Source organism: Mustelus asterias, chromosome 26 (assembly GCF_964213995.1).
Source record: "Mustelus asterias chromosome 26, sMusAst1.hap1.1, whole genome shotgun sequence".
Taxonomy (NCBI): Eukaryota; Metazoa; Chordata; class Chondrichthyes; order Carcharhiniformes; family Triakidae; genus Mustelus; species Mustelus asterias.
In genome coordinates this window covers 14,337,108-14,905,982 of record NC_135826.1, presented here as the reverse complement: position 1 = coordinate 14,905,982, position 568,875 = coordinate 14,337,108, and the positions used below count along the sequence as shown (strand labels likewise).

The window sequence follows — 568,875 nt, the reverse complement described above, 5'->3', positions numbered from 1 at the left end:
TTCTTCTACTCTTCATTTCCTTGAATAAGAGATTAATAAACAGATTATTCAACACGAGAAGAAGTAACTTTTCAGCCACCTGTGCCATTGCTATCAATGAACAGAACATGCTGCGAGGACATGAAATAAAAAGATAAAAGGTTGTTACATGAGCAGCAGCGAGTTGAGCATCTGAAAGAGAAAGACAGGTTAATATTTCTGCTGTGACCCTTTATCACAGCTGGACAATTCCTTTTCGTGTTTCAGTATTTATTTTCTTCATAAGATCCCTGTCGCCGCTGTCCAAAGGGATTACCTCAGGGCAATGCGCCATTCCCCAGGCAACATTTGTCCTCAATTACCTTGACAGAATATGAGAGATGGGTCAGTGATTGCCGTGCAGTATTTGTATTTACACCATTTCTCCAGGGTTTCAGTGGGTCATCTGCCAAAATTACAGCAGTCAGGAGAACTGCCACACAAAACCCAACCTCTGAGAGTCCACAAGCTATTAGACCAGGCAACAAGTCACAGCCAAGCCTGACCCTGCTCTTACCTGATGCCCTCATAGGAGTAACTGAACAATAATTAGGGATAAGACCTGGGGTTGATTTTTCTCTTTCCTATCCCAGAGTCTAAAAGGGCTGGCATCAGTACCATAACACCCATCCAATTACCCAGGCCTTTACGTGTCCCAGTCATCCTAATAATCTTGTCAAGTATTTACTTATATTAACTGTTGCAAATATACCTTTCGCTAATCTTACATGTGTAAAACACTGGATTAAGTCAATGGTCATTAGCATTGTTATCCAGTGAAATGTTGTTGTACAAATTGAACTTTTCCCCTCCAAGGCCAACACCAATGCTGATCAAGATAGCTCCCAGGTATCAGCCAACTCAGACACTGATCAGTGGTGAAGAAGGGTCATACTTAAAACATGGATCTTTCACACAAGCATTTCCTGCATCTCACTTCTGATTTCCGGTGCAGCTCCAAAAACACTCAAGAAGCTCAACACCATCCAGGACAAAGCAGCCTGCTTGATTGCTATCCCTTCCACAAACATTTACTTCCTCCACCACTGACAAACAATGGCAGCAGTGTGTACCATCTACAAGATGCACTGCAGGAACTCACCAAGGCTCCTAAGGCAGCCCTGTCCAAACCCATGGCCACTACCATCTCAGAGGACAAGGTCCGCAGATATCTGGGAACACCACAACCTGGAAGTTACTCTCCAAGCCACTCACCATCCTGATTTGGAAATATAGCGCTGTTCCTTCACTGTCACTGGGTCAAAATCCTGGAACTTCCTCCCTAACAGCACTGGACCACATGGACTGCAGCAGTTTAAGAAAGCACCTTCTCAAGGCCAATTAGGGATGGGCAATAAATGCTGGCCTAGCCCGCAGCACCCATAAATGCATATCCCATAAATGAATTTTTTAAAATTCCAGAATTCTCAGTTTTCTCCTTGTTATCTGAGGAACATGGAAGTTTTTACCCTTGATAATGCTTACAACATTGTTGGCTGGTCCTGTTGGTGCTGAATCTCTGCTTGTCTTCAAGAGGGTTGAACTGCCCATCTCATTATATAGAAGCTTTACAGTTAACACTTGGCCCAGGTTTTCACTATCGCCAGGTCAAGATCCAATAACTTCTTTCCTAACAGCACTGTGGGCGTACCGACACCAGATGGATTGCAATGGTTCAAGAAGACAGCTCACCACCACCTTCTCAAGAGCAATTACGGATGAGCAATAAATGCTGGCTCTGCTAACAGCCTCTCTCATTCTATGACAGAATGAAAAAAGTGATCTCTTGGACTTATTTTGATTGCATGAGAGAATCAAAGAGGAATCATCTAAGTTTCTTCCCCTCTGGGTTTACTCTAGTTATTCTGTCCCATCCAGGGGATTACATTGTTGAGAGGGGGGAATGGGATGTGGCAGGTTAAGTGGTGGTTAGGAAGTATTATCCGACCTGTGGGCCAGGCTCGATTCCCCAACTGGTCTTTTCTTGTCTGTTGCTTTTGTATGTTCGTACACCACCCACGTCCATCATATAACATGACATAGCTGAAAATTTAAATACAACATTTATTCAAAGAAAGATAAAGACATATTTGTTAGTTTGCATTTAGTAGCATTGATACCTATCTGACAAACAGTATAATGTATCTGGGGTTCCCGTATGAATTAAATACAAGTTGGATATTCAAACCATACAACGGTGAGTTCTAAAGAGAAATGTGCACTGGAGTTGTTCCAATCTTAATGGGGGCTGAGGCTGACACTGAGACGTGATGTGCTGGAATGGGAATTGTCACTTGCAGCTCGTATGTGATTGATATAATCTTACACCTTGACATGTCACTGATAAACATTGGTTTAGGCAGCTGTAAGGATCCAAGGATTTTCGTGACCTGTCTTGGCGGAGCCTCAATCACGGCCTCCATCTTTTTCAGCTCACTCTTCTCAATGAACTCTCGGTAGTGGTCACACAACGCCTCCTGAACAAATGCCTTATACTTGATCTCAGTGTCAATGGAGTAAGAGATTAGCCGGAGAAACTTTGCCGTTCGGTTGTCTATTTCGGATGTGATGATGATGTCTTCTCCAGGGACGAATCCACTCTTGTCCACTGTTACGTTCATGGAGATCCCTGGGACCTTCCAGCACCAGTACGAGATCTCTTTCTCGGCTGTGAACAGCAGAGGGAGCTGCAGAGAAAGGGAATGAATGGTATCACCGACACTGTTGAAAAATAGAAAGTTTCAAATATGAAATGGAAAATGCTGGAGGAACACAGCAGGTCAGTCCACATCTGTTAGGGGGATGCAACAATTTAGATAGAGTTAGCTAAAGAGGGGTGGATGACACTCATGTTTTTTGTTTCTTTTTTATTCATTCATGGGACACGGGCATCGCTGGCTGGCCAGCATTTATTACCCATCCCTCGTTGCCCGAGAGCAGTTGAGAGTCACCCCACATCGCTGTGGCTCTGGAGTCACATGTAGGCCAGACCGGGTAAGGATGGCAGATTTCCTTCCCTAAACAGGACATTAGTGAACCAAATGGGTTTTTCCAACAATCGACAATTGTTTCATGGTCATCAGTAGATTCTTAATTCCAGATTTCTTTTATTGAATTCAAATTCCACCATCTGCCGTGGCAGGATTCAAACACAGGTCCCTAGAACATTAGCTGAGTTTCTGGATTAATAGTCCACCGATAATGTAAAAGCCAGCATGGACCACTGGAGCTGAATTACCTGTTTCTCTAGCATATGTTTTACATAACTAAGAAAAATTAAAACGCTTCAGATCTCACTTCTGCATCAGACTCTCTTTTCTCTTTACTGCTGTTGAATGGTCAGTCTTAGTTCAAAGACAGCAAGTTGTGGATTCATGGCCCATTCTCGAGACTTGAGCACAAAATGTAGGAGTATGGATCAATTCCTAACTCAGAATCATAGAATCATACAATGGCCACAGTACTAGCTGAGGTTATTCAGCCCATTGTATTTGTGCTGGCCCTCAAACAGAGCAATTCTCCTAGTGCCACTCTCCTGCCTTTTCCCTGTAGCTCTGCATATCTTTCCTTTTCAGATAATGATCCAACTCCCTTTTGAAAGCCATGATTGAACCTGCCCCCATCACACTCTCAGGCTGTGCATTCCAAATCCTAACCACTTGCAGTGTAAAGAGGTTTTTCCTCATGTCACCATTGATTCTTTTTGGCAATCAACTTAAATCTGTGCCCTCTGGTTCCTAATTCTTCCACCAAAGGGAACAGTTTTTCCCTATTTACTCAGTCCATTTGAATACCTCTGTCACATCTCCTCAACTTTCTCGTCTCCATAAGAACAGCCCCAGTATCTCCAGTCTATCCGTATAACTGAGTTCCTCACCCCGGAACTATTTTTGTGAATCTTTACTGCACTCTCTCTAAGGCCTTTACATCCTTCCTAAAATGTGGTGCCAAGAACTGGATGCAATACTTTAGCTGAGGCTGAACCAGGGATTTATACAAGTTTAACATAACTTCTTTGCTTTTGTACTTGAGGCCCCTATTTATAAAGCCCAGTATTCCATCTGCTTTATTAACCACTTTTTCAACCCATCACCTTCAATGATTTATGGACATAGACACCCAGGTCCCTCTGCTCCCACATCCCTTTTGGAACTGTTCCCTTTATTTTATATTGTCTCTGCGTTCTTCCCATCAAAATGAATCATTTTACACTTCTCTGCTTAAATTTCATCTGCTACTTGTCTCCCAATTCCATCAACCTATGTCCTTTTGAAATTACACACTATTATACACTATGCTCCTCCCAGTTCAAAATATTTAGGTTTGTGTCATTCCCAAATTTTGAAATCTTGTTATGTACACCAAGGTCAAGGACTAAAGTAAAAGTAAAGTTTAATTATTAGTCACAAGTCGGCTTACATTAACACTGCAGTGAAGTTACTCAGAAAACCCCCTAGTTGCCACACTCCGACACCTGTTCGGGTACACTGAGGGAGAATTTATCATGGCCAATACACCTAACCAGCAAGTCTTTCAGACTGTGGGAGGAAACCGGTGCACCCAGAGGAAACCCACACAGACACGGGGAGAACGTGCAGACTCCACACAGACAGTGACGCAAGCTGGGAATCAAACCCGGGTCCCAGGTGCTGAGAGGCAGCAGTGATAACCACTGTGCTATATCAGGAAGAGCACGGGTCCTAACACTTTCTGAACACAGTCCTCAGGGGAACTCCCCTATAAATCTTCCTCCAGTTCATAAGATAACTGTTCACTATTGCGGTCTGTTTTCTGTCACTCAGCCATTTTTGTAACCATGTTGTTACTGTCCCTTTTATTTCATGAGCTTCAACTTTGCTCAAATGTTGGTTGTGCCGCACTTTGTTAAATGTTTTTTGGAAATCCATGTACACCACATCAATCACATTACCCTTATCAACCCTCTCTGATACTGCATCAAAAAACTCAAGCAAATTAGTTAAACACAAGTTGCCTTGAACAAACCTGGAGTCGGGTGTGTATTGTCAGCTGTGCAATTTGATAACCCCCACGAGGTCCATTTGAGACCCAAAGGAAGCTACTGACTGAATCAACTCTGGACGTCAAGAAAGCCATAAAACTGGCCCTTTCCCGTGAAAACGCTGAAAAAGGCCCAGGAGCTTCAGAGGTGCATACACAGTACCGTCCTCAGCCTTGGGCAACGCCCATACTGCAGAACAGAATTCCCAGCGGATAATGTTCGTGTTTCCCATTTGCAGCCAAGAAAGGGCAATTGGAGTCAGGCACCGCAAGATTGCAGAACTAGGTGGGAAGTCCCTCCACAATACAGTCAGGAGCAAGCACCTTCGTGCTGCACTTGTAGTCATAGGGTCTGCCCCAGACAAGGCTACTGAAACAGGCAAACCACTTACAGCCAAGGTTGCAGTGCGAAGCCACCTCAGGACAGGGTTTTACAAATAAACCAGCCCGAGAATGAGGAATTGATGCAGCTAAATTGCATTGCCACTCCCAAAGTGGCTTCAATCAAGAATAAACTCCAGGTAAATGGCCATTCCCTGGACATGGAGGTAGACACATGTGCCGCTATATCTATTATTGGGGAGCAAACCATTAGGCAACTCTGATTGGGCATCTTGCCTTTAAGCTGGTGAGACACCAAGGCTAGAATCATAGAATCCTACAGTGCAGAAGGAGGCCATTCAGCCCATCGTGTCTGCACTGACCACAATTCCACTCAGGCCATAATCCCATGCATTTACCCCAGCTAGTCCCCCTGACACTAAGGGGCAATTTAGTATGGCCAATCCACCTAACCCGCACATCTTTGGAGTGTGGGAAGAAAGTGTGGAACCAAGGAGGAAATCCATGCAGACACGGGGAGAATGTGCAAACTCCACACAGACAGTGACCCAAACTGGGAATCGAACCCAGGTCCCTGGCGCTGTGAGGCAGCAGTGCTAGCCACTGTGCCACCGTGCCACCTCCTAGATTGGCCACATAAACTGGTGAGCCTTTACATACTGTTGGGATCATTGTAACCCCAGTTACACATGGGCAACAGACAGCTCGACTCCCCCTAATAGTGGTTCAGGGACCAGGGCCCAGCCTTTTGGGAAGGGACTGGCTACAGAAAATCCGCCTGGATTGGCAACAGATCTTTAAAATGGGCACTAGCAATTTATACAAAGTAATTGGGAAGTAACCTTAAGTGTTCCAAGAAGGCCTTGGTAAGATTAGAAGCATGAGGGCCGAGATCTACGTGGACCCAGAGGACCGACCTAAATACTTCAAGGCATGACCAATTCCGTATGCCCTACATGCCAAAGTAGAGGTCAAATTGGAATGTCTGGAGGAACTTGGCATTATATGTCCTGTACAATTTGCTGAATGGGCCGCATCAGTCGTCCCAGTTTTAAAATCAGACAATTCAGTCTGTCTCGGTGGGGATAATAAGTTGAGGGTCAATCAAGCCTCCTGCTTAGATAGATACCAGATTTGTATGCAAACCTGGCTCGGGTTACATATTTTCCAAATCAGACATGAGTCACATCTACCTCCAACTGCAGCTTGAGATGTCATCCAGGAAATATGTCACCATAAATACTCAAAGGACTGTAGGAGTACACTGGCTTGCCCTTTGGGGTGTCTTCTGCTTATGCCATTTTTCAAGGGGCAATGGAGAACATCCTTCAAGGGGTGCCTAGAGTGACAGTCTATCTGGATTACATTTTAATTTCAGGAGCATTTGGAAAGTTTAGTGGAGGTCTTACAGCTTTTTTCTGATGCTGGCGTCCAATTAAAAAGGGAAAAATCTGTGTTCTAGGTCATAGAATCCCTACAGTGCAGAAGGAGGTCATTCGGCCCATCGAGTCTGCGCTGACCACAATCCCACCCAGGCCCTATTCCCGTAACTCCACTTAGTTACCCTGCTAATCCCCCTGACATTAGGGTCAATTTATCATGGCCAATCCACCTAACTCGCACATCTGTGGAGTGTGGGACGAAACCTGAGCACCCGAAGGAAACCCACGCAGACACGGGGAGAACGTGCAAACTCCACACAGACAATGACCCGAGGTCGGGATCGAACCCGTGTCCCTGGCACTGTGAGGCATCAGTGCTAACCACTGTGTCACCATGCCGCCAATGAGGTAACATACCTCAGGTACAGAGTTGACAAGCATGGATTACACCCTGTCAAAGAAAAGGTGAAGGCCATAAAAGAGGCTCCAACTTCAAGGAACACAACAGTGTTGAAGTCTTACCTAGATCTCTTAAATTACTATGGAAAGTTCATACCAAACTTGGCGACCCTGCTGCCACCCCTCCATGCACTGTTAAAAAAAAATCAGAAATGGTTCTGGCAAATGCCACAAGTGAAAGCCTTTGCAAATGTCAAACAACAATTGCTGTCAACAAATATACTATTCCATTATGACCTCCTGAAACCACTCATTGTAACCTGCGATGCCTCCCCCTATGGGGTAGTAATGGTAATATCACACCTTTGACACGATGGGACAGAACATCCAACCGCATATGCATCATGAACCGTGGCGGATGCAGGCAGCAAGTATGCCCAGTTTGCAAAAGAAGGTTTGGCCATGGTGTTTGTGGTCAAAATGTTCTCCCATTACATCTACAGTTGGCATTTCACCATAGTAACCAATCACAAACTTCTATTGGGCCTCTTCAAGGAAGACTATGTGATTCCTCCCATTGCGTCAGCCCGGATCCAATGCTGGGCACCGCAATTAAGTGCCTATGAAAATATCTTAGCACATTGTCCAGGAAGACATACAGCCAACGCAGATGCCTTGAGCGTCCTGCCACTATCTACCAGCTTACCTTCTCCTCTGAAGGTGGATGAAGTTGTGGACACTCTGAACTTTGTGGACACTCTGCCACTATCCACCAAGCAAATCCAAGCATGGACCCAAAGGATCCTATATTGGCAAAACTATGTCACATTGTCCTAAGTGGGACATTGCCACAAGGGCGTCCTACGGAGGATATGAAACTTTTTCTCTCTAAAGGAGATATTGGGGAGTTGAGTATAGAAGATCGCATCATCTTGTGGGGAGCCAGTGGTTGTTCCACGTCCAGACCAACGACCAATACTTCAAGAATTGCACAATGGTCACCCAGGAATTTCTAAGGTGAAAAGGCTCGCAAGGAGCTATGTCTGGTGGCCTGATGTAGACAGTTATATTGAAAACCTAGTCAAGCGGTGCAAAACTTGCCAGGAAAACCAGGAGGCCCCACCAGCAGCCTCGTTGCACCCTTGGGAATGGCCGGGGAGACTTTGCTGACTTTGCAGGGCCATTTACGGGCTCTGAGTTTTTAATTCTCATTGACACCCATTTAAAATGGATCGACATACACCAGATGGCCTCTACTACCTCTTATAATACCATAGAGAAACTCCGTCAATCTTGTAGAATACATGGTATACCCAAGGTTCTTGTGACAGACAACGGGACCCCATTTAACAGTGGGGAATTTCAGACCTTCATAAGTACAAAGGGAGTAAGGCACAAGCGTACAGCACCCTACCACTTGTCCTTAAATGGCCTGGTTGAGTGGGAGGTCTTGACATTCAAAAGTGGCATGAGAAAACAAACCACAGGTTATCTAGAAACAAAGCTCACGTTTCCTTTCTAACTATAGGATTATGCTGCATATGACCACGGGAATAACCCCGGAGGAATTATTGACGGGCCGATGCCTTTGGACTGGGCTTAGCTTGACGTTCTCAAATTTGGCCGGGACCTAGAGTTAAAACAAGAAGCCCAAAAAAAGAGCCATGATAGTCAGAAACTGGGTAGAGACTTCAAACCAGAAGATGTGGCCCACATGAGGAACTTCAGCAACGGCTCTCTGTAGATTCCAGGAGTTATTCTCAAGAAAATAGGACCAGTGTATTACCACAGTAAGTACCAGGGCGAAGACCTTAAATAAGCACATAGATCACTTCCATCACAGGGAATTCTCCGCAGAGGCAACTGTTTCTACGGATGCCCCTCCGTAGGCGTTCTTCACACCTGCCTGTGAACGGGAAACTCCGCCCTCTAAACACTCAAGAGCCAGTCATTTGGCTCAGACATGGAGACAAAAGTGGCAAACACCAAGCCAGAGGTCACCACTGTAGTGGCTCTTCGATCCTCTTCGCGGAAGAGGTGTTCACCTATCTGTTACACACCACCCGATGAGACCCTACAAGCGATGGAGATGAAGCCATGGGCAAAGCCACGTCCAAAGATGTGCGAGTTAGGTTGATTGCCATGGTAAATTACCCCTTAGTGTCAGGGGGATTAGCAGGATCAATACGTGGGGTTACAGGGATAGGGCGTGGGTGGAATTGTGGTCAGTGCAGGCTCGATGGGCCAAATAGCCTCCTTCTGCACTGTAGGGATTCTATGAGACAAAGAAGGCCCAATTGTCATGGGGGTGAGGCGGAAACCTCAGACGTGGTGTTGGGGGGAGGGCATTTGGTGTGATAACCCCACAAGGTTCATGGGGAATCACTGGTTGATCATCCTGTGGGACTTGTTGAGTATGAGTTCCCCTGGTAACAGGCAGTGGCCTGCCAAGCTGGAACCCATTACCTGAGCCTTCTATAAGGACGGCCCAGGACTGGGCCTGCTGAACTGTAGTCCCAGGCAGGGACTAGTGTGCATACACCATGGTGGTGGTTTTACTTTGCATTCTGTAATAAACTATGTTCATTTTCAGTTGGGCTTCCTGAGTCATTACATGCTACTAATAGTTTACACGATGTACTGTTCACCAATCTAGCATCCCTCACAACGAGTAGGTACCTTGTTACTGGGGTCAAGATTAAGGTTGAATGTTTCCTGTATTTTCAAGACCTTCTCCACCTGTGCTAGGGTGCCTCCGGTGGCTGTGCAAAATGCCCGCACATAATAACCGATTTTCCCATGACTGCCTCTAAAGCTAGATGGAAGGCTATCCTCCAGTTTGTGGCTGAACTGGAAGACATGGGAGCCGGCATCCAGGGCCTGTTCCAACCCTTCAGCATTGTGATCTGTGGAGAAAAAGGTGGATGTCCTGTTTAGACAGTGCACTGTAGGTGATAGAAAGAAAGACTTACATTAATGTGGCAACTTTCATGATCTCAGGATATCCCAAAGTGCATTACAGCCAAAGAAGCACTTTGAAAATGCCGTAATTTTTGTAATGTAGGAAATGTGGTGGCCATTCTTTTGCACAGCAAGGTGTTACAAACATTAACATGATAAACGGCCTGATAATCTGTTGTGTTGTTGGAAGAGGAATAAAGTGATGAATATTGGGCAGAACAATGCAGAGAGAGCACCCCACTCTCTTCAAAATTATGTCTTGGGATCTTTAATGCCCACCTGAGAGAGATGTCATGGGGCTGGATTTTTGCTCACTGGGCCCAAAGCAGCAGACTTGTCTTGGTTTAAAGCGCCCCACTGGAGGCCCACTCTATCTCAGCACTGGCTCCTTGGACCCAATATTTGCTCCGAGGAGGCCGAGGCTAACGCAAACAAAAAGGGAGAAGGGGGACATCCCTGTCTAGTTCCTCTCTGAAGATGAAAATTCTCCAATCGATAACCAGGTGTAAGAATTATTGCTATTGGGTTCTGATAGAGCACTTGAATCCACTTCACAAAGTTCCCATCTCATCTAAATTTATGCGACTTATGGAACAAATAATTCCATTCTCCCCTATTGAAAGCTTTCTTGGCATCGAGGGCGATTACTAAGCTATTCAAAGCACGCTTTTGGAAGACTTGGATAATGTTCAGCAATCTCCTAACATTATTGCGTAAGTTTCATAGAATCATAGAATAGAATCCCCGCAGTGCAGAAAGAGGCCATTTGGCCCATCAAGTCTGCACTGACAACAATCCCACCCAGGTCCTATCCCCGTAACCCCACGTATTTACCCTGCTAATCCCCCTGACACTAAGGGCCTGATTTTACCAAAACGGTCGTGAAATCGCGGTAAAGTTGGGTGTCGGGCCTATACCGCGATCTGCACCCGAATCCGAGCAGATCGCAGCTTTACCGACACCCGATTCGGGAGCGGGTCCGGCGCGCGTCCGAATTGGGCGGCCCGACGATTTAAATGCATTTGCACGCATTTAAATCGACTTAATGAATCGCGCGCCCAACTCTACCGCCAAATCCCACTTTACCGTCTTCTGGCCCGATCCGCGTCCGCACTGTTACCGACCTGCAAAATAAAAGTCTGAAGTCGCCGCTGCAGACTCCGAAGAGCGGGGTCAGAGACTGCAACGGCTCTCTGACCCAGGTCATCCTCTGGTCAGGGCGGGAGGGGGGTGGGAGGAGGAGAGGGGGTGTGATGTCTCATCCCCTGCGGGGGGGGGGGGGGGGGGGGTTGGAGGGGATGGTGTGTGACCGATCATCCCTGGAGGGGTGGGGGGCGGGGAGGAGAGGGGGAGACATCTCATCCTCTGATTGGGGGGGTTCCGCTGCCTGTCTGCGGCCGATCCCTCCTGGCACCATCACTGGTACACTACCAGCCACAGCCATCTCTCCCGCTCTCTCGCACCTGCAGGGAAGAGTAATCTGTGGCGGGTAGTGTACCAGTGATGGTGCCAGGAGGGATCGGCCGCAGACAGGCAGCGGAATCCCCCCAACCAGAGGATGAGACGTCTCCCCCTCTCCTCCCCCCCCCCCACCCCTCCAGGGATGATCGGTCACACACCATCCCCTCCAACCCCCCCCCCCCCCCCCCCCCCACCCAGGGGATGAGACGTCACACCCCCTCTCCTCCCCCCTTCCCACCCCCAGTGGATGATCGATCACACCCCTTCCCCCCACCCCCCCCGACCAGACGATGAACGTCAGAGAGCCGCTCTCTCCGCTGTCTGCTTTTTTTTTGTGCCCGGGAGCGCTGTCAGATTTTTTGAACTGCGCATGCACAGTTCAGAGCTCCGATCGGTCTGCCAGCGCTAAGCCCCGCCCACAGCGCGGATGCGGATGGTGCCGGCAAAACATGTATGGGCGCGCTGCAAAGAGAATTCGAGGCGCGGATCTATTTGATGCCCAGATCCGGCACTTAGACTCAAAATGGTAAAATTCCCCCCTAAGGGTCAATTTATCACGGCCAATCAATCTAACCTGCACATCTTTGGACTGTGGGAGGAAACTGGAGCACCCGGAGGAAACCCACGCAGACACAGGGAGAATATACAAACTCCACACAGACAGTGATCTGAGGCTGGAATTGAACCCAGGTCTCTAGTGCTGTGAGGCAGCAGAGCTAACCACTGTGCCACCACCTTTAATAAGTGCCAACAATTTCAAATCAGCATTCAATAACAAATTTGCTCTGTAAGAAGTACACTGCTCAAGATTCTGGCCTGGTTCAAGGATTAAGGAAACATTCGCCTCCTGAAGCGACTGCAGTAGCAAACTTACACCAAAAGAATGACTATGCATAGCAATTAGTGGATCTAAATAACAGGTTTTTGAATTCCTTGTAAAATTCACACCCAAAACCATCAGGCCTAGGCGACTTACCAGGCTGTAGCTCTTTTAAGGCAGACACCACCTCTTCAGCATTCAAAGCTGTTCTCAAATCCTCTGAGACAGAGGGCAGCTCAAGAGAAGAGAAGAAATGCTGCATAACTAGTGGGGCATCCTCAGCTTGCTCCAATTAATACAAATTGGCATGAAAGCCCTTAAAAACCTTGTTAATATTTTGCCCTAATCCTCCTATTGCCTTTAGAGTCCACTGCCGAAGTTAACATCCTAGAGTCAGATTTCTTCCTAGTACGAAAAGCTAAATAACTCCTTGGTTTATTCCCAAAGTAATCCAACTTCTGCTTAGCAAACCTCAAACTCCTCACTGCACACTGGGACAATGAAGAATCCAATGCCACCCTAACTACACCAATTTCCTTCAGCTTCGCGTGACAAGAATTCCTCCCGTACTCCCTCTCCAATTCAGCCAGCCAGACCTTCAACTAATGCTGCTGCTCCATGAGTCTACACCTCTTTCTGGCTGAGAATGAGAAGACCAAACCTCTGGCTAAGGCAGTGGTTCCCAAAGGGTGTGGCGCGCCACACTGATGCGGAAAGAGAGGATGGCAAGTGTGGCGGGAAGATTCAAGGACAATCAAAGAAACATTTAAACATGAATAGATACTTTTCCAAAGTGAGAGCAAGAGCATCAAGTGATGCTGAGGACGATCCGAGTCCACGTTGTGATCCAGAATCGCCGTTCGAACAGAGTGCTGAAGAAGAGCCGTTTAATTCTACACCAGTATCAGGCCCAAGCAAACCTCCAAAAAAGAAAGTTTGTCGACAATATATGGATAGCTATCTGAGTTTCGGTTTCACATGGACTGAAGATGAAAACGTACCTCGGCCTATGTGTTTGATCTGTGGTGAGAAGTTTTCCAATTCCAATATGGTCCCAAGCAAGATGAAAAGACATCTGTTGTCAAAACATGGAAATCTGGCAAACAAGGATGTTCAATATTTTGAAAGGCTTTTGGAACAGCAGAAATGCCAACGATCATATTTTGAAAAACGAATGACAGTCTCAGATAAGATGCAGATTGTATCTTACCAAGTGGTTGAATTGATTGCTCAACAGACAAAACCACATACAATAGCTGAAAAATTGATTCAGCCTGCCTGCAGCTTGATTGTGAAAACTTTGTTTGGTGATCTTGCTGAGCGAGAAGTTATGGAAATTCCTTTGTCTGATAATACAATTCGCAGAAGAATAGTTGATATGTCAGCTAATATTGAGAAGCGTGTTTCCGAAAGTATGAAGAATTCTAAATTTGCCATTCAAGTTGATGAATCGACCGACATTAGTGGAAAAGCACAGTTGCTTGCCTATATCAGACTCATTCACAATGACGAAATAATCACACAGTTTCTATTTTGCAAGGAACTTGAAAAACATACCAGAGGACAAGATATTTTCTAAACCTTGTCTGAGTATTTGGAAAAAGTTGAGATTTCATGGGATTCTTGTATTGGAATTTGTACGGATGGAGCGCCATGTATGATAGGGAATGTGAGAGGCTTGGCGGCATTCATCAAACAGAAAAATCCAGATGTAATATCAACTCACTGTTTTTTACACAGAGAGGCATTAACCACCAAGACGCTTGTAGCTGATTTGAAGTTGGTTCTCGATCAGACTGTGCGCATTGTGAACTTCATCAAAGCAAAACCACTAAAGGCACGGTTATTTGCTCAACTCTGCAAAGACATGGAATCAAAACATCAATGCCTAATTCTGCACTCAGAGGTTCGCTGGATGTCCCGCGGAAAAGTTTTAAATCGGGTGTTGGAACCGAAGAACGAATTAAGAGAATTTTTGGAACAAGAAAGGAACCCATTGTACCACCAACTGGATGACAATGACTGGTGTGCAAAGCTGGCATATTTGGCCAATATCTTTTCCCGGTTGAATGTGCTCAATGACAGTATGCAAGGCCGCGATGACAATATCCTCACAACCACAGACCAACTAACTGCATTCAAAAAAAAGCTTCAGCTCTGGCTCGGAAGGGCGATGCAACATAACCTCGAAATGTTCCCACTGGTAAAAAGTTTTTAAAAGAGCAATGAATTGTATGGCCTCATACAGGAACATCTTGCAACACTGGTAGAAAAGATTGATCATTACTTCCCATCGTTGTCTACAGAAAAACTCGACTGGGTTAGAGACCCCTTTGCGAATTTCAGCTGTTCAGGTCTGACATTGGATGAGGAGGGGCCTGCACTTCGAGTGATCGCACCTTGAAAATGAAACACGGGAGTATGCCACTGGACTCTTTTTGGATATACAACCAGAAACAGTATCCACGCATCTCTTCAAGAGCATTAGCTATTCTTCTACAGTTCTCCACGACATATTGTTGTGAACAGGGATTTTCAGCTCTGACAAATATCAAAGACCAGAAAAGAGAAAGGCTTCTTTGTGTTGATGAGGAGATGACAGTTTGTTTGTCTCAAATTAGACCTAATATAAATGAGATTACCCGACAAAAACAAGCTCACACCTCTCAGTGAGTTTGTATGCTTACTTAAGGTTACATATGTAAGAGGCTCGTCTCTAAGTATATTTTGGGAATGAATCATGTTTTTATGTAGCTGCATTGTTTTATACTTTCTGGATGTCCCATGATCATATTATAAAGTAGTTGTGTTCTATGTTATGAATCAAGCACTGCTAGGAGTTGTTTTTTTTTGTTTTTGAATGTATTTCTTATCAATAAAGAATTCGGTGTGGCGTGAGCAAAATTTTATTCTGAAAGTGCGGCCCAGTGAAAAAAGTTTGGGAACCACTGGGCTAAGGTCTTGCAGGTCTCCCACAGAATTGAAGGGCTCACATCAGAAAGAGAATTAGCCAAGTAAAAAGCATCAATTCAGTCTTAAAGTATGAGATGAAATTATGATCTTTAAGTAAAGATATATTGAATCTCAAGGACCTGGGGTGGGCCCCTTGAGAAGAAATCCTAAAGAGACTGGAGCATGGTCTGAGATCGCATTACCACCTATAGTACAAGAGGTAACCAACTGCAGGAACACCTTTGGCACAATGAAAGTCAATCCTGGTGTGGCACAGATGAGGGAAGGAAAACATTCTTTACCCTTGGGATGCAGAATTCTCCACACATCCAAATAACCCACCTCCTCACAATCCAAAACCAAATCCCTAGCTTGCTGCGTAGAGGGTTCCTTGTAACAGGGAATTTATCAATCAGCAGGTTAGGATGGTAATTAAAATAATCACCAATAACCGGAGGCCAGTTTAGCAAAGTCCATAAAGACCTTAGTGACAAGTCCAGGAATGATTAGCGGGACCATAAACATTCTTTATTGATACATTCTCCCCATATACAGCCCCTTGACAACCACATACCGAAAGTAAAGTTGCCATAATCCCAGATGACCATAGGCTGTGACAAGATTTAACTTGAGGGTCACCGCACCTCAGGCAAGGGGCAAAGTCAAGAAGGCGCGGCCTTCATGAATAACCTCAGCTGGTACGAGAATTGAACCCGTCCATTTGCTGTCGCTCTGTATCACTAACCAGCCATCCAGCCAACTGAGCTTATACCTACCCGCTTTGTCTTTCACACAGTTTTCCAAACTAAAAGGCAGATTTTTATTAACCGACGCTGCTACCCCTTGACTGCTGGTCGAGAAAGGGGCATAAAACACCTGTCCCGCCCAGTCCCTCTTGAGTTTGAGGTGCCCTCTGTCATACAGATGAGTTTCTTGCAACAGAGCTATGTCAACTTTCTCCTTCTTAAGAAAAGACAAGCACCGAAAATTTCTGATCTTGTCCATAACTGGGACTCTCCGGTGCTGTTGCAGGGAATGGATTTTTGGCGAGTGCCAAATTCTCCATTCTCGTTCCGGTAACGGGGCGACCACAGACAAGTTTGGGGAATCACGTCTAAGATCTTCTAGGGTGATGAATTCCCCGCACATTTCAGGAGCAAATTGTTATATTAGCTACTGCCATTGCTTATTCAATCACAAAAAATACAGATTATTAGCATAAGTAAAATGACGGTTAAACCACCATGGATTTTCGTGCCACACTTGAAGGTCACACTCTAAGGATATCTGGTGAAAAAGTCCTTAATACCAGGATTATAAGACGAGAAAATAGATGAAAATTGCACAACTCTAATGCCAACAACCTACACAACACACTCCTTAAGAGTAAGAAGTATATTGTGAGGTGCACTCCATTAAGGATACATGAATGTTCCTGGGTACATCAGGATAGCACGCGAAAATTTGCTATCATGTACAGTCATAGGGTTGCCCCAATCAATGTGATAAATCAGATAGCACCATCAATTTAGAGATGGAATTTAAGGGGGATACATCCAATGATTAACAAGGATTGACAAAGAACTGATAGGGTTTCCCCTATCAGTGTGATAACTCACGTAACAGGATCATTTAAGAGATAAAATTAAGGGGGATAAGGATGAATGAGTGTTCTTCGGCTCATCAGGATAACAGAATCTCAAGCGAATATTCACTAGCATGCTCACTCAAAGGATTGACCCTATCAGTGTGATAAATTGCGTAACAGGATCAGATAAGAGATGCAACCCCAGGGGATACATTCATGGATTAACAAGGATTAATGATGATTAAATGCAGAATATGACTCTAAACAGGATCGTTGGCAAAGTTCGCCTCATGGCTCAGTCATAGGATTGCCCCCGTCAATATAAAAAAAGCACAGTGCAGGACCAGAACAAGAAAATAATTACAGGGGTGTAGTCCAGGATTAACGAGGAGCTGCGGATCGCGGTTCTGAATCATTTCAGATTCCAAAAAAACCAAAGCCTCAGCAGGATTGTCCTAGTGGATCCTTCGGATAGCAGGTTAGTGCAGGGCAAATTGGATTCCACCAGCCTTCAGACACTTTCTGACCACATCAAAGCCTTTGCCTTTTTGCTACACTGTCACCGAGAAGTCCTGGAAGCACGAGGCTTTTGTCACGTTATAGAGCCAAGTCCCACCACACCTGGCGGCCTCCAAAACTCTCTGGCAGTCCCCGAAGCTATGGAAATGTACAATAATAGGCCGTGGACATTGGTTGTGCCTGTGCCTGGACGATAGGGTATGATGTGCCCCTTTGAGTTGATCCACCCTGCCTCCATGTCGAGGTTAAAAAAACATGACAGTCAGCCCTCAAAAGATCTAACTGGGAGCCTGCCTCAGTTCCCGCTGGAAAACCGATCACATGGATGTTCTTCCTCCAACCGCGATTCTTCCAGATCCATCAGGATATCTGACATACCATGCATCTGATTCTCTAAGGATTGCAGCTGTGTGGTGAACCACTGTTACTACATGTATGTGCCTGGACACACCCATGCTGCACCTGGCCCGAGACTCCTCCCTTTCCACCCAGAGTGGGATATAAAGGTGATGGTCCCTCCTCCTTGCCTCAGTTCAGACCAAGTCAGCTACAAGGGTGTGCTCCTGTTCTCAGTGAATAAAAGCCTATTAGTTTTCCCTCACTCTCAGAAGTCTCCACGTCGTAATTGATAGTGCATCAAGCTGAACCTTGACTAAAGAAGGGGCACCTTGAGGATGCTATCTTCTGCCTCACTGAGCCTCTTGCCGGTATTCTGCAGTTCATCCGAGTGAGCATTGAAGTTCTGTGTCAAAACACTGAGTTTGTCGTCTATAACTTTGTTAACATTTGCAGCCATCTCCTGCAACACCTTCGAGAGCACCGGGCCTAGAGCCTGCTCCCAAACCAGGTCGCCATGTTGAAGGCCCAGCTCCACCCTGGGTGTCTCTGACTATTCCTGTGCTTACATCATGTGACCCTCTAAACACCGTTTTAAAAGGGCACCCCAATCTCTGATAAAAAACAAGGAGCTCCCCCTACACACATGGATACTGGCCCCACCCCCCACAGACACAGGAATGCCCTCCCCTATGGTCATGGGGAACCCCACCCCCACAGGCATGATGACCCCACACCCCCCACTGATAGATGGAACCCTGCAATGAAGCTCCCCAGGGGGCCTCCATGGTACGGCCCGTTGGCGCTGTTCCTGGCACAGCACTAAGGTGTCAGCGGACACTGCCAGGATGCCGGGGACAGTGCCAGGGTGCTGCCCTGGCATGTCCCTCTCCCCCTGCAGCTATACTTACCTATGTGTCACTGGCAGGTTCCCTCTGCCTGGTTCCCAGTTTTGAAAACCTGTTGTAAACCTCTCTGACATGATGGAGATTGAACACATTCGCAAAATCCTAGCCACTGTTTTTAAAGCTCAAATTGTAAGTCTGTTATGAAAACATACTTCTCTTCAGTAGCTACATCAAAGATGGCTAATCCTTGAATAGGTTGAAGAAGGCAGCTTGCCACCATTTTCTCAAGGGCAATTAGCTTTCTCGAAGGTCAATCCACGGAAAGCGACTGGCCCGGATGGGGTACCCGGACGTGCACTCAGAACCTGCGCGGATCAGCTGACAGGAGTATTCGCAGACATCTTCAACCTCTCTTTACAACAATCTGAGGTCCCTATCTGCTTCAAGAAGACAACCATCATCCCAGTACCTAAGAAAAACCAAGTAGTGTGCCTTAATGACAATCGGCCAGTGGCTCTGACATGCATCATTATGAAGTGCTTCGAAAGGTTAGTCATGGCATGAATCAATTCCAGCCTCCCGGACTACCTGGATCCACTACAGTTTGCCTATTGCCGCAACAGGTCCACAGCAGATGCCATCTCCCTGGCCCTGCATTCAACCCTGGAACACCTAGATAACAAGGACACCTATGTCAGGCTCCCATAAATTGACTACAGCTCAGCCTTCAACACCATTATTCCCACGAAACCTATCTCCAAACTCCGTGGCCTGGGCTTTGACACCTCCCTCTGGATCCTGAACTTCCTAACTCACAGACCACAATCAGTAAGGATAGGAAACAACACCTCCTCCACGATCATCCTCAACACCGGTGCCCCACCAGGCTGTGTTCTCAACCCCCTTCTATACTCCTTATACACCTATGACTGTGCGGCCAAATTCCCCTCCAATTCGATTATCAAGTTCACTGACGACACCACCGTAGTGGGTTGGATCTCAAACAATGAGGAGACAGCGTACAGGAATGAGATAGAGAATCTGGTGAACTGGTGCGGCAACAATAATCTCTCCCTCAATGTCAACAAAATGAAGGAAATTGTCATCAACTTCAGGAAGCATAGAGGAGAACATGCCCCTGTCTACATCAATGGGGACGAAGTAGAAAGGGTCGAGAGCTTCAAGTTTTTAGGAGTCCAGATCACCAACAACCTGTCCTGGTCCCCCAATGCCGACACTATAGTTAAGAAAGCCCACCAACGCCTCTACCTTCTCAGAAGACTAAGGATATTTGGCATGTCAGCTACGACTTTCACCAACTTTTACAGATGCACCATAGAGAGCATTCTTTCTGGTTGAATCACAGCTTGGTATAGCTCCTGCTCTGCCCAAGACCACGAGGAACTACAAAAGGTCATGAATGCAGCCCAGTGCATCACGCAAACCAGCCTCCCACCCATTGACTCTGTCTATACTTCCCGCTGTCTTGGCAAAGCAGCCAGCATAATTAAGGACCTCACGCACCCTGGACATTCTCTCTTCCACCTTCTTCCGTCGGGAAAACGATACAAAAGTCTGAAGTCACGTAGCAACCAACTCAAGAACAGCTTCTTCCCTGCTGCTGTCAGTCTTTTAAATGGACTTACCTTGCATTAAGTTGATCATTCTCTGCACCGTAGCTATGACTGTAACACTACATTCTGCACTCTCTCATTTCCTTCTCTATGAAGGGTATGCTTTGTCAGTATAGCACGCAAGAAACAATACTTTTCACTGTATGTTAATACATGTGACAATAATAAATCAAATCAAATCAAATTAAAGGGATAGGCAATAAATGTTGGTCGAATGTGCGATACCCACATACCATAAAATATTTTTTTAAAATTACCTTTTAATACGTCATACTGTAAACTGTAGACCCCCCTGCTGTGATAATTGTAGCTATTGAAATTCAGCAAAGCATTCATAATGCCATAACAGCTCTTGGGAAATGTCAACAAAGAACGTAGTTGAAACTGTGGACAGGCAGTCATTTCTTTTTCCTAACCTACAACAGATGTCCTCACAATCAAAGCAGTCCTGCCGACACTTTTTCAAATTCTTACTGACATTTTAAGCCAGTTTCTTTTAAATTTTAAAGAGCAGGGGATTAAACAATTCAGATCATGACACTAAAATAGACCTTATCCGACCTTATAAAGAATTTGGCCACGATTTCACTGCCTCGTCCTGCCAATCGATGGGCAGGTTGAGTGAGTAAAATTGCGTGAGAGCTGAGAAATCAGGTTCACGCCCGATTTCTCACTTCTTGCAATCTTACCAGCACCGGATATCCGGTGCGATCAGCCTCTCGCCTATTTCTGGCGAGAGGCTGAATAATTAATTTAAATATATTTAAATGACAATTTACATGGATTTAATGAGCCAGTAATCGTCCTGGCTCACTTGCCTTTGTGGCCTTGCCGGGAGAGGTTCTTACCAGTGAGGAAAACGCATGGTCCCCACGAACAGGGAACAGTCATGATGACCTTGCTGGTAGAAACAGAGGCCTTGAGGCCCCGCCGGGAGGTCAAGAGCATGGTGGGGCTGCACTTTGGGCAGTGCCAACCTGGCATTGCCGACCAGGCACCGTGGCATTGTCCACTGGGCAGTGCCAGGTCGGGGCCTGAAGGGGCAGGGCTAGGCTGGGGCGGTCTGAAAGGGAGGGAGGGAGGGGGGCCACGCTGCCACTTTGCAGGCAGATCGGTGGAAAGGGGGCCTGCTGCCAATCTGCATCATGATCGGTGGGGGAGGGGGCACGATCAGCCTGGGCGGGGTGGGGGGGGGGGGGTGGTGGAGAGAGTGGAAGCGATATTTCCAGGTGATGTGAGCCTTGCAATCCACTGTGGTTGCCCACAATAGTTGGGGGGAGGGGAGGGGAGGGTGGGTTGAGACTGGCAGCATCAGCAGAGACCTGACAGATCTCTCTCGCAGAGCTGTCAAACCTCTGCTGTTGTAATTGCACATGTGCAGCCCCAGGGCACATGTGCAATAGCGCCCTCTACTGCTACAGCAGGCTGGCTGCCAATTTAAGCCCTGCTCCCTTACCCTACAGTAAGAGTTTTAACAACACCAGGTTAAAGTCCAACAGGTTTATTTGGTAGCAAACACCCTACAGGCAGGGAACGGTTTAGGCCATTTTCTCATGCACGAAGTGCGTAAAATTCAGGATTTGAACTCGCCCAAAAAATGGGTGAGAAACTCTCCCGTTTTCCTGCCTGCCCTGGACTTAGAGTTTTTTTGGTAAGCCAAAATGGGATCTCTGCACTAAGTTCAAATGACCCTTCTGTGTTTGGGTTTCCTGCCTGTGTGAATCATGCCTCACCCGACTCCTCCATTGGTAAAATTTGGATCTGTCAGAAATGGGGTCAGGACCTCTGTCAGCCATTTTAAAAGATCGTTGAGTCTTCCTGGTGCTATGAAAATCAGGTTTATGGCCTCAGTTTAACATGTCACCCAAAGGGCATTATTGCCAACAGTGTAGCACTCGCTCAGTACCGTACTAGATTACATGCTCAGCCACAGCTGAAAAAGTACTCGAATCTGGGGCAGTGTGATTCAGCAATGTCTCATGAGTGGGCTGTAAACTACAAAGACTTTGTGACCAGCACAGCATCTGGAGTTGATATTGTTATTCCAATTGAAAAATCTAGGTAAAGGGTCAAAGGCCATAGTGCAAGACTGAAAAAATTGCGGAATTATAAAAGTCGAAAGCACGGAGCATCAAGGGAGGAGCCCAGCCAACCTAGAAAGGAGCAGCAGAGAGGGAGGAGCAGTCTAACACAAACACCAGAGAATTCTCGGAATTTTAAAAGACTAATGTTAACATTAACATCACAGCGAGAATGTAGGAACTCTGGGGGTGAGTAAATCCAATGAATGAACAGCAAAGTAATTTCTTCATTTTAGGCTTGGAGAGCCTAGGGATAAGGGGCTGAAGGAGTTATGGGGTTGAGCAGCTAAGAGGAGTGAGCACTGTTATAATTCACTACATAGTCATTTTTTTGTTTTGGTTTCCCATTTTAGTTTGCAACTACTGTACATAAAGCACAGTACCCCAACAGATCAATGTACAAGATCGTCTCATGGCCAGCATCCAAGGTGCCCCTAAATTATTGGTCTTGTACAAACAAAAGTGTCAGAGTCCATTTGCCATGTAACATTTAACAAAGTCTGACCATTACTGCATCTTCAGCAGTCATTCACCTGGACCTCTGCCTCATCTTTCGTCTTTTACGCTTCACCCTACGCATTTGCTTTTTCCGCCACTAATCTCTCACGTTGACAAGGATCTCAAAATCCCACAACCAAGCAGGAATCTACAGTAAGTCTTTATTAACATAACCCAGAGAACGCAGGCACAAACTTATCTTTCCCTCCCACACACAGGTGGAAACCAGTTCTTATATATACTTGAGAATAATGCTCTAACCTCTCCCTAATTAGTAACAGCTGCTCTCACTTACAAATGAACTTCATTGGGACAGCGTTGCAACGTCAACAAACGTGGCCAACAGGAAGTAATGTCAAAAAAATATTAAATTCACACCATTACAAATGGCGGTGGTGTAGTGGTATTGTCACTGGGCTAGTAATCCAGAGAACCAAGATAATGTTCTGGGGACACAAACAGGAAATGCTGCAGAAACTCAGCAGGTCTGACAGCATCTGTGGAGAGAGAATAGAGCCAACGTTTTGAGTCTGGATGACTTATCATCAGAGCTGGCAACCCAGGTTCAAATCCCACTACGGTAGATGGCGGGCAGAATTTTAATTCAAATTAGAAAAAAATCTAGAATTAAGAAGTCCAACGACGACCATGAAACCATTGTTGATATTTGTAAAAACCCATCAGGTTCACTAATGCCCTTTAGGAAGGAAATCTGCCGTCCTTACTTGGTCTGGAATACATGTGACTTCCACAGCAATGTAGTTGAATCTTAATGTTCTTTGAAATGGCCTAGCAAGCCGCTCAGTTGTATTCAACTGCTACAAAAAAAACACAAAGGAAAGCAACTTGACGGACCGCCTGGCATCGACCTGGGCACCGGAAATGGCAACGGCAAACCCTTCCCAAGGAGGACCCTGCAAAGTTTTCCTTACTAACATCTGGAGGCTTGTACCAAAATTGGGAGAGCTGTCTCACAGACTAATCAAGCAACAACCTGACATAGTCATATTCAAAAAATCACACCTTACAGATAATCAGCAAGACAGACCCAACACATAGTCGGAAGGGAGTTGCCGTGTGAGTCGTCAACATCAACTTTGGAAGCCATGAAGTCTTGGGAACCAGGTCAAACATGGGCAAGGAAACCTCCTGCTGATTATCTTGTATTGCTCCCCCTCAGCTGATGCATCAGTACTCCTCCATGTTGAACATTGCTTGGAGGAAGAACTGAGGGTGACAAGGGTGCAGAATGTACTCTGTGTGAGGGACATCAATCACCAAGAGTGGCTTGGCAGTCAGCTACAGACCAAACTGGATGGGTCATAATGGACATAGCCGCTAGACTGGCACCATGGCAGGTGGTGAGGGAACTAACAAGAAGGAGAAACATACTTGATCTCATCCTTACCAAACCACCTGCCGCAGATACATCTGTCCATGATTGTATCAGTAGGACTGACCATCCCGCAGTCCTTGTGAAGACAAAATCCTGTCTTCACCCTGAGGATACTCTCCATTCAGCCATTTATGGTGGTGGACAACTTGGTAGGGGTATGGTAATATGGATTTAGCATTCGAAAGGAGAAACAAGGAACATGAAGGATTGGGAGGAGCAAATAACAGTAGACTAAGAAATAATAAAGTATTAGATAGGGTAATAGAGGATGTAATGAAGTCTAATTTAAGTGTACCATACATGTATGCAAATGCAAAAAGCATGGTAAATAAGATCGAGATACAAATTGCTTGCTGGGCTATGGAGAGAGGGTTGGGGAGTGGAAATAGAACCATAGAATCCCTACAGTGCAGAAGGAGACCATTCGGCCCATCTAATCTGTTCTGACCTGCCAAATCATGACTGACCTGCCAACAGAGCACCTTATCCAGGCAACACCTCACCCCCCCACCCCCCCACAACCCCGTGCATTTATCATGGTTAATCCACCTAACCTACACATTGTTGGACACTAAGGGGCAATTTAGCATGGCCAATCCACCTAACCCGCACATCTTTGGATGTGGGAGTAAACTGGAGCACCCGGTGGAAACCCACACAGACAAAGGGAGAACGTGCAAACTCCACACACACACGCTGACCCAAGGCTGGAATCGACCCCGAGTCCCTGGTGCTGTGAGGCAGCAGTGCTAACCTCTGTGCCACTCTACCACCCCTAGTTGAGCAGATTTGCTCTTGCAGAGAGCCAGTAAGGACACAATGGACTGAAGCGCCTTGTGTGCTGTAACCATTCTATGATTCTATTCTATGATTCGATAAAAATACAGAGAAGGCTTTGAACAAAACATTAGATTTAAATAAACAACCACTTCAGGTTAACAAGCTGAAACAAGAAAGGTGTCAGTAATCTGGACATCCTAATGATCTCCACTTCCCAGTCCCAAACGAGAGCTTACTGTCCACACTTTTGGCTAAGATCAAGTGTAGTATCGACACCGCCCTCATCCTGATGGCCACCTTTGTGTGCGGCTGCATCAAGCTGTGTGTAGATCCTCGGTACACTAACAACAAGTGCCACTATTTTTTGAGGTTCTACCTGTCCCAAGTGTTGCGGAGGATGGGTCTGGCCACATTGCCGCGGAACGCTCCAAGTGGTTGGACCGTACCGCAGCACCTATCCTTCGTGGAGAAATTCTTCCGGAAACACACCTTTGACCACATGGCTATCAAGCAGTGGTCAGCACGTAATGTCCTTGAGGCCCTGAGAGAAAAGGAGACGGCAGATCCTGTCGGATGGTTCCCTGAGGGGACTGTCAATGTCATTTGGCAGAATGCCTCATCACCAGAACTCACAAACAAGCACCAAGACCTGGCTTGGCTGGTGATGAGAAGGGCACTCCCCGTCACTTCCTTTATGCACGCCCGAGAGCTCAACCTCACCGCACGCTGCCCTCGAAGCGGCTGCGGGGCTGATGAGACGGTCGCACACCTCCTTGTGGAATGTGCCTTTGCAAAGAAGGTCTGGAACGAGATGCAGTGGTATTTGTCGCGGTTCGTCCCGAGCAGCTCGGTGACACAGGACTCTGTGCTCTACGGGCTGTTTCCAGGGACGCACACCGAGACAAACATCAACTGCTGCTGGAGCGTCATCAACTCGGTGAAGGACGCACTTTGGTCCGCCCGAAACTTGCTGATCTTCCAGCTGAAAGAATTGTCCTCGACCGAGTGTTGCAGACTAGCACATTCCAAGGTCCAGGACTACGTGCTCAGGGACGCGCTCAAGCTTGGGGCAGCTGCCACAAAGGCACAATGGGGAAAGGCCACCGTGTAAAGCGTCTCAACCGAGGCAGACCGAGGGCCCGGTAACTGCAGAATACCCTCGGCCTGCGTAACTGTGTGCCAACCTGAAAAATAACGGCACACAGTAAACTCTGATGTATGTACATAGTTTTAAGTAATGAAATGGAATTAATGTAATGTTTTGTAAATAAGCACTGTATTGTAGGGTAAAAATGATTCATTTACTGGACTGTTTGTAACTGTTGGATCAGTCTTTTGAAATGTCTTATTTGAGGTTTTTTTTGTGAATAAAGTATATTTTTGAAATAAAAAAAAGTGTAGTATCGACATGCTGTGCTTGGTTGAAGTCATTAGGTTATATTTTAGCTTCATTTGAAGCAATTTTTAAAAGCGGCATCTCGGCCTTTTGGCTAAGATGCAAATGAGATCAAGCCTTGGAGGAGGAGCTACTCCTACTCCAATCAGCTTGGATCATGTAGATCAAGCCCAAGACAGGAGGTGAGAGCCCTGTCTTGTCAGCTTGGATCGGGAATGTCTCAACTTGTTGAGACTCTGAATTGGATTTGATTGAATTGGATTTTAAAAATTTGTAAGCTCAACCAAATGGCCCAAAACATAATATTTTTAGATGTGCAGTGCCAGGATAACAATTAATATTTTTTGTAGTACACAGCACTGAACAAACTTCTTACAGAGAGTAATTTATTTTCACTAATTCAGGTATTTCCTCTTTCGAGTCAATTCTCGTGAACAATATGAGAATCAATAAATTTATCTAATACAAGAGGAGAGCACCAGAGGGCAGTAGCGAGACAGAGTATTACTTTCAAGTCCTGACACAGTCTGTAGGGAAGTACAGACAGGAAACTTTCTATCCATCTGTGTGAAAAACAGGGTTCTTCTTGCCAAATGCCTCCCTTAATCTTAAAATTATAGTTGGAATCAACCTGGATAATCTCCAATGCAATGCGTTCCAAACAGCTACTCTCTGTTTGAAGTAGTTATATTTGACTTGACTGTTTACCTTCCCTTTGCTGAGCACCGTCACATGGTCCCTCTTTTAACATGTGCTAAATATTGGAAGTTGCTACGGTTAAACAAAAACTGGGCATGTTGGGGTGACGCTCCCTGTCCATTGAGAGCAAGAACCTGGTCATCAGGTGTGATGCGCTCTCAGTGTTGCTGTACATGGTGAAGGTTTGTTTTGATTTATTATTTCACATACTGGGATACAGTGGAAAGTATTGTTTCTTGCGTGCTATACAAACAAAGCATACCATTCAGAGAGTACATAGGGGAGAGGAAAGGTCAGGTTCATTCCCCACCCCTGCGCTGTGGCAATCACCCGAGCTATCTTCTACTTTATCCGGAGGTCAAAAATGGGGCGTGATACACAAACCTCCAGGTAAAGGGGGAAAACCTGTAGCCAACATCACTCTCATCGTGATGGCCACTTTTGTATGCGGCTGCATCAAATTGTGAGCATGGACCCGCGATAAGCAAACACCAAGGGCCCGATTTTGCCAACAATTTGCACCCGTTTTCGGGTGCGAAATCGCGGTAAAATCGGGCGTGAGGCCTTTATCGCGATCTGCACCCGCATCCGAGCAAATCGCGACTTTACCGACACCCGATTCGGGCGCGGATCCGTTCCGCACCTGAATCGGGCGGCCCGACGATTTAAATGCATGTGCATGCATTTAAATCGATTTAATGAACTGCCCGCCCAACTCTACCATCAAATCCCATTTTACCTGCTTCTGTTCCGTTCCGGATCCGCGCTTTTAGCGACCTGCAAAATAAAAATCTGAAGCTGATTTTTATTTTGCAGGGGAACCTCCGAAGCGGGTTCAGAGCCTGCAACAGCTCTCTGACCCAGATCATCCTCTGGGAGGGGGGGCGGAGGAGATGGGGGGCAGCTCAGATCATCCTCTGGGGTGGGAGGGGGGGCTCAGATGTATCTCTGGTTGGGGGGGAGGAGGAGGGGGTGGGTCGGATCATCCTCTGGGGGGGAGGAGGGAGGCAGGTCGGATGGATCTCTGGGGGGGGGGAGGAGGGAGATGGGTTGGATGGATCTCTGGGAGGGGTAGGGGGTCTGCTGCCACTCTGCGAGCGATCCCTCCTCCCCACCGGAAGAACGAATCCCTCCTCCCGGAGTGGCCACACGTCCACTCCGGGAGGAGGGATTCGATACTCCGGTGGGGAAGAGGGATCACCCGCAGAGTGGCAGCGGATACCCCTGCCCTCCCAGAGATCCATCTGACCCGCCTCCTTCCTCCCCCCCCCCGCAGAGATCTATCCGACCCGCCTCCCTCCTCCGCCCCCCCAGAGGATGATCCAACCCGCCCCCTCCTCCTGCCCCCCCGATGATCTGTGTCAGAGAGCCGCTCTCTCCGCTTTCTGCTTTTTTTTTCCTGCAACTGGTTTTAATGATACATCACACAAACAACTAAATATATGCAAGTCAAATCCACACAAATGTAGTCAGGAACAGGAGGCACAGAATTAATGTGAATGGGTATTGTCTGATTAACATTCAAAGCATTTTCTTCTTGCATTTAAGCCATGTAATAGTCGAAATAAAAACAGGGATCTGTTTTTTCATTCCCTGTATCCTTCCTGTAGAAACACATTTTAATAAAATAAATGGATTCGATCATAAATAAAAAACACAACTTATTAATGACATCACAATAATATGTGCATTTGTCAAAGTTCCACTGATGTTAACATCAGTCGAGCAGTCCAGAGATGGTTGTTTCTAAAATCCAACATTTTGAAGACTACTTTTTCTTCCAGAATTTGCTATAATTGTCAACTTTAAATTCATCTTCAAATTGCTCCTCTTTCATTCCAGCTCTTTTGGGAACACGTTTGCGCATTCTTGCTTTCCTTTCAGCTTCTGGCAGAAGGGAAACATCGACTGGCATCATAATAATTTTTTTAGGCTCCTTGTATCGGATATTGATAGTGGACCCATCAGGTCGAACCAGCAAATCAGGATACAGCCTGGCGTAGACCTGCCTTCCAAAGGGAACTACTGATGTTCTATTCGAATTGTTGCGCCTGGGTACGCTGGACACAGGATACACAGCAGGAAGCAATCTTTCAGAAACATTTAGCTGTAAAGAAGGCACAAACCGCCACAGCCGCGCGCTCCAGCCCAGCGTCCGGGCGCGCTTTTTCAATTTTTTTTCGAACTGCGCATGCGCAGTTCAGAGGTCCAATCGTTCCGGCAGCGCTAAGCCCCACCCACAGCGCGGATCGGACCGGAGCCGGCTGAAAGCGTATGGGCGCGCTGGAAAGCGGATTTCGAGGTTGAATCTGTACTACGCCCAGATTTGGCACTTAGAATCAAAATGGTAAAATCGGGCCCCAAGTATCACTATGTGCTGAGGTTCAATCTGTCCCTGTGTTGCAAAGGACGAGTCTGGTCATGTTGTCACGGAATGCTCCAAACTGCTGGACCATGCAGTATAATCTATCCCTTGTGGAAAAACACTTTTGACCACAAGTCAATCAGTCTGCACGTCCGAGATGCCCGGCGGTTTTTGCAGGGGTTCATCCCGAGCAGCTCCATGACGCAGGAATCTGCTCTATGGGCTCTTCCCAGGGACACATACCAAGACAAATATGTTGCTGGAGGATCATCAGCTCGCTGAAAGATGCTCTTTGATCTGGCCGAAACTTGTTGGTCTCACAGTGCAAGGAGTTGATTGATTTAATTTGATTTGATTTGATTTATTATTGTCACATGTATTAGTATACAGTGAAAAGTATTGTTTCTTGCGTGCTATACAGACAAAGCATACCGTTCATAGAGAAGGAAACAAAAGAGTGCAGAATGTAGTGTTACAGTCATAGCTAGGGTGTAGAGAAAGGTCAATGCAAGGTAAGCCCATTCAAAAGTCTGACAGCAGCAGGAAAGAAGGCGTTCTTGAGTCGGTTGGTACGTGACCTCAGACTTTTGTATCTTTTTCCCACTGGAAGAAGGTGGAAGAGAGAATGTCTGGAGTGTGTGGGGTCCTTAATTATGCTGGCTGCATCTCTGACCGTGTTAGAGACTGGCACATTCCGAAGCCCAGGACGACGTGCTGAGGACGCACTAAAGCTTGGGGGAAGTCACTGCAAAGGTGCAATGGGGAAAGGCCGCTGTTTAAAGCAGTAGTGTACTGAGGAGCTGGAAACTGTGTCGAACCCCTCGGGCTGTATGCCGGACGTTGAATGTGCACTGCAAATATTAAGACTATTGAAAGGAAAATGCTGTATAGAAAAAAGTTGAATTCTATTGCACTTTCTGCAATTTTCAAGTTGAAATATTTTGCCTTCAGGCTGTATGTTGTAAATATTAAGAGTATTACAGTGGAACTAAGGCATCTCAAGAGCGGAACATGCTTGTTTGCTGGTGATGTGATGCCAAAAGATGTCAGTGTGGCTAATGCTACTATTAAAAGCAAGTGTAGTTTCCAGTTTGTGCATTGGTGTCCAACTGGTCTCAAGGTTGACATCAATTACCAGCTTCCCACTGTGGTACCTAGAGGTGACCTGGTCAAGGTTCAGTGGGCTGCGTATATGCTGAACAACACCACGGCCATTGCTGAAGTTTGTGCTCACCTGGGCCACAAGCTTGACCTGATGTATGTGTGATAAACAGTTTCTTCAAGTTCAACTTGGCAATAGCTTAAGGAACGTGAATGCATTAATAATATCCCAGCTTGTTCTTCTCTTGCCTGACTTCAAGCATACATTGATGCCATAATGCCTGATAATTCAGTCCTTCCACCCAGCCATTGGGGAAATCACCCCGAGCCATCCACTGCCCAAAACATGAGGACTGAAAGATTCCAAACAATTTAAGGCACAAGATTCACTTTCTTCTTTTAATGAAAAACAGAAGTGTAATGTTACCTGTGAATGAGATCACAGGAATACATAAACTTTGAAATGTGTCATTTCTGAGAATGTGATCTTGTTGCAGGACATTGAAGAGAAAAGCAGGCACACTCCCATTATTTTGTCTAAAGAAGATATTCTTGTGGTTCCGGGTACATTGCTGCCTCTAAGCCGGAAAGTTTTGGTTCCCACTCGTTCACAAAATCTCAGCTGACAAACCAGTACAATACTGGGAGAGTGCTGCATTGTCAGGGGTACTATGTTCAACATTAAATTAATGCTCATCTGCCCTATCACATGGATATTAAAAATCCCATGACACAATTGCAAAGCGCACAGAACTGCTCCTACTGTCCTGGCTGACATTAAGCTCCAACCAACGCCTAAAACTGATTATCCGGTCATTATCGTATTACATGTGTGAGTCTGTTGTGTGGATATTGGCTGCTCTGATTCCTACATTACAGCAGTAACTACACTTAAAAGGGCTTCATTGGCTGTAAAGCACTTTCAGACATCCTCAGGTGGTGAATGGTGCTATACAAACATACACCTTTGTTTTTTCACCCAATCCTGCTCCCACCCTACCTTTTACTTATATCGTCCAATTCTTTAGATTTTCCTGTGCGTCACAACTTTGGCTAGGATTGCAGGTTGCAGCCCTTTTCATTGACCTCTACCAATGTTAGGCTATCACGAGACACAGGAAACCTTTATGGCAACAATCTGGATTAAGCTCCCTGGAACTTTTCCAGCTTCCCGGGCTGTGGGAAGGAACAGGATCTCCACTGATTACTTTCGGCCGACAAGAGGCAGATATCATGTGCAGTCATCGGCACAAACCCACATCCTGTCGTACTGTGCCCCTGCTACATTGCAACTGCTGTACCACATACGGTTTTATTGGGTACACCTGCTCAGTGGTGATGGGCGATAAGCAGTTCTGGTGAATGCATATGTTCCTGCAATGAAGAATAAAGAAAGCACTTTACAGTTGATGAAGTACCTTTGAAATGTGCTGGAGGATTGCAGCGTAATAAATTTATGTACATTTTTCTGGTGGTTCATATGCTGGGTTTGGAAGATGACTCAGTCCAGATATATTAGAACTATTTTTATCCAGATGTAGTACTGGTGACAATTATTTAAGTAAAAGAAGCTTCTTTTCGTGTTGTGGGTATTGTAGCTTCAAAGTTATAGTTTCTACTGGGATTTATATTGTCCTTATTCATGTATTTCTGGGCTTTTCCTCTCTGTGCTGCTTTATGCTGCAATATAACCTGCTCTTTATGCTCTGAGAGACTGTGTTCTCTATTCTCTGTACATTGTTAGCTCTGGCTCAGTCAGTAGTAATCTCACTTCTGGGTCAGAAGCTTGTAAATTTGAAGTTCCACTCCAGAGGCTTAAGCAGAAAATCAACTCTGACATTCCAGTGCAGTACTGAGGGTGTGCTGCACTGTTGGAGGTACTGCCTTTCAGGTGGGATGTTAAGTTGAGGTGCTCGTGAACGATTCCATGGCACTGTTTGAAGAAGAGCAGGGACTTTCTCTGTAGTGTGCTGACCAATATTTATTCTGCAACCAAAACGACTAAAACAGATCACCTGTTCACTATCACGCTGTTGTTTGAGGGAGTTTGCTGCGTGTAAATTGTCTGCTCTGCTTCCCTACAAGTGATTACAAGTCAAAAAGAACTCTATTGGCTGTGAAGCACTTTACAACATCTTGAGGTTGTGAAAAGCAAATTTTTCATTCCGCCCTGCTGTTTTCTTTCTGTGTGGTTTCATTCAGTAAACATCCCCTACCAGACCACAAGTCTGGTCTATCACAGGTTTACCCCATACCCTCCCAATCCCTGCTCTCCAGCTCAAACTGTTTTTCGAGGAAGTGACGAAGATGATTGATGAAGATAGGGCAGTGGATATTGTCTACATGGACTTCAGTAAGGCCTTTGACAAGGTCCCTCATGGCAGACTGGTGCAGAAGGTGAAGTCGCATGGGATCAGAGGTGAGCTAGCAAGGTGGGTACAAAACTGGCTCAGTCAAAGAAGACAGAGGGTAGCACTGGAAGGGTGGGTTTCTGAATGGAGGGCTGTGACAAGTGGTGTTCCTCAGGGATCAGTGCTGGGACCTTTGCTGTTTGTAATATATACTGGAACGATGGAGGTTGAGAGGAGACCTGATAGAAGTCTACAAGATTATGAGAGGCATGGACAGAGTGGATAGTCAGAAGCTTTTTCCCAGGGTGGAAGAGTCAATTACTAGGGGGCATAGGTTTAAGGTGCGAGGGACCAGGTTTAAAGGAGATGTACGAGGCAGATTCTTTACATAGAGAGTAGTGGGTGCCTGGAACTTGTTGCCGGGGGAGGTAGTGGAAGCGGATATAGTAGTGACTTTTAAGGGGTGTCTTGACAAGCACATGAATAGGATGGGAATAGAGGGATATGGTTCCCAGAAGGGTAGGGGGTTTTAGTTAAGTCGGGCAGTATGGTCGGTGCAGGCTTGGAGGGCCGAAGGGCTTGTTCCTGTGCTGTAATTTTCTTTGTTCTTTGTTCAAACATTTTGCTTGCACAGAAACTCTCTCCCTGGAATCATCAGTCTCTCCCCACTTTCAAAATCTTCTTTAAAACCTATCACTTCACTGCTGCCTTTGACCAACTCCTGTTTCTTCTCTGGTCTGTGAAACACCTTGGGATCCTTTCCTGCATTAAAGGTGTTAAATAAATGTGAGTAGTTGTTGCTTCTTCTATCATTTGCTTCAAGCATTTTGAAAAACCTGTTCCTTTAGTATCCCCTACCCTCCTGTTCTTGTCCCTGGCTTTAACCTCCTCTCCCCCTTGCGTATGCTCCTTTATTAGGATGCTATATAATTGAGACTTGATTTGGATGCTTGCATATCATTGCAGTACTCTGCTCTGTTCCCCTGTGCTGTTTGCTCTTGTGTGTCCGAGAATTTTGTTATTCTGTCTTTTCCACCTTGGTCTGTAGCGCTGTGTTCTTGGAATAATCCTGCTGCTTCTTTCAGTGCTGTTACCACTTTGATTTTGTTCAAATTTTATTAATGCCTTCCAAATGCAATCTAAGATTGATTGTTGTTGAGTCATACAGAAGTTGAATGTTAAATGCTTCCTGGGTTAAAGTCCAGAGGCTGATTACACCTCAGACAGAGTAACCTTTAACCAGGAGCGCAAAGGTCAAACAGTTGGTGATCCATATCTCTTGTGCGTGCCAAGATCGGATAACTGCTTCTTTAGAAAGTAAGTAAAGTGGGAGAAATTGGAGCTCATCACATCTGTTTTTAAAAAGGGAGTCATGATGTGGAGATGCCGGCGTTGGACTGGGGTAAACACAGTAAGAGTTTTAACAACACCAGGTTAAAGTCCAACAGGTTTATTTGGTAGCAAACGCCATTAGCTAATGGCATTTGGATAAGCTATTAGCTAATGGCATTTGCTACCAAATAAACCTGTTGGACTTTAACCTGGTGTTGTTAAAACTCTTGCTGTGTTTAAAAAGGGACCCAGTTTCAGGAATCAACTTCCTGTGCCCCAAGAGTGCCTGAAAGATATCTGATCCAATGTTCAGGATTCCTGGCCTCGAGGAGTAACTGAAAGACTCTAGAACTTTGGAGTTCTTATCCAAAGTGCGACCTCCAGCTGGCTGATCAGAGATTTAGATCAGATGAATAACACATAATGCGAGGATTCTGTCCATAAACGCAAACTGCCAGTCTGACGTTGAAAGTCAGAATGGGGTTGAATTGGATTGATTTTTAACATGAATAATTTTCCAATCTTTACCAGGGGGCTCATCATCATCCATTACTCAGTGCTGACATCCACAGAAAGTGCAAATAGCAGGGGTGGGATATGGGAGGAGGGTCTGAAATCTGGGGTGGAAGGCTAAAGTGGAACGGAGATGGATAAGACTCAGCGAGGTTAGAGGGATTAGTGGGTAAAATATGTAGGGACGTAGGGCCTGGGTGGGATTGTGGTCGGTGCAGACTCGATGGGCCGAATGGCCTCTTTCTGCACTGTAGGGTTTCTATGATTTCTATGAGAGTTGGAGACATGGTTCCGCCATCTACAGCTTCTCTCGACGCATCTTTTGTTCCTTTACTTGTCCCTTTACTGCTGCGTTTTACTTTGCATCATCAACACTTCAGTCAATTAATCTTCCCTGTCTTCCATCCTCTCACAGACTTTCCCAATTGTTCTCTTTCCCACCCTCTCGCTTTCACTGACTGTGCTTGTTTAAAACCTATTGCGCCTCTGATTTTCCCAGCTCTGATGAAAGCTCTCCACGGATGCTGCCAAACTGTTGAATATTTTCTGCATCTTCTCTTTTTATACAGGAGTGAGTGAAGAAACCTGGGGACTTTACTTTGGGTAAATGATGAAAGAAAGAGTGTTTCCATTTGTGGGCGCATGTGGAATAAGGGAATGGTACCCAAAGATTTTCACTGGAAGAAACAAGGGAGAAGGGAAGCATTAATTAGTGCGACCCACACAAGAAATTGTTTAAGTTTAATTATTAACATCACAAGTAGGCTTACATTAACACTGCAATGAAGTTACTGTGAAAATCATCTAGTCACCACACTCCCGCGCCTGTTCGGGTACACTGAGGGAAAATTTAGCTTGGCCAATCCACCTGACCAGCACATTTTTTGGACTGTGGGAGGAAACCGGAGCACCCGGAGGAAATGCACGCAGACACGAGGAGAACGTGCAGACTCCGCACAGACAGTGACCCAAGCCGGGAATCGAACCCGGGTCCCCGGCGCTGTGAGGCAGCAGTGCTGATCACTGTGCTACCGTGCCGCAACTTGGGTCCCCTGCTGAGGCATGCAGCCCTCCACAGCACTGAGCCGCATGCTACTAACATTTAAACTATCAGGCAGCATGGTGCTTGTGTGCTGCCTGCATCAAAAGGTTGGACTTTAACCTGGTGTTGTGAGACTTCTTACTGTGCTTAACCCAGTCCAACGCCGGCATCTCCACATCATGCATCAAAAGGAACAGCCACAGGTTAATTCCACACTCCTAATCCCCCCCGCCCCCGCCCCCCCTTCTTTGGGTTTATCACATTTTACCCCCACAATCTTTGTTTCAACAGAAATGGGACAAATACTTGACCATAAGATGGATGTCACATGATCAAATCACCAGGAATACCTCCAAACAGAACTGACAGCCCTGTCGACATTAAACCATGATGTGGCGATGCCGGCGTTGGACTGGGGTAAGCACAGTAAGAAGTCTCACAACACCAGGTTAAAGTGCACCGGGTTTATTTGGCAGCACAAGCTAACTGTCCTGCCTGGAGACAATACACACCTTTTTAACTTGTGCTTGGCCCTCTCTCCACTCACATTGTCTGTACCTTTAAGGCTTGATTACCTGTAAAGACTCGCATTCCAATTATTCTTTTGTAAATTGAGTTTGTGTCTGTATATGTCCTGTTTGTGAACACAAGTCTCACTCACCTGATGAAGGAGCGAGACTCCGAAAGCTTGTGCTGCCAAATAAACCTGTTGCTGCATCTCGGCCTTTTGGCTAAGATGCAAATGAGCTCAAGTCTTGGAGGAGGTGTTGCTTTGCTCCTCCAATCAGCTTGGCTCATGTAGATCAGGCCCAGGACAGGGTGATTTGGTCGCTCGCCCTGTCTTGTCAGGCTGGATCTGTAATGTCTCAACTTGTTGAGACTTTGAATTGGATTTGATTTGATTGAATTGGAAAAGTATTAAAAAAAATAAACCTGTTGGACTTTAACCTGGTGTTGTGAGACTTCTTACTGATATTAGACCAGGTCATTTATCATGTATCCGAGCAGCTGGCTAAAACAAGCCTGAGGCGCTTTGCACAGAAGCAGGAAACAGGAAAACTTGGTGGGACCATCACCAATATTGACAAAGGGATTGACAAAGTAGACATGGAGAGGATGTTTCCTCTTCTAAGGCAGTCTAGAACAAGAGGTCATAGTGTTAGGATAAGGGGTAGTCGGTTTAAAACAAAGATGAGGAGAAATTACTTCTTTCAAAGGGTCGTGAGTCTGTGGAATTCTCTACCCCAGAGGTGGACAGATTTTTAATTAGTAAGAGTTTGAAGGGCTATGGTGAACAGGCAGGTAAGTAGAGTTGAGGCCAAGATGAGATCAGTCACGATCGTAAAAAATGCCAGAGCAGGCACGAGGGGCTAAATTGCCTACTCCTGTTTCTAGTTCTTATGTAATATTATTATTTCAAATAATTTAGCGGTGGGTCTTATTCCTTTTTGTCCTATTCATTAAAACCACAATCAGCGATTGTTAGGATTGATGCCAGATGTTATGGATTCAAAGAGATAAACCAGTGACAGATTGAGGTTTTATACTGATTTTTGTTTCAATATTTTTTGGTGTCAGCTATGGATCAGTGAGTGATATCATTCACCTCTGAGTCAGAGGGTTCTCAGTTCAAATCTCACTCCAAACACCTGAGCACAGGAATCTCAACTGATACTGCACTGCCAATGGTGCTGTCTATCAGATGAAACATTACGCCTTGCTTGCTCTCTTGAGGTGGATGTAAAAGATCCCATGGCACTTTCTTGAACAAGTGTAGTGGAGTTCTTCCCAGTATCATGACCAATATTTACTCCTAAATCAACATCACGGAAAAGCAGATTATCTGGTCTTTATCACAGTGCTGTCTATGGGAGCTTGCTGTGCGCAAATTGGCTGTTGTGTTTTCTATATTACGATGTGGAGATGCCGGCGTTGGACTGGGTAAGCCTGTGTTTACTGTGCTTTCCTATATTACAACAGTGACCAAACACCAAAAGTACTTCAATGGCTGTAAAGCACTTTGGGATATCCTGTTGCCATGAAAGGTGGGTATGAATACAACCGATTTTTTGTTTATTAACACCAAAGAAACCAGCTAAAAATTGAAAAGCTATTTTTTCAGATGCTGCATTTTGCCGACAATAAGTTTAATATATACAATAGTGTACAATTCCCCCAATATTCACTCCCTGCAAAAAGCTTATCTGTCACACTCTATCATCCTTATTCATAATCAAATTTATTACAATCAACCTAAATTAATTCTAATCTTCACTAATTTATTCTGCCACACTATCACGCTTTCAGATTTACAGTAAATGGTGGCACAGGGAATTTACCAAACATCTCAATGCCACTATCACATTATAAATGGTATGCTCCAGACTTTGCACTTCAGAACATCAAAATTACATAAAGAAAATGAAAGGCATTGTGTTTCTTTTCTACCACCTTACATAAATAATCCCTTTTTCAGGGCACCCCCAGCTGGTCCATACTGTGGCATTATATGTTTTCCGTTACTGATCTCAACTTCATACCTGCTCCCCAAAGTGTGAAGATATGATGAAAATAATCTTCTCTATTACTACAGTGGATTTTCCTGGTGTAATCCAGACTTTCATTGGATTCGCCAATCCACTCCACAAATCCTTTTCCTGCGATCTTTAATTTCACTGAATAAAGGAACAGAGGTTCATTCAGTTCCAAGACAACCTTGCCATCAATAGTCTCACCAGCCAAATAAACTTGATCTTTAAAAATCAGTTCCAATTTTGTAACCTTTGGTATGGGAACAAATACAGAAACTGTTCCCATGTCAGGGATGGGCCTCTGAGCGAGTGCCCCAGATCCTGATCACTCTGGAAGCCTTGAGAAGCAGTTCAGGAGCTCAAAGGTCAAGGATGATTATGATGTCGCGAATGGAATGACAAATGACCCACAGCATTAATAGTTGAATGCTCTTTTTGTTATGTAATTACTTACCTGATGTCACAGCAATGGCATCAAATAAGCCAAATTGAAATCAAAAGAGAAAATGCTGGAAAATCTCAGCAGGGTCATCTGGACTCGAAAAGTTAGCTCTTTTCTCTCTTACGATGCTGTCAGACCTGCTGAGATTTTCCAGCATTTTCTCTTTTGGTTTCAGATCCCAGCATCCACAGTAATTTGCGTTTAACACTAATTGAAATTATTTACAGTGTACTTATCTATATTCTGTTAATGAGAGATTGATAATGTTGATCAAGTATATGTTGCTCACTTTTTCATTTTGTGCTATAGATTGTTAGGATGAGATGGGGAGTAGCTGAGTGGCACCAGTTTAAAACTCTCCCAGTTGAAAGAAAGAAAGATTTGCATTCATGTGCATCCTTAAGACCTCAGGACCTTTATCAGCTGATTTTTTTTTGGAAATTTTATATGTTTTGTAACGTGGGGAGTGCAACAACTAAGTAGTGCACAGTAAGATCCCACAAACAGCAATGTGATAATGACTAGTTAATCAGTTTTTTTAAAAAAAGTGATGCTAATTGAGAGACAAAAGGTGGCAGGATATCTGGGAGAATTCCTATGAAACATCTGACGGTGCAGCATGTCCTAAGTACTACACTGGAGTGTCAGCCTGGATTATGAGCTCAAAGTAGATTTAAAAGGCATTTGATATGGTGCCAAACAACAGACTTATGAACAAAATTATAGCTCATGGAAGAAAAGGGACAGTAGCAACATGGATACAAAATTGGCTGAGTGAGAGAGGACAGAGAATTAATGGATGTGTTTTGGGCTGGAGGAAGGTTTGTAGTGGAGTTCTCCAGGGGTCAGTGTTAGGACCCTTGCTCTTGCTGATAAATATTAATGACCTTAATGTACAGGGCACAGTCCCAAAATTTGTAGATGATATGAAACTTAGAAGCATTGTGAACTGTGAGGAGGATAGTGTTAAACAAGTTGATGCATGGGGTGGATTCGTGGCAGATGATGTTCAATGTGGAGAAATGTGAAGTCAGTCGCATTTTGGTAGGAAAGACAATACAAAATAAAGGGTACAACTCTGAAAGGGTGCAGGGGTAGAGGGACCTGGGTGTTTATGTGCAAAAGTCATAAAAGGTGGCGGGACAGTTTGAGAGCAGTTAATAAAGCATATTGTATCTAGGCTTTATTAATAAGTACATAGAGTACAATAGTAAGGAGATTATATTGGACTTGTATAAGACACTATTTCAGCCTCAGCTGGAGTACTGTGTCTAGTTCTGCGCACCACGCTTTAGGAAATATGTAAAGTTATTGGAGAGAGTGCAGCAAAGATTCACAAGAATGGTTCCAGGGATGAGGATACGAAGATAGATTGGAGATGTCAGGACTGGTTTCCTTGGAGAAGAGAAGGCTGAGAGGGGATTTGACAGAGGTATTAAAATCATGAGGGGTCCGAACAAAGTAAACATGGAGAAAATATTCCTACTTGTGAAAGGATTGAGAATGAGAATGCACAGATTTAGAATAATTTGTAAAAGAACAAAAAGAGCAAAAGAGAAAGCTTTTTAATGCAGTGAGTGGTTATGGTCTGGAACGTACCACCTGAGGGTACGGTGAAGGCAGGTTCAACAAAAGAATGTGCAGTGTTATAGGAGAAGGCAGGGGAATTAGCACGAGCTCATTCGGAGAGCTGGGGCAGACATAACCAGCAGAACTGCCCCTTTCTGTACTGTAACTATTCTCTGAAGAACATATAGAAGATGCCAAAAGGGGATGACATGGTGGCACAATGGTTAGCACTGCTGCTTCACAGTGCCAGGGACCCGGGTTCAAATCCCGGCTTGGGTCACTGTCTGTGTGGAGTTTGCACATTCTCCCTGTGTCTGTGTGGGTTTCCTTCGGGTGCTCTGGTTTCCTCCCACATTCTGAAAGACATGCTGGTTAGGTGCATTGACCTGAACAGGCGCTGGACTGTGGTGACTAGGGGAATTTCACAGTAACTTCATTGCAGTGTTAATGTAAACCCTATTTGTGACTAATAAATAAACTTTACTTTAAAAAAGGCAGTACAGTAACATGTTATGTAAACTAATCCTCTAAATCAGGGTTTCTCAATTGGAGGTCCACGATAAGGTTTCAAGGGATCTGCCTCTAAGATGATTTTGGATTATTTCTAAAATGATTTTACTTTGACTTTCTATTGTTTTTACACTTGACGTTCTCAGCAAGTTATTACTGCCGATGATGTGGTTTCCTAGAATCTAGTATTTTTCTTTGAATGGATGTGGAGTTTACAGAATTAACAATCTCTGTCAAGGATGAAGACCTCTCTGTCTGGTTTTGTGTGTGTATTTAGAAGAGATGATGAGGTCCATTTGTGCCAAGGCAGCCTGCCACCCATGTCTGAGTACGCAAGGTCAGAGAGCAGTAAATGTTGCTCTTGTAACTAAGTGCAGCTCCAACACCATCGAAGACAAAGCAGTCCGCTTGATCGGCACCTCATCCACCATCTTAAACATTTCCTCCCTTCACCACTGATGCACAGTGGCAGCAGTGTGTACCATCTACAAGATGCATTCCAACAATTCACCAAGGTCCATTTGTCATAATCTTCTAAGTCCATGACCGGTATCATCTAGAACAACGAGGACAGCAGGCATGTAGAAACACCACCACCTGGAAGTTTCCTTCGATACTGACATGGAAATATATCACTGTTCCTTGTTTCCCTTTGTTTTGTTGGGGGGTCTTTTACTCCACACATGGTGGTCTCCGTTACCACTCTTGGGCGTGTGTGTCTCTCCTGCAGGTGGAGGAAATGGCGGAAGTGTCACACTGGAACGACTTCGCAGGAGAGAAAGTGAGCCACTGTTTATGCCTGACCAGTGAACCCACTTGAGTGGGCGTTTTCGAGGCGCCCAAACCCCTATGGCTCTAGACTTCGGAATTATGTTCTAGTTCTCTGATATGCCAGAATGAAAAGGCCAAATTTTATTCAGGAAGGAATGAAATTAACCAGAGCTGTCAACATGCACACATAACCAGTTACTATGCTGTGGAAGGAAGAGACTATAATGACACAATGGATATTTTTAGGTTTACACAATTTTATATAATTCCCAACCACCCTTCCTTAACACCTGGCTAATTGGGGATTTCTGGAGACTGTAGATTATACTCACCACTCTTGGGGTCAAAGAGGCAATGCTGTCTTTGTCAGGCCGTCTTGCCTTCAAGGGACACGCACCTTGGCCATGTGGTCAGGTGGGTATAAAAATCTTTGATGTGCAACCCAGACCTTCAGTCTGGGGTTGTGTCCGAAGATGCAGTTTCTTGTATCCTGCATCTTTGCTGGTAAATACTTGTTGAATTTCTTTCTTTGGTGGTTGAAGAGTAATTTTAGAGCCTTTTCAGCTGTTGGAACCCGATAAGGAACAAGGCTGCAGCTCAGTCAAAGTTGGCTTGTTTTGCTTGGAGAAGAGTCCCTGCCTGTTGTCGTGGAGAAGTGAACCACCCGTGTGCTCTGTCTAAAAGAGTCTCTTGTCCTTTGTCGTTATCCAATTTTAAAAAGATGCAGCCTTTGAATTTCTGGCGGGCTTCTCCCAACGATCGGTTGAATTTTCATAGAAATCATAGAAACCCGACAGTGCAGGAAGAGGCCATTTGGCCCATCGAGTCTGCACCGACCACAATCCCACCCAGGCCCTACCCCCATATCCCTACATATCCCGCTAATCCCTCTAACCTACACATCTCAGGACACTAAGGGGCAATTTTAGCATGGCCAATCAACCTAACCCGCACATCTTTGGACTGTGGGAGGAAACCGGAGCACCCGGAGGAAACCCACGCAGACACAAGGAGAATGTGTAAACTCCACACAGACAGTGACCCGAGCTGAGAATCGAACCCTGTGAAGCAGCAGTGCTAACCACTGTGCTATTTTGATAAGTGCTTGGAGCTGATGAGGTGTGAAATGGGTTTGATTATCCTCAGGAGGTGTTGATTGCTTTCCCATCAAGATGGCTTTGCAAGACACAGCCTGGGCCCAAACCTGTTGGGTTTCGCAGACAACTTGGAGTCGATAATGTATGCTGTCCATAGATGTTGTAATGGGTGACATTGTTAGCCAAGTCCAGCAGGACCAGTTTTTGCATAACTAGCAGGCTAGTTTTGCCACGACTCATCGTCCTTTGTCTGCTCAAGCAACTCCTAGATGGATTTGATAAGGTTGTGTATCTCTTTGTCTGTCCATGTCTTGTTGTCTTGTCTGCAGTCATTTTAAGTCCATATGTATTGACACAGAATTTTAGTTTGTCTGTATTTCAACCAGGTTTGTCCATATTCCACATATTGTATCAATGTCCATTAAAAGGTGGATTTCCCTCATCTTACAGTTTCACTACTTTGTTTAGAGTGTTATCGATTTTCATCCAACCCAAAATCTTTACTACTTCCTCTTTTGCTGCTACATTGGCAGCATGCTATTCTCTAATGAAGACAGAATGAAGGTCCATGGTTGGGGTGGTGTGGAGGTGATCATGGAAATAGCAAAGGTAAAATTCTAAAGGAGTGTGCAGGAGCAGAGGTAGCTTGGTGTACAAGTGCATAAGTGCTGGAAGGTGGCAGGACAGATTGAGAGAGCAGTTAATAAAGCACACAGTATCTTGTGCTTTATTAATACGGGTATAGAGTACAGGAGCATGGAGGTTATATTGAGCTTGTATAGGACACTAATTCAGCCTCAGCTGGAATATTGCATCCATTTCTGGGTGCTGTGCTTTGGGAATGTGAAGGCATTGGAGAGAGTGCAGAAAAGATTCACGGGAATGGTTCCTGGATGAGGAACTTCAGTTACATAAATAGATTGGAGAAGTTGGGACTGTTCTCCTTGGAGAAGAGTAGACTGAAAGCAGGTATACAAGATCATGAGGGTTGATAGGGAAAAACTGTCCCACTCGTAAAACAACAGGGCACAGATCTAAAATAATTGGCAAAAGAAGCAAAAAACTTTATCACACAGCGAGTGGTTATGGTCTGGAACGCATTACCTGAGAGTGTGGTGGAGGCAGGTTCAATTGGAGCATTCAAAAGACTGTTACCTGAAATGGAAGAATGTGCAAAGTAATGGGGAGAAGGCAGGAGAATGGTACTCAATCAATTGCCCAAAGATCTGGTGCAGACACAATGGAATGGATGGCCTCCATCTGCACTGTTTTCTGTGATTGCTTATGTGGTCAAATGAATGACAAGGATAAGGAAAAGATAAGAAGACCAGGATTAGCAATTGCCATCCGACCTGTAGAGAGACATGGTTTAGAATCTGGAGGGGAACAGTCGAGAAAATATATTTTCTCTCTTTCCGTTATCAGAAGGCTCAGCAAAACTGTCACGCTGATAGGGTTTGATTCTACCTTAGAGATTCACAGAGTTATTTTGCTAAGACATTCATCAGTTCACTGGAGCTCTAATCCACCTGACGTTTGGGTTTGTCCTTGCGGAAGCTCAGTAAAATTGTTAATCCATTATTAACTCTATTAGGTTTCATTAGAGCTAAAGACTTGCTAGTGTGTGCTGTTGCTTTGAAACTTGAAAATGACATTTGTACCTCTCCATAGGACCAAGACAGCTGTCATCCCGTTGTTACTGTTTCTGCTTTGGGACTCAGTAAAGCTACTAATTTTGCTGATGAGTACATCTGTGTTGAGACACAACAGAACTCTGGTCCCGTTGCTGTACTGCCTCTGTGATCAGCTCAGCAACGCTATCATTACTCTTTCACAGCGTGTTTGTGCTGGGATTTGGCAGAGCAGTTATCCTGCTGTTGTGCATACGTGTTGGGGCTCAGCATAAGTCTCAATCCTTCTGCTGCCCAGGTCTGTTGCGTGCCGCTTTCTCTGAACAGCTATTCATTTTGTCTTGTTTAGCAGAATTTTTTTTTGGCACCGGTCAAAGCCCAGAAGAGATATAACAAATGTGCAATCGAAAATATTCACCGATTAGGAATGTGTGGAATAAGTGACCGCAGGCAGAAAATGGGCTTGGGTTTCCTGTTTTCAAATCGTTTAGGGGAAATGTTCACTTATCAGGTATTGACTTGTGTAGAATCAGCTCAAAGTGACCTCCCCAAAGACTGAAAAGAAAACACACTGTGCTGACTCTAAATATAACTAAGCACAGACTGCTTACGGATCCCATATGTTACTCAATCATTGACTAAACGCCATTGTGAGATGTGAAGTGTGCAAATCCCGTTAGCCCCTAGTTCATTGTGCACCGTTGGATCACATTCCACGTCCCTTCTCCTAACAAAGATCAGTACAACAGTGAATGGAGCCCCGTAAATCTGTACAGTGAAACACAAGTCTCTTCATTAGTTCCACACGGGCCTTTGCGCATTTCACAAAGTTCTGCTTATGTTTCATATTTCTGCAGCTGACAGACAAGCTCCTTTCTGAGGTGCCTGCCACTCTGAGCTACCATTTGTAACAGTAACATACATAGTTTCAAGGGCTTTTACTTTGCTGGGAAAAACAGAATTGTGCAATTTCATAACGGAAGCCACACACAGACAAAGCTAAACAATAAGGGTCCATTCAGGCTCAGTAAAGCGTGGCCTACACATTTTACTCTCTACAGTCTCTGTTGTAGACTTGTTGCCGCGCTGGCAGAGAAAGTGAAACAGAGAAGATTCATAGTTGGACAGGCATTTATATTCATACTGTAACATCTTAACCTAATCAAATTAGGAGAAATCAGTCAGTTTTAAAAAGAAGGCAGCGGAATTTTAACAACTGAGAATGAGTGAGCAGGGGTAAGGGAGAACAGATTTTTTTTGCTTATGTTTCCCCCATATTACTCAAACGGCTAGTCATCGAGTTCAATCAGGGAATCCATCAATCCACTGGACACTAGAAAGAAAAGAAAGACTTGCATTTATATAGCATCTTACACCCACAGAATGTCCCAAAGCCTTAAAGCTAAAGTAGTAATTCTGAAGTGCAGTCACTTGCAATGTAAGATTCAAGCAGCCATTTTACACACAACAGGCTCCCACAAATAGCACCGTAATAATGACCGCATTATCTGTTTTTATGATGTTGATTGAGGGGTAAACATTGGTCAGGACACTGTGGATATCTTCCTTGATCTTCATCAAATAAATGTCATGGGATCCTTTAAGTCCACCTGAGAAGGCAGACGGGGTCCCGGTTTAATGTCTCGTCCCAACGGTAACATTTGCAACAGAGCAGGATTCAACCAATACTGTGCTGGAGTGTCTTTTGTGCTTCAGGCCCTAGAGTTGGATTGTGCCATGGAGATAGAGACGGGATTGGAATGGGGAGTGTGGTGGCAATTCTTTTGCTGTTGCCTAGCTTGCTAGTCTGCCACCATGTTCCTACCTCGGACCTATTTTCAGGGAAACATTTTCTGGGGCCAATTGAGGGCACTCGACAAAACATCTGGAAAAGGGCCTTATGATGTTGGGTTGGTTTGAAGGCTGAAGGCCTCTCAAGGGTGTGCTGGGGCAGAAGCACATCTTATAGAGCAGATCAGCATGGATGCACTGGGCTCTGAGGGCTTTCAGAGAGTGGCCTCAGGACCCCCATTTGGTCCCATTGTTTTGGACCCAAAGCCTGCAGTAAAACCAGCTCCTAGAGTGGGACCTGAGCGCACAATCTTCTGACTCAGAGGTGAAAGTGCATTCAACGGAACTATGGCTGACAGGGCTGAATCTGTTTCTAACTCTATATTCACATGTTCACACTATCCAGCAGGAAATATTCCACAGCACCTAGGAATGTCAAACATTACTCCATTCATTCTGATGAATGGTCATGAATATGAAACCGTAACCCTGCTTCTCCCTCCATTATGGAACCAGACCTGCTAATTATTTCCAGAATTTTCTGTTTTAATAATTCCATTCAATCCCGGAGCCACTCAGTCAAATCACACAAACTGATTTACTCAAACAGTCAATGCCAGCACCATGCAATGCCATTTATGCTTTGCCTACCTTGCAAATTGATTCAGTATATATAATGCTCAGCCCTCCATATGCTGGACAATAAAATCAGGCTTGATTAATTAAACAAATAGGAATGAGCTACCTACTCTAATTACCACCAAGGCTTTTTGGAAGTCATAAAATTATAGAACGATACACCACAAAAGATGGCCCTTTGGACCATTCTGTGGAAGAGCTATCTAATTAGTCCCACTCCCTTGGCTTTGTCTTGTTGTGTTGCAAATTATCCAATTCCATGTTGAAAGTTATTTTTTATAATCAGCTTCCATTGCGCTTTCAAGCAGTGCATTCCAGGTCGTAACAACTCAGTGTATATGTTGCCTCCGGGCCTGAACTTTACACCAGTTTGGCGCGCGCACTGGGTGGGCCCGGAAATGGGCGTGGAACGCACTTCCAGCTGCAATTGACCCCGGAACGCGATTTCATGCCGGTTGCCAGCATGAAGTGCGCACTGAGAACGGCTCAGAGCTGCCAGGAGGGTGGAAAGAAGATGGCCTTTGATAAAAAGGAGGGTGCAGGCTGGTACCTCTATTGAGTTCCCTCAAGGCGGACAGCTCCTGCAGAACTGTCTCAGGGGGCTGCAGGCCTCTTCCAATTAAAAGTGATAAAAATGATGCAGCCAACTGTGTTTCTGCAGCACAGTCCAGCACCTGACTGCAATATTCAGTCCCCAGATTTTTAAAAAATTAATTTACATCCCAAACATTTCATCCCATCCTGGATTGAGATTGAAGTGAAAACGTAAAGGCCGCTTAGACGATTGAACCACCCGCTAGCTGTAAAAATGGACGGGTCATGTAAAATTGATTTTATTTGACTCCTTAATGGGCTTAACTGCCCGCTTAATTGTCATTGGGCACATTTTAGACTCCTTAGTGCCCGCTGACTGAAATATCGCACGAGTGCAGGATGATGTAGGGATTTTTAAAAAAATTCATTCATGGGACATGGGACGTCGCTGGCTGGTCCAGCATTTTATTGCCCATCCCTAGTTGCCCTTGAGAAGGTGGTGGTGACCTGCCTTCTTGAAATGCTGCGATCCACGTGCTGTAGGTTGACCCACCATTCTGGTAGGGAGGGAATGCCAGGATTTTGACCCAGTGACTTTGAAGGAGTGGCGATATATTCCCAAGACAGGATGGTGAGTGACTTGGAGGGGAACTTGCAGGTGGTGGTGTTCCCATGTAATTGCTGCCCTCGTCCTTCTAGATGGAAGTGGTCTTGGGTTTGGAAGGTGCTGTCTAACGATCTTTGGTGAATTTCTGTGAATACTTGTAGAAAGTACACATTGCTGCTACTAAGTGTCAGTGGTGGAGGGAGTGGATGTTTTTGGATGTGGTGCCAATCAAGCAGGCTGCTTTGATGCGTGGCCGATGTCTTCTCGTGTGATTCCATGCGCTGCCGGGTCAGGTGTGCACCTGCTCTTTCTGTATTGCCAATTATGGCATTTTAATCTGTGCCCTTTGACCCTTTCTGCCACTGGAAACAGTTTCTCCTCATTTGCTCAAATAAAAACCCTTTATGATTTTGAACATTTCTATTCTTACAGGACTTGACAGGGAACAGAGAAACACAGGAGTAGGAGTAGGCTGTTCAGCCTGTTGAGCCTGTTCCACCATTCAAACAGATCATGAATGATCATCTACCCCTCCCCATTTATATCCCTATCCCCATATCTCTTGATGTCATTACTGTCCAGAAGAATGGCAGCATTTCCCCAGAGCAAGGTGAGTAAGCCTAGAGTGAAACTGAGGGACACAGGGGCCAGCCAAACTCTACTGCTGAGAAAAGGCAGGGAGTGTCAAGGTGTTGGTACAGGGTATTGAAGGAGGGGATGTGCTCATCTCCTGATGTCACGTGCACCTGGAGTGCATCCTTGTGTCAGGTCTGGCAATCATGCGAGTCGTCCGCAGCTTGCCTGTGGCCTGTTGACCCGCTCCTCGGTAATAACCTGGTAGGACTAAAATTATAGCATTTCCAGTTGTCTCAGAGACGCTGAGCAAGGTCAGAGGGACAGAACAGCTGCAGGACAAAGTGTTTGGGTTTTTCCCTGACTGTCTGTGGCCAGACAAAGTCATCAGAGGAGGCTAAGGTTTCACTAAAGACAAATGACATTACTGTCTGATTATCTGAGGCATTTTTGGAAAGTCCAGGGATATCTAAGGAGGTAATAATAAGTCTTCCTTAGATGTGAATCAGCAAGCTGACCAGTTGTTGAAAGAGATAGAGAATCTGGTGAACTGGTGCGCCGACACTAATCTCTCCCCCAATGTCAGAAAAACGAAGGAGATAATCATCAGGTTCAAGACCCACCTCCACCCCCTCCCCCCCACCCGACTGATCTCAGGCAGAGTGGCAGTGAACCCCCCTTCCCCCTACTGATCGCAGGCAGAATAGTGGCAGCAGATCCGCCTCCAACCCTTCCCCCCACCCCCACCGATCTCAAGCAGAGTGGCAGCGGTCCCGCCACTCACTAATGGAGTGCCCGAATCAGACTTTTAGTGAGCATGTCTGTTTTGCACTGATTCCGGATGGGCGAACACGGTGGTAAAGGGGGAAGTGCTGGTAAAGTTGGGCTTGCAGCCCATTAGGTCAATTTAAATGTATTTGCATATATTTAAATGGCCGTCGCGCCCGTTTCAGGCGCGATCCTGATCGCGGCCATTTTTGGATCTTGGTAAAGGGGGAATCGGCACAGAGGTGGCCGCGGATCACGCTACTCACCTCACGCCTGACTTTACCAAGTTTTCGCGCCTGAAAACGGGTGCAACGCAATGGTAAAATTGTACCACTCTCTTCCACCTTCTTCCATCGGGAAAAAGATACAAAAGTCTGAGGACACGTACCAACCGACTCAAAGACAGCTTCTTTCCTGCTGCCATCAGACTTATGAATGGACCTACCTCGCATTAAGTTGATCTTTCTCTACACCCGAACTATGACTGTAACACTACTCTCTCCTTTCCTTCCCTATGTACAGTATGCTTTGTCTGTATAGTGTGCAAGAAGCAATACTTTTCACTGTATACTGAAACATGTGACAATAATAAATCAAATCAAACTTTTAATAAAGCAAGCATTTAAAATAGCCATCAATGCTAGTGACTTATAACGATCCAAATCTCCAAAATCTCAAAAGTTGGGACTGTCTTTCTTGGAGAAAAGAAGGCTGAGAGGTGATCTGATAGAGGCACTCAAACTGATGAGGGGTCTGGACATGGCTGATAGGGAAAAACTGTTCCCACTCATGGAAAGATTGAGAACGAGAGGGCACAAATTTAAGCTAATTAGTAAAAGAAGTAAAAGTGATATGAGAAAAATTTTTTCACGCAGTGGGTGGTTAGGTTCTGGAATGCACTGCCTGAGAGTGTGGTGGAGGCAAATTCAATTGAAGCATTCAAAAGGGAATTATTAGATTGTTATCTGAAAAGGAATAATGTGCAGGGTTACAGGGGAATCGGAACTCTCCTCAATCGAAGAGCCGGTGCAGACACATTGGGCCAAGTAGCCTCCTTCTGCACTGTAACGATTCTGGTTTAAAAGGCACCTTTCCCTTTAGCGCTCAATGTCTTTTCTCAGTGGTCAAACAAATAAAATGTTGACCATTTTCATCCAAACAAACAAAGTGGTCCACTGGAGCTCTTTAATCATCAATAGAGTCTGTTCTTGTAAAAGCAATTCAAAACATACATCAACATTTCCAGCTATCCAATTAAGTGCAATTTAATTCATTCCAGCCTCAAGTTGGAGTTCAACAACTTCAGATCTTAATCACTGCTCCGATTTTCTTAGGCAGCAGATGCTGGTAATGGTTCTGATGTTGCTGTTTACATCTCCTGTGGGTCCATTTTCTGATTCTTCATTGTCCCATTAGTTTCTTTATTGCTCCTTTTGCCTCACATTGACATCCCTTTTGTAATTTAATCACTCCTGTCCTCCACCCTGAAAGACCTTCTCTTTTGTTCATTCCCTCCATCACTGCACAACACTGCCCCATCCCGTCTCCCAGCCTTTGGTATTTACTGTTAAAACTTCTTCCAGCCTGACAAAAGGTCATCAAAATGAAATGCTAACTCTGTTTCCCTCTTGAAAGTTGCTGCCTGACCTGTTAAGTGCTTCCATCATTTTCTGTTTTTATTTTATCTTTGCATCTGCAGTATTTTGTTTTACTTAATTAGTATTTGAACACAGCAATTTGCCACTTTCCCCTGAGCAAACTGCCTGCCGTACTTCATTCTAAATCTTAGTGAAAAAAGACAGCTTTAATAAATAACCTCTGTTATCTTGGTACAAAAAAAAATTCTGCAGATGCTGGAAATCAGGAATAGAAATTGAAAATGTCAGGCAGCATCTGTGGAGAGAAACAGTCGGAATTTTCTGGATCTCTTGGGGATGGGTTACGAGATGGGAAGGTTCACAAAATGGCTGGTAGACTGCCTGAGCCACTTAACTGTCCAATTAAGAGTCACTTTTCCTTCACTTTGGTGGCCTGCTCCCATGTGGGAAGACTGCCCAGTAAAACTTAATAGCGTCCCAGTGGTATTTCTGGGGGCTTTGGGGAGGTCATTGCCTCCTTTTTGGGCAGTGCATGGTCCATGGAGAGACCCCCACAACATAATGGCCAATCGTATGGCAAAAAAGCACTGAGACTCCTCCCAAGGCTGCTGAATTGCTTACTCTTTGACTGGGTCGGCAGCGCTAGGATGCGTGCCATCACTTAATTGGTTGCCTCTGACTTTATGCCTCCTTGGGCCCTGCATCGGTCGAAATGCCTCTCATTTTCAGCCCTGGTGGAGGGACTTTTGCTGTCCCAGTAAGATTCTGTCCAATGTGTCAGGTCGATGACCCTTGATGTTCTGATGAAAGGTCATTGACTTGGAACATTAACTTTATTTCTCTCTCCACAGATTCTGCCTAACCTGCTGAATATTTTGAGCATTTTCTGGTTTTACAACTGTGATCTTAGTTTTACACAGAGTGAACCATTTGTGTCTATGACTCACCACCTGGTCAGTTCCTTACTCATTCCTCTGTGGGAAAGAAGTTTCAATTACTTTTGCATATTGAGAGAGCATTATTGAAAAATGAACAACACTTTAACTTTAAATTTTTAATTTTGAGCTTTTAAAAAGGTCAACAGTACACGTTCAGCATTCTGCCCCATACTTCCTCAGCTCCATATGTTGGCAGATGACATTTAATGCAAAGTAATGTGAAGTGATACATTTTGATAGGCTGCAGTTGAGGTGGTGAGGCAATCACAGGGGGAGGGATGAAATCCAGGACTGAACAATTGGACTTTCTGCACTTCACCATATGCCATGCGTAAATGACTAAATTACAACCACTGTTCATGGTCCTCAGATGACTTTTTTGTCCATATAATAATTTAGAAATGACAATCAAATTGAATGAGCCACCAGATAGGGCAGCACTTAAGTGTAATGCCAAAGCTATATAAATTAGAAATGCCCATGTTTGACCCTAACCTTTGTTGTTACCCCACTGTAGCTGGGACAACAGTTAGGTGCTATCATTGACCTGCACACTGCTGGACTAAAAAGGAGAACATTGGCCAGGATTCCTATTCTGATTGTTATCCACCAATTCTAGCTGGAATATTAGTGGATGTTGAATGAGAACAGGATCAGTTTCAGTTCCAATGCCTCCATAGTTCAAAGAGGAATGTTAGCTCTCAAGATATATATATATATATATATATGTCTTTCCATCAGAAACATTGTAGGAGGACTCAGATATTATTTGCCAGGTCTCAATAATGACAGACATAAAGAGGTTGTGAGGAGAGAAAGGTGGGAAGCCTGGCAATAGGTTATGGGGTGGGTCAAGATCTTGTAGGCTGAAAGATCGATTCCTTGAGCATTAGTTGTTCAGATGAATGCTGGTTGGCACTCTTGTTCCTCATAAATTAAGTGGAATTTAAGCTTCTTTCCTAGCAGGTTTTAAAATGCAATTAAACTGCATTATGCATGTGATGCGTGACTGAGTCAGGTGGGCGTCTCAGCCACTTGTGAAAACAGCAGAGTTAAAATGGTTGTGGGACAGGAATGGCAAATAGGGCTGCTTGATTTTGACTTAATCTGGTTTTTGACAGGTGAAAGATGCCTTTTCAAGCCTCACGCATGAAGAATGGTCCTTGAGTGAGGCAATGACACAGGATCAGGTTCAGCTGTGATGTCTCTGCAGTTGAGTAGCCTAGCATTCATTGACTAGCCCTACATATGAAGGACAGCTTTTTCAGCAAAGCAATGATAGGCCCCTGATACGCCAGAATTACTCAGCAAGGGCAGAAAAAAAGAACAACTTTTGGAGCACAATGATCGATTTTCAAAGTTGCATAAGAGCTGGCTTCACATCTCATTTAGTGCAGGGTAAGAATCTTGGAAAGACACATTTGGTGAGAATGTTAAAAATTTAAACATATTGTTGACAGGATGTTGCATACTAAACTTGCAATTTTTAAAAATTCATTCGTGGGACATGGGTGTCGCTGGCTGGCCAACATTTATTGTCCATCCCTAGTTGCCTGAAGACAGTTGAGAGTCAACCACATTGCTGTGGCCCTGGAGTCACATGTAGGCCAGGCCAGGTAAGAATGGCAGATTTCCTTCCCTAAAGGACATTTGTGAACCAGATGGGTTTTTCCGACAATCGACAATGATTTCATGGTCATCAGTAGATTCTTAATTCCAGATATATATTATTGAATTCAAATTCCACCATCTGCCGTAGCGGGATTTGAACCCAGGTCCCCAGAACATGAGCAGTGTCTGGATTAACAATCTAACTATAATACCACCAGGCCATTACCTGCCCATAGTGATCAACTGTACTCAAGTACAGTAAATTTAAGTTCAGATAGAAATATACAGGATGAGGATTGAACTGACCAGATTTATGCTTTCCTTGAAACATTAGATACAGATGAGAATCCATGTGTTTTGGGGGAAAGCTTCACTATGTGTTATTTAACATACCTCAGTCATAGCTAAGAACAGAAGTGGCTTGTTAGGCTTTATAATGGCAATAGTTACAGGATTTAGCTATCATTTCTAGTAGTACAGCTGGCCCAAATAAGTGACCAGGGAATATTTTAACCGTGGCAATAAGAAACAGATGAAAAAGATTAATGTTCTTAAAAAGAGAAACATTTGTCAAATAAGGAAAGAAAATACTTATTTGTGGGAGTTCAGTTTCTCTTTTAAGATATTTATTCAGGACTTCTATACAATGGGAATAAATGGTAAAATGATTTAATACAAGGCTGAAATGCTAAGCAATGTTATGATTGTAGTTTTTCTCTGGTATTTATGACAAACACGTTAGGATTTTGCTTATAATATTCCCGTGTGTTATGTTTTAACCCAGTTGTTAAAAGAAATAAGTTGGGGGAGCATGGTCCTAATGACGCTGGATTTGCAATCCAGAGGCCCAGGCTAATGCTCTGGGGACACAGATTTAAATCCCATAGGCAGATGGTGGAATTTAAATTAAATTAACAAAATCTGGAATTGAAAGCTAATATCAGTGATTGCGACTATGAAACTATCATTGATTGGCAAAAAAACCCACTACAAAGTCGAAAAGCAATTAAACTAGAGGGAACACCCAACGTCGACCTAGGTACTAGCTGGAAGCGACAACCATCCTGCAAAGTCCTTCATGGGGACTTGTGCCAACATTGGGAGAATGATCCCACAGACCAGTCAAACAACAGCCTGACATGGTTATATTCACCAAATCATAAAGTAGAGACAATGTCCAAGACACTACCATCACCATCTCTGGGTATGCTCTGTCCCACTTTCAGGGCAGACCTGCCAGAGGTGGTGGTACAGTGATATAAGTTGGAAGGGGGTTGTCCTGGGAGTCCTCAACATTGACTCCAGACCCCATGAAACCTCATGGAATCAGGCCAAACATTGGCAAGAGCACGTCCTGCTGACAACACACGAGTCCCCTGACCCCTCCTCCTCAGCTGATGGATCAGTACTCCTCCATGTTGAATACCAATTGGAAGAAGTACTGAAGGTGGCATGGGCATAGAATATACTTTGGGTGGGGGACTTCAACGTACAGCACCAAGAGTAGTTCAGTAGCACCACAACTGATCGAACTAGCCAAGTAATAAAACTGCGAGACTCAGTCTGAAACAGATGGGGAACCAACAAGAGGGAAAAATATCACAAATCTGCCTGTCATTGATGCATCTGTCCATGACAATATTGGTAGGAGTGACCATAGAATCATAGAAACCCTACAGTGCAGAAGGAGGCCATTCGGCCCATCGAGTCTGCACCGACCACAATCCCACCCAGGCCCTACCCCCACATATTTGCCCGCTAATCCCTCTAACCTACGCATCCCAGGACTCTAAGGGGCAATTTTTAACCTGGCCAATCAACCTAACCCGCACATCTTTGGACTGTGGGAGGAAACCGGAGCACCCGGAGGAAACCCACGCAGACAATGTGCAAACTCCACACAGACAGTGACCCGAGCCGGGAATCGAACCCGGGACCCTGGAGCTGTGAAGCAGCAGTGCTAACCACTGCGCTACCGTGCCACACACAGTTCTGTGGAGATGAAGTCCTATCTTCACAATGAGGTTACCCTCCATCTTGTTGTGTGGCACTTTGTGCTAGATGGGATAGATTCTAAACAGATCTAGGAAATAAAAGCTGGGCATCCATGAGGCACAGTAGGCCATCAATGGAGTTGTATTCAACCACAATCTGTACCTCATAGTCCGGCATATTCTCCCTCGCCTCTACCATTATCAAGATGGGGGTCAATGCTGGTTCAATAAAGAGTGCAGGAGGGCATGCTAGAAGCAGCACCTGACATACCTAAAGATGAGGTGAAAATCTGCTGAAGCTACATCATAGGAGTACTTGCAGGCCAAACAGGAGAGGCAGCATGCAACAGACTCAGCTAAATCATCTACAACCAACAGATTAGATCTAAGATCTGCAGTCCTGCCACATCCAGTCGTGAATGTTGGTGGACAATTCAACAATAGGAGGAGAAGGATCCACAAATATCCCTTGTTGGTTCCCCATCTGTTTCAGATGAGTCTAGCAGTTTTATTACTTGGCTAGTTCGATCAGTTGTGGCGCTACTGAACTACTCTTGGTGCTGTACGTTGAAGTCCCCCACCCAAAGTGTATTCTATGCCCATGCCACCTTCAGTACTTCTTCCAATTGGTATTCAACATGGAGGAGTACTGATCCATCAGCTGAGGAGGAGGGGTCAGGGGACTGGTGTGTTGTCAGCAGGACGTGCTCTTGCCAATGTTTGGCCTGATTCCACGAGGAATCCCAGCACAACATTGCAAAACACAAAGCATTTTAATAATCTTCTGCCAAAAGTTCCAAGTGGACGATCCATTTCAGCCTCCTCCGGAGGTCCCCAGCATCACAGATACCCAGCTTCAGCCAATTCGATTCGCTCCATGTGGTATCAAGAAATGGCTGAAGGCACCAGATAATGCAAAGGCTATAGACCCTTACAACATTCCTGCAATAGTACTGAAAACTTGTGCTCCAGAACTAGCTGCATCCCTAGCCAAGCTGTTCCAGTACAGCTACAATACTGGGTTCTACCTGGCAATGTGGCAAATTGCCCGGGTATTTCCTGTCCACAAAAAAGCAGAACAAATCCAATCTGGTCAATTACTGCTCCATCAGTCTACTCTTGATCATCAGCAAAGAGATGGAAGGGTCATTAACGGTGCTATAACTAGCTCACTGATGCTCAGTTTGGCTCCCTTCAGAGCCACACAACTCTCGACCTCATTACAACCTTGGTCCAAATATGGACAAAGAACTAAACTCGAGATGTGAGGTGAGAATAACTGCTCTTGACATTAAAGCAGTGTTTGACTGAGTGTGGGATCAAGGAGCCGAGATAACTGAAGTCAATGAGAATCGGGGGAAACTTTTCCACTGGTGTCCACTTTTCCACATTTGGAATACTGCGTGCAGTTCTGGTCACCTCACTATAAGAAGGATGTGGAAGCATTGGAAAGAGTGCAAAGGAGATTTACCAGGATGCTGCCTGTTTGGAGGGTACGTCTTATGAGGAAAAGTTGAGGAAGCTAGGGCTTTTCTCTTTCGAGCAGAGGAGGATGAGAGGCGACTTAATAGAGGTTTATAAGTTGATGGGGGGATAGATAGAGTGGACGTTCAGAGACTATTTCCTCGGGTGGATGTAGCTGTTACTAGGGGGCATAACTATAAGGTTCATAGTGGGAGATATAGGAGGGATGTCCGAGGTAGATTCTTTACTCAGAGAGTGGTTGGGGTGTGGAATGGACTGCCTGCTGTAATAGTGGAGTCGAACACTTTAGGAACTTTCAAGCGGTTATTGGATAGGCACATGGAGCACACCAGAATAATAGGGAGTGGGATAGCTTGATCTTGGTTTTGGACAAAGCTCGGCACAACATCGAGGGCCGAAGGGCCTGTACTGTGCTGTACTGTTCTATGGTTGGAGTCATATCTATGACATGTCCCTAAGACATTGAAGGAAATCATAAACTATGTAAATAAAACATTATTCTTTCTTGCTTATTTAAAAATGAACTTTGCTGAATGAAAAGATGACTGCCGGTAGTCACCTGATGTATGAAATTATAAGGTGACCACTATAGGTATTTTATGATTGCACGGGAGACATGCCCTGACATGTTCACAGAATCTCACACCTGGAAATGTTGAGGTCCATTTCAAAAGGGAACTTGCTGTGAGTCACTTTAAAAATTGATTACACAACAAAGGGTTTTTAGAATAACCCCAAAGTCTATTTTTAAAACAAAAATTACCCCTGCTTATGGACATTGAGAGAATAAAGTTACATTTTGCCTCTCTCTTGTCACTAACACCTAACACAAACAAAGATGATTGTGTTTGTTGGAGATCTCAGTTCTGGGACATTGCTGAAGGAGTTCCTCAGGGTTGTGTCGTGGGCCTGCGATGCTTCAGATGCTTCTGACCTCCTTCCATCATAAGCCAGAAGTGGGGATGTTGACTGATGGTTGCATAATGTTTAGTACCGTTCATGATACTGAAGTCCATATGTATCAAAATTTGGACAACATTCAGGCTTGGGTTGGTAAGTGGCAAGTAACAGTCACACCACGCAAGTGCCAGAAAATGACCATCTCCAATAAAAGAGAATCTAATGATCTCCGCTTGACATTCAACGATATTGCATCACTGAATTGCCCCACCATCAACATCCTGGGGGTCAACATTGATCAGGAACTGGATTAACCATATAATGTGATTACAAGAGCAGGACAGAGGCTGGGAATTCTGCAAAAATTCACAACCTGACTGCCCAAATTCTTTCCACTATCTACAACGCACAAGTGAGGAGTGTGTTTGAATATTCTCCACTTGCCTGGATGACTGCAGCTCCAAGAACACTCAAGAAACTCAACACCATTCAGGACAAAGCAGCCCAATTGATTGTCATCCAATCTACCACCTGAAACATTCACTCCTTTCACCACTGCACACAGTAGCATCTGGAAGCTCCCCTCCAAGCCACAGACCATCCTGACTTGGAAATATATTGTTGTTCCTTCAGTCACTGGGTCAAAATCCTGGAACTCCCTCCCTGACAGCATTATAGATATACCCACACCACATGGACTGCAGCATTTCAAGAAGGCAGCACAAAACCACCTTCTCAAGGCAATTAGGGATGAGCAATAAATGATCTAGTCAGTGATACCCACACGCTGTGAACTGTGAAATTTAAAAAATGCTTTAATATACTGCACAAAGATTTTTTTAGGAACGTGATACACAGTTCTATTGGCAATGCCTCTGCTGCATTCTCTGGATTCAATGGGAGTACCATTGAACAAATGCTAGTTTCCTACTTGAAAGCAAGTCCAGAAGCATTCTGGCAAAACTCCTGCAAATTCAACTTTGATTGATTGATTGGACACTGTGACTGGATAGCTAAAATCCATCTTCCCCTCCAGGTCCTGTTTTCTCTCAACTCTCAAATGGCCAATGTTCCAGGGGAGACAAAGAAAACACTTCAAAGATGCGCTGAAACAGAGTGGCATTGATCTTAATGTCTGGCCGGGGCTTGCTATCAATTGTTCAGAATGGTGACAACCTGTCCATTAAACTGTGTCATGCTTTGAGTCCCAATGCTTTAACGATGAAGCAGAGGGTGGCAGAGAAGGACGGAAAAGGAAGCAAATCTTTCACTCTGGATTCCTCTACCTTGTGCCCAAAGATCTGTGAGTGAAGAATTGCTTTACTCAGCCACATGAAAACATATGGCAGAAACTCACAACCCTGAGTAAAAGTCATCCTCGATTTGAGGGACCGCTGCCAAGTTCTTTTGACAGTAATTTCAAAGTCCTTTTGGAAGATTAATTCTGTTTCTAATTAAACTTCTTTTGTTTTTTAACTTGTACTTTTCTGTTTTGTATGGTCAGTGGGTTTACACTTCCCATCCAGTGACCATCAATGGACGGTAATCGAATTGACTTCATTCAATTAGAGTAAATAGAAATGGATAGGCACTATACAAGCTTAAGCTGTTTTAAACCCTTCTTATCACTTTTGAATGTAATGTCCTGTTCAAACAAGTGAAAGTAAAGCTGCATATCTTACATGCCCACCTGTGATTTTTTTTTTGTCAGGATTTCCAATGTCCTTTTCTGTCTCTACAAGAAAGAACTTCAGCTATTTGCAAATGATGAACCTGGTCCTTACATGATATTTCTGTTGGAAAGACAGAGAACTTAAGAACTGGGAGCAGGAGTAGGCCATCTGGCCCCTCGAGCTTGCTCCACCGTTCAATAAGATCATGGCTGATCTTATTGTGGACTCAGCTCCACTCACCCGCCAGCTCACTATAACCCTTAATTCCTTTATGTTCAAAAATGTATCTATTCTTGTCTTAAAAACATTTAATGAGATAGTCTCAACTGCTTCACTGGGCAGGGAATTCCACAGATTCACAACCCTTTGGATGAAGAAGTTCCTCCTCAACTCAGTCCTAAATCTGCTCCCCCTTATTTTGAGGCTATGCCCCCTAGTTCTATTTTCACCCTCCTGTGGAAACAACCTTCCTGCTTCCAACATGAGGCAGAAAGGGTAGTTTCTTTGTCATTGGTGAAAAAGTTGTTTCTTTTAATTGGTAGCAATTACAATAAAGGATTCAATAAGGGTAATAGTGGGAAAAGATCTTGTCTGAGAAGATCAGGAAATAGATTCAGTATTGGTGGAGATAAGAAATAACGAGAGACAGAAAACATTTGTGTAAGCAGTTTATAGCCCCATAACCATAGCTATACACTGAACAGAGTATTGATCAAAGAATAAGAGGCTTGTAACAAAGATATCGCAATAATCACAGACTTTAATCTCCACATAGAGTGAAGAAAATTGGCAAAGTAGTTTTGTAAGGTGAGTTCATGGAATGCATTCAAGATAGTTTTCTAGAGTAATATGCCATAGAACCAACCAAGGAAGAGGCTATTTTAGATTGTCTTGTGTAATGATATAGGGTTAATTAGTAATCTCATTGTAAAGAATCCCCTGGGAACAGTGATCTTAGTATGACAGAATTTCAAATGGAGTTTGACAGTGATATAACTAAGCACTTAAATAAGACCAATTACATTGGTATGAGGGGCAAGTTGGCTAAAATCGATTGGGAAATTAGATTAAAAGGAATGATGACAGATAAACAATGGCAAACATTCATAAAGAAATATTCCATAATGTTCAATTAATATACATTCTACTAAAAAAAACAATTTCATGGCTAACTAAAGAGGTTAAGGATAGCCTCGTATTAAAAGAAGAGGCTTATAATATTGCTAAGAAAAGTAGCAAGGCTGAAGATTGGGCGAGTTTTAGAAACCATAAAAGAATGAACAAAAATTTGATAAGGTGGGAGAAAATAAAATGAGAGCAAACCAGTACGAAATATAAAAACACGTTGTAAGAGCTTCTACAAATACGTAAAAAGGAATAGTAGCAGCAAAATAAAACATTGGGACTCTTCAAGACTAAAAGAGAAATTATTATAAGGAATAAGGAAATGGCAGGGACATTAAATAAATATTCTGTATTTGTCTTCACAGTAGAAGACCCAAAAGGCACACCAGGAAGATCCCCGACCCACGCTAGGAAATAAAGAGTGGACCGAGAGATTATCGGTGATCAAATAACAGAGACCTGGCTCTAGGGATTAATCTGCCAGCCTGTCCCAGCTCATACTGCACTTTTTTGCCTTTTGGCATACAAGAGGCACAGCAAACATCCGCCAGGGAGCATTCTCATTTGAACCTATTTTTCTTTATACACACAATGAAATATTAATTAATTGAAAATAAAAATGAGGACAATGATTGAATATTGAATATTTGTAGCAGACCTTAAATCCACCATTAGACAAAATCTCTTGAATGGGGATGTCTATGTACCCGCAGAGTTAATTGTACCACGTTTGAGAACCCCCTTTGCTACACAATACATTAAAATCCATTTGTAGTATCCTTTGCTTCTAATGTTGTCAGATATAATCAGTTTTAAAATTTCAAAGCCAGGTTGTATTGACCATGGGATTTTCATACCTGTTTGCAGTACCCGCTAATACAATGACCAGCACCCATGCAGCTAGACCTCAGGATGTGTGAGCAACTTCAGGAGAGGAAGGTAGCAAAATGGAAGCAGCAAAAAAATGCAAGGAGCATAGAAATTATGGTACTAATGGAGTGGCTTTTTCATCAACTGGAAATACCTACTTTAATCCCTGTATGTTTCCTATATCCCTAATCTTTAGATTTATTATAGCAGCTGATTAAGATTTAATGTGACACCAAGTCTGGGTAGTTTGATTGTTAGAGATTAAAGGGGGCTGAGATTTTTTTTACTGGGAAGGTGCAAGGTATTTACACTTTGAGGCAATGGCAGCTGCCTGTATGCTAATAATGCATAGATTGGAGTCTCCAAAGTCCCAAACAATTGTTGAGAATGTTAGGTTGTAAACAGTTATGCTTTAAACTGTCCACTTACGTTCAAACTACATTCAAGAGTTGGGTTCTCAAGAATAACTCATGAGAATTTCTACCTGGATAAAAGGCTTATGTGATTTATGTCGAGGTGCTGATGGTCCTTGAGATTGGAAAGGTACAGAGGGAGTCATTGTGATATCAAGTTACCGGTTTTCCTAAACTATCAATGAATATTAGTGAGGTTATCTGCCTGGCTGCTGGAGAGAGAGCAGCTAGAGGCCAAAGGTCTCTATGGTTCATTGTGAGCAACGCAGTTGGAAGCTCATACTTGGATTGAACAGATCAAATTCGTAAAGAGTTAAAATGAAGCTGAAAGATTAATTTAGCAAAACTCTTACTGTGAAGGACTGTTCTGGGTTAGAAGTCAAGCTGAGAAAGGAAAATAACAGAAGCTAAGAACCACTTTTGACTGATTTTGGAAGAATTGTATACTTGCTTAAAGGACAATGTTATCCATACCTATGAAATATGTTTATCAGTTGTGCTAAAAATAAGAAGGGAAGTATTCCCTTCTTTCATTTAAAGTATAAGTTGCCTACAAATATAGCGTTTAGACAATTGTGCTTTTCATCTTTTTTTACAGTAAACCTCTTAAAGTGTGAAATCATGCTGTGTCATCCTTTCAGATTGATTTTTTAAAAATTTGTTTATATGGAAATTGCAGCATACGTAACAACAACTTCCATTTATATATTGTTTTTAAAGTTAAAAAACATCCCCAGGAAAACAGATGCTGCACCCAAGTTAAGGAGAGATGGATGGATAATTAAATTTTGTGCTTTTTTAAAAGATGTCAAATAAAAGGATTTTAGAGAGCGAAGGACCCAGACAACCGAAAACTGTCACCAATGGTAGGTGAATGGGAGAATGCAGAAGAGGCTGGAGTTAGAGGAATGGAGAGATTGTGGGGAATTGGAGAAAATGGTTGAGTTAGGGCTAAAGCTGTGTTTCCATTTTAAAATTTAGTTATTTGGAGTCAAGACAGTGAGCACATAGATGCTTAGAAAATGCAACAAGGTTTTGGAAAATGTGAAATTCATGGATGTTGAAATTGATTAGTTGAGTCTGGAGGAGACAATGCCACATAAAAAGTTTCAGCTGTGGAAAGGCTTAGTTAGGACTGCAGACAGACATGAACAGTCTTACTGTAGGAAGAATATAGAGTCTAAAGTTTAACTCATAGTCAATATGCCTGGTTCAGGGATGGAATCAGTGACAACAGAGCAGCTTCTGATGGGAGGGAGGAGAAGACAAATGGCTTCAGTCTTTTCAGTGCTGAACTGGAGGAATGTAACAATCATTGAAGGCTGGATGTTTGGCAAGCATTCTGACAGCAGAGAGGTAATTGAGGGGGTCATGGGTGTCATCACCATACATATAGAAGTGACCCTGTGTCCATGGATGATTAAATAGCAACAACTATATTTATGTTCACATTGGTTGGGAAACAGTTAACATGCCGATGGAACAAAGAAAGCCATAAATGTTTTACTGACTTGAAACAGTTAAAGGGAAAAAAGAGCACGCTAAATGATCCTAGTTGGAAACATGATTAGTTTCTCTGTGGGTAAATTAAATGTTCTTCCAATACAGAAAGTCTCTTGTTTCTCTGCACTTAGTATTCCGTTCTAATCCTGTGTGAAACTAAGTTCCTAAACAATATTATCACACAATCTGATATCTATTACATTGTTTACTGGCACAGATCAGTGGCCATTTACAGAAAAGGACTGTAATCATATTGACCGTGAGTCACTTGGAAGCAGAGACTGGATATCTTTATGAAGAACAAATTTGTAAAAGTGAGAAAATCTGCCATACCTTCTGAATTGACTGAGTCAAAGCATTGGTTGTGAATAAGTCATGTTAGCTTTGTGCTATGACTCAGATAGAATGGTCCTTTTTAACAATAAAGTTTTGTTTCTAAAGGAGATATAAAAGGCAAAAATAAAAGAAAATGACGGTAAAATAGTAATGGGAAGTCTGAAATCCAAAAGGAAATCCAATCCACTCATTAGTCATTGGCAATGTTTATAAAACAGAGGCACAGAAAAAGGCACCAAACTCCCAGATTTTTTATAAGCCTTCACACTCATTGCTAAGTTACTTTTTACTCCTTGGTCTCTCTGTAGTATATCTCAACTTCATCTGAGACAGCTGATCAGCATTGCAGCGCTCACAAGCGCCACTCCGAACTGGCCATTAAAAAATGCTGAATTAGAAGTAAAATTAAACTTCTAGATTGTTCTCTCTGTGTCAAAGGTCCGAACTCTATCTGATATAATGCCCAAAGGTATATGATGTCCAAAGATGTGTGGGCTAGGTTGATTGGCCATGCTAAATTGACCCATAGTGTCGGGGGATTAGCAGGGTAAATACGTGGGGTTACGGGGATAGGGCCTGGGTGTGCTTGTTGTTGTTGCCGGCTCAATGGGCCAAATGACCTCCTTCTGCACTGTGGGGATTCTATGATATCTACCCACAGCAGTACTGAGAATCCAAATTCAGTCTGTGAGGGAATCATATTTGTAAACCCATGCCACAGCTGTGCCAAAACATTAAGCAAACTTATTGCCAGTGCAGCATGTACCGGTTAACTGTACAGGAGTAATATTTTACAAAACAACCTAATTATTAGGATGACTAAGTGTCACATAGGTTGGAATGTATTTTCACAGGTACTAGCAGCTTGACTGGCCAATCAGTTTCTTGCGTACCATTCCCAAGGTATGCTTAAAACAGATCAACATTTTCCCTCCACTATTTTCTGCTGTCTCATACTGAAATGTGGTTTTGTGAGCACCATCATGAGCACCTTGCACAAGTGTCTGTTAATCACATACAACACTGACAGCCTGATACACAAGGGAGTCACTGAAAAGCTTTCCGGAGCTGAAAATCTGACATTTTTCCCCTCAGTAAGAAGTCTCACAACACCAGGTTAAAGTCCAACAGGTTTATTTGGTAGCACAAGCCACAAGCTTTCGGAGCACTGCCCCTTCATCAGGTGAGTGGGAGTTATGTTCACAAACAGGACATATATAGACAGAAACTCAATTTACAAGATAATGGTTGGAATGCGAGTCTTTACAGGTAATCGAGTCTTAAAGTCTGTGCTTACCCCAGTCCAATGCCGGCATCTCCACATTATTTTTCCCCTCCCCAGCTAAGGGACACTGTGAGGGGAATTTTCACTTACAGTTTGCCATGGGAATTGCATTGCGCTGGCAGGGTGGGGAGGGAATCATGCAAAGGTCCATTGACAGTGGGTGGGATTTTCTGGTTTTAGGACGAGCGCGGCTGGAAAATCCCGTCCTGCAAGCAATCATTGTGTCTGCATCCCAATCATCCCACCAACTGAAGCCCAACATCATCAAAAAGACACTTCCGCCAATTAAGTATCGTATTTACTTGGAGTGTAGTCTCTGTTGCGATGCAGAAAATTATGAGAGCCAATGTTTGCTGCAGTGAGGTGATGACCAGGAAATTTTTAATGATGTTGGTTGAGTGATAAATATTGACTTTTGACAGCCGGAAAATTCCCTTTTGCCACTCTGAAAGAATGCCATAGGATCTTTTATGCCTACCTAACAAGGCCAGGGCTTAACATCTCATTTGGAAGGTGGCACCTTCAACAGTATAGTGCTCCCTTTGCATGACGTGATTGAATCCACAATCTTTTGACACCAGGACGAGAGTGCAACTGAGCCATAGTTGACAGCCTCCTACTGTGTCAATCCGTCTCTCTCACTATTTTCTGGTGAACTATGCTTGAGGCCTCTTTGCTGATCTTTTTTCAGCATTGCTCCTGCCGACAACCCTTCTTCTGCTACTCTCTGCATTATTTCATGGTATGCATCCTTCCAAGGTCAATACATTCCACTTTTTGTTCAATCTTCCTGCTGCGATAAGCTCTGCCATTTATAATTTAAATATTGTGATTAACAAGTAATATAAATATGTACTATAATATTCTAAATGAGTAACATAAAGCAATCTAATGCAAATAAATCATAATTATGACAAATCTAGTGAATAAACTAAATATACTTGCTGTCATAAATTTACTTTATTAATAATTTTAGAACCATATTCTATTTATTTTATTTTCCTAAGTTTTATTGCATTCCTTTTAGGTTAATGGTCTAATCATTTCATTGATGCAAGTTTTACATCTTTAATCCATTTGCTTCAATAAAGTTACTAAATTAAACAAACAACCCTATTAGCACCAAATGATGTTTTATTTGATGGGCCTAATGAATTTTGAATGTTAAAAAAACTCATTCTGTTTTTAAATCAATTTCATTTAAAAACACTACTATTTAATTTATAAAATTGGGAAGAAGCTCATTGCAGTAAATAGTTACTGCACTTAATGTTGGGGTATGACTTTGTTCCTGAGCGTGCTGTCAGCAAAGTGAGGTGATGGACTATTAAAAAACAATAATATTCATGGATCTTACTCTCTTTTTCATAGAAACGTCTCAAAGTGCTGCACAATTAATTACTTTTGAAGTTCAGTCAGTATTGTTAAATTGGCAAATGATCCCCACGAAACAACCATTAAACACTGTGGCATATTCCAACCTCATCTATATCACATCTCAGGCTCAGGTCTCGATTTCACCTACCTCACCCAAGTAGCTGTCTCATTTTTGCATGCATTTCCTTTGTCTATTTTGTGAGGTGTTAACCCATTCCTATTTAATATTTTAAAATATGATTTCACCCAATCAAAGTTCTCTTTTCTCCTTTACTTTTCTGAAGGCACTGACTATATTGCTGGGTTAATTATTGTTCAGGATGTCGTCTGCAACCTCCCTCACCAGAAGCTAATTTTGTACCAAAAAAGCGTTTTCTCTTTATTGTAGTAACAGCGAGATAACTTCAAATAATGCTCACATCTATGTCAAATATGCGCATGATTGCAAAATGACAATCTGTCGTGAGCTAGCAGCAGAACTAGCTGCGGGGAATGAGCCAGAGTTTGAGGCTGACCATGTTTGTGTTGTGCTCAGTTTTATTTGAATGACACCCATTGCAATGGGATGAATGTGGTTTGAGTTAGACGAGTGCTCAGTCTCTGACTCACTTCGAACAGCCATTTCCCGCCAAGCCTGCAAAACAACCTGGAATTTTGGCGCCAAATGAATGCGCCCGTATCTTTCGGCGAGCAAACACTCACTTTCCTTTGATTAGTCACCTGAGGAACTAATTTGTAAACATTTCCTCCTTCATTAATCATGTTCTAATTTCGCCTGGTCAGTAATTTTTAACCTCACAAGAAAATATACCAATATGTATATTCCTCAGTTGTTGTCTAATCTCGAGCGCTTCCAAGGCTCTCCCCTCAGCAGCTGCCCTCAATGGGCGGGGCCAGAATTCACTTCCGTCTCATGCGGTGAGGTCTTGGCCCGAACGTGTCGACGTAAGTGGAGCGTGCGGCGTAGGCGTGGCTTTCTGCCCACGCACCGGGTCCCCCCTGTCCAATGGCAGCAAGGCGAGAGTGCGCGCGCTGCACTCGGCGGGAGGGGCAGCTCGCGCAAGGCGGGAGAGCGCGGATTTGAATCGGACACCGCGCGCGCGGAGGCCATCCGTTAGTTTAAAAAAAAACGGAATTCGCGGGAAAGTTTCTCCCCCTTCAGTGAGAAGGAGAGACCTAGGGAGACACATCAAAGCCTCCTCTCTGATTTATCATTATTCACCTTCTGTACAAGTGGAGTGACTGAAGATGTGGATCCAGGTGCGGACCATGGATGGCAAGGAGACCCGGCACATCGATGGACTCTCCAAACTGACTCCGGTGCAGGAGCTGAGGGAAAAGATCCGGGAGGCTTTCGGGGTGGAGGCGGACCGGCAGCGGCTGTTCTACCGGGGGAAACAGGTATTTTACGATGGGATTGGCGGCGGCGGCGGCGGGGGGGGGGGGGGGGGGGGGTGTGGGAATGGTGGCCGGGCCGGCCTTGGGAGGGAGGGGAGGGCGTCTGAGGCCAGGAAACGGGAGGCCATTCCTCCCTCCCGCCCCGGTGGCTTTTTCTCCACCGGGGGCGGGGGGGGGGGACACACAAGGGCCGAGCCACAACCCAGGGAGATTTGGGATTGAGGCAGTGGGGAATGCAAGCTGGCACTGTTCCTAATTCCTCGGGGAGTGGGGAAGAGTTTGGGGGGGGTGGGGGGGGTCACTTGGCTCAGTCACTGGGTGGAATGATGTTTAAAGTTCCCTCCATTTCTGCCGGTTGACCGTGCCTCTTGGTAATTCCGTGTTAAATCAACTTTTTAAATGGTTTAAAACTTCAGAGTGGGAAACTCTCCCAACTGCTGCCGGAGGCGGGCTGTTTACACCGCAACCTAGCCTGCTGGCTGCCGCGCCATCATTGGCCGGAGGCTCATGGCCATTGGGCCATTGTCCGGCAGCCCTGTCCCCCATTGGCTCTCCGGCCTGTCAATCAGCTGCCTTTCCCGCCCTCCTCTCCCATCACGTTTGGTTGCGCGGGAGGTGTGGGGTGAACAAAAAGGCGCTAAATGTCCAGTGCCGCTTATAAATTACCCCCAATCCTTTAATTTGCCACCCTGGGAATGGATTTCCCCTACAGTGCGGACTGTATCCTCCTGTAGGGCCACATTTCTTGTGCATTTCTTTTTTATACCGTTTAGGGCCGTGGTCAACAATTTTCATTCAAGCACACAGGGCTGAAGAAGTATTAAAGTTTCAGTTGGCGCCACTCTCACAGGCAATTTCTTAGTTAAATAAAGGATCGTATATTGAATCAGATCCTTTTCTGTTGACAGTATTTCCACCATTATAGTAACTGATGTACTGAAAAAGGTATACTTAAAAAAAAAATAACTGGCAGTTAGACGGATTAGTTAGCTTTTTTCTGATGCTCCGGGCTTTTAACTGTACAAAGGATTTTTGTGTTTGAGCGCCGCCTGGCGAGCCCCGTTTCTAATGTATGGAATTCATTGCCCTGGACAGCTGATTCTCCGACAGAGGGACAAACGGAATATTGCCAATGTTTTTCTAAATTTGTCAAGTTCACCTACAACCTGCATCTTTGATTCTTGCTGGTATACAGGAGGCTTGTTTGCTCTTTAGAGTACCCCAATCCCTGTTTGCTGTATTATAACTGGGCATATGGTTCAACAGATTGAATTGGTTAAAATTAAAGAGTTGAATTAAAAAAAATACAACTGTTACCTCCAAGTTTATCTGCTGAGTAACTGCTGTATGTATCAGGAAAATGAAGTGTTTATTAATTTAAGCCGTGGGCATTGTAATTCATTTAGGTACCCAGGTTAAGGTGGAAAAAGTAAAACCAGTTTATGGTCGCGTTCCAAACACCCTGCTGGAAATAATCTTAAATAGTTTAAATCTCCCATCCTGGTAGCAGTGGCTAAGTTGTCAGTACTTGTTTGTCTCTTGAGTCATACGGTTGATGGTTCAAGTCTCACTTGAGCACAAAAGTCAAGGCTGTAGTATTGAGGGGGCTTTGTTGAATGTGTTGCCTTTCAGATGTGATAAACAAGTGCCCTGATTAGTCCCTCGGGTAGATTTGAAAGATCCTCTAGCACTAAGTTTGAGAGCACAAAGGATTTTTCTGGTCATTATGTTGCTATTTCTGGGAGCTTGCTTCCCTTGTATTGGCTGCCATGTTTCCGACATTACAAGAGTGACTTCACTTGCTATAATGTGGGGGTGTCCAGTGACTGTGGAAAGTGCTATAAAATGCAAGTTTTTAATCAAATAAACTCTACACTTGCTATCATGTACAAATTGAGAGGTGGATACTCAATGAGACCTTGGTGTCCTTATGCATCAGTTGCTGAAAGTAAGCATGCAGGTGCAGCAGGCAGTAAAAGTAAGCTAACATGAATAAGGAGCATTTACTCAGCTGACACCTATTGGACTATTTTTCACAATTACAAAATTTTATTATCTCAAATTCTTGTGTAATAGTGAATATTGTTTAAAATTATGTTTTGATAATATTGTGATACATTTGTGTACTGTCATTCAAGCATTTTCCACCTGTTAGTAACATTTTAAAGTTATTTTTGTGTAGTGATGTAGTATGTCTTGTGTGGGCGGTTCATTTATAATGCAGTGGTGTTGTCAGGGGAGATATTTCCTGTTTTCTTTGTGGGAGGGAATTGATGAAAATGCTTTTGTTAATATTGTGCCAAAAATGATACCAGCATATTTAAACGGCTGCAAAATTTGCAAATAGCTATTTTACCATGAATAGTCTTAAACAAAAAGGTGCGACTACTAAACCTTTGGGTTCATACGTGGGTCTGTCAAGTCCCCACTGGTCTGTTCATGTCATTCATTTATATCACTGCATTTACTTACATCCATAACTTAAGCATTATGCACATCATTCAGTTACAATATGCTGGCAGAATAAATATTAGTTACTTAACATATTAACTTTAAATCTGAAGAAAAGTAGCATGTGGTCATGGTATCAATCATCTCGCAAGGGATGTGTGACTAGAAGAAAAGATTTCCAGATGCTGGGGCAGCACAGTAATTAGTGCTGTTGGCTCACAGTGCTAGGGAGCTGGGTTTGATTTCCAGCTTGGGTCACTGTCTGTGTGGAGTTTTGCACATTCTCCCCATGTCTGTGTGGGTTTCCTCTAGGTGCTCCGGTATCCTCCCACAGTCCAAAGATGTGCAGGTTAGGCGGATTGGCCATGCTAAATTGCCCCTTAGTGTCAGGGGGACTAGTTAGGGTAAATGCATTGGGTTACGGGGATAGGGCCTGGGTGGGCCTCAGTGCAGACTCGATGGGCCGAATGGCCTCCTTCTGCACTGTAGGGTTCTACGCTAATTGTTGAAATTCTTTTTATGAAGGCATTGAACAGTTCACATTGAGCAACCCTTCACCACAGAGCATTTGTTCTGTTTCTTTATGGATTTTGCAATCCACATTTTTGATCATCAAATGAGTAATAATATTAAAGTTGAAAGAAATGGACTACATCCTTTTTGGGCATCGTTTTATCCAAATTGGTTTCCAAGTTTCTTGCATTACGATGGTGACTAACTACACCTAAGCTACTGTGTTTTTTAAAGTCTTTTGAACACTGTGATGTTTTGTTATATTTATTTACAAGTAATTCTTTCCAGTGTGGCACAGTCATCTACAAATAAGACTATTCCTCCTAACACAGTGATAGACAACCTAGGCTAGTGAATGGGCTGCATGAGTAGTTCTTCTTTACCTCAGTGGGCTGCAAAATTGAAATTGGCACCTTCACTAACGGTCATCCAATGAATAAGATTGAATAGATGTAATATATGTTGAATATTTCATAATGAGTTAGAGAAAATACCTGATCATACAGTAATAGAACTATCAACTTTGAATGGTATAAACAAAATATGTATTTGTGCATTAGTGAATGCATGGCTTTCTCAGTCAATGTTGTGTGCAGTCAACATGCACCTCACTTCATCTGCCCTTTGTGCATATCACTTTGGTCTCACCAGTAGGAAAAAAAAGACACACATGGAAATCAGCAAAATCTGGCATCCCTGCGCATGAACAAAATATCTGTGGGCGGTACTCCAAAACCCTGATAAGGTTTGCCCACCACTACTCTAACATGGCTTGTTACTAGCGTGGAAAAGCAACTTTACTACGTGATATTGACATTTTTCATGTGTCAGCATTTTTGTAGCCTCTGAATGGGATACTCAAATCTCGTCAAATTGGATTTAGATTTGTGTTGTGAAACAGTAGCCACTGAAAGCTAGGTTACCACTGCACAATTAACAAAGATATTTATAGCTGATAAAGCGGATAATCATCCCATCAGCTTGACTTTAATGAGATATTTTCCTTTTTTTAAAGCTTCTATTTTTTTAAACAAAATGTAGTTGTTTTAATGTAATGTTGATGGAAATTCTTACAGCTTTGTTGGAAGGGAGAGGAGTGAAATGTTTCACCATTTTGGTGGTTTTATTTTCCAAACGTGATAAGTGCAATTCCACAAGCTTTCTACAACTCAGCATTGCTATTGTTTTAACCCATGTAAGTATATTAAGATCGGGTTTGAAGTAGACTGTGTTCAGAATCTGACTTTGAAAATCATTTTGAGATGAGCTATATTGACATAAGTAATTGTTTCTAATGCAGTGTATCAATGCACTGTATTATCTTCAGCAATGATTAGCCTCATGTTGACTTTTCGTGGTATTGAAACCCTCGCTCTCCATCTTTTGCTAGTACACATATTGTGCAAACGATCAACTCATATTCATGTGTTGTCAATCTTGAATATCCATTTCAACAAACTGGTAAATGGTGACCTGGTGATTCAGTGGAATCCAAATTTGGGTATTACTTGAATCTAGTATTTGATTATACTTGATTTAAAGGTTTACCCATTTACCAGCACTTGGTCCATAGTCATGAATGTTGTGACATGCCAAGTGCTCATCCAGGTACTTTTAAAATAATGTGAGGCAACCCGTTTCTACCACCCTCCCAGGCAGCGCATTCCAGATTGCAGCCACCCTCTGGGTAAAAAGAGAGGTTTTTCTCAATCTTTCCTAAACCTCATGCCCCTTAACTTTGGACCTATTTCCCCTCATGACTGTTCCTTCAACTAAGGGGAACAGCTGCTCCCTATCAACTCTGTTCCTCTTCTAAATACATTCGCCTATCTGAGCTGAACGTTAACATGCAGGGGAAAAAAACCCATTCTGACTGCCACAGATAAATTTCAGGGTTTCAGGTCAAAATTGGCCTCTTAGCAGAAAAAAAATCATCCAAAACTTCCCCGGAGGGAAGAAGCTATGACATCTTCTCTGGAGCCTTCAACATGTCATTGATGAAGATGAACATCTCACCAAGGCCATCCCCACACTCCCACTTCTTGCCTTCAAACAACTGAACAACCTCAAACAGACCATTGTCAGCAGCAAACTACCCAGCCTTCAGGAGAACAGTGACCACAACACCACACAACAGCCTCTGCAAGACGTGCCGGATCATCGACACAGATGCCACCATCTCACGTGAGACACCATCCACCAGGTACATGGTACATACTCTCGCGATTCGGCCAACGTTGTCTACCTGATATGCTGCAGGAAAGGATGTCCCGAGGCATGGTACATTGGGGAGACCATGCAGACGCTATGACAACGGATGGATGAACACCGCTTGACAATCACCAGGCAGAAATGTTCCCTTCCAGTCGGAACGCTTCAGCAGTCACGGGCATTCAGCCTCTGATCTTCGGGTAAGCGTTCTCCAAGGCGGCCTTCACGACACCACAGAATTGCTGAGCAGAAACTGATAGCCAAGTTCCACGCACATGAGGACACGTGTGTGGAACTGATAACCAAGTTCCCCACACTTCACGGCCTCAACCGGGATCTTGGGTTCATGTCACACTATCTGTAACCCCCACGACTTGCCTGGGCTTGCAAAATCTCACTAACTGTCCTGGCTGGAGACAATACACACCTCTTTAACCTGTGCTTGGCCCTCTCCACTCACATTGTCTGTAAAGACTTGCATTCCAACCATTATCTTGTAAATTGAGTTTGTGTCTGTATATGCCATGTTTGTGAACACAGCTCTTCACTCACCTGATGAAGGAGCCTGAGCCTCCAAAAACTATGCTGCCAAATAAACCTGTTGGACTTTAACCTGGTGTTGTGAGACCTCTTACAGAAAAAAGGGGACAGTGGGCTGATTTGAGATGTTCAAGCTGGCATCAACAAATCCTGCTGGCAAAACCATGCCTTCTCCACGAGTATGGAAGACTTTGACTGGGTACATGATCCATTTAGTTCACTTTCTCTTGAATCATCATAGATTGTCATTAAAAGAACACAAATTAGTACTAGAGTTCAGGATGGATCGCACACTGAAACTGAAGTTTGCAGAGATGCCTATTTTGGACATATTTTGGTTGGTTGTGCTAATATTTTAAACAAAAGGAGAGAACATCTATCAGTGGTGCTAGACCTACAGGTTGCTCTGTGATCAGTTCCTCACCAGATTAAGAGAGTGCTCACAGAGGCATGTCCAAATGCTCCACAAGACTGTGTTCTCAGCCCCCTACTATACTCCTTATAAACCTGTGACTGTGTGGAGAAATTCCCCTCCAATTCGATTTTTCAAATTTGCTGACGACACCACCGTAGTGGGTCGGATCTCAAACAATGACGAGACTAAATACGGGGATGAGAGAGAATCTGGTGAACTGGTGCGGCAACAATAATCTCTCCCTCAATGTCAACAAAATGGAGGATATTGTCATCGACTTCAGGAAGCGTAAAGGAGAACATGCCCCTGTCTACATCAATCGGGACAAAGTAGAAAGTATTGAGAGCATACCACCACACACACACCCCCCCCCCCCCCCCCCCCCCCATGCCGACACGATAGTTAAGAAAACCCACCAACTTTCTCAAAAGACTAAGGAAATTTGGCATGTCAGCTACGACTCTCTCCAACTTTTACAGATGCATCGTAGAAAGCATTCTTTCTGGTTGTATCACAGCTTGGTATGGCTCCTGCTCTGCCCAAGACCACAAGGAACTACAAAAGGTCATGAATGTAGCCCTATCGTCTCTCAAATCAGCCTCCCGTCCATTGACTCTGTCTACACTTCCCGTTGCCTCGGCAAAGCAGCCAGCATAATTAATGACCCCATGCATCCCAGACATTCTCTTCCACCTTCTTCTTTCAGGAGAAAGATACAAAAGTCTGAGGTCACTTAGCAACCGACTCAAGAACAGCTTCTTCCCTGCTGCTGTCAGACTTTTGAATGGACTTACCTTGCATTAAGTTGATCTTTCTCTACACCGAGCTATGATTGTAACACTACATTCTGCACTCTCTCGTTTCCTTCTCTATGAACGGTATGTTTTGTCTGTATAGCATGCAAGAAACAATACTTTTCACTTTGTAATACATGTGACAATAATCAAATCAAAATGTCATATTAATGTCAGCAAGATGCTGCTTGCAGTATTTTCTTCGTTTGTGAACTTTCATGTTGAGAAATGCAGACTTAAAAGAACTGACAACAATTGAAAACTTTAATGATAAACTCTTAACTGTACATTTTCAATTAAAATATTATATTTGACATGCAACTGGTGGTAAGACTTTCATTATAAACTTCAACTAGTAAAAATTGCAATAAATAGTGGATTGATGTGTTTTGGAGATGAAATGCTTTTGCTAGAGAGCAGTTTGGGAACTGCTACACTCGAATAGAAGTGTGATTATATTGATTTAAGCTTGTTTGCTTGTGGCTTGGTGCTCATTGGGATTGGTGAAGGTTTTAAAATGAGTTACTTGCTGTTGAATAATTTCTCTGGTTTGGAAAGGGCATAAATATCAAATTTTATCTAGTTTTCTGTCCCATGTTTCATATTGCAGAATGAAGAGAAACCATTATGCTGAGAGGTTGATTTCTTGCCACAGGATGGTGCTGTGTTTAAAAATAATAATTCTTGATATGGTGGAATCTGCATTTTATGGATGATTGTAGTGATCTTGAGATTATTACATTTTTAGAAATATATTCATTCTGTTGGCTGCAGTGATCAGGAACATGCTGCACAAATACTCGTCTCAGATCGGTATGCTCAAGACAATTACCCCACCCTTGCAACTCATTAAATGTTCTGCTCGGTGTTCAAAGTAACACCGTGTTTAGGTTTAAAGTTTATGTATTATTGCTGGTCAGGCAAGTTGCATTTGGTTTTATTGGGGTAGGAGGCTTATTTGCCACTTTAATTCCCCCCCCCCCCACTCTGTCTTGCATTGCTGAAGGTGTATGGTTCCATGGGGCCTGATCATGTGGTGTCACAACTATAGTAAACAATAAGTTCTAATCTTGAATCCCATTATCACTGATGATCCTGAGTTTCCAAAGTGATAACTGATAGAGCCCCCAAATATTATCCGTTGGAGGTGACCTTACCGGGAAAAAAAGTCTAAATGCCGAACGAGCACGAAGGCAGGAGAGAATTGCACCCAGCTCTCAGCCACACTGGCTGATCCCTGTTTGCAGAGTCCCGTGCGCAGCCACTGCGCGCACCCCCCCCAAAACCACCACCACCAATGGCCTCTGATCCCACCAGTGAGGCCATTTCATCTGGTGTCCCATGCTCACTAAATGTATTTAAATATTAAAATCAGCCTTGTGCCCAGGAAGGGCAATTCAGTGCCAGTAAGATTGCCAGAATTTCAATTCAGAGTTCTATAACAGCTCTGTCTTTTTTTCAGATGGAAGATGACCATTCACTTTTTGACTATAACGTGGGTCTTAATGACATCATCCAGCTGCTTATTCGCCAGGTTGATCAAGTTGTATCAAAAAGCACCACTAGAAAAGAGAAGGATGCAGAGCTGTCTGACACAGACTCTGGATGTGGTTCTGCACAAAGTGAATCAGACAAGAACTCTAATAATGGTGAAGTTACTATGGAATTGGATGGACAGGCAGGAACATCCACTCAGCCTGATCTCATTGACCCTGGGTTTGGATTATATAAGGTGAGCATAGAGTCTTTCTTTGTTTATCAGTAGAACTGGTCTACTGATTAGCTGTAATGATGTATTGTTTAAGTATCTAAATCTTCTATTTTAAGATGCAAACTATGATGCTCCTCTTGGGGAAAATCCTGGTATAGCACAGAGTAAAGTCACTTTTTTAAATTGTTGGAACCATTTTGTTCTTTATTACAAGCTACTATAATTGCAGAATCTCCCGAGCAATTTGCGTGAAACTCCTACACTTGACTTGTACTAGAGTTGCATGTTCAATCTTTTTGATATCGATGCAGTTACTACTTATAGTGTTAGGGAGAATGCTGAAGATATGTGCTCCAGAGCTAGCTGCACTTTTAGCCAAAGTGATCAGTACAGGTCTACCTGATAGTGGAAACTTGCTTAGGTATGTCTTGACCACAAGAAGCAGCACAAATCCAATCTGTTCTATTGCAGCCCCATCAGGTTACTCCAAATCATCAGCAAAGTGGTGGTTATGTCATCAATGGTTACATTCATCAACAACCTGCCAACTGGTGTTCAGTTTGGGTTCTGCCCAGGACTACTTGCAATTATACAGGGCCTTGGTGAGGCCACACCTAGAATATTGTGTGCAGTTTTGGTCTCCTTTTCTGAGGAAGGATGTTCTTGCTCTCGAGGGAGTGCAGTGAAGGCTTACCAGGCTGATTCTGGAGATGGCAAGACTGATGTATGAAGAGAGATTAGGATTGTCTTCGCTGGAGTTCAGGCGAATAAGGGGGGATCTCAGAGACCCATAAAATTCTAACAGGACTAGACAGGGTAGATCCAGGGAGGCTGTTCCCTTATGGTGGGGGAGTCCAGAACCACAGGTCACAGTCTGAGGATTCAGGGTAGACCAGTTAGGACGGAGATAAGGAGACATTTCTTCACCCAAAGAGTGGTGAGCCTGTAGAACTCATTATCACAAGAAGTAGTTGATGCCAAAACATTGAATGTATTCAAGAGGCGGTTGGATATAGCACTTGGGGTGAATGGGATCAAAGATTATGGGGAAAAAGCAGGATTAAGCTATTGAGTTGGATGATCAACCATGATCGTAATAAATGGTGGAGCAGGTTTGAAGGGCCAAATGGCCTTCTCCTCCTATCTTCTATGTTTCCACTTGACTCCGGATCTTATTATAGCATTGGCCTAAAAATGGACAATAACACCTGAGTGCTAGAGGTGAGTTGAGTAATATCAAGGTAACATTTGATCATGTTGGCACCAACGAGTCCGAGTAAAATTTAAGATCACTGGTGATCAGGGACACATTTCAACTGGCTGGAGTCATTTCAACTATATCTGGCAATATCTGGAGTGAGAAACACCATTTTGGGTCGGTGACCTTTCATGAGAACTGAGAAGATGGTTGCAGTTGTGTAAGGCTAATTATCTCAGCTCTACAACATTTCTGCCAGAGTTCCTCAAGGCAGTTTCCTCGGCCCAACCATCTTAAGCTGCTTCAACAACCTTTCCTCCAACATAAGACCAGAGCTAGGGATGTTTGCTGACATTTGTAGTGTTCAGATCCATTTGCAGCTCATTATGATGCAGCTTGTTTCCTCATACAGTAAGATCTGGACAGCATGCAGACTTGGGCTGATGTGTGGTGTGAATGTTCCTTGCCAATTAAGTGCCAGGCAATGATTATCTCCAACAAAGTCTAACCACTTTCTCTTTGACATTCAATGGCACTGTCATCCCTTAATCCTCACCATTTACTAGACCAGCCCCACATACCCTATGGCTATAAGAATGGTGCAGAGGCTACTAAATTGGGAATATTATCACTTTGTGGCACTTTCTGTCAAACTTTATTGAAGGGTGTACTTTCTCACAATTCAGAAAGGTGGTTTGCTACCATCTTTTCAATGAATGCTGGCTTTAAGCAATGTCCGCATCATAAATGATACACTTCTGTACTGTAAGGATTCTATGGATTAACAAAGTCTTTCTGTTCTAAATAGTGGCAATTTCTAACAATTGATCGGCGTTTTACCGAAGCCTGGGTTGCAGGGAGCTGAATTGCTATCCACAGATCCTTAGCCCAAAATATTTGTTGGTACAAAAAATATATGACTCAGCTTGATGATTCCTCCACTATATTACTTAGCATTTGCACATGTTGAATTTCACATAAGTATAAATGATGTTTTTACCTGTACATTTTGCCAGGGCTTGTATTTCCTACAATCAAGACGCAGTCTAGGTGCTATGGCTGCAGAGCATGATTTTTAATTTTCTTTGGGCAGTGCCATGAACCATTGTATTAATGTATGGTACTGTCTCCACAAAAAAAACAAATTGCTTATGGCTAATTGTAAGGGATGGACCTTGGATAAAATAATTCATTTCTTCCACACCATTCCTCAAAAGTGTGCTAGTCTATAAAAATGGAAATGGTTATATGTTTCCATGTTTAAACTCAGAGTTTGAAGCTTGCAGCACAAATGTTTTGATGAACCGTTGCTCCTTCGTGCAGTTTTGTTTCCCATAGCGCTTTATTTGTTGAAAGCTTATGAAAATGTACTCCTCCAAAGTAGTAGGATTTCTAATATTTTTCAAAGGTCTTTGGCTCACATTGATGTGGGCATATAAAAACTGCATTCATAGTGGACCCAAATGTATGGATTTCATTTTTGATGAGACTGTAGAAATGGAATTGTTATTTTTAATTTCACATTGATGTGGGCTTTGCTGCAATAGCCTGAACAGAATTTAATAGCTTAAACATACTTGGATGTTGTTGAAACTATATGCTGGCATGATGATGTTGGAGGGAAAAGCATGGGTGAATGCTGGAGAAAGCAGGAGTGCTTATCTGTTGGATTGAACTTCTGGGTGCTAAGTTCATGAACCAGAAAGTAGGACATCTTAGTGTCTAGATCCGGAGCTCCACTTTAAACCATGAATAGATTTTTGCAGCAACGATGCTGTGGTGTGAATTGGTCTAGTTTTCTTAAGATCTCAAACGTGCCTATGTTTGAATGGTGATGGGAAAGTTGGGATTTATAGACGGTGGCATCTCCTGAAGTAAGAGAGTGCCTTGGAATTTTTTTCTGAGGAAAATTTAGTGGTGGCATGAATTGCTGATCTATTAGACAGAAACCTATAAAACACCAGGCAACACTGTTTTGGAAATTGGCTGATCTTGGTATTGATTATGTGGCACTGTATAGTTTAAATTTAAGATTTGGTAATGAAAGAATGTTGGGCTGATTTTAGTATTGGTAAATGTCCCCTTTTGCTTTGTGTTGTTGACTTGAAATCCCTTTACTATGTAGTGGGTTCAGTAGTTTCTCCTAGGGGAAGCTGAGTAATGTGTGACTACTAAACAGTTTGAAATATGTTGAATTTGTGCTTTTTTTTTAGATAAATGAATTGATTGATGCTCGAGATATGCATATGGGTGCTTGGTTTGAAGCTGTCATCGTTAATGTGACACAGGATGAGAGTGCAAGTAAAACTGCGAATAATGAAGAGTCTGCACATTCCAGCACAGCTACAGAAACAAAGATTCCAGCTGAAGATGTGATTTATCACATTAAATATGAAGAGTATGTTAAAACGACAGTCTTAAGTACCTGTTTTGACACAAGTGCTGGGGATAGGGCAGGGTTCTTCAATTTCTCAATCCATGCCCATCTGCTCCTAGTTTATGTTCCTTATCTGGTGAAGATGGTAACTTAAAGGGATGCAATGTCAAGAACCTTGGCTGTCCACATTAATGTGAGACTTGGGGCAATTTATGTAATCTTGACATTTCACTTGGCGTGGGAAGGTAGTTGCTTCTGTCAGGTGCATTCATCATTTTTTCTATTCCCAAAATCCTTTGTTATTTTGGATCTTACTGGTTTGAATGGCACAGTCCCATTTTTCAAATGAACAATTGGGCTGTCTTTGATTGGATGAATTGCTCTAGAAGATGTGCAGAATGTGAAAGATTGACAAATTAGTTTCTCTCCCTGACTCTTCATGATGCTGCACATTGCTACCATTCGAGGGTGGGGGGGCCTTTTGAAAGACCTCCTTTCCATATTAGCATAGACAAGAGGAAAGATAATAGTGGTATAGAGGCAGGGTAAAAGAAGTAATTGGAGTAATAAGACTATAAATACTAGCATAGACAGTTTGACCTAACTGCCTCTTTGTGCTGTGGATTTTGTAATTTACTGCAGTTTGAAGATTTAGTAGATTTTAAGGAACAGTTGTCAACGGAGGCCCTTAAGTAGACAATGACCAATAAAGGACCTCTTCCCACAACAATTCCTATCACCACTCTGGGAGCATGACAAGCAAATGTGTGTGGGTTGCTTGTGGTCTGCCAGGTGGTACCTTATTTCAAAGGCACTTGGTGCCTGATCAAGAGACCCAACTGGGAAGGGGGACCCTCCCGAGTGCCACTCTGCTCTTCCTGCTGACAACCCGTCCCCTGTCCAAACCTCTCCCACCATGAGTAAACTTCGGCCTGGGTTGCACCTTGATCGTGGGCCTCTCGTGGCTATTGGTCCCGCAATAGCCACTACTTTCCTGTAGCAAGCAAAATAAAGTTGCCTGTTTTTTTGTGCCCCGGAGTTCTTTATCTGCTGTTTGCCACTTAAGTGCCTGAAGCACTAATACCATCCGGGCTTCCTGAAGCAAGCAACGTGGATATCTCACCGGCTATCCAGCTGGAAAGCGAGATCCCGAACCACCCCACCCCTTGTTTATATATTGCTGTATATGCCGTGTTCATCAGCCAACGACCGTGCAATCTCCTGGGAAAGACTTCCAAAACATTATACCCTAGGCCAATTTGGAGGAAGGGAAATACCTAGTATAGCAGCCTGTTCAGCAGTCAACTATTCTCTGGGGAAATGAAACCCCTCCTGACATCTGGATCTCGCCTTACTCAATTTAAAATTGTGACCCCTCAACCTAATCAATTGGAACAAGCTGCTAATTTGAACGCAAAGTTCTCTTCATTTTACAAACCTCCATCAAATCACCCAAAGCTGCTTAAGTATTGTTTTAAAATCCTATCAGTTCAGAATTAGTCCAGTGTACCATCTTGGTATCTTTTCCATAGTCTTACTATCGTCCATGTGAAGAGACCCAAATGAATACTGTTTCTAACCAACACTTGATGAAGGACTTAAACAAGGTCTAAATTGTGTGCTTTTTCTTTTTAGTGTGCTCTCTGAATGCACCTCAACATCCTGTTTGCTCTAGATATCACTTCATAACATTGCACATGAAATTTGAGATTTTTCCTTCCAATGTAAGATATATTTTTGTCGAACCTTTGTGCTGAACAATATGGCAATTAAAAAAAAAATTGAACGTCATTTGTCAGGCTTAATCCTTCACCTGATGCATTCAAGCATCCTCTAAGAACTTGGCGTTTGCACACTATTACCTGCAAATTTGCAGCTTGTACCACCAACAGGTACATCATTAATAAAAGTAGGCAAGCAACAGTCCTTACTGGCCACTACAAGTGTCCCTTGTTCAAGGCACTCTGTCTGATTGAGGCAACTGGCATTAAGAAGGGAACTTGCTGACCGCCAACCCTGGCCTTTCTTCCGACTCCCATCCGGCCACTCTGATTCTCCCTGCACTCACTTGGGTCCCTTGATGATTCCAGGCCTCTTCCTGGATGCATTACCAGTGGCTTCTGCTGCTCCTGCTGTCACTTCCTACAATAAACAATTGCTGGCCTCTGGCTGGCAAACATCGGGTGTGGGACTGCTGTGGTCCTTGATCCTGGGGCTCACCACTAAGTTGTGCTTGACAGGCCTTCTCCAAAAGAAGCTTGCATGGGACTTTTACCAACTTTCCAGCCAGTGGGCGAGACCCACCCCAATCACCTGCATTAAATACTGCCCAATGTGCCCCTGAAACAATATGTTCGCCTATGTTAATACTTAATATCTTCATAACAGTTGAGCATCATTTTCAAGAGTGAAGACTGACAAAGTTCTTGCTACACTCTATACTTGTATAATTTAATATGAAAATTGTAACTCTGAAAATTATTTATCAAATTTCCCAAGTTACCCGGAAAATGGAATTGTGCAGCTGCGATGCAAAGACATCAGGCCACGGGCGAGGGTGGTCTTGCAGTGGCACCAAATTCATGTTGGACATGTGGTGATGGTGAACTACAACCCAGATGAACCTAAAGAGCGAGGATACTGGTATGATGCAGAAATTCTACGAAAGAGGGAGACCAGAACTATCAAAGAAATCTATGCAAAAATTCTTCTAGGGTAAGGATCTTAATAGTCTGCTGTAAGTTGTGGATTTTTGTGTTGTTTCATGTGTATTCACTGTATTCAGCTACTGAGGAGTAGTGAATTATTTTGACCTTTCAAATGGGATAGGTTATCCAGCTCAGTGTATGGATTTCAATAGACTTTACTGTTTGCTTTTAAAATAAAATTTGTTGGGAGCTATTAAATAAATTTATCATATGTGAGACCAAAGCCATCGTATTTGGCTGTTTCCTCTATTTCCATCCCCTAGCCATTCATTCATTCAGTGGAACAATCACTTGTGAAAGACTTTTAAAATCACACTTGTATGTTTGACGAAGCAAGCATAATACTTATTGAGGTGACCAATGGTCGTCTTAAAAGAGGAATTGGGAAGCCTGATTAAAGGTATGCCGTCTGTGGTGGTGTGTTTATGAACTTTAAATGCAGCAGTACATTTCACTAGAGGGTGCATACTTGTAAATCTAACCTGTCAGGTCTTGCCCAAAAGGCTACCTTCTGCTGTGCCATGAGGTGTATCATTGAATGTTTGTTAATGTTAACTAAAAACTTTAGACTGCTCACAATTTACTATAACTTTGCAAAAAAAGGTTTCACTTCTCCCATCAGTGTATCCCATGAACGTGTACTAGAATCCAGTTGATAGAAAGTGGTAGCCAGACTATTGGTTTTTGCTACTTTTTGTAAGTAGTAATTTTGTTTTTGTCATAGGGATGCTGGTGATTCTTTGAACGATTGCAGAATTTTACTGGTGGATGAAGTCTACAAGATTGAGGAGCCGGGAAGCATTGGAATCAATGGATCTGAAAGTCCTTTGAAAAGTAAGTTTCTTGAATAGGTGGTATGTCATGTACAAATTCCTTGTGTCCCTAAACTGAATAGAAGGATGAGTGTTCTTCTAATGTATATTAGTTTGGGCTTGGCACTACATATTATGTGGGTTATTGTTCATGATTCAGTGAGAAGATGTTGGTTTGTTTAGTAAATTCGGTGGCACAATGATTAGCACTGCTGCCTCACAGTGCCAGGGTCCCGGGTTCAATTCCCGGCTTGTGTCACTGTCTGTTCAAAGTCTGCACCTTCTCTCCACATCTGCTCTGGTTTCCTCCGGGTGCTCTGGTTTCCTCTCACAGTCCGAAAGATGTGCTGGTTAGGTGCATTGGCCATGCTAAATTCTCCCTCCCGGGTACTCCCAACAGGCGCTGGAGTGTGGTGACTTTTTCACAGTAACTTCACTGCAGTATTAATGTGCGCCTACTTGTGACACTAATGAAAATAAACTTAAATTAATAGAAAGTTTAAGATTATTTATTAGTGTCACAGGTAAGCTTACATTAACACTGCAATGAAGTTACTGTGGAAATCCACTAGTTGCCACACTTCGGTGCCTGTTCAGATACACTGAGGGAGAAGTTAGCATGGCCAATTAATGTACCTAACCAGCACATCTTTCGGACGGTGGGAGGAAACCCATGGAGAACATGCAGACTCCGCACAGACAGTGACCCAAGCTGGGAATTGAACCCGGGTCCCTGGCGCTGTGAGGCAGCAGTGTGAACCACTGTGCCACCATGACATCCAGCACATGTTTGTATCTCTACTAAAGACACAATACTGCAAAAAAAATTCTAAATTGTGTGACACTATTGTTTGACAGGTTTCCTGTAAGAGACATCTTTCTATGTATCATTCATGTACATCTGTTTTGCTTTTTAAAATGTGTTTTCAGGATATGGGTATTTCTGTTCTGCCTGTCAAAATGCTGGTAGCAGATTGAATATGGATGACAGGTTCACTAATCTGAATTGGTTGGATTTTCATGAGAATATTCCAAGTTTTTCTGTATGATGATGGCCCCCAAAGTACCATATTTATTGAATTCCTTTGCATATTTTGCAACAGTGGGATTTGCATTTTTGAATTCCTAGTCCAGTACAATGACTGCTACCCTATTCCACACCATCCCTCTTAATTGAAATAGCTGATAGGATGGACTGAATCCTGAGCATGTCAATGGGTCTTTTGATTAAAATTATAACTTATATATAATGCTCAGTTTATATCTAGTTAGTGAATATTAGGCTGGCTTTCTATGTGGAGACTAAATCCTCTTGCCATTCCAAACAGCCATGTAATAGAGTAGCTAGCTTTTTGAACTCTATGTAAAATTGCAAAGTGCAAGCTGGCTGTTTCACAAGGAAGTGCAGTTTGAACTTGAACCATGTTATAACTCGGGATGCTCCAGAATGTCAAGAGGAGGGAAAATTAACAGTGCTTTCATTTAACTGACTTGTTTGTTTTCCTAGTAATTTTAAAGTGGTGTTGAATTTCAATACTGCATATTAAATTAAAATTTTGTTTTTATTTGTTGGCTGTAGGGCAGAATGGACCTGAATGCAAACAGTGCAAAGATAATCCTAACAAGGATTGTAAACAGTGTGCCTGTCACATATGTGGTGGGAAAGGTGACCCAGAGAAGCAACTACTGTGTGATGAGTGTGATATGGCCTATCATACCTACTGCCTCAACCCTCCTCTCACTAGCATACCAGAGGTCGAAGATTGGTATGTTGACCTTGTCTTTTGTGCTATTTTTGTTTCTGCCCGGGAAAGAAAAGAGCATTAGAAAAAGTTCAGAAGTTCATTCATGTGTTGAATAGACTTTAATGTTATTAGTTACTCATGTGGCTTACAACTCTGAGAATATTTGGGAGATTTGTTTCCTTAGCTTTGATATTTCCAATGCTGTAGGTACAGCTGATTACATCTGAGTGTGATTACAGAATCATTTTATGTTTGAGAGGACGTTTGTTTCCTACTAGGAAATAGGGTAATTAAGATGTAGCTCCCATTCCCTGAATAATGTTTCTGCAATGACTGAAGAGCAGTGTTTATTTGCTATCAATTGCATCATTGACTAGAGCCAAAGTATTTAATAGGATGCAGTCACTGTTACTTAAACATTGTACCTGCCTCTACCACTACCTCTGGCAGCTTGTTCCAGACACTCACCACCCTCTGTGTGAAAAAATTGCCCCTCTGGACACTTTTGTATCTCTCCCCTCTCACCTTAAACCTATGCCCTCTAGTTTTAGATTCCCCTACCTTTGGGAAAAGATATTGACTATCCAGCTGATCTGTGCTCCTCATTATTTTATAGACCTCTAAGATCACCCCTCAGCCTCCTACGCTCCAGAGAAAAAAGTCCCACTTTATCCAGCTTTCCTTATAACTCAAACCATCAAGTCCTGGTAGCTAGTAAATCTTTTCTGCACTCTTTCTAGTTTAATAATATCCTTTCTTTAATAGGGTGATCAGAACTGTACACAATATTCTAAGTGTGGTCTTACCAATGTCTTGTACAACTTCAACAAGACATCCCAACTCCTGTATAAATGTTCTGACCAATGAAACCAAGCATGCTGAATGCCTTCTTCACCACTCTGTCCACCTGTGACTCCACTTTCAAGGAGCTATGAACCTGTACCCCATGATCTTTGTTCTGTAACTCTCCCCAACGCCCTACCTTTAACTGAGTAAATCAGTCCACCAAAATGCATCACCTTGCATTTATCTAAATTAAACTCCATCTGCCATTCGTCAGCCCACTGGCCCAATTGATCAAGATTCCGTTGCAATCCGAGATAACCTTCACTGTTCACTATGCCACCAATCTTGGTGTCATCTGCAAACTTGCTAACCATGCCTCCTACATTCTCATCCAAATCATTACTATAAATGATAAATAACAGTGGACCCAGCACTGATCCCTGAGAGACATTGCTGGTCACAGGCCTCCAGTTTGAAAAACAATCCCCCCCCCTACGACCACCCTTTGTCTTCTGTCTTCAAGCCAATTTTGTATCCATTTAGCTATCTCACCCTGGATCCCGTGAGATTTAACCTTATGCAACAACCTACCATGCGGGTAGGTTGCTAAAGTCCATGGAGACAACATCAACTGCACTGCCTTCATCTACCTTCTTGATTACCCCTTCAAAAAACTCAATCAAATTTGTGGGACATGATTTTCCACACTCAAAGCCATGCTGACTGTCCCTAATCAGTCCTTGCGTCTCTAAATGCCTGTAGATCCTGTCTCTCAAAATACCTTCCAACAACTTACCCACCACAGATGTGAGGCTCACTGGTCTGTCGTTCCCAGGCTTTTCCCTGCAGCCCTTTTTAAACAAAGGCATGACATTTGCCACCCTCCAATCTTCAGGCACCTCGCCTGTGACTATCGATGATTCAAATATCTTTGCTGGGGGACCCGCAATTTCCTCCCTAGCCTCCCACAATGTTCTGGGATACACTTCATCAGGTCCCGGGGATTTATCTATCTTTATGCGCTTCAAGACTTCCAGCACCACCACCTCTGTAATATGTACACTCCTCAAGACATCACTATTTATTTCCCCAAGTTCTCTAACATCCATGCTTTTCTCAACAGTAAATACTGATGAGAAATATTCATTTAGGATCTCACCCATCTCTTGTGGATCCACACATAGATGACCTTGTTGATCCTTAAGAGGCCCTACTCTCTCCATTGTTACTCTTTTGGCCTTTATGTAATTGTAGAAGCTCTTTGGATTCTCCTTTGTCTTATCTGCCAAAGCAATCGCGTGTCCCCTTTTTGCCCTCCTGATTTTCTCTCAACTCTACTGCACCTCCTATACTCTTCAAGGGATTCACTTGATCCCAGCTGCCTATGCATGTTTTGTGCCTCCTTCTTGACCGGGGCCTCAATATTCTGAATCATCCAAGGTTCCCTACTTCTATCAGCCTTGCCCTTCACTCTAAGAGGAATGTACTTACCCTGAACCCTGGTTAACACACTTTTGAAAGCCTCCCGCTTTCCACATGTCCCTTTGCCTTCCCACAGACTCCCCCCAATTAACTTTTGAAAGTTCCTGCCTGACATGATCAAAATTGGCCTTGCCCCAATTTAGAATTTTAACTTTTGGGCCAGACCTATCATTCTTCACAGCTATGTTAAAACTGAAAGAATTATGGTCATTGGTCTCAGTGATCTCTCACTACACTTTTGTCACCTGCTGTGCCCTTATTTCCCAAGAGGAGGTCAAGTTCTGCCCCCTGTCTAGTCGGGCCATCCACATACTGAATGAGAAACTCCTCCTGAATACACTCAACAAATTTCTCTCCATCCAAAACCCTAATACAATGGCTGTCCCAATCAATGTTGGGAAAGTTACAATCCCCTACTATTACCACCCTATTTTTCTTGGAGCTATCTGTAATCTCCTTGCATATTTGCTCCTTAATTTCCTGCTGACTATTTGGGGGCCTATAGTACAACCATGTCAAAGTGATTTTTCCCTTCCTATTTCTCAGTTCTACCCATATAGACTCAGTGGCCGAACTCTCGGATATATCTCCTCGCAGTACTGCCGTGATGTTTTCCCTAATCAAAAGTGCAACTCCCCCTCTCTTACCTCCTGTTATGTCTTACCTATAGCATCTGTACCCTGGAATATTGAGCTGTCAGTCCTGTCCCTCCCTTAACCATGTTTCAGTAATTGCTATAATATCCCAGTCCCATGTACCCATCCATGCCCTGAGTTCATCTGCCTTGCCCGTCAGGCCTCTTGCATTGAAATGCCTCTTGCATTGAAATAAATGCAGTTTAATCTGGATTTCCCTTGCTCTCTGTCTTGCTTTTGCTTGATCTGTCTGGTACTAGGATTACTGACACTGCCTTTACTACTTAATATGCTCTCTTTAACTTCTATGCTGCCCTCAACCACCTCTTCTGTATCTCAACTGCTTTGGGTCCCATCCCCCCTGCCAAACTAGTTTAAACCTTCCTGAGTGGTTCTAGCAAATCTCCTCGCCAAGATGTTAGTCCCCCTCCAGTTCAGGTGTAACCCGTCCCTCTTGAACAGGTCAACCCATCCCCAGAAGAGATCCCAATGATCCAAAAATCGAAATCCCTTCCCCCGCACCAGCTCTCAAGCCACGCATTCATCTGCCTAATCTTCCTAATTCTACTCTCACTAGCCCATGGCACTGGTAGTAGTCCAGAAGTTACTACCTTCGAGGTCCTGCACTTTAGCCTTCTGCCTAACACTCTATATTCACACTTCAAGACCTCATCCATTTTCCTACCTATGTCATTGAAACCAATATGTACAACGACCTCTGGCTGCTCGCCCTCTGCCTTAAGAATGTCTTGAAACCGCTCAGAGATGCCTTTGACCCTGGCACCAGGGAGGCAACACACCATCCTGGAGTCTCAATCATGGCCTCAGAAACGCCTGTCTGTGCCTCTAACTAGTGAGTCCCCTATTACTACTGCTCGCTTGCTCTTTGCCCGACCCTGCTCTACAGCAGAACCAGCTGTGGTGCCACAGGCCTGGCTGCTGCTGGTATCTCCCCCGACAGCTATCCCCCTCACCAGTATCCAAAACGGTATACCTGTTTGAAAGGGGAATAGCCACAGGAGACTCCTGCACTATCTGCCTGAATGAATCTACCATGATTGTCCCTCAATAGACTAAGCACCTCCACCCCCCTCTACCTTACCATCTTAAAGTTCTTGAATATATTTCTGCCTCCCAAATCTGTGCCCACCATTCCCCAAGCTCCATGTTTGAGTCACTCCACATTTCTGCCCTTGCCGCACACAACTGATATCTGTGACTATGACAAATGCTCACTTTGCCTTCTGTTCTTTCTTGACCTGATTTCAACCTTTGACGTGGTTGACCAAATCATCCTTGTCCAATGTCTCTCCACTGTTGTCCAGTTGGGTGGGACTGTTACTCTGGATCTGAATAGAACCAGATGTTATTACTGGCAATTGATTCTCTCTTTGCTTTCACTTAGTGTCTCATATGGATCCATCCATGGCCTTCTCATCTCTTGCCTACATACTGCTCCTAGGCGAAAACACAACATTAACTTGTATGCATGTATGTGACGGCGCCCAGCTCTAACTCACCACTACCTCTCTTGACAACTCTTCCTTTGCTAAATTATCAAAGAGGATCGCTGACATCCAGTACTGGAAGCCATTGTTTTTAATCTCCACCTCAAACTGTTTCTGGGCTACTGAATCCATCCCCCTCCATAGCAATAGTCTATGAGGAAACCAGTATGTTCACAATTTGGTATCTCATTTGACCCGAGGATCATTCTTTTTGAACACTTGTATTCACCTCATTAACACAACATTTTTTTCACCTCTCTGTAACATTGCCCATCTTCCCTCCCTCTGCACAATAGCTGAAACCCCCATTCATGGCTTTGTTACCTCCAAACTTGATTATTGCAATTCACTTCTGGCTGCTTTCCATATTCAATCTTCTGTAAACTTGAGGTCATTTGAAACTCTACTGTTATGTTTTAGTTCTCACCAAGTCCATTTCATCACCCCTGTGCTCTGACTTGCATTGATTTCCTGTCACGCAATATCGTGATTTCTTACTGTTGTTTCCAACTCTCTCCACAACCTTACCTCTACCTATATCTGTGATGTCCTCCAACCCCCCTGATCCTTGAGCTATGTGTTCCACTTAATTCTGGCCCCTCAATTTTAATAACTCTACCACATCTGCCAAGGCCCTAAGCTCTAGAAACATCGCTTTCTACCTTTTTTTTCTTGTTTGACACACCCCTAGAAACCTGCCTCTTTGACGAAGCATTTGGTCATCTGACTTAAAATCTCCTTATGTGGCTTGATGGCCTTTTAGATTTATAAAGCTTGTGTGAAGCACCTTGGGATTTTTTTGTATGTTAATGGCTTTATATAAATTATTACTAATTGATTGAATGTGAACATCACTGGCCTGGCCAGCATTTGTTGCTTTTGAAAGTGGAGAGCAGTTTGGTACAACTGCTGGGCATCAGATGGCAATTGAGTCAACTGCATTGCTGTAGGTCTGTAGTCGTATATTGTCCAGATTGTACGGGTGGCAAGTTTCCTTGCCCAAAGTATATTATTGAACAATCTGGTAGCTATTACTTACCATTATTATAACTAGCTTTTTATTCCAGATCTATTTAATTAAGTATTTAAATCACGAGCTGTGGTTGCATGATTTGAATTTGTCTCAGGATTACTTGTCCCAGCACCTGGATTATAACTCCAGTAACACATCCGCTGTGCTACAGTTTTTGCTAATAGTATTTGGATTGTGATCCTATAGTGCCATTTACTGTTCAATGTTGGCACCAAGCTAAATTAGGCAGTACTGAAACCTACTTGATCTTTTTCCAGCACCTATGGAATAGGCTGCATCAGAATAGAGTTGTGAATGTTAACTGCCATTTTTTTCTCTAGCTGCAGCCTGCAGGTATTCCCCAGGCAGGGGGAAATGTGTCAGCCAGAAAATAGCATTGCATTGTGACTTTCAAAGAATTGCAAATGTACAATTAAACATGGAGGATTTCACTTGCCTTGCAGTAAAGGCAATTACAGAAATGGTTGTTTCTGCTATTGTTCTGTAATACAAATAACAATGGATGAAATCTATTCAACAACCCCATCACACTTCAAGTAACCATTGAATAAAGTGCTTGCTGCACATTATTTGACTAAAAATAACAGGAAGGTAATTTTCTGCAAAGATTTGCAATTATGATGCATTTCTGACTTAATGAAAATATATTTTTGCTATGTCCTTAACTTGCAAGTCAAATCTATAAGATCCAGAGAATAACCCAAAGTTAAAGGGTACGACTTTTAAGAATGCATTTCTACATAACTGAACATTAATAATGAAGAATATCCTATATTTTAAAAAAAGCTATAAATCCATCTTAGTCTCCATCATTTTGATGAAGGAACTCTTAATTGCCAATTTGTTTTCTATTTAAATAAAAGAAACCCATTTTTGGTGTAAAAGTATTTCAACCCCCTCTGAAAGGCATTTTGCCAAGCAGCTGGATATGAACATATTATTGAGAAAAATTTTGCAGGATTAAGAATTCGAGGTATATAGATCAAGGTGGAAAACATGCAACCAAATAACATTCAAGAGCAGTGTTGAAGCAAGGTTTTGTACTTGGGAGTTTAAGTGCCTAGTTTTTAACCTCTACCAATTTTTTCACTGCCCCAGTGAAAGTTATTTATTTTTTTGTCATGTTTTTGTAGCTCTGTTACAGATTGTAACTAATCTTGTTAGCCAATTTATGATGTGTTGTGGGGGCCTGTTCACAGGTATTGCCCTCTCTGCAAAAATGATGCCAATGAAGTGGTGCTAGCTGGTGAGAAATTGAAAGAGAGCAAAAAGAAAGCTAAGATGGCTTCTGCTAACTCTGCTTGCCAGAGAGATTGGGGCAAGGTGAGTAAATTTCAAATGGTTATGGGTGGGGTCAGAAGATTGAAGCGGCTATATTTCAAATGTTTGTTGCGGTTTTAAAGAAGGTAGGAATGGAAGGGAAAGTAAACCATTCTCAGGATATTTCTCCAGCTAAGTCTGATGTTTGAAGTTGAAAGTGAAATTTTAGTGCTGGATAAATTTGTTAACCCATAATTTACTGGCACTGTGAAATTTTCTCGAAGTGGTGTTCTTAAAAACTTGAAGTTGACAATGCTACACTCCAATTTAGTCCTTATAAACTGTAGGAGACATTGTAAAAGCTATTTAAAATTGGTACACACAGATATGCCTATTAAGTATAATCCTAGCCCTGTTGATCTTGTCTCTGTTCTAATTATCTTGTTTTGTGTAATGTTTGTATATCTTAGCTGTATATACTATCCACTAAATCTACAGTCAGAACATTCTTATGCCTTTGTGGCCCTTTTATGTGTTAGGAAGGGTAGAATGCTTCCAGTTATATTGTCAACTACATTTAATTTTTTTAATGGTTTATTCCAGGGAATGGCCTGTGTAGGTCGCACAAAAGAATGCACAATTGTGCCCTCTAACCATTATGGGCCTATTCCTGGTGTTCCTGTGGGTACTCAGTGGAAATTCAGGGTCCAGGTATGTCTGCTCTTTATTTGCATCTTTGGTTAGATGAAATAGGCTGGGATACTGAATTAAAGCATATTTTGGTTGATTTGTTTGACACGAACAGCTCTACTTAAATTTTCTCTTCCTAGATGAAAGTCAACAGTGTGTTTCTCTTACCGAGCACAGCAGCTGATTATACTCCAGTGGACAGATCATTAACAACCTTGTTATTAGATCTTGCTTTGCCAGTATGTGATGTGTTCGGTGGGATGTGGATCTGGAATGTGTTAGCTAAGGTCAACCTAATAAGGGGAAATTAGCTCCTTGTTATCTATCCTTGGTGCATGCAAAACATGGATGTTTCTACAATTAATGCACTGTACAAAAGGAATTACAGACTAGAACCTACATGGACATTATAACGAGGCTTTTGACGAGGCTCCATGTGACCAGCTGACGAAACGTTAATTCTGTTTCTCTCTTCACAGATGCTGCCTGATTTGTTGAGTATTTCCAGTCTTTTCTGTTATTTTAGGTTAAGATGAAATTATGTGCAGCTCTAGCTTGAGTATAGTGTACAGTTCCAGTCACCACATTAAAGGAACAATGTAGTTACACTGGAAATGACCCAGGGGCAATTTACAATAATCCTTCCTGAATTGGAATGTTTTAACTAAGGAAAGGTTGGATAGGATGTACTTGATTTTCTTGGAACAGAGGAGGGTGAGGGGTGACTCAACTGTTGGATAAAATTGAGGGATCTGACAAGAATAATAGGAATGAGCTGTTTATCTTAGGGGGATCAAAATCTAAGGGTCGTATTTGGCAGAAAGATTAAGAGGAAGATGAGGAAATATTATTTTATCTCAGGCGGTGGTAAGGAACTGGAACACTGCCTAAAAAGTTAGAGGGCAGACATTCCCACCACCTGCAAAATGTACCTGGATGTCTGATTGAAGACCCTTGACCTACAAGGCTACAGATTTAGTGCAGGACAGTGGTTAAGCTGAATAACCTTCTGTGAATTGCCATGGGCATGGAGGGCCATATTGCGTCCTCTGTTGTAGATTTTCTATGAATTAGGCTTTTTCAAGCCTACATTTAATGATACTGACTAGTTATTGCAAGAAAATACTTCCTCTAGTTGTCTTAGCAATATTTTGTTATCCTAATATCATAGAATCCCTACAGTGCAAAAGGAGGCCATTTGGCCCATCAAGTCTGCACCAACGACAATCCCACCCAGACCCTGTCCCCATATTTACCCTGCTAGCCACCCCAACACTAAGGGGCAATTTAGCATGGCCAATCAACCTAACCCACACATCTTTGGCATGTGGGAGGAAACCGGAGCACTTGGAGGAAACCTATGCAGACACGGGGCGAGCATGCAAACGCTACACAGTGACCCAAGCCTGGAATCAAACCTGGTCCCTGGCACTGTGAGGCAGCAGTGCTAGCCACTATGCCTTCCATGTAATATGTTTATGACTTGAGATGTTATCTAACTTGAATGTAGGGTGGTATAATGTGTGAAGAATTTGATTTTAACAGTACTAAGGAAAGACTGGGTGTCGTGTACTTCAAAATAGTATTATTGAGCCCAGTAACATCGCTAGCCTGTCTTCCTGGGAGGGGTTTGCTGTGTTAAATTGTGTAATTATAGGCAAGGAAATTTATTAAACTTATTTTTGTCCCAATGTTGCTCTGCTATGGACATTTTATGTTATTGACCATCTCACTTGATTCCTCTATTTGAAGGTGAGTGAATCGGGAGTTCACAGGCCACACGTTGCAGGAATTCATGGTCGAAGTAATGATGGAGCATATTCCCTTGTGCTTGCAGGTGGCTATGAAGATGATGTGGTGAGTAGGACACATTCATGTTTAGGACTGGAGATCTGAATCTATTTCAACTTGTGTGTGCGCCCTTAAAAATACAATTTTGATAAAACAGACATCTAGAATCTGAGGGTAATGACATTGGCCATTTGGCTCATTTGTGGCTCTCCTGGCTCTTTGAGAGAGCAATCCAATTAGTCCCATTCCCCTGCTCCTTCCCCATACCGCTGAAAAATATCCCCCTTCAGATGTAATCTAATTCCCACTTGAAAGTTACTGTAAATTGATTCCACCAGTCCTTCAGGCAGGAATAAACACACACTCACTCTCTCATTCATACTCACACTCACTCGTGTTTAAAGTTATAATAATAAGTTGGATCTGGTTTGATTAATATAAAGGTTGCAGTATTCCCTGCTAACCAAGCCTATGGAGGTTTTCAAAAAGTTGCTACATGACTTACACAAGCAGTGAACAGCTTTGTTAACCAAGAATAACCAAGACGTTCTACCATTAAAATTACTTGGCTTAAAAAGTGTTTGATAGTTCTTTGAAGTAACAGAAGTTGATGCGGGTAGTGTGATTGACGTTATACAATATCCTCAAAAGATGCTTGATGAAATATTGCATAATTGGCTTTAGTCTTGTTAACAAATTTATGGCACTACAGGGACAGGAGCAGTGTGTATACAAAATAGGATCAGGGACAGAAAGCAGTAGTAATGAACAATTTCTTTTTAGCCTCGGGAAGTATACAGTGTTTACCAATACACTGGATTGGTATTGAGACTATTGAACTTTATTCGTCAGCTGGATTTTGATATCCAAGAGCATGATTTCAAATTTTGCAGATGACATTAAGCAGCAAGGGTGACAAAAGACTTCAGGAGCACATAGACTGGTGAAATGCTCAACAGACGCATACATGGTAGATGAAACTTAATGTAGAGAACTGAAGTTGGAAAAATGAGAGGAAATATAAACTAAATGTGACAACTTTAAAGGGTGAGCAGAGACAGACTTACTCTGAGGATGTAGTTTTTATATTTCCTGTGATATGTGGCAGCATATCTAGCCCATCCCTAATTACCCTTTAGAAGAATGTGGTGATCAGCCATCTTGAATTGCTGCGTCCATCCACAGGCACACCTACAGTGCTGTTAGGAAGGCTCAGCTTGTGACCGTGAAGAAATGGCAACATAGTTCCAACTCAAGATGGTGTACAGTTTGAAGGGAATTTGCAGGTGGTTGTGTTCCCATGCATCTGCTGCATTTGCTCTAGGTGATAGAGGCTGTGGGTTTAGAAGATACTGTTGAATGATCACTAGCAAGCTGTAATGCACCTTGTAGATAATGCACATTGCTGCCACTGTACGAGTGGTAGAGGGTATGAATGATAAAGTGAGCTGTTTTGTCCTGAATGGTGTTGAGCTTCTCGAGTGTTATTGACACTTCACTCATCTAGGCAAGTGGAAATTATTGCAACACACGCTGTCTTGTAGGTGGTAGAAAAGCTTTGGGGTGTCAATACCTGATTTGCCTGCTATAGAATTCCCAACCTCTGACTGGTTCTTGTAGCCAGAGTATTTATGTGACTGGTCCAGCTCAATTTCAAGAGGGATGATTAAATTATCTCTTGGTGGGAGCAGCCATTGCCTGGCACTTCTGTAATGCTGTCATGCATAGATGCATCTGCCCATGGATGGGGTCAAGTATGCCTTTTCCCCTTGTTGGGTCCCTTGCCGCAGACCCAGTCCAGCATCCACATTCTTTAGGACTCGATTAATCAGCAGGAGGTTTCCTTACTCTTGCTTAACCTGATGACATGAGACTTCATGGGGTCCAGAGTCAATGCTGAGGGCTTCCAGAGAAACTCCCTTCTAACTGCATCCCACTGTGCTGGGTCTGTCCTGCCGATGGGAGGATGGATATGGTGATGTCTGGGACATTGAACGGTATGATTCCGAAAGTATGTCTACATCAGGCTGTTACTTGTGGGACAGATCTCCCAATTTTGGTACAAGCCCCAGCTGTTAGTAAGGAGGATTGTGTAGGGTCGATGGGGCTGAGTTTGCCGTTGATATTTCTGGTGGTCTCAGTGGACTGTCCAGTTTCATTCCCTTGAGACTTTTTAATAGTGATACAACAGGGCATTTATGAGTCAACCGCATTGTTGTAGATATGAAGTCACATGTAGACCAGACAAGGATGGTAGATTTCCTTCCCTATAACACATTCGTGAACAACAATGCCTTCATGGTTATCATTAGACTTTTTATTCCAGCTATTATTGGATTCAGATTTCACAATCTACCATGCTGGGATTTGAACCCAGGTGCCCGGAGCATTGCCCTTGGTCTCTGGGGTACTAGTGCAGCGACAATACCACCAAGTCACTGCATCCCTAATTATTTAAGCAATTGCATCGTGTGAATATATAATTGTCAGACCGCAGTGCATTATTGATAGAAAATTCTGAATACATTTGTACAAATATGTAATGGGCTTCATTGTTATTGCTGCCACTTGCCTGATATTGGAATACTGATTTTTGGATCAACTTTGAATAGTTTCCTACATTAAGTACTTCGGTAATTTTCAAGTACTACTGTATGCATGTTTAATAATTAAATGTAATCTAATAACAGAAAGGTATGATTGGCATAAACCTTGGTGAAATTGCTTTGCATTTGGGAGCTGATACGGGCGGAGGAATGGATATTGGATTTTAATTGAACGTAAACAATCCTTGCAAGGCATCCAACATACCTTGTTTGGTAAATGTTCGCTAAGTGACCGTTGGTCAGTATAGCTTGATTCCACGTCCTTGGAAATATTAAAACTATGGAAAATTAATTTCGTGAAAAATTGAGAACTCTGCCAAAAAGATGCAAATGACAATTGAACCCCTTCTTTTACAGGATCATGGTGGTGACTTCACCTATACAGGAAGTGGTGGGCGTGACCTTTCTGGAAACAAGCGTACAGCAGAACAATCATGTGATCAGAAACTGACCAACATGAATAGGTTGGCCCTTTTAACATCTGTTAAAATAAAGGAAAACTGGTTTTACTTCAAGAAATGCATTTAATTTTGCCATTTGCTGAAGATAATTATGAACAATACTGAGTTTTTTGCACTGCAATTGTGCATTTATAGAGCTGGGTTGAGATAGTTGTTCTGAAATCTGTTCTGAACTTTTTGTCTACTTCTGGTGAATTTGTCAGGCAATTAATTGTCTGTGTAGGGGATTTGATTCAGAGGTGTATACTCATCTTATTCTTGGAACATGTGCTTTGTTTTAATATGAAATTAGATGTTTGATAATCAATGTATTGTATTAATGCTTTTTCTTAGATATGTACTTCAATTTAGTACATGCCCATAATCTTGCCATGCTAAATTCTCAATTGCAGATTGGTTTACCCACTGCTGTAAGCATGCACTGATCTTTCCCATTTAGAGATGTGAGCTTGTCTAACAAATGTCTTGTACATTCCCGTATACTACTGGACATATATTTTAAAAGTGTACATTTTAGTTAAATATTGCATTAGTGTGTACAAATGTATTGTTTACTAGTAAATGGAAATTCACTTTCTTTTGCAGGGCTCTGGCTCTGAACTGTAATGCTCCCATTAATGACAAAGTGGGAGCTGATGCTAAAGATTGGAGAGCTGGAAAATCAGTCAGGGTTGTGAGAAGTGCAAAAGGCCGTAAACACAGCAAATATGCACCGGAGGAAGGGAACCGTTATGATGGAATTTATAAGGTGTGTGTACCAGATAACCAAAAGCATAACTTGTATTAAACATAAATTAATGGTCACATTAAATAGCAGATACAGCAAAGGTGAGTGCCTTTGATTTATCAGGCAGCCCACTCAGCATAAAAGACACCAATTGCCACCATAAAACCCTTAAAGGCCGATCTTTCTCGAGTAGAATTCCAGTTCCTTTTCAAGGACTTTTGGCACTGATTCTCATTCAACACACTGAGCCAGAGTTCTGTAGGTACAATCTTCAACAAATGATGAGCTTCTCCAGGACCTTCTCAGCTTTGCTGCTGTCGGTCTTATTTGCGTAGATCCATCAAAATCATCTTTATCTGAATTGTCCATAATGACCTTCTGCAATGTGGCTGATTCTTGTCTTTAAATCACTTTAGATTAACAGAAATAAGGGTATCGATTTTCATTTTATCTATCTCATGCTCCAGGATCCATTAGAGCATGTGAACACCTGCTAGGACCCACTGCTCTTTTTCAAAATTTGTAACAATTACTGCAATATTGAAGTACCAGATGTTCCCCCAGTCTAACAGTTTTTCAGCACATTACATTTAAGCAAAATGCATGTGATTGGACAAGTATTTGAATTGACAACTTTCATTGTTTTGTAAAGTGCACTTGACCTGAACTGTAACTGATGTGAGGGAAGGGAGGGATGGGAAAGAAATCAGACCAACTTGCTTGAGTTATTATGAGTAATTGGTGTCAAAGATATGAAATTTCTACCATTTGGTAAAACTTTGGAATTATGGAATTCAGTCCTAATTTTCTTCTAATCTGCAGAGGCATATTTGAAATATTAGGCAATCTTAATTGATTTTAGGAAGAAATTAGATATAGTCGATCAGAATATTGAATTTGAAGCTCAGCCATGATCAAAATGAAAGGTGGGGCAGGCTCGAATGGTTGAATGGCCTACTCCTGCTTCTAGTTTCTATGTTTCTTAACATTTTCAAAAGAGCATAATGCAATTATGAGCATAAGAATGCAACAACAGAAAGGGAATATCCTTGATGTTGATTCTGGCAGAAGGGGCTGTATGTGCGCAGTGTGCCTGCCCCAGCTATCTGCAAAGTGCAGCCTTGTCAGACAAGATGCTAGAGCACGAGCTGTTGGATGAGGAGGGATTGAACACGTGAATGTCACAAAAGGCAATTTTTGAGATCAAATATTGCTCTGAGTAAGGCAGCCAGGCGGGCAGGACATTTTTAAGCATAACTGCAGACTGGGAGGAAATCTGGCAACTGGCATTCAGAGAGCACAGTTCACTAGCACCATGCAGAGATATAACTGCATTTTATCTCTCCTCCTCCTCCCCCACCCACCTGTTTGGCGCTAGCTCCTTAAAAGGTCTGGCATGCTTTGGGCAAACTTTTTTCTCCTCTGTCCCCAGTAAGCCCAAACTCCTTGTAGGCCACAACAGGTTAGAGCACCCTTTCGGACTGTTGTGTATCCCTGGTCTGAAAGCCTCTCCCTTGGGCAATGTGTCTAAAATTAGGGATGGGGAGCAGTTTTGCTGAACATTTGTGTGCTAAAATCTCTTTGTTGGTTTTAAAGCACTGGGTAGTGCTTTAGTCACTGCTTAACTTTATTGACCAGCCAGGAATGTTGAACATATGACTGAATCATTGACAATGTAAACAATTATTTTGGCAGAAAACTTCCAATTTTCATTTTGTTTTAGCAAACCTTGTAAAATAGGGCATAAATATGAATTAGAAGCAAAGCTTAAATTAGTTTGGTAATTGTGGCCACTGCCATTTATATGGAGAGATCAGTTCCAGTAATTAAAAATTCTTATGAATGTAACAGCAATTTGTATTTATAATGTAGTAAAAATCCCCAAGGTGCTTCACAGGAGCATTATGAAAGAAAGTATGACACCGAGCCACAGAAGGAACTATTAGGTCAGATGACCAAAAGATTGATCAAAGAGATCGGTTTCGAAGCATGCCTTAAGGGAGGAAAGCAAGTAGAGAGTCAGACGAGGAGGAATCTTGAACCTAAGTGGCAGGGCAGTGAAAGCATGACCACCAAGTTGAAGCAATTAAAATAGAGATGGTCAAGAGGCTGGAATTTGAGGAATGCAGATATTTTGGAAGGTTACAGAACTGGTGAAGATTATAAAGAGGAATTTGAAAACAAAGATGAGAATTTTAAAGCACAAATGTTGCTTAATTGGGGGCCATTGTAGGCCAATGAGCACAGGGTGATAGGTGAACAAAATATGGTACGTGTTGTAGAGCTTTGGATGACATTTAAAGGATGGAATGTGGCAGGTCAGCCAGTTGTGCATGTGAATAGTCAAATTGTAATCAAGATATGGAATGAGGGTTTGAGCAGCACATCAGCTGAGGCAAAGATGGAGATGGACAATGTTAGAGGTGGAAATAGATGATCTTGGTGATGGTACAGTTATTTGGTTGAAAGCTCATCTTGGTCAGAACAGTCTGATTTATCACAGAGGTGGATGAAGTAGGTGACATTGGAGCAGAGTTTGTCATTGACACTAAAGACAATGACATTGATCCATAGTCTTTATCATAATAAAAGATAAAGGAAAAACTAATGTTTCCAGCCATGAAGTCTAATCCACCCATTTGAAGTACTTGGAAGCAATAGCATTCACTGTAGGTTATAAAAAGTGCTATAGTTCTTTGTCACAAAATATGTTTTGTCTTTGGCCTTTATCTCCCTTTGTATTTTTGAACTAGGTGGTGAAATATTGGCCTGAGAAGGGGAAGTCTGGTTTCTTGGTATGGAGGTACCTATTGAAAAGGGATGATGAAGAACCAGCACCATGGACCAGAGATGGCAAAGAGAGGATGAAAAAGCTAGGATTGACTATGCAGGTAACCACCTTTTATTTTAAATTGTTTGCCTGATGATCTAAAGGGTTGGTGTACAACCAAATTTGTGTTCTCAAATTGATGTTGCCTGGTGTTTTCAGCACGGACAACAAATTCAGTTAGACTAAGATGTGATTTGTCAGTGTTTTCTTTGTGTAATATGTGGCATTAACTAATCTTTTATGACAGTACCCTGAAGGTTACCTTGATTCTGTTGCCAATAAAGAAAAAGAGAAGGAGAATAAAAAGCGAGATGATGATCCTGAGCCAACACCAAGCAAAAGGAAACGAAAATCCGATGCAGGTCTGTAGATTTTATTCTAAAGCTGGAGAACTCCAAACTATTGCAATGTTTTCCCTTGGTGAATATTGTATGGTTTAACCTGGTAGAGCACTTCTGTCGGTATGTCTGCGAAATACTTGTGCGTATTTTGAGTCTGAATTAAGTTCACTGGAGAACCGACAAGACCAAGCATAGTTGAGAATGACATTGAATTTCTGAATACAAGTTAACAATTCTTGCTGAAAGTGGGGCCACTGCATTGACATTTTTTAAAAGTAGAGATCTGTAGGAGACATATAATCCTGTGAGTTTTATTTGGACGATTTTTAAAAAAGACACCTGAAATTTTTTGTTCATCTCATTGAACTTAAAACTGATGGGATAACTTGGGAGAATTAAGTAAAATGAAGAATTCCATTGATCAATTATGAATATGAGGTTACCTTACTGACTCCAAAGAATTGATCGCTTGAATTTGAAATTGGTTAAGGGAAGAGAGGAATTGGAAAGAAAGTGAGAAACTTGCATTGAAACAAATCTGCAATGGCCAGCATTGTATTCTCCAGATTCCATTTCCTTTTAAGGGATACTAAATGAGGTATAGTGTTTGTTTCTGTGCTAGGAATCCAGGTGCATAAACTAATAATTTTAGTAGCTTAGGCCATTGTGACCACCTTTTGTAACACGTATAATAAGTGATTGATAATGCAGAAAAATATTCTGAAGGCTAGACTTCTCCATGCCTTCAATCTCAGATAAATCCCAATATTCTTTATATACCTGCAGAATATATTCACAATTTGGAAATTTGCTGTCTCCCAGTGTCATTCTGAAGCAGTCTGAGCATGGGTGCTCCACAGTGCTATCTTTCTTCATGCTTTTGAAAAAATAACCTGCTAAAATGAGTAATTTGAATGTGAATGATGACAAACGTGAACTTGATCCTGTCATTCTTTGTTGTGTAATGTTGGAATTGTAATATGCTGTAACGCCTTCATAGTTCTTTCCAGAACTCAATAGGTTCTTCTCTAGCTTCTTTTCCACATCCCTCCCTCATTTTCAGCATGGCGCCAGCTCTTAATAGGAAAAACATTTTCATGAACAAATGCTGAATTCTGTGATTGCCACAAACCTAAAATACTATGAATGCTTATAACTTTAAGAATCAGTTTTACTCGTTAAACCTGATGCCTACAAAACTGAAAATTTAAATAGGTTGGAATAATGATTAATCTATTGATTCCATATGAGGTTTATAAAGATTTTTGATTGGGATTGAGCTTTTTAGTTAATTTTGGGTAAAGGAGCAATATTGCAAGTTTCTCAGGCTGCTGCAAATTGCTGATGAAGTTGTGTGCTGTGTACACGTCATGTAGTCAGTTAGAAAATAATCACTGGGCCTTAGTAATCTAACATGGTGCTGCCCAAACACTTCCCACACTTTCCCAGTGTGACCCCATTTTAATGCCTCAGACTTCACTCGACCCCAGAGCGGAGGCATTAGTTTTTGTTAGGCCCAAAAATGAAAAAGTAACAAATAAAAGGAACTGCACAGCCCTTTTAATAGTAACTCCAATATGCACTCTATCCAACCACCATCAAATTCTTTGTGGGAAAAGTGGTCATATTGCAAGATTTTGAACAAAATCAAATGATTTTTTGTGATGTCTTACAGACTAGTTCCTGTATTTTGATGTCAATATTCGAATTCTTTAAATCCTTTTCAGATGAAGATAGGTTTTCACCAACCCTGTCGCCAAAAGGCACTCCCAAGAAGCCAAAGGTGGAAGCATTCAAATTAACAGCAGAGCAGAAAAAACTCATAAAAGAAGATGAAGTTAACAAGAAAGTTTGGGATGAAGCACTGCTGTCCCTTAAGGATGGTCCGGTAAGTTGCAAATTTTCCTCTGCCTGGGGCTATTGTATACAGGATGCTAGAGCAGATTTTTAGGTTGAATAGTCATCTGTAAGTACTGGTAGATGTAACATCTTAAATTCCACTAGAATTCATGTACACTATAAGGAAGAAAGGTTTGGGGGATATGATATCGAGATGATCTGTCAATGTTATGAAGATAATTTGAAATTTGTTTCTCCAGAAATTCCTGTCAAAATTGGAGGAAACATTCTTGTGCATTTGTTGCCAGGAGGTAGTATTCCAGCCAATTACAACAGACTGTCAACATAATGTCTGTAAAGTAAGTAAACCAACCTCGCACTGCAAAACTAATCTTAAACCATTTTCACTATACTGGATTATATGTTAATAGTAGAGACCTGCAACACACACATTTGTAACAGCTATGCTGCTTTATATTCAAAATTTCTACTTATTCTTTCACCAAAGACTTTAGCAGGTTTAAAACTTCTCACAGCTTTGTGGCTTTCCCAAGTAAGATGTGTAAATTCTGGGAATCGGACGAGTCAGGTCTTGTGACTGTATGAAAGTCTGATTGGGAACTGTTTCCTTCTGAGTTGAAAAGACAAAAGCTTTCATTTGATGGGCTCAGTTTTACTCCAGAAATGAACATTTTTTTTTCTCCCCCAGGAAAACTGCCTGTTATAGTTTCGTGTACATTATGAAAGCCATTAGCTTCCCAAATACCAATTTTCATGCAATGGTTACAGCACAGAAGCACCATTTGGTCTGTCGCATCCATGTTGCCTTAGCTAAGCCCACTCGCTTGCCTTTCCTTATAACCCTGCAATTTATTTTCGTGTTTCAATTTTTGTAACAACATTACAACAATTCCTTCCTTGAAGTTGGGTTTGTGCAGTGACATCCCCATTGGAGGTAGACTATGTAAGAAACTCAGGGAGGCATCCGCCATTGCCATCATCTTCAACTTTGTCTATAATATCAAAGCTGATGTATTCTTCTAATTCAAGAGAGTTTCCATAAAACTCTTCCATTCCAGTCTAGTGAATCTTCATTTTCAGCATCAAGACTAGCTTTTGGATTAGAAATTATATCAAATAATTGTCCTTACCATTTTGCCTCACTTAAACAAATTCCGTCCATTAGGGGTGGCACAGTGATTAGCACTGCTGCCTCACAGTGCCAGGGACCCGGGTTCAATTCCAGCCTCAGGTCACTGTTTGTGTGGAGTTTGCACATTCTCCCTGTGTCTGGGTGGGTTTCCCCCCCAGGTGCTCCGGTTTCCTCCCACAGTCCAAAGATGTGCGGATTAGGTTGATTGGCCATGCTAAATTGCCCCTTAGTGTCAGGGGAGTAGCAGGGTAAATATGTGGGATAGGGCCTGGGTGGGATTATGGTCGGTACAGACACGATGGGCCAAATGGCCTCCTTCTGCACTGTAGTGATTCTATGATTCCATCCACCCCTCCCACGGTGCCAGCTCTGCACTCCATTATCAGCTCCATCCCATTCTTTCCTTTTGTCCCAAGGAAATTATCTTGAGTCGGGGCAACTGTTGTTGGACTTTTGCTGTTTTTATTTTCTCCATCAATCTGCTGACACCATCACCAACTGTTGGCAGCCACATGTACCTTACCCTTCCCACTCCTCTATGCAGCTCATGTGCTTCTATGTGCCAAGCGCCACCAACAGACACATGCCTTAAACTGATCAGTCCAGACAGACAACTGAATATTCCATATTTGGTTTCTGGAGACCTTGAACTTGCAGATACTCATATATTGTCTTACTGTCACAAGTGACATTGAGCTGTATTTTTGTGCAAAGTTGCTTTCCAAAATTGGGGTGCTGTGAACTGCTTAGAACTTCAACTGAAACCGGATAGTGCAATGAAATGAGTTCAGTGTGAGCAGTTGAGCTATAAGTGTAGAAGTAACTCAGTTGGCCAAATAGTACACAGCTGAGTATACTGTGAAAGGAAGGCCCAAATTTGAGTTGCAGCTGGAGTATTGAAAGCATAACAGTCTGCCTTGTGGAGAGCAATTATAGAAGTGTTTCATAGAATCCCTACAGTGCAGAAGGAGGCCATTCGGCCCATCAAGTCTGCACCAACCACAATCCCACCCAGGCCCTATCCCCATAACCCCATGTATTTACACCAATTATGGTGCAGGGATGCATTTGGTTTTGCACTGGTAACTGCACTTGGTTATCAGATGGGGGTTCGAATGGGCTTAGCTGCCAATAGCCTACTGCAGAATACCATAGTATATAGTGTATCCTGTTATCATATTCCTGACATTTCAGAGCTATTTTCCAAACCTCCCATTTACTTCTCTGCTGAACTTGAGCCAGTGGTGAGATCCTGGGATGTAACCGGTGATGTGGCATTTGTTGCAGGGGCTGAAGATCTTTAGTTGGAGGCAGTTGTAACTGTCTACATGATGTTTTACAGTTAGTGTGAAAACAGAGGTCTTCATGTTTGAAAAGATGTGGAAAGTTGGGTACCTTTCTGTGTATAGCAGCTGAGTCCATTCTTGCCATGGTGATAATGCTGAGGGGATGCATGTAGTTTGAGGGGCAAGAGGGAGCCAAGGTAGAATTATGGGGTAACAAGGATGGGAGAAGAAACTGCTGCTGGAGATCTGTATGTACACCAACTCAATCTCACCGTCATATCTCTTGGTTTCTTCCACTTGCCCTGTTGTCTCCCCACTCATCTAACATTCAGTCCTGGCTGAGCAAAAAAATTCTAGCTCTAGTGGGAAGCTTTTTCTTCTTGGGTTCGCATTAAGATTATTTCTTGCATTTTCGGGCTGTATAATGTCTAGCAACCAGTTAGATTTCACCTAAGTAAATCTTGATCTTTATAGAATATTAAACCTCCTTTATTTACTTGGAGTTAGTTGTTAGAATCCATTAGGGATTTGGTTGACAATGATTTGCAACTACAGTTTGCTTATGGATTCTTTCTTTTCCCCCCAGAGCTGCTTACAACGTTCCTTCAAGGCTGATGTGTATACCTGTCCTGCTTGCCGCTATGATATTGGCAAAAACTGCAGTATGACAGTCAACAAATGTCTGCAGACTCTTCTAACCCAACTATTTCCAGGATATGGTAATGGACGGTGATGCCTTCATCTTAAGATTATTTCTTGCTTCTTGGTTGCTGACTTTTCTTTTTAAGAGCATGGGCATTCTGGCCTGTGTAACTTGACTGGAGGGCAAATTGACTAATGAATCCAGGGTAGCTGACTTCCCATTCCCCAATCTTTCTGTGTAGCACGTATGAACTTCAAAATCTTTGTGCTTATTTTGTTTTGTTTTTAGTCTAGGAGCTTGTCTAGATGTGCAGACCAATGTTATTGGTGTAACACTGCGGGGAAAAAAATTAAAAAAAAATACTACCTCAAAGTGGGGATAATTTTCTGGGATTTTCTTTGGCCAGTGTAGGTTCAGCTGAACACTGCCTGTCTAGTCAGCCTTGATTCTCTTTGCTTGTTAAATTAAGCCATCACATAAGTGCCTTGGTCTTGTTGAAGGCTGGGCTGTGAGCGACTTCCTAGCACTGATTGTTTTTTAAACTGCAAATAGCACATTGGTTGACAAACTTAGCTGTGCAGATCGATTTATCAGTTATTTTAACAGGGAATATGCAGGTTTTTTGATGCTGTTATTTTTTATAGAACAATAACCTCTTATTTGTGATTTGTAATTCAGAAATGTACACATTTTTCCTCATTTATTGATGCTTATTGAACTGTTATTGGTCTTTTCCTACCCTGGTTAACTGTGAAAAGCAATCCTTTATTAATTGAAATTGCGAAAGGGGATGTAACCTGGGTAAAAGGGGACCTGCAATCTACATGTTTGTACTTGTAAATTAACTTTTCACACAGGCACCCTCTTTCTCTAATGGCAATACCAAAGGATGCAGTATGGTACCTCAACATTGCATGGACATCATTGCATACATCAGATTTAGGCTTTTATGGAGTTAGACTGGACATAATCTAATTTGTTTAATTCCTTTTATAAAATATTCTTTAAGGGTGCTAGGCTGTGGAACTTTGTGAATTTCCATGGAAATGTTCCACTTGGTATATGCTGTGTCTATATGCTGCCTTAAAATAAAGTTTCTTGCTTTTCACTTGTGACTTTTATTTTGTGTGAGAGTCCCTGAAGTGTCCATTTTGTAGCTAGTATCAAATATATATATTATATATTTCAACTTGGATGTAGTGTTTTGTAATCTTCATTTTAAAATGTAATATATTGGTTGTTGCAGTTTATGTTGGACATTTAAGCTATCATTATCTTCTGACTGGATATCTAAATCTATACAATATAAAAATGGCATTTCCTCTTTTGAGGCCACTCTGGATGGAAGAGGACACATTGTCTTCGGAGCCATTCTTGGGTCATGCACAAGTGTTGCCAGGATAAGATGTGCGTTGTCTCAATTGCAGTACATGTCATCTGCTTCATACTGCAGTAGAGATTGGATCTTGCTGGGACCATTACAAATCTATACTGCATTTTACCACAATATGTTTGCTGGTGCACCATGTGCTGAGTTTCTCATAAAATATCAAACAGACTTGCTCTCTATTTAAACTATGGAAAGAAAGTATACTCTATTTTGGCTGAACAATTTTTTTTACTATGACTGTCATTCACTACTTCCAACCTGCTGCCACCTGATGGCAAAGTTACATGTTCAAGCATAAATTGAGACTAGATGGTAGCTTTGACTTTGAAAGGTATCTTGACCAAGTCTCATGTTAGCCTCATCCTGATTGCATAGCCTCGGGTGAATATTGTATAGCATTTGGCATCCTGCCATTTATTTTGTTCCATCCCATGATCCAAAAAGCTATTATAGTGGATCAGTTGGCACTCTGGCTAACAAAAGACATAGAATTGAGGTAATAACATAAGTGTGGTTTCCCCAATCTCACTACTCATTGGTTCAAAGTTAAACAGATACCATTCTTTCGGTGTCTGTTGGAACAGGTACTATAGATTGACTTTTTTGTCACAGACATCTTTAATAGAATAAGACATTTTGAGATGTTTTGTATCAAACTGCTGCTTTCAATTGCGGAGATGCAACAAATGGGTTAAGGATGCCACTCAAAATTCGCTCTAGTTGAACAGATTGTGAATATTTCTCTGTTCCTTTCTGGGTTGAGTGCTGTAACTTGCCGTTTCAACAGGTCCTACTGAACTCAGTTAATCCCACATTAAGTGGAAAGTTGGAACTGATTGTGATTTCTATGGTGACAGAAGGACCATACCCAGAGAACTCATGGAGCGAAACGCAAGCATCATTATCACTCCAAACAGTATTGAATACAATATCAAATATACTGAATGACAACATTTGGACTCAACAGAGTGCCTCATGAAACACAAAGTTAGCGTGCAGGTACAGTAAGGAATTAGGAAGGCAAATGTAACATTGGCCTCTATTACAATGGCGATGGACTATAAAGGTAGGGAATTTTGCTGCATTGAGACCATATCTTGAGTATGGTGTATGCATTTGGACTCATTTATTGGTCTCCTCATTTATGGAAGAATATACTTGGATGGCATTTAACGAGGGTCAATTAAGTTAGTGGGGAAAGGTTGAGCAGGATGAGCCTATTGGAGTTTAGAAAAATTAGGTAATCTTACTGAGACAGGATTCTGAGGGGCATTAGCGGTATGGATGGAGTGGCTTCCTGTATTGCTATTCTCCCACCTGTCACTGGTTGAATACAAGGCTCCTGTAAGGGTCCCAGTTGGGAAGGCTGTCCACAAGGCTTCCTGCCTTGGATTTATTTGATGACGGCAACATGGTCCCCATTCAGCACACTTTTGCCCTATTAATTGCCACTGCCTCCAAGCTCGTGGGGGATTGTGAATTTAATTCCACCAGATGTTTCCCCTTGTGGGGAAATTTAGAATTAGAGTGCATTGTTTCAGAATAAAGAATCATAGAATCTCTGCAGAATGAGGCCATTTGGCCTATCGAGTCTGCACCGACCACAATCCCACCCAGGCCCTATCCCTATAACCCTACTTTTTTTACTCTACTAACCCCATCAACCGAACCCACACATCTTTGGACTGTGGGAGGAAACCAGAGAACCTGGAGGAAACCCACAGACACTGGGAGAATGTGCAAACTCCACACAGTGACCCAAGCCGGGAATTGAACCCGAGTCCCTGGCACTGGGGCAGCAGTGCTAATTACTGTGCCACTCTACTGCCCAAATCTGCAATTTAAGATTGAAGAATTTCTCCTGAAGGTCATAATCTTTGGAATTCTGTCCCAGAGAGTTGTGGAAGCTGGGTTATTGAATATATTCAAGGCTGAGAGACAGATTCTTGAATTAAAGGGGAGTTGAGGGTTTTGGGTAGCAGCGAGGAATGTGGAGTTGAGGCCAGGATCAGATCAAACATGAGTAAACTTGAGGGGCGAATGGCCTCCTAGTTCTGATAAATGGTTTCACCTGTTTTGAAAGATTGTAGTCATGTGATATCTGTTGCAAGATTTTACACTTGAAATTATTTCATAAAACTTGGGAATTAAAAAAAAAGCATTATAGTGCCTTTGTCAATCCACGGACTTCAAAGTGCTTTTCGAGCATTGGTCTACTTTTTATATGAAGCTTGGTCATTATAATGTAGAAAATACTGTAACCACTGTGTCTACAAGATCCCACAAAGGGTTTTAAATTTTTATTTTATTCGTGTCACAAGTAGGCTTACATTAACACTGCAATGAAGTTACTGTGAAAACCCCCTAGTTGCCACACTCCGGCACCTGTTTGCTAAATTCTCCTTCAGTGTATGCATAGTCAATGCACCTAACCAGCACATCTTTTGGACTGTGGGAGAAAACCGGAGCACCCAGAGGAAACCCACACCGATGTGGGGAGAACATGCAGATTACACACAGTGACCCAAGCTGGGAATTGAACCCTGGAGCTGAGGCAGCAGTGCTAGCCACTGTGCCACCGTGCTGCCTGAAAGAGAGCTGATAATGGCAAGAAAATATTTGTGATGTTAGCCATGGGATAAATATCGGTCAGGACAACAACTTTGCATTCATTTAGCACCCTAATTTACTAAAATATGCCAAGGTGGTTCACAGCAAATTACCCAAAAAACATTTGAGATCAAGCCACATCAGCAGATATTAGGATAGATGGGTGCTTGGTTAAAGAGGTAGGTTTTTAAAGAACATCTTAAAGGATGAGGAGCAGAGTGGTTTACAGAAGAATTCAAGAGTTTAGGTCCTAGGCTGCTGAATGCACATTCACCAGTGATGTAATGAAGGAATCTGGAAGAGTACAGAAATGGATTATAGGGCTGCAGGAGCGGTTAAAGGCAGCAAGGGATGAAGTTATGGGGGAAATATGATAAATTTATACAATGGTTAAAACACAAGGAAGTTATTCAACATATGTCTGTAAAAACTCTCTGCAAGAGCAACTCTGTTAATCTCCTTTTCCCTTTATCTGAATTTTGCCAAATTTTCAAGATACTTATTCAATTCCCTTTTAAAAGCCACAACAATCTGTTTTCACCAAGCTCTCAAGCAGTGCATTCCAGATCCTAACTCCTTGCAGCATAAAAAGGTTTTTCTCATGGTTACATTGATTCTTTTGCCATTCACCTTGCATCGGTGTCTTTGGTTCTTGCCCCATCCCCAATGAGGATAGTTCACACCTCCACCCCCCCCCCCAACCCCGCAATCTACCCTGTCAAGACCACTCATGATTTTTGAACACTATCAAATCTCTCAATCTCTTGTTTAAGGAGAACACCATCATCTCCAATCTATCAACATAATTGTAGTCCCTCACTTCAACCTGTGTCCTCTCTCAAGCCCTTCACATTATTTCTAAAGTGCCATACCTAGAACCGGACCCAATCGTCCCAGTAGAGCAGTGGTTCCCAAACTTTTCTCACTGGGCCGCACTTTCGGAATAAAAACTTGCTCGCGCCACACCAAATTTTTTATTGATAAGAAATACATTCAAAAACAAATAAAAACAAATAAAACTCCTAGCAGTGCTTGATTCATAACATAGAACACAACTACTTTATAACATGATCATGGGACATCCAGAAAATATAAAACAATGCTTGTTTTAAACCATGTTTAAATGTTTCTTTGATTGTCCTTGAATCTTCCCGCCACACTTGCCATCCTCTCTCGCCGCACCAGTGTGGCGCGCCGCACCCTTTGGGAACCACTGCAGTAGAGGCTGAAACAATTTTGAATAATGTTTCAGTATAATTGCTTTGGCACTGTGCTTCAATTTATAAAGTCCAGGATCCAAATGCCTTTTAATCACCTCAACCTGCCCTGCCATCTTCCGACTTTTAGAATATTTGAAAATGGAGGCATTGATGGACAGGAAGTCTGTGTAAATTTGTGAGAAAAAGAGATGGGGTGAACTGGACTTGGTGCAATTTAGGATGTTTGTAGTAAAATTTGGGATAATCTAATGAATAGGGTGCAAGGTGGAGGTTGGCCAGGAGAGCATTGGAATAGTCAAGTCTAGAGGGTTTCAGCAGCAATTGAACGCAGGTTGGGGCAGAGATTACATAATGGTTACAGCACAGAAGGAAGCCATTTGGCCTATCTTGTGCTGGTTCTCTGAAGGAACAATTTACTGAGTGCCACTCCCCTGCCTTCTCCCTGTCTACTTGCACATTTACTTTTCAGATAATCCAACTGGGACAATGAATTCCAGATCTTAGCCACTCACTGCAAGAAAAGCTTTTTTCCATGACTGAAGTTCCTCATCCCGGAATCATTCTTGTGATTTTTTTAATGATGCACTCTTTTGTCATGTTTTTACATCTTCCTTGAAGTGTGCTGTCCAGAACTACATGCAGTACTCCAGGTTGAATCAGTGTTTTGTACAGGTTTAACATAACTTACTGTTGTGCTCTGTCCCCATTGATAAAACCTGGATACTGCATGCTTTATTAACTGTTATCTCAACTTATCCCACCATCATCAATGATTTATGTATATATTTTTGATTTGATTTTATGTATATATACACCCAGTATTCTCTGCTTCTGCACCTCCTTTAGAATTATACCCTTTATATCACCATGTCACTTCACACTTCTGCAATAAATTTCATCTGCCGCATCTCCCCACAGATACTGTCAGACCTGCTGAGAATTTCCAGCATTTTCTGTTTTTGTTTCAGATTCCAGCATCCGCAGTATTTTGCTTTTATCACAGATTTGGGAAAATTGTGTTCAACTAATTATGTTTGAGTTTTTTTGAGGTAAGTGGGTTGACGAGGGTATGCTGTTGATGGGCGTAAATGGACTTCCAAAAGGCAATTTATCAAGTTCCACACAACAGACTTGAGAGCAAAGTTAGAGCTCATGGAATAAAAGGGACAGGAGCAATGTGGATACAAAATTACCTAAGTGTCAAAAGAGTCCAGAAGTCAGCATAGCGACAGCAACAGCACCCATGCAGGGCTATGCCTTAGAGATGTATATAGTTATGAGTTCTTAATAAACACAATATACAACCATACAAGGCTCTAGTAACGGTGGCACAGTGGCTGGCACTGCTTCCTCACAGCGTCAGGGACCCGTTCGATTCCTGGCTTTGGTCACTGTGTGGAGTCTGCATGTTCTTCCCATATCTGCGTGGGTTTCTGCCAGGTGCCCTGGTTTCCTCCCACAGTCTGAAAGACATGCTGGTTAGAATTCGAATCACAGAATCCATACCATGCAGAAGGAGACCATTCAACCCCCTTAACCCCACATATTTAACCTGCTAATCCCCATGAATCTAGGGCGAATTGAGTATAGCCAATCAACCTAACCTGCACATCTTTGCAGTGTGGGAGGAAACCAGAGCACCCAGAGGAAATCCATGCAGACACAGGGAGAATGCACAAACTCCACACCGACAGTGACCTGAGCCGGGAATTGAACCCAGGTCCCTGCAGCTGTGAGACAGCAGTGCTAAACCACTGCCATCTTGCCACCAGGCTAAATTCTTCCTCAGTGTACCTGAACAGGCGGTGGAGTGGTGATTAGGGGATTTTCACAGTAACTTAATTGCAGTGTTAATGTAAGCCTACTTGTGACACAAATAAATAAACTTTCAAGACTTCTGAATGTGGCAGTGAAGGATGGACCCCAAAAGCATGAAAAAGGAAAGAACCTGCTGTCTGGCTTGCAGGAATTGTGCCTAAATCGAAGACACAGCTGGAGCTCATCTAGAAAAGTTCCAAAGCCAGACCTGATCAGTTGTAGAGCCCGACAGAGTTATGCACTTAGCCAGATCACAAACGGTTCAAAAAATCTTTGACGAATATTTTAAAGACCCAGTTGTGAAGGGCACAGGCCTTAAAAAGGTCTAGAACATCCCCTATAAAACACCAAAGGGGCAAAGAGTCCCCTGGGGCAGGGAGACCCCCACGGGCCGAGGGAGACGGGAGACCCATGGGCTGAGGGAGATGGGAGATCCCGGGCCAAGGGAACGAGTAGATCCTAGGCTGAGGGAGACAATATCTAAGTGAAGCGTAAGAAGGTTGCAGGCTGTGTAAGGGTAATGAAGCACACAGGCCAAAGGTTTAGTCCAGAGGAAAGAAGAGAATGAGAAGCAACCGAAAGGCTTAACAATAGAGTGTTTTTGAAAATGCTGACACAGTACCTGAACTCCAACTGCAGGTGGCAATGTGGAGGGAGCAGATGGCTATAAATGAAGGAAAATTGTCTGATGTAACCCAAAAAGAAACAGCCTGCAAAAAGAAAATTAAGCTATTCCACAAGAAAATGTTCAAAGCAATGCTGAGTTGGAAAAACTCAACCAGAAGTACAACCAGGCACAATAGCAGGCAGAAGAGGTACTGGGAGAAGTAGCTGCCCAAAATACTCTTTGAATAGTCAATATGTGGCCCTGGAAAAACATGAGGACCAAAAAATGTTGAATACTACTGCAGAAGAAACTTCATTGGAATGATCAGTAGCGACATACTGAAGAGCATTCTGATTGTCCTTCAAGATTAAATGCAAATTGGCTGATTGGAAAACAGCTACTGTTACGCCGCTGTTTAAAAAAGGAAGTAGACAAAAGGCGGGTAACTACAGGTCGGTTAGTTTAACGTCTGTAGTTGGGAAGATGCTGGAGTCCATCATTAAAGAGGAAATAGCAGAGCACCTGGATAAGAATGGTTTGATCAAGCAGACGCAGCATGGATTCATGAAGGGAAAGTCGTGTTTGACGAATTTACTGGATTTTTATGAAGATGTGACTAGTGCGGTTGACAGAGGGGAACCTGTGGATGTGGTGTTTTTAGATTTCCAGAAGGCATTTGATAAGATGCCTCACAAAAGGTGGCTGCAGAAGATTGGGGTACACGGAGTTGCGGGTAAGGTGTTGGCGTGGATTGGGGATTGGCTATCTAACAGTAAGCAGAGAGTTGGAATAAATGGGTGCTTTTCTGGTTGGCAGTTGGTGACCAGTGGCGTGCCGCAGGGATTGGTGCTGGGGCCTCAACTGTTTACCATTTACATAGATGATCTGGAGGAGGGGCCTGAGTGTAGGGTATCAAAGTTTCCATCTTGGCAGATGGAATATAACGTTGGGTTTCCTCCCACAGTCCAAAGATGTGCGGGTTAGGTTGATTGGCCAGGTTAAAAATTGCCCCTTAGAGTCCTGGGCTGCGTAGGTTAGAGGGATTAGTGGGTAAATATGTGGGGGTAGGGCCTGGGTGGGATTGTGGTCGGTGCAGACTCGATGGGCCGAATGGCCTCCTTCTGCACTGTAGGGTTTCTATTCTATGATAATGACACGAAGATGAGTGGGAAAGCGAATTGCGTGGAGGATGCGGAAAGTCTGCAGAGAGATTTGGGTAGGCTGAGCGAGTGGGCGAGGATCTGGCAGATGGAATATAACGTTGGTAAATGTGAGGTTATCCACTTCGGAAGAATTGGAATATTATTTAAATGGAGAAAAATTGCATCGTGCTACTGTGCAGAGGGACCCGGGGGTCCTTGTGCACGAATCGCAAAAACTCAGTCTGCAGGTGCAGCAGGTGATCAAGAAGGCGAATGGAATGTTGGCCTTTATCGCGAGGGGGATAGAATATAAAAGCAGGGAGGTCTTGCTGCAACTGTACAAGGCACTGGTGAGGCCGCAACTGGAGTACTGTGTGCAGTTTTGGTCCCCTTATTTGCGAAAGGATATAATGGCCTTGAAGGGAGTACAGAGAAGGTTCACCAGGTTGATACCGGAGATGAGGGGTGTAGCTTATGAGGAGAGACTGAGCAGATTGGGTTTGTATTCATTGGAGTTTAGAAGGCTGAGGGGGGATCTTATAGAGACATATAAGATAATGAAGGGGCTGGATAGGATAGAGGTAGAGAGATTCTTTCCACTTAGAAGGGAAACAGAACTAGAGGGCACAGCCTCAAAATAAGTGGGGGCCGGTTCAGAACAGAGTTGAGGGGGAACTTCTTCTCTCAGAGGGTAGTGAATCTCTGGAATTCTCTGCCCATTGAAGTGGTGGAGGCTTCCTCATTGAATATGTTTAAATCACGGGTAGATAGATTTCTGATCGACAAGGGAATTAAGGGATATGGGGAGCAGGCGGGTAAGTGGAACTGATTCGCCTCCGATCAGCCATGATCTTGTTGAATGGCGGGGCAGGCCCGAGGCGCGAGATGGCCTCACCCTTCAGCAGCATGTTGAAGTGAAGACTGCCTTGAACAGCAGAATGGAGGAACAGCAGAAAAAAGATCAAGGAGACTTTTGAAATACAAGAAAACTCAAGACAAAGTAATTGAGCTCTGCAAAGGAAAGGAAAACCAGTTGAAGGATTTTCACATGCTTCAGGATTCCTCATATCACAGTTTGTTCCTCTGGAAAATTACGAAAAGAAACAAAATGAATTTAATGTTACTCTGAATGAACTGAAGAACCAGTTGTTAGAGAAGACTCAGAAAGGTTCAATATTCCTGGAGGAAGCCAAAAGGTACAAGAAAGAGATTGAAAAGATAAAGAACCAGCTGGATGGAAAATAGGAATCGTTGAAAGGAAAAACTATACAGCTTTCCAAGCTGTGAGCGGATACTAAAGCATGATTACAGAACTGAAACAATTTAAGTCTTCGTCGAAGATAGACCTGGTCAACAATGAAACCAAAACAAAGGACAAAGACAAACCTTTACTGCAGGTGGAGAAAGAAGCCATAAATAAAATCGGAAAATGCGAATCCGTGCTGAAGTTCAAGGAACTAGAAGAAAACGCACTGGATGTCTTAAACTTACTGAGAACCATTGAGTTGTTGAAAAATGAAATGGCTGAAATGAAAATCAAGCACCTCGGATGTTAAGAAAATGTTGAACAGTTGCAATAGAAAATAGAAGCTCTCACAAAGGAGCATGAAGAGCCTCAGAAACCATTAGCAGAAGTAAAATTGTGAGCTTGAAGGATAGCACAGAGCAATCAGCAAAAGGAAAATTCAGGAAAGACGAGTTCCAATGCCAACATGAGCAGCATGATGTCAGTGCTGGTAAAGGAAATTAACTTGCTGATGAATCAGAATAGTTGGTCGAATGCAGAATTAACAACCAAAACTGATGAAACTGAGGAATATTGAACCTTTCTGAGACTTCACTGTGAAAAGAGCAATGAAATTCTTGAACTTAAATCTAATCCGACGAACATGAAGAAGTCTCACGACACCAGGTTAAAGTCCAACAGGTTTATTTGGTAGCACGAGCTTTCAGAGCGCTGCTCCTTCATCAGGTGAGTCACTCACTTGATGAAGGAGCAGTGCTCTGAAAGCTTGTGCTACCAAATGTACCTGTTGGACTTTAACCTGGTGTTGTGAGACCTCTTACTGTGCCCACCCCAGGCCAATGCCAGCATCTCCACATCATGACAAACATGAAAGATGAGATGTGCCGTATGGAAGAGCAAATCTTGAATTTGAAAGCAGATAAGGAAAATTTTAAGAAACACATTAAGAATCTAACAAGTGAATTGAGAGTGTCGAAGGAGCGATCGATGACCATGGACGAACTGAATTCCCAGGTGAAGTTAAGCTTGTATAAGGATTCCGTAGATAACTCTGAAATAAATACAACTGAACTCAAGTAGTTGCTTGGCTGAATAGAAAGATTCATAAGCCTGAAAAGGGAATTGGAAAACAAAAGAGTAAACAAACATTTGCTGAAATTGTGAAACGTGTGGAAATGAAGGTTTCATTTTTGAAATGTAAACTTCAAAGAAGAAGATGGCAGATCCCAAGGAACATAAAACATTTGGAATAAATGAGTATTTTCCAGTTTGGAACTGACTAATATGATGCCACAGGAATCAGTACTGGGGCCTCAACTATTGACGATCTACATCAGAGATCAGTGGAGGCTCGGTCATTATGTATGTTTAAGGCTCAGAAAGATTTTTGATCTACAAAGGAGTTGACAGTTATGGGACGAGCAGGAGAGTGAAATTGGGACCACAACTTGATCAGCTGTGATCTTGTTGAATGGTGGACCAGGTTCAAGGGGCCAAATAGTCTACTCCTGCATCTATTTCTATGTTCTTTGTTTCCCAGAATGTAAAATATTTATCAAGCAAGCATAATTTTCAGGTGAAAATTTTCTTCATAAAATTGGCCATGTTCAAAGAATGTGTAATTACTCCTTGCATTGATATTGACCTTTTCACAAGAGCACATTAGTTAACCCACACAGTGGGATAGGCATATTAAAGGTATTTATTTTTAGTGGGAAATGTAAGGCGTTTGTATTGTGTGCTGCAGGGTTAATGATGGGAGCTGCATATCTATCTTCCTACAGGCTGCCTCCAACTGCTCCATTAACCTGTCAAGCCCAGGAGATGGGGCTCTGGGGTTAGATGATGGGTGGTGGGAAGAGCCAATTGCATCCATCCTGCCAAGAGCAACCTTCCTCAATGCTCCCAGTGACTCATCTCCACCAATGATAGCAACCTGGAGGGGGAGCTTTGCTCATCTTCGTGCAATAATATCTTCCAGAATACAAGTCCTCCTGCCTCCTTTGGTAAATGTGAGTAGTTGCGAGCATTGCCCAAGAAAAGGCGGGGGGAGAAGTGAGAATTAATTCACTGTAACCAGGGCCACCGGTTAAGATTGCAGGAGTTCGCACAAATCTGCAGGTTGGGATACGGCACTACTTTTTGCAGGGCGGAGGGGTTTGCCAGCCGTGCGGCGGCCGCTTTTCTCACGTAGTCTCCACGCGCTCTGCAACCAAGCCTGATAACCGGAAGCACCTCCGCCGGGGGTGGGCGGGGCTCGGGGGTGGGTGACTGACGGCGGCAAGGACCAATCGCGGGACGGCGCCGTCTGTCGCTCAGGCCGCGGCACCAATGGAGAGGGGGAGAGGCGGGGCCGGGGGCGGGCTTTTGCTGCTGGCAAGTTCGGTTGAGTTTGGAGTTGTGGTCTCGGGTCTTTTTTGCGCTGTAGTCCATCTGCCCCCCCCCTCCCCCTCTCCGTGCGAGTGAGCGGGCGGCAGCTGCCGGAGTGAGCGGGCAGCTGGCCCCTTGTGGGTGAGTAACGGCTGACAGCGGCCTCGCGTCTCCGTGCGAGCCGGGGAGGGAAGGAGGAGGAGGGGGCGGCTGAGAGGCCCCGCTCGGGGTTTAGGCCCAGAGGGAGAGTATGGCTCACTCAGAGCCAGTGTCAGCAACTGTCAGTGGGAGCGGAGGGGGGATGGGGACAGAGTGGGACCCTCTGGAAAGGGATGGGACCCTCTGGAAACAGCTTTTAACTTACACCCCCTCCTCCTCTTTATTGCTGTAATGATCTGCTTATTATTTGATGGGGGACTGAGTGATCTCTTCCCCCTCCCCCAGCATTTACTGTTGTGAACACAGGACGTTAGTTATATGTCAACCTGCAATCTGGGCTCAAACCAGAAAATGTTGGAAATGCTGAAAGGGGAGCCCAACCTGTCTTCATTTTGTCTGTGAGTGATCCATGGAGGGAGGTGGAAGTCTACACCCGAATTGACTCCCTCCTCCTCACTCAGCTTTTCAGATGTTTCAAGATTTGGGACACAGGGTTTTTACATCCAAAGTCACAGCTGCTCCTATTTTCAAATCAAGCTATTGACATATATTTTTCAGGCATTTTCTGCCCCTGTTAGATTTCCAACATTGTCTGGTTTTTTTTTTCTGTCTTTTAACTTCGCTTGGGGTGTGAATGGTGTGCTTGGTCTCCATGCTCTGGAGGGTGATCAAAAACAATGAACCCGGGTCTTGCTCCTTCTCACATAGTATAAACCAATGCTGCAACTCCGTGAATGTTAATTTTCTTTCTTTCCTGTGTGACTTGATGGAACGATACGTTGATTACTGTTTCAGACGGAAGTGAAAAAGCTTTAAAAGAAGCAAGCAGGAGGGTAGAAGAGAGATTGCGGTGGCATGATGGCCTGATTTTAGGAAAATGTTCAAAGAAAATGTTTGAAGTGGGAAATGCAAGTCCCAAGGCTAAGAATTTGTTAAATGAACAACTTGGGTGAAATGTGTATTTCATATATATTTCAGTTTTAAACTCTTAGGCTTGGTTATAAGTTACATACCTGTTGTCATCTCTGATGAGCTTGAGTTCCCATTCAAGGATCCAGCTATTCTCTGCCGGGTTAGTTGTGAATTTCTAGACATGGTGTCTGATTGTAAATGGTTCAAATGGAAGATGGGTTAGTTTATTTATGAAGCATGAGCTAAGGTATTATGGTTAGGAACATGTTGCAATTTGAACCATGTAGAACTCTGAAAGTTGTATTTGCCATAACGTTAAAATAACAGAGTATTAAATGTGAAGGTTAATGAAAAATAATATTTTTTGCAAGCTGTTTGTTGCTGTCATGGCTGCCTAAATAGAGATTTATAGAATGGTTACAGCATAGAAGAGACTGTTTGGCCTGTGTGTCCATGCTAGCTCTTTCCAAGGGCAATTCCACTGGTCCCACTCTCCTTCCTTTAGACCTAATTCTGCTTTGAAGGCCACAATTAATCTGCCTCTGCTACACACTGGCAGATTCTAATCACTTGCTGCATAAAAAGCCTATGGTTCTTTTGCCATTTTCCTTAAATTGGTGTCCTCTGGTCCTCAAGCTATTTGCCAATGGGAACAATTTCTCCCGATCTGCTTTGTCTATAGCTTTTAAGATTTTGAACCTCTGATAAAATCTGGTCTCAAACTTCTCTTCTACTAGAATGTTCCCAGCTCCTCCAATCTATATAAATAACTGAAACCTGTCATCCCTGGAAATGATTAAAGCTGCTCTGCACCCGCTCTCATGCTTTTCCATCCTTCCTGAAGTGTGGTGCCCAGAATTGGACACAATACTCTAGTTGAGGCTGAATCAGTGTTTTATAATGGTTTACCTTAACTTCCTTTGTAATCTATGACTCCATCTGACGAAGGAGCATTGCTCCGAAAGCTTATGGTATTTGCTACCAAATAAACCTGTTGGACTTTAACCTGGTGTTGTGAGACTTCTTACTCTATATATAAAGCCCAGGATCCTCTGTGTTTATTTATCTGTCTCATCCTGCCCTGCTACCTTCAATGATTATTGCACGTATGCCCCCAAGTTTCTCTGCTCCTGCACTCCCTTTAAAATTTAATCCTTTATTTTATAGTGCCATTCCTCATTCTCACTGCTAAGACACTTCATACTTCCAGATTAAATTTCATCTGCCACATGCCTGCCCATTCAACAAGCCTGTCTGAATCCTCTTGTAGCTGTAATATTTACAGTTCTCCAGTCTTCTGGCACCACCTTCTATCTAAGGGGACTGGAAGATTATTACCAGTTCTTCTGGAATTTCCACTATTACTTCTCTCAGTATTCTTGGATCTCCTTGACCTTAACACTGGTGAGGCAATGTACTATCCTGAGTTCATACTTGTTTGAAGTCTGTGCATTTCCCTAACTATTGAATTTCCTATCACTTTGCTTTCCCAATCTTGCTGCAAACCTTCCCCCCCCCCAAAAAAAAAAACTTGGGATCATTGTTGTTACTAGAGTTTCTGTTCGGTGTAATGGTGACCACAAAAAATGTTTGTGCTGTGAAACCTGAACTGTAGAAATAAAATGCCCTGCAATGCAATTATAGGTTTTGTCTTTGCAAGCACTTTGAACCTTTTAACGCTAGGGTGGGCTACTGGTAGTGATGGGAGCAATAGACGCAATGAATTAAGAGTGTAATTCAAGAGGGTTTAGGCACATTAAAATGAATTGACTGAACTGAGTTTTTTTGCTATGCAATTTTGGTGCTAATACGCTTAGTAAGTCTGGTATTAACACTTGGTTTATTACTCCTGTAATTGGTATGCACGACAATTGTGATTTACAACAGTGGTGGTAGAGAAGCTTGTGTATCTGGTCATTAATACGTTACCGATGCATTACTGCCAGGTAATGCCATATGGCAGCTAAAGAAGGAAATTGGAAGGTTATTTCAGGGCCACATGGGTATAAAAGATACTAACCAGGTATCAGAGTGCCTATTTTTTCTCTCTGGATATTATGGGGAACTCTGGGAGAAACAAAATTTGTAGTGGTGGTGAAGGGAGGTGTACAGGCTTGTACCAATTTTTTATACATGTAGGGTGGCACAGTGGTTAGCACTGCTACCTCGCAGCGTCAGGGGCCCGGTTCAATTCCGGCCTCGGGTCGCTGTCTGTGTGGAGTTTGCACGTTCTTTCTGTGTCTACATGGGTTTCCTCCGGGTGCTCCGGTTTCCTCCCACACTCCAAATATGTGCAGGTTAGGTGGATTGGCTAATTGCCCCTTAGTGTCCCAAGATGTGTAGGTGAGGGGGATTAGCGGGGTAAATATTTGGGATTAGGGGAACAGGCCTGGGTGGGATTTCCCCTTAGTGTCAGGGGGATTACGTGGGATTACAAGGTTAGGGCTTGGGTGGGATTGTTTTTGGTGCAGACTCAATGGGCCGAATGGCCTCCTTCTCCACTATAGGTACTCTATGTACTTAATTTTTGAACTACTGTATTCTGCTCTTCCCCCCCCATAACTGTTTTAGCAATTTTTCAAGCTTGATAATATGGATTTAAAACTGTTGCTAAAAGAATGTGTAGCTGAAGTGTGCTAGATTTGATCCTTTTCTAGTTAGTGGTAAGGCTGATTTCACAGCTAGGGCTAGGGAAGAGAAAAATCAACTAGCCTTCCCATTTCAGATTGCCAACCAGTGACACCTGAAAATTCTGATCTGTGAATGTTAAATTAGGGCTGGGCTTAATCCAGCTCAATGTAATGCCCTCCAGATATGGCCAATTACATTTATGTTGCACCTTTCATTTTCACCTTACAGAACTGTAAACACACATATTAACCTTGCCAAAGAAAATGATATTCAGAGGAGAGAATAAATGCTTGCTCAGAGGCCTGTTTTGAGCATCTTAAAGATGGAAAGAGAAGCAGACAGGTTTAGGAACAGAATTCCAGAACTGGAATGTACCTGAAGGCATGGTGGGGACAAGAAAGCGAAGAATATGCAAGAGACTAGAGTTGGAGGAAAGCAGAGTTTTTGGAATATTGAAGAGCTGAAGGAAGTCCAAGTGAGGGAAGAGAAATACAGTGAAATTATTGCAACATGAGAATGAAAATTTTAAATTTGAGATATTCAGGGACCTAATACCAATATAAATCAACAAGTGTAAGGATGATGGATGAACAGGACTTTGTACAAATTAGGATAGAAGCAGCAGAGTTTTGAATGAGCTCAAGTTTATGGAGGCTGAGCAGTAGTGCATTTGAATAGTCGAGTGTAGAGATTGATAGTTGAGTTTCAGTCGCGTCTAGAGGTAATAAAAGTATGATGGTGGGTTTCAGCAGCAAACGCAATGGTGAAGTCAGATGATGTGACAGATGAGGGGGAATAGGTGGTGGTTTGAACATGTGATCAGAAGCTCACCTTGGAGTCAATATGACAGTCTGATGGGGAACATTCTAGCTTAAGCTCAGACAGTTGCCAGAGAGAAGATGGAGTTGATGGGATGGAGTTGGATGTTGCCTTGGGGCTTTATTTGCATGAAAAATAGGAGGAGGGGTCCCTTGGGCAAAGGTAAGGGTGTGTGAGGAGCAGCCATTGCAAGTGGCACTCTGACTATGATTAGAAAGATAAGAATGGAACCAAGCAAATGTTGACTGGTTGAAAAGGAAAAGAAGGGATAGTTTAGCAATGTCATAGTCACATAGGATGTCATTTGTAACTTTGGTAAGAGCTATGACGATCTATAATTCATTATTAGCTAACATGAGAACCAGAGGGTGGTCAGTGGGAATAGGGTAGGAGGAGCTCTAACAGAGCGTGAGCAAAGAAATTAGAGAAACTGAAGAAAGATTAGTTAAGAGTGAGACATGGAGTGGGTGGGATGGCCAAGGGGAAGGAACAATGATGGAGAGACAACTGAATAGATGATCATAAATCTTCATGATGGAGATGTCCATAAGCTCCTTGAACTTGTTGCAAGTGAGGTTGGAGGGTCAGGATGAATGGTTTAAGGAGACAGCTGGTATTGAGGTAAGATGTAGGTAATCTTTTCATTCAAGGTGACCTTGGCATAATGAGTAGTTTCTGCAGAGGAGAGCAGGACCTGATCATACTTGATGTTGTTTAGCCAGATCCAATGATGAATGGCTAAAACCTGTTTTGCATCAGCTACGTTCAAGTCGTCACCCCTCTGGACCCATGGGAATGAAGATGGGACAATGACCGGTTGGGAGAGAATGTTGATTTTACTGGGGACACAGACATCACATCCAGAGATGAGGGAGTGATTGAACAGATGGACAGCTGCAGAAGTTGCAATAACAAGTAACATTTGTTGTGAGGTTCATTCATGTAGGATGGGTAATTGAGTACAGAAGGGCTGCTGCTTCCTTTAGGATTACTCCTAAGGGCAGCAAATTTGAAGAAGGAGAAAATTGAAGAATGGTTATAGTGCAGAAGGTGGCCATTTAGCTCATTGCACCCTTGTTGACTCTCCAAGAAAAAGCTGGCTAATCTCGCTCCTCAACTTTTCTCATAACCTTGCCTAACTTTCTCTTCAGATAATTATCCAGTTCCCTTTTCAAAGCCACGATTGAATCTGCTTTCACTTTGCTCTCCGGTTATGCATTCTAGTTTCCAACCAATTGGTGCATTAAAAACATCTGTTGTCCTTTTGCCATTCATCTTATATCAGTGTCATCTGGTTCTTTGCCCCTTATTTCAGTGGGAACAGCTTTTCTCCATTGCTTGACCACTTATGATTTTCAACACCATGATCAAATTTCTTCTCCATCTTCTCCTACCTAAGGAGGACAAACCCCAGCTTTGCCAATCCGTCCTCGTAACTGAAATCCGTCATACTTGGAACCATTTTTTGTAAATCCTATCCGTGCAGTCTTCAATCCTTCACATATTTCCCAAGGATTGGTGCTTACAATTGGACACAGTATTCCAGTTTAGGTTGAACTGATGTTTTATAACTTCCTTTTCATCGATCTAATCATAGCCAGCGTGTCACCATAACTTCCTTTTTTTTCATTCCATACTTCTATTTATAAAGCTCAAGATCCTGTAAGCCTTTTTAATTGCTTTCTCAACTTGCCCTTCCACCTTCAACGATTTGTACACAGGTTCCCAGGTTCATCTACTCTTGCACCCCCTATAGAAATCTGTCCTTTATATTGTCTCTCCTCATTCTTTCTACCAAAATGTTTCACTTCACACTTCTGTGTATTAAGTTTAATCTAACAGGTGCTTGCCATTCCACCAGTCTGTCTCTGTCCCCTTGACGTTTATCACTGTCCTCAGTTCACAGTACTTCCAAATTTTGTGTCACTGACAGATTTTCAATTTGTGCCACATACACTCAAGTCAAGGTCATTAATCTGGATCAAGAAAAGCAGTGGTGATAATGCTGAACCTGGAGAATCCTGCTCTGCACCGTCCTCTAGTCTGAAAAACAATTGTTCACTGCTGTTTGTTGCCTGTTACTCAGCTTTTATATATCTTTGATAACTTTGTATCCTTGCTGCCACCATTCCTTTTTTCCTTTGGAGAAAAGTCTGTTAAATGTTGCTATGTTGGGGCAGTATCAATGAATATCAGCAAAGTTAGTTTGTGTTTTAAGAGAAAGCAATCCTGGATAACTGCAGGACTTTTGCCTCTTTTGGTCTTTGACCTGTTTGTTTCCCACCTGTGGAAAATCGAGTTGAACACAGAAGATAGCATTAAAACATCTGGGGATAAAATAATAAGCTACGATTTCAAAACTTAATTCTTTGACATATTTGTAGAAATGAACTCAACGTGCTTCCTGCGGTGAAGGTATTGTCCCTCGAGGCGAAATTAAGCAGATCCGGTCTGTGTGTAAAATTAATGCACGTGGGATTAGGGTAGTGTATTGAGATAGATAGGAAACTAGGTGGCAGACAGGAAACAAAGAGTAGCAATAAACAGATCTTTTTTCCAACTGGCAGGCAGTGTCTAGTCAGTGGGATACCACGGAGCAGTGCTAGTACCCCAAATATTCACAATGTATGTTCATGATTTAGATGAGGGAACTAAATGTAATATCTCCAAATTTGCAGTTGACAGAAAGCTGGGTGGCAGGGTGAGCTGCTTCAATGTGATTTGGACAAGTTGAGTGAGTGGGCAAATGCATGGCAGATGCAGTATGTAGATAAATGTGAGGTTATCCACTTTGGTAGCAAAAAACAGGAAGGCAGATTATCTGAATGGGTATAGATTGAGAGGGGGAAATGGGCAATCAGCCCTGGGTGGGTCCTTGTACACTAGTTGCTGAAAGTAAGTATCCAGGTGCAGCAGGTAATGAAGAAGGCAAATGGTATGTTGGCCTTCATAGTGAGCGGGTTCAAATACAGGAGCAAGGATGTCTTGCTGCAGTTATTAAGGGCCCTGGCGAAGGGTGTTCTTGCTGTTGTGGATATGCAGTGAAGGTTTATCAGACTGATTCCTGGGATGGGATGGTGAGACTGACGTACGAAGAGAGATTGAGTTAGTTAGGATTACACTTTACACCAATTTGAGGTCCCTACTTGCTCCAAGGAGACCACCATCGTCCTGGTACGAAAGAAAGGCCAGGCATCGTGCCTTAACGACTATCGTCAGGTGGCTCTGACTTTATGACGTGCTTCGAAAGGTTAGTCATGGCACAAATCAATTCCTGCCTACCAGACAGCCTGGATCCACTACGGTTAGCCTGTTGCTGCAACAGGTCCATAGCAGACGCCACCTCTTTGGCCCTACATTCAAACCTGGAACACCTAGATAACAAAGACACCTATGTCAGACTGCTATTCATAAACTACAGCTCAGCCTTTAACACCGTTATTCCTATGATATTCATCTCTAAACTTTGTGGATTGGGGCCTAGCTGCTCCCTCTGCAACTGGATCCTAGACTTCGTAACGCACAGACAGCAGTCAGTAGGGATAAGCAACAACACTTCCACGATCATCCTCAACACTGGTGCTCCCAAAGGCTGTGTCCTCAGCCTCTTACAATACTCCTTATACTCCTTCTGACTGTATGGCCAAATTCCCCTCCAATTCGATTTTCAAGTTTGTTGATGACACTGTAGTGGGTCGGATCTCAAACAATGACAAGACAAATACAGGAAAGAGAAAATCTGGTGAACTGGTGCGACGATAATCACTCCCTCAATGTCAACAAAACAAAGGAGATAGTCATTGACTTCAGGAAGCATAGTGGAGGGCATGCTCCTGTCTACATCAATAGGGACGAAGTAGAAACGGTCGAGAACTTTAAGTTTTTAGGTGTCCACGTCACCAACAACCTGTCCTGGCCCCTCCATGCAGGCACCATAGATAAGAAAGACCACCAATGCCTTTACTTTCTCAAAAGACTAAGTAAATTTGGAATGTCCACTATTGTTCTCACCAACTTCTACAGGTGCACTATAGAAAGCATTCTTTCTCGTATCACAGCTTGGTATGGCTCCTGCTCTGTCCAAGACTGCAAGAAGCTACAAATGGTTGTGAATGAAGCCCAGTCCATCACTCAAATCAGCCTCCCATCTGTTGTCACTGTCTACACTTCCCGCTGCCTTATAATCAAGGACCCCACACACCCTGGACATACTTTCTTCCATCGGAAAAAAGATACAAAAGTTTGCAATCATGTACCAACTGACTCGAACAGCTTCTTTCCTGCTGCCATCAGACTTTTGAATGGACCTACCTCGCATTAAGTTGATTTTTCTCTACACTCTAGCTATGACTGTAACACTACATTCTGCATTCTCTCCTTTCCTTCCCAATGTACAGTATGCTTTGTATAGTGCGCAAGAAACAATACTTTTCACTATGCTAATGTGAAAATAATAAATCAAATCTCTTATATCAGACTACAAAATTCACTGCAGGAACTTACCAATGTTCCATGGGCATCACCTTTCAAACCACGACTACTACCATCTAGAAGGACAAGGGAAGCAGGTGCACCATCACTTGGAAGTTCCCCTCCAAGCCACTCACCATTCTGATTTGGAAACATATTGCCGTTCCTTCACTGTTGCTGGGTCAAAATCCTGGAATTCCCTCCCTATTAGCATTGTAGGTGTACCTACACCACATGGACTGTAGTGGTTGAAGAAGGCAGCTCACCACCAACCTCTCGGACAGTTCAGGTTGGGTAAAAAATGCTGGCATCGCCAGAGAAGCCCAGAACCTATGAATGAATAAAAAGAAATCTAGCTCCCCCATTCTTGTAAACTTGAGGTCATCTGTGTCTTAGATAGCAGCAAGTCCCATTTCTCTCATCCTTGTGCTCATTATCACCCCATCAAGTAACATCTTGATTTAAAACTTCTGATCCTTGTTTTCAAATCTCTCCATGACTTTGTCCCTCCCAACTTTATAATTTCCTCTAGCCCAACAGTCCTATGAGAAATTGTTAGAATCCATTATTAAAAGAATTGAAAACAGGACATTGGGAAAGTCAAAATGCAAGCCATCAGAGACAGCATGGCTTTATGAAAGGTAATACATGTTTGACTAATTGGTTTGCGTTTTTCTAAGATGTAACAAGCAAGGTGGACAATGGGGATCCTGTAGTATATCTGACTTCCAGAAGACATTTGATAAGTTGCCACGCGAAAGGTGGGTTCACTCGGTTGGTTCATAGAAACATATAGGTTTACAGCATGGAAACGGGCCCTTCGGCCCAACTTGTCCATGCCGCCCTTTTGTTTACACCCCTAAGCTAATTCCAATTGCCTGCATTTGGCCCATATCCCTCTATACCCATCTTATTCATGTAACTATCTAAATGCTTTTTAAAAGACAACATTGTACCCGCCTCTACTACTACCGCTAGTAGCTTGTTCCAGGCACTCACCACCCTTTGTGTGAAATATTTGCCCCTTTGGACACTTTTGTATCTCTCCCCTCTCACCTATGCCCTCTAGTTTTAGACTCTCCTACTTTTGGGAAAAGATATTGACTGATCTGTCAATTGACTGAGCTGATCTGTGCCCCTCATTATTTTATAGACCTGTATAAGATCACCCCTCAGCCTCCTACGCTCCAGAAAAAAAAGTCCCAGTCTATCCAGCCTCCTTTTATAACCCAAACCATCAAGTCCTGGTAGCATCCCAGTAAATCTTTTCTGCACTCTTTCTAGTTTAATAATATCCTTTCTATAATAGGGTGACCAGAATTGCACATGGTATTCCAAGTGTGGCCTTATCAATGTCTTGTACAACTTCAACAAGACATTCCAACTCCTGTATTCAGTGTTCTGATTGATGAAACCAAGCATGCTGAATGCCTTCTTCACCACTCTGTCCACCTGTGACTCCACTTTCAAGGAGCTATGAACATGTACCCCTAGATCTCTTTGTTCTGTAACTCTCTCCAACACCCTACCATTAACAGAGTAAGCCCTGCCCTGGTTCAATCTACCAAAATGCATCACCTCGCATGTGTCTAAATTAAACTCCATCTGCCATTCGTCAGCCCACTGGCCCAATTGATCAAGATCCCGTTGCAGTTGGAGATAACTTGCTTCACTATCCACTATGCCACCAATCTTAGTGTCATCTGCAAACTTACTAACCATGCCTCCTATATTCTCATCCAGATCATTAATATAAATGACAAATAACAGTGGACCCAGCTCTGATCGCTGAGGCACACTGCTGGTCACAGGCCTCCAGTTTGAAAAACAACCCTCTACAACCACCCTCTTGCTTCTGTAAAGAAGCAATTTTATATCCATTTAGATACCTCACTCTGGATCCCGTGAGATTTAACCTTATGCCACAACCTACCATGCGGTACCTTGTCAAAGGTCTTACTCAAGTCCATGTGGACAATATCAACTGCACTGCCCTCATCTACCTTCTTGGTTACCTCTTCGAAAAACTCAATCAAATTTGTGAGACATGATTTTCCACTCACAAAGCCATGCTGACTGTCCCTAATCAGTCCTTGCGTCTCTAAATGCCTGTAGATCCTGTCTCTCAAAATACCTTCCAACAACTTGCCCACCACAGATGTGAGGCTCACTGGCCTGTAGTTCCCAGGCTTTTCCCTGCAGCCCTTTTTAAACAAAGGCACAACATTTGCCACACTCCAATCTTCAGGCACCTCACCCGTGACTATCGATGATTCAAATATCTCGGCTAGGGGACCCGCAATTTCCTCCTTAACCTCCCACAATGTCCTGGGATACACTTCATCAGGTCCCGGGGATTTATCTACCTTTATGCGCTTTAAGACTTCGAGCACCTCCTTCTCTGTAATATGTACACTGCCCAAGACATCACTATTTATTTCCCCAAGTTCCCTAACATCCATGCTTTTCTCAACAGTAAATACTGATGAGAAATAGTCATTTAGGATCTCGCCTATCTCTTATGGATCCGCACATAGATGACCTTCTTGATCCTTAAGAAGCCCTACTCTCTCCCTTGTTACTCTTTGGCCCTTTATGTATTTGTAGAAGCTCTTCGGATTCTCCTTTGCCTTATCTCGAATACTTGAGATATATACTCGAATACTACCATTCAGGAAAACTGGCATGATTATGAGTTTAACAAGGCAACATATAAGATTGTCTTACCTGTTTTATTAAGACTGAAGACTTGTAGGTCTTTACTGAGGATTCAGCAAACATTCATTTTCCATTTTATCGAAGCTTAAATAGTCTGCTTCTTTAAGGCAGTCTGACTCAAAGATGATCATTTAAAGAACGAATGAATGAATTTTCAGCTCCCCAATGAATCAATAACTTTGCTCATTCTGCACATTCGTTGAATGGCACACTTTGATTTTTGAGAGACAAAGGAGGGAAGCATTTTTAGTAGATGAACTGTGCTCTGATTTACCTAAACTACTTCAGAGAGCAAACTGTGTAATTGCAATATGCAAAAGAATTAAACATTTCCACCATCAATGCAGTATAAGCACTTGTACTCAATGACACAATACTCTTTAGATCTAATTACTTACAAATTAGTCATCTTCTGCATCATGCACCGACTCAAGAACAGCTTCCCTGCTGCCATCAGACTTTTGAATGAACCTACCATGCATTGAGTTGATCTTTCTCTACACCCTAGCTATGACTGTAAAACTACATTCTGCACTCTCTCCTTTCCTTCCCTATGTATGGTATGCTTTGTCTGTATAGTGCGCAAGAAACAATACTTTTCACTGTATACTAATACATCTGACAATAAATCAAATCAAGATGCTCCACATGGCTCCTGGCAGAGTTTCTCACATTTCCACTGCAATGCTGCCTTCAATTAGAAAATATTGCAGCAGATCACACACACAATCTCAATGGAATAGTTATACCACATGAAAATCATTCTTTAGAATTCGGTGTCATGACGATCAGTCATATTCTGATTTGTTGTGTTAGATTTCATGTTATGACTATGTAGGGCAAAACATAATACCCCAGAAGAACGAATAATTTGAAGGTTTTGTCCATGTGCTATAATCCCCTGAGTAGGTAGCGAATAAGACAAGACAGGGAGATAGAAATCAAAACCCTTCTGGTGGCTAACTTTCTTCAGAAAGAAGCTTGATACACCCTGTATTTATGAAAAACAAATTTGTGTGTTTTTTGTTGCAGCTGCATATAGTGAAATCAGTATAGCTGGGCCAGAATGGAGATGTTTCAGTGGTTCTCTGCCAATCTTACCTAGTCTGCTGTAAATGACTGGGATTCTATATTTGTGCTGCATCATGCATCATTTAGCTAGAGAAATCACTCTTTTGAATTGAGAGAAGTTGCTGAATTCAGAATCTTTTAAAATTAACTTTATTTTGCTGTTTGTAAGTAAGTGCTGTTAGTCTGGCAAATGCTGCCCAGCTTCCAACTCATTGACCGACTGTTGACAATAGACACTCTAGTACGTTGCTTTCCTGTTCTAATATTCTTGCACCTGAACACAACAACTCCACAAACACCAACAGTACTTTCGTGCCTCGTTCAAGATTCTTTATATATTTTAAATTAGTTAACAATAAGGAGGAGGTTGTGGCATAGTGGTATTATCACTAGATTTGTAATCCAGAGACCCAGAGTAATGCTCTTAGGACCTGGGTTCAAATCCCACCACGGCATATGGTGAAATTGAATTCCAGATTTTACTGCCAGGTTAGCTCAGTCGGTAGAGCATGCGACTTTTAAACTCAGGATCGTGGGTTCGAGACCCATGTTGGGCACCATTGTTTAGGGCGCCACGGTGGCACAGTGGTTAGCACTGTTGCCTCACAATGCCAGGGATCCGGATTCAGTTCCGGCCTCGGGTCGCTGTCTTTGTGGAGTTTGCACATTCTCCCTGTGTCTGTATAGGTTTCCTCTGGGTTCACTGTTTATGATCTGCCATGATCATAATGAATGGTGGAGCAGGCTCGGAGGGCCACGTGGCCTCCTCCTGCTCCTATTTTCTATGTTTCCTCCCACAGTCCAAAGATGTGCGGGTTAGATTGGTTGGCCATGCTAAATTAACCCTAGTGTCAGGGGGATTAGCAGGGTAAGTGAGGGGTTTCTGGAATAGGACCAGGGTGGGATTGAGGTCAGTGCAGACTCGATGGGCCCAATGGCCTCCTTTTGCACTGTAGGGATTTTATGATTCTATGAGGAAGAGGTTCAGAATCTAACAGCAATTCTGTCCTCTCTACTTGGGTTTCTAGTAAGTCAGTGCATATCATTGAAGTAGTGGAAATTTGGGCAAACCTTTTGCTTCCCTGGATAAGGGACATTAAAGATAGTACATCTTATACCATGATCTTTATTGAGTCAGTCAACTCAACATAAACTCAGGATTGAACATGGGTCATGTCCAGAAGGTTCAGTGCTCTATGACTGTGTATTAATCCTACACAGATATGAACGTTTCTGTCGCAGCATTGGCCAACTTCTGTTGTAAACTAATGATGAGGCAGGTTTATTCTTGATTTGGTATAACTGGTCAGACATTACACAGAAATAACGCTGAGTACTACAAAATAGCCTTGTAAAATAAGGACATATGGGCTATTGGTCAATTCTTTAAAATACAAACCTCCTTTAAAAAGGTCAATGATAAAACATGAAAATATTACAAATCAAAAAGACAAATACAAAAGGTAGAACAAACTCAACCCAGCCAATTATTGCCCCATCAGTTTATTCTCCAGCAGTGCTGTCAAGCAGCACTAACTCAGCAATAACCTGATCTTTGGTACTCTGTTTGAGTTCTGCCAGGTCATTCAGCTCTTGATCTCATTACTGCCTTGATCCAAACGTGAACAAAAGAGCTGAACCCAAGTGTTGAGAGTGACTCCCCTTAACATCAAGGGACCATTTTCCAGAGTCTGGCATCAAGGAGCTCTTGCACAATTGAAGTTAGAGTCCAATATAGCAGAAAGGAATATGGATGTTTATTGGAGGCCAATTATCTCAATCCCAGGACATTACTCCGAGAGGCATTTCTTCAGCAATGTCCTAGACCTAACCGTCTTCAGCTGCTTCATCAATGACCATCCTGCTATCATAATGTCACAAGTGGGGATGTTCACTAATAAATGCACAATCTTCAGCACCATTCAGGACTTGGACTGCTTCAGTATCTGATGAGTCCATATGCAACAACCATGGACATTATTCAGATGTGGACGATAAGTGGTAAGTAACATTCGTGCCACGCAGGCTTCAGCCAATGACTGTCTGCAACAGAGAGAACCTAACCATTTCACCCTAATATTCAATGGCATTACCTTCATGGGATCCACGTTATTAACATCTTGAGGGGTTACCAGTTGACCAGAAACAGAACTGAAGTAAGTGCATACTGACTACAAGAGCAGGTCAGGGATTGGGAATCCTATGGCAAGTAACTTACCTCCTGACTCCCCAAAATCTGTGTACCATCTACATGGCACAAATCAGGATGTAATGAAATACTCTCCTCTGACCTGGATGAGTACAGCTCCAACAACATTCAAGAAGCTTGACACCATCAAGGACAATGCAGCCCATTTGATTGGCACACTTTAAACATTTACCTCGAGTGCGCAATGGCAGCAGTGTGCATCATCTATGAGAACAACTGTAGCAACTCACCAAGGTTCTTCCAACAGCACCTTCCAAATGTGTTAATACTGCCATCTAGAAGGACAAGGGCAGCAGATGCAAGAAGTGGTGTTCCAATGCAAGTTACCCTCAAATGATCTTGACTTGGAACAATATCACTGATTCTTCACTGTCGTAGGATCAAAATCCTGGAACTACCTTAACAGCAAGGGCAATTAGGGATGGACAGTAAATGCTGGCCTATCCAGTGATGCCTACATCCCATGAATGAATATTTGGACTGGCCCTGTACAATTCCACCAAATTTTTGTGAGCCATGAGCAAGAACCAAGGTCAAATGTGAATTGTATTTGTCCTCATTACAGCTAGTTACGTACGCCCATTTCACTGGCTAATAAACGAACGCTGAAAAAGGGGTTTTACCTGTCGCTAACACAACTGCAAATAATTCCAAGATGCTGAATTGCACTTTAACGTAAAACTGAAGGCATGTTATTGCTAACCCTTCCTTGCCACGAAACTTTGAAATCCAAAGTTTAGGAAGACAGTAAACATTTGTATTGCCCTAGAGCAGTGCAAGAGCTTTCAAACATTTGATTTCTACTTTATTTTCTTTGTGCATCTCATTGGATGATTTCACTACAAGCTCGAGACAACTGTAATAAGGTCAAATTTTTTGTTCGCAATGTCTTGGAAAGATGGCACCAATTAAAAGACACAATTGTCATATCTTGCTTTCTTTACACCAAGGTCAAAATTCCAAGCAACACTTCCTTCTCAGTACTTTAACAGGGAGGCTGTGCAGTAGGTGAAGCTTTACTCGTACTGTGCAACTTTCTGGATTTATGTACAGTGTTGGAGTGTAGTTCTTGTATTTATGGCAGCTCCAGAATGGCAGCCTTCCTATATCGCCAATAGTGGGCCCTGTGGCTTCTGACATCAAGTAGCCCATTCTTGTGGTCTGACCAAAACCTTACATAATGTCAGCAAGAATTCCTTACTCCAAATTTCTTGAAACAAAGGCTGGCAACAATTTACTTTCCTAATTGTTTGCTGTACCTTCATGTGAACATTCTGTGATTCATGTACTAGGATGTCCGAAACCTTTTAAATAACATTAGCTAACTTATCATCTTTCTGAAAGTGTCTTTATTCATCAAACTCATAATTTTCTATTCATCCCAAAGTGAATAATTTTCAATTGCTCCATTTATGCTTCATCTATCACGTTTTGCCCAGTCACTTAACTAACCTGTACCACCTTGCAACTTCTCCACAATGGGGAGAGAGGCAAACCGTTTCCTGTCACCAGCTATCTGTAAGATGTTATTTTGAATTAATTGTAAAGTAGGCTGTGGCACAATGTCCCAAACCTTAGTTTGTGCGATCCAGTTTACTGATAAGTTGCATTATGATTAACTCCGAAGGCTAGTTTCTTTACATTCAAATTCAGGGAAAAAGTGTTCACAACCTCCCCTCCACTGCACCCACACATAATAGGAGGGTGGGGCTAGAAGAAAATGAAGTTTTACAACTATGGATAGTAACAGTAAAAGAACCATAGAAATAAATATTAGATCTTGTGATTATCAGGGTCCAATGACAAGCTCTTTCATGTAGGAGCTGGAGTTCAGCTGCCTAAAGATCGGAGTTGTGGAAGTTCCCTTTACAGTTGGTGCTGAAGTGGCAAGGTGAAGTTGATAGGCAGGCGCTGGGTCGGTTCCGCTGGCGATGGTGGGAAATCTTGCAGCAAAGATGGACTTCGAGGAGCAGGGTGGTCTTCAGCCTTTAGTTCTGCTTCTTGGTGTTCACCAGTTAGATGTTAAACAGCAGTCTGAGGGTTTTTCAGATCTCAAAGGAATATAGTGATTTCAAAATGGTCACTTGGGTCATGTGACTTTTCTCCACGATGATTTCAATAGTGATGTTTACCTGGAGTCTGGAACTGGCTTTGATTTCAGGACTGATGATGTCACAACCATTGGCTTTTGAAAGAGTTACTTTCCATATTGAGGTTCTTGTCTCCAGAAACCATTTTCTAGGCAGACTCTGATTTTGCTAGTGGTGTTATCACTGCAAGCTTGGGCAAAAAAAAGGTTAATTGAATTGCTGCTTAGGAATGATATTGACGTGAAGAAATATGAATGAGCAAAATGAGAAGAAAAAGCAGATGTCACCAGGCTAGTAGTAGGAATCATCCAACTGGATTTGGTCTAAATTGCATAACATACAGCCGTGGTCTCCAGATCATGATTGACAGATCGATCCAGGAGTCTCAAAGTCGATTGTCATTAACTGCCAAACTGCACCAAAAATACACGGAACTCTGCTTTCTTGTGATGACAAGTAAATCAATTCATTGGCTGCTGAACCGCTGCCGAAAATGCACAGGATTCGAGCTTCTCGTGATGACGAGTGCATCAGCTCATTGACTGTCGAATCGCAGGCAGCAAAATATGGACGAAACTGGGTGAAGACAAAATGATGAGCGAGGAGTCGGAGACCTCCAAGAGGGCAAAAATGGGAAAGTGAATTTCTGTTTATGAATGTCAAAGGCAATTTGTCTCATTTGTCAACAGAATGTAGCCTTGAGTAAAAGAGGAAATTTGGAATGGCTTCACAAGACAGTGCAAAATTTTTAGAAAATTTCCCTTCAAATAGCGGCATTCGGACAAAAAGTTGGGGAGTTAAAGCGAATGTTGCAAGCTTTTTTCAAAACCTGCGGCTGAAGGCAAGGCTAGCAAAGAGGCATCTTTTCACATTAACCATCTTCTAGCAAAACAAATTGTTCACCGATGGTGGAGTTATCAATGATGGTTGCTGCCGACACCTTGTTGAAGGACTTTGAAATAAAGATGAAATTATAACAACTGTCAAGAGCATGTCGCTTGGTGCTTTAACAGTCATGATGTGGAGATGCCGGCGTTGGACTGGGGTAAGCACAGTAAGAAGTCTCACAACACCAGGTTAAAGTCCAACAGGTTTATTTGGTAGCAAATACCCTTTACAGTTGGTAACAGTAAAAGAACTATAGAAATAAATATTAGATCTTGTGATTATCAGGGTCCAATGACAAGCTCTTTCATGTAGGAGCTGGAGTTCAGCTGCCTAAAGATTATTTGCTACCAAATAAACCTGTTGGACTTTAACCTGGTGTTGTGAGACTTCTTACTGTGCTTTAACAGTGCCAGAGGGTGGAATTGTCCAAGGATGTATCTTAGTAAATACACCAAGATCAGGCTGTGAGTGTTTCTCACTGTAGTTTGAGTCAGTAGACATGATGGATATAGCCCAGCTGATTGTTCACATGGCATTCAAATATGCAACACCAAAGAAGGACTTCCTCACTCTTTTGGCACTCAGAGAGGACAAGAAGCGAGGATGTCTACAATGAATTTATAAGGTATGTGACTGAGAAAAACATTCCAAGTAAGAAATTGATTTCAGTCAGAACTGATGGTGTACCGTCGATGCTGGCTGTCAATGTAGGTTTTGCTGCACTTTACAGAAATGATCTTGAGTTCCCCTCTTTTGTCAGTTACCACTGTCATCCATCAACAAAGGCTAGCGAGCATGGTTATTGACTTTTCTCATGTAACGACAGTTGTTAAGATCATCAACTCAATTTGTGCCAGAGCTCTGCGACATTGCTTGTTCAAGCCGTTATTCTGAGTTTGATGCTACCTACAGTGAGATAATCTTTCATGTAGATGGTGAGGTGGTTAAGTTGAAAACCAGTTTTCCAGAGATTTTTAGATCTGCTCCCTGAAGTTGTCACCTTTCTTAAATCAAGAAATGAGGTGTACAGTGAGCTGTCAGATAATACGTAGTCGCTAGACTTGCCGTTTCTTACGGACATAAGTGCAAAATTGAATGAGCTGAACCTTTAACTGCAGGGAGGGACAGAGACTAGTCACACGTGATCAGTGCAGTGAAGTGTTCATGTTGAAACTGTGCCTGTGGTCCTCCCAGTTAAATACCAAAATTACTGAGCACTTCCCAAATCTGGAGACAATTCATCAACAGAAAATTCATCCAAGCAAATTCTGTGACCAGCTGAACAAATTGGAAAAGGAATTCAACAGACGATTTCAGGAGTTAGACAAGATGGAACAAATCCTTTTCCTGAAGTGGGCATTGAAGAATTGGCAGCAAAATTTCAGCAGGTGTTTGAACAAGGCAGTATATCTGACATGGAAATAATCACCATGCAAAATGGCATAGATCTGAAAGCTAGGTCAAGTGACAAAGTCGTTTGGGGATTTGTAATCCGAGAAGTACCCTCTTCTGACATTGTGTGCACTCAAAGTGAAGGCTCACTTTGGTTCCACGTGCCTCTGTGAGATGGCTTTTCCCCAGATGAAAATAATTAAGTCCAAGTATCATACTGGTCTCTCAGATGCCCATCTGATGATTGTATGAGACTGGCCATCATGAACTATGACCCAGACTTCACTCAATGTGCAAGAACGTGTCCACACTAAGAATAGGTGTGTGTTATGCGTAAGTACGTTTTGGGGGGGGTTTAGTAAAGACAACTTTTTAAGAGTAGATCTTGTGCTGCAAAGTGATCCTGTGCTTAAAAAGCTTTAAGACCACTGACGTGGGAAATAATTTTACTAGTATAGCACATTTCTGCTTCTCTCTCTCGCAGCAGCAAGATTGTACTCTAAAACATTCAACTTTCAGAATAACACATCACTGGTGTAATAAATAGAATTTGAAATCAATATGGTGAAAGCATTACCCATATCACTCAACTGAATTCTGAAATAATATTCACAGATATGAAGTGTCCTAGATAAATTACATTATAATTTCTCGTTGTAGACACTTGATCTAAATCTTAAAGGAGTTTTCAATTTAGCAGCCAAGCATTTCTAAAGTGATGAAAACCGCCACCTGGCTTATAAGGGGTATAAAGCACAAAGGCGCATAAAGACATGGGGCTATAGAAATACTTAGATATATAGTTCACTGAGGAGGAAGCCTGCAAATATTGCCTTGTAATTTATTTTCTTATAAAGTACCTTCTTTACAGAATGCAGCTATTCAGTTTGGCATCCTCTGCATTAATCTTGGAAAAACAAAAATCTCAAAGTTATGATTTTCAAAAACTTGACAATTGAGAAGAAACAATATTGTGGGGAGAAAAGTAAAGTTTCCCTAGATAGATTGAACTGCAGGCTGATGTCCTGGACTTTAAAAAAACCCATATATTTAAGGAATGTGGGTATCATTGGCTAGGCCAGCATTTATTGTCCCATCCCTGATTGTCCTTGAGAAGGTGGTAGTGTGATGATGAGCTGCCTTGAACCACTGCAGTCCATGTGGTGTAGGTACATCCACAGTGCTGTTAGGGAGTTCCAGGATTTTGACCCAGCAACAGTGAAGGAACGATAATAAAGTTGCAAGTCAGGATGATGTGTGGATTGGAGGGGAACTTGCAGGTGGTGGTTTTCCTTTCTTGATATTGGCATAGAGTACACAAACAAGGAAGCTGGGATGAACCTTTATAAAAGACTGAGTTGCAAATCGGCTGAATAATTCTGGGCAACACAATTTAGGAAGGATGTGAAGGCTTTAGAGAAGGTGCTGATAAGATTTACAAGAATGGTTCTATGGATGAGGAATTATGTGGATAGACTGGAGAGGCTGGGTCTTTTGAGAAACGAGGAAATGGGGGTGCTCTTCTCAGAGAAGACAAGGTTGTGAGGAGATAGGTGCTCAAAATCATGAGGGGTCTAGACAGAATGTATAGGGAGGGACTGTTTCCAATTCGGAAGGGTTGGAGAGCCAGAGGACACCAATGATTGGCAACAGAATCAATGACGACATGCAAAAGCATTCTTATGCAGCGATGGTTGCACTTGGAATGCATTGCCTAGTTGGATGTGCAACTGAAGAGAAACTTGCAGGGTTATGGGGAAAGGGTTGGGGAGCAGGACTATCTAAAACTGCTCTTGCAAAGAGTCTGCATGGATACATTGGGCCAAATGGCCAACTCCTGTGCTGTAACTATTCAATTATTTTAATTGAAAATAGAACTTTTGGAACCAATTCTCTTTTTGATACAAATTAGTGACTTGGGACTTTGGCACATGGCATAATTTCAAAGTTTTCAGGTGAAATGAAATTAGGATATGTAGTTAACAATGAGGAGCAACATGATAGATTTCAGAAAGACATAGATTGGTGAAATGTGCAGGCACTTGGCAGAAGCCATTTAACAAGTAAAGTATGAAGTCTTACATTTTGGTGGGAGAATCTGGAGATTATAATTAGAGGGATTGCAGGTACTGAGATCTGAAGAAAATAAAATTATTTATGATTTTGATCACCTATATTAAGTCTTGTCTGCTTGAAGGAGAACAGCCTCAGGTTCTGCAGCCTCAGCATTCCTGAAGTCCCTCACCCAGGTATCATTCTAGCAAATTTATGTTGCACCTTCCTTCAGTCTTGAAGTGCAATTCCAAAAGTGCCGTGCCCAGAATTGATCTCGCTACTAATTATTGCCTTATAAAGAATTAGCATTTTTTAAAAACTTATTTGTTTATGGGCTGTGAGCGTTGTTGGCTGGGCGTTTATGCCCGTCCCTGGGGGCATTTAAGAGTCAACCACATTGCTGTGGGTCTGGAGTCACATGTAGGCCAGACCAGTTTAGGGCGGCAGATTTCCTTCCCTAAAGGACATTACGCGGCACGGTAGCACACTGGGTGGCACGGTAGCACAGTGGTTAGCACTGCTGCTTCACAACTCCAGGGTCCCGGGTTCGATTCCCAGCTCAGGTCACTGTCTGTGTGGAGTTTGCACATTCTCCTCGTGTCTGCGTGGGTTTCCTCCAGGTGCTCCGGTTTCCTCCCACAGTCCAAAGATGTGCGGGTTAGGTTGATTGGCCAGGTTAAAATAAAAAAAAAATTGCCCCTTAGAGTCCTGGGATGCGTAGGTTAGAGGGATTAGCGGGTAAATATGTGGAGGTAGGGCCTGGGTGGGATTGTGGTCGGTGCAGACTCGATGGGCCGAATGGCCTCCTTCTGCACTGTAGGGTTTCTATGATTTCTATGATTCTAGTGAACCAGATGGGTTTTTCCAACAATGGACAATGGTTTCATTGTCATTAGATTTTTAATTCCAGATTTTTTTGTTGAATTTAAATTTCACCAGCTGCCATGGTGGGATTCGAACCCGGGTCCCCAGAACATTACCCTGGGTCTCTGGATTACTAGTCCAGCAACAATACCACTATGCCAATGCCTCCCCTTACAAGCATAATTTTCTTGTTTTTTTTTCTATGTCTCTAATTCCTCTTAATAAAGCTTAGGATCCTAAATTTTTTAGCAGCCCCCTCAACTTAACTTACCTTCAAAGATTTGCGCACCTCAAAGATCTCTGTACTTGCAGTCCCTTAAATTGTTCAATTTAGTTTATGTTGTATCTCCTGATTCTTCCACGGTGGCACAGTGGTTAGCACTGCTGCCTCTCAGCGCCGGGGACCCGGGTTCGATTCCCAGTTTGGGTCACTGTCTGTGTGGAGTCTGCATGTTCTCTCTGTGTCTGTGTGGGTTTCCTCCCACAGTCCGAAAGAAGTGCTGGTTACGTGCATTGGCTATGCTAAATTCTCCCTCAGTGTACCCAAACAGGCGCCAGAGTGTGGCGACTAGGGGATTTTCACAGTAACTTCATTGCAGTGTTAATGTAAGCCTACTTGTAACGCTAATAAATAAACAAAGTGCAAGACTTCATACTTCAGTGTGTTAAATGACTTCTGCCAAGCATTTGCACATTTCACCAATCTGTTCTTCTGAAGTCTATCACGATGCTCCTCATTATTCACTACATCTCCTAATTTCATTTCACTTGAAAATTTTGAAATTATGCCCAGTCCCCTAAGTTTCAAGTCACTGGTCCCAACGCTTTCCAGTGGCTCGAAAATGAATTGCTCAATACTTTCTGTCCCTTGGCCAATTTTGCATCCACAGTGTCAAACTCTCTTTAATCCCATGGGCTTTAATTTTGCTAATGAGTATTATGTGGTCTTTTAGCAAATGTGTTATAGGTCCTCCAGGGAAGAGTCGTCATAGCGTGCCAGAATTTCAAATTCACTTTGAGGGCGAGAAACTGGAGTCCTACACGAGCATTCTAGAGTTGAACAAAGGAATTACATAGGTATGAGGACAGATATAGCCCTAGTGGACTGGGCAGGAAGGCTAAAATGTAGAACAGTTGATGATCAGTGGCAAATGTTTAAGGGGATAGTCGATTCCTCCCAACTAAAATACTTTCCAGAGAGGAGGAAAGATTTAAGAGGGGGGAAAAACATCCATGGCTAAGTAAGGAAGTTAAAGATAATATAAAGACGAGATGTACCATATTGCAAAGGCCAGTGGCAGGCTGGAAGATTGGGAAACTTTGTTATGAAAGAAAACTAGCACAACTTCGGTTCCAGTGATCATAATGCCATTAGTTTCAACTTGATCATGGATAAAGATAGATCTGGTCCTCGGGTTGAGGTTCTAAATTGGAAAAAGGCCAAATTTGAAGAAATGAGAAAGGATCTAAAAAGCGTGGATTGGGACAGGCTGTTCTCTGGCAAGGATGTGATTGGTAAGTGGGAGGCCTTCAAAGGAGAAATTTTGAGTGCAGAGTTTGTATGTTCCTGTCAGGATTAAAGGCAAAGTGAATAAGAATAAGGAACCTTGGTTCTTGAGGTATATTGGAACTCTGATAAAGAAGAAGAGACATGTATAGGCAACAGGGAGCAAATAAGATGCTTGAGGAGTCTAAAAAGTGCAAGAAACTACTTAAGAAAGAAATCCGGAGGGCTAAAAGAAGACATGAGGTTGCTTTGGCAGACAAGGTGAAGGATAATCCTAAGAGCTGCTACAGGTTTATTAAGAGCAAAAGGATAGTAAGGGATAAAATTGGTCCTGTTGAAGATCAGAGTGGTCGGCTATGTATGGAACCAAAAGAAATGGGGGAGATATTAAATGTTTTTTTTGCATCCGTATTTACTAAGGAAACTGGCATGGAGTCTATGGAAATAAGGCAAACAAGTAGGGAGGTCATGGAACCTAGACAGATTAGTGGGGAGGAGGTGCTTGCTGTCTTGAGGCAAATCCGAGTAGATAAATCCCCAAGACCGGACAGGGTATTCCCTCGGACCTTGAAGGAGACTGGTGTTGAAATTGCAGGGGCCCTGGCAGATATATTTAAAATGTCAGTATCCACGGGTGAGGTGCCGGATGATTGGAGGATAGCTCATGTTGTTCCATTGTTTAAAAAAGGCTCAAAAAGTAATGCGGGAAATTATAGGCGAGTAAGTTCGACGTCAATAGTAGGTAAATTATTGGAAGGAGTACTAAGAGATGGGATCTACAAATATTTGGATAGACAGGGACTTATTAGTGAGAGTCAACATGGCTTTGTGTGTGGTAGGTCATGTTTAACCAATCTATTATTAGAGTTTTTCGAGGAGGTTACCAGAAAAGTGGATGAAGGGAAGGCAGTGAATGTTGTCTACATGGACTTCAGTAAGGCCTTTGACAAGGTCCCGCATGGGAGGTTAGTTAGGAAGGTTCAGTCGCTAGTTTTACATGGAGAGGTAGTAAATTGGATTAGACACTGGCTCAATGGAAGAAGCCAGAGAGTGGTAGTGGAGGATTGCTTCTGAGTGGAGGCCTGTGACTAGTGGTGTGCCACAGGGATCAGTGCTGGGTCCATTGTTGTTTGTCATCTATAATCAATGATCTGGATGATAATGTGGTAAATTGGATCAGCAAATTTGCTGATGATACAAAGATTGGAGGTGTAGTGGACAGTGAGGAAGGTTTTCAAAACTTGCAGAGGGATTTGGACCAGCTAGAAAAATGGGCTGAAAAATGGCAGATGGAGTTTAATGCAGACAGGTGTGAGGTATTGCACTTTGCAAGGACAAACCAAGGTAGAACGTACAAGGTAAATGGTAGGACACTGAAGAGTGCAGTAGAACAGAGGGATCTGGGAATACAGATACATAATTCCCTAAGAGTGGCGTCACAGGTAGATAGGGTCGTAAAGAGTGCTTTTGGTACGTTGGCCTTTATAAATCAAAGTATTCAGTCTCAGAGTTGGAATGTTATGATGAGGTTGTATAAGACATAGGTGAGGCCGAATTTCGAGTATTGTGTGCAGTTTTGGTCACCTAATTACAGGAAGGATATTAATAAGGTTGAAAGAGTGCAGAGAAGGTTTACAAGGATGTTGCCGGGACTGGAGAAACGGATTTACAGAGAAAGGTTGAATAGGTTAGGACTTTATTCCCTAGAGCGTAGAAAAATGAGGGGAGATTTGATAGAGGTGTATAAAATTATAGAAACATAGAAAAACTACAGCACAAAACAGGCCCTTCGGCCCCACAAGTTGTGCCGAACATATCCCTATCTTTTAGGCCGACCTATAACCCTCAATCCTATTAAGTCCCATGTACTCATCCAGGAGTCTCTTAAAAGACCCTATTGAGTTTGCCTCCACCACCACTGACGGCAGCCGATTCCACTCGCCCACCACCCTCTGTGTGAAAAACTTCCCCCTAACATTTCTCCTGTACCTACCCCCCAGCACCTTAAACCTGTGTCCTCTCGTAGCAGCCATTTCCACCCTGGGAAAAAGCCTGAGTCCACCCGATCTATGCCTCTCAACATCTTATACCTCTATTAGGTCTCCTCTCATCCTACGTCTCTCCAAGGAGAAAAGACCGAGCTCCCTCAGCCTATCCTCATAAGGCATGCCACTTACTCCTTGTAAATCTCCTCTGCACCCTTTCAATCTTTTCCACATCCTTCCTGTAATGAGGCGACCAGAAGTGAGCACAGTACTCCAAGTGGGGTCTGACGAGGGTCTTATATAGCTGCATCATTATCCCCGTTCTCCTAAACTCAATCCCTTGATTGATAAAGGCCAGCATACCATACGCCGCCTTAACCACTTCCTCCACCTGCGGGGCCGATTTTAGAGTCCTGTGGACCCGGACCCCAAGGTCCTTCTGATCCTCCACAGTACTAAGAGTCTTTCCCTTTATATTGTACTCCTTCATCCCATTTGACCTGCCAAAATGGACCACTACGCATTTATCTGGGTTGAAGTCCATCTGCCACTTCTCTGCCCAGTCTTGCATCCTATCTATGTCCCTTGTAACTTCTGACATCCCTCCAGACTATCCACAACCCCACCAACCTTCGTGTCGTCGGCAAACTTACCAACCCATCCCTCCACTTCCTCATCCAAGTCATTTATGAAAATGACAAACAGCAAGGGTCCCAGAACAAATCCCTGGGGCACACCACTGGTGACCAACCTCCATTCAGAAAAAGACCCATCTATACACACACTCTGCCTCCTTTGGGCAAGCCAGTTCTGTATCCACGGGCAGCAGCCCCTTGGATCCCAGGCCCACTCACTTTTTCTAAAAGCCTTGGATGGGGGACCTTATCGAATGCCTTGCTAAAATCCATATAAACCACATCTACCGCTTTCCCTTCGTCAATCTGTTTAGTCACATTTTCGAAGAACTCCACCAGGCTCCTAAGGCACGATTCTGCCTTTGACAAAGCCATGCTGAGTATTCTTGAGCCTACTAAACCTCTCTAAATGCTCATAAATCTTCTCCCTCAGGATCTTCTCCATCAGCTTGCCAACCACTGAGGTTAGACTCACCGGTCGGTAATTTCCTGGGCTATTCCTATTCCCCTTCTTGAAAATAGGAACCACATCCGCAATCCTCCGGCATCTCTCCCGTCTCCATCGACGACGCAAAGATCATCGCCAGAGGCTCTGCAATCTCTTCCCTCGCCTCCCACGGTAACCTGGGGTACATCCCATCTGGACCTGGCGACTTATCTTTCTTGATGCCATTCAAAGATTCCAGCACAACCTCTTTGTTAAAGTCCACATACTCAATCTTTTCAGTCCACCGCAAGCCTGCAGTACATCCACCCAGGTCCTTCTCTGTGAAAACCGAGACAAAATACTCATTAAGCACCTCTGCCATTTCTACTGGTTCCGTACTGATTTTCCTGCCTTCACCTTTTATAGGCCCTATTCCTTCACGTCTCATCCTTTTACTCTTCACATATTTATAGAACGCCTTAGGGTTTTCCTTAATCCTACCTGCCAAGGCCTTCTCGTGACCCCTTCTGGCTCTCCTAATTTCCTTCTTTCGTCCATTCCTACATCTAGATCCCTATCTTCGCCAAGCTCTCTGAACCTTTTTGTACGCTTTCCTTTTCTCAAAGCACAGCTTTCGTGCACCATGGTTCCTTTAACCTACCAACTCCTCCCTGTCTGCTCGGAACGTTGTCCTGTAGAACTCTAGACAGACATTCCTTGAAAAACTGCCACCTCTCTTCAGTACATTTCCCCGAGAATACCTCCTTCCAATTTACTCCTCTAATTTGCTGCCTTATGTCTTCATATTTCCCCTTACTCCATATAAATGCTTTCCTAGCTTGCCTGATCCTCTCTTTTTCCAATGCAAGCATAAAGGAGATAGTGTTATGATCGCTATCCCCAAGATGCTCTCCCACTGAGAGATCTGACACCTGTCCAGGTTCATTGGTCAGTATCAGATCAAGTACAGCCTCACCTCTTGTAGGCTTGTCCACATGCTGTGTCAGGAAACCCTCCTGAACACACCTAACGAACTCCTCCCCATCCAATCCCCTTGCCCTAAGGATATTCCAATCTATGTTTGGGAAATTAAAGTCTCCCATCACAACAACTCTGCTATTATTGCAACTCTCCAGGATCTGTTTCCCTATCTGCTCCTCCACCTCCCTGTTACTATTGGGCGGGATATAGATGGAGTGAATGCAAGCAGGCTTTTTCCACTGAGGCTAGGGGAGAAAAAAACTAGTGGACATGGGTTAAGGGTGAAGGGGGAAAAGTTTAAAGGGAATATTAAGGGGGGCTTCTTCACGCAGAGAGTGGTGGGAGTGTGGAATGAGCTGCCAGATGAAGTGGTGAATGCGGGCTCACTTTTAACATTTAAGAAAGACTTGGACAGGTACATGGATGAGAGGGGTGTGGAGGGATATGGTGCAGGTCAGTGGGACTAGGCAGAAAAATGGTTCGGCACAGCCAAGAAGGACCAAAAGGCCTGTTTCTGTGCTGTAATGTTTTATGGTTCTATGGTTCTAACATATAAAAAGCAAAAGCCTGTGCAAGTAATATAAAAGGCAAGAGAGTAGCTGAAGTGAATGTTGGACCCTTGGAGGATGAGACTGTGGAGTTAATAGTGGGGGCACAGAAATAGTGGAGACACTAAATCAATATTTTGCCTCATTTTCACGGTGAAGGGCACTAGTACCAACCCAATAGCAACAGGTAATGTAATAGGAAGGAAGGAACTTGGAACAATCATCAACAGGGAAAAAGTTCTGAGCAAACTATTGGGATTGAAAGCAGACAAGTCCCCAGGGCCTAATGGCCTACATGCTAGAGTCATAACCGAAGTGGCAGTGGAGATAATGGGTCTATTGGTTATAATATTCTAAAATTCCCTCAATGTGGGAAAGGTTCCAGTGGATTGGGAAAATGCTAATATAATGCCTTTATTCAAAAAGGCAGAAAATAGGAAACTATAGACCAGTTTCTTTTACATCTGTTGGGAAATTGTTGGAAACCATTATTAAGGAAGTAATAACTGGCCATTTGGAAAGTCAAAATGCAATCCATCAACCATCCATGATTTTATGAAGGGTAAATCACGTTTGACTAATTTGTCAGAATTCTTTGAAAATGTAACAAGCAAAATGAAAAATGGGAATCCTGTAGATGTAGTTTACCTGGACTTCCAGATGCTGCACAAAAGGTTAATACACATGGGGTTAGGGGTAATTTATTCACATGAAAAGAGGACTGGCTAATCAACAGAAAAATGAGATGAGATCAATGCGTCCTCTTCTGGTTGGCAAGATGTAACTAGTGAAGTGCCACAGGGTTCGATCCTTGGGCCCAACTATGTACAATCTGTATTAATGACTTGGACACGGGTAAAACACACTAGCCAAATTTGCAGATGACACTAAAATAGATAGAATAGTAAGTTGTGATAAAGAAATAAGCAATTTACAAATGGAAAATAATATATTAGGTGAGTGGATCAAAATGTGGCAGAGTTTAACATGGATAAGTGTAAGGTTATCTATTTTGATCAGAAAAATAGAGGCTTCTTATCATCTAAATGGAGAGAGATGAGTGCTTCAGAGCAGAGGATCTAATCGGGAGTCCTCATGCATGAATCATTGAAAATGAGAATGCAGGTACAGCAAGTAATAAGGAAGGCAGATTGAATTTTGGCATTCATTGCTAAAGGAATAGAATATAAAAGTAGGGAAGTGTTGCTGCAACTGTACAAGACATTAGTGAGACTGCACCTTGAATATTGTGTACAGTTTTGGTCCCCTTGAGGAGAGATGCAGTTGCATTGAAGGCAGTTCAGAGGAGGTTTGCTAGATTGGTTCCAGAGATGAGGGGTTTGTATTATGAAGAGAAGTTGAACAGTTTAGGCTGATACACTCTGGAGTTTAGAAGAATGAGAGGAGATCTAATTGAGGTATGCAAGATGTTAAAGGAGATTGACAGGGTAGACAGAGAGGTTTCCTCTTGTGGGACAATCTAGAATGAGAGGTCTTAGATTTTGGATAGGGAATAGCAGTTTTAAAACAGATGAGAAGAAATTACTTCTCTCATAGGGGTGTGAATTTGTGGAATTCACTACCCCAGAGTTTGGTGTATGCCAGGATATTGAGTAAATTTAAGGAGGTGATGGACAGATTTTTAATAATGGGGTGAAGAAGGGTTATGGAGAATGGGCAGGAAAGTGAAGTTGAGGCTGAGACAAGATCAGCCATGATTGTATTGAATGGCGGTGCAGGCTCAAGGGGCTGAATTGCCTACTTCCCCCTATTTTTATGTTTTGAAGTCTGCATACAAATCAACTGAAATATCCTCAACAACTCTCTCCATTATTTCATCAAATACTTCAAATCAAATTAATCAAAAATCTGCAACAATTTCATGCTGGCTTTCCTTTATTTGCCCATTTTTTTTCCCCCAAATATTTGCCAGTTAGTTTTATTTATCCTATAGGTTTGCCTATCACTGCAGGTTGGCCTGTAGTTGCCAAGTTTATTCCTGTCCCCTTTTTGAACAAGGGTGTAATATTTGAAACATTCCAGTGCTCCACTACTCCTCCCATATCGAAGGCAGATTGGGACATTGAGTCTGAAGCCTCCCAATTTCCACCTTGCTTCCTTCAATGGATGTATCCCATCTCGATTGGTTGACCTTTCTGCTTAAAGGGTTGCCAACCTATCCTATTTTTATTCTAGCCAATGTTCTGGCTCCTTTTAAAAAAAAAACTTAATGACTATTTGACATCTCAAAGGAGCTTACAGTCAATGAAGTAGTTTTTGAAATGTAAGATTTTTAATGTTTACTGTGACATGAGCAGCATCCTCTTAGCTAGTGAGGGCAGATGTAGAGTACTCATCTAGTACCTCTGCCATGCCCACTGCCTCCACCACATGATCTCTTTTTTGGTCCTTAATTGGTCCCATGTTTCTTTTGACTAATGTCTGTACCAAAACCATCTCCTCATTGAAGGCCTCCCATTATTCAATTACTGTTTCAATTTTGAATGCAGTCCACCTGACTAGGTCGTCTTTTTATCTTACTGCAGTAAACCCTCCTTCAGTTAAATATATTTTTGCTTGATTGTTCTTTGGTCTTTTTCTAAACCTGCTGATATGCAACAATAACTTCAGTTTATATAGTGCCTTTAATGTCCAGAGTGTTTCGTAGGAGGCTTATCAAACAACATTGAACATCAAGCCATATGTGTTACTAGGATGTGCCCATAAGCTTAATCAGAAACAAGTTTATCGAAGAATGATAGGGAGAGATGGAGAAGTTTATGGAGGTTATTCCAGAGTATATGGCCTGGATAGCTGAAAGTATGGATGGAACAAAGAACTTTGGAAAAGTGTGAGAGAGGCACGCTGTCTTCGGTTATAGGACTGGAGGAGGTTAGCTCAGTTGGCTGGATGGTTGTCATGTGGTTCAGAATAACGCCAACAACACTATTCATATTCCTTCTGAAGTAGACTTGGGATCTCTTCTCTCCCTGTCTCTGGATAGAAGGCAATGGCAACCACCACTGCCAAGAAAACTTGAGGGTGAAGCAGCACTGACAGTGAGCCAAGGACCTGGCATGCATGACACGATATCTTTACAATCTCCTGTCATGATTGAATTTTTGCAAGTGTTTAACAAAGATGGCACTTTAGCCTTCATAGAGTGCCAATATTACTGAGTGGGGAAGTGAAATATCAAAACTCACTGCTGCCTTATGAATTCAATGGAAAAGATTCGTTCAGAGAAATTAGATTAATTTAGTAATTTAAGACAAATTTGTGAAGAGGTGTTTCATAACTTTCTAAGCTATCAATTACTGATTTGAGTGCCCAGAATACTAAATAAATTATCATTGGTCCCTAAATGAATTAAATTGAATATTTCCAATCATCTGTATTTATTGTTAGTCGTAGTTTACATGTAACCATAAGTGAATTTGTTTCTTGCAGACACAAAATGGGTTGCATTCTTTTGTAACTCAAGGTTAGCATATTGTGTATAAACTACATTTTGATGATTTGATGTGGTGTTGAGGGTGGTGTGTTTTGCCTTAATGCAATCAGCTAGATCACAATCCAGCAAGAATTAATAAGTGGCTCAGGTAACATGAGGATGAATGGCCCTATGGAACCATTGCCCTATCTATTAAAATGAAGCATGTAGGGGAAATAGTTAAAGTGAAGTTGTGGCATACAGTTCTACTGCTCCAAAGTTAGAACATGAATACTCAAACTGGTGAATGTTTTTTTCATGCATAGAGGTAAGAGAGCATTTTAGAGCTCCCTCTGCCTCATTTGGTTACGTCAGTGTGGAAAAACAAATCGGATGAACACGGAGTTAGAAGATTCCAGGTTTGATCATTGACCTTTCCTCAATTAACCGATCTTAATTGAGGTGGTGGTTATGGGTGTAAAGTTTTGCCTGAACCCCACTGGGTTATGGAAGAGGAACATCAGCTGGTTGCCATTGAAAACCAAATTATATGTAGATGTCTGATAAGCTATATGCAAAGCAACTGACATATTGCTTTATCTGTTAGCAGTGACAGTTGGGCAGTGTATTGAAAAAAGGGATATTGAGGCTTGTGATATCATTGTGCCTGGGATCCAGGTGGCAGGAGTGGGGTTTGTAGAAAAGAAGTCCCATGTCAAATGACTGGATACAAGTCTACTAATTTAGTATCAGAGAGAGAGGAACAAAATTTTGTTGATGTGGAAAATGATTGAAAATAAATAAATGCTCGTGCCACAGCGTAAATAATTGAAGTGACCCTCAGAAAACCAGGTATGGATGGAGTAGATCTGAATCCATAAAAAGCAACTGCACTTTGCTGAGAAGTAAAATGCAATGTAAACCAAACTAGATTGTCCACAACAGTAAACAATGAGAAGTTGTGAAGTAGAAAATGTTTCCTCGTTAGCTGCCCCCTAGATGGCAAAAGTTGCTCAAGTGGCTGTCGCATTGAATCCCTACAGTGCAGGCCATTCGTCTCATTGAGTCTGCACCAACTTTCCAAAAGAGCATCTTACCCTGTTCCGATTCCCGGCTTGGGTCACTGTCTGTGCAGAATTTGCACGTTCTCCTCGTGTCTGCATGGGTTTCCTCCCATAGTCCGACCCTCAGTGTACCCGAACAGGCATTGGAATGTGGCGACTAGAGGATTTTCACAGTAATTTCTTTGCAGTGTTAATGTAAACCTATTTGTGACTAAGGAATAGACTTTACTTTGACTTTTAATTTTAAACCTGGGCCTAAACACCCGCCCTATCCCCTTACCCCACCTAACCCACACATCTTTGGACATTAAGGGGCAATTTAGCATCGCCCATCCACCTGATTTGCACGTCTTTGGACTGTGGGAGGAAGGAACCACCTGGAGGAAACCCATGCAGATATGGGGAAAATGTGCAAACTCCACGCAGTCATGCTAGGCTGGAATTGAACTCGGGACCCTAGCACTGTGAGCCAGCAGTGCTTAACCACTGTGCCACCGTACTGTTCTTTACTATTAAAGTGTGTCATTAAGGTGTTACCAATTGATGACGTGGATCTCAAGCAGCTGATTTGTTAAGGTTAACCATGTGTTAAAACAGTCAGTTAAACAAATAAAGAGGCCTCCCTTATGGTTGATCTTGAATGTGTGGGAAGGGATTTACTCAAATAGCAATTAGGAACTGAAATCCTGAGAGATTTTATTTTGCATTGATGGTGATTTTAATCATTATGACAAACTTGTTCACTTAACATGAATTAAATATACCTATTTGGCCTGTGGTATGGATAGCAATTTAACTTGTATTTGACTCTTGCTCATAGAAATGTTAACCAGACCACTTCCGTACTGGATTAAAATGACTTTCTAAGCCTCCATCCAGGATTGCTTGAAATGTCAATGGCCATTTTAGCCATTAACCTTTCTTTGTGTCGTCTTCTTAAACAGTGTTCCCTATAAAGTGCTTGCAAAACCAATCTTGCAGTAATTTTGAATGGCCCTGAGCGACACAAAAAGGCTGCTCACAACAGCGAATGGTGATATGGGGCTGAATGTTAATTCTCAAAGGCAAAAACATGAGCATCTTTAAAGGAAGTGCAATGAATGGGTGGGGTCGGGGTGGTAGCATGAACCATGTGGAAGGGAAAATATAGTAGCAGGAACTGCATTGAGAGGGGTGCATTCCCTGAGCTATGTGGAAGGATATGCATCCCTGCCACATCCAGTTGTGAATCACTGTGGACAGTTGAACTAACAAAGAGGAGGCTCCACAAACGTCCCATCAATAATGAGGGAGCCCAGCATATCAGTTTAAAATACAAGGCTGAACCATTTGCAACTATCTTCAGCCAGATATGCTGAGTGGATGATCCACTTCTGCCTCCTCCAGAGGTCCCCAGCATCATAGATACCAGTCTTCAGCCAATGCAATTCACTCCACGTGATTTCTTCTCTGTAATATTCTCTTTAATCAATACTGCCAACCCCTCATCCTTTTCCTGTATTTCCTGAACACCTAGTATCTAAGAATGTTTAATGCCAGGTCTTGTTGTTACCACATCACATTACCCTATGGTTATTTGTGTCAACAACTCACCAATCTTATTTACCATGTTTTGTGCTTCTACAAATATGTACAATTCATCTGATTAGTGCATTTGCTCTTGATCTATTCTCACTTCATCCAAACTATTTTTTACTGTAGTGCTTATCTGTCCCGATCCTTCGTGCACCTTGTTTCACCTTTCTATTGCTGCGTCCTGGTTTCCACCCTCCCCAGCTGCACTAGCAAATGCCCCGCAAGGACATAAGCCCCACTGCTGTTGAGATACAAGTTAGAATCATAGAATCCCTACAGCGCAGGAGGAGGCCATTTGGCTCATTGAGTCAGCACCGATTCTCTCAGAGTACCGTACCCAGCCCCTTATCCCTACCCTATCCCTATAACACCACACATTTACCATGGCTAATCCATCTAACCTACACATCTTGGGACACTAAGGGGCAATTTAGCATGGCAAATTCGCCTAACCTGCATATCTTTGGACTGTGGGAGGAAACCGGAGCACCCAGAGGAAACCCACACAGACACTGGGAGAATGTGCAAACTTCACACAGGCAGTCATCCAAGGTCAGAATTGAATGCAGGTCCTTGACACTGAGGCAGCAGTGCTAACCACTGTGCCACCCTACAGACAAGTTGTCTGTTCTGTATAGGTACCAAGTCCCTCAGAACTGGTCCCAATCCCCCAGGAATCTAAAGCCCTCCCTCCTGCATTTTCTCTCTAGCCACTCATTCATCATTCTAAATATAATATAAAATTAACCATGAAGATGGGTATGTATAGGTAGAATCAGACTTTCAATTAAATACTGAAATGTTAGTCAAGGAAGTAGAGGAATAGAGTTGGTACATCTTAGAGTTTGTGTGCAGTACAGATTGAGGATGTGGGAGATGCAAAGTTAAGGTGCTGCAATGGCGAAACTGACAGGAAGATGTAAATACAGGGAGACGAGTTTACATTATAAATGTGAATACAAGTTTGTGTAGAAAAATGTGAATATTTGCTGTCAAAACGCAAGTTGAAAAACGTGTGATTGCAGCGGTGGGTTGCTGCAATGAAATGACACCTTTAGCTCTGTTCACATTCTATCTTTGTGTCTGTACCACAAGAATTTATTTTGAAAACAGAAATTTATTGGAAAATGTAAAATACATTGAATAACAAGGCCAGAATCTATTGCTTAAGGAAGGAAGTGAAGAAGAGAGTATGTGGAGAAGACCTTCCAATGAGTATATGCAGCATTTGAGCTCTGCTCCCAAAGGCTTTTCTTGTAAACAACCTTTCCCAGTTGGTGTTTGTGTATTATTTGTGTTGCAATTGGGTAGTCAATATTTTCTACTTGTGTTGATATGTTGATCAGTAATTTGTGATTTGAGAATTTGTGTGGAATGCAGTGAATGTGCTCTCTGTTTATTCGCTTTCATGTTCTATTATACAAAGCAAGGGTGTTTGTCTTTGAGGTTTCATTGCCATCTCTTAGTGTATACATCGTATGCAGTGCATATTAATTTGCAGGCCAGTTTTAGGATGGAAATGGTATCTGAAAGGTCTTGCATTATACTTCATGTAGAAGATCATGTGCACTAATTGGGAACTGAGTTGCTTTAACCCAGCAGGCAATAAGTTCAAACAATGCCTGACTGTACATCACTTGCAAAATCTAAATAAAAGTGAGACTTTATGCTCTTTTTGTGACGGGATTCATAATAATGACCACAGGAAAGATAAGGTGGTGGCAGGAACAAAGTGGGGGCGAGTGGAAATGCATTGGCTTGATGCTCCTGCACTGGAGTGGGAAGTCTAAGTAGTTGCTGGAGGCTGGGATTTAGGGAAATGTGACATTTGAATACAGGGCCAGGAAATGTTTGTAGGTGACAGGAGGAAATAGGTGCCAAATTAGCTGTTTAAAAACGGCCAACAGTTTTGACTTCCAGATTGTGTCAGCTGTGGCTCAGTTGGTAACACACACATCTGAGTCAGGGGATTGTGGATTCAAGTCTCCACTTCTGAGACTTGGGTATGAAACTCTAGTGCAGTACAGAGGGAATGCTGCACTGCCGAGATGTGGTATTTTGGATGATGTATTAAACCGAGGCCCCATCTGCTCTCATGCGGACATAAAAGTTCTCTTAGCAATATATGTTCTCTCAGCAATATGTCCAAAGATGTGCGGGTTAGGTTGATTGGCCATGCTAAAATTGCCCTTAGTGTCCTGAGATGCGTATGTTAGAGGGATTAGTGGATAAATATGTAGGGATATGGGGGTAGGGCTTGGGTGGGATTGTGGTCGGTGCAGACTCGATGGGCCAAATGGCCTCTTTCTGCACTGTAGGGTTTCTGATTTCTATGAATATTCTGAAGAGGAGTGAAGGGGTTATCCCAGGTGTCCTTGCAAATGTTTATTTGTGGAAACATTGCCTCAATCAACATCATAAGCATATTATCCAGTTATACTGCTGCTTGTGGGAGATTGCAGTTTGAAAATTGGCTTCTGTGTTTCTTACACTTCAGCAGTGAATATACTTCAGAAGTACTTCATTGGCTGAAAAGCACCTTTGGGTATCATGAGATTGAGAAAGATGCTATATAAGTGCAGCTTTCTAAAAAACAAAACGTTTAAATCTGGGACATAGCGTAGTAGATGCTGCTGTTCCTAAGAAGAAATAATTGAATCAACAAACATGCTCTGTGGTGTGACTGAAAGGCATTATAGGTAAACTTTTAAACTTGTGATTGGGAAATCTAACAAGTGGATGTATAATGAGATCACCCCCAGTGGAAAATTCTTAGAGCATTTTAATAGCACACAATTCATGTATTGATTTAATTTGTTCTAGAATAAAAGTCTTGTGAATAATACTTAGTTTCAGCACTTTGAGGAAGTTATTCCTCAAGCACTTCTGAGCATCGTTTGTAAACAACACCTGTACTGTAATAAAACAGCACAAGGCACTTCATTGAAACATGTTAAAACAAAGTATGACACAAAACTATGTAAGGATGTCAAAAGCTTGGTCAAAGTTTTAAGATTTTAAATATAAAATTTTCCGTAAAGGTGAAGAATAACTAACCTTGGATCACTTCAGAGTCATTCTCACAACTGGAATTTTATTGGTGTGATGGGGTGACCATCAGGTACCTTTGCCACTGCTGGTAAAGTAGCATGGCATTGGCGCTGCAAGCAGTGTCTCTCCACCCCCCCCCCCCCCCCCCCCCCACCCTCCCGCCCAACACACAGGCGCACACCTCTATTTAATTGTGCAATGCTGTTCCCACTAGAAGCAGTGATCATTTCATAATGGGTGGCACAGTGGTTAGCACTGCTGCCTCACAGCACCAGGGACCTGGGTTCTATTCCAGCCTTGGGTGACTGAGTGGACTTTGCACATTCTTCCTGTGTCTGCGTGGGTTTCCTCTGGGTGCTTTGGTTTCCTCCCACAGTTCAAAGATGTGTGGGTTTTAAGTTGATTAACCATGCTAAATTGCTCCTTGGTGTCAGGGGGATTAGCAGGGTAACGTGGGTTTACAGGGATAGGACCTGGGTGGGATTGTTGTCAGTGCAGCTCAATGGGCCAAATGGCCTCCTTCTGCTCTGGAGTGATTCTATGATAATATAAGAAAAAGTGGGTAAACAAACTGGTGAGAAAGAGGAACGAGAGGAAGAAGCAAAGCAGTCATTCATTTTAGATAGACATTGTACAGCACAAACACATGATGGGTTATATGGTGTCGGATTGTTCGAAATACAAAGCTGAGTGGAGAGAGAAATTCAAAGTGAAGGTGACCTTATTTGCAAGATTTTCATTAGCAGTATGCTTGGATTGGAAGGCAGTTGAGCCTGAACTGTTTTGTAGTGGCCGAATATGGAAGTTGAATTGATAGTTTTAATCAAATTTATTACGATGAATTACAACTGGCTTGAGGGAGCTTAGATTGTAGACAGAGCTTGTGCCCCTCTATCATTGTTTTGTTAGTGGTTACATCAATTTTTGAGAAGGGGAGACATTTTTAGATGAGGAATTAGTAAATTGAAAATCTAACCCTGAGGTTGAAAGCATGAACTTGGAAAGCTCTCTTGAATAATTATTGTCATTATCATTTTTAATGTTTCGTCGCGGAGGGCAGACTTTCATTCTAATCTCGTTCCTGATGGGCAGCCTGAGTTTCACATTGTAATTAAAAAATGATGAGTAATGGCAATGTGCTTATTTAAGGTTGATAAATTTGTATGTAGCTCAGTAGGATCAGTCTGAAAATTCAACCATATACAAGTTTTCCCATTTGTAGCTGAAGAAAGATTAAATCAGCAGCTGAAAATTCAAGCTACCAAAAAAAATGCAACCGTTCCTCTGTTTCTTTTGTCTCTTTCCGCCCTAAAATCCTAGTGTCTTATCTCAATGATTATATATTTCATACTCATCCTTTTGTACCATGATGCATATCATTTTATCTGAATCTGTTAGGTAAATTATGGCTTTGGATAATACAGTTGTTGTTTTCTCAGAGAAGAGCTGGATCTTCCAGTAATTTGCTTGTTGTCTTGTGTGTTTGCAGTGCTTCAATAAAGTTTATTTACTTTTATAAAGCAGACTTAATGAAATAAACCTTAAAAAAATATATATATATTTTGTATATGAAAAAAGGGCAGGTGCAAAATGTAACTCTTTTAGAACTTTGTACCCAGAGATTTGAGGCATACAAAAATATCAGTGAACTTCCATGTAGAATTTCATATTTAGGAATCCTCTGGTCCTGCCAGTGGTGGGAAGCTTTGGCAGGGAAGTTAATTGGGCGTGAGGCCAAAAATCAGTTTCCCAATGGCAGAATAAACTTTTGGAAATTTATTCTTGGGACTTTAAGGGCAGGTTGAACTTCCCGACGAACAATGTGAGGAAACCCTTATGCATGCATTAACATGTCACACGCTGATTAAAAGGACACCTTGCTAGTATTAAGTTTTCCTCCAAGTTAAGTGTCACGTCAGCGAGAAACTCGTTCACTGTAATGATGAGGTGAACCTGGCAAGGCAGACTTCTTCCATGATAGTGAGTTGGTGCCGCATTGTCCTCTTTGCGAGCATCTGTAAATGCCAACCCATGCTTGAGACTGAGTGATGGCAGTGCAAGTTGTGTGGAGGATGCTAAGGGAGGAAGGTTAACAGGTAAGGGTAGACCAATGGCAGAGAAAAGGTGGAAGAGACAGTGCAAGCTGTCTGGATCAGCAGGGACAGCAATGTCCTGCCTGCTCCCGTCGCAAGAATTGAAGTTGTATGCTGGTCAGAAATCCTGCGCCTCCCCCCAGGGGAAACCACTTCTACTTTCACGTTTGCTGTCGAACTGTCTCCAGAGCAGAAGATTCCAGCACTTGCCTTCCCCAGAATTAACGTGCAGCTGAGCATTTGTTCATTCAGGCATTTAATGGTTCCAAGCCTTTCATTGACAAATTAATAGTTCTACATTTTCAATAAAATATGATATGTAACCAATTCTGTTAAACACATGCTTGTATGTTTTGTAGATTCTCATGGATGTTTTATGATATGATGTGGAGATGCCGGCGTTGGACTGGGGTAAATACAGTAAGAGTTTTAACAACACCAGGTTAAAGTCCAACAGGTTTATTTGGTAGCAAATACCATTAGCTTTCGGAGCGCTGCTCCTTCGTCAGATGGAGTGGAAATCTGCCAGTGATCTATTTTCTACCCCGAAATAGTGTCCTTGTTTGTGTGTGTCACTGCATAATGTTAGAAGTAATGGCCTGATGATCTTTTTCTTTATTTATTCTCATTCATTCCTTCTCAATCTCTCCTTTGTAGAACTTTGGCACGGTAGCACAGTGGTTAGCACTGCTGCTTCACAGCTCCAGGGTCCCGGGTTCGATTCCCGGCTCGGGTCACTGTCTGTGTGGAGTTTGCACATTCTCCTCGTGTCTGCGTGGGTTTCCTCCGGGTGCTCCGGTTTCCTCCCACAGTCCAAAGATGTGCGGGTTAGGTTGATTGGCCAGGTTAAAAAAATTGCCCCTGAGATGCGTAGGTTAGCGGGTAAATATGTGGGGGTAGGGCCTGGGTGGGATTGTGGTCGGTGCAGACTCGATGGGCCGAATGGCCTCCTTCTGCACTGTAGGGTTTCTATGATTTTCTCCCTCAGCCTGGAGATGATGACGTCAGTTGTACTGTCCCTGACACTCCACTTATGTTTGCTTGAATCTGGAGATTTCGTGGTCTATAAGACTCACTTCATATGAATGATAAGTGGAGATTTTGGGAGATGTCAGCAAACAACAATGACAGTGTTACATAATCTTGCAGTGTATGAAGGATGGAAAATGGGAGACAATCACAATCACATAATTGTTATGGCGCAGAAGGCTGCCATTTGGCCCATCGTGTCAACACTGGCTCTCCAAATGAAGATTATGACTTAGTGCCATTATTCTGCCTTTTCCCTGTACTCCTGCACATTGTTTCTATCTAATGTTCTCTTGAATGCCTCAATTGAATCTGCCTCCACCTCACTTCCAGGCATTGCATTCCAGGCCCGAACCACTCACTGTGAATTTTATTTTCCCCCATTGCGTTTGCTCCTTTTGCAAATCACTTTAAATCTGTGTCCCCTTGTTCTCAATCCTTTTGTGAGCAGAAACAGTTTCTTCCTATCTACTCTGTTCAGCCGTCTTATGATTTTGAACATCTCTATCAAACCTCCTCTTAGCCGCCTTCTCTCCAAGGAGAACTGTCCCAACCTCTCCAATCTATCCTCATAACTGAAGTTCCTCTTCTTGTAAACCTCTTCTGCACACCCTCCAATGTGTTCACACCCATCCCATAGTATGGCACCCAGAACTGTACACAATACTCCAGCTGAGGTCTCACTGGTGTCTCGTATAAGATCAGCATAGCCTTCTTGCTCTTGCAATCTATGCCCCTATTGATAAAGTCCAGGATACTGTATGCTTTATTAACTGCCCTTGTCACCTGTCTTGCCACCGTTAATAACTTATGCACATATGCACCTAGGCCCCTTAAGTGCTGCACCCCCTTATTTAACTTTGTCCATGTTCTTCCTGCCAAAATGCATCACCTCGCGCTTTTCTGTATTGAACTTCTGCTGCCATGCTGCCCACTCCACCAACATGTCTATTTCTTTTTGACGTCCTACACACTCCTCCTCGTTTCCAATGATTCCAAGTTTTGTAACATCCACAAACTTTGAAATTGTCCCTTGCATACCAACATCTAGATCATTAAAAAAATGACAAAAGGCAAGGGTCCCAATACCGACCCTAGGGAACTCCTCGACAAATCTTTCTCTATCCTGAAAAATATCTATTAACTGCTACTGTCAATTTGTATCCATGTTGTTATTGTCCATTTTATTCCATAAGCTATAACTTTTCTCGCAAGACTGTTGTGTGGCACTGTATCAAATACCTTTTTAAAAGTCCATGTACACCACATTGCCCTCGTCGACCCTTTCTGTTACTTCTTCAACAAACTCTTAAGTTAATTGAACATGATTTCCCCTTTAGAAATCCATGCTGGCTTTTCCTAATCGGCCTACATTTTTTCATGTGACTACTAATTCTATCCTGAATAATTGGTCGAGACCCTTCCTCACCACTGAAGTTAAACTGACTGGTCTGTAATTGCTGGGCTTATCCTTATAACCTTTTTTGAACAAGGATGTAATGTCTGCGATTTTCCAGTCCTCTGGCAACTCCCCTGAGTCTAGGGAATATTAAAAGATTATTCCCTGAATATTAAAAGATTATTCAGTCTTCCCAATATTTATTTGGAGGAAATTAAAGAAGTCCATGAAATTACTCCTCAACCATCTAAACACAAGGAAGCACAAATCAGTTTTATGCAACTTGTCCTAATATCTAATTAATAATTATAATAATCCTTATAATCTAGCTTTGCTATTCTGATGAATTTGTGCTATATCGATCCCCTCCAGTGGAGAATATTTTTCCTTATGTCCAGTATCCAAAAAAGATGAATGTGTCCCAGGTGGGCCTAACCAAGGGTCTGGACTATTGAAGCATAATTTCTTCCCCTTTGTATTCCACCCTTTTGGGATAAAAGCCAACAGTTCATTATTGTTTTAACTACTTTTTGTACTGGAATATTGGCTTTGACTGAATTTTGTACCTTGCTGCTGCACAGTTTCTGGTGTCTCACCATTTTTATTAAAAAAGATCTTGGTGCATCTTCTGAAGGGCAGTTAGGGATGGACAACAAGTGCCTTGTTAGTGATGCTCAGATCCCAGGAACAAATAAGAAAATATCCAAAATGTTAATGTATTTTTCTGTGAAATAGATGATATTTTCAGCATTTTCAATTGTTATCTAACCTGGTATACTTTAAGCAGACTGTTTCTGACGAAGGAGCAGCGCTCCGAAAGCTTATGGTATTTGCTACCAAATAAACCTGTTGGACTTTAACCTGGTGTTGTGAGACTTCTTACCATACGTTAAGCACACAGGACTAGCATAGTGGTAAAGTGCAGAAAATGAATTGTGTCTAATTAGTCTTTGCAATCTATGTTGCAATGCTGAGAGGAACACTCACTGTATAGGAGTATTGATCCTAATGCTTCACAAGTACATGAGTTGTAGATGGTGTGTTTTCCTTATCAGTTACCAAATACTTTTGTTATATCTGCTAACTGAAAGACTCTTAAAATCTAACTTTCATCTTGTAGCAATTGTGGACAGAATGCTTTTTGTCGTAAGATTTTTTTAAAGGATATGTGTAAGCCACTAATACATCTGTCAGGGTGCCTGTTGCTTAAAATCTTCAGCATAACAGCACCTGTTCTGGCCAGTGTTCCTTCTGTTTAGATATGTTACTGCTCAATGTTGGTGTATTTGACATTTAGTGCCTTGTGGCTTTTGGTATAACTATAGATTAGAGCACGAGTTTCCTCCTACTGCAGCTGCTGAATGCTTTCTATCCATTCAGCAGTAGAAACACTACTATCTTAGTATAATATCTTATGAAAAAGTGTGATCGAACAGTAACTCTCCATGAAGATGTTTAGAGTGATGACATCCACTCCATGTTGTGCTAACCATTGTAGAGATGAAAACATTAACCTTGTTGCAGTAGCTTTTTGTTTTAACTTAATTTCTAGATCACTAGGTTATATTTTCTTCAAGTGTACTTGGTGATTTCAGGATGGGGGAAATGTACTTGGGATAGGATGGCAGTGTTATAGCTTGGGTGAAAATCTGGAAAATAAACTCCACTTGTAGGTCTGAAGACAGGTTTTGAAATCTGTTTGAGTGACCTATATTTAGGACGTTGAATGTAAGCCTTCACTATAGGTTTATCTAAAGTCAAGGATACTTCCAGCCTGAGGCAGCCTTTGTACTTTACTAGGCTCAGCATTCTGTAAGCTTTATTTTCAAATGCTTTGCTTTCTCCACACACTGCTTGTTCTCCAAGAGCATTGGGTGCTCTTAAAATAGGGAAAAGGGATCAGCTCAAATATAGCTGACCATTTTAATTTTGCTCTTTCATTCTTGGAGCATTTCGTTAACCTGCTATTTCCGAGTTGGTTGGTTGAGTTTATATTGTTAAACTCATGTGCTGGTCCATAGATGGGCTCCCTTTAGCTTTTAGAGCAAGAAGACTTGAACGGGAATTTATCTTCTAGTTAAAATCTATTATATCTGATGGAATAGTATTTTATACAATTTAACTGCTTTTTTTTATTTACCCTTTGCTGGTTTCTTTCTTTCCTCCCCTCTTAATGATGTGTTGGCTCTACGTGTTGCAGTGTTTCTCATAGCTTAGTAAAATTGCTATTATTTGTTTCTGACTAGACAGTGAGTGTCTGTGTGCTATTCAGTTGGGGAAGGTGGGGATGGTGGATGATGAAGGAAAGGGGAGGGAGATCAAAGCTTGTGAAAAGAAATCTTTGCATACTAACAAGTTTCAGCTTATCAACAAAATCAGCAAAGTCTATTAAAACAGACTTAGTGTAGTTTTAACAAAGGTTTTAATTTTAAACCAGAATAAAGTGCCTTGTAAATAATTGTTGGCTGCTTGAAATGATTGGCTTGTTCAGTCTTGACTCGAGGACCTTTTTTGAAAAGCAGTAAACTGCTGCTCGTGGTCATGGGATAGTTGGGAATTTATTTTCTCTTCATAGCCTTGGGCACGAAAATGATTGTTGCGTCCTTGCTGTCAAATTAACTCCGAATAGGAATTAAACCCGGGATGTTCTGATTTTGTGATTCAGTTTAACCAAGTATTAATCAAGAAAGCTATCAAAGGAGCAAAAAAGGCTCCTTTTCTCCTCAAGAATTTTCTTATCTCAGAAGGGTTGTACAACTTTGGAACTCTCCGCCTCAGGTGGCGGTGAAGGTTGAAAATGGAATATTTTAAAGGCGGAGATGGATAGATTCTTGTTGGGCAAGGAAATCTAAGGTTATTGGGGTAGATGGGAATGTAGAACTTGAAGCACAAACAGATCAGCCATGAGCTTATTGAACGGTGGAGCAAGCTTGAGGAGCCAAATGGCCTACTTCTGCTATTTTGTTGGTTCATAAAACTAAGGCCGGTGTGCGTTTAGCTATGTCTTTCAGTAATAGAAACATATTTATACTATAGTTATTATGGTTGTGTAAGGCCTTATTAATAAGAAGTGGCTATTTGAATGCATTAGCTGTTGTTTTCTTGTGGACCACTCAACAAGATAGGCGATAGAGAAATGAATATCCGTCCACTGCTCTGTGCAGCAGTTTTCTTCCTCCTCACTAGTAGAAGCAATCCTAAGTGACCAAAAGAAGTATTTACAATGGGAGATATCAGAAGCACATGTGCACAGTCCTCTGTGTTCAAAATTTATTGTTTAGACACTCTGATGTTACCAAAACAGTGGACAAGGTAAGGAGTGAACATTGCAAAGGCTCGATGAATACAATGTTCATTATTCAAGTATACTGTACTCTGAAATGGAGCAAGTTCCTGAATTAATTCAACACTGCTGACATGGGTCCTGAAGTTGGAGTTTGTATCTTTTCAAAGTAAATCTATGTATGAATCTGACTTTTATCTAATTATCTGTTTAATTAAAAAAAAAGTCTGATAAAGACACAAGTTGATCTTTTTATGTTATTACGCATGCACAACCATGCTTAACAACTTAAAGCGCTTGCAAAGTAAGTCGTGTGTGCAATACAAATGAAATTGGAAGGTTTGTTGGCCTGGTTCAACCTCTCGGTTGCCAGAGGGAGAGAGAATTTGTGATGAGGATCAAAAACATTGGCTTCCCAATTCTTTAGTGGATTAAGTTCTCATTCAGGTGCTGGATTAGAGACAGCAAGATACATCGAGAGGTGGTAGTGAGGAAAATTAGCAATGTATGGGTAGAAGGAAATATATTAGAACATTGCAGTTCATGCCATGTTAATGTTTTTACATATTTTTGAAGGCTGCAAACATTCATTATTGCAGTGTCTTAGCCAGTAGGTGTGGCTGTGACTGAAGCAGTTCACTTTTGAAGGCTGTATCATATTTGATATATTTACACATGAATATATTACTAAAACATGAAAGTGAATACTGTTAACATTCCTTGTCTTGGAAATGAGCCATGGCTGATGTACCAAAGGGAATAGACATCAGTGATAGAGACAGGTTGGCAGCCACAGGCATCTGTGCATCTCGGTGGGTGTCCCCTTCAAATCTCTCTGTTTATTCTTCATTCTTGTGCCTGAGGGAAAAATCCCTAGACTGAGAGGAGTTGGATGTTTTGGCGGAATGAATTTTACCAGCTGGAATATTTTATCAATGGATATTTTTATATTTCTAGGTAGTGCTTGTATAGTCATACACATGTGAAAATGTCTTCAGGAAAATTGTTCGTAATTGACCTCCGATTGATATCATAAGATTGTGTATGGATGATATGTGGTTTATTTTACAAAGCTCTTATCTCAATTCATTTCTTTGTTACCCAGGCCTTTTAAAAAGCAATGAGTACACTGAAAAAAATAGCTTTTTCAACCAATGTTATATGTTCCTTTGCTGTGCTGTCTCTGACCAATTGTCTGGCCAACCATAATTGCCTTCATTTTTTTTACATCTAACCCCGTTAATAGCGTGGGTCCCTTTCCATCATGCGGATTGTTAAATAGTGTTATTTCATATTGTAGAACTATTTTTAGTAGAGATCTCGCGTTAAGCTTGAGGATACATGCCGTTTAAAAAGTAATTAGTTTTCTCTTTATTGGACGAGGCATTGTAGTGATTGCTTGTATTTTGAATTTAGCAGATCACCCAGTTGTACGTTATAATATATTGTAAAGGACTAATTTAGGGAAGCCATTGCAAGTACTTTCAAAATTACTTCCAAAAAATGAGGAGGAAAGAAGAACATCACAAATTATCTGAAGATTTCAGAATCTAGGATTTTTGACTTTCTCTTCTACATATTTTGCTGGGTGGCTTTGTTTTGTAAACACGGGGTCAATCAGCTTCCACGTCTGCTGAAGATACCAGCTCCACAATTGTGGGCCAAAGCCATACTTTTTGTGTTCCATCAAGAATTCGGTGGGTGTCCCCTTCAAATCTCTCTCAGTTTATTCTTCATTCTTGTGCCTGAGGGAAAAATCCCTAGATTGAGAGGAGTTGGATGTTTTGGTGGAATAAATTTTACCAGCTGGAATATTTTATCAATGGATATTTTTATATTTCTAGGCAGTGCTTGTATAGTCATACACATGCACATATACATAAGAGTGCTTACTATTTACTCCAATCTCTCCTGCTTGCTCAGGCTTAATTTTACTACACCTAACTGTACCTGTTTGACCTAGAGTTGAGCACCGAATCCCTGTTCCATTAGTTCTTGAAACAGCTTACTTTTATCCCCATGTTGCTTGTTTCAGTTCCTACCTTACACCCCTGCTATTGAAATCTCTATCCATATCCTCATCACTTGTAAACTTGACTTCTCCGATAGCTTCCTTCCCAGTGTCTTGACATTTTTCCTAAATTGTTCAAAATTTTGCTGCCCATGTTTTATTCCTCATCCTTGCCGAGCTATATTGGCTCTGTATTTTTCAGATTGAAATTAAAATTGTCAGGGCATACCTTGTTGATAGGATAGAAAAGCATGGATCCAAATTTACTGATACAAACATAGGCGCCGTTGTAAATAATGTAGATTCAATCACAGAGATATTCATGGGCAAATGGTCAAAACTGTGACAAATGGATTTTAGTAAAAGTTACTGTCCAAGTTCAGCAGCTTTGGACCTAAAACTATATAAATAGTTTCTAAATGGTGAAAAGTTGGGGCAGTGACGATCTCAAGAGACTTGAGAGTTCATATATCATTGAAATGTCATGAACATGGTACAAAAGAATCAAAAAGGCTAATATAATGCTGGCCTTTAAATCTGGAGAATCAGTAGTCGTGCTCTCTGTTTAGTCGTCTCTCAAAGTGACTAGGAAGCTTGCCAAGAAAAGAAGCCTTATGGCAAAAGCTTGTGTGTGGAGTCTTTTAACATGGGGAGGTTGTAGCTATGCAAGCCACTGCACAATTCTGACTGACCAGAAGGGCTCTCGTGCTTACTGCCTGCCATAGTATTTTGGAAGAATTTACAGGTTGACAATTGACCTGCCTGGACATGCCATGAATGCACCTTTTGTGATCACCCAGGCCTTGGGTGGGACTTGAGTCCACAGCTTCTGGCTCAGAGCTGGGGTGCTACCCACTGCACCACAACATCTCCTCTAATAGTCATACTACAAAGCCTTATTTAGGCTGCATCTGAAATATTGTGAGCAGTTAGGGATGCCATGCTTAGGAAGACTATTTTAACCAAAAGGCAATGAAGTGTAGATTTATTTGAATGATGCCTGGACTTTCTAAAGTTTAAATAGGCAAGTTTACAAAGACAATTTTGTATTCCCTACAATTTGTGGTGGTCAAGTTGTAATTTGATTGGGGCGTTTAAGCTATTAAGGGGAACTAATAGTGTGGACCGAAGGAAAAGAAATTCTGCTATGGGCAATCTAGGGGATATAATTTAGAAGTCAGAGCCAGGTCTCTCAAGAATGAAGTTAGGAAGCACTTTTACAAATGTGGTAGAAGTTTGCAATTTTTCTGCAAATGGCAGTGATGTTGGGATGATGATTTTTAAATTTTGAGATTTATAGATTTTTGTTAACCAGATGTAGGTGGCACAGTGGTTAGCACTGCTGCTTCAGCGCCAGAGACCCGGGTTCAATTCCCAGCTTGGGTGATTGTTTGTGTGGGGTTTGCACGTTCTCCCCGTGTCTGTGTGGGTTTTGTCCGGGTGCTCCGGTTTCCTTCCATAGTCCAAAGATGTGCAGGTTAGGTGGATTGACCATCCTAAATTAACCCTTAGTATCAGGGGGACTAGCTAGGTTAAATGCCCTGGGGCATTGGGGTTATGGGGATGGGACCTGGGTGGGATTGTGGTCGGTGCAGACTTGATGGGCCGAATGACCTCCTTCTGCACTGTAGGGATTCTATTCTATGATTAAGGGGTATGAAGCAAAGGCTTGTATGTAAAGTTAGGTCAGCCATGATATCAATGAATGGCAAAATAGACTTGAGGATTTAAATAACCAATTCCTGTCCTTATGTTCTCTATCTCTAATCCTTCTTCCATCATCCAGCCTCCTGTGTCCTCCAGTTGTCTGATTTTGGTCTTCTGTATCTCTTCCTTCCATTACCACCATCCCACACTCTTCTCTCCCCTTCCCTCCTCCCCCACAATTGCAACATTGTTGATGGAGCTTTAAAAAGCTTCAGACATACTCTTTGGAGCGCTGCTGTAATACTTCACCTTCCCAAAATCTGCTCCCTTCCTCTTATCTTTTTCTCTCATACCTGTGCTTATACGCTTTCGATTGGTAAATTGCTGCTGTACTAAAATACCACAAGCTTGGGGCGCATACCCAATTTCTTGATTCGCTGCTGGTTCCTCCTTTAAATTTATTCAACTGGAGGTGGTTCTTTAATTCCACCCTCTTTCCCCAAATTAATACATAAAAGCTTAAGATGAGATAGACTGATTAGATGGTTTGCTGCATGCTGATTGCTCTACCCAATGATGTGGTAGGATGTGGTAGGCTTGTAACCATGTCACCAAGCTCTTAATAATTTGTGTTAGTAATGGATTAAATGCTGGAACTATATCTCCACGTTCTATACCAATCTAGAAGATGGTGCAGCAACATCAAAATGTGCCTCACCTTCAACTTGATAGATCTGAAAGGAATAGGGCACTATTGGTTAAAAAAGGAGAGATTTGGGGCAGCATGGTGGCACAGTGATTAGCACTGCTGCCTCACAGTACCAGAGACCTGGTTTCGACTTTGCCCTCTCCGTTGGAGAGTCAGTGCAGACTCGACAGGCCGAATGACCACCTTGTGCACTGTAGGGATTCTATTATTACAGGAGGTTAGCCAGGAGCCAAGGTCTAATAAGTGCCCAGGCGCTATGTTGGAAAATGGTAGACAACATAGTCTAAGTAAGACAATTGTCAGAGTCCAGAAGCAAATGTGTAGAGATTTTGTCGATTCTTTTTCCCTCCGAGTCTCCTAATATATCAATTCTCGTACGAGAGAGTTTACTTGTGAAGAAATTTGTTTGAAATAAACTGGAGCACACTGGCAGAAACAGAATACTTCAGTTAACAGATTATCACCTCCCTTTGAAGTGTATACTGCAGGTTTGGTTTCCAAAACAGTTGGATTGCAAAACCCTTTGGAAGCCCTTCTCAGTCTGGGGGATTGGTCTTGCTTGCTGACTGTTTAAAATCTCAGATCCATTTTCTTAATATTGTGTATATTTTGGGATATGGTGACTCAAGTAACCACACATTTGGTGAGCATTGCAATCCTGTTGGACAACACTGGTATAAGTGATGATGGACCACAATCCATGTTTAAGCCAAAGAAATGTGTTAATGCATTGCAGTTAATGGACTCCACTCCTCTTAACTCTGTATATGAGTAGTCCCTGCACTCTTTGAATTTTTAAATTTTATTTCACAGAATCACAATTATTACAGTGCAGGATGACATCATTTGGCCCATCATGTTTGCACTGGCTCTCCAAACGAGCAACATGACTTAGTGCCATACCCCTGCCTTTTCCCTTACCCCTGCCCATTGTTTCTGTTCAAATAATTGTCTAATTCCCTCTTGAATCCATCGATTTTAGCTCCCTCCATCAAACTTCCAGACAGTGCATTCCAGACCTGAACCACTCGTGTGAAAATGTTTTTTCTGGCATCACATTGGCTTTTTTTTTGCAAAAACTGTGCCCCCTCGTTATTTTGGGATATTTTGTTGCGTTCCTTTGTAGGTTTTTTTAGGGTATGGTTTTTAACTGAGTCAGCAAGTGATAGCTATTTTTGTATTTGCTTAACCTAATTGTGTGAATGTACATAATCTCAATAAATTTGCATATTATGTAAATTCATTGTGCAATTCAGTGGGCTAGTTTTTTCACTCTATCATTGGATAGAAATCGATTGTAGATGGGCTGCAACTCCAGTTTCACGACAGAACTCTAACAAATAGACCATATTCCTTCCCACCATATTCAATTTCAGTCTTAGCACAAGTATTACAGGCAGCACGGTGGCACAGTGGTTAGCACTGCTGCCCCACAGCTCCAGGGACCCAGGTTTGACTCCTGGCTTGGGTCACTGTCTGTGTGGAGTTTGCACGTTCTCCTCGTGTCTGCGTGGGTTTCCTCCGGGTGCTCCGGTTTCGTCCCGCAGTCCGAAAGAAGTGCTGGTTAGGTGGATTGGCCATGCTAAATTTTCCCTTAGTGTACCCGAACAGGCGCCGGAGTGTGGCGACTAGGGGATTTTCACAGTAACTTCATTGTAGTGTTAATGTAAGCCTACTTGTGACATTAATAAATAAACTTTAAACAATGCAATATTAACAAAACATTAGCAACAGAAGCTAATGTGATAGTGGAAATATAAGCATGCAGCTGAACCTCAGTTGGAAACTATTTTGAAAGCAGACAGCACTGTGTGACATTTCCCCACGTAGGAGACAACAACATCACACACAGTACGTGTGTTGGCTTTTAGGTCTTGTGGACTTGAAGCATTTTGCAACTCTTGCATATACCCTGCTATCTGGCACTGATCTCACTGGCTGACATTCTATTTACAGATGCCTTGTTTTGCATTTGTTGTTTATGGTCAGCTGATAAATTTTAAAACTTCACTTGCGTAACTGGAGGAAGATAATATCAGAAGGATACAAAGCTTGGACTCAAAACCACAGGGCTGCAAGCTTAATTTCACTTTCTCCATGTGTTCCTTCGGTATCCCGAAGATTTCCTGTAGGAATTTTGGAGTCAGTCACATGTGGTTTTCACCACAAATCCTATTTTTGCACTATTGGAAGAAGAAGAGTAAATTCGAGGCTAATATTCATCCCTGAGCTAACATTATGAAATCAGATTACTTGGTCATTGCTGTTTGACTTTGTAGGAGGAACTTGTAATGTGTAAATTGTCTGTCAATCCTCCCACATTGCATCAGATCAATGGCAAGATCCTGGAAAATGTGGACTTTTGATGGAAGCAAACATTGGTACATTCTCTTCAATGTGCCTTCTGCCAATTTGAGGCAGAGAGTATTGAGGACCAGGAACTCAAACCCAAGATTACGATCATTGACCATACAGCAGTGATCCCTGAACTCTTATATGCTTTGGAGATTTGGACAATTTACAGTAGTCACCTCAAAACACTGGAGAAGTACCACTAGCAGGGCCTTTGCATGATCCTCCAAATCCAGCAATAAACAAGGTTGTCCAAAAGCAGGTCCTCTCCTAAGTCAACCTTTGAGAGGGAAGGACATGTTATTCAATTATCCGACACCAGATTTCTGAAGCAACTGTTCTACTTGGAACTTAACAGTGGAATACTTTAGGGGTGACCTCAAAGAAGCATCATTGAAGAGGTCAAAGATCCTTACTGATTCATGGGAGTCCCTGGCTTGTGACCACCAAAACAGAGTAGGTTCATTTGATTTTATTTATTATTGTCATATGTATTAGTATACGGTGAAAAGTATTGTTTCTTGCGTGCTTATACAGACAAAGCATACCGTACATAGGGGAGGAAAGGAGAGAGTGCAGAATGTAGTGTTACAGTCATAGCGCGGGTGTAGAGAAAGATCAACTTAATGTGAGGTAGGTCCATTCAAAAGTGTGATGGCAGCAGGGAAGAAGCTGTTTTTAAGTTGGTTGGTACGTGTCTTCAGACTTTTGTACATTTTTCCGGTGAAAGAAGGTGGAAGAGAGCATGTCCGGGGTGTGTGGGATCCTTGATTATGCTGGCTGCTTTTCCAAGGCAGTGGGAAGTGTAGACAGTGTCAATGGATGGGAGGCTGGTTTGAGTGATGGAGTGGGTTTCATTCACGACCCTTTGTAGTTTATTGCGGTCTTGGATGGAGCAGGAGCCATGCCAAGCTGTGATACAATTAGAAAGAATGCTTTGTATGGTGCATCTGTAGAGGTTGGTGAGAGTTGTAGCGGACATGCCAAATTTCCTTAGTCTTTTGAGAAAGTAGAGGTGTAGGTGGTCTTGTCTCGACTATTGCGTCTGCATGGAGGGACCAGGACAGGTTGTTGGTGATCTGGACACCTAAAAACCTGAAGCTCTCGACCATTTCTACTTCGTCCCCATTGATGTAGACAGGAGCATGCCTTCCACTACGCTTCCTGATGTTGATGACTATCTCCTTTGTTTTGTTAACATTGAGGGCGAGATTATTGTCGCTGCACCAGTTCGTCAGATTCTCTATCTCTTTCCTGTACTGTGTCTCAATTTTCAAGTTTGCTGATGACACTTCCATTATGGGTCAGATCTCAAACAATGAATTTGGCCATACAGTCATTGTTTAAGATCTGACCCATAATGGTAGTGTCTTCAGCAAACTTGAAAATCGAGTTGGAGGGAAATTTGGCCCCACAGTCCAAAGTGTATAAGGAGTATAGTAAGGGGCTGAGGACACAACCTTGCAGAGCACCGGTGTTGAGGATGATTGTGGAGATGGTGTTGTTGTCTATCCTTACTGACTGCAGCCTGTGCGTTAGGAAGTCTAGGATCCAGTTGCAGACAGAGGAGCCGAGCCCCAGACCACGAAGTTTGGAGATGAGTCTCTCAGGAATAATGGTGTTAAAAGGCTGAGCTGTAGTTTATGAATAGGAGTCTGATGCAGGTGTCTTTGTTACCTAGGTGTTCTAGGGTTGAGTGCAGGGCTAGGGCGATGGTGTCTGTTGTGGACCTGTTGCGGTGATAGGTGAACTGTAATGGATCTAGGCAGTTTGGTAGGAGGGATTGATTTGTGCCGTGACTAATCTTTCGAAGCACTTCGCAATGATGGATGTCATAGCCACCGGTGATAGGCACGCCAAGGCATCAAACACATAGAGGGACTTTGTTGAGGATGTACATAGATGAAGTCAAGACATTGGAGGAAAGCGCACCAACCTCCAAATAACTCATCTGTTCAGCCCTCCAAGCACCATCTGCTCTGCACGTGGCAGAGTCTGCAGATCATGCATTGGATTTATCAGCCATTTCAGAACCCATTGAAGCAGAGTGGAAGTCATCCTCAATTCCCAGGGAGTGCTGAGTTGCATCAGTGACTGTCTAAAAATATTTCATTGGCTGTAAAACACTGGCACGTGCTATGTTTGTGAAAGGTTTGATATAAATGGAAGTTTTATCTTATCTTAATTGTACCTTTTTATTTCGTGCCAATCAATACAGTTGCTTTATGTTGTATGTTATGTATGCTTACTCTTACACGTCTTTTTCTTTGAGTTGGACTAAAACATTTTTTTTTTCCTGGGACCAAAGTAATTTCTTATTATTGATTTGTCACTGAAACATTATCAGGTGAAAACAGATCTTTGTTTTAAATCTTGGAGTTTTGCCTCAAATTCAAGAAAAATCAAGATTCAAGAAATTCAAGATCTTGCAGAGCGATGTCCACACTTGACTATTTCAGTGCTTTCCTGGCTGACCTATTTCCATCTTCCACAATCCAAACTTCTGATGTTCATCTCCTATCCTCGACCTGGTCCTGCTCATTCATCACCTTTGTGTTATGACTCCCAATTTCGAATTCTTAGGATTTCCTTCAAGACTTCATCCCATCCTATCTCTAACTTTCTCCAGCCCTACAACCTTCCATAAAAATCTTGTACAGAGCTTGCTTCTTCAGTTACAATGGGAATTCCTTCCCTAAACCTTTGTCTCAGTGGCCTCTTTTGGGATCTGCCATAACACTGTTTCAGCCAATCTTTTTATTACACCGTCTGATATAGAATCATAGAATCCCTACAGAAGGAGGCCATTCGGCCCATGGAGCCTGCACTGACGACACTCCCACCCAGGCCCTATCCCATAACCCCACGTATTTACCCCGCTAATCCCCCTGACACTAAGGGGCAATTTAGCATGGCTAACCCACACATCGTTGGACTGTGGGAGGAAACCGGAGCACCCGGAGGAAACCCATGCAGACATGGGGAGAACATGCAAACTCCACGCAAACAGTGACCCGAGCTTGGAATTGAACCTGGGTCCCTGGTGCTGAGAGGCAGCAGTGCTAACCACTGTGCCACAGTGTTGCCCATGGTTGTTGTTTTGTGCTTCTGCAAAATACTTTCTGAGACCTTTTCCTGTGTTAAAAGCATCTTTCTAAATTAAAATAGTGATTTCATAGGCCATTGGTTTTGGACATGAGCCAATTTTGAGCCTATCGTTTGTGTCTCATCATTAAGTACCATGATCAAAGAAAACTAAGCTCACCATTCCCAAACGTGGCCTCAACGATCAGTAATTTATGGGATGTTGAATCAACGCTCCTTTTCCTTTGTAAAACAAGTTTGCAAGAGCAGCATAAAAAGTTGGAGATGACCACTGCTGCAAAACTAAACCAAAACATTACTGCTTGTCTTTTTAAAAAAAAAAACTGTGTCCAAGCTTACAATTTTACTGCACTGCCAAAAATAGAGTATAACTTGTGTTCAACTGACTTCCATCACAGTTCCAATTGACAGAATACAATTTATACAATTATTTTTAAAACATTAATTTGCATAATTTAGAAGTTGAGTGTTAAGTTAATCAGCTGAAAAAGATGTGAGCTTCTGTAACTTAACGGTCATTTTGGTATTTTTCAACCGTGGGACAACCCTGGGATGTTTGTTTTTATTTTGGGGCGGCATGGTAGCACAGTGGTTAGCACTGCTCTGCAAAGCGCCAGGGACCTGGATTTGATTCCTGGCTTGGGTCACTCTGTGGATTTTGCACATTTTCCCCGTGTCTGCGTGTGTTTCCTCCGGGTGCTCCGGTTTCCCCCCATACTCCAAAGATGTGCGGGGTTAGGTTGATTGGCCATGCTAAATTGCCCTGTAGTGTCAGGAGATTAGTAAGATTAATAGAGTTATGGGGATAGTGCCTGTGTGGGATTGTGGTCGGTGCAGACTCGATGGGCCAAATGGCCGCCTCCTGCACTGTAGGGATTCTATGAAAAGGCAACAAAGTACCATCAGTGAAATCTCCCCCCTAAATGTCTCGCTCCCGATTTTGTCCCGTGTTCTTGAAGGTTTTGGGGTATGGTAACTCTTCAGTGTCATTGTACATGTGTTAACCCACAGTGTGTTTGCAGGCGATTTATTGAGATCATTTAGTGCATCCGGATCTTGCTGTTATCTGAAATCCAGTCCACATGCCTACTTCTATCAATAAGGTCATTCTAACAGGAGAACAACTAGCTGCTTTCTCGCACTTACCACAATTTCCAAAGGCATTGAAACGAATTGTAAATGTCAGTCATGACTCCGGAAGTGCTTTCGAGTCATTGTCATTGGGTTGAGTCCCAATGCAGGGATAAAGATGATGATTCACTACATCTGTGAGGGGATTCCTGACAGTTGGGTATTGTGTTAAACTGAGGTGCAGTCTGACCTCTCATATGGACATAACTGATCCCACAGCACTATTCAGATGAGAGGAATTTGAGTCTATGGGCCACAGATTTGAACATCTTTGAACACTGATTTAATCATCCATTACCAGACCTGGCTGGATGCCAAAGTGACTGGCGTTGGGAACATACTCAATGAAGGAGGAATGGGCTAGATGTCACTTGCAAACCAGGCTAGTTGACATAAAGCATTAATGGGTCTTTCCATCACTGAACCTGCCCACAATTTGAGATTTATCTGGAAACCATCCTCTCCCGCCTCATCAACCTCTCCGTCCAGCAATAAGAAGTTTGTGAAAGATGGAACTATAACCAATCATTAAAACTAGACCCTGAAAGGAGAAGTCCCCCTACATTTGGGATGGAAGAGTGGCTTTTGCCCAAGATGCAGTTGAAATTCCTAATCCAACAATAATATTTCAGTCTGTGAATATTTATAGGGGACAAGTTGATCTCTGGTCCACGTCCACTGCTTGCATACACTTAAATATGATCAATAATGATTTTTAAATAGAAATGCGATGTTGCGTAAATGACCCAAATTTCAAAATAAATTGAATCAAAACCTTCATGTCCTGCAATGTTGCATTGCAATTCACCTCTCCTCTGCTACCCTTCATAATTTATTTGTGCATGTGTATCTCTGTAAAATAAATCATACGATTTTCTTTCTCCCCTCCCTCTTTCGTCTCTTCCCTCTTTTGCACATGTTCCACCTCTCTCCTTTCTCTCTTGTGGGAACAGTGCCTCTGCTCTTTCTTTTGTGCGCTCTCTCCTCCCTCTTCCCCACACCCTCTTGAGCTCTCTCCTGCTATCTTGCTTTTCCTATCTTGTATATGGATTTTTTTGTTGCTCCCCCTTCCCACCCCCCTCAGAAAATATATTAGGAGTTGGAAGCTTAACTGTCCTTGAAGGTTGTTAAGGAAGATATATATTTTGCGAAATTGCCCTTCAAGTTTCAATGTTATATATGTCTTATGGCCACTTTTGGTGCTTTATTTTATGCTTTAGAACTGCAGAGATTTTCGGTTGACACTTTAAGTGGAGCTCCCATCTAGTGACATTGAATGGGGATGATGTACTATGGGAGCACTCCTCACTCTTAATGTTCCTGGAGCAGAATGGTCAGTGGTGGGAGTTCAACCCACAATATTTGCAAATGAAATGGCATAGTCCAGTGTACATGTGAGCCAACTAATGGGAAGTGTTTGTGTGTCAGATAAATATTCAGTTAAGTTCCTTTTATAAAATATAGGGTTAATGTAATCCATAAAATATATTTCTTTACATTATTGAAATGGCAGCCAAAGTTGATTCAGCATGTCAACTCAAAAGTTATTACATTGCCTTCATGTGCACTGCAGAGCAATGTAGTCTGTAATAGAGCTATAAATTTCTCCCATTTTGTGTGGTATCAATAATGGACATGTTAATGTGATTTAAGGAGCAGTAATGTTCCAAATTATTTTGCCAACCAAAATTAAGGGTTATCATGGCTTCTGAACACGCAAGTACAACCCTGTTGTCCATGGGCCAACACATCATAGTAAGGGCATTTAAAAGAATAATGTAAGCTAAGGAAATTTTTTTTGTGAAACGAGGTCCAAATGATCTGAACGGAATTTAAATTTAAAAAAATGGGATACAATGAGTCCACTTGCCTTGGCACCTAATGTTTTGAGGTCCATGCACAATTTTTGAACTTGAATAGTAAAGATCTTCCCCCTCAAATGGCTTTGTGTTGAAATTGCCATCTGTTGTAACACTAAACCAGAGGCCCAAGGTCTCTGCTGAATTAGCCGCTGTCAGCGAGCACGGAAGTTGGAATGCCACAGTTGGTCTCAGTGGACTGCTAAGGAGTGTAAAATCAATCCGGGTTCTTGCACTTGAAATCTGCCCAATGGCCTTTGCACAAAAGGGCACCTTTATTGATGCAGGGTTAAGGATGGGATTGTTTTTGACTGGTACATTCTGCAATTGAAAGTCTGCCAAGAATTGCTGTCCAGGAACAGACGTAAAGAATATCCGTTTGAACAAAGTACTAGAGGGAAGTCCCAGTGAAAGTCAGAGGTCCTGAGAAACAGGAAGAAAATTGGAAAAATGTGGTTCTCCAAAGCCTGTGTACTACTAATCTGCTTCTTAAATACTGGGTAAACTTGTCTTGTAGATTATGTAATCTGACAACTAGACAGTCTGGATTCTGCCAGCCATTGCTACGTCTGATATAAATACATATACCTATTGTTCTTAATTACAGGTGCAAACCAATTTATCCACCTTCTCGATGCATATGAGATAACGCCAACGGTGCGGTGAGTAAACTGCAATTTATTGTAGAAGATTAAAAAAAAACAGATGGGCAGGGACAAGTTTTAGAGCTGCTTGAAGATTTTGAATCCCACCTGTGCACATGCTGTCACTAAACCTGCCGTAATGTGGGATTTGAATGTTTATTGATATTTTGTGCATTTGCAGTGTCTCACCATGTTTTAACTTGTGTCGAACCATATGTGAAGGAACCAAAGAAGTGGATTATCTGGCATATTAATGTTTGTCTGTTAGTTATGGTGATTTATATAAATGGTTAGATAAGCACGGGCCCCCGTAGTTACACAATCATGCATAACGTCTCAAAAAATCTACTTAGTCACCCACCTCCATCCCTTACCTGTTTGCTATGCCCCTGCTTGCAAAATGGTGATACTGAAACAGCTAATCTGTTAACTGATTTGACAGGTCTAGGCATGCAAATGCACCGAGTGGCTCCAGCTGCCAGACCTACTATAGACCTGCGACAACCTGCTACTGATTGTGCCTCTGTAGCCTTGATATTGAAGTGACAGAGAGCTGTCTGTTTACATACGTTCCTGTGCCAATGCACAGTGTGTGGTCAGCATATCATCATATGGTTATTGAATGAAGAAAATAAAAAATGTTGGCAATCCCAGTTCCTGCTGGTGTCTTGTTATCTTGTCAGGCCCACCTGCACACTGCTTCCGAGTTCAAGAACAAATGTTGTTTTGCTTGGTGAAGACTCTCTGGTCTATAGCAGGTGCTTTGAGAGTTGGGAGAGCTTGAAAAGATTGGCAACTTACTGCTTGTGGTGGACTTAACTTGGTTGGTGTCTGGCACATTACTGACTAGGTTTAAAAAAAACTCCTGAATTTGCCTGAGGAGAGTTTTGATGGGCCTATGCTTTTGGAAGGTGCTTCATGCCACCTGCTTTTTTGTTGTTTTTGCCTTCCTTCCAGGTCTGGCCTCTCTTAGTAAATTGAGACCTGAAGTTTATAACTTGAAAATATCACAACCTCTGAAGCCTCATTGTATTGCACAAGAAGTTCTCAAAGGTTTTAAGTAGTAATTTAGCTTGTGAACTGAATACCCACAAAATACATTGTGGTGAAGTACTTTATATTGTCATGTCTATTCTATTCGTGCCCAGTCATATTGATGTTTCCTTACTTTGTGTCTGTCTCTCAGTAGAAAATTCATAATTATTTCCATGTAATGAGAAGTCAGAAGTGAAGATGTATCTAAAATGTGATTATTTTATTAATTCTGTGGAACAGTCTTGTGTTATTTCTATTCTTGTATTACCATCTAGTGGTAGAATCCCAAACTACTCTTCAGTCAGCTTTCACTGCATTATTTAATGGGTAGGAAAAAAAGTGCTTTTTGGCCTGAAGCACCTTGTTATAAAGCATATTTAGTACTACTTTCTAAAAGGGGATATTTATATTCAAGGAAGTTATCAAGCAACTCCTGAGATGCACGATATTGAATCACCTAATCGCGATCCTTCTTTGTCATGCTGTTGAGCATAATGTCTTGAGTGTCTTTGTTGCTATCTGATCTGTACAAATGTAATCCTTTCACTCAGAGGAGATAGAATAAGCCATCTGTTTTTGTTCTTTAATTTTTAGAAGGTTTTTTTCCTCATCAACTGGAATAATATTAGTATTCAGCAACTGAGCAGTTTTTGTCTCGGGCATCCAAACGTTGGGTATTAAGTTCTTCCAAGTCAACATTTGGTTAGGTATAGAGTAGGGTTCTGCTTTATTTACAGAGTGGTGTTCGCTACATGGCTGCTTCTTCACTCTGCAGTTTCCCACGCTGGTGACCCATGACATCCCAGTGAATGCATGAATATGTTAATACACAGAGCTTAGTGCAACTACCAAGAATCAATATTATTACATGACAAGGATAGACCCAACATCCACAGGGCCAGCCAGTTTTTAACATTAGTGGTGTGGAAGCTTTTAGAAAGAATTTGGGGCAAAAATAATAGTTACTTGGGTGAATGTTGGTTAATTAAGGAAATCCAGCATGGATTTGTTAACAGCAAATCCTGTTTAACTAACTTGCTGGAGTTTTTTGATGAAGTAACAGAGGGTTGATGGGCTGGTGTACATGGACCTTCAATAGGCATTTGATAAAGTGCTGCACAACGGATTTGTGAGTAAACTTGTACCTCATGGAGTGAAAAGGCTAGTAGCAGCTTCAATACAAAATTGGCTGAGAGACTGGAAACAGAGTAGTGGTTGATGGGTGTTTATCAGACTGGAGGCCATAATGGAGTTTCCCCAGTAGTTGGTGTTAGGACCCTTGCTCTTTCTGATGCATATTAATGATTTAGACCTTGGTGTACAGGGCACAACTTCAAAATGATATGAAACTTGGAAGCATTGTGAATTGCGGGGAAGGTAGTGCAGAACTTCAAAAGATTGGTGGAATGGGTGGACAAGGGGCAGATGAAATTCGATGCTGAGGAATACGAAGTGAATTATTTTGATAGGAAAAATGCAGCGATCCAGCATAAAAAGGATGCAATTCTAAAGGCGACACAGGAATAGAGGGATGTGGATGTACATATTCGTAAGTAATTGAAGGTTGAGAGGGAAAGGAATAAAGCATTCAGTATTCTAGGTTTAATTCATAGGGCCATAGAATACAAAAGCAATGAAATTATGTTTAACTCTCATAGAAAGTATTCAGGAGGGATTGGGTTATTATCAGAAAAGGGAGAATGCAGTTTTATGGGGAGAAGCACTCGGTAAATTGCTTCTTCAGACACCGAATTCAGGATAGGGTCTGGATAGGATGCTCATTCGGAAAGCCGTGCAGACTTGATGGGTTGAATGGCCTGCTTCTGCACTGTAAGGATTCTGCGATCAACTGAATGGTCTCCTGTGCTGTAGTGATTTCAGTGAAGTCAGGGGTGTGATGAATACACTCCAGTTATCTGGTCAATGCAGTTCCACAAACATCTGGAAAGCTTGATGCCATCCAGGACAAAGCAGTCCGCTTGATCACACCTTCCACCATTTTAAACATTCACTGCCTCCACCACTACAATGGCAGCAGTGTGTACCAATGTTTAGCCCGGACCGGTAACAGGTTCGTGGAGGTGGTCTGAGAGAAAGAATTCACACTACACCAGTATTGCTAGAATAAAATGTGTCTCTTTATTCCCCACAATACATGGACAAGTTCTACAAGTATCATTCAATGGGCTAAGCCTTGTATAGTTTAACTACCCTGACACGTGGACTGGAGAGCCGTCAGTCCAGGTAGAGTGGCTTACCTCCCTCCGGGCGTCCGTACGTAACCCACGGCAGACTCTGCTGTAGTAGGGACTTTCCCGCATATTTATAGAGAAAAGCCTCTCTTTGTTCTGGACATCTGAATATGAGTATTCGGCCCAGTATGTGATGTTTAGAGCAGTCTTGTGCAATACAAGTTCTATTGTTCGCAGCTCAAGAAAACAAGTTTAATGGTTAATCATTCACGCTATGTCTTGGGCACGGATCTAATTTAATTATGTTTTGACATGGTTATCCTTCCATGTGGACAGGCTGTCTCCATTGTCCGTAGCAGTTGTCAGCATACGAGATTTTGCTGACAGGGTTGAAATCGGGACATTAACTCTTTATTCTCCTAACATTCCACCTGTTGGACCGATTTCAATCACCATTTACCTCAACGCAGTGTGATACAGGGTGCTTTCCAAACCCTGTTTCACACGCCTGACATATACACAGGTAAGTACATTACAACAAGTTAAAACAGCAACAATCACAAATATCAATATCAGAGGAGGCAAAACATATCGCCGGGCCGTTTGTGATATCCCGGTTAGCAAGTCCCACCAATGATGGGCTGATTCATTCTCTATCATTCGCGCAGCATGTACTACCTGTTCTCCGGCTATAAAGGTAGAGACCATGACACGGGACACGTTAGACTTATGAGAGTCAATTATATGTTTTAGCTCCGTCGACTGATTCAATGCGCATTTGAACCTGTCGAGAGAGACTCGCCATGGCATATGGAGAACTTTCCACTGAGCCGTACTCAAGCGAGATTCAGTGCTATAATTAGTCAATTTGTAAGTCTTGTTTGCCCAATGCCAAATGTACACCCCCTTCAAACACCCAGAGAACGGTATCTGCGGCAATAATGGGTGGCGGTGTATGGTGGCCACACATACAGCGTGGGGCCCAATCTGCCACAAGATATCTCGTGGTTTCTCTACTCGCCACTCACATAATGCCGTGTCATCAGTTAAACATGGATCGCGATATCTTGTCATAGTTAAACATGCCAATCCTCTGTCAATGTCTTCACATGTTGACAAATCATAAGTCCAATTGTTTTTAGGACTAAACCAGTTACCATTAGTTCTCAGAAAGTAAAACCCATGCAGGGTAATTACAGGCAGTACATGGTATTTACATACAGATATTACATCTGCCACATTCATCAAGGTGTAATGTCCAGTACATGCTGTTTTGTTACAAACAGTTTTATCTGAGCGGGCTTGCACCCACAAAGTGTCCGATATGTTCCAGAGTTCTCGCAGTTCATGAGAGTTACCCGTAGTAACTATTCGGATAAACCTCTCTTGTTGCACTCGCATGTGCACTCCTTGGATGTTGCAGATAGTCATATTAAGTGCCGCCGTGATGTTATGCATAAGTTCCTGTGTCGCATTCCACATTCGCTTCTCCCAGTCCAGAGTTCGTAGCAGAATCCGTGCTGTTTCCACTTGCGTTTTCACAACCGTGGGCATCCATATTCCGACAGTATGGAGCCCGTGTGATGTCGAATATCCAGTGTCCGATAACATAGTTCTGGTAACTTCATTGTCAGCCGCATTAGAGATACCTAGTACTGTACCAGTCCCACCCAACAGCGTATCATACCATGCTCGCCGCCTGCGGGCGCCAGAACAGGTAGGTAGCGAGGGCAGAATGACAGTCCAGTGTACCTCAGTGTGCGTGAGCTGATTCGCCATCTTTCGACAAGTATGTAGGACTGGGGCGAATTGTGTTTGTTCTATTATAGGCTTGTTTGGTAGGAACATTATTGCATATAGGAATGTATTGCGGCCTTTTATTTCTGTACTGTTCTGGAACCATACCAATCGAGGCCTCTCACCTGTCACAGTAATATTCCAGGTGGTGCCATTTTCCTTACTGGACATACAGGTTCTATTCCTTCTTGTTTGTATCTGGCAAAGTGGAGCTCCTGCCGTTATGGTAACCGTACAATTCATAGCAGTTGTGGGGAGAGCTTTGTTGTTGTCCAAGCATTTTTCACAACGATATAGCTTATACACACTCGTTATATTCGCGATTCCGCACATTCGATTCGCGCCACAAGTGAACTCCCCTTGAGTTCTATTATGGGTGGAGTTCTTCCATGCGAGGCGAAAACCGCCAAGCTTTTCGGTCAATTGATGACCAGGGGTCCCCTCAACCCATATCCACGAGATCAAGAGCATTCCTACTATCAGTATCAACGTCAATCGTTCCATGCTGTTTTATTCCTGTAAAAGAGATCAATCTTCAAGACATAATTAATCTTCTCGTAGATAACATTTCTTAGCAGGGACATTAACCCATTTGGGCTCACCAGGGTACATTACCGTTACGGTTCCATCACTGCCTTGAGCAATGATTTCAGCAGCTCTGGGTGGGCCAGTTTCCTGTTTCACCCAGACTTTAGCTCCAGGTTTATCTGTTGAGCCAAAACCACCAGTTCCTCTTTCAGTCACCACCTGTGGGATACCAACTTCAACGGCCGGTGCCATCTCACAGGGTTTAATCACCAGTTGGGCGATTTTATCATTTGCAGTTACAGTATAGGGATCAGGTTTAATATTACACAGAACCACCCCAATTTCTCCTTGATAATCTGAATCAATGACTCCTGCCATAACAGTTATCCCCTTCAGGGACAATCCAGAACGGGGAAGGATGTGCCCATAAGTTCCCTTAGGGCACTGCAATCCCAATCCGGTTTTAATAACAGTAGGTGTATCTTGTGGCAGGGTCACTGTTTCTAAGGTTCTTAGATCTAAACCGGCCGAGCCAGGCGTGGCTCGCCGCGGTAATTCTGCTTTATCATCCAATTTCCACATTTTGATTGATTCTCCTTGTGGGGTTTCACATACATGGACCATTCGGTTCAAAGGCGTGACTCCCCCACCTAGCGGTCGATTATTAATTTGCTTCAATACTTGATTTAATTTCACCTTCCAATTAGACAAATCATCAGAAGTACTAGCCTTTCGCAATGAGGTTTTCAGTATTCCATTCATTCTTTCAATTAATCCTGCTGCTTGGGGATAGTACGGAATATGGTATATCCACTCCACATGATTGTCAGTGGCCCATTGTCGGACCAGGTTTCCCGTAAAGTGGGAACCATTGTCACTCTGTACTCCAAATGTTTCCATCCCACGTATCGGGATTCCAGCCGCTCCCGTCCCCCAATCTAGCTACAAATGCTTTAATTTTCACCATTTCCAATTCTCTAGGTTTTTTACGCTTCTTCCTCCGATTTATTCTGGATACATAACCCACTGCCTGGCCAGCCAGGGTTTTAAGGGCTTCTAATTCTGTTTCTAACTTTATTATTTTTTGCTTTAACAACGAATTATTACATTCCTGTTCTCCCAATTGCTGTTTCAGTTTAAGAGCATTCTGCTCGGCTTCCTGTCGTTGTTTAAACTGATTCTTCCACGCTGTTGCACATACCCACAGTCTCCGCTGAATTCCCTCCACGGGGGTCTTCAGAGGGACGGGTATTTTTAACAGAGTAGATAATACTTCTCCGGGAGATCCATCTCGGGTCTCCTCTCCCCAGTTTTCAGCGCGACCCCCTCCGTCTCGGAGGCACGCTGCAACCGGTCTCCACGATCCTTCCCATCCCGGAATGATCGCTTCCTCTCCCTTTTCCTCCTCCTGTAACTTCTTAGTTTTGCGAAACATCTTTCTCCAAGAACCCCCCACCGCCAATTATCACCGTATCCTGCTCGCAGCGCCAAAATGTTTAGCCCGGACCGGTAACAGGTTCGTGGAGGTGGTCTGAGAGAAAGAATTCACACTACACCAGTATTGCTAGAATAAAATGTGTCTCTTTATTCCCCACAATACATGGACAAGTTCTACAAGTATCATTCAATGGGCTAAGCCTTATATAGTTTAACTACCCTGACACGTGGACTGGAGAGCCGTCAGTCCAGGTAGAGTGGCTTACCTCCCTCCGGGCGTCCGTACGTAACCCACGGCAGACTCTGCTGTAGTAGGGACTTTCCCGCATATTTATAGAGAAAAGCCTCTCTTTGTTCTGGACATCTGAATATGAGTATTCGGCCCAGTACGTGATGTTTAGAGCAGTCTTGTGCAATACAAGTTCTATTGTTTGCAGCTCAAGAAAACAAGTTTAATGGTTAATCATTCACGCTATGTCTTGGGCACGGATCTAATTTAATTATGTTTTGACATGGTTATCCTTCCATGTGGACAGGCTGTCTCCATTGTCCGTAGCAGTTGTCAGCATACGAGATTTTGCTGACAGGGTTGAAATCGGGACATTAACTCTTTATTCTCCTAACAACCAATTAGAAGATGAACTGCAGCAACTCGCCGAGGGTCCTTCGACAGTACTTTCCAAACCCACGACTTCACCATCTAGAAGGGCAAGGGAATTGATGAATGGGAACACCACCACCTGCAAGTTCCTCTTCAATCCATATACCACCCTGACTTAGAACTATATTGCCCTTCCATGTGGGATCAAAATGCCTCCATAATAGCACTGGAGGAACACTTGCACCTGATGGACAACAGAATGTGGCTCACCACCACCATCTTGAGGGCAAAGTAGAGATGGGCAACAAGTGTTGGCCTTTCCAGTATCCCGTGAGAGAATTTAAAAGACTGCAGAATGCTCTTCTCAGTCATTAGTGGATTCATTTGATGTCATTAAAGAATATAGTGTTCTTAATCCGAACTGTTACAACAGAACTATTACTGTGGAAATTGAAACAATCTGATTTTACTGCCAAATTTCTGTTTTGCAGAGCAGGTGAAATTTCTGGGAAATTTATCACACTTTTATCCTGATATAATGCCATCAGCTGAAGTCACACAGCTCTTCCACTGTCTCCTGAAATATGAAGAGAGCCCCTTTCTCTAGTTCTTGTGATCTGTCATCACATTAGTTACCTCCACATCTAACCAGCTGAATATGTACTTGTGTTATGGTGCAACGTTTATATGCATCTACCCATATGCCATATTTGATTGACTTGGGCCATTGTCTGGCTAGTGAAATGTTAAGACTCTCTGTATGCATTGATAAATAGGTCCGATTTTTTTGAATAAACCTCTTTATGCACACAAATGAAAATGGTACCCATATAAATTGAGGACTGTTACAGCCTCGGTCCTGATTGATTTATTGTTGGAGTAAAATGGATGTGATCACAGTGATTTATAAGAGAAATAGCTCCATTGTGCAGCTCCACCACCATGCCCCATGCCAGCCTCCCAGTGCTGTGGAATCTACAAATTTCAATTGTGAACAGCACCAATAACATACAAAAGCAATTTTAGTGAACCTTTCAACTTGTTGTTGAAGCTCTGGATGGTTTTGCTTGGATTTACATTTTTTAGAATGTAACTAGTAAATACTGACCTAGCCAACAATGCCCACATCCCTTAAGAGAATTTTAAAAAACTGCCAAGGGGTTGACATTCCACTTGTGCAGTTTAAGCATGTTTTAATCTATGATGGCTGGAAATCTACTGCAATTAGGAATGCTCCTGAACTTTTAAACTGCTCATAGTGGCAGAGTCCTAATACGGTTGTACTGTTGCTTGATTTGCGTAACTGCAAAATGACTTCTGCTTTCTGACACAGCAACGGCTATAACTGACTCTGGAGTGCAGCAGTGCCAGACCCCCGAGGGGGGAGGCCATCTCTCTCAAATTGGGTTTGTTTCTAATGTGGCATCAACCCGGATTTGAAATGTTCTTATGTGGCCTACAACTTTTTTAAACCGTCTTAAAATGTGGGAAAAATATTAGCAATGGAGCAAAGCTGTGGTCATGTTTATAAGCATGGCTGTACAGAGCGACCATTTGACTGATAACTAGTTATGGCACTCAGTACAGCCTCCAGTGGCACAAAAAAGTGACAGAAGATGTCATTGACAGTGCTATTAAGTGACATGCACTCAGCAATAATCTACCAATGATGCTTAATTTGGATTTCTCCAGGGATCACTCCACTCCAGACTGTATTACAGCCTCAATGTAAATATGGACAATGGGTTTGAATTCCAGAGACGAGGTGAAAGTGACTGCCCTTGATACCAAGACAGCACTTGACTTAGTATTGCATCAACCCTAGCAAAATTGACATCATTAGGTATAGGGGCAAATTCTCCACTTGCTGGGGTCATAGCTAGCACAAAGAAGTATGTTTGTGGTTGTTGAAGGTCAATGATTCGCGTCTAAGGGTGTCACTTCAAGAGTTTCTCAGGTAGTGTCCTAGGCCCAATGATCTTCAGCTGTTTCGTCAATGACCTTCCCTCCAACATAAGGTCAGAAGTGGAAATATCCACAGATGATTGCACGATGTTCAGTTCTATTCCCAACTCATCAGATAGTGACACAGTCTGTGACTGGAAAACATTCAGGCTTGGGCTGATAAATGACGAGCAGCATTCACACCACTCAAAATGCTTTCAACAAGACATTTAACTACTTACATCAGCACATTCAATGGCATTGCCAATATTGGGGCGGGGAATATCACCATATACCAGAAACCTATCTGGAACAGCCATAAAAATACTGTGGCTAAAGGGTAGGTCAGAGGCTGGAAATTCTGCAGTGAGTAACTTACCTCCTGACTCCTCAAAACCTGTCCACCAACGACAAGGCACAAGTCAGGAGCATGTTGGAGTACTTTCCGCTTGTCTGGATGAGTGCAGCTCCGACACTCAAGAAACTCGACACCATCCAGGGCAAAGCAGCCCGTTTCAGTGACAACCACATGCGCCACCTTAAATGTTAATTCTCTGCACCACTGGTGTGCGGTGGCAACAGCGCATACAGTGTAGAAGATGTATTGTAGTAATGTACCAAGGCTGCTTCAACAAACCAACAACCTCTAACAATAACAAAATAGTTCCTTTCACGTAATCAAAATTTCAAGACACTTCACAGGAGCAATATAAAAGATAATGTGACACTGAGCTGCAAAAGGAGATATTGGGTCAGATGACCAAAGGATTGGTCAAAGATGTAGGTTTTAAGCAATATCTTAAAAAGAAAAGCAAGGAAGTGAGGTGGAGTGGTTTAGGGATGTAATTCTAGAGCTTATGGCCCAAGCAACTAAAGGCATGGGTGCTGTTGGAATGATTAAAATGGGAATGCTTAAGTGGCCAGAATTAGATGAGAGCAAATATCGGAGGGTTGTGTGGTTAAAGAAGATTAGAGGTAGGGAGCCAAGGAGGGATTTTGAAACAAGGATAAGAATTTTAATATTGAATGTAGGTCAGTGAAAACAGGGCACTACCTGGGAGGATAAGGGCAGTAGGCACAGGGGAATGTCCCACCTATAAGTTCTCCTCCAAGACATGTGCCATGCTGACTTAGAAACACATTGGCATTCCTTATTCATCAAATCCTAGAACATCCTCATTATGAACACTTGCGAGTACTTGCACCATACAACTGCAGTTTTTGCAAGTTGTTGGTGATGCTATTTTAAATGATGGATTTGGAAGGCTTCCACCACTCTCCTGTTCCATGCTTCTCTAATGATTATTCAACATGTCTCCCTGTTTCCTAATGTTTTCCGGTATTTTTAAAGTGGAAATTATAGACTACTAAAGTTATCTGTAGTTTAATGACCGATTCCCTAATGATGACCAAGAATGTGATGGAATATTGTCCACTTGCAAGATTAGTGCAGCTCTAACAACGTTTGAAGCTTGATGCCATCCAGGACAAAGCAGTCTGCTTGATTGTCACTCCATCCATCACCCTAAACATTCTTCCCTCCACCACTGATGCACAGTGGGAGCAGTGTGTACCATTTACAAGATGCACTGCAGCAACTCATCAAGGCTTCGACTGCATCTCTCAAACTCAAGACCTCTACTACCTAGAAGGTCAAGGGCAGCAGATGCATGAAAACATGACTAACTGGAAGTTCCCCTTTAAGTCACACACCATCCTGACTTGAACTATATTGCTGTTCTTTCATTGTCACTGAGTCAAAATCCTGAACTCTCTCCCTAACAGCACTGCAAGAGTACTTACACCACATGGACTGCAGCGGTTCAAGAAAGTCGTTCACCGCCACTTTCTCGAGGGCAGTTAGGGATGGGAACTAAATGCTGGCCTAGCCAGTGACACCCACGTAGTATGAAAGAAAAAAATCCTTGTTCTAATAGTGCACTGCCTATTAAAATATATCTGCTGCCTTGGAAAAATGGGCTAATTGATGAAGATATAGAGTCGTGACTTTTAAAAAAAGTGTGATCACAATTCTATTAATGGATGGGTTGAACGTCTAAATTTTTTTCTAGGTGAGGCATGCTTACAGCAGAAGGCTTGAGTTGGATTGTGATGCTCAGAAAAAGTTGATTCTGCTATGACTAGTTATCCTAACGCTCATACTGTTGGATCATGTCATTCATTTGGTGCAGTTTTTGGGTGCTGGAACCCCACCATAATCCATTGTCAAAGATGCAAAACATCTTGTGCTACTGGTTCTGTGTCAAATATCTTGCTGGCTGAAAGATAGTCGAGTGAGAAAGGTAAACTATATCTAATAAGACAGCAAAAGCAAATTACTGCGGATGCTGAAATCTGAAACAAATCTGGAAAATCTCAGCAGGTCTGACAGCATCTGTGGAGAAAGAACAGAGCTGATGTTTCTAGTCTGGATGAATTGAAACATTAGCTCTGTTCTGTATAATAATAATAGAGGTATAATTATCCTGATTGCATAAATGACAGCAACTGGGTTAAACATGAGAGATTTTAATCATGGATGTCTACCAATAGCATTGCAATGAGAGATGATAGTGTTATTGGTGGACCTGCCTGTTTTATTCTCCATGCTGAATGTTCCCTGAGCTATATTGGTTCCTGATTCCCCAACATCTCAAATTTAAAGTTTGCATCCTTGTGTTTAAATTACTTTACAGCTTTAACCCTCCCTATCTCTTTATTTCTCCCCTGCCTCACTACTTCTCGAAATTTTCCATTCCTCCAACTGGTCCTGTTGGACATTTGCTTTCCCTTTGTTGCAGCTTTGCTGGCTGTGCTCTTAGTCCTTAAGCCCAATGATATGAAATTCGCTCCCCAAACCTTTCTGCTTTTGCACTTTTATCACCACTTTTAAGACCCTCTTTAAAATCCATCTCTGACTTCAGCTTTGACCACCCTTCCTAAGATCAGGTTTAGAGGGAGTGTGAAAAGCTGAATGCTCACTGTACTTAATTGGTGATGAGAGGGGACTTGTCTAGGCATTGGATCAACTGGCATAGTTGACCCAAGATCACGCCATCTCAATGATCTTGAAACATTAAGAACCTTATCTTTCTTTTATCATCTGGAATAGTAATTTGTTGGGTTGTTAAAAAAACCTCAAGCTCATAATTTACGTTTTCCTGGAAAAGGAAATGATTGTTGCCTAGGGCTTCACTGCTGTTAAGTCATTAACAGACCTTGAAGCTGGATGCAGTAGGATGTTGTGTTGTGATTGCCTTTAACCAGAACCCACTTTCAGTCGTAGTCTGTGTACTCCCCTAACCCCAGTTAGGAGGTACCTAGCAGTCTGTTCAGGCCTTTGTTTATGGGATCTATGCATGTTTCTCGAGCAAGGTGAGGCTGATCACAAATATTTCTGACTATCCATTGATCCTTATGAGATTTTGAATATATTCAGTTGAGAACGTCCGAGGTGATGCAAGGTCTTGTAGTTGGAGTTTTCTGCAACTGTGTAGCCAGCTCTGCATCCAGCGTCGCCTTTGTGGGCTCATTGGTTTTGATTTGTTATTGTCACATGTTTTGGTATACAGTGAAAAGTATTGTTTCTTGCGCGCTATACAGCCATTGTAGTTGGCCGTATTGCAAACAATGATGAAACAGAGTACAGGAATGAGACAGAGAATCTGGTGAACTGGTGCGGCAACAATAATCTCTCCCTCAATGTCAACAAAATGAAGGATATCAACTTCAGGAAGCATAGAGGAGAACATGCCCCTGTCTACATCAACAGGGATGAAGTAGAAAGGGTTGAGAGCTTCAGGTCTTTAGGTGTCCAGATCACCAACAACCTGTCCTGGTCCCCCCACGCCGACACTATAGTTAAGAAAGCCCACCAATGCGTCTATTTTCTCAGAAGACTAAAGAAATTTGGCATGTCAGCTACAACTCTCTCCAATTTCTACAGATGCACCATAGAAAGCATTCTTTCTGGTTGTATCACAGCTTGGTATGGCTCCTGCTCTGCCCAAGACCGCAAGAAACTACAAAAGGTCGTGGATGTAGCCCAATCCATCACACAAACCAGCCTCTCATCCATTGACTCTGTCTACACTTCCCGTTGTCTTGGAAAAGCAGCCAGTATAATTAAGGACCTCACGCACCCTGGACATACTCTCTTCCACCTTCTTCTGTCGGGAAACCAATACAAAAGTCTGAGGTCATGTACCAACCGACTCGAGGACAGCATCTTCCCTGCTGCCATCAGACTTTTGAATGGCTCTACCTTGCATTAAGTTGATCTTTCTCTACACCCTAGCTATAACTGTAACACTACATTCTGCACTCTCTTGTTTCCTTCTCTATGAACGATGTGCTTTGTCTGTACAGCGTGCAAGAAACAATATTTTTCACTGTACACTAATACATGTGACAATAAATCAAATCAAAGCATATTGTCCATAGAGAAGGAAAGGAGAGGGTGCACAATGCAGTGTTAGTGTCATAGCCAAGGTGTGGAGAAAGATCAACTTAATATAAGGTAGGTCCACTGAATGTCTGAGAAGGGAATGTGGCATTAGACCAATCTCTTTTAGGTAGAGCCATAGTCTCTGCCATATTTTAAAAATATATTTTTTTAAAGCATTTTCAGCTGCAGTTCAATAGTTTTGTGAAGACTTCTGATCCTTGGAGATTAAATAAACCACAAATGAGGTTTATGAAACAGCTGATTTGTCTATGGTGACTCCTGATTTTTATACCAAATCTCTCTCTCTCTCTCAAGATTTTGTCTCTTGATCTATGAGATGGTGATGTTGGCATGTTTGAGTTATAGTTGAATAATCGTGGAATGTTTTGGTCATACTTTTTCTCTGGGTCTTGAAAATTTGAATTTTGTGAAAACCGTTTTAATAAAACCTGGTTTTTAATTGGTAGGTTAATATAAAATGTTATTTCAAAAATGTGCTTCCATATCTGATTTCAGCAAACCATTCCCTGGCCTGCTCTGTGTGAATGATTATTGTTAATTGCTCTCATTGCTATTGCTGGATTGGAGATGTCACAGTTAATGATTTATTGTGCCTATTCTTAAGTTGTGAATGCTTGGGTGAGTAGCTGGTTCAAAAAAGGCAACCGTTTTTAAGATACATTAATCTGTTAAAGTTGCATATAGTGTGGCAAAGAGGATCTTTACATGCTGCACTGGTATTCAGCATTTGGCAGGTTTGAAGACAATATGGTACCTGACTTAAACTGTGGTTTGACTAAAGTTTTCAAACCTGGCACAGCGCAAGAAGTGTAAGATGCAGGGGGTGCGAGATGTGTATTTGTTTTCAACCTGTAGAGATCTTTGAAGTCTAGGCATGATTTATGTTTGAATTTGATAAACTAAATTAATAGTTGAATCTGCCACCATGTTGTAAGGCAATTTGGTGTCTTACTAAGATGTGTGGTTAAACATAAACTGTTCATTGGTAACCCATAACTATATACATATCTCCAAGATACAACACTATCTACTTGCTATCATTATGCCAACCTCTCAGACTCTCTCTACACCACTCTGTCTTCTGTCTGTTGCCATGTGTCTCTCTATATCGCACTGTTCCCCAGTCCCACACTAACCCTTGCTATGCAAAAACATTCTTGCATGACAGCATTTACCAACTTCTTTCTGTTAATAAAGCTATTTTAAATTTTGAGATCTCACTTGAAATTTTGCAAGTTATGTCCCTTTTAAAATTGAAACCGCGTGCAGAAGACTGTCCTAGTTTTGCTCTTCCTGTATTTTTTTTTTATAGAACATAGAAAGCCACAGCACAAACAGGCCCTTCGGCCCACAAGTTGCGCCGATCACATCCCCACCTCTAGGCCTATCTATAGCCCTCAATCCCATTAAATCCCATGTACTCATCCAGAAGTCTCTTAAAAGACCCCAACGAGTTTGCCTCCACCACCACCGACGTCAGCCGATTCCACTCACCCACCACCCTCTGAGTGAAAAACTTACCCCTGACATCTCCTCTGTACCTACCCCCCAGCACCTTAAACCTGTGTCCTCTCGTAGCAACCATTTCAGCCCTTGGAAATAGCCTCTGAGAGTCTACCCTATCCAGACCTCTCAACATCTTGTAAACCTCTATCAGGTCACCTCTCATCCTTCGTCTCTCCAGGGAGAAGAGACCAAGCTCCCTCAACCTATCCTCATAAGGCATGCCCCCCAATCCAGGCAACATCCTTGTAAATCTCCTCTGCACCCTTTCAATGGCTTCAACATCTTTCCTGTAATGAGGTGACCAGAACTGCGCGCAGTACTCCAAGTGGGGTCTAACCAGGGTCCTATAAAGCTGCAGCATTATCTCCCGACTCCTAAACTCAATCCCTCGATTAATGAAGGCCAGTACGCCGTACGCCTTCTTGACCGCATCCTCCACCTGCGAGGCCGATTTAAGAGTCCTATGGACCCGGACCCCAAGGTCCTTCTGATCCTCTACACTGCTAAGAATGGTACCCTTCATATTATACTGCTGCTTCATCCCATTGGATCTGCCAAAATAGATCACCACACACTTATCCGGGTTGAAGTCCATCTGCCACTTCTCCGCCCAGTCTTGCATTCTATCTATGTCTCGCTGCAACTTTTGACATCCCTCCAAACTATCCACAACACCACCTACCTTGGTGTCGTCAGCAAACTTACCAACCCATCCCTCCACTTCCTCATCCAGGTCATTTATGAAAATGACAAACAGCAAGGGTCCCAGAACAGATCCCTGGGGCACTCCACTGGTCACTGACCTCCATGCAGAGAAAGACCCCTCCACAGCCACTCTCTGCCTTCTGCAGGCAAGCCAGTTCTGGATCCACAAGGCAACAGCCCCTTGGATCCCATGCCCTCTCACTTTCTCAAGAAGTCTTGCATGGGGGACCTTATCGAACGCCTTGCTGAAGTCCATATAGACCACATTTAACACCATAACTTTACCAAATAGGTTGTGTATTTCCTAAAGTCATGGGCGGCACGGTAGCACAGTGGTTAGCACTGCTGCTTCACAGCTCCAGGGACCTGGGTTCGATTCCAGCTTTGGGTCACTGTCTGTGTGGAGTTTGCACTTTCTCCTCGTGTCTGCGTGGGTTTCCTCCGGGTGCTCCGGTTTCCTCCCACAGTCCAAAGATGTGCGGGTTAGGTTGATTGGCCATGCTAAAATTGCCCCTTAAGTGTCCTGAGATGCGTAGGTTAGAGGGATTAGCGGATAAATGTATAGGATATGGGAGTAGGGCCTAGGTGGGATTGTGGTCGGTGCAGACTCGATGGGCCGAATGGTCTGTTTCTGCACTGTAGGGTTTCTATTTAAAAAAAATTCTATAATGTGGTTATAGTTTTGAGTTAACTGCATGAAAGTGAAGATCGTCATGCCAGTGGTTCTAGTGGATAGTGGGTTCTAGTGGATAGTGCAAATATCTTGCATGCTCTTTTCATGCAGCCTGTTGTATCCTACTCACTGCATCTTCTCTTTTGCTGCTTAATCACTTCTTCACTACTTAATTGACATGAATGGTTAACTACAACTTTTCTTGAGGAGCAAAGGCCTCCAGTATTTTTAAATTGCTTAATCTGAACTATGGGATAACTCTATTTTTTTCAGGCAGAAAACAACTTTCACTTAACAGTAGGCTTTAGGTCTATTTCTTGAAAGCTCAATACTGGAAAGCAGGTTAACTTTTAGCTTGCGTGCCTTGGATGTACAGGACGCAACTGCACAATTTGCAGATGATACAAAACTTGGTAGTATTGTGAACTGTGAAGAAGATGGTGTTAAACTTCAAAAGGACGTGGACAGACTGGTGGAATGGGTGTACAAACAGAATTTAATGCAAAGAGTAAAGTGACTAATTTTTGCATGAAGAATGAGGAGAGGCAACGTAAAGGCGCAGTATTCTACTTGGCCCCTCAAGCCTGCTCCTCCATGGCTGATCTGATTGTAACCTCAAATCCGCATTCCTGCATATCCCTGATAACCTTTCACCCCTTTGCTTATCTATCAACCTCTGCCTTTAAAATATTCAATGACTCTGCTTCCACTGGTAGCCTTTTGAGGAAGAGAGATCCAAATACTCTCAACCCTCAGAGAAAACAATTCTCCTCATCTCTGTCTTGAATGGGTGACCCCTTATTTAAAAATAATGATCATTATAAAGAGGGTGCAGGGGACCTTGAGGAATATGTGCATAAATCACTAAATGAGTGAGCTGTTAGTAAAGCCCATAGGGTCCTGGGCTTTATAAACAGGGACGTAGTCAAAAAGAAAAGTTTTATAATAAACCTGTTTAAAACTCCCTCGTTATGTGCATCACACTTTAAAAAAGATGTGAAGGCATTAGAATGGGTACAGAAAAGATTGTTGCAAATGGTTCCAGGTTTGAGGAACTTCAGTGAGGTAGATGGATTAGAGAAACTGGGCTGTTCCCCTTGGAGGAAAGGAGATTTAATAGAGGGGTTCAAAATCATGAAGCCTCTGGACAGTGTGGTTAGGGACTGTTCCCACTGGTAGAACCAGAGGAGACAGTGTGTGTATGTATGTATATAGAGCACACAAGAAACAGTACTTTTCATTCTATCCCAATACATGCGACAATACAGGTGACTTAATAGAGGCATACAAGATGATCAGAGGATTAGATAGGGTGGACAGTGAGAGCCTTTTTCCTCGGATGGTGATGGCTAGCACGAGGGGACATAGCTTTAAATTGAGGGGTGAGAGATATAGGACAGATGTTAGAGGTAGGTTCTTTACTCAGAGTAGTAAGGGCGTGGGATGCCCTGCCTGCAGCAGTAGTGGACTCGTCAACATTAAGAGCATTCAAATGGTTATTGGATAAACATATGGATGATATTGGAATAGTGTACATTAGAGGGGTTTTAGATTGGTTCCGCTGGTCGGCGCAACATCGAGGGCTGAAGGGCCTGTACTGTGCTGTAATGTTCTATGTTCTAAATCAGATTTGAAGTGATTGGCAAAAGTAACAACTGCAACGTGAGGATTTTTTACGCAGGCAAGTGGTTGGGATCTAGAATGCACAGGCTAGTGTGTAGTGGAACCGAAGAGAATTGGATCTTTATATGAAGAGAAAACAATTGTAGGGCTACAAGGGAAAGGTGGGGAATGGAACTTGGTGAATTGCTCTCCAGAGAGCAGGCACAGACATGAAGGGCCAATGGTTTCCTGTATTGTGACCATTCTGTGATTTTTATGAACTTTTATTCTAGCTCTGTGAAATTAAATGACTTTCCATTGTGTTTCAGTGACTAGCATAATCTGTGCATCTGTCCAGTTGTACAGCACCGTATGGTTGCAGTGAGTTGTCAGAATGTGTTCTTGGCTGCTTATGTTAACTTCAGAAATTCAAACTGGACTTCCCGAGACCCTGGAACCTGACCCTGTGTGGTGATTTGTTCAGCGTAGAATTTCTTTAACGAATCCAAAAAAATGCTCCTGTTCCTTGCTCACATCACCCATCCACCTTCCTGTCCCGATTTTTTTTATTATTCCCAACTGATTTTCCCTTCCCCCATCCGAGGGTGGGCAGGTAATTTGGTCCGAGGAAACTTGCCAATGCTGCTTTGTGATCTGATGCCGTTGCCTTTCTATTTTAGTCTCTGTTTCCTCCTGTGCATGGCTGGAGCTTGGTCTGTATTTGATGTGACAGCTGTGCCTGAAGACTTCTTTAAGTGTGAAAATTATGGGCACTGAGTCTTAGTTCTGTATCCCCATAGTGACTCAGTAAGCTGCTGTGTTGCTGAAACCCTGATTTAAATTCATTTTTAAGGGGAAGATTTCTTCTTTGAAACTTTTAATTTCTTTTCCCAGCGCTTTGTTGGTAGAGACCTGGGTATTTGTTTTTTTTGTTTATATCCAATTCAATCCATTCAAAGTCTCAGCAAGTGAGACATTCCCGATCCAAGCTGACAAGATAGGTTTCCCACTTCTTGTCTTGGGCTTGATCTACATGCCCCAAGCTGATTGGAGTGGGCATTGCACCTCCTCCAGATGCCGCTTTAAACATATTTTTTTTGCCTCAAATGAAGCCTCAGTGCAACCTCATGACTTCAAGTGCAGGATGCCAAAACTACACGATCTTAGCCAAAAGGCTGAGAAGTGAGACCTGGGTATTTGTTTTTGCTTTGGGTGCAGCTGGCAACTGTGATTAAATTGCTGTGATTTTCTGATGTGATGTTAGGGTTCAAATTTCCATTCAAACTCATTTACATTTGCACATGTAATGCTTCCATGAAACAAAAGCAAAAAAAAATGCTGGAACATCTCAGCAGGTTAGCTTCTGTGGAGAGAGCATAGAGACAACGTTTCGTGTCTGGATGACAAAGCGAGGAGCAGGTTTGTTGGAGGGAACAACTTGCGGCCAAATATTCAAATTTAATCGAGTTTTCGTTGATTTGCATGAAAAACCCCCAAGTGATTTTTAATTGCTTTGTCAATTACTATCTCTGAAATTTATTGTACTCTTCTGTGGGCAACATAAGGTGCAGTTCTCCTGTTTCATCACCTAACCCAATTAAGTGAGAGCTGGAACTCCTTGTAACTTCAGTGGCTGGGATGAAATGTGTGATTTGGTCAGTTCTCCATTCATACTATACCAAGCATTTAAGATTTGGTGTCGGAAGCTTGCAAAGTGTGTTCATAAAATGCTGGACCCACTTAAAATTCATTCTGTTAGATGAAGAAAATGGGATTTAGAATAACTGTTGCTTTATGTATCTCTTGAGTTCATGTATGAAGTGGAATAACTTTGTAAAAGGTGGAAGGGACAGTTGTGTCCATTTTCTGAGAAAGTGAGCAGGATATCTAGGTGATGGATCTTGAAATCTCTGTCTGCATGGTTGCCTTCATTTGAGAGACATTTGAACCAGTTTACCAAGGCATCACACTAACCTGTAGTGACATCTTTTTGTCAATGGGTAGACCATTCTGGCCGCCCTCCTGCATCCACTTTTGGAATTGTATCCCTTGTATTGTCTCCCCATGTTCTTTTGAGCAAAATTAATCCTTTCGCACATCACTGCATTGAATTTCATCTACCATTTATTTGTCCAGTCATTCCACCAACCTATGTCCTTTTGAATAAACAAAGTGCTGCGGATGCTGGAATCTGAAACAAGAACAGAGAATGCTGGAAAAGCTCTGCAGGCCTGGCAGCATCTGCAGGGAGAGAAAAACCGAGTCAAATGTCCCGCGACAGTTTGATTCTTCATCAGAACCAAAGAGCAGGAAAATTGTTGGCTATTAAACTCTCTGGGACAGATGTAGCAATCTTCTGAGCAAGAGACAGATGGCCTGCATGTGTGAACTCGGTCTGCTGCAGTGCTCTAGTTGAGCCCAGTGCAAACTGGAGGAGCTGCATCTCATCTTTCAATTAGGCACATTGCAGTTCTCAGGACTCAAATGTTGAGTCCAACAACTTTAGATTGTGATTCTTTTCCTCCATCTTAAACCCTTTCTTAAATATCCCATACATTTATTGTCCCAATGCAAACCCCCGGCTATCCACCTCTTGTTCTTAATGTTGCTACATCTCGTAGCAATCCACCCAGCAAAAGTTTAATATCCAACACATTTTCCCTCTCTTTATTCTGATGAAGAGTCAAACTGACGAAACATCAACTGTTTTTCCTCTTTACAGGTGTTGCCACACCTGCTGAGTTTTTCCCAACATTCTCTGTTGCATGTCCTTCTGAAGTTCTACACTAACCTCCTCACAGTTGACTATGTTACAAGTTTTGCATCAGCCACAAATTTTGAAGTTGTGTCCTGTTAACGAAGGTCTAGGTCATAAATATGTATCGGGAAGATCAAGCGCCTCTACAGCGACCTCTGGGGAACTCCACTACAAATCTTCCTCCGGTCTGAAAAACAACTATTAACCACCATTCTGATTCCTGTCATTTAAGCAATTTTGTATCCATGTGATAATTGTCCCTTTTATTTCTTGAGCACTAACTTTACTCATAAGTCTGTTGTGCAGCACTTTATTAAATTAATATTTTCTTTGTTCACAGTTTTGTTGTTGTCAGTGAATACTGCAACTTTTAATTTGCTTTTTTTTTCCTAAACAGAAATTATCTCAACAATGGCATCGGAACATCCGGGTCCTCCTAATCCAAACTGCAAGATCATGACCTTCCGTCCAACCATGGAAGAGTTTAAAGATTTTGGGAAGTATATTGTGTACATTGAATCCCAGGGAGCTCATAGGGCTGGTCTGGCAAAGGTGACTGCTCATTTCATTCAATTTGAGTTAGGCATGACAATTTTAAATACCTGATCCAATCAGATTTGTTGATCCAAATACAGTGTTTATTTAGTAACTGGTTATTTAAGAATCACGCAAATAATATAATGAAATAATCACCTCATTCCTGCCCAGGCTTGGAATGTACAAGGAGCAGGAATGACACAGCGTGATTACCAACAGCAGATTACTTTCAAATCGATTACAACAGAATTCTCCTATTGAGGATTCCGCTATCTGATTCCTGGATGAGATTTCATGTTTTGTGTGCCTGCAGTAATTTATAATGACGTTATCACAGATTGCTTCTAGGCTCTTTGCTGCATGCGCTTTCATGACTACTTTCCAATCTTCAACAGAACTCTACCCTAAAGACATATGAGGGCCTTGAAATCAGTTGTTTTGTGGGAATGAGGGAGGAGTGGGGAATCACGTGCTGCATGGGGTTCCTGGCTCTTCCAAAGCACCTCTATTCTGCACTGTATCTAGTTCATGTTGTCTGAGGTGATGTGTTCCCAGAATATTGGGGCTGAATGAAAAATTCCGTTCACCTACAGGGGTTGTACCTTGTAATGCGCCCTTCTCTAATGAGGAAAGACGCGTGGAATCATCTGGAAAAAAAACCTTGGCACTTTGTGCACACTGTTGTATGTTTATAAAATTAACTTACATGGTTGTAAGTTTATACAGTTGAAAAATGGAAATGACGGGTATTTCAACAGATGAACCAAATGCACACTTTGATTTTGGTGAGAGGAACTTTCCTAATATAAAAAAATATGAATTTCCCAGTGACCAGCACACACAATTGCATGATAAGCTTTCATATTTTAAGAAATTTACTGTAACAAACTGAAATCAACATGATCTAAACCTTATTTAAGCAACTGTTACACTAAATGACAAAAAAGTATTCCCTATTAGTATTCCCTATCATCGTGCTGGGATAATAATGTTACTCGACCAGTCCACCTGAGGCTCAGCTTAATGCCTGCGGGCCTGTTTTCAAATCCAGCCATGGCAGTTCGTAGAATTTAAATTCAAAATAATGAATCTGGAATATAAAGCTAGTCTCAGTACTGGTCAAAATGACATCTATTATCAATTGTTGTAAAAACTCATCTGGTTTACCAATTTCCTTTAGGGAAGGAAATGCCATCCTCACCTTGTCCAGTCCAGTCTACATGTAACTCCAGACCCACAGCAATGAGATTGGCTCTTAGCAATCCTCTGCAAGGATAATTAGGGATGGACAACAAATGCTGGCCTTGTTAGCGACGCCCACATCCCAAGACAGAATAAAACAATCTTAATACAACCGAAAATTGCATGCCACGTTTAAATAATATACTCAGTAGAAACGCAGTGGTGCGTTTAAAGTGCCCAAGTTCCTCCCAGTTCTAATAGGATCTCTTCTGCCTGCCCCACCAGAGTGAATCTCCTTTCAAAGTGTCCATTTGAACAAAGAATTCACTCAATACTCAGATGTATTTGGAGTAGCAAGGCATCCATTGGGAACTCTGTTTTTTTAATCCTTCACTACAAACTATGTTTCTTCAAACAGAGAGCCTAATTTTGGCATAGCAGCACCGGGTTTGAGTCATCTTCGCCAAAGACACTCTGGCTGGCTCTGAGAGTCTATGAATCTGCATGCAGCAAGCACAGCTACCCAATTTTCTTACTTTCGATAAGCTTTGACCTGGACCCCTGTCACCATGACGAGCAGGTTATGTGGGCTTGTCTATGTACTGATTTGGTATGCTGTCATATGGGCTTATTGCTGGGTGTGTTCTATCAGATGTCATATCCCCCTCTCTGAACGTTGAACCAAAAGGGACAGTTTGAAACATAAATATCTTATGAAGTTCACCATAACACAGATTTTCTTGAATCTCTGGAAAAAAGCTTTTTATTAGTAGCTCCTGCCTTGGTTTTGAGGCTGTGCTTCAATTGCAGATTATTGATACATGTTCTTGGTATGGAGTAACTGCAGATTTCTTCGGCTAAATTATGCATATGCATTGCTTCCAGGTCATTCCCCCAAAAGAATGGAAACCAAGGAAGTCATATGAAGATATTGATGATATGACCATCCCAGCTCCAATTCAACAAGTAGTGACTGGTCAGTCTGGGCTTTTCACACAGTACAACATTCAGAAGAAATCCATGACTGTTGGAGAGTACAGGAAGCTGGCCAACAGTGAGAAGTATGGAGACCCATTTTTAAAGCTTGTTTTTTAGTGAATGTGCCAAAAAAAAACTGAGGTAAATGTCGATTTGAGATTGTGTTCTTACAAGCGATCAGGATTACTTTGGTAAAAGTAGTGGAATGTTGAGGGGCCAGTAGTCATAATAGAAGTTAAAGATCCAAGAGAAAAATTACCCTTCTGAAAAGGCAATATTTGAAGGTGTACAGCTTGAAACAAAATAAATTAACTGGACAGAATTGTTGAGGTCACAGTTAATGGACCATTACAAAAATGATTATGCAACTGTATGTATAGAAGGAAAATAAGTATAAGGTGAAGTAATGTACTAAATGGATGACAAGGCCAATTAAAATGACAGTGAAGATTGTGTGAAATACGCAGAAGAGCACACAGGGAAAATCAGAGATTTGTTCCAAGCCGTCAGAAGAAAATTAATGGTGAAAACCTACCCCAGAAAAGAATAAAATTAAATATATTAAGTATATAGCAAGATAAATCTGCCAGTGTCATTGCAGTGGTGTCTGTTAGGAAGGAAGTTAGAACACACAAAAGATAAATATGGCCATGAAATTAAGTAAATTTGTAGAGTGGAATTTTATGGTCCTATTGCAGCGGGGCTGGTGCTGTAAAATGCAGAGTTGTTCTAAAGTCCATTGACTTTGGCAGGACCATGAAGTCCTGCCGGTGTAAAATTCTGCCCAAGGACGTGTTAACTAAACATAGTGCTAATTGTTATCTGATTTTTGTTATACACCCAATATGCTAGCTCCAGATGCTGCATTTTAAATATCCATGGAGGTGGGCGGGCCTTCAGTATCTTGCCACCAGACAACATGCTGCCCTGCTGTCATGTTCCTGCTTTCGGACCATTTTTAAACACACTGGTCTGGGATTGGGGCCGGGGGGCTGGGTGGGTGGAATGCACTGACAGCTGTGGCCTCTTTTTATCTTAACTTTTTAAGAAGTCTTCAGAGGCTTTTTCTTTCTCTCCTACTTATGTCAGTCAACTAATTTCTTGGATGGTGGGGTTGCTTATGTTCATGCTGGAAAGCCTCGTATTGATCCTCCAGCCTCTAGAGCACACATCCCAACAACTAATTGAGCTGCTTATCAAAAATGTTATATCAGGCGTCAATGCCATGCTGGGGTTTCAAACACACAAAGCAAATTCAACTCCAGGATTTGTTTCATTTGGCATCACTTTATGGTGACTTAAGTGGAAAATATGTCTTACAAAGACCCTGGGCCAGTCAGTATATTTATATCATTGGTTGCTGAAGAATTCCATGAAATTTGTGGGATACTAGCTGTCACCATAGTAATCACTGGGATGCTAGCTGTCATCACAGGACAATGGAGGGAATTTGTGCGTGGAGCCAGATGAGGTGGGTGAGGTCCTTAATGAGTACTTTGCATCAGTGTTCACAAAAGAGAAGGATGTGGTGGAGGATGAAAGGAGGATGTTAACATTCTAGGACGTTTTGAGATAAAAAGGGAGGAGGTATTGGAGGTTTTGAAAAACATTAAGGTGGACAAGTTGCCAGGGCCAGATAGGGTCTATCCCAGAATACTGAGAGGTAAGGGTTTATTTCCATTCCTTTCCTATCCTGGTAACTTTTAACCCTAGAACTATCCAACATGGTGAAAGTTTTTTCTGGAGATTATCCTTGTAGTAGAACTTAAGCGAATCTTCCAGCCTCATTTCAATTCTTCATGAACTTGGTCTTTTTAAACCAACACAAACTCCACCCGCATTCCTGTGCAGTAAACCATTGAGACTTTTGCTTCTAGCTGCTCTCTTTCTCCTGGTTCCTGACAGAGTAATTTGTCTATGGGTTTCAGGAATAACTTCAAAATCCTTCCCCTCTAAGCCAATTTCCATGGCAACATGAGTCACATGGGTCTTGTATCCAAGTAGAAATGCTAATTCATTATTATTTGACACCCCAACTCTCAGCCTGTAAGTAAGTTGTCAATTTAAAGCATAACTGTTTACCACTGGATATTCTTAATACTTTCCTTGGACTATGGAGACTAGCAGTCTAACCACTGTAAACGCACATGCTGTTGCAATTGTCTCCAAATGTGAACATGTTACACCTTTTTTCCAGCAAAACACCCTGGGCCTCACTTTAATTTTTTCACAGCCACGTCATCCAGGCCTGTTGTCGGGCAGACCTCAAAACCAGTCCCACGAGCCCCCTTCCTTTACCCTAAACTAAAGACACCATCCCAAAATATAACAGATCTTATAAATTTCATATTTGTTACAAAAATGAAAGCCTGGTAGAGCTTGACATAATAAGCCAGGTCTGGTGATGAATGAGCAATCCAGCGAGTGTCAGATAAGGGATGTGCTGAAGTTGTGCTCCTTAGACATGAGGGGATAAAGATCGGGCTATAGAGTGGGGTGTAACAGGGCTGGGTGAAATTTCATCGACTGACAAGCGCATCAAAATAATATGGGGAAAGGATAGAAAAATTGAATTAAATTAGATTCCAGTTGATGAGCTGCTGTTGGCATTGATGTGTTGGGCTCATCTACGCTATAATTTCTATGAATGTGAACATTTAGATTCTTCTCGAAACACATGCTGGGATTTTTAAAAGGACACCGTCTATCCTATTTCACTAATTTCCCCTTCCGCAGCTTCCCATTTCAACCCAGAGCAGCTTCTTTTGAAAGAAAACAACGGGAAATAAATTTGCAATCCTTCTCTTTCAGGTATTGTACTCCAAGGTATATAGATTTTGATGACCTTGAGCGCAAATACTGGAAGAATCTAACGTTTGTGTCTCCCATCTATGGAGCGGATATCAGTGGTTCACTGTATGATAATGTAAGTAATGGTATCATTTCAAAGGAGAATGCTGATCTTTTAAAAAATGATCTTGGTAGTTAATCCCATGTACAGCAAGTTAGGAACTTTGGCGCTATGAACTTTGAGCAGAACTTCTTGCTACCATGGCTGCCATTCCCTCCTGAGAAGCAAATGGCAATATCCTGGATTGTGCTCAGTATGAGTTATGCTTTGGATTTGTGCTGTGCAACTTCTCCCTGAATTTATTAAATCCTTAGTTTTAGAACTGTTCGTCTGAGAAATGTTATATGGTTTGATAAGGTGCCCTATGCAAGGCTCATTGAGAAAGTGAAGGGGCATGGGATACAAGGGGACATTGCTTTGTGCATTCAGAACTGGCTTGCCCACAGAAGGCAAAGAGTGGTTGTAGATGGGTCTTTTTCAGTATGGATGTCAGTCACCAGTGGGGTGCCCTAGGGATCTGTTCTGGGACCCTTGCTCTTTGTGATTTTTATAAATGACCTGGATGAGGAAGTGGAAGGATGGGTTGGCAAGTTTGCTGATGACACAAAGGTTGGTGGGGTTGTGGTTAGTGTAGAGGGATGTCAGCAGTTGCAACGAGACATAGATAAGATGCAAGACTGGGCGGAGAAGTGGCAGAAGGACTTCAACCCAGATAAGTGTGTGGTGGTTCATTTTGGCAGGTCGAATAGGATGAAAGAATATAATATTAAGGGTAAGACGCTTGGCAGTGTGGAAGATCAGAAGGATCTCGGGATCCGGGTTCACAGGACGCTCAAAGCAGCGTCGCAGATGGAGGCTGTGGTTAAGAAGGTGTATGGAATACTGGCCTTCATCAATAGAGGAATTGAGTTTAAAAATCGGGAGATAATGCTGCAGCTGTATAGGACCCTGGTCAGACCCCACCTGGAGTACTGTGTCCAGTTCTGGTCGCCTCATTACAGAAAGGATGTGGAAGCCATAGAATGGGTGCAGAGGAGATTTACAAGGATGTTTCCTGAATTAGGTGGCATGCCTTGAGGATAGGTTGAGAGAGCTAGGTCTTTTCTCCTTGGAGAGGCGAAGGATGAGGGGTGGTCTGATGGAGGTGTATAAGATGTTGAGGGGTATTGATAGAGTGGATTCTCAGAGGCTTTTACCCAGGGCTGTAATGGTTGCCACAAGAGGTCACAGGTTTAGGGTGCTGGGGAGTAGGTACAGAGGAGATGTTAGGGGTAAGCTTTTCACTCAGAGGGTGGTGGGTGCGTGGAATCGGCTGCCGGTAGTGGTGGTGGAGGCGGATTCGATAGGGTCTTTTAAGAGACTTTTGGATAGGTTCATGGAAGTTAGTAAGATAGAGGGTTATAGGTAAGCCTAGTAGGTAAGGACATGTTCGGCACAACTTGTGGGCTGAAGGGCCTGTTTGTGCTGTAGCTTTTCTATGTTCTATACACAGCCATTATATATTCCTCATTATGGTAAGGAAAAACAGTGGCAGCTTACCAACAAAAACCTACATTAACTGTGTCTGCACTGGGCCAAGTCCTCTGACTATGGCTTGTACAAAATAAGTGTGGGAGCAAGAAATCAATACAAAAATACTGCTAATTTATTTGAGACCTGTGAAGTGTTTATGTGAAAGAACAAAGTAGTCACTTTGAATTTCTGACTTCTGGCATCAGCTGCCATAATGTGAGAAGACTTGACAAGGTGGGTGGTGAAAGGATGTTTCCCCTTGTGGGAGTGACTAGAATTAGTGGCCAACTTAAAAATAAGGGGTCTCCCATTTAAGATAGAGATGAGAAGAGGGTTGTGAATGTTTGGAACTCGTTCCTAGAGAGCACTGGCTAACAAGGGAGTTGTATGTTACTGGGGATTATCTTGTTCTTGATTGGCAGAACAGGCTCAGGGCCCTGAATGGTTTAATTCTCCTAATTTGTGTATTCGTAGATACTCAGAATGACAGCCATGCCGTTGAGAGTTGGTTCTGAAATCTATAGAGAAAAAATAATAGTACTCGAAACAAAAACTGCGGGAAATATGATCTTTGAAATAAGCAGCTACGTTAATGTTTCTGAGTAGTCGCTCATACCCAGAGACTGTACAAAGCACGCCACCCAACCTGTTCACCTACTTTCTTCGACATGCCTATAGACCTGCTTTATAATTATAGGATTTCATAAAATTAAATCCTCCTGTCAGTAAATAATGTAAACAATGGAGTAAACCTAACAAATCAGGGTCGATAAAGATATAGTAAAAGTTTAAAAAGCAACAATATACTGCTCGGATTGCCTATGGCCACTTAATGAATACAGGTTTTGAATATGCAAGCTGACAAAGATATTGGAAGAGGTTTCAGAACTCCTTCCATTGAACCACCTTGTGGTCAAAAGCTGCAACGATTCAAGACAAAAGGCAGTAAAATTGAATGAGACTGATGATGGAGAACTTGCACCAGTAAAAACTGACTGATCAAATTTTTCAAAGGCAAGTAAGGTTTCTGAACAGGAAGCACTGGACCCCTCAAAATGTTTGATATAGAGCTTGGTGTAGATACAACATGGGTAAATGTTGCACCTAATTTCTTCCATGTGTGATGAAATGCAAGTAATTTCCTTCCCAGAGTTTGCCACAATACTCTGTGATCTGAGTTAAGATTACAGCCATATAATCAGTTCTGAATTGCTGCCTTCTATTACTGGGAACTGGATTGCGGCCACATATCATCACATGTCAAAGTGGACCTTTTAACTGTATGCAAGAAGAGTTATATAGTTTAATATGGCAGGATAGAATTGAACTTGAGATGGAAGAATGTATTCCAACTATTCGGTCTCCATTCCAACAAATCCCAAATGTATAAAATTTATCTTGCTCTATCAAATTCTTAATTTAAAAATAACTAAAAGCACACCGTTCCCTTTGACTCTCATTGTTAATGGATTCCCACTACAACTTAAGAGCTGATGAGCAAAGACAATTCATATCTATTAGAATTCTCTTGTACTAAGTGATTATTAAAGCTCTCGAAAATTTTGGTACCCTTTTTTTCACCTCTATTGTGTGTTCTTTCAAATTATTTATTGGAATGCCTGCATTGCTGACAAGGCCAGTACTTGTTGCCCATCCCTAATGAACATTGGCTTGCTATCCCAATTTAGAGGACAGTTAGCAGTCCAGCCCATTGCTGTGGGTCTGCAGTCACGTGTAGGCCAGACCAGGTAAGGATGGCAGATTCTCTTCTCTAAAGAGCATTAGTGAACCAGACAGGCTTTTACAATAATTGATTATTTCAAGGCAATACTGACCAGCTTTCAATTCCAGATTTTTCATTAATTAACTGATTTTAGTTAGTAATTGCATTCAAATTCCACCAGCTCCTGAGGGATTTGAACTTGTGGACATTAAGTTGAGCCTCTGGATTATTCATCCTGTGACATTGCTGCCAGACCTTCATTTCCCCCAAGTTTTATCCTGTATCATTGGTGTTCACACAGATGCATTCCAGCAGTGAGGCCATTGAGCAGTATTCATGAATGGGAACCTTGGCTGATTTTCCTCTCTATAGGCTAGGAACACTAAGCCAATTGTATGTCCTCTACTGACACCAAGTCTGTGTTGGGGGAACAAACCAGTTAAAGTTAGCAAATGAAGAGTGGCCAACTGTATTTTAGTTTGGCAGTGTGTATGAATTCTACTAGAGCTAAAAGTACTGTGATGAGGGATTTATTGGCTTGTCGCTTGCCTGATGCATGTCACTTTCAACATTTTTTGAACTGGCTTTGTAGATGAAATCTAGGCATTTTCTGCGAAATGATGCGGGTCCTTTTTAATGTCAAGTCATTACTTGTTGATCCAGATCAGAATGTCAATTTTAATTGGTAGGGGTGGAGGGGGTGGGGGATGGTGGTAGGGAGGGGAGCTTGGGCAGCAGCGGAGGGGAATGATTAATGTGCAAACGCTGTTGCAGTTGTGTTGGTGTAGATTTGGGTTCCCTCTTGTTTTTTGGCTGAAAAGCAGATGGTGCACTGTTAAGATTGATAGATCTCCCATTTAATTTATGGCAGTCCCTTCAGGATGGTTTAAATTATTTCTTGTTCAATCTTTAAGAGATTGAGATACAGCAGAGACCTACACTGCTTGCACGCACCAACACAGCTGTTCTTTTGCTGAACTTGAATCAGTCATAAATATATTTCTTCGAAATATGATGTGAATAATTGGTTTAATTATTACTTTGACCATTTTGTTAGCCTGTACTTTTCTTTAAACCAGTGAAGGTTTTATTACTTACAAATCTATCAGTATTCATGATCTTGCTACGTTAGATATTGGCTGTAAGTATTGCAGCATCTAAATGTTAGTTGCCAATGTAGTATGTGGAAGTGAACGGTTGCTTTTTACGGGCAAATGGATTTTAATTTTAATGCAAATAACAATATTCCAGGATACAAGCAAATTACTTGTGGATGCTGGAATCTGAAACAAGAACAGAAAATGCTGGAAAGTCTCGGCAGGTCTGACAGCATCAGTGGAGAGAGAACAGAGCTCTGACGAAGAGTCATTCAGACTTGAAATGTTAGCTCTGGGGTGTCTCCACAAATATTGCAGGATGGTTGACTTGCTCTTAATTGTTATGTTTTCTCTTGCCTTTCCTTGTAGAATATTGAAGAGTGGAATATCGGGAGTCTCAACACATTACTAGATATGGTGGAACAGGAGTGTGGAATCGTGATTGAAGGCGTGAATACTCCATACTTGTACTTCGGGATGTGGAAAACCACATTTGCCTGGCACACTGAAGATATGGACCTCTACAGCATTAACTACTTGCACTTTGGGGAGCCCAAATCCTGGTATGTAGAGAGATTATTTAATTAGGTTGAACTGGCAAATCACTTCTTCTCCTTTGGCATATGCCAAATGTCTTTTGGATGTCCAGATACACCACATCAATTTCATTACCTTCACCAACTCTTACCGCATCAAAATACTGCATCAGTGGAATTGTGAACCCTAGCAGATAAAACCGGTTGTCTCACTTCATTTACCTCGAGCTGTTCTCAGCTTTGCAACATTCCAAATCATGATTTACTTTGTTGCAGTCCTTCAACAAGGCTTCATTTTATAGACTTCTACTTTCAGCTAACTGCTCAACGTCCCATTGCAGGTATTCTTTTGGGACTTTTGCTTTGAAGAGAAGGAAATGAGTTTTTAAAAAAAAATTCTCTTATCCTCTTGCGCCTTTTGGTTATGCTCATGTATACTCCCCAAACCCACGTTCTTCTGAATTTGTTAGAATTGGTCAAATAAATTGCATGTCTGTGTCAGAGATTCTAGTATAGTTTTTTGTATTCTATCTTTGGAAGGATTCCTTGTAAAAGTTAATTCACGGAGTCAGAGGATGAGGGGGGACCTGAATAAGGTTTACAAGATTATGACAGGCTTGGATAGAGTGGATAGTCAAAGTCTTTTTCCCAGGGTTGAAGGGTCAATTACTCGGGGGCATAGGTTGAAAGTGAGAGGGGGAAAGTTTAAAAGAGACGTAAGGGGCAAGTTTTTCTCTCTCAGGGTGGTGAACGCCTGGAGCGTGCTGCCGGAGAAGGAGTTGGAAGCAGATTCTATAACACGTCCAAGAGGCATCTAGATAGATACATGAATAGGAAGGGAATAGAGGGATAATGGACCATGTAGAGGCAAGAAATTATTAGATTAGAGAGGCATCTGTGTTGGCACAGACTTGGTGGGCCAAAGGACCTGTTCATGTGCTGTACTGTTCTTTGTTGTGTAAGTTAAAGAACCACAAATGAAAGCATGCTAATATATCATGTCTGTCATCAATTGCTTTCTTTTAAAAATGCATACATATTTCATACTGGATCATATTCAATGTGAAGGACTGCAAAGTCAAGTGGATTGAACAGCTCCCATATTCTGCTATAATGGTCCACTGTTGGACACATTTTGCATGGTTCCTATGCTTGGGAATAAAAGACAATACGTTTATTTGCTGTAAAATGGAAAATATTCCAGTTTATTCCACAAGAGGATGCTGTTGTGTAGGTAATTCTGAAAACTTGTCTGCTTTGAAGCAGCATTTCTTTCACACCTCAATCCCGCCCCCATGGGACTGCACTGCAGTGAATTACGAGAGCAGTAACCATGGAGAACAAGAGCTCAATATGCTGAACAACCGTGGGTTTCATTTATTTGTGGCTTCACTTGAAGTGGCGAGGAAAACACACTAATTTTTTTAAGATAAGCTATTATCGTTGCTGATATTTTTGCTGGTTTAGTACATAAAGTGTTCCTGGCCCATTTCTGGAAGTTTATTATTGGGTTTGTGCTGTATTTACCAAACCACTGTTCGTGCTGCAGCATTAGACCAGATAAAACTGTTCAGATAAAAACCCCTATGAACTGTTTAAGTAAAAACCCCTACCAAACTGCAGTTGAATATGCTGACCAGAATTGTGTTCCAGGTGTGGCAGGACATACTTCAGGATTCCGTTGATGGCATAAATGGTTCCCCCATTAATGCCATAATGGGGAGTCTAAGTTCAGTTATGAGTTGCATACTAAATACCTTTTATTGACATTAAAACACTGCATGTCCTGATGGTCTTAAATGTAAATCTTTTTTTCTTCCTAAAGGTTAGATTGAAAATACCTTCAACTTTTGTCGTTTCTTTTATGCTTTGAAGTAATTTACTGCAGGTGCCAATTTTCATAAGTCAACAAATTTAAAGCAGGTGATATGAGCTAGTTTTTTAGTTGGGTGAGGCAGGAGCTGTATGGAATTGGTACGTGCTGACCTTTTGCAGGGGAAAAAAGGGATCCCAAATTCTACAATCCTTCAGCCTAGATTTGTTTTAACTTTGGAAACCCGGTTAATGAATCTCAGCAGCTGAAAATGGTCATTCAGGATTTATGCCTAAATTGCCGAACAGTGCCAGGGTGTTTTGCAGGAGTGGAATTGTCTACTTGGATATGTTGCTTGCATTGAATGCCTCCTGCCTGCTGTACACTGTTCTGACTGCAGAAAAAAATCCATCTGTTTTATAAAGTGGTGGCCATTCGATATCCATTCAGGCAGATTGTATTTACTGCACTGAAAGGCAATCCATTGCAGAATATAGATTATTGTCTCCCTGTTGAGTATCAGAGTGAATGGGTAAATTTAAAGCATCTTTGTTCCACCTCAATGCGTGCACACAGGGCAGTGCAGGGCACATGTTTTTTTTTACAGCTGTAAAGTTCCAATGTTCCATTTGTTTAATGTCATTATTAGGACAATTGGTAGTGATGAGAAGAGAAATACTGAGATGGTGCATTATAATGCAATTGCTGGGAGTAGGAGGGACAAAATAAGGGGCACCTGTATATTGTCTAACGTGTACATTGGTTCATCCTCTCAGCCAATGAGTTATATAATTCTCTGTAATGTACCAGGGAGGTGAGGATAGGTCAGCTATTTGTTTGCAAGCACAGGGAATGGTTAGAATCTGTTACAGCAGTTTGGTTACAGGCTACATTCATGTTCATGCTAATGAACTAAACAATTTTTTTGGGGTTGTAGAGGAGACTGATTGACTCTGTGGGAAATGATTGCACAATGTTTGCCTTATAGTTTGAACGGCATATTGATGTTTGTGTTATTGTGATAAAACAAATATTAATTTTACAAACAGCTAGATTTGAGTGCGTGTCTGTCCATACATTTCTACAAAATCTTGCATCTCATTGTCTGGGTTTGTACATATTTTGGACTTTCCTGTCCTGATTGATTGCAATTTATTGTGTGGTGGGTAGTGCATGTTGTGCTAACAAAGTAAATATATTTTTAAGTTACAAATCAAGGGCATGGATGTACTGTGTAAGGCATTTGAGCAGGAAAGTTCCAAGTTTGATTCTTAAAATTTTGCTGTGCAAAATCACAGACGGTCTCTGCAGGTTGTTTTGAACAGCTGTACATTTTTAGTAACATTTTCCCTCCTGAGCACCCTATGGATGATAATGCAAGTATTGATTGCAGTGTAAGGATGTTATAGGTAATCTTGCAGGTGATTGAAGCAGCTGAGGTTATGAAATAATGCTCAAGCCGTCAGTTTCCCAATTTGCTATTATTGTTGCAAATCTTTTTCTGCACACTTTGGGACTAAATCAGATGAATCCAGGTGGGATCATCTATTTTGGCAACTTGCTTAAGAATTCTTGTCCTGTGATGTCAATTGTAGAAACCTCTGCACTGGTAGGTAACCAGGCTTTGATTTTTGATCTTGTAGTGAGTGACTCCCTGAAAAGCCACTAGCTTACTGCTAAGTTTGCCATTGCTCTATGAAGTTGTCACAATGAGGGATAGTTGTGCTGTGTATGGAATGTTTTGATTTGCACTCAACAAGTGTATCACATACTCTTGCGTCAGGTATCTGTCACTTGGCCGGCTGCACCAACTCGCCACAGGGTAAGCACTTAGCTGTGACTTTTCCATACAAGTTTTCCTTGTGATCCTTTCTGTTAAACTTGGGGCAATCCGTATCTGAGTTAAAGTAGATTGGCAGTACAAGGTGGCCACTAATACAGCACAGATTGCTATTTCCTAAAATAATTTCAGTTATAATAATCAAAGAATAGAATTTTTTGCATCTCAGCAGACTTCACAAAATTTTCCTGTAAGATAATTGTGTTAGATTTTGAATTTATTGTGCCACCTAATCTGGACAGGATACTATTGATCTTGCAATGGAGAGTGCAGGAGGGTATGTCAGGAGCAACACCAGACATACCTAAAAATGCGGTGTCTACTTGAGACTACAACATAGCACTACTTGTATGCCAAACATCATAAGCAGCAATGAATAGACAGAGCTTAGCAATTTCACCAGATGTCACTCCTACGTGACTTAGCTCTAATTTTAAGATTATGTGGCCAAACTAGATTGTCAGATGGTCAGCACAGATAGGATAGGCTGAATGGCCTCTTTCTGCACTGTATTTTTTCTTTGCTTCTACAGCGAATACTAATAGCATTCAGAGCGATGAACAATATGGGAATGGGTTAAGTGGTGGATTTTAATGTGAACAAGTATCTGAAGTAATACATGCAAGTCATGAAAACATTTGTGCAATGAATGGTAAAGATGGAAAACGGTATTGCTGGAAAAAAAACATGCTATCAAAGCTTTTCATCCTGCACTCATCAGGATAGCTCGTGAAAACTTTCTAACAGTAATGGGGGAGCAGCACTTTATAATTACATAAGAACGTGCTGATTGGTTGGCAAGTGGACTCTGATGGAAAAGGAGAAGAATATAAAGGTTAAATTTCACGATCCTGCCAATGTATCTAGACAGCTGCAAACTGGTATGAAGATGGCTAATCAAAACACTGATGCACCACAGTACTTAATTGAGTTGCTGCTCTAATCTTTTAGAATATTTCAGAATACCTACAAAAATTCACTGACGCATTGGAGTGGTCTTCAGGAGTGATGGAGTGATGAGGATGCTTGCATTTGTTTTCATTTTACTTATCTTCAATTTTATTCATCTTCAACTATGATTGCAGAACCAAAGGGTGTAAGTATAAAACTGAGTGCTTCAGACCAGATATTCTATAATCCCATAATCTATAATAGGCAACAAATTGTTAATCAGCATCATGGACAAATGTGCGTGTCCCAGCTCTGTGACTCCAGAGGATGATGATCAGTTATCTGACGGGACTGGGAGCATTCTGGCCAAGTTTGCCGATGATACAAAGATAGGTGGAGGGGCAGGTAGTATTGAGGAGGTGGGGAGGCTGCAGAAAGATTTAGACAGTTTAGGAGAGTGGTCCAAGAAGTGGCTGATGAAATTCAACGTGGGCAAGTGCGAGGTCATACACTTTGGAAAAAAGAATAGAGGCATGGACTATTTTCTAAACGGTGACAAAATTCATAATGCTAAAGTGCAAAGGGACTTGGGAGTCCTAGTCCAGGATTCTCTAAAGGTAAACTTGCAGGTTGAGTCCGTAATTAAGAAAGCAAATGTAATGTTGTCATTTATCTCAAGAGGCTTGGAATACAAAAGCAGGGATGTACTTCTGAGGCTTTATAAAGCACTGGTTAGGCCCCATTTGGAGTACTGTGAGCAATTTTGGGCCCCACACCTCAGGAAGGACATACTGGCACTGGAGCGGGTCCAGCGGAGATTCACACGGATGATCCCAGGAATGGTAGGCCTGACATACGATGAACGTCTGAGGATCGTGGGATTATATTCATTGGAGTTTAGGAGGTTGAGGGGAGATCTGATAGAAACTTACAAGATAATGAACGGCTTAGATAGGATGGACGTAGGGAAGTTGTTTCCATTAACAGGGGAGACTAGGACGCGGGGGCACAGCCTTAGAATAAATGGGAGTCACTTTAGAACAGAGATGAGGAGAAATTTCTTCAGCCAGAGAGTGGTGGGTCTGTGGAATTCATTGCCACAGAGGGCTGTGGAGGCCGAGACGTTGAGCGTCTTCAAGACAGAAATTGATAAATTCTTGATTTCTCGAGGAATTAAGGGCTATGGGGAGAGAGCGGGTAAATGGAGTTGAAATCAACCATGATTGAATGGTGGAGTGGACTCGGTGGGCCGAATGGCCTTACTTCCGCTCCTATGTCTTATGGTCTTATGGTCTTATTGACAGTATCACTCTGTTTTGACCTGTTTATAAAAAAAAATGCATTAGAGATTGACTCTCTCCCATTTGCATTCCAACCAATTAATCAGGGTGCTTCTCTGACCAGCCCTGCGTGATCTCTCAACACTTTATTTCTGTTGAAACTCATTTTCAAATAACTTACTCTAAAATGGATGTTAGAAGGCACGAAGAGGAAGAAAGAAGGAAAGTGAAGATTTCGATTCTGAAAATGGTTTTATTAAATAGAAAAATACATTTATAAAAAGAGCAAAGAACAGCACAGGAACAGGCCCTTAGGCCCACCAAGCCTGCGCCGATACATGACACCTTTCTGAACGAAAGAAAAATCTTATGCCTCTACACGGTTCATTTCCCTCTTCCTTGCCTATTAATGTATCTGTTAAGATGCCTCTTGAATGTTTGCTATTGTATCTGCTTCTACCACCTCTGGCAGCGCATTCCAGGCACTTGCCACCCTCTGTGTGTTTTTTAAAAAAAAACTTGCCCCTCACATCTCCTTTAAACTTCTCCCTTTTACCTTTTGTCCTCTAGTAATTTACATTTCTACCCTGGGAACAAGATTCCGACTATCTATTCTATCCATGCCTCTCATAATTTTGTAAACTTCTGTCAGATCGCCTCTCAGTCTCCAACGTTCAAGTGAAAACAAACCAAGTTTGTCCAATCCCTGGTTTCCAAACCAGGCAACATCCTGGTAAACCTTTTCTCTATCTTTCCAAAGCCTCCACATCCTTCTGGTTGTGTGGTGACCAGAACTGTATGCAATATTCCAAATGTGGTTTAACTAAAGTTCTATACAGTTGCAACATGACTTGCCAATTTTTCTACTCTATGCCCTGACTGATGAAGGCAAGCATGCCCTATGCCTTCTTGACCACATTATCCTCTTGTGTTGCTGCTTTCAGGGAACTGTGGACCTGTGTGCCCCGATCCCTCTGTATGTTAATGCTTCTATCATTGTATGCTTCCGTCCTGCATTAGATCTTGCAAAATACATCATCTCACATTTGTCTGGATTAAATTCCATTTGTCCAAGTTTCCAGCCTACCTGCTGGAGGATTGCCAGGGGATACCTGCTGTATCATCCGGCAATTCTCCTCAATATCCACAGCTCCCCCAATCTTTGTGTCATCCGCAGACTTACTCATCAGACCACTACGTTCTCACTTATACTTATTAGAGTTTAGAAGGATGAGAATTTCCCAGATTATCCCTGTTAAACAAAGGAACAACATTGGTTATTCTTCAATCCTCTGGGACCTCTCCTGCGACTAAAGAAGATACAAAGCAGCACGGTTGCACAGTGGTTAGCACTGCTGCCTCACAGCGCCAGGGAGCCGGGTTCAATTCCCGGCTTGGGTCACTGTCTGTGTGGAGTTTGCACATTCTCCCTGTGTTTGCGTGGGTTTCCTCCGGGTGCTCTGGTTTCCTCCCATACTCCTAAGATGCGCAGGATAGTTGATTGGCCATGATGATTGACTCTACTGTCAGGGGATTAGCGGGGTAAATATGTGTGATTACGGGAATAGGATCTGGGTGGGATTGTGGTCGGTGCAGACTAGATGGGCCAAATGGCCGCCTTCTACACTATAGAGATTCTGTGAAAGATTTCATAAAAGGCCCCAGCAATTTCCTCCCTCAGTATTCTGGGATAGATCCCATCAAGTCTTGTGGACTTGTCTATCTTAATGCTTTTCAAAACACCAACACCTTTTTTATATCAACGTGCCCGAGAATATCAACTTATCCCTCTTTAGACTTACCATCCACCATGTCCTTCTCCTTTGTGAATACTGATGCAAAGTGTTTGTTACTGATATCACCCACTTCCTCAGGTTCCACGCATAAATTCCCTCCTTTGTCCTTGAGTGGATCTATCATTCCCCTGTCAACCCACTTGCTCCTTTATATATGTATAAAATGCTGTGGGATTTTCCTTAATCCTGTTGCCAAGGGCATTTCAAAGCCCCTTTTAATCCTCCTAACTCCTTGTTTAAGTTCTTTCCTGCTTTTTTAAAATATTCTTCCAGGGCTCTGTCTGTCTTTAGTTTCCTAAACCTCAAGTATGCCTCCTTTTTCTTTTTGAATAAGCTCATCCAAAGTTCCTGAAGCTTGTCATCCTTATCCTGATCCTGCTGGTCCTGAGCTCTAATCAATTGGCCTTTATAAGATTCCCACATGACATATATGGATTTGCCCTCAAACAGCTGCCCCCAATCTACATTCCCCAGTTCTTGCCTAATATTGTGGTAGCTAGCCTTCCCCCATTTTAGCACTTTCACCCAAGGGCCACTCTTCTCCTTATCCATAAGTAACTTAAAACTTATGGAATTATGGTTACTGTTCCCGAAATGCTCTCCTGCTGAAACTTCGATCACCTGGTCGGGCACATTCCCCAATACTAAGTCGAGTATGGCTCTTTCCCCATATGGACTATTTACATACTGCTTCAAGAAACCCTCCTGGACGCACCTAACAAGTTCCCCTCTCACCCAAGCCTCTGGCACTAAGGGAGTGCCATTCAATATAGAGGAAGTTAAAATCACCCGCCAAAACAACCCTGTTGTTTTTACATTTGTCCATAATCTGTCCACATACCTGTTCCTCTATTTCCCGCTGGCTGCTGAGAGGTCTGTAGTACAAGTTTAAAAGTTTAAAAATTAAAACTGTTGCAGAGAGGGAAATGAAGAGAAATTGGAGATGGAAAAAGCAAGTATGGGGAAGACAAATAAAAACAAAACAAATAGCGATCTTTTGCAGTTTAGGTTAATATTACGTGAATAGGTATTAATTTCATAATGAGCAACTTCTATTACTGTTGTGGTGTTGTACTGGGAGCTGAAAACCTACAAGTTAACAACATTCAGAAGACTGTGATTAAGAATGAAACTAAAAGTTGTGAGGCTAAGAAATAGTCAACTAAATAATTTTGGGGTGAGGGAGCTATTTTTCAGGGCTTTATCTTCTCGGACTCTTACCTGTAGTTATTTCCTTCCCTCGGAGATTAATTAACCACCGATGAGAGAGCTCATTTCTGCAGTGCCTGCTCCACTGGGCTGCAGTTATCGCATTAAGCAGCTGGAATTCCCAATATCATGCTAAAAAAAAAAAGCATCTTGGATATTGCCTGGTTAATTCTTTGACATAACCAGCTCAATGCTTGACGTCCCAAGGTTTGACTGCTTGAAAATGAGCTAGCCCCAAGGTTGGCTCTCAGTTCATCACTGAGTAGATTTTTATCAGTGCGAGTCCTGATTTGGAAAGGTTAGGTCAATGCACGCAGAGGAGAAAGGGTAAACTGGTATAGCTAAATATAAATACAGCAAAATAAAATAAAAAGTTGTCAGGGTACAATAAGAGCTCTGGCGATGGTTTACTACGCCAATCACCCCAGTGATTCCAGATTTGATCTCTGTTCCACTCAGCTGGGGAAGTGGGAACGGTTTATGAAGAGAACGTTGATCAAGAGCCCCACTACTGAAACTTAGTCATTGAAATAGGCAGAAATAACCAGAAATAGGCAAGTGAGGACATGGGGTGAAAATGCGATTGACTTGGCTGTGATACCTCTGCATGATCAGCTGGCCATAGTCAGTGTCAAGGTGCTCGTAAAGGAATGACTTATTAGAGACTCACAGAAAGGCTGACGGCATTGATGGTTTATTTGCCAGCAAGGCACATGAGCTGAAATAGCAGTGGAAATAACTGACTGATCCAGGGAACGCCGGATTCCATGGAACTACAGGCTACCCTATTGCTAATCTTATTGGACTCCTATGTTGTTAGTTTCTGGGGTGCAGTCCACACACAGCCGAAAGCAAAGCTACCAAAGTAAGGTCAGTGAAGTTTAGTTTCTTTTCACTGGATTCTTCTGTCTGATGTCCATAGTAAATCTGAGACGGTTTACTTTGGATGATTATTTGTTCGGAGGAGATGAAAATCTGTGACTTGATTTTTTTTTCCTCTGAATTGCGTAGGTAAATTTAATTAATGTACATGAATTATGCCTTATGAAGTAGTCTCTGTACATTCCGATTCCTTGAAATGGAAATGTGTTCATGATATAATTGTTCAATAGCGAATTTTGTAACCCCATTGTTTGATTTATTTTTGTCTACTGAAAAACGGAGATCAGTGCATTAGTTGACATCATGGTCTCATTACATATACATTAAAATACACTGTATTGTAACATAATTGCTTGTTATGATAAAGTACTTCAATTATTAAAATATGGAATGATTGCTCCAGAAGCATTGAATCTGCCATTTTCACATCTGTTGACAATGTGATTGCATACATGGGAAGAGAAAAGGGAGACTTTGAGCCTTGTTGGGGTTGTGGTCAAGGAGCTAAGCAGAGGTACAACTCCACCACATCCTTTTCCCTAAAGTGAGGGATGTTTTATGGCATGGTCATTCTGGGGTTCTCCTAATTCCTGGAGAATATTCATAATTGCTCGGAGAGTTGAAAAAAATGCAAAATAAGAATTACAGCAAAACTTTAAACTACAGATAAATAAGTTAATTGTTTTCGGCGCACAAAAAAAACTATCCAGCAACATTAATCGACTAATAAAGACCAGTCCGTTTGCACTGTTTGTTTGCTTGCGTCTTCCACAATAAAAACAATTAGCTGTTGTCTGAGTAGTAAATGTCAAAGACTTAAATGGCAGCTAAATAGATTGCACAATTCCAGTACTCGGGCAGTTTTTGAGCTGGGTTCCCTGTTTCGTACAAGAGCCTGTTTACTCCTGGGGCTTTATACTGGAAGCACTTGGAGTGACATCAAGCTGTGTAGATGCAAGAAAAAGTTCGGACTCTTCAGTGGGTGATTTGTCTCCCCAACTGGTGAAGACTGTGGGATGGCATTGCCATTTCAGTGTGTGTTTCTGCTGGGTAATGTTTTGCTTCCCTTAAGTGAATGAATGAAGTGATGTGAATCCTTACCAGGTGCAAAAACAGCAAGTGATAGACAGAGCTAAGTGATCCCACAACCAACGGATCAGATCTAAGCTCTGCAGTCCAGTCGAGAATGGTGGCGGACAATTAAACAACTCACTGGAGGAGGAGGCTCCACAAATATTGCCATCTTCAATGATGGAGGAGCCCAGCACATCAGTGCAAAAGATAAGGCTGAAGTATTCGCAGCAATCTTCAGCCAGAAGTGGCGAGTGGACAATCCATCTCGGCCTCCTCCAGTGGTCCCCAGCATCCCAGATGCCAGTCTCCAGCCAATTCGATTGGTATCAAGAAACGGTTGGAGGCACTGGATACTGCAAAGGTAATGGGGCCTGATAATATTCCGGCAATAGTACTGATGACTTCTGCTCCAGAACTTGCCGCTCCCTTAGCCAAGCTCTTCCAGTACAGTTACAACACTGGCATCTATCCAACAATGTGGAAAATTGCCCAGGTATGTTCTGTACACAAAGCAGGACAAATCCAACCTGCCCAATCAGTCTACTCTGGATCATCAGTAAAGAGATGGAAGGGGTCATCGACAGTGCTATCAAGCAGCGCCTGCTCAGCAATAACCTGCTCAGTGATGCCCAGTTTGGGTTTCGCCATGGTCACTCAGCTCTTGACTCATTACAACCTTGGTTCAAACGTGGAATAAAGAGCTGAATTCCAGAGGTGAGGTGAGAGTGACAACCCTTGACATCAAGGCTGCATTCGATCAAGTGTGGCATCAAGGAGAAACTGGAATCAATGGGTATCAGGGGGCAAACTCTCCGCTGGTTGGAGTCATACCTGGTACATAAGATGGTTGTGGTTGTGGAGGGCCAGTCATCTTAGCTCCACGACATCTCTGCAGGAGGCCTTCAGGGCAGTTTCCTAGGTCCGACAATCTTCAGCTGCTTCATCAATGACCTTCTCTCCATCATAAGGTCAGAAGTGGGGATGTTCGCCAATGATTGTACAATGTTCACCATTCGTGACTACTCAGATACTGAAGCAGTCCATGTTCAAATGCAACGAGATCTGGACAATATCCAGGCTTGGGCTGACAACTGGCAAATAACATTTGTGCCACACAAATGCCAGGCAGTGACCATCGCCAAAAAGAGACACTCTAACCACTGCCCCCACTGCCAACATCCTTGGGGTTACCATTGACCAGAAACTCAACTGGGCTCGCCACATAAACACAGTGACTACAAGAGCAGGTCAGAGGCTCGGAATACTGCAGCGTGTAACTCACATCCTGACTCCCCAGAGCCTATCCACAAGGCACAAGTCAGGAGTGTGATGGAACAGTCCCCATTTGCCCGGATGGGTGCAGCTCCATCAACACTCAAGAAAGAAGCTTGACACCATCCAGGACAAAGCAGCCCGCTTGATTGGCACCACATCTACAAACATTCAATCCTATTCAGTGGTTTGTACCAAGTTTGTGACAGTGCCTGTGTCGCTGTCTTGCAAAGATCTCTTAACTTTGCACAGACTGTGAAATGGATTAGGCCTCGGGGACTCAGTGCCTAAATCTACTGTGCATTGCAAAAACTCATTTACCAGGGGGAGGTTTCCTGTTCCCACCCGCCACAGGAATTGTAGTGGGGAGCGGGGGGGGTGGGGGGAGACCATGCAAAGTTCCATTGACCTCGGGTGAGATTTTCTGGTTTTGGAGTGAGTTAGTTGGAAAATGCCGCCCACAGTGTCTTGGCAAATCTGTATGTGCCAACTTTGTTGTTGAATCTCTCTTTGAGGAATGTTAAAAATGCAAAGAGAAAGTAAAGTGCAGTAAATAGTTCATCAAGAGAACTAACTCATACTTACAGAATCACATCGATTGTGCAGTACGAAAACAGGCCCTGTAGCTCCATGTTGGGTTTATGTTTTACCTGAGCCACCTTTGACGCTATTCATCTAATTCTATTGGCAAAAACCTTATTCTTTTCTGTTGATCTAGCTTGCTGTTCACTGCAACTTGTAATAGAACCAAATTGCTAATATAGTACCCATCGCAACCTCAGGACATTCCAAAGTACGACACTGTCAACTTTTACTGAAATGTAGTCACAGTTATATTACAAGAAATATATTTTAAATATCTAGGTCTAAACTCCTCTTTGCATTTGAATTTGGTACTGCCAAGTTATAATCCTGCTCTGCGAGGGCAGAATTGAACACCATCATTTAATGTCTTTTCATGCACAAATTAATGCTCCACAATCCTACAGAGATAAGTGTCTATGGACCTGATCCCTTTGATGGTGTTATGCCATGATAGCCTTTTTGTTCAAGTCCTCTTAGTCACCCGTCAGCCTTGAGTTTCAGGTTACCGATTGGGGGTATATAAAGTTCTAGTTTTCAGTTTATATGAGCTTTATTGGCATTAGCAAAACAAATATCAATTTGAAACTTGTCTCTCCATATATTTTGTAATGAATGCATTGTAACTGAGAAAGTTGACTTTTTTGGGGGTGATTGGTGGTGGGGAGGATGATGGCATTTTTGTAAATGTAATTATTTACATACAGATACAGGATGCACCTGTATCTGGGGTCACCATTGCAGATATCAGAGCAGCTTTCTTGAAGGTCAACCCACGGAAAGCAACTGGCCCAGATGGGGTACCCAGACATGCACTCAGATCCTGCACAGATCAGCTAGCAAAGGTATTAACAGACATCTTCAACCTCTCTTTTTACAACAATCTGAGGTCCCTATCTGCTTCAAGAAGACTACCATCATCCCAGTACCTAAGAAAAACCAAGAAGTGTGCCTTAATGACTATCGGCCGGTGGCTCTGACATCCATCATTATGAAGTGCTTTGAAAGGTTAGTCATGGCACAAATCAATTCCAGCCTCCCGGACTACCTGGATTCACTACAGTTTGCCTACTGCCACAACAGGTCCACAGCAGACGCAATTTTCCTGGCCCTGCACTCAACCCTGGAATACCTAAGTAACAAAGACATCTATGTCAGACTCCTATTTATTGACTACAGCTCAGCCTTCAACATTATTATTCCCACGAAACTCATCTCCAAACTCCATGGCTCTCTGCGATTGGATCCTGAACTTCCTAACTCACAGGCCACAATCAGTAAGGATAGGCAACAATACCTCCTCTATGATCATCCTCAACACCGGTGCCCCACAAGGCTGTGTTCTCAGCCCCCTACTATACTCCTTATACACCGATGACTGTGCAGCCAAATTTCCCTCCAATTTGATTTTCAAGTTTGCTGATGACACCACCGTAGTGGGTCAGATCTCAAACAACGATGAGGCAGAGTACAGGAATGAGATAGAGAATCTGGTGAACGGGTGCAGCAACAATAATCTCTCCCTCAATGACGACAAAACGAAGGAGATTGTCATCGATTTCAGGAAGCGTAAAGGAGAACATGCCCCTGTCTACATTATGGGGACGTCTCTCTCTCTCTCTCTCTCTCTCTCTCTCTCTCTCTCTCTCTCTCTCTCTCTCTCTCTCTCTCTCTCCCCCCCCCCCCCCCCCCCGGCGGCTCACCAGAAGACTAGGGAATTTGGCATGTTAGCTACGACTCTCGCCAACTTTTACAGATGCACCATAGAAAGCATACTTTCTGGTTGTATCACAGCTTGGTATAGCTCCTGCTGTGCCCAAGACCGCAAGGAACTACAAAAGATCGTGAATGTAGCCCAATTCATCTCACCTCCCATCCATTGACTCTGTCTACACTTGCCGCTGCCTTGGCAAAGCAGCCAGCATAATTAAGGACCCCGGACACTCTCTCTTCCACCTTCTTCCGTCGGGAAAAAGCTACGTACCAACCGACTCGAACAGCTTCTTCCCTGCTGCTGTCATACTTTTGAATGGACTTGCCTTGCATTAAGTTGACCTTTCTCTTCATCCCAGCTATGACTAACACTACATTCTGCATTCTCTCGTTTCCTTCTCTATGAACGGTATGTTATGTCTGTATAGTGCACAAGAAACAATACTTTTCATTGTATGTTAATACATGTGACAATAATCAAATCAAATATTTGCTATGAAGTTGTAAGTGTGCTTCCTGAGCTTACTTTACTAGCACTCACTTTAGTGGGGGAATTTCACAGTAACTTCATTGCAGTGTTAATGAAAGCCTTACTTGTAACTAATAAATAAACTTTACTCTTGCCCAGACTCAAAAGTGGTAGTTTAAGCTCCATTGTGGATTTAGACACACAATTGAGAGCGTCTTGCTGCAGTATTGCTAGGGATGTGCTGCGCTATTGGAAGTGCCATTTTTCAAATGGGATATGAAACCAGTTTGGAGCTTTAGAACAAAATTTTGATTACCATTTTCGATGGAGGGATGTAAGTAATGGTCTTAAAGTCTTTTGCAAATATTTAGTTTGCCATATTGTATTTTGGTGTGAGACTTGGGTGAAAATTAGTAGGTCTAGGGGTCTAAATTCAGTAGTACTCGGGCAGGGGGACTACTGCTGTTTTGATTTCTGCATTTAGTTGTGCTAGCTGTGCTGTTTGGCTGAGGCTGAAGCAGAGAGGTGTCAATATTGTGATTGGCTAACCCCAGTTAAAACTAGCCGCAATGCTGAAATCTAACTACATCTTTTAAGGGGAGGAGTAATGTGGCTGGAGCAGTGTGCTGGAAAAACATGTTGGAATTGAATCTGACCTGGGAAACATTGGATAATTGCACAATGTGGGAGAGCAAAGGTATTCAAGGATGTCACGCTTGGACGCCTTGCTGGAGGAAGCGGAAATGCGGATCAATGTTCTCTGAAGGGTGCCAGTTGGCTCTCCAGAGAAGACCGTAGAAGCAAGTAGTTGTGGCAATAAATGCCAGGAGTTGAGCCCTCAGCTCCTGGATACAGCAAGAAGTTTGACCACATGAGTGGTCAGAGTGAGTGAACACATCTTCAAATGCCACGTTTGACTAACTGCATCACTAACCTCAGACACTGCTTAATTCACCACACCCCATCATTCACCCATGAAAAATTTATCGATCAGGGCTGATACCTGGCATTCATAGGCTCCACCATAACAGACGTTTAATATTGTTACAAGCCTTGTGTTCCATAGGAGCTGGAGCGAAGATCCACAAAATGGAGACCACTGAAAATGAATCTGCAAAACAACAAGCATGTCACTGATGTACACATTGGACAATGAGGAGAATGCTGGTGCAGGGAAAACAAGTGCAAGAATTGTAGCAAAAAGGACCATATTGCCAAAGCATGCTGGACATGGCAAACTTCCTCTACGTAAAATGTGTAAGAAAAAGAAAACATTGAAGTCTGCAGGGAAATTCTATAAGATGATGGGCAAAGATGAAGACCCCTTAAACGATAATGTGCCAAAACAATTTCAAGAGTTAACGCTAGGAGTTTTGTCGGTACGTGGTGATCCAAAATGTTTTTGGGTATTCTCAAAACTTGATGGTAAAGTTTTCAAAAAGGAAGTGGATACTGGGGCTAAGCTATCATTGATATCTGAGACAATCTATAAGCAGAAGTTAATAAGAGGACAATGGGGCACCTGCATATCCTGACCCCAGTGGAGGAGGTGGTGCTGGTTATTATTGGCATATCCATTGCTGAGAGGTGGGATCTGTACATAGTGAGACATCAGTAATGAGGCGCAAGAATCAAGGATAAGCCCAGATGTCAGTTTGTTGGAGGGCAAGTCCACACATGGGTTCTTCTGGAGGTGACTCAACTGAGCACTCTGATGGGTATGCATAACAAGATGCTTAATGCTTTAGGAAGTCTGCCAGAAAGTCAATAAGGTGTCGAAGAGATCAGTGCTGTTTTGGCAAGGGAAAATTCACGGCGTTTGAAGCCTATTCTTTCCAACATGAAGTGCCCACTCCATCTACAGATTTAACCATCATGTCACATGTGATGGCCAGTGTGTCAGCTTACATTGCCGCAGAAACAACTTCCACTAGAGGCCTGAGTGCTGCAGTAGAAGCTCGGTTTACTGCGATTATAGCTCTAGATTACAGTTAGCAAAAGACTTGCACGATGTATTAAATGATGGAGCATCCACACCCCTTTGCGCAGGGAATTCCAAAAATTCACAGTCCTTTGAGTGAAGCCCCCAAAAGGAGGATTGGGTACAAGGATACTGATCCTCCACTGCCAAACTTTCAGCAATTTCCCCCCCATCTCAGACATAGAAACATAGAAGATAGGAGCAGGAGGAGGTCATTTGGCCCTTCGAGCCTGCTCCGCCATTTATTACAATCATCCAACTCTATAGTCTAATCCTGCTTCTCCCCATAACTTTGATCCCATTTGCCCCAAGTGCTATATCCAGCTGCCTCTTGAATACATTCAATGTTTTGGCATCAACTACTACCTGTGGTAATGAATTCCACAGGCTCACCACTCTTCAGGTGAAGAAATGTCTCCTCACCTCTGTCCTAAATGGTCTACCCTGAATCCTCAGACTGTGACCCCTGGTTCTGGACTCCCTCACCATTGGGAATATCCTCCCTGCATCTACCCTGTCTAGTCCTGTTAGAATTTTATAAGTATCTATGAGATCCCCTCCTCATTCAAAGAACAAAAGAACAAAGAACAGTACAGCACAGGAAACAGGCCCTTCGGCCCTCCAAGCCTGTGCCGCTCCTTGGTCCAACTAGACCAATCGTTTGTATCTCTCCATTCCCAGGCTGCTCATGTGACTATCCAGGTAAGTCTTAAATGATGTCAGCGTGTCTGCCCCCACCACCCTCTGTGTAAAAAAAAATCCCTCCAATATCTGAGTTATACTTCGCCCCTTTCACCGTGAGCCCATAACCCCTCGTGATCGTCACTTCTGATCTGGGAAAAAGCTTCCCACCGTTCACCCTATCTATCCCCTTCATAATCTTGTACACCTCTATTAGATCTCCCCTCATTCTCCGTGTTTCCAGGGAGAGAACCCTAGTTTACCCAATCTCTCCTCCTAGCTAAGACCCTCCATACCAGGCAACATCCTGGTAAACCTTCTCTGCACTATCTCTAATGCCTCCACGTCCTTCTGGTAGTGCGGCGACCAGAACTGGACGCAGTACTCCAAATGTGACCTAACCAGCGTTCTATACAGTTGCATCATCAGACTCCAGCTTTTATACTCTATACTCCGTCCTATAAAGGCGAGCATACCATATGTCGTCTTCACCACCACCTCCACCTGTGTTGCCACCTCCAAGGATTTGTGGACTTGCACACCTAGGTCCCTCTGTGTTTCTATACTCTTGATGGCTCTGCCATTTATTGTATAACTCCTCCCTACATTATTTCTTCCAAAATGCATCACTTCGCATTTATCTGGATTAAATTCCATCTGCCACCTCTCTGCCCAATTTTCCAGCCTATCTATATCCTGCTGTATTGCCCGACAATGCTCATCGCTATCCGCAAGTCCAGCCATCTTCGTGTCATCCGCAAACTTGCTGATAACACCAGTTACACCTTCTTCCAAATCATTTATATATATCACAAATAGCAGAGGTCCCAGTACAGCGCCCTGCGGAACACCACTGGTCACAGACCTCCAGCCGGAAAAAGACCCTTCGACCGCTACCCTCTGACTCCTATGGCCAAGCCAATTCTCCACCCATTTAGCCACTTCTCCTGGTATCCCATGAGCCTTAACCTTTTTAACCAACCTGCCATGTGGGACTTTGTCAAATGCCTTACTGAAATCCATATAGATGACATCCACGGCCCTTCCTTCGTCAACCGTTTTTGTCACTTCCTCAAAAAAACTCCTCCAAATTTGTAAGGCACGACCTCCCTCTTACAAAACCATGCTGTCTGTCACTAATGAGATTGTTCCGTTCTAAATGCACATACATCCTGTCTCTAAGAATCCTCTCCAACAACTTCCCTACCACGGACGTCAAGCTCACCGACCTATAATTTCCTAGGTTATCCCTGCTACCTTTAAACAACGGGACCATATTCGCTATCCTCCAATCCTCAGGGACCTCACCTGTGTCCAAAGAAGCGACAAAGATTTCCGTCAGAGGCCCAGCAATTTCATCTCTCATCTCCCTGAGCAGTCTAGGATAGATGCCATCAGGCCATCATCTGAACTCCAGCGAAAACAATCCTAACCTAGTCAATCTCTCCTCATTCATCAGTCCCGCTAGCCCCAGAATCAGCCTGGTAAACCTTCGCTGCACACCCTCGAGAGCAAGAACATCCTTCCTCAGAAAAGGAGACCAAAGCTGCACATAATACTTTAGGTGTGGCCTCACCAAGGCCCGGTAGAATTGCAACAATACGTCCCTGCTCCTGTAGTCGAAACCTCTTGGAATGAAGGGCAAAATGCCATTTGCTGCCTTTACTGCCTGCTGCATGCTTACCTTCAGTGATTGGTGCACAAGGGCACCCAGGTTCCACTGCACACTCTCTCGAACATAGATCTAGTTGCTTAGCCTCTCATAAGACAACCCCAGGGACCAATTTAATGAACTTACGCTGTCTAGCCTCCAGTGCAAGTATATCTTAAATGTGTAAACCAAAACTGCAGCAGTATTCCAGGTGTGGTCACATCAAAACCCTATGCAACTCCAGTGAGACTTCCTTCTTCCTCTGCACCAATCCCCTTGCAATAAAGACCAACATGTTGCTTGCTTTCCTAATTACTTGCTCTACCTGTGCTAACTTTTTGTGTTCCTTGTACGAGCACACCAAAGTCTCTTTGAACATCTGAATTTACAAGTTTCTCATCTTTTTAATACAGCGAATAACTTCACACTTGTATATGTTATAATCTCTCTGCAGTCTTGTTACCCAGGCACTTAATCTGCTTTTATCTCTTTGTAGCCTTTGTGTCCTTCCAAAAGCTTACCTTTCAATCTCGCTTTGTATCGTCAACAAACTTACATGCATTACTTTCTGTTTCTTCATCCAAGTCATTAAAATAGATTGCAAATGACTGAGACTCCACTATTTACTATATGCCAACTTGAAAATGTCCTATTTTTGCCCCCTCTGTTTCTTATCTGTTAACCAATCCTCTATCCATACTAATATGTTACCTCCAAATTCCATGCACACTTATCTTCCCTGTTAACCTTTTATGTGGCACCTTATTGAAAGCCTTTGGAAATCCAAGTATACTACATCTACTAGTCCCCCTTCATCTACCTTACTAGTTAAACACTTATAAATTGGTTAAACAGGATTCCCCTCCACTAAAGCCACATTAACGTGTTTTAATCATACTATGCTTTTCTAAATGCATTGCTAACACCACCTTTAATGGGTTCTTGCATTTTCTCAACAACTAATAGGTTAACTGGCCTGTAGTTTCCTGTTCTCTTTCTTCCACTTTCTTTAAAAGCGGAGTAGCGCTTGTTAACTTCCCATCTGGGGGCATTCCCAAATCCAGTGAATTCTGGAAAATCGCAGCTGGCACATCCACTATCTTCTGCAGATATTTATTTTAGAACTCTAGGGTGTAGGCCATCGGGGCCTGGGAATTTGTCACATTTCAGTCCCTTGCGTTCCTCCAATAATTTTCTGCTGTTGATATTATTTTCCCTAATTTTCTCATTTCTTTGAGGACCTAGTTTATTGTCTATTTCTAGAATGAAACCTGTGTCTTCTACTGGGAAGAAGACAGGCACACAGACTGGATTTTTCCGGCTGTTTTCGCCGGCGTGATTTTCCGGTCCCACCAATGGCGAACCCCCATTGCAGGCTTCCAGGGAGGGTGCTTGGAACAGGAAACCTGCTGCTGGCCAATGGCAGTCTGCCTCTGACATCATGAAACATGCCATGTGGGTGCGCGGAAAATCCCACCCAAAATACTTGATCAATGCCTCTGCTTTTCTTCATTCTTCTTAATAATTTCTCCTGTATTTAATTCTAAAGGACCAATGTTATTCTTCCTTGTTACTCATTTAAAAACTCTTGCAATCTGCTTTTATATTACTGGCTAGTTAACTATCATTCCAATTTTTTCCCCTTATTATCAACCCTTTGCTAGTTTTTAAAACGCATAACGTAAGAACTAGGAGCAGGAGTAGGCCATCTGGCCCCTCGAGCCTGCTCTGCCATTCAATAAGATCATGGCTGATCTTTTTGTGGACTTAGCTTCACTTACCCGCCGCTTACCATAACCCTTAATTCCTTTACTGTTCAAAAATTTATCTATCCTTGCCTTAAAAACATTCAATGAGGTAGCCTCAACTGCTTCACTGGGCAGGGAATTCCACAGATTCACAACCCTTTGTGTGAAGAAGTTCCTCCTCAACTCAGTCCTAAATCTGCTCCCCCTTATTTTGAGGCCATGCTCCCTCGTTCTAGTTTCACCCGCCCGTGGAAACAACTTCCCTGCTTCTATCTTATCTATTCCGTTTATAATGTATGTTTCTATAAGGTCTCCCCTCATTCTTCTGAATTTCAATGAGTATAGCCCCAGTCTACTCAGTCTCTCCTCATAAGCCAACCCTCTCAACTCCAGAATCAACCTAGTGAATCTCCACTGCACCCCTCCAGTGCCAGTATATCCTTTCTCAAGTAAGGAGACCAAAACTGTACACAGTATTCCAGGTGTGGCCTCACCAGCACCTTATACAGCTGCAACATAACCTCGCTGTTTTTAAACTCCATCCCTCGAGCAATGAAGGGCAAAATTCCATTTGCCACCTTAATTACCTGCTGCACCTGCAAACCAACTGCTTGTGATTCTTGCACAAGGATACCCAGGTCCCTTTGCACAGTAGCATGCTACAACTTTTTACTATTTAAATAATAGTCCATTTTGCTGTTGTTCCTACCAAAATGGCTTCACATTTACCAACATTGTACCCCATCTGCCAGACCCTCGCCCCCTCACTTAGACTATTTATATCCCTTTGCAGACTTTCAGCGTCCTCTGCACACTTTGTTCTGCCACTCATCTTGGTGTTATCTGCGAATTTTGACACCCTACACTTGGTCCCCGACTCCAAATCATCTATGTAAATTGTAAACAATTGCGGTCCCAACACTGATCCCTGAGGCACACCATTAGTCACTGATCGCCAACCAGAAAAACACCCATTTACCCCCACTCTTTGCTTTCTGTTAGTTAACCAATCCATGCTAATACATTACCCGTAACACTGTGCACCTTTATCTTTTGCTGTAGTCTTTGGTGCGGCATCTAGTCAAATGCCTTCTGGAAATACAGGTTCACCGCATCCCCAGGTTCCCCATTGTCCACTGCGTCCAATGTTCTCAAAGAATTCCACCAAATTAGTCAAACATGACCTGCCCTTCTTGAAAACCCATGTTGCGTCTTACCAATGGGACAGTTTATATCCAGATGTCTTGCTATTTCTTCCTTGATGATAGATTCGAGCATTTTCCCTACTACAGAAGTTAAGCTAACCGGCCTATAGTTATCTGTCTTTTGTCTACCTCCTTTTTTTTAAAACAGTGGCGTCACATTTGCAATCCTCAGACTTGTTGCTGCTTTTTACAATATTGTAAGCCTTTTAAAAAAAAAAGTTTAACGTTACCCCTAACTTCTGGGGTGAGCCATGGATGGAGAATCTGACGTGAGTTTTTGTTTTTTCTTGGAATTTATTTTTATTGGATGTTTTGAATTGTTTCTTTAAATTTACAGTCATATCTTTTAGTTTGTTTATCCAATTTACCCTAGCTAGCTCTCTCCTCATATCTCTGTAATTGGCTTTTAAAGTTTAAGATTCTTGTGTTGTGATTGGAGTGTGTTACTTTTAAATTTAACCTGGAATTCAATGTAACAATGACTTTTGCCAATACTTGTAAATCAACATATAAATTGGTTGAATAAACCAAATAGGTCAATCTTTCAAAAAGGTCAAAAATTGCTGCAGGAGCTACCATTTAAAAAAAATTAATAATAGAACTTTTTGAAGAATGTTCTGGAGTGATTGCAGTCTGCAGCTGGGCTTTCCTGACTGGAGGTTCACTTCTATGACCACCTGCAATCTTTTTGACTAAAAGTTAGCAGATTTCTACCTCGAACACAGACATTGTACACGTTGTCCCTTGCTGAGGTTAAGTTTGGGAAATTGCTTCCTATACACCCTTTGTAGATACGACACCCTCTTGAGAGCCCTTTTTTTCTTTCCCTTCCAGCAACCTGTCCTGCTCTGTGTGACCTCTGCTCATTCTCCAAGAGGAATGGCTACTAGTGCACCTACATCTGGGAGCAACTGGTTTCAGCAGAGTCCTTGAAGTTAGCGAGAGCTCTTTTAGCACCTCCAGTATATTCCCTAAAAACTTGTGGAACTTGAAATGACTGAGCATAAGGCACTTGTAGAATCATAGCAGCATCAGTAGAAATTAACCAACAACTACTGTTTTAGTGTGGGTACTGAGGCAGCAGTTTGCTGGTACCATATTATGGTATGTAAAGGGAAAGGCTATGGTAACTAAATTTTTCTGAAGGTTAGTTAATGGAGTGCTTTTATAGGTGACAGATTTATGACAAGCTTGCCAGTACTTACTGAGATATTTGTGTGACAGATTGGCTCAGAATCTGCTGCCTCATATAATTTTTTTCTTTATAGCTTACACTTTCTGTTGGGGCTTAATAAATTTCTGTTAGTGTTTTGACTATTATCAAATATGGTTATAAATGGCAGTCCCCATTCTCATTATTAGCTGGCCATCCACCTGAGTCAGAATTTAGTGCTGAACAGATTTCTGTTTAGTGAAATTACTACATGCACTTGATTGTAGCGTGATTCATTTAAGGAAATGATGTATTGACAAAGTAGTCGTGTTCTCTCAGCTTGATAAATGACTGAATGGGAAAGCTATTAATAAGATGTTTCGGCTTCATATACTACAGTCATTTGTTAATCAATATTCTAACCGTTAAGCCAGTCCTTCAAAGATTATTGGAGATGGCAGAAATACAAAAAAAAATGATATGTCAGACCTTGCTTGAAAACATTCCTAGCTGATTAAAGAAAGAACATGTATGCGAGTGTGTGGTTCAGTCTCGTTTGGGCACAGAATTGTGCATGTGGTTCAGAAAGTTGGCAATTGAGACAACAAAATGGTAGAGAGAGAAATCCTCTGAATTCAGGGTCCCTGCAGATTAATAGTCTAAAATAGTCACTCGCATTTTAGTAAGAATTACACAGTGATGTATGAAATTGTGTAGTTTGTCCATTCAAAGTGTGGGGAGAAGCACTGTAGTGCAACTACCGTTTCTAAACAAACTAGATCGTTTTGTGTCCGGAGGAAGCATTTTGAATCCTATCACACTGGGGTGAAGTACTGGGTATTGGTAGAGTTGGGGATAATTTGAGGCAATAGATTAAGACTATCATGCAAGAACTGTTTTGCACAACATTTGGGTTTGTCAGGCTAAGAAAGGTTTTCCCTATGTGGTATTGGTACTAATCTTCTCAATCGGCTTCGTGACAATAACTGAAATTCTGGTACCAGGAGGAATTAGTTATTCATGTGGCTTCACTTGCATATCCATTCCTTTAAATTTACTCATTTAAAATGCAGCAGACAATACCAATGATCTCTCTAAAATGCGTGGTCATGCAGCAACCCAAAAGTCCCCGCTCAGGTCATGTGCGAGTCTGACCCTTTTAAATTATTGTGGTGTATGATGACTGCAGTAAAAGGGGCCACTCACTTAAAGAAATTGCCCATATACCTGGAGGGAAAACCGTTAGAGGGAATGTTGGAGAGTACATATTGCATATAACAACATAGCAGGTGCTCTGTCAAGTTGCAAATGGATAAGATTAATCTATGTGATGTATTTAATTCTTAGAAGACTGAGATTAAATGAAAGACATGTCATGTGCCTGTTCAATAGGCAGTAAAAGCAAATCATGCTGAGTTCACAGGCCAGGGCATTTGTTCAGCAATGTGGAAGGCCATAATGCTGAGTTACCTGGTGATTGACTTCATAGCTGTCTATGCCTCTATCAAAAGCATAGAAAATTGCTGTTTTGTGTGAGAAGAAAATAGCAATTCAATCTGCTGTACGTTCAGTCACTGTCCTGACCCCTTGCGATTGAATTCCAGCCTTGAATTAATTCGCCCATTGCCTTCAAGGATGAGCTTCTGCAATTTATTTCTATGGGGGAGAAACGTTTTGAACAAAAAAAATATTCAGTTGATGTAACATGGTTTGCTGCCTGTATCCTAACTTACACCCAGTCCCATTTTCCTAAAATACTGAATGATATCGAACTGCAATCTACCTCTGTTTCCCTCTTTGCAAATGCTATCTGGCCTGTTGGATGTTTCCTCATTTTCTATTTTTATAATGACTCAGTCTGCTAATCCCTTAATTTTAAGATTTCTATCCTCTTTTTAAAATCCTCCATGGCCTCACCTCTATCTCTGTAACCTCTCCAGGTCTATCACTGTCTGAAATCTTGCCACTTCTCCAGTCCTGACTTCTGTGTGTCTTGGCATCCTTGCCTTCAGTTGCTTAGACCCTAAGCTTTGGAATTTTGTCCTTAAATTTCTCTGTCTCTGCTCCTATAAGGTGTTCCTTAAAACTCATGGTATCACTTTGACCAAGCCTTTGACCCTTTAAATTGCATGACTCTGTGACAAACTTACTTTGCTAATTGCTCCTATAAAATACCTCTGGATGTTTGATTACATTAAAGGTGCTATATGTAAATCCAAGTTGGTAGTGGTATTGAAATGTTGTCAGATTGTGGAGGAAACAGTGCTGAACAATTAATGCTGCGTTGGGAAAGAATCGGGTAGTGCCTCCACTGATTTGGAACCTTAGTTCCAGATCTTGGTTTTTGGTCTCTCTGAAGTTTAAAGTTGCAGGAACACTTTTCCTCAAATTTGGTCATCTAAGTTATTTGTGTTTTAACTAGAATTGGATTTGACTTGGAGTTAACAGGGGGTTGGAGTTTAAGAGCCGTGGGGTTATGCTGCAACTGTACAGGACCTTGGTGAGACCGCATTTGGAATATTGCATGCAGTTCTGGTCACCTCACTATAAGAAGGATGTGGAAGCGCTGGAGAGAGTGCAGAGGAGATTTACCAGGATGCTGCCTGGTTTGGAGTGTCGGTCTTATGAGGAAAGGTTGAGGGAGCTGGGGCTGTTCTCTCTGGAGCGGAGGAGATTGAGGGGAGACTTAATAGAGGTTTATAAAATGATGAAGGGGATAGATCGAGTGAACGTTCAAAGACTATTTCCTCGGGTGGATGGAGCTATTACAAGGGGGCATAACTATAGGGTTCATGGTGGGAGATATAGGAAGGATATCAGAGGTAGGTTCTTCACGCAGAGAGTGGTTGGGGTGTGGAATGGACTGCCTGCAGTGATAGTGGAGTCAGACACTTTAGGAACATTTAAGCGGTTATTGGATAGGCACATGGAGCACACCAGGATGGTAGGGAGTGGGATAGCTTGATCTTGGTTTCAGATGAAGATCGGCACAACATCGTGGGCCGAAGGGCCTGTTCTGTGCTGTACTGTTCTATGTTCTATGTTAGTTACTAAATTCAGTGTTGTTTGGAAAAAGGACTGTCTCTGAGTTCAGGGAATATAGATATATTTTGGGAACAAGAGGTAATGTAAAATAGCATGTTTAGTTAAGTGTCATAGAGTATATCAGTATTTCTTGTCATGTATTTTTCTAAATACATTTCATTATTTATACAGCAACTGAACTGGTTCCTCATTGGGTTGTACCTGGTTCCTCATTTTATTCCAAATAAATATACACCACTGAGAACCAGTGTTTCAAGTTATGCTTTGGGGTTTTGAGACACTCTCGCAGGTAACATTAATGGGTTTATAACCCAACTTATAACTGAGCATCCATGAGGTCCATATCAGCGTGAGCAGAAATTTATTCAAGCACAACCTGTAATGTCGTGGCCCAGCATATCCCTCCCTTCACCATTATTATTGAGCCAAGTGATCAATCCTTGTTCAATGAGGAATAAAGGAAAGCATGCCAGGAGCAGCACCAGCCATACCTAAAGATAAGGTGTCACCTTGTGCAGCTACAGCACAGGATCATCTGCATGTCAAACAGCAGAAGCAGCATGTAATAGAACTAAGCAATTTCTCACCAAATGGATCAGACCAATGCACTGCAGTCCTGCCACATGAATGGTAGTCGCAATTGAACAACAAAATGAAGGCGAAGGCTAAATGAAGGGGGAACCCAGTACTAAATATTAAGCTGAAGCATTTGCAGCCATTTTCAGCCAGAAGTTCATAGTGGATGATCCGTCTTGGCCTTCTCCAGGATGCCAGTCTTCAGCCAATTCAATTCATTCCACGTGATATCAAGAAACAGCCAAAGGCATGGGATATGGCAAAGGCTTTGCATCCTGACAGCATTCGGGCAATAGTATTGAACACTTGTGCTTCAGAACTATCTGTGCCCCTAGCCCGTAGCTACAGCATTGTCACCAATCCGACAATGTAGAAAATTGTTTTGTCTGCAAAAAGCAGGACAAATCCAATTTGACCAATGTCTTATTAGTTTACTCTTGATCATCAGAAAAGAGATGGAATATGTCATTGACAGTGCTGTCAAGCAACAATAACCTTCTCACTGATGCTCAGTTTGGGTTCTGCCAGGGCTACTCATCTCCTGACCACATTTCAGCATTGGTCCAAACACATACAAAAGAGCTGAATGTAAAAGGGGAGGTGAGAGTGTCTGCCTTTGACATCAAGGCAGAATTTGACCAGATGTGGCATCAAGCAGCCCTAATGAAAATGAAGTCAATGGGAATCAGTAGGAAAAATTCACCATTGGTTGGAGTCATACTATGTACTAAAGAAGATGGGCATGCTAGTTACAGGTCAGTCATCTCAGTTCCAGGACATCAGTGCAGGGTAGTGTCTTTGGCAAAACCATCTTCAGCTGTTTGATCAATGACTTTCCCTTTATCATAAAGACAGAAGTGGGGATGTTCATTGTGTAGTCATCAATGTTCAGTATCATTCTCAGCTCCCTAGCTACTGAAGTAGTCTATGTCCATTTGCAGCAAGATCTGGATATAATTCAAGCTTTTGGCTGATATGTGGGCATGTGACATTTGTGTCTCAAGTGCTATGCAATGACCATCACCACATCACCAACCAGAGAGAAACTAACCATCTCCCCATGATGATGAATGATATTACCATTGTTTAATCCCCCTACTATCAACATTCTGGGAATTACCATTGACCAGAAACTGAACTGGGCAGGGCTCGTTAATACTGTGGCTGCAAGAGCAAGTCAGAGGCTATGAATTCTGTGGTGAGTAACTCAACTCCTACCTCAACAAATTCTGTCCAATATATATATTGATACAAGGCCCAAGTCAGGAGAATAATCTCCAATAAGTGCAGCCCCAACGACACTCAAACTCAACGCCATCTAGTCGTATTGACCCATTCACTACTACTTCAACTGATGCATGACAAAAGATCCCTGCTAAAGTGGTAAATAAAGTGTGGCTTTGTTGGTTTGTGGTGGTGCCAGTCGTCCAGATTGTCCCAGCTTCTTTGAGCATTCAGTGAATTGCTGTGATAGGACCTAGCACTAGAGATTTACATTGATTAACTTTGCTGGGACATTGAGTTACAGAGCAACCAGAAAGTCACATCTTACAGATTGCATTTGCCAGAATCTGTTTTGAAGTTCTTCCTAAGTACCATGAGCATGCATAACTAGGATCCAGGAAGTAGCAAGGGAGCTCCTGTATTGGGAAAGCCCTGTATCAAATCTGCATTTGTTAGGTAGACTGCTACTTAAGAACCTTCAACTTGATGACGTATGTCAGTATCTGAAGCATCAGATACTGACATACTGTTGATTCTTCCCCTTTCTCTCCACCTCATTTATTTGCCAACCTCTTTAAAACTTGTCCTTAGAATGTGGGTGATGCTGGCATTCTTTCTTGACCATTTGTAGTAGCCACGTAAAGGTTCTGATCTATCTGCTTGACTTGAAGGAATTTCTGCATGCCTATCTATGCTTTTGCTTACTCATGCTCTATTTATCTCTTCCCAGATCCTGCCTCACTATATCCCTCTATTTCCTTTCCTTTCAACTACACATTAAACCTCATCTTAAATGTGTCAGTTTTATGTGCTTCAACCATTTCATGTGTCAGTTGAGTTCCACATTCTCACCACTGTGTGGAAAAGATTCTTCATTTGATCTGTAGTTCTCATGGTGATGACAATCCCACAATGCTGGTAGATAGGAATTCTAAGATTTAGCTGCAGTTAAGGTGAAGAAACAGCAGTATGTGCCCTACTTTGTGATTCTTTGTTCAATGCAACTGTTCCTCACCCCAGTGATGAACTTCTTGTATTTCTAATGTTCAGGACTAAACATATGCCCTCATTGCTTGTTTTCCTTTTTTTTATTTCATTGGATGTGAACATTACTGTGGTGAGCCTTTGTCTTCAAACACTGCAGTCCATTTAGTGTAGGTGCCAGCACAGTGCTATTGCGAACAGAATTCCAGGTTTTTAGCAAAGCAGTGGTGAAGGAATGATCATATAGTCCAAAGTCAGGATGGTGAGAGGTTTGGGGGTGGAACTTGCAGGTGGTAGTGTCCGGATGCATTTGCTTTCTTTGTCCTAGAAGGTCAGTTGGCTGAATGGCTGGTTTGCGATGCAGAGCGACGCCAACAGTGTGGGTTCAATTCCCATACTGGCTGGGGTTATTCATGAAGGCCCCGCCTTCTCAACCTTCCCTGCCGCTCACTTGAGGTGTGGTGATCCTCAAGTTAAATCACTGCCAGTCAGCTCTCGCCCTCCAAGGGGAAAGCAGCCTATGGTCATTTGGGACAATGGTGACTTTACCTTTGCCTTCTAGATGGTATAGGTCGCAGGATTAAATGCAGATGTTGAAGGAGGCTAGACAAATTGCTGCAGTGCATCTTAGATGCTACACACTGCTGTCTTTGAACATCTATAAATAGGGGATAGGTGCAACATTGGATGGATTGGGAGGAGCGCTGTGAGACTGAACAAGTCAGTAAACTCTCTTGATAAAGGAAACCTCAATGTCATGGTTTCAGCTTCATCAATTGGCTTGGATCCTGTTAACATCCCACATCACTCAGCACCAAGACCACGCATGAGCAAAGACCCGCAAGGTCTTGAGTGAGTGGTGGGCTGGAACTATTGGCAGAAAAAAGCAAGCACCAAGAGAGAAGGATGTTTTAAGTCTTTGAGCAAGGGTGAGGCTCTTGTGATGCAACTTCAAATTTCCAAAAAGACATGTATAATTCTTTTTTGTAAATTGTTTTTGTTTTGTATTGAATATGAACATTAGTGGTCCACTTGTGATACGAAGGGCACTCAAAAACAATAGGGAAAATTTAATGTCATGGGGAGATAGTCATTGCCTGGCACCTATATGACATGAATGTACCTTGCCACTTATAAGCCAAAGCCTGAATATTGTCCAGGTCTTGCAGCAAATGGACATGGACTACTTCAGTATCTGAGAAGTTGTGAATGGTACTGAACACTGCAATTATCAGCAAACCTCCCCACTTTTGAGCTAATTGACTTGGTGAGGGAGGAAACCTCAGTGATGAAGCAGACGAAGACGATTGGGTCTAGAATGCTACCTTGAACTTCTATGTCGGTGGACTGGGACTGAGAATATTGGCCTCCATCATCTTTTGTGCTAGGCATGACACCACTCACTGGAGAGTTTTCCCTTAATTCCCATTGACTTCATTTTTGATGGGGTTTCCAATTAAGTTACCTAAACCGGGAAAGAGGGATGAGAGAAATTTGTGAATAAAAATTAGAGCAGAAGCACCGGTAAGTGTGTGGCTCAAATAATCATTCTTTATGCAAATACACCAATTTGTTTCAATACATGTGTAAATTCAACTTGGAAGGCTATTACTGAGACATGGCTACAATAAGATCAGAATTGGGAACTAAATATGCCAAATTGAAAGGTACATAGAAAAAAGGCCAAAATAGTAGAGAGGGAGGCATAGCCTTAGTGATTAAAGGTGAGAGGGATAATGAAAGGTAAGTTTGCTGATGTGATGGATAGAATTATGACATGTAAAAGGTTTGCTGTACGAATTGTGTATAGGCCCATGAAAGCAGCTGTGAAGTGGCAGAATATATAAATTCAAAGTTTACATAAGCATGTAATAAAGGCAGAGCATTGTATTGGAGGATTTCATATCAATTGGAACTAGCTGATGAATACACACTCATCATTGCTCGAGTAAGTTCAAGTTGGTTTATTGCAGCAATGTCCAAGAACCAATAAGGGGCATGCCATATTAGAATGACCAGCTGATTTCTATTTAAAGGAAGTCGGTGAGAGCATTGCAGGCGAATAGTAGGAGATGGAGTAGGGCTAATGTGCAGGTATTCAGATTTGTCGAATGCGATGTGCAATGATCTGTTTTGGGGCCTCAGTTATTACTGTAATTATTGATGATTTATTTAGGTGATGGGATAGAATTACGATCCAAGTTTGCCAATGGCACAGAGGTGACATTGTAAGCAGCGAAGATGAAAGCATGAAATTAGAAAAATATTAGCAGATTAAGTTACGGTAAATGAACTTCAGTGTAGTCAAATGTGAGATCATCCGTTTTGGACCTAGAAATGATAGAACAGGATAATTTTTAGTTGGTGAAAACCTGGAGACAGCAGTAGTCCAAAGAGACATGCACCATCATCATTATCAGCAATCCCTCATGTTGAAGATGATTCCTCCTTGTAGATGGCAGGGTTTAAGCAAGATGTCAGTGTTGGCTGTGGGTTTGCAGATCCCATGCTCCCATAGGCTTTGGTGAATACGTCAACTATCTTTTCTAGCTCTTCATCGGAGTAAGCACTAATCTGTACATCACAAGCTAACTAGTTCTATAACATATTTATATTATAGAAGTGGTTGCCTCGGTTTTAGCTTTCAGCCAGTTGAGGTTGAAAGATTTACCATCATTATTACCGTACCTAGGGGGAGCCGGTCAGTGGTAAAGTGCAGCAGTGTTAACTCAGATGAATAGATTTTAAATTAGATTAATAAATTTTTGTTAACTAAAGGTGTTGAAGGATATTGGGTAAAGGTAGGTTTCTAGATTTAAGTTGCAGATCAACCATGATTATGCTGAATGGTGGCACAGGCTGCAGGAGCTGAATGGCCGACTCCTGCTTCTGTGTTCTTGTATTGGTATTTGAAATGCTACATGTTATTTATGAATGTTGTATTTGCGACATTGCTCATGCTGTGTAATGGTAGAAAGAAAAACTTAGAAAACGTCCTTCATGACCTCAATGATGTACTTTTGAAGTGTACTGTTTTAATGTGCTGGTTTATATCTGCCATGTTATGTGTTGAGCCTGTGTCTGTGCATGCTGTGTGATGTCTTAGTGTTCAGTGGAGACGAGATGATTTATACTCTTGGCATCACGTGTGTTTACTGACTTCTGTCACTTAGATGGGTGGAATGTTTTGGTGGAGATTGCAATATTGTGCTTCCAGGATGCCCGTTGGAATTAATGGTGTTGTCATTGGTTTCTGATAGTGCACTGAAACTTATGGAATGTTATTTGATGGCTTAAGCACCAGCTTGGATGTGCCTCAGTGGATGTAGTACGGCCCAGTCAGAGTGAAATTCAGTAGCTCCGTACTGTAATTTTCATGCTGGGTTTATGCTGTGATTGATCTACATTTGCAGGATAAACTTGAATGTAGCAAATTCTGGAGAATTGTGGTTAACAAGTACATCACAGCTCTGTTTTCAATTTTTGAAATTGTTTCAACCCAACAATTTAGTTTGTGTGAAATTGAGGACTTTGCATTTTTAAAATTGCACTTCACGTTTTAGGAGGGAATGCATCAGCAATGTAACGCACAAAGTATTCAATCTAACATTCAAGACTATGGGCCAAGTGCTGGGAAATGGAATGAGGTGGGAGATCAGGTGTTTCACACGTGTCGGTGCAGACTCGATGGGCTGCACCATCATTCTATGATCATGATTGTGTTCACTAAATCTTTATTTTGATATACTTGGGCAATTTATATAGAATCGGCATGTAGTTAGAGAATGGAAGTTATTTGTGCATTTCAGAAATTGTTGCTATGCTTCTAATTTTGCACCTTCCAGGTGTGGTTTGTCAAGTAAAGGAAAATAAATTATTCTGTATTCTATTTGATTACTTGCACTGTAAGGCTGATAAGTTCAAGCCTAGAATAGTTTCTTCATCAAGACTAAACATCATCTCCCTAAAGAATTAGCATTTTTGCAAGATTGAAAATGAAAGATTAACTGTTCTGGAAGGATTATTTGATACTTACTCACAGCCTCATTTTGGAAGCCTTTTGGTTTTAACCCAGAATGGAAACTGTTTTATAAAATGAAATATTTTCTTTATCAATACACAAAGGAAAAACTTGCATGTTATGCTTGTTTGGCTAATATTCAAGTTTCTATAATCTGCATTTTCCTTCAATTAAACAGAGATTGGATGCTTGACAATGGCCACAAATTCTGTACTTCACTTATTCCAACCCCTATCCCAATGGTTATCTCACACTGAACCCAACTATTTCCAGCCACGGTACCTAGTTGAACCTGAGCTGAGCTTCTGACTCCATATCCTCTCATCACAAAAACCAACTACGTCTATCTCTATAATGTCACTAACTCTCCCTCAAACTCATCCCATTTGCTATTGCATCAATCTTTTTCTGATTATATCTCTATGAAGGACTAGTGATATTTTTCTACTTAAGGGCACCATATAAATATTGTTAGGGTACCGGACCGGGAAGGCAGACTAGACGCCAACGATCTTTTTTTTTGGCAAAAATGTGAGGATACTTGGCTCAGATTTTTTTAATATCTAAAAAGCTTTATTCATAATACAGTTTAAATATAATTCTAACGAAGGAAACAGTTTAACCAATAACAGTTGAACAATACTTAAAATGAAAGGAAACAACTTTAAATTCTAACTCGAACAAAAACAGAAAATGCTGGAAAATGACAGCAGGTCTGACAGCATGTATGGAGAGAGAATAGAGCCAACGTTTGAGTCTGGATGACCCTTCGTCAGAGCCACGGTTAGAATCTCTGTTTGATTTGAATGTTTGTAATTCCAGTGCTCTTCTGACCAGACATCCGTGTTCTACCCACAATAAACTAGAGCTCGTTCAAAGCTCTGCTTCTTACACTCAATAAAACCCATTTGGACTTGCCGACCTATATTTGTACCCAGCCAGCAACATTTCAATTTTAAAATATGCAGCTTTGTAATCAAGTCTCTCTAATGCCTCACCTTGCCTTCTCTCTAATCTTACCCAGTCCTATAACCCTCTGAGGTAACTGTGCTACTCCAATTTTGGCCACTTGTTCACCCCCAATATTTTTCATTCCATCACTGGTGGTCGTACCTTCAATTGTTGAGTTCCTAAGCCCTGCAATTCCTTCCCTAAATCTCTATACTCCTCTCTCTATACTCCTCTCTCTATCCTCATTTTAACTCACTGAATCTATTCTTTGACCAAGCTTTTGGTCACCTGTTCTCATATCTCCTTATGTGACTTGGCATCACATTTTGTGTGAAAGCACCTGTGGAGACTTTTAGGTCATTTCTTGGACATAAAGATGCTATAAAAGAATTAAGTTGTCTGATAACAATTTTGTAGCCTTTCTAATTCAGGCCCCATATTCCATGAAAAGCCCGTGCTTACTAAACATTGCAAATTTAAACACTTGACTGAATTTTTAATCAGGGGTCAGGAATTGGACAAGAAAGCTAGTCTGGATCCCAACCCTGCAACACATACCTAGACACATCCAGCACAATTTTCAATTCTCCTGCCAACTAAAGGCTGTGGAACAGACCTTCATCCAATCGAGAACAGCGGACAGACTCCCAAGGTGGGGGGGGTGCCAATGGGAGGCCCACCAGCATTCAGAAATTGGCTGTCCCACTAGATGAGGTAGTGGGGGTTGCTGATGTCAGGAGGGAGACAATGAAGGACAAATACGGGGAAGTTAATTATATCTTTTAAAATAGCACTGCTACCTGGCCATAGCTTAAATTGGCTACTTACTCACTGGCAAAAACCAGCATTGAGGCTGAATTGTGCATGTACCTGCCTCCAATCTGGACCCTGACCTGCTTAAAAAATCTAACCCCTAGGAATTCTTCAAGTGTGTATAAGCATCCACAAGAAGATCATCGTCACTGAATGGGGGAATTACCACTTAAGGCAGGTAGTAAAAATGAGGGACTGCCTTGTTGGAATGCCCCACTGCAGCTACTAATCTCTGACCATCAGCTGTGGTACAAAAGCACAAGACTTCATTTGTTTTAAGGTTATTTTTAGAAGTGTGTACCTTTTTTTTTTATTGCTTCTCGCCTCAGCATGCAGTATTGAGGATGGGGCACTGAAGTTAGTAAGTTGACTGACTGCTGTGCAATGATTGACTAGTCTTATTGTGAGTTGATTGAACAACACTTTGGGAAGCTCTGGCAGTGTACATTTACTGCAAAAAAATTCCTAACGTTGTCATTACTGGATTGTGCCTTGCCTTTGCAACGGTGGCATTTTATGCATGTCAGCAGTCATCAGAACGAGTTTATTCACATGGATGAACTTTCAGTATGAGCAAGAAATTATGCATTTTAAATTCCTCGTCTTCACTTTTTGGTAATTATAGCATGTTAAAATACACATCGGCTGTTTGTACAACCTCTGTGCAGCCACTGTGAAATTGGCTTCTTCTAATGTACATGACTTGGTTTGAAATAGCACTTCAAAGGACTCTTATCAAATACAAGATTGTAACTTTTGACTAACAACCGAAGTTCAGTGCATTAGGATCTGTGTGCGCATCTGTGTCTCTTTAATGTGAATTGACTAATTAAAATCGCCAGCTTTGAAATTTTTACTCTTTAATTGCAAGATGCCTAATTGAAGCAGCAATTTATGTAAAAGAAAATTATTCGAGTAGAGGCTTGGTCAGTGTATCCCTTCTTCTTCCACTTACAAATTCAGTTAGTGTCCTAGGTAAAATTGGATAAAAGTTAATTCAAAGCATTAAAAGGAGAAAACTCCCAGCATCACATGCAGCAAACTGCTGGAATTTAACTTGCAAAGATTAAAGGTATTAGCTTTAAAATAAGAAACTAATTGTATTTTGCTAGAGAAACATTAAGTGGTGAACATCCCAAATTAAAACCAGATACTGTAGATTGTGGGCGTACAAGTCAATCCATGTTTTTCGGCACCAGAATGCATGTTTAGGCCTATACTTAACGTATAAGTCAGCTCTAATTATTTAAGCTAATAAATGCATGTGTAGAGCTAGACTTGCATTACAAGTCATCAATTTTGCAGTTCAGAAATACATGTTTAATGTTCTACTTGCCTCAAGTTGGTGCAAGCTGGTGATACCATTGCCATGGAGATGTGCAGATGTTTAAGATATGCAGAGCAGACCATATATGGTGATTGACAAACAGGAATGGGTCCCCTTGCAAGAAAAATGAAGTATGAAGCTGTTTTCAAGCTTAACGTCATAATATTTGCTAACTTGTCAAATAATGTGAGGAAAGTGTCCTTTGACAGCAGCAATTGGGCTCTAGAGATCAGTCTGCTGGGCTACACCCATCAGCAGCAAAAAGTGAGGATTTAAAGGAGCCTCGCAGCTGTCAGAAATCAGTCCGAGCTTCATGGGAGCTCTTTGCTGCCTCTGTGCCCACGACCCCAATGGAGGTCACGACCCACAGTTTGGGAATTCCTGATGTAGCTGCTTAATGGAATGAAAATATCTAGTGTTAAGGCATAAGACCAAGATTGTTCAGAGACCATCAAAAGATGTCATATTTACCAGTTTCTAGCAATTCCCCATGAGACAGCAGCAAAAGCATGAATACTTATTATGTCACATTGGCAGCATGGATGAAGTGCCCCACCAATTTTGGTATGCCCATGACCATACTAATGTAACTGGCTACAGAATTCTCCATGAGCAAAATCCCATTATATATAGGTAAACATGGCTATTAACCCTTAATTGTTTCAACATTCCCAGGCTAACTATTGCAGATAATTGATATTTCATGGATTGTAGCTGGTACAAAAACAAACCCAGTCCATTTTGTTGGCAGGAAACCCTTGCAACAATACGGACATCTTCTTCAGTTTACATCAATAATTCTGTACGGTCTAAGAGCACTATAATTTTATGCACGAGAAATTAGAAATCCAGGAATTTGTTCAGGGGACTAATTGTTATCTCAAGTTGGCAAAATATTGAGAACTGATTTGGAATCCGTGTTCCGTCTTAACCCTTTGATAAGGACTTAGCTTTCGAGAGAGTTACAATAAAATGAACCATTCAAAACGTACAGGAATGTGCTGTTGTGGAAACACTTTAAGGTTATGCGACTAGCGTTTGCTGAGAGAATGCAGTTTTGTGCAAAGGATGAGTGAATTACTTTGGTGCTGGAGGTCAACAATTCCTCCTTCCCTCAGGACCCTGTCACTTGAAAGATGTTGGCGTTTTTGTTTGTGATACAAATTCTCTATACCAAAAAGATTGCTTTGTCTTTTGAGTTTTTCTTTAATAATGAGGTTAACTTTAGTGAGCAGAAAAAAATCCCACCAACTTGACCTCCAGTTCATGAATCTTGAAATGATTTCCATTCAGGAAGAGAAGGAGGGTACTTTTGATATAGTGAGACAAGCAAATTGCCTCAGAGCAGTTAAAAGCAGACTTTGATGCAGCATGACCTTGGCAAGCTTGAATAGAACTAAATAACGAGAAGCCACTCCACCCCATCTCTTTACTAATGCTGACCACACGCAAACACTTATTGCCATAAAACATGTGAAAAGACTTGAGGGCAGAATTTATCTTGACCTTTCTGATCAGAAATCGTAAGTTATAACCTTTGCCATGGCCGGCACTAAATCCTTTTTCATTGGTATGCTCCAGTTTTCAATTTCATGTATTTGCTTGTGAAAAACAGTTCATCTATTTCATTGTATATACTAGGTAAGAGTGCAGCAGGCGAAAGCATGGCTGGATGGTTATACCAGGTTATATGCGTGCAGATTTGACGAGGCTAAAGCTGATTTACCTTGGGAAGGTTTAGTAAAATGCTTTTTAATAAGGAAAGTGATTTTTCTTCCTGGAAACCTGTAGGATTTAATCACCTTGAGCAGTATTTCAGCTTAATGCTAGACAGTAGAAAGTACTCCATTGTGATTTCATTTCAGAAATTCTCTCAGTTTTACTGCCATTTTATTTTTGGGATCCATCATATAGATAGGATTAAAAAGTGTGTTTGAGAGAACTTGCAGAGTGGCTTCTCAATTCTTTGAGAGACCAAAAATCAGTCTATTCAAGTCTTGAATATACTCTCGATGGAGCATCCACAACTGGGATAAGGTATGCCAAAGATTCACAATCCCCTGAATGAAAGTTGCCCTGATCTCAGTCCAAAATGTTCCACCTCATCCTGACATGGTGACCATGACCCCATCCAGGGGAAACAATCTCTGTGCCTACTCTGTTAAGCCTTATCTTGTATCTTGCAACAAAATCAGTTCCTATTCCTTTAAACTGCACAGAATATAGGCCCAATTGACTCTCTCTCTCATCATAGGACATTATCATCCAAGATGTCAATCTAGTGAAACTTTCCTGTGTTGCCACCAACTCAAGTATATTAGATATAGAGGCAGAACAGTGCAAGTGTGGTATCACTAAAGCCCTAAAAAATTGTAATAAGACTTTCTTATTCTTGTACTCCCAATTCATTTGGAATGAAGTTCAGCATGCCTTCCTAATTGCATGTTAACTTTCTGTATTCCTTGTATGAGTACATTCAAGCATGAATGTTTAAAAATTTGAGCTTTAACAAAGGGTCATCTGGACTCAAAACGTCAACTCTTTTCTCTTCTTACATATGCTGCCAGACCTGCTGAGATTTTCCAGCATTTTCTCTTTTGGTTTCAGATTCCAACATCCGCAGTATTTTGCTTTTATTTAAAAGTTCTTGCCTTGTATAAATATTCTGCTCTTCCCATCTAACTACCAAAATGAATAACCTCTCATTCCCCTATGTTATACTCTGCCACCCAGTTGCCCACTTAACCTGTTCCCATATCTTTGTAGTTCTTTGTACCCTCCTCACTTATGTTCCTATCTACCTTTGTGTCAGGGTTTCCTTATTACCAAAAGAGGCACTAAGAGATGATGAGACAAAACTGCAAAAGGGTGGGTGTGGGCGGGGAGGTTACTGTCTAAAGAAGGCTGTCACATGTCTATTTTGTGTTGGGCATCACTGGAGCACTGCAGCAGGTCTAGGATGGACATGAGAACCCGAGACCCAGGGCAGTCGCTGTGTTATAAAATCCCTGATGTCCTTTGGAGAAGGAAATCTGGTCTACGTGGGACTCCAGATCCATAGAAGTGTGGTTGACTCTTGAATGCCTTCTGAAATGGCCTAGCAAGCACTCAGTTCAAAGACAATAAATGCTGGCACAGCCAACAGTGCCTTCACCTCGTGAAGGATTTTTAAAAAATTGGATGGCACAGAGAAAAGCTGTTTCTGCTTGTGGGGAGTACAAAATTGTGGGTCGCTAATAAATCCACAATAGAACTCAGGAAAAACTTGTTAATCCAAAGGTTGGTGGGAATGTGGAAATCGCTTTCTCATGGAGAAGTTGAGACAGGTAGCATAGATGCTATTAAGGAGAATCTAGGCAAGAGAGTAAAGAATGGAATATTATGCAGGTAGACTTAGATTGAGATGAAGTAGGATGGGAGCAGGGATGCATGGAGCAGACTGGCACAGAAAAGCTGACTTGCTAGATTCTGCACTGTAAATGATATGTATTTCAATCTGCAATTCTAAGTTAATTTCCTCCCCCTTTTTGTTTACACTATTTCATATCCAACTTTGGTCAAGATGACAATCTGCATCCAGATTGAAATCTGATGCGTTATATCGTATACGATGGTGTGGAAGAGAGGGACAGTTTCTTCCAATCTCCAGTTTTACTCAGTTAATTTTAGTCAATACCCAAGTGAAATATTAAGTGGTAAATTCATTCCTTGTGATACTGTGGCATTTAGAACAGGAAGATTTGGGGTTCAGTACATGATCTGTGGTCAATTCATTGATCTCAGCTGAGATCAACAGGTAGAAAAAAGAATGAAGTAACTTGCCTTTATATTACACGTTTCATGGCTTTGGGATGTCCCAAAGTGTTTTATAAGTAGTTTTGAAATGTCGCCACTGTTGTCTGGTCTGAAATGGAGCTGCTACTTTTGATTGCTTTTCCAAACCCCCTTCCAGTGTAAGTATGTGGGAGGGGGTGACTATAGGTTGGTGGCTGGAAGTTAGTACTGTGCTTGGTTTCCCCACCACCGAGCAGTTTGCTGGCATCCAATAGCTAAGGACGACCATGAGATGAGGTGGTTAAGGACTGTCAGTGCCTGTTTAATTGTACCTCAGCATGAGGTTTAGCTGAACAAAACAGCTTACTGAGTTCTTATATCCATAGGAGACTGCCAAAAAAGAAAATCCAATGTTTAATGTCTTGGGAGAGTTGTTGGATGAATGATTAGATAGGCTGCACTTTGCAAACTATTTGTACTCGATAGAAATTCTGATTCACTTGTTAACTGCTATTAAATCATTAGTTAACTGATATTTAATATAGATTTATTGCTGACATGTTCAGCTCTGTTTCAAAGAATGTCACTTGTCAGATCTAGTTTTATGTAAATTGTGACTCTGCTGACAATGAATTAGAGTCTATTGAACATATTGGGAAACATTGCAAGTGTATTTTGACATCCGCCACAAGTCCTTAGGACAGTAGTTTGCCTTTGATTGCAATGGTGCATTGCCCTGGTGTTGCATAGAAGCTGGATGATGCTTTTTGTTTTCCAATTTGCCAAAGGTAATTGGTAATTTAAATTGGTGATTTTTTTTTTTGTGGTTCATTTTACTTTTCCTCTTGTGAAAGTTGAGGTACAAACAAATAACTGGTTATCATCTATTGCAATACAATAGGTATAGACAAAAGTTTCTTTTTCAGTCTAGCTGAACAAAGCTGCTTATTGAGCTGGTACATTCAGAGGAGTGATTTAAAATTTAGCTTCATATGCCACCTTACCATGTTGAAATATCTCATTGTGCTTCACATAATTACTTTGAAGTACAGTGAATGTAGTGTTTGTAAACTGGCGCAGTATGCTCCCAGCATTATGTTGTGAGATTAGACCATTTAGGACGGAGGTGAGGAGACATTTCTTCACCCAAAGAATGGTGAGCCTGTGGAATTCATTACCACAGGAAGTGGTTGATGCCAAAACATTGAATGTATTCAAGAGGCAGTTAGATATAGCACTTGGGGCGAATGGGATCAAAGGTTATGGGAGAAAGCAGGATTAGGCTATTGAGTTGGGCGATCAGCCATGATTGTGATGAATGGCGGAGCAGGCTCGAAGGGCCAATTGGCCTCCTCCTGCTCCTATCTTCTTTGTTTCTATGATTGCATATACCCCATTTGTCATTTGCCCCATGAACCTTTCTCTTTGAGGGAAATTCTTTAGTACCTTTTCTTGTTTGCTCTTGCTGGGCTATAATTCCATCAGTAGCAGGTTATGTTGCTGCTCTTCATGTGTGAGCTTAGGTGGGGAATATTTAACTCCTGACAAATATCCAGTTGAGTCCATTTCTATATTACGACTAAAGCCAAAATACTGCAGAAGCTGGAAATCTGAACGAAATCAGAAGATATTGGGGGATCCTTAGCAGGTCAGGCAACATCCAGCAAGAAAAGAATGTAGTGAATATTTCAGATATAAAACATTGACGAAGGGAAGGCAGTAGATGTGGTTTATATGGATTTTAGCAAGGCGTTCGATAAGGTCCCCCATGCAAGGCTTCTGGAAAAAGTGAGAGGGCATGGGATCCAAGGGGCTGCTGCCCGGTGGATCCAAAACTGGCTTGCCCAAAGGACAGTAAGAGCCGGAGAGGTTCTCGCACAGGGTCCCATTGCCCGATACGATGGGACGGCCTGGTGTGTTTGCCTTGTGTATCTTCGGGAGGCAGTAGAGATCTCCAACGCGGGGAGTACTCTGCCCAAAGGAGGCAGAGAGTGGGTATAGATGGGTCTTTTTCTAAATGGAGGTCGGTCACCAGTGGTGTGCCCCAGGGATCTGTTCTGGGACCCTTGCTGCTCGTCATTTTCATAAATGACCTGGATGAGGAAGCAGAGGGATGGGTTGGTAAGTTTGCCGACGACACGAAGGTTGGCGGGGTTGTGGATAGTCTGGAGAGATGTCAGAAGTTACAGAGGGACATAGATAGGATGCAAGACTGGGCGGACAAGTGGCAGATGGACTTCAACCCAGATAAATGTGTCGTGGTCCATTTTGGCAGGTCAAATGGGATGAAGGAGTACAATATAAAGGGAAAGACTCTTAGTACTGTAGAGGGTCAGAAGGACCTTGGGGTCCGGGTCCATAGGACTCTGAAATCGGCCCCGCAGGTGGAGGAGGTGGTTAAGAAGGCGTATCATGTGCTGGTCTTTATCAATCGAGGGATTGAGTTTAGGAGTCTGGGGATAATGATGCAGCTATATAAGACCCTAGCCAGACCCCACTTGGAGTACTGTGCTCCGTTCTGGTCGCCTCACTATAGGAAGGATGTGGAAAAGATTGAAAGGGTGCAGAGGAGATTTACAAGGATGTTGCCTGGATTGAGTGGCATGCCTTATGAGGATAGGCTGAGGGAGCTCGGTCTTTTCTCCTTGGAGAGACGTGGGATGAGAGGAGACCTAATAGAGGTATATAAGATGTTGAGAGACATAAATCGGGTGGACTCTCAGAGGCTTTTTCCCAGGGTGGAAATGTCTGCTATGAGAGGACACAGGTTTTAGGTACAGGGGAGATGTTAGGGGTAAGTTTTTCTCAGAGGGCGGTGGGCGAGTTGAATCGGCTGCCATCAGTGGTGGTGGAGGCGAACTCAATAGAGTCTTTTAAGAGACTCCTGAATGAGTACATGGAGCTTAATAGGATGGAGGGTTGTAGGTAGGTCTAGAAGGTAGGGATGTGTTCGGCACAACTTGTGGGCCGAAGGGTCTGTTTGTGCTGTAGTTTTTGTATGTTCTATGTTCTAAAACCTTTGTTCACACTGATAGATGCTTTTAAAAATTTTGTTCATGGGACATGGGCGTTGCTGCCTCGGCCAGCATTTATTGCCCATTCCTAATTGCCTTTGAGGAGGCCTTGAGCCACTGCAATTCATGTGAAATAGGTATATCCATAGTGCTGTTAGGAAGGGAGTTCCAGGTTTTTGACCCAGCAAGGAGTGGCAACATATTTCCAAGTCAAAATGGTATGTGACTCGGAGGTGGTGGTATTCCCATGCATCTGCTGCACTCATCTTCCTAGATGGTGGTAGGTTAGGAAAGTGCTGTCGAAGCAACCTTGGTGAGTTGCTGAAGTTCACCTTGCAGATGGTAGTTCCTTTTTAGTAGGATTTTAATAAGGCGTTTGATAAGGTCCCCCATGGTTGGCTTATGATGAAAGTGAGGAGGTGTGGGATAGAGGGAAAGTTGGCCGATTGGATAGGTAACTGGCTGTCTGATCGAAGACAGAGGGTGGTGGCGGATGGAAAATTTTCGGATTGGAGGCAGGTTGCTAGCGGAGTGCCGCAGGGATCAGTGCTTGGTCCTCTGCTCTTTGTGATTTTTATTAATGACTTAGAGGAGGGGGCTGAAGGGTGGATCAGTAAATTTGCTGATGACACCAAGATTGGTGGAGTAGTGGATGAGGTGGAGGGCTGTTGTAGGCTGCAAAGAGACATAGATAGGATGCAAAGCTGGGCTGAAAAATGGCAAATGGAGTTTAACCCTGATAAATGTGAGGTGATTCATTTTGGTAGGACTAATTTAAATGTGGATTACAGGGTCAAAGGTAGGGTTCTGAAGACTGTGGAGGAACAGAGAGATCTTGGGGTTCATATCCACAGATCTCTAAAGGTTGCCACTCAAGTGGATAGAGCTGTGAAGAAGGCCTATAGTGTGTTAGCTTTTATTAACAGGGGGTTGGAGTTTAAGAGCCGTGGGGTTATGCTGCAACTATACAGGACCTTGGTGAGGCCACATTTGGAATATTGTGTGCAGTTCTGGTCACCTCACTATAAGAAGGATGTGGAAGCGCTGGAAAGAGTGCAGAGGAGATTTACCAGGATGCTGCCTGGTTTGGAGGGTAGGTCTTATGAGGAAAGGTTGAGGGAGCTAGGGCTGTTCTCTCTGGAGCGGAGGAGGCTGAGGGGAGACTTAATAGAGGTTTATAAAATGATGAAGGGGATAGATAGAGTGAACGTTCAAAGACTATTCCCTCGGGTGGATGGAGCTATTACAAGGGGGCATAACTATAGGGTTCGTGGTGGGAGATACAGGAAGGATATCAGAGGTAGGTTCTTTACGCAGAGAGTGGTTGGGGTGTGGAATGGACTGCCTGCAGTGATAGTGGAGTCAGACACTTTAGGAACATTTAAGCGGTTATTGGATAGGCACATGGAGCACACCAGGATGATAGGGAGTGGGATAGCTTGATCTTGGTTTCAGATAAAGCTCGGCACAACATCGTGGGCCGAAGGGCCTGTTCTGTATTGTACTGTTCTATGTTCTATGGTATGCATTGCTGCCTCTGTCGATGGTGGATGGAGTGTCAACCAAGTGGACTGCTTTGTCCTGGATGGTGTCAAGCTGCTTCAGTGTTATTAGAGCTGCACTCATCCAGGCAAGTGGAGAATATTCCATCACACTCCTGCGTTGTGCCTTGTAGATGGTGGACAGGCTTTGGGGAGTCAGGAGGTGTTACTTGCCACAGAATTCCCAGCCTTTGATCTGCTCTTGTCATCACATATTTATATGGTCCTGTTCAGTTTCTGGTCAAATAGTAACTCTCAGGATATTGATTGTGGGGTATTCAATGGTGGTAATGCCATTGAATGTCGAGGAGAGATGATTAGATTTTCTCTTCATTGGAGATAGCCATTGCCTGGCACTTGTGTGGTGCAATGTTACTTTCCGCTTACCATCCTAAGCCTGAACATTGTCCAAGTCTTGCTGTATATAGACACAGACTACTTCAGTATCTGAGGAATCACAAATGGTACTGAATATTGTGCAAACATCTGTGACCATCCCTACTTCTGACCTTATGATGGAGGGATGGTCGTTCATGAAGCAACTGAAGATGGTTGAGCCTAGGATACTGCCCTGAGGAACTCTTGCAATGATGTCCTGGGACTGAGATGATTGACCTCCAACAAGCACAATCATTTTCCTTTCTGGCAGATATGATTCCAACTGATGGAGATTTTCCCCCCTTATTCTCATTGACTCCAGTTTTGCTCGGCCTGGTGATGTACTTAGACACTCTCTCGAATGCATAGTAACTGCTTCAAAATCATTTTCTCACAGTTTAGTGTTCAGGGTGGATTGTGTGATCTGGTTCCCCGTCTCTACATGGATAAATGCGACTCCCTCATCTTGGCAGCAAGATGTTAGGTTGGAGTTATATGGGATTTTGTAATGTAAAAGGCTGTGTGCTGACTTATGGAAGGTAGATGCCTAGATTCTGAGTGGCAATGTGAAAGCAGTTTTCCTCGGGCATTAGTGCGCTACCGGGCGCATGTCATTTGGCTATTTAATGTCCAGGGAATGTCACAGGACTTAGAAACAAATGTCAAAAATATTAAGGAGTGATGGCTGGGACTTCCCTGCATTCTTTACATTGAGGTAAGTTTTCAGGTCAAACAAAAAGAAGTATTTTGAGGTATGGGGTGTTGATAGTGACAGTGATTATACAGATTGACCAGGGTAATCTATCAGTAATGAATCCTTTAAACCCTCACTGAAAAGGAAGGGGGAAAATAGCCATTAGACTTTTGCTTGTGTTTTGGTGATTAAGGTTTTTTTCAAAAAAAGGTTTACGATTGGCTATTAAAAATCTGAAATGTATAAAGCCTCTTTGATGAATTAATATTACTTAATATTAGAAATGAAGCAAGATGTGTTTGATTTTGAAAAAAATTGATGGATTAGAAGGAAAACTAATTTATTGTTCCAGGGCTTTTGTGATTGATGTAATAATCCATTTCTACAATACCACATTACCTTAATTACAATTGGTAAGTGCTAGTTGTAAAGATAAGATTAACGCAGTCAGTGAGACTTGAAAGTTGCATATGTCTGAACATCAGTGTCCGTTATCTCTGCTTCCAGATTGCTGAAATAGTGCAAGATCAGTTCCATTTAGGTCAGGAGTAACTTTTCATTATAGGGGGGGGGGGGGGGGGGAAGAGATGAGAGGCTAAAATACAAGTACCCCTGCTGAAGGTTTACATCAAAGCTTATCTTAATAAAGAAGTTTTTGAGAGAAAGGATGAAGCTTCTGCTTGCAAAAATATGCCTTCCCAGAAATGCTTTTGCTCCCTGTCAGATTACCTGGACTGTTTGAAATCAATTTCATGGGGGCACCTGCTTCAGTGAGGAGCAGTTTAAGTTTTGGTTTAATTTCACCAAATGCTGGTCAATTTCAGGGCATTTTCTTTGTTCACAAAATGTCAAATGATCCCTAACTAATCAAGAGCGAAGAGAAACTGTCCTGACAGACATTAGTAAAATTAATGGATACATATTCAATACATGGACAGCATAGTGGTGCAGTGGTTAGTTAGCACTGCTGCATCACAACGCCAAGGACCTGAGTTCAATTCCAGTCTTGGATAACTGTCTGTGTGGAGCTTGCACATTCTCCCCGTGTCAGCATGGGTTTCCTCCGGGTGCTCCAGTTTCCTCCTACAGTACAAAGATGTACAGGTTAGGTGGATTGGCCATGTCCCAAGATGTGTAGGCTAGATGGATTAGTCATATTGTGGAGTTACGGGGATTGGGAGGAGGAAGACTGCCTGGGTAAGATATTCTGTCAGAGTCGTCGCAGACTCAATGGGCTGAATGGCCACCTTCTGCACTGTCGGGAATCTCTAATTCATACTTGGTAGATACAATGCTGAAACATATTGGAGTTTGAATGGCCTTAACTATGACCAAGAACAGAAGAAACCAAAATGTTAAAATATGTTAAATTGTTTTCATAATGTTTATAAGACATGTATAAAATTTATTATTGTTTAAAAAATAATTTATACTCAGTTCAAATACAATACAATGTGATAGTTTTTTTCTTTTAGTAACTCATTCATTTAATTAGTACAATCAATTTACCCTAGTTCTTTTCTATGTTCATTTTTAAAATGGAAGATCATTTTAAGCATGTAAATCAGTCATATAGTCTTACAACACAGAAAGAGGACCTTCAGCCCATCATATTTGTGTCAGCCATCAAGTACCTGTCTACTTGAATCCTATTTTCCAGCAGTTGGCCCTTGTATGTTATGGTGTTTCAAGTGCTCAATGTTGTGCGGGTTCCTGCCTCTATCACTCTTTCAGGCAGTGATTAACATTTTTATTTTGAAGTGAAACTTTTTATTGAAACTATTAATGAGCATTTAAGAACTGAGGGGGAAAGATCTTAATAACTGGAAATTGAATGGTTCAGCAGTTTTGTGATGCAGTCTGCTTACATCTTCTCCTGCATATTGAGCTCCGATCTTGGTTGCAGTTGCAGGTGTTTTCTCAGGAAGTCATTCCAGTCATTGACTGGTCATTCCAGTGAGAGTGGTGTTGGCAAAGGCCTAGGCAGAGATGTTTGCCTGTCCTATGGAGACGGTATTTGACTTGGAGGGTGGAAGCTCTTCTAGAAATGCAGCAGAATGTGCATTTTTGCATTGCACATTTTGGGTATTTAATAAGAAAGGAAAGAAATTGACAGTGCGATTTTTGTTTCAGAGCAGTATTGTAGGTGAATGTTTGCGCGAGTGTCTCAGTCTCTCTCGAAGCTTCGAAGTAAGGAGGGTAGATTATTTCCTGCAAGTCTGGTTCTGAGGGATGGGGACACAGTGATCCAGAGTCTGGCAGAAAGCTGTTGTGGGTAAAGCTGTTTGATGTTTAGTCTGTAAAAGCATTCTGAGAGGGGAAGGAGGGGAATCAATAACTGATGGGCCTTCCTCGCTATGTTTTGAATGTTGTTGCTTTTTTGTCCATGCAATATGTAGTCATTTATCACTTTTTAAAAATGTCTCTGTATGCAAATTGTGCAGTAGGATAAGTACCCAAGTTCTATTCTAACTCCTTTGGAACGCATATTTATTATTTTTCTGATTTATTTTACACTTTCCTTTAAAACAAAAGCTTCAGATAAATGAGACATGTTCAGAAATTCACACAGGCCAACTATTCCAGAAAAACTGTATAATAGGGTAGGAGTTTATTACTACTTTCAATCAAAAGGTATACTACTTTGTCATTTGCCTGGTGTCAAAAATTGTAATGTGGAGATGCCGGCGTTGGACTGGGGTAAACACAGTAAGAGTTTTAACAACAGGTTAAAGTCCAACAGGTTTATCGTCAGATGGAGTGAATATCTGCGCTCAATCTGATGAAGGAGCAGCGCTCCGAAAGCTAATGGCATTTGCTACCAAATAAACCTGTTGGACTTGACAATTTTTGACAACACCAGGTTAATCAGTGAATGTGGATTATATACAAGAGTATTACTATATCTCAGTTCTGAAGTGGAAGAGAATTCAAGCCAGGTTGATTAATTATCAGTTATATCCTAAGAAACTAGGAGATACTCTCAGATGTATTTTTTTTCTTTTTAGTGTAGAAGGAGGCCATTCAGTCCATCGAGTCTGCACTGTCTCTCCGCATCTTACCCAAGCTCACCCCCCTTGCCCTATCCCCTAACCCCTCACCCCTCATGTTTACCATGGCTAATCCAATGATCTTTGGATACTAAGGGGCAAATTTAGTATGGCCAATCCACCTAACCTGAACATCTTTGGACAGTGGAATGAAACCAGAGCACCTGGAGGAAACCCACGCAGACACGGGGAGATTGTGCAAACTCCACACAGTCACCCAAGGCCAGAATTGAACCTGGGTCCCTGGCGCTGTGAGACAGCAATGCTAACCACTGTGCCACCATGTATATGTTAAATGTTAAATGTTTTAAGGCAAGGACAGATGAAATTTTTGAACAGTAAAGGAATTAAGAGTTATGGTGAGCGGGTGGGTAAGTGGAGCTGAGTCCACAAAAAGATTAGCCATGATCGTATTGAATGGTGGAGCAGGCTCGAGGGGCCAGATGGCCTACTCCTGCTCCTAGTTCTTATGTTCTTATATTGTTATATGTGGGTTACGATAACCCAAGTGTTAGAAAATATCGGCCCAATCTGTAGATTGATGGTTAAATGAGCTGTTTTGTTTTTCAGCAGATGGCACCCATATATTCATCTTCCCAATGGTCCCAGAGCTGCTCCTTCTCTGGAGGGAAATAAAAACTGAGCAGGAGTCTCTTTGCCTATCTGATGCTACTTGCCTGCCTCTGTCTGGCTTCTGTCCTGTTGTGTCCCTTTTATACCCTATGGTTTATCAGGAATCGGGCATGTTTAAGTAATTTATATTTGTATTTTTGGATATTAGAAATAAGGTTTAGCTTTAAGTGAGTTTAATTTTGTGTTTGTGTGTAAGAAAGGGGTAAAATTTTAGTTAGATTCATGGTAAACAAAGGTGCTTGCATATCTGTAGGTTTTGGTTTGATTTCAAACTGTGCCTACATTGTGATTAGAGGGATTAGGATGTGAAAGGAAACAAGCTTTAAAGAAAGTCTAGGCTATTGCTTAGTAAACAAGGGCCAGGGTTAGAAAGAATTTTTGAGTTTCATTTAATCTGGATCCTGTAGCAGTTGGAACTAGGTAGCTGGAGAGGAAACAGCTCTCAGAAACTGCCAGAAGCAGAGAGGGAGTCTAATGAAAGGGTGGAAAGCAGTCCTAGAAGCTATAGAACAGATGGTTCTAGAAACTGGGGAATAAAAGAGGAAGACTGAAGTCAAATGGACAAAAGAACTGGAAATTGAACAAGGTACTTGAAAGGGACAGAGAGAGGCTTCCAGTTAAAGACAAAACTGATAGGTGCAGGCTGGTAAAGTTGGCTAGCAAGAAGTAATCCTAAGGGTGGTGATGCTGTAATACAGCCTGTGAAGCAGTGATGTTCTTTTGGCATGACTGGGTACCTGAGAGATTGTGTGGAAGCTTGAATGCACGTGGCAATTCAAGGCAGAGGGATAGGAGAGATTGAAATCCTGGAAGTGATCTGTGGTGAAGGTATTCAAGAGAAAGCATTCTAAGGTGTGTCTTTTTAGAGTGGAACTTGGAAACACTTGTGCTTCCAAGTTAGAGGTCCAGTGAGACCACTCAACGTGATGAGCATCTGGGAGGATTGGATGAGAAATTCACAGTGGTTGCATTGGAGTGGTGACTTCCACTTGATTTCTGATTGGGGTGCGTCTGACAGTTGATCTGTTTTTTTACAGGGACGTTTCGAGAACAGTTTAGAATAAGATATACTCTAACTTTTGTTATCCATAAAAATCTGTACATCTGGGGAGATATAGGTGGGGTGAAAGTGTATTGTTGTATAGTCAATCTTTCCATGTTTAATAAATGTTTTGTTTTTGTTAAAAGCTAATTAGTGGTCCTGACTCTGTTCATCCATATTTCCAGAAAAGTAAGTTATGGGGTGACACGGTAGCACAGTAGTTAACACTGTTGCCTCATAGCACCAGGGACCCGGGTTCAATTCTGGCCTCGGGTGAATGTCTGTGTGGAGTCAGCACGTTCTCCCCATGTCTGCGTGGGTTTCTTCCAGGTGCTCTGGTTTCCTCCCACAGTTCAAAGATGTGCAGGTTAGGTGGATTGGCCATGGTAAGATGAAGGGGTTATGGGGATAGGGTGGGAGGGCTGGGCCTGGACAAGATGCTCTTTCGGAGAGTCGATACAGACTTGATGGGCTGAATGGCTCCTTCTGCATTACATGGATTCTATGATTCTATGGTCTGTTGAGCCACAATTCCTGTCCTTCCTGTCCAGTAATAACAGCAGCTGGGACTGTAATAGTCCCTCCTTTCTTGTGTTTTCGATGTGCATTATTTGTCTTCACTCTCTTGCTTCTGTACTTCCTTGCTCTCTTGTTCGTTCTTCTGAGAATTATTTTTCTTTCTCACACCCTTGTGATTCTGTGTGCAATCTGTATGCAATCTCTCTGCTTCCAGAAGATGCCAATATGTCATTCTTGAAAAACTAAAAGTGAGTACGAGGATAATGTGGATTTTGTGGTATTAGTAAAACATCATTAGAATGTTGTTATTGAAATTTAGTTTAAACAGCAAACTTGGGCAAGGCTTGTTCCTTGGTTACGGTCAGGGCCAGACTCATCATGTAGTTTTATTCCACTTGTTCCAAAGAAGGCAAGCAGGTTCAATTTTTTGTGGCCCTAAATAATATGTTTCAGGTAGATACCTCAATTGCCAATTTCTTTTGTCAGTTGACTCTAAGATTTGTTTACATTTACCAATCATTCACATTCCATGAAAGGACTGATGAAATAATCTCTTCATGTCTATTAACGACCATATTTATTTTAAAAAGGTTATTACAAGCTCATTATTACCTTGTTAACAGTAACTCAATTCTAAAGATGTGCATTTGTAGTAATAGTGGATCCATGAGTAAATTATACATTTATCTTCGGATGATTAGTCTGCATAACCCCTAATTTGTAGGATCAACAAAAATGAATTTGCGTGTTTTAAAAACTAATCCTTGTGATCTATTAGAAAAAGTGCCCTCTTTATTTTACTTAGACCTACAATGAAGCATTTTTCTGAGTGAAAAAAGGAAAGTCTCTATTTCCATGATGTATAACAAATTGTTTATTCTTCAGCAATGGACCTGTTTGTATCAATGTTTATGTCATACCCACATGTTCCTTTTTTTTGATATATTGGTTCCTCTGTTCGCTTGCTGTGTTTTATTTAACATTTTCCATGAAGACTAAATCACCCTTTTTAGTGAACTATATCTAGGTAATAAACTGTATTTATCTGAGTAAACACCATTTTGATTCTTTGAAAATAAATGAAAATCTTAAACTTGAGTAACTTGGTTGACTGCACATCCCCCCTGGCCAGGAAATATATCTTAAACCATCTAGTTCTTCTGTACCATAGCATTGCAGCCTGATTAGAGGTAGTGCATCAAGAGTCTATGATAGGTGGATGAGATCCCATGTCTAAATTCTATGTTGTAGACTTTGTTTTAGTCTAACATTGTCAGGAAGGTTTCTGAAATGTAATTTTTTTTGTTGATTTTGTACCTGAGGAGGAAACATGAGTTTAAAAAAATCAACAGCAGTGGTGCAGGCTGCTGAATTGTCTCTTGATGCTGCTTATCTATTATTTGTACTGAAAGTGCTGTGTACTTTCTAGCTTGCAATGTGGCCTTTCTGCTTTCTGAAGTTTCGGAGATCAGGTGAGGGTTCATGATATATCCAAGTTAAATATCATAAAAAGCTTTTCTGTTCAACCTCTGAGAAATAGTACAATACCTTATATCTGTGCAAAGTGCATTCTGGTTTGTAGGGAAGGAGATTTTTTGGCATTGAGCACAAGATAAATATCTTGTGTGAAATGCACAGTTTTGACTTAATAATGGATATTCTGCAGGAATTGAGAACTATTCAGAGAGCTGGCAAAACAGTAAGTAGCTCCTTTTAATGCAGCAGTCCTTTTAGCTGACGATCTGACTTCGATTTAGAAAGGAAAAACAAAATTTGGTTCCTTTCTTTTCCAGGAAGTTTATCTACTCTCTTACGTTTATCTTGCTCATTTTCAAAATACAAGCATTGTATGTAACATTACGATACCGATGGCAGGTACTTTGGTTCTTTCAAGTGAATTTTAAAATCATTTAATTATTTCTGCTTTTGCCCGAGAGGCACAGTCTATTTTTCTAATGCAAAGAAACCATTTATCTGCATTCTGAGCAGCCTTGGCTCTTGAGAGGATCAGCCTGCTGTATTTGGGTTTACTGCAATCTGTATTTGAAAGTCTTCAGCTGCTTTTATACTGGCAATTGTTTAGGTCAGAGATTGGTGTCTGGTAGCTGACTCCTGACATTTACATTCCAAAATCCAGTTCCCTTACCCAGCGGCAGCCTAGTAGGCCTGTTTTTTTTTTGGAGTGATAAGGGATTAGCTTTTAACAGTGTGGCACCAGGAAGCAGCTCTGAAATCCGCTGGGATAAAAGCGTCGTTACATTCCACCCCCAAGAGGCATCTAAATCATTGTACAGTAACAAATGAAAAGTATTCTGTTCGGAGCTCAAGTGGAGCCAAGGAAAAGGTTGATCTTTGGACCTTAAGCCTAATTCAGGTTTAGTGCATGTTTCAGCCATATCAGCATTCCACAAATGATTGGATGTAATCTATTAATCGTATCGGTTTCGTAAAGGAACTTGGATTCTCCATTCTCAGATTAAAGCTGTTATTTAATTTGAACTTGGCTAGGTAAACTATTAACTCTCCAGACTTATAATCCAATGTTAATTGGTATTGCTTTCATTAGGATGGTTAGCTGATTGCAAGATTTGACCAGCTAATGAGGGATGTTGGAGAACGGAATCACCTGGAGAATGAAATGCTAATATAGCCAAAACCCAGAATTTGATTTGAAAGTGATTGTCAAGTCCTTTTGAATTGCTCTATTGTGTAACTTTCTTTTTTTTTTGCACTTGTGAAACTAATACATTATGTAGTGAATATGTGACAGCTACAGGCAAGAGATAATCAGTATCTCCCGAACTGAAGTTCAGCGAATAACTTGAGTTGTGGCACATAATTTAAGCTTGCAAGTGGGGTATTTATCATATCTCTCTGTAAACCATGACCTATTCAATTTAAATACCATGTTAAAAGTAAGTTTAATATTAATGCCCTCTCGGGTGTGGAAAGTATGGAAGATTTATGCCTGTGCTTTCCAGGTCACACATTCTAATGTACGTTCTGTTTATCACGAGCATAAAAGGTCTTTTCATTCCTTAGGGTGGAGTGTCATATTATCAAGGAAGCTCCTGCCAGTTGCCTACTCACCATTGACATTTTTGATAAATTATCAAGGTGTTTACTTTGTGATCTTTATCTATTGTCTCCATGTGCTACAGTTCACAGTAAATAGCAGACCACTTCTGGCTCAGTGGGTAAATGCACCATATGAATATCAGCAGTGTACAGAACATGGTAGTTTCTACTTTGTCCTCTGTAACTAATCTCAGCCAGATGTGTCAGTTCTGAATCCAGAATTAGCCACAAGGCTTATACATTGAAGAAAAAATATTATCCAATGTGTCTGCTCTTCATTGCATTAACTCTGTATGCTAATGCCAGGTCTGGTTCGCTCGGTGAAGCTTAATCTTAGAAGTGCACCCGAATGTGTGATGCTGCCTTCAGTGGAGAAAATTGGAAGAGGCAAAAATAAACTTGTAGTCCAAGCTGCCACGCTGTAGTTTCCCAAATCACATACATGAAACATATGAATTAGGAGCAGGAGTAGACCACTTGGCCCCTCGAGCCTTCCCCACCATTCAATAAGATCACAACTGATCGAATTTTAACCTCAACTTCACACTTCTGCCTAACCCTGATAACCTTTCACCCTCTTGTTTATTAAGAATATCTACTTCTTCCTTAAATATATTCAAAGACTCTGCTTCAGCCAGCTTTTGAGGAAGAAAATTCCTCAAAGTATCTCAGAAAAAATAAACCATTTGCATATTAATCTTTGGCGATTCATGCATGAGGACACTAGATCCCTCTGCATCTCAGCTCTGCAATCTCTCACTCTTTAGATAATATCCTTTTTATTCATCCTCACATTTTCCCACATTTGCCACAGCTTTGCCCTCTCACCTAACCTATCACTTTGTAGCTTCCTTATGTCCCCTTCACAACTTGCTTTCCTATTTATCTTTGCATCATCAGCAAAGAAAGCAACCATGCCATCGATCTCTTCATCCAAATCATTTATATAAACTGCAATGAGTTGAAGCTCCAGCACTGATCCCTGTGCCACACCATTTGTCACATCCTGCCAACAGAAATAACCCATGTATGCCAACTCTTTGCTTCCTGTTAGCTTGTTAATCTTCTATCCATGCCAATATGTTACCCCCTACACCATGATCTTTTATTTTCTGCCAGAACCTTTGATGTGGCACCTTATCAAATGTCTTCTGGAAATCTCAGTACGGTAGATCCACCAGTTCCCTTTTATCAACAGCACCTATTACTTCTTCAAAAACCTCTAATAAATTTGTTATTTCCCTTTCACAAACCATGTTGACTCTATTCTGATTATCTTGAATATATCTAAGCATCTTGTAATAACATCTTTAATAATGGCTTCCAGCCTTTTTCCTATGACAGATGTTAAACTAACTGGCTTATAGTTTCTTGCTTTCTGTCTCCCTCCTATTTTGAACAATGGAGCTACATTTGTTATTTTCCAGTCTAATAGAACCTTCCCCGAATCTTGTGAATTTTGGAAAATTAAAATCAATGCATCAATTGTCTCACTTGCCACTTCTTTTAAGACTTGGGGATGAAATCCATCAGGACCCGGGGTCTAGTCAGCCTGCAGTTTCAACAATTTACTAAGTACTACTTCCCTGGTGATTGTAATTTCCCTGAGTTCCTCCCTTCCAATTCCTGCTGTTTATGGGATGTTACCTGTACCTCCATAGTGACGATCAATGCAAAATATTTATTTTAATTTGCCTGCCATTTCTTCCTTTTCCATTTTGCAATAGATTATTGAGGATCAGTGTTAAAGTCTGTGCAGCAATCCTGTCAAAAACTGTAAAATTTGCAGAAGAAATTCATTCTGGGCTGCAGTCAAACGCAAGGCTGTGTTTGAAGGCACACTGTTTATTGTCAGAACTTTTTCACCACTTTACAAGGGGCTAACTTGATTTGTTTCCATTTACTATAGGTATGCAATACCCCCAGAACACGGGAAAAGGCTGGAACGACTGGCAAAAGGTAAGCAGGCAAAAATTGGTATTCATAACAAAAATAAGCAAATATATTTTTGTGAAAGAATTTCATAGTATATAAATATATATTCGCAATCATCTTGTATCCTTCAGAATATTCATGGAGCCAAACAAAACCACCATAATTGACCAGACCATACGTGAAGCAAGGAATAATAGCCTAGCTAGATCAGAATATGGTGAATGTTGGATATGGTTGCTGCTTAAAGCTACAATGAGTCTCAAAATTTATATGGTCATTTAATTAACTTTCTCAAAAGGTTAGCATTTTCTAACTGTTGAAGTCAGTACACAAATTACATTATAGAATCGCTACAGTGCAAAAGGAGGCCATTCAGCCCATTGAGTCTGCACTGACTCTTCAACAGAACATCTCACCCAAGCCATCTCACCATTAATTGTATTCTTCAGTTAACATGTATTCCATAATGCACATAGATAGCAGGTAATGCTGCCGGTCACATTGATGTTTCGTGACCATTAGAGTTGACCAGTTGTTGGTAAATGCTTTGATCCTGAACTGATATGTTTGTGCGATGCACATTTATTTGAACCAGAAGGACAAGCAGCAGCATACTCTTCAACCTACCCTTATTGACACCTGGAATCTAAATCTGGAACCGAGAATTAAAACATTTAATTTGATGTGAGATCATGTGCAGAATGCAAAATAAAGAGGGAAAGGAGCAGCGGACTGAGAGGGAGGAGAAACAGAAAGCAATAAGTTTGTAAAAAATTACAACAATAATTAAAATCCGCAATTGCTAATTTTCAGTGCCAAAGCAGTTGTTTGGCAGTAATTAACTTAGTACAAACCTTAACTTTTTCTGGCGTGTTGAGTGGATATCTAGTGGATAAATATTGCAGCTTCTTAATTCCTTAAATGTATTTCAGTGCTGAGACTCTTGGCAAGGCCTGGTGTGGCGAAGCTTGTTGAGGAACAGGGCAACTCGGACAGGACTTTCTGCTTTCCACACTTTACTGGGTGTGCATGAAAGCAAATGTTGCTGTCTGATTTACTCAACACCAGTGAGTGCTGGTAGCTTCACATTAATATCACAGCACAATCCTATGGCATAATCTTCAAACAAATGCCAGTAGATCTTCCTTTTGGAAGTTGGTGGCCCTGTTGTTTGTAAATTTAAATGTAATGCCTGATAGCATAATGGATACTGATGCAATGGTGGCCTTCGAAAGGAAATTGGGTAGATTACTGAGGGATAAAATTTTGCAGGGATATGGCAAAGGAGCAGAGAATTTTAACTGATTGAATTGAGAGCAAGTGCAGACTCGATTGGCCGAATGGCCTCCTACTGTGCTGTACTGTTCTATACCCAAATGGGGAACCTATTTTAGGAAATCATTGTGTCCTTTACAAGCAGCCTGCACCATACAGGAAATTAAATAAGTTGCAGATTAATTACCCCCAACAGTCATTATTAAAAACCATATTTTGATGGAATAACTTTTGGTAATATTTTAAAGATCTACTGTTCTTTGATTCACATTGCTGCTTTTCAGACATTTAGCTTCTTAATAAACTGTTTTCCATTGCTCAGTGCTTCTCTATAACTTTTTTGCCATTGTTTTTGCAGCAATATACATTTCTACTCGCCCTATATATTTCTGAACTAGCAGGCATGTGGGAACGCTGTTTTTGAATTAATGGAAAATTATCTACTAAATAGTTGGCCAGTAGCACCATAAATGCTAGTTATAATTGATAAAGTAACTGGGTTAGCTTCATAGATTTCATCACTAGTGTTTAGTGGCTGTGGTCTAAGCCTGACTCTGGTGCCAATGAGGTTCCATTATCACTTATGATAGTGCAGGGCTAGGTAACATAGCAGGGACTGGGACTTGAATCTAGTCTAGACTGTCATGAAAGTCTCCAGCTGTAGGATTTATTTAGGAAGATTTGATCAGTCACTATTCCATTACCAAAGTATGCGAAACAATAACCAAAGCTAGAAAAATTTTGAACCATAGAATTCTTACACAGCACAAGGTGGCCATTTGGCCCATCAAGCCCACACCGATTCTCCGAACAAGTGTATTACCCAGCACCTGGAGGAAACCACGCAGACACGGGGAGAACATGCAAACTTCACACATTCCTGTATTCTGTATGCATCGGCAGTAACTTGTGAGGCTACCTTTGATGTGAGAGATTCAATTCTCTCACTAGTGCAGTAGTAAATACTGTTTAGAATTTGTAGTTGGGGCATATTCTTCAGACATTGAGAGCTCTATCCTGCATTAGTTTATTCTGGATTACTTAATGTTGACTGGCTTAAACGTGTGAAAGTTTTCCATTACCCAACAGACATGTCCTTCACCTTCTTGGCCACAAAGGTTTTCCAGAAATGTGCATAGAATAATGTTAGGTGACTTTATAATGACAACGGTTATGCAGTGATCATTAAAAAAAAAAGCATGTGTCCTTGCATGTATGCAAACTTTAGCGGCCAATAAAGAACATTATCCCCTTTGTTCATTAATATGAAGTACATTCAGATCATCGATATTCCACAAGACCATATATTAAACTGCAAACAGTTTTCAAACAAATCAACTGAGGTTAGAAATTATTAGGAGATACATTAGTGGATGAATAGTTACTCATCTGATGAGTCTTGTCCTGCCATCTTGTGGAAGGTGTTAGTGAATTTAAAATAACTAGGGTCATTTCAATAAAAACAGAGTAATGTCACAAATGCTATTTATCAACAACACGGGAATGCTTAATCGGCTACATTTTTGCACGTGAATTGACGCTGTAAGTTCTGCAGTTCCTCTACAGTGCACTATACAGCACCAAAATACGTCAGCATATCTGCCTTGACAATGCTCTTGTCATTTGGATGAGAAGTTAAACTGAGCTCCCATTTACTTTCCCTGGTGGACATAGATCCAATGGCACTATTAAAGAATAACAAGGGAGTCTAGGCCAATATTTATCCTTTAGCCAATGTCACTAATACAGATTTTCTAGTCAAAACGGGCAACATGGTGGCACAGCGGTTAGCACTGCTGCCTCATAGCTCCAGAGACCTGTGTTCGATTCCCGGCTTGGATGGCTGTCTGAGTTTGCACGTTCTCCTCATGTCTGTGTGGGTTTCCTCCAGGTGCTCTGGTTTCCTCCCACGGTCCAAAGCTGTGTGGGTTAGGTGCATTGGCCATGCTAAATTGCCCCTTGGTGTCCTGCGTAGGTTAGAGGGATTGGCAGGGTGGACGTGTGGGGTTACGGGGATAGGGCCCAGGTGGGATTGTTGTTGATGCAGATAGGCCAAATGGTCTCCTTCTGCACTGTAGGTTTCTGTGGTTTCTATCTGCCCCCTTGATATTTGTTGGAGATTTTGCTGTGCAGTAGAAATGCTTTCCTATATTCCAACAATGAGCTGCATCTTGAAAGCACTTAATCGGTTATAAAGCACTTCAGAATACAGAGGTCATGAAAGGCATTATATAAATACAAATTCTTTTGAGTTCTGTTTGAGGCTTCCAAATGTGGGCCTGAAAAAAACTGATGTTTTCTGGTGAGCTGACCCAGGCATTACTCATGAACAACCTGAGACTATGGATAGTTCTCCGTTATGCCTCTGAACTGCTTGTTGAATTTGTCCTTAATGCAAAATTTTTCATGCAGAGACAAGCCCGAGGGAGCGGTATTGAATTAATTAGATAACACAGTTGACAGCTTATTTTATTCACTTTCATTTTTTAAAATACATCTGGCACTGTTTTATTAGGTGCAAGTTCAAGGTTTTCTGAGTTTCTCATTCTGTATGATGAATGCAGAATATTAATAGCAAAGTTTGAAAGTGTTTGGAAAGTGATTGAACAAAACATTGTGCAGCGCAGAGGAATGATTACGTACCACATTATCTCTGCTAATCATTCAAGATGGTGAGCTGCATTGTTGAGGACAGTTAAACAGACTGTTCATAGCATTAAAAGAAAATGCATCACGCAGGCAGTAAGGGGGTAGCCATTGTGGCAGATATAATTGAAAAGCTGCAATTACAAGTGTAAGGAGAAAGCTATGCAAAGATGACACGGGTCATGCACAGTTAACACCATTTCAGGATCAGGTAATTATAGGTCATTGCTGGAAATGTATTCTAAATACATTACTTTGGAATTCATTTTAAAAGCTTGTTAATGAGTTTGAGCTCTGGTTATGTCGATGAACAGAAATAAATACTTGCATTTATATTTTCCATTATCACGCAGTTGATATATCTCTGAGCATTTTACACCCTGGGATAGAAACATAGAAGATAGGAGCAGGAGGAGGCCATTTGGCCCTTCGAGCCTGCTCCGCCATTCATTAAGATCATGGCTGATCATCCAACTCAATAGTCTAATCCTGCTTTTATCCATAACCTTTGATCCCATTTACCCCAAGTGCTATATCCAGCCCCTCCTTGAATGCATTCAATGTTTTGGCATCAACTACTTTCTGTGGTAATGAATTCCACAGGCTCACCACTCTTTGGGTGAAGAAATGCCTCCTCACCTCCGTCCTAAATCGTCTACCCTGGATCCTCAGGCAGTAATCCCTGGTTCTGGACTACCCCACCATTGGGAATATCCTCCCTGCATCTCTCCTGTCTAGACCTGTTAGAATTTTATAAGTCTCTGAGATCCCCCCTTATTCGTCTGAACTCCAGTGAAAACAATCCTAATCTAGTCAATCTCTCTTCATGCATCAGTCCCACCATCCCTGGAGTCAGCCTGGTAAACTTTTGCTGCACTCCCTCGAGAGCAAGAGCATCCTTCTTCAGAAAAGGAGACCAAAACTACACACAATACTCTAGGTGTGGCCTCACCAAGGCCCTGTGTAGTTGCAATAACACATCCCTGCTCCTGTACTCAAAACCTCTCGCAATGAAGGCCAGTATGCCATTTGCCGCCTTTACTGCCTGCTGCACCTGCATGCTTACCTTCAGCAAGGACACCCAGATCCCGCACACTCCTCTCTCCTAATTTACAGCCACTCAGGTAGTAATCTGCCGCCTTGTTTTTGCTTCTAAAGTGAATAACCTCACACTTATTCAAATTATACTGCATCTGCCACTGATTAGCCCACCCACCCAACCTGTCCAGATCATTCTGAAGGATCTCTGCATCCTCGTCACAGTTCACCTTCCCACCTAACTTGATATCATCTGCAAACCTTGAGATGTTACATTTTGTTCCTTCATCCAAATCATTAATATATATTGTGAAGAGCTGGGGTCCCAGCACTGATCCCTGTGGCACCCCACTAGTTACTGCCTGCCAATTTGAAAAGCACCCATTAATTCCTATTCTGTTTCCTCTCTGCCAACCAGTTTTCTATCCATCTCAATACACTTCCTCCAATCACATGCGCTTTAATCTTGCACGATAATCTCTTATGCGGGACTTTGTCAAACACTCTTTGAAAGTCCAAATATACCACATCTACTGGTTCCCGCTTGTCAACTCTACTAGTTATATCTTCAAAGAATTCCAACAGATTTGTCAAGCATGATTTCCCCTTCATAAATCCATGCTGACTCTGTCTGATCCTGCCACTGCTTTCTAAATGCTCTGCTATAAAGTCCTTAATAATGGATTCGAGAATTTTCCCCACTACCGATGTTGAGCTAACTGGTCTATAATTCCCTGTTTTCTCCCTTATCTCCCTTTTTGAATATTGGAGTGACATTCGCTACCCTCCAATCTGCAAGGACTGTTCCAGCATTTATAGAATTCTGTAAGATGACCACCAATGCATCCACTATTTCTAGAGCCACTTCCTTAAATACTCTGGGATGTAGATTATCAGGCCCTGGGGATTTATCCGCCTTCAATCCCATCAACTTTCCCAGTACCATTTCTCTACTAATATTGATCTCCCTCAGTTCTTCCCCCTCACTAAATCTTGCATTCTCCAACATTTCTGGCATCTGATTTGTGTCCTCTTTTGTGAAGACAGAACCAAAGTATGTATTCAGTTGCTTGGCCATTTCTTTATCCCCTATTATACGTTCTCCTGTTTGTCTGTAGATTTGTACATTTGTCTTCACCAACTTCTTTCTCTTCACATATTTATAGAAACGCTTCGTGTCAGTCTTTATGTTCCCTGCAAGCTTACTTTTGTACTGTATTTTTCCCTTTTTAATCAATCCCTTGGTCTTTCTTTGCTGAATTCTAAACTGCTCCTAATCCTCAGACTATTATTTTTCTTGGCCAATTTGTATGCTTCTTCCTTAGTTCGGATACTCTCTCTAATTTCCTTTGTAAGCCATAGATTGGCCCTCTTACCCATTTTGCTTTTGTGCCAGACAGGAATAAACAGTTGCAGTTCCCCCATGCGTTCCTTAAATGGTTGCCATTGTTTATCCACTGTCATCCCTTTAAGTAACTCTCCCCAATCTATCAAGGCCAACTCATGCCTCACATCCTCATAGTTTCCTTTATTAAGATTCAGCACCCTAGTCTCCGAATCAACTACTTCACTCTCCATCTTGATAAATTCTATCATGTTATGGTTGCTCATTCCCAAGAGGTCTTGTGCAGCTAGATTGGCAATGATTCCCTTCTCATTACACTGCACCCAGTCTAAGATGGTCTGCTCTCTAATTGTTTCCTTCACATATTGGTCAAGAAAACTATCCCGTATACACTCCAAGAATTCCTCCTCTACGGCATTGTGGCTAATTTGATTTGCTCAATCTATGTGCAGATTAAAATCACCCATGATCACCGATATTCCCTTATCACATGCACTTCATGTTTAATGCCATTCCCAACATCACCACTGCAGTTTGGGGGACTATATATGACACCCACTAATATTTTTTGCCCCTTGGTATTTCTCAACTCCACGTTGTCAGAGCCAATATCCTTCCTCACTATTGTGTTAATTTCCTCTTTAACCAGCAATGTCACTCCACCATCTTTTCCTTGATGCCTGTCCTTCCTAAATATTGAATATCCTGGGACATTCAATTCCCACCCCTGGTCACCCAGCAGCCATGTCTCTGTAATCCCAATTATATTGTACCCGTTTATATCTATCTGCGCAATTACTTCATTCACTTATTATTCTCCACGCATTAAGGCACAGAACCTTTAAGCTTGTCTTTTTTAACATTGTTTGTCTTGCTCCCAGTATTTTTTCTATAGCCCTGTTTGAACTTTGTCCTTGGTTTCTCTGCCTATCACTTTTCTTATTCCCTTTTCGACCTTTTTGTTTATGTTCTTGCTCTCTCCTTCTCTGAACTCCTTTATATTAGGTTCCCATCCCCGTGGCATATTAGTGTAAACCCTCCCCAACCGTTCTAGCAAACACTCCCCTCTAGGACATCAGTCCCAGTCCTGCCCAGATGTAACCCATCCAATTTGTACAGGTCCCACGTCCCCCAGAACCAGTCCCAATGCCCCAGGAATCTGAAACCGTCCCCCTGACACCATCTCTTTAGCCACGTATTTATCCGAGATATCCTGTCATTTCTACTCTGACTAGCCTGTGGCACCGGTAGTAATCCTGAGATCACTACCTTTGAGGTCCGATTTCTTAACTGTCTTCCTAGCTCCCTGTATTCTGCTTTCAGGATCGTATCCCTTTTTGTACCAACGTGTACTATGATCACTGGTTGTTCACCCTCCCCCTTCAGAATGTGCTGCAGCCACTCCGAGGCATCCTTGACCCTCGCACCAGGGAGGCAACATACCATCCTGGAGTCTCGTTTTCGGCCACAGAAACACCTGTCTATCCCCCTTACAATTGAATCCCTTGTAACTTATGCACTAGCACACATTTTACCCCTCCCCTTTGCAGCAGAACCAACTGTGGTGCATCGAGTTTGGCTTCTGCTGCTTTCCCCAGAGAGGTCATTCCCCTCAACAGTAACCAAAGCGGTATATCTGTTTTGCAGGGGAATGGTCACAGGAGATTCCTGCACTACCTGCCTATCTTCTTGCTCTGTCTGGTGGTCACCCATTCCCTTCCTGCCTGCGGAGTCTGAGCCCGCGGTGTGACCACCTCTCTATACGTGCTAATCATGATACTCTCTGACTCGCGGATGCTCCACAGTGTCTCCAGTCACCGCTCCAGCTCTGAAACTCGAGCTTCCAGGAGCTGCAGCTGGAGACGCTTCCTGCACACATGCTGACCCAGGGGACTGGAACTGTCCCCAGCCTGCCAGATGGTGCTAGAAGATCAAACCATGGATGGAGTGATTTGTAGCCAAATAAAGTAGTCGTCTGTACCATTAACATCTCTCAAAACACAATGAGATTCATCAGCTAAACCGTGATTGGTAGCATTGGTTGAGAGGGGAGAATGTTAGCCACCAAACCAGGAATATCCACTGCCTCTTCTCTGCTAATGCCTTAGAAGCTTAAATGCTTATCAGGTAGATTGTTTTTGGATCAACATTTTGTTTGAAGGATAGGATCTGACAACAATGTAGAACTCTCAGTATTAACCAAGAGTGTGTAGCTACATGTGCATATTCTGCTGTGGGGCTTGTGCTACCAAATGACCTAAGTTGCCATCTTGACTATTAAGGGGGAGGCAGTGGCCAAATGGTATTAATGCTGGACTGATAATCCAGAGATCCAGGCTAATGCTCTGAGGACCCTAGTTTGAGTTCCACCACAGCAGATGGTGAAACTTGAATTCAATAACAAAGAAACCTGGAATTGAAAGTCTAATGATGTCCCATGACACTCTTGTTGATTATTTAAAAAACCTATTTGGTGCACCAATATGCTTAAAGGAAGGAAATCTGCCAATCTTACCTAGTTTTATAAGAGCAGGGGCGTTATGCCAAGTAGTATCACTAGATACACTGACTTATTAACATTGAAAAGGATCTGGGGAATGGGGTTAGTCATCCAAGGATACAGTCTTAGGACCTAGTAGCAACTCAGAGGTTTTAGAATGAGATTCAAGGAATACTGGAGACAGAGAGAGGTTCTGAGAATGCTGGAACAACTGGGAGAATTGGACAGGGATAGCATGGGGATTAGGAGTAATGCAGACTGTGCACTACTGATGATGTGTTGTATTTGAATAGTTCATGTGGAAATGAATATTTGTTAAAGTACTTTCTTTAAAATAAAGCTTGTTTGTTCTGGAGTATCTTGGAGAAAGTGAAGTTCTTAAATCATCATTGGAGGAGGGGGATGTATCCTGCTATCTGTTAACTCTTAACAATGTACTAATCCCACACTGGGAAAATCTACCAATTGCACTTGCACAGGATATTCAAGAATCATAGACTAGTTACAGCACATCAGAATGCCATTTGGCCTGTCATGTCTGTGCCAGCTTGCTGTTTATTCCTCTCCACAGCACCCTGCAATTTTTTTTTGTCTTCAGATAGTTATCCAATTCCCTTTAATAAACTCAATTGGAAGATGTTCTCCAACTGTTGAGCTAAAAATACCCACCAAAGCCGGTGAGATCTTGAAGTCAAAAACTTAAATGAAGGTGTTAAAAGACAAAAACCAATTATTGGGTAAGTTTAATCATACTACTTAAAATATGTAAATGTAATATCTCCAAATTTGCAGATGAGATAAAGCTGTGTGGGAGGGTGAGCTGTGAGGAGAATGCAGAGATGCTTCAGTGAGATTTGGACAAGCTAGGTAAGTGGGCAAATGCATGGCAGGTGCAGTACGTGAGAGATCATCTACTTTGGTAGCAAAAAACAGGAAGGCAGATTATCTGAATGGCTACAGATTGAGAAAGAGAAATGTGCAACGAGACCTGGGTGTCCTTGTATATCAGTCGCTGAAAGTAAGCTTGCAGGGATGGCAGGACTGACATTTGAGGAGAGATTGAGTTGGTTAGGATTTTCTGGAGTTTAGAGAAAAATGAGGGAGGATGGAAATCCTCAGAAACCTATCGAATTCTAAGAGGACTAGACAGGGTAGATGCAGGCTGGATGTTCCCAATGGTGGGGGAGTCCAGAACCATGGGTCATAGTCTAAGGATAAGGGGTAAACCTTTTAGGACTGAGATGAGGAGAAATTTCCTCACCCAGAGAGTGGTGAGCCTGTGGAATTCTCGCCAAAGAAAGCAGTTCAGGCCAAAACATTGTTTTCAAGGAGGAAGTTAGGTATAGCTCTTGGGGCTTAAAGGGACCAAAGCGAGAACCGGTTACTGAGTTGGATGATCAGTCATAATCGTAATGAATGGTGAAACAGGCTCGAAGGGCCAATTCAGCGAATTATAGAATCCTTACAGTGCATAAGAAGGCCATTCGGCCCATCGAGTCTGCATCAACTCACCTGTATTAAAAAAATCTTACCCAGGCCCTAGCCCTGTAACCCCATACATCCACCCCACTAATCCCCCTAAACTACACATCTTGGGATACCAAGGGGCAATTCAGCATGGCCTAACCACCCAACCTGCACATCCCCAGACCATGGGAGGAAACCGGGTTCTGGCATTGCGAGGCAGCAGTGCTAACCACTGTGCCAAAGTACATTTTCTATGTACTTTCTGGAATTATTTTGTCTTGTTAAAAACAATGGCGTCTTTGTTCCTGAGAGGGGAAAATAGGGCAAGTCTTTTCAAAAAACATTGAGTGATCTGACTCATTTATTGACAATTCAGCTGAAGACCTGCTCGAGTGTAGTTTTTATATCATAAATGTTTATTTATAGTTTTTCCATGATAAGTGTAGACAATGAGCATCACCTTTGTGAAAATGAAGTGTATGCCATGTGCAAGATTTTAAATACTTGGATATATTTGTTCTGCTGTTCAGTTAACGTTTCTGAGCCATTCTTGAATATTGATCTAATTCGCTTCCAACAGTAGAACTGAAGAGGGAATATTTTCACTAACAGTTGCAGATCAAAGCAGTGCCATCCACTCATTGCGGTATTCTGTTTTGATAGTCAGAGGTTTACAGCATGGAAACGGGTCCTTTGGCCCAACTTGTCCATGCCGCCCTTTTTGTTTTAAAACCCCTAAGCTAATCCCAATTGCCCGCATTTGGCCCATATCCCTGTATACCCATCGTACCCATGTAACTATCTAAATGCTTTTTAAAAGACAAAATTGTACCCGCCTCTACTACTACCTCTGGCAGCTTGTTCCAGACACTCATCACCCTCTGTGTGAAAACTTTGGCCCTCTGGACACTTATGTATCTCTCCCCTCTCACCTTTAACCTATGCCCTCTAGTTTTAGACTCCCCTACCTTTGGGAAAAGATATTGACTATCTAGCTGATCTGTGCCCCTCATTATTTTATAGACCTCTATAAGACCACCCCTCAGTCTCCTACGCTGCAGAGAAAAAAGTCCCAGTCTATCCAGCCTCTCCTTATAACTCAATCTATCAAGTCCGGGTAGCACCCTAGTAAATCTTTTCTGCACTCTTTCTAGTTTAATAATATCCTTTCTATAATAGGGTGACCAGAATTGCACACAGTATTCCAAGTGTGGCCGTACCAATGTCTTGTACAACTTCAACAAGGCGTTCCAACTCCTGTATTCAATGTTCTGACTGATGAAACCAAGCATGCCGAATGCCGCCTTCACCACTCTGTCCACCTGTGACTCCACTTTCAAGGAGCTATACACGTGCACCCCTAGATCTCTTTGTTCTGTAAGTCTCCCCAATACCCTACCATTAACTAAGTCCTATGATGTAGTATTCTCTCCAAAAATATAAGTTTCCTTTCCACTATGATCCTACTACAGTTGATAATCCACTCGAATTCCAGTCGGATTGCCTACCTTAGTGTGTTAATCTAGACATGGAGGAACTTGTGCTTTTGTTTATGGTGAGTCAGATGTTTTATAGAACATGCAAAATAATGTTACCAGTGCAGTCCATGTGGTGTAGGTATACCTTCAGAGCTGTTTGACAAGAAAGTTCTAGGATTTTAACCCAGTGACAGTGAACGAGCAGTGATATAATTCCAAGTCAGTATGGTGTATGGCTCGGAGGAGATTTGCAGGTGGTGGTGTTCCCAGGCATCTTCTGCCCTTGTCCTTCTAGATAGTAGAGGTTGCAGGTTTGGAAGGTGTTGTCAAAAGGAATTTTGGTGGGTTGCTGCAATTCAACTTGTAAATGCTACATACTACTGCAACTGTTTTGGTGGTGGAAGGAGTGGATGTTGGATATGGTGGATTTTGGAGGTGGTGGATGGGGTTTCCAGCCAAGTGGAATTTTTTGTCCTGGATGGTGTGAAGCTTTTTGAGTGTTGTTGGAGCTATACTCATCCAGGCAAGTGGAGAGTATTCCATCATGTTCCTGATCTGTGACTTGTGAATGTAGCCCAGTCCATCATGCAAACCAACTTCCCATCCATTGAGTCCGTCTATGCTTCCTGCTGCCTTGGAAAGCAACCAGCTTAATCAAAGACCTCATGCACCCCGGACATACTTTCTTCTACCTTCTTATGTCAGGAAAAGTCTGAGATCATGTACCAACCAACTTGAGAACAGTTTCTTCCGTGCTGCCATCAGATTTTTGAATGGACCTACCTTATTAAGCTGATCTTTCACTATACCCTAGCTATGACTGTAACACTAGATTCTGCACCCTAATTTCCTTCTCCCCTTTGTACTCTATGATCGGTATGCTTTGTCTATGTAGCGCAAGTACGGTGGGATACTTCTCACCGTATCCCAATACATGTGACAGCAATAAATCAAATCAACTGTAGGTAGTGGACTGGTTTTGTGGTATCAGGAGGTGAGTTACTCTCTGTAGAATTCCCAGCCTCTGACCTGCTCTTGTAGTCACAGCATTTATAAAGCTGGATTTGTCAGCCTTTAGTCCCATTAGTCTTCCTTTAGTCCCATTAGTCTTCCTAGTACTTTTTTTCTCATGATCATGATTGTTTTAAGTCTCTCTCTCTCTCTCTCTCTCTCTCTCTCTCTCTCTCTCTCTCTCTCCCCCCCCCCCCCCCCCCCCCCCCCCTTTTGCCCCCCCCCCCCCCCCCCTTTTGCCCCCTCCTTGTCTACTCTTCTCGGGATGCTTTTTGTGTCTTCTGCTGTGAAGACAGATATAAAGTGCTTGTGTAAAGTGTCTGGCATTTCTTTGTTTCTCATTATTAATTCCCCTGTCTTCCTCGATTAGGGACCAGTGCTCAATGTCACTTTTTTTTATATTTGTAGAAATTTTTACTTTGTTATATTTCTGATCAGTTTCTTTTCTGCAGCTCTTTTGTCTATCTCTGGGAGTTGAGTAATCCTGCTGAAACCTATACTGACCATCAGTGAGCAGGTTCTTGCTGAAGTAAGTGCTGTTTAATAGCACTGTCTACTATGCCTCCCATTGCCTTACAGTAAGAAGTCTAACAACAACAGGTTAAAGTCCAACAGGTTTATTTGGCAGCAAAAGCCACTAGCTTTCGGAACAGCCTGTTCCGAAAGCTAGTGGCTTTTGCTACCAAATAAACCTGTTGGACTTTAACGTGGTGTTGTTAGACTTCTTACTGTGTTTACCCCAGTCCAACGCCGGCATCTCCACATAATGACTTCCATTACTTTGCCAGAGATTTAGTGCAGACTGATGGGGCTGCATTGGGCCCAATTGGATTTGTCCTGCTTTTAATGGACATGGCATATCTGCGAAAATTTTCACGTTGTTGGGGAGATGTCAGTGTTGTATTTGTGTTGCAACAGCTCGCCTAGCACACTGCTAGTTTTGAAACATAAACCTTCAATACACAGCTGGGATGTTGACAGGGTCCCCATAATATTTGCATGTCCAGTGCCTTCAGCTGTTTCTTGATAAATTGTGAGTGGATCAGATTGTCTGAAACTGGCATCCATGATGGTAGGAAGCTCAGGGGGAGGCTGGTAGATCATAGAGCCATTTTGGCTAAGGGCAGTTGCAAATGCTTCAGCCTGGACTTTTACACTGATGTGCTTGGCATCCCCATCATTGAGGATGGAGATATTTTTGGTGTTGTCTCCTTCAGTTGTTCAATTATCCAACTTTAACCTGTTGTTGTTAGACTTCTTACTGTAAAGCAATGGGAGGCATAGTAGACAGTGCTATTAAACAGCACTTACTTCAGCAAGAACCACTCATGACTCAATGTGGTGAGACTTCAGAGCTGTGATCTGATCTATTGGTTGTAGATTGCTCAGTTATGTCTTTTTTAAAGTTTATTTTATAGAATGTGGTGTTGCTGTCTATGCCAGCATTTATTGCCCATCCCTAGTTGCTCTTCAGAGGGTGGTGGTGAGCTGCATTTTTGAAACGCTGCAGTCTGAGGTGTAGGTACACTAACAGTGCTATTAGGGAGGGAATTCCAATATTTTGACCCAGAAACAATGATATATTTCCAAGTCATGTTGGTGAGTGACTTGGAGGGAATTTCCAGGTGTTTCCTGACATCCTGATGCTCTTGGCCTTCCAGATGGTAGTGGTTGTGACTTTGGAAGGTGATGTCTAAGGAACCTTGGTGAGTTCTTGTAGTGCATCTTGTAGGTGATACACTCTGTTGCCACTGTTCGTTGTGGTGGAGGGAGTAATGTTTGTGGAAGGGGTAGCAATCAAGCAGGCTGCTTTGTCCTGGATAGTGTTGAACTTCGAGTGTTATTGGAGCTGCACTCATCCACGCAAGTGCAGAGTATCCCAATACACTCCTGACCTGTGTCTTGTAGATTGTGGACAGGCTTTGGAGAATGAGGAGGTAAGTTTCATGCCCCAGGCTTTCTAGCCTCTGACCTGTTCTTGTAGCGACAGTATTAATATGGTTAATCCAGTTCAGTTTCTGTCAATGGTAGCCCCAAGGGTGTTGACAGTGGGAGATTCAGCGATGGCAATGCCATTTAATGTCAAATGGTGATGGTTGATCCTTCCTTGTTGGAGATAGTCACTGCTTGGCACTTGTGTGGTATGATGTTGCTTGCCACTTAGCAGCCCAAGCCTAGATATTGTCCAGCTCTTGCTGCATTCAGACATGAACTGCTACAGTATCTGAGGAGTTGCGAATAGTACTAAACATTGTGCGGTCATCTGCAAACATCCCCACTTCTGACCTTATGATTGAAGGGAGGTCAGTGGTCAAACCAGCTGAAGATGGTTGGGGCTAGGACACTACCCTGAGGAACTCCTGCACTGATGTCCTGGAGCTGAGATGATTGACCTTCAACCACCACAGCTATCTTCCTTTGTTCCAAGTACGACTCCAACCAGCAAAAGGTCTCCCCCCCGATTCCCAATGATTCCAGTTTTGCTAGGGCTCCTTGATGCCATGCTCGATCACATGCTGCTTTGATGTCAAGGGCAGTCACTCTTGCTTTACCTCTGGCATTAGCTCCTTTGTCCATGTTGGAATCAAGGCTGTAATGAGGTAAGGAGCTGAGTGACTGACTCTGGCGGCACCCAAACTGAATGTCTATGGCATGTTGCTTCTGCTTTTCAACATGCATGAAGCCATGTACTGTAGCTTCCTCAGTTTGGCATCTCATTTTAGTTATGCCTGGTGCTTCTCTTGGCATGCTCTCCTATACTTCTCATTGAACCTGTGTTGGTCCCCTGACTGGATGGTAATGACAGAGTGAAGGGTATGCGGGCCACGAGGTTACAGATTATGATCGAATACAATTCTGCTGCAGTTGAATTGTCTATGGATGCCCAGTTTCGATCTGTTCTGATCCAATTCCATTTAGCACAATGATAGAATCTCACAATATGATGGAGGATGTTCTCATGTGAAGACGGGACTTTGCCCCCACACAGATTGTGCTGTAGTCACTCCATCCAATACTGTCTAGGACAGATTCATCTGGTAGATTGATGAGGACAAGATCAAACAGGGGTTTTTCTCTTGTTGGAGTTCTCGCTACCTTCTGCGAGCCACATCTGGCAGATATGTCCTTCAGCTGGCTCAGCAGTAATGGACATTGAAGCCTCCTATCCAGATTACCTTCTATGCCCTTGCTTCCTTCAGTGCTTCTTCCAAGTCATAGTTAATGTGGAAGAGTACCGATTCATCTTGAGGGAGGACAGTAGGTGGTAATCAACTGGAGGTTTCTTTGTCAATGTTTCGCTTGATGCTGTTTCTGAACCCATCTTGAGGATTTCCAGGACCCATCCCTCCTTGCTGTGACTTACGCTGGGTCTGTGCTAGTATGATTTGGTGGCTATGACTATGTCAGGCTGTTGACTACCTTGTTGGACAGTTCTTCCAATTTTGGCACTGGTCTGTATTGGTGAGGAAGATTTGCTGGACAGTGTGTGTCTTTGTTGTTTCCACTGTCTAGATTGATGCTGGCTGGTTTATCCACTTTTATTCAACTTTCTGTAGTGGTTTGATATAACTGAGTGGCTTGCCAGATCATTTTTGAGGGCATTTTAGAGTCAACCACATTGCTATGCACCTGTAATCGGAATATGCCAGCCTGGGGTATATGGGTGGTAGCTTTCCTTCCCTGTTGGACATTAATGAATTAGATCAGCTTTTATGACAGTCCGGTAGTTTCATTATCACTGTTAACCAGATTAGCATTTTGTTGCAGATTTTTTAGCATTTTGTTCCAGATTTATTAGTTAATTGAACTAAGATTGCATCAGCTGCCGTGGTGGAATTGAACTGGTGTCTTCTAAGCAATAGTCCAGGCCTCTAGATTACAAGTGAAGGAATATTAGCACCATGCTACCAACCGTACTGCTCTCCCTCTGCATAGAAGTTTAACTGGACGAGTACCCATTGTGAAGTCAGAGGGTTCTCAGTTTCAGCTTTAACCTAAGACTTGAACATGTAATCCAACTGCTATTCAAGAGCAATACCCTGGAAATGCTGCATTTTTAAAGGTGTTGTCCTTTTGATGAATTGATGAACTGACACTTTGCTTGTTAGAAGGGCATTGGAGATTCGGAGAAGAATTATATGCCCCAGTTATCATTCCTCCCTCAAATTATCAATTCTTTTATTTATTTTGTGTTTGGGATCTTGATTTCTCCTAAATGTATTTATCTCCACAATAACTGTTATTGCACTCAAAGCAATTTATTGCATCTGAATACTGAGACGTGTGATAAAGTGCTATATAAATGCAACCATTGTTTGATATCAATATACCATCAAACCCAATATTTTTGGGGGTCTTTTCTGCTGTTTATCATTGTATCTCTTGACTTTTCTCTCTTCAAAACTGTATTTGTTTCTTGGTTTACCAAATAGTTTTGCCTACCACACACCTTGTGCCTTTCCGCAAAGCCTTCGGAGTAATATCAAGGTACATTTTCTTTCCATTTCCCATTCTGAGACTTTTCTTTTTGAGTTTCCCTTCTCTGCAGGGAGCTGCATCACTGACAGGCATGCTAATGGCTCCATTGGGAATGTGAGCCAACATCTAGGTATTGCAGATGCCAATTGGGAATGCCCATGTAGGGAGAGTCATTACTAACTGAGTACACAGGGCAGGATATTTTTGATTTAAAAATAAATTGCTGCGATGGTGTATGAGAATTCATTTTTTTTTTAACACTGACTTGCTCTGTTCTCCAAACTGTGGTTATTTTCCTTTTTAATCCTGAAGTTTAAAGTTCCTCTATCTTATACTATAGTATATTTAATCAGTATGGATGAACTGCCATTTATCACTCCCATCGTCAGGTACCCTACCCATAACATCTCCATATTTTCTAATTATTGTTTTAGTTCCAACATGTGTACGGTTACCTCAAATATTTTACGCCTCCATCACATTTTGTTAGAGACTCTACAATCCAGTTTCTGGCTTGAAAGTTAGTAATGTTACCAACTACATACTGCATGATCTTAATTTTCTCTTTGTCCTCATCTTCCTCAACTCTTCAGTTGTCTTCAGCATATTGAACATTTTACCCTCTTTCATGTCTTGCACCTACCTACCACTTCAGTGACAATGCTATCTACTAGTTCTACTCATACCTGTTGGAGTCCAGACATTACCCTGTCTCCAGTGGCAGATCCTGCTCTGTTTGTTTGGTCACCTTTTGTGACCCTTCATTCCCCTTTCACCATCGTCATATTATCCTTGACTAAGATCAAGAAGTATGAGGGTGGCTTTCTTATAGCAGCTGATTGCATCCAGCTTCTTCTCTGGTTTCTGCATCATTCCAAAGGTTGATGCTACAATTTCTGGCAGTCTGTGTATTAGCCACGCCAAAGTTGAATTTTTGCTCCTGTCTGCACCAGCATTTACTCTTTAGTTTGCTTGAAAGATTGATGTACTGCTCAACTCTGATTTCTTCCCCTCACTTACCAAGATGCCATTTCCTCCTGTCACAAACATTGCTCAACTTTGCCCCATCCCTTCTTCCCAACCCCCTCTCATAATCTACATTACTTTTACTTCAAAATATGATTTCTTCAATCTTTCATTTCCCAACCCTGCACAAGATCAAACTAGGGCAGTACGGTGGCACACTGGCACTGCTGCCTCACAGCGCCAGGGACCCAGGTTCAATTCCGGCCTTGGGTGACTATCTGTGTGGAGTTTGCACATTCTCCCGGTGTCTGTGGATTTTCGCCGGGTGCTCTGGTTTCCTCCCACACTCCAAAAACGTGCAGGTTAGGTGGGTTGGCCATGCTAAATTGCCCCTTCGTGTCAGGGGGATTAGTAAGGTAATTACATGGGTTGCGGGATAGGGCCTGGGTGGGATTTTTGTCGGTGCAGGCCCAATGGGCCAAATAGCCGCCTCCTGCACTGTAGGGATTCTATGAAAATGCTACAGCCCCTTATTTTCCGTTGCTCCATGATCCACTGGTTTCCACACAGTGTCCTTGGCCTTCTCGAAGCCAGTGGCACGAATGACATTGGAAACATCATGGACCATTTCAATGAAATTGATGTGCAAGATTTGTTTCTCATTTGTTTTTCTGACTCTCATTTTCTATGTCATCACCACCACCTATTACTCCCTGCCCCCCTCTCCACATTCCAACACCACATGCTGGGTTTGACCCAGAAATATCACCAATAAGCTTTTTAAGTATAAGCTCTTTTCTCCTCTACTCTTCCATTGCCCATACAAGCCCATTCCATTGCAATGTCTTATCTTTATATTATTAATGAACCACCAATTCCCTGACCAGTGGAAATAACCTTTCACTCATTTCAAAATTTTGAATGAGGGTACCTCTCGAGTAAGTACAGTCCTACTTTTAGAACTTCTGAACCCATTGTGTAACTTCTGAGTTTATATAAACAGAATTTAAAGAAATATGGCAAACCATCTTTAATTATGTGCCAGTATTTTCAGTGTGGTTTTGCTTTGAAAACAATAAAAATGATGTGACTCCAGTTTCCCCTCTGGAAAATTGGGTTGAAGCACAAAGGAATATATAAAATATGAAACAAAACATCCATGGTATCTAAAATATGAACTTTTGTTGAACTTTTTAACATCAATTTTAGTTAGAAAACTGACTGACTTCATACAGGATGAACACAAACCATAATTCTGAGCATCTGTTTTTCCATTAACTTTAATCCTTAATTCTTGTCAGGTTGAGGAAAATGTTATTTTTAGTTTGGGCAGTTTTGGAAAATTTAATCTCATGTGTTTTAGACATGTATGTCGGGATAACTTCATTATGTTGATGACTACAATATATTAAACTTATTATTAACTTATACCTATTAAATTATAAGCTATTAACTTCATTATGTTAATGACTAGAAGCCGTTCAATTAACCTAATTTAAAAAATATCGACACTTGTACTGATCCTGTTGAGCATCTCCTCTCCTCACAAAATTTATTCAAATGTCAATTTTGTAACAAAAATAGTGCACCCAAGTTTCAAATCTTATACTTGCCCCTTTTCCTTGGTATTTTGTTCCTGTTGTCTATTCGATTTGATTGTAAATATGCCCCAAATACTACTCTGTCATTTTAATTTATACTGATGCACTGTGCCAAAGATTCCTTAGAATCCCTACAGTGCAGAAAGAGGCCATTCAGTACATCGGGTCTGCACCAACTCTCCAAAAGAGCATCTTACCCAGGCCCTCTCTGCCCTTTCCCCGTAACCCCACGCATTTACCATGGCTAATCCACCTAATCTGCACATCTTGAGGCACTAAGAGGCAATTTAGAACGGCCAATCCACCGAACCCGCACATCTTTGGACTGTGGGAGGAAACTGAAGCACCCGGAGAAAAACCCACGCAGACACTGGGAGAACGTGCAAACTCCACCCAGACAGTCGTCCATGGCCAGAATTGGACCTGGGTCCCTGGCACTGTGCCACCCCAGATATATTGGATACGATCTGCTGCATTTTGTTTTAAAGAGGGCTCTATTTTGAATGCTTTCTTATACCACTTGACAAAAAAGGTTCAGATGTTATCAAACATTTTTTATGCATTTCATTTATTTAAAATTTATTAAATTTTACAAAGTTTGGCCAATCAGCAGAATAGAGGTTTTTTTTGAAACTTCATTATATTGTGCTAGAATGTTTAAATTTGACAGCAACTTCAGGTGAGTTAAATGCAAAGGCCTGAAAGTTGCTTGATGTGGGCTGCTCCTCAAGATGTCTAGGGAAGAGATAAGAGGCATTACTAAACTATCTAATAACTTGTTAGAAACAGGTGTAATGCCAGAAGTGGTGGCTAGCTGATATAATTCCAACATTTAAGAACACAGACAGAACACATCCAGGTAATTATAGAGCGGTCAGTTTAATATCAGTGGTATGAAAAATAATGAATCATAGAATCTAGAGAGACCAGGGCAGACTACAGAAAAAATCAAAGAAACAGCAACTGCATAAAAGGCAGTGTTGTCCTTGTCTTTTAAGGAACATCAATATCAGCCAGTGTAGGGACAAGACTCTGGAACTGGCTGTCTGATGACTTGGAGCTAAAATGCTTAACCTGTTCCAGTTCCAAGTTCACCTGAGAACCAACCTCCAAGACTACAAGAAACCTCACCCCCTGATGTATCCTTCACATTACAAGACCCTCTATTCAACGTTAAATCATCAAATCCATTATTGACCTGCCATGTGAGATGCCCAAAATCCTAACTCGGACACTGAATTAACTTTAATCTGTAAAAGTGCGCTATCTTTATCTGTACCCAATGTGTGTGTGTGTGCGCGCATGCAACCAAGTGTGTAACACTATGTTAATAAAGGATAAATGTGTGAGAAATGCCTTTATTTTAAACACTAGAAAGCTTGCTATTGAAATACACACTCCAAGGGTAAGAAAAGGCATACCTCTTTCCATACAGAACATATTGATGAGTACTCAGAGTGCAAAGCACATTCTGTCTGTGGCACATTATTTGTATCACTCTGATCGGAATGCGTCTGGAGTTTAATGCCATAGTGGCAAAAATCTGGAGTTAACTTGGCTCCAAATTTATAACGTTTATTGGAGCAGCAGCAAAGTATTTTTTTTAAATCACAAAAAAAAGATGATGCAACAAAATTGTCAAAGAAGAAAACAATTTGCAATTTATCTTCAACCCTTTGCCATGAAATTTGTTGTTATAATGACAGTAAATGACAGCATTAGCTGTCATTATAAAAACTGACAGTAACTTCACACATCCACACATGCGCAGTTAAAAGCAGAAATCCAGAAGTCACCGTTATTCATAGTCTGCTTCTCCAGAGGGTGCCATCTGTTGCAGTCTTTGCAGATACAATCAACATAACATTAGTGATCTGAGAGGAACTTCCAACTTTTTAAATGTACTGCACTCATTATAAAAACCATCAAAACCGCTAGGCCTCCTTAAACGAGGTGTAACAGAGTCTTTTTAAACAGCACAGCAAGTCTTAATTACAATTTACCAATCTCTCTGGCCCTGCAGTCCTAATTTTAGAAATCTAGAGTGTTATTTCTCTGTTCCATAAAAGAAATTCCATTGATATTTGAATAATGCTAGAAAGAAAACCATCCATAATTTAGTGCAACTCTGTGAATGAACAGCAGCTGTCGTTCATTAGACTTGCCATGGCCCATTTAATTTCTGAGCTTGTACAGTGGAAGTTGCCCTAACTTAGAGATCTGAATAGTGTGTTGCCTGCCACAGAGCATGTGAACAACAACTATGTCTAATCATGTTGTTAAAAATGGATTCTTGGGCTAAAAATAGCAGCCCTAACTTTCTGTGCTGAATTTAGGCCGTATTGACCATGCAAAGTACACAAAGGTCGTGTTGATCAATACACTTGAATGTGGAGTCAGACAGCGAGATGACATTTTAGCGTGTCTTGAAGGGGGGGGTGTAAGAGAAGGATGGAGGGAATCTGGCCTGGACACTTCCGGGGGGGCCAGCGATCGGGCCGTGGGGAATGGGGCTACTGCACATGCGCAGATCTCGGCACTGACAGATGGGCAGATGCAGAATGGCCCACTCAGCGCTATGCTGCCAGCCTCTCCAGAGGGGGAATAGGCTCCGCCCAATGATTTTTCATGTGAATCATGCTGGTTTGTTCAGAAATCTTAAATCATATGATGCACCTCAGTAGATTAATTACTGGGTGTTCCGATTGCTTCTTTAAATGTTAATGTACCCTGACAGGATAGTAACAGGCAATAGGTAAACTTCCCTTACTTTTTTAACATGGGATTAGATAGGAGTTCTGTACATATTGTAGAAACTCAATTTTCATACCAATCTACCAGCATTTTCTGCCCAATTGCTATTACGAAAGCTGAAATCCCCCATGATTAATTTAGGTTTTTTTACTCTATTTCCTAATGTCAGAATATTCCTTCCTCCACCTACTTCTACTCTCAGATGGTCTGTAGACTGTACCTATTGGTTCATCGATCCTTTATTAACCTTATCCATCAAGTTTCTCACCTTGTATTGCTGATGAGCCGCATCCCTTTTTCCTGTTGCCATTAAGTTGAGCCGTAACCTCTTGCTTCCCCAATGTCGAATTTGGAGAATATCCCAATGATGTACTAGGGAATCCCTTTTGGAAGTCCCGATGTAAAGGTTTACCCGGCAATTGTCCAGAAGGGCTAAGACAATTCTGCTGGGCTGGGAACCATCCTACAAAGTGATTTAAATCGTTCACTTTGGATGGTTCTGACAATTTAACACTCATTTGATTACTCTAAAAGAGTCAGAAGGAGCAAAAGCACTCCAACTCCAGAATAACTATTTTAAGCACCCAGATTGAGCCCCTAATCTCATTTGCTTACATTAGAAACTTACCTTCTTCCTTTCCACTTGCCCACTTTATGGCAGCTAGTGCTGTAAAAAGAGGGTGTGTCCTCCTCTCTGCTCCTTTTGTACTTCACTGCTGGAGCCAGGGACATGCAGTTTGCTTCTTCAGTCTGAGTCAGGAAGATTGGGTAAGACAGGCACTTTGCATTTTAAGTGCAGGTAATCTGCTGCTGGTTGCCACTCCGAGGAAGTTACGGGCTGGTACCTCTAATAGCAGTAAGAGTTTTAACAACACCAGGTTAAAGTCCAACAAGTTTATTTGGTAGCACTCCATCTGACGAAGGAGCAGCGCTCCGAAAGCTAATGGTATTTGCTACCAAATAAACCTGTTGGACTTTAACCTGGTGTTGTTAAAACTCTTACTGTGTTTACCCCAGTCCAACGCCGGCATCTCCACATCATCTCTAATTACTACAGCTGCTCCACTTCTCCATGACTTTGTCCTTCCTTTCCTGAATTTGCCCATGTCTCTATGGCACCTGAAAAGTGGTCTGTTCTTTGCAGTCTATACTCTTCGCCATGTCCCAGTCTTCTGGAAATACCTTTTCAAATTTCTCCATTTTACTCCTGTCTTGCCTGCTTTCAAAAGTTTTTGTGAAAGGTTTTTCTAAAAGGACAGGGATGTGAAGCATTAATTGCCTTTCTCCAAAGGTGCTACTTATCCTGCTAAGTATTTCCAACATTTGGAAGCATGTGCATGTTTTGCTTTTGCAGGTGAGACAGTACAAATAGGCCAAGGATCAACCTTTGTGTTTTCTACCTGGAGTTGGTTGAAGTTGACAGAGTGATGTTGTAAAAAATGATGGGTTAGAAAGAAACGTTAGCTAATGTGAAAAATACCCAGCTGAAGTTCTGTCAATTCTCGCACTTGAAGGTTGTCGAAGGTGTTCCGTATCTGGCAAGTAAACACACAGTAAGAAGTCTCACAACACCAGGTTAAAGTCCAACAGGTTTATTTGGTAGCAAATACCATAAGCTTTCGGAGCACAGCTCCTTCGTCAGGAAGGAGCTGTGCTCCGAAAGCTTATGGTATTTGCTACCAAATAAACCTGTTGGACTTTAACCTGGTGTTGTGAGACTTCTTACTGTGCTTACCCCAGTCCAACGCCGGCATCTCCACATCAAGTAAGCACACTCCAGCAGGGAGTCAACAACTTTAGGAGGAAGAGGAGAGAAAATTTGTGAGAAAGGAAGAGACGATTTGCATTGTTATTTATTACATTTGTGGTGAATTTGCATTCTGACTAATTAGCTTTCAGAGAAAAAAAATTGATCATGTTAGAACAATGCAGTTAGATATTGTAATACAAGTGGGGAAAAATCTGATCCATTCTTCTATTTTACTCTTTTTTTCTTGCAGGCTTCTTTCCAGGCAGCTCTCAAGGATGTGATGCGTTTCTTCGACACAAGATGACTCTTATATCACCTTCAATACTGAAGAAGTATAGCATTCCATTTGACAGGGTAGGTCATTTGTGGTGATGGCTGAATTTAAAAGCATTGCAGTTAACAGATACTAATGTGTATGACATCATATGTTTTTATTTATATAAGCAGAGAACAATGTGTTTTCTTTATTTTTTTCGTGGGCATGTGGGTGTCACCGCAAGTCCAACAATTGTTGCCCATCCCTAATTGCCCTTCAATGGATTGACTTGTTAGGTCACTTCAGAAGGCTTTTAAGTGTCAACCACATTGTAGGCCAGACCGGGTAAGGACGGCAGATTTTCTTCCCTAAAGGAAGATTTTTACCAGACGGATTTGAACCAGACGGATTTTTATGACAATTGACAATGATCACCATTACTGAGACTAGCTTTTAGTTTTAGATTTATTAATTCAATTTAAATTCCACCAGCTGCCATGGCAGGATAAGAAACTATGCCTCCAGAGCGTTAGACTGGGCTTCTGGATTACTAGTTCGGTGACATTACAAGTACACCACCACCTTCCCAAGAGAATCAGGTTAGATGGGGCCAGTGTTCAACCTGGCCAGAGCTTGAATCTGTGTGGCTTGTCGTAGAATAGAAACCCTATTGTGAAGGAGGAGGCCATTTGGCCCAGTGAGCCTGTACTGACAACAATCCCACTCAGGCGCTTTCCCCGTTACCCTGCTAGTCCCCCTGACACTAAGGGGCAATTTAGCATAGCCAGTCAATCTAACCTGCTTATCTTTGGACTGTGGGAGGAAACCCACGTAGACATGAGAAGAATGTGCAAACTCCACACTGACAGTGATCCGAGGCCGGAATCGAACCTAGGTCCCCGTCATTGCGAGGCAGCAGTGCTAACCACTGTGCCACCATGCCACCTGTGAGTCAGATGTTAAATAACAGATTGGGGTTTGCAATTTAGGGAGTAATATTAACCTGTTGAGCAAGCTCAGATGGGTCATGATTGATTACAATGACTTGAACAAAAGATGTCTATCCTGTTGGAAGCCATGGTGTGGAAGTGTCGGCATTGGACTGGGGTAGGCACAATAGGAAGTCTCACAACACCAGGTTAAAGTCCAACAGGTTTATTTGGTATCACGAGCTTTTGGAGCGCTGCACCTTCATCGGGTGAGTGTTCACCTGCTGAAGGAGCAGCGCTCCGAAAGCTTGTAACACCAAATAAACTTGTTGGACTTTAACCTGGTGTTGTGAGACTTCCTACTGTTTCTGGAAGCTGGATCTTTATCCTGGGCTGGTAATGTCTCAGCCATTATGGGTTGAAAGAAGGCCCGATGTTTGGGAAGTCATTGTCTCTGTAGACTCTCTGACTCTGTTAACAAATATGGCTTATGAAATGCAAATGACCTTCATGCAGCTTTGTTTGAAGTTGGTGTGTGCAGTTCCTGATCTTGTTAGAAACTCCTCCGACATAATGAGGTGACATTTCTGGAACTGAGATGTGTATTCTTTGTTCTGGTGATTCACAGAGGGCCAGTCACCTTAATTGTCAGCTGAAAAATCCAGTTTAAAAATAAGAAACAGCAATAAGGGTAAAGTTTAAAAAATATATAAAAATCCCAGTATTGGGATTTGTTCTGAAACATGATTGATGGAATAGTTATAAGGGAATGTGTTCTTTCTTGTTTGACTCTTAATATATTATACATTTTCATTAGTTAGAATGGGATGACTAGCACAGTATACTATAAATGGTACAATTTTTTTCCAACATGTAAATAAGCAGGGTGATCTTAGAATCCATATATACACATCCTTAAAGATGGCAGGGCAAGTTGATAAGGTAGTTTAAAAGAAAATGTGTTACTCGTTATTTTTATTTGTTCATGGGATGTGACGAGCAGTGGCAACTTGCACATTTATTGTCCATACCAAATTGCTCTTCAGAAGATGGTGGTAAGCTACTTTCTTGAGCTGCTGCAGTCCAAATGATGAAGGTACACCCACAGTGCCATTAGGTACGGCATTTCAAACCTGGACCCAATAACAGTGAAGGAATGGTGATATTTCTTTATCAAGATAGTCTGTGACCTGTAGGTGGTGGTATCCCCATGCACTTGTTTAATTTCTCTTTCCAGGTGACAGAGCTCATGGGTTTGCAAGGTGCTTTCAAAGAGGCATTGGCGAGTTGCTTTAGTGTACCTGCAGATCAGTGGTGGAGGGGGTGAATGTTTAAGGTGGAGGCAGTTATGATGCTGGTTGAGTAGACCAACGTGCTCTCAAGTTCTTTTGGAGTGCACAGACTATTTGTTTCAAATGCAATTTTTTTGCTTGGCTGCAAATTTTTGTTAACTTAAATGGGCTGTCTTTAGTGTGAGAACTTTAGAGATACTGTGCAGCTTAGAGGGACCATTGCCTAAGACACAGCCCTAAAGAACTCCTGCATGTTGCCGTCGACCTGGCTGATCTAATTGTAGTAAGAGTTTTAACAACACCAGGTTAAAGTCCAACAAGTTTATTTGGTAGCAAATGCCATTAGCTTTCAGAGCACTGCTCCTTCGTCAGATGGAGTGGAAACCTGTTCTCAAACAGCAGATTTCCATTAGATTTGAGAGTAGATTTCCACTCCATCTGACAAAGGAGCAGCGCTCCAAAAGCTAATGGCATTTGCTACCAAATAAACCTGTTGGACTTTAACCTGGTGTTGTTAACACTCTTACTGTGTTTACCCCAGTCCAACGCCGGCATCTCCACATCATGATCTAATTGTGGCATCAACTCCACATTCTGTCTCCGTTCTCTTTTTAATAAAGGAGTCACATGTCCCATTTTCCAATCTAATGGGACCTTTCCAGAATCTGTGGAGTTTTGGACAATTAAAATCAATACATCTACTATCTCAGCAGCCATTCCTTTTAAGACCTAGGATGATATCCATCAAGATCTGGGGACTTGTCAGCTTTCAGTTCTAATCATTTTCTCAAGAATGTGGAGGCTTTGGAGAGAGTACAGAAAAGGTTTACCAGGATGTTGCCTAGTATGGAGTTATTAGCTATGAGGAGAGATTGTTCTCCCTGGAAAAACGAAGGCTGAGGGGCGACCTGCTAGAAGTTAATAAAATGATGAGAGGTATTGATAGGGTGAAAAGTTGGAAGCTTTTTCCCAGGGCAGAAATGACAATTACAAGGGGGCACAAGTTCAAGATGAGAGGGGAAAGGTTCAGTGGAGATGTGCGGGGGAAGTTTTTTACACAGGGTGGTGGGGGCCTGGAATGCACTGCCAAGTGAGGTGATTGAGGCAGTTCCATTAGCCACATTTATCAAGACTTATCTTGATAGACATATGAACAAGGGATATAAGCAATTGGTCTCGATAGGTAAACGTGATTGGCGCAGACTTGGAGGGCCGAGAAGCCTATTCTTATGCTGTTTTGTTCTTTGTTCTAATATCCTTTTCCTGGTGATTGTAATTGTTTTAAGTTTCTCCCTCCCTTCCACAATTATTGCTGTATTATTTGTATTCGCTACGTGAAGACGTGCAAAATGTCTTTTTAATTCACCTGCCATTTCCTTATTTTTCATTATTAATTCTTCATTCTCACTTGCTCTTTTACTTAAATTCTTTCGATCTGTTTTTATGTTTCTAGCCATCTTTCTCTCATTCTCTAATTTCTCCCTCCTTATTTAATATTTTGGTCATACTTCGCTGTTCTTTGTGCTCTTTCCAATCTTTTGACCTGCTGCTCATCTTTGCAGGTTATATGCTCTTTCTTTCAATTTGGTACTATCAACTTCTTTAGTTAGCCTCAGAGGAGTGCTTGCATGCAGTCTTGAATTGCAGTTTCATTACGCTGGTACCTCACTTTTAGGGATGTCTGATTCAGCCCCTGACATGCTATTCTGCACTCCTAGAACCTGGGCTGGTCCTCTGGTATGATGGTGTTGATAGAGTGAGGGATATATGGGAGTACAAGGTTGCAGATTGTGGTGGAACACAATTCTTCAGCTGCTGACGACCCACAAAACTTCATGGCTGCCTGGTTTTGAGCTACTAGATTGGTTCTGGATCCACCTCATTTTAGTAGGTGGAACGGCTAAATAACACAACAAAGGGTGTTGACAGCGTGAAGATGGGACTTGATTTCCACAAGGACTGTGTGGTGGTGACTCCTACCATACTTTCATAGACTGAATGCATCTGTGACAGACTCTGGGGGCGGCACATTGGTTAGCACTGCTGCCTCATCGTGCCAGGGACCCAGTTCAATTCCCGGCTTGGGTCACTGTCTGTGTGGAGTTTGCATGTTCTCCCTGTTACTGTGTGGGTTTCCTCTCATAGTCGATAGGATAGAAACATAGAAACCCTACAGTGCAGAAGGAGGCCATTCGGCCCATCGAGTCTGCACCGACCACAATCCCACCCAGGCCCTACCCCCACATATTTACCTGCTAATCCCTCTAACTACACATCTCAGGGACAATTTTTAACCTGGCCAATCAACCTAACCCACACATCTTTGGACTGTGGGAGGAAACCGGAGCACCCGGAGGAAACCCACGCAGACACGAGGAGAATGTGCAAACTCCACACAGACAGTGACCCGAGCCGGGAATCGAACCTGGGACCCTGGAGCTGTGAAGCAGCAGTGCTAACCACTGTGCTACCGTGCCGCCCTATGTGCTGGTTAGGTGCGTTGGCCATGCTAAGTTCTCTCTGTGTGCTTAAACAGGCACCGGAGTGTGGCGACTAGGGGATTTTCACAGTAACTTCATTGCAGTGTTAATGTAAGCTGACTTGTGACACTAATAAATTAACTTTAACTTTAAAACAGATGGATTGGCGAAGATGACCAGATTGGTCCTCATGTTGGTTCTCTCACCACCTGTCACAGGCTTGGGTTCATAAATGGAGGAATAGACTATAAAGGCAAAAAGATCATGCTAGAACTTTACAAAGTAACTGATTAGGTCTCAGATGGAGTATTGTTCTGAGGACTAATTTCAGCCAACACGTAAAAGCCTTTGAAAGGGTTAAGACAAGATTTACCAGGATGTTACCAAGAAAAAGTTAGAACTGTTCTTGGAAAAGGGAAAGTGACCTGTTAGAGGTCTCTAGGTAAGTTTGATAGAGGCAATAGAGAAGACTGTTCTTTCTGGAAATTAGTCAGAGATTATAGACTTAAAACCACTGGCAGAAAGTCTGGAGGGGAAATGAACATTCTTTCCATGCTTGTAGTGATCTGAAACGCTCTACCTGATTCCAAAAGTTTTGTAAAGGAGTTGTGCAGGTACTTGATGGTCTCCCAGTTGCAGAGAAAATGCAGGAATGTAGAACTAAGTGCAGCTGCTCTTTCAGAGTCAGCGCAAGTGTGATAGGTGGAATGGCCTTGTTTTATGCCATAAGATTCTATGATTCATTCTGTTTCTGTGAAGTCCCATTCATCCATCACCTTTGTGCTCACTGACCTACACTGGCTTCTGGCAGCCTATGCCTCAATATTAAAATACTCGCCCTCTTACAAATTCCTTTAAACACCACCTGTCCTACAACTTGGAGATCCCTGTCCTCCCCCAGTTTTGGCCTCTTGTGCATCCTCTATTTTAATTGCACTACTAGTTCTTGAGGCCCTAAGCTTGGGAATTTCCATTCAAAATGTGTCTGCCTCCATCTCGTTCTTTAAAACTTGCCTCTTTGATCAAGCTTTTGATCATCTGTCCTACTATCAACTTCTTTAGTTAGCCACAGATGAATGCTAACATGCAGTCTTATATTGTAGCTTCATCGCGCTGGTACCTCATATTTTGTTTGATAGAGCTCCCTTGAAGCTCTGGGACATTTATATCGTACCTTTAATGCAGTAAAATGCAAGTTGTTGTTAAATGAGGGATAGTGAAGATGAATGAAGCTCTAATGGTGAAGATTAAGAGAATCTACAGAGAAGAGATGACAAAGGAAACTGAAGCCAAAATATGAATGCATGACATATTAGGAAGTCTTATGGCACAGGGGTAACATCCCTACCTCTGTGCCAGAAGCTCCGGGTTCAAGTCCAATATCAGGCCACAGTAGGAGTGTTCATAACACTATTCAGTGGGCTGACAATCAGCTCGGGAATCCTTCCACCTCTTCCCCACGATTTCCCGAAGAGAAAAAAGTATGCATGAAGATTATGCTTAAATTGTAGGTCGAGGAGAAAGAGGCCGAGGAAGTCACATCTCTCTGAGCTTTGAATCTTGAAGTTGACTTTGGAGTGACAATTGATCTGGAAGCTTCAGAAGTTGAAATGATAAATCATTAAGGAATTTGGTCAGTTTGCAAGGTTTTTCAATTCTGCACAGCACAATCGCAAATCCATATTGTCTGATAGCACTTTGCACAAATGCAGTGGAGCTTCACTTAAGAGCCATCTGGAACTGAGGAGATATTCTTGGAGGATAATCGAGTTTAATAAAATTTTAAATTTTGGTGGATTAATCTCGAACAGTCTCGAGTGGGGGAGGAGTTGAGCACTCTATCTAAAATGTTGCATATAACCCTTAATCATGCCATTGGTGTTAGAATAGTTTTCAATCTGGTCTCTCAAAGCATGATAACCACAGGGCAACTTAACAGTTATGCAATTAATATAATGAAAAGGGCAGGGGGTGGGGGGGGAAATGTGTGATTAAGAACACAGTCTTGTACCAGCTCAGACTAAGGAATGAAAGCCACCAATGAATGATGGTGATTCTGAAGTAAGTATGTGCAGTCTCAAAGCGTAACTGCTCGCAATTCAGCATGAAATTTCATAATGCTACCCTGAGAGGATCTTGAGATAGCTGCTTTAGGAGGTGGAGAAATATCACATTGGTGTTGTCTTTTCAGGCTGAGATTGAGACACACTAAGAGCTATGCTTTGCCTCTAATAAAATACTATATCTGAACTCGTTAGGAGTGCTAATTTGCCAGCATTTGCTGCATGTAAGTTTCCCTTCGTGGACTCCTTAGTCAAGGAGTAGGGGAAAAAAAAAATCTTAGAATTGATCCCACCTGTATGGAATAGCTTCGGACACTTTTTGAGGGATCAACAATAATGGAAATGCACGGCACATTTGTAGAATTGTTGCTGGTACACTCCGTACGGTAGCCAGCCACCTGGTTTGGTCTGAAAATAGTACTCCACAATATGACCACTATACTTTGTGGTCAAGAGTTGTAGCTGAGTAGTAGAGTGGAGCTGAGCTGGCGCCCTGAGGACTAGAGCCGAGTTATAAGTGAAAGGACAGACTATGCATTTATATAGTGCCTTTTATGGAATTTAACCCTGAAAAGTGAGGGGTAATGCCTTTTGGGAGGACTAACAAGGCAAGGGAATAGACAATGAATGGTCAGACCATAGGAAGTACAGAGGAACCTTAGTGTGCATGTCCATTGAACTCTGAAGACAGCAATATAGAGCGGCATGGTGGCCCAGTGGTTAGCACTGACGCTTCAGAGCGTCAGGGACCTGGGTTCGATTCCTGTCTTGGGTCACTGTCCGTGTGGAGTCTGCACGTTATCCCCTTGCCTGTGTGAGTTTCCTCCGGGTGCTCCAGTTTCCTCCTGCAGTCCAAAAGACGTGCTGGTTAGGTGCATTGGCCATGCTAAATTCTCCCTCCATGTACTCAAACAGGCGCTACTGGAGTGTGGTGACTAGGGGATTTTCACAGTAATTTTATTGCAGTGTTAATGTAAGCATGCTTGTGACACTAATATATAAACTTTAACAGGTAGATAAGGTGGTTAAGAAGGCATAAGGGATATTTGTCATTATTAACCAAGGCATTGGAGATAAGAGCAGGGAGGTTATGATGGAGCTGTAAAAAGCTGGTTAAGCCACAGCTGGTGTACAGTATGCAGTTCTGGTTGCCCCACTAAAGAAGTGATTGTATTAGAGAAGAGGCAGAGGAGATTCACCAGGTTGTTGCGTGGGTTGGAGCTTTTCAGATATCAAGAGACAGGATAGGCCCCTGGGGTGGTTTTCCTTAGAACAGAGAAGACTGAGAGGGGACCTGATTGAGGTACATAAAATTATGAGGGGCATAGCTAGGGTAGATGGGAAGGAACTTTTTCCCTTAGCTAAGGTGTCAATAACCAGGGGGCATAGATTTAAGTTGAGGGGCAGGAGGTTTATAGGAAATATGAGGAAAAGCCTTTTCATTCAGAGGGTGGTGGGAATCTGAAACTCACTGCCTGAAAGGGTGGTAGAGGTGGGAACCCCCAGGACACCTAAGAAATATTTAGATAAGCACTTGAAATGCCAAAGCATACAAGGCTTTGGGCCAAATGCTGGAAAATGGATTAGAATACATAGTTTCTTGATGGCCGGCGCAGACATGATGGACCCAAGAGCCTCTTTCCATAAAACTCTGATTCTATGACTGATATATGTCCAGTAATGAAAATCTTTGCTATTCTGCATGTTAAAAACAATAAGGATGCTTTTCCTGCGCCAAACTATAATAATCTAAAATTGACCTTGCAATACAGTTGAATACATGGCTATCCATCACCTTCTGAATAACCTTGCAACATTCTTAACTGCTGCCTTGCACAATACAGCCCAAGGTATTGTTCCCCAAGTGTCTTTTTAAAGTATCCCAGAGTGAAAGACATTAAAACCATCCTACGTCCAACTCCAAATTGACAACAACATTGAGACTTTAACAGGATCCGCAGCAAGGCAAGAACAAAAGGTTTTCTGACCAGTGAAATCTCTAGCATCTTTTGAAGCTCGAACTGTAGGCACAGGATATTTATGGACATTCAATTAGCTATTGGTGTGTTGCTGGATAGAATAATATTCATGGTGCAGTACTCAACAGATTTTTGAATATGAAATGGCCAGAGAAACAAATTACAAACACACATTAGTGCTGCTGGCATACCAGACTGTCGTGTATATTTTCTGCAGATTGAATCACCCACTAATATTTCTTAAAAACAAATATCTTTTGAGATAATGATGTTGCCAGCAAAGTCGATGTTTATTGCGTATCACTCTTCTTGAACCACTGCAGTCCATGTGATAAAGATACTTCAATTTTGTGGTTGAACAGGAAGTTTCAGGGTGTTTTTTTTAATATATATATACTGTGACAAGTAGGAATGAATCCAATAAGTAGTCCATCAGTAGTTGGGGGAGGAAAGTTCGCCCAGACACTGGAATAGTGATATGGCACCCTCCATGTTCATTGAAACATGCATTTCTATGGATCAATATCTCTTCTAAAGAACTGGAACTATGATTAGTATGATAACTCACTATGATAAACTATGCTTTCCATCAGTATTGTTCAGAAGTGCCAAAAGATTTTGCTGAAGTCCTAGCGAGTGTCTCCAAAGAAAAATAAACATTTCCTGAGCCCATGCTGATAACTAAGATCTTTGAAACTTGGTTCCATTATGGTAGCTTCCTCTGTCTTTGCTCTACAGTCCTTTTCACAAGTTGTCAGACTATCAATAGGGAGCCTTGGTAAAATATCTCCTGTCTAAACATCAGTTTGGCTTTAAGTCCTTTTCTATCTCTTGACATTCTTCACCTCCTTTGTGCTTGAGTGGAAGTCCCACAGTTCCTCCCCTATTAGAGCTGCTTCCAAATGTTGCATTCTTTTTCTTGCCTGTTTTAGACTTGAAGTTTAGACTTGAATCCAACTCCCAATGTGAGGTTATTAACAAGCTCATCAGCAAATTCTGATCTCTGTCATTTTAAATCCACCTAGGAAAAAAAGAGACTTGCTACCTTATGTCTGAGTTTTCAAAACACCTCACATACAAAGAGTTACTTTGAAATAGAGTTTCATCCTGTGTGTAGAAATATTCCTTTGTTTATCAAATGAGGTGCTTCAGTGCACAACCAGTTGATTTTATTGTTGGCAATGCTAAAGACACAACCCTGGGAAAGCTTCCTGCTTCTTTCATATATTGTCACGGAATCTTCAAATCTCTCTTGAGCCACAGGCAGACAGGGCTTTGAATCAACATCTCATTTACTGTGCCATCTCTTGGGATGCAGTGCTCTTGAGTGTAAGCCTGGTTTTATGTGGTCAAGGCTTGGAGTGGCATTTCAATCTGGCAGCTCTGGCACATGGGCTACTGGCTGAACCAAACTGGTACACAAGGGGGAACAGAGAAAGTTGCCATTTAAGCATCAAAGTGCCGGAGAAAACCAGAGCAACACCTGGTAGAATTTCATTGGTATGATACTGCAGCTCTGTCCTCCACCTTGGATAAAATTGCTTCTCTAGATATGTAAATGAGGGAGGAGATGATCTGTGTGTAAAATGGTCCACACGCTCCATTTTAGGCCTTGCACAAGTGTATACAGTCATTTTTTAAAATCCGAGTAAATGTGTTTTTAATGTATTCCATAATGGCACTTTATCATATCTTGATTTAAAAGACTGCCATAAATATTCTGGTCCTCGTTGTTAGTTAAAGTACTGCTGACAATGTAAAGGACTTTCAAGCATCTTGCTGACAGATTACAGTGGATTTTGGTGTGTTGTCTTGTTGGTGAATCCTCCTGTTGGTGAATCCTCCTGTTGATAAAGTCAAACACAAGTTGATGAACAAGCATCAGAGGGCACAGGAAGTCCACCTCCTCCTTTCCCACTCAAACCATGACCTGCTACATTTGAGTAATTCCCAATAAGATGTATATAATTAAATTGATTCTGCTATAATTAATTTCTTCTGACATTGACGATTAAAAAGAAGTGGTTGGGGAATTCAGTGGCAAGTAACAGACAAGGCTGTTTAACCTGAAAGAATGGCATACGGTTTGTCCAAATGGAGTCAGCTATGCAGCAGCAGAGGTTTGGATCTCCCAGGGGGACTCTCAGACAATAATTGTCTTCAATGTGTAACATTTTGCTTTACTTTAAAACAATGGCACTTTCTGGACAAGTCATTAAGATTTGGACGATGTGCCCATTCAGACGGAAAAAGCACATGAAGTAATATTTATGAATTGGAAAGCTCTCCTGTATAAAATTTAGTGTTGACGAAGTAGTTTGTTGTGGGTTTGATACAGTAGGCGAAGGTGTAACCCCTGGTATAATTCATGTAAGAAAAGGGTAATTTGTAATTCCAGCAATCAGAGATAATTACCTTTTTAAAATATGTAATTTGTTAATGTCATTTTTGTTTTGCTGAGGCTGGTATTGGCTGCTTGATAATTATGATACTGCTGCACAGTGAAAAATCAGTATTGATCAAACAACACAGGACACCCTTGGAATCCATTTCAGAAAAGAATTGGAGATGGGGGCAAATTCCTCTTGCCAGGAGAATATGAGACAATAAGCAGTAATGTAGTGATTAACTGCCAAGGTCACAGCACTTTAAGCTTGTTTATTGTCCAAGATGCTCATCGCAAAGAGGTTATTGATGTGCGCTATATATTTCAAAAATTAACAATTTAACTTAATTATGGAAGCGATACTAAGTTTAGCATAAAAGGCTGTGGACGATGGTAATGCTGTGATATATGGTTGAATTGCCCAATTAACAAATTGCTTTTGGATAATGACCAACAATCTCTTTGCAAGCCATTTGTTTTTTTTCTTTTCTCCCTCCAGTAGTCTTTCTGTGTCGTACATTAACATTGACATGAGAGGGAGTGTACCAAAAGTTTTCTGGCATCTATAAATCTTGCTTTCTGACAGGTTGTTGGGATTGTGTGATGATGCGGTTTTTTAGAGATGCCTGTACAGTGCCGCCTTGCACTGATGTTGTTACTCTAATAGCAGAACATGCTGAATGAGCTGAAAAAGGGGCTTAGGAGAGCTAGGAGGGGACATGAGAAGTCCTTGGCGGGTCGGATCAAGGAAAACCCCAAGGCTTTTTACTCTTATGTGGGGAATAAAAGAATGATCAGGGTGAGGTTAGGGCCGGTCAAGGACAGTAGTGGGAACTTGTGTATGGAGTCAGTAGAGATAGGAGAGGTGATGAATGAATACATTTCTTCAGTGTTCACCAAGGAGAGGGGCCATGTTTTTGAGGAAGAGAAGGTGTTACAGGCTAATAGGCTGGAGGAAATAGATGTTCGGAGGGAGGAGGTCCTGGCAGTTTTGAATAAACTGAAGGTCGATAAGTCCCCTGGGCCTGATGAAATATATCCTAGGATTCTTTGGGAGGCAAAGGATGAGATTGCAGAGCCTTTGGCTTTGATCTTTGGGTCCTCGCTGTTCACGGGGATGGTGCCAGAAGACTGGAGAATGGCAAATGTTGTTCCTCTGTTTAAGAAAGGGAATAGAAATGACCCTGGTAATTATAGACCGGTTAGTCTTACTTCGGTGGTTGGTAAGTTGATGGAAAAGGTCCTTAGGGATGGGATTAACGACCATTTAGAAAGATGCGGATTAATCCGGGATAGTCAGCACGGATTCGTGAAGGGCAAATCGTGCCTCACAAATTTGATAGAATTTTTTGAGGAGGTAACTAAGTGTGTTGATGAAGGTAGGGCAGTTGATGTCATATACATGGATTTTAGTAAAGCGTTTGATAAGGTCCCCCATGATCGGCTTATGATGAAAGTGAGGAGGTGTGGGATAGGGGGAAAGTTGGCCGATTGGATAGGTAACTGGCTGTTTGATCGAAGACAGAGGGTGGTGGTGGATGGAAAATTTTCGGATTGGAGGCAGGTTGCTAGCGGAGTGCCACAGGGATCAGTGCTTGGTCCTCTGCTCTTTGTGATTTTTATTAATGACTTAGAGGAGGGGGCTGAAGGGTGGATCAGTAAATTTGCTGATGACACCAAGATTGGTGGAGTAGTGGATGAGGTGGAGGGCTGTTGTAGGCTGCAAAGAGACATAGATAGGATGCAAAGCTGGGCTGAAAAATGGCAAATGGAGTTTAACCCTGATGAATGTGAGGTGATTCATTTTGGTAGGACAAATTTAAATGTGGATTACAGGGTCAAAGGTAGGGTTCTGAAGACTGTGGAGGAACAGAGAGATCTTGGGGTCCATATCCACAGATCTCTAAAGGTTGCCACTCAAGTGGATAGAGCTGTGAAGAAGGCCTATAGTGTGTTAGCTTTTATTAACAGGGGGTTGGAGTTTAAGAGCCGTGGGGTTATGCTGCAACTGTACAGGACCTTGGTGAGACCACATTTGGAATATTGTGTGCAGTTCTGGTCACCTCACTATAAGAAGGATGTGGAAGCGCTGGAAAGAGTGCAGAGGAGATTTACCAGGATGCTGCCTGGTTTGGAGGGTAGGTCTTATGAGGAAAGGTTGAGGGAGCTAGGGCTGTTCTCTCTGGAGCGGAGGAGGCTGAGGGGAGACTTAATAGAGGTTTATAAAATGATGAAGGGGATAGATAGAGTGAACGTTCAAAGACTATTTCCTCGGGTGGATGGCGCTATTACAAGGGGGCATAACTATAGGGTTCACGGTGGGAGATATAGGAAGGATATCAGAGGTAGGTTCTTTACGCAGAGAGTGGTTGGGTGTGGAATGGACTGCCTGCAGTGATAGTGGAGTCAGACACTTTAGGAACATTTAAGTGGTTATTGGATAGGCACATGGAGCACACCAGGATGATAGGGAGTGGGATAGCTTGATCTTGGTTTCAGATAAAGCTCGGCACAACATCGTGGGCCGAAGGGCCTGTTCTGTGCTGTACTGTTTATGTTCTAATTGTGATGAGCGATTTTGTCTTTTGGGGCAAATATTAGCATCTCAATTGCTGCTGTAACTAAAGAACAACTAATTTTAAGCAAACTCTGGACCTTGTGACCTATAAGGCTTAATATTTTTGAGGGTTGAATCTTCCCTAATTGCTAACGTCATTCATTCTCACAATGCTTTTCAGTACTTCAGTACAAAGGTTTATTCTTCACTTTTACAATAGTACCTATTTTATTATTTTTATATGTTTTGTGCACACCAAGGTGGGAATCACAGAGGTTCAATGCTTTCTCACTTCAGGTACGAAATTTCAAGTGCATATTGTAAGTGTTGGGTACAGTTTTAAGTTCAAACTCAGAAGAGCAGCAGTAAACAGCTGTTCTATTCTTCAGGCACAATCTTCTGACTCTTCACTGATGGATCTTCTGGTCTCGCCGGTGACGCACTCCTGCCGCATGTTTCCTGGTGGTGTGGGGTGGATTCAATGGGAAATCCCATTGATAGTGGCGGGACCAGAAGATTCCACTACCAGTCATGGTGCCGCTTCTCGCCATCGAGAAAAACATCACAGGGAGGCCAGAGAATCCTGGTGTTAAAAATCAAATTTTAAAAAATTAAAAATTGTAGTTCTAGACGTTTCAAAGCTGCATTAAAATTGAATGTGGTACAGTCTGAAAGTTCATGAAAATTCTTCTATATTAAAATCATTTAGGTTGGCGTTGGAACATTGCACACAACAAATCAGATGTTCTATTGCACACAACCATTGGTATTCCATATTCCCATTTGAGATTTATAATAAATCTGCTTCAATCAGATTTTTTGCTTCCAGCTACAGATTAAGAAAAAGTCCCGTAATTTCCAAGCTTGCCTTACAATAGGAACCAAGCCAAAGTACTGTTTAACTCGTTAACTTCAGTTGCTTCTGATTTACTTATTATTGTCATATGTATTAGTATACAGTGAAAAGTATTGTTTCTTGCGCTCTATACAGGCAAAGCATACCATACATAGGGAGGGAAAGGAGAGAATGCAGAATGAAGTGTTAGTCTCTGTCTTGCAGTAATATTTACCCAGGAGACGTTAGAAGAACTAACACTACTTCTAACTCCTGGTTACCTATAATACTGACCCTCATGTTCCTGACCCCCCACCCCCCAAAACAGGATGAACAGCTGACTGCCCCACTGACCACTCCCCTCCTGAATATGCCCCCACCCATCTCCCACATGATTATCCAACTCCTCCTGGCCATGCCACTGAGTTATCACCTGACTCCTCCCGACTGGTGTTACAACAATGTCACATCCTCTTGTCAATAGCACACTTATCATAAACATTCACACCACATACTCTAACCCAGTGGTTCCCAACCTTTTATCTGATATGGCACACCTCTATGCTACAAAAAGATTTTGAGGCAGACCTGCTATTTTCTCTGTCGTCTTCCCTTATTGGGAACTTGATCTTTAACCTTCCCTGTCCTCTAGTCTTACTTTTTAAACCTCTCCCTGTCTCTCTCGGTTCTCCCAGGGTTTTTGCACCCTTTTTGAGTTTTTGCATGGGCCTGACCAACATAAAAAATCTAAGCTACGCATACTTTTTAGCCATTTGTTCAAACATAGAGCTACTGAATCCAGATTCTTAAGGAAACTTAAAATCATAAAACCCTCCAGTTGTTGAAGTGGAAACTTTCCTGCTTCTTGACTGTGAAAGATAGACTCTACAAAATTTGTTTCGTCAATATAACAAACATTTATCTACGAATAACTGCATGCAGTATATGGCTGAAACCTGGGGTCAGAGAGCAGTTGGTACAACTGCTGATTCTTCCACAAGTCCGCAATTACACAGAGAAACAGTTCAGTATTTATACATAATCATTATCAGTTTTCGTGACCAGAGCATATTCAGGAATTCGATTAGTAATAGAATCGTGAGCAATATCAATAATCAGGTTTTAACTTGCTGACCTCCTAGGACTCTTTGTCTCATTATTCATACCCTTATCTTGTCCTTTGATGGAACAGAAGAAGGTCAGTGACTCCTTCCTCCCTGACCTTATCTTGTTTTATTTACTCATACAGCCTTATTAACTCTTACAGGGGTCTGGCATTTTGAAATGGCTTTGGTGAGCCGTTCTTTATATTATACCAGAGAGTTGACCAATTTTCCCAGCATGCACCTGCTTAGCTCATACAATTCCACACAGCGTAGTTTCTCACAAACAGCTTCCCTCATGTAAAGTATCCCAACTATCTTGACTGCCCACTTTCTCGCTAACGTAATTCAAATTGAACCATTTAAAAAGTGGTTCAAATGAAATCCATAGATGTTACAGACCAACAACATGTGGCGGATCGGAGCCTCGTCCTCATTGGTGCTAGGTCACATAGCTGTCCATATTATGCCATATTGGAGGATATCAGGGTTGAATACATCAACCTTTGAGCAGGCAGCAAGATCCAAGCTTGATGTTACATTTGTAAACTTGGGCTGGAATGGTGTTTGTGAAATGGTGGTTACTGACAGAAAACAGCAAAATTATGTAAAATACATCAATTAAATTTACTTCAATGGCCTCAGGTGCTGTCGGTTTTTCCAAGAAGTTGGAATAAATGTTGATATTTTTGAGGAATCTGTTAAGTCCATTTTAAACTAAACCATCCAGCAGATCACACAACACCCCCAAGTCTTTATTAAAGGATTTCAAGACTTATGCCTTGACTTCCAAAAGGGCTAATTCTGTGTTGATCACTGTGTAAAGAAGTTGTTCCTAATGTCATCCTTGCATTTCTGTCTGTTAGTTTGCATCAGTGCACTCTTGTTCCACTGTAACAGTGTCACCTGAAGCAGTTTTCTGGATTTCCTTTTTGTTTGTGGCCTACTGCTTGTATATCTTATTGCGATAGCCTCCTGATCACCCCTCAAGATTGAAAAGCTGCCGCTAAGGATCAGTCTTCTGATTCTCCTCTATGCCTTCTCCTGCGTTTGAATGTTTATTTTGTGGTATGGTGGCCAGCATTGGAGTTTCTAGAATGGGAACGCTATTTTCTTTGATTGCAGTTTTTGCAGACTAACTCCGAGTAATAACAGACAATGAGTCTGATGTCTTCAGCGTAGAAAATAAAGCTCTGTCCTTACTCAAACTTTTCAAAAAAATCGGATAATGCTGAAGGTGAGACAGGTACACATTTGCAAAGGCTCATAAAGCCTTAAATTGATGGCCGGATTCTCAAAGGGACTGATTTAATTAAGCAGAACTTCTCCTCTTCAGTTGCTGCAATTATTGATGCCAATAGAAGCTTCAGAATCTTAAAATACCAGGTGCAAAACGTTCATTTCTTTCATGCAAAGATCGTAATTATAATCCACTGAGGGACTATCTTGATATACTTTCTTTGCTGAATTAAAACTTTCGCCCAGCTTATGAAGAATCCAAGTGCAATTTGATCTGTAGCTCGTGGTTAATTCTCAACTGAATTCCACAGACCTGTGTGGCTTTGAGTGTTAGTCATTTAAAATGATCCCCTTGCTGATGTGGTGGGCTTCCTCCCATTTTCTACCATCTTCCTTCACCTTTCTGCATGAAATTTCTGCTTTCGGGTCATTTAGGTTTCAATGATGTGACTTTTTTTGTGTGATGGTCTCATATCCTCTAGGAACTGTGCAATTATTGAGACTTTAATTCTTTCAGTTTTGATTAGATTTTGATCAAAGCACCAAACTACTTATGTACAGTGGTTGAAAATACCTTTTAACTGTCGAGTCAGTCTGACACCATGTAGCATTCTCCTAACTGAAGGGGGTGATGGACAGGCCGCTTCCTTTGGGCGAATGATGATTTTGGGCAGCCCAAGAACTTGCCCTCCAGCCATTTTTACTGTTTTTGGTGAAACAGCCTGTCGTAATCCAGCTACGCATCTGTTTCTATCAGCAACATCCTTTATTGTGAGCCAAAGGAAAAGGCAGCTCAGGTGGCTTACAGTCAGGTAGTCTTTACTTCGGGACTTACAACTCCAGTCCAGGTAAAATTCCAGGTTTAAAAACCCCTGCTAGCTGTTTCCCATTGGGCGAGTCTCCGCTCGCTCAATAAGGCAGCTTGTGATCTATGAAGCCCACGTGTGGATCTATTGATGACCCTTTGTGGCTGACATAGCCTATTTTGAAATATGTTGTTATCCTTTACTGCAACACAAGTGTCACTAAATTCAGCGGCCAGCTAGTGTAAGAAAAGAGAAATGTCAGTTTGGTATTCTGAGCTTTTGGGTGAAACATATTGTTGGTCAAAAAGGAAAGATGGGGGTGAAATTGGTAAATCCCAACTGCACTAAACATTCTCGCAACAAATTGGCAGCCTGTATTGTGCTGTGTCACAATTGTTTTCCACTGATTTAGAAAATATTGTCAACATTTTAAATTCCTAACTAAATATAATTCTTGTGAAATTCGGTGGAAGAGAAGTCTGGTGTGGTCAACTCTGCAAGTCCATTTTGTGTTGCTGATGTGGAAGAATTTCACCTTCAAATATTGAATGCTCCTGCACCAATATCCCTGGCCGCAATCAGCAAAAAATGGCTGCCACTGTTGAGCTTTATTGTTTAATGTTTTGTGTTTCTCTTGTCACGTTGCTCAACTTTAACATCTTAGCCTTTTCAGTATATTTCTTTGAAGAACATGAAGTTAATTATTAAACTGGTATTTCCAAAGCCCATATCCAATAACAGGCCAATGCACAAGACTTCAATCGCTCAAGGTTCTGTGTAAGCAAAGTGCTTTTTAAAAGACCGCTAAGAATTTTTATGAGCACCTATATTAAGTTGCGTCTATTTGACAAATAGCAGCGAGGCCCACAGAATATCCAAACTCCCTGAGCCAGCCATTCTTTTATTCAGAGTTCGCAGCTCATGCACTTGAACGTAAAATTAACACTAATATTACAGTTGGGAGAGCTTTTATTATTTTAATGAACTACCTCTAAAAAGGCAAAATTAAACAGCTTAGATACGCAAGTAATACTTCAAATTGCTTGCCCTCATGTACTTGCTTTCTGTTTCTCCCCCCACCCCTGTTGCCGCCCCTCCCCCAACTAATTTCAACCACCCTCCTCCCATCCCACTTCTCCGTTAACTCTTTAGAATGTAATAGCCATTTAACAAAGTGGTTGTCATTGTCTTTGTAACATTGCAGTGTCCAATGTAATTAAGACATTAACACCACATTCTCCTTCTTCACACCTCCTTTCTCCCCTCTATTGCACGTCCCCAGCTTGGCCCCCCCTCCTCATGCAATCTTATCAACCACCCCACCCCCCCGTTCGTGCATCCTCCCATGGTCACCCCTTTCCTCATCCCAGAAATTAGGTGCTGATAAATTATTACAGTCTCCTCATTCTAAAAACTCCTTTACCTTTTTGAAAAAAGTAGTACTTCTGCAAATGGCAGTGACTTTGCAATATAAATATAACCTTTGGCGAAAAAACATCTGTGTAAACCTTTTTGATGACTGACTGACTCTCCAGTTTGATTGACATGTCACACTGAGAAATTACAATGAGAAAATACATCAGGAAATACTGGGAAAACTCAGCAGGTCAGGCAGCCTTCATGGAGAAAGAAGCAGGGTTGATGTTTCAGGTCATTAACCTTTCATTAAGACTGGAAAAGTCATCGATGGAAGAGATTTAAAACGTGTAGAGACAAGGAAAGAAGGGTCAGGTCTGTGATCGGGGGGAAGGCAGGAATGGTACAATTGCCACAAGCGAAGTTGGTGCAAAGCAAAAGAGGGCTGGTAATGGAACAAATAAAGAAACAAAAAATGGGTGCAGAGGAGGTGTGAATGGCACAGCAGAATCATTACTAGCACCTGGGAGCTGTGTATGTCATCTAAAGTTACTGAAATTCGTATTGAATCCAGAACATTGAAGTATTTATTTGAAAGCTGATGTGCTGTTTTTTGAGCTTCTGTTCAGCTTCATTGAGGCCAGTAGAGCTTGACAAAGTGTGGTGGAAATGAAGTAAAACTCCCTCCAGTCTCTTGAGTGAGATTGTCAAGTACTTTACAAATTGGCAGATTTAATTAATGTAACATAAAGCTCGGGACCTAGGCCAATGCTTTTTTTCCTATTTGAAACACAATAATGTGCACCCTTATGTTTGGAGGCCTGGAAATTTAGATTTACTCTGTACCAACAAACAATCATTGTATTTTTTTGATTGTATTTTATGGTAATTGGTTGTTTATCTTTTGATATACTTTTGGATTGGTTAGAAACTTGAATCTTTGAGCTATCTGGCAAATCGCATAATCTGAAGATGTTCTTTACTGAACATCTCAGCATCATTGTTGGCAACTATATTTGTGAGGGATATATCTGTCTGCGGATAAACCAGCTGAGCTTCAATTTTGCTGTTCATAACATTGTGACACAACTGCATATTAACCTGCTGGTCATGTATATATTTTTCTTTGTTACCCCCTCTTGTTTTCTCCCCTCTTTGCCTGAATGTGCTGACTCATGTTGGATTCTACGGTCATTCCTCATGCATGAACATAGTCATTTGAGCCTTGGTCGGCTGTACAAATGTAGAGGTGTTATAGGCCACATTGCTGATCTTGCCTGCACACACCCACCCACACATCTAGATACCAAGTAGCCTCGGTCAGTTTTACATTGGGCTAGAATTTTAAAATTTTTTTAACTTCATTCTTAAAGTTGCAAAGCCAGTGCTCAGAATGGACTGGACAAACCTGAATCCATTCCTTGCTGGCTCCAAAAACCAAATTCAAATTCTAATTGAATCCAATTCATGGTTCCTACAAGAGAGACAAACACGATCCAAGCTGACAAGATGAGGCATTACATCTCATCTTGGGCTTGATCTGACGTTTGATCTTGGCCAAAAGGGCATAGCAATGGTGAGTTAAAGGTACTCATCATTAGTAGTGATTATATTAAAATATAATCGACTTATTTGTGGCGAGCAAGAGAAACAATGTGTATTGTGAATTAGCCTCAAATTACTGGATAGTTTTAGCTTTATAAAAACAGATGCTGACTATCAACCACTCCATGATTTATTGGCGGTCGTAATTGCTGAATTTAAACTGTAAATATGATTTAAATTTGCCACACAAAGTTAGCGCTGATACTTGGTGTAAGGGTTTGTTATACAAACCTGTGCGTTTTAATCTCTGTAGCGGATAAATACACGTCAACTTAAAATACTTGGACACAATTTCCTTTATTCTGTAGCTACTTGAACAACAGTAAATACTTGCAATGCATAAACCAAATACTCACTTACTTTACTTAACTTAAGATTGATGCCCACTTGCAATTAAAACCTGGCCAGGATTTTGTTGCCACGTGAAATCAGTCCTTTGTTCTCTTCCTCCAGATATTATGTCACCTGGTGAGCTTGGTCCCCAGATCCTCCACATTGCCTTTCTGAACAAGTTCTTTGTGTTAGCAGAGTTAAAACTCCAAAAGTTCTTTGGTAACCAGCCGATGAATTGATCAGAAACCCCAATTGCATTGTTCGATTAGAGTCACAGTAGTGGTAATGGTCACTCCTGATCCCATAATATCAGCTCTTAAGTGCATGTTGCTAATATTCCAATGCCCAGATAAGGAATACTGGCTCCAAAAATCTGTAAAGAACTCCTCCCTGCCAAGGACAAGCTGTTACATCTGACACCTTGTGTCCTTTGACAAGTTCCAGGCCCACTTGGCCACAAGAAATCCCAGCATAGTGGAAAAAGCAACTAACTTTAACCAAAAACCAGGTTTGCTGGATTGAAGATCTTTCAGCATATTAAAAGTTAAAACTCTACAGACCATTTAGCCACAGGTTATTGGAATCATCCTGTAATGTGAGTTAAGCTTGGTGGGAGGGGGGGAGGTTTCTGTTGAAAACAAACAGTTGAAACCAATCTCACCCCTGCAGATAGTAAACTGATTCAGTTCTTTTTATTTTGATATTTTTTTCTTTTCCATTCACCTTTCACTCTTGTAATCCAATGTTTCTTTTCCCCTCCTTCTGTCTCTCTCTCTCTCTGGTTTGATTTTCACTCAACCTGTTTCATTCTTCATCCTTTCCTCTATTTCTTTCTCAATTCTTTAATTTAATTGGTTGAGGAAATAAACTTTTGGTTCCCCTGTGACACGGCTGTGCCTTTCAGCAATTTGCAAAATTAGTTGGAGTGGAAAGCTGAAAAAATCATTCAATACAAGATGCCCTACTCCAGCAAGTTCTGAGCCATTATCTTTGCCGATTAAGGCAGGTACAGAATAACAGCCAAAGGATGGGCGTAATGTTGCATTACATGCCTCACTGTTTAAAGAAACTGAAGGCTACTGATTTCTTGGGTTCCTGTCCTACTAATAGGTAATGTTGAGTGGCAAACTTTGAAGAATAATTGCAACGCATAAAGGGAATGGTAGCCACCATTGTTTAAAGATTACAACAATAACACTGTGGAATTTGCATTTGTTCTGGATTTGCGTTTGCAAGACAGAGGAGTGACCTATTGTTTCAGCTTGTTTAATACAAGCTGAACATTTGACTGTAGCCCAATATTTATAGCAGTCAGTGAAGATTTAGGATCTCATTACCACAGTTAAATTTAATCTCCCTCTCCTTTGGGTGACAAGGAGCTATACTGCATTGAGTCTAGAAATGAAAAATGACCACTCAGCTTCCTCAGTTTTTCTTTTAAAGGTGTTGTCCATCTTGGTGTATTTAGTTTAACTCTTGCAGAATAATGTTTCAACTTTACACCCTAGGATTTATTTGATGTCCTAGTTTAAACCTTTACAGGTTCAGAGTGTGGAGGCAAAAGGAATTATGGCAGTTTATGCATTTTAATGTCTACTTGTTACTAGTGCAGACTGAAATTGCAGTTTGTGATTGTCAACTGATCATGTTTAAGATTTGTTGATATAAAAGATAAAAATAAATTTATGGGCAGACAAATCTAGTGAAACCCATGTTGCATATTGAATTTGCAGGATTGTACAAATTCACATCTCAAACCTTACCTTCTATCAATCTAAAGGTATAAGTAATGGTCTTGACTCCCTTTTATTTTCCATGAAGATAGTTTTCATTCTTACTCAATAGAAAAGAGATTTGCACAATCCCAGTGACGTGGCAGTGTCATTCTGTGTGAATGATGGTAGTTCACTGTTAATTTAAATTCGATGCAGTCCTAAAATGGGTCGGTTTATATTTATAAATCTCTTTAATAGTATTTACTTTTAGCTGGAATTGAATCAATAACAAGCATTTAATTATTAAAACATGTATTTCTGTAATTCACTTATTGATTTGCTCATTCATTTTGTACAAAACTACCTAAGTTAGTAAATTCAGAGCTTTCTGCTGAATGGCAACTACCTTTAACTTTACTTGGCAGTCGCTGCTTTTCAGGACATGTTATCCATCACAGACTTTATACATTCAACACATTTGTGGTCATTGACAGTGACAACAGGCAAGATATATATTGGGGGAGGCAAAAACCAAGTGCACAGAACTTGGCAGTTGCTGATGCAGAATAATTTACTGACTTTTTGAATGCAGCATTAAGGATGAGTGTTATGATTTGAACTATTGGAAAACCACAACTTATATTTATATTATGCCTTCACATAACAAAATGTCTGACGGTGCTTCATAGGAACATTATAAAACTAAGTATGACACCTGGCTACATGAGATATGAGGTCAGTTGACTTAAAGCTTGGTCAAAGAAGTAGCTTTCAAGAAGTGTCTTAAAGTGGGAAAGCAAAGTGGAGAAGTTCGGAGAGTGAATTCCAGATCTTGGAGCCCAGGCAACTGAAGCAATGGTGGAGCAATTATAACCGGGAATGCACAAGAGGTCAGAACTAAAGGAGCGCAGATATCAGAGGATTGTGGGCTTGGAGGAGATTACAGAGATGGGGAGGGGCATGGCCATGGGTGGGGTTTGAAAACAGGATGAGAATTTAAAAATTAATGTTGAGCCGGATTCTCTGACCTCCCCCATGGCTGGGATTTTCCGGTCCCGCTGCAATGAATGGAGATTTGGCTGAGTGCCAAATTCTCAGTTCCCTTTGGCAGCGGCGGCAGGGATTCTCTGGCCATTATTTTGTCTTGTTCTCGAGATGTGAATGCTGTTGACAAAATCATATTAATTGCTAGTCTTCCTCAGACTTAGCTGGTGCTAGAGGACAGCAGAATTGCAAATGCTGCACCCTTGTTCCAAAAAAGATGCAAGGATAAGCCCTGTAGCTACAGGCCGGTCAATAATGGTGGGGAAGCTTTTAGAAACAAGTATTTGGGACAAAATTAATAGTTACTTTGGTGAATGTGGATTAATTAAGGAAAGCCAGCGTTAAGGGAGAAAGAATCACATTTAACTTGCTGGCATTCTTCGATAAGGTTACATAGAGCAAATAGGAGAATGCTACTAGCTGAATTGGTCCCTCAAAGAGCCAGCATAGACACAATGGGCCAAATGGTCACCTTCTGTGCTGTAAGAGTTCCGAATGTGTGATACCCAAGTTCTGGACTAGGGCAGTGAAGAGCCTGAGGAAGTTCAACCAGTGTGCTAGGAAATGGGAAGGAATTAGCAGAGGCAGTTGTTTTTGGATGGTCTAGATCTTCATGATGCAAACATCCATGAGCTGTTCACACTTGATGTTGCAAATGAAGTTGGTGGAAACAGGAGAAAGGGCTTTAAGAAGATGGCTTCAGTAGAGAAAATAAGCCAGAACCTTTACGTTCCAGGGTAATCCTGGAATAATGAGCGATTGTATTTTATTTATTATTTATTAGTCACAGGTAGGCTTACATTTACAATGCAATGAAGTTACCGTGAAAATCCCCCAGTTGCCACACACTGCACCTGTTCAAGTATGCTGAGGGACAATTTAGCATGGCCAATGCACCTAACCAGCACATCTTTCGGACTGTAAGAGGAAACCGGAGCACCCAGAAGAAAACATGTAGACAAGGGAAGCACATGCAGACTCTGCAGACAGTGATCCAAGCCGGGAATTGAACCTGGGTCCCTGGCACTGTGTGGGTCCCTGGCACTGTGAGGCAGCTGTGTTAACCACTGTTAATCACTGTGCCCAAATTTTTGAAATTGGATAGTGCTCTATGCAGTCCAGCTAAATCTGACCTCAAAAGGCCTTATCAGGTGTCTGCCATATCCTCATGAATCTGTGTTTCTTGGACTTGAAGGAAAAATAGTAAGGGCCATACTGAGGGAAAGTCATAGGAAGATTGTAATGGCTTTAATGGGATAAGAGCATTGAAGGTGGAGGTAAGTCAGTGGTTGAGCAGATCCATAGCTGCAGAAATGTTGTGGTTAATGGAAGACCAGTATGGATTCTGAGAGTTTAGATGTAATGAATTGAGAAATAAATTTTATTTCTAAGGGTGGATGCAGAAGGAAATAGTGTTTGGAGGGATGTGTGTAGAAAGTGAACCAGGTGAGTATTTAAGTATGGCATACGGTAGGAATAGCAAGGCCACATGAGATTGCAAGATGAAGTGGATGGCTGTGAACATGGGTCAGAGTGTTTACATGGAGTGTGAGATTGAGGGAGGATAAGAGGGCTGCAAACTTAGCAGAGAGAGAATATGAGAAGTCACTGTGTAGAAACTGAATGCAGATATCTTGGTGAGAAAATTGGCTTGGACCTTGAATGGGCAAGAGAGAACCATGATTTTAAAGAGAGATGATGGGGGTGGAACGAGTTGAGATGCTCAGAAGAGAAGGAAGTGACACACTGCCTTCACTATAGCCTGGGCGAGGCAAGTGGTGCAAGTTGTAACCAGCAAAGGAGCTTCAGTTTGGGGGAAGGTTCCTCAATCTTCATAAGAACATAAGAAATAGGAGCAGGAGTAGGCGATCTAGCCCCTCGAGCCTGCCCCGCCATTCAATAAGATCATGGCTGATCTGAAGTGGATCAGTTCCACTTACCCGCCTGATCCCTATGACCCCTAATTCCCTTACTGATCAGGAATCCATCTATCCGTGATTTAAACATATTCAACGAGGTAGCCTCCACCACTTCAGTGGGCAGAGAATTCCAGAGATTCACCACTTTCTGAGAGAAGAAGTTCCTCCTCAACTCTGTCCTAAACTGACCCCCCTTTATTTTGAGGCTGTGCCCTCTAGTTCTAGCTTCCTTTCTAAGTGGAAAGAATCTCTCCACCTCTACCCTATCCAGCCCCTTCATTATCTTATAGGTCTCTATAAGATCCCCCCTCAGCCTTCTAAATTCCAACGAGCCAGGTTTCAGTCCAGGCTATTGATGCAGTCATCCACAATGAACTTGTGGTTCTCACGGGCTTTTCTCAAGTGAGTTTCCTGGGAAAGCAAGCCTAAGGTACCCTTGTCCTTAAGGCCAGTGTAATTGGAGGTGAAAGTATATAATTCCAAATTCCTGCTTTCACTCACCATCAATGATACTGATTGGAGAGTACGTTGAAAGGATGCCAAATGCTGATACTATCAGGCATGATAACCTAAGGTTAATAGCTATGAAATATTTTATATTACTGGTAACTATATCAAGTAAATCACTAAATGGCCAATGTATTATGTTGACAGGCAGATGGATATGTGGAAAATGAGTGAAATACCCAGCCTTGTGAGGAAGTAGTGCAACCTTCCCGTCTGGGAATTGCATTGCCCTCTGACTTGATATCCTCATTTATTTTTAATCATACAGAATTTTCTTGAGGTGCATTGGTGGATCCAGTTCTAAACTTGGGTAATAAACTTGCCGGTTTGTATTGTGCATATTTGGACCACAAGACGTTTCTGTGAATCCTGTTTAAATCCATTTCATGATGAATAGGTATTCCAGCATATACAGAACAATTTTTTTTGCTGGAATCGATAGTGTTAAACAAAATAAATAGCTCCAGTTTGAAACAGAAAAAAGATATAAATCAATTTTGTTTTGAGATTAAAATGAATAGCTTTCTGACTTGGAATCAGAGAATGGTTGCAGCACAAAAAGATGACCATTTGGCCCAATAGTTCCGTACTGGCTCTCTTCAAAAGAAACTTACCTAATCCCAAATCCTGCTGCTTCCCTGTAGCCCTGTATATTGGCTCATGAAGTGCCTACATCTGATATGGGGAAACACCTATTTTTCACGCAGAAAGTTGGGATGATCCGAAATGTACAACCTGTAAGGGTGGAGGAAATGGGTTCAGTAGTAGGTTTCAAAAGAGAATTGGATACATGTTTGGAATTATAGAGTTCTGGGAAAGGGCAATGGTGTGGAACTATTTGGATAGTTTCACCAAGGAGCCAGCAAGGACAACGATGGGCCAAATTGGAGCCTTCTGTGCTGCATTTTTCAATGATGCGATTAATTAGTTGAGCTCATGTTGACATGCCACCTTTTCTGGGATAGTTTTGAGAACACATTCTCTTGTTTGTTCTGTTGTTATACTTGGCATTATGAGGGAATGAGCCAGGAAATGATCCTTCCATTGAAAAGACTTGATCTATATAGAATCTTGGTTGTTTTTTGTGGAAGCAAAACCTCTGTTGAAAGTAATGCCACGTGTGTGTATTGCATGATGTATCTTAACTTGCATGATCCCTGGTCAGAGACCATTTGTAGTGTGGGCATCCTGTAAGCCAATATACAGATACACTGACTAGATCGTATTCGCAAGGCAGTTCTTCAGACTATTCTAACATAGATCATTATTTTAATACAGCTAATATGATGAAAATTAACCTAGATATACTTTCTATGATAGCTTTTAAACAACTGGACAAGAGGGAACTGCTGGGGCTTAACCCCAATGTGTTTTCACTTTTTCAATTCACAGTTTTCAGTTCACCTACAATGGAGAAATGAGGCAGTCCTTTCCCTTTAAAGAGTACCTTTCATGTTTGCAATGTAAAAATGAAAAGCTCTAGTGAATTGTCCTTGCTTTCATCTCTGTGAAAAAAGACGGCTGTACTCGAATTTAATTATACCATAGTAGAATTTAATTATATCATTGTCCATTATCCATGTTTTGCTGAAGGCAGCATGTTAAGTATGTGATCTGGATCCCTTGGGTAACCAGATATAACTACACAGATCGTTTGGTGCGACTCCCCTTTTTCAATCTAATAATTATGTTGCATGAAGGTGCAACTCTCTATATGGGCTCAGGGTTTAATGCTAAGATTGGTGCTGGTGCTCTGTGGTTGCATTTAAACCTGACTGTAGTTCACTGAGAAACAGTTTTACTGAAGTGGGAATTTAAATCAGGAGTTGGGCCTGAACTGGCTCCAGCTTGAAGCCTCGATTGTGTAGACTTCTAGTAGACGTAGGGAAGTTATTGGAATGTACAGTTCATTTAATATGATTAAGTGAGAGAGAAAAAAGTGGCGACTGTGCACTCAATGGAAAGACTTTGAAGAGTGTGGATGAACAAAGAAAGCTATCACTCAAACATTATTTGCTAAAATTATGAGTGGAGGTATATAGTTATTTTTTTAAAAGATGACTAATTTTCATTTAATTTTCATGTCCTTTCTGCAATTGCCCGACAGTCATAGAAACATAGGCCAGACCTTTCCAGCCATTCATGCCGGTGGGATTTTTTGGTTATGCTGACAGCGCACTCCGGCCGTGGGTTTCCCGAGGGATGCATTCAACAGGAAATTCCATTGACAACAGCAGGACCAGAAGATCCCACTGCTGGCCAATGGCGGGCCACCTCTGCTGTGGCAGGTTGAGTGGAAAATCCCGCCCATAGGAACAGAAGGAGACCTATCAGTCCGTTTGTTAATTAAATCATGACTGATCTATGCCTCAGCACCATTTACATACGTATCCCTTATTTAACAAAAATGTATTGATCCCATCTTGATGATTGTAATTGGCCTTTTGGGGGAGCAAGTTCTAGATTCCCACTACCTTTTGTGTAGGACAACCTCCTGATTGCACTCCAGAATAGCCTAGCTCTAATTTTGATTGTCTTCCTTTGCTCTAGATCTCTCTACAAGAAGAAATCATTTCTTTCTACATAGCCAGTTGAATGCTCTATTATTTTAAAGATCTCAATGAAATCATCCCTCAAACCTCTAAGCTCAATCATGCTCCTTTCCAGAAATGATGGATATTCTTGAAACCTTGGTTGCTGATGGATTCTCCTTGCCAGCCTCCCATCTTCCACACACCATAAGCTTGAGCTCATTCAAAGGTCTGATGCCCATATTCTAACTTGCACCAAGTTCCATCATCCATCACCACTATGTCTGCTAACTACATTGGTTCTGGCGGCATGATGGCACATCAATTAGCACTGATGCCTCAGTGCCAGTGACCCGGGTTTGATTCCTGGCTTGAGTCACTGTCTGTGCAGAGTCTGCACGTTCTCCCCGTGTCGACATGGGTTTCCTCCGGATACTCCAGCTTCCTCCCACGGTCCGAAAGACGTGCTGGTTAGGTGCATTGGCCATGCTAAACTCTCCCTCAGTGTATCCAAACAGGCGCTGGAGTGTGACGATTAGGGGATTTTCACAGTAACTTCATTGCAGTGTTAATGTAAGCCTACTTGTGACACTAGTAAAGCAAACCATAGAAATGCTTCAATTATAAAATTATCTTTCTTTCAAATCCCTTTATGGCTTTTCCCCCTCCATCTCTGTAATCTGCTCTAGTTCTACAACCCTCCATAATCCTTTAACTCCTCCAGCTTTGGTCTTTCATGCATCCCCTATTTTAATTGCTCCAACATTGAAAGCTGTGCTTTCACTCGCTAGCGCGCGCACGCGCACACGCGCACACGCACACACGCACACACACACACCCGGCCTAGGCCCTGAACTCTAGAATTCTCTCCCTTTTCCTGCCTGCCTCACTACCTGTCTGTCTCTCTCCCTCTTCAGTATGCTACCTAAAAGCTGCTACTTTGCTCATTTTCTGGCTTGGTGTCAGATTGTGCTTGACAACACCCTTTTGAAGCCAGCTGAGCCAGTTTATTACATTAAAGGGACTATTTAAATGCAGTTGTTCTGAACACTGAGAATCCACCTGGGTTCGGCAGAGGTGACATTAAGGAAACAAGTGCAGATTTGTTTAATCAAAATCCATGTTAACTTACAAAAATGCTTAATATGCATGTGTGCACTTTGGGATATTTGTAAGTTTGTGGGTCATTGTCTGTTTTTTGCTTTTCCCATCTGAAATACAGTAATGAAATCAAATGCCATTCAGTAATGTCAAAATTTGATTAGGTTGATTGGGTTGGGTTGATTGGCCATGCTAAATTGCCCATAGTGTCCCGGATGTGTAGGGTAGAGGGATTACCAGGGTAAATACCAGGGTTGTGGGGATAGTGCCTGGGTTGGGATTGTTTCGGTGCAAACTCGATGGGCCGAATGGTCTCCTTCTGCATTGCAGGGTTTCTATGAAGACTTCTGGTATCATCTTGTGACTATGTATTCAAGTTTGAAGATCTGAAAAATTTAACTTTGTGTCTTATTATTGGGCTATCTTGGAATCAATAGGTGTCTTACTGCAGTAAGAGATCTGGTTGGGGGCAAAGATCTTTCCTTAAAAGTACTTTTATTTGCATAATTATCTAAATGTGAGGTTACAGATCGTCAGGACTGAGCTACTGCTTGCCTTAGATTCTTCTCAATCATCTCTATCTGAGTGACATCATTATGATATAGCTCCTTCCACACGTATTCAGTAGCTGTTATTAGAGTAGCGCTAGAGTAATCCTTGTACTCTACAATGAGCACCAAGATTTTGCATTAGTTAGGATCATATGTAGGAATTGCCAAATAGACCGCCATCATGAATTAATGGGTGAAATAATGAATAACGATTGTGGGGGCGATTTCCCAGCCTGTTGCACTGCTTTTGTAGTGGGGATCAGTTGGGGTGGGGGGACCTGCAATCACTCTGCACTCGGGCTGAGTGACAGAGGGAGGGAAGGAAGCCAGCAATCGGGGCTGGCCTTTGGGGTTGGTCGGGGGGTGGGGAGGAGAACCAGATTGGGGAGGCGGGCTGTTGAGGCTGGCCTGGAAGGTCCAGAGGGCCAGCGATCGGGCTGTGGGGGAGGGGTTGCACGGCCAGCAATGCAGGGTCATTGGGCTGGCCAGCGATTAGGAGGCTGGCAGTGCCGGGCTACTGTGCATGCGCCGATCTCCGAGATGACAGATTGGTCCGTGCGCTGTGGCCCGCTCAGCGCGATGCTGCCGTCCTCATCAGTGGTAATAGACCCTGCCACTGAATTTCAGCATGATTTACGCTGAGGCACTCTGCAGTGGAAGATTCATTTTGAAACTCCCACTGGAAAAAACAGCAGGATTTACTCCAGTTTTTATGCAAATTTGACACAAAATATTTTGGGGAGAATTGCCCCCTATATTTTTAATAGAAAAGAAATGGCAATATCAACATGGATTCAAAAGGGAAAGCATGCTCTGTAGAAAAAACAGGTAACCAGGATACCATGATTGGAGTTAAAATATCTAAGGATAAAATTAAAACACATTAGGGTTTCTCAGATGCAGAGTGCTCAACTTGACCAAGTACTAAGGAGCAACAGTCACAAAGCAAATAGAATGCTGAATGAATCAAAACAGAGAACAACTCTGAGCAAGTACTGTTCTAAATGTCAGGTGTGTTAGTCAAACCACTCCACGTTCAGTCACCATCAAGTATCATTTCAAGGAAAAGATTGATCTGTAGTATTTCAGGCCTAATCTAGAAGAAAGACTGGGGAAATTTACTTTTTGCTATGGAAAGAAGCAGGCTGGGGTGTGACCAATATAAAACACCAACAGCTTTGGAGAAGGTAACTCTAGATAATTATCAAAGACTAAATTGCATGAAATGGGCCAAAGGGCCACCAAACCATTTTTACCATTGATGTCAAAAAGTACTTACTTAAATACATGGTAATCGGTATCTGGATCAAAATATTTATTCACATAGGATAGCCAGCACAGAAACAGGCCATTTGGCACAACCAGTCCATGCTGATGTTCATGCTCTACTTGAACCTCCTCCCGCCTTTCCCGATCTAAATCCATCACCGTAATCCTCTATTCCTTTCTCAAACACCTGTCAAGCCTTTCCTGATATGTACATCCATGCATTTCTAGTGCACCTCTCTAGTGCCTCCATATCCTTTTTACTAATATGATGGGCAGAACCGCACACAGTGCTTGAAGTGTAGTCTCAGTAAGGGTCAGTTCAGCTTTTACTGGAAGTGTAATGAAGGGAACTGAGTATTCAGGTAGATTAATGTTCATTAGTGGACTAATGGGGGTGAAAATCCTGAAATGATATTCATTGACTATGTGCTGAAAAGTAGGGGATGGGTGGTGGGATGTGGGGAAGTTGGATCTCTCTGGTTGGATGAACCAAATGGCTTTGTTGTGCATTATCTTGTAAATTTATACATGGCCTCCAGGTACATTTAATTATTTGGTATCAGTGCTCTATGAAACAATTGCGTACAAGTTGTTACAGTTTAATATTGTGCCAGTGCATTTTTGCTGTGCTGCTCTGTGACCACCTCAAACAAACCTGTAAAAGCCAGTACTTCACCCCAAATGTGAACAGTTGAAAATGTTGACATACTTCACATTTGGAAGATTCTTTTCACATCTGTACTGTAAATATCAAGTGGGAAGACAGAGCTCCTGACATCAAAGTACTTGAGGAAGTGAAGTTGCCAAGTCCAATAAGTTTTCTCAGACATAAACTTTTGGTTATCTATAATCAGATAAAAGCTGGGTGCATTCCAAAAGATCTTGGAGAACTTGCAGCTGCTTCTAGGTTGTTGACCCAGTCTCGGATTCATAGGACTTGAAGATGTTTGATCTTGATCCCACAAATAGAGAACATGGCCGCACCTGGGAGCTAAAGTTGGCGAGAGGTGACAGAGTGGAAGATGCATCAAACATTAAAACTTAATAGTATGTCAGCTTCATTGGCTGGCTCTGTTTTTACGCCTGCGCCTTTAGCAGTGAGAATTGGATTCTCATTCTGTTGCAGAATACTTCAGGAACCAAATTGGTGCTGCAAGAAGGGCAGTGACTGCATGTATACTTTTTTTAAAAATTAAGAGGGAAATAGTATTCATCAATTCTTGCAGCCATATTTGGAGCTCATAGAAATAATGTTCATTGGATCCACAGTGATTTTATCAGCGTTTCACTATTAGGCTTCCTATTTCAAAATGATTTCCAAAGATAACAGCGTAGAAGGAGACCTTGTGTCCTAAGTCAGATGTTTGAGCACTCCAAAATGAAATCCATTGCCTCGCCTATTCCCATAATCTTGTATCTTCCTCCATTTTTAAGTGGTTCTCCACTCAGTTCCCTTCATTAAACTTCCAGTAAAAGCTGAACTGACCCTTACTGAGACTACACTTCAAGCACTGTGTGCAGTTCTGCCCATCATATTAGTAAAAAGGATATGGAGGCACTGGAGAGGTGCACTAGAAATGCATGGATGTACATATCAGGAAAGGCTTGACAGGTGTTTGAGAAAGGAATAGAGGATTACGGTGATGGATTTAGATCAGGAAAGGTGGGAGGAGGTTCAAGTGGAGCATGAACATCAGCATGGACTGGTTGTGCCAAATGGCCTGTTTCTGTGCTGGCTATCCCATGTGAATAAATATTTTGATAAATATGGAAGTGGTGATTTATATGTGGAGACTCAACAGAACGTGATGTTAATTGTGCTGTAGGTAGGGAGGGGTGAATATTTCTAGAACACAATTTAACAATAGTTGCAACCAACAATTAATTTAAAAACCAATTTAAAAATACATGTTTTTACATTTTACACTGCTGGAATACTGTACTGACTTGTATCAAAGGTCCCTATTCTCATGACACACAAAAGCAATGAGAGCTGTTATGTGCTCAGAACTCCTTACGTCTGTGGTTTACACAGTAGCTGTCAGCTTTGCATTTGCAGATGCCTGCTAGCCAACTCCCAGGTGCTGACGCCACTTTTCTTTGTAGTTCTTGCTAATTTTAATTGTGTTTCATGGGAATTGCATTCACCTTCAGAGGCCCATTCTTTAGCTGGCTTGCAAACTGGATTTTATAGAGAAATTAATTTTAAAATAGCAATAATAATCTGTTCTGGACACAGTTTGTTCAGCTTGAAGACTTGAATAAAAAAATATTTTTAGTGCAGTGTTGTCTAGTATTCGTGCAACTCTCGGCTCGTTTGGGAGTCTGCTCCTTTCTGAATATCTGAGCCACCACAGTAGATGTTGATGAATACCAATAGGAATAGATCATAGGAGCAAGAAAATGCTGTTCAAATCAGCAACCCATTCCCATCCAGCGTCCATTTTGTAAGCAACTTCGTCACCCCCCCCACTTGCCCCACCAACACAGTTTTGTAGTGAGATAAAATGGGAATTCTTTTTTTCTGCAAATTACACAAATTGGATGATGATGTAACTGAAATAGAGTGCATTGTTCTTTAGATTTATCTCTTACTCGATGGAGGAAACAGAGGAGACTGTCCTAATATTGGAAATTGCTATTACTGGTTAGCATTTCGTTTAAGTATTGATGTTGTATTTATTAGCTTCTATTTTTTTTTCATTGCAGATTACACAGGAGGCTGGAGAGTTCATGATCACCTTCCCTTACGGCTACCATGCTGGCTTCAACCATGGATTCAACTGTGCAGAATCGACCAACTTTGCCACGCTTCGTTGGATTGATTATGGAAAAATGGCCACGCAGGTAAGGAGCCTGCAAACTTTGATCTGCTAATAATCCTAAACTATTAGGGTGAGTTGCTGCCTTTTTGTGGCATGCAGTTATTAAAACACATCCCCTGGTAATAGAATACAGATGAGATGCGCAAATCAATTCACAGTTTTGTTCCCTGATTGACAAACAATGAAAACAATCATTTCCCCTCAAATCTTCTACTTTGTTTATTTAGAGGAGTAAAAGTCCTTCATCTATCCTTGCGATCAGCAAGAGATTAATGCAAACAGTGTCTACAATGCTTTGCTTTTGCTCAGCATCCTATCCATTAGCTGTAGGGAAGACAGTGATGGTGGTGGTGGTACATACAAATAATGGACATGCCCAGAGTTTGAACTGCTGACAGTTTATCTCCGCTTTGAAGCAAATCATCAGCCTGCTCAGGATGTTGAAACCATCTCCAGAAAACTTCTCTCAATTTCCAGGAGATTAACACTGAAAGTGGCGCCAATTCCAATTGTAACTGTTAAGATTAATCAGCTCTACTGGAAAGGAAAGGGCACCAGCTGCAGTAGCTTGAGTAGGTAATGGAGAAGTCTGCCACCTGGCAGTTTACCCGCAGCAATCCTCTGGTGTGATTTGCATGCTTATGTCTGAGTAATGGAACAAGGTAAGGAAGTTTGCCGCATATTTAGTGATAATACCCAAGATTTGCTTGTGCTTTTAATCACAAGAACATTCAATGTGTCCCTGTGACTTTGTAGCTCCGGCTACTTGGTACTGAAGTAAAAAATAAGTGAAACAATTATGATTTTAAAACCTGGAAGTTAATAGGCATGTAATCTTATTTCAAGATTAATCATGGAACTCTTCAGTGTATGGTGTAGTTCACCACGCGGCAAGCTATTAATGTTGCATAATTTAATCCAAACTTTAGGATTTAACCTGCTGCATTAATATCTGGGTGTTTTTTTAAATATATGAATCTATTCATATATTTTAAAAAATATATGAAAATAACTAAAATGAATGTGATAAAACACAAGACTGGCCCAAATGATTCAGGTCACCAAATAATATATGAAGGGCAGGCAATTTGGATTTGCCAGTTCAGCGCTGTTCTAGGTATAATGGGTTCCATTAAGTTTTTAAAGCATGGCTTGAAGATTATCATGAAAATTCAATTTATAGTACTGAGAACTGAACGAGAGGTCCAACACTGCAGTTACACAGCTCTTTAAGAAGGAAGACTGCAGGTGAAAATACATAAAAAGGAAGAATGAGATTTATGTATGTGGGATATTGAATGTAGAATAATGTCAAATTTCCAGCAAATGCTGATTAGGTGCAGTTGGAGAACTGCAATCAGTTTTGGATAACCCGTGATAAATTTATATTTGCACTGGCTATTAAGTATTAAATCTAAATCAATTTTAATATTTAAGAAGAAAAATAAACGGCTGAAGAGGAAAAAATATTAATGATGGAGAAGAGCAACAAATTGTGATTGAAGTAACTCTGATCTGAAGCTAGCACAGTCATCATGAGTAAAATGGCCTTTTTCCACAGTGAAATTTTGATGATTCTATGAGGCAGACTATCTGGTAACTCTCCTAATGCCCAATAGCAATATCAGAATCGATCCTGGAAAGGAGAGAGTCAAATGAGTAAATTACAAATAAAACAGGAATTTCAAGAACTACTCAACAGGCCACGCATCTGCGAAGAGAGAAACAGGATTAATGTTTCATGTTGGTGGCCTTTGTTCAGAACTGGACAGTGAGTTTTAAACAAGGCCAGAGGCAGGGAAAGGAATGGGAGTTGTGAGCAAAGAACAAAAAGAAAGGCCTGTGATAGGGTGGACAGGAATGAGTAAATGGCAAAAGAGGCCTTATAAACTGTTATATTGTCAACTTTTTCCAGTTCTGATAAAAGGTCATCAATCTGAAGCATTGGGAGGAATTCTCCAGCCATTAATGCTGGCGGGTTTCTCTGGTCCTGCTGGCAGCGCATCCCCTCCTGCGGGTTTTGTGGAGGTGTGGGCTGACATCAGTGGGAAATCCCATTGACGGTGACAGGACCAGAAAATCCCGCTGCCCATGTGCCACCTCCTGCTGCTGGAGAATTCCCCCCATGAAGTCTCCAAGGATTCTGCCAGTAAGTATTTTCAGCATTTTCTGTTTTATTTCAGATTTCAGCATCTGTAGTCTTTTGCTTTTGCCTGAAAAAATATAAGTTTTATGATAGGATATGGAATTTGATGTGTAATCATTTAAAATCTTTAATATTACACAATATAAATTTTAAAACTTGACGACAATTTGGGTAAGAGCAATAGAATCATTGAATGATGAGCACAGAAGGAGGCCATTGGGACTGTGCTGACTCTCCAAAATGGAGGCATAGATTATTTTCTATATGGGAAAATGCTTCAGAAATCAGAAACACAGACTTGGGAGTCATTGTTCAAGATTCTCAAGGTTAACGTGCAGGTTCAGTCGGCAGATAGGAAGGCAAATGCAATGTTAGCATTCATGTCGAGAGGGCTGGAATGCAAGAGCAGGGATGTACTTCTGAGGCTCTTTAAGGTTCTGGTGAGACCCCATTTGGAGTATTGTGAGCAGTTTTGGGCCCCATGGATGTGCTGGCCTTGGAAAGGGTCCAGAGGAGGTTCACAAGAATGATCCCTGGAATGAAGAGCTTGTCGTATGAGAAACGGTTGAGGACTCTGGGTCTGTACTCGGAGTTTAGAAGGATGAGGGGGGATCTTATTGAAACTTGCAGGATACTGCGAGGCCTGGGTAGAGTGGACGTGGAGAGGATGTTTCCACTAGTAGGAAAAACTAGAACCAGAGGGCACAACCTCGGGCTAAAGAGACGATCCTTTAAAACAGAGATGAGGAGGAATTTCTTCAGCCAGTGAGTGGTGAATCTGTGGAACTCTTTGCCGCAGAAGGCTGTGGAGGCGAGGTCATTGAGTGTCTTTAAGACAGAGATAGATAGGTTCTTTATTAATAAGGGGATCAGGGGTTATGAGAAAAAGGCAGGAGAATGGGGATAAGAAAATATCAGCCATGATTGAATGACGGAGCAGACTCGATGGGCTGAGTGGCCTAATTCTGCTCCTATGTCTTATGGTCTTATGGTCCAAAGAGTTATTCCGCCTCTTTTCTCCCATGGTCCTGCAAATAATTTCCTTTAATTTAGTAATTTTAATTTAATTTAGCCAATTAATTTTGAAAATTACTATTAAATCTGCCTCCACCACCATTTCGGGCAGCGTATTCTAGGTTGTAACAACTTGAGTCTCTATCCATCATCTTCGGTCCTGGCATTTTTGCTAGCTCTTGTGTGTTCTTTGCTTACCTACTTTGCTGTTGGTGTAGAGAGTTTCTGCTACCTACTCTATCAAAACTCTTCATAATTTGAGAACCTTTATTAAATTTTCCTTAACCTCCTTTGCTCCAAGGAGAGAAATCATAACCTCTTGAGTGTCTCTGTGTAATTGAATGTCCTCATCCATGTTACAAACCTCCTCTGCACTCTCTCCAAAACCTTAACATCTTAAGAAAGGTCAGAATGTAAATTGATGCAATCTATTATCTTATGGTAGAGTTCAGCTCTTCATTAAATATTAATGAGATAACAATTCGTACAATGTGCATGTGGCTTGAGTTTTAACATCTGTCATAGAATGCCTACAGTGCAGAAGGAGGCCATTTAGCCCATCATATCTGCACCGACTCTCCGACAGACTATCTTACCTAGGCCCTATCCCTGTAACCCTATGCATTTACCCCAATAACCCCCCTAACCTACATATCTTGGGACACGAAGGGACAAGTTGGCATGGCCAGTCCACCTAACCTGCACATCTTTGGACTGTGGGAGGAAACTGGAGCACCCGGAGGAAACCCTCACAGACACGGGGAGAATGTGCAAACTCCACGCAGTTACGCGAGGCTGGAATTAAACCTGTGTCCCTGGCACTGTGGGGTAACTGCAGTGCCAGGGACACAGGTAACCACTGTGCTACCATGCCATAAGGATCATTTCTATCCTAAGCCTTTAGCCCACGTTTGGCAAAAAGCAAAGCTGAGCATTCAAATTGGAATTCAGAAAGGAGTTACATGGGTGAAATAAATGAGACTTTATTGACTCCAGAAGGAGTTCTAGCTTGTGGAAGGAAGCTGATCCATGGCTAGCCAATTTTGAAGCAAGCTTTTGTTGAAAGGGGTAATAAAAAATTGGTCTTGGGGCAGAATTAAATTTAGAAACAAAATGCTCAGATAAGCAAAGCCATTCCCCTTCATTGAGATTGAGGAGTAAATTACTAGATTCTTCCATTCTGCCCAGTTTTTGTTCCGTCTTACCACAATATTCTGTGTAGACAATAAAACAGCTGACTGACTTGTTTAACTTGTGTCTGTTAAATATTAGGGTTGGCTAGCTCAGCTGGTTGGAGTGTGGCACTTATTAATGCCAATGGTGCAAGTTCAAACCCTGTATCAGCTGAGGTAGTTATTGGAGTTTGTTTCTTATACTTGCCCAATTGTGACAACATGGCATCATTTGGTCCATGGTTAGCAATGATACGGACACTACATGGAGAGAGAGAAATTAAATGTCAGGATATAAATGGGATTTATTTCAATATCTGTGGATTCTGATTTGAACACTTGAAATTCTATTTTAGTCCAACTATTTCAGCTTAGAGAATCAAACAGTTTGAGGGTTGCTAATTTATGAATTTGAGGGGTATATACTCGTGCAGTTTTCTAATAGTATTATAATTGAGGCAAAATCACTGGGATTTGATCTTAACTCATAGGATGATTACAAGTTGTTTGATCTTCTAGGAAGTGGAGACTGCATTTGAGAAATGCATCATAGGTAATACATTATTTAGTTTAGGCTTGAGTTAATTTTTAGATATATTGGAGTAGTGACCCCGCAGTGAAAATAGAAACGTCCTGTCATTTGGCAATGGTTCCACTGATGTTTATTGGCTGCTAATATTCTCTTTGGGAATAGTGATATGCAGACAATTTATTCTCTTGGGGCCATTGTTTGGGTATGGGAGAGAGTTGTAAAGAGAAACATTTCTGAAATAGTATTTGATTCTCTTGTTTGTTCCAGTTACCTGTACGAGTTATAACTATAAAGGAATAATGGATGCAAACCGCTCTGACTCTCATACAGATTGAAGTTGCTAGACAAATAAAATTCCAAGTCCATCTATAGCTTGTATTCTACTATCCTGCAGTTGCATGGTGCAATGAGAACGGAATTGTTGACTAATCATAGCAATCAATCTCTAGGCATTTAGTATACAATTGACCCAGTCACCCGTTCCTTCCTAGCATGCTACATTTAACATGTCGTGACTCAAATTACTTGTGTACAATATTGAAGAAACTTAACTTGTGGAACAAATGTATCTAACACAATATTTCCATTAGTCAGGAAGGAGCACAAATATTTTGTCTACTTTAAGACCAGTCTTGTGCATCCTGTTCCTGATTTATAATTTTCTCAATACCCTGCCATTTATTCATGAAGCTTAACGACTGGAGTATTAATGTAAACAGTAGTACAAGATACTTTGAAGATGAATCTGACTTGCAGAAAGGGATATTATGTTTTCTTGTGGGATTTGGGGACACGGGTGTTAATCAGTTGACAAAATATAAAACTACTAAGAATAACATAGCTAAAGTTTTCCTCTCTTCCTTCTTGCAGTACTTCTTATTATTGAAAAATAGAAGCCAGTAATGCAGATTCTCCCTCACTTAGGCTTATCCCAGAGATTTAACTATGAAATTGCCAACAGGTCTGGAAAGCTGTAGTCGATCTATGGGATTTGGGTGATTTAAGGAGCAGACCAAGGCCGCAGAGGAAGTTGTCCCTTCGGAACACTGAAAGCTGAAGGGAAGGTGGGTTTGGTGGTAGCATCAGCCTTGGGGTTGATGGAAATGGTGGAAGCTGATCTGTTGAATATAGAGGTGGGAAGGTGAAGACAAGGGGAGCCCTATCATAGTTCTAGGTGAGAGGGGTTGTTTTCCAACTGTGGTGAGTTAATAAACAGAGCAGCTTCCAACTTTGACTCTTCCTTTCTCTTCCGTTTACTACTTTACTCATTCTTAGGGATAGGCTATCAGCCAGTATTCTCTATAAGCACTTTGACGACTTCAGCTACCATAACTATATATTTATTTATCCACCCCACTTCCTGTAAAGACTCAATTCCATTTCCCCAGTTTCTCATTCTCCATCATGTCTGTTCTGATGATGCCACCTTCCATACCAATACTTCAGATTTGTCCTTTTTCTTCAACAAAGAATTCACCTCCATCGTGGTTGACAGGGCCTCTGCTTTGTCTGTTCTATTTTCCACACTTCTCTCATTCTCATTCTCTCTCTCTCTCTCCTCCTCTCCCCCCACCCACACACACACACACACACACACACACACACACACACACAGAACCGTGATAGGGCTCCCCTTGTCCTCCCCTTCCACCAGCCTCCATATTCTACAGATCAATTTCCATCAGCCCCAAGCTGATGCTACCATCAAACCCACCTTCCCCTTGCCTTTCAGCGTTCCGAAGGGGCAGCTCACTCTGCTGTCTGCTCCTTAATCACCCAAATCCCATTTCCTCCTTATAGCACCTTCCCTTGCAAATGCAGGAGATGCAACATCTAGGCCAGAATTCTCCCAAAAACATTCCAAGTGTCGAATTTGCATGAAAACTGGAGTAATTCATGCTGGTTTTTTCAGTTGGAATTCAGAGAAGGATCTCCCACACTCTGTGCACTGCAGAGGTCACCTAGCGTGTATTTCATTATAAAGCTGTGGGTAGAGCCTATTCCCGCTGGAGAGGCCAGCAGGCCCGAAGATTTACGTTCCGGACAATCTCATTTAAATGATTTCCACGCCTCCCTGCAGAGCTGACGCCACCAGAGATCCGTCGCTGGGAGACCCTATTGTGGTGGGAACGCATGTATAAACCCTGTGAGTCGGCCGATGCGAGAATCTCCCAGCCCGCTGCGCTTAATAAGTTAGGGGTGGGAGAATCGTTGCCCTAGTCTTTCACCTCTTCCTTCCCACTGTCTAAGACCCCAAGCACTTTTTCCAGTTGAAATAGTGATTTACATGTACCTGCTGCAATACCGTACGCAGGATGGACCACTCACAAGGCAAGCTCCTCTGCAAACACAGACTTTGTGAACATCTCTGTTCAGTTCACAAGCGTGACATTAATCTTCCAGCTGCCTATCATTTCAGTTCTCCACCAGTCTGACTTCTCTGTCCCTGACCTCCTACACTGTTCCAGTGGAGCTCAGTGTTAGGTCAAGGAGCAGAACCTCATCTTTCAATCAGTCACTCTATAACCTTTAGTACTTAACATTGAGTTCAAAAATGTCACGTCATAACCTCTGCCCCCACTTGTTCAGATGTAAGATTTGATGGTTCTAGATGATTCTATTATCCTCGCTTACATCCATCTTTTGTTTCTATTGCCATCTCTTTGTGTCTTATGCCATCATTCCTTTTATAATTTAATTGCTCTTACTTTCCACCCTATCTCAAACTGCTCTATGTTTTCCCCTTCTCACTTGTCCTGCCTCTACTTAAAATATAATTTAAAATTCTGATGAATGAAATTCTGATCGACCTGTAAGTGGTAACGTTATTTGTCTCTTCACGGATACTGTCTGATCCACTGACTGCTTCCATTATTTTCTGTTCCTATTTTACTGCGATTGTATAGGGTGTTGATGAGGCCACACCTGGAGTATTGTGTGCAGTTTTGGTGTCATTATCTGAGGAAGGATGCCCTTGCTATAGAGGGAGTACAGTGAAGGTTTACTAGGCTGATTCCTGGGATGGCAGGTCTGTCATATGAGGAGAGACTAAGTTGGCTAGGATTATATTCACTGGAGTTTAGAAGAGTGAGAGGGGATCTCATAGAAACTTATAAAATTCTAACAGGGTAGGTTCAGAAAGAATGTTCCTGATGGTAGGGTAGTCCAGAACAGGGGTCATAGTTTGAGCATAAGGGGGTAATCCTTTTAGAACTGAGGGGAGGAGACATTTCTTCACCCATCATCTGATTTCAAGAAGAAATTAGATATAGCTCTTGGGGCTAAAGGGATCAAGGGATATGGGGGGGAAGGGGGAATCAGGATATTGAATTTGATGATCAGTCATGATCATAATGAATGGAGGAGCAGGCTCGAAGGGCTGAATGACCTACTCTTGCTTCCAGTTTCTATGTTTCTTCTATTTCCGCTTCTTAGCTTGCTCTAATTTTTCACTGTTCTTCTCGTGGCTTATTTTCTTTGCAATACATTGAAGCTATTCCCTACCTCTTCAGCCAAAGTTTTTTGGCTTTTAAGAACTTAACAAGTGAGAGAGCAAGAAAAAAAACATTTAGCCTGCTGCACTTCTCTTGTACCTTTAGAAAGTCTAGGAATTCTGTCCTTATCAGCAGTTAACTTCCCTTCTTGTTGATGAATTCTTGGTCTTGATTTTCATTGTCACCAAAGTACATTTAGGGCGGGTTGTAATGCTTATGTTGAAAAGACTTGCAAATGTCTAATGTTTTGGAGCAGATGCATACATTGTAGAGTATTTCAGATTTAGTGTGAAGTACAACTTTTTGTGTCAACTTTCAATGGAACGCTAATGACCATTGCTGATTCTATACAGGGTGTGTCATTAGTTGTGATTGTAATTTTAGCTGTCAATGTTACAAACAAGTGTACAATCTGGGCTGAGCATTAGTTCCTGTTCACTTCAAAGAAATTTCTCATTTTGAGTATTTATTTGTGGAGGCATCTCAATGCCTGCTTACACTCCGTTCTATGCCAGAAACCCCTGATTTGTATTCTGTTGCTCTCTGTCCTTTTTCTCACATTACAATCCTTGAGATGAAACTCTTATCTTGAAGAAAAGCACTTACAGGCCTAATAAAGTTTTATTCAAGCAATTTGATGATGGGGTAGTCGAGTATTTCTCTAAATTGCTTGGGGACCTGCAGGAACATATGATTAACTGTGTAGGAGTGGTGCTGAACAGGATGAGAGCCAGCTGGCGTCTCAGTGGTGATAAACCGAGCTGACCCCGGCATGTCAATTTTGCTTTCGGAAGTCTGTTACAATAGTGCAGTGATTTTTCAAAATTTTTCTCTTACACGGGACCCATTTTAAATATTGACACTCTGGTGGTGGGGGACAAACCTTGCCCTAACTTGTGGTTTAATTAACAAGTTTAAGTTGGGAATGTCAGTTAGTGGATCTGATCCATTTGTTGTGTATTGGTGTCACAAGTAACCTCTCGTGTCAATGTGACATGTCATGTTGGGAACTCTATAGTCATTTTTAGGTGACATGTGGAACAAAAACAGTGGTGGAAAAGCTCAGTCGGTCTGGCAGCACCTGTGGCAAGAGAACCTAGAGTTAATGTATCAAAGTCCAACATGACTCTTCTGCATGGTTTCCCTTTATCGAATAGAGCAGATGAGAGTTGACTTCTATCCGAGTGTGATGTTTATGTTAAGTATGTGGCCTACCTGGATTTTCAAATTCACTGTTATATTTTGAGACTTTTTTGGTAGTTTTCAGGTTGTATTTTTACCAACCACCCCGACTGCACCCCTGGCCCCACAACCCTCCCTCAGTCCCAAAGGAATGATCAGCTTTCTAACGTTGCTCTTGTTTCAAATTGTGGATTCGTTTTTTTAATCGTGGACCTTGAATAGATTTTTAGAGCGTTGGAACAGGTTAATTTCACAATCAGAAGCTTCATTAACCACTTGATTGTAGGGATTCAATTTTATTAGGAATTCTTGTTTGGAATTTTAAAAAATGCATACAGATTGAATACATTATACGGCGTTTGCATTGGGTTGCAACTTAATGGCTTCATCCTTCACTTGTAATCATTTTACCATGTTCAAAATCAAGAAAGATGGCATTCAAACCTCAGTAACTTTTTTTGCCTGACATTCAGAACTTTCATATTTGAAAAATTTCCTCAAAGGAATTATTGAATTTTCCTGCTTCTTCACTGTGAATGCCAGGAAATCTTTCTCATAGATACACTATGTTGCCTTATGCCGAGACCAATTTCTACATTTGTTCAAAATAAGAGTGGTGTATTTTTTTAAGCTGTCAATGTCCAAAATGCTTGTTAATTTTGTCTGACATTGGAGAGTTAGTAATGATTTCTCCAAAAATTGGCTTTTAACGTAGTTAGTCCTTCATCTTTCTGACCTTTGAGAATTTTCAGAAATTTTATCCTGTTCTTTATAAGCCTTTGCTTTGTGATCCAATGGGGGTTTTGGGAGTCTGTGTATAATTTCCTTTGAGTTGACAAAGATCAGGCCAGAGTAAGGTCTTGCTTGACTTTCCTCTGATGCAGTTTATTTACCCTTCATCTTTTTACAAAACTCATGTCCCTCTGTGGTTTAAATAATTTTGCTTCAAAAAATGGAAAGTTCACTGCTTGTGTTGTAAAATCCAATATGATTTGAAACAGCATTCAATAGGATGACATTTAAATGAATAATTACTTAATGATTACTACCTTAATTGTTCAGGCACACAGTTTATTATTTTATATGTCACAATTCCAAACCAAGGATTCATTAAAAAAATACTTGAAATAGTGAGCATGTTTGGTGATTGACTGGCATACGTGAATTGTTGTAAATTATTGGTCATCTTTCTCTTTCCTCCCCCTGGAGGGGAGGGGTTTGATGTCTGAAGATGTAAATAGATGGTATCTTATTTACAACATCAAAACACACATAAGTAACCATTGTGCACAAGCTCAGTGATCTCCAATAAATCATCTTGGAAAGTTTGACCTTATATTTTAAGTTAAGAAGTCACGGGTTGTTAATGTTTACTACTCTTGCTATTAGCTTTCTACTTTCGATAGATGTTTGTATATTTTAGGCTGGTTGAAGCCAATGTGGCAGATAAGTGGAGATTTCCATTAGAAAGCAATGAGGCGTTTGGTGATATTGACACATATTGTTTTGAGAACAGGAACTATTTATTTGCTCTGCTCTCCCTTTGGCTGATGAGTTAAAAGCAGCGTGCTGCTAAATTTAATGTCCCAGTTCCACCCCTTGTTTGTGGGGATTTAGATGATCCAACTGGGGTAATGACAGGACATAAATATCCCAGGAAAGTTAAAGGATAACCATCTCTGTCAAGTGTTCCTATTCATTATCCAGTATTCCTATTGGTGTGGGCTTCAGGTGAGAACAAGACTAAAGCATGGTGGAAATTTCAGCTGTGGGGGAAGCACCACAGCCAACAGCTACTGTCTGGATTCCTGCTGAAGAGTTAGCACTCTGAGACGCCTTTGGTTGCAGCTACCCATGGGGAAACATCGCTCATCACCATTCTGGGCTTTCAGATGAAGGGGAGAAATGGATGCATTGTCGAGAAAAGGAATGCTTGGGACTATTTAAAAGGCAAAAATCTAAGTAATGTGATCAAAGCACAATGCTTGAACAGAATCACAGTAAGAAGTTTAACAACACCAGGTTAAAGTCCAACAGGTTTATTTGGTAGCAAAAGCCACACAAGCTTTCGAGGCTCTGAGCCCCTTCTTCAGGTGAGTGGGAATTCTGTTCACAAACAGAACTTATAAAAACACAGACTCAATTTACATGAATAATGGTTGGAATGCGAATACTTACAACTAATCCAGTCTTTAAGAAACAAAACAATGGGAGTGGAGAGAGCATCAAGACAGGCTAAAAAGATGTGTATTGTCTCCAGACAAGACAGCCAGTGAAACTCTGCAGGTCCACGCAACTGTGAGAGTTACAAATAGTGTGACATAAACCCAATATCCCGGTTGAGGCCGTCCTTGTGTGTGCGGAACTTGGCTATCAGTTTCTGCTCAGCGACTCTGCGCTGTCGTGTGTCGCGAAGGCCGCCTTGGAGAACGCTTACCCGAATATCAGATATTCGGGTAAGCGTTCTCCAAGGCGGCCTTCGCGACACACGACAGCGCAGAGTCGCTGAGCAGAAACTGATAGCCAAGTTCCGCACACACAAGGACGGCCTCAACCGGGATATTGGGTTTATGTCACACTATTTGTAACTCCCACAGTTGCGTGGACCTGCAGAGTTTCACTGGCTGTCTTGTCTGGAGACAATACACATCTTTTTAGCCTGTCTTGATGCTCTCTCCACTCCCATTGTTTTGTTTCTTAAAGACTGGATTAGTTGTAAGTATTCGCATTCCAACCATTGTTCATGTAAATTGAGTCTGTGTCTTTATAAGTTCTGTTTGTGAACAGAATTCCCACTCACCTGAAGAAGGGGCTCAGAGCCTCGAAAGCTTGTGTGGCTTTTGCTACCAAATAAACCTGTTGGACTTTAACCTGGTGTTGTTAAACTTCTTACTGTGTTTACCCCAGTCCAACGCCGGCATCTCCACATCATGAACAGAATCAGCCAAACATCAACATGAGTGTTTGAAGAACTTAAGTCACTTGAGAAATAATTAATAAAATTACATTCCAGTGGAACAGCTATGGAAACCTCATTGAAATATACCAAGGGAAGAGTTTCTGCTCAGAGCACAATTGGTGATCCAGTTGCAAATTCCACTAGTTTTGAGCTGTGATTTTTCTTCAGTTTCCATTCAAAGTCATTTGCATATCAGCGCGCACAAAATCTACCATGAACCAGTGCAATTGGGCAGCCTTTTCCAATGTGATTGTTTTAAAAAATATATATTTTACTTTTATATTAATGTATTAAGATTGAAAACTTTGTGCAGTTTGAGTAATACTGCTGAAAATGGGTTTATCATTTTAAAAAAAAGCACTGTAAATCATTGTCTGGACCACTACCTGTGCATAATCTATACAGAACCACTTGCTAGTTATATTGACGTACAGTAGTCACTTTCTTAGTAAGTTAATGTCCCCAAATGCCCTTGCATCCAAAAGAACCATTTTGATTTTAAGAGCCTCCTCCCAGGGCTGGCAAACGGGTATATTTAGTAAAAACTCACAATGAGGATTAATTCAGACTGGGAGCATGGCTAACTTTGTGGACAAGGCTGCTTCAGTGTGATTTATTGGCTCAAAGTAGCACAGAAGGTTGCAGAAGCTCAGTTAGCGCTGAGTGTAATTTGGGCTTGAAGTTCCACAATTTTTTGGACTGGCTTAGCTGATTTCACGTGAATTATGCTGAAAGGAACAACATAACCTACCAGAAGCTACTGGTCCTTATTTTAAAATGGTGGAGCTATTTGGAGGAGAAATTAGTTTCACCTGAGTGGGCGGCATGGTAGTTAGCACTGCTGCCTCACAGATCCACAAATCCGGGTTTAATTCTGGCCTTGGGTGACTGTCTGTGTGGAGTTTGCATGTTTTCCCTGTGTCTGTCTGGGTTTCATCTCGATGATCCGGTTTCCCCCCTCAGTCCAAAGATGTGCAGGTTAAGTGGATTGGCCATGGTTAATTGCCCCTTAGTGTTTCAAGAAGTGTAGGTTAGACTGATTAGCCATGGTAAATGTGCAGAGTTACAGAGATAAGTAATATACACTGTCAGAGATTTGGTGCAGACTCAATGGGCCGAATGGTTTCTTCTGCACTGTCGGGTTCTATGATTGTATTGGATAAGTAGTTTCATAGAAACGCAACTATAAGTTTTACCTATTCACTACATTACTTTTTGAATTACACCAAGTACAAATTAAGCTTGTTAAGATGTTATTAAACTGGAGAGAATGCAGAAGAGATTTACAAAGATGTTGCCAGGACTCAAGGGACTGAGTTATAGGGAGAGATCGGGCAGGCTGGGACTTCTTTGGAGTGTAGGAGACTGAGGTGTGATCTTATAGAGGTATCTAAGATCATGAGAGGCATGGGTAGGGTGAATGCACTCAGCTTTTTTCCCAGGGTTGGGGAATTAAGAACTAGAGGGCTTGGATTTAAGTTAAGGGGGGAAAGAATCAATTGGAACCTGAGGAGCATCTTATTTACACAGAGTGGTACATATGTGGAATGAGCTGCCAGAGGAAGTGGTTGAGGCAGGAACATTGACAACATTTAAAAGGCATTTGGACTGATACATGGATAGGAAAGTTTAGAGGGATATGGGCCAAATGCAGGCAAATGGGGTTAGCTTAGATAGGAATTTTGGTTGGCATGGACCAGTTTGGGCCGAAGGGCATGTTTCCGTACCAGAGATTCTATGATTCTATAATTCTGCAATCTTTTGCACTACTTTGAATGTTTCTATACATCCACCTGCTCTGGATAGAATTAATCCAGTTACCATTGTGACAAATGTAAGTTTCTTGAGCTACCTCCAATCTCTTTGTTGATGTAACTCCTTAGAAGATTGATTTCAAGGTATAACAAATTCTGTGAACTTGTAATTTATTTAGGCATATATGTGTGTGTTTATGTTCCATAAGGCCTTGATAATACTTTGGTTTGTATATGAGAGATGCATTATCCTTGAAATGAAAAATCGAGTGCCTTATTCTTTATTTTGTCCTATTATTTAGAATGCAATGCTATCTTGAAGGGGAGAAGGGGAAAATCCACCTATGCTTCATATTTATATTTCATATTGATGTGGTATAAAGAATCTGATGGAAGTCTGCAGGAGAGATCAACACGACTGAGCGTCGTAAAATCATATCGATCAGAAGTATGGCTTAACATATTTTAAGTTAGCCGAATAATGGTATCCAAGGAGATTGCAATTCAGCTGCTTTTTTAAATAATACATCTCCTTGAGGGTTCATTTGCATTCCATTGTGCACCATATCTGCTATGGCTCCTGTATTTTCCATGGAAGTGCCTGACTGTCAGACATTCAGAGCTATGAAATACCATTGACTGTATTGATTTTCAGCATAGGTTTGAACCAAATTCCAAGATCTTGTGAAGTATTTCTTCAGTATAATTGCTCAGAGTTCTGAGTGTTTTCCTGTGTTGAGAATAATAGACTAGAAATGAAAGGCTTGTCCAACTGCTGCACGTGATGATTTGTGATCCTTTGCAGTTGCTTCCTATTCCACTGACTCGGATTATGTCTACTGTAAGGCATATGGCTCTGTCACTTCCCTGATTCATCCTCCTCACGTGCTTCGTACCCTCAGTATACAGAATTGAGTTGCACAATTAACATACAGAGGAATGTGTGCTTGGTACGAGAAATTTGAATTACATTGCTTTGATCAGGGATTATTCCCAGGCTGATTGGGTTCTCTTTTAAGAGTTGAGTAACCTTTAATTCTCAAGATTGATGGTGCTTCCCAGGCCATCTGAAATTGAGTATGCTAGTATACAAGGGCAAAGATGTCTGTGCAGATATGGTATGTAAGTTCACTTGATCTTTCCTCACCCTTTTGTTCTGATCTTGTCGAGGGATAACGACTTTCTCTCAGGGCATCATCTATGGCTCTCTAAATGAATGTATGGTAGTTCTTTGTGGTATGAAAGGCCCTGCAATGTAGCAAGCATGTCGGGTGTGAGGGGGTTTTGACCATCTTTCATGAGGGTTTAAGAAACATTTGCTTGAAACATATTCCCTTGTATGCAATATTCCATTTGATATTCGGAGCCATGGAATAATTTTAAAATCTGAAGTCTGCGTTCTTCTTACTGGTGAAGTAATAATTCAAACATATGAATTTCCCATGCTGTGAGCAGTGAAATTACCAGCCACCTAAAACAAATAAATCCTTCCTTTTTCAGCAGTTTGCATTTATTTTGCTCTGTTCTTGACCTTCAGGATCCACTGTTGATTATCTTACGAATGTTTCTTTACTTTGCAGTATTAAAGGTTTTTTTTTCAGAAACCAGGTTGTGACTTTTATTTTAGGATTTTTTGTTTGTCTCTTTCGTGTTAAAGCAAGCCATATGCCACTCCTTAAAAGAGGTTAAAAAGCAATGTATATATCATTTCCTGACACATTACCCATCTCTATTTTTGACCAACACCATCAGTCCATCGGAGCTGTGTTTAATTGTGAAAGAGACACATTACAACTTGCTGCTCCTCATCCCTCAGATTTTTTCATTTTTGCTAGGACTTTCTATACAAAATGACATGGCTGGAAATTGTATGATGATAGTGAGTGCAGAACACTCATCTCATCACCTCTTTGTGGGACTTTTCTGTGTGCAAATTGACTGCTGTGATTCCCTTGATGACAGTGAATACACTTCAAAAATACTTCAAGTTACAGAAGTACTCATCTCTGAAGAAAAGCCATACAGACTCGAAACGCTATCTTTGTTTCTCTGTACACACATGCTGCCATCACTGCTGAGTTTTTCCAGCATTTTCTGTCTTTGTTTCTAAAGTACTTTATTGACTGTGAAGCACGGGCGGCACGGTAGCACAGTGGTTAGCACTGCTGCTTCACAGCTCCAGGGTCCCGGGTTCGATTCCCGGCTCGGGTCACTGTCTGTGTGAAGTTTGCACATTCTCCTCGTGTCTGCGTGGGTTTCCTCCGGGTGCTCCGGTTTCCTCCCACAGGCCAAAGATGTGCGGGTTAGGTTGATTGGCCAGGTTAAAAATTGCCCCTTAGGGTCCTGGGATGCGTAGGTTAGAGGGATTAGCGGGTAAATATGTGGGGGTAGGGCCTGGGTGGGATTGTGGTCGGTGCAGACTCGATGGGCCGAATGGCCTCCTTCTGCACTGTAGGGTTTCTATGATTCTATGATTCACTTGATATAAAAATAAATTGCATCTGAGCATCTGAATGTTTGTTCAATATCCAGTACAGGATGAGCAGAAATTTCCTCCAACTAAATATTGGGGAGACTGAAAATATTGCCCCTGCCACTGGAAGACTGAGAATGCTTTGCCAATTCATGTGTGAACATTGATATCTCTACATCACCCTCCCTGAGGGCGTTGCTTCCTCGACCCCCCCCCCCCCCCACCCCCCTGAGGGCGTTGCTTCCTCGACCCCCCCCCCCCCCCCCCCCGAGGGCGTTGCTTCCTCGACCCCCCCCACCCCCGAGGGCGTTGCTTCCTCGACCCCCCCCTGAGGGCGTTGCTTCCTATATCGGGGAAGCTATCAACGTCCTCTGTGTCCTGTTGCTTGTTGGTGATGGGAGGCCTTGTGGCTGTCCAGCCACCACTGTTTTGGTCTCGTAGTTGATGCGCAGATCAATCTTAACACTGTCACTCTCTAGACCAGTGGTCATATCACGGACTGCATGCGATTCTTTGGCCAGCAAGGTGATGCCTTTTGCGAAATCCAGCTCCATCAACTGATGGGATACCAAAGTCTGCACTTAACATTGCCTTCCTCATGATGAAACCAGCAACCAAGAGGAAAAGGAATGGGGAGAGTTTGCAGCTTTGCCATACTCCTGTGATGACATTGAAGTAGTCAGTGGTGCCCACTAGTTCTAATGTTATAGCTTGAGTCGTGGTATAAGGTTTTTGAACAATGTTGTACAGTCTTGCAATGTACCAGAGTGACTGCCGGTGGGATGCTGTCGAAAGCCTTCTTGAAATCAATGATAACAAGTGGCATCTGATGCTCTAGGCTCTGTGCTTTATGATGCTCTTGAGTGTAAAGATCTGCTTACTGCATGATCTGTCAATCCAGAAAGCTGTCTGTCCTTAGTGAAGGGTACCTTCTACTTCTGCTTTCAATCTATTAAACAGCGCTGTGCTGAAGACCTTGCCAGGTACTGACAGCAATGTTATGTCCCTCAGTTGTAACGGTCACAGAGGTTCCCGTTCTTTGGCAGCTTGACGATTACTCCTCAACCTCCAGTCAGCCAGGCTGTCCTCTTTGGCCCAGATCTTGTTGATTAAGTCTGTGAACTCTGTTGATGGTATTTTTGCCATGTTTCGATACTAATGCTAGTATCGCACAATCCTGTTGCCTTGTTGTTCTTCAGGCTCTTGCTGGGTCTTGGAGACCTCTAATCTGGCAGTTTCGTTCAGGTTGATGCTTAACTGTTGTCAAACTGTAATGGGAAGCTGGAGTGGGGCTGGTTGAGGATCTCCCAAAAGTGAACCAGACACCTTGCCTCCTGCTTCCCCTCCATCAATAGTATCCTGCTCTCCTTACCCTTGATTAGTGCTGTGGTGGTGCTTCTTGTATCAGTCAGTTCCCGTATGATCCTGTACTGCTTCTTAGGAGTCATTCTGATTTGCTGCTTTGTGCCTCTCTGCCTTTTAACTCTATCCATCCTCATTTGTCTTTCCTGCAACTTTTCTTCGCAGCTTTATCATGTTCTCCTGCTTCTCATTGGCTTCTCATCTTTGTTTCAATATTCTTTTCCTTATCGGTGACTGCTAAGCTCAGTGGCAATTGGTGAGGCCTGAACAGTATATGCTAACAGTTTCGCCGTTATTACTGTTGCAAATTCTAGGTCAATGTTTTCAGAAGAAAATCATTGTTTTCTCTCTCTAATAAGCATTTTCATATAGTTTCTGGTTTCGGTCAAATTAGTTGAGTGTGCGAGTAATGTCTTATTGAGCTGTGATCATTACTGGTCCTGAGGAAGTAATAAGAACCTGAACAAAATGATGTTGCAGTTGTTGTTATCCATTTGGGTAGATGTTTTCAAGTTATACAAACTGCACTGTAATTGCTTTTCACATTTTCTCCTCATTTGTTTGCAGTTGTGTTTCTGATTGCCTGTGCTCTGATGTTGATAGTTTGTTACTGGTTTGCACAGTTACATCACCGAGAATTGCATATTGATTGAATTATTGCCTAATGTCATGGTATGATTTATTGCTGCTGGAATCAACAAATTCTTTGTTTGCTTCTGATAGTGCTATAGGCAGCTTTGTCGCTTGCAATGTTAAATGTGTGCCACTGTACCAAATTGGCCAGTTTAATGGAAGTAATAAAAAATAAAATCTTACAGTGGAAATTAAATGGGTAAGAAGGCATGAAATGCACTGCAGAACCAGCTCCAACAAAATCAGTGAAGAAATGTGGCTGTGAAGGTTGCAGCGAGGCAAGAAGCCATGCTTATCCTTCCTTCAAAGAAATTCCATCAGGATGTATTGTGTATGCTGGTTATTCATTTTGCTTCTGTTTGAGAGCCTTGCTTTCTGTCTTATTTGAGCACTTTATCTAATTACTGTGGAACTGTCAGCATCAGAGAAATGTTGAGAAGGTTATTAATGATAGGCAAGTGCGTAAACCTATTTAATTATTTGTAAATAGAAGCAAATTCCTGTGGATGCTGGAATCTGAAAAACAGAAAATGCTGGAAAATCTCAGCAGGTCTGACAGCATCTGCAGAGAGAGAATAGAGCCAATGTTTGGAGTCTGGATGACCATTTGTCAGAGCTGAAGACAATAGTAAATAGGGCGATATTTATACTGTTAGGGAGGGGAGGTGGAGGAGAGAGTTTATGCTCTGAAGTTGTTGATCTCAGTGTTCAGTCCGGAAGGTTGTAAAGTGCCTAATTGGAAGATGAGGTGCTGTTCCTCCAGTTTGCGTTGGGTTTCACTGGAGCATTGCAACAATGGACGTGTGGACAAGAGAACAGGATGGTGTGTTGAAATGACAAGTGGCAGGAAGGTCTGGGTGATGCTCGAGGATGGATCAAAGATGTTCTGCAAAGCAGTCACCCAGTCTGTGTTTGGTGTATCCAATGTCGAGTAGACTGCATTAGAATCAGCGAGTGCAAAAGACCAGATTAAAGGAGCTGCACATGAAGCTCTGCTTCACCTGAATCTAGTAATTAGGCCCTTGGTTGATGAGCAGGGTGGAGGTAAAAGGACAGGTGTTGCACCTTCTAAGATTGCGGAAAGGTGCTGTGGGCAGGGGGGTGAGGTGTTGGGTGTGATGGGATGGGCTGTTCAAATCTACAAATATATATGTAGATGTGCATTTGAGTGACCCAGGCCACATTTTCTAAACCAAGATGATTAGTTATCACTTCTAACAAACAGCACAGGATCAATTTGTAAATCCTGATGGGGGATCAGAATTTTGTTTTTACCTGTCAGATTATACTATTGCAGATTATTCACCATCGTCTGTCGCACCGTTACAATTCTTTAAGAGCTCAGATATATGTCAAAATATGTCTATTTTCTGTTTTACGGGTGGATTTTAAAACTTTTAAAAACATACTCCACCTACATTGCCACAGCATTTCAGCTGGTTAACACAAGAATAGCGAATCGTCCAAGTCAGTAAGGACCCAAGGCTATACCCACTCTATAACAAAATTCATGTTGTCATTTGGTAGGACAGAAGTTGAGTGTTGCTGGAAAAGAAGACATGCTGTCTAAGCTTTTTGCACTCATCAGGACAGATCGCAAGATGACCATTAGTAAAGGGAACAACAATTTATACTGCATGAGAAGAGAGCCAATTGATTGGTAGAGGGGTTGCCATTGTTTTTCCGCAATACTAAACCTCATATTAAATCTGATTGCTTGAAATTGTTCCCCTTGATAAAATGTTAGTAAATAACTGCTGCCTTAGGAATTTTTTATTTCCTTTGGGAATAATTTCACGAGCCAGGAGTTAGCAAATATAATGAGTGCATCTCCTTGTGCTATAATGTGAAAGAGTTTGATCCATCAGAAAAAGTTAAAACTTATCCTGCATGCCCTGGTCATTTCAGTGAATGCCTGCAGCCGATCAGAGACAATCTACAAGGCAAGCTAGAACAGTGCAACCATCTTGATTTAATGAATTAGAACAACTTCATTTTGTTGCTTTGATTCAAACTAGCCTGAAGTTATTGGTCCTCTGAATCCTTCCATTACTCCCGGTCTTACTGCTGAAATAATTCCTCTCTGGGAAATGCAACATTCCTCATCTTGCACACTTCCACTGCTGCAAAGTAAGTTGGTGATCCTGCAATCGTGCCATCTCCAAATAAAGAATGAAAGAAATGGCCTAAGGTAGCGGCTTGGTGTACAGCAGAATGGGGAATGATCACACTCACCTTGCGGGAAATTCAATCATTAAACAGCTCTTCAGGAATTATGACAGCATCCTAATTGCAATTGGAGATTGAAATTCTCTCAAAGGATGAGGGAGAACTTTGCTACAGTAGGCAATCCAACAAGTGAATGTTACTGGACAAATCATACTCTGTCTTCCACAAGCCAATAGATTTAAGCTCTTATGATGAATTCCATGTGCAGAATGCCATCTTATTGCAGAGTGATCTCTTAAAAGAGTCTGTCTTCTATGTGGTCCTGTTTTAATGGATTTTCATTAGGAACTGGAGAGTTTACAGTATTGAAGTTTACTGTTTATTCTTCAGTGTGCTGTTTCTGTTTACACGTGAAAATGAGTACGAAGAATAAACAAAAACAATGCTGTTACCTGAACCTGAATACACAGCAGGTCCATCAGCACCTGTAAAGGAAATGTTTTCAAGCCTATGTCCTTTGTCAGAACTGTGTGACATATCATCCTGTCTTTTTCCGTGTACGGTTGAACCTGCTGTATATTTCTTGCATTGTTTCTTGATGTCCTGTGTACATTTTCCCAGAACAACCTGATGCCCTCTATCCCCACTATTTAATTCCGGTAGAGATGGGAGTCCTGCGGTGCTCCTTAAACACTCCAGCAATTTTCTTTCTACATCTTGGAGTCTTTCATTGTTTTCCCTCTCGATCACTGCATGGGCAGCTTTAATTTCTCTGGTGAATTTTTAACATTTTGTTGGCAATTAAGGAAGCCTATATTGAACATTAAAAATAATTTTTAGTTCAGTGATGTGTTCACAGGCAGTGACATATAGAAAGCAGCACTTGATTGAGCAGCCTTGCTTACACTGTTATCCAGCATAGCGTGAAATTACAGTACAAGCATTACCAAGAGGTTTAATGCACACACACACCCTCTCTCCATATTTCTTGTCTATCTCTGTACTTTTATATTTTGCCTTTGCCTTTTTCTTCCTCTCTTCTCGTTTCTGTACTTTTTCTCCCCCCGCCCCCCCCCCCTCACTTTTCCCTCTAAAATCCCAGAATTGTCTAAACAGGAACATTGGATTGGAGTATTGCTTTCTGTTTTTGATTCCATTGTTTGCATATTGTGTATCAATGATGCTGTAACTTAACCTGGGGGGTAAGTGTAGAAATCTGCCACAGAATCATATTTTCCATTTGTTTACATTACAAAGGACCCAAACTGTGTGAAGGAATCCACTTTGCTAAGATTTATTTCTATTTTTTTTATTTGCTTATAGAAAATGGTATGGTATACTTAATAAATATAATAGGAATGATCAGCTAATCAGTTTGGTCATTCAAAGGAGACCATAACAGTCTCAAACTCTTTCCTTCTGCTGTCTGATTTTCAAACTCTTTGATCACCTGCCTACCTTACAATGCTGGCTTGTCAGTGGTTACATATAGATCTAAATTATACCAAGTATGGTGTATACCATAATAGAACAGGTCATCTTGTTGATGATAAAAGTTAGCAAGTAATGCACTTTCCAAGTTTTATTTCTACATTTATGGGTGGCTCAGTGGTTAGCACTGCTGCCTCACAGCGCCAGGGATCCGGGTTCAATTCCAGCCTTGGGTGACTGTGTGGAGTTTGCACGTTAGAACCATAGAAGAACCATAGAAAAATTACAGCTCAGAAACAGGCCTTTTGGCCCTTCTTGTCTGTGCCGAACCATTTTATGCCTAGTCCCACTGACCTGCACTTGGACCATATCCCTCCACACCCCTCTCATCCATGAACCCGTCCAAGTTTTTCTTAAATGTTAAAAGTGACCCTGCATTTACCACTTTATCAGGCAGCTCATTCCACACTCCCACCACTCTCTGCGTGAAGAAGCCCCCCCCCCCTAATATTCCCTTTAAACTTTTCTCCTTTCACTCTTAACCCATGCCCTCTGGTTTTTTTCTCCCCTAGCCTCCCCGTGTCAGTGTGGGTTGCCTCCAGGTGCTCTGGTTTCCTCCTCCAGTCGAAAGATGTGCAGGGTAGGTGGATTAGCCATGCTAAATTGCCCCTTAGTGTCAGGGAGATTAGTAGGGGATATGGTGGATTACGGGATAGGGCCTGGGTGGAATTGTTGTCAGTACAGGCTCGATAGGTCGAATGGCCTCCTTCTGCACTGTAGGGATTCTATGATTCTATGAAATTTGAGTACAATACGAATAAGCAAAATAAACATGAAGACCTGGATTTTCCTAACTCTGGTAGTAATTCATCAACATTAAATGGGCTATCATTGGCAGTATAGTCAGAAAATCTAGGCCATAGTTTCAGCAACCCTTGCAAGGTTTTGTCCTATAAAACATCTGAAGAATAACTGGAAGTTGCAATAGAATTTAGGCAACGTAGAATAGACTGAGATTCATGCTGACACTGTTTTTCATTGTAACTGCGTGTGTTACGTTTACAACACACTTGCTCTGTTAGAAAATCATGCATCGATGTCACTGAATATAATTCAGGCAGTCTGCTTAGTTGATATTTATGTCTCAAGTCAATATCTTTTTTAGAAGAAATAAACATTATTTAGCCATTGTGATTTTATGATCCCTGTGGGGGAACCGTAAACTAAAATAACCAAATTTACCCAATGAACGAATTACCAACAATTTTTGTAACTTTAACACAAACCGGAATCGACGTGAATAAAAATTGAAATAACAAGCCAAAGATACTTCAAATGAAAAGGTGAATTTTACTTTAAATAATTGATACATTAAAAGATATGTCTTACAAAATCACAATCCCAACAGTACTGTGGGTGTTCTCACTGCACATGAACGTCAGTTAAAGGAGGCAGCTCACCACGCACTCGAGAGCAATTCGGGATGGGAAATAAATGCTGGCCCAGCCAGTGATGCCCACATCCTATTGTTACCATCCCAGCTGATATAACTGGATGGGAAGATCCCAGAATGGAACCTTGGCTCAAAAGATTTTAATTTTCTCTACTTTGACCCTGTCTCCAGCTTTCTGTCCTATTTAACTATAATTTACACACACCTACATCCTGTAAATGTGCTTTTTGTGTTATCTCCTTTGCTGAAGCTCCCTGTTTTTTAACACCAGCTACTACTTTGTCTGTCTTGTGTGTCTGGCCACATACAGCTGATGTGACAGAATTTCTTTCCTGTCGGTGGTGCTTCCAGGCCAAAGGTCGCTAGGTCATATGACCCAGTATTTCTTATTGTCCAATTGATTTGTTTACAATTGATGCAAACTCTTAAATGGCAATTTTAAACAGATTTCACTGACCTCTTTTTTTAAAAAAAATTACAAATTCTCCATACCGTACTGCGTCCAGGACAGAGGTTGCCGCACACTGCTGTTGCCAAACCCGCAAAAAGAGCTGCTGAGTTTCGTTGTGAAGTGCTTTAGGGCATCCTGAAGTGTGTTTAATGCAAGTAATTTTCTTTCCATAACATGGAACCTTTTTTAGTAGAATTAAACTGATATGGTGTTCTGATTTATTCCAATTTAATTACATTACTGTTTTCACGATGGATCTTTTAAAGTCAATCAACTGTTTTCGACGTATATCCATCCTCCTTTGCTGCGAGTAACTCCTTTAAAAATCCTGTAGTTTTGGAAGTTACTGCTACACAAACTGATGGTAACTGATCAACTTGCATGTCAATTTCATCCAAAAAGTTCCATTGTGTATCCTATAACTCCCATTCCATTGTGAGGAGCAAACACGATATTTGCTATTGTATGCACGTTTGGACAATAAAATGGGATAGATATAGAAAGCATTTCCTAAGTGTACTGCTGAATACCCTGACCTTAAAATGGAAATTGTTCAGAGTAGTCAAATGAAAATTTGATTTTTCTATAACTGTACTGAAAATGAACTGCTGTCGCCAAATAAGAGGCAATTATACTGCTGTGTATAATGAATAGAGACAATACAAATGAAGTAAAATGTTAAAAATTTCAGGAAAATAACAAAAAAATGTTGTGGCACAAGGAGGAGGAAATTAGAAGCAGTCTAGGTCTGTGCAATGCTTCTATCTTGTACCTAAAATTAAAACCAAATATGCGTTTTCTTTTCAGCTGAAGTTGAGATGATAAAGCTGGCTGTTGAGATAAACACAAAATTCTGGAAACATTTCATAGAAATTTCATAGAAACCCTACAGTGCAGAAGGAGGCCATTCGGCCCATCGAGTCTGCACCGACCACAATTCAGCGGACCAATATTGTTATACTTGCAGCACAGCATTTATAGGACACTGTATGGCTGTGCATATTTTGTAAAGCAAGTTTCAGATCTGAGGGGGACATGGCGTAGACAGTGCAGCTGGACACTGGTATGCAGGGCTTCTCTTTAGAGGGATTTTTGGGTTGGGTCACTTTTTCTTGATAATTGGGAGCCGATGTGTATTTTAAACTGCAAATAATTTCATTATATCTCATGATGTTTCAGAAACGCACTTGATAAACATCAGAGTCCTTTAATATTAAGAACACTCAGCCAATTTACAGGCAAATATAGGTATGGACAGACACATGTATTAGACTATAGGCATGGGCAGACACATGTATTAAACAATGGGTATGGGCAGACACGTGTGTATTAAACTGTAGGTATGGGCAGACACATGTATTTTCTTCAAGTTATATTTGATATATTTTGTGCTAGATCATAGATCTTGTCATGAAATCTTTAACCCCCCCCCCCTCAAATTCCACCCCAATAAGTATAGAATGAGCAACAGTAGGACTGAATGGTCTGATAGTTTAACACACCATACACACTCCAGTATCTGAACTCAACCCAAGTTGATGAGATTTAAAAAATCAACTTTTGAGCAACCATAGAAGCCCCAAGTGAAGTGAGTTTGAGGTTCTTTCATACCTGTTGTAGATTGTTACAGCATGTAAATGGGTCATTCAGCTCAAAGTCCACATCGGTGTTTTTCTTGCAAGATTCATAATCTAATCTCCTTTACATGCTCATGCTCATCCTCTTGCCCTTTAATAGTCTACATTTTCGAAACAACTTGACCCTATGTGATTTAAATTTCCCTGGACTTTCTAATGACTAAATCTCCAATCTGGATATTTTTATTATTTAAAATATATTGGAATGTATCTCCTTAGCCAAGCCTACTGCCACGTGCCACTCCCTTGCTCTGAGATAGGGCCATGGGAACTTTGACATCCACCCAAGCAGGCAGTTGGGGCCTTAATTTAACGTCTCAACAAGATGCCACTTGTGGGAAAGTGGGGATCAAAACTCCCTGGAAGAGGGAAAGGTGGCAATGGGCAAAACTAAAAATTGAAAGTAAGGATCCACCCGGAACAAACAGTCAACTTGTGTCCTAATACCAATGTTGAATTCTACATCTGCATTCTGACAGGCTGATGAGCTTTTCCCATCAGATAAAGTTTTAACAAAATGAACATCTTGCCATTATAAAATATCGTTAGATTGAGGTAGTGTCTTACCACTCTAAATTGCCAGAAAATTGTGGCAAAGTCATGACATGGGAAATAAGCTTGTGTGAACAGGAAGTCATGGTAAATATTTGTATATATATTCCAGTAAGGTTTATTAGAGAGAAATCAGGAGCAAGGATGCTGGCTGATTTTTCCCTCGACACCTCAAGCAAGGGTTGCTGAACCAACCCCCCCCTCCTTCAGTTTCATTGCCCACGTTAGGTCATGGGTTACTATTACAGTGGGTTTGCTTCTACAAATGTGGAATTGCAGCAGAACTACATCAGGCTTGTAAATGTGTAGTGGTGTTCCAAGCATTATCTGCCTTCTGCAAAGTGGCACTTCTCATCAGTGAAAATGTACATGGAGTTACTATATTACTCAGTGGATATCCCAGCTCACTCCACTCCGTAAAGTGCTGTGACTTGTTTTGTAGGCAAAAGCAGTAACCATTTTGTACATACAAAAATTCTCAAATCATAGTGAGATTAATGACTGGTTAATATTTTGTTGATGATATTGGCTGAGGGAGGAATGCCAAACAAGATAAAATCATTCCCTTTCTCTCAATTGACTGTTATATGCTTGAGTTACGCAAAGTTCAATGAAAATTAAATCAACTCCTGGTTGTACAGGTCCATGTAAATCTTGAATATTATAACCTTGTTATCGAATAGCCAGCCTTTGTTTATACCTTCCATGATGAATTCTGGTTGTGGAATCTATATAAAAATGTGACTACTAATGCTGTCAAATCATTGCAAAATAACAGTTTGTTTATATGTCCCATCACTTTACAATGTGAAGACATGATATGTCAGACAATGGGGAGCATGGGCATTTTGCAGTGATTTGAAGTCATGGGTAAGTAAGTTAATTTCCCAAGCTTGTATTTATTGCTCATGCTTCCCCTTTTCATAATAACCTGAATGAAAATTGTCCACAATTCTTCAATTGTGAGAATACAAATAAAAATGTTTCATATCCAGAGCTTTATTGCAGTTATAATGCATGCTACAAGTTACCAAGCATTTATAAATTTACACTAGTACTCTGCTTCCAGGTTTCCGGGAATGTTAATATGGTACTAAAAGTTGTCTTTATTAAACATGCTAATTACACTATAACAAGTTTATAAACGACCATGCACTTGCAGCTGCTTCAGGTTTAGGTGCTGTTTTATCGTGGGATGATGAATTGTTGCCTGGTTTCAATTCATGTCGGTGGGAGGTTTGGATTTGCAAGCAAGTGTTTTTAAGGCTTATAATCATATGCTAATTAACATTTTTGTTTGGCTGTTATCTCTTCCTCTGCTTTGCACAGCTCCCATGTGTTGCACCAAATAAAGTAGGTTGAATTGTGAAGAAACTCTCTCTGTTGTTTGGCTTGTGTAATGTGCTGCCTAGTGTGGTAATCAGCCACATAGACTAGGAAGGTTGATTTCTTGTTCCATTAATTAGCACAGGTAATTTTTAGAAAATTTCCACGAGAGATGCATCAGTAGCCACTGTGCCTCCCCTTTGACAGAAAGGTATTTTCTGCTTGTGTGGGTGAGTTAGAGGGTTCACTGGGATCGTAAGGAATATGCCTTCAAACCAATGCCTTCAAATTCTTGCCTTCAAACAACCACGCAACCTCAAACAGACCATTGTCCGCAGCAAACTACCCAGCCTACAGGAGAACAGTGACCACGACACCACACAACCCTGCCACAGCAACCTCTGCAAGACGTGCCGGATCATCGACACGGATGCCATCATCTCACGTGAGAACACCATCTACCAGGTACACGGTACCTACTCTTGCAACTCGGCCAACGTTGTCTACCTGATACGCTGCAGGAAAGGATGTCCCGAGGCATGGTACATTGGGGAAACCATGCAGACGCTACGACAACGGATGAATGAACACCGCTCGACAATCACCAGGCAAGACTGTTCTCTTCCTGTGGGGGAGCACTTCAGCAGTCACGGGCATTCAGCCTTGGATCTTCAGGTAAGCGTTCTCCAAGGCGGCCTTCACGACACACGACAGCGCAGAGTCGCTGAGCAGAAACTGATAGCCAAGTTCAGCACACATGAGGACGGCCTAAACCGGGATGTTGGATTTATGTCACATTATCAGTAACCCCCACAGCTTTCCCCCTGGTCTTGCAGAATCTCACTCGCTGTTCTGTCTGGAGACAATACACATCTCTTTAACCTGTGTTGAATGCTCCACCCACATTGTCTGTACCTTTAAGACCTGGCTGGCTGTAGAGATTCGCATTCTAATTAGTATTCTGTAACTTGAGTTCTGTGTCTGTGCACTGTTTGAGAGCACATTTCCACTCCATCTGACGAAGGAGCAGTGCTCCGAAAGCTTATGGTATTTGCTACCAAATAAACCTGTTGGACTTTAACCTGGTGTTGTGAGACTTCTTATCGTAAGGAAAACCAGCAATATGTGTCAAAACTGAATAGCAAGCAGCTCTACCAGCAATGGAATGTGTGTATATATCACCATAGCCTGATCTTGGGATCCATTCTTGCCCATCAAATCAAAATCGGGACCTTGCTGTACAGTGAACTCCGTTGTTCCATAGCAGAGTTCACTGGCTACGGCAACCACCATAAGATGGAGTGAAATTACAACTGCCTAATCCGTAAATTTAAAAAGCAGAATATTTTAAAATGATTCATGAAACATGAACATCGCTGGCAGGGCTAGCAGTCAATGTTCACTCCTAATTGCTTTTGAGAAAGTACTGGTAAACCGCCAGTTTAAATACAGCTCACTTGCTATGCACAGCAAGAATGGATCCCAAGATCAGGCTGTGGTGATAAATACACACATTCCATTGCTGGTAGAGATGCTTGTTTTTCAGTTTTGACACATATTGCTGGTTTTCCTTAAGATCCCAGGTAAAGGTCAACCACATTGCTGTGGGCCTGGAGGCCAGGCCATGTAAGGGTGGCAACTTTCTTTCCCAAATGAACATTAGTGGGTGGCACAGTAGATAGCACTACTGCCTCATAGTGCCAGGGACCCGGATTCTATTCCCGGCTTGGAGTTTGCACAGTCTCCCCGTGTCTGCATGGGTTTCCTCCGGGTGCTCCGGTTTCCTCCCACTGTCCAAAGATGTGCGAGTTAGGCGGATTGGCCATTCTAAATTGCCCCGTAGTGTCAGGGGGATTAGCAGGGTAAATGCATGGGGTGGGATTATGGTCAGTGCAGACTCGATGGGCGGAATGGCCTTCTGCGCTGGATGATTCTACAATTCTAGTGAATCAGATGGGTTTTTAAGAGGCTAGTGCTTTTAAGGTCACCATTACTGATACTAACTTCAGTTTAATTTCATTTTTTAAAAATTGAGTTTGTGCCAAGGCAGCTGAGAAATTCAATTTGAACTTGTGGCTCTGGATAATTAGTCTAAGCCTCTGGATAACCAATCCAATGCCATAATTACTGTGTCACCAAGTTCCTACATTCACTCTCAGTTTGAGTCAGGTTACAGAGATGTGAGGTTGAAATGATATCTATGAACTTTTGATAGTACTAAGTGTTGCTCGGTTAATGAAATATCAAAGTCTGTGTTCAGAATTCCTGCTCATTATTTTGAGGTTGGGGTGATGCTGTAAAAGTGTGAATACTTTTATTGAATCTAAATCTACTTGTATTGAATCTAAATTAAAGAAATAAAATCGAGAGATTCCTCCCACCCCACCCTCTCGAGTAGTCAAGCTGACAGAAATAAGCCTTCAGCAAGCAATCTTTTGAAACTTGGAAGCTGTTCTTCAAATTTAGCCCAGTACCGCTACTCCTCCACTGAGTGTGAAATCTTCTGAGCCTGACAGTTCTTTAACTTCTACATGCAGTCTGCAGAATGGTCCTTCCTTGCTTCAGTAGCCCCCTGATTTATGATGTTTAAGTGCCTTGTTTATTTGTTGTTTGTAACATGCCTAATGGGTAAAAGCTTCCAGCTTGCATCTTGTATTTGCTATTCCCTTTTCTTTACTCAGAAGGGCATGGAGCACCTTGTTGTTTTAAGCTGATTTTGATGGATTGGTTTTTGCTCCGATTTGCTGCCATCACATCACAGGGCTGACAGACTGTTTAATGAAACTTTTGGTGAGGGTTTTCAGCTTTATTGTTTGAAATACAGCCTAGTGTTTGACGTGGTACATTCTCATCCTCTGGTGACCGTCATTCCCTTGGAGGGCCAAGAGGGAGAGGGGTTATTTAGTGTCTTTCTACTGAATACACAGCATCCTGCTGAGACCTGATGGAATTATAAAATAGAACTTCACCAAGCTAGGGCAGATGTGAATAGAATGATGGTTAAAATAAACCGAGCTGGTTTGTCACTAGAATAGCAGGTTTGTTTGTGAATATTTAAAAACACAATTGCTTACTTTTCATTGGTTTCACTTCTCTTTGCACCTCTGTCATGTAGAAAATGTCAATGCAGATAGACAGTTGCTAATGAATGGCTAATCAACTACTCCAGCATTGTTGCTTCACCCTCCAATCTTGGGGTGGCGTATAATAAATGCCTAATGAGTCGGGGTTTGGAAGACAAACCTCAACGTTGGAAAAATTCCAGCAGTGAAATTTTCAGTCAAGGACTGTGTGTGGGAGCTACATTGAATCACGCCCAAAACATGCAAAGCAGTGCACACTAAGTCTGCCACGTAAAAGCAAGAATAACTTGCATTTATATCGCACCTTTCATGACCTCAGGACCTTGCAAACTGCTTTCCAACAAATGATGTACTCGAAGCGGAGTCACTAAAGTAGGAAATTGGGGCCTGAGGGACAGCTCAGTGACTTTAGTATCATATCTACTCTGTCTCATCTCTGTTTCTTTCTTTATTCCTTTCCCTTCACAGTCCACCTGGTTGTAAGACGTGAGTGTTTTCTCATCAAAGTGAGAGAATTTATGCATTTTCCACACCAGCTCTAGTTCCACGAGGAGACTTTTGCTAATCCTATGAATGCTGGCAACTTGCTGCCTCCATAGAGTTCTCTCCTTCACTCACCATAGAGTGAAAAAGAGAGATGCTGAGAACTGCTGGCAGAATCAAACTGTAGTTCATCCATGTGTGAGATTGCAATCCTGTAGTTAGAGGGAAGGATAATGCACCTCGCATGATTCTCCTATTGAATGCAGGGAAGTAGCAAGCTTGCTGAAGTACAGAGTGGGAACACTGATTCCAGCATTTTGCACTTTTATGAAAATCTGTATATAATTATAGAGCGACACCTTTGTACTACAGGCATTTTCCCCAATCCACTTAAAAGGCAATAATGCCTCGAATTGTTCTTGTGTAAGAATAGTACGCAATCACTAGTGACCTATAATGTGATTTTCAGCAGAGTTTATAAAGTGCTGTCTTGCCTTGGGAGTCTTTTTTTAGTTTCTAGTGCCACGTGCAAACAACCGACCCAGCAAAGTAACTATCTCTGCATTTTCACAAAATACAAATTTGACAAGATGTGTGTGAAATGCTTTCATTGAACTGATTTAATCCTTGCATTAGGTTAGTATATGGAGTTTTATGCAAATCACTAGACTTTAAGCTCTCTACCTTTCATTCTTCTTTATTTCACTTTCTTCTTTTAAATAGGATTATGCAGGATATACGTCACAGAAATAGGTCAGTCAACCCAACCAGCCCATGCTAGTGTTCATGCACCATATGAATCTCCTTCCATCATCTTGTATCTAAGTCTATCATTGTAACCCTCTATTCTTTTGTTCTTAAAATGCTTATCTAGCTTCCCCTTAAATGCAACTGTACTTAATCCCTTCACCCATGCCCTGTGGTGATGAGTTCCACATTCGCACCACTCTGGGTAAAGAAATTCCTTCTTAATTTCCTATTGGATTTCTTGGTGACTATCTTATATTGATGCTCTTCCCCACAAGAGGAAACATTCTCTCTGTGTCCACTCTATCAAAACCGTTGATAGATTTGAAGATTTCCATTAGGTCATCCCTTAGCCCTTTTTCAAAAAAAGACCTTAAAGCCAGTTGGCACCATCTTACTGGCCCGCTGCACTGGTCAGTCAGCATGGTGAGCCGGGAGATAGTGTGTGAAGCTAAAAAACCAGCTCACGCCCTTTGGTGCCACGCGCAGAATTTCCGGCCCTGTTTTGCCAGCAGAATTGGCTTTGCGTCCAGAAAGGGTGCAAAGCCAATTTGAATACTCATGTCATGATTAACGGCTGTTTCCAGCCTCCCCAAGACTTCCGACATCTCACCGTCGAGAATCACCCATGAACCCCACCGGTGTGGACCATGGCCATGCCAGGGGTATCGGAGGTTATTGAAGCCCCCAGATGGTTGGGGGCAAAGCTGGGCAGTGCCCATCAGGCATTGCCAGCCAAGCTGTGTCCATCAGGCTCGCCAGCAGTGCCCACCGGATGCCATAACTGGGGCATGTGGGGGTGGGGCTCTGCAAATGTGGGGGGAGTTCTGGAAGGGGGATGCAGGAGCTCTGCGGGGTGTATGCAAGGGGGTGACTGTCAAAGGGTGGGTGATCAACAAATGGGGGTGGACTGCAGAGGGGGTCGTGATGGGACTCATCAGGAGGGTACCGATGCCCTAATGACAGCGACCCGTGTTGCTATGCGGGTTTACACTGCTGCCGATGATTGGGGAGGGATGGTCAATGTCTGTGGGGAAGGTGAGGGGCAGGAGGTCTCCCAGTGCATTGGGAAAAAACTGGTATGAAACACTCTGGTTTTCAAATTTTCATGACTTTTTTGGCACGATTGCACTCTGTGGATGGGATATTATGGCCTCGCTTGAGCGAGACAGGAAATTCCTGCCTGAGCTCAACGGAGATTTCCATTGTCGGCCCCTCGCCCGCTCCGATTCCGAGGCAGGCGAGGTAGTAGAGTCCCGGCATATATCTTTGTCTAAACTTTGGGCCATCTACTCTAATATTGTATTATGTTGCTCCATATTTACTTTTGTTCTCTAACATCCCTTTGAAGTACTGTGGGTTTTTAAAAATACATTGAAGGTGCTATATAAGCATGTTGTTTAAGCTGTCAATGTGAACAATCCCTATTACAAAAGTTCAGATCCTGGTATTTAGTATGCAGAAGATCTCTCAATGCAAAGGTTTGGGCAATTTGTGGTATATACATGTGCCATAACTCTAGATCATGGTTAGTTATGTAAATTAATACATAATTTAAAATGTATCAGTTGCATGTCCCATGTGTGCTGTGATTGAAGTCTACACGAGCCTAACTAGTGCAGTAACACTTCACAAGAACCCTTCTCTCATTAGATATTCATAGAAGCCCTACAGCACAGGAGGCGACCATTCGGCCCATCGTGCCTGCACCAACAATCCCACCCAGGCCCTATCCCCGAAACCCCACATATTTATCCTGCTAATCCCCTTGACACTAAGGGGCAATTTAACATGGCCAACCCACCTAACCCACACATCTTTGGACTGAGAGAGGAAACCGGATGGAGGAAACCCACTAAGGGGCAATTTAACATGGCCAACCCACCTAACCCGCACATCTTTGGACTGAGAGGGGAAACCGGATGGAGGAAACCCATGTAGACATGGGGAGAACATGCTAAAGGTCGATGAGTTTCAAAGGAAGTAGTTTTTGGATTCACGGATAAAGGATAACTCGACCTGTATGTGCATATATAACATATGTATACTTCTATGTCTGTGTGTACCTGCCCCCCAACATCCTTGTTAATGGAACTCAAAAATAATCACGGTTTTTGGCAATTATATAAAAGGAGAATGTTGGGAACGGCTAAAGCCACGATGAAGCTAAAGCTCAGGTTGATTGGCCATGCTAAAATTGCTAAAATTGCCCCTTAGTGTCCTGGGATGCGTAGATTAGAGGGATTAGCGGGTAAAATATGTAGGGATATGGGGGTAGGGCCTGGGTGGGATTGTGGTCGGTGCAGACTCGATGGGCCGAATGGCCTCTTTCTGTACTGTAGGGTTTCTATGATTTCTATGATTTCTCAGTTCAACTTTCATCCACCCTAAACTAATCATTACAATTTGAGTATGGTTTCCTTTGCAAAAGAAAGTTGACTTCATCCACCTCCCTCCCCTGTCCCATTGTATGGGTTTAATCATAGAAAATACGTCACAAACAACTTGAAGTTTCTTCAGTGATCTAATGTATTTTTAATGTGAAGGGAGTTTTTCTAAAATATCCCAAAATTTTAGTTTGTTTAATCAAGCTTGAAGTAGGATTACACTATCTTAGAATCATAGAATTCCTATAGTGCAGAAAGAGGCCATTCGGTTCATCGAGACTGCACAGACTCTTTGCCAGAGCATGGGCCCACCCCATCCCTGCTAATCCCCCTAACCAACATATTGTTGGGGCAATTCGGCATGGCCAATTTACCTAACCTGCAAGGCTTTGGACTGTGGGAAGGAACCCACATGGACACGGGGGGGAAATATGCAAATTCCACGAAGACAGTCACCTGAGGTTGGAATCTGCTGCCCCACTGTATTGTCCCACTTGTTCTCACTGTATATTCTCTGTACTCTCAATTCTTCAAAACCCATGTTTCTTGGCAAACTATTTTGAGTTACTGTTCAGTACTTTTTTTAATAAACAGTGATGTTTTTTTATAAACCATTTAGCTGCATTGAAGCCATCCCATATTCAGCACAGTCGAATTTGTTTGCTTATGCCACCCAGTATTAATCTTGATATTGCTGCTGCATCATGCACCTTTGCAGCAGGTCCTGTGAAATGCAGATGCTGTCCATTTTGATTAAAAAGCAATGCAGCCCTTGATGCACTATGCCTTAAATTCCTCTAGGTGGAGCTCTTACTGTTGCCAGCTCAACAGTGTCAGTGAAGCCTGGTGAAATTTGACATGCCTTGAACTGAAGGAAGAACCATAGTTTAATCCCCCTTTCTCTAATATATACAAATCTAGGACATTTTGACTTCCTAAATGGGTGTAGGATGCTGACCCCTGTGTGGCCTTTTTGATGTTTTTGTACTGATTGCTAAATTTGTTTACAACAAACATCAATTATCGTGAACTTTTTAAAAATCTTGCAGAACATTTGTTATAGAATGAATTGAGACTGAAGATTCTGCTAACTGTGGGATGAACTGTGAAGCTCCCTCAATTCAGACAGTATTGGGAGGTGTCCCGAACGCTGAACTTTACAAGATAGTTACGTTTTGAAATGTACCTTTAACGCAAAGTAAAACAGAGAATTCTAGATAAACACCTGATGTGTGGGTCAGGTGGATTGGTCATGCTAAATTGCCCCTTTGGAGTCAGGGGGACTAGCTAGGGTAAATGTGGCTGTGGGGATATAGGGCCTTAGTGGGATTGTGGTTGGTGTAGACTTGATGGGCCAAATGGCCGCCTTCTGCACAGTAGGATTCTATGACCCCAGCTCGGAGACATCTCCATGTGATCCGGTTGCCATAGGGAGAGAAACTCGGACCTTTGTTCTGGAAGTTGTAACAGGACAATGTGTAATTACTAAAATGTTTGGGGAATCTGAAAGTGTTTTTAAAAATGTTTGAAAATATTTTTCAGAATTTGCATCACTTGGAGAGGGAGCAATTATAGTTCAAGGAGAATGAGAATGTTGGTGCATGTGGCCTGACAACTCTTGACCTGGAAGCAGTAGCGACATCATAGAATCCCTACAGTGTACAAAGAGGCCATTCGACCCATTGAGCCTGCACCGAATACAATCCCACCCTATCCTGCTAATTTACCCTGCTAATCCCCCTGACACTAAGGGGCAATTTAGCATGGCCAATCCACCTAACCTGCGCATCTTTGGACTGTGGGAGGAAATGTATAAATTAGTAAATATGAGATATCCATTTTGGTAGGAATAACAGCAAAATGGACTGATTATTTAAATGGTAAAAAATTGCAGCACGCTGCTGTGCAGAGGGACTTGGGAGTCCTTGTGCAGGAATCTCAAAGAGTTGGTTTGCAGGTGCATCAGGTAATTAAGAAGGCAAATGGAATTTTGTCCTTCATTGCTAGAGGGATGGAGTTTAAAAACAGCGAAGTTATGTTGCAGCTGAATAAAGTGTTGGTGAGGCCACACCTGGAGTACTGTGTACAGTTTTGATCTCCTTACTTGAGAAAGAATATACTGGCACTGGAGGGGGTGCAGAGGAGATTCACTAGGTTGATTCCGGAGTTGAGAGGGTTGGCTTATGAGGAGAGACTGAGTAGACTGGGGCTATACTCATTGGAATTCAGAAGAATGAGGGGAGATCTTATAGAAACATATAAGATTATAAAGGGAATAGATAAGATAGTAGCAGGGAAGTTGTTTCCACTGGCGGGTGAAACTAGAACTAGGGGGCATAGTCTCAAAATAAGGGGAAGCAGTTTTAGGACTGAGTTGAGGAGGAACTTCTTCACACAAAGGGTTGTGAATCTGTGGAATTCCCTGCCCAGTGAAGCAGTTGAGGCTACCTCATCGAATGTTTTTAAGGCAAGGATAGATACATTTTTGAACAGTAAAGGAATTAAGGGTTATGGTGAGCGGGCGGGTAAGTGGAGCTGAGTCCACAAAAAGATCAGCCATGATCTTATTGAATGGCGGAGCAGGCTCGAGGGGCCAGATGGCCTACTACTCCTCCTAGTTCTTATGTTCTTAAACCAGAGGAAACCCACGCAGACATTGGGAGAATGTGCAGACTCCACATAGACAGTCACCCAAAGCCAGAATTGAACCTGGGTCCTTGGTATTGTGAGGCAGCAGTGCTAACCACTGTGCCACTATGTTGCATGAAGAAAATTAAAATACAGAGGCTGTGTTGCACTCAGAAAGCGCTGTAAGAGGATCAGCGAGTTGAGGTGCAACATATAGGGAGAGTTTCACAAACAGAGCCCTGTTTATGCAAGCCCCAGTAAAGGCTACTTTTGTGAAAGTCTTTGTGTCTGCTATTCCAGTTGCAATTTATAGTTTATACCTACCGTTTATAATTCCATGTTTAATTTACATTGATTCTGATTTGTGTTAAAGTTACAAAAAGTGAAATATTGTCTGGTAGTTTCTTCATTTGAGGTTTGTTCAGTAAATTTGATTATTTTGGTTTATGAATCCCATGGGGAATGTAACAGAAGGTTTGATTTATCTGAAGCAGTGGTTACCTTTTTAAAAATTCTTAGGACTAATTTTTAAACTGACTGACCTACTTGCACTGACTGGGTGTCTCGGAGGATGGCTTCAGCTTTCATGAAAGTGGTTCTTCATTCAGCATCCTCCAGACAGTGTTTGGCAGAGTCTGAGGGAACTATCTACTGTGTCCACAGCTGAAAATGCTATTAAAACCCTTCAAATAGGCAGTGCTGTTTGTGATCTACTCCTGTGTCTTAATTCCTGTGATGTGTAGTTACAGCTTTGCTTCTTGAATCCAATCTCTTACAGCTAATACTCGGAACAAAGTGCAGCCTCTGTGCAGGAGTAAATTAGATTACACAGAGTATCAAATGTAAACATTATTAGTTAAGCTGGCATGTCTGGACATTTGTGTTTCTTTTTCATGCTTCCCAAAAGTTTAAGGTTTCAGTCTCCAGGTGATAAGCCACCAGGAAATATTATTCTAGGCTCCTTTTTATGGAGGGCAAAGCCTATTCTGACAATGCAAGTAACTTTCCTGGAAGGCGTTGAGCATTATATCAGCTGAATTCAACACCAGTACAGCGTCAGCATCGATCAGTGTCAATCTGTTTTCAGTTGCAACTGACTGGATTTTATTTTAGACTTTAATTGTCTATCGGATTCTGAGTAATGTGGGAAATGCAGTCCATTTTACAAACCAAGACTTGCTATAATAGTAGAAAGCAGGTCTACCCCGTTCAGATTACATGATAATACCAGTGACTAACCCGATCTTCCCCAGACGGCTATATAAAAAAAATTAAGCAGGCAAAGATTACAGCAGCATTAACCTACAAGGGAGAAGAGTGCAAATTGCAATTTCGCGCTCTGCACAGATAGGATTGTGCAGCTGGGCTGTGTTCATACGGTTGGTTCTTCACTGTTGACCAATGAAATACATAGCCTGGATTAAAACAAACTCCATCAGGATATCTGCACCAACATAAGGCTTTAAATCCTGTGCAGAATAGTCCATTTATGGTCATAGACTCTCCATATTTTTATTTTATTTATTATTGTCACAACTAGGCTTACCTTAACACTAACACTACAAAGAAGTTACTGTGAAAATCTCCTAGTTGCACCACACTGGCGCATGTTTGGGTACGCTGAGGAAGAATTTAGCATGGCCAAGGCACCTAACCAGCAAGTCTTTCAGACTGCGGGAAGAAACTGGAACATCCGGAGGAAATCCATGCAGACACAGGGAGAATATACAAACTCCACACAGGCAGTGACCCAACCGGGAATCAAACCTGGGTCCCTGGTGCTGAGACACAGCAGTGCTAACCACTTGTGTCACCATCCCCATGTTGAGTAGATTTGATGATACAGGCCTACTCTAGGACATATGATACTGGGACAGCTTGCAGGAATGACCAGTACCATGAAGCCCAAGTCAATATTTGTGGCAGAGCTAATACATGTAACAATCAGCAAACATGCATTGTTTGTTCAGTAGAACTTAGTGTTGCCAGAACAACATTTATTGATATAGTGTATATAATATTGAAGAACAGCTCATAGAGACTTGCTATGCAAAAATGAAAGGCCAACAAAACTGTTAGTGTGGTGGCCAAAAGCTTTGTCAAAGAAGTGAGTTTTAAGATGTGTCTGAAGTGAGAACAGGAAGGTAGAAAGAGTGAGGCAAGGAATTCCAGAGCATGGGTCAAGAACTGAAGACATACTCGCCAATGGTAAGTTGAATTTAGAATTGGCTATGGAGTTTTGAGAAGCTTGAGAAATAGAGAATTGGGAACGACAAAGTCATGAGCATGAGAATTTTAAATTTGAAACATTGGGGTACAAGAAACCAATTTGGATCAGCAAGGGAAGGGGTGATGGCGAACCAGAATTTTGTGAAGAAGGATACGAACAACAGAGCTGCTTTAGAGCTGAACTGTATGTGCATTGAAGAATGGGAGGAGAACATTAGCAGATGATGGAGTTTAAGTTCAACAAAATCTGGGATTAGAAGTCTAATGATGACCATGCAACCATTGCTGATTGTTGTAATTGGGTTGGCGGCGGCTTTGAGACAAAGCAGTCCATATGTTTTTTATGGTTGTTGGAGGGAAGAAGGGATTAAGGTTGCTGGTTGGTTATGGACAAAATGAGCCAGGGATTATCCTTGCTTTCCAGGATGATCCAAAGTAGTGGGCATTTTTTGGTAGAGGAAAGTGAGTAACTGTGCTTGACACGATTCAGCCAGGTCAGGCGGTGGATGGGTGGTAATATGCTCAAGTTTGTGTCCTTTGAACTGAGGCAGTTGAAGGTGGGGGCCATACCAGAGGCAATAATAGATTTACTGAGAACAATGGGTTGAGGGTGGAATAAGGGAGTGGTTAAGTGGATGCATGACTGCAGAGGTATTGTGAATGGAGAGTTTAGGAGTAGGCAGTTGTGAGCTTGAAGTGCCATTCTAGCTGAATGAATGTAGAAGGAAGTGGACTGGGTGTTATGAGAAACACAGTAAGAAGTCTAACAACACCAGGTTAAAGTCCAACAGGTTTATTTGGTAGCAAAAGCCACTAGCTTTCAGAACAGGCTGTCCCTTCATCAGGTGGGTGGGAGTTCTAATTACAAACAGGGCACAAAGGCACAAGCTCAGTTTACATGAATAATGATTGGAATGTGAGTCTTTACAGCTAATCAAGTCTCAAAGGTACAGACAATGTGAGTGGAGGGAGCATTAAGCACAGGTTAAAGAGATGTGCATTGTCTCCAGACAGGACAGCCAGTGAGATTTTGCACATCTAGGCAGGTTGTGGGGGTTACTGATAGTGTGACATGAACCCAAGATCCCAGTTGAGGCCGTTCTCATGTGTGCGGAACCTGGCTATCAGTCTGTTATGAGAAAAACAGGGATGCACAGGTAGAAGGCATTGACTGTGATGGAGGTCATAGAGAAGACACAGGGGATGGTAAAGTTGAGAGGGTGATCATGAATAAGGGTGAGATTTTTAATGGAATTTGAATGCTCATGTGTATGTGTTACACACCTGCACAGAATCCACTTGGCCGAGCAGCATGTGATATGGTGCCAGCATGCAGCTTCAATACTGCCATGCTGTATCATTTTAGGGAGGGACTGGTCTCATGCCAGTACTGCGGTATAACTGCGCCATTTAAAAAAAAAAGTAACATTTTTCACAAAACGAATGGAAATTGATGTTGAATTGTTTTATTGAGGCCATGTTGACAAGGCACTGCAGTCCATTTTTAAATAAAATGTATATTTAACCCAGTAAAGTGGTGGCATTTTTCAGTAGAACCTTTATTAACTTTGCATTAATATAGCTTCCATAATTGATGCAGCCTTGTGAACAAAAATTAGATTCCAGTATGTGAAGAATTACCACACAAACTCTAAACCATAAAAACTAAATTAGGTAAAAACCTTGGAATTTTTTTTCAAAAGTCTTTGTTTTGAAAACTAAATGTTAATTTATACGTGTAGCATAAAGATTATAAGTGAGGTAAATGGGAGGTTGATCTTGTGAGCCTTGCTTTATTTTAAGATCAATATTATTATCTGTGCCGTCTATTTATCTAGCACTGCCTGTAACTATCTCTTTTTATTTATCTCTATACCTGTCACCCTCTATACAGTGGCTTGGATGAAACTGCACTAAGTAAAATCTCTGCAGATGTCACTGAGTTAGAAGGCAGGTCGAATAATAGAGAAAAATGCAGACATGTTCGGAGGAATTAGATCTCATTTTTTCTTTCTCTTTTTTCATTTTTGTAACAGAGCCAATTGTGCAACTTAATGTGGTACATGTGAAATAATTAACTTGGGACCAAGGAAAGGGAATATGTGTAAAATGGAATTGCAGCACAGCATACTGATTACAAAAAGGATTGCAGGAGATAAATAAACTTCACAATGCCCAGATACTGAATTGTGTTAGCAGAAAGATGAATGTTTTTTGTGTCTGTCTCTCTCTTTTGTTTTATGATCTATTTACATAAGACCTTGGTTCGGCCCAATCCAGTAACTACATTCACTTCTGAGAGGTACAGAATCTGGCTGACAGATATTCCACTTCTAAGGAAATATTAAGGACGTTAAGCTTCTTTTCTTTGGCAGAATGGAAACTACTGTCTGAGGTAACTGAAAAGTATTAACAAGTTTGAGTGTGGCTCATTGTTTACCGATAACGGGTGAAGGTAGGGTGGGTAGGTTCAAAGAATAAGAAATTGGGAGTATGAACAGGTGCCCAAAATACGTGAGTACTCTGATGACCCCCTGAGCTCACTCAGTTATACCAGATTGTTCCCCCCTCAAAACTGGCTCCTTCAATTCTCCATTCTATTTTTTTCTGTATTTTTAAAAAAATAAAATAAAATGTAGTAGTGGCAAAATGACCGATGCAGTAACAAGAGTGTCTCAATTCATCCCCCAAGATGATCATAAGCACCTCACAACCAGTGGGTAAATTTTTTGAAGCGTAGTTCTTGTTTGGGGAAGTACAGCAGCTACTATTTTCAAATCGAGATACCGTAATAAAATTTGGCAATAACTTCTACCTACAAGCGGCAGGCTTGCAGGATTGTGTCAGTTCACTCACTGCAGGGAGATTATTTATTTCACAATGATGTGGAGTTGCTGGCGTTGGACTGGGGTAGGCACAGTAAGTAGTCTCACAACACCAGGTTAAAGTCCAACAGGTTTATTTGGAAGCATGAGCTTTCGGAGCGTTGCCCCTTCATCAGGTGAGTGAAGAGTTCGGTTCACAAACCGAATATATAGACACAAACTCGATGACAAAATAATGGTTGGAACGCGAGTCTTTACAGGTGCAGACAATGTGAGTGGAGAGAGGGTTAAACACAGGTTAAAGAGGTGTCAATTGTCTCCAGCCAGGACAGTTAGTGAGATTTTGCAAGCCCAGGAAAGTCGTGGGGGTTACAGATAGTGTGACATGAACCCAAGATCCCAGTTGAGGCCGTCCTCGTGTGTGGAACTTGGCTATCAGTTTCTGCTCAGCAATTTTGCAGTGTCGTGAAGGCCGCCTTGGAGAATGCTTACCCGAAAATCAGAGACTGAATGCTTTTGACTGTTGAAGTGTTCCCCGACAGGAAGAGAACATTCCTGCCTGGTGATTGTCGAGTGGTGTCCATTCATCCGTTGTTGTAATACCTGCATAGTCTCCCCAATGTACCATGCCTCGGGATATCCTTTCCTGCAGCATATCAGGTGGACAATGTTGGCCGAGTCACAAGAGTATGCACCGTGTACCTGGTGGATGGTGTTCTCACGTGAGATGATGCCGGATCATCGACATGGATGCCATGTCTTGCGGAGGTTGCTGTGGCAGGGTTGTGTGGTACTGTGGTCACTGGTCACAATATCATTACGTAATAAATGAAGTCTGAGCTTCAGCTAAGTTTTTAGTAGTTAGCTTTTTTGTGATGTTGATTATATCAGTACTGTTGTCAGTATAATTGAAGATCTAGGGTGGGAATCTCCTGAACAAAATTCTGAGTATCAAATTTGCATTATAACTGGAGTAACTCACGCTGGCTTTTTCAGCAGGATTTTCAAATGAATCTCCCACACTGAGCAATGCAGAGTGCCCTTGCGTGAATCTCGATTAAAAATCAGAGGGCGTGGCCTATTACTGCTGGAGAGGCTGGCAGCATAGTGCTGAGCTAACTACTGCACAGGCGCCGATCTGTCAGCGCCAAGACCTGCGCATGCGCAGTAGCTCCGTACTGCTGGTCTCCCAATCGCTGGCAAGCCCTGTGACCACGCATTGCTAGTTGTGCAAACCACGCCCCCACATTCCAGCACTGGCTCCCCTGACGTGTCCAGGCCAGCCTCGACCCACTGCACCCGATGGCCAGCCCCAGTCACTGGCCTCCTTCCTCTGTCCCCTCCCCCTATAGGTCCTGCCCCCTTGGCAATTCCTGATACCTGGTGAGCAGTACCAAGGTGGCCCGTTGGGCATTGCCACTTTGCTCATTGGGCAGTGGCAGGGGACCAGGCTGGCACTACCATGTTGGCAATGCCCGGGGCACCTCCTCACCCCCGACCTCCTGGAGGACCTCCATGGCCCCCGTTCACTCCTCCAAAGAGGTCCGGCTGCCAGCTCCCCAGAAGTGGAGAGCTATTGTAAACCTGGAGATTTCATTTCTGGGCCTGCTAATTAGTTTGAAATGAATATTTGAATATATTATTCAGCTCTGCGCTAATTTCTGGCATGGAGCTGACGGCGCCGGAAATCCGGCAGCCTGAGACTCTAGGCATGGCGCCCAGTGGCAAGCCCGCTGAAAGGTCTCTGCTTGAGTCTCCCAGCCCACACCACAGCTAAAGCAGCGCAGTGGGCTGGGAGAATCACCTCCCCTAATGCCCATACAGAAGGCTTTGCGGGTAACTATTAATGACATTTCAGCACCATTGATTTCCTGGCATTAAAACTTTTCTAAAGTGGCACTGTTGCAGTTTATTATCATTTAGTCTGTTCAAAGTAAAGTGAATGGACTTGTGTACAGTTTTGTAACAGTGTTGGTAGTTGGCCATTCTTGTATCTGTTGGTCAGTCTTTGTCTCATGGGTGAGCTCATAGCTTAATCCCATTTTATCATTCTAATAACTATAAAAATGATCAATTCACAAAGAAATCATTCAATATTGATAATCTAATCCCCCATTTGAAAATAACCCTATTGGCTTACAACATAAAACTAGTCGAATAGATACTAAGTGGTGGTTCTCGCATGGTTTATGAAAAATTTTATTTGCTAGTGTCACAAGTAGGCTTACATTAACACTGCAATGAAATTACTGTGAAAATCCCCTAGTCGCCACACTCCTGTGCCTGTTCGGGAACACAGAGAATTTAGCATGACCAGTGCACCTAACCAGCACGTCTTTCGGACTGTGGGAGGAAACCGGAGCATCTGGAGGAAAAACACAGACACAGGGAGAATGTGCAGACTCCGCACAGGCAGTGACCCAAGCCGGGAATTGAATTCAGGTCCCTGGCGCTGAGAGGCAGCAGTGCTAACCATTGTGCCACCGTGCCGCCTCACGTGGAAAGACCACAAGATGGCAAATGTAAGAAAGGAACTCCACTCTGGTTTTAACGATGTTGTACATCGCCTTTAAGTGCTTGAAGTTGATACTTGGTGCCTGAAATGTAGAATATAGAATCCACCACTTGAAATGGACTCTGACCTCCTCTTTTTGTCTTTTATGTAACAATAGTTCTAATCCCATATAGCTACCCTCAAGCCGTACCTCTTCCCTTCAACCACCAACTAAAGGTTTGTCTATGACGCATTCCATAACTTCACAGTCGTTTTTTTTTTCAAAATAGATTGTTTATTTCCAGCAGGGATTGAGCTAAAACTTGGTGAATAATATCCACCAAAAATAAGCTTTAGTAGTTGCTCTGAGACAGGAACCTCACATTTACATGCCTTTATTTTTATGCTTTGCAGTTCAGATTATTAGGCCAATTGGTGAAAATGAGGATATTACTAACTCGTATTGTTTCCTGTTGGAATTCAAAAAGGAAATATTGAAATGGGTGGTGATGCACTATTTCATTTGAAAAGAGTGTGATTGAGCAGAATTCCTTTCTAATCTGAGATGCCATTGGGGTATGTTCTGAAAATCTCTGCTTCTGTTCTTCCGTTTAAAATATTCTGAAATTGTGCTTCATGGGCCAGCCGATTCATCTTTCACCGAGAACATTCACCTGAAACAAACAGATCAAAGCCCTGCAGTCATTTTTTTCCCCCACAGTTAATTAGGTTCTGTGTTCACATATACATCATTAAAAGCTTAGATTTCAGCATGCTACATCTAAAGGCAGGAAAGGGAGATAGATGAAGTGATTAATTTAGTCAGCATTGTATTAAATTATGCACTCACTCAGGTGTATACTAACAATTTAATATAGATATAAGCGAGAAACATAAGCTACCAGTGATGCTCAACCAAAAACTAGAGATTTTACAAGTCAAAAAATTGAGAATCTAAAATTAAATTTTGAAATTTCTAGGAATATATAACTTTTGTAAAAAGAAAATGGGGTGTGGGTCCAAAAGTTTCAGGTTTGTCATTTTGGATCTAAGGCAAAAAGCAGCTTGCCTTTTCTCCCTCCAGGTAATTATGGGCCTTTTCTATCATTCCAATATTCTCTATCTTAATTATACTTCTCAACAGCAATCTGCACTGCTGACAGAGGAAACTGAATATAAAGGCTAATAGTACGTGGAATGTACTATTGTCCTAAATATTGTGGAGAATTTTAATCAGGTGGAGGTGAGTAACCATACTAGGGTCCATTTGCACCGCCCACCAGTGGATATTCTCTGTCCGAGAGACTGCCATGAATAGTGGCAGTCTGGACAATTATGGAGGAAGGCAGGAGACATCCAGCAAGGATCATTTGGGAAGCAATGGAAACCTGATTTGCTGACTTCACTTCTCCAGCTTATGGTGAAATAGTGTCCTTGTCGCCACACTGACTGAGATCAGCTAACTCAGCAATTGTACCTTGGCCACTTTTGCTTCATTGAGCCATCATGGAGTCCTGCCCCTGGACTGCATTCTTCTTATTTCAAAGTTCCTCATTCAATTTTTTCCAGCTCTAAGTTTCTACTTTGGCTGAGGTTGTTGTTGTTGTATTTGCAAAGTGAGTAGTCCCCGCATATGTAATTGCAGTACCTGTGACGATGAAGTTAAAGACTTCATATGCCTGCATCTAAGATGGTGCAGGCCTAACAAAGACATAAAGAAGGAGCAGGGCTACCGGGTTAGAGAATTATGTGCTAAGTCCTGGGGAGGGGGATTACAGTGACTGGATTTGACTCCTATTTGGACTTTAACAGAACCATTGATTTTAGTTATCTTTGCATTAAATGCATTGGGGGAAAATTGTACTGTGCTGTTAATCGCATTGCTTCATTCAAATTCTTGAAAAATGTAAATATTTTAATGTAAACCAAAAACTATGAATCACAATTGGCTTTAAAATGATATTGAAAAAAACCTTGCTGAAATCCACAAACACCAAGACTTTTCATTGCACTGATGCCTTTTGGCTGAAACATCTGCACAAATAATACTAGTGCACATGCCAAAAGTAGAAAAGTTATACATTTTTAAAAAACTGCCTTAATTGCACTGCAAAATGTATACAAATACCGTTCCATCTTTTATTTCAAATCATCTCTACTTAACAAAGGCTACAGCTCCTTTGTGCAGCCTCCACCCTAACAATGAATTTCAAGCTCTATACAACGCTGAATTATTCTTGTCTCTCACTTTTTTGGCCACGAGTCTTCTTCCACTCTCCGATCATTTGCTGATCTTCAGAATTTTCATTCTACCTGACCTCTTGTGCTCTGACCTCTCACCTGTCTAGATTGTTGGGAGCTTCCCACGTGACTTTGGCTGTGTCAATTTGTCTGCTGTCCTCATTTACTCTAACTATCTCTATATCTGCTGAAGAGGGTGGGGGTGTTGCTGCTGTGGAGGCTAATTATCCAACACCTCCCCAAGTACCTCTTTCCGGTTAAACAATCATTTTCTTGTACTTAATTTTACATGATTGTGCTGGCTGCACACAATATGGCCTCCTCTACTCTGGGGAGAGCAAACAGACTGGATGACATGAGCCGCTTCATTCAGTCTAAAAGCTTGAACGTGAACTTCTGGTCACTGCTATGTTACTTCTACTTCCTGCACCCATTCTGAGCTCCCTGTCCTCATCCTCCCACCATTCCAGTGAAGCTCAACATAAGTTGGAAGGTAAAGTACGTCAACTTTCACCATGATACTTTACAACCTTCTAGTCCTCAATAGTGAGTTCAAATTCTTTCATTGGGTGAGAGTATCACTGGTCGGGCCGGCATTTCTTGTTCCAAATTGTTGTTGAGAAGGAATTTCTGACCGGAATCGTTGTTCTAATTTTATCATACTAATAAATTGTTGCTTTTTGCAGCTTCTCTAGACCCAACCCAGCTGCTTTAATTGGCCCTGCTGCCATCATCCCTTTTGCAACTTAATCATCCCTATCTTCTACACTATTGCACCTTTTTTGTTCCTCTCTGAACTGTACTGACTTAAAACCTGTTAATCTGCAACATTTTCCAGTTCTGATGAAAGGTCTCTGACCTGAAAAGTTCATCTTTATTTTTCCCTCCACAGATGCTGCCTGACCTAGTGAGTATTTCCAGAATCTTTTGCTGGTATTTCAGACTTGCAGCATCCACGGTATTTTGCCTACAGAAACGTACACCAGAGAAGCCTACAGACCAGTTTAGTCTGTTCACACCTAAATTATTTTGCAATGGAAAATTTCCCAAATAACATTGAAATTGTCAAATTATCTTTAAATCCTGTTCTCCACCATAAATTGCACAAATTACACAGTGCAAGCTAACAGTCTGCGCCTCTTAATTATAACGCAGTGGCAGACTTGTGACTGAAAAAGTCAACATTTGGTAAAATTAATCTTCCTTGTCCTTTGTGCGGCTGTATTTCGAATTCTGCAGAAGCTGTTGAGTTTGATTACTGCCCAATGAATTTATTTTACCTGTTTGACCCTGAGCTGAGTTTCCAATCCTGCTTTCTCTCCATCTGCTGTCTTTCAGCTCTTAGCATTGCCTGACTCTGCCTCTGCCTCAGATCATCTGCTGATGACACTCTCATTCACGCCTTTGTTACTTGTCCTGATATCTCCTTAAGTGGCTCGGTCAAATTTTGGTGGTGATGCTCATGTGAAGCACGTTGGGATGTTTTATTAGATTAACTGCACATTATAATTAAAGCTAAAATTTAAAAGCTATCTTCATTAGTTTAGATCCAAAATTAAATAGGAAAGGCTGGAAATTTGGAATAAATACACACAAACCTATAGGAGCTCGGTCAGTAACTTCAAACAGAAATCTGATGAAGGGTACAGATCTGAAACAGAATAACCTGACTACTCATTACAGATGCTAACTTACCTCGTGTATTTCTAGCATTTTCTGTTTTTATTTTTATCCACCTGTTGGAGTTGATTGTTAAATGTAGATTATGGCAATGGTTTTCCACATAGGTGGAATTGTTGGATCCATGCTACTCATAATTGGAAAAAAAAATTAGTTAATTAGGGAGTGCCAAGGGATTGAGAATTCGCCTTGCAATGCAATTTACTGTGAAGAGTTGACATCTGAGATAACACTTGGCATATCCTCAGGCCATCACAACTAATGGATTGCTTTCGGAATGCACTCACTGTTTTTCTGTATGCAAATATTACAGCTGCAATGCACTCAGTCGGATGGCACAAACGAGGATGAATTAAATCACCAAATAATCTGTTTTGGTAGGCTTTTTCCGAGGGGGAAAAGTTTACCAGGTTCTCAGTTGGACTCCTCGCGTATCTCTGAATAGTTTGAGATCGTCTATGTGCACTTGAACTTACATATGAGATCTTGAAATTTCATCTGAATGACAACATCTACAATAGTACTTCAGCAAAGTATAAACCCAGACTCTTTGCTCAAGTCCTGGAGTCACAACACCCTTCTGAGGAAGAGCCGAATGAGCCAAGCTAGCACTTGCACCAATTATATGCGTAAAAATAGATCTGTTGTACTTGGAATGTTAAGTAGTCTCACAGCACCAGGTTGAAGTCCAACAGGTTTATTTGGTAGCACAAGCTTTCAGAGCACTGCTCCTTCATCAGGTGAGTGAGGAGCAGCGCTCCGAAAACTTGTGCTACCAAATAAACCTATTGGACTTTAACCTGGTGTTGTGAGACTTCTTACTGTGCTTACCCCAGTCCAATGCCGGCATCTCCACATTGTACTTGGAATGCAACTGGCATAGACTTGCAGAGTCCCAAACGCTCTTGGAAGATGGCTTTCTTGTAAACTTCAAACTTCTGGGTCCCATTGATGAATGTAATCAGTTTTCAAGCACCTTTTTTTGTGAAAGCACATAAAAGATATTCAACACATACGTGATTTATGACACATTTGCCTTGCACTTAGTGACCTCAGCCCACTCACTAAATTGAGATATCACGATGATATTCATTTGTATACAGGTAGAACAAAAAGAGTTGAGTGTTTTAATGCTTCTAACTTTTTGGATTTATTTTAAAATAAAACTGTCTACCTTCAGACACGCCATCTTAACCGTACACAGTTTAGGATCAGATAAGTGCAGAATTGTGACTACCCAGCAAATGATCACGAGCAAAATTTTCAAGCATGGTTGCATATTTTAAGGGGGAAGCATATTCAATTTGAGTCTTTTTAAAAATAAAATCTATATTACGAATTTAAACTGTAGAAAGTATTATGATTAATACAGTAGCTACGAATATAGTATAACCGGAAACTTAAGGACACTTTTTTAAAACTGCTGATGGCATCTCGTGTTGTTCTGTCAACAGCAGTTTGACCAGAGCAGGTTTGGTTGGGAAGCATGCACCAATCTTACCACTGACAGATCAGTGCATTGCAGTAGTCCTCTCAGCGTGCTGATTCTGGCGCCTCAGGTGGGATTAGGCCCCACCCCCCACTTACCAGCATGAATCTCCCTGAGGCACTCTGGAGAGCACAGAGTGTCGGAGATTCATTAAACTAAGTACACCCAAAAAACGGTTGGGAAAATCTCCCATTTTCCTGCCTGTTGGGCACTTTTTCTTTTGGGAGAATCCCGGTCCTTATCTGGGGGCTTCTTCCCCATCTGTTAAAGGCTGATAGGCCCCAAGTCAAAGTTCTGACAATGAGTAGCTAAAGCAACGCTTATTCTGTTCATAAATTGTCTTTTTAATGAATCTACAAGGTAGAATTTGAATTTTGTATCCATAAGCTGCCTCGTTCAAAAATGAATAAAGTTTAGTTCCACAGTAGGCATCTCTCAGACATCCACTATTCTGAAAAAAGAGATTAGCATATTTACCATCAAAGTTGCAAAATGTTCAAGTAAGTCCCTATACAAGAGGTGTGACAAGTCACCTTCTTAGGCAGTCCCTTAGGATTGAGGATGACTTGCTTTGATTCAATGGGTTCTGGAAAAACTGATAAGGTCAATGTGCAGACTCTGGCACACTCGGGAGGGATGGTGCTTGAATGGTTGGCTGGATGGGTTGTCTGGAGGCTTGTGTGCTCCCTCTGATGCCTCAATTTTACCCCTCTGCATTCCTGACACAGTCTCTCAGAGTATTCCATGCCTTCTTGAGTAAGCCTCCTTCAATTTGTTCGGTCACAAGCTAGGTGAGCCAGTGGGATGCTTTGTGAGAATCCATAACACATTTCTGCCATTGTCCTGGGGGTATCCTGCAGCAAATAAGTTTTGAGTATAGCAATTACTTCAGGAGTCTGGTGTCAGGCAGCTACACAATGTATCGCACCTAGCAGCCTTTTGTCCAAAACCAAAGTGACTCCACTTGAGCCATGGAGTGTCAGTAGGCAAATTTGAGAAAATGGGACGTTCATGAAATGGCTGAAAAACTAAGGTCCTCTTCCAACCAGCTCCGACCGCAAAACATCTCTTACTTTGATTAAAATAAGCCACTATGTAAACACAAATCTTTGCAGTGATGGCAGTTCAATTAAATGTGTGACTGAATTGATCTCATCAGCAGTTGTAATTTGAGGATCCAGCAAGTAACTTTACACTTCAGTGAAATGTTGGTCTCAATGTAAACTGGGGTGAATTAAAGTTTTTGTAATTTGCAAGCAGTTGCTTGTTCTACACAATTCTAATACGACTGAAAAGAGAGATGTGGTCAAAGCTTTTCATCATGCACTCATCAGGACAAGCACAAGAATGCCACATTTTGAACAATCACAATTTATATGACAGGAGAAAAGGGTTTGATTGGTTGGCACATTTATTCTGATTGGTTGGTATTACCATGGAGAATACAGGCTCTCCAACTTTCCAAGCAATTCTAAAAAAGGCACAAGGCTTGGGCATATTCCTTTTGTTTGCAGAGAACAGGTCCCTGTTAATGAATGTAAATGAGCTACGTTAAGAGCTTGACTGATTATAGTAAAGTCTGCCATTTGTGACTTAAAAAAAGGAAGGAGTTAATGGCACATTTCCTGCAGTAGAACGTATGCACTGAGTGTGCTGTCTGCTGCTGTTTTCATGTGGGTTGTTGCTGCCATTTAATTCCTGACCATCTAGGCAATTTGTAAGCTTGTACTGTACAGTATTGTAGTTGGGAATGAGTGAATCATAACCAAGCAGTAAACATCCTAGAAAAGTGATGACACTTGCCCAAAAAGTGACGATACTAGATGGACTGAAATTAACAATATCATAATAGTCAAGAGGGTAGTACTGGTGACATCCGCCAAAGGACCAGGAGGTCATTGCATCCTTCAAAGCTTATTACACCTGTAGAGGTTTCAGCCACATTCTCAACCTGCTGGAAGGAATTCAACATCCTCGCAGCAATATTGATAATTAAGGACTCATGGGACAAGGTTAGAGAATGAACCATAAATGCCTGCTGCAAAAATGTTTGGCCCGAGGCTGTGAATGATTTAACAGGGTTCCGTAGTGTGGATGGTGAGGTAACCATTGTTCAGTTGGCAGTAAGGTTACTTCAGTTGCAAGCAATAAAAGAACTACAGAAAGTAAATACAAAAAAAAATTTAATAAAGAAACTTCATTACTCCAACATTTGGGGCCTCGCCCTGGTCCATACAAGTTCCCCACAATTCCCATATGCTTTTTATTTATTTATACCTGGTCAGCTGACCACCACATCATTTTGCCATTGGTTACATTGTCTACCAGGTCAGCTGACCCTCACAGCATGTTACCATCGGTTACATTATAACAGATCCAATATTATCATTGGTTACATTATAACAAACATGATTGTTGAAAGAAGTTGGAGGAAAGGGATCTGAAGACCTGGCCACAGATGAAGTAGAGAAGTTTCTTCAGTCTCGTCAAGAGGAGCTCTCGACAGAAGAATTGGTGGAATTGATTGAATTAAATGAACTTAAACAGGAGCAGGAAGAGGAGCCTAAAAAAGCTTTTGTTTTTAAAAAAAAGGGAAACACAGTAGTGGCAAAATGACCGATGCAGTAACAAGAGTGTTTCATTTCATCTCCCGGATGATCGTAAGCACTTCACAACCAGTGGGTAAATTTTTTTGAAGCGTAGTTCCTGTTGTGTAGGGAAGTGCAGCAGCTACTATTTTCAAATCAAGATACCATAATAAAATTTGGCAATAACTCCCATTAAGTCCTGTAAATAGCAGGACTTTATTGTATATTAAATCGGTGTGGGTGTAGCTATTAACGCACTCAGGATTATTTGTTGCCCAATTGGAGAATCATATGTATCAGTAGAAGTTTTGTTTTGGGTTTTACAAGCACAGGCTGGTTGAATACAATCTGTTTCTATTTTTTGCAATTTACTATCCGGTGGCTTTGTTTTTACACATGCATCAAGATCTGTGAAGGAAAAAACAAATTGGTGATGGAATAAAAGTTTGAATTTTTTTCCTCTACCGTCCCAAATTAAGGAAAGATAAAATGAACAAGATCACAGCAATGTTATTTGCAAGATCTCAGTTCTGGAAAATATTAAATATATTGTCAGTTGAGGGCAAAACATTTTCTTTACTCATCAAATCTGAGTCCTTATTGTAGCCATGGAAAACACTTAACATTTACTAAATCCCACTGCCCCTCCACCCCCCGATTCTTCCCTCAGTTTCTCTCTTTCCTACTCTATTTGTTCATACCTGCATTCTATTAATTAATTCTGTCGCACCATTCTTCATATGCAAAGGCAGAGTCAACAAGTTATACATTTCCTGTCCAGTCTCTTCCCACATAAATTTGTGATTCTTCTGGCGCCCTACATCATTTAAACAATTTCTGGATTCCTGGGCCTAACTGCCTTCTCTTCACTATGGACATCCAATTCCACTCCACTAGCACCCCCATCAGGAGGGTTTGAGATCTTAGACCAAAATATTCCCTATCCGCCACCATCTTCCTCTACCTGTCTGAACTTGTTCTCTCATTGAACAATTTCGCCTTTAACTTGTCTCACTTCCTCCAAATAAAAAGTTTGGCTATAATCACCCACATGAACCCTTATGTCTTGTCTTTTTGTGGGGTAGGTAGAGCATTCCTTGTTCCAGTCCTATTCAGGATCCCTCCCATAACCTTTTTTTCTAATACATTGATGACTGCATTGTTGCCGCTTCCTATTCTCATATTGAACTGGAAAAGTGGATCAATTTTGTTCCCAATTTCCATCGCTCACCTTCACTTGACACTTCTCTCCCCTTCCCTTGACCTTTCTCCATTTCTGGAGATAGACTTTCCACTAATATTCATTACAAGCCCACTGATTTCCATGGCTACCTCACTACACTCTCTCACGCTGTGCTTTCTGTAAGGACTCCATCGCTTTCACCCAGTTTCTCCACCTCCGTTCTGATAATGATACCTTCCACAACAGTGCTTCTACATGTCTTTCTTTTCCTAAACCCAGGACATCACCCATGCACATACACACACACACACACACACACACACACACACACACACACACACAACCCCCCCCCCCCCCCCCCAAACCACCCCACTGTGGTTGACAGGGTACTCAACAATGTCCAACCTGTTTCTTGCAGTTCTGCCGTCATCACTTTCCCTCCCTCCCTCCCAGAACCACAATTGGATGCCCCTCATCCTGACTTTTCACCCTGCCAGCCAGCCTCCGTATTCAAAGAATCATCCTCTGCCATTTCCGCCACCTCCAGCATGATACACTACCAAATAGACCTTTCCCACATTCTCCTTGTTGGCATTCCAAAGAGACTGTTCCCTCCATCATACGCTGGTCTACCACTCTAACACCACCAACACCTTATTCTCTTCCCATGAAATTGCAGAAGGTGTAACATCTGCCTTTACCTTCACTCTCATCACTGCCCAAGGCCCCAGAACTCCTTTCATGTGAAGCAGCAATGTACTTTGGACTTCTTTCAACTTAGTCTACTGCATTCGCCACTCACAACGCAGTCTCCTCTACACTGGGGAGACCAAACAAAGAAAGCTGACTGTATTGCAGAACACCACCTCTCAGTCTGTAAGCGTGACCCTGACCTTTTCGTTGTTTGCCTTTTCAGTTCATCATCTTGCTCTCATGCTTCTATTTCTGTCCTTGGTCTGCTGCAGTGTAGCCTGCTACAAGCTGGAAGAACAATACTTCATTCACTGATTAGGTACTTCCTAGCATTCTGGACACTATTGAATTCGGTGACCTCAGGCCATGAACTTTGTCCTCCATTTTGATTTTTTCCTCCCCAGATGCCAGTTTGTACCTTTTCATGCTTTGATTTCTGACCACACTGACCTTCGTTCTGATATTAACACCTACTCTATTCCAGTGCTTTGGTTTCTTTACTACACCCCACCTTTAGCTATTTGTTCCACTACATCTTTAGTATTTAACCTCCTCTGCCCAGTAACCTATCCCTGACTTTCCTTTTTATTCCACTTGAGTTCCCCATTGTAATCTAGCTCTTTTCAGTTCCAAAGAAGAGCCATATTGGACTGGAAACATTAACTCTCTTTTTCTGTCCACATATGCTGCCAGACCTGTAAAGTTTTCCCAACACTTGTTTTTATTGTAGATCTCCAGTCAGCATCCGTAATATTTTGCATTTATACCAAGGAATTGTTATGCTGTAGATAGAGGCCATTCAGCCCATCGTGTCTGCACCAGCTCTCCAAAAGGCAGTGCATCTAGTGTTATTCCTTCACTTTCTCCCCCTAACCCTGCACATTCCTCCTTTGCAGAGAATAAGTTTTTCGATTGGACCTGCCTCCACCACACTGTTGGGCAGCGCATTACAGATCCTAACCACTCACTCTGTGAAAGTCTCTCCTGTCTCTATTGCTTCTTTTGCCAGTTCCTCATATCTGTGCCCTCTCATTCTTGATCCCACCACCAATGGGAACAGTTTCTCCCCAACTACGTTCAGACGCCTCATGAGTATCTTCGTCAAATCTCCTCTTAACCTTCTCTTCTCCAAAGAAATCAGTCCCAGCTTCTCAGATCCATCTACGTAAATCTGTGTTGCTTCATCACTGACATATCTTGTGCGTGTCACAGTTTTTATCAGATGTACCAGGTTATATCCATATTTTGGTCTATTTCTTTTAGGTACTCCTATCTGTATGGTTAAAAGTTCCTTTGTATCTTGTTACCCTCTGTAAAATGTGGCACTTGGTCTCTCCATATACGACTTGAAAGAATGGGAGTGCAACCTTTCTGGTAGGAACGATGATGATATGAGCCACTTTTCACTACCTGTTTCTTGGCGGGCTAGCTAACAATTTCATTGCCAAAGTGGATGCAGCTCAATTCTATGAGCCATTAAGACCTGCTAGAATTTCTTTAAGGTATTCCTTTCACGTACTGCAAACTGTGTCACAAAAGCTGCCATAATGAACAAATGTGTCGAAGAGTCCACTGCCAGAATGGATGGTAATTTATGGTCATTTTGAACAAATATAAGCACCAAGGCTGTAAAAAGGCATTTGTGTAACCAAATTTTTTACTATCGGTCTCCAGTTATTTGCTTTGGCACAGCCATTAATCCGCAAGTTGGATAGCTTCATCTGTTTGTTCTTCGTTTCGCTGAGGTCCATGATGAATATACACATTTACTTGATGTTGCCACAGCTGATGTAGCATGTTTTGCTTTAGAGCATTGTCTGTCTACCTCAATTAGATCATCCATTTGCAGAGCTTGCTTCCGTATACATCTTCCTAGGGTTGGAGTAAAACATTTTTACTTGTCTACTTCTCAGTGGTCTGCAGAAAGTAATTCCAACTCGACTGGAGTCTTTGCCTTTTCTAATGTTGTATTATTACTCTTGCTGAGCGAACAAATGAGGAGCTCTGTCTTGTGTGCCTCATTATGTTAATGTTGCTGGAGTTCTGCAGGGCAACTCCGCATCATTGTTTCTCCCTGTTGACCCCTGTAGGTTTGTTCCCCTCTAGTATGAGCTATACAGAAAGGTGACTATTAGTTTTATAGTGAATCCTGCTGCTGCTGTTAAGTACTGTAGTGCTTCCTCTAACACAACATTCATTAACCTCCTGCTGCCATTTAAAATGTGTTTCTTGCAGTTGTTTAAACTCCCATAAAACGTGCAATAAAACTTAAAATGGAGACTTCAGATCATAGCAGTCATTTGTCTGGAAAATGTCTGAGTGATGATCAATGTTATTGGTTTAACCCCTTCTCTGATGGTAGGTGAAATCTTGTACTCTTCCCCCATGGCATGTTTGATGGTGGTGGGGCACTTAATCAGGTGGGAAGGAGGTAGTTGGGGACTCTGCTGGAAGGGATGGGAACTCTGCTACCTTTCTCCCTCCACTTCGTTTAAGCCGTTGTAGGAAGGCCCATGGATGTCCTTCCCACCTTGCTACTAATTGAAGCCCTTAAATTGGCAATTAATCCAGCATGGGATTTGTCATGTGGGAAGCATAACAAGCAAACGTGTGGGGTTGCCACCAGGGGTGGGGTTCATGTGCCTGATTGAGGAACCTGGTATCAGGAAATGGGGATGTGGGAGAGGTCACACCTTTGCCCTTGCTTTTGAAACATTCCTTTCCCCACTCCCCCCATCACTCCCCTGTAACCTGGGATCAGCAACAATACAAGACTCAGAGTAATTGTTGTAACAGCAGCTGCCATCACCTCCCCAGTGCATCTATGGTCCAACAGAGCTGCTGGCCCCTGGCTGTCAGCACTCAGCAGGCAGGAATCAACCCCAGCGGTGGCTCTTGACTCCAGGGCAAGACCTGCCATTGCCCATCAGAATTCCAAGCCGGCGGTTTCCAGATAAGGATATATCCTCAAAACAGCAAAACCTCAGGTAAACGCAGAATACTGCGGATGCTGGAATCTGAAACAAAAACAGAAAATACTGGAAAATCTCAGCAGATCTGACAGTATCTATGGGGAAAGAATAAAGCCAATGTTTCGAGTCTAGATGACCCTTCGTCAGAGCTGAACCTCAGCGATCAACCCAGTCTCTGGCAGCTCCAGACCTCAGAGAGGGGGAAAAGAGAGCGACTGCTCTCCTTTAACTCAAAAGCAGCATCTATACAGCAACACTTAGATAGCAAAACTCCAACTCCACAGAAGAGGCAAGCACTGCTGTTTCTCTCGGCTCCAAGCAGCTTCTGAAAACCGAAACTAAAACTGGACTTCTCTGTGTGAAGCATAGCTGTCCCCAGTCATATGACATGCCCTGTCAGTCACCCCCAATCGCGCACTACTCTGCAACCCCAGGGGAACATTAAAACCACAGAACACTGCTTTAGTTCAGATTTTTTTTTAAACAACCATGATGTCAATTATACTGCTTCAGCAACAGTAAAGGACACTGGCTGCAGACAACATGACATCGACAAAATTCCAGGGACAACTAAAGCATCCTGCAGAGAAACATGATTAAAATATATTTCTTAAAGACACCGTATTGTCACATACCTTATGAGTCAGGCATATAGTCAATCAGTCTATGTAACTTAGGATTCCACCATCTATCGTGGTGGGATTCAAACCGGGCCCCAGAATATTAGCTGAGTTTCTGGATTAATAGTCTAGCGAGAATAGCACTAGGCCAGCACCTCTCCACTGTCATCAGTGTCAGCTACAGACTTATGTCACAACTGATGAGAACTGTTGAGGTTCGTGCACAAAGGCCTCACAGATGTACCTATATACTTTATTGGCCCAGTTGGTAAATGTTACATGTATCAATTTAATTGGTATAATTTTTTTTGTAGAATTTGCAGCATTCTTTAGGGATTGAGGGTTGTGCAGGGGTGTTGCGTATGGTCGAAACCCATATGCTTGCTAAGAAATACTCCTAGCCTGATGGATTCAAGCTGTTTTATACCATTAATGCTTAATGATCCATAAGAACCTAATCCTGAGTTTGTATCACATAGCAATAACGTGGAAACTAGCTGTGACGGTGAAATGATTGTGTCGCTGATACACGGATTCTTGCTGAGCTGGGTCATTCTACAAGCCGCCCTCCAGCATCAGCCAGCCACCAGTCTGCAATTAACAACCCACAATACTGATGAAATGTTCTCTGACATCCAGAAATAATAGGAGCCCTCACTGAAATGGGCATTTAAGCCGACATCAGGGTTAAGAAATGAAAACGGTGAATAAACATTCAATCACTTTATAGAATTTTTACTAACATGCTGATACCATCAGGAGCCAAGCTCTCTTTGCTATCAGCTTATAATGAAGCTGGTATTTACAATGCGCAATTCGGTAATGTGTATGGCACTGCCCAAATTGATTTTTTAAGTTTAATAACATACCTAACTCTGTTCATTTTTCTCCAACATTCCATCATATCCTCCCCCTCATCAGTCGGGGTATGTAACACATGTGACACGTTCCTGAAGGAAGGCACAAGTGATATTAATGTGGCTTCTTGCCATACGTGTATTGTAGGAGTCCTTGACCTCTGCTGCCATAATCCACACTGCATCATCTCAGAATGGGGTGTGCATGGATAATCACTAGCAAATTATTTTTAAAAAATGAGTCCCAAACTGCAGTCCTTCAACTTGCCAGGGCGTATGAAGAACTTAGTAGCAAGCCCAGAGGTAATGCATTTGACATGTTTGTTCGACACAAGGAGGAATTGGCTTTTTGTTATTTACTGTGCCTTTTTAGGCTATTTCCTTTCAGAAGAATTGCAACAGTGACTAGTTGACTTTCCGTGGCACTGCTCAAAGCCAGAAGAAATAAGTAAAACTTGTATTGCTTTGTGTAATTGCTTCCTGTCTATCTTTCATTCACCAATTATTTGTTTTGTTGCCCATCTAAGACAGATTTCTCTCTGTCTGTCTGTCTGTCACACCTCTGTACCTATTTCAGTTTCTCTTCTATTTGTTATGCAGAATGAAAGGAGGCAATGTAAAATAAATGAATTCTGAAGGAGGTGGAGGAACAGAGAGACAGTGGGCAGTGTGTGCACAAGTATTTGAAAGGACAAATTGAGAAGGTGTGAGGATCCTTAGCTTTAAAATCAGAGGCATAGGGTACAAAGCAAAGCTTTTCTGAACTAACCGTTAAGCCCCAGCTGGAATATAGTGTCTGATTTTGGACGACACTTATGGAAGGAAAAATGTTAACACCTTGGAGAGGATGCAAAGGAAAATTATTAAAGGTGTCAGTGATGAGGGACTTCAGTTATATAGAGAATAGAAGAGCTGGAATTATTCCTCTTTGAGCAGAGAAGGTTTAGAGGAGATTTGATTGACATTCAATAATTTTCCAAAAAGGAATTGGATATTTATTGAAAAGGAAAGATTGCAGAGTTATGGGATAAAGAACAAGGCTGCAGTCTAATTAAATAGCTCTGTTAAAGAACCCCCCCCCCCAAGTAACCCCACACACTTACCATGGCTAATCCATCCAACCTACACATCGTGGGACACTAAGGGGCAATTTAACATGGCCACTCCACCTAACCTGCACATCTTTAGACCATGGGGAGGAAACTGGAGCACCCAGTTCTATTCCCTCTCCACAGATGCTGTCAGACTTGTTGAGTTTCTCCAGCATTTTCTGTTGTTGTTGCCCTTTTTCTTTCTTGATCACTAGTGCATGACATTTTATAAAGATTTAAATATTTTCCAAGGAAATAACTGTCCTATTCATGTTAAATGCAGTAGTACTGTATAAAGAGGGGTAACTATTAGAAAGAAGAGTTGCAACAGTGTGGTGCAGCAGTGATATGCTGTGCAGAGAATGATGAGATGTGAAGTTGCACGCATTATTTCCTGCACTGTGAGCTTCCACTTAAATATAAAAAAGGGTCGCTGTGTTGACTTTCACTTGGAGATTGCGCATTGCATGGGGAAAAGGGGTGAACAAGTAAGGCAAATGATGTGCTGTAAATTACATTGTGCCTGAGGGAATTCAACTCGAGTCCTGGGGTTGGTAGCATCATTTTACATATGTAATTTTTGCCAAATGAGTTACTCTACACAGTGCTGGAATAATGATTGTAATGATACTGTTCTTAAATTTATTAACTGTTTCTACTATTCTCATCTGAAATCAAATGGCATAATCAGCTTAGATTTGAGTCGTATTATACTTAATTGCTGACTTGCTTATTGGTACTATGTGCTTTTATTATAATGTCACAGTCCTGAAGTTGAATGCTAAACAGTTGCTTTTTTTAAACGTCTCATGTTTTCTTCAACTCTGAAAAGACTTGTCGCTGAAGCAATGATGACAATGCTGGAGGTCTAACAGAAAAGATTTTGAATGGATTCTACTGTAATCGGTGTAATCAATTTTATGACAAATGTAGTTAAGACTTTATGTGAAGGCCCTCACCTTTGCACAGTTATTCATCCCCTTGGATAGCAACAAAAGCAGGTCAATGAAGAGACAGCAGCAGTCCAGGGGACATGCAGAATGAAACTTTGTTACGGACTCGGAAAGAGGCATTTTCTTGAGGTCTTGGTTTTAGCATTTTAAAATTAGCAATAGGGCACATCTATACATATGTTATAATATACAGTATGAGGTCTTAGTTCATTCTGTTCAGACCATTCGCGATCTTGAGCACCTCTATCAAATCTCTTCACACATTTCCCCCCAAGAATACTCCCAATATTTTTACTAACTGAAGTTCCTCATCCTTTGAATCATTTTTGTGAATCTTTTCTGCCTTCTCTCTAACATCCTCACTTTCTTCTTCAAGTGTGGTGCCCAGAACGGGATTCAGTATTCCAGTTGAGGCCAAATCAGTGTTTTGTGCAGGTTCAACTTGCTTTTGTACTCTATTGCTAAATCCCAGGATACCGTATGCTTTATTAACCATTCTCAATCTGTCCTACCACCTTCAATTATTTATACACTTAACCACCCAGATTTAAAGAATAGTACAGCTCAGAATAGTACAGCCCACCAAATCTGTGCCGACACAAATGCCTCTCTAATATTTTCTTGCTTCTATGTGGTCAATATCCCTCTATTCACTGCCTATTCATGTATCTATCCAGATGCCTCTTGAGCGTTGTTATAGAATCTGCTTCTAACACCTGGCAGATTCTTCTTGACTGTCTGGTGGTCACCCGTTCTCTCTCCCTGCATACTCTTAAGATGCAGTGTGACCGCATCTATCTATTTTCCCATCCCAGGAATCGTAGCAGTTGGGACATGGACCATGCAAAGACCTTGGATAGGATTTTATGTCCTTGGGGCGAGCGTGGCCAGAAAATCCCACCCAATATCCTTGAAGCTCTCAACTTAAATATCCTTAACTTGGAGAGAAAAAAGAGAGGACTCATTAGCCAATCAACACATAGTCATCCCATGATCTCACAGTGGGACTTTTCTTCTCTCTAGCTTCCTAGTGACCCTGACCTGTTTCACACTCCTCCCTGGCCCGTTTCGCGGTGACCCTGGCCCGTTTCGCTTCCGGCCTCGGGTCACTGTCTGTGTGGAATCTGCATGTTCTTCCCGTGTCTACATGGGTTTCCTCTAGGTGCTCCGGTTTCCTCCCACAGTCCAAAGATGTGCAGGTTAGGTTGATTGGCCATGCTAAATTGCCCCTTAATGACAGGGAGATTTGCAGGGTAAATACATGGGGTTACGGGGTTAGGGCTTGGGTTGGATTGTTGTCTGTGCAGACTTGATGCGCTGAATGGCCTCCTCCTACACTGTAGGGATTCTATGATAAGTTTTAAAAAATCTTTTGTCTTGAAATTAGCAGGAAGAATGGACAGATCAACAAAACTCAAACTGGCAAACTCACCAGATATTTTTGGTTTTGTATATCGGGGCATTGAATAGAAATACTGGTAGCTGATGAATTGTTTACTGAATTTCCTAACCAGTAGCTGGAGTGCAGTTTGGTCACCTCTTTATAAAGTGGTTATTGAAGCTAAGTCGGTCATGACATTGCTCAATTGTCACCTCTGTGAAGAAAGGCAAAGTATCTCAGAAATTTGACCAACAGGTTAGGCAAGCCGTATTACACTGCTACTATGCAGTGGCAACACAGATGGTATTTTCCATTAACTGGATTCTGCCATTAGTGCAAAAATACATTCTGCCTACCACACAATTTAAAATAATCACTCAAGCTTATAATAAGGCTCATTTACCCTTGCTAGAAGTGACGTACACTGTACAGGGAACTGTTCTCTGCAAACAAAGGAATATATTCAAGCCTTCTAATCACCCGCAAAATTGGGGAGCCTATAGTTTCCCTTTGCTTTCTCCATGGCAATGTCTTGGCCTGTGTCGAGAAGTCAATCAATCAACACCCTTTTCTCCTGTAGCATAAATTGTCGTGATCATTTGAAATTTGGCATTCTTGCATTTGTCCTGATGAGAGCAAGATGGAAAGCTTCTGCAACATGCCTCTCTTTTCATCAATATTCAAGAAAGGAATGGAAGAATATGTTGATAATGTTCAATTAACAGAAGAGGCTTGTGTGGAGCATAAAAACCAACATTGACATGTTTCACCAAAATGTATTGTAGACTCTATGCAATTGTGTAATGTGTACTTAAAGTTTCTCTATGAAGATAGTAAAAGTTCTTGAGCTGCATTACTGAAAAAGGTCAGTGTTTGTTAATAATCTACTGCCACCTTGGGCAGCACTACACAAATTGTTTGTATTAATGAACCAAGTTGAAAGTTAGGCATTTCTGAAGACAGTGACCTTTCAGCCTGCACTACCCTGGATACATTTGTTAGGATATATCAATTATGAGATTGGAAGCAATGGAAACAGCGCAGGTCGTGACTGTTTGTTCTGTCCAAATGGTATTGCTGCAGAAATTGGAACCCATAGACTACCATTATCTAAACCAATTATTAAAGGAGCACTCTCAGGGTTACAGTAATTTCTAGTTTTCAAAATAAATAGTAATTTCCTCAAATTGTCTTCAAAAGCTTTTTCCCATTATCATAATGATTACCAAAGTTTAACCTTTCATAGCACAGCACCACAATCAGTAAGGCAGAGATCCTTTAATCTTTTGGTTTGGTTGATTTTAATGTTTGAAGGGGTACAATATGTGGACTGTTTGCTAGTTAAAATGGGAAAATGTTCATTAGTTGTTCCAAACCATGCTGAACGTGACTCTGTTGGTCGGTAAAAGCACCATCAAACTGCCAAGATAATTAATCAGAAGGGTTGGACGGGAGTGAGGAAACTGGAAGGTTTGAAATGCATTTTGGCCTTTCCTTTAAAATCCAATTTAAATGGGAACATTTTCCTTTTTTTTTTCTCTGTGCTGCCTCTCTTTGTGTCTGTCATTTTATCCCTACAGTGCAGAAGGAAGCCATTTAGCCCATTGAGTTTGAACCGACAACAATCCCACCCAGACCCTATCCTTGTAACCCCAAGTAATCCCCTGACACTAAGGGGCAATCCCACCCACACCTGTTCCCCGTAACCCCAAGTATTTACCCCACTAACCCCCCCCCCCCTCAACCTACACACCTTGGGGACACTAGGAGCAATTTAGCATGGCCAATCCACTTAACCCGCACATCTTTGGAGTGTGGGAGGAAACCGGAGCAGCTGGAGGAAACCCACGTAGACACGCAGAGAATGTGCAAACTCTACACAGTCATCCCAAGCCAGAATTAAACCCGGGTCCCTGGTGCTGTGAGGCAGCAGTGCTAACCACTGTGTTTCAGATGCGCATGAAAAAGTATAACCGTTCAAAATATTTGTCAAATTTAGTTACTGCTAAGAAATTAGCAAATCTGCCAATAGTTATTTACAGCAACAACAGTTTGTGTGCTCCTTTGGCCTTTTTTGAAACAGTGAGGAAGAGGGCGAGCCATGGAATTAGCATTCCTTCTTTGGTCTAGAATTCCAACAGCAGTATGAAAGCTTATTGAATTTATATGCTGAATTGAATGTACTGCACCGTGTAAAATCATTTCCACTATCCAATACTATTAACATCATGCTAACTTAATGCTAATTGCCATCATCACATGCTGCCCTTGGTGTTATTAAAAAATAACTCCACTTGAGCTTTGTAGGCATTGTCCATAAAATAACTGAAGCATTTACAGCTTAATGTTTGAGTAACATGGAGATAAGTCTGCATGTTTGCAAGGTAACTTGTTTCAGCTAGTAATTGTTTGGGTAATGAGTCAAGTTGGGGAAAAGAAACCTGAACTAAATTGCAGTTAATTTTTAAAATGCAATTTGACCGCATGTTGTTAAATTCACGCACGAATCAGCAAATTGTTTTTGTTGCCACTGAATATGTTCAGACCTTATTTTTGTGAACATTAGGTCTGCTCTGAAGATCAGTAACGGTGAAGTCCTCAGTCCATCTCATGCTAAACAGACTTTCTATTAGTCTTGCTGTAATGGAGATCCACTGTCAGTGGTGAACAAAAGGTCCCCATTTGTTATTCATTGTTTCACAGTGCCAACCTAGGTTTCTGTCATATGCCACCTTATTGGGGATTGGTAATTGCTTCCTCCTGTCATTTTGCCATCTGAACAGTTTGATTTTTGCTTAGTATGTTTTTCCAATTATTCTGCCTGCCTTCCCTTTCTTAAAGCTCTTGGCTTTTTGCTCTGATACATTGCCACAGTGGTTGTTCTTCACACTTCAGCTTCAAAAGTGTCAGCAGGCTGCTGAACCGAATTCTATGAATTTCTATGAATTCTATAAATTTCCTGCTGAATTCTATGATTCTATGAACTGGAGGGACAGGTCCTGGGAAAAGCAGAGCGTCTTTTAATGGTGTTGCCTTCATTGTAGTTCCAGATTGACACGGCTGTTTCACTGTGAAAGGAAATGAAGACTTGCATTCGTACAGAGCTATTCAATACCACTTTTTATTGTCCATGCAATTGTGGTTCGTAGCCCCAAAGCTTCACTCATCGGCGATTTAGAATCTCTCACCGTTCCCACATCATTCCCACATAGTCAGCATGCACCATGCATGTGCCAACTCTCTGCGCATGCACAAGTTTGTTGTTTTTAATTTGGTGGCAACAGAGCCTCTGAATGGCAGCAGTTGAATGTATTTGCCTCAAGCATTTTTGTGGTAGCTAGTTCCACAAACTATTCTAATGTAAAGACATTTCTCCTTTCCCAAACTGTTTTGTATTTATGGACCCTCATTATGGATTCTTCCACCAGTGCCTCCACATCTACCCTTTCCAACCCATTCATAATTTTAAAGACCTCTATTGGTTCACTGCTAAATCATCTCTTTTTTTAAATAAGAGTCCCAATCTGTTGAATCTTTGCCTATTAATGTAATCTCTCAGTTTTGGGACTATTGGAATTATTTTGCACATTCTCCAGTGTTTCTGTGTCCTTTTTGTATTATGGGGAGCAGAACTGCACACTATTCGACTTGGCCTGACCAGGGTCCTACCAAGTTTGACATAACTTTACTAATTCTATGCTCCTAAAAATAAATTAGTGTTTTATTAATATTTCTAGTTGCTTTACTGATCCACCGTGCTGCTTTTAATGACTTGTTTGCCAGTATCCCTCAGTCCCTTTGATCTTGTACCCCATTCTGTTAAAGTTTCCCAAAGTGTAGATGTTTCTAGTTTTCCTACCAAAGTGCATTACCTCACATTTATCTACGCTGAAGTTCATTGACCAGCCTGCAAGTTTTCTAATGCTATCCTTTTTGCATTGAATTCTGCATCAGTGTTTGTTATTTGTCGTCATCTGCAAATTTTGACATTTAGTTACTTGTTCCTGAGTTCAAATTATTAACGTAAAGAGTGAATAATAGTGGTCCCAGCACTGATCCACAACTACAGTTTGCCTATGCTTTCTATTTTTTAGCCAATTTTCTATCCATTCAACTGTTTAATCCTGATTCTGCATGCCTTAACCTTTATCATGAGCCTACCATGTGGTACCATAGATTCATAGAGGTGTACAAGCACATCACGTCTCCACCAGTCAAAAACAACCACCTAACTATTCTGATCCCTTTTTCCAGAATTTGGCCCATAACCTTGTATGCCTTGGTGTCACAAGTGCACGCTTAAATACTTTTAAAATGTTATGAGGGTCTCTGCCTCCACCACCCTTTCAGGCAGAGAGTTCCAGATTCCCACCACACTCTGCGTGAAAATGTTTTTCCTCGCATCCTCATTGATCCCTTCACCAAGGGGAAGGTTTTTTCCTGTCTTCTTTCTATGCCCCTCATAATTTTGTACATCTCAATCATGTTCCCTCCTCAGTCTCCTCTGCTCTAAGGAAAATGAAACCAGTCTCCAATCTCTTTTCATAACTAAAGCTCTCCAGCCCAGGCAACATCCTAGTAAATCTCCTTTGCACCCTTTCCAAAGCTATCACATCCCTCCTATAATGTGGATTCCAGAACTGCACACAGTACTTTAGCTGTGGCCTAACCAACATTTTATATAGTTCCAGCACAACCTCCCTGCTCTTAGAATTATATGCCTTGGCTAATAAAGGCACGTATACTATATGCCGCCTTAACCACTTTATCCACCTGTCCTACTACCTTAATGGACGGTTGTACTTGCACTCCAAGGTCCTTCTGATCCTTTGTGCTCCCCAGGGTCCTGCTATTCATCATGTATTCCCTTACACTTGGGTAGGACAAACAAGTCATCACCCAACACTTAACCGATTGAAATCCATTTGCCACTGATGAACCCACCTGACAAGCCCATCTATATCCTCCTGTAATCAAACCTGGGTCTCTAGCACTGAGAGGCAGCAGTACTAGCCCCTGTGCCACCATGCTGCCCTGTATTGTCAATGTCCAGCCTTCATTTGACAATTAACAGTCGTTTATTTCTTCGAAATTTATTGAAGAACTTGATGTCAAGATGTTATTGATTAATCTGAATTCTCTTGCACATTCCTTCAGTCGCATTTTTTCCAACTGCGTTTCCAGGATGTCTGCAGAAGGAGCATGCGTTTACACAAACTGTAGATATGAGTAGAGATCTAGCTGTGCTCTTCCTGGCTACAATTGGTCTCTGCTTAACTGAATTGCTCTTCGGAAAGCCTATTTGTAACAAATTAGTGAGGCCATGGACAGTTTAAAAGGAAGTCACAGCACTTGCTAAGACGTCCTAGGATTGTATGATTTGATTTGACTTATTATTGTCACACGTATTAACATACAGTGAAAAGTATTGTTTCTTGCGCGCTATGCAGCCAAAACATACTGTTCATGAAGTGCAGAATGTACTGTTACAGTCAGAGCTAGCGCGTAGAGAAAGATCAACTTAGTGCGAGATAGGTCCATTCAAAAGTCTGACAGCAGCAGGGAGGAAGCTGTTCTTGAGTTGGTTGGTATGTGACCTCAGACTTTTGTATCTTTTTCCCGAAAGAAGAAGGTGGAAGAGAGAATGTCTGGGGTGCGTGGGGTCCTTAATTATGCTGGCTGCTTTGCCGAGGCAGTGGGAAGTGTAGACAGAGTCAATGGATAGGAGGCTGGTTTGCGTGATGGATTGGGCTACATTCACGACCTTTTGTAGTTCCTTGCAGTTTTGGGCAGAGCAGGAGCCATACCAAGCTGTGATACGACCAGAAAGAATGCTTTCTATGGTGCATCTGTAAAAGTTGGTGAGAGTCGTAGCTGACATGCCAAATTTCCTTAGTCTTCTGAGAAAGTAGAGGCATTGGTGGGCTTTCTTAACTATAGTGGTGATTAGCCAGTGATCTGTAAATAGTTAACCATTCCCAACTAGTGCATATTCAGCACTTTTGAATATTTTATTATATTAAGGCTTTATTATTAAGTTTTGCTATCAATGACATGGCCTAGATATTGGATAGATATGTGGAAGAAATTACATTTGTCTTTCTTGACACAAAGACATTGAAAACATTATAAGGTTGTTTCAATATTACTTAAACGTTCTTGTTCATTTGAGCCCATAATTAAGGTGTTGTCAAGATAACATTGTAACTCCTGCAGATCACTGAAGATCTGGTCCATTGACCGTTGAAATAGAGAGGATGATAATATAATTCCAAAAGACACTCATTTGTTGCGGAAAAGGCTTTTATGATTGATGATAGTAAGCAGGTGTTGAGATTCACCTGCAACATTCATTTGCAGGTAGGCCTGTGACAAGTCGATTTTGCTGAACTTCTGCCCTCCTAGGCCAGCAAGCAAGCCCTCAATCAATGGTAACAGATATTGATCTGCACAGAGAACAGGATTGATTGTTGTCTTGAAACCTGTGCAATTACGTACAGTGCCATCCTTTTTCATTGCAGCCACTATAGAGGTTGCCCAGTCATTGAGAGTGATGGGTTCTAAGACTCCTGTGTCTACCAGTCTCTTCAATTCCGATTCTACCTTTGGATGTATAGCATAAGATACTATTCTGACCTTGAGACTCTTAGGTTGGCTGTTTGGTTTAATCTTGAGCGACACTTGAACTCCTTTCGTTTACCCAATGTATCTTTGAATGCATTACTGTATTTCTCTAAGATGCTTTGTAAGTTTATCTTGGAATCATCTAATCTGTCCATAGCATTCCAATTCAACTTTCTCTTCTCCAGCCAAGAATGACCAAAGAGAGCTGGATAGTTTCATTGGACAACATGGAGTTGCAGCTCCGTGGTTTGCCCACTTAACTCTACTTTGACAGTGTGTCTCCTCTGAAAGGCACTATTTCTTCTGTGCAGGCCCTCAGGATAACTGGCTTTAAGAGTGGATGCTACAATGTTGTTTGTAGGTGCTCTCCGGAATTAGGGAGACAGCAGCCTCTGTGTTGACCTCCATTCTGACTGATTTCCCATTCATTTTTGGAATTACCCAAAATTGGTGTGATTCATCTTGATACATTTAGTTTTAATTCTTCTTCAGACTGTGTTGGATCTTCATTTATCTTGTTCTTTTGTTGTATATTATAAGTTCTCCTTTTGGTGAAACTTGTTTTATTTTTCTTTGGTATATTCAGGTTGTCTTTAGAGACACTATTTTCTGCAGAAGTTTCCTTTTTCCAGCAAGCCCTGGTTATCTGAGCAATCTTTCCACAATTTTTGCATTGACTGTTCTTCATCCAGCACTCAACATGTGAATGGCCCATTTTTGCACAGCAATGACAATGATGACATGCCTATTGCTGGATAGACTTCCTTTTTGTGGGGCCAATGTTATGGATGCTCGTGTCTGCTCCTATGCAGTCATACAATCCCTGCAGTGCAGATGAAGGCTATTTGGTCCATTGAGTCTGTACCGACTCTGACAGAGTATCTTACCCAGCCCTTTTCCCCCATCCTATTCCCATAACCCCACACATTTACCATGGCTAATCCACCTAACCTGCACATCTTGGGATACTAAGGGACAATTTAGCGTGGCCAATCCACCTAGCATGGACTGTGGGAGGAAACCGAAGCACCCAGAGGAAACCCACACTGACACTGGGAGGACGTGCAGACTTCACACAGACAGTCGCCCAAGACCAGAATTGAATCCAGATCCCTGGTGTTATGAGACAGCAGTGCTAACCACTGTGCCACCCACTCAGCTCTTAGCCAAGAAGCCTCTTTTGCAACAAGGTCCATTGAAATGGCTATCTCCAAGGCTGTTTTTGACCCAAATTTTGATTTATTTTGGGTTTTTTTAGCTGAAGAATTAAAATCTACTCCTTGTCGTCAGTTTTCTTTTGATCCTGTTGTATTTGTAGCACTCGTTGAAGGATAATAGAATAGAAAGTGATAGCATGTGGGTTTCGGGTGTAATTTCGGAACAGATTTATTAGGCTGCTGTTTACTCCACAATGGCTGAATCTGGATTGAATAAAGCCCCATTAAGTAGCTGATGATGTCACAGACTGATCACATGACCAAACCTTTAAGGGGCTGTACAATACAATAACTCTAATATATAACAATTATACAAATGTGTTCGGATTTAAGGCAATTAGAGTCAGTAATTTACATGTTACTGATTTGTATTTTTTATCATGTTATTTCTAAGGGGTATGTTTAAAATTCAGTTCTGTTTTATGAGAGGCAGCTCTCATGCTGAGAATGCAGACTAATGATTGATTTTTAGCTTGGGATATGTTTATTTTAATCTGAGTTAATGCATTTTTGTTTATTTTGGTTTTTCCTTTGGGGTTTCAGAGTAGGGTTTTGATTAGGTTGATTGACAGAGACAGAGTCCCGTGAATGGGTGGAGCTAAACATGCAGGGAAAACACACAGTTCTCTTTGATTTTAAAACAGTCAGTTTCTGTCTGGTCGCGAAAGGAGCAGGAGGTGTCTTTTTGTCTCTCTCTCTGGAGGCTGCTATTTGGGGCTGTTAGATGACAGATGTCTGTCTCTCTCTGTATCTCTCTCTCCTCTCTCTCTCCAGACGTGTTCAAAGAGCTCTAAGACTGTTAATAAGTGCAACCACATAAGCCTGTGTGTTGCTAACTGATTTTAAAGAGGAGCTTAAGTGTGTAAGAGGAATATTGTTTGAATTGGAACTGACAGAGTTAGGTTAGTGGTTAAGAATTGTGTCATGCCATGTTTAAGTATTTCAGTTGGTAAATGTCAAATTAATTCATTTGTTGTAGTTAGACTGTATTGTTAACTGAAGTTTGTTTTGGTTAAAACTTCCTGGTGTGTCAATGGAATCACACCTGGAGTGAAACATTTTATCCTCACACTAATGCCAAAATAGAAAAATTGTTGGGGTCTAGTCGGACTTCATAACATTCTTTGGGGTTTCTACTCTAGTGCTCTAACAGATTAGAGTCACTCTGGAATGCAGCTATCATTTGGAGATTCCGAAAAACTAGTTTATTTGTGTTGGAAATGTGGGAAAACGGAAGAGAAAGTAGCAAGAAATAAATGATTATTTTTGAAAATTGAACACACAACAGTATATTTATGAAGCAAGATACTCCCAGCTTTCCATTCTTGTTTCCGACCCTTGAGTTAATATAATTGTTCTATAATTTGATAATGTATATGATAGATTTAACTTGGAACCAAAATAATCCATCATTTGTGCTACAATTGGAAGATAGAGAAGGGGGAAGTGTTCAAAGTTCATGAATTTGAAAATGTGTTGCATTAATATGATCTAATAGTACTTTCCTAATATCTGCAAACATCAATTGCTAAATTACAAGGTAATAGGATTCTTCCTTCAAAGTGCATAATAATTTCCTATGCATGCATCATTAGTGTATTATAAAAAACTTGTAATTTTCAGGCTAAAATGCTTTTCACAAAGCTGGCATGAATTGGACTAATAACCCAGAGTGTTGGATGCATCATTGCATGTCGCTATTTGTGTACAAAAGGGCTAAATCCAAATTGAATTTGGAAGAACCCTTTAAGAGTCTAGAATTTGGAGGTTTGTGCAATAGCTAAGTAGCAAATTGGGTTCGTAGATCAGTTGGGGCACGTGCAATAATTCAGTGGTACACCCATCTTTGATACATGTGTTGTCTTTATGTTGGAAGGAGTGTTTTGTTTACTTCAGAGGCCAATATTTTTTCTTTTATGATGTCAAAACAGTTGTGAAAGAACAAATATTTTCTTCAGATATTTTTCCACATTTGCCCAGCAAATGTCTCTATCTTTCCAATTGGTCACAAATCACTGATAAACAAGATGTAGGTGCATGCGGTTTTGGAAACATAAATATGCAGGAGTTTAAATTATCAGTTGTTCGGGGCCAAAATTCAAAGCCCCAACTTTAACAGTTCCAATCCTTTGGAAAGTTGCATTTGCGCTGTGGTTTTAAATCTATAGTATGACATGTTTTCTGTTCTTGTTTCATTTTTTGTACCTTCAGCCTGAGTCTAGTTGCAGTAAAGCACAAAGAGAGCCTTGAATAGTTTCCATTTTCTTTGGAGTTGGTACTTTGGTCCCACAAGGAATTCATTATGGATATTCTTATGTTTGATCTGTCGCTTTTATTCTAGGCAGTGACAGTTCAGTACTTGAGAGCAATCCAGAGTCACTGACGTCACTGGCATGGAGAAAGAGAGATGTGCTTGAACTAAATTCTACTGTTAATACATTTGGATGACATTCATTTCCATAGCTGTCAGTGCTGTGGCAGCTGTACACTGTGTTGCATCAGCTTTCCAGATATCAGCTACAGACATGTTCACTGACTCTTAGCGGTGTGAAAGCAGTTTAAGAGTTTAAGGATTTTTCTTATCGCCAATATGTATAGCTAGATAGTCCAGCAAGAAAATACTTCCTTTTCAACTAGTCATATTTCATCAGACTAAACCACACTTCTAAGCATGGATGATAAGCTTGTGAAAGTTGTTGAAAAGTGCATAGGATAGCACTATGAAACTTATTCTGCTGGTCAGCAATACTGCAAATGGAGAGAAGTTGAGCCATGGAAACAGTAACCTTGAGTGAAATCGTGATCGGCTCGAGAAGAGGGCGAACAACAGAACATCAATAAATGGAATCCTTAAAACTGGACTGTTTACCCAGCTTGAAGAACCGACTTGATGGTTTAATTGCAGTATCTTGTAAACCACATTGTTGGTTTGATTCAAACAAGTCAAGTCTTTGGTACTTATTCGGTTTCAAACCGGTGTCATGAAATCCATTAGATTTATTATTCTAATCCCTGCAGTGGAATGGTTGGTAACCCAAAGAAGAATGCACTGGCGCCAAATGAAATTAAATGTTAGATCAAAGGTGTCTGTTTAAAAAAAAAAAGATGTGGAGATGCCGGTGTTGGACTGGGGTAAGCACAGTAAGAAGTCTCTCAACACCAGGTTAAAGTCCAACAGGTTTATTTGGTATGAAGCTTATGGTATTTGCTACCAAATAAACCTGTTGGACTTTAACCTGGTGTTGTGAGACTTCTTACTAAAAAAAAAGAAACAGATCATCTTTCATGGGGTTCTTTCTAAAGAAGTGTTGTGTCCCCTGCTATCGAGAATTATTGACAATAGGCTGAAAAGAAAAAAATGCTGCCATCTCTTTTCGAATTCTGTCGTTGGTTATCCCAAAGGGTTTGGGCCTTCCCTCAGTTCCACATGCGTTCATGGACAAACAGGATTTCCACTTCCGTTCACATCGAGTGACTTTGGTGACAGAAGTGGAAAATACTGCAAGAAGGTCAGGGTTGCGTTTCATACAGTGTGAAAGCATGACGTGATCGTTCCCTCCCCCATCAGTGACTGGCCACATTTCCCCATTTTCAACATTGGGACCTCATTATAACAAGTTATCATATGATTATCAGGCCCATATGCTGTAATCATCCCCCCCCCCCACATCAAAAAATCCATTCACCGCAGCGCGATAGCAGAAGAGTATGAAGCATGACAGGTCTCAGAAGGCATGCACCTGGCGAGCAGTACTCCCAGGGGAGCTCAGAGATGATGTTGGGGGGGTGGGGTCTTGCCAGTTTGATGCCAGGATAGTTTCTGGGGTGCCAGCTTGATCCCAGTGTAGTGCGAGAGAGGGGTGCATCTGGGTGACCTGGCTTGCTTACTGTATGCTGTAGTGACCTTTAAAAATGGTGCCTGGATCATCGAGTGTCTGAATTGCTGGTGGGGCGAGTGAATCAGATGCTGCCCTGCCAGCGATATGTCGTGACTTCCAGTTTTCTTTTCAAAGTCCCACACTATGTTACAGAGAAAGCAGCCATTGCTGTTTAAGCTTCAGCACCACTTTTCCTGCCCAACGTTAGCCTTTTCTGATATCAGAGAAAAGAGAATCTGTCAACTCTGGCCAATTTGTCTGAGACTGATTGTTACCTGTTTCCTTAGGTGGGTTTCTTTTGAAAACCTGTTTCAGCCGTAAGCTTTTTAATCGTGGCGATTTGGGATTCTAGCTTCTTTGGTCTGAATTTTGTCTTTTGGAGTCTGAATGCAAGTAAAGATTCTGTCATTGTGACTGAGCGTTCCTTATAGCATGGAGGAGAGCTACAATCAGATCTGTGAATTCTTTGCGGTGCGATTACCTGTTTACTTGCCTCTTGCTATTATTCTAATCAAAGCCCATTGAAAGCGGATACTTGGGACTCCTGTTGCTAACGGAAGAAAATCTAACTTCAGCGGGGTTGGGCTAATCCAGTGCCATTGAAGTGAACACACAAGTCAATTTTAGACAGACGTTCCAGAATATTCACGTTATCTGCACTGCTTTAATCCTAGTTTCTTGAGCATTCGTGATTATAACCGCTTCACCATTGATGGGGACAGCGCAGTGGTTAGCACTGCTGGTTCACAGCGTCAGGGACCCGGGTTCAATTGCTGACTTGGGTCACTCTGTGTGGAGTCTGCACGTTCTCCCCGTGTCTGCGGGGGTTTCCTCCAGGTGCTCCGGTTTCCTCCCACAGTCTGAAAGACGCGCGGGTTAGGTACATTGACCTGAACAGATGTGGAGTGTGGCGACTAGTGGAATTTCACAGTAACTTCATTACAGTGTTAATGTAAGTCTTACTTGCGACAAATAAATAAACTTTATGATCATGCCTTCCACTACCTGGGCCCTATGCTCTGGAATTCCCTCCCTAAATTTCTCCAACTCTGCCTCACCTTCTTACAAAGCTGCTTTGACCAAACTTTTGATCATCGGCTTTAATGTCTCTTTATCTGGCTTGGTGTTCTATTTTGTTTTCTAATGCTCCAGTTAAGCAACTTAGGATGTTATTGCATTGAAGGCACTATATGAATACCAGCTGCTAGCCGAAAGGGAATCAAAGGTTACGGGGAAACGGCAGGAGAATGGGATTGAGAAACATATCAGCCATGATCGATTGATGGAGCAGACAAGATGGACCGAATGGCCCAATTCTGCTCCTATATCTAATGGTCTTATAATGCGAAAACAATAATGAACCCTGAGTCATTCTGAATAAGCTCCCATCTTCCTGATAAATCCATCAGTTCAATTTTAAGTAAAAACTCAGCAATCGCTCCCATGTCCCATTGATGGGACTGATACCCAGGGTCTCGGAGATTAGATTCTTTACCTTAGAATGTTGGTTACGGTAGTAGTCAGTGGTAACCACCGAGGTGAAAATGTCCTTTGTGGATATCATTTCTATTCAGTCTTATACACAGCAAATAATTCATTTTTGGTGCGGTGTCCTCATATGGCGCACGTTTTCTGATGGTTGAAGAGGTTAATTTTTGAGAGGCAGGTTCTGTCGTAAGCATGGCACGTAAATGACCAAGTGTCATTGTGGGTTGTTGGTGTCTGCAACCATGCAGTTGTAGCCACTGGGAATCGTGGTGGTGAATGGCAACCCACAGGATATGTTGCCATTTTCTTCTGCCATTAGCTGGTGACTCCCAGGTGCAATAATTGATGTTTGGGACCTTCATGTCACACTTGCAAGAACCCTTGAAGCGGTACTTTGGGTGTCCCACTGGTTCTCTGGCTCTGGATACTTCACCATGCAGAAATTCCTGGAGCGTGCAACCCGCTTCCATCCTGCAGATGTGCCCAAGTCAAAGGGGCCTCCTGTGTTTGAGTGCTAATAAACATGAGAGCTCTGTCTTTGAGAAGACTGCTACATTCCTGATTTTGTCTGCCAGGATATATCCATAATGCGCTGCAGGCAGTGAAGACGAACATTGTTGAGCTTTGCTTGCTACCCATAAGTCAGGAATCTTTCATAGACGTACAACAAGGTGCTGAGAGCACAGGCCTTATAAACCATCAGCTTGGTTCTATGGATCTGCTTGATGATCCATGTTTAATGAGTTGGCCAAAAGTGGTAGCTGCTTGCTCTCTGTGTGTATTCAGTTCTGCTTCAAGGGGCAGGTTTTCTGCCATTAAGGAGGTGCCATCTGTTATCATTGATCCTGTCCACCCCATGATGATTCAGTGCATTGGCAGTGAATCGCTGTTTATCACAATATGTACATTTTAGCCACCCAGGATGAATAGTGTCTTGCTATTTGTAATACAATATCCTGAAGGTACTTGACAGAATAAATATTGGGAGAATGTGCTTGTGGGGGAGACTAAATTCTCTTCCCAAAGAGCAGTGGAGGTTGAATTAGACAAATGTCTGATGGACTAGGCAATTGAGGGCATTGGGGCAAGTGGAGTTGAGACCACAGCCAGATAAGCCATGATCTTATTGAATGGCGGAGCAGGCTCAAAGGGCTGAATCACCTACTCCTGCAGCTTATATTCCTCAGAATTGTAGAAATGCTCTTCATTACTGAGCTGCTGACATGCAGAGTTGATGCACAGGTACATGTGATGTTGACTGCATTCCGAGGTTGCTACTGGCTACTCAATTCACTGTCAACCAGAAGGTGAGATGCCGGAGATGCATTAATAATTATAGAAAATATGTTCCTTTGAGAGTGTAGTAATAATTGTGTTCCTTCATTTACATTCATCAGTGGCGGTTTGATGAGTCTCTCAGAATTCCATACAGACATCTTTTGCTTTGTGCTGCAATCTTGCAGGGCTGCTCCCGAGTTTACAGTGCTTTCGGTTTCTAAGTGCAATCAGTGAAAACATTCAACAGGCTGAATTAAACTATTAGAGGATTGGATCTGTACAGAGATGCCACTAATTTCCAACTAGTCAGCACGACAACCTTGTGCGTGTGCACCTAGCAATAATGTGCAGCTTGTCTTCCTCAAGTACCGGAACTGGGCTGACTGCAGCAATTCAGCATTACATTTAAAGGAATGTTTACATGATGAAAGGAAAGCAGATACAGGGAGCTCTTGCACAAATCTTTGAATCAGTTCAGTATTTATTTGCTGATTTCATTCTTTCGCTTCAAGCTTTGGTCTTGTAAAATAACGCACATTTTTGACGAGGTTTTATCTCATGGCAATATCAAAATTTACAAGCAAAGTCTTTGTGAAAGAGGAGGTATGCTTATTCTGGAGTCCAATACTCCTATTTATTTCTGAAATAATACAGATCAGAGTACTTGTCACTTAGTGACACCCCACTCGATGGTTTTTGAAGTTAAAGAGACCATTGTAAAATATAGGTTGGAATTTTACCGTCCCGCCCTCCACGGGAATTGGAGTGGACGAGGGGTGGAGCATGGGAAAGTCCATTGATCTTGGGCAGGATTTTACAGTTTTGGGTCGAGCAAGGCCGTAAAATCCTGCCCATTGATTTTTATGGACGTCATGTAATAAATACTGTAACAAAAACAGCCCATCTCATAACTAGATTTTTGTCACCGATTAAACCAAGGAATGACTGTTTTAAAGCTAGGAAAATTTCTGTTTTCTACTTGGTCAACAGTAACTGCATGGAATTGGTGACTTGGACTTTGCATGCTAGTCCAGTTCTAAACTTTGTCCATGGCTGCTGGCTGTTGGACTGAATCTTGCACTGAATAGGTACTGTTAGCTTGACATTTTTGTTAATTCTCCACGTAGTGCTAATCCAGTACATCTTCATCCTAAAGGTTCCTCTGTTGCATTAAGTTGAGTGTTCATTCACTCTTTTCCCTGTGATAATGAACAGTGTTGATTCTGGTGCAGTTAGTGTAATGCAATTGTAACAAGGGAGAGGGTGAATTTTACTCCCATGAGTTTTACTATAGAATTTTACATAGAAATATCAATCAGAATTTTACAATTTCTTACCTTGATTCCAACAATAATCATCTGGTTTTGCATGGAGAGTAACAGAGAGACTATTGGTGCTTGCTGTTATTGGAGAAAACAGTCAGACAGCAGCTTCCAACATCCACAGATGCACAAGGTCAATCTTCCTCTACTGGATGTAAACTCCAAAACCCATTGCCCCACTGAGACATTTCTATTGTCCACAACAACCATTCCTTGGAGCAAGAGAAAACAAATTTGACAAGTCACCTTAAATCTATTCAGCCTGGAAAAAATAGACACAGGTCAAGTTGCATTGGGCTCGAATGTTGATCTTATCCAAAAAGGAATCATTCTAACTTCCTGTGGGACCAAAATGTACATGGATGCAAATAGTTCCTTACTCCTGTGGTTTCTGGATGAATTGGTTAAAAGGGAGTAACAAATAAGAGTCTTGGTCTTTCCCAATGGCATTGTCTTATCGATCTATTTGAAGAAGGCTGAGGCAGCCAGGGGCGCCATTTACTTTTAATGACCCCATCAACCTTTATTGTCTGCCTTTACCTGGATTTGATGACAGCTGAAATATTGCGACAATTTCTCCTGATAATTCTGCAGTTTGTTTCGGTAAAAATGACGAAAAGCTGCAATGTTCTTGTGCCTTTAAGCTATTTGAACTAGTCCATTGCAGAAGGACTTCAGTCACTGCCTTTGCATCCTCGTGTTGAAATTCCATAAATGATACTGATGTATTGGGTAAATTTTAGAAGTCTTTGACGCTCTTAAGATGTGATTTCTCTGAAATGTAACTATTTGCTTTCTGTTTTAATACTGACTGGGTTACATATTGTGAATATTCTACTCCATTACACACAGGTGGATTCACACAGACAGGGTAATTATAATGAGTCTTTGATACATGCCTCATTACAACAAAATGAATACTAATTTCTCAGTAATCCATTCAGGTTTGGACTTGCTCTGCAGAGTTCTGTATAGTTTTGACCGAGTTTCTCCAAAGTTCTACAGGCACATCCAAAGTGTTTATTTCTAGTTTCCAAGTGTAGCATGCATTAGAAAAGTGAGTAACTTTGGAAAGCCAATGTTACCTCTTTCCATTCTCCCCAACAAAATCGCTTTTTGTTGTGTTTACCACCTCGTCTACCCCATCCCTCATCCATTGGACTTTAGGCAAGGTTTTCTGAGCTTTAGCTATGGATGGGTAGCAATCCTAGGCCCAACATTTCTGGAGCAAGTCAGTATCCTAAAGTACTCCCGCTGATGCATCAGACACCAAAAGGAGCAGATCTCCTTTGCAGCAAACACAACAGGCAGGCACCGTTTTGACGTTAGATACAGCAGCCGTTTAAGAGGTATTGCCCACCTCATTCCTGGGCAACTTGTTGTTATAAGCACTGGCTGGGCATCTGGATATATGGGAAGTGTGTTGAAATGTTACGATTTTCATTTGTTTTCACATTCTTACACCACCTGTTTCCTCCCTATCTCCCTAACTTCCTCCAGTCCCACAGTCCTCGAAAGCTAACTGCGCACATCCCTGATTTTAATCACTCCTCCATTGGTGGTAGGTTTAAAGCTCAGGAGTTCTCTTCCCAAACCTCTGCTTCTCTACCTCTCCTCCTTTAAGATGCTCCTTAAAATTTCCTCTTTCATCAAGTTTTTGATCATCTGCCCTCTTGTGACTCAGTGACAAATTCTGTTTAATAATGTTCCTGTAGAAGCGACTAGGGGCTTTTTAATCATGTCAAAAACACAAGATGAATGCACGTTGTTGTTGAAATTATTTGAATGAAGCAACCTTAATAAATGTAGCGAGATTGATTCCAAAGTAGTTTTACCCCAATTAAGAATTCAGCTTTTTAGTAAGTGTGAAAATGGTAGATCGTTTTAAAAACATCTGATGAATTTATATGCTCCATTCAGCATCTTTTGATGCATTTGCAAATGTAACGTGTAACGAGCTTAAAATGAGACAAATTATTTTTGTTAATAGCCTGAAAACCTTTTCAACACATGGTGAGAACTGCATGGCTAGCAGATTCAATGCATGTCAATGCATCCAATCTAATGGCCCAATTTTTACAGTAATAATGATGGCAAAACTGTCAGCATTCACTGTCATACACATATCTGTTCTAGAAAGTGAAGTCTGTTCTAGAAAGTGAAGTCTGTGGCACAACAGACTAGAGAAAGAGGGCAAAGCATCAGAACAGATAAGAGTACCACAGAGTCTCCTTTTACTTTCTGTGAAACCCTTTTTGTGGACTCTTGTGGCAGCAAATGAAAATTAATTATATCTGCTTTCTTAATTATTAAAAGAAGGCAATCAGAAAATACTTTGTGTAATTCCCATAAGCTGCCAATACGAGCATGTTATGAACTCCTTGCTTTTCATGGGTTCATTTGTGAGCTCTGTACTATCTGGTTCATTCCGATTATTACATTTCAGCACTTTTAACTTTTTTTTATTAAAAGCATTATGCTTGCTTAAAGTGATTGAGCCACGAGTATTTTTGTGCGTGTGTGTGTACTGGGGTTTTGATTTGCTTGTCTGGTAATTTCCAAACCCTGTTCTTGGTAATTGAACACAAGGCGTACAATGCACTTCGTAAAATGAAGAGTGATGTTACATGCACCTAGGCGGCACATACACCATGGAGTTTTACAGACTGTGATCACAGCATAAATATTTTAGATAGTCTGAAGCAAATAAGATGAGGCGCGTATAGTGTGTGTTGTGTGTTATTGGATTTGCCTCATAGCAGATGTCAAGAGTGATTGAAAAATAATGCAGGTTTTGGAGGTCCCCTTTCTGGTATTAATGAAAAGGGCAAGAGGTTTAAGGCTCTTGTTACTGGATTTTATGTTGTTTTCTATATTTTTCATCTACAGACTATTGAAAGTTTTAAATACTGCTCAGAATTTTCCAGCTAGTATCTTGGTATCACGCCTTGCCAAGATTTTCTTTTGCAGCTATTTCCATGGTTATCTTAGCAGTTCTTTGACCATGGCCATTTGATATTGCATTCTTAGATAGCTAGTGAGACGTGAATTGGGATAATTATTGTCCGATTGGTTTTAAATTCCTGCTTGTGTCTTGATATGTAAATGATGTGGGGTTTTGGCTTACTGCGTTTAGAACCTATCACCATGCTTAAGAGTCTAATTCAAACTACTGAAACAATTTACCTCTACCTTTGAATTTCTGTTTGTACAACATATGAGACCAATCTGACTTCATTAAGTTTATTGGGTTTGAGTGCAGGGCAGAACCAAGACTTGAAAGCCCACAACGATGTTCAGGATTGCTGTGTGGGTATGACCTGCGGAACTTGTGCAGGTTACAAGAGTACCAGAGAGCTCTCTGGAACCTGTCGCTCGAGGACCACTGAGGTCCTTCCAAAATTTTAATTTAAATGACAGTGCTAAAGAAGAAAATCCCTCTCTGCTCTCCATCTCCAGACTCTGACTACATTTGTCACTCACCCGTGAGGCAAATGTAGCAACCCATTTCTCTTCTGGTAATAAGGTGACCACTTTACGACAACCTTAACTCTAGTTTTCAAATATGCTGGTAGCTGATAAGTTGTGATATGTTAGGGGATGTAAGTGTAGTAACAACACTGATCACTTGTATTGAAATAGCATCTTTAACATAAAACATCCCAAATGCTACAGGGACATTATAAAACAAAATATGATGCCAAACCATGTAAGGGGGTTTTGGGGTAGATAACCCAAAGCTTGGTCAAAGAGGAAGAATATTTTAAAGGAGCAAAGCAAGGTAGAAAAACAGACGTTTCAGGAAGGAATTCCATATCTTGAGGTCCAGGAAATGAGAGGTTTGGCCACTAATGAGGGAGCAATTAAAATCTAGGTCAAAATTAAAGGAGTGCAAATGTCTTGATGCTTGTGGGCTGGGGAATTTTGGAGATAGGGAGGGATGAGACCCTGGAGGGATTTGAAAACAAGGATGAGAAATTTTTAAATTGTTGTGTTGCTTCACCAGGAGCCAATGTAGACCAGAGAGCCCAGAGGGGTGATTTTTAGCCAGATGAACAGCACACGCAACAAATAGAGCTCCTAGCAGTAGCAGTGAGGACAGATACATAAATTGTCATCATTGGGCTCTTTTTTCTCCTTTACTTTGAGATTTTCTCTGGAGTTGGTCCAGATTTAATCCCTGATGTTTGGCACTTGCTTTGAGTCTGAGTACTCCTACATTGTTTCCTGTCCATAAAACATGGTGCTGTATCTGATGCTGTAAATCCTGCCCAACTCCCAGCCTAATCCCCTAACCATTCTTTCAAACCCGTCTGATGTGCAATTGTGTAGAAATCATCATGTTTAGTACTTTACGATGTTTACTTTGCTGAATTTTACATTATTATTAAAGCTTTCAAAGTACCTCAGAAATTGAGCATATTTTTGTCCAGTGAAGATGAAACCTTGGTACTGGTTGTTCTGTTATGAATGTTTAATCTGTTTTTTGTGTTTTTCCTCCTCCCTTCTCCTTTTCCTCCCATGTTTATAGTGTACCTGTAGGAAGGACATGGTGAAGATCTCAATGGATGTGTTTGTGCAGTTCCTTCAGCCTGATCGCTATGAGCTGTGGAAAAATGGCAAAGACGTTGTCACTATTGATCACAACAAACCAACCGCCCTGTCGAGTCCTCAGATGGATGACTGGCTGGAGCGAAAAGCTTCATTAAAAGCAAAATGTATCCGAAGGTAATGCTTATCTATTCATCTTTTTTATAAATTCAAATTTGACTCTTGGGAAGGCAGCATGTTTACACACTGTGTTTCCAGCAAATAGATTCAAGTTGAATTAGCCCATACTGCAGAGAGCTCACTTGCATTGTCCTTTCATAAAGTGTTCTGAAAACTGTCAACACTTCTTTACTTTTGTAACCTCAGTTATCATGAGGAAAAATGTCAACATGAACTGATGTCTGTATTGTCTGGAGGGAGTCACTAACTTTTTAACACCTCAGAAACTTCAACTCCAATTCTTCTCTCAAACTTGGACCCTACCCTATAGAATGACATGGCTTTATCATCTTTTCTTGGGTAGTTCCTTGGGATTGAGGGTGACTTGCTTTCATTCTAGTTCAGTGGGTTCAGAGATGGCTGATAAGTCCAATTCATGATCTCCAGACTCTGCCACATGTACGGTAGCTTGTGCTTGGAGGATTGGGTAGATGAATTGTTGGGAAGTTTGTGCACTTTCTCCTGATCCTGCGACTTCACCTCTGTGAGATACTTCCCAAATGAGCCTTCTCCATTTTGATCGGTCTCGAGCCAGGGACTCCCATGAGTGAGTAGGGGTGCTTGACCTCTTGAGGGATGCTTTGAGGATATCCCTAATGCGCAACATCCAGGGAACCTCCTGCCACAATTAAGTTCCGAGTAGAGCAGTTGCTTTTGAAATCTGGTGTCAGATATATGACCGACATGTCCTGGTTAGTGAAGCTGTTTTTGAGTGATTAGTGTCTCGCGCTGGGCATATTGGCTTGGACTGTCCTCCTTGCCACTGCTTTGGAGGATGTGGCGAAGGCACCACGGGTGGTATTTCTCCAGTGCTTTGAGGTGCCTCCTGTGGGTTGTCCAAATCTCTGAAGCATATATAGGATCACTTCTGCCCAATAAACTAAGACCTTTGTCTCAGATTTGAGATCCTGGTCTTCAGATACTCTTTTCCTCAGTTGGCAGAAGGCTCGACTGGTTTGCTACTAATTAGATGGCTCCAGTAATTTTATATTGACTGCAAGCTATACTATATTCTGGCCAAAGGGACAATCTTGTGTCCTGCTGCCAAGTTCCTGCTAACTTACTGTTTTAACCCAAGCACCAACAGGTCCACACAAATAACCTTTGCCACCTTGTGTATTTTTTTTGGTTCCTTTGTCTTTGTGGAGAATTACCATCTTCAGAGGGGCTTCTACATTGACAGTATGGTTCAGATCATGTGGAGAATAATAAGTGTAGGCTAGATTCCTAACAGTCAATGAAGCAGTATGTAAGTAGATATGAGGATACATAAATAGCTAAATACAAAATAGTTCATTTTTATTAACATAATGATTATAACCCCCAGTTTGGAAGAGTCATGATCTGTGCTCATAACTCGAAGTAGTTTCTTTCACTATCAAATTGAGTTTATACTTGCCAAGTTATTAGTTAGAAATGATTAAGTGATTAACTGAGATGAAGTGCAAAAGTAGTTTCCCCCTGTAACTCCAGGTGAAAGTCCTATCTTTGTGAAAATGGAATCATGCCATTGGCCTAACAATTGCTTTTCAGAGACACCTCCTTATGTAAATTAGATTTTCCCCATCGCTGAAATACTGTTAGACATTCCATACATTCATCATTGTACATTAATTTAAGAAACACTGGCCAGAATTTACTGTAGTGGACAAGCAAACAGACTTTTCCTGGTCCATTAAATTTCTTTGAGCTTTTTAACTGGAAGTTGAAGTACATTAGAGATCCAATCTGTACACCTACAGGGCGCTTGACTGTCAAACAACTGTGTGTCTTCTCAACCCCAGTCAGACTTTAGCATTGTTAATGAGCAGTGCTGTCTGAAAAGGAAGTGCATTTCAGAATAGTAAATTCTATATCAAATCAGGTTCAGAATAACGAAAGAGAAATACAGATTAGATTGAGAGTGTGAAGACAAAGAAAAAGTTTTCTAAAAAATTTAAATCTCCAACAATTAAAATTTGAAGGAATAAGACTCTACACTTGTAAAATTAAATTTTGTCTTTAGAGTGGTTGTTTATCAGTAAATAAGATGATCATGTCATTAAAAAGTGCATAAATTGGAAAAGACAAGCCCTAGCTTTCTGTGATGAGTTCAGTCCATATCTACCATGCAAGTAAAGGAACTTCACATTATTCAATACATTTAAATTAGGTGTCAGGCAGTGAGATGCTGCTTTTGTGCAGCCTTTGCATGAGTGGCACATCTTAAACGGCAGCTTCTGAATTTTTATTGTCAGCTGTGCATCTGCATTGACCTGAAGTTGCAATCCAATTTGCACATAAATACACAAAGCGGCATTAACCTAACCATTTTTTACAGTACATTTTGGCCCAAAATCTCAAATAAATGTTCATGTATTAATTATTAGAAGCAACAGAACGTTCTGGTGGGAAAGGTACTCTAAACATTTCTTGAATTTGAATATAGGAGAGTATCTAATAATTAACTTCTATTAGCAGCCATTGCCAGTTGCACCCTTTCTAAATAGGTGCGTGTATAATGCATTTTGAATACGCAACTGCCTCAAATACCTTTTACATAACGTTGGTGCAGCATCCTGCTTTAGTATCAGTATTGATGGAGGCAGTACTGTCAATGGTGCATTTAATAGGGAAGATTTCACAGTAGAATGGTAGAAACCATGGTTGGTATTCTTTGATCTTGTCCTGGGCTGGGATTCTCCAGTTCTGCTGAGCACCGAATTCTCCATTCTCGCTGGTGGCGGGCTGAACACGATCGGAGAATTCCAGCCCATATCTTTGCGACCACAAAGTTGGAACATTCCAACTACCATGTGGTTAGACTGAATCCAGAAAAAGTATTGAGAGCAGTGTGGAGATAATTATAGCCTGGGCTGTGCAAAGTAGGTCCCTGGGGACAACTGCTTATGAAAAGATAATGTTGGGGTGCAAGGTTGGAATTTAAATATCAAAGTTCTGTGTAGTGATGGACAGATAATACATTCCTTAGCTGGTGTGTTCTAGTGCTGTACATCCTTACTGTAGTATAGCTGGTCCAGTAAGATGCATCATCACTTGTACTCTGTGGTATAGAATGCAGGATGCACTTACTGACACATTATTTAATGAGTGCTACATGCGACTAAAGAGAAAGGACTAAATACAGTCATAGATACTTCATTAATAAAGGTACAACTTGAGATTCTTCCTATTGTAGTCAGAAAAGAAAAAGGCTATTGCACCATCAAGATGCGATACTGAATAATTTAGTAAATCCCACTCCTGTTCACTCTCTTTCTCTTCATTATTCTTCTCTTCCAAGCAATTATCTGACTAATTTATTTAACTGCTTCAACAAGAATTTGTGACACAATGTTCCACATGATGGTCACCACTATGTGAAGAATCTTTTCCTAACCTCCCCTTTCATTCTTTTTGAGATTACTTGAAATTTGTGTCCTCTTATTAAGCGCTCTCCAACTTGTGAAAACATATCTGTTGGTACCTTGTTCTTTCATAATCTCAAAGACATAATCTTAAAGGAGCAGAGGAAGGCAATGGCCTAGTGGTATTATCGCTAGACTTTTAATCGAGAAACTCAGCTAATGTTCTGAGGACTCGGGTTTGAATCCCACCATGGCAGATGGTGGAATTTGAATTCGATTATATAAAAAAAAAAAATCTGGAATTAAGAATCTACTGACTACTATGAAACCATTGTCGATTGTCAGAAAAACCCATCTGGTTCGCTAATGTCCTTCAGGGGAGGAAATCTGGCCTACATGTGACTCCAGAGCCACAGCAATGTGGTTGATTATCAACTGCCCTCAGGCAACTAGAGATGGGCAATAAATGTTGGCCAACCAGTGATGCCCATGTCCCATGAATGATTGAAAAAAAAGGAGGGATCTGGGTGTATACATGCATAAGTCATTGAAGATGGAAGGATAGGTTCAGAGCAGGTTTAATAAAGCATTCCGTATCCTATGCTTTATAATAGGGCATAAAGTACAAGAAAGAAAGTTATGTTGAACTTGTTTAGGTCACTAATTCGTTCTAAGTATTGCATCCAGTTCTGGGTGCTACGCTTTGGGAAGGATATAAAGGTATTGGAGGTAGCGCATAAAAGATTCACAAGGGTGGTTCCAGGGATGAGGAATTTGAGTTATGAAGATCAATTGGAGAAGCTAGGACTGTTTTCCATGAGAAAAGAAGATTGCGAGGAGATTTGATCAAGGTATTCAAAATGATGAGGGATCTGGACAGGGTAGTTGAGAAGAAACTGTTCCCAATTCGAAAAGGATCGAGAATGAGGGGGCACAGATTTAAAGGAATTGGTTAAAAAAAAAACAGTAATGATGCGGAAGAACCTTTTCACTCGGCAAGTGGTTAGGGTCTGGAAAGCACTGCCTGATAGAATGTGCTGGAGGCAGATGCAACTGAAGCAATCAAAAGGGAATTAGTGTTATTTGAAAAGGAAGAATGTGCAGGGTTACGGGGAGAAGGCAGCGGAATGGAACTAAGTTAGTTGCTCATTCAGAGAGCCTGTGCAAACATAATGGACCAAATGGCCCCCTGTGCTGTAACAATTCTGCGATGCATTCAGCAAGTTACTCTTCTGCGACTTAACTATTCAAATCTCCTAAGTAAATACAAAATTGTCACTTACTTTAACGTGTAAAAATTAGACAGTACCACAGTACAATTGAGGTAGTTTGTCAATTTTACTTTTTCTTTACCTCCCTATTTTCACCCTTCCCCACAAATATGTTACAGATCTCATCGGCGAAGAACCCAGACCAGGAGGCAGAAAACTGAAGACCAGAGAATACTGAGCGAACCTGTAGTAGAAGAAACCTCTGGAAAAGATGTGCCTGAAGATGAAGCCAAGATCAAGGAGGAGCACAAGAGAACAATAGACACAGAAGAGCACAGCAAACCAAGCAAAGTTACGATCTTGGAGCTCAGCCAAGATGATTTCACAGCAAATTTGTTTGATCACCATTTTTCAAGTATGTGTTATGGACTGTTACATAACAGTCATTAGTGAATGCACGTGCAGTTCTCGGTGATGTAGTATTGATTGGAGTAAAGGCAGAGTGATTCAGAGCAATGATGGAGCTACCTGAACAAAGGGTGTACAGATGATTTCAAAGTGCATGCCTGAGAGTTGGGACTGGGTTTAAATTGAACTCAAACTGATGGGAATGAAACTATGTGCCTCCCTCGTTGACCAAATTGCTGTGCACCAAGTGAAATGAGTAAGTGCACAAATCCAATTCCTGGATTTAATAATGCTGAACACAACACAAGATGGCCCGTGAGTTACTGATTTTCTGAAAATTGTAGAAAATTTGAAACAAATCACACTGGGTCTATTAGAATTGTTGCATGAAATGAAGGGCATTGTTGGAGAAGAGCAGAGTATCTTCCAGATGATCGGTGCTGTACTCAACATGAGAATTTTAGATGCTGACATGATGTTTATAAAGCAAAAAGAGTATTTTAATCCACAGCATTGACATTCTTCATGTTGACAGGCAAAAAGCTTTACCGAAGAAGGAAAAGCAATGATGCTGCCTTCTGGTATTCGATTTATTATACTTATCCATTTGTCTGTATTAATTCCTCTGGGACATGTACTTAAGGATTCAGTACAGCAAAGTTGAAAATAGCACAAGGTCTTTTCTGTAAGGCAAAAGGGATAGTGGGGAAAGTGAACCAAAGAAAATGCACCCATGCTGCAATGCTGGCCATTTGGTGCATCAGAGAATTTTCAAGTAAGCATTTAAATTATTCGCTCCTTTTAACCTCTCCTCAAAACAAAAAATAAAACAAACAGAAATGCTGTTGGTATTGATTGTGGTTACAAAGATCTCAAAGCAGAAATTGCAGAGTGAAAATTGAAATTTTGACTTGTTTCCACTGTGGAAAAGACCAATATGTACCTATGCTGTGAAATATATTTGATCACCATTTTTCAAGTGTGTGTTACAGACTGTTACATAAAAGTTATTAGTGAATGCACGTGGAGTTCTTGGTGATGTAGTATAGATTGGAGTAAAGGCAGAGTGATTCAGAGCAATGATGAAACTAGGCGCTAATAATGTCATTTCAAAGTTTTGTCAGATGCCCCAGAGCTCAAAACCATCTTGAAACTTGCATTCGAAAACTGCAAGAGGCAGAATTTGTAATGCCCACATTGGCATATCAAAAGAACGATTGCTCGCTTAGTTTTTGCAGGAGAAATAATTTTAAATTGAGTGAGTTCTTCTTGACAGAACAGTTTATAGGTTGTAATGTTTCATCTATTAAATGCACCCTTCATTCAGTACAGTGATTGAAGTCTTTCAGCTGTGCATTCTATTAGATACAATGAGCTGTAATTAAATGTAATGGACCAAAATAACCTACCCTTAATGGGAAAGGTATCCTGACCAAAATACAGTGGAACTTTCATTACCTGCACTCCAGAACTTTTGTTGGGCAAAAATACATAATTCAGTTACTTTTTCCTCATTTTATGGTAAATAAAATATCATTTATTTCGTTCTTTTTGCTGCAAAAGGACAATTTGAATGCTATGTAGAAGTCCAAAGTTTTCCAAGTTAATTTTACGAGGGAAGGGTTACATTGGGCAGACTCTGCATCCCTGCAGCATCTCCACATCATGACTGCATCCCTGCAGTCATAGCAGGCCTGTTTGATATTGGAGATCGCAATTGTCTAATTGCACTTTCTGTTTCAGTTTAAAGTAGAATTGAGGCAAAGCATCATTTATTTACCACATTATGCGATGAGCAACTTTCTCATTGTCATACCTTTATGCTGTTGTCCTTGAAAGCTGATATCTGCTCTCTTCCCAACCTATATGTTATTCTGGTCTTGTAGTTTGAGCTTTTTTAAATGTGGCTCAAATGTGAGCATAAATCTGACTGAGAAAAATCTGAAACATGCTCCTCAATGGACACTCGTGTTAAAAATCTCCATTCTGTGGAGCAGAGGGACAGTGGAAGTGTACTGCTGCACTAATAATTCCTAAACTGAAAAACTTGCATTAAGCCGACTGAGCGATTTTATATTTTGTAAATTTTTTAAAATAGCAAAAGAATCTAAAGGGCCATTGTTGAAACCTTTCTGACATAACCGTACCATGACATATTGTGCGGGCGGCACGGTAGCACAGTGGATAGCGCTGCTGCCTCTCAGTGCCAGGGACCCAGATTCAATTCCTGGCTTGGATCACTGTCTGTGCAGAGTTTGCATGTTCTCCCCATGTCTGCGTGGGTTTCCTCCGGATGCTCCGGTTTCCTCCCACATTCTGAAAGATGTGCTGGTTAGGTGCATTGACCCGAATAGGCTCTGGAGTGTGGCGACTAGGGGAATTTCACAGTAACTTCATTGCAGTGTTAATGTAAGCCTTACTTGTGACTAATAAATAAACTTTAATTTTAACTTTATAACAACTCAAAACAGTCTGCATGCAATAATACAGGTGTAAAAAAAAGAAGCAACTCAGTACTCTTCAATAGGACTTTTCTTTTTCAAATTATTTGAGCAGCTGCCTTCTTTGGGCTCTGTTGTTTTATTGCCGATAACTAGAAAATTGTTGGACACGAAAGAAAATCTCTCATGAAGTTGAATGGTTTCTGTAGATTTTATGTTCTGTATTTTCAGTATCTCAATGGATTTTATGGAAAATTTTCCTTTTTCCCTTTTTCCCTTCTTCTGAAATTCCTTTTTCCCTTCTTCTGAAATTTTTTTTATTGCCCAGTTTCCCACAGATTCAGGTGAAAGACTTTACCATGAACACTCCCACACACCTGTTCGGGAATTTGGTGATTGGAGGAAATCTCACTTTGAAATGGTGTTCTGGGGGGAATTGGAATGGTAGATAGTTCTGGCTCACTGAGAATGACATGGCCTAAATGGACTAAAAGTGCCATACCAGGCTGATTACCATTACATTGTTCAGACTTTCTTATGAACCATTGAGCTACACAATTGTTGGTAAGACAAGGAAAGACTTACATTTATACTGTGCTGTTCATGACCTCAGGACATGTATTGCTCAGTGGTAGTACACTCATCTCTGAGCCAGAATATTATGGGTTCAAGTCCCACTTAAGAACATACAAACTTGGTCAGTGCAGTACCGAGGGACTACTGCACTGTCAAAGTTTCCGTCTTTTAGATGAGATGTTACACTGAGGCCTCAGGACATTCCAAGATGCTTAATTGCCAGTGCAGTATTTTTGTAGTGTAGACATTGTGCTGATGTAGGAAACACAGCAGCCAATTTACAGACAGGAAGCAATGTAACAATAACCAGATAGCATGTTTTAGTGAATTTGGTTGAGAATAAATACTAGCCAGGACTCCAGGCTCCTCATCATTGGCTGGTGTATTCCTTGTCAATCTGCGAGGACAGGTGGACAAGGACGGTTTAATATCCCATCCAAAAGGCAGAATAGCTGAGAGAGGAGCACTACCACTGAACATCTAAGATAAGATGCTTGGTTCTCCCTTCTCTGCAGAGGGAGATTTTTATGTTTGCATCAGTGTAAACTGGTATGAAGGCAACCACCAGAAGGTTTTAGGTCTTTTTTTTTCTTTTCCTGTACACAGCTAACTGCAAACCGCTGAAAACATATTCTCGTTCCTCAAAATCTAAAAGTGAAAAGAAAAAGAAGCGTGTGGAAACGGACACAACAGCAGCTACCTCAACTGATGGCACCGAACTATCCAGAGCCGAGTCATCCCAAGCTGATTCTCCCTTTGCCGCAGCAAGTGTGCTATCGGACAGTTTTGCTGTTGAAGATGAATTTAAACCTAGAGCCAAAGCTACCACGATGTATGTGCTCCCCAAATCGAAGAAGGTGGTGTTCGACAAGGAGCACATGAACTGTCAGCAGGCGTTTGAGCAGTTTGCTACCAGGAGCAAAATACCCATATGGAACGAAGCAGAGACGAGCAACGAGGGGGTCACAATGGAGGAGGAGACCAGTGACCATGAAAGTGTGGATGTCAGTTTTGAAACTACTGAAGTACAGGTATAGCAACAAATGGATTTCTTCCATTCATTTTTTACAATAATTTAGTTTTTAAGGTTGAAAATCTTGAAGTGTCACTATCAAGCCAAAAACAATTAACCTCATTGGCACGTGCACTCCTGTAGCATTTGGATACACTGAAAAGCTATCAGTGTGTCTAAGAAAGTCAATGTGAACAGTCTGTTTTTGAACAGTAATTATCAGATGATTCTGAATGATTCAGTAAGATCTTGGTGAAAAGAAAAATCGGGGACATTAGAACAAAGTATTTGAGTACATAGGGTTTTCTTTCCTAGCTCCTCACTGGAGCAGATCATTGTGGTTTGGGCTCGCAGCTAATGGCAGTGTTGCACTGTTAGATGATGCTTGCTCCAGTTGCGGGATTGAACTGAGACCCTGTCTTGCACTACAGATTCAGGTGGACGTTGGATCATCCTGTGGTACTATTTGGAAAACTGCAAGGAATTCTATCTGTGTATCGAGCCAGCAACAGATAGGCACGTTTTCAGTTCAATCCCTCACCTGAAGGAGTCCAAAACCAACAGAGCAGCATTCCCTCAGCAAAGAGGTCAAACCCACAACCTTCTGATCCAAAAGCAAGAGACCTACCAACTGGGCCAAACAACAATAAGGGGCTTTCTATTTATTAATTTTTACATGCCCTAAAATATGTCAAAAGTTAAAATTCTTTTTCCTTGTTTTTAAATGCTTCATCTCCCTTTCCTGTACTGCTGCAGGCAAAGCCTTTCACTGACTGAGTCCCGTTCTGCTGCTCTCGCCATAACCTTTCACATCAGACTCCTTCACAAAAAAAAAACACATCCGTAAAATCATCTTTGATTAATCCTTTGGCAACCCTTCCTGCTTCTCCTTCTGGTGTATTTATATCTGTAAAGTGCCTTGGGATATTTGCTATGTAAATGGAAGTTACTTTTCTCATTTGCAACAGCAGACTGGAATGCAGTTGATGTACGATTCACTTCTTACTGAAGGAGTACAGCTATTTAAGCTCAAAATCATGAGCTGTAATTTCAGGACTGATATCTGGAAATACCTACATACAGAATGGACATTGTATGGAATAAATCTCAAGACAGACCAGGGGAATAAATGCGAGTGGAATCAGATCGCGGGGCGGCAAGGTAGCACAGTGGTTAGCACTGCTGCTTCACAGCTCCAGGGACCTGGGTTCGATCCCGGCTTGGGTCACTGTCTGTGTGGAGTTGCACATTCTCCTCGTGTCTGCGTGGGTTTCCTCCGGGCGCTCCGGTTTCCTCCCACAGTCCAAAGATGTGTGGGTTAGGTTGATTGGCCATGCTAAAAATTGCCCCTTAGTGTCCTGAGATGCGTAAGTTAGAGGGATTAGTGGGTAAAGTATGTAGGGATATGGGGGTAGGGCCTGGGTGGGATTGTGGTCGGTGCAGACTCGATGGGCCGAATGGCCTCTTTCTGTACTGTAGGGTTTCTATGATTTCTATGAGAAGCATTTGAATTTTACAATCAGGAAGTTTAGAATCATTCTGACTGGATGAGTTAAGGTGGCTGAATTGCCTTCCGCATTCATGGTAACCTTTTTTTCTGAAACCTATTTTAATAAAAGACGGGTGCAATTCTGGGTGTGTTTCAGAATAAAACTCATATAATTATGTAATCTTTTGAAATTAAGATGTTAATCCAGTTAGTACCCTAAATAAACTTAGTGTGCTGTTTATTTTCACTAATCTCACTGTTGGGGGGAGGAACAGTTGGATCCAAAATGGGCTCAATGACAGGAAGCCCTGGAGGATGACAGATGAGTGCTTTTATGACAGGAAAGCTAGTCCCAGAGGGGTTCTGCAGAGGTCAACATCAGGTCCCTTACTGTTTTACTCCTCCTGTTGTGTGTGTGATATAATATGTATAATCATTTAGTATTAAATGTAGAGGGCATGATTAAGAAGCTTGCAGATGATGCAAAAATTGGCAGTGTGCTTACTAGTAAGGAAGATAGCTGTAGTCTGCTGTAAGATATTAATGTTTAGTCCGGTGGGAAGAGTCAAGTGGAATTTAATCTGGAGAAGTGTGATGTAATGCATTTTTTTTTGGAACTTTATTTCTAATCAGACAAGCCAGTACAATCGTGGTTCCCACATGAGGGACAAACAAGATCCAAGCTGACAAGACAAGATTTTGCTTCCCATCTTGCGCTCGATCAAACAAGATCCAAGCTGACAGGATGAGGCATTGTACCCCTTCCCAGGCTTGATCTAATGCTTAGCCAAAAGAGGGATGGCACAGTGGTTAGCACTGCTGCCTCACAGCACCGGAGACTCAGATTCGATTCTTGGCTTGGGTCACAGTCTGTGTGGAGTCTGCATGTTCACCCCATGTCTGCATGGGTGCTCCGGTTTCCTCCCGCAGTCCGAAAGACATGCCGTTTAGGTGGATTGGCTATACTAAATTCTCCCTCAGTGTACCGAACAGGCGCCAGAGTGTGGCGACTGGGGATTTTCACCGTAACTTCATTGCAGTGTTAATGTTAGCCAGCTTGTGACACTAATAAATAAACATAAAAGGCCGAGATGGCTTTGAAAAATTGCATCAGGTAAAGCCTCGGTTTGTCCTCATTGGCAACCTTTACGCTAGCCTGGGCAAACCATGATGGCAGGTGTCAGGACACCCAGGTGCAATGGGCTAGCCTAGTCCCCTGCCTAATCATTTGGGAAGGGTGAGTAAGGAAAGGGAATACGCAAGAAATAGTGGAATGTTGCCCCTTTAAGACTGGAGCAAATTGGTTTCCTGATTATTACTTCAGGTTCCAAGAATTGTATCCCAGTGTCCAGCTCATTAATAATTATCAGTAAGGGCCCTGATTCCTGAAGAACCTCACTATAAACCTTTCTCCGAAAAGCAACTTTTCACCATTATTCTTTGTTTTTTGTCACTCAGCCAATTCCATATCTATGTTGCTATTGTTCCTTTTATTCCATGAGCTTTAATTCTCAGAGCTGGGAGGATATGCCATAATAAAACTCTGCCACTGTTCATCATTCTGCCATTCACACCTCTAATCACATCCCTTGTTTCATTTCCTATGACAGAAGAACATTGATCTTTCATCTATCCAATGTCATCACTATTGTACCAAACACACACGCAATCTGTTTATAATAAGAGCAAATGTATTGGTCAATATCTATGTATACTTCATAAAAAACTGAAAATGCTGGACATACTGATGTCAGAAAGTACCTGTGGAGAGAGAAACAGAGTTAACATTTCAGATTTATGAACATGCATCAGAACTGTCCTTACAAAATGAAAATGTATGGTATAGCCTTTTTGGATGAACTGAACCTGGTGACATCCATTATCCCATTAGAGCTCCACCTTTATGGCAACTAGTTTGTAGCACAGAATGCTGCCTTGGTTTTGAGGAGTACAAGAGCGTTAAGACTATACCACATTGTCTTTTGATTTTGAGGTTTTTCTTTTTGGTGTGTGACCCACATTAACAAAGTTGTAGCTCTGGTGCCTTGCACACACAAAATAGGAGCAGGAGTCGGCCATTTGCCCTTCAAGTTCAATATCCTGATTTCACACCCCCCCCCCCCCCCCCTTTCTCCCATGTATCTGTAGCCCAAGAGCTATATCTAATTTCTCCCTGAAATCTTTCAATCTTTGGGCCACACAAGTTTTCCCCTATTTGGTCTAAACTGCAGTGCTGTGTTTAGATATGTTCATATTAGAAATGTGGTGGAATAAATCTTTCTGACATGTCTGAGTATAGCCTTGGGTAAAAGCCGCAACTGTAATGTAGCACCTGTGTGTGGCAGGGTAGCATAGTGGTTAGCACTGCTGCCTCACAGCGCCAGGGATCCGGGTTCAATTCCTGGCTTGGGACACTGGGAGTCTGCACATTCTCCCTGTGTCTGCATGGGTTTCTCCGGGTGCTCCAGTTTCATCCCAGAGTCCATAAGACGTGCTGGTTAGGTCCATTGGCCATGCTAAATTCTCTCTGTGTAGCTGAACAGGCGTTGGAGTGTGGTGGCTAGAGGATTTTCACAGTAACCTAATTGCAGTGTTAATGTAAGCCTACTTGTGACACTGATAAATAAACCTTAAACTGTGTTGGTTTCTAATTTAGAAATGGTTTGAATGAAGAAGTTTTACATTAATACCAGTTAATGAAAGTAAAATGAAATATCACTACAGTCCCAGAGGACCATAAGTTGCTCTCCCTTTTGAGATGGAGCAGACTGATTTAGCCTGAGGATCACCACACCTCAGGCGAGGGGCAAGGTTGAGAAGGCCTTCATGGATAATCTCAGCCGGTAATGGAATTGAATCCATGCTGTTGGCGTTGCTCTGGATCACGAACCAGCTGTGAAGTCAACTGAGCTAACCGATCCCCCAGTTAATGCAAGTATTGTATCTAGGGATGTTATAAACCAAGCCCAGCTGGTAAAGTAATACTTACAAGAAATAACAATGTTGAAATGAGTTGGATGGTTATACTAGTTAATGTAGCTGCCACAGTAGCTCAATGACTAAATGCACAGCCGAGTATGTCAGTGAGCAGGAAGATCCCAGGAACAATTACTGATGTGCAAGGTCTCCCATAAGATAGATGTCATTTTTGGTTTTAATCCCCCCCCCCACCCACCCTCCCCGACCTCAGTACAACACAGATCTGTTTCTGTCAACCATACGGCCATCTTGTTCATTGTGGCTCATTACCATGTTACTTAGTTAACCATTGGGCAAAAATCCAAGCTTCATATCCCATGATATTTCCATCTAATTTTGCTTGGTGTTTTTCAGTTGCCTCCAGTTTATCCAAAGTTAAAGAAGGAGATCACAAAGAGTCGACGCCATCCTTTCAGCAAACCACCAGCTCGGTCACCTTTGTCTGTTGTCAAATTGGAAGCCTCCAGTGACGAGGGTGAGTGAATTGTTTTGAGTTTGTTTCCAGTGAAATAACGTGTGTTTCCTGACCTGGAGAAGTGAGACTGAAGCTTGGATCCTGTTTTTAATTAAAAATCAAGATTAAACAGCATGAGCCACAGTGCAAGGCACAACTAAGGTGAATTCCATTTTTTTTAAAAAAGCAAGGTAAATTGGGAAGGAGTGACTAAAAAAACTGATTGCAGTAGATTTGGTGGATGTGTGAGGAGGAGTCTCAATTTTAATATAACAACTTCCAGTTATGTAAGACATGTAATGTAGAGGAACGTTAACCGAGCAAGGAGAAAAGATAGCCAGTAATAAGCAAGAAGGTCAATGAAAGAAGAAAGAGATGCTGAGTCACAGAAAGAAAGAACTTTTATTTTATTTCGCACTTTTCATATTTTCAGGACACTGTTGAAAAGTTGCATATATAAGATTAAAAATGTGGTGTTTGACAAATGTAAATATTGTAAAGAAACGTTAAAAAGTCAGATACCATTGTCTCTGCAAAAAGCATGTCTCTTTCTGCTTGAAATTTAAACAATTTCCAACCATTATTCTGTAAATTGAGTTTGTGTCTTTATATGCCCTGTTGTGAACAGAATTCCCACTCACCTGAAGAAGGAGCTTAAGGCTCCGAAAGCTTGTGTGGCTTTTGCTACACCAAATAAACCTGTTGGACTTTAACCTGGTGTTGTTAAACTTCTTACTGTGAAATTTAAACTGCAGACTGAAGGCAGCAGGTTCAGGGAAATTTGCAACATTGGTTTTCGAAAGCCAGCAACAGATGTTTGCACCAATGCAAAACAGGCTTTTGACTTGGACTCCTAGATAAAGCAAGCCCTCAGAGACCCAGAACTAATAGAATTCAAATGTGAGTTTGTGTATAGCTTTGAACCAGTTGGTTTGCAGGAATACTGAGGTAATTCTAGGTATAAAAGCCAGGACCAGTGGTTTTAACTGCCAGAGCAAAAACTAAAGAGTAGGCTTGCCACTTCTTTAGTCGGACTCCAGGAGGGGAGGCGAGGCTCTCTTAGAGAATCCTGCAGTAATTTATATATATCTTCAGAAAATCACCATCTAAAGAGAAATATACCAACTCAGCAAGTGTTGCAGGTGGAAGCATCAGAAGAAAGTTCATACTTCCAACAGAAGCCTGGTATATTATTTGAGAGTGACTATATTCTATAAGGATTTATTTTATTATTCCTGAATGAGACTTGTCATATTCGAACAGCATTCTATTGGGATTTTATTCAGTTTGTTAATTGTTTCATAAGGTGGTCACCAGTTTTAAAATAAAGACCTGCTAATTGTTCATGATAGAGAGTGTCAGATCCTGTTTAATTTACCAAGACCAGTCGCTTCCTATTACCTCATGCACTTTCGTATAAAATTACCAGGCGAGGTATCCCCAAAATCGTACAGAGGGAAAAATCACCTCCGTGTTGTAACACAACCTCATTGTTACACAGTCAATTCATTAGTTTTGAAATGCACTATTGCTTTGCAGACATATGCAACTGCCAATTCGGGCACAGCAAGATCTTATAGTAGCAAATGAATAAACATTTTTTTTATTGGTGATGTTGCTTATGGAAAGTATACAACTGTGTGATTGAGAGGATAGAATGGCACCAGTTTAGCCAAACTGTCTCAAACAGAGAATGGAAAGGGGAGGGGCATCCACAAATAGCAGTGGTCAGAGGGTTGAATGATGCAAGGCTGGAGCAGGTGGCAGAGATACTCTGGGGAAAGTATAGGGGTGGATTGGAGGTCAAGGATGGGGAGTCGGTACATTTAAGCACCGAGTCATTGGTGAGCAGTGAGAATGAAGCTGGAGGACAAGTGGGGCTTGTCTGGTGCAGGATGCTGAGCAGCTACGTTTTGGCCAAGTTACAATTTGTGAGCGGGCTGGGAGATGGGAGACCAGTAAGAAGACGATTGGAGTCATGGCGACGGAAGTATGAATCGTAGTTTTGGCAATAGAGAGCAGCATAATGTTGAAGGGATTAAGCAATATGACGGCATGGGAGGCATGTAGGGAAGTGATAGAGTTGAGTTAGCATGAAGAGAGGAAGGGAATATATAGGATGACTTTGAAGCAACAAAAGGAAATAATGGTGACTGTGTTATCAGTGAAATAGAGGAAAGTAAGAATTTGCTCGATGAGTGAGAGGTTAGGAATGAAAATTGCAATTTGAGCATTAGTGCCTCATCACACATGGAAGTAATTAGAATAATGCATGGGAAAATAAATATTTGAACAAGAGAAAGTTGAGTTTTTTGGAGATTGTTTAGCAGAAGTGATGCAGGAATTCTGTTTCAGTTCAATTGAGATAGTGAGATGAAATATATTGATAGATGAAGAAGGTCTAAGGCTGGAGGCACCAAAGGCAAGAGATAGCTGTCAAACTTATAAACGTCCTGAAGAAACTATGGATCAGCATTCAACTTGAGCGGTGGATTAGCTCGCCCGAGCTGATGAGAGGCAGTGGCATAGTGGTATTCTGGACCAGTGATCCAGAGACCCAGGGTAATGCACTGGGAACCTGGGTTTGAATCCCACCATGGCAGGTGGTAAAATATGAATTGAATAAAAAAGGGCTGGAATTAAAAGTCTAATGATGACCTTGAAACCATTGTTGATTATTATAAAAACCCATCTGGTTCACTGATATGCTTTAGGAAAATAAATCTGCCATCCTTACCTGGTCTGACCTACATGTTACTCCAGACCACAGCAATGTGGTTGACCCAACTGCCCTCTAAAAAGACCAAGTAAGCCACTCGGTTTAGGGACAATTAAGGATTGGCAACACATGCTGCCCCAGCTAGTGACGCCCACATCCCATGAATGAGTTTTTTTAAAAAAATAGTTTTGACTTAAGGGAAAGGAAAATTTGGGCTGTATAGCATCGGTTTGATGTCCCAGATGGAGTTGAATTTCACCCCCGATGTCTTGAGTTTAATGCAGTTAAGATTTTCAGTGGTCCATTGAAAGAAATATGAGTCAGGATTTAATGGTTCAGTCAATCCACTACAAGAGGACTGAGATTGTGAACATTGAAGATGGAGTCTAAACAAAAACTAATGAATGTGGCAATGAATCTGTGAGACAATATTGTGCCTTTATGGAATGTATTTTTATCATGTTTCTTGTAAGGGGTATGTTAAAGTTCAGCTCTGTTTTACATGGTGCCAATTTGTCTGTGCAACAGGCAGCTCAAATGTTGAGAATGCAGGATAATGACTGATTTTAGCTAATGGTGTTCTTGTCTAAACATAGTTAATGTATTTGTGTTTACTTAGTTAAAACCCTACTCTGAAACCCCAAGGAAATCTAAGTTGATTGAGAATCAACTTAGTTGATGAGTACATGGGATTTAATAGGATGGAGGGTTATAGGTAGGCCTAAAAGGTAGGGATATGTTCGGCACAACTTGTGGGGCTGAAGGGCCTGTTTTGTGCTGTAGTTTTTCTATGTTTCTATGAACAGAGTCATGTGCTAATGGGAAGAGCTACGCTTGCAGCGAAGATACACAGTTTCTGTTTTATTTTAAAACAGTCAGCTTTCTGCCTGGTCCTGAAAGAAGCAAGAGGTGTCTTTCTGTCTGTCTCTCTCTCTGGAGGCTGCTGTTTGGGGCTGTCACAAGACAGGTCTCTCTCTCTCTCTCTCTTCAGAGGTGTTCATAAGGCTCTAGAACTGTTTCTAGGGGTTTACTAACTGATTTTGAAGCAGGGTTTTAAGTCTATAAGAGGAATATTGCTTGAATTGGAACTCCTTGGGATAGGTTAGCAGTTAAGTGTATCTTGTCATGTTTAAGTATTGTTCAGTTGGTAACTGTTAAGCTAATTTATTTGTTATAGTTAAACTGAATTGTTAAATAAAGTTTGTTTTGATAAAAGCTTCCTAGTGTGTCAATAGAATCACACCTGGAGTGAAACACCTTATCCTCATAATGCCAAAATAGCAAATAGTTGGATTCTAGCCTAACTTCATAATACACCTTGGGGTTTCTGATTTCATACCCTAACACTGTTACAAAAGAGTGATGTCAAAGTGCATCTCAGTTATTGATCCCACACCCCTAGCAGCTGTCCGTGGTGCCATTCACAAATTACATCTTAATGCTATTCCCAGTATTCGGTTCAAACTAGTGCTCAATGTACTGATTTCCTCATTGCTTTCAGTGTTGCAATTTACTCTTAAGAACAGTGTAGATATGAAAAGTGGTATATAGACAAGAAGGTTATGAAGAATGGATATAAAGTATGTGCTGATTTAATTACAGATAAGCTATTTTAAATAATAGGATATTTTAAGACCTATGCAAAGAATTGCAAAATTACAGCATTAACCTTGGCAAATGATAATTGATGAACTAATGAACCATAAATGTATAAACGCTAAAATTAATGTGTCAGAATGGTATTGTTCAATTATAATGCAAAGGTGTGCTCGATGGACAGTCTTCCATTTACAAAACAGTTAAGATTTGTATTTCTTTGCCTTTATAACCCCAGAGTTCATATTTCATTAGAAGAATTTGGAAGCATAAAGACCTGCAGGGGTGTGACTGTCTATTGAGTGCTTTATGCACACGTGACAAAGCACCTGGAGTGAACCCAGTCAATTTATTACAAGGAAATCGGGTACAACACTCATGGTAGCGGTCAGTGCTGATGAACTATATTTAACCAAGTGCAATTAAGCTGATTAATTTCCTGAACTGCAAAGATATCACTTTTTAAAAAATTTGTCTATTCCTCAAAGAGTAGGTTTATTGCCTCTGCATTTGCAATGTTATGAACATCCCAAAAGAATTGTGCAACAGGTACAGGAGCCTTGAGCTGGTTTTGATCAATTCAAAAAGAAAGTTTCCCAGATAATCACAGCACAATTTCTAACTTGAGACATCATGCAGTTTGAGATTCATCACTGGCATGTGTGGTGGAAATGTCAGCTTTCTTGTGTTCTTCATTTGTAATTTACTAATGCAGAGAGGATTTTCAGCACAGGCCTTTTCCCTTCCAGTCAACAGGTTGGTGACCTTTCGCTCTAAAGCTTGACTATTACCATGTTAAAGTTGACCTTTAGAAGAGGTACACAATTGTAGCAGTGCTAGTGTCAACATGTATGGGGGTGATGCCAAGTGGATTACCTGCTGTCCACCTGGAGACTCTGCTTTCTGTTCTCCTTTGTCTTACCTTATTAAGTCTCTGATGATAGTTTGCTGTTTGTGTTCTGTTGCAGGTTGTTCATTTTCCTTTTTTAATTTCAGCTTAACTGGGTTATTCTCAGAGGTTGTTAGCTCACGATGTAGACCTTTCTATCTTGCGGTCAACATTACTACGTTGTAATATTTTTTACCTATTGGTCAAAATAGAAATTAAAATTATTCAAATACCTGGGAAATAGAGAGGAGAATTTATAGAATATTCTAGCACAGAAGGCATCAGTCAGCCCATCATGCTGCTGTTGGGTTTTTGAACGAATCATTCAATTTGTCCGAATCCTGCACACTTTCCTCAACACCTTGCAAATTAATTGAAAATTTATGATAATATACTTTAAATTACACTGGTAAATTTTTAAAACAATTCTTAAATTTAATTTTCTCTTGGCATTCTTCCAGTGTTCTGCACCATTGCTGGTTAGAAGCCTGCACCAAGTCTCTGCTCTCTCTGCAGAGTTAGTAAAGTGGGACTTTTCGTAATGGCGGCACAGTGGTTATCACTGTTGCCTCACAGCACCAAGGACCTGGGTTCGATTCCCATCTGTGTGGAGTCTGCACGTTCTCCCCGTATCTGCGTGGGTATCCTCCGCGTGCTCCGGTTTCTTCCCACTGTCCGAAAGACGTGCTGGTTAGGTGCATTGCCCATGCTAAGTTCTCCCTCAGTGTAACACGAACGGGCACCAGAGTGGGGTGACCAGGGGTTTTCATAGTAACTTCATTGCAGTGCTAATGTAAGCCAACTTGTGACACTAATAAATAAATTTAAACTACAAAACCTAAACTTATGTGCTGTTAGTTAGCTCTTTTCCTGCACACTTCACCTCGAATATAACTTATTCCACAAATTGCTGAAAATGCACGCTGATGACGGCATGATGATGACAGTGGGGGATCTGCGACCTTAATGAATGAAGCAATCAATAGAATCATGGAGTTTTATAGCCCAGTAAAAGGCCCATTGGCCCATCAAGTCTGCGACAGCTATCAAACACCTATTTTAATCCCATTTTCCAGCACTTGGTCTGTATTTCCTTATTCAATAAAATTTAAAAATTGAGAAATAAGCAGACTTGACAGAGGAGGAGATGGAGGCAATCAGATGTAAAAAGGGAAATAGAGGAAAAGGAAGCTTAGATTAAGAGATGAAGAGGAACAGAAGGAAAAGTAAGAAAAATGTAACTTCAAATCAAAACCTTTAAGAACAATTTATGACATTCCGGAAAGAAATTGAACAGTTTAAATTGCTGCTTTCAGGGACGGAAAGATGGATTGGCATTGCACTAAAGATGATCACAGTCATTTTGAAAAAAGGGGCTCAAATTCTTTTAAATTACCTGCTGTCATCAGCCTTTTGAATGGTCCTATCACATATTAAGCTGATCTTCCTCTTCACCCCATTGGTAACTGCACCCTATCCTTTCCTTCTTCCTTATGTACTCTATAAATGGTATGTTTTGCCTGTATAGCACCCAAGAAACAATACTTTTCACTGTATCCCAATACATGTGACAATAGTAAATCAAATCACATCAAATAAGTTGTTATTCATAGAATCATAGAATCCTTACAGTGCAGAAGGAGGCCATTCAGCCCATCGAGCCTGCACCGACAACAATCCATCTAGGCCCTATCCCCGTAACCCCACGCATTTACCCTGCTAACCCCCCTGAACCTAGGATCAATTTAGCATGGCCAATCAACCTAACCTGTACATCTTTGGACTGTTGGAGGAAACCGGAGCACCTGGAGGATACCCACGCAGACATGGGAAGAATGTGACCTAAGCCAGGAATCGAACGTGGGTCTCTGGCACTGTGGGGCAGCAGTGCTAACCACTATGCCACCGTGATGAGCCCCAATCTTCTGTAGCCAGCTGGTGTAAGAGGCAAGTTCTTCTTCATTCCAGTTAGAATGCATTGCCTGAAAGTGTGGTGGAGGCAGGTTCAATCAAGGCACTCACAAGAGCATGAGATGATTATTTAACCAGAAAGGGTTATGGGAAAAAGTCAGTGGCACTAAGTCACAATGCTCATTTGGAGATCTGGTGTAGACATGATGGGACAAATGACCACCTTCTGCACTGTAACAATACTGTGAAGTTAATGGGAAGGTTAAGGACAAGAAGCCATTTGTGCAATGTCAAAGCAGAGAGATTCGCAATTCTTGCGGCTGACTTTTGAGCACCACTAGCAGGGAAAAAGCAGATTAATGGGTCCATAAGTTTAGGTGTCATGCCATTGGCTATGTGCTGCTGTCAGCCTGCCTGCTTCCTCCTCTTATTGCAATCCTACAAGTGGCATGGAGAGGTGGCGAGTGGGTCACTTACCTGTGGCCCAATTGAGGCCCTTAACTGGGCAAGCAGTTAATGCCCACAGGGTGGGGGGCAGGAGGGAATTGGGAGATTCCATATGCAGCCTGGCAGGTTTAACCCTGTTAAAGGAGGTGTGCTTCTTGCCGGGCACCTGATGCTAATCTGAAGCCCCTCTGCATATTTATACTTTCTCCACCCCACACCTTACCCTTCTAAAAATGACCTCTAACACTCCCTCACCTGCTGATGGCTGCCAGCTTGGCCCTAGTGAGTTTCCAGATGTACCTGGGTCCATTGCTGAAGGCCACCTCCTTGTCCAGACTGCAGAATGAACAGTGGCATTGCTCGCGTGCAGAGCTGCTGGCTGCCAATTGGTGGATGTACTGAAGACCTGCCTCAGACTAGTCCAAGGGCCATTGCCTGAAAAAGGGGCAACCCAGCTGAGGGCAACCCACCCTCACTTTATAATCCAGCCCTTGGTCTCCCTCTTCTTCTGGATTTCTTGGTCACTTTGCTCATATTGTAATTGTGTGAGACATAAATCCACTGTTAATTGGTCAGAACGACTTGGCCCAATGAATTTGATGTGTGCAATGCTTGAATTAGATTCAAATCTTAGTGCCTTGGCATAATGCTTTAAAGTTGCAGTGTACTGTGCCGTCGCTACCACCATTTAATTAATCAGTTCATGTCAAATCAAAGTACAACCAGAGAGATGGAAAAGCAAAGTGTGAGTGAGTTCATTAGATCTTGATGTAAATGCTTGGAAAACTGAGTAACATTGTAGTTAATTGATTCTCTGTCTTTAGTCTAAGATCAGATTCCAGTGCCACACAGCCATGCTCGTGTGAAGTGACTCACATTGTGTACTTGGGGAGTGGGTAGAAAATTGAAAACCGACACACATCATTTCTCTGTCTTAATTTTGAGAAATCTATACCTCTTGATGGGCTGAACGGCCTCATTCTGCGCTGTAGGGATTCTATAATTCTATTCTATGATTCTGTACCTCATCGTGCAGTTGAGGAGGTATTCTGTAAGTGATGGCCTTTGAAAGGGACAAGAATGGAGCCTAAAATGAATCTCGAATCAAATAGGACACCCAACATATAACAGAATAGATCTTAGCTTCAACCTCTGAGTAGCACTTTTTAATGTTTTCTAACTGTAACAATAAAGGTCTTGCAGACATTTGAAAAGGTTTTGATGGAATAAACAGCAGCAAAAAAAAACTTTAATTTGAATTTGATGCGTTCTGTTGTGACTGCTGTCCTCCTAATGCAATAACAGTTCAGTTTGGTTTGCTTCACTTATTTGTCAGATAATGGAGCTGTCCTTGCAGCTCCCTTGTGGTGTTTGTCAGTAATCTTGATGGATTTTTATACATGAACTAAAGAGATGATAGATGCCTTGAGGGAGCAATGGGTTCATTAAAGCAGCAATGTCGACTGAATACTCCTGGCTGGAATCCTGTATGCAATTTCATTCTCTTCATTGGAGTTTATTTGTAACATTAAAAAAATCTGCGTTACTTGACAAAAGCCACCCGTTTGCTTATCTCTTAAATTCGCACAAAATGTTAATGTTTGTGTTTCTCATTTCAAGCATTAACCCTAGAAGGACTTTCTAAGGTGCACTCTATCAACACATTCTGAATGGATGATGCTGTTGCACTTCATATCTCATGAAAGAGTGGGACGTTTGGGTAGGACAGGATATTTTCTGTAAAACTGGCAAATCCTAAGTTTTACTGCTGGTTTACTGAACTGATGCTGTTTAATTTGGGCAGCTGATTAAAGTGTGGACAACGCGAGGGTATTTTGCAGCTCCTTGTCACTGGTGAATTTAAGTGCCTCAAAGTTTTCTAAATTTTTGGGGGGCAAAGTTTTGGAAAGGATTATAAGAGATAGGATTTATAATCATCTAGAAAGGAACAATTTGATTAGGGATAGTCAATACGGTTTTGTGAAAGGTAGGTCGTGCCTCACAAACCTTATTGAGTTCTTTGAGAAGGTGACCAAAGAGGTGGATGAGGGTAAAGCAGTTGATGTGGTGTATATGGATTTCAGTAAAGCGTTTGATAAAGTTCCTCATGGTAGGCTACTGCAGAAAGTACGGAGGCATGGGATTGAGGGTGATTTTGCGGTTTGGATCAGAAATTAGTTAGCTGAAAGAAGACAGAGGGTGGTGGTTGATGGGAACTGTTCATCCTGGAGTTCAGTTACTAGTGGTGTACCGCAAGGATCTGTTTTGGGGCCACTGCTGTTTGTCATTTTTATAAATGACCTGGATGAGGGCGTAGAAGGATGGGTTAGTAAATTTGTGGATGACACTAAAGTCGGTGGAGTTGTGGACAGTGCGGAAGGATGTTGCAGGTTCCAGAGGGACATAGATAAGCTGCAGGGCTGGGCTGAGAGGTGGCAAATGGAGTTTAATGCGGAAAAGTGTGAGGTGATTCACTTTGGAAGGAGTAACAAGAATACAGAGTACTGGGCTAATGGTAAGATACTTGGTAGTGTGGATGAGCAGAGAGATCTCGGTGTCCATGTGCATAGATCCCTGAAAGTTGGCACCCAGGTTGATAGGGTTGTTAAGAAGGCGTACAGTGTGTTAGCTTTTATTGGTGGAGGGATTGAGTTTCGGAGCCATGATGTCATGTTGCAGCTGTACAAAACTCTGGTGCGGCTGCACTTGGAGTATTGCGTACAGTTCTGGTCGCCACATTATAGGAAGGATGTGGAAGCATTGGAAAGGGTGCAGAGGAGATTTACCAGGATGTTGCCTGGTATGGTGGGAAGGTCTTATGAGGAAAGGCTGAGTGACTTGAGGCTGTTTTCGTTAGAGAGAAGAAGGTTAAGAGGTGACTTAATGGAGGCATACAAGATGATCAGAGGATTAGATAGGGTGGACAGTGAGAGCCTTTTTCCTCGGATGGTGATGGCTAGCACGAGGGGACATAGTTTTAAATTGAGGGGTGATAGATATAGGACAGATGTCAGAGGTAGGTTCTTTACTCAGAGTAGTAAGGGCGTGGAATGCCCTGCCTGCAACAGTAGTGGACTCGTCAACATTAAGGGCATTTAAAGGGTCTTTGGATAAACATATGGATGATATTGGAATAGTGTAGGTTAGATGGGTTTTAGATTGGTTTCACAGGTCGGCGCAACATTGAGGGCCGAAGGGCCTGTACTGCGCTATAATGTCCTATGTTCTAAATGTACGGTAGTATATAGTGTAATAAAACAGTATTTGAATGAACAAGGCAGACTCCTGTTATTTATGGACGTTTCCAGGGTTGTGAGAGTTGAATAGTTGTGATAGGACTGCCTGGATTGCCCAGAATAAAGGAGTTTTAAATCATACGGTATCATCGCAATAGCAAAGCGTGGATGGGGCACTGGGAGTGTTCCAGCATTCTGGAAGCTTCATTGCACGCAGACAAAAAAGTACATAGATATTATTGAGATTTTTTCAATTTCCAAGAAACATATTCTAGGAATTTTCTTCTTCTTGGACTTCACATAATAACGTTTTTATACACCAATAAGAAATTAGGGGCAGGGTCACTTTATTAATCACTTAGTTCATTCAATTAATTAGTAGTTGGTAGAATTCTTGCCTTTGAGTCAGAATGTTGTATGTTCAACTCCCAATCTCGAAGTTTGAGCACAAAAATAAAGGCTGACATTCCAGGGCACTACTGAGAGAGTATCATAGTGTCAGAGTTGTTGATTTTTCCCATCAGACAGGAAACCGAGGCCCAGTCTAGTTGGATGCAATAGAATCCCATGGTACTATTTCAAAGAGGAGCCAGGGCATTATCCCCAGTGTCTTTGAAATGTCACTATCAAAAAGATTACCTGTTCCCTGTCACATTGCTCTTTGTGGGTGCATCCTGAGTGGAAATTGGTTGTCAAACTTCTTATCTTGCAACAGCCATTGTACTTCCAAAGTACTTCACCAGCTGTAAAGCACATTGCCATCTCTTGATGACATGAAAGATGCTACGTAGGTGCAGATAATTCTTTATCTTATTAACAATTGTACAGCTTCAGCAGTATTAATTGCTTTTGGGATACCCTGAGGCTGGGAATGGTGCTCTGTAAATACAAGTGTTTTTTTTCAAGCATTCTGAAATTCTTTACCAGACTATTTAAGTCAAAACTGTGGAAAGCTCAGTTCAAGGGTAATATTGATGGACAGAAACATATTGCTGGCCTGGGATGCACGTCTATCTTTTTTTTAGAATAAATACATCTTTCAGTGGTTTCTTACTGTTCACCCAATTATGTAGTAAATAGTGGTTATACCTTGAGGTGGACATCAACAGATTGCACTGTATGATTTAAACTTGTGTATTATGTGGTTAACATTGCAGTCACACTGTAACACACGATTTGTACTGTAATGCTATTGAGCTTTATGTGACCGTATATTTATTACAGGGAAATAGCAGACGTCATAAATATATTAAACGCATTTATGTTCCTGACTTGGGTAAAGGACCTGTCACACAAAATGGGTTTTAGAATAAGGCCATGTTCCCTGCTGACAACTATAGTACATATTACTGTGCACCAATTTGATTCAGAGCTATACAAACCCCATGGTAGTCCCCACATTTGCTAAAGGATGGTGCATACTAATAACAATAATGCATAATTTGGTATTCTTGTTGCACATAGCCTCTGTGCACTGAAATATTGTGCCACGGAATGGATAAGGTATGAATTCTTTAACTTCCACCCACAATTTCACTTAAGTATGCTTTCTGATAACACAAAAGACATATGGTCAGGGAACCATGGTGTTCTGCCCTCTCCTGAGGGCACTGACTCAGTTGCTATTCCACTCTTGTACTCTTAGCCATGCTTAATGCGCAAGTCTAGATTGTGGGTGGCAGATGGCTATTCATTGTTCGTCCGTATATTCAGACCCAGTGCTCATCATCCGCAAATGTATTGCACGACAGGGAGGTTGAAAAGGAACTTGATGAATATGATCCCTTATTAACACCCCTGCTGAGATTACCTAATTTAGGACAGACCAAAGAGCAAACCTAGGATTTTGCTTGCCCACGTAGCTTATTGTCTCACCTAATGGGATATTAACTCCTGAAGCTGGAGGAGCTGCAGCTTAGTGTGTTTCCTGCCTTGATTACTGATTTAAGATATATTTTATCCCTGGATTGGCCTCCTTCTGCGCTGTAGGGATTCTATGTAATGTCCTCAGGGAGGCAAAAAAAATAAAAACCTAGGAAAATAAGAATCATCAGAATAGCTTTGTTAGTTTTGACTTCCAGCGAGGAAGTATTTGTAAATGTTGTAATTATTGCAAGCAATTTTGTCAAGATCCCTGTGGGAAATGTAAACAGAATTTACCAAATGACCCCAAATGAAGACACTACCATGATTCTACTTTTTGTAGCTTTCACTTTGACATTCATCAGAACCAGTGCAAGGTACACGTGAATTAACAAGCTAATGATATTTCAAATAAAGTAAAATTCACTTCTAATAATTGATGCAACAATAATATTTGCATCATTCCCCTGCCCCCACATACATGGAGCGATAGCTCAGCAGGTCGACAAAATGTTCGTTACTCACATCGGGTAGGTTAGAAGTCCTTTCCAACAGCTGCTTTCACCATTTGAGTTTCACAGGTAAGGTCATCATCAGCAAGGCATGCTTCTACAAACCCCTCCCCCTCAGGTCATGACAGTCAGATGGTATAGCTTCTCAGAATTCCCTTTTAACCAACAGCCAATAACACGCATGTCTATTGTTTGACTTCTGGGAAAACACTCAGCTCTTTAGTGCCTCTGAACTTTGGACCGCATTAACCAACAGACATCCCCCCCCCCACCCCCCCACCCCAAGAGCTCCTGTGCCCTTTTATACCAAACAAAAAAGCTGAACTCTTATTGAGTGTTCTACTTCCCCACGTAAGAATTCTCTCTCTTCGTTTTTTTTTTGGCTCTGTCTGCATCCGTGCACTAGTCGTCTTCACCCTCCAGCTCTTCTGCTTCTAGCTCTCCTGTGTGTCTGCCAGCCAAATGGCTTCTGGTCTTAACATTGTTCCTGCTGGTATTGCTTCCAATTCAAAGGCTGCCATGTCACATGGATCAACATTTCCTAATATCCAAGTACAATTGATCCTTTTTACAACTGATGCAAACACTTTTCAAACGTTCTTCAAAACAACTGCAGATTCGACAAACATTTTAAAGAAATTACAAATTTTCCTGATTGTATTGCTTCTGGGTCAATGGTTGTCGCATCATGACTTGGAACAGTCTTGTTGCTTTTCTGAGGAAGGTTTCCTACTGCTGGGGGAGATTCAAAAGTGTCCAGAAAGGCAATTTTTTCACAGAGGGTGGTGAGTGTCTGGAACAAGCTGCCAGAGGTAGTAGTAGAGGCAGGTACAATTTTTTCTTTTAAAAAAGCATTTAGACAGTTACATGGATAAGATGGGTATGGAGGGATATGGGCCAAGCGCAGGCAATTGGGACTAGCTTAGTGGTTGAAAAAAAAAGGGTGGCATGAACAAGTTGGGCCGAAGGGCCTGTTTCCATGCTGTAAACCTCTGAGTCTATGCTGTTCTCCAGTTAGAATTTATAGATTCTGAAGCAATTACATTTTTTCTATAACCTGCTATAATAGATTTACACAGCTGAAAATACCCCAGTGGCAGAAGCTGAGCTTTCCAATAGATTTCAAATCTCCTAATTTACTCTTGACAAACCTTCCAATGTGTATCAGTTGTGTCAAACAAATAGAAAAAATGTTTATATCGTGCATTTCATGGCCTCAGGATGACCCAAAGTGCTTTTCAATCAATTAACTAACTTTGAAGTCTAGTCACTAGAGAAAATGTGAAAGGAATAATACAAATGACCAGATAGTCCTCTCTCAGTGGTGATGGTTGAGGGATAAATGCTGACCAGGACATGGGAGAAATCCCATTTTTCTTTCAATAGTGCCATGATATCTCTTAATATTGTTTTCTTTATTCTTTCCTGGAGTATGGTCATTGCTGGAAAAGTCAGCATTTGTTGCCAACCCGAATTGCCCTTGAACTGAATGGTTTGCTTTGCCATTCCAGAGGGCAGTTGAGAATCAGCCATATTGCTGTAGATCTGGAGTCATAGGTCATAGCATGGAAGGCTGGCAAATTTCCTTCCCTAAAGAATGTTAGTGAACCAGATAGGTTTTTATGATGATCGATGCTAGTTTCCTGGTCTTCGTTATTCAGACTAGCTTTCAATTTTCAGATCTTTTGTCTTCCTGAGAAGGTTTATTGAGATCTCTGTTTAATGTTTGATCTGAGAGATGGTGGCTCCAATACAGCACACGCTTAGTATTGCACCAAATCCCAGTCTAATTTATGCGCTTATATCTGTGGTATGAAGCTACAATGTTCCTGACTTGGAGGAGCGAGTGCTACCTCTGAGCTGAGGTCAGTGCCTGACATGCAGGTAAACAAGATTGTTCACCCTAACTTGGTTCATCAGCCAATAGCTGACCACTACATCACTACTGACTCTTTTCTGCTTTAGTAATATAATTCTGTATTTTATCTGTGTTATTGACTTGTTCATAGTAACCACAGTGCCCAGTCTATTAACACTCTTGAGATCTCCTTCACCATGATCCAGTCACTTTATATAATTCTGCAATTACTTTTTTATATCTTTCATGATTTTTTTCCCCCAGTGTGCCAGTACCGTGAATTAAATATGAATTTTATCTGCTACTTTAATAAATTTTATATAGGTGCCCAACATTGACCAATTTGCTTAGTGTTTCTGAATCTAGATCTTTTGAAACATTCTCTGTGATGACAGGAATTGGAATAGATAATGTACTAATACCAAGCCCTAATAATATCAAAGTTCTGCATTTAGTTTTTACTTGGACCACATTTTCAATTTTCTATCCCTCTTGAGATTTCAGAACTATCTTGAACCTCTAGATGTACATTAGGCAAGATGAAAGGGGTATACTATAGCCAGTCAGCACTAATTATATTTTTAAGTAACAGTTCTGCTTAGGATCTTGGCTGTCACTTCTGAGATAAATTCTCAGAAATCTCAGCAACTTTGCTTTTCACAGTACAGCATCCAATTCAGTGCGCATCTATTGCCACCTCATGCACATGATCCTATTTTCACTAATGCATTTGAACTTCCATGTAGTCATGAAATACATAGCTTTGTCTCTGCCTGGCAGCATGACCTGATCAATATATCACTGACATTATCCTTGTGGGAGTATTGGATGTTTGAGTCTGCTCTTCCCACCTCCCCTATATTAGAAATGTTTAGTGATGCCAAACACATGGAATATGACTTGGTCTAAAGCTGCTTTGCATGATGGTCACCTTGTTCTGAGGCAGTCCCTTGGAACCAAGGATGACTTTCTTCCTCTGGGATTCCACCTCTGGAAGGTGACTTATAAAGTCCAACATTGGACATGATGTCGCAGCATTGATAATACTAATTCCTTTTGGTACTAACAAAAAGAATATGAGTCCACAGTGAGATAGTCTACACTAAATGTTTGGAAAGAGGAATTGAAATTTAAGAGTCCAAGAGTAGTTTCATGCAGAATTAGTCACAAGAAGTAACTCCCCTTTTCAATTACTGTATCTTGAATTGTTGTAGAGAATTGGGGAGCAGAGAAGCCAATCACCTCCCCACATGGTCATTTTGCATTTCTTTGCTCCCTCAGGGGGGTCTCTTCAGGTAGACGTTGTGACTGGGAGTAGGTGGCCCATTTACCATCTTGGCTTAAGGGTCTGCCTGAAATAGGGAGTAAACTTGATAATGGGGATATTGAAGTGTACATATTATCAAAATGAACTATTGTTTATGTCCTTTTCTTATGCAGTATAAATAGTTGGCTATTACTGTTGGCTTTTCTAATGTAGCTGTCCTAATGATCGCAAGACAAAAAGCTATGATAACGTGCCTTTTTATTTCAGCGGTGCAAAAGTAGAAGAATGGTGCATCATCTTAAAATGTTCTAAAAGCTACTGGTTAGCAAATATCAGATGGTGAGATTTATTACCACAAGGTGTGACTTAAGACAGCTGAAGAGTAAACTGTTTAATATATCTGTCTGTAGGTGGGCTGCACTGAATGGTTCTATCTGGCATTGCAGATATAAGATGAACTCTACTCTAAATGACTTTGATAGACACTTGTGTACACATCTCAGATTTACCATATGAATAAACGATTCTTTCAAGAGGGGAATAAAATTGAGATTTAACTGTACGAGAACCTGCTGCAGCAATTGGAACAATCAGTGTGCCATCATTACTGGTTACCGTGATGCAGTATGTGGATCACAGGCTACAATACATCATTAAAGTAATTCATGAAAAAGACAGGCCAAAAAACAGATCACAGCTTCTGGCTGTATGATTTTCTGCAGGTTACAGAGTGTTCTCATCATGATTACCTGACAGACAAGGCCACCTAAGTGTTCCAGTGTTTTGTTGAATACATGAATATGTGGCTATTTATTTTAGCTAAGTACATAAATATTTTCAAGTCTGAATGGCTTTTTTACTTTTCCTTTAGTTTGGGAAACCATTATTTCTTTGCATTACTCTCCCATGTGGCATCACGTTGCTAGTCCCCAAGTGTTTTTATTCCAATGTTTAATCTGTTACCCTGTCTTCTCTCCAGCTTCCCCCCACTCCCACTTGCCAAATATTTGCTGATTGGTCAGAGGAGGAAATTTACTTTACCCCATGTTTTTTTTCTGTGGCTCAGTTATAGACAGATGCTGCAAATAGTGGTGGCCAGACTGTCAAAAAATGAAGGCATGGAACTATCTTGGTTTGTGGGAGGAGCGTTAAGGGAGAAACAGATGAATGGGAGGAGGAAACATCATTTTACTATCATCATTGTTCACAGTTAGAGAAACTGTCGACCCTGGCAATTAGAATGAAGGCTCACTCTTTTTTCTCTGAACTGATGGGCCATGAATCCAGAAGTAATGTAAAAATTATATAACAGTAACTCAAATACACAGCATGATTGACAAAGTCATCTTATATGTGGGCCGATTTGTTACAGAAATATATCTTGTGCATTGAGTTTGCAGTTTATGGTATGACAGAACTCTGTTTATGCATATGTTTATCCAAACCTATAGCTGAACAATAATATTTATCCATTATAGAAATAGCTGACAAAGTGTCCACATGGTGGCACAATGAGGCACATGCTGCCTCACAGTGCCAGGGACCCGGGTTCAATTCCCAGCTTGGGTCATAGTCTGTGCAGAGTCTGCACATTCTCCCAGTGTCTGCGTGGGTTTCCTCCGGGTGCTCCGGTTTCCACCCACAGTCCGAAAGACATGTTGGTTATGCTAAATACTCCCTCAATGTACCTGAACAGACGTCGGAGTGTGGTGACTAGGGGATTTTCACAGTAACTTCATGCAGTGTTAATATAAGCCTACTTGTGACACTAATAAAAATAAACTTAATAGACATTTGCATGTTATGCTTGTAAAGGTAAAGTCCCCATAGTCCCGGTGACAATAGGTTGTTCTCCCCTTTGAGGGGGAAGAGCTGACTGGTGGAGATTTAACCTGAGGATCACCACACCACCCACCTCGGAGCAAGGTTGAGAAGGTGGGGCCTTCATGAATAACCTCAGCTGGTACGGGAATTGAACCTGCACAGTTGGCATCACTCTGCATCACTAACCAGCTGTTCAGCCAACCTCCATAATGCTTGTACCCATTGATGGTTAAGTCTTTGTTCATTAATATCCAGTACCGCAGTGCAAATCCACATTGCTTTCCTATTTATCCCTTGTCCTTTACTTGCCAATATTCCAGTGGCTTCAGTAGAACTTGCTTTGTCAGTCTGCAATAGGATCTTAAAAGCAGATGTTGCGTAGCGGAAGGAGGAAAAAATGGTGTCTTCACGCAATGCTGTGAATTCACATGATGGTTAAAAAATGTTTTTATTATCCTCTCTCTTTTAGCAACTTGTTTGAGTAACTCTGCAAATGAGCGATGTACTTCGTAAAATATAAGTACAAAATGCTGTAAACACTTGAGGTCAGGCAGAATCAGTGGTGAGGTGAAGATAGGGTTAACATTTCAGGCTGATGAATGTACATCAGGACCATGTACTGAGAGTCTTACTGAAGCCACTTGAATCTCCAGTGGGCAGGAAGTGCAGGGGGCTAAGATTGCCCCTGTTAATTTGATACTGCAAATTTATGTGTGGCATGTCAAAAATCTATACTGGAAGTCTGGGCTGAAATTTAGAATAAATGAAGTGCACCCAAGAGATGGACTTATAATTTGTTAATGGCTGGAGGGATTACATTATCTGTTTATGTTGCTGATTTAATTCCAGTTGGTGCCAGAGCTCCAGGGTAGCCCACTCTGACCCTTTACAAATGCACCCACCCTGTGCCTAGTCCATGTTAAAACCAAATAGAAAGATGGAATTACTAAACCTCTTTCACAGCACAAGCATCAAGGAGTCAGTTTGCATCCTGGAGGTGATCATTTTGTATGTTTCTGTTGAGGAAACTCTGGGTCTGTGGACTTGCCACACCAGATGCAAGTAGAGGAACTCCATCGGCAATCAAAGCAATTAAGGTTAGTTTGGAGACAGCCTGTCAGTGTTGTAGTCAGACTCCCCATGGTTTTGCTTTCAAAGACAGTTATTGATTCAAGGATCATGACTTCCAATTACCTGCTTTCAAAGTCACTTTGAGCAGGTCAGCAGTAGCTGTCATTTCCAGCCTCTCTGGGTGACTGAAAGTCTAACATATCTGTAAGCCGATTACCACCGTGTATGCAAAAGGGCTTCACATCAGCGGCCTTTCCAAGAGTTCAACTAGCAGGTCATCCAAGAATAGCCAGGAAAGCAACCATTCAGAGCCCGCAGCTGGCAGCTCTTCCATCATGAAAATATCAGATTCGATATGTATTCACTGAAAATCTTCATGCCATAATGTTTTTAGCTCCTACATCGCCACTCATTTTATTATATTTTCACCTATTCCAGGCCACTTATTAAAAAAAAAGCTGTCAATATATCTCAAACCAAATAGCAGACCGTTACCAGTGAGTTCAAGGTTATAATTTAGTTTCTGGGTCTGCTCATGCTAAAGAAAAGCAATTGAACAGCAGAATCTTTAGATTATGGCCTTATAACTTGACTGTCAACTGTCATTTATATATAAACCTCAATAATATATATGTAAATGGCTGCTTCAAATATTTGGAAGAAATTCTTGTAAGGCAGTCAGCTCAGCTGGATCCTGTCTTCATCCATATTTCTAACAGTCTGACTGATGTTCATAGCTTTATGCTTTCCCTTTCTAACAAGGTTTCTCTCATCTGCACTCCATGCCCTTCCTCTCATCCAGCCATCTTCTCAGGTTCAACCCCCTCACACTCTCTCTCGCCCTCATGCATCTCGCACTTTCTCTGACCCTCGCCCTCTCGCACCCCTCCCTTCTTGGACACCCCCCCCGCCCCTCCCCCAACCCCTGTTCTCTTCTTGTCCTGTCCGACTCTTACTCTTTATCCAGCTCTAGTCCAAGTTTGTTTGTTTATTAGTGTCACAAGTAGGCTTACGTTAGAACTACAATGAGGTTACTGTGAAAATCCCATAATCACCACACTTTGGCGCCTGTCTGGGTACATTAAGGGAGAATTTGGCATGGCCAATTCTCCTAACCAGAACGTCTTTCAGACTGTGGGAGGATACAGGAGAACGTGCAGACTCCGCACAGACAGTCACCCAAGCCGGGAATCAAACCTGGGTCCCTGGCACTGTGAGGCAGCAGTGCTAGCCACTGTGCCACCATGCCACCCCTCTACTCTACCTCTACTTTCTGAAACTCTTCAGGGTCTTAGACACACAAGTTGTTGATGCTGTAAGTGAACAATAATGTGAATCAGAATGATGATTGATGATCAAGATGGTAAATGTGTGTATGTTGGAGGAAGGAGAATATAAAGGCGATGTGAAGTAATTCCTTGGAAGGAGAGAGGAATTGGAGGTCCAGGTACTAACTGTGTAACTGCAACCAATAGTATGTGCTGGAGATGATTTAAAAATGTAAAGAATAAATAGATGCTGATATGGCATTGTATTAGATATGGCATTGTAATTTGATTGCTGTTTTGCAGAAAAGGTTCACTAACATTTTGTTGCTGGATTAACATTGTATTTGAACCCTGCTCCTAACCTGGGCCCACTTGGTGCTGTCAATTATTAGAAAGGTGGAAACTGTTCACTATGTCAACAATTACTTGGAGCCAGGAGCCAAAAGAATATTTTTTGATTATATCTACTTACACTACCAGCATAACTTAGCTTGTATGTGGGCAAGGTTTCACAACATATAGCAAGGATAAAAGAAATCCAGGACAATGTATTTTTTTGCAATATTTCCTGTTCTCCACATGTGCAGTAATCATCTGGGGAGCCCACATTTGCTTTGATTTTGAGTTGTATATGAAGCACAGTTATATACCATATTACTATTCTACTATGCATTGCATCCTGCATTATGCATTACATGTTCTTTTGCATCACCCCCTCAGTGACTGAGAATTTTGACAAATGACCGTTATCATTTTGGAAACTGGATGCTAGCAGTGATTAATGAAAGCTGGTGTGGTTGACATACTAATGTTAAATTTGCTGCACCTCTCTCCTCATAGAAATGCTTGTTTTCTCCGGCGAGGAAGATCAGACTGAACCAGAGGCCTGGAAGGCACCATTCACCCACCTTTGGCAAAGTCGATCATACAACTTCTTGGCTGAAAGGAGGTTTAATGCATCCGCTGCTCTGACTGAGCCCTACTGTGCAATCTGTACACTCTTCTATCCCTACTACCAGGTAAAGAAAATCCTCTCCTAAACTCCTGTTGCTGGTATAATACACTGCACTGATCTGAACTCTGTTTGCTTGGTGATTACCCATGCTTTGCCATTTTATACAAGTTGTAACTTCTTATTCAAACAAAGAAGTGCCTTGCCAGTTGGCATATTAGCATTGCATACAAAACCCCTAACAAATGATGATTGCTATGATACCTGACACACAGCCCTGAAAACGTGACGTGGACCGGACCAGGGGAATTTTGCAGCTCTGATTCATTGGAGAAAGTGTACGCCCATGCTTTAAAATTGAATGGAAAGCTCCAAACTTAAGTCGAAACGTTCAGTTATTTTTACATTCGGTGCCAACAGAGAAAGGATTATCCTCTTTGTGATTAGCCAAGTAGTACTTGCTGCTCCATCAAAATGGCTCTCCTTGGTTCCCTTTGAATAGTTGCCTACGGAGAAATGGGATTTTGGCACAAAATAAAAGAGTAAAGATGAAATGTTGCGCTGTCTTACTGAGTTTCCCTTTGAAAGATAACGCTTGCACAGTGACACAAAAAGCATTTATTCATTCAATAAAATTGACATTTCTAAATGCTGTTCCTAGAATTGATGTTAAATTATGCAAATTTAAAATCTGTTTAAAATTAGGGTTTAAAATTAACTTAATGTGAGATGAATAAAAAGCAACCATGTGGAAATCATCCTGGTTATTGGCCAGAAGAAGGTATTTGCGCAGCTCAGTGATGTAGATGTGCAGAAACTTGATTAGAGAAATGCATTGCATTGAAGAGATTGTGTTTTAATTGTTGTAATTAACCAATTATCCACATCTGTGGAAACTGTCTATGTTTTATAAAGATTGGCACCGAGAGCTTGTCGCTGCATGGGCAAAACAAAGACCATGGAGTGAGATGGAATGTGATTCAGCTTCACAGGCAGTGAGCAGTAACTCTTAACATGAATCTTGTTTATAACAAGCAAGATGATTTGGTTCACTACTGATCTTCATATGTTATCCTCCTGACACCGGTAAAATGTGAAAAGCATAGTATTTTGGACTCCGTAGTTTCAGGAACAACTGAACGAGGCGATATTGGTTCATATTGATCAGACAGTGGCTTCCACGCAGTGAGGAAGGTGACAGTTCTAGATAGGGCAACAAGATTATTGCAAGAGAGATGCAAATAAAAGTGGCATTGAAGGCGGGAGAGCAGATGAAACCCTTGTGCTGCTGAAGGCGGGAGTGGTGACTGAAGCCAAATAGACTTTAGGGAGATATATATTTGCTTTACTTTGATGTTTGGGATGTGGACAATGTAAATTCCATGGATGCCTTCCACTGGTCAATAATGGTGACTAAAGATTACTTTAGTGCAAGTATTTTTAGTGGAAATATAATCATCTAACTCTCGAGACAAAGAGCACTTGAACAACAAAATGTCAATTCCCATTTAACACAAGACCAACATGTGATGTTGTTGATATTTGAAGATGCCAGACTAGTCAGTGGAACTATTGAACTGCAATTTGAGTAGAAGCAATCACTCTCCCTGACTTGCTCTTATGTTATTTTTGGAGATCAATTTTGTAGAACATAAGCTTCAGCACCTTGAAAGCCCCTTCACACCCATTCTGGACACTCAGATAAAGAACATAGAACAGTACAGCACAGAACAGGCCCTTCGGCCCACGATGTTGTGCCGAGCTTTATCTGAAACCAAGATCAAGCTATCCCACTCCCTATCATCCTGGTGTGCTCCATGTGCCTATCCAATAACCGCTTAAATGTTCCTAAAGTGTCTGACTCCACTATCACTGCAGGCAGTCCATTCCACACCCCAACCACTCTCTGCGTAAAGAGCCTACCTCTGATATCCTTCCTATATCTCCCACCATGAACCCTATAGTTATGCCCCCTTGTAATAGCTCCATCCACCCGAGGAAATAATCTTTGAACGTTCACTCTATCTATTCCCTTCATCATTTTATAAACCTCTATTAAGTCTCCCCTCAGCCTCCTCGGCTCCAGAGAGAACAGCCCTAGCTCCCTCAACCTTTCCTCATAAGACCTACCCTCCAAACCAGGCAGCATCCTGGTAAATCTCCTCTGCACTCTTTCCAGCGCTTCCACATTCTTCTTGTAGTGAGGTGACCAGAACTGCACACAATATTCCAAATGTGGTCTCACCAAGGTCCTGTACAGTTGCAGCATAACCCCACGGCTCTTAAACTCCAACCCCCTGTTAATAAAAGCTAACACACTATAGGCCTTCTTCACAGCTCTATCCACTTGAGTGGCAACCTTTAGAGATCTGTGGATATGAACCCCAAGATCTCTCTGTTCCTCCACAGTCTTCAGAACCCTACCTTTGACCCTGTAATCCACATTTAAATTAGTCCTACCAAAATGAATCACCTCACATTTATCAGGGTTAAACTCCATTTGCCATTTTTCAGCCCAGCTTTGCATCCTATCTATGTCTCTTTGCAGCCTACAACAGCCCTCCACCTCATCCACTACTCCACCAATCTTGGTGTCATCAGCAAATTTACTGATCCACCCTTCAGCCCCCTCCTCTAAGTCATTAATAAAAATCACAAAGAGCAGAGGACCAAGCACTGATCCCTGTGGCACTCCGCTAGCAACCTGCCTCCAGTCCGAAAATTTTCCATCCACCACCACCCTCTGTCTTCGATCAGACAGCCAGTTACCTATCCAATCGGCCAACTTTCCCTCTATCCCACACCTCCTCACTTTCATCATAAGCCGACCATGGGGGACCTTATCAAAGGATCTATTTAAGCTGCTCTTTAAAATTGGCTGCTCGCCAAAGCTGTTTGGTGCGATCTCTTGCCATGACAACATGATGGGTAAGGTCCAGCTATGACAGGCCAATGTTAGAATCCACAGTGGGGTCAAACAGGTTTGTGTTCCGGCACTGACACTCTTTGGCATGTTCCTCCCTTCGCTGCTGTGATGTGCCTTTAGGTTATTTACAAAGGGTGTCTGCTTCCACACCAGAACTGCCACAAAGCTGTTCAGCCTTTCTCGCCTGAGATCCAAGGCAAAGATGTGGCAAGTCCACCTCAGAGAGTTGCTCTGCACTGGCGATGCTGCATGAGCAATCCATACTGAGGAGCACCTGCACTGACAGATGAGCAGGCGCTGACACACCTGTAAAGAGTTTGGTTTTATCATTAACATCAGGAAGACAAATGTCATAGTCCAGGATGTTGCCATACCACCATCTATCACCATTGACAATGTGAAATTGGAGGTTGTTGATAGCTTCACATAACTAAGCTAAACAATCACCAGCAATCTGTCACTTGATGCTGGAATAAACAAGCCACAAAAGCTGCAAATGTTCTGTCCAAGCTGATAGTGAGTTTGGAATAACAGCAATCTGACTGAGAACACCAAACTGTGAGTCTACCAAGCCTGCATCTTCAGCATACTGCTCTACAGTGATGAGACCTGGGCAGCATTTGCTAAGCAGGAGAAAAGGCTGAACAGCTTCTACCATTGCTGTTTCAAATGTAACCTCCATTATCTCTTGGCAGGACAAAGTCACCAATGGAGGTCCTCTAGCAGGCTAATGACATCAGCAGACACTCATTAGTAAGCCAACAATGCCTGCGCTGGCTTGGCCACAGATAAATGATGGCAGTATACTCAAAGGATGTTTTATTTGGTGAACTGGCCACAGGGTCACAATAGCCTTGGCTTCCATACCTCTGTTACAAACACCAAAGATGAGATTTGAAGCTGGCAAACATTGAGTGGAATTTTCACATGGGGTGGGTTTGGTAGTGGGTGGGCGCAGAGAATCTAGCAAGGGCCAAAAAGTCAGAAACCTGCTGGCGTAAAGTTATATTGTGATTCTCCCAACGGTAGGTGGGTTATCCTGCTGACAGGTGGCACAAATGCCATTTGCATTCGTTTGCGCTCAGGAATGCTCATTAATACAACTATCCGCTGGCATCCTGTCAGGTCTTCCTGTCTTGCGTCATGCCAGCATAAAATTACATCAGCATCAAATCTGATTGCTAAAGAATGATATGTACAAGACAGATCTTTACGCATTTGCTGCAGAGGAAGACAGTTGGCTGAGAAGGTGCACAATTCCCTAGTCTCTATCTTCTCTGGGCCTCTTCTCAACCAACTGAGCTTTTCCTTCCTGCTAACCTCTTCCAATGCTCTTCTGGAGATCAGTTGGCAAGAGACTTTGATTTGATTTATTATCTTCACATGTGTTAGTATATAATGAAAAGTATTGTTTCTTGCGTGCCCTACAGACAAAGCATACCGTTCATAGAGAAGGAAAGGACAGAGTGCAGAATGCAGTGTTATAGCTAGGGGTAGAGAAAGATAAACTTAATATGAGGTAGGTCCATTCAAAAGTCTGATGGCAGCAGGGAAGAAGCTGTTCTTGAGTCAGTTGATACATGACCTCAAACTTTTGTATATTTTTCCTTTCGGAAGAAGGTGGAAGAGTATGTCCGGGGTGTGTGGGGCCCTTGATTATGCTAGCTGCTTTTCCGAGAGCAGGAAGCATAGACAGTGGATGGGAGGATGGTTTGCATGATGGACTGGGTTTTGTTCATGACCCTTTGTAGTTAATTGCAGTCTTGGACAGAGCAGGAGCCATACCAAGCTGTAATACAACCTGAAAGAATGCCTTCTATGGTGCATCTGACAAAATTGGTGAGAGTCGTAGTGAACATGCCAAATTTCCTTAGCCTCCTGAAAAAGTAGAGGCATTGATGGGCTTGCTTACCCATAGGGTTGATGACAGATTAGACTTCAAGTTGAGTGCAACAAAAAGTGTCTCAAAATGGAAGCACCCCACCCATTGTACTGACAATTGTGAGACTATTGCTGTGATGGCTCTGATCTCCAGAACAGCATTAGAAGAGGTTAGCAGGAACAAACAGCACAGTTGGCCAAGAGGGTCCAGAGAAGATAGAGGCTGGAGAATTGTGCACCTTCTCAGCCCACTGTCTTCAGCAATAAATGTGGCAGAGAGGGGCTTCTGAGCCACACCAACTGATGATTAACAGAGAACCGTGGCTCAAACTATCATCTCATGGGGCAGAGAACTGCTGCAATGTTAGTAGCACTAAAATATAAGCAAATTGGAGAAATGTGACCATTTGGTAATCAGAAAATGGGATTTTAAAAGTATTTGTGCTGATTGATGGTGGTGGACAGGGGAACGTTTTCCATTTCTATTACCGAGAGTCAGCACCACACCTCTGGGCCAGTTGTAATGTCATCAACTTCAGAGTAAAGTTCTGTCTGTCCTGCCTTACAATGCACCCCTAATCTCATAAAAGCACCCCATCCTGCGCCAAATTGTGTCTTTATATTTCTATCACTTGCAATCCTTGCAGTGTGCCTGAATGAGATTGCCAGCTTAGTGCTAACTTCTGATAAATTGCTGGCAAGTTTCTTGCTCTGAATCTAGGCTTAATGGCAATAAGTTGAGACTGCACAAACTCATTTTTACTTAATGTCATTTTTCACAATTGAGCGAGTGTGTGCAGGGTGCAAGTTGAAACCTTTTTTCAATTGGCTGCAGATTCTTACAGCTTAAAGCTCAAATGCACAGAGGGGTGATAAATATGGGATTCTGTCACTGTTGTCGTACATAAGCTGAGAAATATATTTTTTAAAAACTGACATCTGCTTGAAAAAGAATATTAAAGATTATGAGGAATGGCGGATTAAACTGTGGCTGCTGGAGAAAAACACAAAGATTTGATGAACTGAACAGTTTGTTTTTGTGCTTTAACAATTTACTAACGTTGAATCTGGATTTGATTTAGACAGTGGTTCCATTCCTTTGCATATTCCTTTCTTTCAATAGTCTCCACTTTTCTCTAATTAGTGGGTGTTCAGTTCCTTGGGCAGAAGCCTCACCCAGATGACCCGAGAGAGCAAATACCAGCAGTTGCACACTTTCCATCAAGAATCACTGGATTATGATCAGGAGTGGAAAACCTGACCTGGTTTTTACCTACTTAACATGGGCAGCTGGGGTCAATTGTAACTGCTCCAGTGCTGGTCTGGTTTAGATCAGGTAGCTCTATTTCGATACGGACAAAGAAAAGTGCCTTCAAGTCTGTGCACCATGTAGAAATGCATTCTTAAAAAGAGATTTCCACAATTTCTGGGTGATCAATTAATGGAAAGGTTAGACTGTTGTACTGCAGTCTGCAATGTATTAAACCACCAATTATGATCATTTAAATATAACGTACTAGTTTAACAATGGAACCATGTCAATGATTACATTCAAGGGTGTGTAGGTAGTGGGTGATTTCTGTATGCAGCACCCCAGCATAGGAGTTACTTGAGGGTCCTCTCAAGTAACTTTTCACAAGTTTCCTTTGGAAAAAAACAACAGTGATAAATCAGGAATAGCTATTCTGCCATTCACTTAGATCACGGCTGATTCATACCTCAAATCCATTTACCTACCTTTGCTCCATATCCCTAGATACCTTTACTTAACACTAAATCGATTGATCTTATAGTATGATGGATTGGGTAACACCTAAGACTGGAAGAAAGGATAACAGCTTGTGAAACACATGACGATGTTTACTAGTTTGCTTGTCAAACACTGATTTGTCTACAGCAGTGAGCAAACATAAGGGATTTGCTCTCAGTAAAAATCTTGGCTCATTTCAAAGTAAGCAGCAAATTGTAGCTGCATGTACTATGCACCGTGAATTAAATTCATCACCTGAAAGATGGCGAGGGATTTAATTGAACTTTCAGTGACTTCTGGCATCAAGGATTTGAAATACAAATCCTTTAATTAGTTTGGAGGTATCACTATTGATCATGACGCATACGTCGATCATGCATATAAGATGACCCCAGCATATAAGATGATCCCAGCATATAAGATGATCCATGTTTTATGCCAGAATGCGTGTTTAGGTCTATATTTGGGGTTTAAGTAGATGCCCCATTTTTCATCTAATAAATGCATGTTCAGGGCTGTACTCTCATTAGGATTCAACCTCAATAATCAGCTCAGAAATACATGTTTAGGGTTACACTTGCCTGATAAGTCAGTGACTGGGATCAAACAGGCAATATGAACTGTGTTGCCAAGTAGGTGTACGTGAGTTTAGAAAACACAGCAGATTGCCCACAGCAACTGTCCCAACAGATGTTTCACTTTCAAAATGCCAACCACCTACAACAGCATTGGTAATTCACATTTTATGCTCGGCATGTAAGTCGACCCCTGCTTTTAGAAGGAGTTCTCCAGCTTGAATGGTTGACTTGTATGCCACGATCTATGCTAAATGCACTTGAGCTTCTTTTCAGAATGTATGAATATTCTGCAATCTTCAGGTTCCCATGATCTAATCAATGCTTACTGATTTATCTTTGTCATATTTAGTGTGAACCTTGCATCTCCACAATGGTTGTTTGGTGGGATTGAATGTACAACTAAGTTCAGCTCATATTTCTGTCCGCTACTTTAGCACCTTTTAAGCTGTATTGTTGAATTCCTTTTCATCTGTAAGTGTAGGTATTACCGTTTATTGATGGAAGCAATTTCAAAATGCACTTTTTATTATTGTGAGAATGAGTATTATTCACATTGCTCATTTCTCATGTATTTCTGTATAGGTGGGGCTAAGTGTTGGAACTCCAGGTAGATTTTACTTTTCTCTTCAAAAAGAGATTCTAGTGCATGTCTTTTGAATTCCAGGAAAACTGAGTGGACATTGACTACTTGTCAGAGTGAGTGGTTCCAGAACAGTGGTTGCCTTCTAGTGCTTCATGGGAAGCACCTTGCATCTATCTCAACATGAAGCCTATTCAGGCTACTGAGAGTTCTGAATGCATCCCCATGCATTTCCTGTAAGAATGCTGTACTGATGGTGAGCAGCAGTCTGTGGGCATTTGTAGTTCAGCCACAAGCGTCACAGTTTAAATAATCATTGGGTGGTAACTTAGAATTTTGGTCGACGTAGCTTAGAAATGAAGATTTCACTATTCGGTACTTGACAGCAGGCGAACAGTTGCTTTGTTCGAAGAAAGAGCATAATTTCTGCAGAGTTGTATTTTTGTCAATCAAATAAAAAAGGAAGTCACTCAGCATCTTCTAATGAAGCTGGTGTCTTCTCACTTCTTCCAAAAGCTGGAATTGGCAGCCTTGCCTGGTCTAGTGCTGGATCAATGGGGATGCTTGATTATGGGCCCCTTGGCAGATGACCTTTACCTATTTAGCAGCTCATCTGTTTGTTGGAAAGAACAGATGTTAATGAGCGTGTCAGGGATTTTAAATGATGTAAAAGCAGAAAGTTAAATAAAGGTGAATGTACCAAGCTCAGCAGCAGAACAACATTAACCAGCCACCTCCTGCAAACTCATCACCTGTTCCCAGGCATTTCAAAGAATCTCTGTGAAAGGCTGTTAATGACCATCTTCTCTATCAGTAAGGTGTAGCAGTGAGCTTATTAGATAATTTATTTTGTAAACACTAGGACTTCTGGTTTTATTTCATAACTCCTTTCGCTACAGTCGACCATTACTAATCGTAGCAAAGGATTAACAATTAACTGTAGATTTTAACCTTAGATAAATGCCTAGGGAATAGTTGCTAGTGTGTATGTGATTGGTTCAAACTCAATCACTTGACTGTTGAAATACACCCAACAGAGTGAACTCTAGATTTTACCTTTAACCTTGACGAATTTCAGACAAGGGTATATACAGTCAGTTAGAGCCTTGTCGGCAGTTTTGTGACCACGGGATAGAGTATGAGTCTCTCAGAAAATGCTGGAAATACAGAGTGGGTCTGTGAAGGGTCTCCCTGCAAAAAGCTAAACTCCCTCGTCTATTTTCAGAAGCAGAGAAACCTGCTGCTAATTTTTAGCATTTACAGTTTTTCTTTTTAATCTTTGCGATATATTGTCTACAATCCAATTTTGTTTACAAATGACAGTATTGGGACCAATACACGAGTTAATTTTCTTCACAGCACTGAGTATCTCTTGTAATTAAGCTGTCTTTTTATCAATGCTTGTTTGACTAATACGTGGTTGCCTCACTACCAGAATTCCTATTTGAAACCACTGAAGAGAATTACAATAATTCTTCTTCGCCTTTTAAGTCTGCAGATAGTCAGAAAGCGAAAAGAGCAATTTTTTAAAGATGCAAGCACACAATTATATCAACAGGAGGAGTTACTGAGCCCAATTGTGCGAAGAACCATATTTAGTTGAGATTACAAAATGAAACACTCAAGTGCCTTGTGTTAATGATGTTATTGATAATTTAGTGTTAATTAATAGTTCCTCCAAACTAGTCTCCAGATGTCATGAGCCCTCTGTGCTCAAATAAAAATGGTTTTTAAAACTGGATGTTAAAATTGACATTAATTTAACTTTTAAATATTTTAGTGCTACAACCTACTGTTGGTTTACTTACTAACAAACTTATGTCTTCCACTTCTGTTCCTGGCCTTGAAAGTGCTTGTTGCTGCACTTATACCCAATGTGGTGAGACCTCAGTATGTGAAGGAACAGTGACAAATTACAGTGAGGCAAATAACTTTTGTCATTGCAAATCATTAATTCACCTCCAACGTCCATCTCCTGGACCACTGTCCCTGAACCTATTGTTACGTCTTAAGAAAACCACTTTCATCCAGGCTTTGTTACAATGCCCATCTCCACCTCTTCCTCAGCAACCCTTAGCCTTACCTTTGGCACTCTAGACTAGATTTATTTATTTTTATATATTTTCCTGGTTGGTCTCGCATTCATCCCATCTAACTCCCTCAGCTCACCTAAAACCCTGCTCCCCATATTGTCCACTGCACCAAATTCAATTCGCCCTTCACCGATCCAACTAGAACCTCAAATGTAATATTCTAATTATTGTGTTTAAACCACCTTCCTCCCTCACCATGGCCTAGACCCTTGCTATTTATAATGTCTTTCAGTATTCTTGTTCATCTTGACGTCTCAGTTCCTCTTGTTCACACCATGTACACATCACGCCCCTCCCTTTGGCCTATCCCAGTGAAAGAGTTCAACTGACTATTCCACACTCTAGAATTTACAATCAAAAACCTGTCTTCTCGCCACCTCCCTCTCCTGCTAAAATTCACCTTCAAACATTTGATCATCCCTTTGGCGCAGCATCCAGCTTCTTCCTCGTGCCACTGCAAAGTGCCTAGGAATACTTTTTACCTTAAACTGTATGATTGTAAATTGTTGTTTGTAAGTAGAGCCATCCGAAAAAAGATGAATAAAACAGAAGCTGATGCAACAAGCAATCTGTTGCCGGTGAGTACATGATGGAAGGAATACATTTTCTGACCAACGAAAGGTGTCTTAAGGATGTCACAGAGTGCTTTTGAAAGGAAAATGCATCAAATATAGGAAAAGTCACTAATTCTGACTTTCTAAAGTCTGTCTATTGTCTGGAGTTTATGGCTATCTCCATTTTGATTTATTTTATAAATGGAAGTGGTGTATCTAAGCACAAGTCCTTCTATAATTGATGGAAGGACATTTATTGTCTGCTTGTAACATTCACAACAAACTTTTGATTAAAGTGAGATTGCTTTTGAATTGAATTTTGTTCTACATTGCCAAAAGACAGAGTTTGACACCTTCACATAATTGAAAATGATCTTTAAATCTGTTTGTATAATTTTGACATGATGAAATCTCATTGGAGAGCAGAGAAGCAAGGTTACTGGAACATTTGCAGAGTAGTTTGTGCAGTAGCATTAAATACATTAAAAATACAGTTCATTCAGGTTTACATAGCCAGGACTGACTCATTTGGGATTGATACAGAAAAAAAATGGACAGTGGATGGACAAGTGGTGTAATATCTTTGCAGTAAAAAGCCAACCCAGTAATCCTGTCAGGAAAGATTGACTTTGATTGAGCTTACTCACCTCCATAAAAACTCTTCTACTGCAAAATATTTAATTCCCTGACTTGGCAATGATGTCAGCAATGCTGGATGGACTGCTGAATTGGATGTGCTCAACTCCAGATTTCACCGTCAGCAACACTGGAGTGACTCGGGTAGCTGTCCTCAAAGAGAGCATTAGCAGAACACATTGAAGTACTAGCATTTAAGTCTGACCTCTAAGGCATGCAAGAGCTCCTTTGCTGCATCACAAAATTACACCACTTTCCAAAGAGTGTGCACGCCTTACACTCAGAACAATCACGCACATTGCTTCTCCTCCCTCTGCAACCGTCTTCTCATCAGAACATTTTGTCCAATGCAGTGTAGTCCCTTGCACACACAAGTTCAAATGTTGAGTTACCCATCATTAGGCTGACAGAGTTAGCACTGGGATATGGAGATTCAATTTTTTCAAGTTTTTCCTGCGCTCACACAAAGTACAAGGCTGAATCTTCCGTATCCTGGCTGCATCCAATTTTATCTCCACATGCATTTTGTTTTTCATATCGTTGCATACAATCCAGAATCCTGACTCATTTTCATGTCATCCATTTTTCCTAGAGAAAGAAATACTTGTATTTTCTTGGTATTTTATCACATAATTGAAATATCTCAAAGCTTCACACCACAAATTACTTTTGGAGTGTGATGGCTATTGGTATATGGGTAACATCAGTAACACCAGTAACACCACACAACAAACATGAGATGAACAAATCTTTTTTTTAAACTATCAGTTGAGGGAGTAACATTAGTCAGCACAGGAGGAGAACACTCTGCTTCTCTTCCAGTTGCATGCTGGGATTGAAGCAAGGTGTAAGAACCTTCATTTAACTTCTCACCTGTTAGCAGTACTTCCACCATGCAGTACTATTTTAATGCTGCGCTGGAATGTCAACCTAGATTATGAATTCTGGATATCTTAGAAACAAAATGTGTACATATGAATATACACTCAAGGAGCAGGAAGGCCATTCAGCCTCTTGAGCCTGCTCTGCCACTTAATACAGTCATAGAAACATAGAAGGTAGGAGCAGGAGGAGGCCATTTGGCCCTTCGAGCCTGCTCCGTCATTCATCACGATCATGGCTGATAGTCCAACTCAACAGTCTAATCCTGCTTTCTCCCCATAAACCTTTGATCCCATTTGCTCCAAGTGCTATATCTAGCCGCCTCTTGAATACATTCAGTGCTTTGGCATCAACTACTTCCTGTGGTAATGAATTCCACAGGCTCACCACTCTTTGGGTGAAGAAATGTTTCCTAATCTCCATCCTAAATGGTCTACCCTGAATCCGCAGACTGTGATCTCTGGTTCTGGACTTCCCCAATATTGAGAACATCCTCAATGTCTAGTCCTGTTAGAATTTTATAAGTCTCTATGAGAACCCCCTTCATTCACCTGGACTCCAGCGAAAATGATCCTAACCTAGTCACTCTCCTCATACATCAGTCCCGCCATCCCCAGAATCAGCTTGGTAAACCTTCGCTGCACTCCCTCGAGAGCAAGAACATCCTTCCTCAGAAAAGGAGACTAAAACTGTACACAATATTCTAGGTGTGGCCTCACCAAGGTCCTTATAATTGCAACAACACATCCCTGCTCTTGTACTCGAACCCTCTCGCAATGAAGGCCAACATACCATTTGCCGCCTTTACTGCCTGCTGCACCTGCATGCTTACCTCCAGCAACTGGTGCTCAAGGACACCCAGGTCCTGCTGCACATTCCCCCCCCTCCCAATTTACAGCCATTCAGATAGTAATTAAGGATGAATTGATAATAACCTCAAATCTGTACTCCACCTACTCCTGATAACCTATCACCTCCTTGCTTAGCAAGAATCTATTACCTCTGCCATAAAAATATTCAATGACTTTGCTTCCACCACCTTTTCCATAAACTCATGACCCTGAGTGAAAACATTTATCCTCATCTCTATTTTTAATGGGCAACCCTTTATCTTTAAACATTGATCCCTAATCCTAGATTCTCCCATAGGAGGAAACATCCTGCCCATATTCACCCTGTCAAGACCCCTCGGGATCATGTATGTTTCAATCAAGTTACCTCTTGTGCTTCTAATCTCCAGCTGATACAAGCCTAGCCTGTTCAGCCTTTCCTCGTATTCCCACCCATTCCACATATTAGTCTGGTAAATCTTATCTAAACTGCTTCCAATGCAGTTTTCATCTTAAATAAGGTGACCAATACTGTACACAATACTCCAAATGTGGTCTCCCTAGTGCCCTGTACAACTGAAGCATAACCTCTCTACTTTTGCATTCAATTCCCCTTGCAATAATACTTTATTTGCTTTCCAAATTACTTGCTGTATCTGCATTCTTGTCTTTGTGATTCACGCACTGGGGCATCCAGATCTCTGCACCTCAGAGTTCTGCAATTTCACTGTTTTAATAGTATGCTTTTTTATTATTGCCAAAATGGACAATTTCACATTTTCCTACATTATACTCTTATTTGCCAGATCCTTTCCGTCTCATTTAACCTATCTATATATTTTTTTAGTCTCCTTGTGTCCTCTTTGCAACATACTGTCGTACCTATCTTTGTGTCATCGGCAAATTTAGCAACCATCCCTTCAATCCCTTCATCCAAGTCATTTATATGAATTGTAAACAGTTGAGTTCCCAGCACTGATTCCTGTGGCACATCGTTCATCATATATTGCTGACATGAAAAAGACCCATTTATGCCTACTATGCTTCCTGTTAGCCAACCAATCTTCTATTTATGCAAATATGTTACCCCCTATAATATGAGCTTTTATCTTCCACCATAACCTTTGATATGGCACATTATCAGGTGCCTTCTGGAAACCTACAGTATATCCATTGGTTCCTTTTATCCACAGCACATTACTTCCTCAAAGGACTCCAATATATTGGTTAAGCGTGATTTTTCTTGTTTAAACCATGTTGACTCTGCCTAATTACCTTGAACTTATCCAAGCGCCCTTCTATAACTTATTTAACAATAGCTTCTAACATTTTCCTACAGCAGATGTTAGGCTAACTGGCCTGTAGTTTTCTGCTTTCTGTCTCCCTCCCTTTTTGAATAATGGAGTTACATTTGCTATCTTCCAATCTAATGGGATCTCCCCCAAATCTAGGGAGTTTTGGAAAATTAAAACCAATACATCAACTATCTCATTAGACACTTCTTAAGACACAACGATGAAGTCCATCAGGACTGAGGCTCTTATGAGCCCACAGCTCCCACAATTTATTCAGTTCCACTTCTCTGGTGACTATAATTTTCCTGAGTTCCTTCCTTCCTCCCTGGTTTTTAGCTGCTTCTGGGATGTTATTTGTGTCCTCTATAGTGAAGACTGATGCAAAATCATCTGCCATCTCTTTGTTTTCCAGTATCTATTCTCCAGAGTCACTCTCTATAGGACCAACCCTTTTTAAATTATTTATAAAAACTCTTGTCTCTTTCTGTATTTCTGGCTAACTTTCTCTCATACTTTAAATTTTCCCTCCTTAATAATCTTTTCGTCATCCTTTGCCATACCTTATATTCTGTCCAATCTTGTGATCAGCTGTTGCACAATTGTATGCTTTTCCTTTAAGTTTGATGCTATCTTTTACTTTTCTAGTTATCTATGGATGGAAGGTCTGTTCCATGGACTTTTTCTCACTCATTGGAATGTATATATTCCGTATATTCTGAAATTTCAGTCTTCAATATCTGCTGCTGCATCTCTATTGACCTATTCCTTAATCTAATTAGTCAATTCACTTTAGACAACTCCGCTTCCATGCCTTCATAAATTTCCTTATCTAAGTTTAAAACATGGGGGTGATTCTCTAACCCCTTTAGCCCCAGGCACAAATCCTGCTGGGCCAGTGAATTTGGTGAGAGACCCTGGGATGGTGGTCATGCGGCTAGTCTTCTCTCTGTAGATTTTAAAAGCTTTGAACTATCTCTCAACATGTCAATTTCAAAGATCTGTGAGGTTGCAGAGGCTAGTCTTCTCTCTGTAGCTTTCAAAAGCTTTGAAATGCTTTGTTCACATCCCATTTCGAGCCCCATTAACTTTACAATCCCCTTGAGTGGCAGCCCCTGGACCTGTCAAAGGAGGGATTATGATTGTTTATTTACATAACCCTTCACAGCCCATTAACTTTGAAGTGCTTCATAAAAAGCTGAGGTGTACAGTCTTGAGTTCATTTTCTGGAGAATAGATACTAGAAAACAAAGAGATGGCAGATGATTTTGCATCAGTCTTCACTATAGAGGACACAAATAACATCCCAGAAGCAGCTAAAAACCAGGGAGGAAGGAAGGAACTCAGGAAAATTATAGTCACCAGAGAAGTGGAACTGAATAAATTGTGGGAGCTGTGGGCTCATAAGGTAATTAGGCAGAGTCAACATGGTTTAAACATGGGAAATCATGTTTAACCAATTTATTGGAGTTCTTTGAGGAAGTAATGTACTGTGGATAAAAGGGAACCAGTGGATATACTGTACTTAGATTTCCAGAAGGCATTTGATAATGTGCCGTATCAAAGTTTATGGTGGAGGACAAAACTCATGTTATGGGGGGTAACATACTGGCACAGATAGAAGATTGTGTTTTTTCCAACTCCTGTACCTGAACAGCATGCCTTTACTGGAGGCTGCTTTTAACCAATGCAAGCAGCTGGCACGACTCAGACATTAAAGTCAAGGGGTTCCGTAATGAGGACCTATTCGCAGCCACTGTTGAATTCTTTGGATAGACATCACCACGCCCAGGGGGCTCGGACGCTGTTGCAGCCCCAGTGTAGTCATGGACATGGCTGGACAGTATCCTTGGCACTGTGGCACACTGGCAATGCCAACCTGAGGGGCTGGTGGTCAGGCCACCCTGATGTCTGCGTGATGTGGTGGAGATTTAAAGGTTTATTTATTAGTGTCACAAGTAGGCTTACATTATCACTGCAATGAAGTTACTGTGAAAATCCCCTAGTCGCCACACTCCGGCGCCTGTTTGGGTACACTGAGTGCGAATTTAGCATGGCCAGTGCACGTAACGAGCATATCTTTTGGACCGTGGGAGGAAACCGGAGCACCCGGAGGAAACCCACGCAGACACGGAGAACGTGCAAACTCCACACAGACAGTGACCCCGTCAGGAATCGAACTCGGGTCCCTGGCACTGTGAGGCAGCAGTGCTAACCACATGTGCCATCATGCCATCCATACATAGTGACCCATACATTTAGTGCTCTCGGGGGAGGGCAAGCAGGAGGTTGCCCCTTTGTGGTCAAGAGTGAGGGTGTTCCCTTTGTCATCTTAGGGTTGCGATGTCCATGGGGACATATAGCTTGCTCACTGTTTGGCTCTTGAACGTACTGTTCTAAGAAACTATCTCAAAAAGATTCAATTAACTCCTTATCAAGGCTATCTTTGCCCATCTGAATTTTCCAGTCTGTATGTAAATAAAATCTACCACACTTTTGGGACACTTGAGGGGCAATTTAGCATGGCCAATTCACCTAATCTGCACATCTTTGGACTGAGAGGGGAAACAGGAGCACCTGGAGGAAACCCACGTGGACACGGGGAGAATGTGCAAACTCCACACAGACATTCGGGGCTGGAATTGAACCCAGTTCCCTGAGACTGAGGCAGCAGTGCTAACCACTGTGCCACCATTCCACTTTGCCCAGTACTGGTGCCACTGTGCCATGAACTGGAATACATTTCTCCCACACCCGTCTTTGAGCTACGCAGTCATCTCTCAAATCTGATTTGTCCCATGCCAATTTGCATGTGGCTCAGGTTTTCCAGAGACCTTTGAAATTCTACTTTGTAATTTGGTACCTAGATCCTCACACTGACGATGCAGAATCACCTCCTTTGTCCTGCCGATGCCATTGATACCATGTGGATCATGACAGCTGGGTCCTCTCCCTCCCACTGCAAGTTCCTCTCCAACCCCGAGCACATGTCCCGAACCCTGGGACCGGACAGGTAACACAGCCGTCTGGATTCGTGCTCTTTGATGCAGAGAATGGTGTCAATCCCTCTGACAGGACTATCACTAACTACCACAACATTCCTTTTTGCTCCCCCACTTGAATCTTATGACCCCATGGTTATTTAGCTCATCAGCCATGCAGCCCCCACTTTCATCCAAACAACCTGTTGGACACTTGTAAAGGCTGAAGCTCCTGTGCTTCTGCCGTCTGGTTCCCTTTACCTGCCTCACCCGCAGTCACATACTCTAGTCCCTGACCACTGACCAAATCAGAAGACCTTGAGAGGGGTGACTGCCTCCTGGCACAAAGGATCCAGGTAGCTTTTCCTGTCGCAAGATGTGCCGCAGTCTCTGCAGTTCTCCAGCCCAAACTCTTAGCCGAAGCTGCTCACATTTCATACTACAGATGTTTGCCCTGCATCACACTTGCATCTAACATGCTGCAGCTGTGACACACGACCTGTTCTACCAACCTTTACATCTTATAATTAAATATTTAATTAGTTTATTCAGTTATATATTTTGCTTTTATATATTTTATTAACCTTGCCACCAGTTTTTAGACTATTTTTTTAACCTCAGGAATAGTCTAAACTGTAGTAACTTAACCAGATGCTCACCAAATAACTAGCTGCTTCTCCTGTAGCAATGTAAGACCACTTCCTGAAGGCTGAGAAAGTTAGAAAACAAAACAAAATAGCATCTTTTTCCCTTCCTTCCCTTGCACTAAACTCCCAGTATTCCATTTTAAGTTGCACTTCTTGCAGTAAACCTTACCTAAAGCACCATATTCCCTCTATGTACTGAATTTCCACTTTGGACTAAATTCCCAAGTATACTGTCTCGGTCTCTGTTTCATTCAGGCCAAAGTCACTTCCCCACTAATGCAATCACTTTAAATGGAGTGATAATTTTTCTGTACAGTTTTTTTAAGAAGGGTTAAATTGAAAATAAATAACTCTTTTATGATGAATCATAACAATGAAAATAGTGATTTTATTTGATTTGATTTATTATTGTCACAAGTATTGGTATACAGTGAAAAGTATTGTTTCTTGCGTGCTATAGAAACATAGAAACCCTACAGTGCAGAAGGAGGCCATTCGGCCCATCGAGTCTGCACCGACCACAATCCCACCCAAGCCCTACCCCCACATATTTACTCGCTAATCCCTCTAACTACACATCTCAGGGACAATTTTTAACCTGGCCAATCAACCTAACCCACACATCTTTGGACAAAAGGATCAGACAAAACATACCATTCATAGAGAAGGAAACTAGAGAGTGCAGAATATAGTGTTACAGTCATAGCTAGGGTGTAGAGAAAGATCAACTCAATGCAAGGTAAGTCCATTCAAAAGTCTGACAGCAGCAGGGAAGAAGCTGTTCTTGAGTCGGTTGGTATGTGACCTCAGACTTTTGTATCTTTTTCCCGACGGAAGAAGGTGGAAGAGAGAATGTCCGGGTGTGGGGTCCTTAATGATGCTGGCTGCTTTGCCGAGGCAGCAGGAAGTGTAGACCGAGTCAGTGGATGGGAGGCTGGTTTGCATGATGAATTGGGCTACATTCACGACCTTTTGTAGTTCCTTGTGGATGCTGGATGGAGGGAAGAGGAAGAATTGTGAAAATTGACTGACAGTAGGTTGCCTGCAAGAGTTTTGGTCAAGTATTCGTTCTTGTAACCTGAGGGTTATCTACAGTTTGTAGATAAATTGCGTTCCATTCATTTTGTTATATCCCTGGACTGCTGTCGCTTACCTATTCCTGCCTGTCAGTTTGACAGACACCTTTGAGAGCAACAGCACAGGAGGCGGGCAATTTGTTCTGCTGTATCGGCCTTTGAGATCACTCGCTGAATGTTTTCCCTTCACGTCGAAAAATCTTAAATGTAGTTGCAGGTTAGCTGTTGAGGATTATAAAGGCAAAGTGATTGTATTGAAACCTGAATGTTTTTCTTTAAACATTTTTTTTTCTATTTAAAGCCTGAAAGAGATACTGTTCAAGACGTTTTCACGGCAGAAGGAAGTTCCTGGATAACCGCTGCCAAGGTTGGGCAAAAGACGAAGCCAATCATCCCAGAAATGTGCTTCACATCAGGCGGGGAAAACACCGAACCCTTACCCACAAACTCATACATTGGTGATGATGGGACCAGCTTGCTCATTTCCTGTGCAAAATGCTGCCTTCAAGTCCATGCCAGTAAGTAGCTCACAGCTCAAAAAAAAAACTCCTTCAAAATGCATAGGCCGTCATTCCTGTCTTGAAAATTCTGCAGTTTGTGTTAATCTGTGTCACAAAAGGGCATGGTACTAACAAGATGTTTTTGAAGCAAATATTCCATTTGAATATTAAAATGCTGAATTGAAAAACTGAATACATTAAAGGCATGTGAAAAGCAAAATGCAAAAGGTCATTGAAGCGAACTTCATCTGTCATGGACTTCTCTCCTCCTACAATGTGTTAAGCACAGGAGAAGCGTGCAGAGGATGCTCCCCAGGATGATGCCAAGGATTGGGTCATGGGAATTGGAGTATTTAGCCTTTTCAGCCTATATCATTCATTCACTTAGATTATGTCTGTATCTCGGCTCCATTTATCTACCCAAGTTCCATTTTCCTTAGTTCACCTATCGAGTAAAAATCCATCTCAACCTCGACATTTTTAATTCTAACATCTGCAGCCTTTTGGAGGAGAGTTCATGTTTCCACTTTCCTGCATGTACTTCCTGACATGGCCTTTAAATGGCCTAGCTCTAATTTTCAGGCTATGCTATCTTACTCCAGACTCCCACACCTTGGAAAATGGTTTCTATCTATCTACATTATCAACTGTTTAAATCATCTTGAACAGCAACAGCTTATATTCAGAGCAGCACCTCACAGGGGTATTATGAAACAAGATTAAACACTGAGCCACGTAAGTTGATATCAGGGGAGACAGCCAAGAGTTTGGTTCAGGAGGTAGGTTTTATGGAGGAAAGAGAGGTAGGGAGTCAGAGAGGTTTAGGGAAGGTGTTTCAGAGCTTAAACACTCGGAAGTTCAAGGCGCAGCCAACCAGTAGCGAAGCAATTAAAATTGAGGATGCCAAGAGGCAAGAATTCAATGACTGCAGAAACCTGGGAAGTTATGAGATTCGCGGAGATTACAGAAATAGGGAGTTTGAGGGATTTGACATCAAGTAATGATGCTTTTAAAACCAAGACATTACTTGATTAGCCACTGTAGGTCAGGGATCAAAGCGGTGATAGGTGGATGATATCTGGTGTAAGGGCACAACAGGTAGAGTTTTAGGTGACCTCAAATTTACAGAATGGAATCTGGGAGGCCAGCAGGAATGGTCAGTTCTTGAGTTAACCAAAGTAAACGCAATGCTGATATTTGTTAGTTTTTTGTGGCACTGTGTGGTAACACGTTAGCAGAGCTGAACAGCAGTCCCAGAAAAGGCAAGTGAGGCAGGGCTCGAGTGAAATGGATCGGTGCTACATTTAGGTTTGGCGCAGGAGGTGTTGGTATCCAGGACTTTGATTTGCAGTTAATTGGGTCATGCTGGTGGAAGTAACAAGCAATTAGAAGGGCTTCAGAGCAGTGGTGGGTGTCAGCAAGGAGTGAGGCAGATTGCAACCCTTCTCAATACTTGAAGCAATGTATAGTGATCAGTGGCATCCGCAGTAAGTCACGTATTTTAACCAACATGAGTAACTTATCCCTAATGCATGAGATTCACAGATCTTAGTTTTATCATTTTTATCCTCTTCCACAACAAAGATGTTACTTTTTTCAATTTCCAACTGTGAATTTCCTGTGAATAATCTTTCTCGGAGGAATTATTGTTTTTAAGACCCTACATACAAGCAAGCAACATAATGCGGAAGCTGGGAAAAATGTTTATGTTGCATTACCAAGGTTTGGGAAGAGAGGGGGAGGCACGTTAGCATGCAAAAAGTTTAAGAACACCGGCTTCAGGGAACACAAATTTCCTTTGTGAGCTTCCCCTTAACCAGTCACCCAGATTGTTGGATAATAATATTTGATGGCTGTTGAACTAATACCGTGGATGTGTGTTTCAGTTGCCTCTTCTGTATGACTGATGACATTGCCTCATTAATTATTCTTTTTGCAAGACTATAATTTTGGCTATATAAATGCCTTTCTTTTCAACATATTGACTGAAGTTGGGTTTCTGCCTTTTGGCTAGAGTTGGCATTTCTCATTTTTCATCCCTCCATGCGTGCACTATTTTTATCCAATGTGTAAAGCACCAGCTTTTTAAAAATCAACTATTAGAAGTTACTTATTTGAAAGTTTAAAGATTTAATATTTACCCAAACACCTTCTCTACCATACCTAGTATTATCTCCAGTCTGAAATGGGTGACTGCTAAGTGAGTTTTAGCTTTTCCCCACCGTTTCCTAAAGAGTGAATTGTTAACCTCATGTTGTAAAATTATAGAGTTGTAGAGCTTAACAGCATGGAAACAGACCCTTCGGCCCAACTTGTCCATGCCGCCATTTTTTTAAAACTCCTAAACTAATCTCAATTACCCATATCCCTCTATACCCATCTTACCCATGTAACTGTCTAAATGCTTTTTAAAAGACACAATTGTACCCGCCTCTACTACTATCTCTGGCAGCTTGTTCCAGACACTCACCGCCCTCTATGTGAAAAAATTGTCCCTCTAGACGCAATTGTATCTCTCCCCTCTCACCTTAAACCTATGCCCTCTAGTTTTAGACTCCCCTACCTTTTGGAAAAGGTATTGACTATCAAGCTGATCTGTGCCCTCATTATTTTATAGACCTCTATAAGATCACCCCTCAGCCTTCTACACTCCAGAGAAAATCATAGAAATCATAGAAACCCTACAGTGCAGAAAGAGGACATTTGGCCCATTGAGTCTGCACTGACCACAATCCCACCCATATCCCTACATATTTACCCACTAATCCCTCTAACCTACGCACCTCAGGACACTAAGGGGCAATTTTAGCATGGCCAATCAACCTAACCCGCACCTCTTTGGACTGTGGGAGGAAACCGGAGCACCCGGAGGAAACCCATGCAGACACGAGGAGAATGTGCAAACTCCACACAGACAGTGACCCAAGCCGGGAATCGAACCTCGGTCACTGGAGCTGTGAAGCAGCAGTGCAAACCACTGTGCTACCGTGCCACCCAGTGCTAACAGTGGTTAGCACTGTTGCCTCATAGCGCCAAGGACCCAGGTTCGATTCCTGGCTTGGGTCACTGCCTGTGCAGTGTACCCAAACAGGCGCTGGAGTGTGGCGACTCGGGGATTTTCACAGTAACTTACTTCATTCCAGTGTTAATGTAACCCAACTTGTGACACTAATAAATACACTTCAAACTTTAAGGCAGAGTTCCCAAGTTGCACTGAACCATTGGGTATTTCCAGTTTATGGCCTTGGGATGTATTTTGTTATTTGCATTATTCTGTCTTTTCCAGCAGCTTTTGTGTGTTTTGTTTAGAGTACAGTAACCGCCACTGCGGTTCCACTTAATCTTTGAATGTACGCTACACCTTTGGTAACGGCAGTAACTTTACAACTACTTAATTTTGTTTGAATGCAGAGGTACATAGATTTGATACGTGTACTCTTTAACCAAAATTACTTAATACTGAAACCTACCCTATTATCTCCTAAAAGTAAAACGAACAACGGTGAAAGCTGAAAACCTGAATTGAAGCAGAAAATGCTGGAAAATCAGAGTAAATCGTTTGGCACCTGAGTGAGAAATCAGGTTAACATTTCAAATGGGCTACACCATCTGAATTCATTTTTGGACCATATTTTCTGTTATCTACAATTCTGAAAATCTCTCAAACCTATTGACTAATCATGGGTAACAAAGGAAAGAAAAAATAAACTTGAATTTAAATGTTGCCTTTTGCATGTTTGAACAATTCTAAAATGCTTCACAAAGCCAATGTTCACTCTAACTTCGGTTAGCTGTACAAGGCCTGCATTTTTCGGTGCATGGTCCCTTTAAGATTGACATGCAGCTGGGCATCTTAAAGGGAACGTTACTTGTGCACACCTGTTTGTTCCTTGGATGGCACCTACCCAATCTTTTCACCACTGTGTACTCATGCAGCTCAGAGGAAAAGTTGGTTGCTGCTGTTGTTGGCAAAAATAACACGGCTCCACAAACCGTAAACTTCAATAAATGACTGTTAATTAAACCAATCAGGAATAAAAACTTGTAGTAATAATAATGGCGACTGTAAAGAATTACAGATTGTCATTAAAACCCATCTGGTTCACTAATGACCTTTGGGAAAGAAAATCTTGCAGCCTTACTTGGTCTTACCTATACGTGATTCCAGACTCAAGTCAACATGGTCGTATTAAGAAGGCAACCTTTCTTGGGTGGCACGGTTAGCACTGCTGCCTCACAGCTCCAGGGACCCGGATTCAATTCTGGCCTCGGGTGACTGTCTATGTGGAGTTTGCACATTCTCCCCGTGTCTGCGTGGGTTTGCTCTGAGTGCTCTGGTTTCCTCCCACAGTCCAAAGATGTGCAGGTTAGGTTGTTTGGCTATGCTAAATTGACCCTACTGTTAGGGGGATTAGCAGGATAAATGTGTGGGGTTACGGGAATGGGGCCCATGTGGGATTGTGGTCAGTGCACACTTGATGGACCAAAGGCCTCCTTCTGCACTGTAGGGAATAAATGCTGATCTTGTCAGCGACACCCTAACCCCATGAATGAATCAAAATAACTCGCTCAGTTCTGCACAGGGTGTGTCACCTAGGTTATCTGCTCCAGTATGTTTGAATCCCAACCTCTGACTCATGGAAGAATGCGAGCACTGAGTGAAAGTAACACTTGTACAAAGTGAAACTTACCCTGTGCTTGTTTGCTAGTCCATTGTGATGATGAAAATACCAAATATAAGCTACATTAACAACCAAATCTCTAAATAACTGATCTAAAATGCTTTGAATTTAGATGCACAAATACAACATTTTATATAGTGTCTGACTGAGAAAGGCAGAACTGAACTTATCGGTTTCAACTCATTCTCACAAAATATCACCATATAAATTACATTTCTGGAATAGATACACCAGATATAAATTCATCCCCACGTTTGCACTGATCCTCCTAGCAACAGCTGGTTACAACCTCACAGTTTGCCTGCTCCCATGAGATCTATTAGACAATTGGTGATTATACATTTTCTTTTTCTTTATTTGTTGCTCTGGGGAGTTTTCTTCCATATTGATGATTATGTTTTGTTTGTTGTTCAGATGGATATTAACTGTTCAGCCACTGCATTCCAAATGCAATTTTCAGTGATAACATTTTTCTAGGTAAACCTCACAAATGGCTACTTCAATGCAATGAACATAAATCCGTGAGGTACAGGCAAGGATGTTGTGACCACTCATTTTTTAAGTCTCGTTCAATAAGTCCATCCATTTTTGCGAGGCGGATCCAAGAGTCCTTAATATTCTGACAATTGGAAGAGTCTGAAGATGAATTGGAAATGGTGCAAGTGTGATCCCAAATTTCTGATTGCAAGGCAGCTTTAAACTTCCTCCATAATGCAGCAACGTGGGGTCAATGAAATTCTCCTCTTTACATCCTCCACAAAAGAAAATTGGATCTCACTTTTGCCTGCCACTTCCTCCTTTCCTCATTCAATAAGGAATATCAGACATTCATTAAAGAAGCCATCACCAGAGCCACTTTGCCATAAACTGATTGTGGCTACTCCTTTATTGCCAACCCAGATTCATTATACCATGACCGTACGTACATACTTCCATCTAATAGCTGCTAAACCCAGTCATGGAGTTTCAAGTTCCAGAGGCTATCAGGGCAGTGATTTAATTGTCCAGGGGAGGCGGTGGTATATTGATAATGTCATTGGAATGGTAATCCAGAGGCTCAGCCTGATGCTCTGGGGACACAGGTTCAAATCTAATTCAGTTAATAAAAATTTGGAATTGTAAACCAATCCCATTAATGGTAACCATGAGACCATTGTCAATTGTCATAAAAACCCATCTAGTTCACGAATGCCTTTAATAGAAGGAAATCTGACGTCCTTCCCTAGTCTGGCCTACATGTGATTCCAGACCCACAACGATGTGGCTGATTCTTAAGTGCCTTCTGAAATGGCCTAGCAAGCCCCTCAGTTGTATCAAACTGCTACAAACTAACGCCTTTCCTAACCGCATTGTGGCTGTACCTACACCACAGCAGTCCACCACTTCTCAGGGCCAATTTTGAAATTCTGAATTGCTGCAGGGTAATTCAATTAATTTAGTTTTGTTTTGCTCTCGAGGGAAATATTGGCTTAAAACAGGTGGTTGTCTAGGGAACAGATTGTAAAAGTGCAGCTGTATTGTGGTTGGTTTAGTCCTATCCATTTGCCAGAACCTAACAGTTTAGAAGTATTTCTAAACTATACTCATTTAAAGATTTCCATTTACTTTTCATATACTCAGTACTGCTCTAAGAGTTCCTAGGTTGGGCATTTGGCTTCATGCTTTTGCCATGGGATGAGTTAAATGCTTGTATTCTGATATTCGTCTAGATTTTTAACATGTAAAGGATCATATGGAAGCCTCATCGTTCAGTGTTCAAGCACTTTTCATAACGGATCTCTGCAGGTTTGAAACTACTGATTTCCGAGTTGTACGGAGAATCTTTTGAGCCTTGCTGTGCCATGAAGACTAATCTTAAGCACTGTATGCTGAAGGAGTTAAAGATTAATTAGTCACACTTAGGAGTTGCTGTGATTAAGGCACTGATTTGGGGATAAATGAACACGTTTGTCAAATCAGCATTTCTAACCAGCTCTTGTTGTTGGCAGGTTGTTACGGTATTCGACCAGATTTAGTCAAAGATGGCTGGACATGCTCCCGTTGTACTGCCAATGCTTGGACAGCGGTAAGTGTTTCTTATCACACATTGTACAACTGTTTTGAGTGGACCGAGATCTGGTTGCTGTAGTCAACAGGTTCTCTTGACTGCGCCAATGGAAGGCAGAGGAAGAGAATGAAATGAACACTGAATTAGATTGGGGTGTGAAAGCATTGTGATTTTCTAGATACTTTTAATAGGTGAAAAAATGGTAAACCCTCAACTGTGACGCCTACAGGTTGAAGACTTGGCCAACTCTTCCAGTATCATACCTCAATATCATAAGCCACAGTAATCAGAAAGTCTGGCATCTGCTCGCCAATCAACACTGAATTATTTGACCTCACTCAGGGCTATCCTGTAGTGAAATTAGGAACGTATACCTCTGGATATCCTGTGATTTATTTCCAAAATGAACAGACCACTAGAACCAAAAGTGTAGACTCTCGGTTAACATTCACTGTCTGTTTATCCTGATACAGACTTAAAAATTGTCTCTGGGGCCTGTTGGAGTTTAGTATTTGGCTGCCATGTCGCTGAGTGCTCCTGTTGGCAGCCAAGCTACCCTTTCATTACAGTCACTGGTGTTAAGAATTTGATGACTTGATGCTGGCCAACTGGTTATTTCATACTATTAATGAGATGTCCTGTTTTTGCTCGTGCCACTGACTGTCAGAAATTGGGAGCAGTGTCTGGGAGATCAGGTTATCCTCAGCTGTGAAGAGGAGCTCGGGGGCCAATTTATCCGCAAAATACCTCCCTTCTGGAGGCCATGTACCTTTCAGCTTGAGGCAGGAATTGGCTCTTCAGCTCTGATTCTCCAATCACAAACATGGTTAGCAGAAGAAGAGACCTTTTGAGACACAATTTATTTCTGAAGTATCCCAGTAAGTTAAATGAAGTCTGCTTTAGATTGGGCACTTGATATCATTATCAGCTGGGATGTGAGCATTGCTGGAAAAGCCAGCCTTTATTGTCCATACATAAATGCCCCTCAAATGAATACCATTTCATAGGGCAGTTCAGGGTCAACAACAATAGCTGTGGGTCTCGAATCAAATGTAGGCCAGACAGGGTAAGGATAACAGATTTCTTTCTCTAAAGGACATTAGTAAACCAGGTCGGTTTACCTGAACCTTTTTATTCTCATCAATTTTATCACAATGCAATCTTTCTTAATCCCTTGAAGTAATTTTTCTTTTTATCTTTTGATTTGGACTTGGAGGCCATGAAGCATTTTTGTTTGGAGTGATTATAAAGGTGAATCTCTCTTCAGGTTGAGCGTAGCAGGGAAGAGTTGAAGTAAAGAACCCCCCTGTATGTTGCCTCAAACCCATCCTCTGAAATGTGTCACATTTTCTAATGCACCATGGTGCCACTTCAGTTTCCTACCCTGTCCAACATTCTGCTCAACTTGAGTGCTTAATTAATTCTGAGTGATGGTCATCTTTTATTTGTGTCTCAATATAAAAATGAATAGAACTTGTCTAACCAGTTTTACTTGTGGTCTTTGACAGTATTTGAAATAGAGACCTAGAATGCCGCCTTTCCAGATGGGCTTCAAGCTGTGCCACAAGTTACAGAATTGTTTTTAATCATGTTATATAACAGACTGTCTTCAGTGGTGGTTCTGTCAATATACCCTCAAAGTTGTGTTGCTAATTTCAATAAAGAGTAAATCATAGACAAAGGGGGCGGTCTTACCAAAAATATTCCAAGTCCAGGATGGGTGGGAAAAGAGGAGAGTTTCTCACCCTTTTTTGGGCGACTTCAGACCCCAAATTTATGCACTTAGTGCATTAAAAAAAATGGCTAAACCGTTCCTCACCTGTAGGGGAAGGGGGCGGGACTTAAATAGCCAGCCAGCCTGCTGTAGCAGCAGAGGAAGCTATTAGACATGTGCAGACGTCTGTGGCTGCAAATGCGCAATTGCAACAGCAGAGGCCTGACAGCTTTGAGAGAGACTTGTCAGGCCTCTGCTGCTGCGGACAGCCTCGACCCAGCCCTACCCCAATTGGACTACCCTGGCCTGGCCCTGCCCCCTTCAGGCCTTGGCCTGATAGGGAGTGCCAAGGTGCTCGGTGGTGGGCACTAGGGTGCCAGGCTGGCACTGCTGAATGGGCACCCCAACCTTGCCCTTGATCTCCCCGGGGGCCTAAATGGCCTCCTGTTCTACCAGCGAGGCCATCACGACTGCTCCCCATTGTGGGAAGCAGGTGTTTTCCTCACCAGTAAGAACCTCTCCCGGCAAGGCCACACAGGCAAGTGAGCCCAGACGATTGTATCCCGGGCTCGTTAAATCAGTGTAATATAAGTTTTGAGTATGTTTAAATTATTCAGCCTCTTACTGGAAATGGGCCAGAGGCTGATCATGCCGGATATCCAGTACCGGTGAGATTTCTCGGCTCCTGCGCTATTTTACCGGCTCACTCTGCTCATTGATGGGCACAGTGAGCCAATACAATCGCGGCCAATGTCTTGATGAATTTGATAACGCACCGAAAGAAGAATTTTCCTGTGTTCATCTTGTTCTTTTCCTGTCATTGTTGAAGAAAAATGTATAAAAATTGAAAAGAACATTCCGTTTCAAAAGTTTAATTTTGTTAAGAATTGCTCTATAAACCTTTCGTCTCAGAGTAGTTGTCAGATTTTGGATTTTAATGTTTGCAAAATAATTGGCAGATAATGGTGCCTTCCAAGACTTCAGAATGACACAATGATGTTATAAAGATAACAAGACTAAAGGCTCTGTATCTGAACGCGAGTAGTATTCACAACAAAATAAACAAATTGATAGCAAATTGAAGTAAAAAACATGATCTGATAACTATTATGGAATAGTAAGAAGTTTGACAACACCAGGTTAAAGTCCAACAGGTTTATTTGGTAGCAAAAGCCACACAAGCTTTCGAAGCTCTAAGCCCCTTCTTCAGGTGAGTGGGAATTCTGTTCACAAACAGAGTTTATAAAGACACAGACTCAATTTACATGAATAATGGTTGGGATGCGAATACTTACAACTAATCAAGTCTTTAAGAAACAAAACAATGGGAGTGGAGACAGCCCCGAACATCACCCAAGCACAACGTAACGCCATCCACGCTCTCAAGACCAACCGCAACATTGTCATCAAACCAGCAGACAAAGGAGGGGCCATCGTCATACTGAACAGAACAGATTACTGCAAAGAAGTGTACCGACAACTCAACAACGAGGAACACTACAGACAGTTACCTGCAGATCCGACCAAAGAACACACCCGTCAACTCAACACTCTGATCAAGACCTTTGATCCGGACCTTCAGAACACCCTCCGTGCTCTCATCCCACGTACTCCCCGCGTTGGAGATCTCTACTGCCTCCCGAAGATACACAAGGCAAACACACCCGGCCGTCCCATCGTATCGGGCAATGGGACCCTGTGCGAGAACCTCTCCGGCTATGTCGAGGGCATCCTGAAACCCATTGTACAAAGAACCCCCAGCTTTTGTCGCGACACGACGGACTTCCTACAGAAACTCGGCACACATGGAGCAGTTGAACCAGGAGCGCTCCTCGTCACAATGGATGTCTCGGCACTCTACACCAGCATCCCCCATGACGATGGCATTGCTGCAACGGCCTCAGTGCTCAGCGCCAACAACTGCCAGTTTCCAGATGCAACTTTACATCTCATCCGCTTCATCCTGGACCACAATATCTTCACCTTCAACAACCAGTTCTTCATCCAGACACACGGAACAGCCATGGGGACCAAATTTGCACCTCAATATGCCAACATCTTCATGCACAGGCTCGAACAAGACTTCTTCACCGCACGGGACCTTCAACCGATGCTATACACTAGATACATCGATGACATTTTCTTCCTTTGGACTCATGGTGGACAATCACTGAAACAACTCTATGATGACATCAACAAGTTCCATCCCACCATCAGGCTCACCATAGACTACTCTCCGGAATCGGTTGCATTCTTGGACACACGCATCTCCATTAAGGACGGTCACCTCAGCACCTCACTGTACCGCAAGCCCACGGATAACCTCACGATGCTCCACTTCTCCAGCTTCCACCCTAAACACGTTAAAGAAGCCATCCCCTACGGACAAGCCCTCCGTATACACAGGATCTGCTCGGATGAGGAGGATCGCAACAGACACCTCCAGACGCTGAAAGGTGCCCTCATAAGAACAGGATATGGCGCTAGACTCATTGATCAACAGTTCCAACGCGCCACAGCGAAAAACCGCACCGACCTCCTCAGAAGACAAACACGGGACACAGTGGACAGAGTACCCTTCGTTGTCCAGTACTTCCCCGGAGCGGAGAAGCTACGGCATCTCCTCCGGAGCCTTCAACATGTCATTGATGAAGACGAACATCTCGCCAAGGCCATCCCCACACCCCCACTTCTTGCCTTCAAACAACCGCACAACCTCAAACAGACCATTGTCCGCAGCAAACTACCCAGCCTTCAGGAGAACAGTGACCAAGACACCACACAACCCTGCCACAGCAACCTCTGCAAGACGTGCCGGATCATCGACACAGATGCCATCATCTCACGTGAGAACACCATCCACCAGGTACACGGTACATACTCTTGCAACTCGGCCAACGTTGTCTACCTGATACGCTGCAAGAAAGGATGTCCCGAGGCATGGTACATTGGGGAAACTATGCAGACGCTGCGACAACGGATGAATGAACACCGCTCGACAATCACCAGGCAAGACTGTTCTCTTCCTGTTGGGGAGCACTTCAGCGGTCACAGGCATTCGGCCTCTGATATTCGGGTAAGCGTTCTCCAAGGCAGCCTTCGCGACACACGACAGCGCAGAGTCGCTGAGCAGAAACTGATAGCCAAGTTCCGCGCACACGCGGACGGCCTCAACCGGGATATTGGGTTCATGTCACACTATTTGTAACGCCCACAGTTGCGTGGACCTGCAGAGTTTCACTGGCTGTCTTGTCTGGAGACAATACACATCTTTTTAGCCTGTCTTGATGCTCTCTCCACTCCCATTGTTTTGTTTCTTAAAGACTTGATTAGTTGTAAGTATTCGCATTCCAACCATTATTCATGTAAATTGAGTCTGTGTCTTTATAAACTCTGTTTGTGAACAGAATTCCCACTCACCTGAAGAAGGGGCTTAGAGCTTCGAAAGCTTGTGTGGCTTTTGCTACCAAATAAACCTGTTGGACTTTAACCTGGTGTTGTTAAACTTCTTACTGTGTTTACCCCAGTCCAACACCGGCATCTCCACATCATAACTATTATGGAGGCATAGCTACAGGATGACAAATATTGGGTCCTGAATATTTTAGGAAGAAACAGGGAGCTAGGTGAAGGGGGAGTAGCACTGTTGATTAAGGATGGCACTGGTACAATCGATAGAGATGTCCTTGGTTCAGGAGGTCAAGATGTAGAATTGGTTTGGGTGGAGATGAGGAACAGTAGGGGAAAGGTGCCACTAGTGGGAGTGGTCTCCTGGCACCCTAACAGTAAGCGCAACATAGGAACAAGTAGACAAGAAGAAATATTGGGTGCTTGTGACAAAGGGATGGCAATAATCATGGGTGATTTTAATCTACATACAAACTGGAAAAATCAGAATGGTGGTAGTAGCCTGGGTGAGGAGTTCATAGAATGTTTTCGGGAGAGTTTTTAAAAAAAAGAGTAGCACATCCTGGAACCAACCAGAGAGCAGATTATATTGGACTTAATATTGTGTAATGTGACAAGATTAACTAATGACCTGAGAGTATTGGCCCCTAGATAGCAGGAACCACAATATGATTAAATTTTACATCCAGTTTGAAAGGGAGAAGGGTGGGTCTAAGACTATGATTTTAAGTTTAAATAATGGCAACTGTGTGGGCCTGGAAGCTGAAGTGAACTGAGATATTAGGTTAGAGGATAGATTAATAGAGAAACAATGGCAGACATTTAAGGGGATATTTTGGCATATGCAGAATGTATATTCCTATGATCAAGAAGAATGCTAAGGGGGAGGGTCCACCATCTATGGTTAACGATAGAAGTCAAGGAAAACATCAACCTCAAGGAAAAAACATTGAACATTGCAAAGATGAGTGGCAGGTTAGGTGATTGGTTAGACTATAAAGAACGGCAGAGAATGACTAAAAGGTTAATCGAGAAAGAAAATAGAGTATGAGTGGAAGCTAGCTCGCAATGTAAAAACCGATAGCAAAGATTTATATCGGTATTTTGAAAGGAAAGGAGTAAGTAAAGTGAGTGTTGGTCCTCTGGCAATGGAGAGCTAATTGTAGATGATAAGGAAACGGTTAATGAAAAAAAAAATTTTGCTTCTGTCTTCACGATGGAGAATACGAACAGCATTCCATTAATAGTTGTAAATGAAGAGGTGAAAAGGAGACAAAGGTTGTGGAATTGCAGTCGTAGAATACTACAGTGCAGAAGGAGGCCATTCAGCCCTTCAAGTCTGCACCGACCACAATCCCATCTAGGCCCTATCCCCATAACTCCGTGCATTTATCCGAGCTAGTCCCCCAGACACTAAGGGGCAATTTAGAATGGCCAATCCACCTAACCCACACATCTTTGGACTGTGGGAGGAAACGGGAGCACCCGGAGGAAGCCTACACAGACACAGGAAGAATGTGCAAACTCCACACAGCCAGTGACCCAAGCGGGAATCAAACCTAGGTCCCTGGCGCTGCGAGGCAGCAGTGTTAACCACCATGCCACTGGGGAGAGTGGTTTTGAGCAAACTGATGGAGCTGTGGGCTGACGAGTCTCTGGGTCCTCATTCTAGGCTCTTAAAAGATGTGACTAAGAAAGTAATAAATGTCTTGGTGTTAATTTTCCAAAATCCACTGAATTTTGGAAAGGTTCCATCAGACTGTAAAGCAGTAAATATAACCCCTCGATTTAAGAAGGGAAGAAGGCTGAAGATGGGAAGCTGTGGAGCAGTTAGCTTTATTTCTATCATGGGGTACATGGTAGAATCGAGCATTAAGCAGGTTATAGCTGGGCATTTGGAAAAAACCAAGGTAATCGGGAAGAGGCAGCTTAGTTTTATGGAAAGGAAATCAAGTTTAACCCATTTATTGGAGTTCTTTGAAGGAGTAACATGCGTTGTGGAAAAAGGGGAGCCTGTAGACTTGCTGTACTTGGATTTCCAGAAGGCATTTGATAAGGTGCTATATCAAATTATTGCAGACAATAAACGCTCATGGTGTATGATATAACATATTAGTGCGGATAGAAGATTGGCTGGCTGGCAGAAATAGAGTATGCATAAATGGGTCTTTTTCTGATTGGCAGGATGAGCTGAGTGGAACCGCAGGGGTCTGTGCTGGGACCTCAACCTTTTGCAATTTGTCATTGATTTAGATGAGGGGAGCAAAGACGTGGTAGCTAACTTTGTAGATGACACAAAACAAGGTAGGCAAGTATGTTGTGAAGAGGACTTGAGTTTGCAGAAGGATATAGATGGTTGAGTAAGTGAGTACAGTTCTAGTAGATGGAGTATAATGTGGGGAAAATGTGAGTTTGTTCACTTTGGCAGGAAGAATAAAATAAAAGTACAACTTAAATGGAGAATGGCTGCAGAATTCTGCGGCGCAAAGAGATCTAAGTATTCCAGTGTGTGAGCCACAAAAGTTAGTATGCAGATACAGCAAGTAAATCAAGCAAAAAAATGGAATGCTATCCTTTTATTACGAGAGGCATTGAACTATCCTTCAGTTATACAGGACATTGCGACACCACATCTGAATAGTGTGTGGGGTTCTGGTCTTATTTAAGAAAGGATGCAAGTGCATTGGAGGTGCTTCAGAGGAGGTTTACTAGCTTGATACCTGGAATTAGTGGGTTGTCTGCTGAAAAATTAGACTGAGCTTGTTTCTATTGCAGTTTAGAAGAGTGAGGGATGTTTGATTGAAGTATATAAGATCCTGAATGCATTTACAAGATGGACATGGAAAAAAAAATCCTCTTGTGGGTGAGTCTGGAACTAGAGAGCACTGTTTTAAATTAAGGTTACCCTTTAAGATCGGAGCTGAGAGTTTTATTTTCTCTGAGGGTTGTTTGTGACTTGGGAACTCGAAGGTGATGGAGGCAGGGGTCATTGAATATTTTTAAGTTGGAGGTAGATTCTTGTTGGGCAAAGGAATCAAAGGCTATTGATGGGAATGTGGAATTCTAATCACAATGTTGCTGGTTGGGGATTTGATGATGGTAATGCTGTTGAATAACAAAGGGAAGATGGTTAGATTCTCCCTTGTTGGTTATTGCCTGGCACCTGCGTGGCTCGAGTGTTGTCAACTCAATCCTGAGTGTTGCCAGAGGACCAACGCTCACTTCATTTACTCGTTTCCTTTTAAGATATGTATAGAAATCTTTGCTATTCGACATGCCCTGCTTCATTATCTGAGGAGTTACGAATGGGAGGGAAAATTATGTAGTCATCAGCAACCATCTCCACTTTTGATGAAACAAAGGCAGTTTATGATGGTTGGACCTTGGGCACTGCCCTGAGAAACTCCTGCTGCGATGTCCTGGGGCTGAGATGATTGGCCTCCAACAATAACATCTATTTTCCTTTGTGCTAGGCATGACTCCAACCAATGGAGTGTTTCCCCTCATATCCCTTGACTTCAGTTTTGATAGGGCTTCTTGATGCTACACAGTTAAATGTTGTTACAATATGAAGGGCAGTCATTCTCACTTCACTTCTGAATCTTGCATGTTTGCACCAAGCAGCGCTGACTTCCGCTGGTCAAGTGGTCCTGGCAAACTAACCTTTGAGCAGGTTATTGTTAAGCGTCACACCCGGTGACTTGGACTGCATTCAGTATATAGCTTTCTGGAACTGCAGTTTATTTAGCAGATGTTAACCAGACAATTAAATTGGCTGCTGATGGTCAGGTTACATTTTCAATGTCTGCCTCAAGAGTCTTCAAAAATTATAATTGAATAACCATGAGTGGAGGCCGCCCCCTTGAATTGACATATCCAGATGGAACTCATTTATGGAATTTACGTCTGCTATTCTTTGTGATTTACCCAAAACTGAAATTGAATGGTCTTCCAGACTTTGTCTCTCCAAGTTTGAAATTTAATAGAAGAGCAATTTTATTTTTGTATCTGTATACAGGACCTGGGCTTCGCTGGCTAGGCCAGCATTTATTGCCCATCTCTAATTGCCCTTGAGAAGGTGATGGTGAGCTCCTAACACCTGCATTGTACATGGTGGATAGGCTTTGAGGAGTCAGGAGGTGACTTACTCACCACAGGTTTCATAGCCTCTGAGCAGCTCTTGTAGCCACAGTATTTATGTGGCTTGTCCAGTTCAGTTTCTGGTCAATGGTAACTCCCAGGATGTTGTCAGTGGGAGATTGATAATTCCATTGAATGTCAAGGGAACGTGGTTAGATTCTCTCTTGCTGGAGACGGTCATTGCCTGGCATTTGTGTGGCGCGAATGTTACTTGCCACTTGTCAGCCCGAGCCTGGATATTACCTGGATCTTGTTGCATTTGGACATGGACTGTTTCAGTACTTAAAGTGTCGTGAATAGTGCTGAACATTGTACAGTCACCAGCGAACATCCTCACTTCTGACCTTATAATGGAAGGATGGTCATCGATGAAGCAGCTGAAAGGTGGATCTGCCTAGGACACTACCCTGTAGAACTCCTGCACGGATGTCTTGGAATAGGGATGATTGATCTCCAACCACCACAACCATCTTCCTTTGTGTTAGATGTGACTCCAACCAGCGGGGAGTTGTCCCCTGAATCTCAATGACTGCGTTTTGCTTGGGCTCCTTGATGCAATGCCAGCTTGTTGTCAAAGAAAGTCATTCTCACCTCGGCTCTGGCATTCAGCTCTTTTGTCCATGTTTGTACCAAGGCTGCAATAAGGTCAAGAGGTGAGTGGCCCTGGCGGAAACCAAACTGAGTGCAGTGAGCAGGTTATTGTGAAGCCAGTTCCACTTGATAGCACTGTTGATGCCCCCTTCCATCTCTTTGCTGATGATCAGAGTAAACTGATGGGGCGGTAATTAGCCAGCTAGGATTTGTCCTGCTTTTTGTTTGTAGGACATATCGGGATAATTTTCCACATTTCTGGCTAGATGATGTGTTGTAGCTGTACTGGAATCATTTGCCTAGGACTGTACAAGTTCCTGAGCACAGGTCTTCAGGAAGTATTGCTGGAGTGTATATATATATATAAATAAAAATATATATAATATAAATATATGTGTGTGTATATAATATATATATATATATATTATATATAAATATATATATATTTGTAGCCTTTGCAGTGTCCAGTGCCATCAGTCTTTTGAGGTTTCATAGAGTGAATTGGATTAGCTGAAATTGCATCTGTAATGCTGGGGATCTCCAGAAGAAGTCTCTCAACACTAAGTTAAAGTCCAGGTAGACTGATGTTTGTGAACAGAACTCCCTCTTAACTGATGAAGGAGCAGCGCTCCGAAAACTAGTGGCTTGTGCTACCAAATAAACCTTTTGGACTTTAACCTGGTGTTGTGAGACTTCTTACTGTGTTTATCCCAGTCCAACGCCAGCATCTCCACATAATGATCTCCAGAAGAGGCAGATATGGATCATCCACGTGGCACTGGGGCTGAATATTGTGAATGTTTCAGCCTTATCTTTTCCATTGTTGTGCTGGGCTCCTCCATTGTTGAGGATGGGGATATCTGTGGAACCATCTCCTCCAGTGAATTCTTTAATTTTCCACTATCATTGATGTGGAAGGACTACAGAGCTTGGATATGATCCGTTGGTTAGCTCTGTCTGTTACTTGCTGCTTATGCAATGTGGCACGCAGTGGTCTTGTATTGTAGGCTCACCAGGTTGACGCCTCATTTTTAGGTATGACTGGTGTTAGTCCTGACAGACTCTGCTGCACTCTTCATTCAACCAGGGTTGATCCCCTGGCTTGGTGGTAATGGTAGAGTGCGATCTGCAATAGCATTGATATACGACCCCCATTATCGAAACCACCTAGATTACCTTTTCAGAGCAAACCGCCTTCAACAGGCCCACAATGACTCTCTCGTTTGTGTGATGTAGCATTTAGACTTGAGGTGAATACATGAATAAACATTATTTAAACCCACAAAAGCTTGTTGCTGATGATTTAAGAATTAACGACACACTCTGTGGTTGAGCAAAATACCTACCTCCCTTTGCATAAACACATTGATTACAGACAGTAAGGGAAAGGTCGTAAGGGTTTCAGCTAAGTCCCTGTCCATAACTGTCACTTTATAGCATTGTCAGCCACTTTCTTGGTGTTTGAAAGTAGATTGATGGAGCGTAACTGGCTGGTTTGGATTTGTCCCTTTTTGTGGACAGTGTATACCTGGGCAATTTTCTGCATTGCTGATTGATGCCTGTGTTGCAACTATATTGGACCAACTTGGCTGGGGCACAGCATTACAGCTAAGTTGCTGCTGGGAGCCAAAGCCTTTACTGTGTACATTTCTTGATCACATGTGGAATGAATTGAATTGTCTAAAGACTGGCATCTGAATGCTAGGAAAGCTCAGGAAGATGATCGTCCACATGACACTTCTGGCCGAAGATGGTTGCAAATGCTTCAACCTGGTCCTTTGATCTGATCACCTACTGAAGTCCACCATCATTGATTATGAGGATATTTATGGAGCATTCTCCTGATTGTTGTTTAATAGTCCGCAACCAATAATGAGTGGATCTGGCCGGATTACAGAGCTTTGGTGTGACCTGTTGGTTGTGGGATCGCTCTTCCCTTTCTACACGTATTGCACCAGCTGTTTAGATGTTTGGCGTTCTATTAAACTGGCTACTAGACGGCCTGGTGGATGATTTTTCTCCTGAGTTCGATATGTTTAAGGCAAATAATAGGCGTTTGCAGCAAGTACAAAAGCTTTTCAAGGAACAATATCAGGATCTATATATGCTGTTCAGAGCCCTAACTAAAGCGTTTGACAATGAGAGTCACCCTACTGTGGCGTGCATGCTCTCCAAGCTTGGATACCTGCACAGGTTTGTCTGCTATACAATGCCATGGTCACAGGTGTTTGTGCCTGCTGTGTCCAGTACCTTTGCAGCAACCGGTGGTATGAATCAAAGATGCGTCATGGATCCCCAAACTCTTGCTGCAATGCTTAAAGAAGTCACCAATGACATGCCTGCAGCATCAACATTAGGTTTCATTCAGAGAAGCTCATGAATCTTCCCAGAATGTGCACCTCCACCAAAGTCACATAGCTGGTCATCAGAAAACATCTGTATGGAGCACATTGTGCCTGGCTACCCACAACAAGGTAAACGTCCAGACTACAGCAAATACATTCTCAATTGCTGCCAAAATCTTTCATCACTGTGATGATAGATGTTAATATATTTAATACTTTTGGGATCTACCTGTGTTATTCTGCGAAGCAGGCTTCAGTCTATGTGTGAAAATAATTTAATTAAACTGAAGACAGATTGGCTGCAAGGTTTAGAGCATCATAGGAGTGTAGGTGTTAAAGGTATGCATTTGATGTAAGTATGGCCAGGGGAGTTTGCTGCAAGTAGATGGGCAGTGCGTTTACAAAATGGCATTAGGAGCTGAGTAAAGGTTTGTTTTCTTCAGCTGCTGAATTTCAAAGGGAAGTGAAAAGGCCATTACAGCTTGTAAAGTTTCACAAGTAAACAAAGCAAGATTGTTAAAATTTATTCAACCTGAAAGTCGGGGCAATAAGGAGAACATGAAATATTTTTATATTTTGGGAAAGTCAAGTTCAAAGTTCTCAGGATAATGGAATTGAATATGAAAGATAAAAAGAGTTTATAAAGCGAGATATTGAGCTGTTTTGAGACATCCTGAGCTGTGGTTCTGTGTTGGGAGAAGAGCGGTGAAAAGGCAAAGTTTAGCAGCAATTCCAGCCAAGCTATAAAAGTGTATTGTTTTTCAGTAAGCAGGGCTTTGTTTTGAAGTTCTTGAATTTCCAAAGCAGAGTGGCAGGCAGTGAGAAGTCCTGTGATATACCTTTCCTACAGTAATAGTGGGTTTGCCTTGTAATATTTCTGAATGTTTATAGTTAAATATCTTTAAAGCATTATTGCCTGAAGGGTATTTATATGTGAGCCTAACCAAATAGGGAATGTTTTGAGAGACTAATTTTAACTGTGTAAATGTAATCTTGTGTGATTACATTTTCCTTTCCTTTGTTAATTAAATGTCTAAGTCCCAAAAATGTGAATTGAATTTGTGTCTTTTGAATTTAGTAAACCTTTCTTGTTGTCAGAATACAAAAAAAGGCTTCTGATGCATTGTCCAAGTTTCCCTTTAGGGTTTGGTTTGTGAGGCAATTAGCATTTCCAAATCGGTATCTCCAAGACAAAAGTTATGTTTCACCAGGCACAAGCTATGAAACACCAGACATAACCATTGATGGCATCTTTCTCAATGCTACAGAAATATTGGCATACCTTGGTAGCATGCTTTCTCGGGATGTCAGTACTGATGAAGATATCTTTCCTCGCATCCAGGAAACAAATTCTGCCAATAGCTGACTCCATGATCATGTCTGGAAGCAGTATGTATGGCATTAAACTGAAGATGAAAATAAAAAAATTCTACCATTGGTCTTATCACTCTGCTGCCTGGCACTGTATCCTGGGCCTGCTATAGCTGACGCCAGAACTGAGGAGCAGTCCCAACAATGACACCCATGCTCCATCATGAGAATTCGATAACAGGACAAAATTGCAAAAAAGCTTTGTCGTGCTGGATTATTTTGCATCATTGATTTTTGTTTTTGAAGTTTTCGAGGAGAGCACTTCATGAACGTGTATATATTTTATCTTGCTGTGTTAGGCTGGGAAAAGATGTCAACACTGAAGATGTGGAAGATGATAAGCAAAATAGTGCGGATGCTGGTAATCTGAAATAAGACTATCTTGTCTTGCCACGTGTTCTTATCCACCAAATTAAACACTATATTTGAATAATTGAGAACATAAATTTGGTACACAGCAATGAGTCAACAGATAGCAGCTGTGCTGGAGGTATTTTTTTCACCCATTGTATCCAGTGACTTGAGAAGAAAATGCTCCAATTCAACCCGCCTGAGTACACTGACTGGAAATGGGATGTAATTTCGCTGTTTCAGGAAATGAATTGGTAAATACCGTGCAGAATTCTGGAGTCACCAAATTTTTGGTGGCAAATTTTTGTTGTGTAGTATGTTCTCTAAATTGCTTTTTCTTATGCCATGTGAAGTCGGTCTTATCTCATCCGTCTACTTTATGCAATGCTGTAAACACAAGTAGTAATAGTCAGTCTATTTAGTTTTAAATGAAACATTTAATCATCTCATTTCTTTGTTTTAGGGTCTATCCTGTGAATTTAGTTTGAAATCGGTCTGATGATGCAGCTGTATAGAACGCTGGTTAGGCCACATTTGGAGTACTGCGTCCAGTTCTGGTCGCCGCACTACCAGAAGGACGTGGAGACATTGGAGAGAGTGCAGAGAAGGTTTACCAGGATGTTGCCTGGTATGGAGGGTCTTAGCTATGAGGAGAGATTGGGTAGACTGGGGTTGTTCTCCTTGGAAAGACGGAGAATGAGGGGAGACCTAATAGAGGTATACAAGATTATGAAGGGTATAGATAGGGTGAATAGTGGGAAGCTTTTTCCCAGGTCGGAGGTGACGATCACGAGGGGTCACAGGCTCAAGCTGAGAGGGGCGAAGTATAACTCAGACATCAGAGGGACGTTTTTTACACAGAGGGTGGTGGGGGCCTGGAATGCGCTGCCAAGTAGGGTGGTGGAGGCAGGCACGCTGACATCGTTTAAGACTTACCTGGATAGTCACATGAGCAGCCTGGGAATGGAGGGATACAAACGATTGGTCTAGTTGGACCAAGGAGCGGCACAGGCTTGGAGGGCCGAAGGGCCTGTTTCCTGTGCTGTACTGTTCTTTGTTCTTCGTTAATTTTTAATTGCCATTTCTTAACTTCGATATTTTCTTTCTTATTTCAGGATTGTTGTTTGTGCAATTTAAGAGGTGGGGCACTGAAAGGCACCACTGACAAAAGGTAAAGAGCAACTCCTGTTTGAGAAATAAATTCTAACAGTTCTTGAAAGTTATATTGATCCGCATGTTGTTAAGTCGGTGATAAATAGGTTGTTCTCTTGTCACTTGATTGAGAGACATAGCAGTACCTTGTACCTTCAGTAGTGGATAGTCTTTAACTATTAGGTCATTTTTAGTGCTAAGCCCTTGGAAAGCAGCATCATCGCTGTATCGTGTGCAATATTGTGATGAGAACAGTTTAAAATGGATACTACTTTTGTTAAGCTATATTTACGCTACAGGCTGTTTTAAATGATAGACAATACTTGTGTCATTTTTGCGTATTAGCATTGAATGGTATTACACTTGTTAGGATACAGTTTCCATAAGTTATAATGTTTGTGAATAGCCCAAAAGGTTTGGCTAACACTATTTTTTCATGAAAACACTTCCTATCATTGAGCCATGCAGACCAGGAAGGTCATTTACTCAATCTGCAGTCTGTGTTGCATTAATCTCTCATCCAAAGCCACAACTGTCTTTACCACCCCTGGTTAAGGGAACAAAAATTAGCCTCTGATCCTGCTGCTGATCTCTATCCAGCAACCTTACTCTGATATCTGTGTGGAATCTGATTTTTAAAAAAGTAAACTGGTCTGATTAAAATAAAATGTAAAATTTTGAATTGCATCGAAACACAGACCTATGGGGTGAAATCATATTGTACAATATTTGCTATTTTCATGAAAATATTTATTTTAAATGGTTTAACTCCTTCAGTTAAAGAGCATTGGAACTTCACAAAAATTTGTATGGTGGTGTGTGATAAAATTTAGCCTTACTGTTTGAAAGTATATTGTGTATAAGATGGCACTTTTCATAAAATCAGGGAATAACATGGTTACAGCAGAGGCTATTCAGCCCATCGTGTCCACACCAGCTCCCTTCAGGAGCAACTCACCTGGTCCCACTCCCCAGTCTTGAGGGTGTCTTTTACATCTAAATGCCCCCCTCACTACTACACTGAGATGGCAGGCTGGGAATAAATTGGATCTGTCACCGTGATGGGGGTACAGTGCCGGGGAAAGCATTTCTTGCGTGACTGTCAGTCAGCCACCCTACCCTGCGGCAGGTACATGTGGGTAAATTTAATCACCTAGCTTTAAATTAAACTGCCTTTTCCTAATTATTCAGTCTTTATGTGGTAATATATATAACACTTAAGTCTATGAAATTCTGCACAGCAAATAAATTAATCAAATTGTAGTTATTTGATGATGAGAGGAAAAAGGAACAAGTGAAGGTTATTCATTTCTTCAAACATGTTTTGCAATCAAATTAGATCATGGCTGACCAGTCTTCTATTCCCCTTGGCTCCATAATCCTATAACCCTTATCTAACAAAATGCTTATCAGTTTCAGTCTTGAAATTTCAATTTCAGTTTGTTTTCCACTACCCTTGTGTGAAATGTTAATCTAGTATTGCATCTTGTGTTAAAGCAAATTGTTGTTGTTAATATTGAAGTGTATCCTGCTATAGCCAAGCTCGAATTTTAAGGTTGTGCCCTCATGTTCTGGACTCCACAACAGAGGAAATAAGTTCTCTGTATCTACTCTATCAAATCCATTAATCAACACCCCAGATCACTCATTATTCTGAATTCAAGGGAATTCCAGCTTTGTAGATATAACTGTTCTCATAATTTAAACCCCCCCACCCCCACCATGTTCCAACTGGCAAGTCAACATTGGCATTTCCAATCAGCGGTAAGACGGTAACTGATTTGGTACATGTGGATCAAGAATAAACATCCATATCAATGATTCAATTAATTTGTGGTTCCAAGCTAATTTGTTTTCAAATCCATTGCTTCTCTAATTTGATGCTTGCATTTGTCTGTTTGATTAGGTGGGTCCATGTGATCTGTGCAATAGCTGTGCCTGAGGTGAAGTTTTTGAATGTGTTGGAACGAAATCCAGTTGACGTCACTGGGATCCCAGAGCAGAGGCAGAAATTGGTAGGTGCTACATGTATCATTATAGTTCTGTTAGATCACCAGTGTTGTGTCATCGTTCTCACTGATTCATTGCAGTGTGGGAAATAAAGGGAATATGTCAATCATAAGAAATGAAAAGGACATTCGTGCTTTGTGTCTTGGTACTTCAATGATCAAATTGTTCACTTTTGGTTGCTTTTTGCTGCAAATGTTTGTGTATGTAAATAATTGACTACCCCCAGTAATGAAGGTGATTTCCAACCCCCCCTTCCCCCCGCCACACGTACTGATCCCATTCCCAGCAGTGCTGGCAGCAGTACAATTGGTCTTGGTGTCCTTAGTCGCAGCTACTGACCAGCAGGGACCATAGAGCAATGAACCCTTTTACTAAGTGTGGACAGTAGGATAAAAAGCAGCTGGATTGTGGTTACCAACCCCCCAACATTTAAATATTCCAACTACATTAGCTGCTGTGAACAATAGCAACTTGATCCAATGCTTTGGGAAGGAAAAAGGCTTTTTTTAAATGAGTTGCATCTTAAAGAACAAAGAAAATTTAACTTTTTAAATTTAACTTTCCAAATATTGATTGGAACCTTTATAGGTCGAATAGTTCGGATGGGGCAGTTTTTGTACAGTGTGTGCAGGAGGGTTTCCTGACACAATTTGTGGATAGGCCGACAAGAGGTGGGGCCACGTTGGTACTGGGTAATGAACCGGGCCAAGTGTTAGATTTGTTTGTGGGAGAGCACTTTGGAGATAGTGACCACAAGGGTGTCTTTCATTATTGCAATGGAGAGGGATAGGGCCATACGGCAGGGCAAGGTTTATAATTGGGGGAGGGGTAATTATGATGTGATTAGGCAAGAATTAGGGAGCATAAGATGGGAACAGAAACTGTCAGGGAAAGGCATGAATGAAAAGTGGAGCTTGTTCAAGGAACAAATACTGCGTGTCCTTGATAGGTATGTCCCTGTCAGGCAGGGAGGAAATGGCCGAGTGAGGGAACCATGGTTCACAAAAGAGGTTGAATGTCTTGTCAAGCGGAAAAAGGAAGCGTGTGTAAGGATGAGAAAACAAAGTTCAGTTGGGTCGCTTGAGGGTTACAAGGTAGCAAGGAATGAGCTTAAAAAAGGGGCTTAGGAGAGCTAGGAGGGGACATGAGAAGTCCTTGGCGGATCAGATCAAGGAAAACCCCAAGGCTTTTTACTCTTTTGTGAGAAATAAAAGAATGACCAGGGTGAGGTTAGGGCCGGTCAAGGATAGTAGTGGGAACTTGTGCATGGAGTCAGAAGAGATAGGAGAGGCGATGAATGAATACTTTTCTTCAGTGTTCACCAAGGAGAGGGGCCATGTTTTTGAGGACGAGAGTGTGATACAGACTGATAGGCTTGCGGAGGTAGATGTTCTGAGGGAAGATGTATTAGCAATTTTGAAAAACCTGAGGGTCGATAAGTCCCCTGGGCCAGATGGGATATATCCTAGGATTCTTTGGGAGGCAAGGGATGAGATTGCAGAGCCTTTGGCTTTGATCTTTGGGTCCTCACTGTCCACGGGGATAGTGCCAGAAGACTGGAGAGTGGCAAATGTCCTTCCTCTGTTCAAGAAAGGAAATAGGAATGACCCTGGTAATTATAGGCCGGTTAGTCTTGCTTCGGTGGTCGGTAAGTTAATGGAAAAAGTCTTAAGGGATAGGATTTATGACCATTTGGAAAGATGCAGCTTAATCCGGGATAGTCAACACGGATTCGTGAAGGGTAAGTCTTGCCTCACAAATTTGATTGAATTCTTTGAGGAGGTAACTAAGTGTGTAGATGAAGGTAGAGCAGTTGATGTCATATACATGGATTTTAGTAAGGCGTTTGATAAGGTTCCCCAAGGTCGGCTCATGAAGAAAGTAAGGAGGTGTGGGATAGAGGAAAATTTGGCCAATTGGACAAGTAACTGGCTATCTCATAGAAGACAGAGGGTGGTGGTGGATGGAACATTAACTGGAGACCAGTTACCAGTGGTGTACCACAGGGATCAGTGCTGGGTCCTCTGCCATTTGTGATTTTTATCAATGACTTGGAGGAGGGGGCTGAAGGGTGGGTCAGTAAGTTTGCTGATGACACCAAGATTGGTGGAGTAGTGGATGAGGTGGAGGGCTGTTGTAGGTTGCAAAGAGACATTGATAGGATGCAGAGCTGGGCCGAAAAATGGCAGATGGAGTTTAACCCTGATAAGTGCGAGGTGATTCATTTTGTTAGGACAAATTTGAATGCGGATTACAGGGTCAACGGCAGGGTTCTGAGGAATGTGGAGGAACAGAGAGATCTTGGGGTTCATATCCACAGATCTCTGAAGGTTGCCACTCAAGTGGATAGAGCTGTGAAGAAGGCCTATAGTGTGTTGGCGTTCATTAACAGGGGGTTTGAGTTTAAGAGCCATGGGTTATGCTGCAACTGTACAGGACCTTGGTGAGGCCACATTTGGAATATTGTGTGCAGTTCTGGTCACCTCACTATAAGAAGGATGTGGAAGCATTAGAGAGAGTGCAAAGGAGATTTACCAGGATGCTGGCTGGTTTGGAGGGTAGGTCTTATGAGGAAAGTTTGAGGGAGCTAGGGCTTTTCTCTTTAGAGCGGAGGAGGTTGAGAGGCGACGTAATAGAGGTTTATAAGATGATGAGGGGAATAGATAGAGTGGATGGGGATTGGGGACTGGCTATCCGACAGGAAGCAAAGAGTCGGAATAAATGGGTGTTTTTCCGGTTGGAGGAAGGTAACTAGTGGCGTGCCGCAGGGATCGATACTCGGGCCGCAACTATTTACCATTTATATAGATGATCTGGAGGAGGGGACGGAGTGTAGGGTAACGAAGTTTGCAGACGACACAAAGATAAGTGGAAAAGTGAATCGTGTGGAGGACGGAGAAGATCTGCAGAGAGATTTGGACAGGCTGAGTGAGTGGGCGAGGATATGGCAAATGGAGTATAACGTTGAGAAATGCGAGGTTATACACTTTGGAGGAAATAATAACAAATGGGATTACTATCTCAATGGAAACAAATTAAAACATGCTACCGTGCAAAGGGACCTGGGGGTCCTTGTGCATGAGACGCAAAAGCCCAGTCTGCAGGTACAACAGGTGATCAAGAAGGCAAATGGGATGTTGGCCTATATTGCGAAGGGGATAGAATATAAAAGCAGGGATGTCTTGATGCACCTGTACAGGGCATTGGTGAGGCCGCAGCTGGAATACTGTGTGCAGTATTGGTCCCCTTATATGAGGAAGGATATATTGGCATTGGAGGGAGTGCAGAGAAGGTTCACCAGGTTGATACCGGAGATGAGGGGTTTGGATTATGAGGAGAGGCTGAGGAGATTGGGTTTGTACTCGTTGGAGTTTAGAAGGATGAGGGGGGATCTTATGGAGACTTATAAGATAATGCGGGGGCTGGATAGGGTGGAGGCGGAGAGATTCTTTCCACTTAGTAAGGAAGTTAAAACTAGAGGACACAGCCTCAAAATAAAGGGGGGTCGGTTTAAGACAGAGTTGAGGAGGAACTTCTTCTCCCAGAGGGTGGTGAATCTCTGGAATTCTCTGCCCACTGAGGTGGTGGAGGCTACCTCGCTGAATATGTTTAAAGCGCGGATGGATGGATTCCTGATCGGTAAGGGAATTAAGGGTTATGGGGATCAGGCGGGTAAGTGGTACTGATCCACGTCAGATCAGCCATGATCTTATTGAATGGCGGGGCAGGCTCGAGGGGCTAGATGGCCTACTCCTGCTCCTATTTCTTATGTTCTATTCTTATGGATGTTCAGAGACTATTTCCTTGGGTGGATGTAGCTGTTACTAGGGGGCATAACTATAAGGTTCATGGAGGGAGATATAGGAGTGATGTACGAGGTAGGTTCTTTACTCAGAGAGTGGTTGGGGTGTGGAATGGACTGCCTGCTGTGATAGTGGAGTCAGACACTTTAAGAACTTTCAAGCGGTTATTGGATAGGCACATGGAGCATACCAGAATGATAGGGAGTGGGATAGCTTGATCTTGGTTTCAGATAAAGCTCGGCATAACATAGAGGGCCAAAGGGCCTGTACTGTGCTGTACTGTTCTATGTTCTATTAAAATTGCAGCACCAGAACAGGCCCTTCGGCCCTCCAAGCCTGCACCGACCATGCTGCCCGACTTAACTAAAACCCCCTGCCCTTCCGGGGACCATATCTCTCTATTCCCATCCTATTCATGTACTTGTCAAGGCGTCCCTTAAAAGCCACTTCAATATCCACTTCCACTACCTCCCCCGGCAACGAGTTCCAGGCACCCACCACTCTCTGTGTAAAAAATCTGTCTCGTACATCTCCTTTAAACCTTGCCCCTCGTACCTTAAACCTATTCCCCCCCTAGTAATTGGCTCTTCCACCCTGGGAAAAAGCTTCTGACTATCCACTCTTTCCATGCCCCTCATAATCGCGTAGACTTCTATCTGGTGTCCCCTCAACCTCCATAGCTGCAGTGAGAGGGAGTGTAAGGAGAAGCTGTTTCCTCTTTTGTATACCTACAAAGCTAGAAATCTGTGTCAAAAACAGAAAACTGTTAGAAAATCTCAGCAGGTCAGACGGCATCTGTGGAGAGAGAATAGAGCCAACGTTTCGAGTCTAGATGACCCTTCATCAGAGCTGAAATCTGTGTTGTTGACTGTGTGCCCGATATAACTGGATCCATCACTTCTCTGGTTCTATCTGATATATTTCTGTGTTCACCATTAGTTTGTAATGAGCATTTCTGATAATACACTTGGGTCATAACTTTTGGGGAGAATCATTGTTTCAGTGTACCCCCTCTCCTGAGGACAGTCTGCTAGTGAAATAAAACCAGGCATACAAAGAACAGCACAGGAAACAGGCCCTTCGGCCCTCCAAGCCTGTGCCGCTCATTGGTCCAACTAGACCATTCGTTTGTATCCCTCCATTCCCAGGCTGCTCATGTGACTATCCAGGTAAGTCTTAAACGATGCCAGCGTGTCTGCCTCCACCACCCTACTTGGCAGCGCATTCCAGGCCCCCACCCCGTAAAACCGTCCCTCTGATATCTGAGTTATACCTCGCCCCTCTCACCTTGAGCCCGTGACCCCTCGTGATCGCATGTGTCACTATTTGCCAGCTTTCCCAGACCCAGGTATCTCTGACACTTGTCTCTATTTGCGGATTTCTTGGGGTTGGGTGTGTCGCTTTTTTGTAAGAAAAATGTGTGAACATTTACAGTCAATACAAAGGGTTGGTATCTCCTGTGAATGTATTATTATTTGCAAGAGGAATCCATACAGTGGTGCTTGAAAACTAATGTGATGAATTCGCATTATGTCATCATCTCTGCATTCCACTGGTAATTTTGGTTTTGTGTAGATTTTTACTGGCGTTAACTACACTGACCCATTCATTGTTCCTTTCATTCTTTTTCCATTGGATAAGCAATTCCAAAAGTGAAAGTGAGCAACTCTCCGTATAGTAACTTTGCCCCTTTAATGTTATAGTTTGCTTAGGGATTATTTTGCAAGAATGATGCTCAGTTATCATCTCTGCATATGCAAATGATGGTATAAATGTTCAGATTTTGATTGTAGTGGTTCAAATGTTCAGACTGATGTGGTGTTTATTATAGGAAACATGCAGTTAAATGAAAACCATGCCTTGACGAGTTTGTCTACTGATTTGCTCAACAATAAAGACCTAGAATGTTACTGGTTCAGTCCGCGGACTGCACAGGATGAAACAGGATTGACCGTCCTAACATAGGCACCAGAAATGTATTGCCAAAACCTGTTAACCCTCCAAAATCCTCTAACACCTGGGGGCTTGTGCCAAAATTAGGAGAGCTGCCCCACAGACTGGTCAAGTAACAGCCTGACATAGTCATAATCACCAAATCGTATCTTGCAATGTCCCACCATCTCAATTCCTGGGGACGTCCTGTTCCACTGGCAGGACAGAGCCAGCAGAGGAGGCAGAATAGCGGCACATAGTCGGGAAGATATTGCCCTGGGAGTCCTTAGTATTGCCTCCAGACCCCATGAAGTCTCAGGGCATCAAGTCAAACATGGACAAGGTAACGCCCTGCTGATTGTAACTTCTCTCCCATCCCCCTCAGCTGATGAATCAGTACTCCTCCATGTTGAATACCAATTGGAAGAAGCAGTGAGGGTGGCATGGGCACAGAATGTTATGTGGGTGGAGACTTCAATGTTCATCACCAAGAGTGGTGTGATGGCACCAATACAGATCGGGTTGACTCAGTGCTAAAGGACATAGCTGCTAAATTTGGTCTTTGACAGGTGGTGAGGGAACCAACAAAAAGAAAAAAATGTACTTGATCTCATCCTCCTCATCCTCGCATCTGTCCATGATAATATTGATAGGAGTGACCACTGCACTATTCTTGTGGAGACGGATTCCTGTCTTCACATTGAGAATACCCTCCATCGTGTTCTGTGGCACGACATCATGCTAAATGGGATAAATTTTGAACAGATCTAGCAACTCATCATTGGGCATTCTTGAGACGCTGATGGCCATCAATAGCAGCAGAATTGTACTCAATCACAATCTTTAATCTCATGGCCGACATACCCCCCACACTACCTTTATTGTCAAGCCAAGGGCTGAACCCTGGTTCAATAAAGAGTGAAGGAGAGCATTCCAGGAGTAATGCCTAAAAATGAGGTGTCAATCTGGTAAAGCTGCAACCCAGCATTACTGTGGAAGCAACAGAATGAAGTGATTTCACAACTGGGGAGCAGTGGTAAAAGGCAATTCCAGCAGCCTACTGTGATCTGCTTGACAGAGTTGGGGGGAAAAAGCAGCTAGAAATCTCACTTCCAAACTACATCTTGCTGGTGCCAGTACAGAGCGAGACTGCGGATAGTTGGGAACCTGTCTCGGGGGCAGGGAATTCAGATGGTGTTCGTAAAGCAGTAGTGGAAATGAATAGGGTTGGGAAGCATTTTCCGATCAGGGCCAGTGTGATCTCCTGGACTCGTTTCGATCACCTCAGGGGGTCGGAGAGGAATTTCCCAGATTTATTTTTCCCCATATTGGCCCTGGGGTTTTCACTCTGGGTTTTCGCCTCTCCCTGGAGATCACATGGTCTGGAATGGGGGGGTGGGGGTGAGTTAATAGGTTGTGATGAACAAAGCATCGTAGCTGTGAGGGACAGCTCGGTGGATAGGATATTAGGATGTAGATAGGCTGGAAAATTGGGCGGGGATCCTGGATTCAGGATTCAATCCTGGACCGGGGAGCGGCGCGGGCTTGGAGGGCCGAAGGGCCTGTTCCTGTGCTGTATTGTTCTTTGTTCTTTCTTTGTTCTACATCTAGTAATCCTTGCTGGGTTTGGGCAGGTTGTCAAATGAAGACACAATGATTGTGATACAGTCTACCACATAGCCAAGAACAAGGTCTCACATAGCAGACTACCATGTAAAGTTAAAGCACATGGGATTGCGGGTAGTGCCTTGAGATGGATGTTGAAAGCTGGTTAGCAGATAGGAAGCGAAGAGTTGGCATAAATAGGTCGTCTTCTGATCGGCAGGCCTAGTGACTAGTGGGGTATTACAGGGATCTGTGCTAGGACCCCAACTATTCACGTTATATATTACTGATTTGGAAGAGGGAACTGAATGTATTATCTCCAGGTTTGCAGATGATACAAAGTTGGGATGAGGGGATGAGCAGTGAGGAGGATGCAGAGATGTTTCAGTGTGATTTGGACAGGCTGAGTGAATGGGCATATACATGGTTGATGCAGTATAATGTGGATAAATGTGAGGTTATCCACTTTGGTAGCATTAATAGGGAGGCAGATTATTGCTTGAATGGGTGTAAATTGAGAGAGGTGGATACTCAGCGAGATCTTGGAGTCCTCGTACAGCAGTCACTGAAAGTAAGCACACAGGTACAGCAGGCAGTACAGAAGGCAAATGGTATGTTGGCCTTCTTCGTGAGAGGATTTTAGTATAGCAAAGGGATATTTTACTGCGATTGTATAGGGCGTTGGTGAGGCTACACTAGGAGCATTGTGTGCAGTTTTGACGTCCTTATCTGAGGAAGGATGTCCTTGCTATAGAGTGAGTGCAGCAAAGGTTTACCAGGCTAAATTCTAGGATGGCAGGTCTAAGTCAGTTAAGATATATTCATTGGAGTTTAGAAGAGTGAGAGGTGGTCTCATAGATACTTTAAAAATTCTAATGGGATTAGACAGGGTAAATTCGGAAAGAATGTTCCCAATGGTGGGAGAGTCCAGAACTAGGGGTCATAGTTTGAGGATAAGGCATAAACCTGTTAGAACTGAGGTGAGGAGGAATTTCTTCAGCCACAAAGCGGTGAATGTGTGGAATTCACTTCCACGGAAAGTAGTTGAGGCCAAAATGGTGTGTGATTTCAAGAAGAAACTAAATGTAGCTCTTGGGGCTATAAGCAGATAACACGAAGATGAGTGGCAGAACAGTGTGCAGAGGACCCTGAAAGTCTGCAAAGGGATATAGATAGTCTAAGTGAGTGGGCAAGGGTCTGGCAAATGGAATACAATGTTGGTAAATGTGAGGTCATCCATTTTGGTAGGAATAACAGCAAAATGGACTATTATTTAAATGGTAAAAAATTGCAGCATGCTGCTGTGCAAAGGGACCTGGGTGTCCTTGTGCAGGAATCACAGGGAGTTGGTTTGCAGGTGCAGCAGGTAATTAAGAAGGCAAATGGAATTTTGTCCTTCATTGCTAGAGGGATGGAGTTTAAAAACAGCGAGGTTATGTTGCAGTTGTATAAGGTGCTGGTGAGGCCACACGTGGAGTTTTGGCCTCCTTACTTGAGAAAGGATATACTGGCACTGGAGGGGATGCAGAGGAGATTCACTAGGTTGATTCCGGAGTTGAGAGGGTTGGCTTATGAGGAGAGACTGAGTAGACTGGGGCTATGCTCATTGGAATTCAGAAGAATGAGGGGCGATCTTATAGAAACATATAAGATTATGAAGGGAATAGATGAGATAGAAGCAGGGAAGTTGTTTCCACTGGCGGGTGAAACTAGAACTAGGAGGCATGGTCTCAAATTAAGAGGGAGCAAATTTAGGACGGAGTTGAGGAGGAACTTCTTCACACAAAGGATTATGAATCAGTGGAATTCCCTGCCCAGTGAAGTCATTGAGGCTACCTCTTTGAATGTTTTTAAGGCAAGGATAGATAAATTTTTGAACAGTAAAGGAATTGAGGGCTATGGTGAGCGGGCGGGTAAGTGGAGCTGAGTCCACGAAAAGATCAGCCATGATCTTATTGAATGGCGGAGCAGGCTCGAGGGGCCATATGCCTACTCCTGCTCCTAGATCTTATGTGGGGGGAAGAGGGGTTCAGGATATTGAGTTTGATGATCAACCATGATCAAAATGAATGGTGGAGTAGGCTTGAAGGGCCAAATGGCCTACTCCTGCTTCTATTTTCTATGTTATCGGGATCAAAACTCACTGGTCCATAACTGTGACAGGAGGTGTTGTAGGTATGCAACTGATCCTTATGAAAACAGAAAAGGACTCGCCACCTTCAAGTAGTGGGGGAAGAAATTGGCCAAACCAAAAAAAATCCTGGATGACAGCTCATCATTCATCGCTTAGTACACTTTAAGGTCAATATTACCAATCAATTTGGAAAACACAGGAACTTTAGATTCCTGCAAAGCGACCAGGTATTGTATTTGCACATACAAATTAGCCTCATTGTTATGCACAATGTATGTGTTCCTGAGACTAACCTTATTTACCAAAGGTGAAGTCTGCAAAATGGATTTCTTATTTAATAGTCATTCAAAATCTATTTGAGCATGTTTCTGTGGCAACCGTCGATTAGGTCGCCTCCATTTTCTGCCTGCGAATTTGCTTCCAATTCACTTTGTAAATATGCAGAGAAATAATGGGGCCTAGATTCATGGTTTATGTACTGTGGAGATTAGACTTGATACTTTGTCAAATCAATGCCATGGAAACTATTAATTGTTCAATTTCCATATTCAGTCTATGAAGCGGTACTTTCCTGAAGGTTAATTGTTGCAAGTCTGTTATGGTTTTGAGGCATGCCTCATGCAATGCTCAGTAACATGTTCCCCCTATTGGCAGAAGATAAATTAACTGAATCCTACCAATATAGCAGTAATGTGATAACCAATGAATTGTTGTTCCTTTATGGGCAAAAGGTAATTTTGTTAATATGGTAGGTATTTGAAACTCTTTAAGGTAAAGTGTTATAATCTTGTTGTAATAATACTAAATTCCCTTGTGCACTACATTTTTATTATATAATTTGTGTTTATTTGCAAAACTCGACATACAATGGAGCCTGGTGAATAGAAAATAGAGAAAAAAGACATAATTAATACAGCGACATATTGTGTTTCTCTCTGAAGCACTTCACATATAGGGAATTATTTTGAAGCGCAGTGGCTAATGTTTTGTGACCACGTATAATTTGCAGCTCCTCAGACACTGAAGCAGTTCATGTCGAAATGCAGCATGGCCTGGACAATATCCAGGCTTGGGCTGACAAGTGGCAAAGTAACATTCATGCCACACAAGTGCCAGGCAATGACCATCACCAACAAGAGAAGATCTAACCATCACCCCTTGGCATTCAATAGCATTATCGTTGCTGAATCCCCCACTATCACCATTGACCAGAAACTGAACTGGACTAGCCATATAAATACAGTTTTCTATGTTTCTATTTATAGGTAGGCCTAAAAGGTAGGGATATATTCGGCACAACTTGTGGGGCCGAAGGGCCTGTTTTGTGCTGTAGTTTTCTATGTTTCTGTGGCTACCGTGCCTACCATCTACAGGGCACAATTCAGGAATATTCTCCACTTGTCTGGATGAGTGCAGCTTAAACACCACTCAGGAAGCTTGACACCGTCCAGGACAAAGCAATCACTTGATTGCAACCGCTTTTACAAACATTCAATCCCTCCACTACCTGTGAACAGTGGCAGCAGTGTGTACCATCTACAAGATGCACTTCAGGAACTTACCAAGGCTCCTTAGGCAGCACTTTCCAAACCCACAACCACTACCATCTAAAAGGACAAGGGCAGAGGATACCTGAGAACGCCACCACCTGCAGGTTCCCCTCTAAGTCACACACCATCGTGACTTGGAAATATATCGCAGTTCCTTCATTGTCACTTGATCAGAATCTTGGTACTCTCTCCCTAATAGCACCGTGGGTGTACCTATACCTCACGATTGCAGCAATTCAAGATGGCAGCTCGCCACCACCTCAAGGGAAACTAAGGATGGGCAATAAATGCTGGTCCAGCCAGCGGTGCCCACATCCTATAAAATGAGTTTTTGTTTTAAAGGCTGGTTTTGTGCACAGCAAGATCCCACAAATTGCAATGTCATTTATGTCCAGTCCTGTCTGCTCCAATACTATCCTGACCAGACTTCCATCCTCAACTACTCTAAATTCTGCTGCCTGTATTCCATCCCACAGCAAGCTGTTTGCCCGTGCGCTGAATTAAAAATACAGAAGCTTGTCCAGATAACCATTTGGGTTTACAATCCTTCATTGTCTATTCTACGTGCGCCTGTAATAAAGTCTTTATTTAGTTATGCATCTATAGTATCAGTATTAAATCTAAATCACTTTTGAAGTGTCCCATGTGCATGGTGTCTGTCATCTTCATATTTGTCTCAAACAGATGCATAGAACAAACACTGGCACTAGCAAACACTTAAGCCCCTACTTCTCTTGGGGCCCAATAGCTTCATTTTAAAATGCAATCCCCCCTCTCCCTGGTCTCTGTGCTCCACTTTGTTCGCATTTTGCTCAGCTCCCCAGCTTGAAATTGGACCACATTGATCCAGCTGCATTCCAGATCCAAGATTACCCAAAGCAGTGTCCTGGGAGAAAACCTGCAGTAAATGCCAATTAAAGTCGATTAGAAGCTTGGTATATCATAGAAAATCATAGAATCCTACAGTGCAGAAGGAGGCCATTCGGCCCATCGAGTCTGCACCAACCACAATCCTACCCAGGCCCATTCCCATAACCCCATGCATTTACCCTAGCTAGTCCCCCTGCCGTCAAGTGGCAATTTAGCACGGCCAATCTTTGGACTGTGGGAGGAAATTGGAGCACCCAGAGGAAACCCACGTAGACATGGGGAGAATGTGCAAACTTCACACAGACAGTGACACAAGCCAAGAATCGAACCCGGATCCCTGCTTGCCACTGTGCCACCTGTTGTGCCCATATCACTGTGGCCAAAGCTGAATAAAGGTTCATCAGATCTGTCAGCGTCTACAGAGAGAGAAAAGCAAGATCTTTCATGTCATCAACCAAAAACATTGTCTGGATTTTCGACCGGGGAATGGGTCATTTCCAGGTCCTAGCCCCACAGCACATCAGCATCAGTCACATGATGGGATTTTCGATGAAAAAGGCCGTAATTGCACATCCCCTCTCCCCTTTGCTCGGGGAGGAGGCTAGAACCAGTTAGTTCTGGAAGGTGATGTTAAAAGATAAACAGCAGCCATCAGTGGGCTTGCTGTTGCCTGGAGGAATGGAACAGGCTGGAGAGCAGAGCCAGCAGCCTCGTGTCCAAATGCTCACTCCTCAAGTACTCGAGCAGCTCTGCTCAAGTGATGGCAACTTTGTACCACTAATCAGCACCTCAGTTTCACTGTCCTTTATTGTACAAGATTTTTCATCAACAGCACTAATTAATAACGGCTACCCGGTATGCTCCCAACAGCTATGCAGCAAAGTGTTCCAGCCTGTTGTCCTTTGCTCTTCCCATTAGTAAGCTTGAAAATTTGATTCTGTCTCTCTTCAGTCTGTTAACCAGCACTTCACATCATTCTGGATATCAAAATCTAGTTGATATTGGTTATAGATTATTCAGATCCATCAAGATGTAACAGAAAAACTAAAGAAATAAAGTACATAGTCACAGAGGTTTACAGCATGGAAACAGGCCCTTTGGCCCAACTTGTCCATGCCATCTTTTTAACCACTAAACTAGTCCCAACTGCCCGTGTTTGGCCCATATCCCCCTATATACATCGTACCCATGTAACTGTCTCAATGCTTTTCAAAAGACAAAATTGTACCCGCCTCTACTATTACCTCTGGCAGCTTGTTACAGACACTCACCACCCTCTGTGTGAAAAAATTGCCCCTTTGGGCCCTTTTGTGTCTCTCCCCTTAGGACTTAATACATTACATATCCCCTGCATAGGATTTTGAGGTTTACAGCATGGAATCAGGCCCTTCGGCCCAACTGGTCCATGCCACCCTTTTTTTAAAAAACCCGTAAGCTAATCCCAATTGCCCGCATTTGGCCCATATCCCTCTATACCCATCTTACCCATATAACTGTCTAAATGCTTTTTAAAAGACAAATTTGCACCCGCCTCTACTCCTTTCTCTGGCAGCTTGTTCCAGGCACTCACCACCCTTTGTGTGAAAAAATTGCCCCTCTGGACACTTTTGTATCTCTCCCCTCTCACCTTAAGCCTATGCCCACTAGTTTTAGACTCCCCTACCTTTGGGAAAAGATATTGACTATCTCGCTGATCTGTGCCCCTCATTATTTTATAGACCTCTATAAGATCACCCCTCAGGCTCCTACGCTGCAGAGAAAGAAGTCCCAGTCTATCCAGCCTCTCCTTATAACTCAATCCATCAAGTCCCGGTAGCATCCTAGTAAATCTTTTCTGCACTCTTTCTAGTTTAATAATATCTTTTCTATAATAGGGTGACCAGAATTGCGCACACAGTATCCAAGTGTGGTCTTACCAATGTCTTGTACAACTTCAACAAGACATTCCAACTCCTGTATTCAATGTTCTGACGATGAAACCAAGCATGCCGAATGCCGCCTTCACTACTCTCCACCTGTGACTCCACTTTCAAGGAGTTATGAACATGTACCCCTAGATCTCTTTGTTCTGTAACTCTCCCCAACGCCCTGCCATTAATTAAGTCCTGCCCTGGTTCAATCTACCAAAATGCATCACCTCGCATTTGTCTAAATTAAACTCCATCTGCCATTCATCAGCCCACTGGCCCAATTGATCAAGATCCCCGTTGCAATCGGAGATAACTTTTTTCATTGTCCACTATGCCACCAATCTTGGTGTCATCTGCAAACTTACTAACCATGCCTCCTATATTCTCATCCAGCTCATTAATATAAATGACAAATAACAGTGGACCCAGCACTGATCCCTGAGGCACACCGCTGGTCAGAGGCTTCCAGTTTGAAAAACAACTCTCTACAACCACCCTCTGGCTTCTGTCATAAAGCCAATTTTGTATCCATTTAGAAACCTCAACCTGAATCCCGTGAGATTTAACCTTATGCAACAACCTACCACGCGGTACCTTGAGAAAGGCCTTGCTAAAGTCCATGTAGACAACTTCAACTGCACTGCCCTCATCGACCTTCTTGGTTACCTCTTCAAAAAACTCAAATCAAATTTGTGAGACATGATTTTCCACTCTCAAAGCCATGCTGACTGTCCCTAATCAGTCTTTGCGTCTCTAAATGCCTGTAGATCCTATCTCTCAATGTACCTTCCAACAACTTACCCACCACAGATGTGAGGCTCACTAGCCTGTAGTTCCCAGGCTTTTCCCTGCAGCCCTTTTTAAACAAAGGCACAACATTTGCCACTCTCCAATCTTCAGGCACCTCACCCGTGACTATCGATGGATTTTAAAATATTTTTCTCATAAATATTGAAGAGCTTTGCTGTTCTGGGTTGGGTTAAGGTGCATTGACAGAGCAGCTTTTAAACATTTGATCATTCCTACTCCTGGATCATTTCCTGATTCTGGGTGCAAGAGGGATCTAAAATCTCAAATTAGATACTAAGTCTTATTTTTAAATACTACATTGAAGGTTTTAATTCTGCTTTCCACAGGATGGTATCACTAAAGTTTTTGGAGATGATTTTGCTTTTAAGACTAAACGCGATGCCTGGCTGCACAGTGAGCACTCGCACTGTTTGATGGCAATTATGCACATAATGAAGTTAACTCGCTTGGACCCTGATAGCAAGTACAGTCATCAACCTTGCTGCATCTTCCAGTCACTCCTGAGGGAGAGTGAAAATCACAAACATATTTGTAACACCAGGCCCCAATCTACATCCCAGTGTCATTTTTCAGAGTACTATTCAGTCCTGGAAGGAAACTGCCTGCCGTGCTTAAACTAGGGATATTCAAAAGTGGGTGCAAGAGCAGGTGAGAGACTGCAAACATTAAATGAAGTTGTCTGTAGGTTTAGAACCCGTATGTTCTATTTAAGAGCAAGAAATGTTTTAGTTTGTAGTGTGCCTGATTTGTACATTCGACCAAAATTGATATTGTCAGATTTAATTATTAGCCAAATGTAATTATTGCTTTGATTGTGAGTTAATTTGCATAATGAGCGATCTGTCAAGTTGCATCTGTGAATCCTCCAAGAAGTTACCTGCTGTCAATTAGTAACATTCTGTGTGGTATACTTTGCATTAGATGGGCATCTGATGTGCCACCATGGCATCTGTTGTCTTAAAATTAGTTTCTTTGGACGTCTAATTTTATACAAGTTTAGCTAATCTGCTGAACTACCACTTTTTACTAATTGTAACGTTTGTGGAAAATAAATTCACAAGCAAGCTGCTTCCTAAATATCTTATGTTGGGGAGTGGGGGGTGGTGGTGGTCGTCACAGGAGTTGATTTTTAGAAACTGTAAGACTTAACCCCTCCTTCTGAGAAATAAAATGTAGAAGTTTCAACATTCAGCCCACATATCCTTGTTTGCAAGCATCTATGTTGATACCCTTTACATGAGCAGTGATCCTAATCCCATAAAGGAATGTTTGAATGGTTTGGATACATTTAAGGGAAAACTGGACAGGGAATGGTGGTTCCGATGATAGATTTAGATGAGAAAAGGTGGCAGGGGGCTCGCGTGGAGCACAAACATCACCTGAACTGGTTGGGCCCAATGGCCTGTTCTGTGCGATATATCCTATGTAATCTTTTGTATCCCTGGTTACAGATTACAACCTCAAGACTTTATCTCTGCTGGTATTGAGCACGTTTGCTTTCTATGGGTCTTGCTTGAAAAATGTACTGTACGATGTTTGCTGCATTGCAGTGCAGTTAGACTTGTGTTTGTGAAGAGGTTTATTACCTACTTGTTCTTTTGAAAGCTGCATTAGAGACACTGCATAATGTAGATCTTTGTGCTTGATGGAATGGGTTCCTCTTTGGCTCTCTTGTAAGAAAAATATATTCTCCAAATTGGGTGCATGTTGCTGTTTGTCCCTCTATAATGCTGATTCAGTTGCCATGTGGAAAATCATTTACAATGCATTTACCATTGAAGATTTTTCTCACAAAGTAGAACATGTGGCATACTTTCATTTCTGCTCCACTTTTACTTTTTGTCGACTTATTGGAGAAACAGTAAATGTATTTAGACTATGAATGCGGTGAGTACTGGTGTGTGTGTGGGGTTTGGGTGAGGGGTGGAGTGGGGCCTAAATATGCCGGTGAGCCCAACTTCAGAGCGCTCGGGTGCCATTGTGCAAGGGCGTCTCGATCTCTCAGTGCACTGGGAAGCACCCTCCTTCCTCCACGGTCGTGTAAAGCAAAATTTTCATCTTTATTTTCAAATTCTTCCTCCATATTTCCATAATCTCCCCCCACAGCCCTCTGCGGTATCCTCAATCATCTCATTGTGGCTCCTTGAACATTTCCATTGGCAGCCATGCCATCAACTGCCTATCCCCTAAGCTCTGAAATTCCTACACCACATCTCTCGCTCTCTGCCTCACTTTCCTCCATTGACACTCAAACCTACTTTTTTGCCCAATCATTACAATAACTCCAGGTACAAAAATTATCAAGAAACAAAACATCAAAGAGGAAAAGCATGAGACTCGAAGCGAAGTTGCATCTTTTCTTTTTGTTTTATAATGCTCCTCAAGACATTTCATTTCAATAAAGCTGCTGTACACATTTAAGTTGTTTTTGTATAGGTCAAAGAGTGATATCTATTCAATTGTGAGCCTGTTCTTAAAATAAAACTTGCTAAATTTGAAAAAAATAGTCTAGTAGTTGAGTACATTGTCCTGTGCCCTGTTGCTTTCCATGGTTGAGCGTCTGGAATGTTCACACGGTTTGCTTATTTCAAATTGGAATTTCACAACATTATCATTGGAAGTAGAATTGTGTCCCTATGCAAGGGAAATTCCTGCCATGAAGAATGCAGGAGCTAACAAATAAAATGTGAGTACAGAGCATAAACAATCTTGATCTTGATTCAGATGAGTTGCCAAGAAAAATTTAGGATTGTAAATGGATGGCATTACTTTCTCACGGATCATGAGATTTTGGAAGGATTAAGGAATGGGCACATTCCACTGTGTAAAACAAGATAACAGGGTTATTTCTGCCTGTTAATCTGATTTTGTACATGATCGTGTCTTTAATGTGAAAGTTTCAGAGGAGATTGATATTGTCAGATTAAAATATTGTGTTTTCTGTTTTTAAAAAAAACTTATCTAAGACTGAATTTCAATTAGGAATTTTCACTCCGGAGATGTTGCCAACTAGAACATCGCAGCTAATTGTTATCCTACAAAACTGACAGACTGAATATGTTGTGACTGATCTTGCTCATTTTTAGCTTGATCTTTCTGGAACCATCTTGACATTTCTTCTCCATGCTGTCATCACAATAATGATTTTAAAAAGCTTTTTTTTTTCTCAGAGCCCGATCTAATAGCCCTTAATGGCTTTCGTGCACAGAGAAGGTGATGGGAGAAAGATGTTTAATTAAGTCCACACTCTCTGGAGTAACTTCACTGTTGATGGTTCAGGATTACACAGTTCTTTTTGTTTCGTACAGTTTAATTTCAGTTAAATGCAAAGTTGTTCAGCTTGACAAGTAGCTTGGATCAACTGGTTCAAAAGAAGCTTCTAGCAAGGGGGAAATTCATTTGCAGGGTCTGTGTAACACATCACTCAGTTTCTATCTGCAAGACCTAGGAGGAAAATGCTCATGTTTTTGGAGGTTCCTGATGAATACTGCATTCTAATTTCCCAAATGACTCGTGCATTGCATAGACCCTGCACTCTAGATGTTAATAATGGGATTGAATGTTGAGCATTGATGTGTAGCATTTCTGTGAATAAAAGTTAGACTTTTATTCCATTTCTTTTCTTCCCCCAACAAGAAGAGACCACAGACAATGGCTGGGATTTTTAACACAGTAAGAGTTTTAAAAACACCAGGCTAAAGTCCAACAGGTTTATTTGGTAGCAAATGCCATTAGCTTTCGGAGCGCTGCTCCTTCGTCAGATGGAGTGGAAATCGGATTTTTAAACCAGCGTGGGATTCAGATCAAAGGCAGGCAGACACGCAATTTCTCTCCACTGGCTTCCTCACCAGTTTTTACCATCACAACCCCAACCTATTTTCAATGAAGGTGGCTTGGGGTTTGATTGGATGCCAAGTGGGAAGTAGCAAGCAGCCAGTTAAAGGAAATTATTGGTAATTAGCAGACCTACTCTGGTCCTGATCAGTGCCGTCTTGGGTCTTCAGTTGACATTGCAGACAGCCCATGTGTCCGGGCCAATATGGTCTCAGGGTTGGAAGTATGGGTGGGATAGAGAGATGAATCCTGTAAGGATTTCCATTGGCCCGTTAGCTTTGGGAGCCCACCAACCATCCTTAATTGGACAGCCAAGCCCACTCAAAATAGGCCTGGTCCTTTATAAATCTGGGTGAGCGTGCCTGGAAAACACCATGCAGGATCGGGACCTGGAGCCGAACCAGTGGTCGGGTTCCTGACTCAGAATTGGAATTCCAGCCAGTGTGTCCGACGTTGCTTCTTGAGATGAGAATTTTGTGGTGAGGTGATACCAGAATGTGGCATAAACTTGCTCCATCAATATTAATTTAGGCTAATTATACTTAAACATCAATCGTATACGATATTGTCACTGTCAGCCTCTCCGATATCTAATATCTCTCTCTCACGCATGGCCTAGCTTGTAAAATCAGGGCATAGTTGGGACACGTTGAATAGAATATTCCAAGTTGGCTTTCTAATCTTAAGTAGTGAGGTAACAACAATTAGTGTCAGTTAGCAACAGTCAGCTGCAGAGAGACAAATGAATGTAGATTCTTGCTCTTAGTCTCTCCTGTGAAGATAATGATACCAATTGAAGGCAGGACAGTCTTGACTGTGATACCTTCTGTGGTGGAATAGCACTGAATTTAAATTCTTGCAATATAAGAACATAACTACTTTATTTATTAGTGTCACAAGCAAGCTTACATTAACACTGCAATGAAGTTACTGTGAAAATCCCCTAGTCGCCACACACCGGCATCTGTTTGTGTACACTGAGGGAGAATTTAGCATGGCCAGTACACCTAACCAGCATATCTTTCGGACTGTGGGAGGAAACCCACACAGACACAGGAAGAACGTGCAGACTCCGCACAGACAGTGACCCAAACCGGGAATCGAACCCGGGTCCCTGTAGCTGTGAGAAACCACTGTGCCATCCAGGAACTAGGAATTGGAGTGGGCCATTCAGCCCCTCGAGCCTGCTCCAGCATTCAGTACGATCATGGCTGTTCTCATCTTGGCCTCAACTCCACCTCCCTGGCCGCTCCCCATAACCCTTCATCCTGCTACTAATTAAAAACCTATCTATTTCCTCCTCAAATTTGTTTTGTGTTCCGGGAGTGTCCTCTGCACTGAGGTAAAGAATTCCACAGATTCGCCACCCTTTGAGTTAAGTAATTCCACCTAATTTCTGTTAGAAATCCAACACCCCTTAGCCTAAACCTATGGCTTCTCATTCAAGATTGCCCAACAAGGGGAACCATCCGCTCGACGTCAACTCTGTCAATCCCCTTTCGTACCTTACATACCTCAATTAGACCTCTTATTCCAGTGAGTATAGGTCTAAACTGCTTAATCTTCCTTCATAAAACAAGTCCTTCATCCCTGGAATCAATCTAGTGAAATCTTTCTGAACTATCTAATGCATTTACATCCTTCCTCAAGTAAGGGGTCTAAAACTATGCACAGTACTCCGATCCACTCGCACCAATGCCCTACATGGTTGCAACAGCACTTCTCTACCTTTATACTTTATTCCAATAGCAATGAATGTCAAAATTACATTTGTCTTCCTTATTACCTACAGCAACTGCATACTAACTTTTTGTGATTCATGCACGAGGGCACCCAGATCTCTCTGGACCAAAGCATTTTGAAGTTTCTCTCCAAAAGTTGCAATTTTATTCTTTCAACCAAGTTGGATAACCTCACACTTTTCTACATTAAATTCTATTTGCCAAATTTTGACCCATGCACCTAACCTATCCATATCCATTTGTAAATTTCTTATTTCCTCATTGCAGCTTCCTTTCCCACCTATTTAAGTGCCGTCTGCAAATTTGGCTATAGTACATTTTGTCCCTGCATCCAAGTCATTCATGTATATTGTAAATGGTTGCGGCCCAAGGACCGAACTCCACACCACTAGTTACAGTTGACCAACCAAAAAAAGATTCATTTATCCCGGCTCTCTGCTTTTTGTTGGCAAGCCAATCCTCTATCCAAACTAATATTTTACTCCCAGCTCCATGGGATCTTACCTTGTGTACTAATCTTTTGTGCGGCACCTTATCAAATGCCTTCTGGAAGTCCATCTACAGGACCCCATTGTCCACTTTGCTTGTTACATCTTCAAAGAACTCCAACAAATTAGTCAAAAACAATTTACCCTTCATAAAACGGTTTGTGTTTTGACTTTCCAAATGCCCCGTTACTACACTTAGTAATGGATTCCAGGTAGTTTCCCAAAAACAGGCATTAAACTAACTGGTCTGTGGTTTCCTACTTTCTGTCTTTCTCCCTTTTTGAACAGAGGTATTACATTAGTCTTTTTCCAATCCACTGGAACCTTTCCAGAATCCAGGGAATTTTGGAATATTGTAAACAATGCCTCCACTATCTCTGCTGCCACATGCTTTAAGATCCTAGGATTTAGGCCATTGGACCCTAGGGACTTGTCTGCCTTTAATCCCACTCATAGGTAGAAAGACCATTTAGTTCAGATACCAGTGGATAATTGGTCCCTGGAACTGTACCCAGTGGAAGACAGGCTTTCAGAAGAGGGGGACAAGCTGCTGGTTGAGGGTGGTGGAATTAAGTAAGAAAAGAGATTGTATGCAAGCTAAGAATTTCAGGAGGCAAGGAAACAAACAGCATTGGCAACAAATTATTTGTGCAGTCATCTTTATTTTTGGTTTCCTTTACATGAAAAAGCATATGGCAGAGGCTTGTGCCAAAACAGGGCTAGCTAGCTACACAGTTACCTATTTAAAGCCTCCCAATTGTCAGATCTTTTCAGTCGGGATATCGAAACTAGATAAGCAATTTAAGTTTTCATACATAACTTATCTCAAATGTAGACTCGGTCTGTGCCTGACTAAGTGGAACCTTTCAGTCAGGGTGGGGAGAGTTTCGGTAGCTTTCCGGTATCTGTCAATTCCTTTTTTGTTGAAGAAGTGATCAACATGGAACTATGGAGAGATTTCTAAGCTCTGGTCGAATTTTATGGTTCTTCAAAACCATTTCCAGATGATATTGTCCCATGAGATATGTAGCTCACCATATTCCCTTTTAGATTCCCTTTAGAATTACTGCAACTTTTTTTTTGCAATCCTTTATAAATCCTGGCTGCTGACAATCCTTTTGAAGAGAACTTGAATAACATCCACTTATAGAGTTGAAGTGTTTAATTTGCCTCTGCAATGCCGACTGCGCCAGCTGGTTCAGTCAGTATTTTTCTTCTGTGTTTTATCATATGTACAGTAAATCCATATTTCAATTCCCTCCATTTAACGTTGTGGATAAGGTGGGATTGATATTTGTGAAATTAACGTTGGGATTCCTGTTTTAGCGTAGCTTTGTGTTGGGCCAATGTAGGTTTACATGATCAACACCATTTTGGAATGGCCTTTCCGATTTGCCGATTCACCTGCTGACAATCCTACTCACTGCCTCTCCTGCTTCCAGTTGTCCCACTCTCAAATCCTCCCACTTTATAATCCTCCCACTCTCGACCTTCTTCCTTGCCAGTGCTCCTGCTTAGAAATTCAATTTACAGGGTAGATTGCTTTAATTTTCTTTCTCTGACAAGAAAGGTCATGAAGAACCTAGGGAAAAGTGGTGGCATACTGATGGTGTCACTGAACTAGTAATCCAGAGGCCAAGGCTAATGTCCTGGATATCTGGGTTTGAATCCCACTATGGAAGCAGTGGAATTTAAACTCAGTTAATAAATCTGAAATATAAACTAGTCTCAGTACTGGTGACCATAAAATAATCATTGATTGATGTAAAAACCCATGAGGTTCACTCATGTCCTCGAGGGAAGGATTATCTGCCACCCTTACTTGGTTTAACCTATATGTGACTCCAGACCCACAGCAACGTGGTTGAGTCTTAACTGCTCCCTGAAATGGTCTAGCAGCCACTCATTTGGGCAATGAATGGGCAACAAATGCTGATGTTGCCATTGCAATTCCCATGAAAGAATTTTTTTAAATTACAGCTTTTATATTGGTTGTAATGGGAATTTCTGATTCACTTAACGTTGTTTCATTTAAAGTTGCACTTTTCAGGAATGCAACTACACCATTAAGAAAGGAATTACTATATTCCAGAGTGCACAGTTATTTCAGACCTTTTAGGCTTTCAGACCTATGGTTCTTTACTTCTTAATAGGAGCATTGAGTCAGTTGTAAATGAAAAATGTTTATATTTACCTTCAAAAGCTTAATGTCTTTGGTAATGTTTATAGCAAACTAAAACTATAGAGCTACGTAACTGTTTTCAATCTTAGACATATTTATTCCAAGTTACTCATCGAACTGCCATCTTTATTATTACAAATATCTGCAGAAATTTTTTAAATTCTTATTGGAAATTTTAAATTACAAGTGGAGAAAGAAAGACTGCAGTTGATTCCCACAGGTAGATTGGCCAAAGAGGAAATTCCACTGCTGCAAATATTTATCCACTTCAAGTTTTCCGTCTCTGATATGCCCTATGGCAAAACGTTCTATCTTCCAGCAACACTCTATGCAAATAAATTTCTTCTTCTTTGAATTGTAAATTGATCACTTGCCACTAACGTACTCCATCATTTTAAGTCCTCCTTTAAATCTCATCTTTCTTTTTCTCTGCCACATCTGTGGGTGCACAGCTATAGCTTCCTGCGTTCTCTTCATTGCAAGGTAATAAATATGATGCATTCCATGTACCTGATATTTCTGGGGGTGAGTGGAAATTGGCAATTAAATCACCACATTTGCAACATTGCCAGATTTACTAGTCAGTCTCTTTTGGCATTGCCATTTGAGAGCTGAGAACAAGTGTGGTCTTCACCAACTTTCCTGCTAAGCTCCATGCATGAACAGCTGCACGCCAGCCTGGAAGTTACCACATAGGTCCTTTCTCATGTTTAGTACCTTTCATTGCTTGTCCACACAAAAGAGAACATTGTAAAAACTAGCTGTACATAACAACAGAATTTGACTGGTCTTCACATGTAACACTTTGATTTAAGATTACTTCTAGTTAAGTGTCTTAATCTTGGATCAGTGGCAGCACGCAGCTAGTTGGTCATTGATTTAAACCTTACTCTAGAAACTTGCAGATATGACCAAGGCTTACGCTCAGTGTAGCACAGAGAAACACAATGTGCATTGTTAGATGTGCTGTCTTGTAGATGAGACATTAAACCCATCTGTCTGTTTAGGTCTGAGCCTTGAACAACATTTATCCTTCAATCAACAACTCCAAAAACAGATTAACTGATCATTTCTCTTATTGCTGTCTATTATTGCCACATTTGCTGATGGAGCAACAGTTCACAAGTCTTTTGTTAGCTCTGAAACATTATAACACCCGAAGGATGTGAAATACACTATATAAATGCTTCTTTTAATTGACAAAACGTGTGGCAATAGTTGGAGCACAGGAGTTATTTTGCAGTATATCCAGAAGGGATGGGAGACACAGAATTGTGGTGCCACCCTGAGAAGGTATCATTCCAGTGTGAGACAGGTTTACATACCAGCTTCTTCCCTGCTGCCATCAGACTTTTGAATGGACCTACCTCGCATTAATTAAGTTGACCTTTCTCTACACCCTAGTTATAATTGTAACATGACATTCTGCACGCTCTCCTTTCCTTCCCTATGAACTTTGTCTGTATAGTGCGCAAGCAACAATACTTTTCACTGTATACCAATACATGTGACAATAATAAATCAAATCATAGGCAATTCCATTATAAATGTAGATGTATGAATTTATAATAATAGTTGCCACAAAAGTGTCAAAGCCTTGACAATGGATATTAAATTTTTTTGGAGATGTGCAAATAGATACAAGATTTTTAATATGGAATCATCCCATAAAAAGAAGGCCATTCAACTCACTTGTGGCTTTGATGGCTCTTTGAAAGGTATCTTGGTGTTAGTGGTGCAGCTATACTTTGATTACTTCCTAATCAGTAATCTTGTTAGTTGGACACTTTGTGGCTCCGACTATGTTGTCTATTTATCCCTTTAGAGTACTTCTCTAAAGGGGCACAATTGCCATTCTCCACCCTGCCCCCTACCTTCCCCCTTACTGCACCCCTTACACGGGTGGTTAAGGGATAAAGGAGTGAAATGGGATTCTGCTCGCCTACTGGTTGAGTTTGACTGCTGATGAGATGAATGTGAAAGGAACCACTACTGCACATATTTAAGCCTGAACATATGTGTAGGGGAAGCTTAGCTACAATCTCAAAAATTATTTCCAAGCATTTTAGTACTTGCAATTGTACCAGGGGGACCTCTAACAAATTTGTAAAATGTGTTATAATTTTATGATGCATAGTTTATCATATGCATTAATTATTTATAACATTAAAATTTGAAATCATTAGATGCCGAATCTTGGTTGTGGAAATGAATTGCATTGGCGTAGCCAACAGGGAATTGCTCAGATTACAAACATTGAGCTGCTTCCTTTCACCTACAGCAGTGAAACCGTTCCTTCCTCTGTGAAGAGAATACTATATAAAGGTAACTTCATGTCCAATAAATAAAGACAAATCTTCCCAATCAGATGGTCCTAAAATCCTTGAATGTCTCAAGAATATCTTAATTGCCCTTGATACCAGGCTAGGTGGGAAAGTAGGCCACGACAAGGACATGGGGAGGCTGCAAAGCGTTCTAAACAGGTTGAGTGAGTGGGCAACAACAAGATGCAGACAGAGTATAATGTGGGGAAGTCTGGGATTACCTACTTTGGTGATGAGAATATTGATTGGCGGATCAGGCACATAAAGCTATATGGTCTACTCCTATTTCTTGTGTTCTGTGTAATGTTTGCTCCACTTCAAACTTGTATCTTACGTGGATGTTTAGGTGAAGTTCATTCCATTTGATTTTCTTGCAATGAAATACATGTTCGTGGAGGAGTTATGGAAAATGTTATACTGAGGATACAGTTAAGGCAGCATTCCATCTTAAACAGCTCCTGTTAGAAGTTCAGTGATTAATGCCATTGCTACACCTTTAAAAAAATTACTTCTAAAAATTGTGAACACCTATTGAAGTGAAATTGGTCTTTCACAAGCCTTTATTTTTGAGTTTTATCGGCAGAGGAAACTGTAATTGTCTGTTGTTTTCCATCCATTGATGTTGCTTTTGAATATCTATTTGTGCCTGGGCTTAGCTGATAAGCATCTGCCACTGAAATGACCCAGTGGTTGGGTTGTAATTTTCTTCCCCCACTCTGCATTTAAATTTGCCATTATTTTCGTTTTTTTTGTTGCAAAACGAGGGAGCTAAGCATTCACAAAATTAAATCATGATACGTTTATGTTTAATGGAGTATGCCCGCAATTTGAGCCACGCAGTTCTTTAATTTCCATCTTGGGTGCTGAGCTTTTGGGCACAGTCCTTACATTCTGGACTTTTTTATTGTATCCCCTCTGACCTCCTAGAATGCCCTCCGCGCCCCTACCTATCTCACCATCTTCAAAAGCAATTTAACATTAGCTTTTTAGGGCATCTCTGCTCATGTTCTCCTTCTTGTGCCTCAGGATCTTCTATTGTCTGAAACACCCATAAAGTTCAAGATGGTGATGTTTGGGCAGTGATAGCACTCCAATGAGATTAATTAAGCATTCTGTCTTAGAGTGCAAACCTGATTAAAGGACATTTGATAAGTGGTAAACTGAGAGTGAACTTGCTGTGTTCAGTGATAACCAGGTCAAGAAATGAGGACAGACTATGAGCACGCATGTTGTACTGAGCATCGTACTGAGCATAGACAGAGAAACAGATTCATTTATTTTACTTTTGAAAGATGTTGTTTTGGGGACAATTTCCAAGAACAGAAAAAAAAATCTGATTGTTCTTATTTAAATAAATCACTGTATTACCAAGTTGACAGAACATCTAATAGGAAACAGATTTTCTTGCGAAACCTGCACAGTTTCTGTGAAATCTAATCATTCTGTGTTACCACCTACACATTAGCAACAAGGACCCATCTGGTGGTGAGCCATAAAGGTGATCTGGTCTTTAGTTGTACTCCCCAGATAATGTGAATACCTCATCCCAATTCACAAGCAAGAAGGAGTTGGTCTTTATTCAAATGCTCTGAAAGTCGGATAGTTTCCAGATGTAGCAGGGGTGTGATTTGCTTCTGTTCATGCTGATGATTCTTGGTGACCTTGTCTGTATATCTATAGAAACCGGTGAGGTGTTTTTGTTAGAAATGCATCTTTTTAAAGCCAGTTTTCAATTATTTTGGTTGCTTTGTTACATATTTGTTCCTCAATCCAAAAGGTACATTTAACTACACCATTGCAATATTTCTGTTTCTGAAGTGAGCCGTGTTCGCTGAAATGAGGTTGTACAGTTCTACACTAGCCATTGTCATTCCGTTGGAGCTTCAGTTTAAAGTTATCGCTAGCTTTTTATCTTGTGGTTTTCAATCTGTGTCTCACCTCTTTGTAAGCAACTAATGTTGACGACTCTGAAATTAGTGCTAAATTATGGGTGGTTCTATGCCATGGATTTGTATTCATGAACATCTGGATTCAGTTTGAACTGACTGCACTTAAGTGCTTTCAGAAAAAGGAGGTGCCATTGAGCCAGGACTCTGAGCTGCCATTATCTCCCGTTCCAAGTGTTTATACAGTGGACAATGTATGCTGTGCCTTGTGGAAATCTCCCTGAGGTCAGCTGCCAGATGAATCTTCCGAGGAGTTCTTACTTTCCTTGCAGCACGCTGTGCTCTGCCTTTCTGGTTGAGATTCCAATCCTGGCTTCTACATTGCATTCCTGAAATTGAACTGCCTCTTCATAACGCTAGATTGGTGGGGGAAGATGAGCCTTGTCCCCTTACAGTACTTGCTGCCGTATTCTGATAAACGGTCACAAACCCACTGCACAGCTGAAGCATTTAAACAGCTTTTTTTCAGTGTCTAAGGGAATGGGTGTCTGGGTGAATGAATGGGTAAGAGGATAGGGTGAGGTAAAGGAATAGGGTAGCAGGGTGGCGAGGTCAGGGATGTCATGGGGAGTAGGGCGGTGAGGTTGTGTCCGGGTCGGGTGGAACCTGGTGGTGTTAGTCATGTCAGATTGGAGGATGTGAGTCAGCAGGTCAGGGGTGAGTTGGGTGGTGAGGATAGGTCAGATTGTGTGGTGGGGGATGTCAGCGGTCAGGAGTCCAGGGGGATGTAGACGGGGGTTTCGAGGGGTGAGTTGGTGGCGTTAATGTGAGTGATTTGAGGGTCAGCTGTATAGTTGGGCTAGGATTTTTCTGTCTAATATTTCCTGGGTAACTATCCAGGTAGTTATGTCAGAATTGTCCAAAGTCTTTGACAAGTTGGAGACCTTTTCAGAAGGTCCTGTGGAGCAGGGAAGTTGCCCATCAGAAGTTCAGACTTCCTGGACAATTCCCACAGAGTCAGTGCGTTCACAGGTTAAGGCTCTTCTGCTCAGGCAGACTAAAAAAATCCTAACAAGCTTTTCCAAGAGGGAGCAATTCTTTTGGTGTCGTGACCAAAATCTGTTAACTCGCCATTCATTTCCTGGCTGTTTATGAGACATTGCTGTGAGCAAATTGACGAGCATGTTTACCCACCAAACCCCACGGTTTGAGTAATCCGCTCTCTGTGTATTAGGAATATCCCGTGCATGTGAAAAGATAGTTGCTTGCTTTCTTTTGCTATTTCTATTTCACATCTTTAAAATATTGAAGTGTTGAACTCTTTATCCTTTTCAAAGTTTCATAAAAGCAATTCAAAGCTTTAAGAATAAGATGAAAGTGGGGTTTTATACCAATCCTTCTTATTTATATCTCATGGAATCAACTAATCTCCTGAACAATAGTCTGTACTCTTTTAGAAGCACAGAAATAAAATTATTGAGCTTTAAGGACCAGAGCATTCAAAACTGAGCCGATCTTTTCTGTTCACATACAAATCCTGCTTTGTGGTTCTGGTTTTTATTAAAAAAAGATCACATCAATGCGAAGAGTCACACATTCTCTTTCTGCTCAACGGATGTTGAATGTTCAGACATCCATTCCTGCACATCTCAACCCCCGTTTCCCCCCCCCCAAACCCATCCCCTACCTAACCCTCCTTTAATCTGAAATTAAAAGATTATTATTCCAGAGTCAAATCAGGGCATGGAAGGGCAGGGCTTGTGTCAAAATCTGAGAGCAACTCGGTGGGGGGGAGAGGGGTGGGGGGGGAGAGGGGGGGGAAGGAGAGGGAGGAGAGGGGGGGGAGGAGAGGAGAGGGGGGGGAGGAGAGGAGAGGGGGGGGGAGGAGAGGAGAGGGGGGGGAGGAGAGGAGAGGGGGGGGAGGAGAGGAGAGGGGGGGGAGGAGAGGAGAGGGGGGGGGAGGAGAGGAGAGGGGGGGGGAGGAGAGGAGAGGGGGGGGGGGAGAGGAGGAGAGGGGGGGGGAGGAGGAGAAGAGGGGGGGGGGAGAGGAGAAGAGGGGGGGGGGAGAGGAGAAGAGGGGGGGGGGGGAGAGGAGAAGAGGGGGGGGGCGGAGAGGAGAAGAGGGGGGGGGAGAGGAGAGGGGGGGAGGGGGGGGGAGAAGAGAAGAGGGGGGGGAGAGGAGAGGGGGGGAGGAGAGGAGAGGGGGGGGGGAAAGGAGAGGAGGGGGGGGGAGGAGAGGAGGGGGGGGGAGGAGAGGAGGGGGGAGGAGAGGAGGGGGGGGGAGGAGAGGAGGGGGGAGGAGAGGAGGGGGGAGGAGAGGAGGGGGGGGGGAGGAGAGGAGGGGGGGGGAGAGGAGGGGGGGGGGAGGAGAGGAGGGGGGGGGAGAGGAGAGGGGGGGGGAGAGGAGAGGGGGGGGGAGAGGAGAGGGGGGGGGAGAGGAGAGGGGGGGGAGAGAGGAGAGGGGGGGAGAGAGGAGAGGGGGGGGGGGAGAGGAGAGGGGGGGGGGGAGAGGAGAGGGGGGGGGGGAGAGGAGAGGGGGGGGGAGGAGGAGGAGAGGGGGGGGAGAGGAGAGGGGGGGAGGAGGAGGAGAGGGGGGGGAGGAGGAGGAGAGGGGGGGGGAGGAGGAGAGGGGGGGGGGAGGAGGAGAGGGGGGGGAGGAGGAGGAGAGGGGGGGGGGAGGAGGAGAGGGGGGGGGAGGAGGGGGGGGGGGGGAGGAGGAGAGGGGGGGGGGAGGAGGGGGGGGGGGGGAGGAGGAGAGGGGGGGGAGGAGGAGGAGGGGGGGGGGGAGGAGGAGAGGGGGGGGGAGGAGGAAGGGGGGGGAGGAGGAGAGGGGGGGAGGGGGGGGGGGAGGAGGAGAGGGGGGGAGGGGGGGGGAGGAGGAGGGGGGGGGGGAGGAGGAGGAGGGGGGGGGGGGGGAGGAGGAGGGGGGGGGGAGGAGGAGGGGGGGGGAGGAGGAGGGGGGGGAGGAGAGGAGAGGGGGGGGGGGGGGGTGCAGGTTGACTTCAACCATGCGTTCTGAACTTTAACCCATTACCTGTATTGTTGTTTTACAAAGACTGGGAGGAGGAGGAGACACACTGCCTAGTGTGATATTCTACAGGCAAAGTAATTGGAAAGCTTAAAGTTTATTTATTAGTGTCACAAGTAGGCTTACTTTAACACTGCAGTGAAGTTACTGTGAAAATCCTCTAGTCACCACACTCCGGCGCCTATTCGGGTACACTGAGGGAGAATTTATCATGGCTAATGCACCTAACCAGCACGTCTTTCGGACTGTGGGAGGAAACTGGACCACCCGGAGGAAACCCACGCAGACACGAGGAGAACGTGCAGACTCCGCAAAGTGACCCAAGCTGGGAATTGAACCCGGGGGTCCCTCGTGCTGTGAGGCAGCAGTGCTAACCACTGTGCCACCATGTAGAATTTTCAGATAAAAGGTGTAATCAGCTGACAAAAAGCTCAGACTGGTCATTGAACAGCTGGGTTTCAGAGGGCAATTCAGTGGCACAGAGGATGGCATGGTGGTACAGAGGGCAGCACAGTGGCACAATGGTTCGTACTGCTGCCTCACAGCTCCAGGGACCTGGGTTCAATACCAGCCTTGAGTGACTGTTGGTGTGAAGATTGCACATTCTCCCCGTGTCTGTGTGGGTTTCCTCAGGGTTCTCCGGTTTCCTCCCACAATCCAAAGATGTTCAGGTGAGATGGATTAGCCACGTTAAATGGCCCCTTGGTGTCCAAAGATGTGTAGGTTAGGTGGATTAACCATTGCAAGTATTTGGGGTTACGGGGATAGGGCAGAGGGGAGGATCTCGGTGAGATTCTCTTTGGGAGAGTCGGTGCAAACTCAATGGGCTGAATGGCCACCTCCTGCACTGTAGGGTTCTATGGAAGTTCAGCTCAATTTTGGAAGGAAGTACCCATGAATGTCTCGCACTGTTTTAGGCGTTATTTAGTTATTTGGCTTCATATTCTGTCCGGTTAATTTAATATGATTTGATATTAATGTGATTTCAATCCACATTAACCACCTGATAGAAGTAAAGTTTAAACTCTGTTCTGAAAAAGGTGCTCCAAGTGAAAAGTCCAAGATACCCAGCTTTGACCCTTTGGATGCTGAAGGTCACTATTACTGAAGGCAACAAAAGACTCCAAAAACTGTCTAGTAGCAATGGCCGTTAATGTGGACCTGAATATGTGGCATTGGAATGGGTCTATACATAGTAATTATATTGGGATTATACGCATAGCAATGTAAGAAACAGATGGTAACAGATTTTGTTTCCATTCCCAATACTGATATTGGGACTGACGTAAAAGTTTAGTCATCGGCAGATGGTGCATTTTGGTGCATTATTCTCATTTACAGTAACAGCATTGAAACTTGACTGAAGTTATCCTCTTCAGACTCTATAGTGTGGCCTGACCAGTTTGAAATTACTCTATTGGTAACATTTACTAAGGGAAGCAAGAAGTATTATCCTGCTTACAAGTTTGTGACAATAAAACCAAAAGATATATTCTTACATGCCTCTCCTTTTGTGTTTATCAGAAATGTGTGTACTGCAGGAAAAGAGTGAAGAGCATCTCAGGGGCCTGTATCCAGTGTTCATATGAGCATTGTTCGACGTCATTTCATGTGACATGTGCTCACGCTGCGGGGGTTGTAATGGAACCAGACGATTGGCCATATGTTGTGTCCATTATATGCTTCAAACACAAAACAACCAGTCAGAATGTAAGTATAATCATTCATTACATTGGGCCAGTTTGTTGGAGGAACAGTTACTGAGTTGATAACTTACAATGTCTGTCTTACTCTAATGATTGATGGGTGTTTGGCACTAAATGTATTTCAAAATGTACCTGCTGCATTGATTCAGATCAAGAACAGCCTATACAGATAAACCCTATCTCGTCCCATAAAATCCAACCGTTAAATGATTCCTGGTTTTCAACTTCACTACCTAAACTGAAATTGTGATTCCGTGTAATGTTCATTCGTGAAGAAAAAATTCATGACTGTCCTAAACTTATCTTTAAACAATTGTCACCTTATCTAAAATAGAGCTAAGCTTGTTCTTTCTATGCCATTTGCTAATTTAATTGTCCCTAAGATTGCTACTCAATACTTATCAGTGCTTTCTTGCTCCTTAAAGATGTATCATTTTTCATTTATACCTCTTAAAGCCGTGGAGTGCTAAAACATGTTTGAATTTTGGCACTCAAAACACCTGATCTGCCCAGTTTATTGAGCAGTTTCAGTCGCTCCCTAGAAACTGGTGGAGAGCCTGTCTCCTCAGATGGTGAAAGATGTACAGGCAGTGGGGACTGGCAAATCTATTGAGCCTGCAAAAGAAAGCAAAGTGGGGAAAATCAGCTCTTTTTGTACGTATTGTACACAGTGTACCTACGAGAGGAGCGATGACACTTTACATCAAACGGGTGTTGACCTGTGCATGTACTTGAGCCTATGAATGTCTGTAATTAATCCTCTAATCATCTGTTCAGTTCTGTCAACTGAAAGTGAAATAACCAATTGCCTTCGGAATTAGAGTCATAGTCATAGAGTCATAGAGGTTTACAGCATGGAAACAGGCCCTTCGGCCCAACTTGTCCATGCCGCCCTTTTTTTAAACCACTAAGCTAATCCCAATTGCCCGTGTTTGGCCCACATCCCTCTATACCTATCTTACCCATGTAGCTGTCTAAATGCTTTTTAAAAGACAAAAATGTACTTGCCTCTACTACTATCTCTGGCAGCTTGTTCCAGACCCTCTTTCACCACCCTCTGTGTGAATAAAATGACCCTCTGGACCCTTTTGTATGTTTTCCGTCTCACCGTAAGCCTATGCCCTAGTTTTAGACTCCCCTACCTTTGGGAAAAGATGTTGACTAACTAGCTGATCTATGGCCCTCATTATTTTATAGACCTCTATAAGATCATCCCTAAGTCTCCCTTGCTCCAGAGGAAAAAGTCCCAGTCTATCCAGCCTCTCCTTATAACTCAAACCATCAATCCCGGTAGCATTCTAGTAAATCTTTTCTGACTCTTTCAGTTTAATAATATCCTTTCTATAATACGGTGACCAGAACTGTGCACAGTATTCCAAGTGTGGCCTTACCAATGTCTTACACAACTTCAACAAGACGTCCCAACTCCTGTATTCAATGTTCTGACCAATGAAACCAAGCATGCTGAATGCCTTTTTCACCACTCTGTCCACCTGTGACTCCACTTTCAAGGAGCTATGAACCTGTACCCCTAGATCTCTTTGTTCTATAACTCTCCCCAACACCCTACCATTAACTGAGTAGGTCCTGCCCTGGTTTGATCTACCAAAATGCATTACCTCGCAATTGTCTAAATTAAACTCCATCTGCCATTCATCAGCCCACTGGCCCAATTGATCAAGATCCCGCTGCAATCCTAGATAACCTTCTTCACTGTTCACTATGCCACCAATCTTGGTGTCATCTGCAAATGTACTAACCATGCCTCCTAAATTTTCATCCAAATCATTACTATTAGCGACAGATAATAGTGAACCCAGCACCGATCCCTGAGGCACACTGCTGGTCACAGGCCTTCAGTTTGAAAAATTAATGAATAAAATCTCGACTATCCCTCATTGTTTAACTTTAAATCGAAGATTCTAGTAAGTAAAAGTAGATTGTTGATATTTGAACTTTTATAATAATTGCCTTGAGTTAGTTGTTAATTCTATAATGCAGAACATAATTAATCCTTAATCACTAGATCAGCCAAATTAGGCCCAGTTCTCCTGTTACTTTGCCCCTGTTTTTAAATGCAATTCTGAAACCGCAGCATGGACTGGGATATACCTAAATGATTTAACTCTATTTCATAAGGGTTGATTGATAGTATATTTGTTTACTGGTTTCTCTCAATGCACTTGCAAGCCCACCACAAATGTGGGGAGCACATTAATTCCAGTCGTTCATGTATAGCGGGGCTGTTTGGAAGACAGCAGTGGGTGATACTGAAATGTGTGCATGAGCAGATTATCATATCAAGTAGACTACCCAGGTGAACAGACAGAATGAAAGGTTTTAGAATTTAAAATGAGGGATGACTGATATCACAGGATGAAAATTATAGGCTTGTTCCAGCTCATGTTGTGGAATCAGAATATGAAAATCGCTAGTTTTTTTATTTCTTCCAAAAAGTACAGAAGCATTCAACATGCTTTGCATGGAATATTGTACATCAATGTTAGAAAAGGGATCTTTTGAATGTAACCTCTGCGTGGAGTGAACACAAAATTTTGAATCCTAGTACTTAATCTTTGGCCAGTGTGATCTCCTGGACTCGTTTCGATCGCCTCAGGGGGTCGGAGAGGAATTTCCCAGATTTTTTTTCCCCATATTGGCCCTGGGGTTTTCACTCTGGGTTTTCGCCTCTCCCTGGAGATCACATGGTCTGGAATGGGGGGGTGGGGGTGAGTTAATAGGTTGTGATGAACAAAGCATCGTAGCTGTGAGGGACAGCTCGGTGGATAGGATATTAGGATGTAGATAGGCTGGAAAATTGGGCGGGGATTCAGGATTCAATCCTGGACCGGGGAGCGGCGCGGGCTTGGAGGGCCGAAGGGCCTGTTCCTGTGCTGTATTGTTCTTTGTTCTTTGTTGGCAAGTTGTTGTCATTCACCCGTCAGTATTGAAGAAGGCCATCTTCTTTTGTCATCCAGGCTTTGAACTGTGTGGGTGCGAAGGTAGTTAATGAGTTCTACCTTGGCACAAAAGATTCTGGTGCAGTGATGACAGGACAGTGAGGCTGGTAGGTAGTTGGGGGACTGTTCTCTTGCGCTTGTTTTGTGCTGACACTTCCATTGTTCCTCATTTGTTGATGTGCCTTGAGCAATCGCACTCCAGTCTGAGCGATCCTGGGCAAGGGTCTTCCATGATACAGTGTCAATTTTGAAGTTTTTGTGGGAGGATTCTGGCCACCATGGGAGTGTGCTCCTTTGGTTCACCACAGAAGATTCACTTAGGGAGCCAATGTCAGGCATTCAGGTGGCATGTCCAGGCCATCAGAGCAGCTTTTGTCGTAACATTGTGAAGATGCTGACCGTGGTGGACAGGCTTTGGGGAGTCAGGACATGAGTTTCTCTCCACAGAATTCCCAGCCTGTGACCTGCTCTTGGAGCCACAGTATTTATTTGGCTGGTCCAGTTCAGTTTCTAGTCAATGGTAACTCTCCACAATGTTGATAGTGGGGGATTGAGTAATGGTAATGCCATCAGGGTGTGAAGAGGTTTAAAAATACTTATCAAACTTGGGAATGAAAACAAATATATATATGTAAAGTTTGTTGGGGAGATTGAAATCATTGTTTTCAAGCTCTGTTCCCCAGCAACCAATTCCATCCCTCTGTTAATCCCAATAATTTTATACTGAGGAAGAATGAGTCTGAAGCTAGCCTGTACCTTAAAACAAGTTTACTTCCAAGACAACGAAACAAAGTCTAAGACTCTCCCAGTTCCTCCCAGAAGCACAGAATAAATTGATTTATATACTCTTCCAATGATTCCCTAATCTTTCCCCAATTGGGGACAGCTGTGCTTAATTACCAGTTTAAAGCATGTATTCTATGGCAACACAAATTCAGCATTAACATCCCCTCCCTAGTAAAAGTCTAAGGTTCGCCAGTCTGTTCACAACCCCCATGGTGTCTCTTTTGATTCCGAGATGAGCTTTCGACCTCATATTATTCCGTTACTAAGACCTACCTATCTCCACTGATGTAATAATGCTTCACCCTGTCTCATCTCATCTGCTGAAACCCTCATTCATTTCTTTGTTGCCTCTGTTCGACTATTCCAATGTACTCCTGGCTGGGTTCACAAGCTTGAGGTTAAGTGAAACTCTGCTGCCCATGACGTAACTCGCAGCAAGTCCTTATCCCCTATCACCTTTGTGGTTCCTGGCCTACATGGTCGACTTATCGACACAGTCTTGATTTTAAAACTTTTATCCTTGTTTTGAAATACCGCCATGGATTTTCCCCTCCCTATCTCTGCAATCTCCTCCAGCTCCACAACTCTGAGGTATCTGTGCTTGTTTAATTCTGAGCATCTGCAATTTAATTACTCCACCATTCATGGCCTTGACTCCAGTTTCCCAGGTCCCAAGCTCCGGAAGACCCTCCCCACAACACTTGACCTTGCTTTACTCCTTTAAGATGTTCCACAAAGCCTACACCATTGGCGCAGCCATTGGCATCCGATGTATCTCTTTACATGTTGTAATGACATGCTTTGTTTTATAATACTCCTGTGAAGAGCATTGGGCCATTTCATTGCTTTAAATCTAAGTTGTTATATTTGGTATATTAATGCACAGTCTATGAAGAACACAGTTGGGGAATTAAAGTCAAAATATGGTTATAGGTCAGGCAGCATCTGTGGAGCAAAAAAAAAATCAGTGAATGTTTTAGGCCAATGACCTTTTGCCAGAACTGGCAAATGTTCAGGATGTGAGTGATGTCTAACCTGCCAGGCCCCTGTACTGGCTCATAACTGGCCATGTCTGAAGGAGTTTCCATTTCTGATGATCACCTGGCTGATGTGAAATATTGGACTGAAATGTCACCGCAAGTCGAAGGCAGGTTTGGAGGAATATGTGCCAATAATTTCTCGCTACTGGCTGGCATCCTGGTTTGCTGGCATCTTCCTGCCTCTGGCCTATCTGTTTAGGAAGGTGGTTGCTGGGGGTTGACGGGTACCCGCCTGCCAGCATCAGTAAGCCAGCTTGGACAGTTAAAATGCCAATCATGGATACTCTTCACACGCTGCCTTGATTTTCATGATGACGGACAGGGCCTCCCTGATGTGGCCGGAGCCCATAGATGGAATGGTATCTCATCCTGAAGAGCAGCCCAACATGTGACACTAGACTGTCAGGGCCTCAGCCATCTTGTAGACAGATTTTCCACTCCACGTTGGTGATCTGGCAGCTATGGTCACACTGTAATTTGTGCATTTTACAAGTCTAAAGAAGCATCTTCATCTTGGAGCACCCTCTTGGTCTACTTAGAGCAGGGGAGCCGACATCTTGCGGTGGGGCTGCCAAACTCTCGACTGCAGAGCCCATCCGCCATTCATAATTGGGCTGGGCTGCTCAAGGTGGCATTTTAAATGGCCACCTCCTCAAATCTCTTACAGGACTCTGCCACAGCCATTTCCAGGTTCCCAAACCAATTCAGCCCAGCATTGCAATCAGGACCTACAACTAGAGTTCAGCCCATTAATTCTGTTTCTCGCTGTACAGATGCTGTCTGACTTGCTCAATACTTGAAGCATTTTATGTTTATATTGGAGAATTAGAGTCGTTAATTAAAATAGAGAATCATGAAAAACTAGGGTTGGGATGGGGAAAAGGAGTCAGTTGCACTACTGCGAATGTATAACAGATCTCTAAAATGGACAGAGGCTTTTAGACAAATTAGATTTAACTAAGCGAGGATTTAATTATGCAAAAAATAGGTGAGGACAGGGAAACTGTATGAAGAAGTAGTTTTATTTGCAGTGAGTTCAGGACTATTTCTTAGTCAGTTCTTTGTTGTTCCCAAGAAGGGACAAACACAACTAGACTCGGTTTGGATAATGAAGTAGAACAAGTAGGAAAATAGTTGGAAAATAGTAACCACAACATAATGCAATTTAGTCTGAGTAGAGAGAGACAAAGTTAAGTTGAAGACAAAAGCGCATGACTGGATAAAAGCAAATTATAGTGAGATTAAAAAGAAGCATAGCGCACATTAAAGGGATGGGAGAATTTCCAGGTAGAACAAAATTAAACAGGAGATAGAAGTCAACCACGTGCCAGTCAGGAAATAGGGAGTTAATCAAAGGCTGGTATTTCATTGAATAGCGAGATTAGGTCAGATTTAAAAATGAAAAATAATGCTTACTGCTTACAGTGCAAATATTTAAAGTAATCAAACAGGACAATTATAAAGAATATATACAGGAAATGTATATCTGAGTTGGAAAGCAAGCTCGGAGTGGAGAATGAGGGGATAGCAGAAGGTTGTAGAAAATTACTTAGTATCTCTAAAGCGGCTACTCAGACTGTGGAACCACTAGGGATCAGTATAGAACTGTTAACAGAGATTACAATTCAGAGGTACTTGTTATAGTCTCCATGGGGAAACCGTAACCAAATGAACTATGTTTACAGAATAACCCCCAAATGAAGAAATTACCAATAAGATTTCACTTTTTGTAACTTTAATTTGTATCAGGACCAATGAAAATTATCCAGGAATTGACAGGCAAATGATATTTCAAATAAAAATACATCTTGGACAACATACAAGCATCCGCTTCACTCCCCGTGCATTGTTGCATCATGTGTACTTCCACAGTTCTCTAACTCCGCCTCCGGTAGATGGGATCTCGTGCTTCCTACTTGATCGATTTGGTCACAAGTCACATTCATCGGCGGTCGTGTTCCACCCGAGATCCCCAGATATGGTAAATGCCAAGAAGGCACACGTCTACAAACTCTGTCTCACTTTGACCACGTTCGTCCTGATGGTGCAGTTTTCCAGAGTTCCTTTTCAACTGAGCAGCCAACAGTGCAATCTGGTGTCTGATGCAAACTCTCAGCTTTTTCACATGCCCAAGCTATTTATATCGCTTTTAAAATTCATTCCCTCTTAGCTTGGTTTTACATTATTTCCCAAAGAGCTTCTGGATTCTACTTTCCTTTTTATTGCCAAACAGAAAATTGATCTTTTCATAAAGAGTTTAGTGAACTTCTTCTCACATTAGTTCTGTGTTCCTCTTCTAACAAAGGCAGTCGCTGCTTTGTTTTGAAGTTTTAATTTATGTTCACGAACATGTATCTTTCCTCGCAGCTCTATAATATCCGTACTGGATTCAACTTCCCCACTCTCCTTCAAGCATGTTTTCCCTCCGTTTCGTCTTGAGCTTTGAGAAGTGTTGCCTTTTGTGCTTACTGCGCTCATACCCTTTTCTGCATTTTTAATTCAGGCAATTTTAAAGATCTTCCAGCTGCTGTTAAATTTTCCTTTGCAGCTTGATGCTCCAATGTTACTTCTAAATTAGCAGGCTGAATTAATGACACTTTGTTAAAATAATTTTAGTAGCAGGCTTAAAAAAGGTAGGTGAGTTTTTCATCCAGTTTTCCTAATACAGTTTCAGTTTCAACAGCCTCAAGAGGCAAGTTTGGTGGTGGGCGGGCCTGGAAAATCTGTGGGAGCCAAAAAGGTGAAACCCGCTGGTGTGAAATTATATCGCAATTCTCCCAGTGGCGTGTTAATGCTGGATTGGTCTTCTTGCTGGCTGGTGGCGTGAACAACATTTGCATTGAATTGCATTTCATGAATACTCAATGAAACACCTGCCCACTCGTATCCAGTCAGGCCTTCCGATCTTGCGTCGCACCAATGGAATTTACGTCAGTCTAAAACTCGATTACTAAAGTGTGCCATGCACCAGGCAGTGCTTGATTCACAAGTGACTTCCAGGTGAGTGCAACAAAGTTTTTCTTCCGCAGCACCTTGCTGCTCCTGATGTCTTCATGGCCAGCACTGTGCTGCTGGAGCCTCCTGTGTCACTGAGTCAGATCAGTGCAGTGCCTGGAGTACAGGGGTCTCCTGTCCCCACTGCTGCAGCACACCAGTGTCTATGTGGACAGCATTGTGCTGCGGGATACATGTAGCCACTGCTACCAAGATCCAGAGTTCGACGAGGGTGGAGTGCGAGGTGAAGCCAGGGTTGGGGGATGACTTCAAGAAGACAAGCGGGACAATGTGGATGGGGGACAGTGCAAGGAAGGTTGTGGGGTCATGATGATGGTAGGCAGAGGGCCAAGGAGGTGGATGAAGAAGATGAACAATGGAAAGCAGAAGGAAGACTGAGAGGCCAGAGGAGCTGGACCACAAAGCTGCATGAAAAACTCACGAACAAGGGAGTCGAAGGGATATCGGATCATTTACTGGAAGGGGATGCATGAAGACTCTGTATGTGGTGGGTTGAAGCTCCAATGCGGCATGGACACCTTGCAGGTGATGGGCCCATGTGGAGGGTGGGTGAATCGAGGAACGACGACTTCTTGAGTCTGCTAGCCCTTTGCCTCTGGGTTGCTGCATGATGTGGTGAAGACAGGTGAGCCGGAGAGTGTGATATGAGTAGTGAACGGGTGTTTAATTATGGCACTGGGATCTTCATACCCACCAGCTGGCAGCAGGCAGACGAATCAGCTGCCAGCCCGCCAGAAGATTGAGGGAAACTTGCCTGTGCATAATTAATGAAGTTCAAAGCACGGACTCTGGTGCGGGATCTTACCATTCTGGCCAGCAGGAAAAGCGCTGCTGGAGCCGCCCACCACCGTACTTCGCCTCAAGATGAAGAATTCCACCCATTGTGTGCAGTCCTGAGTGCCACATTACAGGAAAGATGTCAAATTGATGGAAGTGGCACAGCGTTGATTCATTAAGATGTTTATGACAGACTTGAGACATTAGAGCGTTTCTCCACTGAAGCTGAGAAGATTAAGAGGTGACCTGCTAAAATCCTGCAAACTAATGAAGATTTATGGGGTAATAAATAGTCATGGATTTGGTTCCATTATTTATTGAGAATATCCAAGTTAGAATATGCACAAAAGATGATGGAGAAAGTTACAGTAAAGTTTAGTGCACAAAGTATGGTTGCAATGTGGAACCTTTTGCTAAAAATGGTGGTTGAAGTAAAGTCAATCAATTGTTTTAGAAAGGAATCAGATAGTTGTTTTGAAGGGTTATTGCGGGAACAAGCAGAATTAGACTATGGCTGGGATTTCCTCCCATATCGGCAAAGTCTGATGTCAGGCGGGAAAAGCGGCATTGAGGCCGCCAATGGCTGCTTTTTACGCCATATACGGCAGGGTTTCATGTAAAAAGAAAGCCGGCAAGGGTTCCACAATGTATCGTTGGCGGGTGGCCTCTGATCGTCCTGCTCCACCCTCACCTCAGTGCATCGCTGATCCCGGCATCATCTTTTCAAGGCCACCGCAGCGAGCACACTAGGAAGCATTCTTCACCCAGGTGCACCCCCTGACATCCTCTAACATCCCCCTGGCAGATGCCCCTCACATCACTCTCCTCTTTCTCTCCACCACTGTCACCCAAGGTATGGAGCCATGTTGCAAGAGCTGCGCTGACCTCTGAGCTCCCCTCCGAGTACTGCCCACTGGGGGCACACCTTCTGAGACGTCGTGCATTGGGCCATTCTGATATCACGCTGCCATGGATGCATTATTTGATGTGGGGGTACGATTCCGGCATATGGAATAATCAGATATTCAGGCATTCAGATATAAAAGTCTGAGGTCACGTACCAACAGACTCAAGAACAGCTTCTTCCCTGCTGCCGTCAGACTTTTGAATGGACTTACCTTGCATTAAGTTAATCTTTCTCTACACCCTAGCTATGACTATATACTACAATGTTATACTACATTCTGCACTCTCTCCTTCTCTATGAACGGTATGCTCTGTATAGCGCGCAAGAAACAATACTTTTCACTGTATGCTAATACATGTGGCAATGATGAATCAAATTGAAAATGACATGCTAATTTATTGCAAAGAGGTTCTTGATGTTGAACGACGGGAAACGTGGCCCTCCACTGATGGGAGGGAACGATTACTTCCTGATTTTCCGTTGATGTGAAACTTGACTTCAGCTTTCTTGCGGTGTTTCTTGCTCCTGCCGCCAAAACCACTGGGAGCAGAAAATCTGAGCCTCTGACTCTCAGAAAAGCATTATTATAGATTTGGCAAGCCAAATCATGTGATTCAGTTGCTGGATTATTCTTCGATTCTGCGTTATCTACTGTTTGATGGTTACTTCATTGACACTGTTCTTCAGTTATTCCCTTTGTAATCTGATATCCATTTGTATCGTGATTGAAATGTGTTATTGCAATGTTCAAAGAGTTATCTCCATGTCTGATCTAGAAGATCTATACTCCCTTGAGTAAAGGTTAATGCAGATGCCCTGTTTCCCCTCAGCAGCCATCTACTATGTTTGAAAGCATCTGTTCCGCAAGGAACTTGCATCCTGAGTGTGAACCATTTGCATGTTTCTTCCTGAAAAGAAGGAAACTGGTGACATGAGGATTTTGCAAATTGAATCTATTTGATGAGTGGTCCTGGCGTCACTATTGTGCTCCTTAGTTCTCCATGAAGAATTCAAATCCAGGAAAGATAACATCTGGCACAATGTGCACTGCGGACATTGCAATAACCTTGATATATTGATACGGAGGGGAGGGGGGAGTGCATAATTCACAAATCGTGATAAATGTGAGCGAGAAATAGAAAAAGAGCTCTGTGACTATAATATACATGATGAAAAGAATTGCACCAGGAAAAAGTACAGTATAAGTAAGCTTTATTGAGAGAAAGGGAGAGTTTTTTTATTATAAAGAATGGCCAGTGTGGTCATGGGCTGGATTTGCTTCTGTGTAGAGGTTGGAAATGAATGATCCATGTCTTGAAGGTGTGCTTTCAGTTATATAGGCATGAAGAATGGGTGGTATATACCATTAAGTTGTAGTTTCTGTAAAATATTCCCAGCAGTTCAGAGAATTTCAGTTTGTGACTGCACAGGCATAGTGGGATTCAAGCCAGCATCATAAATGAATGAGTGTTGTGGTGATATCACATACCTCTCCTTGTCTAACCTGTTTGATCAAACAACCCTGCTCTACAACCTGAGTCATCCCATCAATCGTGCGATCAAAGAGAATTATTTACCAGCTATGTAAACAATCCCTTATCTGAATGCATGCATTAATTTAAATATTCTCTGAAAATGGAGGGAAAAAACATATGGGCTAGGAGTGAAGTCATCAGGTGGGTTGTAAGGCTGTTATAGGAGTAGTAATGGAATACAGTTGGAACTGACAAAACGGAGCCAGTGATCCATTTGCGGTTGATTTACCCCTGGCTATCTGGTTCTCGAGCACCAGGCAATTAACCCTTCTTGGTTTGTCCTGTTTGAACTGTGTGGACCTGGAAGTTTGGCAAGATATCATATTAATTAGCATTGGTTATAATGAAGCGGGCATTAATGACTCATGGATTTAATCTTTAGATGTGACCCCTGAAGCTCCAGGGTTTGTATGTTTGAACAAAAAGCTTGAATACTCCTGGATTAAAGAGCAATTGATGGGGGAAGGATCTCTAGAAATGCAGCATCCAGGATGGGAGGCAATCATTGGGAGACAAAGCGGGAGGAGGGAAATCAGGAACATTTCATAAGACTAGAACACTTTTGGAAGAGAACAACTTCCTGAAATAATTTGAATTTGAATCGAACTCTTCTGCACTTGTGAAACAAGCTTTGTACTTCTGTACCAATTAAGAGGTTAAAAAAGTGATCAATATCGAATATATGTTTGACATTTTTGTACATACTGACTTGTCTCTCTGTTTTTTCTAATATTACCCCTCCCCCACCATGAACTTTAGCAAAACCAAGATCTTTGGCTCGTGTCAATAGGCCAGACAGTCATTGCAAAAAATCGAAACGGACTTTACTACAAGTGCAAAGTGATTGGGACTGCTGCACAGACCTTTTATGAGATCAATTTTGAAGATGGATCATACAGCGACAATGTATACCCAGAAAATATTGTTGTAAGTAGACAGGCAAATGCTTTTCCTGCTGACTCACTGAATTGCTCAGAATGTTTTTACTGGTTAATGTAAAAGTCTAGGCCAAATCTTTAAAATAGTCCCTTGGTTAAGAAAGTTGTTTTGTAGGAGAGATCCTATCCCCTTTGATCCTAATTAGAGTACTCAATTAGGTAATACACTCAGAAAATACATGATATCCATACAAAAGTATGATTGCCAGATTTCTTAGCAAATAATTAAATGGTTGGGTTCAGGTCATATATTGGAAATCATTGTGAGCCCAGACACTCTAATGGCAGGGAGCACATTGTGTCATTATTAGTGCCATCAGGTGCACCAATGCTGAGGTTAAAGAGAGTAACAGAGCACAGATTTGTGTCTGTGATTCCTTACACAATGAATCCTCACCATGATTGCGATTAAGCATATTCAGTATGTTCTTCCCAAAATGTGATGAGAAAGAACATGCAAGTGAAACCCTTCTGTTGTGCAAGCTGCTTCTTGTGATGCTGTCAATTTGTTGTCCCAAATTTGCCGTCTCTCTCTTCTTCTCCCCCCCCCCCCCCCCCCCCCCCCCCCCAAATGTTATGAAGCTTCAAATGCTTGTTTTGGGAGGACATAATCTGTCGTCATTTTTTTTCAGGGTATTTTCCCAATTTAAATGATCGGTAAAATAATTTATCAGCTCAACCATTAAGTAGACAAAATAGTAACCAGTTTTCTCATTTTCAGGTAAAGCTCCCTCCCCTTCAGCTGTTCAGATACAGCTCCTAGCACTTACAGAGCAGCAATGCCTGATTTCTGGATGGAAATTGGCTGTATTTCGACTAACTCGTGGTATAACACCATGACTATGTCCAGAAGCACAGAATCTTACAGGACACTCTGCCCAATTAGTCCGTCTTTCTCCATAGCCCTGCAAATGTTTGTTTTCTTTTTAAGAATTTATCCCGTTCCTTTTTGAAAGTTACTATTGAATCTGTTTTCACCACCCTTTTGGGCAGTGTATTTACAGACCCTAGCCACTATCCGTATAAAGAACATTCTCTGAATCTCCCTCTGGTTCTTTTGCTAATTACCTTAAATCTGTCTTCTACTGTCAGGGAAACAATGTCAGCTTCTCTGGTCTCTCGTGTAACTGTAAGTACACCCCTCATCCATTTTGTTACGATCCACATGGAGACCAGCAAAACAAAATAATCAAATTTACCTAATGACACCAATGAGAAAACAGTTTACTTGAATAATCAAACCAAAATTAACATAAATTAAACATGAGTGACAGACAAATTGTGGTCGATATAAACGATAAATTTCACATTAAGTTGCAGTTACAGCAAAGGCAGATCTCTGAGATTTGCTCACAGTTCACTCAGCGTATGTGGCACTAATTTCAGCTGCAGATCTGCAACTGGACAGAACTCCCACTTACCTGACGAAGGAGCAGAGCTCCGAAAGCTAGTGGCTTTTGCTACCAAATAAACCTGTTGGACTTTAACCTGGTGTTGTGAGACTTCTAACTGGTTTCAACCAGTGTCAGGTTCCCCAGAAACCTGAAGTTTCTGGTTAGGGTCTGTGTCAGAAAATATACCAGATTCTATCACACTATCTAAATTAGGTTTCTGGCAGGTTTCTTGCAGGATTCATCCTCCCTCGTGGTGTAGTTTCTCCAGCATTTGCAGAGCATAGATGCAACCTATAGGTTGACTGAGAGATACAAGTTAGAAGGAACTCATGCTATACAAGCATTGGCCCAATGACTATCTTGCCTTTTAACAATCCAAATCAAAGTTGGTACACTGTAAATTACGTTGAGTTTAATGATTATAGTCAGCTATTTATTACTGTTTTTAGCCAAAAGAAAGGCTTTATTACTTGATTCAAAGGGGGCCCAAGTTGTTGTTAGTTGTTTTCAGCTGAATCTCACAGCTATTCATGTGTATCATGCTTTATCATGATTGTGCTGTCCCTGATGTTTGTTTGTTTTCTGTACAGAGCAGGGACTGTGTGCGGCATGGTTCACCCACTGAGGGTGAGGTCATCCAGGTGCGATGGACTGACAACCTGGTGTACAGCGCAAAGTTTATTGGTTCCCAGGTCAGATACAATTATCAGGTAAGATGTAGGTCACATTTCCCTCCCTAAAACAGCCACACAGATCAATGCCACATGTTTGCATTGTCCTCTTTTGTTCAAATAACAAATATCCTAAATGAAGCAAAAAAGATAAGTTCATGAAACAAGAAGCAAGATTTTTAATTTGGGTGAGGCTGACTTTGGGGGGATGAGGCAGAAATTGGCCACAATAAATTGGGCAGAGCTATTAACTGATCAAACTGTGGATCAGCAGTGGGGTGCGTTTCTTTCCAAATCTGTTAATACCCCTAAAGGGCAAGAACTGTACTTGTGTAATTGAACAATCCTGGTCAACAAGGGAAGGTAGGATCGAGTATAAAACTAAGGGAAAGGGCTTATTTAAAAACAAAAGCAAAGCGAGAGATTCCGTGGATTGGGAGAGATATAAAGAGCAGCAATGAGATATACATGAGGTGATAAGAGCCACAAAAAGGGATATGACAAAAAGCTTGTGGGGGACATTAATGACAATAGTGAAGTCTTTTTTATGAATATTGTTATGAGCACACGAGCCAGGGTAAAAATGACTCCACTATTATCCCATTCCCAAGTCAGCATAACAGGGTTTTTTGTGAATTTAGCAGGGATGAAGGTATTTACTTATTGTCTGTGCTTAACAATTTACATGCTAATTGCAAAGGAACCAGTCTGGCAAGTATTCTTGCACTTTTTATTGAGCTATGAAATCACCCAGAAAAAGATACAAAGATATTTAAAAAGGTAAAACCCATGTCCGAATGTCACAACGCACGCACGCACGCGACCATGCAAAATTACAAACTATACAGTGGAAAGTACTTTTTTGGGCAAATTAAAAATTCAGTGCCAAGTTCACTATTTGAGTCCTTCACTGGTACCATGGCTGACGCAGCAATTTTTCATGGGGAATTTGAAAATTCCGTGTAGTTAAAGTCCAAGTAAACTACAATTTCTGGGGAGAGTTTCTTTTTTAAACTTCACGTGTCTTCTAAATCTTGACGATTTTAACACTGAAGATTCCTTTTGCTGGAATCCTTTATCTCTGTGTTGGGTTTCAAGCTGTCATAGCGATAGGGTCTTGAACTTAGGAGAAAAAGGCAGAGGGAGAGTATTAATAGTTATTATAGTCACCTAAACTTCTGTCCATATTATGGTTTCTGAAGTTATTTATTTAGCTCGTGTCTGGACAGATTGTGGCTGCAATTTCATGGCTCATGTAATTAGATGTTCTAACTTCCCAATCATTAACCGCTGGATTATCCATCCTCGCCTTAATGGTACCTTCCATATGGCTATTGTCCTGATAGACCTTCTGGCTCCACTTGAGAGGTAACTTTATAAAAATGCAAATTTGAGACTCAGTGCAGTTTCAGTATATTTTCTGAAGTCGTTTTTGACATCAGCAGGTGTGAAATTCTATAGGAGGGCATGTCTTAATTGTATTCCACATTGGAACCTTCCAGAAAACTGGACAACTTGTAATACCAGATGTCAGGTGACTTGTGGCAGCCATCGTAAGCCAGTCAAAGAGTCCAGACCCAATCTTAAAACTAAAGCTGGGTCATTCAGGGGTGATGCCAGAGGGGCTTCATCACACAAAGAAAGTGAAAGTCTGGACCTCTTGCCCTTCCACACCCCAAAAACTTGTCAAGCTTGGGGAGTGAGCAGAAAATTTCAAAAATGAGATTGATAGATTTTGCTAGGTGAAGAGCTTTCTAGTCCAAGGAAGCGAATGGATTAGACTAGGTAGTGATGCAATTCAATTTCCTTCAACACTGAGGAGGAAGCAAATGCAAAGGAATTTAGATGTTAATATAAACAAGTAAGGGATATTGAGAGCGAGGGATGCTGATAAGGTAGGGTATTATAGCTAGTGTTGGTAGGAAGGCTTCTTTATCAGGAGGAGGAAGCACTGATTTGGTAAGAGATTTGCTCACCTGGTGTCACATGAACCCATCGTTAGTTTTTATTCACTAACAGGATGTGGGTGTCGCTGGATAGGCCAGCATTTATTGCCCATCATATAGAAACTAATTGTGCTCGAGAAGGTGTGGGGAACTGCGAATAACCTGAGTACAAAAACAGAAAATCGGGTCTGATGGCATCTCTAGGGAGAGAACATAGCTAACGTTTCAAGTCTGGATGACTCTAAGTTAGAGCTCTGTTATCTCTGTTCTCTCTCCACAGATGCTGTCAGACTTGCTGAGATTTTCCAGTATTTGTTTCAGATTCCAGCATCTGCAGTATTTTGCTTTTACCTCAGTGAGCAACCTGAATACTTAGTTCTCAAAGAATGGTACATGATGTTGAAAGTCTGGAAAGGGAATGAAACTAACAATGACATAATAGTGAGGGATCCCTCTGCCCCCTCCGACGGAAACTGTTTTTGAAAATCATCTTTCCAGAAGAGAGTTTCTGCAGTTCCATCGTCTGCCGCTAGTTTTCTTCAGCGTGTTTAGAAATACCTCGAGGTGGAACACTTGCCCAGTGATCTACTGCCACCTAGTGTCGTAAGGTAGAATCCATATCAATGACGGCCATGTGCATTTATGTAGCACCTTTAATGTAGAAAACCATCCTAAGGCACTTCATGGGAGCAATTTTAAAAACAAAAATTACCACCGTGCCACGTGAAGACCGATCAAGACAGGTGATCATAGCCTGGTGAATTAGGAGAAATCCGAAATTGGGAGTTTTAGGCTCTGAGCTCTGGGGTTCCCTCCCTAAGTATGGCTGTCAGCGGTGGAACAGTGAAAATGAAGGATGTGCTAAGCTTGGAGGAATGCAAAAATCTCAGGGGTGCAGAGCTGGAGGAGATGATGGAGGTTGGATGGACTAAGGCGAAGGAGGGATTGGAAATCACGTAATGCTCTTGTTGCATTCAGTGCTCATTCTCTTGATTTGTTTATGATTTAGGTGGAGTTTGAGGGAGGTTCACAGCTGACCTTGAAAAGAGAGGATCTTTTCACACTGGATGAGGAGCTCCCCAAGCGTGTGAAAGCTAGGCTGGTGAGTTCACGGCACATATTACCCATCATATAGAAACTAGCGGTTAATTACCATTCAATTGATCACGCACCTCTGATACATGTTACATTGTCAAAGCCTAGGCTAACAGTTCTAAATCACCTGGAAATTATAATCTCCAGCTCCAAACTACAATGGTCTCTTGTATTGCTCCGTATTCTATAACGTTGAATCATGGAATCCTGACCGTGCACGGAGTCCACATCGACTAACCTCAGTTGTTGGCAAAATTCTAGAATCCATCGTTAAGGATGAGATTTCTAAATTCTTGGAAGTGCAGGGTCGGATTAAGACAAGTCAGCATGGATTTAGTAAGGGGAGGTCGTGCCTGACAAACCTGTTAGAGTTCTTTGAAGAGATAACAAATAGGTTAGACCAAGGAGAGCCAATGGATGTTATCTATCTTGACTTCCAAAAGGCCTTTGACAAGGTGCCTCACGGGAGACTGCTGAGTAAAATAAGGGCCCATGGTATTCGAGGCAAGGTACTAACATGGATTGACGATTGGCTGTCAGACAGAAGGCAGAGAGTTGGGATAAAAGGTTCTTTCTCAGAATGGCAACCGGTGACAAGTGGTGTCCCGCAGGGTTCAGTGTTGGGGCCACAGCTGTTCTCTTTATATATTAACGATCTAGATGACGGGACTGGGAGCATTCTGGCCAAGTTTGCCGATGATACAAAGATAGGTGGAGGGGCAGGTAGTATTGAGGAGGTGGGGAGGCTGCAGAAAGATTTAGACAGTTTAGGAGAGTGGTCCAAGAAGTGGCTGATGAAATTCAACGTGGGCAAGTGCGAGGTCGTACACTTTGGAAAAAAGAATAGAGGCATGGACTATTTTCTAAACGGTGACAAAATTCATAATGCTAAAGTGCAAAGGGACTTGGGAGTCCTAGTCCAGGATTCTCTAAAGGTAAACTTGCAGGTTGAGTCCGTAATTAAGAAAGCAAATGTAATGTTGTCATTTATCTCAAGAGGCTTGGAATACAAAAGCAGGGATGTACTTCTGAGGCTTTATAAAGCACTGGTTAGGCCCCATTTGGAGTACTGTGAGCAATTTTGGGCCCCACACCTCAGGAAGGACATACTGGCACTGGAGCGGGTCCAGCGGAGATTCACACGGATGATCCCAGGAATGGTAGGCCTGACATACGATGAACGTCTGAGGATCGTGGGATTATATTCATTGGAGTTTAGGAGGTTGAGGGGAGATCTGATAGAAACTTACAAGATAATGAACGGCTTAGATAGGATGGACGTAGGGAAGTTGTTTCCATTAACAGGGGAGACTAGGACGCGGGGGCACAGCCTTAGAATAAAAGGGAGTCACTTTAGAACAGAGATGAGGAGAAATTTCTTCAGCCAGAGAGTGGTGGGTCTGTGGAATTCATTGCCACAGAGGGCTGTGGAGGCCGAGACGTTGAGCGTCTTCAAGACAGAAATTGATAAATTCTTGATTTCTCGAGGAATTAAGGGCTATGGGGAGAGAGCGGGTAAATGGAGTTGAAATCAACCATGATTGAATGGTGGAGTGGACTCGATGGGCCGAATGGCCTTACTTCCGCTCCTATGTCTTATGGTCTTATGGTCTTATGGACTTTCTGACAGAGCATCTTAACGAGGCCCTTTCCCTCGCCCTATCCCCATAACCGCACACATTTCCCATGGTTAATGAGACACTAAGGGGCAATTTAGTAGTTCAAAGATATGCCAAGTCTGACTGGTATATCTTTGAACTGTGGCAGGCACCCGGAGGAAACCCACGCAGACACTGGGAGAACATGCAAACTCCACACAGACATTGACCCAAGCCGGGAATCGATCCCGGGTCCCTAGTGCTGTTGAGGCAGCAGTGCTAACCACTGTGCCACCGCGCCGTCCATACTGATACTGGAAGAGCTATCATGGTGACCCATCTGATACTGGCACCAGAACTTGCCCATTTAATGTGCTAGTTCGCTCACAATTGGAGCTGGAATTCAAGTTCCTTCCCCAGACGGGTCTAGTGCCATATAGCTGCAGCTATTGGGTCCTCTGGGAGCCTGAGGATTTGATTTGCTTCCCACCACACCAGGCACCTCAGTAATAAAGGGCACACCACAATGATAACCGCCCTAGAGCTGAATTTCAACGTTACATATTAAAGGAAAGAATAGCTCGTATTTATACAGCACCTTTCACAACATCCGGCCATCACAAAACATTTTACAATCATTTGAGTACTTTTGAAGTATAATTGCATTTGTAGGAAATACAGCAACCAAGCTGTGCACAGCAAGAGCTCACAAACAGCAGTGTGACAATGATTAGGTCGTGTTTTTTCAGTGGTGTTGGTTAAGGGATAAAATTATCCAGAAAACCACAAGAAGCTCCTCTTCAAACATTGTCATAGGATCTTTTATATCTACATCCGATTGTGTTATATTCCCGGTATCCCTCTCTTCAGTAATGTAGAAAAGTGTCAGCGCAACTTCTGGGCAGCAGTCTCCAGTGTGGAATTTGAACCCACCAGCAGCACTGACACTTGTCAAAGCTGGGTCTGACTTGGAAATATAGCCCTTTATAAAAGTCAGAATTTAGCTCCCTCTATGGCCTACTGCACAATGCTGATGTGGAGCGAAGCCGTAGACGCCAGAGATTGCAGTTTGATTACTGTTTGCTGAGTTAGGTTATCAGGGACTGCAGCAGTGGCATTGCAATTGGTTTCAACACTGTGGCTAGGGAGAGGCACATCGAAAATTTTACTGTTCAGTGCCCTGTGCTGGCAAGTGTTGTGATTCTAATGCCCTCTTGGGTGAAATAGGCTGCTACCCAAGCTGATGAAAATGACTGGTTTGACTAGGGGCCAGAGGGTAGCCAGTGCCTACGGAATTTTATGTAGCTGAAAGTCCACATCTTCACGGAGAGAAAGGGGAAGGACTAAAATAGTAATTAATTGTCACCATCAAGCCACTAACAAAAGAAAATTACCATCCTCGGTGCTTCCACATGGCACTGAAATCAAGTCACTGTACAAGCAGTGCAGTTCCACTGATAAATGGGGAAGGTGGCAGAATGTGATATTTTATCATTGACAATCTAACATCTAAGAAGCTGATGATTCCTACTTTTTTTGGAAAATGGCAAAGCATATGCAAGTGTCTGCATGTAAGTATCCTGGGAAAGGGGGCTTCCGCTGCTTTGAGCAATTTTTAAAAATTCATTGCATGTGACATTGCTTCTGAAGATAAATGTGGCACACAAGCTATATTCTTACTGTTCATGCTGTGCTACACATTTTTATCAAACCAATATCACATCTTTAATATTTATAATTGAGGACTTGCTCTTCAAAATGTAGAGGCGTAATGCTTTTCTCAAGTTTTGCACAAATAGAGAGGACATTTCCTCTTCACTTACAATTACACTAGATGCAAGCCATTCTGCAGTAAAATGGCATATTACTGTAAATAATGACCAGAGGGAATTTTCCCACTTTGTTTGCCATAGAGCTTTGAAGAAGCCATCATAAGACAGGAAGAACTTGAAATAACAACAACACAATGTCTTAAATGTTGGCTCAAGCCTACATATAATGATAAATATTCGGGATCAGATTCAGTGAGAAATTGGTCCAATTTCCTCACTCACACTACAAGAAGTGCTGGAACTCGGTCTGCCTCTCTCATTGGGACTTGAACTGTCTAACCTCACTCATTTTAGTTTTGGGTTGTTCCATTTTGATGTATCTCATCACGCGCTCCATGCGCTTCAGTGGTCTATCTGCTGTCACTCTTTGTGATAAATCTTGATCTGTTGCGGTTTGGGTTAAACCCAATCTACTTGCCGTGTATGTCAAAATGAGACATGTGGAAGGTATCTAATTAGTCTGTTACTGAATGTGGGTGAACCTAAATCAGTCTGATATGAAATTTGACCTTCAGGAAAAAAAAAAATTTTTTACTGATAATACATTTGCTTCAAACAACTGTATATCAGAATGAATCTTAGTTTACAAGCGTGGCCTTAAGGTTGGATTTTCTGAAAGGAAATAACCGCAGCAGGCAACTTGATAATTTTTAGCTCACATTATTGGATTGGGGAAACATAAGTCTGCCAGTGTACAACAGATAAGATGGATGAGGCTGCTCAATTATTAAACCTCTTTTATGAGCAGAGCATCAGACAGAGGCACTAAACTCTGCAGCAGAGAGTTCAATTTGTCAAAATGTTTGCTGAGTTTTCAAACAAACCCTGTTCAGTGTATCAGGGTTCAGAGAGGAAGGTCCTGAGATGGAGATAAGTTCTTATGGTTTTAAAGAGGCAGTTTATCAGATTGAGATATATTCTTGTGGGTTTCACAAAGGAGAGGGACTTGTTGACTGGGAGTGTCTCAGAGGGAGGTGTTGACCCGTTAGAGAGAATCTCCATTACAAGGGAGGAAGTGTTAGGTAACATTAAAACTGACAAATCCCCAGGGCCTGATGGCATCTATCCTAGACTGCTCAGGGAGACGAGAGATGTAATTGCTGGGCCTCTGACGGAAATCTTTGTCTCTTCATTGGACACAGGTGAGGTCCCTGAGGATTGGAGGATAGCGAATGTGGTACCGTTATTTAAGAAGGGTAGCAGGGATAACCCGGGTAATTATAGGCCAGTGAGCTTGACATCCGTGGTAGGGAAGTTGTTGGAGAGGATTCTTAGAAACAGGATGTATGCGCATTTAGAATGGAACAATCTCATTAGTGACAGCATGGTTTTGTAAGAGGGAGGTCGTGCCTTACAAATTTGGTGGAGTTTTTTGAGGAAGTGACAAAAACAGTTGACGAAGGAAGGGCCGTGGATGTCGTCTATATGGATTTCAGTAAGGCATTTGACAAAGTCCCTCATGGCAGGTTGGTTAAGAAGGTTAAGGCTCATGGGATACAAGGAGAGGTGGCTAGATGGGTAGAAAATTGGCTTGGCCACAGGAGACAGAGGGTAACAGTCGAAGGGTCTTTTTCCGGCTGGAGGTCTGTGACCAGTGGTGTTCCGCAGGGCTCTGTACTGGGACCTCTGCTATTTGTGATATATATAAATGATTTGGAAGAAGGTGTAACTGGTGTTATCAGCAAGTTTGCGGATGACACAAAGATGGCTGGACTTGCGGATAGCGATGAACATTGTCGGACAATACAGCAGGATATAGAGAGGCTGGAAAATTGGGCGGAGAAATGGCAGATGGAATTTAATCCAGATAAATGCGAAGTGATGCATTTTGGAAGAACTAATGTAGGGGGAGTTATACAATAAATGGCAGAGCCATCAAGAGTATAGAAACACAGAGGGACCTAGGTGTGCAAGTCCACAAATCCTTGAAGGTGGCAGCACAGGTGGAGAAGGTGAAGAAGGCATATGGTATGCTTGCCTTTATAGGACGGGGTATAGAGTATAAAAGCTGGAGTCTGATGTTGCAGCTGTATAGAACGCTGGTTCGGCCACATTTGGAGTACTGCATCCAGTTCTGGTCGCCACACTACCAGAAGGACGTGGAGGCTTTAGAGAGAGTGCAGAGAAGGTTTACCAGGATGTTGCCTGGTATGGAGGGTCTTAGCTATGAGGAGAGATTGGGTAAACTGGGCTCGTTCTCCCTGGAAAGATGGAGAATGAGGGGAGACCTAATAGAGGTGTACAAGATTATGAAGGGGATAGATAGGGTGAACAGTGGGAAGCTTTTTCCCAGGTCGGAGGTGACGATCACGAGGGGTCACAGGCTCAAGCTGAGAGGGGCGAAGTATAACTCAGACATCAGAGGGACGTTTTTTACACAGAGGGTGGTGGGGGCCTGGAATGCGCTGCCAAGTAGGGTGGTGGAGGCAGACACGCTGGCATCGTTTAAGACTTACCTGGATAGTCACATGAGCAGTCTGGGAATGGAGGGATACAAACGAATGGTCTAGTTGGACCAAGGAGCGGCACAGGTTTGGAGGGCCGAAGGGCCTGTTTCCTGTGCTGTACCGTTCTTTGTTCCTTGTTCTTTGTTCGAGGGAGATGTGCTCCGTTACAAATAGTTTCTCAGAAACATCAGGTATTTTGGCAATCTCGTCCAAATGCATGTCTTCTGGTAGGGAAGAGTAATAAATATTTCAGCAAATGAGGGTTTCAAAGAAAATGAGCCACAACTGCAGAGTGATCTTATGTATTTAAAGTGGTTTGTATCGCTTTTGTGTATAACATCACATGACTTGTGTTGGAAACTTGTAGTGATGGAGTAATGACTTGTAGTGATAGAGATCGTGGGCTTTTGTGGCTATTCCACCTTGGACCTGGAACAAGTAGCATCTTAATAAACCTGTATCGTGTTTTACTGAAGCCCGCAAGTGTGGTACCTCATTACTTTTCTCTTTGTGGTAACTACCATTCGATACGTAACAAAGAGGAAACTGGCGATGAGAGTCAGAGAAAATTATTTTTTTTCCGACCTGATTGAAAGGAAAACGAAAACCAGAACTTTGGATTGAAAAATCGATCCAAGGCAAGGAAGAGAAACCTCCGATGCACCTCAAAAGGTTTAGAGGGAAAAAAAGTGAGTAAGCAAGAAACAAAAGTTAAAGTTACTTACTGTTCAGTAACATGGGTAGACTGTCAAGCTGCAGAGATTGCGCACGTGGCAAAGCAGAGTGGGCTGTGGGGACGGAGACTCACAGAAACAAAACGTCCCTAGGATCTGAAAGCAAAGTTACCACTTGGAAGAAAGGGAAAGTTCTAGATGAAAGAAAATCGTGGCATTGTTAGATAAAATGATCACTCGCATCGTACGAGCAAGAGGGGGAAACCTGAAGGAAGTATAAAACCTGGGAGCTGATAACCAAAAATGGCAGGTAAAGGTAGCTCCATGGATGTATTTGATGAAGATTGTGAAATTGTGAACTCACACAAAGAAAGATTCCAGTGTTAACTTCAAGCAAATTAAGTACTGGATGACCTAAAGGTTGGACCATTTCTCAGTTAACCAACAAACATGTCACCGATGTGCACAAGTTGGATACTCTGAGAGGGGGAAAGCTGGAGTTGGGAAAACAAGTGTCAGAATTGTGGGTAAAAAGGGCCATATTGCCAAAGGATGCTGGACATGGCAAACTTGCTCTACATCAAAAATGTGTAAGAGAAAGAAAACATCCAAGTCTGCAGGAAGAATCTATAAAATGACAGGTAAAGATGAAGACGCCATGAAGATAGTGTGCCAAAACAAGTTCAAGTGTTAATGCTAGGAATTTTGTCGATACATGGTAATTCACAAGGTTTATGGGTGTTTCCAAAACTTGATGGTAAACTAGTCAAAATGGAAGTGGAACTGAGCTGCAGTATCATTTATATCTGAGACAATCTATAAGGAGAAGTTAAATCATTACCGTTGAAACTATCAAATGTTATCCTACGGACATGCACAGAAAAGGTTGTACCGCTAAAAGGATACATTAAGGTAAAAGTAGAAGTGAATGGACTAACAGCGGAGTTGCCTCTCTGCTTTATTACGGTAGAGCATGGTTGGGAAAAATCAAACTCAACTGGGGAGCTATAAATCAATTGGTCGCTAGCAAAACCGACCTACAGCAACTTCTGGAAAAGTACAAAAGTGTATTTGAAAACTCATTGGGCTTAATGACAAGAGTTGAAATCCAACTCCTAATTAAGCCAGGCAGTACACCAAAATGTCTAAAAGCCATAACAGTGCCAAATGCCGTCGGACCAAAAGCTGAAGAAGAGCTAGAAAGACTAGTCCAAACAGAAGTCATTGAATTTGTTACTACAAGTGATTGGGCTACACCAATCGTGCCTGTACTAAAACCTGATGGACTCAGTAAGAATATGTGGAGATTTCAAGATGACGATTAACTCAGTATTGTGTGCTGATCAATATCCACTGCCGCTGATTGAAGACTTATTTGCTGGACTATCTGGAGGCCAGAAATGCAGTAAAATAGATTTGTCACGAGTATACTTACAAATGAATGTGGCTGCAAGTTACATACTATGGTGACACACACGGGTCTATTTCAATACCAGAAACCACCATTTGGGCTAACGTCTCTATCAGTTTTATTTCAGAGGTCCATGGATCAAATTCTGAGTGGGTTAAGTGGACTAAGTGTTATCTAGATTATATCCTTTCTCAGGTTCAAAAGCACTTGAACTTGGAAACTACACTGGAATGTCTGCAAAAACGTAGGCTACGTTTTCCTGGCCGCATTGCGCCTGCGGCAGAACGTGTTAGAGTGAAGCGAGACTAAAGAATCGCGGGTGAGTGGTTTAGTGTGTTCACTGCTAGCATGAAACCTCATCATATCTTCCCACCCACCACTCGCGGACGTAATCTGGCCCCCCCAGATCAGCATAGTTAACAGAGCATATAAATATGCAGGGTGTGTTCAAGGCCGGATTTTCCTGGCTCCTGGAATTTTATAACCCATGAGTGCAAAAGGAGCCCGGGAAGGATCACTACTGGTCTCCACAAATGTCACAGGGGCTCGGAGGCCTTTGGAGGTGGTTGAGGACATAGATGCGCATTGCCCCATCTGCCAGTGCCACCCTGGTAGTACCAACTGGCACCTGGCACTGCCAGGGTGCTGGGACAGTACCAAGGGGGCTGGGCCATGAGGGGGGCAGCATAAGGGGGCTGGGGCTTGGTGGGGGAGGTCATGAAGGGGGCATGAATGGTGGAGGGTCATGAAAGGGGAAGGGAGTCCTCAATTTCAATTCCAGATCGGGGGGGGCCAGATCTCTGTGAAGCTGGGTTCACTGGTGTGTTTATGCCCCGCCCCCCTCAGAACCGGTGCAAAACTCATCGCTCTCCCAAAACTGACTTAAGTGTGGGAAAATTGCAATCTGATTAGCGAATGCATTTCTGACACGAATCACATCCGTTTTCTCACCAAAATAACAGTCAGTTTTTGGGAAAATTCTGCCCATAATCTTCGAGTCATAAACGACTTGGGTTACATCATTGATAAAGATGGCTTGCATAAGGAACCAAAAAAGATGATAGCAATTTTAGAAGCGGCATGTCCTCAAAATGTGACGCAACTGAGATTGTTTCTAGGATTGGTAACTATTATGGTAAATTCATTCCGAACTTCACAACACTATTGCAGCCATTGCACACTCGGCTGCCTGTTAAACAGGCATGGCACTGGGCAGAAGAATGTGGAAGAGCTTACAAAGAGGTAAAAGAAGCCTTAAAAAAGACAGAGCAATTGGTCCATCTCAAGACAAGTAAATAAATTCTCGATCATATACAGGAACACTGCACATGCAACAGCTCGGAATTCCCCGGCAATGCTACTTTTAAAAAGGAAGCTAAGAACCAAGTTTGACCTTTGGACACCACCCGATACTTCAGAGATTGAAACAAAAAGCGCCGATTGCCGGGAGGGAACAAAATTCTAAAAAAAGAGTATTTACTCGGGAAGAACGAGCACTAGCAAGAAGCTACACTACCAGTGAAAAATGGGTACCTGCTGTTATCATAGAAAAAAACAGGTCCAATATCTTAACACCATACAGGCGGATGATGAGAGAGTTTGGGAACATCATACTGATCAGATACTAGCCTCAAGCAGTGAAATCATTAAAGCTTCACCAGAAATTCTTACATCAGAAATGTGAAGTCCTGATACCTCTGAATAGAGACTAACTACAAATTCAGATTCTATATCTAAAGAATCTTCAGCAACAATGGAAACTGACACTGAAATTTCACATGAAGGTATTATCATCAAAAAAAGAGGAAACTTCAAAGGTCTCGAGTAGCCAAATTCCAGAGTGTTGAGTACAACCCAAAATAGACATCTACCTGAGAGATGTCTTATTAATTGTGTGTATATACATGGGAAATTATGATTAAAAAATAATGTTTAATTGGGTCAATTGATGAAAGATTGGGAAAAGTTGTCGTTTGGGGACTAAAGAAGGGGGAGGGAAGTTATGTAACTAAAGCAGTTGCTTCTCTTTGTATAACGTCACTTGGCCTGTAGTGAGAGATTCACAGGCTTTGGTGACTTTTCCATCTTGGATCTGGAACAAGCAACATCTTAACAAAGCCACCATGTTTTACTGAAACCCGCCAGCGTGGCACCTCATTGCATTGGAAAAGAATGTTGAAGGATAAAGGGAGAGCGCAGGAGACTTGATTAAGGCTGTGTCACTCGTGACGAAATGGATGTGATGCTCCAAATGGATTGTTTTAGTGTTGGAATATTCGGTGGCTGATTGTGGCTTTTTCTGGAGCTGTTTTATTTATAACTACATGTGCTTGGCTGCCCCGTAGCATATGAACTGAATCTGAGCATCTTTAAACTGGGAAATTGCTGCTGTTTCAATCATTGCTTCACCTAAACACAACATTTATGGGAGCCTTTCTCTCCAGCCTCAGACAGATTCTCTGCGTGGTATTTTAACCTGGAACTGTAATAGAGGAGGCTTGTATTGATAACATTCAATTAAAGTGAGGAATTAGATCCTTTTTCCCCGTCACCACCTTTTACTTTAATCCTGACCATCAACACCTATGTTGTGGATTTGTGTAAATTGTTATTTGTTAAACTGATTTGAATTTCAACGGTCGGAAATCACTGGGGAGAGATGCAATTTAAGCCTTCCATGGTCAAAGTGCTGTCTTGATTTTGCTGCACAATGTTTGATCTGCTTTGGCCGTTCACTATCATGTTTGTTTTACAGTCACCGCTGATGAGCTCCCAGCACGAGGATTACGTCTCAGGAGAGGAAACTAAGGAGGCGAAGAAGACTTGGCCCTCAAACTCCAAGTTTCAAGAAGACTACAGCCAGAATCCTGAATATTATACATTTATGGAAAATCTCTTTCATTCACCGTACCAGCAGGGCTATAGTAATTAGGGACATGCATTTCTGTGTTTTTGGGTGTAGGGGGAGGATTCGTTTGTTTTGGGTTTTTCAACGGGGAAAAAAAAAGAAATGCTTTTGTGCTCGGTAAATGGATTCAATTTAAACAAAAATGTTGTTGAAAAGACTCTACAGTAAATCACGTGAGCCATCTTCTGCGAAGGTGCTAAACAAATTTAGAATTGAACTACTGAATCTGCCTTGAAGTTTCAATCACATCTCTTGTACATAGAAAAAAAAACTAGTGTGTGAGGTTTTTTTTAAAAATCTTTGGCTTAAGAAGAAAGAGAGAACAAAGTTCAGCGTTTTTCTAGCTTTTGTGTGTATCTCCCTTGCATATTTGAACCAAAGCAATATTTGCAACTGTTGTAGGGTGTGGTCGTATTAATATGAAGGAAACCAATGTCACTTCTCTGATTTGTCTGCAGTAAGACAACTTTTTTTCAATCGCCTTCAGGTACAGTATTTTTTTTGTAGTTCGGAGGCTTTGGTGGATTTTGAAAATGTTTTTGAACAGAAATATAAAGGCTGCATTCCCAAAATGGTTCAATTTTTTTTCTCTGAAGACGTATAGAAAATCCCTTTTCTCAAAACCTCGGATGTGGCCTAGCATCTGACGCAATGAATCCCAGCCTGGGAGTTGGGATGTAATTCTGGCTGCTCCAACAATGTTGGTATATCAGCTGTAATGTTTACTTTCCGCTCACTGGAATTTATAATGTGCACGGTTTTTGAATGGCAAAGCACAAGGCAGTTCCCCCCTCCCCCCGTGGAATGTTTTAGAACCTTTAATTTCTTGTTGTTAATTTATGTGGTGAATCCTGATTTAAGATGGGGCTTTAAAAAAAAGTTGTTGGGCAGGGCAGATGAAGTTAGAAATTGATCATGCCTCGTGTCCTGCAGTCAGTTGATTCCAAGACTAGTCTTGATGATGTCTCTACTGTTGGGTTAAGGGTTGGGGGTGTCGGTGGGAGACGTTGGTCTATTTTGTATCGTCTTAGTTTATTTTCAAGACTTGGAAACTTGTTAGTTCTATTTAAGGCCCAATTCACTGTTGATTGCAATTGATGCAAAATGAAAATCATTGGAAATGTTTTTTAAAAAATGACCACAAAGCATAATTGGTAATCATCTATGGAGGAGGAAACCAATGTGTCCAACATAGTTCCCCCAGGTCATTAATGTTAGTTTGTAGTCAGTAATGTTTATTCCTTAATATCCTTTAAGCTCAAAATTAAATCCTTGTCTTGTTCATCATTAGCCAAAATAAGCACATACTTCACTTTCTGTTTAGTTCTATTGAGCCACTTTTTCTATAAACCATTGATTTATTTGGTAACCTCAATAAATACATGTTTTGTTCATTGCAAAACAATGTGCTTATCTGTATATATTTCAATGTTATTTTTGTAAAGTTCCTTTTCCTGCCAGTTTGATCTTTTTTCATCTTCATAAGCACTGAAGCACATTGGAATTATTTCGTTTGGCTGTGAACGGTGTCTCCTCATGGCTGGGACATGCAACTCTATGGCCTCCGTAAGAGAGTTGGAGCAGGTTGAAGTTGAGCTGCCCTGCTTCATTCTCTTGTGTGAGTTTGCGCTTACCTTAGCTTTGCCATCAGGAAAGTGTTATCAAGAATCAGGATCTTTGTGGCTTAATTAGCAAAAAACACAAAACCATGAAAGGAAAAAGAAACTTTTCAGTAATTTTGTTTTTTACATTCAGTCGTTTAGCAGCATGTGTTCAGACCTTGTCAGGTCTCAGAATTAAGTCTTTAATTTTTATGTTTTGGAGGGATTGGGACCCCTCGGAATATTTGTGTGTGGGGGCGGGGGGGGGGGGGGGGGGGAGGGAAGGGGGAGTGGGATGCTTGTGGTGCAGATACAGTGGATTGAGGCAAAGTAGTTCCTAAGATGGTTTAAACCCAATGGGAGATGGGGTTTGAATAAGAATAGAAATTGGAGAAGGTGGTTATCATCAACAATGAAATATAGATAATTATGTACAAAGTGTATCATGCCATTGTATTAAATACTTTAAATTATTTCTGTAAAATGTCAAGGCATAAAAACACTCACTCTCCAGAAGTTATTTGCAGCCTTTTGCTTATTAGGACTAAGGTGTCTAGCTTAAAAGTGTAGTAGTTGTGCGTGGAATACAGTCGTAAATATGTAGTTTTCCAGATAGATAGGTGGTGAACGGAGGCTGATTTTTGTAATTCTAAGTGACTAAACTGCAAAATGTTTCCTTAAACAATCACAGTAGAATGTGGCGACCTTGTTTCAGCATTACAGTCCATGACATTTACAAAAACCTAACTGGTAAACCAAAATCGACCAAATAACCTCTGCAGCTTCAGCATAATATTGTCAGACACAGATAAACATCAGTTTCACCTTGAAGGCAGAATGTCCTGAACTGTGTCTCATTTGACTCCAGTAAGGAAGATTCAGATTCGTAACTCTACAAACCAAGTTCTTTGGTTTGTGTTTTCAGAGCTCAATATTATTAACCCATGTCCTTCCTTAACTGCAAAACATTTCTCTGTGACTTGTGATGTGTTTAGGTCAGTTGAATTATTAACCCTCATGTTTATTAAAAACTGATCTTGCAAACTAATGAGAGCCAATCATTGAAGTCTCTGTGATCAAAAGATTAGGAAAAAGGGACCTCAGTAGCCTCCTCAGCTCAGTCGCACTGCTTTGAGTCCAGTTCCAAAACTAGTGTCAATCACTAGTCCTCATGCAAATTCTGTCAGTACAGTTATTTTGGCACAACGCTAAGATAAATGTTCACTATTGCAAGCTCTATGAAGCCCAATGCTTAAAGTGCTGTCAACTTGGGCACAAGTCACTGCAAGTTGAAGTTTGGGGACTGGCATCAGGAAATGGGAATTGAATGTCTTGAACCCAAAAACACGTGACAAAGGGAGATTTAATGGGGACATCACCTATTCTGGTAAGAGTTTAATGGTTGCATGCATAGTGCGTATGTATCTCTTGGCGTTCCCCCTGTGTACTGTGTAAAATTATACTGCACTATCAGACGTTTGCTGTGAGTTGTGGAGGAAGCTTCTCTCGCTGAGGATGAGAATGGGCAACAGTCCAGGACAGTTCTTTTATCCCCAGTCACTGCAGGTGGTTCAGTGCTCTGAGCTGGTTTGCTAAAGTAAGGACCTGCCAGGCTTTATTGCAATAAGTTTTTTAATTAGTCTCGCCTACTCCGGGGCTATTCCAGTCCTGGCCAGTCTGAGGCGATTTGCTGGCATCAATTCTGGGAAACCATCAATAGAGTAAGGAGCTCCGAGACCAGCAATCAAAGTGAAACCCAAGGACTGTTCCCACAAATCAGATACATATTGCGGGAGTGCTTTGTATTCTTCGTATATGGCAATATGTCGTCTTCACAGCAATGTTGACATGATTGGACCAGCAGAGCCCTTGATGCACTGGGACTTTTGGAACATTTACCTGACTGGCTTGGAGCTCGGAACAACTGGCCCACAGTAATTGGTAATGGTCGAACATAGACTTCCCTGCTCGAGTGCTTTTGGGTTGACAGGTCTCACAGGTGGAAGATAAGTTAAAAATTACAGTTTTCACCAGTCGCCAATGGTCCAGAAAGTGCATCTTTTTCAGTCCCAAACTCCTAAAATTGGCAGCAAAAGTTTGAGATAGAAATGGAAAATGCTGGAAACGCTTGGCAGGTCAGGCATCATCTGTGGAGAAAAACCAGATTTGCTGTTTTAGGTTAATGATGACTCCTCATCGGAACACAACTGTAATGTTCTGATGAAGGGTCATCATTGGTCAGAAACGTGAACCTATTTTTCTCCACCGATGCTGCCAGACCTGCTGGGCATTTCCCGCAGTTTCCGATTTCCAACACCTGCAGTATTTCTGCTTTTGTGCAGACCTTTTTATTTTTTTCTCTCACTGGTACCAGGGACAGTGGAATATCTCCTCTCTGTGATATTGTTGAGTAGTATTGATTAGGCTGTGACTATGACGGCAATTCTGTTTCCCCCCCCCCCTCCACCCCGTCCAGATACTTTTTCCCTTAATATTTATAGTACGTCAAAGAATTTAATCATTAAAATGGAATGTTTTCTGGTATTGTACAGCTAAAATGCTTTTGATTAAAAACAGTTGCTTGCATTTTGAATTTCTGACAACTGTGGGTTGCAGCAAGGGATGGGAGGAACCGATTTGCTTCATTCACTGTTTGCAAATAATGTACATTTTTTATAAATTTGTAACTGTATGATTTAATGGAATTAGATTTCTTAGGTTTCAATGTCTCGTGTTTATGTTTTCCTATTGGTTTGCTCTGGGTTGATGAAATAAAAGTGAAATGGCATTGCATATCGAGTGTCCCAGCACAGTCTCTAACGTGGCTTTTTAAGACTCTGAATTTTTCGGGTGAAGCATTCAGCTAATTTTCAATTGGCAGTTGTGAGTTTCTCTGTCACCAGGTGTAAGCTTGAGCACGTGCAGTTGAATAGCTGCCTTTACACCTTATGCTAACTCTCATAGCTGGAGGGGTTACGAAAGGTGAGGTCAGTCTTTTGGGTGTTGATGAAATAAACAAGAGTGCCTAAAAAAAACCAGACTGGGAACATGAGCGGAGGGTTCTTAAAATTGATGCCAGATAATCTGGGGACAGAGAGGACTGGGAATAATGAATAGGCTTCCGTGATGATGCCCAGGACTTGTATGGGGAATTACTGATTGACTTCTCTGTAGGACTTGTAGCATACAAGCTCCCTGAGGATTGGTAATTACCTTACCATGTGGAGCTCGAATCCTGATCCCTTTATAAAGCAGGCCCGAGTGGGTCCATTGATGTACCGCCCCGGTTGAGACCTGTTGTGTTCACTTCAGGCTTGTGGCTTTTGCTTTATTTTGTGCAATAAAGCCCTGTTCCTTTACAGATGATTCCTGGAGTTGTTATAGTTTCCCAAATATCAGACACAGATAGGTGGATGAAGTCATGTCGGGTAATTGTCATTGTGTAGCAAGAGAACCAACATAGAAAGATAATCCTGGGGGGAATGGTAACATTTAGTGAAGTGACATAAGCAGAAAATAGCTGCCTTCTTGGACCTTCTGCCTTCCCTTAAGCCAATTTGCTTTAGGTCTGCTCCCTGCAACTTTCTCTCATTAACTTGGAGTCTGTTTGTCTGCTCCTCACGTTTAACTTCACTCAATAGGACCTCTTTCAGATTCCTGTCTTTGTCCCTTAACGACTGTCTTCCTGGGTAGGTTTCTGTCCCCTTCCCATGTCCTGCTCTTTTAGGCGTTCTCTTTAGAATGATGCTCCTCTTCCAGGTCACCTGACCTTTTCACACAGTTTCACTTTTGTTCTTTATCTCCTGTCTGTGCAGGTGCAGGGCTGGCTTCTCAATAAGAAACTAAGAATATGAGCTCCACGCGCGTGCAGGACCTGTTCCCAGCCTGAAGGTGCAAAAATACCAACTGCTCATGAACGGCCATCCTCCAATTTGCGCGTGTGCAGAAGACCTGAAGAATGGGAAAAGGCAGTGACTGTGCATGGGCGGCCATTCCACAGCCAGGTCTTGCTCAGGAACACCCAGGCCCACTGGAAACCACCTCCAATTTAAAAGGTTTTTTCTCTTCGTGGTGCGACACGGCAATCTAGTCACTTGATGCTGAGATAAACACAAACATTGCAAAAACTGCAACTGTTCTGTCCAAGCTGAGTAAGAGAGTTTGGAACAACAGCAACCTGACTGACAACACCAAGTCGGGAGTCTACCGAGGCTGTATCCTCAATACACTCCTCTACAGTGGTGAGATCTGGACAACACATGCTAAACAGGAGAAAAATATGAACAGTTTTCGCCTTTGCTGCCTAAAACCTATCTTCAGCACCTCTTGGCAGGACAGATACACCAACTCGAAGGTGGACTGTGTTAATAATTAGCACACACTTGTTGCTAAGCCATCGATATCTGAACTTCCCTGGCCATGTTCATTAGATGGATGACAGATGTACAGAGATTTTCTGTATGGTGAACTTGTCACTGGGTCACAACCTCCTGGGCCTCCGTACCTCCAGAGTTGACAATCAACGCAAACCATCATCTCTGAAGACAGAAGCCTGTCAATGACCAAGTACTGAAATGGGTTGGTTTAAGGAGAATAGAAAAAGACAGCTGGAGATTGTGCCGTCAATGATGAAGCAAGTTAATTCAATGAATTAACATCAAATTAGTGTGAATAAATGAAGTGCTCATCCACATGTTAGCAGCATGAGGTAGTCGACTGGTTAGATAATCTCAAACCATTAGGGAACACCAATGTTTAAGGATTATTAAATCCTGTTTTTAAAACTTTTTTTATTCATTCACTGGATGTGGGCATTGCTGGCTGGCCAGCATTTATTGTCCATCCCTAATTGCCCTGGAGGAAGTGGTGGTTAGCTATTGTCTTGAACCGCTGCAGTCCATGTGGTGTCGTGCACCCATAGTGCTGTTAGGGAGTGAGTTGCAGCATTTTGACCCAGCGACAGTGAAGGAACGGCAATATATTCCCAAGTCACGATAGCTTGGAGGGGAATTTCCAGGTGGTGGTGATCCCATGTGTCTGCTGCCCTTGTCCTTCTAGATATTAGCGGCTGTGTGTTTGGAAGGTGCTGTCTAAGGGGTCTTGATCGGTTCCTGCAGTACATCTTGTAGATGGTGCACACTGTATGTCAGTGGTACAGGGATTGGATGTTGATGGTAAAATGGGCTAGTTTTTTTACAATATTAAAATGTGCATTAATAGCTTTAGAATAGACAAACTTAGAGGCATGATGGGAAATGTAGCCAATACAATAGGCCTGATGGGATTCTTGGCCAAGGATAGTTCTGGGGCAGCTAACCCAACAGCTTTCACAGGCATTCATTGTCAACAGGACAAGGAGATGAGGCAGAACTGAAGGCCATATCCAAGGCTGCGCAGCAAGATAAGGGGAACGTTGGCTGATAGGATAGTATGCTTAGTTAACAAATTAATGAGAAACATCACAACGAAAAGTAGGATGATAACTATAAATTTGTTCGACAAACCCTGTACCATAGAGAGAGGCGCCATGGCAGTTCTTTCTCTGCAGCAGGTGCCTGTAAAATATAGCCTTATTTACTAGAAGGCTTACCAATTTAGAATGATTGTTACCCCAGTGTTGTGGTAAAATCAAGCAGGCTGCTTTGTCCTGGTTGGTGTACTTCTGAGTGCTATTGGAGTGGCACTCATTCAGGCAAATGAACATAGAACATAGAACAGTACAGCACAGAACAGGCCCTTCGGCCCACGATGTTGTGCCGAGCTTTATCTGAAACCAAGATCAAGCTATCCCACTCCCTATCATCCTGGTGTGCTCCATGTGCCTATCCAATAACCGCTTAAATGTTTCTAAAGTGTCTGACTCCACTATCACTGCAGGCAGTCCATTCCACACCCCAACCACTCTCTGCGTAAAGAACCTGGAGTGTATTCCATCTCACTCTTGACTTGTGCTTTGTGGATGGTGGACAGGCTTTGTGGAGTTAGGAGTTGAGTCATTCGCCACAGGATTCCCAACCTCTGACCTGTTCCTATAGCCACAGTATTTATATGGCTAGTCAGTTCATGTGGTCAATGGTGACCCCCAGAATGTTGATGCTGGGGAATTCAGCGATGGTAATGACATTGAATGTCAAGGGGTGATGGTTAGATCCTCTCTTGTTGGAGGTGGCCATTGCCTGGCACTTTTATATGGCAGAAATGTTATTTTCCTCTTGTCAGGCCAATCCTGAATATTGTCCAGGTCCTGCTGCATTTGGACAGGAACTGCCTCAGTATCTGGAGAGTCACGACTAATTCTGCACATTGTGCAGTCATTAGGGAACATCTTCACTTCTGACCTTAAGACCTCGGGTGGGATTTTATGGCCTCGCTCAACCCGAGACTAGAAAATCCTGCCCGAGGTCAATGGACCTTCCCATTGTCCACCCCTCGCCCGCTCCAATTCCCGTGGTGGGCAGGGCAGTAGAATTCCGGCACTTATGATGGAAAGAAGGCAGCTAATGAAGCAGCTGAAAAGGTTGGGCCTAGGACACCACCCTGAGGAACTCCAGCAGTGATGTCCTGGAACCGAGAATATTGACCTCCAAAAACCACAGCCATCTTCCTTTGCAGGTTGGAGTCATACCTGGTCCAGTTTTGTTCGGGCTCCTTGATACCACACTTGGTCAAATCCTGCCTTGATGTCAAGGGCAGTCACTCTCATCACACTTCCAGGTGTTTCTTAGGTTCTATTTTAACATATAGGGAGAAAACTGTTGAATCAACCTTTGAAAAGCACATGCAAATGCTGCAAAAAGTAGGTTAAAATGTATTGAGTACCTCAATTCATATGAATATAAAAATGAAATACAAAAAAGCATTTGATAATGTGCCGCACCAGAAATTTTTGCACAAAATTAAAGCTCATGGGATTGTTAGTAATATATTAGCATGAACTGAGAATTGGTAATGGACAGAATTGCAAGTAACGTTCACACAATGAAATTATCAAGAAATGATCATCTTCCCTTGATGTTCAATGACATTGCCATTTCTGAATTTCTCACTATCAACAACCTGAAGGTCACCATTAACCGGAAACTTACTGGCTCAGCCATGTAAATGTAATGGCTGCAAGATTAGGTCAAAAGTTGAGAATTCTGTGGCAAGTAGCTCATGCCCTGACACCCAAATCCTGTCCACCATCTACAAGGTGCAAGCCAGACACACTCGAGAAGTTCAACATTATCCAAGACAAAGTTCACTTGATCGGCACCATTATTTCTCGGCTATTAATTTAAACACCCTCCAGTTCAATGAGGTAAAAAAATAGGAGTCGACTCTTAAATAAGTGAGATTGTTGATTGAAGTAAACACTTCAGGTACCAACTCAAACAGTTGTAACTCTTTTACTTAACTACGAACTGAGCGTCAACTTTAACTATTTAACTGAAAATAGATGCCGCTGAGTTTTTGGAAAAACATGGCTAGAAATATCTCTGATGTAGAATCTACCTTCTTAGTCTTCTCTCTGAAGAACCCCTTCAGGGCATGCTTCTTATGATGATGAATCTCTATCGAGTTATCTTTGGAAAACAAAGTGTCTTTTATCTACAAATTCCTCCACTTGCTTCCAGAAGATTCTCTGTCATTCATCCAATTGTATAATCAGAAACCAATCACAGGGCTCGAACAGCCAATTAAATTACTTGTAAATGACACCATCATGCTTGGTTTATAACGGCAATAAAATTTGATGCCATTGGGTCTATGCAAAAGTAAACACATTCCCATATTTGGTCAACACAGAAAGTTTCTGACCACAGTTGCCAGACCAGATCCTAACTCAGTAACTTTATGACCTGCATCTGGTTTTAATTATAAGTTGACCAAAAATCCCAGCGTGCTTAACTCTCAGCCAGAATAGCCATTTTAAAGCCAATATTGCCATTATTGTTGTTAAAATCATTGTTGTAGTCATTCTTTCTCCATCCATCACCTTAAACATTCACTCCCTCTGCTAGTGGCAGCAATGTGTGCAATCTATACAATGCACTGCAACAACACTCAAGGCTCCTTCTACATCACTGTCCAAATCCACAACCTCTACCACCTGAAAAGACAAGGTGTATGGATACGTGTGGGAACACCATCACCTGTAAGTTTCCCTCCAAGTCATTCAACAACCTTACTTGGAACTGTATCCTATTCCTTCACTATCGCTTGGTCAATATGAAACATAGAAAACTACAGCACAAAACAGGCCCTTCGGCCCCACAAGGTGTGCCGAACATATCCCACCTTTTAGGCCTATCTATAACCCTCCATCCTATTAAGTCCCATGTACTCATTCAGGAGTTTCTTAAAAGACCCTATTGAGTTTGCCTCCACCACCACTGACGGCAGCCGATTCCACTCGCCCACCACCCTCTGTGTGAAAAACTTCCCCCTAACATTTCCCCTGTACCTACCCCCCAGCACCTTAAATCTGTGTCCTCTCGTAGCAGCCATTTCCACCTGGGAAAAAACCTCTGAGAGTCTACCTGATCTATGCCTCTCAACATCTTATATACCTCTATTAGGTCTCCTCTCATCCTACGTCTCTCCAAGGAGAAAAGACCGAGCTCCCTCAGCCTATCCTCATAAGGCATGCCACTCAATCCAGGCAACATCCTTGTAAATCCCCTCTGCACCCTTTCAATCTTTTCCACATCCTTCCTGTAATGAGGCGACCAGAACTGAGCACAGTACTCCAAGTGGGGTCTGACGAGGGTCTTATATAGCTGCATCATTATCCCCGCACTCCTAAACTCAATCCCTCGATTGATAAAGGCCAGCACACCATACGCCTTCTTAACCACCTCCTCCACCTGTGGGGCCGATTTTAGAGTCCTATGGACTCGGACCCCAACCTGCAACTCCCTCCGGTTTGGTACTGTGTATGTTCACCACCACCTTGAGTGCAGTGAGGCAAGAACAATAAATGCTGACTTTACCAGCAATGTTCACATCCCAAACCTGAATTTTAACAAAGCCAGGCCTATATTCTCCAGAGTTTAGAAGAACGAGAGGTGATATTAATGAAACATAGGAGCTTGATGCTGGAAAAATATTTCTCTTGGCTGCAGATCAAGAACTAGAGGTCACGATCTCCGAGCAAGGAGTTGGCCGTCAGGACTGAGACAAGTAGATTTTTCTTCATTTAAAATATTGCGTACGTGCAGAATTCTCTGCAGCAGAAAGCTGTAGATACTCAGCAATCGAGCAACTGGAACCAAGGGAATTCAGGAAATTGGGAGATAGTTCAGGAAGATAGATTTGAGACATGCTTTTGCTGAATGGCAGAGCAACCTCGCGGGGCCGAATGGCCTATTCTTTCTATTTCTTATATTTTTATGTTCTTAAAATTCAAGAGAACAAACAATGAAGTTAAAGAAAAAATAATCAGGGTTGAATGGCAATTTCCAAATATTTATCCTGTTCACAGGTACAACTTTTTTCATAAATTCCTCCAAGTGTTCACTCACAACTAAACGCAGGGACTGAGGGCAACACAAAACACAATTGCACAAAGTTGCTTATTTCATAGTAAAAGTAGCAAAATCAATTAATCTTAAACGGGTGTTTTTCTTTTAACCAGGATAAATGTCTGACATTTAAAACCGACCTTTAACAGGGGAAAGAATCCCAGAGAAAAGCTGCGGTGAACATGGTGATTTGTGTGTCTGATGGCCGCTATGGTACTGAATACAAAATAAAGGATCAGAAAACATGCCTAGCATTTCAAAGTCATGGCGTGAAAAGCATCCACTTATAAAGAAATAGCTGCCATTTCCATAGTGCCTCTCACACTTGCCAATCATCTCAATGCTCTTCTGAATCATAGAATCCCTACAGTGCAGAGGGAGGCCATTTGGCCCAACGAGCCTGCACTGACAACAATCCCACTCGGGCTGTATTCCCCATAACCCCATGCGTTTACCTTAACTAGTCCTAACATTAGGGGCAATTTAGTATAGCCAATCTACCTAACCTGCACATCTTTGGAGTGTGGGAGGACACCGGAGCACCTGGAGAAAACCCGCACAAACGGGGAGAATATGCAAACTCCATACGGCCAGGGACCCGAGGCCAGAATTGAACCTGGGTCTCTGGCGCTATGAGGCAGCAGTGCTAACCACTGTGCCATCGTGCTGCCCTTCCAGCTCCACACAGTGACCCGAGGGTGGAATTGAACCTGGGTCCCTGGCGCTGTGAGACAGCAGTGCCAACCACCGTGCGTCTCTGCTGAGAATGACAGATTAATGAAGTGCTGTCACTGTTGTAACGTTGGGAACACGACAGCTGATTTGACACAGCAAGATCCCACTAACCGCAATGAGGTAAACAAAGAACTAATTTTTTAGTGATTCTGTTTGGATAAATTTTGACCGTATTCTTACAGCTTTCCCATCCCCTCCCTCAGTCTTCCCCCACCCCATCTCCCCAATTCCAATGTGTTTGTAACTAACAAAATGTTCAATAAAAACTTTATTATCACAATTATGTTTCAAAGCTTGCAATTTTTCTCTGGCTGCTGCCTCCAGTATTGTCCTTGAAGTGGGTATTTAATTCCTGAAGACACCATGCTAATCCTGGAGAGTTGTCCACCCTAATCGGCCTCCGTTTAAAGCCTAATCCAAAAGACAGCACCTCCAACTAGGCAGTACTTCCTCAGTACTGCACTAAAGTATCAGCCTTGCATACAAATTGCAGAACATTAACGCATAGATACCGCAAGAAATTAGGAAAGCAAATGGGATATTGGCCTTTATTGCAAAGGAATTGGAATACAAGAGTTAAAAAACACCTGAATAGAATTGTTTTAAGTTTTGGTGAGATTGCACCTAAAGTATTTGTGTTCACCTCACCTATGCTTAGAATCCCTATAATGCGGAGATGCCAGCTTGGACAGGGGTGGACACAGTAATTTCACCTGATGCAGGAGCAGCACTCCGAAAGCTCGTGCTACCAAATAAACCTGATGGACTTTAACTTGGTGCTGTGAGACTAGAATCCCTATAGCACAGAAGGTGGCCATTTGGCCCATTGAGTCTACACCGACTCTCCAAAAAAGCATCTGATGCAGGCCCATGCCCACCACTCCTATCCCCGTGACCCCGTGCATTTACCACGGCTAATCCACCTACCCTACACATCTTTGGACTGTGGGAAGAAACTGGACCGCCCGGAGAATACCCACACAGACACGGGGAGAATGTGCAGACCCTGCATGGACAGTGACCCAAGGCCAGAATCAAACCCGAGTCCCTGGCGCTGTGAGGAAGCAGCGCTAACCACTGTGCCACCTCAGGAAGGATAAACTTGCCTTAGAGTGCAACAAAGGTTCACTGGATTAATTCCAAGAATGAGTAGGTTGTCCTTTGGAAGAGAGAGTGAGTGCATCAGCCTGTAGTTTGGAAGAATGAGAGGTGATTTCATGCAAACATATAAAAATTCTTAAGAAACTTGACAGGGTAGACACTGAGAGAATGTTTCCCCAACTTGGGTGTCTCGAGCCAGGGGATTGCAATCTCAGAAAAACCCATTGGCCAGTTAAGACTGAGATTAATCATAGGACCATACATGATAAAAAGAGGTCATTCAGCCCATCGAGCCTGTGCCAGTGCTGTTCCAAGAACAATTTAGCTCGGTTCTCCCTCCTCTGCCCTTTCCCTGTCACCCTGCAGTTCCTTTCCTTTGGGTGCTTATCAAATTCCTTCCTGAAAGTCAAGATTAAATCTGTCTCCACCACACTGTCGAGCAGTGGATTCCACACCCCAAACACCCGCTGTTCTGTAAAAAATATTTATCTCACCTTGCCTTTGGTTCTTCTGTCTGTTACCTCAAATCTGCAGCTTTGGGCTACCAATTCCTACCTAGAAAGAAAGCAATGTTCAAATGGTGAGAAACTATCACGTGGTTGTAAAGGGATTGGAGTACAAGAGTAAGGAAGTATAGGATTTTGAGAAGATCACATCTGGAATACTGTGTTATTTTAGTTTCCGGCCTAAGGAAGGCCATACTTGCCTTGGAGGAAGTGCCACAAAGATTCATTGTCAGAAGGTGTGATAGGACAGAAAGCCCACTGCTTCTATCTTGTATGGTCTTACTGTCTAATAACAGGGAGGGCCAGAGAGAGGGAGGGGACAAGAGAGAAATCAACACCTTAAGCACGAATTTGTGAATCTTCAAGTAAAGCTTCAAGTTTTTAGGTGTTCAGATCATCAACAACCTGTGCTGGTTCTCCCATTCTGACACCATAGTTATATATAGCCCACCAACACTTACGTTCTCAGGAGGTTAAGGAAATTTGGTATGTTCACTATAACTCTCACCAATTTTTACAGATGCACCATAGAAAGCATTCTTTCTGGATGTATCACAGCTTGGTATGGCTCCTGCTCTGTCCGACCACAAGAAACTACAATGGGTCGTGAACAAAGTCCAGTCCATCACGCAAACCGGCCTCCCATCTATTGAGTCCATCGACACTTCCCGCTGCCTCGGAAAAGCAGCCAGCATAATCAAGGACCCCATGCACCCTGGACATTCTCTCTTCCACCTTCTTCCATTGAGAAAAAGATACAAAAGTCTGAGGTCACGTACCAACCGACTCAAGAACAGCTTCTTCCCTGCTGCTGTCAGACTTTTGAATGGACCTATCATATTCAGCTGACCTTTCTTTACCCTATCTGTAACTGCAACACCACATTCTACACCCTCTTTTTTCCTTCTCTCCTATGTATTCTCCGAAAGATGTGCTGGTTAGATGCATTGGCCATGCTAAATTCTCCCTCAGTGTACCCGAGCAGGTGCCGGAGTGTGGCGACCAGGGGATTTTCAAAGTAATTTGATTGCAGTGTTGATTTAAGCCTACTTGTGACACTAATAAATAAACTTTAAAAACTTTTACTCTATGAATGATATGTTTTGTCTGTATAGCGCCCAAAAAACAATACTTTTCACTGTATCCCAATACATGTACCAATAATAAATCAAATCAAATCTTTGGGAGTCACAGAATCACAGATTACTACAGTGCAGAAGAGACCCTTTGGCCCATCGAGTCTGCACCGACGCATGAAAGGCCCTGACCTGCCCACCTAATCCCACTTGCCAGCACTTGGCCCATAGCCTTGAATGTTATGGCATGTCAAGTATTCATCCAGGTACTTTTTAAAGGATGTGAGGCATCCCGCCGCCACCTCCCTCCCAGGCAGTGCATTCTAGATTGTCACCACCCTCTGAGTAAAAAGGTTTTTCCTCAAATCCCCCCTAAACCTCCCACCCCTCACTTTTAACTTGTGTTCCCTCAGACTGACCCTTCAACTAAGGGGAACAGCTGCTCCCTATCCACCCTGTCCATGCTCCTCATAATCTTGAACACCTCAATCAGGTCACCCCTCAGTCTTCTCTGCTCCAGAGAAAACACCCCAAGCCGATCCAACCTCTCTTTATAATTTAAATGCTCCACTCCAGGCAGCATCCTGGTGAATCTCCCCTGCACCTCCTCCAGTGCGTTCACATTCTTCCTATAATGTGGCGACCAGAACTGCACACAGTATTCCAGCTGTGGCCTCACCAAAGTTCTAGATAACTCCATCATGACCTCTTTGCTTTTGTAATCTATACCCCGATTGACAAAGGCAAGTGTGCCACATACCTTTTTCACCACCCTATTAACCTGCCTTTCCGCCTTCAGAGATCTATAGACAAACATGCCAAGGTCCCTTTGTTCTTCGGAACTTCCAAGTGTCAGACCTTTCATAGTATACTTCCTTGTCAAATTACTTCTTCCAAAGTGCATCACCTCACACTTTTCAGGGTTAAATTCCATCTGCTACTTATCCACCCATTTGACCATCTCATCTATATCTTCCCATGACACTCAACCTCACTGTTAACCACCTGGCCAATCTTTGTGTCATCGGCAAACTTACTGATCCTACCCCACACGTAGTCATCTATGTCATTTATATAAATGATAAACAACAGGGGCCCATCACAGATCCCTGTGGCCACTGGCCTCCAGTCACTAAAGCAGCCGTCTGCCATCACTCTCTGTCTCCTACCGCTAACTATCTGATGAATCTGACAAAGGAGCAGGGCTCCGAAAGCTGATGGCATTTGCTACCAAATAAACCTGTTGGACTTTAACCTGGTGTTGTTAAAACTCTTACTGTGTCCTACCGCTAAGCCAATTATAATTATAATTAATTAATAATAATCAACCTTATCAGATCACCCTGTATCCCATGTGCATTTGCCTTCTGAATAAGTCTCCCATGTGGGTCTTTATCAAAGGCTTTGCTGAAATTCATGTAAACTACATCAACTGCACTACCCTCATCCACACACTTGGTCACATGCTCAACAAATTCAATCAAATTTGTTAGATATGATCTCCCTCTGACAAAACCATGCTGACTATCCCTGATCAAACCTTGCCTCTCCAAATGGAGATAGATTCTCTGCTTCAGAATCTTCTCCAGTAGTTTCCCAACCATAGACGTGAGAGTCACTGGTCTATAGTTCCCTGGCTTGTCTCTACAATCCTTCCTAATTAGTGGGACCACATTAGCTGTTCTCCAGTCCTCTGGCATCTCCCTGGTGTGGAGATGCCGCGTTGGACTGGGGTGAACACAATGTCACATTATCAGTAACTCCCACAGCTTGCCTCCTGGGCTTGTAGAATCTCACTAGCTTTTCTGTCTGGAGACAATACAGATTTCTTTAACCTATGTTTAATGTTCCCTCCACCCACATTGTCTGTACCTTTAAGACCTGGCTGGTTGTAGGATTCGCAACCTAATCAGTATTCTGCAACTTGATTTTGTCTGTTTGCACTGTTTGAGAGCACATTTCCACTCCATCTGATGAAGGAGCAGTGCTCCGAAAGCTTATGGCATTTGCTACCAAATAAACCTGTTGGACTTTAACCTGGTGTTGTGAGACTTCTTACCGTGATCTCCCTGGTGGCCAGGGAGGAATAAAAATTTGGGTCAGAGCCCCTGCAATTTCCTACCTTGCCTCCCACAACAGCCTGGGACACAATTTATCTGGACCTGGAGATTTGTCCACTTTTAAGCTTGCCAATACCTCCAATACCTTGTCACTCTCTATGATAATTTTCTCTAGAGCCTCACAGTCTCTCTCCTCAAGTTCCATAATTACCTCCTGATTCTCATGGGTGAAGACAGATGTGAAATATTTGTTTAACAGCCTACCAATGTCCTCTGCCTCCACCCATAGATTTCCCCCTTGGTCCCTAATGGGCCCTATTCTTTCCTTGGTTATCCTCTTCCCATTGATATACTTATGGAATGTCTTAGGATTTTCCATACTTTAACCAGCCAGAGCTTTCTCATGTCCCCTAATTTGCTCTCCTAATCTCCTTAATTCTTAAGCCCCATTCTGCATTTTCTGTACTCCACTAATGCCTCCGCCCCCTTATACTTGTTAAAAGCCTCTCTTTTCCTTCTCATCGTACCCTGAATGTCTCTGGTCATCCATCGTTCTCTGGGTTTGTTACACATTCCTATTACCCTAGAGGGAAGATGTTGGGCCTGTACCCTCCCCATTTCACCTTGGAACACCCCCCACTGCTCTTCTGTAGATTTCCCCACAAGTAACTCATTCCAGTCTACCTTGGACAGACCCTGCCATATTTTGTTAAAATCTACTCTTCCCCCAATCCAAAACCTTTTTCTGCAATTTATCAATTTATTTGTCTATAACAAATTTGAATTGAACCATGTTGTGATCGCTATCACCAAAATGCTCCCCCACCAACACATCAACCACCTGTCTGGCTTCATTTCCCAGAATTAGATCCAGCACAGCTCTATCCCTTGTTGGATCCTCTACACATTGACCTAAAAGGTTTTCCTGTATACATTTTAAGAACTCTACTCCATCTAAGCCATTAACATGACGGCTATCCCAATTAATGTTGGGAAAGTTGAAATCATCTAATATAATTACCCTCTTATTATTTTTACACCCCTTCATAAATTTAGAACCAGGATAAGGGGCTGTTCATTCAGCACTGAGATGATGTTTTGAGCATTTTTTTGAGAAATAAGATACAACTTTTAATTCTTTTTTTTAGCTGGATTAAAAAAACATTAAACTGTCATTCTATTAAGAAAATTGGCGGGGGGGGGGGGACTGCTCCCAACCTGAATATGCAACTTGCATTCCATCCAAGTGGTATGAAAGGGGAACAGATATCTAATTGCAACCCCTACCCGCCCTGAAGAGTATGAAAGACCCCAACTCCTGTTGGCTTTCAATTACAACTCTTCAAAAGTCTGAGATGCATTGAAATACACTAACACATTCTACAAAATATTACCCACAGAGTCAAATGCATTTGGAATATACAGCCATCAGGAATTTTAAGAACTGTTTTACCAAGCCAGCGAGAACACAAGGAGAGATCAGAATGGACATACATGAACTATGAACATCTGAACATATGAACTAGGAACATACAAACATAGGAACTAGGTGTAGGCCACTTGGCCCTTCAAACCAGCTCTGCTACTCAATATGATCACAGCTGATCTGACTGTATCCTCCTGCCTACACCGAATGACCTTTCACCCCCTTTCTTATTAAGCATATATCTACCTCTGCCTTGAAAATATTCAAAGATTCTACTGCCACTGTCCTTTGAAGAAGGGAGTTCCAAAAGCTCACTTCTGGGCTATTACCCTCGATCATGAAGACTGATGCAAAATTCCTGCTCATTTCATCTGCCACCTCCTTATTTTCCATTGTTAATTCCCCAGACTCAATTTCTATAGGACCAATGCTCACTTTATAAACTCTTCTTATTTCAGTACCTATTGAAGCTCTCACTAGCCATCTCTATATTTCTGGCTGGCTTTCTATCAAGCTCTAATTTTTCCCTCCTTATTAATCTTTTTGTCATTATTTGCTGTTCTTCATCACTGTACTGAAAAGTTACTAGAAAGTTGTATCTTTCTCTCTCTGTCGAAAGTATTGTGCTCAGATTTGCAAAGTAACCATCCTGAGAAGAGGGCCCTACTGCAAACCATGATCTTTTGGGAAGAAAATTTGGAAATCTGCTCCATACAACTATGACTACTCACAGGTCGCACTCTACATTAAAAAATTTAATTCACTCACCAAAATGACCAATTATTTACCTTTGCTATGAGACCCTGAATAAACTTGGAATGATTGATTCATTACAAAAACAATTTTTGTTTTAAAATAATGCAAGAACTGGTTAACACACGATTGTACTCTGCAGGTGTAATGATCTTTCCCTTTTCAAAAATACCCCAGCACGCGCACACACACAGAGAAACAAACAAAGGGTCTCTGCAGAGATGGGCTTTGGAGGTTAGGCTGGATAAAATGAAGGATAAAGTTTGCAGGGTTTCGATGCTGTCGATCTTGAGCTCCCTCGTGTGAAGACAGGCCGCTTGGTCCCAGTAGGTGTCTACAGGTTCTCACCAACAGAGCTTCAGTATGGAGGAGAATACAGAGTTCAATCAATTCACTTTACAGGTTTCAAAATGCAGACAAGTTATACTCGGGATGAAGATTCTCTGGCTGCAAATTGATAACCACACACAATTTCAGACAAGGCAACGAGAGAATGAATTAGTGCACCCTTCCTTCCTGCCTTATTTCTCAAAAACAGAGTTCAAAACAACAGGTGCAAAATTTCAAGCTTCTCTGTCAAGTGATTTCTAATAAATCATTAGCCTTTTCCTTTAAACCAGTTTTTCCTCATCAATTAAAGTGCAGGTTAATGTGTGAAAAAGCAAACAGCGCTTACTCCTCAAGCTGGTCAGGTGATTTCTTGGATAAGGCATTGGCTCTCCCAGTTCAAAAGTGAACTTATAACCTATCTGTAAAAAAAATCCAAATGTCCAAATACTGTAATGTCCTTTAAATTGTTAAAAAGAAAATACGTTTTGTGAAGGTGTGGTTTTCTCAACATTGGCTAATATTTTATCATTTGAAGATATACACAGTGGAACGCCTGCAGTTCTGGTAAAACACATCCTCACTAAATTCACACAAAAAAAACTGTTGTCACAGTCAGGATTTAATCAGAGAGTAATTTTTATCCCAGCTCATGTGGTTTGTAAAGGAGGAGAAATGTCTTTACTCACAGAGTGGAATTCTCTACCCCACAGTTGTGGATGCTCCCTTGTTCCGGGTATTGAAGGTTGGGAAGAGTAGTCTTTAGATCCATCAGGGAACCAAGGGATATGGGAAATAGGCGGTGGATATGAGGCGGAAGGTCAGGAATGATCTGTATTGAATGACGGACAGGGGATTGCTCTGTACTTCAGGATCAACTGTTGATCTACATTTCAGATTTGTGACTCTCGCACCCACACATGTGAACTGCATTCTGCTCCCAATGTCCCACTCCCACAATCTCGACAGAATGCACCCCCTCCCCCCCCCCCCCCCCATACTGCTCCTGCAGTCTAGACAGGAATCCCGCTTCCCAATCCCTACCCCTACTCCCACAGTCTCGTCACCCCCAAACCTCTCCCATTCTCACAGTCCTGCGAGCCCACCCACCTCACTCTCAGGTTGTCAGCACTTTCCCCTCTCTCCCTTTCCCACCCCCCATTCCCACAGTCTTACCAGCAGCCTCTGCCTCCCCCCCACACCTCCCCTCCGTCCCCACTGACCCACCAACTGTTTCCGCAGTCTGGTCAATCCCCAGATGCACCCCTGCCTCGCCACCCCTCCTTCCCTCCCCACTCCACACCGCACCCCCCAACCTGGCAAAATGTCCTTCATGTCCTTCACCCAGAGTTGGCCACCCTGACGACAGAGCAGGCTGGGGAGGGGGGTGGCGGGGGGGGGGGGGGGGGGGGGGGTGGTGGGTCCACATGGTCTACTCCTATTCCTGTTCATTATGTTCGTTATGTAAAAATCTCAATAATCAGATTTTAATGTCACTTCCCGGATTCTAGAGTCACATACAACTGAGAAGAAATGACACAATTGCTTTGTTTGCAATTGAAGCAGTTTTTGCAACCCCTCAAAGCACTTTACAGTCAAGAAAATACTTTCCAAATTGAGGCACTGACTGGAATTCTCCGACCTCGCCCGTGGTTGGGATTCTCCAGTCCTGCTGCAGTGAATGAAGATTTGGCTGAGCGCCAAATTCTCCGTTCTCGCTGGCAGCAATCGCAGGGCGATCAAGGTTGGAGAACTCCGGCCATTGTGTAACGTAAGAAATGCAGCAGAAGATCGCACTGATCATTTTACTTGAATCCACAACCTAATTCCATTTCTTTGGGACCTTGAAGATTGTCCTCCATGAGACATACACAATTTGTTAAACGTTTCCAAGCAGGTAATTAAATGTCAATCATGTATTCATCCTCTTCTCAACAGGGAATGTACCGAGTCAGGTCATTAAGCTAGAATAAAGCTCTCTAATGCCTAATAACACAGCAAGTTTGAGATCAGCCCATCAAATCCTTCTGCACCACACCAGTACATGACGTGTGTGTGTCTGAGTAAATTTGTACAGATGTCTGCTATCTCCTCCCATACCTAATCAGTGGAATTGTGTGACCAGGTAATATATTGGCATAATAGGAAGCGTGGTGGCACAGTGGTTAGCACTGCTGTCTCTCAGCACCAGGGACCCAGGTTCGATTTCATCCTTGGGTGACTGTCTGTGTGGGATTTGCACATTCTCTCCGTGTCTGCGTGGGTTTCCTCCAGGTGCTCCGGTTTCCTCCCAAAGTCCAAAGGTGTGCAGGTTAGGTGGATTGGCCATGATAAATTGCCTCTTCGTGTCCAAAGATGTGTAAGTTAGATGGATTAGCCATGGGAAATGTGCGGGGTTACGGATATGGGCAAAGGTTGGGTAAGTGCCTTCAGAGATCTATGGACATGCACCCCAAAGTCCCTGTACTCCTCTGTACTTCCTAGCATACTACGTTCATTGTGTATTCCCTTGCCTTGTTAGTCCTCCCAAAATGCATCATCTCACACTTGGAGGAAAAAGAGAAACTACTTAAAATGTTGACTGTCCTCCAAGTGGAAAAGTCACATGGTCTGAAAATGTTGTATTCTAAGTTGCTAAGAGACTTAAGGCTGGGACTGGTGGAGGTTCTGAGCTCAATCCTCCAAACCTCCTTAGATACGCTGGTGGTGCCAGAGGACTGGAGAACTGCAACTATTTTACCCTGTTCAGAAGGGGAGTGAGGACTACAGGCCTGCCAGCTTAATGCTCGCATTAGAGAAAATCTTTGAGATGATATTGGCACTTGGAAAAATATAGTTAATAAATAAAGGTCAGCATGGAATTGTTAAAGGCAAATTGTATTTGACCAACTCAATTGAGTTCTTTGATGAAATAATAGACAGCGTTGACGGGGTAGTATATATAAGGATTTTTAAGAGGTGTTTGATAGAAGTACTATGTTATAATCTTTTTTTTTATCAAAGTGAATGCCCATAGGAATAATAACAATTTATATTGATATGGAGCCTTTAACATAGTTACATAGAACCATAGTGTAGTAACTTGAGGCGACTCGATATGGCAAGGAACAAACTAAAAGACCTATTGACTGAGAAGAACAGTGAAGGGTTTAACAGCACAGCGATATAGATCTATTCCCGACAATGCCTTGACTCCACCTCTAGCCCTGGGGATATGCGCTCCCTGGACCCTGATAGGCCCAGCTTTGCGTGCTTACGCTGCATTAGTGTCAGCCCGGTCACATGGCCCATGATGGATCACCTCTTAAAGGGGCCACACTACCACACTCCTTCCCCTCTAACTTCTTGGACTACTTATGGTAAACCAAAAAGAGAAACAGTTAACACAGAGGCAGGCAAACAACAACACTACAGGAGGGACACCAGGAGAAAACAGTTCCTAACGTCAGCCAATCCAGAGACTTCTGGACCCTTGGGGAACGCTGCAACTCTGTCCGGGGATCTTCAGCAGCCGACGACACAGAATCCACTGATGGGGTGGACGTATCACCCACCTCTGGAGCTAGATCTTTGCCGGCTCCTCCCTCTGCCTCAGCCACTGGAGCCAGAGGCGGTCTTAGCCCCACCGCAGGCATCGGAATCTCTGGATCAGAGGCTGGTCTATCCGAACTGGATACAGAGCCCACTTGTTTGCCTCCTGGAGTTGGCTCTACTCACCTGTGTAAGTGGTCAACATGCTTCTTAACTCGGCGACCCTGTGCCTCCACCACATATGAGACTGACCCTGTCTCATCCACGGCTCTCCCTGGCACCCAGGTAACTCCGCCACCGGAATTCCGTGTCAACACGAGGTCATCAAAATTAAACGATCCGTCCCCTTTCTGAGTCTCATGATGCTCTTCCTGACAGGCCTGCCTCGCCTCCACCCTCCTGGACAAATTTGGGAATACCAAGTCCAAACCGGTACACCGGTGCCGACCCATTAGCAACTCTGAAGTCGCGACCCCAGTGGTGACATGTGGTGTAGTGTTGTAGGACAGCACAAAAACTGGCCAATCGCAACGGTCCTAGAAACAGCTGCTTCATGGAAGAGGCAGGATGGCCAGGGGCTGACCTGACGTGACAAATACCATCAGACTTGATGACAATCTGAAATTCATCAGCCGTGAATGCCATTCCCTCTGGGATGACTTCAGCCAGGCAAATGAGCTTTTTCTGCTGGAGTATGAACTCCCTGATTGAGTCCTAATTAATGGCCCAATCAGGGAGCCTTATGTTCCCTATTTAAAGCAGGCGTGTCAGTCACTCTGCCTGCTGAAGCAGGGAGCACACAGAGAGCACTCTGTTGTATAGTATGTCTTATAAATAAGGGAACTTTTGGTGGTGGCTCCTTGGCCTTCATGGAGTTATTACACCCTCGTCTGATACCAACACTCCAGGAAGGCCAGGGATTACAAAGATCAACCTCACTTTGTCAATTGTAGATGTGACTGTGGTGGATCTCATGAGCTGAATGTCCAGCCACTTGGAATGGGCATCCACTAAGATCAGGAACATGTGTCCCATAAAAAGCCGAGCAAAATCTCCATGAAGCCGTGACCACGGACGGCCCGGCCACTCCCAGGGGCGCTTGTCCGCTGGTGGTGGTAACGTTTGCTGAGTCTGACAACTTTCACACTGCCCGACAGTGTTCAATGTCTCTGTCAATGTCAGGTCATCAAACATAGTGTCTGGCCAACGTTTTCATTCTGCCCTGGCCAGGATAGGCA

The 568,875-nt window shown here is 42.1% G+C and overlaps 2 protein-coding genes across 6 annotated transcripts; both read left to right on the top strand.

Annotated features, from left to right (window-relative positions):
• The first annotated feature begins 67,447 nt into the window (after nucleotides 1–67,447).
• uhrf1 (ubiquitin-like with PHD and ring finger domains 1) lies at nucleotides 67,448–107,541 on the top strand. The gene is made up of 16 exons (XM_078198757.1): nucleotides 67,448–67,805; nucleotides 76,189–76,458; nucleotides 79,849–80,033; nucleotides 82,512–82,727; nucleotides 83,445–83,554; nucleotides 85,112–85,298; nucleotides 91,921–92,044; nucleotides 92,585–92,692; nucleotides 94,424–94,528; nucleotides 97,426–97,532; nucleotides 98,115–98,277; nucleotides 101,010–101,147; nucleotides 101,334–101,448; nucleotides 103,155–103,315; nucleotides 103,527–103,625; nucleotides 106,292–107,541. The coding sequence occupies exons 1-16, from the start codon at nucleotides 67,653–67,655 to the stop codon at nucleotides 106,436–106,438; spliced, it is 2,388 nt and encodes a 795-aa protein (XP_078054883.1). The 5' UTR covers nucleotides 67,448–67,652; the 3' UTR covers nucleotides 106,439–107,541.
• Nucleotides 107,542–118,296: 10,755 nt separating this feature from the next.
• Nucleotides 118,297–546,434, top strand: kdm4b (lysine (K)-specific demethylase 4B). 5 transcript variants are annotated; one of them, XM_078198157.1, is made up of 23 exons: nucleotides 118,297–118,393; nucleotides 177,461–177,515; nucleotides 199,141–199,295; nucleotides 201,348–201,523; nucleotides 204,252–204,366; nucleotides 208,993–209,186; nucleotides 264,973–265,022; nucleotides 289,559–289,662; nucleotides 323,874–324,011; nucleotides 406,692–406,888; nucleotides 411,668–411,903; nucleotides 415,520–415,944; nucleotides 420,748–420,868; nucleotides 442,149–442,327; nucleotides 461,268–461,484; nucleotides 468,137–468,213; nucleotides 483,231–483,286; nucleotides 485,174–485,282; nucleotides 516,900–517,085; nucleotides 528,861–529,028; nucleotides 531,024–531,143; nucleotides 534,060–534,152; nucleotides 544,863–546,434. In XM_078198157.1, the coding sequence occupies exons 3-23, from the start codon at nucleotides 199,155–199,157 to the stop codon at nucleotides 545,037–545,039; spliced, it is 3,279 nt and encodes a 1,092-aa protein (XP_078054283.1). In that variant the 5' UTR covers nucleotides 118,297–118,393; nucleotides 177,461–177,515; nucleotides 199,141–199,154; the 3' UTR covers nucleotides 545,040–546,434. The 5 variants fall into 5 exon arrangements, with proteins under 5 accessions (XP_078054283.1, XP_078054286.1, XP_078054281.1 ...); XM_078198155.1 differs by lacking the exon at nucleotides 118,297–118,393 and adding an exon at nucleotides 118,731–118,892; XM_078198158.1 differs by lacking the exon at nucleotides 118,297–118,393 and adding an exon at nucleotides 177,335–177,353.
• The last annotated feature ends 22,441 nt before the right edge of the window (nucleotides 546,435–568,875 follow it).

Coding starts and splice junctions, on each gene's coding strand:
- uhrf1 (XM_078198757.1), top strand. CDS start 67,653: ATGTGGATCCAGGTGCGGACCATGGATGGCAAGGAGACCCGGCACATC. Junction 94,529..97,425: donor GTGGCTATGAAGATGATGTG/GTGAGTAGGACA, acceptor CTTCTTTTACAG/GATCATGGTGGTGACTTCAC. Junction 101,449..103,154: donor GAAACGAAAATCCGATGCAG/GTCTGTAGATTT, acceptor AATCCTTTTCAG/ATGAAGATAGGTTTTCACCA.
- kdm4b (XM_078198157.1), top strand. CDS start 199,155: ATGGCATCGGAACATCCGGGTCCTCCTAATCCAAACTGCAAGATCATG. Junction 324,012..406,691: donor ATGGAAAAATGGCCACGCAG/GTAAGGAGCCTG, acceptor CCATGTTTATAG/TGTACCTGTAGGAAGGACAT. Junction 411,904..415,519: donor GTTTGATCACCATTTTTCAA/GTATGTGTTATG, acceptor TCCTGTACACAG/CTAACTGCAAACCGCTGAAA.